The 409047-nt window shown below is 43.0% G+C and overlaps 20 protein-coding genes, 4 long non-coding RNA genes and 1 pseudogene across 51 annotated transcripts; 9 read left to right on the top strand and 16 right to left on the bottom strand.

The window, feature by feature from the left end:
* Window positions 1-375: 375 nt before the first annotated feature.
* LOC105278205 (17-beta-hydroxysteroid dehydrogenase 13) lies at window positions 376-7604 on the top strand. Of its 2 annotated transcripts, XM_011337105.3 has the most exons (8): window positions 385-797; window positions 4205-4367; window positions 4648-4802; window positions 4937-5114; window positions 5368-5497; window positions 5666-5786; window positions 6262-6387; window positions 6748-7604. In XM_011337105.3, the coding sequence occupies exons 2-8, from the start codon at window positions 4227-4229 to the stop codon at window positions 6815-6817; spliced, it is 921 nt and encodes a 306-aa protein (XP_011335407.1). In that variant the 5' UTR covers window positions 385-797; window positions 4205-4226; the 3' UTR covers window positions 6818-7604. The 2 variants fall into 2 exon arrangements, with proteins under 2 accessions (XP_019886893.1, XP_011335407.1); XM_020031334.2 differs by lacking the exons at window positions 6262-6387; window positions 6748-7604 and adding an exon at window positions 6036-6084 and having other exon boundaries at window positions 376-797.
* Window positions 7605-10172: 2568 nt separating this feature from the next.
* Window positions 10173-12018, top strand: LOC109610901. Its single transcript, XR_003407157.1, has 4 exons — window positions 10173-10840; window positions 11188-11334; window positions 11496-11581; window positions 11951-12018. It is a non-coding gene; the product is annotated as an uncharacterized LOC109610901 (long non-coding RNA).
* A 960-nt stretch (window positions 12019-12978) lies between these two features.
* Window positions 12979-24130, top strand: LOC105278223 (short-chain dehydrogenase/reductase family 16C member 6). 2 transcript variants are annotated; one of them, XM_011337152.3, is made up of 8 exons: window positions 12979-13641; window positions 19930-20079; window positions 20158-20312; window positions 22238-22415; window positions 22701-22830; window positions 22987-23113; window positions 23289-23411; window positions 23583-24130. In XM_011337152.3, exons 2-8 carry the CDS (start codon window positions 19936-19938, stop codon window positions 23650-23652), a joined length of 927 nt encoding a protein of 308 aa, XP_011335454.1. In that variant the 5' UTR covers window positions 12979-13641; window positions 19930-19935; the 3' UTR covers window positions 23653-24130. The 2 variants fall into 2 exon arrangements, with proteins under 2 accessions (XP_011335454.1, XP_011335455.1); XM_011337153.3 differs by lacking the exon at window positions 12979-13641 and adding an exon at window positions 19026-19115 and having other exon boundaries at window positions 23583-24128.
* An 829-nt stretch (window positions 24131-24959) lies between these two features.
* Window positions 24960-27735, bottom strand: LOC105278224 (ketohexokinase). Of its 2 annotated transcripts, none has more exons than XM_011337155.3 (5): window positions 27447-27735; window positions 27119-27376; window positions 25906-26230; window positions 25540-25814; window positions 24960-25471 (listed from the first exon to the last, which is right to left on the bottom strand). In XM_011337155.3, exons 2-5 carry the CDS (start codon window positions 27253-27255, stop codon window positions 25021-25023), a joined length of 1188 nt encoding a protein of 395 aa, XP_011335457.2. In that variant the 5' UTR covers window positions 27256-27376; window positions 27447-27735; the 3' UTR covers window positions 24960-25020. The 2 variants fall into 2 exon arrangements, with proteins under 2 accessions (XP_011335457.2, XP_011335458.2); XM_011337156.3 differs by having other exon boundaries at window positions 27119-27280.
* Window positions 27736-29339: 1604 nt separating this feature from the next.
* On the bottom strand, window positions 29340-36102 carry LOC105278225 (eukaryotic initiation factor 4A-I). Of its 2 annotated transcripts, XM_011337159.3 has the most exons (8): window positions 35951-36102; window positions 34647-34764; window positions 33545-33692; window positions 33334-33443; window positions 32978-33253; window positions 31910-32361; window positions 31252-31445; window positions 29340-30102 (listed from the first exon to the last, which is right to left on the bottom strand). In XM_011337159.3, the coding sequence occupies exons 1-7, from the start codon at window positions 35971-35973 to the stop codon at window positions 31301-31303; spliced, it is 1272 nt and encodes a 423-aa protein (XP_011335461.1). In that variant the 5' UTR covers window positions 35974-36102; the 3' UTR covers window positions 29340-30102; window positions 31252-31300. The 2 variants fall into 2 exon arrangements, with proteins under 2 accessions (XP_011335461.1, XP_011335460.1); XM_011337158.3 differs by having other exon boundaries at window positions 29699-31445.
* A 218-nt stretch (window positions 36103-36320) lies between these two features.
* Window positions 36321-40341, bottom strand: LOC105278226. Of its 7 annotated transcripts, none has more exons than XM_011337161.2 (7): window positions 40249-40341; window positions 39962-40129; window positions 39286-39803; window positions 38969-39003; window positions 38695-38873; window positions 38379-38560; window positions 36321-38249 (listed from the first exon to the last, which is right to left on the bottom strand). In XM_011337161.2, exons 4-7 carry the CDS (start codon window positions 38970-38972, stop codon window positions 37049-37051), a joined length of 1566 nt encoding a protein of 521 aa, XP_011335463.1. In that variant the 5' UTR covers window positions 38973-39003; window positions 39286-39803; window positions 39962-40129; window positions 40249-40341; the 3' UTR covers window positions 36321-37048. The 7 variants fall into 7 exon arrangements, with proteins under 7 accessions (XP_011335463.1, XP_011335469.1, XP_026829154.1 ...); XM_011337167.2 differs by lacking the exon at window positions 40249-40341 and having other exon boundaries at window positions 36321-37918; window positions 38045-38249; window positions 39962-40225; XM_026973353.1 differs by lacking the exon at window positions 40249-40341 and having other exon boundaries at window positions 39962-40225.
* Window positions 40342-40456: 115 nt separating this feature from the next.
* On the bottom strand, window positions 40457-43102 carry LOC105278227 (activating signal cointegrator 1 complex subunit 1). 3 transcript variants are annotated; one of them, XM_011337171.3, is made up of 7 exons: window positions 43009-43102; window positions 42325-42474; window positions 42083-42192; window positions 41618-41936; window positions 41330-41490; window positions 41017-41135; window positions 40457-40932 (listed from the first exon to the last, which is right to left on the bottom strand). In XM_011337171.3, exons 2-7 carry the CDS (start codon window positions 42444-42446, stop codon window positions 40819-40821), a joined length of 945 nt encoding a protein of 314 aa, XP_011335473.1. In that variant the 5' UTR covers window positions 42447-42474; window positions 43009-43102; the 3' UTR covers window positions 40457-40818. The 3 variants fall into 3 exon arrangements, with proteins under 3 accessions (XP_011335473.1, XP_011335472.1, XP_011335471.1); XM_011337170.3 differs by having other exon boundaries at window positions 42325-42570; window positions 43009-43030; XM_011337169.3 differs by lacking the exon at window positions 43009-43102 and having other exon boundaries at window positions 42325-43000.
* Window positions 43103-43665: 563 nt separating this feature from the next.
* LOC105278228 (probable histone-lysine N-methyltransferase CG1716) lies at window positions 43666-52275 on the bottom strand. Of its 2 annotated transcripts, none has more exons than XM_026973352.1 (14): window positions 49674-50916; window positions 48796-49446; window positions 48553-48672; window positions 48142-48270; window positions 47847-48048; window positions 47657-47754; window positions 47387-47552; window positions 46641-47301; window positions 46511-46568; window positions 46010-46368; window positions 45651-45914; window positions 45127-45575; window positions 44571-44909; window positions 43666-44482 (listed from the first exon to the last, which is right to left on the bottom strand). In XM_026973352.1, exons 1-14 carry the CDS (start codon window positions 50873-50875, stop codon window positions 44327-44329), a joined length of 4854 nt encoding a protein of 1617 aa, XP_026829153.1. In that variant the 5' UTR covers window positions 50876-50916; the 3' UTR covers window positions 43666-44326. The 2 variants fall into 2 exon arrangements, with proteins under 2 accessions (XP_026829153.1, XP_019886873.1); XM_020031314.2 differs by adding an exon at window positions 52136-52275 and having other exon boundaries at window positions 43669-44482; window positions 45127-45914; window positions 49674-51472.
* A 1349-nt stretch (window positions 52276-53624) lies between these two features.
* On the bottom strand, window positions 53625-60934 carry LOC105278229. The gene is made up of 10 exons (XM_011337176.3): window positions 60496-60934; window positions 59878-60180; window positions 59550-59795; window positions 59226-59434; window positions 58867-59116; window positions 58571-58783; window positions 56695-58399; window positions 55790-56430; window positions 55450-55574; window positions 53625-55340 (listed from the first exon to the last, which is right to left on the bottom strand). Exons 1-10 carry the CDS (start codon window positions 60619-60621, stop codon window positions 54392-54394), a joined length of 4767 nt encoding a protein of 1588 aa, XP_011335478.1. The 5' UTR covers window positions 60622-60934; the 3' UTR covers window positions 53625-54391.
* A 4116-nt stretch (window positions 60935-65050) lies between these two features.
* On the bottom strand, window positions 65051-161379 carry LOC105278232 (zinc finger protein 704). 2 transcript variants are annotated; one of them, XM_011337177.3, is made up of 9 exons: window positions 160559-161379; window positions 127400-127495; window positions 120735-120898; window positions 107275-107498; window positions 105430-105737; window positions 101620-101682; window positions 73641-73741; window positions 72941-73196; window positions 65051-72856 (listed from the first exon to the last, which is right to left on the bottom strand). In XM_011337177.3, exons 1-9 carry the CDS (start codon window positions 161003-161005, stop codon window positions 72641-72643), a joined length of 1875 nt encoding a protein of 624 aa, XP_011335479.1. In that variant the 5' UTR covers window positions 161006-161379; the 3' UTR covers window positions 65051-72640. The 2 variants fall into 2 exon arrangements, with proteins under 2 accessions (XP_011335479.1, XP_011335480.1); XM_011337178.3 differs by lacking the exon at window positions 127400-127495.
* A 1286-nt stretch (window positions 161380-162665) lies between these two features.
* On the top strand, window positions 162666-170469 carry LOC105278233 (leucine-rich repeat transmembrane neuronal protein 2). 2 transcript variants are annotated; one of them, XM_026972851.1, is made up of 4 exons: window positions 162666-163147; window positions 168585-168818; window positions 168922-169082; window positions 169175-170469. In XM_026972851.1, exons 1-4 carry the CDS (start codon window positions 163106-163108, stop codon window positions 169806-169808), a joined length of 1071 nt encoding a protein of 356 aa, XP_026828652.1. In that variant the 5' UTR covers window positions 162666-163105; the 3' UTR covers window positions 169809-170469. The 2 variants fall into 2 exon arrangements, with proteins under 2 accessions (XP_026828652.1, XP_011335481.1); XM_011337179.3 differs by lacking the exon at window positions 162666-163147 and adding an exon at window positions 166265-167772.
* A 290-nt stretch (window positions 170470-170759) lies between these two features.
* On the bottom strand, window positions 170760-172827 carry LOC105278234 (lipoyltransferase 1, mitochondrial). Its single transcript, XM_011337182.2, has 4 exons — window positions 172324-172827; window positions 171799-171906; window positions 171386-171599; window positions 170760-171240 (listed from the first exon to the last, which is right to left on the bottom strand). Exons 1-4 carry the CDS (start codon window positions 172825-172827, stop codon window positions 170885-170887), a joined length of 1182 nt encoding a protein of 393 aa, XP_011335484.1. The 3' UTR covers window positions 170760-170884.
* Window positions 172828-173305: 478 nt separating this feature from the next.
* LOC105278237 lies at window positions 173306-178096 on the bottom strand. 2 transcript variants are annotated; one of them, XR_893755.3, is made up of 3 exons: window positions 177963-178096; window positions 175736-176070; window positions 173306-173427 (listed from the first exon to the last, which is right to left on the bottom strand). It is a non-coding gene; the product is annotated as an uncharacterized LOC105278237 (long non-coding RNA). The 2 variants fall into 2 exon arrangements; XR_002193210.2 differs by lacking the exon at window positions 177963-178096 and having other exon boundaries at window positions 175736-176273.
* On the top strand, window positions 178090-182776 carry LOC105278236 (prolyl endopeptidase). 2 transcript variants are annotated; one of them, XM_011337184.3, is made up of 13 exons: window positions 178090-178245; window positions 178689-178802; window positions 179174-179397; window positions 179463-179650; window positions 179749-179974; window positions 180225-180384; window positions 180462-180662; window positions 180751-180933; window positions 181029-181142; window positions 181286-181434; window positions 181513-181725; window positions 182082-182409; window positions 182511-182776. In XM_011337184.3, the coding sequence occupies exons 1-13, from the start codon at window positions 178105-178107 to the stop codon at window positions 182574-182576; spliced, it is 2307 nt and encodes a 768-aa protein (XP_011335486.1). In that variant the 5' UTR covers window positions 178090-178104; the 3' UTR covers window positions 182577-182776. The 2 variants fall into 2 exon arrangements, with proteins under 2 accessions (XP_011335486.1, XP_011335487.1); XM_011337185.3 differs by lacking the exon at window positions 178090-178245 and having other exon boundaries at window positions 178289-178802.
* Window positions 182777-183193: 417 nt separating this feature from the next.
* LOC105278235 (phospholipase ABHD3) lies at window positions 183194-188993 on the bottom strand. Its single transcript, XM_011337183.3, has 7 exons — window positions 187678-188993; window positions 185428-185597; window positions 185091-185301; window positions 184896-185008; window positions 184475-184712; window positions 184052-184217; window positions 183194-183945 (listed from the first exon to the last, which is right to left on the bottom strand). Exons 1-7 carry the CDS (start codon window positions 187777-187779, stop codon window positions 183779-183781), a joined length of 1167 nt encoding a protein of 388 aa, XP_011335485.1. The 5' UTR covers window positions 187780-188993; the 3' UTR covers window positions 183194-183778.
* Window positions 188994-190713: 1720 nt separating this feature from the next.
* Window positions 190714-198642, bottom strand: LOC105278239 (leucine-rich repeat-containing protein 15). Its single transcript, XM_020031278.2, has 4 exons — window positions 198358-198642; window positions 193790-194178; window positions 192035-193697; window positions 190714-190999 (listed from the first exon to the last, which is right to left on the bottom strand). The coding sequence occupies exons 1-3, from the start codon at window positions 198625-198627 to the stop codon at window positions 192059-192061; spliced, it is 2298 nt and encodes a 765-aa protein (XP_019886837.2). The 5' UTR covers window positions 198628-198642; the 3' UTR covers window positions 190714-190999; window positions 192035-192058.
* A 1264-nt stretch (window positions 198643-199906) lies between these two features.
* On the bottom strand, window positions 199907-200430 carry LOC105278238. The gene is made up of 2 exons (XR_893756.1): window positions 200226-200430; window positions 199907-199969 (listed from the first exon to the last, which is right to left on the bottom strand). It is a non-coding gene; the product is annotated as an uncharacterized LOC105278238 (long non-coding RNA).
* A 6422-nt stretch (window positions 200431-206852) lies between these two features.
* LOC105278241 (leucine-rich repeat-containing protein egg-6) lies at window positions 206853-230790 on the top strand. Its single transcript, XM_011337193.3, has 2 exons — window positions 206853-207599; window positions 224023-230790. Exons 1-2 carry the CDS (start codon window positions 207428-207430, stop codon window positions 225993-225995), a joined length of 2145 nt encoding a protein of 714 aa, XP_011335495.1. The 5' UTR covers window positions 206853-207427; the 3' UTR covers window positions 225996-230790.
* Window positions 218928-219908, top strand: LOC113562705 (histone-lysine N-methyltransferase SETMAR-like). Its single transcript, XM_026972852.1, has one exon. The coding sequence runs from the start codon at window positions 218928-218930 to the stop codon at window positions 219906-219908; it is 981 nt and encodes a 326-aa protein (XP_026828653.1).
* Window positions 230791-232888: 2098 nt separating the features above from the next.
* Window positions 232889-236251, bottom strand: LOC105278242 (CD2 antigen cytoplasmic tail-binding protein 2 homolog). Of its 10 annotated transcripts, none has more exons than XM_011337199.2 (8): window positions 235711-235729; window positions 235412-235469; window positions 235165-235332; window positions 234910-235073; window positions 234539-234725; window positions 234281-234465; window positions 234097-234208; window positions 232889-233967 (listed from the first exon to the last, which is right to left on the bottom strand). In XM_011337199.2, the coding sequence occupies exons 3-8, from the start codon at window positions 235295-235297 to the stop codon at window positions 233735-233737; spliced, it is 1014 nt and encodes a 337-aa protein (XP_011335501.1). In that variant the 5' UTR covers window positions 235298-235332; window positions 235412-235469; window positions 235711-235729; the 3' UTR covers window positions 232889-233734. The 10 variants fall into 10 exon arrangements, with proteins under 10 accessions (XP_011335501.1, XP_011335500.1, XP_019886839.1 ...); XM_011337198.3 differs by lacking the exon at window positions 235711-235729 and adding an exon at window positions 235564-235659; XM_011337197.3 differs by lacking the exon at window positions 235711-235729 and adding an exon at window positions 235775-235885 and having other exon boundaries at window positions 233478-233967.
* LOC113562706 lies at window positions 235983-237678 on the top strand. The gene is made up of 2 exons (XR_003407058.1): window positions 235983-236106; window positions 236248-237678. It is a non-coding gene; the product is annotated as an uncharacterized LOC113562706 (long non-coding RNA).
* Window positions 237679-238156: 478 nt separating this feature from the next.
* LOC105278245 (alsin) lies at window positions 238157-244601 on the bottom strand. The gene is made up of 14 exons (XM_011337206.2): window positions 244261-244601; window positions 242778-244100; window positions 242134-242703; window positions 241587-241956; window positions 241284-241485; window positions 240947-241127; window positions 240655-240821; window positions 240408-240517; window positions 240109-240320; window positions 239470-240027; window positions 239215-239391; window positions 238972-239140; window positions 238710-238892; window positions 238157-238568 (listed from the first exon to the last, which is right to left on the bottom strand). Exons 1-14 carry the CDS (start codon window positions 244599-244601, stop codon window positions 238521-238523), a joined length of 4611 nt encoding a protein of 1536 aa, XP_011335508.1. The 3' UTR covers window positions 238157-238520.
* A 1-nt stretch (window position 244602) lies between these two features.
* LOC105278244 (E3 ubiquitin-protein ligase UBR4) lies at window positions 244603-268875 on the top strand. 2 transcript variants are annotated; one of them, XM_026972850.1, is made up of 45 exons: window positions 244603-244809; window positions 245208-245747; window positions 245902-245999; window positions 246223-246674; window positions 246855-247379; window positions 247546-247709; window positions 247877-248114; window positions 248205-248322; window positions 248681-248838; window positions 248948-249116; window positions 249236-249462; window positions 249585-249708; window positions 249834-250060; window positions 250492-250701; window positions 250885-251063; window positions 251213-251354; window positions 251425-251702; window positions 251795-255683; window positions 255775-255932; window positions 256035-256181; window positions 256276-256308; window positions 256664-256865; window positions 256949-257138; window positions 257215-257598; window positions 257693-258141; window positions 258247-258360; window positions 258492-258704; window positions 259943-260119; window positions 260200-260374; window positions 260497-260647; window positions 260734-260962; window positions 261049-261198; window positions 261283-261585; window positions 261693-261919; window positions 262077-263841; window positions 263920-264081; window positions 264192-264816; window positions 264937-265721; window positions 265815-266210; window positions 266300-266434; window positions 266530-266871; window positions 266970-267424; window positions 267527-267851; window positions 268164-268323; window positions 268460-268875. In XM_026972850.1, exons 2-45 carry the CDS (start codon window positions 245626-245628, stop codon window positions 268522-268524), a joined length of 15837 nt encoding a protein of 5278 aa, XP_026828651.1. In that variant the 5' UTR covers window positions 244603-244809; window positions 245208-245625; the 3' UTR covers window positions 268525-268875. The 2 variants fall into 2 exon arrangements, with proteins under 2 accessions (XP_026828651.1, XP_011335506.2); XM_011337204.2 differs by lacking the exon at window positions 258492-258704.
* Window positions 268876-274864: 5989 nt separating this feature from the next.
* LOC105278246 (probable G-protein coupled receptor Mth-like 1) lies at window positions 274865-407126 on the bottom strand. The gene is made up of 7 exons (XM_011337208.3): window positions 406278-407126; window positions 405010-405282; window positions 401392-401627; window positions 354973-355051; window positions 296899-297083; window positions 284979-285117; window positions 274865-276698 (listed from the first exon to the last, which is right to left on the bottom strand). The coding sequence occupies exons 1-7, from the start codon at window positions 406793-406795 to the stop codon at window positions 276365-276367; spliced, it is 1764 nt and encodes a 587-aa protein (XP_011335510.1). The 5' UTR covers window positions 406796-407126; the 3' UTR covers window positions 274865-276364.
* Window positions 282436-283455, bottom strand: LOC113562704 (annotated as a pseudogene).
* Window positions 407127-409047: the final 1921 nt, after the last annotated feature.

Below are 409047 nucleotides of genomic sequence, written 5' to 3'. Positions count from 1 at the left end.
GTGTGATCAGAGCATTCAGCGTCCGGGGAGACTTGATCAATAAACAAAGTTGTTCTCGCAAGATAGTGTCTTATCATTATAACGAGCAACGTCATCGGCAGTTTGCTTAAGACAAAATTCAAATACATAATTATATTTACTGCCCGCAGCTAAAGAATAAGTCTTCATGTTTTTAATGTAATCTATATATATATTTGCGGAAGGTGAAGCGAGGCGAGATGACAGGGAGAAAGAGAAAGGGTAAGGATGGAAAGACCATGGAGACCATCGCATACTATCACGAGAGTTCCGGCAGTTCAGTAACATTCGAGACATCGAAGAAGAATACTCTGAAATACTGTCACGATTGCAATTTCTCCGCTCTCGTACACGCCACACGCTACGCTCGCAGTAATTTTCCTTCGGACTCGAAGCTATACCTGTACGGCTGTACTGCATATACACTGGCGGAAGTGCGGACGCGGACCAACCGACCATCCCCTCGCCTAGAGATGACTCGACTTTAACAGTCGTCTCTACTTTTGCACACTGATAAGAGAGTTGCGGCGGAGTTATAGGCAGGCCTTTGTAGCTGCCGATGTAGTTGGGGATACGACTCGATTCCGCGTCGGTCAGCTGTTGCGACTGTGGTCGTGATGGGAAATTCGTATTGGTAGCGGTCAGAGGAAGCTTTATAGCCAGACGCAGCCCTAGTCGTGGTCCGTACGCGAACGGTGACGTTCTGCAGCTTATTAGTTCATTCGCGTTGGTGGACGATCTGACTCATCCGACGAGAGAGGTTTTGCCAATTGACCAACGTGAGTAATTGAGAGACGATCAATTAATTCAAGTTCCCGCTCTCTATTCGCGAAGAACATTGCTCAGATATCAGAAACTTCGGTAACTGATCGCTTTTACTAAATGTATATGATTGAGATTTCATCCATCCGCGTGATTAATGTCGTTAACACGTTTCTAGTGTTTTCCATTTTACATTGTAATCGAGTGTTACGTTGGTATCTAATTATAGGAGTGGAAGAAGTATTATACATTTATACAAGTATTATACCACGCAGAGAAACATCTAGCATTTTCACGGAATAATTTTGAGTTTCTCCGAGTAAACTTTAAAAAAACTGAGTTCTTTAGAAAACTTATTTGGTATAAATCGATAATGTTACGGTATATGAAAAAGTATGTATATGACATTTTGTTTTCTTTTTCAGTGTTTATAGTTTAATATCAAATTGTAATAGAATTTCATTTATATATTTAAATTATCAATTTATAAATTTAGTTAGATTATAAAATATTATGATCACCTAATAAAAAAGAATTTGTATTAATTAACAAAACTGCACAGTTTAAGCAGGTGTTATAAATCAAATTATTTATAATAATGTAATCTATAAACACTTAGTAAATTAGTAATTAGTAAATTAACAAATTAAAATTACTAGAAAAATTTTTTTGAAAAATGTTTTAGGTGAGAGATTCATTAAGAATAGATTCCTTATAATTCATCAAGATGAGAATTGATTATAAAATACATAAGAGGCGTATGTAGGAATAGGAAAAGAATTTTTAACTCAAAGAATGTAATTTATTTGTATTTATCTCATTATGTATCATATTATGTATTCATCACATTACATTATTGTTTTTTCATTATTTATTATCTTATTTTATTATTTCATCATATTTAATTAAGCAAACTGCTATTTAATTCATTAATCCTAATTTTAATACATTTAATACATTTGATTAATCTATTCCTCGATCATCAATACAAAAAGTTTATTTCATTTTTATCCAACAAAGAGATATATTGTAAGATTTATAAAATACTAACTGTAATCAATATTATAAATAAAAAGACTATTTGCGCATCTGCGGAAACATTTATATTATAGTACATTAATTTTTATTTAGTATTTATAGCACACTAAATCATTTTCCATATATTTAAGTAATATTTAAACTGTAAAGCAAAAAATACCCAAGATAAAATTATCTAAAGATATAATAAATCTATTTGATCTTTTACCTCTTTATCTATTATTGTTGCAAGTATCACACGTAGTTAAACAGAAAAAAATTAGATATCGAAGAGAGCAATTATCGTAACCAGCGCAACTAAGAATCTTGTTTTCTTATCATGACTTCGTATATCATGTATCTGACATACACGCAACATACGACATAATCGTAGCGTTGCTCGTAATGACACCATTGTAACTCATTCCTCTATCAAGATAGAAGGTCGAATATCCATGTCATATGAACTTACATATTTCCGATTGCTGTGCGATTCAAGAAAAGAGCACACAGTAAAATGTTCATCTCAATAATAATGTATTATTTATGCATAATTATATGTTTCCTGAAAATAAAAAAATGACTAATCAATAAATGTGAGGTCAAAGGATGCAACAATTTACATACAATTTTGTCGTCATCATAATCTCTACATAATAAAATGATACTCTGTGTAAAGTTAATTATTGAGAAATATACGATCAAAGTGTGTGACATTGTAAGATTATCTCTCTGATATGCAAATAATGGTACTATTTTAAGACAGTATAACTGTGGGAGTGTAAGGTAAAAGTCCCAATAATTGGCCACTTTAGAAATACAAAGACAATATATCTAAAATTTAACGAAATATTAAGATTTTTATTAAAAATAGCTTGCATATATAGAAAGATATTACTATTTTGTATCATATAGAAACAAAGAACTTTCACAATTTTTGCAGTATTGAATTAAAATTTAATTAAAATGTGAGTAGATTTGATGTCCCAATACATGGCCATCAAAAAGCAATATGTCCTAGCGTCCAATTATTTAAGTCCCAATAACTAGCCATAATATTTGTAGCATATTCAAAATAATTTTATTGTAAAAAACTTTATTCTGAGAAGGCGAAATAAGAAAAAAGTTAATAAAAAATGCAAATAATAAGTTTATACTTATAATTATACTTATAGTTTATACTTATAATGCAAAGAATAAGTTGACTACTTCAAAATTTATACTATACTTATACTACATATCATACCAAATGAAGTAAAAAAATGCATGAAACTGAAAAAGTTTATGTAAAGTAATAAGACAATGCTATAATGCAAAAAATAAACTGAAAAGCAATTAAAATTTTTGGGTTATATAAACTGCTTGACAGTTGCTTGCAGAAAATGAACTATAAAACTTGCATAAAACGTAAAGAAACCTATACAATCTTATATAATATTGATACAAGTAACATTTAAGATTAAATATACTTACAAGTTTCCACAGAAAACGTTAAAATGAAGCACGAAAATTCACGTGTCGGTGGTTAGGTATTAGGACATACCATATGGACATAGGATTTTTCGTACCAATATATAGCCACGTAAATATTTATTTGAAAAATAATTTAAATATCAAATTTTTCCTTTTCTACTTACTAATTATAATTTTAAGATTCTATAACTATTTTATTTACGCAGATTAATCTAATATTATGATAATTATCATCTTAACAAGTACTACACTTTTCTTAATAAAATTGTAAGGAATCTAACAACATTCGCGGTGCACTCGTTTGCAATAATTTAAACTATTTTTCTTATATTTTAAACAAAACGTTTTTACCCACAATTTTTTCTATACGATACTTAATAATCAAATAAGATAAATCAGTAAAAATATCTTCGTAATATTGTATATACAGTTTAATAAAAAATATAAATCCCATCAATGGCTAGGTAATGGGACGTGGTTAGTCATTGGGACTTTTACCTTAGTTTGTCGGAATACATATATGATCAGAATAAATAACGATCGACCATGATCAACGATAACATGATTTCTAAATGACTACGATACATATTACTTGTTATTTCAGCTTTTTGTAATGCGCCGTACAAGACAAACATTACGTAACAATGCAAGTGCGTAATGTCATATAAGAGTAGTACTATTACATTCAATTAGTATCGGCAACTCGCGGAAACAAAATGACAGATTTAAATCGTCTATTACAAGACAATTATTTCAAGTATTTACTTTGCTGCAAGAGAACAGAAAAAGATATGTTCGGCAATATTAGCGTGATTATGCAGAAGCATTATATTATTACTTTATTGCTATCCAAGACAGAATGGATTCTCTGTGTCTACTCAGTTCCTTACTTGTCTGCGATTAAAGCAATTAAACTTTTATTAATGTTTTATAGGTCGGGCTACCAAGAAGCAGCCATGGTGAAAGCATACAACGGCGCCTTGATCCTAGCGGACGTACTGCTACTTATTTTGAAGATCTTATATTATATCTTCGAGAGCGTGTATAAGTTCTTTGTTCCAACGAAGGAGAAGAGCGTAGCAGGCGAGATTGTTCTGGTACGTATCACACTATGTACATCATCGAATATTAATAACTTTACATATAGCGTATCGCACAACTACATCCTTACATAGCTTTATTAATTTCATTAATCTGCCAACTTGATTAATTCAAAAACTCAAAAAGATATCAAATACAGAAAACAAGTAATACTTACTTCGTGTACAAAAGATTAAATGAATCAAAAATTTATCTTCTTGTGTTAAGAAATCTTACGAAAATATAATCTGAAAAAAAAATTAAATAATAGAGTTATTAATAACATTTTTGTTACAGATAACAGGCACGGGTCATGGTATCGGAAAGGAATTGGCAATTCGTTATGCATCCCTTGGCGCGACAGTGGTATGCTGGGATTTGAATCAAGAAACTAATGAAGAAACAGTAAATGAGATCAAGAAAATGGGAACAGTCGCAGTGCATGCGTATCAGTATGTTCACTATATCGTTTGTTTTGCTTGCGATAAGAACAAAATCCGTACGTCATAATTGATAGAGACGTACGTTTAATATATCAGAGTACACAGTAATAAAATTTTGGCAATATCTTTATCTTGTTGTACAGATGCGACGTGTCAAAACGAGAACAGGTTTTAAGCGTAGCCGAAAGAGTCAAAAAGGAAGTAGGTGATATCACTATTTTAGTTAATAACGCTGGTATAATGCCTACTCATGCATTTCTCGATCACACAACCGATGAGATTAGACAGATCTTTGATGTCAACGTGTTAGCTCACTTCTGGGTAAGCTAAAAAAGTAGTATAAAAACTCAGTTAAAGTTGTCAGGACAAAAAAGAAGAGGTTCTCTTACTTATAATTATAATTTAAATTGTGATGCTGCAATCGTTAATGCGTAAATGACGAGCTGACTCAATATCATTACTTTGAAGCATATCAACACGCGCGTGCAAATTCATACAATAAACAACTATAATATACAAGATATTTCTTTAGATACAAAAAGCTACAATATCAATTGGATTCTATCGTTTTCAGTTGCTGCAGGCATTTCTACCAAGCATGATCGAAAAGAATCATGGCCATATCGTTGCACTATCGTCATTAGCAGGAATCGGTGGCTTACCAAATTTAGTTCCTTATTGCGCTTCGAAATTCGCAGTCAGAGGTGAGTCGACTTGTATTTAACAAATTTAATGTTGCAGTTTGTGAACGAACACGCGCAAGCAAGTACAAGCAAGAAAATATATATCGGTATTGTATTTGCAATCTACACAATGTATGTTAAAAAGGTTTAACGATTTTTCCAATATGTTGATATATACGTATATTGTAGGATTAATGGAGGCGATGAGTGAGGAATTACGAACATCTTCCAAAGGAAAATCGTTAATCAAATTCACTACTATTTATCCGTATATGGTAGACACTGGACTGTGCCAGAAACCAAAAATAAGGTAAATATATGATATTATAAAACCGAAAAACATTATGCAATGTATGAAACATAATTCGAAGTCATTTCGTTAGTAATAATTGTAAAATGTATGTGTATTACGTAAATTTTTAACGACATAGAGAAATTAATTTGTAAAATTAGATAAGTGATATAAATTCGTGATATTTATAAATCACAGAGATAAATTCACACAGATACATAAGAATAATCATGCAATTGTTAAATATAGTTATATTTTTACATGCAGACTAAATTTTTGGATGCGAGGTGAGCTATTATAATTTTCCTGTGACAGAATACATGTTACAAAGTAAAATCATAAATAGTTTATTTTTGTTTAGTTTGATATATCTTTTTATCTTTTATTCAGCTTCACTTGATTTCTGATGATTGTGTAGAATGTGAAACAATATAACAAAGTTTGCAAGAGGTTTAATGATTATTACCGATAGTTAACATCTCAATTTCAACAGGTTCCCGAATGCAATGCCGTTGGTTAAACCGGGACAAGCAGCTTCAGAAATAATTTCTGCACAGAGACAAGAGTACCGAGAAAGATCTGTGCCTTCGTTTTGGTTCGCAATATCTTCACCACTAAGGTAACTGCATCGCAATGAATATTTATAAAAGTGTTCGAATAGTTAATAAATAGTTTTAAAATGTATGAAAGACATATCAACAATACATCATAATCCGGTGTATTAATTTCAAGTAATATATAATAAATAATCAACTATTCGATACAAATATGAAATAATTATCATGTTAAATTACTTTTTGTCAATTATAAGATATTATTTTTTTATCTTTGAATATAAATTGGAGATATATGTGATATATAAATGAATTATTACATTTTCTATTAATACTCGTATTACGTTTAATGAATAGAATTTTGCAAAACAGACAAATGAAATTAGGAAACATAATAGTAAAATATACATATATTTTCATTTTAGATGTTTGCCGGATAATGCGATATACTCCTTAATTGACTTTTTCGACACTGGTGTTTGCGCAACCAGCTAACAAATAGCTAACAGAAAAAAAGAAGCCCTGTATTCATCTTTATAAAAAAGCCACTTTATTAATTCGAAAGAAATTTGTAAACAAAATCTTTTTATATAATTCTCCGATATATTTCCGGTACTTGCAAGTAGAAAGTGATTCGCAGTTGCCGACAGCCCTTACATTGCGACCTGTCAATACGTTTTAAATGTAAGATACTTACCTGTCTTTCCCTCCAATATTTCTATATTACACATAAAAGTGCAAATAATTATCTTGATTAATCATTGATCAACTTGATTGTTGTAAACGAATGTGTGATATATATGTGGACGCGCAAGTATAAGTGTTTTATACATAGAGATAAAAGTAAAATATAAGCGATATGTATAAATAAACGTTTTATATAGGATATGGAAACAAATTAAACGTTTCATTGTTGTTCTAATAATATCAGCACAATATATAAATAAATTAATCGTGAGCAATAATATTTTATATTACCAAACTGATTAAAAAATATTGATATAATAAATATTAAATATTATATATTTATAATAATGATACAATCGCACTACTACAAATGAAAACTGGATTCAGCAATATACTTTTCAAATGTATTTCTGTATATGTGTTCTGTATGTGTGTGCATGTAGACGCGCGCTATATTGTTATGCAATATATTATTAATAATACATATACATTTCGTTATTATGTGTTTTATTATTGTATGACGAAATACAAGATGTGTATAGTGGTTGTTAATATAACTGTTGTCTCATATAAATAAAATTAATTGCGAATATTATGTTAAAAATCTTATGCATCATATGCATATGTTTTATTAATATAAATTTGTTTTTTTCTGAAGATGATTCGAATTTCGATATAATATTATAAGATATATGAAAGAAACAGAAAAAGAAAGAAAGCGAAAAATATCCATTACAATTATATTATGTAATTATATCAAAAGTACCCTTGCAATAAATTTCTTTAAAATTTATACGGTAACATTAATGTCACCGATGATATTTTTCGCTTTCTTTCTTTTTCTGTTTCTTTCATATATCTTTCTATACAATGATGATATAATAATGTATAATCAAACAGCAAATGTATAAAGATTATTAATAATTACTTTTTATATAACAATAAATTGGTTCTATGTATTTACTCTAATTGTGGTTATTTGCGATAAACTTATTTTTTGTTTTTTGTGACAAACTTCTCATCGATTCAAACAGTTGTCATGTCTCGTGTTCCTAAACTAAAAAAATGCTTCCAAGATGAGTTTTGATTGATTAAAACTGATAGTGTCAAAGTTATATCAAACGAGATATACTCGTTTCGTTAACGATGTCGGAAACCTATTTTATATCGATATCGCTGAGTTACAGAATAACTTCGTCGTTACAATATCGCTATCGCTAGCGCAAGCGACGACAGTCGCTACATAACGATAGCGACATTGTCGTTAAAAAGTTAGAGAACAGGTATACAAATATTTGTTAAAAAAGAAGCTGTTGATTTCGAGTCATCTGTTATATACCCAGTGAACAGGAAATGTGCAAGATGCCGGCAAGATGCCTGCAAAAAAATAGGGAGATGACGATAAAAAATTGCGCAAAATGTCCCATGCCGTGATGCAGATCGTGACGGTGTTCTTTCCTCTAATTGGTCGGCTGTCATGTGACATGCGCCATGTTAATACCGCGTTATTCAAATGTCGTATTTATCTGAAGGTGAAATGAGAACGTTATGTCAATTGCCCATTATAGAAAAAGGTCAAGTTAAATTAATTGCAGAATCATTATTAATGTAAACGCAAGAGAACAAATAAAATACACGTAATAGGAGAGGTTAATATAAAGAAAGCAATATATATATATACAGTTATTTATCCGATTATATATACTTACAGTCACTGTAGGTATATATAATAAACTGTTATTGAATATTATTAAATATTAATTAAATATTATGAAATATTATACAACAAACTATTACAAATATCACAAATTGCACAGATAAAACTAAAACATTGGGTACTACAGTACTACAAACACGCTTACATGCTTTGTAGTACTGTAGTACCCAATGTTTTAGTTTGTTGTATAATATTTCATAATATTTAATAATATTCAATAACAGTTTATTATATATACTTACAGTGACTGTAAGTATATACAGGGTGGGGCAATAACTATTACCACCTTAAATATCTTCTAATTTATAAGGTCCAGAGGAAAATTTATGTAATCAAAATTATACGGTACGAAGGGGGCTAACATATGGCGATAATAATTTTTGTCCTGGTGGAGGCGCTTCGAAGATATCAAGGTCACCTTCATTTTTTTAATAGGTTCGGTATGTTTTTTTCCATAATTTTATAGAGGAGCTTAAAACAAGTACGGAACTCATGACACAAAATTATTGAACAAGATTAAATGTAAATGAAAACGATAAAAAATACATTTTTATATTAAATGAAATTTACGTTTAAAAGATGTACAAAATGACGCTTTATTAGTATGTTTTGTCGGAATGTTTTGATTTTGACATTCCTCATAAATGAGGATCAACTTGTTCTTCAAACGGATACATCGATGAAAATAAATAGTGACGTAAACTTATTTCAATGAAAACAAAGACCCTTTGAAGGCCATTTTAATAAGTTCACAGGATAAGATAAACATAAAAAGTAGTATCGATAGATAAGTCAATCGTGCAAGATGTATTCATTTGAAGAACAAGTCGACATGATGGAGAATGATCTCATTTATGGAGAATGTCAAAAAAATTCAGTGAGGGCGCAAAATTTATACGCTGACCGATATCCTAATCTCACTCAGCCTTCGCGTCGAACATTTAAAATCCTATTTATTTTCATCGATGTATCCGTTTGAAGAACAAGTTGATCCTCATTTATGAGGAATGTCAAAATCAAAACATTCCGACAAAACATACTAATAAAGCGTCATTTTGTACATCTTTTAAACGTAAATTTCATTTAATATAAAAATGTATTTTTTATCGTTTTCATTTACATTTAATCTTGTTCAATAATTTTGTGTCATGAGTTCCGTACTTGTTTTAAGCTCCTCTATAAAATTATGGAAAAAACCATACCGAACCTATTAAAAAAAATGAAGGTGACCTTGATATCTTCGAAGCGCCTCCACCAGGACAAAAATTATTATCGCCATATGTTAGCCCCCTTCGTACCGTATAATTTTGATTACATAAATTTTCCTCTGGACCTTATAAATTAGAAGATATTTAAGGTGGTAATAGTTATTGCCCCACCCTGTATAATCGGATAAATAACTGTATATATATATATATATATATATATATATATATTGCTTTCTTTATATTAACCTCTCCTATTACGTGTATTTTATTTGTTCTCTTGCGTTTACATTAATAATGATTCCGCAATTAATTTAACTTGACCTTTTTCTATAATGGGCAATTGACATAACGTTCTCATTTCACCTTCAGATAAATACGACATTTGAATAACGCGGTATTAACATGGCGCATGTCACATGACAGCCGACCAATTAGAGGAAAGAACACCGTCACGATCTGCATCACGGCATGGGACATTTTGCACAATTTTTTATCGTCATCTCCCTATCTTTTTGCAGGCATCTTGCACATTTCCTGTTCACTGGGTATATTCATCGTACACAATAAAAATCTGCTTAACCATTTGAGTGCGATCGCGCTGTTCAAATTTTATAAAAAGTACCACTGCATGTGAGCTACGAATGTGAGACGCGATCACGCCACTTGGTATTTTTCATTGTCAGCATAAATCGAAACAAGCGCGATCGCACTGCGTGGCATTTTTCGATAAAATTTTTTCAATGATCCGTGATATTCAAACGGTTAATTTCCAAAAAGGATTTTCCACTATAATGTATCATTAAACAGAAATAATTTTTCTCATATATTACTTCTTCGCTGATACAAACGCGAGAAAACATGGAGATCCACGGACAATCAGGAGAAATCATAGACAAACAGAATGTGGTAAGTAAAGCGAATTTTACAATAATATAAATCAGTACTATGCAACAAATAAACATTCTAAATATAAATATGTTCCCTAATTTAAATTTGTTTTTGAATAAGTTTATTTTAACAACTTTACATTACTTTGATTGGAAGATTATTCATACAAAATTATAAAACACGCTCTTTGTCACAGGAAAATTGTTTTCGTTACTAATAATATAAATATTAATATAATTAATAATGAGATATGTATAATTAGTCCACTTCTTAAAGTAGTAGGCAAATTCATCTCTAAGGGCCGATTGTTCCAACTTCTTGGTAAGTTTTACCCGACAGGTACTATATCTTTATCTCTTTTTTAGGACTTATCTGAAAAGAGACAAAGGTATGCTACCTGTCGGGTAAAACTTACCAAGAAGTTGGAAAAATCGGCCCTAAAGGAATTAACATTTTCTTCTATCACAATATTTACAATCAAATCAGGGACTTGTTAAACAAATAAGAATGAGGTAAGCTTGTGATAATGTAGTGTCATTAAATGTTTTGCGATAGCAACCATTATAATATATACCATTATAATGTGATTTAATTTAACAAATTGATTTATTGAATTGATGAATGTTTATAATAGTCATTAATGGTAAAACAATTAAATTTTATTTGTGAATAGCGTTTTTGTAAAATCGAGTATTCTTTCATCGAAGAAAGCAGCATCACTAATAATCGATGCGCAGAAACAAAATGCAAGATATAAAGGTATACCTTCGCATTGGTTATACTTGCTTAGATATGTAAAGTCGTCGTTGAATAAATTTAATCATTGTGCATGATATGTCAACAAATCATGCGCGATATCAATTACAAATGAAATCGGTTCTATATTTTTTCTAATCTAATATTTAATAAATTCTAATCAATTCATACACTCGAGAGGCAACCATTATTTTATTTCTATTTATCCATGTTCTCCATAGACATTTTTATAAAACGTGGATATATAAGAAGAATAGAGTAACGGCTATTTTTCTAATATATGAATATACATAATAGATGTAGAACTGATCTGTGTATATGTATGTGTGTATGTGTGATAAACATCGCTAACGGATAATGTTTTTCTTGCAGATTCGTACCCGCTAAAGTATTACAATGTATAATAGACTTTATCTGTCTCAACATCGAAACATAAAAAATATGTAATGAGAGCATAATAGATTATATGATACTGATCTGTTGGCAAATCAAGAATACAAAAAAGACCATTACAAATGAAGCGATGTAAATCAAGAAAAAGGGAAAGTGAATCTACAATTACCTGTAAGATTATCTATAAGAAATCTATTTTTCTATCTATATTTATCATATAGATATTTATTCATATGCTAGGGAAGTAACAATTATTTCATTTCTGCAAGTCCTATGACAATTATTTTATTGTAAATATCTACCCGACAATACGTCGTAACTTTAACAGTACAGCCTTCGAAGAATAAAAAGTACGCAAAATATCCAAAACAAATCCTATCTAAATTGTTACAGTTTGTTATCAAATTAAGAAGATTGGTGAATTTATTTATACCGTTTTTACAATTGTGTAACTTTATTTGGAAATATAATTATTCAAGCAAAATCGATTATGTATATGAATGGAAAATAATTGTACATTTGATATATTACATATTTATATATTAATCTTCGATTATATAGTAAATAAGAATATTTTTTAAATATTTAATTGAGTATGATGTTATTAATAAAGACGCGTAAAGAGTGAGTAAAAATTTGTTTATTCTGTTATTCTGTTATCTATCAAATATTTGTCTCCAACAAATGAAATATTAAAAATTGGAGTATCAGGATTATAGGTTTAAAAAAAATAGAAAGTGTTATATTCTTTTCATTGTGTAACATAACCTTTTAGGATATGTTACACAAGAATTTGATGTGTTTAGATAACTTTCTCTTTTCACTCAGCTTACGTTAATTGCTTGCAAAATTTTATGTAACGTGCAAATATTTTATAAGAAGTGAGAACTAATAAATACAATCGCACGTATGTACAATATGTGTGCAATACTGATTTATATATTGTCTCGGCGTTTTTTTTATTTATTTTTGTTTTATAATCATTTTATAGTTGTTTAAAATCATTTAAATACGTAATTATTTTACATGTATATAATAGCACATATGGAGGCTGAACGAGGAACTACGTTCATCTAATAAATAAAATAAGTAAAAATAAGTTCCATTATTTTGACAAACCTGATCCAGCGCTGATATTTATCGGATTTGGCAAAACAATATTAATGAAATCGTTGAATGATAAAAATAACATATGTAAAATATATGTATATAAGTTAAAAAAGGAATCGTCGCGTCGGTAGTTTGCTGAATATATTTACATTGGATAACATGTGCATAATTATATCATAGATACAGTTATGCTAATTTCTGGCGTATTTACACATCATACCTAAAAGTGTTTTTTATATATCCAAGATTGCGACTCGATAATCTGCGAACCTGCTTATGTATTATAGTACATATGTGAGTCATGCAATACCTCCACATCAGCAGTCTCTTCTTGGATATCAACCAGGAAACATCGCTGTTTCCTGCTACGAGATTCTATTTTCGAAAGTTAGCAAACTTTATTACACTAAAAGGAAGGACGCAGATATATAAAAGGAAAAGAACGTGGATATAATTGTTGACCTTCAAGTATTCGATCGATTACATCCGACACTATAATCAGGCACGTGAACTATATTCGTGATCGTCAATACTTGGTTACATTGTTGCGAAGACATACGGTGAGTTTCCTATCGTGTTTGAATAATAAAAAAAAGTTCTGTAAATCTATAAACAACAGTGGCTTAGTGAAAAAATCATTTGGAAGAAAGATCAAGTCGTACACGTAAACTATTTCTTTGTGAAATTAATAAACTTACACATGTTATGTGCGTAGATGAGAGCATACTATGGCTACGATCCAGTTGACGTTTTTGCTTTAGAACACTTTCTATCCTTTTTCTTCTTTCAAATAAAAAGATGAGAAGAAAGTGTTTTGCAGCATCAACTGAAATGCAACCTATATATATCTCATTCAAAATATATCTGAAACATGAAATATTATACAATATATATTTCTCTCAGATGCACATTACAAAATACTTTTGAAAATGTGATAAAAAATATAACATATGGAAAGTATACACGTTGCATTTCCACCTAAAATTTTTCTTATAAAGTTAACGTACGGTATTCTCTCTTAAAACGGTTAAAACGTAACTATACATATGCATGTGTGTTCAATAATAAATGCTATATTATACGTACAGATTGTTGTGCAATTATTAAAATGATATTAATTTTTGTATATAGACCCAAATAATTGCTTAAATGATTAAAGTTTTAATAAAATTTATATTTTGCACAGTTTTCAAGCATATATATGTTTTTACTAAAATTTTTTTTATCACTTACAAGGAGATAGCAAGAATTACAAAATACCAAATTGAATGAGTCATGTATCATTCGAAGGAGGAGGTTGAATATAGCAAAAGTGTAAAAGGGTTTGAGTGCATGGGCTTTCGTTTACGAGAAATTTGCAATTAAGTATAGGAATATTCATAGCTCTGTAAGTTCGATAATAGCCTTGAATCGTGTAAAGCGTGGTGACTGAGTAGCTAAGGCGTGCATTATGTTTTGTCATCTCCGAGGAGCGTTCGAGTCCTCGCAGTAGTTTTTCAAGTTTTTTTTATTTTTTAAAAATATTTTTTAATAGTTTTACAATTGTTTATAGTTTTTCATAATTTTTGTATAATGTTAAACCACTATATTTTACAATTTAAATAATTTTTATTATTCTTTGTAACAAAAATCATGCACATATATAAAATATAATCGTTTCTATATAATAAAAAATAACAAGAATTTACGTTTGTTTAATTGTTAGTAAATTATAATCAGGCATTGCCATACAATGTTGTGCACTAAACTTAAAGTATAAACATTGGAAATAACCAGTGAAATTCTATGTAAAATGGGAGTATTTCTCTTTATATATTATGTCGAATTTTGTGGCATGAGACACGAGTAAAATGAAGTTTTTGTTCCTTCGTAAGAATACATTCTAGAACAGGTATCAGTCTGTCTGTGTACATATCGCGCCACAACTTCAAAAAACTGTTAAGGTCCTTGCACAATAGGCGATAGCGATAGACGAAAGTCGGAAATTTTGTCGCTATTGCCTGTTCTGTTTTCCATTCTGCATTGACATGCATTTTCTAGTGTTGGAATTCTCTGTTTCTATTGCTGTACTATCGCTATCGCCTATTGTGCAATGGCCTTTAACGTTGTGATATATCTATATGGTACAGGTATACAAATAGTGGATTGTGGACCAGTATTTTTTCGAATAGTGAGCAGCAAGAAAGTTTCCGTTCTCTTTGACACATGTAAAGTGAAAAAGTGAAATGCGACCTACTTGTGTTTTAAATGTTTTTATGGTAATTTTCGTCCACAGTATTGTACGGCAATGACTGAATTTTATAATAATTAAACAAACGTGAATTCTTGTTTCATCAGAACTGACGTAAATAATAGCCGTGAAAGCTTAAAGTTAGCAAATTCTTGGTATTTTTTCTTAGATAGAAACAATTATAATTTATATGTGTGCATGATTTTTGCTACAAACAATAATAACATTACTTAAATTGTAAAATATGTTTAATATTATACAAAAATTATAAAAAACTATTAACAATTGTAAAACTATTAAAAAATATTAAAAAATTTAAAAAAAACTTGACACTTCTCGGACGGAAATAACAAAACGTAACGCGCGCGCCTTAGCTGCTCAGCCACCGCGCTTCACACCGAGTGAGAGCTAAGTTATCGAACTCTTATCATAGAGCTATAAGTGAATATTCCTATATTTGCAAATTTCTCGTAAACGAAAGCACTCAAACCGTTTTACACTATATCCAACTTCCTTCTTCAAATGATATGGCTCATGGCCATTCAATTTGGTATTTCACAATTCTTGCTACCTCCTTGTTAGACAGTCATGTCAGTTATATAATATACACTCACTCCCAAAAAAAGTAGTACACTAAAATTTAGGGAAAAATTTACCAACCTTCAAATGATCATAACTTGGTAAATAATGAAGATAAAAATATGTTCAAAAATGCAAAATGAAGCTTCAAGTATCCACTTTAAGAATATTTGAATAGCAATTATGGTCGGCCATTTTATTCAAAATGGCGGATGACAAAATGAGAGAATGCAAAAGTGATAACCGAAAATCCGAGTTTGTCACGGTGCATGGCGTGAATTAGATATCGCAGCCTAATGGGACCAAATGCAAATGAAAATATAGAGTGTTATCTTTAAAATGCTTTTTACCGAGCTCGATGCGATCATTTTTCGCTGAGTTGTGCAACTTTAAAAAAGAAAACACTCTGTTAAGTAAATTTGGAGTATCTCAACAAAAAATGATCGCATCGAGCTTTGTAAAAAAGCGTTTTAAAAATAAAACTCTATACTTTTATATGCATTTAGTCCCATTGGGCTGCAATACCTACTTTACACCATGTGCCATCGCAAACTCGAATCTTCATTTATCAATTTCGCATGCTCTCCCTTTCCGCCATTTTAAAAAACTCGTCGTGCACAATTTCGATTTAAATTGCGAAAAGTAGGGTTTCAAAGCTTTAAAACCGTTTTTGAAATTTTGTGCTAGGATAGTTAGGTACCGAGATATTCAATTTCGAATTTGCAATATCGTCGATTCAGCAAGGCCTAAGGAATTAGAAAACCCTGCGGTTCGTTTAGTTCTTTTATAATTCCAACTGCTGCGTTCATTATTCTTTATATTCCAAATCTTTCTTATGTGGTGTGTGCGTGTGTGGGTGTAGGTGTATGTAGGTGTGTGGGTGTAGGTGTATGTAGGGGGGGGGGGTGTCACAAGGATGAGGACCCCGTGGTTCGTCAGTTCCACAGTAATTTAAGACTCCAAACCCTCCTTGTGGTGTGTGTGTGCGCGCGCGCACACACACACCACAAGGAGGGTTTGGAGTCTTAAATTACTGTGGAACTGACGAACCACGGGGTCCTCATCCTTGTGATGCACACACAAATTTTAGTGTATCGCTTTTTTTGGGAGTAAGTGTATATAGATGATGCGTAAATTTTAACGAAAATTCTGCCATCCATTATATGGATGACCGAGTTTAATAATTTAATAATTTAAATAGTTTTAATAATTTAAATAGAAATAATTTTATTAGCTAGTTGTAAAAATGTATTGAATAAAAATAAAAGAAAATATTATTTGTATAATATAAATTAATATAAGAAACAAAACATTAACATTGCCATGGGCACAGACTGAAATTGACTAGGCAGTCTAAATGTTGATAGATCAATTTATAAAATTTGGACCTCTAATTTATCAACTAGTATATATAATCCAAATAGATGATTAAGTTTGGTCCGCCAGAATACATCAACTATAGTAATGTTTTTGTCAACCCAACTTTATTGTTAATCCAATTTTATTGTTAATCCGTACGACGTTTCGACCAGTGGTTTTGGTCCTTTTCAAGTGAAATACAAAGTTGTCTTTTCCTACAAATAACCATTAAATAATAACAAATGCCGCTTTAATATTACAGCCACTAAAATTCAGGTCAGCAAACATAGAGCATTTAATATACATAATTTTGATTGATCAGAGATCAATGTTCTTCATTACGAAAAACACCTGCGTAAAAGAGAAATTGCGGAGATGATATTTATCAATCGTGATGTAGAAGCAATCAATTTACAAAAAGATACCAAAAACCTACCTAGATGGATACCTAGATGGTAATCTATTTACAACACTGTTTTGAAAAACATCTAGCTTTGTTCCTTTGACTTCAGTTATTTGCTGATCTCCATCACTTGCTGACGTGTTCTCTACATGTACGCTATGTCATTTCGTTAGTGTCTTTTTCTGGCAGTAAGTGCGTTTATTATGAATTTTAGTGACTGTAATATTAAAGCGGCATTTGTTATTATTTAATGGTTATTTATAGGAAAAGACAACTTTGTTTCACTTGAAAAGGACCAAAACCACTGGTCGAAACGTCGTGTACGGATTAACAATAAAATTGTCAGTTGGGTTGACAAAAACATTACTATAATATACAGGGTGGCCCACATAACTCTTAACAGCTGAATATTTCGGAAACTATTTGTCAAATCAAAAAGTTGTTCATAAGAAAGTTTTATGTATTCGAGGGGCCTTTCTAACTTCATAATTTCAAACGGAACCCCCTATAAAATGTTAGATGGTTGGGTTCTACGGATAAAAACAAGTAAAATTTATTAAAAACATTTTTTTGTCAGATGTTTCTGTCAAAAGATATGACGGTGTAAAGTTTCGAAGCTACACGAAATCAAAATCACAACACACTGTTTGTTTATTTATTCAATTTATTAAATGTTCAAAATGTCCGCCATGGACTTGTAAACATGTATTTATTTGAAGCAACAAATTACTCCTAACATTTTTTAACATTTCGGAAGTCACTGAAGCGCAAGCGTCGCGTATCCTTTGCTTCATATTCTCTTTCGTCGTTGGCGGTTCAAACATAACTTTCTCCTTCACATATCCCCACAAAAAGAAGTCTAATGGTGTCAGATCGGGAGATCGAGGAGGCCATTGAACAGGTCCACCACGACCTACCCACTTGTCTCCAAATTTTTCGTGTAACAACTGTTTGGTGATGTTTGCAAAATGTGGCGGAGCGCCGTCTTGCTGAAACCACATTTTCCTTCTGATGTGTAGTGGCACATTTTCCAAAAGCGCAGGTAAATGGTTTTGTAATAAGTTACAATAACTATTACTCGTTACAGTTTCTTCAAACAAATATGGTCCAATCACAAGGTCTCCTATTATTCCGCACCAAACATTTAAAGACCACCGATGTTGGAATGGAATTGATCGCATCCAATGAGGATTTTCAACGGCCCAATAATGCACATTATGTCTATTCACATGCCCTGAATTCATAAAAGTAGCCTCGTCGGAAAAAAGTATTTTGTACAGAAAGTCATTATTTTCCATAGCATCATGTATCCATTCACAAAATGTTATGCGGCGTTCGTAGTCTGTCACCAAAAGTTCTTGTGATGGAATTAAGTGGTATGGATGATATCTATTCTCTTTCAAAATTCGTTGAATTGAAGAACGACTGATATCCGATGCTCTGGCAAGTTCACGTTGACTAAGGTGAGGATTTAATGTAATTGCACCAAGAACATCAGCACTGTTCCTCTCATTAGTAATACTTTTACGTTTATTGTGAGTTGTACGCAATTTACCATGTTCACGAAGCCGCTTTTCTAAATTAAAAAATGACACGTGCGATTTTTTAATCCCATAACGTTCAAAACACATTACTGCTACACGCCGATAATTCTTTTGGCATTCACCTAACACTAATAACATATTCACTTCCGTATCAAACATAGTGATAGCTATGATTTTCACGGTGCTAACTGTTTGAATAGTAACTTACAACTGACAAGATTTTCATGAATAGTTAAATTGACCTCAATGAATGTATGAATGTTTATGTTTATGTTTGAATCACCGACGAAAGACAAGGATACGCGACGCTCACGTTTCCTGTAGCTTCGAAACTTTACACCGTCATATCTTTTAACAGAAACATCTGACAAAAACATGTTTTTAACAAAATTTACTTGTTTTTACCCGTAGAACCCAACCATCTAACATTTTATAGGAGGTCCCGTTTGAAATTGTGAAGTTATTCCCTGCCACCCTTAAAGGAGGGCAGGAGGTAACTTCATATTTATGTAGTTAGGAAGGCCCCTCGAATACATAAAACTTTCTCATGAACAACTTTTTGATTTGACAAATAGTTTCCGAAATATTCAGCTGTTAAGAGTTATGTGGGCCACTCTGTATATAAGAAATAGAAATCCATTAGGAAAATTATTAATTACGTCAGTACTGATGGCTTCTGGATAGATACCGCGTTCCATGACAGTTTGGTGCTAAAGTTATTAATTTTTTTCAGTTCGCCATGGCTGAAACATATAACCACTTACATTTCCTAGTAAAGATATTACAATTTGCTTTGCAAATTCTCTATTATATATGTGAGAGCGTGTATTATAATATTTTTATCAATCGAAAAGAAAAAAGCGTGTCCGATGAAATTGTTCTGGTACGTACGAAATATATGGTACATTTAAGTTTTATTACCAATCGAATATGTTTTACTTAATATTGCACATTTTGATAGGTAACAGGTGCAGGACATGGCATAGGAAAGGAACTGGCGATTCAATATGCAAATTTGAATGCAACAGTCGTATGTTTAGATGTGAATGAAAAAACTAACGAGAACACAATGCATGAGATCAAGAAAACAGTAAAAAGTCCGATTTATGCATACACGTGAGTTGCTTTAACATATATTTGCTCTAATATTTTTTTCAAATATACAGATTGTCTCAAAACTGGAATTACTGATCATTTTATGATTCTATGGAACATTCCAAGATAAAAATTCTCTAGCTAATACGAAAATAAAAAATATCGGTATATACTTTTAATTAGAAAATGATTCAAAGTTTTTTTGATAATATTGAAATTATCGTAGAAATATGCGCATTAATAAGAATTTCTTTATAAAGAAATGATTCCTTCTTATGTGTATTCTTTTTCTATATTATATATTCCTTCTTATATGTAACACGTCATTTCAACATTGCATACTTAGATATGCATAATCTAAAATTAAAAATAATCAAATATATGCTGCACGACATTTCGACATATCTGAACGCATAATACTTTAGTCCTATAATTAATGAGCTTTAACTGTGTCCCATTTCAAAAATTATTATAGCCTTAACATTTTCATATTAGAATTTTTATCTTACAATGTTCCATAGAATCTGTCCTTGAAATTACTGCTGATGGTTTTGCGGCGTCCTGTATACATATATGACAATGAAACATTTAGCGAAATGGATAATAGCCGTTTTATATTACAAACATTATTGTTGATATACTTTTATGTAAACGAACATATAAATGTTACATCATACCTAACATTATTCCATATTTAACATGGTTGCCGTAATGTGATTGGAAAACCGGCCACTAAACCCACTCATAAACCACTAAACCTTTTTATTTTTGTTATTCATAACATAGATTTCCTTTGTCTTTAGAGAAATAAATTCTTAAAAAATTGCAATTGTACTTGCGTAATGCTGGTCCTTCACTATGGTAAGTGGACCATACATAGTGAATCCTTATATAATCGCGCGCGTTAAATACCTGCATCATTTTAGTGAGGTCATAGCATGCATAATATCATATAACTAATATTTTGATAATATTTTTAAAAATTAATTAAAAACATCTTACCTGTGTGAATACGTAAAACTGTGAATATTGCAAAACATCCATACAGGGTGTCCCAGGTTTTAACCGACAAACTGCGGGAGCATATTCTACTAGTGGAAATAAGAAAAAATTCTTATATCGAGTTTGCTTAGAAATGCTTTATTACAAAGTTATAAACCAATATTGAAAAGAAATATGAGATAAGTAACAACGGATTTTTTCACAAAAATAAAAATTATCTACGCAATGATTTAGTGACGCATTTCAAAATGTTGTCCTTGCACATCGATACAAGCTAGACATCGACGTAGTACAGAATTTGTTACAGTACGACGTTCCTGAAAATTTTGTTGCATATCAGTAACTGAATTAGTAATTCGTTACTTTAAATCTTCAAGCGAGATTACTTCTGTATTGTAAACTTTATTTTTTAAAGTTCCCCATAAATAAAAATCAAGAGGCGTTAAATCGGGCGATCTTGAAGGCCAGAAAACCGGTCCTCCTCGACCAATCCACCTATGAGCGTAATGTTCATCTAACCAGTTTCTAACTTGTCTAGCATAGTGCGATGGACAACCGTCTAACTGTATCCAGCTGTTTTGGCGAAGATTTAAGATTCTTTCCGAGCGTCGTCGGTGTCTTAGAGCTGAACGAACATCATCATATTCATTCAAAGGTCGAAATGAACCCAAATTACGTAATTGCAAATGGGCACATAACATAAACATCTTCGACCTTCCAAATTCTACACTATGTTCCGTTGTTACTTATCTCATATTTCTTTTCAATATTGGTTTATAACTTTGTAATAAAGCATTTCTAAGCAAACTCGATATAAGAATTTTTTCTTATTTCCACTAGTAGAATATACTCCCGCAGTTTGTCGGTTAAAACCCGGGACACCCTGTATATCTATATATCTAGAATTAATATTTACTTTGATTGAAATCTGATTATCCTTTCAGATGCGATGTGTCCAACAGAGAAAATGTCTTTGAAGTAGCTAAAAAAATTAAGGCAGAAGTCGGAGACGTTACTATTTTAATTAACAATGCTGGCATAATGCCTTGCCATAGATTTTTAGATCAAACAGTCGATCAAATCAAACGAACATTTGAAATCAATATAATGGCTCACATTTGGGTAAGTTAAAATCGTAATGTATATTGAATAAATTTTTTGTTTTGACAAATCTAATAAATCTGACAAAACAATAATATCTTAACTGAATCTTTTTTTCTCTTAAACGAATAGTAGTAACACGCATTAACTTTATATAAATTCTGACTTAATTACTATTCAGGAATTATTAACAATGTAAATAATGTAAAACGTAAAACATGTAAAACTGTGTATAAGTAATTGATATATAAAGTAGTATATGCTATGCGCTTATGTAAAATATTCAATCAATTCAAATACTTGCAGATGTTGCAAGCGTATCTACCTAGCATGATTGAAAAAAATCATGGTCATATCGTCGCGCTCTCGTCAATAGCAGGACTTTCTGGAGTTCCTTACATAGTTCCTTATTGCGCTACAAAATATGCTATCAGAGGTAAATTCAACCGTATAAATTAATATAATATAAATATGACTAATAATATCTAGATATCATAACATGTTCTTCACTTAAAAAGATTTCAAGATTTGAAGTATAGTTTAATTTGAGAGAAACGTTGTTTCTTTAAATACTCACGCAAATATTCCATAGGTTTAATGGAAGCGCTTAATGACGAATTACGTCTAAGTAGTGACAACAAATCTTTAATCAAATTCACTACCATTTTTCCTTATATGGTAGATACGGGACTTTGTAAAAATCCAAAAGTAAATGTGGAGTAAGTTTATAATAATATTATTATATCCGGGTTGGAGTGCTAGTGTGCGCGTCGAGTGGAGCACGCTCGGACGCGACAAATTAATGCAACGAACGAGCACAATAATAAACATAAATATAAGAGTTGATTTTAATGAGATAAACAGAAGACAATAAATATTTTATCTTTCTTCTAGAATACCATTCACGTCATTAGCATCACCGAAACGTGTAGCTGCAGAAATAATCAAAGGGCAGCGGCAAGACATTGTTGAGAAAGCTATACCATGGTATTGGTTATCTGTGGCTGAATTCGGAAGGTAAATAAATAACAATGCATTTTGTTAAATCTCTATAGGTTCATCCAAAATTATAAGTTTATATACAATTTCTAAAAAAAATTTATTCATATTTTGTGTAACACTCAGCGTATCATGCATCGTACATATTTTCGTAATTATTTCGATTTAATATTATTTATTTGATTTTAGAATTTTACCTGTAAATGGACTGACTTATTTAAAGGATTTTTTAAATTCTGGTCTCGAGCCAGATAGTTAATCAGTACACAACACTTGTACAATTACATTGCAGGAAATACTCAAAGGTTTGCAAAAACCATCAACCTCAGTTTTGCGTACTTGCATTTTTTCTCCTTAAATGCTTATAAAAAATTCAGTCAAAAATATTAAAGATGTTAGACATAACTGAGAAATACAATCCAAAGTTAAACTGAAATTTGTTAAAGTAATTACTCTTTGCTTAAAGAGTGATTACTTCATATAAAATAGTCATTGTCATTCGTTCAAAAATGAATAATTCACAATCATATTATATTAAATGCATTCAATTAAATTCTGCAGCAAAGCTCTTATATGTATTTTAATACTTATGTATATAATAAAAATAATACAATATATTATAATAATTAGATAACATAGAATATATAACTTGTTTAAAACAGTAATCTTTAATATTAAATCATGTAATAACCAACAATAACCGTTATTTATTATTAAAAATAATACATATAAATAGCTATTTTAAAATACGTACTTCTTTGAAATATTGCTACATGTAAAATTTATATAATTTGTTATATTTATCTGTATAAACTTGCTCTGCGTTTTATATACAAGGTGTCCCGGGTTTTAACCGACAAACTGCGGGAGCATATTCTACTAGTGGAAATAAGAAAAAATTCTTATATCGAGTTTGCTTAGAAATGCTTTATTACAAAGTTATAAACCAATATTGAAAAGAAATATGAGATAAATAACAACGGAACATAGTGTAGAATTTGGAAGGTCGAAGATGTTTATGTTATGTGTATTCACATGTATTCATGTTCACTATGTTGAAACGATTCAGTATGATTGTTACTTTCACAACAGTAGCTGTTAGATTTCAATCGTCGTGTCAACTAGCAATTACTATCAGAATGCCAAAAGTGTTTTCAAATGAGGAATACACTGATATTCATTTCGTGTACGGATTCTGTGACGGAAATGCACGAGCTGCCGTACGAGAGTATCAACGTAGATTTCCTAACAGGAGAGTACCAGATAGATTTAAAGCAACGAATTACTAATTCAGTTACTGAGATGCAACAAAATTTTCAGGAATGTCGTACTGTAACAAATTCTGTACTACGTCGATGTCTAGCTTGTATCGATGTGCAAGGACAACATTTTGAAATGCGTCACTAAATCATTGCGTAGATAATTTTTATTTTTGTGAAAAAATCCGTTGTTACTTATCTCATATTTCTTTTCAATATTGGTTTATAACTTTGTAATAAAGCATTTCTAAGCAAACTCGATATAAGAATTTTTTCTTATTTCCACTAGTAGAATATGCTCCCGCAGTTTGTCGATTAAAACCCGGGACACCCTGTAGAATAAACTAAACATATAAACCATGTTTTTGCTAATGTATTAAAAAGTCCTGTTGCAAAATATCACTAGAAATTTTATCGAGACAATCGTAACCACGCAATCCAACTTTTGCACCAGCAATGCAGCATGCAAATTTGATAGCTCTTTGCAAACTCGTTTTATCAATAAAATCTTGTCGATTGTATTTTGTAGATTTTATTCTGGCATTTTGCTCAATATCTCCTCTAACTGTAATGTCTTGGTCAAAAGATCTATCCTTTGCTTGATTATAGTCACTCGCACATGTTACCTCTTGTTTACATTTGTACGTAAATTCTGCTTTAATTTTGTTTAAGTAATATAAAACAGCTGCATTGAAGGTATCACCTGCCCCTAAAGTATCGATCACCTTCTGCGGTGGATAAGCTGGAGATCTTACTATTGCACCACATGCAGTACGTGCAATTGCACCTTCTTCACTCCAGGCACAAATAAGAGTTCCTCTGAAAAGAAACTATAATAATCAATTTATACTAATACATTTTATATATCAAGAAATTTTTTTTTTTACCTGGACTTGCCATCTTGGCCGATGGTCTGCATTACTTCGTTCATGCTATTGAGACCCTGGTTCTTGGCAAAATCTTTTGCTACAAACGCTACATCAACGTATGGCAGTAGATCTAACAACCTTTCTGACCTAGGACTTTCTAATTCGGCGCTAATGGTAATTGGCACACGATTTTTCGCACTCTCATCATGCATATCACTCTCTGCTCCTCTCAATGAATCATTATAATCTTCTATACGCTGTATCATAAGTAATACTTTGTCGACGTTTCTTCCCTAAGAACGGGCAATGATTTAATATAAAAAATTTACGATACGAAATCATTGTTTCACTCTACACTAATTTGCCAAGTTTGTACAGACGTACTTCAAAGTGAATCCAGCTATATTCCTCCAAGTTAAGTTGTTCGAAATCTTTAAACGTTAAATCTGGTAAATTTTGATTGTGATATACAATTGTACGAGTTCCAGTACTTAAACTCAACAGAATGGTTGCAATAGGGCAGCCAATGCCTTCTATCACTGGGCAGTGGGAACAGTCAATTTTATATTTGCGCAGGTCATTTTGTAGAAAACTAATGTGTTCTTCCGCGCTCAAACAAGCCAAGAGCTCACAAGGTTGACTTAATAATGATAATACAGTACAAGTATTAGATGCATTGCCTCCCCTTTGCCATCTGTAGTCAACAGATCTGGAATTATACGTGTATAATATGAAGTTAAAATTAGACATTAGGAAATTTTCTATTTTTTAATAAATTCTACCTTAAAGCAACAAAGTTTTATTAGAAATAAAGTTTGAAAATGTCTGATACATGGATGTCTGATCTCAAATAAAGCTATAGTTTTCTATTCTTGTTTTTTTTGTTATGATACGTAATTACGCATAATTGTACTTGTAATATGTAATTGTATATAATTTGTAATATATGAATAACATCTATGTGCTAAAAATTACGGAAATATATTTATGAGCACGTAATGCTAATTGTAAGGTCTGATAATAAGCAAAATTCAACGGAGTTACTTAACAGCTATGAATACAGCTATACTATCAATACTTCAAAAATCGATCCATTTTTATTGATTTTAATTGTTACATTCTATTCTTTCTTCTTCTCAGCCGAAATAAATAATTTCAAGTATTAAGTTTTCACGTATCTTAAATTTCATTCAAAATTCCAAATTCGATTCAAATTGCAGCCAAACTTTGAACACTTTTTTCCGCGTTTTACGAACTTTGTATAATATGCAGAATTAAGTATATAGAAAATATTATGTACTGTGACAGTAAATACAAGACATAATAACTATTAAAACCAATAAGTTACAGATTTTATTAAGATTGTCGCAAAAATGTTAATAAAATCAAGAAAAATATAAATCGTTTTAATATGCATTCTAAAATACATTCCTTCAGCAGACTTTAGGAATCCGGATTTACATATGCATAAAGAAGAGAGAAAAAAACAATTTAATGACGAGTTGTTTTTCTATACCAAGTTTTTTTGCTTGTGTAATAAATCTGTTTTTTATCTCGCGGAAGCGAATGGCAGATGGTGATGCGCGCATATACTTACCTTAGAGTGGAATCCTCTGATGGAAAATGTGTGCACGTGTAGACGATGTCGAGGCAAACGCGTCCGACACAGAGAATTTTTCGAACATCTGGCTCTACCGAGGAATCACCGGTGACCTGCTCGGAGCCGGACATCATGTCATTGATGTTCCTCTTCGTTTTTCTTTAATAAATATTCATGTGTTTTAAAACAGTGCCTTCCTCATTTTAATTCAGTAAGCACGCAATTCGAATACTTGAGGACGAGCTGAACCCTGAACTAAGCAAGAATTAATCTCCGTTGACAATGTAGCCAACAGTGTAATTATACGTATATAGGCAAACCGTACTTATTAGCGGAGTAATGTCATGTTGGCATCAAACAGAACGCAGATGTTCTCTCTCTCTACCCTGCGATATTTTGCTGGAAGATAAAGTAAAGAGGTTAGAATCTTGCAATCCATCATGGCGTCCTTCATGAAGAGCACGAGTTCCTCATGTACAATCATGGTGGAAGTAACAAGGTGTGCTACTGCGCAGACATTTCTACTGACCAATAAGAGAGCGTGACAAGAGTCCGCCATCTTGAATAATTTAAGTGAATTAAAAAAAAGATTCGGATAAGAAAAGGATTAAATAAAAGATCTTTTGTGCGTACTTATGGTAAATATATTTTTTTAAATAAAATACAGGGTGTCCCAGACCTACCGTATCACCGGTTAATGGTAGATTCCCGAGGTGATTCTGAGACGAATGTTCCTCTTACAAAATGTCGAGGGTGGCGTAGTTTCGGCGCTACGATGGGTTGTAGTTATCCTATCCTTGTGTAGAATTTTCCCGCGTTCAGTGACGGTGGGTCGAAGGGTCTCGCGCATCGCTCATACTTCAATTTGAACAGCCGCGAAAAATTAAGATCAAATTGAAGTGTGCGCGATGCGCGGGACCCCTTCGACCCACCGTCACTGAACGCGGGAAAATTCTACACAAGGATAGGATAACTACAACCCCTCGTAGCGCCGAAACTACGTCACCCTCGACATTTTGCAAGAGGAATATTCGTCTCAGAATCACCTCAGGAATCTACCATTAACCGGTGATACGGTAGGTCTGGGACACCCTGTATAGGTAGTATCTCACGTAAAAATGACCGATCTTTATATTGCGAGTCTTAAAATGTTGAGAACAAACCCGAGCTAGATAAAGAAATTTTAAATAATGTATTTTATTATATTCTATTATATTTAATTTGTTAAATTCCATTTACCACCTTTCAATATTGCATATGTACATACCGTTCTTCGCATTGACATTTTCTTTGCAGTCTTTTCTACTGCGCAATCATTTCTTCATTTTTTGGAAATGAAAAATACCTAACATGTTTATTATTTCGTGACGTGTTTTTACACTTGTTAAACGAACACGACGGCATTGTGCGATGTGTGAGACTCTGAAACAGTGCATAACCTGTGTCTTGACACTTTCGTTTACATTTATTATCGCGTTGCTATTGGTTGCTATTTGCAAAATGGCGACAACTTGGTGCTGCGCAGAACGTGACGAAATTCGTCCGAGATAATAGCACACCATGTGTACAATCAATGCGTTCAGAGACGGTTCAGTCATGCTCGTGAATTCCATTCACGTGACATTGCGATTCAAATGCTACCATCTCGCGTTGGTTTTCGAACAAATCACTTCTTTCTCTATTAATTGATATCCGTCCTTTTTAAAAACACTGTTAATTACAGAAATAAAAAAATAAATGTCAATCCACACAACTTTGTCTGCATTTTCGTGTACACGTGACGCAATTAATGATTAGCCACGAAAGTTCACGCTTGGATGCAAGAGAGTTCTTTTCCAAGCTTGTATAAATTCTTTTTCATTTTCTATTTTCTGTTTGTTGCTGCCTATGTAATAAAATTGAATATTGAACGATATATGATATAATAAGGCTAAAAGAATTTATAAATTTTGCAAAATATATATAGTAAAGTTTAATTTTACATGTAAATTGTATAAAAAGAATGATCCGTAGAGGGTATTTCTATATATTATACCTATATTCGTGTATTTTATATTATTTCGTGTACTTTAGAAATTGAACATCCTTGTTTTGTATAATTCGTTTTTACGAATAACTTAAATTGTATAACATAATTCTAAATACAACCACTTTATACGTACACATTTTCACTCGACGAGTGCAGTATTTTGCAGTATTGACAATAGAACATTATATGTAAGTAAAGATTTCATGTTTATTATATTCAGTGTATACGTTTTCATTTCAGTAATAAATATCATCTATACGATATACAAATATAATATAGACACACAAGGATCCATTCTTTCAAAGTTCATTTATAATATTTACAGAATTTTTAATAACTAATTTTCGTATAAGTTTTCGGAAATTCGAGAAGATTCTGTCTCAGTACAACTGCATCCCTAATGCACGAATAAAAGGATCAGTGTTGTTGTAATAAAAGATCTGCATCATCTGGAATATGCACTTACACGATTTGTCCCACTTGCTCAAATTTTCGAAAACTATTACCAACACTGTTGCAAATTTACGATCAATGACGACAATGGAACATGATATCGCAATATCATTTAATCATTTTTGTAAGACAGTCATTTCCATAAACACAATACAAAAGTTCTCACAATATTGATGTTTCAATTCATCTCAACAACTAATATGGGTAAGTGCGCGAAAACAATCACAATATGTGCGATAAAGAATACTTGCAAATAATTATATTGACGAATATAAAAAGAAAATTATTCAAAATCATCGCCTCATTACCAATAAGAATAATGTAAAAGTATAAAAAAGGAAAAAAGAGCAATATTTTATTAAAGCATTATATTATTAGAACCTACGAAAGGCAGGAGTTTAGAGAGGTAATCGATTTACAAAAACTTCGATATTGAATCAGGAAATCTTGTTTTTATTTCCAAAAATATGTCGCCCACATCTGGACCGTCCAAAACTGCCTGCAAATACAAATAAAAGAAAACTGTGAGAACTTTTTCGGCATATAAACTGCGAAACTTATTCCCAATGCGAAACTCCCCTTTCATAGTTCGAGAATGATCGTTCGTACATATCGTGCGTTCAAGACTTCCAGTATAAAATTGGATGAAATTTCACATAAGAGAGATAATAAAGATTGCAATAACAAAGACCACACTCCCTTAAAAGGTCAAACACTTTATTTAATATGAATGAGGTGTGTGCGCCTGGGATTTAGGATATACAAAAAATTCATATCGTCTATCCTTGAATATACATCTCCTGCGGCAACGCTTGTGATTAAAATATCCCCTCCAATACCCAACTAAACCTCTGCCTAGACAAACAAGTTGTAATCGCGGTAAGAGAAGCGTCAAATAAGGACTGTTAACCACAACAGATTGGATCACCCAGTTAGAAATGTCGTGGGAGAAAATAGATGGGATCAGAAGCCTCAAAAGAACCGACTTGAGAATTTTTATCACGACCATGGGACCTGCGATGGGATAAGAGCACAGACGCATTCTGTGAGTAATGTAAAACCTCTAACCTGTTGCAATAATAGGGCTAAAAGTGTGTTGTATCGAATTGCGCCGGGCCGCGGCTTCTCGCGTTTTAATCTTATTTGTCTCACCCTACGGCGTGAGATTTTTTTAAACTCTATGCCAATATTACTATGTTGTAAATATAAAAATTAAAATGAAAAATAAATCCTGTGGATAGCAATTGGTGGTATCAGCAGTACCAATGAAAGAGATGTATAGTATAATATTTATAGTAATATCTATAGCGGTAACGATAGGAATAATAGTAATAGTAGTAGTAGTAATAATAGCAGCAGCAGCGGCGGCGGCGGCGATGGCGGCGGCGGCGGCAGCAGCAGCGATATCGGTAGCGGCAACAGTAGTGGTAATTACACTAATAGTAATAATAATCGTACTACACTAACTCCTGTAGCGTAACAGATAACTATTTCCGTAATCTACTATTATAAATCGAAACGAATATGAAAACGTTGGAATATTTTGGTTTAGATCGCGTTTACATAAGCGATATAGTCCACCAACTCACTCAGTATATATACTCACACACCATGAGAGATCGATCAGCTGAGAGCTTCTTTCACTTACTTTTTATTATTTTTTTTTTATTATAATGGATTATAGCCAATAGTCGGACTTAGATCAAATCAGCGACATTCATTGGCATCTCGTCGATGTGAGTGTTATAGAATTGCTCGATATCTTTTAAGGTTCGTTTATCTTCCTCCGTCACGAAGTTAATGGCCACACCTTTACGACCAAAACGACCACCACGACCAATTCTGCAATAAAACGGGGAACATATTGAGTAATCATAAATTCTCGCATGTATATGGTACATGTATGCATGTATGCGCTACACCATAAAGTTCTGCTATCTTAAAATGAATATCAAATTTGCATAAAACGTAATGTCGTTTTGCGTGATACAAAAATTAGAGTAATTGCAAATTTTCGCTTCTATTTCTAAAATTGATATTTTATTGATATTTCGCATAGTAGTGTGCCAAATATATTTAGTTTTTAAAGATTTAAAGAAATAAACATACACAGTGGAACATATTTAATATTTGTAACCAATCGATTATTTAAAACTGATTAAAAATTTAGTACTTTACAAATATAGAATATCTTCTTTGTAATTAAAAATTTCCAAAGCTCCATTGAAATAAATCAGAAATACTGCATCAATTTCAAAATCGTGATAAGGACACTAAAACTACGACTATTAAACGCGCAGCCTCACCTGTGAATGTAATTTTCTCGGTTGGAAGGTAAATCATAGTTGATGACAAGTGAAACCTGCTGCACGTCAATACCACGCGCCAAAAGATCGGTGGTGATCAAAACTCTGGATGATCCAGTACGGAATTGCCTCATGATGAGATCACGCTCCTTCTGTTCCATGTCGCCATGCATGGCCGAAACAGTAAAGTCGCGTTTATGCATGCTCTCGGTCAACCAATCGACCTTACGCCGCGTATTACAGAAGATGACAGCCTGGGTGATGCTCAGCGTATCGTACAGATCGCAGAGAGTCTCCAATTTCCAATCTTCACGCTCAACGTAAACGAAAAATTGCTTGATACCCTCGAGGGTTAGCTCCTCCTTTTTAACCAGGATGCGGATGGGATTGCGCATGAAGCATTTGGACACGTCCAACACATCAGATGGCATTGTCGCAGATAATAATATCACCTGGAAGAAACGAGCACGTTGCGGTAAAACGACCAAGTACCGACGATCGTCCACGAGGAGTCAATACGTGTCGATACAATGTGATGGCCGATATATTATATGCTGATGGAAGAAATAAATAAATCAACTGCGTTTACTGAGAGATGTTATATAAATAACTAGAAATGTGTGCAATGTAACGGCATTCATGCTGTAACAGGTACTGCAAAATTGCTGTTGCTATCACATAAATATTAAAGTGTCTAATTGATCTTTCAGGATATTATGATTATTATTAGGAGTGCTATATGCCACAATAATCGTTTGCGTTTAGGCCACTATTTACTTTAGACAAAAAAGATAACACATTTGATGGTAAACAGCGTATATGGTCAAACCTATATAGTGTACATCTGTCAGAAAAAAATGACACTATTACGACGCACCTGTATTTTATAATATATTTGTTAACTCGATTATATTACAAGGTATACCGCAACTTTTTCGTCTTGTACGATTTGATTGTGGACTTGTCCAAAAAAGATACTTTCTAACAATTGAAATAAAATTATCTATTAGATGACGATTTCAATTCAGAGATCTACGACGCTCCGATATCTCATTCTCCTGTATTTACCTGCACTTCGTTGGGTAATAATTTGAATACATCGTGGATCTGATCCTTAAAACCTCGGGAAAGCATTTCGTCGGCCTCGTCCAGCACAAACAGTTTGATGCTGCCTGCCCGAAGTGCTCGTCGACTGATCATATCGTAAACCCTACCAGGGGTACCGACCACCACGTGGACCCCCTGATCCAGTTTTCGCATATCTTCACGTACATTGGTGCCACCAATGCATGCGTGACACTCCGCATGCATAAAATCTCCTAGAGCGATTACGACTTTCTGGATCTAAACGAAAACGAATCATGAGAAACTCGTACGAAACGTAAGTTTCTGTCGAAGCGATCGAGTCTGCTAAACTTGCTTACTTGTTGCGCTAATTCACGAGTCGGTGCGAGGATTAAAGCCTGGCACTCTTTAATACTAGTGTCGATTTGTTGAAGGATCGATATTGAAAAGGTAGCAGTCTTGCCGGTACCTACGGGATTGTTGGAAACATAATTTATTAACATGCAATAATAATGGGTGGTATAACGTGTTACACAGGTTATCTGTTACGTGTTACGTGGCAAGACTTACCAGACTGAGCCTGAGCAATAACGTCGAGCCCCCTTATACATGGTAGGATGGCACGTTGTTGGATTGCCGATGGTTTTTCAAAGCCATAAGCATATATACCACGTAGTAGTTCTTCTTTTAAATTCATTTCATCAAAGTTCTCCACAACCTGTTTGAATTCAAGTTTATCGATGCGATGCAATTTCCGACACATGTAATTTTGTAATTGTAATAAAACTTGTTGGGATAATCGTATAAAATTAAATTTTACATCATATCAGATAACACACAATGTGCCAAAAGATATTTGAAAAAATATTAAGAATATTTTTAAAAATATTTGAAATGTGAAATTTACGTGCGTTCACATAGATAACCTAATAGGCTATTTATCATGGACTTTAAATCTAGCTAATATCAGTAATTTCAGATAACAAATTAGCATTTGTACGGTAGCATGTGCTATTCCAAATATCTGGATTAACGCACACACACATTTATCTATACTGATAACGCTAATCACAATCATTAAAGTTTAAGTAATGGGAGAAGCATCATTTTTCCAAACGTTAAGGTGATCCTGGAGTGACCAGGGAATTTCTTCGCGATGGTGCTGCCATTTGCACAAAAAAATGCTTTTTATAAAAATTTCGCAATTTGTACGCACAAAATCGCAGTTTCGCAAGGTGGGCACCACCTACACAATTAAGGAATATGAGGATGCTTGTCGAAGTGATTTTAGAAGCGTAATAAAAGAGAATTCTGTACAATCCTTTACAGAATACAGGATTCTGACAGGATTGTACAGAATTCTCTTTTATTACGCTTCTAAAATCACTTCGACAAGCATTCTCATATTCCTTAATTGTGTCCCCACCTTGCGAAACTGCGATTTTGTGCGTACAAATTGTGAAATTTTTATATTAAGCATTTTAATTGTCATTTCTGAGCAAATGGCAACACTGTTTCACTAGTCACTCCAGGATCACCTTAAAGAGAGAAATAAATATTAGAATTGTTCTTACAGTTTACCAACCAAACTTGCAAAGTAAAAACTTGTTGCACGTTATTTATTATTCGCAAGTTATTATGCCGTAATAATAAAATAAGCCAGTTTACTCACAACTTCCCAGTTGGACTCGATGACGCCATCAGGGTCCATTCCAGGAGGCCCATCGTACGTGGGCTGCTCACTTTCACTAGGACCATTTTTTGAATCCCCTGGCCATTGATCATCATTCCTAAAATATAAAATAAGATATTAATAATCCCAAGCACTAATAAACAATAAAGTATGTATTGGGTTTATGAACAATATACAAAATAAATGGTAAAATACACGTAATGTACAGAAAAGCTTGGTTATATTTCACTCCCAATATTACTTTTAATAGAATGAATAATCACGACACTACAGTATAAAATAAAAAATAATAGAAAAAAGCATTTTAATTTTCTGCATTCTCGATAAGAATGATCCGAGTTCGTCGAGAAACTTAACAACGCAGATTAAGAAAAAAAAAAAAAGGAAAAAACCAAAGAAGCGCGCGTGTTCCGCGTTTTATATCAGTAAAGAAAACTGATAATAACGGTCACTGCGATCAAGCGATGACAAATGATTTTGCAACCACGTGACCTTGGGAATCAAACTTTTAAATCGATCTCGCGCGGCCCTCGAAAATACCACGGATTCCCACGAGCATAAAAATTCGATGGCCGTTTCCGCGATTGCGAGCGTCACAGGTGCGAACAAGCCGACGGGCGCAGATTGGTAGAATGGAACTCGCGGCACGAGTCTCGCGTCGAGCGCTTTGACAGTGTGTGACTCACGCGGAAGCGTGGCCGAAGAGATGCGAGACGTGTTGCTTCGCCGAGGCAAGAGCGGCGCACGCAAACGTGCACGATGGACTCGCGGGGCGCGAGCCACGAGGTCGCGGGTCAACGCGATTGATTTTTCAGCCCGGAAAACGCATTTATTACGTAATTCCGGAGCCGAACGGGGAAAAACCGTTTGCTCACCCATGCGGTTTGCACACGGGCGATGGAAGGAGCCTCGTCCACGCTCATACGGCACCGAGACGCCCAGCGTCGTGCCGCTGCGGCCGCTCGTCCCGCGAAATTCGCAGAACCCCGTCGCGGGAGCACTCGGCGAGGTTAAGCGGCGAGCCGAGCGCGCGGCCACGAGCTGCCGTCTTTGATGCCGCGGAGACAATGTGACAAAAACGAACGCACGCCATGTTGTCAGTCTCGTGTCGCCGTGCACTCCTCCGATTGCGGCACACTATTTCTCGCGGGCGTATCTTAACCCCGTACGTGCGAATTCCGCGGCGCGCGAGATCAACGACAGCATCGGCGTTACGGAAATCCCGGAGCATGCTAGAACGCGAACGTGGCACGCCGTTACGCCGAAAAAAACACAGAACTTACCTTCGTTCAGCTGTATGCGACATGTTACTCGTGAGAGCTAGGCGGAAAGGAAGAGTTCGTCTGGCGTCGCGATCAGTATTCTCCCGACTGCCACGACGTGGCGCTGCGAACGGCGGCAATTTAGAGACTTGGACGATTTCCGTTTGAGCAAGAGATCGTATCAGCTCTATTGGACACTAACGCTGTCACACGTTGCGACAAACTAGGATAGATTAATGATTTTTCCTGCCAATAGAATGATTTTACCGATATTTCATTTCGCAATGATCGGCGCGCATGACGGAAATGATATACTACCCATGATATCTTGCGACTTCATAACGGGGTCTGTGGCGGCAAATACAAATGATGAAATATAAACACTTAAACATTTTTTGTTACAAATATATTTCTTATTTAGTGATGACAAAATTGTTGAAGTTGTATCTAAAACACTTTTTTCTTAATTTCGTGTATTTTTGTAGTTACAATTTACAATTTACATTTTTTCAACGTTTAAAAACTGTTGCTTTAAATAGTATTTTTTAAAACCAGTAATAAATCTCAGTTTTTAAAAAGTATGAGTAGAATGTATAGAACAGTCATCATTCGTAGCGGGTTTCCAACTTTTAATACTGTGTACTTTTTCTATAACTATGTTTTAAATTAAGATTATGTTAAAATATAAACAGCTTGAAATTAAATGAATGTGATGTGATTACATCTGTTCTCCCTCTCCCTTTCTCTCTCTCCCATAAAGCTAAAAGGCCTTATCTTCAATCATTAAGTTGAAAACTGTAGTATTCTTCTGCATAAAAAATATGCCATTAGTCAATTTCATTTGAACTTCATATAAATCTATAGAAAATGATAGGGCCGATCTTGGAACGCGCCATGTACATTACGTATTTATATAAATATTCTACTTATATACAATCATTTGTGTATTTAACTGTAATTACTGCTAAGCATTGTTACGTTATGATAAAAAATATTATTTTTCAACTCCTATGGCTTTTAAATTAAAATAATATTTTTGTTTTCACTGGTTCGGGTTTGCTCACTTATCTCTGCATCTTGAGATCAGAGGAAGAACAGAGACTCGTCTATATATAATATTTACAGAAAGGCACAAGTGAGTATTACTACTAATGTCGCCATTGGAAAGATTATGTATATACCCATCCGCGGCTGGCAGACAGAAATCAGTACATTAACATCATCAGTTTCATCATGTTCTATACCATCTCTAGTTGGTATTTCGACAATTACCCTATCCGCCGAGAAGGGAGCCAAGGAAAATGTACATTCCGTTTGATTGATACACGACTTGGTCACGTTCTCGTACTGGAAGGACGGCTTATATATGTCAAAGAGCGCGTAAATATCATTGGACACAATGTCGTTGTCGCTGTAGAAGATGTAATAGTAATAACCATTCTCCACCACGTGATGGTTCGCCTGTGTGCGCTTACCGCTGAGCAAATAGGAAATATTCGTGCACTGATCGGAAGGCTCGAATTCATGAGCTAGAAGTATAGCTCCGTCGTAGCAACTGAATAAATCGCTCTCGAAACTGGAGACTGACGATTCCTCGTCAGAATTCGACGTGAAATTTTTATCGGCATTCCCACCGTGCTTGATTCCCTGATCCAGTAAGGACGGCGGCTTTACGAGTCCCCAATTTCTCTTGGCTCTTCTTCTCGCTGGGATCTGATCAGCAATCTTCTCCGAGAACTTTCCTCCCCATTCGAGCACGTCCCTTTCGTCGACCGGATATGAACCTAATTTTCGTTTTAATTTTTCTACACGCGTTTTCCTCTCATCAACCTGAACTTCATTTATTTCCTCCGCTTGATCATCATCATTTCTCGTTTGCTCGGTTTTCCTCTTTTTCGTTTTACGGTGCTTCATGTGTCTCAACCTTTTGCCGTCATTCATGACTTCTTGCTGGTCATGTGTGTGCTTCTGGATGTAAGACGCTGCAGTCTGATAAAACATTTCTAAGTCTTCTACATATTTCTCATCAGTCGGAGTATACGCTTTCTCGTTATCGTTTCTGTTCACAGGCACCGTGGAATGATTTTCCCAAGGATTTTCAGAGCTGATACTTACGGATGGTTTGTTAACAGGCCTGACTGTAGTTATCTCATTGGAATCTATTTCTTGTGCATCTGATTCATATATTATCTTAACCTGCCTGTTTGCACCTGGTACGAACATATCTGATGTCTGTTCCTTATTCTCATTGTGCTCCAACAGCCCACAGGTATGTAAATTCTTTTCTCCTTTTACCACTAATATAGATGCTCCCTGAAATCTAAGTAGATATTTTTATTTGCACGTTTTAATGTCGTCTGTACATTGTACAAATCAATGAAATTAGATAAGACACATATAAATGCATGTCTTTACTTTATCGTAAATATAATAATCTTTTTATCTTTACCTTGAACACACGGAGAGCGATACAGTCGCATTTTTTAATAAATAAAATCCCCAATACTCTAAGGTATCATCTGGTAAATTCATACTCTTCTTTAGCCTTATGTGCTTTCGATATGATGTTACTTCTGGGCGACGAGCCATTTGGAAAGCATTAAAAGTACCATTCATCCGTAGAGTATGTCCCTATCAGGAAAAACAAATTTTGTTAGCATTATATAATCTTATAAATATAATCGATATATTCTTATATAATAATATAGCTATTGAGAAATTATATATATGTAATTATAGAAACAAAGATATTAATGTATCCTTACCGAACAAAATATTGTTGAAATTCCATCGTTAATTTCCATAATATCAGATTCTGTTACAGCATATGCAACATCTGCATAAAAAATGTGCCGTAGATACAGTGGAATTATTATAAGAGCACTTGGCACTATACTTATCACTGTGCAGAAAACCAGTACTCTCTTGACGCCATGCATTCTGGCTATAATATTGAATGGATATTAGTAACATCAATATCATTTATATTAATTAAAGCATGAAAAAAACAAAAATTATTTATCTGCAAAAGATACCTACACATTATGCTTTATCAAAGCTAATGTTGCATCTTGCTATAAATTATATATTCAATTTATATAAATATGTATAAGCTTAACTGAATATTATATTCAGAATAAAAAAACGGGAAAATATCTATGTTCATAAATAATTAAAAGTAGTTTGAGAAATAGTTAAAGATATAATTGTTAAAGATATTATTTGCAGATATATGTTACATGTGTATGTGTGTGTGTGTAAAGTACATATATAGGCATCTAAAAATCGTACTTATTTTAATTTAGATAAAATTGCATATCGGACATGACACATATATAACACATAAAAAAAGTCACCTTGCCATATGCTTCAATTTGTCGAAATTTGTTAATAAATAAACTGTTTTAAAGAGGTTATGTTTTTTCATTTATTTAAATAAAACGAATCTTAATTCTTTTACAAAGAACAGAAAATTGTAATGTTCATAATCTTATTAGCACATATAAAGCACCGTGTAGTATATATATTGTTCAAGTCTCAAGCACTCATATAATTGTCTTCTCAAACAAACATATCTATTGTACTGTATTATGCGTTTTTCTTTTAGGGAAAGATAATTATGTGTCTTCACTGATTCAGTAAACTCGTAAAATATCAAGACAAAAACTTTATACTTCATTCAAATTCTCGTTCACGAAGTAACGAAAACAAGGTTAGAAGTTGAAAATACAGATGAAAACTGAATACTGTTGACCGTTTGATAAGGAAAATATGTGATTAGTATTCGACCAATATCGCGCCTGATTTGTACGTAATATTGATATAAGAGCGAAAGCCGCGCGTTATTACTGCGCATGCGTTAAAAGCACATTATCTGCAACACATGAATTCATATAAACAATGAAAATTTTTGCACTCGACATTCCTCAAAGAAAAGTTAATATAATCTGTTAATTTTCAACATTAAATATCATTGCAACTAAAGTTAAATCTATAACTAAACCAACAGTTTGCAAAAGCAAAATTTAATACCTGTTTTCCTTTTTTCTTTGAATGTTCTTCCTTAAATTTCCACTTTGTTTACGCCACACGTGGGAAAATTGTTTGTCTTTCCTTTTCACAAAGGATCAACTGCACTTGTGCAGAAGTCTTCATTTAATGTCACAATGCAGCTCTGCTTTTTTTTAATATTCGCTTCTACTATAAAAAATTGATATTTTTAATTTTTTTATGTAAAGATGAATGTTTCCCTTCAATTAATCACAAAAGTATTTCTAACGTTCAGGTCAGGCTACGTTCCAAAACGCAAAGTAACTTACAACATAGGCGAAACCTATTCCTTCCAAAATTCATAGTCAATCTCGAATCAACTTTATGACCTGGTTTCGAGGTGGATTGAAAAAATAACCCATGGTTACTTGGTTTAATGGCGTTTTATCGTTACAGTTCGATTTTTGAAACTTGATAATTGATATGGATAACAGAATATTCGCATATATCTTTATATATATATATTATACACTTAAGAAACGTGTGAAAAATATATATTTCTGTTGTATATCACATATTTCATATGATGATGTAAATATGTATACATGTAAAAATAACATATATTACAACTTTTAAAAATAACAATCTTCAAAAGTAATATAAGTATCGGAATATAATATTATCTTGATACATTTATATATTACTGCATCTACTATTATTTACTGTATTATAACATGTATAATCTGTATCATTATGGTATAACATATTAACATATTAAACAGGAATAAAATAATTATATAATATCGATATATAGTATATGATTGAAATATTGTTCTGACATAACTTACTGTCGTTTGCAATAACAAGCTCATTATTTGTTACAATCATAGTATATCCTTTCAAATTGTAATGCTACCTATAGATTTATAGTAATTATTTTTGCTGGCAGTGCCAAGTTCAGAAATATCAATTTGATTTAACGTGATTTCCCCAAATAAAGTCTCCTTATGATCCTAAAATGCAAAGTAAATGTTACTTTTGTTACTAATATTCTAACAAATTACATAAATCTGATTTATAATTATAAATTTTATTACTTTGAATATTTCGGTCGCATCAATTTTTTCTTTAAATCTTGACGAATGATCATCTTTGAATGACACATTCATCAAGGTAGCATGTAGCTTTACATTTTCTCTTTCTTTCTTCATCAAACCTAAAAAATTAGAATTATATTTTAAAAGTTAGAAATTACAAATTTCACTTCAATAATAAATTAAATATGAAACACCAATTTTACATTTGTTTTAGAGAAATGTATATTAATTAAGAAATTGGTATTGTCATATTAAAAAGTATATGATACGTGCAGCAAAATACTTAAATTTATATATAATTAACGTTACTTACCAAAATCGACAAAGTGATTGACAGTTTCATCAACAAGTTTTTGTAATTTGTCGTTTTGACTAATTTTTGCAAATAAAACTTTAACTTCAGTAGGATCGTCATTCATACATTCAACTCCGCGTAACTGTATCTTTAATGGTTCACTTTCTTCAAGAATAGGTCTGAAATAAATATAATTTTCAGAAATTCTCATAGAAAATTACCGATATGATAAATTATGATTTTATGTGCATTTCCTGTAATTTGTACTACTGCATTATTTATAGGTATAAGTCAATATGAACTTACTTTATGACCTTTTCTTTACAATCGTTAAGAACGTCAAAAGCTTGTTTCTTCTCATTATCATCAAATAATTTAAGCATTCCAATAGTAATATGCAATTTGGATGCTGTTTGAAAAAGTGATTCGTCTATATTACGTGTAGATTTCGCGTATTTTTCCAATACATCGGTTTTGAAAGAATTAAAATTATCGATTATCTCCTGTTTATTCAAAGGGATCGACAAGAAATGTGTATAACGTTTCTTCTTTCTTACATCCTCTATTAGCAAATCAATTCTATGTCTTGCTGATATTATAGCTTTACGATCTCGTCCCAAAATAGCTGTAAACATATAAAATAATATCAAACAATTTCGTAAAGTGTGTAAACTTGAGAAAGTTATAAAAGAATAATTACAAATTAAACTAATATTAGTCTCATCTTATGTTTAAGAAGAATGTATTATAATAAAAAAGAATGATTATTACCAATGTCTGCAACTTTTCCTTTTCTTGGTACTTCTATCGTCGTTCCTGTCTCACTTTCCAATCTTTTTCTTGTTGAACCCTTTGCACCAATTATATTTGCATAAAAAGCTCTAAAATATTACAATAAAGTAACATAGTATAATATGCATTATTACAAATTTTAGTTTATACATACACACACACACACACACACATAAAATGTTGCACTTATCTTTAAATGGTACATTTAAAAAAATTCTTACGTGGGCACATAAAAAGTGTGTTTAAACATTGTACCACAAGATACTATTTCTATGTCAGTATCAGATTCATCTTCGGAAGAAACTAGTTCTTCATCTTCCACGTATGGTGCGGATGTATCCATGTTTTTCCAAGCACTACTTTCATAAAATCTATAACATCGTCCATTGATCCAAACTAATTCTGGTTCTAACACATCCATTATTACATAAAATGTATAATATATAGACTTTTTTATATAAATACACCTAAAATTTTTTATGTTGTTGATCATACGTACATACATATATACTTATTACTTATATATCATGCATGTGTAAATATTGTAATAATTTAAACATTATATTATTATATTAATGTACTGGAGCCTATTAGGCAGATTATACTTGTTTTATTTTTGGTACAACAGATTCGAATAAATACACCTAATAAAGCTTTTTTTATTCCCGCAATATTCAAAATTCTTGTGGTAATGTGAATAATATTCGTCTTATATTAGTCTGTGATAATTGAGTTTTCTTTTTTTAAAGTTGAGACTATCTTTGTAGGTTAAGTAGCTACATTTAAAATACAAAATCATACGCAATCATATGTTATAATATAACACATCACATGATAAACAAGAAATTATTGCTTGTTATTTATTTATATAAATATATATGAATTATTACTTCACTAACGCTCACCTTATTATTATTTTCTTCGTTGACAATAGAAAGATATCACTTCATTCCATCATAGAGTGCGCTCATATTCATACTAAAGCGCGATGGCGTCAGAATTTCGAAAGAAGAACGTCAATTCCTACTTACACTTGCTCTTTCGAAAAGTGCAATACAACAAAAATGACGAGCAAAAATACGATAAAATGACGAAAACGTAAGTAAAGCATAAATATTTAATATCCTTAAATACAACAAATCGAGCACAACGAATATATTTGAATATATTTTTATAATTGTTATCATGTATCAGTAACATTTTAGTTAAGTATCGCTCCTTTCTTCCGATACATATAAGGATAAAATACACGTTATGAAATCGCTGATTCTAATGTATTTCATACCTTTATGGAAATATTCCACAATATCAAATGGATTATCATAAAATATCGTACACAAGTTAAGTGAAATAATATTTTATTGCCTTAATAATTGAGCATAGATCAATATATCTTATAATTTAACATTATTTAGTAATTAATATCTATAATGAACACATTTACCAGCATGTACAAAGCTATAAGTTTAATAAGAGAGTTGATTGTTATATAAGTATTTATGTATCATACAAAGGGGCAGAAAGAGCTCTTTCGAAAAATGACTGCTACTGGCAAACAACAATTAACGTACAATAGAGTTCTTTTTATTTAATACCTTACATTGCTTCTCCGTTTCGAAAATCGTGTATTGTGTATCTTGGCGCATCACAGAATCAATTTTTGTACAATGTAGACAAAATGTTGACAAAATGATGCTATGTCAATTTGAGGAACACATATAACAACGCAATCCAATGAAGCAGGTCATTATTTACAAAAATTATCTTGTAACATTACACGAGTAAATGGTAATTGTTCATTTTTAAATTGATATTAAAAGGTGGGTGTGACAAATGGTAGCTTATATAATGATGCAGAGTATGCATTTTACACGCAACGCATGCACGCACGCGCACACATACATACGCACAAAACACATACACACACACACACTGTATTGGCATATAAGTTACTTATAAAAATTCATGCATAGAACGGCATGTAAATGATGATTTGAATTTACATACACATAAAGTATGGGAAATTATAAAATTTGCTAATTTATTAACTGATAAATCATGAAAAAAGTTTATCACGCATATACAAACTTGTCTATTTTACAATAATAGAATTACAAATATATCTACATACATCATCTAACATCTAAAATATATCTCACAATAATAATCAAAGTAAAGAGCGCGCGCAATAAATAACAATTTTTATTTTATTAAAGTATACAGCTAATCCTCGTCTGTGCCTTTCTGATACACTGCCCCGAACTTGCTCATGTATTTACGCACGAAGTCTTTCGCTTTATGCTTAACATTCTCGTTACATTGTAATTCATCCACACTTTTGCAATGTTTTAATTCCTTCGCAAGTACAAAATGCGTCAGCTGTAACAGAGTGTGCAATCGTTAGACGTTATTGTCATATTGTCAACAGTCGGACGTAAAACTTGTTATAGTTAGAGACGACACGTACCTTCCTCGCCAAGTGCTTGAAATCCTCGGTATTAGTTATTCTGCCTTGCTTGCAGTCATTTTTCCTGTACGGATTGAGGAAGTGAACCATCACGTTAGCCATGTTTATTCGAAACGTATCTTTGATCTTCCTCTCAGACATGGGAGACACCTCAGCTGATGACGTTGGTTGCACCTTGCCCAATCCATGCCGCGAGTGTGACTTTGATTTATTACTTCGTCTGTGTTTTCGCAGCTTCTCCGCATGATCCTTTAGTTTTGCTCTTTCCTTTTGCCGTCGCAGTTTCTCCTTGATCTCTTTATACGCTTTGTGATCAACACGATCATCTTCCCTACGTGGCTGTAAATATTTATATATATATATATATATATATATATATATATAAATTACTTCAAATTGCACGAGTTGCAAGAGAACTTTAATTTCACGTTCGTATCAAGAAATTTAATATTGTCATGTAGAATAGGACGAGTTGAGTTATTTTTTGAAGATTAATCGTTCTCTAAAAATGTTTAGATTGATATCAATTTATATAATAATTATAAGCGATACTTACACTAATAATTCTTTCTTGAACTAATCCATCTCTTCTTTTCTTAGACTCAGAAAACGGCAGTAAATTTCCAGTCACGGTGTGACTAGTTAATTTCTTAGACACGGTTGGTCTAGGTATGCTCGAAGGACTTTCCATCGCGCCGCTACTTGCCTCTGCGTCGTCATTCTTTTGATCCTCGTGATCATCGTCGGCATCCTCCTCATCCTCGTTCGACGAGCTAGATTCTTCGCTAGATTCCGAAGTGGACGACGAGTCTGGCTGTATTCCAATATGATCGGGTGGTGGCGGCAGCCATTGCGATATCCTCTCCTTCACGTGGTAGTAGTAGATTCTACCTCTGCTGTCCGTTGCACTCTTCCATTTCGGTGGCAAATCTATCGGCGGAACTTCCGGTTGGGGCGGCCGACCCGTAACACTTTCCGCGAGCGTGAGATTAGAGAATTGTTGATCTACGGGTTTTTCAACGTTATAAAGGGGTGGCTGAATTGATACTGGCGGGGTGCCGCAGTGAGCAGACACTAAACTATTTGGAAGAGGTAGTTGCCCTTCAGTATACGGTTGCGGATGTGATATCAGGGAGTAGGAGGGTGTTGTCTGGCTGAACACAGGCGTTTGACTTAACGTATAAGCCACTGACGGCACACCGGGTGGTATGCCGGTCGTGATTCCGGATGATATATCAGTCGTCATCGCTGACGGTAGCACGTGAGAATTTTGGCCTATCATACCGGTAGACTGAGGACCGCCTACGTATACAGGGGTACATTGTTGCGTTACATCTCCCCCATCTGTAAGAATATTATATTAAATTGTTATAAAAAATAATTAAAATAAATAATTATAAAAAAAAGTTTACATTTCTACAGAACGTACTGATAACTACCTTGAGTGGAGTAATGCTGCCACTGGCCCAATGTCGGATTATAAAAAACGGGATAACCAGTTTGAGGATCAACCATGGCGCTGGTATGCGGATCTATACCCAGTGCCAAACATCTGTTTTCGTGTTCCTGCCATGATTCTTGCTGCTGTCGACGTTGCCTCTCCTCCTCTTCCTTCGCAACTTTCAACGCGAATAATTGCCTACGTTCGTACTTTGTCATTCGTGGTATAGGAACTAGACTACGTTCTTCGACCCGCTTCTCTTTCGTTCTACCGTGCTCGGTTTCAGGAGATTCTCGTCCTCGTCTCCTGTCACCGCGTTTGTCCACTTCGCTTCGACTGTATCTGTCAGATCTATGTCTACAAGTCGATCAAATTTAATTATAATATAAATATAAATTTAATTATAATACAAATTTTTATGTATAATTTATTTATTATATATCTTATACATACTGAGCATCATTAAGATTTATGTAATTCTAGTAATCAAATCATTTACCTATCGTACGATGTGCCTCTTTGTTCTTCTTTGTCCAATTCTTCTCTGTATCCTCGATCTACGAAAGAATGGCGTTAAACAGCTATCTAGACTGTAACTTCTAACTTTAAATCATATCATAGAAACCAACCTGCTTCTCTTTCATGCTCCTTCATTTGCTCGATCCTTTCTTTTTTTGGTATTCTAAAAACTTCTTTTAGATTAGACCATTCAGCAAGAAGACTAGAAGCCAGATCAGATATAAGGTTCTGTATCTGATCTGTATTTTCTGATTTCACCTCATTAACTGCCAAACTTTCGATATTATTATTACGTTTATCTGGAATGTCATTCAGACTTTCAGGGCTTTTCTTTTCGGTGTTATCAGAAGTACTGTTCAAGTCGTCGCAAATCGTCTTGGATTTAACCTGGTCATCCTCCGGGGAGTCAGCGTTTGGAGATAGATATAATCTTTTTGCCCATCTCTCAACCACACCGTAGATTTTGCTATCCATTAACATTGTTTTGTTTGGTATTGGCAGTGTATTTAGAGTTTTTAGCACTTCTAAACGAAACTGTTGAGCTTCCTCCGATTCGTTTGTAGCGATATCCATGTCGTAGCTCCATATCAAACGTAATCCGTGATAATCCAAGAATAATCTTCGGCACGGTTGTTCACCACTTTGTATGAAACGTAGCAAACGCGTTCTGTGTTCTAATTCCCTGCTACGGACCATTAATCTGCTTAACGTTAATGTGTGCGCACGGTTTTTCAAGCCAGTTGAGCATAATTTGTCTATTTCTTCCTCCAACTGAGAAAAAAAAAGTTTGTATAACAAGAAAGAAATTAACGACTTAACAGTCATTAACTCTTAATATTAATTCTATCATACTTACGTCCTCGTCTTCCATGTAATCAGCAGGCTTCTTTTCTTCTTTCTTCTTCTTCGTATCTTTTTCTTGTATCTCTTCCTTTTCAATCTTCTCCTTCTCTTCTTCCGGTGTTTCACCTATCCAGCCTCGACAGTTTGGTGCTTCGCAATAACACTTCTGAGCTTCTTTGCTAATATTTGAATAAGTAATTGTGTGAATTAAAAAAAAAGATAAACTTACATGTACTATCTTTACAAATATATAATTATTTAGTAATTTCCAATAAAAACATACCCATAACGTTGAAAATGATAATCAAATGTAATTTCTTCACCGGCCGGTATAAATTTCTTATTAAAAAAACCTATTCGTAATTCTCCGTTCACTGTCCACTAAAGAGAATTTGTTAATCGATATGTGTTCTTATGTATACCATAAGCTTTTCTTTATTACTTTGCGTTATGATGAAGTACAAACTTCTTACTTTTTGTGTTTCTGCATTTGGATCGCAGCTGTGATTGATAAACCGTGATACGTTTCCTTTCATAGTAGCATCTATTATTTGATCAGATTTTAGCGCCATAAAATAATAATGCCTGTTTTTATCCTTGCAATATTCCTTCGCTCGACGTCTAAAATCTTTCGGATCTACGACTTCACCTACATACTCCATTATGAACTCGCCCCTACAATTACAAAAGCAATAAAATTAAAAAGCGTTTTTACTTATTTTTCATCAAACATATTTTTAACGGTTATTAATCTGAAATTTCACTCACGCCGTTATGTCGACAACGGCGCGTAATCCAAAACCCTTCTTCTCTGTTCGGAACACTTCACATTTGGCATATTCACAATTTTGAAATCTTCTATTTGTACATCTATCACCTACTACGCATCTAGGTCCACTGCAATAAATATGAAAACAATGTTATCATCTCTAAGTGTAAATTACTTTATATAATTCGTTTTACGTCTCAACACAGAAAAATATTACTTTAACATTGCTTTAACATTTTATTTCTCATGCACAAGACACAACTTATAAAGTTTAATTTCCTTCAACACGTTGAATGCCGGACTAATTTTATATGACTTGCCCAAGGCAAACTGAGTTTTTTATTATGCATATTATGTTGAGTGCCAGTCACCGCCGGTGACCCCCACGGCATTTAAACATTAGTACTTACCATTCTATCATGAGAAGTCTATTAAGGCAATCTTCCCCACAACCAAGTTCTCCTCTCTCAATTTCTTCTTCAGTTAAGAAACAATCACATACCATTCGTTTAGTTTCCTTGTTCGTATATCTGATATAACAAAGTAAAACGTAGATTGAAATTGTGTAATATCTTTTATGAGCACTATATAGAACATTACATATGAAATTAACTGGAAGCAATATTACTTGTGCAACAAAGAGAATATCATACCTTTCAGTGAGATATAAATTTTCACGTAAATGTTCAAACTGGCTCAGTCTTTCCTCCATTTCTCTATCCTCTGTTTCAAGGACCATTGGCAAAGAAATCTTCACTCCTATAGTTTTAGGAATTTGTGCTACTGTTGAAACCATAGGAAGGCTATTAGACGTCACTGATGCATCTTTAATTGGCTCCGTTTCTATACAAGCCTTCGTACTTATGCTTGTAATGTTATGTTTCGATTCCGATGACACAGATTCTCCTGTATTAATAACTGTACAACGTGCTGGATCGGATGGAAATGTAACAGATGATCCAAGCATTGGCATTGGAGCAGCAATAGAAGCGAATCCTGCGTTCGATCCACCCATTTCAAGTTCACTTGATCTTCGCCAACGAGATTTTACCTTAACTGGCTTTGACGAATCAGAATCGTATCCCGTGACGTTACAAGTAGTACTTAGAGGTGCTAAAGTATCAAGTGACGTTGATATCTTGCTAGAATTATTTTCCTTATCACATTGTACCTCAGAATTATCTACTTTTACTTCCTGAGTGATCGAAGGATTTATATTATTAACTACTTTTTCCTTTTCTTGTTGCAAAGTTGCCTTTGAAACGTCCATATTAGGCTTGGTAACCAAGCCGCGTCCGCGAGATCTGAAAATAATCTCTGTATGAAAGTTTATTCAAAAACCTTGTGCTTGCAGAAAATTATATTTATTTATAAATCAGATTTATCTTTAAGATCAAAAAATGTTTAAAACATATTTTTGTTTACTGATACACAAACTGATTATAGAATTATGTAAGGATTATTATATATGAAATAAGTCAAGTTACTACTATGTATGTGTAATTGTTACATAGATTATTCGATTTCATACCTTTGTTTCATCAATCCGATAGACCGAATTCTACTACTTCGTCTTACGCCTGAACTATTTGAACCACTTTCAGAGCCTGTTGTATCGGTGCTTCCACTACGGCCTCTAAATTCAACCTTTTTGTCAATGTCACCGATATTGCTGGCCGCGTTTTTTACATCCATCTCTCGTCCTTTGTAACTGGTAAGTGATAATAATGTGTCGTTACTATTCTCACTGCTGCTGCATAACTTGATATCTTCAGCATCAACTTTGTTGTTATCGCCTTCGCTGTCCTGATATTCGTCAATAGTTGCCAAGTGCTCGTGTTTTTGTTGACTACTCTTTCTGTCCTGCATAATTCTCGATTTTACTGAAACGTCATCTGTACATTGTAGTTTATCGTTGCAAGAATTAGAATTCAAAATATCTTGTTGATTTTTTATAAGATTATTGGGTTCCACAGTTTTTGAAAAGATGTCTATGACGTGAGAACTAACGGAATTGTTTGGACGATGCAACTGCTCCATTTTATCTAATATCGACGAACTGCTCTCATCATCGATATTTACCGGCGACAATTTTTCCACGTTCAAAGGAGTTTGTAGCGGAGAGTCGATACTTTCCACACTAGAGAGATCGTGCACCAACTTTTGTACCTCCTTTGAACACTCGCTTATATGCATATTTGCTAGTTTATTATCTATTTTGCTAAATGAATCTTCTTTAAATGATGCTACATGCATACTTTCTGTTTCCAAGTCCTTGCCTTCCTGTTTGCAATTGGTCTCTTCGTTAGAAGAGCCGGAATCATCCTTAACAGAACACATACGAATCTTATCGGGTATTGACTCTGAAATTTCTGTTTTCAGTTTTTCATAAACAGGTTTACCGCTCTTTTGCTTTCTACCATTTCGATTCTCTAGTACTATTTTCTTTTTGCTGATATAAGGTGCATCCGCAGTGGAATCCGGAGTATTACTACTTCCACTGTTCCAATTTGCTAATTCATCCGTACGCGTAACTGATATGGAATTTTCTGATTCACTCATAGGTACACTATTGACACTTTTACGAATAACATACTCATTGTTCGAAGCGTTTTCCGAGTTAGGTGCCATTACCATGGATTCAGTACCATCCTCATTTTGTATCACAGTAAATTCCACAAAATCCTTGCCTGCTAGATTAGATTCGTTCACGAGCAGTACTTGCTCAACCATAACACCATCCTGTGCGTAACTATTGCTTGCAACCTCTTCCTCCACTTCCATTTCCTCACAAATAATCGTTTCCTCTATCACATCCTCCGACCACACTTCCATCTCGGTGGACATCGCCGCGGATGTATGTAAAGATTCGTTATTTGGATTCGGGTTACCAACGACGACCTGCTGCACATCCTCTGGACTAAGCTTCTTCGATTCATTAATTGCACTATCGATGTTGTCTTGACTGTCGCTTTCATCCGCATCCCGCTTGTACAGAGGAATATTCCTTGAGGAGTGTACAGCATTCTCATTATTGATAATTATGCTGTTGCTAGAAGTATTCTTATGCCTGCTATGCTTCTTCTGAGAATTTTGATTCTTCTTTGAAAGAACTTGGCTATGATCATCATTGGTGGACCTGGGATCTTCAATACTGTTTGAGCAAGATGTTTGCGAGATGTCGCCATTAATCCTCTTCTCTTCCAACTGCTTCTTAGCTATTTGTCGGCTAGATTTACGCACAGGTACATACTTGTGGGATGACTTTTCAGATCCTTTCACTTCGGTTTTACGTCTGCGTGCCATTTTGATTCCATGTATACTCTCAGTCTGAAATAATCAAGATCAGCACGTCATTTATTGTGGGCAATGCTATTTATTTGAGTAGAAAAAAATGTTTTCCATGTATATTTGACATAAAAAATATACACACATACTCGTCATGATATTAGGCAAGTATACAATTCAGTTAGAGAAATAAAACTAAGTATATGAGACATTATATAATCTCAGTACCCTCAAACTTAGAAATGTCTGGGTTTGATAAAAAAAGAAAGAATTAATAAAGATCAATAAGAATATGAATTATGATGTTTTTACACATATTCATTTAAAAAATTTCAAAGTCTTTAGAATTTACAGAATGCATTACATGTTCCATATAAATATGATATATACAAAATATGTACATACAAAACAAACAATTTCACAAGTTCACTTTCAAAACTTGAGATTGCTTGCAAAAAAGAAATTTCAAATGCCTATTAAAATGAACTAGAATTCTACTAAAATTAACAAGAAAATTAAAAGAATTTCTATCTCGTTCCCAAGAATTTCCTTATAAGAATTCCTGGGAATTTTCCGACTGTTCGAGCTAAACACAAACACAAACTGTCCCTTGTCATCTGTACAATGACAGAAAGCGTCGTGTTCGCGTGTGACCGTGCATCGGCACTGAATAAACAATAATAGGAGAAACCGCCGATTACTCACTGTACGCTCCTAATACCGCATGCGGCAATTCCAGAAAGAAATTCATCGTTCGGAATACTCAATATCCACTATGAAACGGACGTCGTTCCGTAGTTTTCCAATTTACCGACATAAATTGGAACACTCGAGGATAAGAAATCCGCTGAGAAACGGATCGCTCGGACGGCTACGTGTGCGAAGGAAGCTCTACGAGTCCGCGAACTATTATCGGTCTTGGCGTTGCGACGACGCACGATCGCGGTACACTGCACATCAATGCAGCTCTTCCTCGTCGATGTGGATCTCTCTCCGTCTCGGACTGCCCAAACTGGATCGCTCGGCGTTCGTCACGCTGTTGCTGTACGAGCCTCGGACGTTCTCGTGGCCGATGAAAGCGTCGTCTCCTACCTCGGTGGCCTCGATGATTCTCATTCGACAAACGACGAGCGTGCCGCGACGGGCTCGTTGTGTTAAGAAGCGCGAGGAATTGGTGAGCGAGGGTACGTATCGACGATGTGCACCATCCTAAGCGTGTGTACCATCGCCACTGAATATCGGCCGCCTCGTCCCCTGCGCAACTCACTGTAGCAAATGAAAACGGCGCTATCAACGACGTGCGGTGCGAGCACCGTGAACTTGCCCCTCGGGATAACCCGTAACCGCGGCGAGACGTAACCAAGCTGCAAATTTACCATGTATCATGCTTCGTGTACAGTTATAACAGCCGAGCAATTACGTACTTACATGGCTTATCACAACGACGGGAAACGAACGTTCGTTCACGACGACAAACGTGGATGGAAACAACGGTGAACTTTTTCTCGCCCGACGTTCGTGCAGCGACTCGTCGGACACGCTCGTTGGCTGCCGGATAGGGAATTTTCGAACGTCTCGAGGAACATTCGTCTCGTGCGACACATGAGACGGCAAACTTCAGAAGAGACGGGCTTGAGTAATCTGTTTTTGAAAAGCAGAGCCTGCAGTGAAGTGTTTTTTAATAGATTGTATTTCCAAGTATACGCTGATTGCGGACGATGTTATTCAACAATTGCACAACCCCGATTCTGCCATCGTTTAATTAATAAAACTGTAGGTACTTGCTGCAATAAAAATTATTTTTTTTGTTCACAATTTTTTGATCAATTATGCTGAAAGGAATATGGAAATAAAAGCATATAGCGTTAAGCAATAATTGTAATTAAAAATGTTTAAGAATATAATATTTTTTGCAGCGCAAAGCCACAAATATATTTTGATGCTCTGCTGATGGGAAGAATGCAAACTAGTGAGTACATTTTTCTTAAAATATGTATCAAAGTATATAGGTGTAAATCAAGTAAATATATATGTATATAATATTGTATTCTTTTCATCCAATTTATAGAAAAAGGCAAAATATAGATATTTATACACTTCTCTGAAAATATATGATATCAAGTCAGAATGCATATTCATATTTCATGGAATGTATCTCTTGCTCCTTAAAAATATATATCTCTCTTCTTATTTCGCTATTTTACAAATTATATTTGCTGAGTCATTCACATTTTAAATTATGATGTCAGTCTTAATTTCATTATATTCTTTGTCGCATAATATTTCAATAGTCTCTCATGCTTTTAATTGTTGGAGCTTATTTCATCAATCTGAAAAGATGTCAACCATAGTTCACAATATTGATCTTTATAACATAGAATTAGCAATTCTCTTAATTTTATGCATGGTTACTTTGCATGAAATAATATAAAGAAAAATTGCTTTGAAACTTCCTATAAAATCCTTTTATAACTTTTTATAAAGTTATAATGAAATATTGAAAAATGTTGTATCTCATGTCAGTGCAACACACAATTTACCTAAAGATATTTTAATTATTTAATGTTTTGTGAATTTTGTTTCTGAATGTATAGCCATGAATTTTTCAAATTTTATGTTAAACATCGGTAAATCATCCTTTTAATTATTCAGTCTGATCAGTTGAGAAAATACGCGGTTCAGTGAGCAGTATTAAAAATAATTATCCTCACAATACTCATAGGTGCAAATATTTTCTCTTCTTCTGAACTATCTGTAATAAAAGTAAGTGCATACTCCTCGTATATATAACAGTTATTGTCTGAGATAAAAATTGCATGTATATATTATATTAACATTCTTAAAAATAATGTGAGAATCCTCTTTTACAACTAAATTCCCGTAAAATCCCATAAAATATAATAATATATATATCTCTAATAAGTGAGTGAGAACATTATTGTATATATAAAAGACTTTATGTCAAGGACTCTGTTGCTTATTATCAGATTTTGTCTTTGTAAGTGACACATTAGGCACAGTTAAACTATCACTCGGATCTTGAATACTTTCGGACGTATTTGTCGTGCTGGACCTTTCGCTGGAATTCGAGTTCTGGAACTTAGGCGTAGAAGTTCTTCCTTTCAGAAGTACAGCTTGCTCGGTGCTTTTGCTGGCTTCTTTAATCGATATCGACGATACGTCGCTGATGTCAGGAAGGCCACTGGGATCATGATGTTTCTTAGTCGGAGAAATCATTCTTCTAGCAGTGTTTACTGGCGTGACGTCCGAATTCGATGATGAACTAAGAGCACTTGCCTCCCGAGTTTTCTTCAGCGTCGCGACTGCCCAACCCAAACCTAGCTTCTTCAAGGCAGTTTCCATTTCCTCAGGGGACGACGCACACTTCAGGGCATCTGATGACGGAGAACTCGTTATTTCGGAAATACCAGACAGCCCGGAAAAACTGTATAAACTAGTGGATGTTGTCTTATGTTTACTATCCTTATGATTATTAGCAGCATCGGTACTTGTAGAAGAGCCAAGTTTATCTTTCGCTTCAGCAACAAGGTCTTCCGTAATTGTGTTACACTGCAACTGTTTGTTGCATTTCTCGAATGTGTGTTCCTGCTCCGTTTCAGCTTTCGTTGACGTAATGCCGTCCATCACGTTTGTCAGTTTGCCAGGAGAAGTGCAAATTCTAGTTTTCTGTGATCTCTGCGCGGGACTCAACCTTTCACTAGGATGTTTTACATCAGATGTTGAATCGGATAACTTTTTAGAGGAATTTTTATACTGCTGAACGGATAAAGGTGCAACATGTACTGAAGGTTTAGATTTTGTTGGGCTCTTGACGTTTTTATTAACTGTATCTGTCGTATCAAACTCCACTATCGTTGATAGTTCGTGTCCTGATGATTCCAACTCTGGCCTGTATTGAGGTGATAAAAATAATTCATGAAATATATAGAATTTATATATTATATTTATATACAAAGATATAATTAGGAAATATATTAAACGGAATTATGTGATTTTACCTGTATGGTCCATTTAATAATGTAACAGGAGGTTTAGGCCTTGCGCTTATCGATGCAGCAGTTCCATGATCGCGCGATATTTTGGGAGTGCCAGCTATTGGAATAAACCCGTTTTCCTTTCTTGCCTGTGCAAGAGAGAATGTGATTATGATTTACAATAATGTAAATTATTCAAATAAATTATTAGCTGCACAGATTAGATACATTAGAGACAATTCATACAGAGATATTAGATACACAGGAATGTTTTTCTATGTTCTTATCCCACATTTTTAAATGTCCAATATAATTAAATGTAAATATATAAAGAGAATATAAATTAAATATATATATAATTTACCTCTTGAATGGAAGTAATTTCTCTCGCAACGCTGTTGTCCTTTTCATGTTCTGATGAGGAACTGCTTCTTAGACTAGCGTCTTTAAAAGCCGGCGCATTATGCGATACAGAGACTTCATTATCTCCATTTGAGGTTGCAAAAGCAGTGCTCGCTTTTCCCAAAATTTCCTTCGACAATTTCTCTATTACCTCCTCTTCGTGAAGAGGAAACGTACACGGGGGCCAAGAGTTACGATCTGACGTTTTTGTTACCGACATTGCACGAGGCTTTTGCTGTATTTTAAATCGGTTAAGCTGTATATTAACTCTTTCATCGCTTATAATCTTTGGCTTAGCTTTGCCATTTACTAATTCAGATTTCTGTACGTGCGCTGTATCTATTGTATCTACTGATTTACTTCGAGCAGGAGTAGAAGTGGTCACTTGGACCTCTGCATCGCGGGATGGTTCGTCCTCCGGAGCCGCCGCACCCCCAATAATTCTCTGCGATTCAGCCAGAGTTCTCGCAAGTTGGGCATGAACCGCTTCAATGCTTTCAATCAATCTACGCACAGCTTGCACGTCGTTACGCGCTGGTCTCGTCATGGATAACTGCATTAAGCTAGTTTCGTCGCTTGGACTAATCAGTGAGAGATCCATTCCTGCGATAAATATATACGATTATTATTTCAGAAATTACATAAAAATAATCTCTGCCTACAAATTCTACCAACAGATTCAATTCAATTCGGTGTATGATTTTACATATTACTTCATTTGAGATAATTAACGATTAATTATTTAGAGTAATTAACACGATTTCTGTTCGTAACACCGTAAAAATATTTTACGTTATTGTAACTTCAGCTGTTTTCAATTCGAATTGTACATGTTGAGTAAATAATTTTTATATTAGTAATTTTTACCTTTCTGTTCACTTCGAACTTTTTCGATGAGGTCAGTCAAGGACGCTATTCTCTCTGTGCACAGGTTCTGTAGGTCTTCATACTTTTGTAATATTTCTGGACAATTTTTCAGCGCATAATCATGAATATCGTCAAGTTTTGTATGTAACAACTCGCACGTGGGAATTTTGCACGTACAGGCTTTGGACGGCATCGATGGTCGTTGCAAAGGAGTGAGTGGGTATGCAGACTCTGGCTGGCAACTAATTGACCGATCCGTTTGATCGATTCGTGTCGAGGAAAGTACAGTACTGTCATTCGTTTGAGAGTCAATCAAATTGTATCTGAGCATTCTGGCGATCCTCTCACGGTGCGGAATATTCGACGGCATCGTCATTGTACGCGGCGAGGGAGTTTCCGGCGTAGAAACCGGACTGACTTCCTCTCGTAATCTTCTTAGCTCTTCGGGTCCCGAGGAATCCAACATCTCCAAGATCGGTGTAACGTTAGTCAACGCGTCGAAGACCGATCTCGGCCTCACTGGTGGTGGGCTCGCGAATGACGTCGATGTATCTGACGTGTCCTTTATGCGAATCCACCTTTTCATCTGCGTTCGGACCCGATACGGTTTGCTCGAGGATGGATCTTGATTGTTCGAAATCGTTTGCGAGCTCTCCGCGCTAGCGTCTATCGATACTTTCGTTTCCTGCGACGGATCTGTTTCGTCATCGCAGAATGCAGATTTGCTCACGTGTATATCGATTCTTCTGCTAGTCGTGTCCGGCATATCTGTGCACCTCGTTTTCTTCTGCGGACTAGTTAGGCGGGAGGTTGACTGAGACCTCGAAAACTTCTTTATCGGTGAGGTTGCCTTGGAACTAACAGATGTCGATCGAATCTTTTGATAAACTCGAGGCGACGGTCGCTTCGATACTTTTGTACTGCTTCTCCTCTTCTTGGGCGTCACGATCACTTCTCTCTTATCAATCTCGATGACCATTCCACTGATCTCGGAGCTAGTTGAATCATTACTACTGTCGTCCGTTTCTGGTGTAATAATAGTAATTCTTGGCTCAATCGGATGAGGTACTCGGGTTGTTTCGCTAGGGGGATGCGGTACTTTTACGCTCTCCTCAGGCAATTCTACTTGCACAGCTTTATTCTCCGCGTGACTAACTTTATCCAGTGCAGCTTGCACAGCGATCTCACTTTTTTTCGTGGGCGATTTTCCCGGTTTCTTGCCTTTACGATCTTTTTTCACGCATTCATCGCTAGACATATTTATAACTTTAATCTCCGATGTTGAAGGCATGGCAGCATCTGTAACCTGCGACGTTCTTGGCGTCACGCGGTCATCGAGGAGTGGTCTTATACTAACATTGAATATATCGTCCGGTAGACTTGAGCCAAATTCTTGTAACAATAATCTCTTTTGCCTCTCGACTTTCTTCAGCATGTCCAATATTTGTTCCTCGCGCGACATCTCACTGTCTTTATCCTGATAGATGTCCGTTTCATCCTCAACCGGCTGAGACTCGTGCCATTTGGAGTGAGGCACGTCATCCTTCTTCTGCGTTTGTAAAGTTACAACTCTCTCGGTAAGATGACAATATTGATCTGGTATGTCATCTGTAGTGAGAACTTTTTTAGTCGCACGGGTCAATTTCCTCTGATGTTCTAGTTGGCACTTATCCCTTTGGTGTAACCGCACGTGTGGATCCTCCTCCTGATCATAAACATGCATTTAATTTCTTTATACACACACACACATTTCTACATGAATGTTTTTTTGTTGTTATCAATAATCATGCACCGCTTTTTTGGTACATAAAAGTATCTCTTGGTGACTGAGAACATTTAATTTGATTCAAAATATATACTTGCGCAACATACTTACTATGTTGGATTGAATTTGACTAGCTTTCAACTTGCGTTCTTCCTGCGCCAGATGATCCAGATTCCGCACAAGCGCTTGGTAATCCCTGCGCACTTTTTCTCGCAAGATTGCATCCTCACCGCGACGCTGAGCATTTATTTTATGAGTTTTGCATGTATGCATCTTCACATTCTCTGCGTTTTTCATCGCCTGTGCTGCTTCTATTGCATTGGGCTGTTAAAGGTACAAAATACGTACAAATAAATCTAAGTTTTTGAAGGAATCTAATAAATCATGTAGTAGCATCATTAACATACCTCGTTCCGAATGTCGATTTTTTCAACTATACCAAGAGGCCTGTTGTAAACGTTTCTCTGACGGGAAGTATAATCGTACAATCGTACTTTGCTCTCGGTTAAAGGAACCGCCCTCGGAGTTCTGCTACACGTAATTTGTTCCGTATTATCAGAGAAATATGACGAATCATCGCTGACTGAACTAGAACTGCTGCTACTAATACTGCTCGTGCTATCTGATGTATCCTGTGTGTAATCTTCCGGATTGTACCTGAAATATTTATGAAATTTTATTGTAAGACAAAAAAAAGTCAAATTTTTGTAAGATAATAAAATCCGCGCAAGTACATATAATATATGCTTGCGATATTGCGATGTACCTTGCAACTTTGTGAGTTTTAGTTGGAGTAGTACTCATAGTTGGCACTGTTCTTCGCGGTATTTGATCGTCCATTACATCAACAGCGATACGTTCAATGCGATCAGCCTTTTCCACTTTCTTCTTCGAAGGCGTCTTATGGGATTGTCTAACAGATTGTTTTTGTAATCCTGAAGGGCCTGGTCTCGGTGATAATACTTTCTGAATTTCCTTGAATAAATATAAGTATCGCTTATTAATTATTCTTAAATATAAAAAAATAAAAAAATTAAACAGGCTGAAGTTTATGTTTGAGTCAATCTCAACATTTGAGTAAGCTATATACTTTTGAATTGGGCTTCTTCGTTTTTCTAGGTGATCTTTTTTCAGAAATTTTTTTGGACTTCTTTGTTGGAGTTAATGTTTTATGAGCACTTTCCTCGTATGTATCTTTTTGGGAAGAAGTTGTTTCCGTCCTGCTGGTTTTCTCAGGTGATGTTGGCTTTGGAAGTTTAGCTACCATCGCGGCTCTCGTATTTTCTACTTCTCGTACTTTACGTAATCTCTCTTGATGCATTGCTTCTGCACTGTCCTGAAAAAATTAATTTGGGAACAAATAAAATTATCCATATTTAAATAAACATTAAAAGCGACACAATTATTGCTCTCATTACCTGTTTAGCTTCTTTCATGCGTTCTACAGCCTCTTTTCCTCTTTTAAGAGCCATAGCTCTATCTTTCTTTCTCTCCTCCTTTATTATTGCATCTGCATCTGGCTGCAAAGCAGCTAAAGCATGAGCCTGACCAATATCTTCCAGGTCTTCTTGGTATTTCTGTTGCAATTCCATAATCTTCCTGTCATGCATCTGTTTGAGCTCTGATTTTCCATCTTTTTCCAATTTGCTAAGTTCTTCCCTCGCTATTCTTTTAGCACGTTCCAAAAGTCGGTGCGATATTTCTTTTGACTGCTGCCGTACCTGTAAAATAACGTATTATTTTGCAGCCCTTTTCCATTATCGAATGTATCTGCTACGATATAATTATAACTTAAACACTTTTGCATCAAGTGCAATAACAAAAAATTTAATTCAGCATTATACATCTAACATTTACATTGCCAAACTGATTGTAACCATTACTCAGCAAAGTGACGATCTATTTCAAATATGTGTATTCAACTTTTTTTCTGCATTGCAAGCTTTTATTTGAACTTTTCACAATATGCAACACACGCATACGCGCGCACGTGTCGAGCTAATTTAAATGCTATGAAAAATATATAATATGTTTACCTGCTCCAAACGTAACCTCCGTCGGCGATCGCGTTCATTCTTCTTAATTTGATCTAGATCCGATAATATCATTCTCCCGCGACGTATATTTACAGGATTCCCGCTTACAGTAACGTGAATTGACATGTTTCATTGAAATTGATGGTGTCAAACTTTTATACGAGGACTTTTATCAATGTATATATATATATAGTATAACTCAAATTTAAAATGACAGGAACGGCCATTCTGATAGTTGGCGCAATACTGGCAACCTACAAACAACAAATAATCCCTAGGCAGTTGCAACCGCGTGCGGGATTCATTATTTCTACGCTTGGCGGCGCTGTACCGCGATTATTTAAAAAAGTAATAGGATGATGTATAGTTTAAACTTCAAGACGGTACATTTTTGAATATTTTAAAACAATGCAAATCGTCATAATTATATCTTTATACTGTTATATATTCTATCATATACATATTTATTAGAATAATAATAAAGTAGGTATTTTAATAATTTGATGTGAATAATAAATATGTAGGGCAAAGTGCAAGCAAAACTCAAATAAGAAACTAATTTCAGTTGAATTTCTTTATAGAAAATTTTAAAAATTTACGTTTATGTCCAATTCGTATAAATTTTAATTAACTTAAGTTGAAATTTGATATAAACATTCTACAATAATTTAAAAAAGAAAAATAATTTTGCAAATATAAATTAATGTTTTATCAGACAGTTATAATGCGAAATGTGTAATATCAGCTGACAATATATGATATAATAAGGAATACAAGAATCAGCAATCTTGTTTCATTTTCATATTCCTTTTATTTCTAAACAATATAGTTATGTGTTAATTCTTAAACACATGTTTCGCTTAAATTCACACGATACTCTCGGATATTCAACTCGTCAATCATTAATCATCTCTTCTTTATGTTACGATATAATTCATGTGACGCTTCTTTTGCTACGGGAAGGTGAAATTGAAGTTGCCATTAATCCCTCCGGTAATTATCTTCAAGGCGATCGAAAGTAAATATCATGCGCGCGCTGTTCATGGGAAAACGTAGAAGTAAGACGATTACATTTAATTTATACTCATAACTCCAATTTCCAGATCTTAGCATGTGTTTTTGACGTGCCATCAGCTTTCTTTTTCAAAATAGTTCTCAAATTATACGGGAATGCAGAAGATCTTGTAAAAAGATTAGAAAAGAAAAAATGCGGTTATCTTTCTGTAGACACTTCTTACATTGTATCTCTTGTACGATTCTAATCGATGTACTCATTGACATAGGAATATATGGACGGAGCCTTTTACGAGGGGAAGTTGAGATTAGCGGTAAGGGGAGAGCATTGGCACTTCGTGTAACTTCGGCTGTTCGGGTATGTTCGGTTCCGCTAGTGATATATATACAGGGTGGCCCATTTTAATTTATACAGTCGATTTTTTAAAAAACTAAAAGAGATACGAAAAAATGTTTCAGACAGACATGTCACGATTTCGAGGGGGACATAAGATGATACCATTGGTTTGACCTTGAATAGTCGTTTGAAGGTCACGCGAAGATCACCTTCAATTTCTTAAATTGAAACCCCAACTTTTTATTGCAGATTCTTATTCTCCATCGAAAAGTAAGTAACTTTTGTCTGAAACATTTTTCCGAAAAATGTCATCTTGTGTCCTTAAAATGTCCTCAAAACTCATCTTGAAGATCATTATATATATATATGTACGATGAGTTATTGTGTTGTGTCGGAATGTAGCAATCGCATTAATGCAAAAAGGAAAAATTGGCAATAACATATGAAAGAAAATAATGGTCCGAAAATTTTTTTTCATCTGTAAGTAAAACATACAATTGTAGGTTATACACAATGCCGGTAAAACGTTTCAGATATTGTTATGTGTTTATTATTATTTAAATTTATTATTATTGTGTTAAGAAAGAATTTTGACTTGTTTATTATTATATTCATATGAACAATTGTTCGATAACAGTTTTTCATTTATAGTTTTTATTAATTTATATATTTAATAATAATATATACGATTTGACTATATATATATATATATATATATATAATTATTATTATTATTATTATTATTAAATATATGAATTAATAAAAACTATAAATGAAAAACTGTTATCGAACAATTATTCATATGAATATAATAATAAACACATAACAATATCTGAAACGTTTTACCGGCATTGTGTATAACCTACAATTGTATGTATTTTACTTACAGATGAAAAGAAATTTTCGGATCATTTTCTTTCATAAGTTGTTGCCAATTTTTCCCTTTTGCATTAATGCGATTGCTACATTCCGACACAACACAATAACTCATCGTACATGTAATTTCAGTATCATGACTTTACAAAACTTTATCAAGTATCATTCGGGCGATATCGAGAACAGCCGAACTTGCCCGATTTGCTAGCAGCCTCTCCTTACCGCAAATCTCATAACCCCCCTTGCCTAAGTTCGTAGCATAGGCTCCGTCCATATATTCCTATGTCAATGGATGTACTGTAGAAGACATGTAAGACAAATGATGGCAAAAATTATATTTTTGTATCATATAAACCCTTTCTCGAATAACCAATCATGATTCACGGATAGATATGACGCACGTGACCTAGGTACGTTCGAAATATGATGCAACTTCACGTGGTTAGGTATTTTCGATGCTGCGTGTATCAGTGTATGTATGTACGGGATGCGGGAACAGGAATGTTCGTTGCAAGAATTGTGAGAAAGTTGGTTCCGCATTTCCGCATTTGGTTGCGAATTCCGCCAGCAAATAAGGTAATACAGCCAATTCACAAATGCACTCAGATTAACCTTCGCATGGATTTTATTACGAAAAGTTACTTGGCGTTAATGATTCTTAGCGTAGACAGATGGATATTATCTCCGGAAAATACAAAGTATCTTTTATTGTTTAAACAAAACTATAATCGTCGTCTATCCCAGAATATTCATCCGCCTCTGAGACGCAGGCGAAGGGTTTCCTTCCTCCATTTGTTCATAAAAATCTTAAATACTCATCGCCGAAAATACCTCGGGACTCAGCGAACTGATCGTGCAAACGATTCGCTGATCATTGAAAGGCGAACAAATTTAACGTTCATCGGCGGCAAATATTCTATTGTCACGTACTACAAGTATACATAGCAAGGACGATCATAGGTGCTACCAGCGACGTACATAACTGTCCCGCACGAAATAATCGCATTCAAAGAAATTGACGAAAATTCATGCCGTGAAATAAAATTCTCTTCTTTCGAGGACGTCGAGAATCGTGTGAAACGTCTTTTCTTTTTTATGTTGCATCGTATCCAGTGCGCTATAACATCGAGTTTTCATCGCCACAGCTATTGCCACAGAAAGAGAAAAGAATTTGTAAAACTGTTTGAATCAGCGTTTAATTTTTATTTCAAGGATCAGGGATTTGATTTCATAGCATGAACTTGTGTGAGAATATCTCATGATTACGATCTAGGGTAATTATTTAGATTACCGGAGCAACCTCGAATGACCTTGACCTTGACATATGTTGTCACGGTCACCCTCCTGAGTGACCTTCAAAAGGTTTTAGCCGTCGCTCATTGTTTATTAAAAAGTTATTAACAAAAGAAGTTTCGAAAATATAGTAGTTATTTTGAATATTGAAAGACATAAACGACGAATATGAATGAAGGAAGGAAAGTGATTTAACCTAACCTAATCTAATCTAACCTGGTTAGGTTAGGTTAGGTTATATTTTCCGAAACTGGAGCCCGGACACATATACGCTCGTTTTTCAGCCCGCTTCGCGGGAGGGCGGGGGGAAGGGGCTTCGCCCCTCCCCCCGCCAGAATCCGTGCCGTGTACCAGGTGATCAAAATCTGTACGGTGAAATCTGTAACACCGGCTCCGGCGGGGGGAGGGGCAAAGCCCCTTCCCCCCGCCCTCCCGCGAAGCGGGCTAAAAACGAGCGTATGTGTCCGGGGCTCCAGTTTTGGAAAATATAACCTAACCCAAACCTATTTCTGATTTAAAGCTAAAATTCCATCAAATATACTCTTTCGTAAACGTATATGATATCGTAAAATTATGCTCTATTCATTAAACTTTTTTGTTAATAACTTTTTAACAAACAACGAGCGACGGGTAAAACCTAGTGCGGGTTATTCGGGAAGGTGACTTTTGTAATATATGTCAAACTCAAGTCCTTGCTTCGCGTGGACAGGTGAAAATTCGTGCAAAATCATTAAACTTCTTTTGTTAATAACTTTTTAATAAACAATGAGCGACGGCTAAAATCTTTTGAAGGTCACTCAGGAGGGTGACCTCTATAATATATGTCAAGGTCAAGGTCATCCGAGGTTGCTCCGTTAAACTAAATAATTACCCGATCTAGATATAATCCGCACGCACTATCGCGCGCGTACTCGATGCATGTACAGCAAAAAAAAAATGAAATTTGGGGTTTCTAAGAAGCTTGCGCAATCGCTTTACATCGTGAAGGAGAGAGAGAGAGAGAGAGAGAGAGAGAGAGAGAGAGAACGAGAGAAGGAGAATCGTAATACTATTTGCATTATTATATATACATGGATTTAGCTGTAAATTCTCTATTCAATAACAGCGGTGCAATTATGCGGTTTCCCGGCCTACAGCCAGCTCTATGGTGATAACTACGTTATCGGCTTAATTCTTACGCGCCAGAACGCTAAGTTTCGCGGTGAAGGCAATTTACAGCGTACGATCTTTTCGCGCGCGAGATGCGCGCACACACACACTCTTCTCGCTACTGTTCGCTACGTATTCGGTTAACATGTCAGGACGCTACTACGTTCTTAAAACGCGGCGGCAATTATTATTCGTCACGATGTGTGGGCTAACTGCAAAGGACAGTCCGCTTTAGAGTTTCGCTAAGAATCTCCCCGTACGAACTCGCGTCGTGTGTCACCACGCGACGCGAATTCGTCTCGACACTATACACGAACGCGATTTTATCCTTCGTTTTACCGTATATGCGTATATTCATTTATTTACGCGTATCGTTACGCACTATCGTCGGCATCGACCGCGAGTTTACTTCGTTGCCGCGCTGCGTTCCGCGCGCGTCTTACAAACACGTTCAACAAAGGAGGAGAAAAACTTTGACGAACGGATAAAATACAAAGATTCGGCAGTATAGTGTGTACCCGACAGGCGTAACAGTTTATAAAACTACGATCGCGATGCATTCGGTGCTCTCCAAGTGGCACCTTCAAATGCACGATTTGATTCGACAGCGAGACTCTGGCTGCGATTCAGTCGATGCTCGAAATGCTTTAAAACACTTTCCTTCCTTTCGTTTTTTTTTTTATTTGAAGGAAGAAAATGGATAGAAAGTGTTCTCAAGTGTTTGCGAAACGTCAATTGGACCGCAGCCTGCGTCTGCAAGATATGCACTTGTTAGCGAACGATCTTTGCGCATTGTAAATCGCGTCGAAACATCTACGAAGGTACGATCCCCGCAATTCTATTTCAGCATGTCGTGTTTCGTTAGACTTTGTGTACGCAGGATATATATATATATATATATATATATATATATATATATATCCGGCGGGGGAACGGTTCGCCGAATGCTCATTTGGATCGATCGCTAGTCCGGCTGTCTGAAACATCTCTCACGTGGAACGAGTGTTCGAACACTACGCTATGTACAGAGCTACTGTAAAAGTTACGCTGCGAGAATGAAGCTGCGATTATGTCTCATTATCGCATAAGTACCGAAGTACGACCGGTGACGAATACGTGAACTACCTTTTGGTGATATCCGTCTTGCGACAGGCTCCGCCTGTCGTGTATGCGCATTGAGCAAGAACACCTGTGAACACCTCACAGTGCATTCGTATTCGAAAGAACATCAAGTACTTATCATCAAACGCGACTTATATAAAATATCGTAGAATTTCTAGTTTACGCTGTCGAAGACTCGACGTCTGTCAAATAGCGCCGTAGTACGTCTACGAGAGAGAGAGAGAGAGAGAGAGAGAGATTTATGAAATCAGAAAACGAAAACTGAATTTCATCATTCTACGAGAATCCGTTGAGGAAACTTAAGTGGCGATGCACGACGTAGCGCGCAATTAAGTCTGTGAAATCTCAATTGTGTGTTTCTCGCACACCGCGCTCTCCTCGTTCTCGAGATGTGCTTGCAAATCGCATCGATCTTATCATTATTTTCGCAAGGTGGTAAGAAGTGCGCGCGCAACAGTAAAATGAATTCTGAAAGATACGGGTAACAGTAAAAAAACTCATGTACGAATTACACATGATTTTTACGGTATCTCCAATTGCCATAGAAAATTTACTTTGCACGTTCGGAAACGTGCGAAAGAGACGCGTATGCGGTAAGATGAATCAATAAGTTGGTGTGCGATTTTGTTAGATGCCTTTATTACGTCGTCTTAATGGATAAAATTTACACTCAAACGTAACTATCGTGTTGCATATCGTAATCTCTCAGTCATATAATCGTTAGAATAACCGAGCGTCAAATAATGCGACATAACCACAGCGTTATATAACTATATATGCATTATCTATATAAATAGAAGCTTCTTTTGCAGCGGTATATGGACATAAGAATGATAGAGTCGCTGGTTGCACGTCTTGCGAGATTGTATTCTTCATCTCATGGTCTGCTCGATGTTTCTATATCACTTCGAATGCGCGAGCCATCTCGAGAGGACGCCCATTTAACGCGGGGCGATACATTAACGATCCATACTAACGTAATATTAATAAAGATTTCGCGCTCTTTAACAATTACTTAACGTTCTGTGTGAGTGACGCTAATAATCGTGTTAAGTGTTAAAATGAAGATGACGATGTCGATGGATGCGATAATAATTAATATAATAACCAATAAAAATTAATGATAATATAATAATAATAATAATAATATATATAATCATATATAATATATAATATAATATAATAGCAATAATATAATATGTCTTTGTGTTGTACGGTCGGCCAAAGCGCCGGACGGTCCAAGCCAATGAGCTAGAACCACAAGAAGGCCACTTCTAGATACCGCCGCTTGTATCACGTACCGCGGATTCTATCGTTCTATATATATATGTACATGGTATGTGTGTGTATGTGTGTGTATGCTATATATCAGCCGCACGTACATATATGTATAGCAGCATCTTATTAACAATTTTCCCGATAAAATCCGGAGTGCGGGCCGGCGCTGCCGCCAACAGGGTGGCAGCGACGAACCGGCACGGCCGTACATACTGGTGAGAATTATACGCTTCGTTAAAAATCGATATGAGATCGTTTTGGTATGATAATCCCGGCCATAGTGGCTTCGACTCGCGACATAATCCTTGCTTCGGTATCTCGGCGAACGGTGCTGGACAGAGCTTCGGTGTCGAACTTCAAACCCGTGGAGCGATCGTCGTATTCCGGTACAGGGCACCCTTCCCTCCCCCGCTCTATCACCCCCGATAGCAGGTCAGGTTCCCGCCGATCGTTCGCGTAAGTGTCGAACCGATCGAAGGTTCGGCTAATCTGCGCGGAATCGATCATGATCGAACTGTCGTAGTGCACGGTGGCTGTCCTGGAGGGTCCGCGTTCGCGGTTGCCGACGATACGGTTCCCCGATCGTGTGTGTCGGAGCTCCGCTCCGCTCGGAGGGAACCGACCGACGGATCGGCAATCGTGTCGTCTCGCGAGCGAAACGGATCTTGGATCGGATGGAACTCCGGTTTCTCGTCCGCTGACGGGGAGTATCTGGCTTAGGCCGCGTGGGGGGCAACGAACACGGCCACGACGCGCGATCTCGAGGATCTTCCGAGGCTGCCGATTGTAAATGCGATATATTCTCTACATCGTATGGTGTTCCGAATCGCCGCAACGGCTCGTTGCGACGGATTCGACTAAGTAATATTGACGTTAACATCGCGAGAAGATTAAATATTACGCTTCGTGGCGTTCAGCGTTTACCGGTTGTCCGAGTCGAAGCAACGGAGAACGGATCAAAACGTCCGTTTTGACGATCGAGCAAGTTAAAACGGCACCCGTAAAAGGGTGCCTCGATCGATCAGTCGCTTCGAACGGGACAATGATGCGCGCTGCACATTCGTACGAAGTGAACCTGAGGTATCTTTAAGTCTGTAAAGTTTTCGTTATGAATGTTGCAACTTCGCCCGCTCCTCCCGCTCGCTTCGCTTCACGTCGTGAAATTTCCTTTTCCGTTCGCGGAGGTTTCTTTCCTTTCTCGCTCGTTTTTTTTTTCATTACGGAGTGAGGATATCAGAGAATATTTGGCATACGTAATGGCACAGTTAATAAACTTGTACTTGTTCACATGCGCGAAGTGCCATCCCACGTTTGGTAATTCGCCGCCAAAATTCTCTTCAACGCGACGCTCTCGTCGAGAGACGCCCTGACGCCATCAATCGACTCGTGTCATTGTGTGCACGCATAGTGGGTTCAACAATGAAGTATCGAAATTTCTATGGAGACCATCGGGAATTTATTGCAGTGACGACAGATACGATCCCGCTCAGCGGCTTTGCATCTTGCCACATGAACAAAATTCGAAATTCAAATTCATTCAATTAAAACACAGATCTGGATTATCATGTATACGTGTCTTAACGTCTGAAGGTCGGTTGAACTAGTAAAACTAATTTTTTCGTTCAGTTAATTTATGTAAAAACGTATGCGTTATAGCTCGCAGCTATAGATAATTCCAGATTGATAATTCCGACACGTTACACATGATGTATTTATGTAAAAAGTATTCAATTTTAGACGCAAAGATACATACAGAATACATATCATATCAAGTGTACAGCCGAAAATATCAATAAAAAAATAAACACAAACATGCTAAAGTTTAACGAAAGATAATATCGGTAATAATTGCATTTCGAAAGATATACAACGGAATATTTGTATATAACGACGTTATCGTTCATATATTTTAGAATGTATATCTTAAAGATAAAAATTTAAAAGTAAAGTTTGCACACATGATAAACTTTGGAAGTAATTTTCTCTTTAGCTTTACAGGTTTCAATGTTACCGCCGCACTTCCCTAATGTTATACATACTGCACGCGTGTACAAATTGCACAGAATAAAGTCACGACAGAAAGATCACGTTAATAGCTTTAAATATTAAATTTAATAGTATCTCTTTTTAGAGTAGTTTCCGTATAGATATTGTCCTTGGTTAACTGGTTGCCATAATGGGGCGTAACAATTTTGATCGGAGGAAAGAACCTACATGGACGGCAATTACTTTCTATGCTATCTGCACTTGTATGTTAACGTTTCATTTTGCGAATACGTTGTAACGTGATTCTCTATATCGTCGCGAACATTATACTATCCGTGTAAAAATTCAATGATCCACGCTCGTCGACGTACTTGTGCTCAGTGAGCACAGTGTGTTAATCGTCGGAGCGCGATTTTCTGATACTTTAAGATATACGATAAATTTCAAACACGATCCGTCGATCGAATTTACTGGAGAAGTAGACCTTGTCCGTGTGTGCGACGACAACATTACGTCAAGCAACGATCGCTGTTGATAATTTTAAAAACAATTGCGACATCGTTTAGAAAAATCGGATAAAGTTCGATAAAAAATATCGATAAAAAGTCGGGAAATACTGACAATAACGCGATGCCTATGATTCTGAACACAATTTAAAATGGTAAATCTTTAGGAGAATTATTGATTTTGAGTTACAATCTCGAATCGCACTTTGAGTAGCACATTCTGTCAATTGACATCTCGTCATACTAATACAAATCTAAACCCCCGTGACGTCATTATTAATAAACAACATTAATATACTAATTCTTAGTACATTAAGTTCAATAATAATTATATAAAACGAGGGACGTACTATACAAGATGATACACGTAATATACAGGATATATATTAAATATACAAGATAATTATACTAAAATATGAACATTGATTGTGAAATTGGAAGAAATCTTTACTAGTGAGTGTCGCATTTTAATTATCTTCTTCATCACGTACAACGTGTAGCACATTTTGCGACATCTCACTGATTTCCTCCCGTCAAAATACGAAACATTTTTGTCAGTTATTGCATTAAAATCTTAAAGTTCCTTCCTTCTCACTTTGCAGTCACATTGTAGCATCAAAAGTGAAAAATTATATAAATTTTTGCATTATATGTTAAAACATGTATGTGTACGCATACAATTCAATCTGCATATATGTATTACACATATGTAGATCATATTATATGTTTATTATTATTACTATAATTAAAAAATTTCCGGCATATCTGATAAATTCATCGCATTGAATACAATGTGATAACATGCAAAAAACTCAAGTGATTAAAAAACGAAAAATCAAATTCGATTTTATTTCCAGGTACAACATGACTGCAATGAAGGGCTCTAAGCAGCTTTAAGCGACCGAATCCTCTTAAAACATGTGGTTTACTTGCAAAAATTGTTTCGTCAAATCTGTCAACATATAAAATCCGCAAGTATTCATTCGTTATCACTATATTAGAAATATATCATCGAGATCAAATGTACCTCAAAATAATCGGTTCAAGTGGATAGATCGTCCCACGAACAGTCCAAAGCGAGAAAGGAGTATCAGAAATGATGTAGACTATGTGATGTCGTAGTAGTATCCTTGCACGCGTACGATGTGTGTATGTGGTGTATATTTTTGTGTACGTGTATGTGATCTAGAGACTCTCACTAGAGATCTTAATAAATCGATCGATCGAAATGCGTGGCCTAACACCCGTACACGCGTGCAGCTCCTTTGTTGGCGAACACGATCTTAGGTCGTCGGAAGGCTAACCAAGGCTAAGCCTGGTATACGGCGCGATGAGCGCCGTGCAACGTATAATGCCCCCCTAACGCGCGGGAGAGTCTTGAACAACAATTTTTCGAATTATTTATCTGGCAGTATAATTGGTGTATAAAATTTTGCTTTCTCGTTTTTTCTTTCTTATTTCGCTTCGCCGATTTCCTTTTCATCCACGTCTGCCGCGGATCTCCCATTTGACCCGCGGCAGGCGAAATCCGATAAATTTAGATACAATATCACAATTAGTAGCTCTTATTCCACGCAAGACCCTCCGATTCGTCTGCCTGCCTGTCTGCGTTCGTTCAGCGTTGAACGTCAGACCGTACGTCGATTTTGCCGGTCTTCCTCTCGTCCGTTAGACTCGATCGCTCAATTTCCCAGGGGTCGAACGAACGGCGATCTTTCCCTGGGAATCGATGTAACTTTTAGTTCTGTCATTACCGAGAGCACGTCGCGTTTGCGCTCCTGGCGGAAGAAGGAAGACCTATTAGCAATGACCTAAGAAACGGTTCGAGAATCGGCACTCTGAGGGCACGTGATGCTCACTCCGAGTACAAGTATCTCGTACGAGTACCGAACCGAAGAGGTTTTCCTTGTCAGGCGGGGAGCGAGGCGCGACATCTCGTGCTGGTTCCCCGAAAATCACGCGGAGAACGCAACACTCGCAACGCGACTCTAAACGGTCGCTTCGCTCCATGCGCCAAGTATTCGCTATCTATTAATCGAGAAGTCCCTTATTACGGCTAAGGAACCCGGTCGGAGTTTGCCAAGTGCAAGATATGAACGGACCATTCGGAAATCATCCGGATGAATCTTCTTCCATTCTTCCTCCAACGAGTATCGGAATGATGTTTGCGCGTTACGCGCACGAATCGCACGATCATCATTCGATCGACATTTCTCTTTGAAACTCGTGTCTGTTGTCATTGCCTGCGTTGATTACCGTCGTCTCTGTGTGGCAACGGGAAACGGAAGAACGAGGAAAAGATGGTGCTTTCAAGGATTCTCGCTTCTTGCGCTTGTCGCTCTTGTTACGAAGGTACCGGTCGTGCACGGTGGAGTGATCCACGAAATAACCATTCCGCTATGATGTCTAATTGGCGGTCTCGCGCTCCCTGAAACAAGGGAGCCTGCTCCGGCGCCGTCTTCTCGACGAATGTGATTGGCATTTGGCAGTTGGTGTTAAATGTTCAACGTAGCATTGGCAAACTCTGGGGTCGACTTGACAAGGGTTTCCGCCCACGGACGTATGAACGGGGCGGACGCTTGGCCTATTCGCTGCAGAATCGGGTGCAGGCCTTCTTCCACCTGCATTGAGTGCACCAGAGATCACGCGCGTCCATACCGTAGATCTTGCGGCATTTTTTTACATCGCTGCGAGTTCGCCGCGGGGAGGACGGCTTGCCCGTCGACGCGGTAAGCTGGTTCTGCTGGTGACATGCCTGCAACGGCCGCGGGGACAGTTTGATGTGCTTGTTAGGTGTACCCTGAGCAGAGAGAAGTCAATTTCATCGAGCTGTATTTTCGACAGTATGTTTTGGTTACCTGTTACGCGCGCAACTACTACCTACCGGCGATTGCGAGATCGTAAACGTATTGTTCGGCTCCTTGACACCGACCATTACGTTCTCCACGTAGCTACTAGTGGCAGGAGTCGCTTCAAGGCGAAGCTGCTTCTGGTACTCTGGATCTTCGTGCGGTGGCCGCGCCATGTCCCGATGAGACATGGTGGGTGGTGAGCTCATGTGATCCACAGCGACCTCCTGATAGTAGAACTCTTCCTCGTGAGGGGACATGTAATCCTCGCATTCTTTGGACGTCTTTGGACTGCAAGATAGACACAACCTTAGTTTATAGCTAGCTCGATCGAAAAATAAAACTGTTAGAAAAGTGTAAAACGAAGACTGCAATTTCCAATAGTCATACGAATATCATGTATAAACACAAACTTACAAAAAGGTTCGATTATTCTACGATTGCTCATCAAACGCCCGAAAATGATACGGTCACATAAGTTAGATTATTCCATTAATTCCACGCACGTAGCGAATCGTACATTAGACGGTCCATGTACGATAATTATTGCTGATATTACAAAGATACCGATCAGCAAGACGCATAGCGAAACATTTAATGTCAACAAGTTTTTCCGCTGGCTCGACGTTGTATACACGTGTACCACGTGAACATTGTAACGATACATGATAAAACACACTTCTTATATGCATGAGGTATATCACAATTATTTCCAAGGTATATTAGCTCTCTCACCCCAGATGTAACTGGCGCACATGTTCTTCAATGAGTGGAACAGTCGCTTTGATTTCGAAGCAGCCTGGCCAATTGCACTTGAACACCACCGCCGCATTTGCCTGCAGACAAAAAAATATCGAATCGTTAATAACCATCGATGGAAGCGGCACGTACAAATATTTGATGATATAAAGCGAGTCCGGTGAATTCATTTCAATGAAAATCACTTCGTGAAAAGTCGAAAGAGAAACGATTCAAACGATACTGTACGACCTGCACGTAAACGCGCAGTAATCATTAGGATTGCCTTCATCATCAAGCTAAATAAACAATGATCGATAGATCACTCGGTTAAAATTAATACCGCCGTTCTCTATTAAAATCATAAGCTATAACATTACTCGTTAACAAAACTCACATGTTCCCATTCACATTTACATTTCTATCATACATAATGCTATATCATTATCATGCACTAAAAAGATCTAGCTTTCTTTTCATTATTATACATATCATTTTATATAACATTGCAACGTAAGATAAGAATGTACCTTCTACTAAAAGCGCGCATAGCATTATTATTAAATTATAATATTTCTTCTTCACTTCCATACATTTGCATCTATCACTTCTTCATCTCATTTCTTTGTCGTTTTGGAAGTCTTTCTCATGTCATGAACGATTGTCATGTTATTAATCCTGAGCACCTGAGTGTCTCAAGACGGCCCTGCGTTGAAATCACGCTAAGCCAAGCCGCCGGAGAGGAAAATCGATGCGCGTGGCCTCGCCGCGCGCACGTTTCTTTGTTTACATCGGCCGGCGGCCGCGCCGCGCCGCGCCGGTCACGACGACACGGTCACGTGGTATTGATCCAGAAGAGCGAGGAACACAAGCCATCCATCGCGCGGACCACGCGGTTCCCTGGTGATTGTGTACTTGAACGCGAAGGACAACGGATGCACAGGATCTTGCATTGTTTTAGTGGCACAATTCTCCCGCCCCTCTGCCAAATGCGTCTTCAGCCATGTTATCGTCCTCCCCTCCTCTCTCTCTCGCAAACACCCCTTCCCCCTCGAATCTTTCTTAATTTATTAATAATGATAAAATATTAAAACTTATGTTGTCTCTGAGTTTATGAATTTGCGGCCATAATAACTCAACGAGAAACTGGATATAGCTAATCATCCGACTATTAACGGTATCACGGATCTCGGCAAGCACACGCAATACCGACATTTTCGATGTAACAGTCCAAACAAAGAGGACAATCATGGTCTCGTTAGTACGCCGTGGCAGCGAAGAATGCCTTCGAAGCATTCTAGATTAATAAGCCATTGACCCACGGCAGGCGTAATTCCTTTATGGATTTGCGCGCCAATGTTGCCGGGCTATCGAATTTAGCTGACGAGTGCAGGAACATTTACGGGGGCAATTTTAACGATTGCACTTAAAACACAATTTTCGGGAAACCGCGCCGTGTACTGCCGTTCATCGCGCTGTCATTTCCTTCCAATTTACGCGGGTTTCGATTGGCGCGTCATCACGTTCGGTGAATCTTCGATTCTCACGCGACATACCGGGTGGCCACGACGCGGAAGAACAGCGGGATACGATAAGTGAGGACCGATAAGTATCCGTCGCGTATCAAAACGCCTCTAAAGAGAGCACAAATACGCAGAAAGATTCTCGACGCTCCGATCGGTTTGAGGATCTTGGTGGCGCAGATCTTTGACTCTTTGGAACGGTATACTGGGTGACGCGGGGAAAGGCTGGCTGATCGAGAGTTGCAATACAACGATAAGACGCGGGATATTCCGCGCGCGTATCAATGCGCGGTCAAAATGACGGCGGTAAGAGCCGCTTTCGGGAACGGGCGTTTCGGTAGCTGCGAGGATCTCGACGGTACAGTGACATCAGCTCTGAAACGGTACACGGTGAGTAGCGGAGCGGTGTGCAGCGTGGCGCAGCCATTGCCGAGGTCACAGACCTTCTACACGCTGGTCGGCAGGCAGGCAATGCTCTCCCTTTGCCTTGCCGTACCACAGCATTGGTTTGCGCCGTGCTCCGGAGAACTTCGCAGCAGTTCTTCCCCCTACTATCCTTCTCCCTTCCTCTAGCCTGATGCGACCTTTAGGTGATTCCAATAGCACTGGTCCAGAGGGCACCACGCGTCTACGGTGAAAATTTTCACGCGCGCCGTGTCCGTGAGATTTGTTTCTTTACGTTTTTCTCATAAAAATGCATAATAATCTATTTCTTAAAATTATCAAATATGCAAGCAACATAACATGTAACATGAGCAAAGTATTAAAATATGCGCAGCAAGGTGTTTCATCTCCAAACTTTTAAACTTGCAAAAAATGTAGTTTGTACGAAGAGAGAACAACTTTATCTCGTATCTAACAAGGATCATTATCGTTGAATGCATTTATTGCGCTATATATAACACAGCGTTGTATACATATTGCATACGAAACGTGTGAAGGACAAGCAATCGTAAAATTTGAGCGAGAAGCGATGTCAGCCGTCGGGAACAATAACGCGACAAAGAGAATTGACATATTTTCCTTGCAATATAAAAGAAGGAACACAATGCAGATCCGGCGAAACCATCTTCCATGCGCAGCACGGCCTATCATCGCACCGTGCTCATCTGAGCGCGCGCGCGCGTGGGGATGAGTGAGCCGACACAGGGTTGCCGCGACGCGCGCGCGACGAACGGCGTGCGATGTTTCGTGGGCGCATCGCGTGCGATACGACGTTGCCGGCGGTAGGAGATAGCCGCCACGGCGGCCCGTTGGGGATGCATTACGCATGGCCTGGCTTGGCTTGGCTTGGTCGGGAGCGCGTGCGCAAGCTAGGCATCCTCCACCCCAACCACGCTCGCGTTCACGCGAAGTACCGCGTCTTTCCCCCTGCTTTTCCGCTACTTTTGTGCGCTGCGCAACAGCACGCGCGCGCGCGAACGTGTGTTCCACACGTGTGTCGATGCGTGCGCGCGCGCGCGCGTATCCGTGCGCGGGGCCGCGAGATCGGCATGACGAAAATTGCGCACGTGTGTCTCCCCCTTTCATCGTCACGTCTTTATCGTTTCCGATAAGCGATGCGTGAACGTTGTCGAATCATGGTCAAGCAGAAGCCCGGTGCTACCGACCTATAGAGCTTCGTGATTCGCCTTGCAGGAATGCACCGGTAGGTTCAATGCCCCGAGGTTTATTAGAGTGGACGGATTTCAAATCACTCGTGCACGTTCGAGCGAAAGAGAGTTTCACTCGCGAGATGCCAAATTCCCTCGCTATTCAATCGTACTGACGATTAATCGTTTATCCGCGGCATCTCACATCTCGACGCGTGAGAGCGCACAGATCGTCAAGGCCGATGCGCAGGTTCGTTCCTACCCACTTCGGTGTACTTCGTGAATCGCGAATTCGCCGGTGAATGCCACGCGTGCGACTGAGCCACGGGCACAAAAATCGATTCCCAACTGCGTGCTACGACAGCTCGCTTTTCACGCAGCTCTCGCTTTCTCCGCATTAGCAAACACTGCCTTGTGCCGTCGATTGTTGCGTGAACGTGCACGTAGCACGGGATTGTGTTTTCCTACGTCACTACTCTTTTACAACCACGAGGTTTTCGCGTGCAAACCGTTCCCCGACTTATCTCGGATCGTACAGGTCCCGCTGACTCTGACATTTCAATTTGATTGCTCAACGTAAATTTATACTGCTATCTGATCGCAAAGATCAATCTGCGTGCCTTCTCTAAGTCTACAAGTGACATTGCTACTCGATGTAAACGTGCCACGCTTTGCTTCAGTAGTAAACAAAATAGAAACGACATATATAAAATTCGTTGTGTAAGAGGCGAAAAATAACTAGGAGACTGCCTTAGATTTGAACTCGAACTCTTCGGGATCCCTGGTTCACACGCCTAGGTCTTAGGCTGTACGGCCAATACTCCTACTGTTGTGATCAACTTGTTTTCATTCCGATCCTCTATACGACCTGTCAGTCTCGACTGTCTTTCCAGATCTTACAGCTCGGCCAGCCTGACATTACATTCGTCCCCGAATGTCTCCAAATCGTCGGTTCACTTCACTTGAGTCCCTCCCAACCTCCATTTTTGGTTCACTCTTCTGAGTCCCTCCCAACCTCCATGTTGGTTTACTCCTCTGAGTCCTTCCCAATCTCCATGTTGGTTCACTCCTCTGAGTCCTTCCCAATCTCCATGTTGGTTCACTCCTCTGAGTCCTTCCCAATCTCCATGTTGGTTCACTCCTCTGAGTCCGTCCCGACCTCCATGTTCAAGCTTCACTACCGGCCAGCTGTTTCTCAACTCCCTCCTCTCCGAGGGGTAGCGGATGAATCTCAACTGTCTTCGAGGGGTAGCGGATTTTATCCCACTTCTGAATTGTAAGAGGCGAAAAATAACTAAGGGGACTGCCTTAGATTCGAACTCGAACTCTCCGGGATCCCTGGTTCACACGCCTAGGTCTTAGGCTGTACGGCCAATACTCCTACTGTTGTGATCAACTTGTTTTCATTCCGATCCTCTATACGATCTGTCAGTCTCGACTATCTTCCCAGATCTTACAGCTCGGCCAGCCTGACATTACATTCGTCCCCGAATGTCTCCAAATCGTCGGTTCACTCCACTTGAGTCCCTCTCAACCTTCATTTTTGGTTCACTCTTCTGAGTCCCTCCCAACCTCCATGTTGGTTCACTCCTCTGAGTCCTTCCCAATCTCCATGTTGGTTCACTCCTCTGAGTCCGTCCCGACCTCCATGTTCAGGCTTCACTACCGGCCAGCTGTTTCTCAACTCCCTCCTCTCCGAGGGGTAGCGGATGAATCTCAACTGTCTTCGAGGGGTAGCGGATTTTATCCCACTTCTGAATTGTAAGAGGCGAAAAATAACTAAGGGGACTGCCTTAGATTCGAACTCGAACTCTCCGGGATCCCTGGTTCACACGCCTAGGTCTTAGGCTGTACGGCCAATACTCCTACTGTTGTGATCAACTTGTTTTCATTCCGATCCTCTATACGATCTGTCAGTCTCGACTATCTTCCCAGATCTTACAGCTCGGCCAGCCTGACATTACATTCGTCCCCGAATGTCTCCAAATCGTCGGTTCACTCCACTTGAGTCCCTCTCAACCTCCATTTTTGGTTCACTCTTCTGAGTCCCTCCCAACCTCCATGTTGGTTCACTCCTCTGAGTCCTTCCCAATCTGCATGTTGGTTCACTCCTCTGAGTCCGTCCCGACCTCCATGTTCAGGCTTCACTACCGGCCAGCTGTTTCTCAACTCCCTCCTCTCCGAGGGGTAGCGGATGAATCTCAACTGTCTTCGAGGGGTAGCGGATTTTATCCCATTTCTGAATTGTAAGAGGCGAAAAATAACTAGGAGACTGCCTTAGATTTGAACTCGAACTCTTCGGGATTCCTGGTTCACACGCCTAGGTCTTAGGCTGTACGGCCAATACTCCTACTGTTGTGATCAACTTGTTTTCATTCCGATCCTCTATACGACCTGTCAGTCTCGACTATCTTTCCAGATCTTACAGCTGTCTAAAGTTTAAAATAGAAATGACACAAAACAAAGAATTTCGAAGATTTTCGTAAAAAAGAATCACATCTGTATCTACGCGAACTTTGAAAGCCGCTGTCACGTATCGGCTGTAAACAACGATATCCCTCGTGTACCGTTTCGTGTACATCCTGACGTCACCGACATCGCTGACTCTCCGAGTCAATCCCCATTTCGGGACCACGCGGCGGTGGGTTTCACGGACATAGGGATACATCGCGCGGCAAAATACAAGCGCAGAGAGGAAATACAAGCGCACAGTACGAGCGAGAAAGAAAGAGAGAGAGAGAGAGAGAGAGGGAGAGGAGTTGGAGTCACACCGGAGAGAGAAGTGGGGAGCCCGGGTAACGCCCGGGAAACCAAAACAAACCAGACTTCTGTGTGTTGGCGCGTACGATGCGCGTCGATCCGTGGCGTGTGGTGAGGGTCGGACGTTGACCCTTCGTCGAACACACCGATGTGCCTCACGCATATACGAGTACACGGGGTATACGGGGTGGCGGGAGAAAAATCCACGGGTTTGTTGTGCGGGCCTTCGCGTCGTAGCGGCGGTGGCGGCGGCAATGGCGACAGTGGCGGCGAATAGGGACGATGCGGTAATAGGGGGCAGAAAATTTCAGAATATGGCCGCGTAGACGAGGGGGATAGGGAGGAATCTGGCCGAGGAAAGGAGAGAGAGGGGAGGGAGACGGAGGTGAGAGGGAACTGACCGCAGCGAGAGCGAAGCCACGTGCGATGCAGCAGGTACGACAAAGGCCGGTTGTACGCCAACTACGCCGTAGAACCGCCGCGCCGAGTGCACCGGCGCGAACAGAAGCTTTCGGGAGACGCGCGTGATGCGGGATGGTTCATCACGACGCGTAACGACGCGTCCATCGCACCACCGGCGCACAAACGTGAGAGCCTCGCGCTCCGATTAGGCGGAATGCTTTGTTTCAGACCGCGACGGTTTTTCGGAGGGAACGTGACGACGGCGACGAAGAAATCGTCGGACGGATGGATTTCGGCGATCTATGACAATGGCAACGAACTTCTTTTTTTTCGCGGCCACAAAGTAGCGAGCTGGAAAAAGGCGTGCTCAGCTGGGACACGTCGCGGCACGCGATTCGGTGCAATTTGCAGGGAAGAACCGGGGTCGTCGACACAGATGAGAGAGACAGAGAATGGTTTCAAATACGCGGCGTGGGGAGAGGCGGTGGGTGCCCCGTGAGTCACGACGGGGACTCCACCAGGATGTTCAACGCATCTAATTTGCTGTTCTCTTTCTCTCTCTGTTCGTGTCCGAATGAGGAAATACAAAGCCACACGTAGAATTGTCTATCGTCTACAGTCAACCTCTCTGCTCTCTGCAGTTGGTTTTAACGGCGGATCGAAAAATATAGCGTTCATCTGTCGCTCGGACAGATGATCGCCATGATATTTTCGGGACGCACGCATATTATAAAATAAAAGCAATAATCTTAAGTACGTGATCACACAATTCTAAAATTATATTTAAATTCAAATCAACTGTTAGCTGATAAAACTTTCAAACGACTGGCTCCGAAACCTGTCCTGGCCGAAACGTGTCCAACGTGATGCATTCTCCCATTTTCCGACATATTCCGTTTCACGGGGCATCGAAGGAGGGAGATTTGTTTTTCATTGACCGGCCGCGCGGCTAAATCGCGTTGTCCGCGGTTTCCGCCTCTTATCGATATTTACAGTCCGCCAGTGCGTGCTCGAGTGCGCCTTTATCTCCTTCCCCAAAGTACAATGGCGCGTCCAATGGCTTTCGGCGCAGGCAGCGACACTGCCGTATCGCGATGTTGCAACCACCGGGCAGCGAATGCCAACGTTTGTCGTTGCATGTAGCCAAGAAGAGGCAGTCTCCATATTAAGCCCGAATTCGCGTGTGTATGCGCGCGCGCGCGAATGCTCCTGTGCCGAGAACGTGCTAGGGGGAACATCTCGCCTCTTTAATTAGCCACGTAACTTTCCCCGACGGTTCTTCTTATGGCGAAGCGGGAGGCATTTCCAGAGACACGTACGAAAGTTTTCGACGTTCTCGAATCCCGCGGCCGGCCATTGTACGTTGGACTTTATGAAGGTCAGCGCCGTCGCTGAGAAGGCTGCTAAGCGATGGTTGTCCGACGCTCGCGAGCAAGAGAATCCGACTACACGCGTGTGCGAGCGGAAGAAAGAGAGGGAGGTGAGCAGAAGGAGAGAACGAGAGCGAGGAAAGCGGAGCTAGAGAAGGATCGCGGGAACGAACCGTCGAGAGAAGCGGCGGCGCGGGAGGAACGGCCGCGCCTGCGCAGACGCGTTGTTTACGTCGCCGGCTTGCAGCGTGGACGCCGCGGCCCCGCTGGCGTCTCGTTGAAATGGTGGAGGATGCCCGTTCAGCGAGCCCACGGCTGATATATGTATAGTAAACGTGGCGAGCCGATGGGAGAAAATGAGAAGAGCAACACCGAACGAGGACGATGCACTTTGCGAATCAAGGCACCTTGAGTTTTTTCCAGACTGTCGATTGCTACGACTCCAAACGACGTTGCTAGCGTTTCGGCAGTCACGCGCGATATAACATCGTGATATTTTATCTGTTGTACGTTCTTGTGACTGTATGTGTGAAAATATGCCCGTAATCACTCGTGCCGTTGCTCCCATAATATGCGTTTGTAAATTTCATTAAATTTGAGGGTCCCAAATTTTTGAATCTATTGTGCGATGTATTCTGCTTGTGTAGTTTTCCGAAATGCACTACATCTGTTCTTGCTTTTCTATCAATATGTGGTATGCAAAAGTGTTACATTTATATTTTATTTATACTCTACATATCTATTTTTCTGCAATTTATACGATGCATTTGGGACAAACAATATAGTTATTCCGATATCACTTTACCAAGTTTTTAAATATTATTGCTTATTTTAACTGATCAAATCATATGTGTTGTTTGGTAGTTTCACTCGACGATACATTAAATATACACCCACAGAAAAGATTTCTGGACTTAATGCTAGTACTCTTTAATCTATCATAAAATAAGATCGCTATAGCGACAATCATATTTATTATTGAAAAGAAGCATATTTTAATCTTGAATAGAAAATTCGAAAATCTAGATTCAAATAATCTTGGCGCTATCTCATTCATTTTCTCAGAAGGATTTAGATACAAATTTGTAGCAAGTTCAAAATATTCTTGATTTCAGACTATTGTCAGATCTAAAAGACATCTTATTCTATTCTTCTAAGAGAATTTGTAGAATCTGCACAAAACGGCCAATATTTATGTGTTGCAATCGGGAAAGTGTTTCTGTGTTTCTGTTATTTACAATGAATAAGTGCAATACTCTACAAGAAATATTAAAAGATATGGAAATGTCTTATCCCGAATCTTATTTCTCAAGTAAGTATATTGTATATACTTACTTACATTTCCATATCTTTTAATATTTCTTGTAGAGTATTGCACTTATTCATTATAAATAACAGAAACACTTTCCCGATTTTCGATTGCAACACATAAATATTGGCCGTTTTATCGGAATAAAGGACGCAGAAGCGCCGAGTCGACGAGCGACTGTGAGAAAATGATGCGTCGACATGGACAAAGCCTACTATAAAGTGGCGCTAATATCAAATTATTCTACATACAAGAATATATAAGCATAAATGTGTATATGTTACTCTTGTCTCAAGACAGTAAGACAATCTTATTTAATTCGAGAGAGAAGAATAGAAATTACTGATTTAAATTAAGAATTGTTTTATTTATATATTTTTTATACTTGTAATACGATTAAATTAGTCAAGAATATTTTTCGTCTTGTTATCAGAAATCCTTTCTGAGGGTGTAAGAAAGAAACGCGACGGATTAATTAGCGATTAATATTATTTTGGCATGTATTATTCATGTTTATGGCTCGAGTGTGCTGCAAACTTTGCGAGAGTGTCAGGAAACCGCGAATCCAGGGAAAACGCGGTGAAAGGTAGAAAGTTGCGAGAGTGAGACGCGTTACATGCGACAATTGTGGAAACGGTAAGCGTGACTCGAGTCGTGCGTATAGAGCTGAATAAAATTCACGCGTTACGACGTTCTCAGAACGTATTATTAGTTAGTATCCCGTATGGTGCGTGGATAAATGGCAATTAAAACAGCTCTTGCGCGTGTTCGGCTGGTAAACGGCTGGGCGAGCGAGCGCAAGCTCCGAAATTGCATTATCCTTATCGCCTTTATTGGCGAGCGTGCGATTAATTTATGAAGAGACAAGGAGATAGGGAAGAAGACGCACACGAGGAAGGGAATTCCGTGACGGGCAGCGACTTTCACGGAACACTTAAAATCCGATCTCCGACAGTTGCACGCGTTTAATTTTCCTTTTTCAAGGCCATATATCGACGTTTATGCATACTGTAACCAATGCCAGCGTGGTCAAGCCTCGTTAAGCAATAAGACAGATTCCTCCTCTCCTCTACGTCCTTCTCGCCTCTCCCTATCTGCCGAAAACCGGTAGTACCGTTCGCGCCGAAAATACGATTTAAGAGTACGAGCGGAGTCGCCGCGATTAATTTTTAATTAACGCGATGGGATGACTCGCCATTACGTACGCATTATTGACGTTTTTTCGGAAAGTATCGAACGGTTTCTTTGATACGGTATGAGTAACATCAATATGGAGGTGTTGGAATAAACGAGATATTTATGCACCCAAGTAAAATGGTAAAAATAATAATCGAGTCTGTGTGTGAACGTGCTGGCACTAACATTGCGAAAATGCAGGTTCTGCGAAAACCGCCCAGAGATTACCAGCAATTTGCTTGCAATTTGATAATCATAACCAGCTGTGTCGTGTCGCACGCGTTGCGCTTTTTAATGCACACGCCCGCGCGTTCCCCCAACCAATGAGGGTCCGAACCCGTTACCGTTCACAGATTTTTGTACTCGCATTGTGCCGGCCGGCCGGCCGGCTGCTGTGCGGTTGGATAAGACCGCGTTTTTTCAAGGACGCTCGTGTGTGTGTGTGTATGCACGCGCCTCGGTGCAAAGAGAGAAATATTTACCGGAGCCTGTTTATCGGCCAGGAGACATGAAATGCGCCAGTGCGTGGCGCGCGTTGTTTCCAAACTCCGACGGACGTTCCGAACTCGACGCGTCGTTCGTATCGGGCAGAGACAGAGAGAGTTCAATAACCGACGCAAGGCCGCACGACTAATTTTATTGCGTAAAAAGCACCGGTGCTCGATGATCAGCGGATTTTAGATTTCGCTCTGTTATCGTTTGAAAGGTTGTCATAGATTTAATTGCACATGAGCGCGTTGATAACATTGAGATTTTAAAATTTGTATGTTTATATTTTATATTTCATGGTACCTATTAAAGTTTAAAAAGAAATGTTAAATTATATTTTATTCAGATTATTACTGCAAATGGTTGCATCTAAAGACCGATCTCGAAGCAAACGAAATTGTTATTTTGTAATTAAATCACTCGCCGATTAAAATTTTGTATAAAATATTAGACCTTAGCTCAGCGCGGTAGGAGGAAGTTTAGGCAGTTGAAAAAATAAGAGGCAGTTGGTTTTGTACGCGTCAATTCGCGCAATTATTTACTTAATCGCGAATGTTAACGTGTTTATGTCTACGCGAAGCGATATCCGCGCGCAGTCGTGAAAATGCGCACGTATTTACGTCATATGGGATACGGTTTAACATTTTCAAGAAGATACTGTGTTTGTTCCGTGCGAACTCGAGTTTCGTCTTGTGTGGTTAGACTTAATCGTAACTGTAAGATCTGGAAAGACAGTCGAGACTGACAGATCGTATAGAGGATCGGAATGAAAACAAGTTGATCACAACAGTAGGAGTATTGGCCGTACAGCCTAAGACCTAGGCGTGTGAACCAGGGATCCCGGAGAGTTCGAGTTCAAATCTAAGGCAGTCTCCTAGTTATTTTTCGCCTCTTACAATTCAGAAGTGGGATAAAATCCGCTACCCCTCGAAGACAGTTGAGATTCATCCGCTACCCCTCGGAGAGGAGGGAGTTGAGAAGCAGCTGGCCGGTAGTGAAGCCTGAACATGGAGGTCGGGACGGACTCAGAGGAGTGAACCAACATGGAGATTGGGAAGGATTCAGAGGAGTGAACCAACATGGAGATTGAGAAGGACTCAGAGGAGTGAACCAACATGGAGGTTGAGAGGGACTCAGAAGAGTGAACCAAAAATGGATGTTGGGAGGGACTCAGAAGAGTGAATCAAAAATGGATGTTGGGAGGGACTCAAGTGGAGTGAACCGACGATTTGGAGACATTCGGGGACGAATGTAATGTCAGGCTGGCCGAGCTGTAAGATCTGGGAAGATAGTCGAGACTGACAGATCGTATAGAGGATCGGAATGAAAACAAGTTGATCACAACAGTAGGAGTATTGGCCGTACAGCCTAAGACCTAGGCGTGTGAACCAGGGATCCCGGAGAGTTCGAGTTCAAATCTAAGGCAGTCTCCTAGTTATTTTTCGCCTCTTACAATTCAGAAGTGGGATAAAATCCGCTACCCCTCGAAGACAGTTGAGATTCATCCGCTACCCCTCGGAGAGGAGGGAGTTGAGAAGCAGCTGGCCGGTAGTGAAGCCTGAACATGGAGGTCGGGACGGACTCAGAGGGGTGAACCAACATGGAGATTGGGAAGGACTCAGAGGAGTGAACCAACATGGAGATTGGGAAGGACTCAGAGGAGTGAACCAACATGGAGGTTGGGAGGGACTCAGAAGAGTGAACCAAAAATGGATGTTGGGAGGGACTCAGAAGAGTGAATCAAAAATGGATGTTGGGAGGGACTCAAGTGGAGTGAACCGACGATTTGGAGACATTCGGGGACGAATGTAATGTCAGGCTGGCCGAGCTGTAAGATCTGGAAAGACAGTCGAGACTGACAGGTCGTATAGAGGATCGGAATGAAAACAAGTTGATCACAACAGTAGGAGTATTGGCCGTACAGCCTAAGACCTAGGCGCGTGAACCAGGGATCCCGAAGAGTTCGAGTTCAAATCTAAGGCAGTCCCCTTAGTTATTTTTCGCCTCTTAGAATTCAGAAGTGGGATAAAATCCGCTACCCTTCGAAGACAGTTGAGATTCATTCGCTACCCCTCGGAGAGGAGGGAGTTGAGAAACAGCTGGCCGGTAGTGAAGCCTGAACATGGAGGTCGGGACGGACTCAGAGGAGTGAACCAACATGGAGATTGGGAAGGACTCAGAGGAGTGAACCAACATGGAGGTTGGGAGGGACTCAGAAGAGTGAACCAAAAATGGATGTTGGGAGGGACTCAGAAGAGTGAACCAAAAATGGAGGTTGGGAGGGACTCAAGTGGAGTGAACCGACGATTTGGAGACATTCGGGGACGAATGTAATGTCAGGCTGGCCGAGCTGTAAGATCTGGAAAGACAGTCGAGACTGACAGGTCGTATAGAGGATCGGAATGAAAACAAGTTGATCACAACAGTAGGAGTATTGGCCGTACAGCCTAAGACCTAGACGTGTGAACCAGGGATCCCGAAGAGTTCGAGTTCGAATCTAAGGCAGTCCCCTAGTTATTTTTCGTCTCTTACATAACCTTATTACGATAGCACGATAATGTGACAGTAATGGCTCCATCACCGAATTCGCTTATAAAAAATATACTCATTTAAAACTCCTCGCTTACGTCCTACGACACACTAATCTCTCTATCCGGTATGGTAAACACGATGAGAACATTCCCACGGAACGTGTCGCAATTGTAATTACGGGCTCCGTTTTAAGCGTCAACGTTCATGCAATCTTTCTTGCAATCTCTTGCGTCTTATCTTCTTAGGTTTCCTCTTCTTCCAAAAAGTTTCAAAAACTCTCTAGTCTATTTACATATCCGTACTGAAACTCACATGTTTTCATCATTGCAACGTCAGGTGATTCCTATTATGAGCGCGCAGTCGACGATGATTACGAATTAATTCGAATCGATTGCAGTAGAAATGCACGCCGACCGATTTAGTTCAGACTTCTATTTGTACAATTCAAACAATCTTTGCAAAACAAGTTTTATGTAAATGCTTAATGAGTGTCGTCTCGTCAATCCTCACGCGATTTTGCGATGCTCGTCATAATCATTATTCATTCTCGCGCTATCACGTTCAAACTCGCGTATCGGCTAACGCGAACGTGCGATCGGGACAGTGAACCCGCATCAAACTCTCTCTCTCTCTCTTTCTTTCGCAGTTTTCGAATATATTCGAGCTAGAACTAGAGACTCACGTGTCTTGTTCGACGACCGTTAGATTCGTCAGGGTCGCAGATGGCGTGGTTACCACGATGGCAAAGTCAAGGTCATTACTTTCGCAAATCTTCGCACGGTAGAGAGAGACAGAAAGAGAAAAGGAAAGAGAGAGAGAGAGTGGGTAGACTCCCAGAGAGTCCCAGTTGGCCAATCGGTTGTGCCAGCCGGCCTGAACAAAACGACGGGGAAAGAGAGAGGTGGTACGAAGGATAACCTTACCCTAGGGCAGGACTATCTGCTTTGCAGACCGATTATTTGCGAATTATCGGATTTCTCTCTTTCTCCTTCTATTTCTCTGTATCTTTCTGCCTGGTATTTTTATTGCTATGCAGTTTGTAATCATAAATTTCTTATTATTGAAACACATCACTTGGCGAAGCTTGTTATCTATACGGATTTGTGCGCCCAAATCTTTCGAACAATTTTAAGAGGCGTCTGGCATCTTATCTTTCACGAATTGAGTCAAAACGTGAATATACTTGTTTTAATGCGTTTTAATCATATGTGCGCGCCGACTTTTCTTATTATTCTAATTCGATACAAATTCTTTTCCTCTCTTTTTATTTTTCTTTATTTATGTACTACTGTAATAACTGTGATCTGAATAAAAAATTTTAATCACATTCTCAAGAGAATTTATGATTAAATTTCTGTCTTCTGTTACTCGTGTCCTTTCTCCTACTTTTTTCTTTTCACTCTTTACTTTTCCAGAAAATTATATTATTTACATTATTTATTATAATCGTGTTATCCAAATCGTCAACTTCCTCTTTCCTTTTTCCCTGCCAGGGGCAGGGAGATTTATTATATTTTACGCTTGTCAGGCTGGATCGCACTGTGGTTTTCAGCGGAACTTTCGCAAAACTCTTCGTCTCTCGCTCTCACCTTCGATCGGTGAACGGCTGCTGTTGCTCTTGCGCGCGCGGCGAATCAGCTGGGCACGCACGAGCGGAGTGCGAAGGAGCGAGCGAGCGAGCGAGCGCGCCCGGTAAAGCGTGACAACGATTGATTCGCCGGCACTGTCAACGGCCTTGCCACGTCGTGGACACACCGGTTCTCCTCGGCTTATCCAAGTTGAGCAACAAAGTGGGTGCGGCCTGTATTAGGACCAGTTTACAGTTACGTACTTGGCGCGCGCGCGCGCAATACGTACATACAGGAATGGCGTATTCACGATTCTTTTATCGTCGTGCTCGATCACAACACGCGCTGGAAAGCATCGAGAAGTAGCGCGAATCTGCAAACCTGAGTCTCGTGGACATTTTGCTGTTCGCACTGACATCAACAATAGTATTGTACCTTTGAGTATATCATTTGTATTTTTTAGTCCCTTTTCATTCCAAAAGATTACTTTCCCAGCCCTCTTGCAGGTCCATAACGGAAAGTATCGATTCTTAATCGTATTACTGCAACTAATTTAAATAATTTCTAAAAAAGCGACGTTGCGCATCGCCGATTGTGCACTTTCATCGATCATTCGTCATGCCGGCGAATTTCACTGATGGCGAGCCGGGGAATCGCGTGGAGATAGATGACTTTCCGACCCGAGATCGATTCCAGAGAAAGTTACTTGCCTGCAGTCCGCGCCGATGTCGAAACGGCTTATGTAAAAGCCCAGCTGACGCGAGGCCAGTCCGGGGATTAGCCGCGTGTGATTCGTATCTCGGCACGGGGGGAAAAAAGAGGAGCCGAATGAACGCGTATGAACGCTTTCTACGATAATAAGGTGGTTTGCTCCGCGGAAAAGAGCGGTGATTGCGATAACGTCGCTATCCATTTATCGCATGCGTTGAGCGATCAACGGGCGTCTGCGTCGTCAAGGCGCATGAGCGTCGTGTCATCCGAGGCCGTCGAGGAGATCCTATGCGTCGTTTTATGACAGAGCATCGATTATGACGGCCGGTTCGTTCCAGCGGACGGCCCTTAAGCGCTTTAATTGCTCGAGAGACACTTTCGCGGCCTGGAGGTCAAGGTAGAACACGCGGGCACGGTCGATACGACACGCTCGCGCGGGCGCAGAACGCGTCCCAATGCACGTTCCGAGTATTAAAACGCTTTTTTTCAGGTCGGATCAGCGCAACAGCATCATCTGTTCGTTTCGTGCGAGCTGCGCGCCTTCGGAGTAATTTCTGATCGCCAGTCGCGCGAGGTGTCATTCGCCCACCTCGCGGCAATCGAAATATCATTCCCGAGAGCGACGAAGGTCCGGAATAACCGAGATACTATTATCGCTCTTGCGGTAAAATTCGCGTCACCTTGAATTTAAAATGGGTGTTGCGCTACGGTGGACCTAGCTGTCGTCGAGCGTCTATTATTGGAGCGCGATGCCGTGGCTAAGCCGGCGCAAGTCATCAAGCGCGGGTTACGAAACGCCGTCGACTGACTGCCCACGTCCATCTGTTCACGGGAGAGATGAGAATAAAAGGCGCGAAGGCTCATCCCTACGCACGAGTGGTAGCTGTTTGCACATCGCGTCACCAATGGAAGAAATGAGGGAAGAGATACATGAAGATACGCACAGCTGTGTATTTCGATTTGAAATGATGCAAGCAGGATGAACTGCACAAGCTTCTTTATTCATGCACTGAAAAAACAATCTGGTTGCATTAATTAGAAATCTGGTGGGTTCAACCAGTTTGTCTGTTGGAAAATGGACGAATCAGAATCCCTTTAGGAATTACCAGATGAGCATGATTAATTCCTTCCTGTTAAATTTACCAGATTTTCTTGATAATAATACTAAATGTATTTAGTTAAATTAACATGACTGTTTAGTGAAAAGAAACGTTTTTCTGTTTCATTACCGTGAGTTTTCTTGGATTGCTGTAAATGAAATATCATGTTGATATTTATACAGAATGTCCCGTAATAATCGCCTAACCTCTCGCATGCCAATAGAGCAGATCGAGATGAACAGAAAAGTCCCATATCATTTTGCGATATTCGCAATAATAATCGAAATATTGCATATTAAAGTCAAGCGAATCCAGAGCGCGCGGAGGCGAGTGCCGAGCCGCTCGAGGTATAGGATTATTATTGCGAATATCGCAAAATGGTACGGGACTTTTCTCTTCATCTCGATCTGCTCTATTGGCATACGAGAGGTTAGGCGATTATCACGGGACACCCTGTATAAACAAATATAAGAAGAGAACACGTTTTTTCATCCGCCATCACTTCACCAGCCATTCCACTAACTAATTTCATTTCACTACAGGAGGAAAACGTGCCGTCCGTGCCGATCCGTTTCCCGAACATGCATCAACACGCACGACACGAAACAATAGAATGCTGCTGGAGTGCCCTGCGATTAACCAGAATTCTGATTGCACCTTCGTTTGTTCTTATGTCTAGTGTAATATAACTAGAAGTTTTATAGATCCAACTGGAAAATACTAACCAAATTCTTATAGTACAGTCTATCAAACATTCTAGTTATAAAATATCCAGTCCTATCGTGATAACTAGAAATTCTTGGTTAGTTTAACCAAAATGCATTCTATCAGATACGTCTTGTTGATACAATCAAATCATTTTTCTCAGTGTGGTTACATGATTCTGATATGATGTCATCGAGTCAATTCCGACGCGGTTGCTCGCCAGAGCAACGGCAAATCCCGAAAGGGACGTGGATCATGTGGCCGCGCCGCATCACGGTCATGAATAACGAAGAGAGCTCTCCGCCATCCCGGGCGACGGCGGCGCGACACGTCGATTCGGCGTGCGTAAAAAAAAGGCAGTCAGGACCTAGGCCAACGGTACACGGCGAGCGCCATGGCACGATATCTCGTCCCCACCAGCGATGTGCTCGGTTACCAACTGAAATTCGCGAACGTGCGTCCTTGACTCTCCACCGTGCCAAAAGTCCTAACAGCGCGGAAGAAAGAGAGAGAATGAGCGAACGGACTGAACGTTGCAATAAAGAGCTCAACGCTCCAGACATGACGTCACGCCGTCAGTCAAGCTAAAATAATTGAGCGTCCAATGTCTGGACGCTACCGCTACCGTTAATGACAACCGTTTGACGTAAAGAAATGTTTTTCGCTAGCTTTATCTTAATTTATGTGATTACGTTACAGTCGCATAACAGTACCAGAGGTTCTCTTCGCCTTTGCATATAGTTTATCGGTAGCAGCTGTTCCGATGTTACCTAACAGAAAGACATGAGAAGAACGTCTCCCGTGCGGTGTAATAAAATTTGCTAAAATTCTTCATTAGCGTATAATACACGACTATTCTAATTTGATAAGGATTTTCTGCTTATGCATATTCAAAGCCGCGGTACTTCAACTGTGACGTCACACGCGGAAGGCAAAGATAACTGACGTGCGTCACTAGGTATATCGCACGGCGCAAAAGAGCCTGCGATGATCTCAGCCTACAGCTTGCGACGTCACGGCAGTCGGGAAACTTTATTATCGGTCAGATACCCGTCAGTCCCCGGTTCGCGAAACTCATTCGGCGCGACACGTTCGGCGAGAACTTTCGTTGACGACGACGAATTCGGGACGTTCGTCGGCGGAATGCCAATCTCGTCCTACCTGCCGCGTGCTTTCCGATAGCTAGTCCGTGGACTATTTATACGGGTCTCGCGTTCGATACGTAAGCGTGTAACCGGCACGACCGGTAACGGCATCCTGGACGAACGATCATTCGACTGTATTTTCGTAGTGCTACTACGACGAGTAGATGCGTAGTCGTTATAGGAATCTGAGCGCCACGTGCGCACGGAATTTCTACGTTTCGTATGCGCACCGCGTGACGCACGGGATCGTCCTCGAGTTATATCATCGAACACTTTCGATGTGTGTGATGCCGCAATCGTAACTCCTCTCACTTATTCATTTTCAATAGAAATTTCTCCGATCTTCACGTCTTTAACAATACATTGTGTAAGAGGCGAAAAATAACTAGGAGACTGCCTTAGATTTGAACTCGAACTCTCCGGGATCCCTGGTTCACACGCCTAGGTCTTAGGCTGTACGGCCAATACTCCTACTGTTGTGATCAACTTGTTTTCATTCCGATCCTCTATACGACCTGTCAGTCTCGACTATCTTTCCAGATCTTACAGCTCGGCCAGCCTGACATTACATTCGTCCCCGAATGTCTCCAAATCGTCGGTTCACTCCACTTGAGTCCCTCCCAACCTCCATTTTTGGTTCACTCTTCTGAGTCCCTCCCAACATCCATTTTTGGTTCACTCTTCTGAGTCCCTCCCAACCTCCATGTTGGTTCACTCCTCTGAGTCTGTCCCGACCTCCATGTTCAGGCTTCACTACCGGCCAGCTGCTTCCCAACTCTCTCCTCTCCGAGGGGTAGCGGATGAATCTCAACTGTCTTCGAGGGGTAGCGGATTTTATCCCACTTCTAAATTGTAAGAGGCGAAAAATAACTAGGAGACTGCCTTAGATTTGAACTCGACCTCTCCGGGATCCCTGGTTCACACGCCTAGGTCTTAGGATGTACGGCCAATACTCCTACTGTTGTGATCAACTTGTTTTCATTCCGATCCTCTATACGACCTGTCAGTCTCGACTGTCTTTCCAGATCTTACAGCTCGGCCAGCCTGACATTACATTCGTCCCCGAATGTCTCCAAATCGTCGGTTCACTCCACTTGAGTCCCTCCCACTCTCCATTTTTGGTTAACTCTTCTGAGTCCCTCCCAACATCCATTTTTGGTTCACTCTTCTGAGTCCCTCCCAACCTCCATGTTGGTTCACTCCTCTGAGTCTGTCCCGACCTCCATGTTCAGGCTTCACTACCGGCCAGCTGCTTCCCAACTCTCTCCTCTCCGAGGGGTAGCGGATGAATCTCAACTGTCTTCGAGGAGTAGCGGATTTTATCCCACTTCTGAATTGTAAGAGGCGAAAAATAACTAGGAGACTGCCTTAGATTTGAACTCGAACTCTCCGGGATCCCTGGTTCACACGCCTAGGTCTTAGGATGTACGGCCAATACTCCTACTGTTGTGATCAACTTGTTTTCATTCCGATCCTCTATACGACCTGTCAGTCTCGACTGTCTTTCCAGATCTTACAGCTCGGCCAGCCTGACATTACATTCGTCCCCGAATGTCTCCTCCAAATCGTCGGTTCACTCCACTTGAGTCCCTCCCAACATCCATTTTTGGTTCACTCTTCTGAGTCCCTCCCAACATCCATTTTTGATTCACTCTTCTGAGTCCCTCCCAACCTCCATGTTGGTTCACTCCTCTGAGTCCGTCCCGACCTCCATGTTCAGGCTTCACTACCGGCCAGCTGCTTCCCAACTCCCTCCTCTCCGAGGGGTAGCGGATGAATCTCAACTGTCTTCGAGGGGTAGCGGATTTTATCCCACTTCTGAATTGTAAGAGGCGAAAAATAACTAGGAGACTGCTTTAGATTTGAACTCGAACTCTCCGGGATCCCTGTTTCACACGCCTAGGTCTTAGGCTGTACGGCCAATACTCCTACTGTTGTGATCAACTTGTTTTCATTCCGATCCTCTATACGACCTGTCAGTCTCGACTGTCTTTCCAGATCTTACAGCTCGGCCAGCCTGACATTACATTCGTCCCCGAATGTCTCCAAATCGTCGGTTCACTCCACTTGAGTCCCTCCCAACATCCATTTTTGGTTCACTCTTCTGAGTCCCTCCCAACCTCCATGTTGGTTCACTCCTCTGAGTCTGTCCCGACCTCCATGTTCAGGCTTCACTACCGGCCAGCTGCTTCTCAACTCCCTCCTCTCCGAGGGGTAGCGGATTTTATCCCACTTCTGAATTGTAAGAGGCGAAAAATAACTAGGAGACTGCCTTAGATTCGAACTCGAACTCTCCGGGATCCCTGTTTCACACGCCTAGGTCTTAGGCTGTACGGCCAATACTCCTACTGTTGTGATCAACTTGTTTTCATTCCGATCCTCTATACGACCTGTCTGTCTTGACTATCTTTCCAGATCTTACAATTGATACCTTGTAGGTCTGTTTGGGTCTTCAAATTATTCTGAAGAGAAGAACAAGTGCACAGCGTATATCCTGCTTTTTGAAATCGTTTAGGCGAGTTAAAGGAACGGCCAACATGTAAGAAACGGTGATCGGTGATTCGTCCTGGTACTCGACTCGATGAATCGACTAACAGGACCTGCCGAATTGATTAAGCGAGAACTAGTCCGTATTAAAAAGTGGGTATTCTTTTTTAGTTGAGCAGTTCTTCATGCTGATAGGTTTTTTCCGAGGGGTTGGTCACTGAGGTAATCTTTGTACAAGGGCTAGGTAATTCTTAGGGTAGTCTCAGATAATCTGAGGGAATCTAAGGTAATCGTGATACCATGCGCGATATATATTCAGTATATCTATCCGCCGAGAGACAACCAAATATCGGAAACGCAACCTTTCATATGTTTTCGGGTCTATATGTCCGCCGAGCTGCCTACTCTGTGCTTGATTCTTTTGCTCTGTGCTAGTTTATTATTTTTTTCTGGTTTTATTATCGAAATCGATCAAAATGGAAAATTCTGAACAATCATCGAGGGAACTACCGGCTAAAATCAATACGGAAAATACGGCATTGATGAATTTTGACAGTAAATTGAAACTTTTGCCAAGTTATTTGATCGAACTGTTGTAGTATTAGGTAATCTTAAGGAATCTGAGGTAATTTAAAGGTAATCCGTATCAAGGGTAATTTTTGTACACTATAACCGCTAGTGACCAACCTCTCGGTTTTTTCTAACTTGGCTGGTCAGGCTGGTGGAGGTAGGGCGCCGTTCTCCAGTTATTCAACGATTACCACGTCAAACCTTACAAGGTCGTCGAAGTAGTCATTAAGGCTACTCTTAAAACTGTATACGCGAGCGATGTAGCCTCCTGAAGAACAATATGCGACACGCGATGGTGCTTTCCTCTTTCTCTGATCATGACCTTGAATGGAATATTCTAATGTCATTTCCGCACTTGGATTGCGCGAGAACCGCAAAACGTGCGAGATTCAACATCGCAGATCAAGCATTTTAAGCAAGGATTAAATGTCGATAAAAGCAAAGTTCGAAAAATGTTATTTTAACTTCATTTTACATAACACTAAATATTCAAATAAAAAATGCCGCACAAATGTATGCAAACTGACTTTTCTTGGCAAATGGAGTTTAACAAACGAAAGATGGGATAACTAAATGTCTCTGTCAGACTGGCGTAGCCAGAGAGAATGAGAGAATAAATGCAGACACTCATTTTGAATCTCAGTATCAGTAATCACGCACCTCGGTGATGGATCAGAGAATAATTTATCATGTTTCGAGAGAACAATCAATTACGCATTTTATTGACGCGAATTGATAGCGACGCGGGCAAAGAGAGAAATACGACGTCGCGTATTTCCTATGTACGTAACGTCAGTGGGCCGCTGGTCATGGCCGCTGGCTTATGTCATGCGATGCCTGCGCATCATGCGAGTGAAATCACTTTGTTTGACATTTTACTGTAAAAATGCTTTTGATATGCAATTGATAGTGAAAAGTCAGCGGCAGCAGCCAAATCCGGGTGAAGCGATAAATGCCCTCCTAATGATTCGCGTAGAATTTTATCGCACGGTTCTTTGAAAAGAGACATCAGCACGGGGATTACCAATTTTCAAATCGCATCATGAGAGTATGCAAAATCCACGACAACGACGTCCTTTTAATTTTGAAAAGAATATTCCATACACGATGACGTTACATCAGAAATCATATTGCCAAGCGATGACCCTGACTCTGCACGCGCGCGGCAGATAATATCTGCAATCTGTGCAACGTGAGCGGGAGGAAGGGAGCGTGTACGAGAAGGATTTTGTTTCCAGTGTACGGCTTATGAATTTCTCTAACCGACGCGTCGGTTACATATTTTTAGGCGTCGCGACGCCTTTTCACCTTGTAATCGCCGTTGTTACTGTTTCGGAATTGCCTATCAGTCTTATCGACGAGTCTTTATTCCTACGATTTCGAGCAACTCTTAAGGGGATCCTGGAGTGGCCAGTGAACTCCGTCGCGGCGTCTGAATTACCGGCGGAATCGATGATTTTCCTGTATTTTCTTTTTATTGAATTCACAGAATGAAAAATCCTTTTCCACGATGAAAGTACACACAATAATGTAATGTGAAAGGCAGGCCTTAACTTTCCAAACGGAAAAAAATCACAATTTTTTATTCAGCCACGATTTCACAGGCATACGTAGGCACGAAATGATCACGAATCTTTCTGCACTAATTACTTTTACACTAGGCTTCTAAACTCATTTCTAAAAACTTCCCCATATTCTTTCATTTTGTTCCGTCCTTGCGATTATCGAATTTTGGTCACACAAACTGCAAAACATTTATATTAAGAACATTAATGTACGAGGTGACGTCACAATAAGCCGATAATAAAACTGTAAATTTTTTTTGTCGTTTTTAACATACAGTCGAGTTTCGCTCGGTATATTTCTTTGTATACTCTAATCGTGGAGAAGGATTTTTCATTCTATACAATCATTAAAGAGTAATTAGTACAGTAAGATCGACCAATTCCGCCGGTAATACAGACGACTCCAGGATCCCCTTAAAAGCATATCTTAAGCAGGAATTTGTCAATATCAAAATTTATTGACGTTTAGCGGACGACCTCGAGGAATAAATTGATGTTGCAAGAAACCTTCGAAATAAAATGCGATGCTCTTCAGCTGTCAGCAAGTACGAACGATAATTATTTTGATTCAGCGTCTCCCGCTCTCACGGAATGTAAAATATCAAACTTATGTAACGGCTGGTTGGGGTTTCGCAACTTTAAATCTCATGTTGAATTGTATAAAAGTAAATTGTGCCGAATTAAAATTTAATTGTCACACGCACACGCACGCGCATACGCATGACGACAAAAAGCATGGAAACGCTTACATCCGGCGCGATTTCATTCAAAGGTCGAAAGAGAGTAGGGAAATAATGCGGAAGGGAACGGTTGCGTTGCTCAGTAAAGGCCGGATCTCCGTCGAGCTGCGGTTGTTGCCGGGCGCGCGGAAATATGTACGGCAAGCGTTACGGCTAACGTCAAGTTTACGCAACGCGTATTACGTAAGGTGGACGAACACGACCCGCACGGCACAAAACCCCGCGGGACGCACACGCGAGTGCCGGCACGATCACGATCGACGTTGAATTGACCGATGCATTCGATAGGCCACGCTGACGTTTCTCAATTTCAGATCGTCTGTGTCACGATATTCTTTCTTGCGAGCATGCAATTTGCATGATTAATCGAGAGATATCACGTGCTTTATGCGATACGAGGATTTTTATATGCAATTAAAATCCTTGTGTGTAATAAGTAGCGTGGAGAAAAAATGAAATTGCAGCATCGAAACGATGCGAGCAAACAGAAAAACGAAAAATTAAGTGCAATTATTTAAAGATCGACAGTAAGTCGAAACAAATAATCAGAGGAATCTATTTCTTCAAATGGTCAAAATATCTCGATATTTAACGAGTAATAATAGCCAGTGCTTGATGCAAAAATGAACAAAAGTGAAGTGTTCACTCCGTGAACAAAAGAAATAATCGGAAAGAGCTTCTTTTCCAAGAGAAATCCTTTCTTTAAAAGGAAAAAAGGAAGGCAAGAATCCCCCCTGGAAGAAAGAAAGGATTTGCTGAAGGCTCCAATTTCGACAGACACGCGTCAGTGGCACTTACTTTCAATGTGGATCGAAACGCGTAATATAACAACAACGAAAGTACAGCTTTTATTACGTACTGAAATAAAACGAAGAATTTGATAGGAAGAACAATTTTTAAGACCTTCAATTTCCTTCACGTAAGCTCATACATATTTAAATCGACAGCTTCGTGTGGCAATCGTCGCGAGTCTCTTCACATTCTATGATCATCGCTCATTTTGAACCGGAATTAACGCCGTTGCGGAATCGCCGCGCAAACTCGCTATGTCATAACTGCGAGCTGTCGCGCCGAATTACGATGCAACAATCGAGGAAACTTCCCAGCGATATCGCCTGGGTGATCTATGCCGATCGGCAGACGGTGTGACGACGGTCGCCGAGTCGGCGGTCAAGGTCCGCCATTGGGGCACCGCGACTTCTATACATCCGAACCGGCAAAAGCTTCGCTAGAAAAGCAGCGGCACGCGGAACTAGAAATAAATCTTCCGTGCGTTCTCCGCGCGCGCCGCACACGCCTCGCGCACGTACACACACGCGCGCACACGACGGTTGCACACCGATATTATTTCGCGCGCGTGCAGTCAGGGCCGCGGTGACCTTAACTACCTTCCTCCGCACCTCTGCCCCCCTCGTTGTTGCCTCCCTTGGCCCCCCGCCGCGCCCCGCCCCATCGCCCACCGCACCCCCCTTCCCCCCATCGCCGCCGCGAGTAATGCCGCATTCGAGGGCACCGGGGGGCGCGGCCAGGGGAACGGGCACGTGCCGCTCGGCGGTGACGTCACGTGGTGTGCACTGCGACGCGATGCACCAACGGCGCCGGTCCTCGCGCGTCGCTCCGCGATCCCCAGGTCCATGTGCAGGCGCGTACGTACGTTGTACGGGTCGGCTAGCGAAATCGTCCGCGGATCACTTTGCCGGAATTCCGCACGCGTCGATTGGAAATCCCACTTTTTTTAAGGGCTCGGCCTAGATCCGGTGAAAGTAATCTTTGATCGTCCACGTGTTCACTTATATCCCGGACCTCCGAGTGAGATTTTGTAACCGTTCGCCGTGACACGACGTGAAAAATGACGAATACACATGGGCTTAATGGGAGGCAGGTTGTTCAGCTCTTTTCGAGAGTCCGGTCTCTCCTCTAAAGAGAGGTCGATGAGGAAACATAAAATCATTAGAGTCACTGGAATGAATGGTTAAGTTCCCCGCTCAAATCTAGGTTACATTTTCGGGTTACGTGTAATCCATACAAAGCCCTCGACTGACGTTCGATCGCGTAACAACCAGAGCTTTCCGGATCTATGGGTCTCGGATAAACCGGCGCGTGTACGACCTTTAGACTTGGTATTCAATTCGTGTTAACGTAGGGTTTCGCTCTTTGGCAGATCTATTCGAAATTAAAAACAATTCTCCATGAGAGAGAATAACCGAAATGTTGATTTGCAAAAAAATCCCGAGCTGTTGGGAAGAATTAAATTTTTTTCGAATAGAGCTTGATCGCTTAAAATTTCATTTAAAACTTAAAGAGACATCAAAGTGATTTCAACTGGGGAAATTCGCGTTCCTCGATGTCTTTGACAGCCGTTTTCCGAACTCAGCACGCTCTATAGCTTTTCATGCGACAGCCGCGTGCTAGAACCGGGCTTGTCAAAGACAAAGGAAACCTCCCCTCGATCCCGAGGCGACATGCAACCGATACATACTCCGGACGATTACGGCACTGCGCACGTGACGCGCGTATGTATCGTATATACATGCACGCGCGCGCGCACTAAATACGCGAGCGCGGGGAAAGGAAGCGCATAGTACTCTGTCGCAGTCGTCACACAATGCAGCACACTCGACTGGAACTTCCTGGCCGCTCGCTCCCTCTTTTCCTAGCCTTCCCCCCGCGCTCTCCTCGCCTATCGAGATCACCGTTCATGGATGCCGCGATATGGGAACGGTGCATCTCTCACTCCCATCGCGATCGAGCGACCTTTCGCGATGACGAGCACAGCGATGGGAGAGAATCTAGGGAACGACGCTGGCGACCTTGGTCGCCGTGCTCGCGGAGGTAATCCACGGGTCGGGTCAATTGGGTCAGGTGCGCGCAGGTAAGGTGGCCATCTTCCTCTCGCTCGCGCGACTAGGACAGTAGGGTGGAAAACTGGGACGCAGCCCCAGATTCTCGAAAAGAGGGCGCAAACGCGGCATTCACGGTTTTTCCTCTCTCTTTTTTTCTCCCATTGAGCTTGTTCCGTGAAATCGTTTTATGCACCGTCGATGCAGAGCTTAATAAGATCACTCGGATGACGAACGGCACGTGTTACACCGGTTCTTTCCAATCGCGTCGCATTGCAAGCACGAAATCGTCCAAAATACGTGGGAATGAATTCGAGGACACTCGTCACGAAAGAGGACACGTCCTCGGAAATCTGGCCACTCTAGGTGCGTGCGTGCGTGTATGCGCACGTCGCGAGTGAAAGTCGAAACCGCGTGTGCACTAGGCACTCCGTGAAATTATATCGACGGACTCGATCGATGCGCGACACGATCATCCACGTCCGGCATCGCGGATGACGCGCTCGCGCCTGACGACATTATCGGCTCCGATCGAATCGAGATGAATGACTTTGAAAGCTCAACTCGCCGCTCACAATCGCCGGTGAAAGTAGGAACCTTCGGTAAACTGGGTTACGAATAATATTGATCCGAAAGGAGCGGTAGTGGTAGCAGTAGACCTAGTGCCGCGTTTACACGCAGCGTCCGTTCGCTCCGCCGACGCCGACGGCCGGTTTCGATAACGAGGGTTCCCCACGTAAATTGCATGCGCATGAAAATGTCGATTGCAGAGCTGCCGTCAGTTTCTTTTCAACTGGGATTCTCTCGTGCCTTTTTCATCGTTCTTTAAATATCAATAGTGTATAGCTACATTCTGAGATGATTTGAAGGAGAGAGACTTTGTTGTTGTGATGAGCGCGCGAGATTACTTATCATCTCTATTCAATGTTGCGAGCCGGATAATAAACAAAATAACAACCAAATATCTGAGATATAAATTGCATCGTATCGTATGTTTTCGTTGCTCTTTCGAAAATATCAGAAATTGCATTTTAAAGTAATATGCAGGAAAGATAAATCTAGATTAGAATCACTAAGAAATGATGGACATATAATTTGCATTTGCGTGCATTAACATAAAAACAATTATTTTATTACGTAGATAAAAATTAAACCACGTAATCTCTCGACGATCTCTCGTCTTAATTTAAAATTATATTTTCTTGCAAATATAGCGACTGAAAAATTGTAACACTGAGAAATGTGAATTAAAATTGCAAAATGCCCGATCATCTCCCGTTGATATTTACGTCTGCAGAAAATAACCCGGTGTACGCACTGCTAGGTAATTTCGCACCCGCGAGATTTCCAGCAAGTCGGGTCTCCAATTACACGAAAGGAAATCAGGCTTACCTGTTCGCTTTCGAAAGTCGCGTCTGGTTCCGTCTCGCTCGAGTCCTGGAGTTTCGCTCGAATCTGAAAAGCCATAAGCAGAGACGATGTGAATGTTATCCGTAAAATCTTGGCCCCCCCTCCCTCTCAAGTTAGGCCTTCCGGCGCGGTTCTCCTTAGTATAATAATTATGTATTTTATGATGGAATGGGAAAATTGCACACCGACGCACAGTGGTCAAGATTACCAGAAACCTGGTCGAAATTCTGTACATACTCAAATTATTCTAAATCATATATATAACTGCAATTTAGCGATTTTCCCATAATTCTGATGCAATGTAATTAATATAATATTAATTATATATACAGGGTGTCCCATTTTAAAAGTTGCACTGAAATATGTCTTCAGGGAAGCATTTTGAGAAAAAACTTCGACGCAGTTTGGCGCAGATAAACTTTTTCTTATTTCTTTTGATATATAATTAAATTTTAAATTCTGTTTGATTTATCGCGCCGACTCACGACGGGGACTTTGAATCGCAATATTTCATTAGTGTTACATCACAACAGCACTATCTTATTTTATTTCTATTAACTGTAATAAAAATTGAATAAATAACAGCGTGATCAGAAGCACAAAGGATATAATAAAACAAGGATGAAAAGATTTAATAACCCGGTACGTGATAACTTCGTGAATGAAATCACAATTGTGACACCGATTATGGCCAAAATCATATTAGAGACTTACGATAATGAACTTTATACATTTATAGCTCTCATAAATAAAATTTGTTTGGACTATAACGTTAGAGAAATTTAGTACGGACTTAGAACTAACAAACAATAATGTAATGACGATAAAAAAATTTTTTTTTAATGAATTTTGGCCACGTTTTCAGTCGTTTTGACCACTGTGCGACGCCCGGCAAGAACAAGTACGTCACTTTTGAAAAAAATTGATGAATATTTCAGTTTTCTCATACAAACTCGCACTCAGTTTCGATTTTCGGAATCTCTCTCTCTCTCTCTCTGGTCGCTAGTCACACATATATATCTTTCGAAGCAAACAGCATCCTTTGCATCCTTTCAAACTGTCCATCGCGCGACAATGCTGCTTGTTTCTCTCGCTTTTCTGGTGGCAAATATCGTTTATTTATTTCGATTTCTGGCAAAATATTATTCCTTTTGTGCCTCGAGAACGCAACGATTAAATTCGAATGAAATCCGCTTACATTAGCGGTTATTTCGGGAACGGCGCGACCGCGACGATTTCCCGTGCAAGCCGAGAGCAACGAGCGCGCGGGGCCACGCGCGTACCTAAGATTAGCGTGGGGCGATAATACCTCAAGGTTCGGCCTGTTAGCTGTCTTACGAAATACCAAAAAATCACCGCGCGCGTGTTTACATCCTTGGCTCGGCCTGCGCGCGTGCTTATGTCATCATCGAGCGCGCGCGGGGGCTTGGCGCGCGACGACGAAGAGGACTCCCGGCCGCCCCGCTGCAGGCTCCTCTTCGCCTTCGCATCCCTGACCGGTCAGGGCCGCGCCGCCGTCACTGCCAGCGTGCAACAACTCGCACGATGAGGTAGATATCTACGCGACGTCCGCGAATATATGTGCACTCATGTTCGCATGCTCGCGCCAATAGACGATGCAATTTTGCCTAATTCAGATGAACAGATATACAGGGTGTCCCGGGTTTTAACCGACAAACTGCGGGAGCATATTCTACTAGTGGAAATAAGAAAAAATTCTTATATCGAGTTTGCTTAGAAATGCTTTATTACAAAGTTATAAACCAATATTGAAAAGGAATATGAGATAAGTAACAACGGAACATAGTGTAGAATTTGAAAGGTCGAAGATGTTTATGTTATGTGTATTCACATGTATTCATGTTCACTATGTTGAAACGATTCAGTATGATTGTTACTTTCACAACAGTAGCTGTTAGATTTCAATCGTCGTGTCAACTAGCAATTACTATCAGAATGCCAAAAGTGTTTTCAAATGAGGAATACGCTGATATTCATTTCGTGTACGGATTCTGTGACGGAAATGCACGAGCTGCCGTACGAGAGTATCAACGTAGATTTCCCAACAGGAGAGTACCAGATAGATTTAAAGCAACGAATTACTAATTCAGTTACTGAGATGCAACAAAATTTTCAGGAATGTCGTACTGTAACAAATTCTGTACTACGTCGATGTCTAGCTTGTATCGATGTGCAAGGACAACATTTTGAAATGCGTCACTAAATCATTGCGTAGATAATTTTTATTTTTGTGAAAAAATCCGTTGTTACTTATCTGATATTTCTTTTGAATATTGGTTTATAACTTTGTAATAAAGCATTTCTAAGCAAACTCGATATAAGAGTTTTTTCTTATTTCCACTAGTAGAATATGCTCCCGCAGTTTGTCGGTTAAAACCCGGGACACTCTGTACTTTCCCTTTATATATATATATATATATATAAAAAGCATATTTCGTGCATTTGATTTATTTAATTGTAATTTATTTTATTATTTTATTTCTTTAAGATAGTTGCAATCGGAAAATTTATCTCGAATTAATTTCGACTCGAGAAGCTTTAATATGTGCTTATTTTAGCATATTTGACAATATTCCTTCGAAATGAGTCGTTGCCCGACACTACAATCCCGGAGATCCGTTACGCGAGACGCGTCAGTCTCCTCCCAATTGCAACCGCATTACATGGAAATCGTGTTACGAAACGATCGAAAGCGACTTCGTTTTCACTGGCTCGTCCACTCGAAAAGAGAAAACTAGTTCACCCGTCGAAGTTTGCCATCTCGAAACCAGTCCACGACGAATGACGTACGCATCTAAGGTCCACCCTGGCGCCCCACGCTGGCCTCTTACGCAACTGACATATCGTACTCGTCGACTTTAATTAAGCTACTACGCACCGCTATGCGGACACGGAAAGAATTAATCGCGGAGACAGAAGCGCATGCGGAGTCCTGAAGGCCATTCAATTTTTATTGCGGCGAACTTGTATTCCTATCGAAGGTCGCCAAGACGTGTAATCTAAATGTATTGTATCGTGTATAAATTTCAATAAAGCGTCAGATATTCACGTCGCTAATGTTACGATCTGAGTTTCCTGTTAATAAAAACGATTTTATTAATGCGCGTTGCAGCAAAGTTCGCCGCCTCTTCACATGCCGGAAATAAATCACGTACCGGATGAATAAATCAATGTGAGATCAAAATGATGAAACCGGGTCACTCGACTCGAATTGAATTGGCAGATTCTTGGAACGCGAGATAAGAGCTTCACGATGAAAGCCAAGGAGGGATCACGAGGAACGTCATGATACGTGCGTTGATCAAGTCGACTTTTATAAAAATCATTTGTCTTCGTCCGGAGGCTTGGCAAGTCGAATTGGGCGCGTGTTGACACGAGAGCGTACATTATTCACGGAGATTAAGGTCAATGAAGACCTTCAGAAATAGCGAGGGCGAGGGCAGCGCCACTGGAAGCGGTGCGAACACGCGACTCTGAAAACTACTCGCAAAGGTCACGGCGGCGTTGATGAAGAGACGTAGCGGTGGTGTTCTTCTTGCAGCGGTAACTGCTGATGCTAATGGCGCATAGCAAAGTAAACGTGGTTGCTCGAAATTACGTTTATGCAAGTTTATCAGACATGTTAATTGATCATCTTGTGGTCTTATGAAGGACTATGAGAAATGTCTGAGGATTTAGAAAATTTGAATAATTAACATGTGCAGTAAACTTGCATTGAGTTCCGCGAAGATGAGGAAAGAGATGAATAACTACCGGAAGCGGATTACTCACCTTCTTACGCGGGTGCTGTTCTTCAATGTAATCGGGAACTATTCCCTCGTCCAGCGCAGTCGAACCCGGGGTACTGCCCGAAGAAGATCCGGATGCATTGTAAGGATAGTGCGGCGGATTGTGCGAAGGATGCGATGTGGTCGGGCACGGTGAACTCCTCATCGATACACCTTCCTCGCTGAGGGGTGGGCTGGGGGTGCCGCTGCGCCAGGAAGCCCCGCTGCTGCTGCTGCTGCTATTCGACATGCCACCAACTCCCGGCGAGCCAGCAACCATGCCACCTCCGCTTCCGCGACTCCCCCAAGAACCTGCAGAGAGAATTCCTTAGAAATTCGTTTCGTTGCGTGCCAACTCGCTCGATTCGATAATATACATAAACACGTGAGAATTCAACGAAAAACAAGAAAAATGTTGTATGTAGTACGAAAACAATATTTAGTTTATATATTGGGTTGGCCAAAAAGTAATTGCGTTTTTTTCCAATAGATGGACATACATATCTTGAAATGTAACTAACTTCATTCTAAACCGCAAATTCATTATGTAGGTTAACAACTCACAGTTCAAGCTTGTTTTAGAAAAAGAAAGTACACGATTTCGTTAACAATTGTTTCTTTACCGTCGATTTCAAAATGGAAAATCAAAAAGAACATTTTCGTCATATTTTGTTTTATTACTTCCGAAAAGGGAAAAACGCTGTGCAAGCTCATAAAAAGTTATGTCATGTATATGGCGAAGATGCTTTAAAACTGCGGCAGTGTCAAAATTCGTTTACTAAATTTCGATCTGCAGATTTTAATGTGAAAGATGCACCACGCTCAGGAAGGCCAATCGAAATTGATGATGACAAAATAAAGGTACTGATCGATTCCAATCGGCGTTTAACGACACGAGAGATTGCTGAGAATCTTAACATATCGAAATCGAGTGTTGAAAACCATTTAAAACGACTTGGATACATTAGTAAGCTCGATATTTGGGTACCACATGAGCTCAAAGAAATTCATCTCACTAAGCGTATTGACATCTGCGATTCTCTTTTGAAACGTGAGGAAAATGATCGATTTTTGAAACGTATGATAACAGGCGACGAAAAATCGATCGTCTACAACAACGTCAAATGAAAAAGATTGTGGAGCAAGCGTGATGAACCTGCTGAAAGCACTTGAAAAGCAGATATTCACCAAAGAAAGATTATGCTGTCAGTCTGGTGGGACTTTAAAGGTATTGTGTATTTTGAGCTGCTTGCAAGGAATCAAACCATTAATTCAGACGTATACTGTCGTCAACTGGATAAATTAAATGATGCCATCAAACAGAAGCGTCCAGAATTGGTGAATCGCAAAGGTGTTGTGTTTCACCATGATAACGCTAGACCACGTACAAGTTTGGTCACTCGTGAAAAATTGTTGCAGCTTGGATGGGATGTGTTACCACATCCACCATATTCGCCAGACCTGGCACCATCAGATTACCATTTGTTTCGTTCTTTGCAAAACGCCTTGAATGGTAAAACCTTTACTGCTGATGAGGATATGAAATCGTTGTTGGAATTGTTTTTTGCTGAAAAAGATAAGAACTTTTTTGAGCGCGGAATCATGAAGTTGCCTGAAAAATGGCAAAAGATAATCAAACAAAATGGACACTATATTGTTTAATAAAGTTTTTGTTTCCCATGAAAAATTCGCCTTTTATTTATATAAAAAAAAACGCAATTACTTTTTGGCCAACCCAATAATTTGGATGGCTGCATTTGATGCCAAAGTATCAAGAGAAACGTACTTTTCGTCTATGTAAAACTTGGTATTACATATTTTAACACATGGAGATATCAGAATATAATACCATAGTTGCATTGGCAGTGAAGTGAAAGGGGGTTGTGATGATTGTGAGGTGAGCACGAGAGCGACATGAGGACCAGAGCGGCGGCGCATTCGTCCATACAGTCGCCACGTTCGCTGTTGAGACAGTTTTCAAATTTGCAGCCGTATCCGCTTTGTATCCTGTCGCCCCAACCGCTATACATCCTTTCGGAATCGTTATTCGAGCTTGGCCGTCGTTTTCTGGATCTGAAATATGCATCATCGCGTTATAGTTACGAGTCATCGTGCATATGTTGCGCGCGTTGACCATTCAAATTAAGCGTATCATTATTTTATAATTTTTACTTTTTCCACGGCAGCAGAGTTAAGGTCTTCGATCACACAGTCCCGATTAACTAAGCACAATGCATTCCCAGCGTTTCCGCGAAAGGTGTATTCTGGAAACAGGTAGGATCGCCGATTCCCGATAACCGCCTGTTCGATGGACGCGAAAGATTTTAGGAACTCGCGTTCCCCGAAGAGAGAGATGGTACTCCTACAAGTCAATCTGTTGATCTCGAGGATGGCCATGCCTCGAACGAAGCATAACGGTAGGTTACGAAAGAGTACATTGTGTAAAACGGGCCTGGAGTAATTTTCTCGAGCGCCCATGTCGAAGAGTAACAGCATAGAGAGAGAAGTTACGCGCGTTTCTGGAATTACGTTTTCCTGAAACCGCATGAAATGATACGCCACGTCTCTCTCTCGGAGCACCGGGCAAGAACCTCCTCGCGCTTGTCGCACCGGTAATACCCGGTGACAGGGAACCTATAGTCAATAGTCCCGCTTTTCCAGGAAAGACTATAGATTTCCGCGTTAATACTGCACGTGGTGTATGCACGTCCGCTACGCGTAGATACTCGTGCTTATCTCCTACGATCTTCTATCATTACAGAGTATTTCTTCAGACCGGAACCAAATGGAACGTATGTATAATATAATATTATAATCAACATAAGTCAACAGTGAATACATAGGACATGTGCAAGAGAGACAACTTGTACGATCTATTTTACCAATTCACTCAAGAATTACAGGTTGCCTCAATTTCGATTATACCGATCAGCATGATTATATGATAAAAGATTCATGCTTGGACTTGTACATATACTTATTCATTTTACCAAATATCTTCTCGCTTTTTCAAGCGAAGGTAATGCATGAAGACATCGGTGAAGATGCCTCGCGTTGCTCTCGCTTGCTGCCAGTGCAGCTCGCGAGATAGCATCTCGAACGCGGCTAGGAATAGTGGCTCCCGGAGAAGGTGGTGAAGTCTTCTCGGGCCTGCATCGCACAAAGGACAAAAAGGTGCGAGACACCAGCGAGAAAGAGAGAGAGTGAGACAGAAAGAGGGGGTGCGAAACGACGACGTAGTCAAGGCCGTCGCAGCTAAGCCGCAGCCGTTCCACCGTGGAGCGGTACGTCGAGAGTCGAAAGTGAAACATGGAACGCCGGCCGGCATGGAGAATGACGCGTGTACCAGCCGGTATTTCGAAAGCAACACCTTCCGAGCGCACACACTCCGCACGCTGTCCCGTTTCTCGCGTACCAACCGTTATATCTGTCGCGCCACTTGGAGCGCGAAGACGGGCGAAGGCTACTCCTTCAAGCTACTCCAATCCAGCCAGCTAGTGCACAGGGTGTCTCGGACTAAGGAACTGGCCTTCATAGACACCTTCGTCAAACTGGGATCTTCCAAAAATATCTCCCTCACTGGATGAAAAATTTTCAAAATTATAATAGAAAAATTCCAGAGAAGCAAAATCTTAATAATAACGAGGTACAATGATAACGCTTCAAGAACAGGGGATGGAAAGGATAAAAGACAAGGTTATTCATCGGAAACGTGAAATGCCAACGCGTGACATAATGTTGGACAACGTAATGTGAAAATACCGATACAATCGCCGATCAAGAAACGTTTACCTTCCTCCGATCCACTTGACCTGAAAACTAAGGTAGTTTACCGTAGTACGCGTTCTTATTTTCCCGACTTCCTCACGATGCGTTTTCATGGTTTTCTAGACTCGTGGCAAGCTTGATACATCCGTATCGCTGTTTCTCGCTAATTGCAAGATTACGATCGGCTTATGATTACCGCGGAAGCAGCGAATTCGCGAGAGTTTAATTAGAACGGTGCGGATCGTCGCTCGGCGCGAAGGGAAACGAGTCGAGACCGTTTACTTTTCAGGCGAGGCTGTACCGTTACCCGGTACGCGAATTACACCGGTACAGATTGAGGGATTGAGCTCACAGATAATCGGCACGGCGGTAATTAAAAAGCACCGGGGATACTCCTCGCACGACGGGATTCGCCGGTGCTTAATTCGCTTCGTGAGTGTATCTGTCGAAAACAAGAAATAACGCGCCAGGAAATGTCGTTTACGATCGTTTACCACTCCATTCGAGCGCTCCATCCGTTACCGCTGCTCGGACTCGTCCATCTCTTGAACCGTGTCCTCCCATTTCGTATACACTTTAGTTCGGGTACGAGTGGTCGGGCACGTATTTTAATCAAACGGATCCGTTTTACGGAATTAGCATATCCAAAACAGCTTGCAAGCAGGTTGGACAGATCCGAACGAAACCGTGAAATAAATTTCTTGAGTTTCCGATGTAGAGCAGGATACGTGGATGCGTAGCGCTGAACGTTTCCAGCAGGCTGACATTGAAATTAGTATGTAAAACAGCATGCACGCCCACCGGTCGGTTCTTTATGAATATACACCGTCACCGTATTATATAACGCCAATTATTCAACAAGATACGACATAATGTCAATCATTAAGCAATAACGATCTCTTGCAGTTAAAAAAACAACATGGTAAAAATGAAGGACGACAAAAGATTATCTGTCGAATTAACATATATATAGGTCGTAGTCAAGATTGCGATCCATCGAAATCTCGTATCCTTCGTCACGATCGCGTTCGCATTTCGCGTAATCTCACGACGACGAGGAGGAAAGTAAATCGCCTCGTTAGCCTGCTTTGAGGATTTACGAATCGGCTGAAAGTGGACGAGGCGGGGTGACGGGGAACACTTCCGATATACTCTCACCTTCACCAAGTATCGTGTGCAAAAATAACGGGTGACCGGCGCGGTGAAAAAAATTGGGTCGTGAGAATCGAGATTTCGGCCGAACCTTCCCTTTCCTTCCCTCCGGGTGCATTGTCGAGCATTAATACAATGCCACTTGACGGGTATACTCGCGTCCATAAGTTAAACTAGGCCCGCGAACAACCGTGCCTCGCGTTCCGACATGTACCGGGTGCACGATAATAGGCGTATTTGTGGGGTACACACGAGCACTCGAGGTATGCACTCGTCGATAGTGCAGCAGTACTAACAATTTCCGACGAGCGGTGCAATCCACAAAGTGGGCTTCGCGGCGATACAAATAGACAACGAAATTATTCATCAGCTAATTTTAGGTACATTTCATGTTAAAATATGAAATATAAATATGAATATGAAAAAGAAGAGCATACTCGATTTGCAAATGGCGATAATTAGTCGCAAGAAAAGATCACTTCAACAAAGAACATCTAACAAAACAATTATATACGCCATCAATAATTATTCTCATGAAAATTACGTTCTTTACTTTAATCGCTAGATTTTTATAATATCTGATTAATCGATACTTGAGATTAATCAATGTTTACAAAATTATAGAGTAACATAAATGATCGATCAGCCATACGTTCTGCTCAATTCATTTTTATAACTTTCCGTTACGTGGCAGGATTGTTAGAAAATCTAGGAGAGCACCGTAAACGCTTGTACAATATTCGGAGAAGAGTTGTGCGTGAGTGTGTATTACTCTTTGCTAAGTGATTCTGCCGTGTGACGTGCATCGCGCCGACGGATGCGCAAATATCGACACGCGATTCGCGCACAGATGGAGGCTGGAAACCAAGGTGACCATAAAGCCATTAGCGGGAATGACTTCATGGCGCGGCGTATCCGCTACGCGGCCGCACACAGCGCCGATACGTATCGCACCTTCTGACGAGTCAATCGAGCTCGTTGGTGGAAATCGTAAAGTGGTACACACGCCTGCGTAGCCGGCGGTTACGGTGCTATTATCGTCGTGACATAACGTTACGCAACGCGATCGGTTGGAGGACGAGCGACGATGAATTACACGAGGCGGCGGACAGGTCGGCCGGCCGGCGCGTGGCGAATCGTCGAGCGCGCGTTCGCCAACGGCGACTTTTTCGCGCACGCGATTGTTGCGAGGCAGGCGGCGCGGGTTCGATCTGCCACGACTCGCGATTCTGCATCACGAATACCCGTTGGTATGGGAAGCCTTAACGGCTCTCTCGCGAGCACGCGGATGCATCCGCATCCCGGATTACGCTCGGGGCGCTTGAAGAGATTCTCACCGGCGGAATTTCTCGTGTTTACAGCCGCGCGCGTTTCGACGAGCTCACGATTCGAGAAACGACTGCGCCGCTCGTAATCGCCTCTGAAATGTTCGTTAAGTCACGCATGGACGGGTAATAATAAGCTACCGGAAACCCAGTTTGCAAGTAATCTCTTTGGATCTGGCGCGAGAGTCCTGTAATTTCCCAATTATCAACATCTGATTATTAATTAACGATTTCTCGTACGGAGATCGGTGACGAGCGAGGCGGACCGCGGCATTCGTCTCGCAACGCGCGAGCGGTCGACCTGCCGCATGGAGATTCCGCTTGCGGATCCGGGACGTTAAATAGGTCGGGAAGCTTGTTGATCCGTACTCGCGGCGTGGCACCTCCGCCGCGCGGGGTAACTAGGTCGCTGAATGTTTCAGCGCACGCAAAACTGGGTTACCATCCAACGGTCTGATGGAGCTCGTGTGCACGTGTGCATGCGGTGGCACTCGTGCCGTTAAGTATCGTTCACATAAGGATTGATGCGACATCGTAATGTGATTCTATGGTTCTGCTGTCGTACGGCGTGTTCAGCTTGCGATAACTTTATTCGCCCGTCTACGGGGTAGTTCTATCGCACGACTGTAAGCGCGAGTATGTACAATATAATATATGCAACATGTAACCGTACGTCAATAAACCAACATGTGCACACCAATGTATAAAACAGCGGTATATATATTCCTGAACATTTTTACTCGGCTGCTTCGATTTTCTTTGCATTTTACCGAATAACCTCGAATCAAACGGATAGCAATGGTTGCTTTTTTAAATTATACCGTGTGTACAATTAGCTTTAGAATCACGATATGCTGAACAATGTGTGAATATTACTGTATATATCTCGTCGCGAGCGGAACCGTGCGAATATCGCACAAGCACGCGACTTGAGAAGTAATCGCGCCCTCCTTAGCTCGTCATAGCGTCACGCGCAGAAGGAAACACCTTTCCAAGGTGAAATACGGGACGCGGTGTCAGCCGTAGGGGGTTGCGCTTCCCTGGGATCAGCGGGCGAGATCGAGCGAGGGCGCGCAGCCCCCTCGAGAAACGCGCGGCGACACGGGCACGGGGGTGATCCAGTTTCCGGCGATATCCGGGTTACGTACGGTGGTACACAGCCAGGGGTCAGTCTCGTCGAATACAGGAACGCGGCGGCCGGCTGGCCTGTATCGAGCGGCCTGATTTCGCGGCAGGACAACCCGGCCAACCTGATTTCAACTTCACCGACCTCACTCGGCGACCCAATTCCCCGGTTACGTTACGGGAACGCTCGAAGGACTCGGCCCCGTTGCTCCGACGTCCTTGTGCTAGAAATCCATTTTCACCGTAGGGCACGTAGGGCTGCCGTTCCGCGATCCTCCCCGCGGAAGCGAATTTGGGACGCGAGTTCGTCGGTGATATCATATTCAAAGTGGGATGACGGCACGTTCCTCTATCATCTTTTCCTATAAAGCACGAGTTTTCCCATAAAATCTATCTACTTCATTTCTTCTGCTTGCTTTTCTCTTTTCTATCTTCCTCATTTTCTGTTCCCCAATTCGTATGCGTATCATTGACGTGAGGCTAGATAACTAATCCCCATTTTCATCTTGAAAATAATTTCTGATTAAGTTTTTAAAACCATTTATTGATAATGCGATAATAAATAGCTCAATGTTAGTTGGCCATCTAAAAATACCTAAAACGATATCGTAACCTTCGAGATGCAACGCGCCACTGAATATAATTATAAGCACCTGCACATAATACACATAAGTATGCACGATACTATATATACGAGAAATTATCCAATTGTACAAGTAATTAACGATCTCCTAAAAACAGTTAAACTCAGGTATTTTATTAGAATCCGTGCACCGCGATATCGCTTTAATGGATCTTCGATATCCGTTTATATTTTACTACTTTTAATTGAAAAACAAAATTAACTTGACCAAGTTTATCATTAAGAAAACACGTGCATGCAAAAAGCTGGCAAAAGAGATACTATTATTGTAAACATCTTAAAGAGTAGTCCATTGTTCCTAAGCAGGCGCACTTAGCGGCAAACAAGAGATCGCTTCATCCGCCAGCGGGGTCTCTCCCTAAGAAAAGTTTCCCCGGACAAGGTCTTCGTATATTCCACACCACTGTGTGCACACGGCTTATGCACACATGGTGCGACGTATGTGTTGGTGCACGTGTAGCAGTCTCGTTTCATCGTCCCAGATTTGCCGTCGGCTAGACAGCAACCTGCACCCCTTGACCGAGCCCCACGGGGGAAGAAAGGAGCGGAAAACGCGTGTCACGGTATACTGCCTCTTTCTCCGCTTCTTCATTATCTTTCTCCTCTTTCTTCCACGAGCCCTTTATTCTTTTCCGCTGCTTATTTTCGCGCCCCTTGATGCACCCTTCATTATTCTCCCTTATCTTGATCTTCTTCTTCAACAAGTAGCAACTCGATGTCGTGACCGTACAAATGCAAAGTGCCGCCGCGTGCACGATGTCACGGAGGGTAAACGGGAAACCAGAACGAGCTGGATGAAAATGAAGCGCGGCTCCTTCGTGTACCTGACCCATTTATCCGACACGACTCCGCGCCGGTAGGTACGCAGCTGTATCGATCGACCTAGATCCGCGGCCCCAGTCTGGCACGACCTACAGTTTGTTTGGCCACCTTAAACGCCACCCACCGCGCATCGCCGCTCCGACAACCCCCCGCGCGAACGTACGTCCAACGAGGAGGAGGTGCGAGGCCACTGACGACGACGTCGCACGATTCCATCTGTTCGTGAATTTTCCGGGCAAACGAAGGAACGTCGTGGCGTTCGGCAAACCGGAAACGGGCCGCGACGCGTCCACCTGTCTCCGGTCGATGGGTGACGTCAGCGGAATGGTGAAATATGAATGAGCAACGTGGAAACGCGTGTGTAACGCCGATAAGACCGGCGTTACACCTCGCTTGTCGTTCGCACGCCGAGTGTGATCTACAAGCCCGTACCGGTTCCGTAATCGCCACGCGCGCACATCGCGGTTCCAACTTTGGAATTTATGAGCCTTCTTTTCTTTCGATCGACCGCGCTAACGTCCGAGTGGCTTTCATGATACGGTCGTATATGTAACTCTCTCTTTGTTTCTCTTTCTGTCTACTTTGTAAGAGGCGAAAAATAACTAGGAGACTGCCTTAGATTTGAACTCAAACTCTCCGGGATCCCTGGTTCACACGCCTAGGTCTTAGGCTGTACGGCCAATACTCCTACTGTTGTGATCAACTTGTTTTCATTCCGATCCTCTATACGACCTGTCAGTCTCGACTGTCTTTCCAGATCTTACAGCTCGGCCAGCCTGACATTACATTCGTCCCCGAATGTCTCCAAATCGTCGGTTCACTCCACTTGAGTCCCTCCCAACCTCCATTTTTGGTTCACTCTTCTGAGTTCCTCCCAACATCCATTTTTGGTTCACTCTTCTGAGTCCCTCCCAACCTCCATGTTGGTTCACTCTTCTGAGTCCCTCCCAACCTCCATGTTGGTTCACTCCTCTGAGTCCTTCCCAATCTCCATGTTGGTTCACTCCTCTGAGTCCGTCCCGACCTCCATGTTCAGGTTTCACTACCGGCCAGCTGCTTCTCAACTCCCTCCTCTCCGAGGGGTAGCGGATGAATCTCAACTGTCTTCGAGGGGTAGCGGATTTTATCCCACTTCTAAATTGTAAGAGGCAAAAAATAACTAGGAGACTGCCTTAGATTTGAACTCGAACTCTCCGGGATCCCTGGTTCACACGCCTAGGTCTTAGGCTGTTCGGCCAATACTCCTACTGTTGTGATCAACTTGTTTTCATTCCGATCCTCTATACGACCTGTCAGTCTCGACTGTCTTTCCAGATCTTACAGCTCGGCCAGCCTGACATTACATTCGTCCCCGAATGTCTCCAAATCGTCGGTTCACTCCACTTGAGTCCCTCTCAACCTCCATTTTTGGTTCACTCTTCTGAGTCCCTCCCAACCTCCATGTTGGTTCACTCCTCTGAGTCCTTCCCAATCTCCATGTTGGTTCACTCCTCTGAGTCCTTCCCAATCTCCATGTTGGTTCACTCCTCTGAGTCCGTCCCGACCTCCATGTTCAGGCTTCACTACCGGCCAGCTGCTTCTCAACTCCCTCCTCTCCGAGGGGTAGCGGATTTTATCCCACTTCTGAATTGTAAGAGGCGAAAAATAACTAGAAGACTGCCTTAGAGTTGAACTCGAACTCTCCGGGATCCCTGGTTTACACGCCTAGGTCTTAGGCTGTACGGCCAATACTCCTACTGTTGTGATCAACTTGTTTTCATTCTGATCCTCTATACGACCTGTCAGTCTCGACTATCTTTCCAGATCTTACAACTTCATCTTGTAGTCAGGACCGTCATGTGACAGTATTCACAAGGCTGCTGTACGGCGAAAAAAGACGTCCGCGCGTTGTGTGTAGGTCAAGATCGCGCTGTTAAGATATTTTGTCGTACGACACCTTGGCGAGTGTCTAGGACTGAGCGCGCGCGTACATGTCCATGTAGCTACGGAATCACATCATCCTGCTTATAAAATGTTTCCAATGACCATTTCGATGGCCATTCCGTACGACGTTCCGTGGCTCGAGGAGAACGCCGTTGGTCTAGGTCAGTTCGATACAGGAGCGGGGATCTAACGCGTTCTGCACGGAACGATCAAATAGCGAATTTACCGTTTCCTATCCGCTAGGATATATCGCGCGGAATCTTCTCCGCTTCCTAGCGAGAATGTTTCTTCCGTCCGATTCTCAATGTCTTGGCGATTAATGTGGATTATATAGAGAGCATGTGACTTAGCTCGACTTGCAGGCGATAGAATGCGACACATGAAGCCACACATGACTCATGCGTTTCTTGCTTCTTCCTGGAAATGTTTTCTGTATCAGCCTGTTTTCTATAAACAGCTAGTCTGATGTACTTGATGAACCAATTATCGTGTTGTTTGTTGAACGTACATCGATTAATATCACGGGTATGCGATTGCATTTACACTGAGATTTAAAAACCGGCTGGTAAACGATTAGATAAATATTCATTTCACGGAATATTTACTACAGATACTTATTATGCGATCAATCGTTATGCATTAGATCATTCAGGTATTCTTCCGCTGTACTCTATCGATTGCGATATCCGAGAGACACAGAGAGAGATACCCTAGTTTAGTCGACTCTTTCTCTTCCGCATTCCTCAATCGCGCCAAGGATCACGCGATCTCACACGCATTCCGGACGAATACCGCGATAATGAGCCGGTCGAGATGACGACCACCCAATTCGATCTCCCGCGAGAACCAACTGGAACCGTGCGCCGTGTTGATTGAAGTCAATTAACGCGTTAACGCATCACGGGCGGCTAAAGTGGAGCGGGACGCGAGAGAGAACGAAAGTAGGGAATGGCCGAGTTTTGAGTTGAAAGCGGGAGTGGTGGGTTTTGTCCCAGCGCAGGCGGACGGGTGGCGGTTGGCTCGTGACGGGGCGGATATGGCACGCGGGGGTTGCTAGGTGTCGTCGGGAAGGGGGAGCGAGGAGGAACCGGCACTCGCATACACGCGGAGCGTGGTAGTGCACCTGACCTATATAGCGGCCGCGGTATTGATCGACCTAATTCCCAAAGCAAGTCGGCCGCCGCTTCCTCCTCCTCGCTGACTCCGCTCGCCGAGTCCGAAATTACGTAAGCTAACCCACTGACTCACTGCGCCCAAGTTGATCACGCGGCGCGATGAATTCGGTCCTCGGCGGTGCTGTATTTCGGATTATCCGCCTCCGAGCGACATATCTATTCGCGTCGTTCGCACACACGGCTGTCGCCGTCGTCCTGCGTCGCGTCGCCTCCGTTCTCTCATCTCGCGTTTCCCCCGCGAATCGTTGCCCCGTCGATCGCGATCCTCGCCCACGCGTCTTCTCCTCGCGAGCTCTCATGCGCTTCGCTTCTTATCAACGCACGGGAACAAGTAACGTGCGCGAGCGAGCGCATTCCGCGCGATGAGAGCGTGGACTCGCACCGCGGCACCCACACGTAGAAAGCGCCACGCTAGCTATTACGGGGCAGCTATTTTCTGCCGTTTATCGTCTGGAGCTGATTGTTCCCGCTACGGACTGGCGGTTAAAGACAAAAGTAGTCGCGAGCGCGAAGGCCGAAAAGGCGCGAAAATTGCGAGGCACGTTGATTATTGTTTAGCAGAGAGTGCACGGAATTACGTCACGTCAGGAGCAGAAAGAAAGAGAGTGCCACGTTGCTCAATTTGCCGGCATCAATTATCGCGAACCCGCACGCGCGTGATACTTGCGTTGCACCATGCAGCGTACATACTGTTGCGTGTGAAAGGCAGAAAGAATAAACGGAGCCTTCACGATGTAAGCGAGATACCTTGGCACAAGTTACTTAGAGACTTTACGCGATTCGGGGTTTTTTAACTCTGGGCTGTTTTTGTCACCATCCCGGATTTCAAGCAATTTTTGCGAGAACACTAACATCGTTACGAAGATCATGCAATGTACCCAAACGTCTGACATCAGAAACGTCTATCTCGTTTATCTACTTTGTAAAATATATTGAAGTTATCGCATAAGTGCATACCATGTTACAATATTAAAGAACATTCCTACATTTCGTCTTGAACGTAATTTCCACGTCGTTGTAGATTATTGAAAGACCGTCTCAACACGATGCCGCGTTCATACGATCGCCCGATCAATTCGGCGTTAAAGCCTTGGACGCGATACAAGGTCTCGCCGAACGATAGCCCGGGTGTGCGCCCGCTTTCGGATCGCCGATACCATCGGGCTTCGAAAGGCATTCGATTTCTCTGCGGTGACCTTTCCTTTCACGTGGGGCAGGTCGTGCCAGGGCCAGGTGTGCGCTCGCTCCGCCGAAAATACGGGCGTCCTTCTACCTGCGTGTAAACGCGTCTCGACGTAGAGATGTGTGTACGAATCTCCCGGAATGTCCTTTAGCGAGGGGATCCTCAGAGTTCGTACGACTTTGCCCGCTGCCGAACGAGTGAAAAGCCGAGGAAGAGGTCATTAACCCTCCAGTCGTCGCCCGGTCGGACTACGACCGCTCTATCCTTTTCAGAGAAACGTAAGCGACGAAGGAGGAGGCAGACGGCAAGAGAATTTCGTCTCGAGTGATGAGATCACAGGTCATGAGTCTGAGACGTCTCGCAAGTTTAGAAAATCCGCCGCCGCGCAAGAACTGGAGGAACGAGCAAAAAAGAAATTCACCATTTTACAATCAAGCATCTTACAAATCCCTCCCCTTCCCTCTCGGCAATCGATGTTGAGTGAAATTTGAAAAAAATTCGATTTAAATGTAAAAGCAATTTTCCAATAAATATAAAGCTCGTATTATTATTGTGTTAATAATAGAAAGCATCGTTAGTAATTCATTCGTCCATTAATATGAGAGCATCACGTATCGCAGAGATGAATTATGCGAATATAACGCGGTGATCTGCCGTGCTAAGATTTTCCAATAAACTTTTTTAATATGTAATATGCTTGTCGGAGAATGTATCAAATTTATTTTACAGCATAAAGAGTATATAATTAAAATCCGTGATTATGATACGAAAAGAAAAAATTGTAATTACGAACATATCGCAGAACGTTGTGTTGTGTCAGAAATGATTTCTAAAATATCCACCGAAACACGTCATATATGCTATATCCACCACGGTATTCCGATATAGCGATACATTCACTGACATTCAACAGTATCGAGGGTAGCGTAAAACGTTCCGGGGGGGTGCGTGCAGTATAAAGGTGAGAGACAGGTGCCCGGCGAGGGTGCATTCACGGTCTAACGACCCGAGAACGGACGCTCCTTCGTTCTCACTTCGTGCAGCGCGCGGATACACAGCTTTTTATCTTCACATCGAACACAGCTGATCTTTAGGGTATGTACATACATGTAGGGGGGTATATATTTTTTTATAGGCGGAGCATATATATGCAGACCCTATCTGTCAAACTGTACCTGTCAGCATTATGCAATGGGAGAAAAAAGCTCGATACAAAAAGCCATGTCCAGTGTGTCGTATCTGACAATGACCTTTGATATGTAGGATCATTAAAATGTCTCTGTGTGGCATATAAGGTATCTAGGTAGAGGAAGCAATTTCTTTGTAGTCCAGGAAAACTCAATTCGCTTGCAGCTTGATTCTTTCGCATGGAGAATACTGTTTTATAGGCTCGCTACCTTTTGGTATTGAGATGCTTCAGCATCGAGTTTCCTCAGAATTGGCAATATCTCATTTTTCAATTAACGTTTTCAATCAACGTTTTCTATTTTATAAATTAATGTTTTGATGATTTCAAGAAAGATCGTACTCACGTGCTTCGAATCTTCCCTATAAGCGAGAGGGTCTTGTAGGATTCTTTAAGGTCTTTAATGTCCAATGGATGTTTTCGTAGCTTAAATTCACGTGAACTAATTCACGTTTGGCAAATTGGAGAGGACTGATAGGACCGAGAGAACTGGGAGGAGTTTGGGCAGCAGTCCGATCTAGAAAAATTATGTTCTATAATTATACCTGTGCTGGATTGTACAAGGAAATGAAAGACACTTATTCGGACAATAAATGGATCGAACGTATAAATCATTCCTGAAAATTCCGTTTTGAGAGATCGGGATACCGGAAAATGTCTCTCAACAAGTCAACTTAACTCGAGTTATCAAATCACGATGCAGATACAGTGCACGAGCAAGGCGCAACGGGATCGCGGAACGAGAGTCGAAATATAACGTTTGAATAATTTTCGGATTCACCGAGGAGGTGCGCACAAAATTAGCATAATCGTCGGAGTGAAATCGCACTGCCTCGTAAATTGCGTCTCGCTTCTAAATGACGTTTAAAAAGGCGATTCCGTTGTGTGAGGGCACAAGTTTATTGTCAATCGGTGGCTGTGTGCGTGTTATGTCCGACCTTATCTGCTGCCCTGGCATAAAAGCATCTCAGATAAGAGACAGTAACAGGGAAAGGAGAGGAACTTACGCCATCACGTGTGGCACGTCGATAGAGTGGGAGGACGCCCGCTTACGATCGCCAGCCATATCGGCAAGTCTGGCGAAGTCCGTGTCCTGATCGGCCAGCCGGGCGCTCTTGCGTGATTCCAGCAACCTAATCTCGTCTATGCGTTTGGTTAGGCTCATAGTACCCTGTAACAGAAACCAGAAAAATCGAGATCAGATCGCGGTGACTTTTTCGATCTTCAGCGACTGGTAAATTCTCGGAGTATCCTCTCACTTGACGTTCCAATTCCAAGAGTAGCCTTGTAACTTCCGTCTTTCCCGTGAAAGTTAAATAATCATGAATACGCTAAATGTGCACATTCCTTTTCTCACATATATACACGCTCGTTCGTTAAACATAATTTTACATTTCAGATAATGACTCTAGTAATTTGGGATCCAAGTTCCTCTCGAAGTAGAGCTGCACAGCTCTCAATGGAACGATAAATCAGCAACACAAATGCACAAAGCTCATAACAGAAGATGGTAAGATTTCTGATTCCCTTGCAAACGTGAGAAATCTCACGAGCGTCGTGCGAGGCTCACGCACGGTCACGGAACTCGTGTTCGGTATCAAGTGCCGATGCGTACGAGATCCCTCGAGTCCCCCGCGAGAAACGTTTCATCCGGTGCGGCTGGTAACCGCAGCTTGCAAGAGGCCTGTGAAACGCCTCAGCCGAGTGCTGCTCGAAAGTTCGAAGGAGCTGTACTTCCGAAGGCATTCCGCGCGTAACCGCATAATCGCGCGGCATCGGAGAAAGTGCAAAATTTTGAATGTCGCCCCGTTCACCGGGACTTTCCCCCAGCGCGATCGGCAAAGTTACCGGCGAGCGATCGCTTCCTCGTAATTACGCGAACCACGAACGCGCGACTCCCGGCCGGCTCGTCGGGGCTTGAGCTTCGCGATTATTGCGGCGTGTGCGCGCGCGATTACGTGCGCGTGCCTGACGTCACCATTTATCTCGTCAACGTAACTTGCTTGCGTTCGAGATGCGATTGCAGAATTGTTGGTTATTTGGCGCGATGTGCGAATGGCAACAAAGTTGATGGTACCGATAACCACGGAACAGATATGTCATGTAATGTCGTCGGGTCACGTACCGATGTTTGCATGCAAATCGTCGCGTTCGAGACAAAAGAGAAACAGGATAGCAGCCTCTGCTGATATTACCGAGCATAATATCGTCGTTTTCGTACGAATTCCGGTTTCGAGTATGTGCGAGGTAGAAATCCGTTGCTCGTTGTGGCCCATTCGCGAAACTTCACGTGCGTTATGATGTACAGAAGCGATGAAAACTTGACTTTAATGAAGGCAAAAATTTCAGTCCCGCAAGATTCGATGTGTCCGCTCCAAAGCAAATTTTTCAAACTACTTGTGTTACTTCCCTTTGGTAGATTTTAAAAATTATATAGTCCAGATTCGTGAGATTGAGATATTTTAATAGTCTGTTTGCGACTCAAGGCTACCTCGTACGTAATGCAAATATCAATAGTTTACATTTATCAATATCACAATTGCTTTGGATAATACTATACTCAATGGAAACATTTTGTGTAATAAATTGCCACTTTATAAAAAGTGTTGGCGAATCATACAAGTGCCTGTTTTATCGCTGAAATAAGTATGATACAGTTAGAAGCGAAATCGAGTAATGCAATGTATTTCCAATGCCAAATAAATATAAAACTCGTTCAGTACGTTTATTGTAGATTTTACCATTTAATGATAATTTATTCATTTCTAAAACTGTAATATACAGCAGCGATATATTAAATCCGTAAATTATAAAATCTGTTTTAAATGCAGAGGCATATTGGGATTTTATCTTGTAAATTGCCGGCCTACTTCACGTTTGCTCTAAATCTCTCAACCGTAACAGCGTTAACAGCAGCTACAAACCAAGACCCAAGATGTAAATATCCGAGCGATATTACATATCGAGAGATCGCGCGCGCGCGTGTCACGGCTGGGCGACAGAAAGTCACGTTTCGTGCCGGCGACGAGGCCGATCTTCGTGTGGCTCGTATCTCTTATTCCCAAAAAAAAACTCGAGACGGTTCCGTATCGCGGTATTGAATTTCGACACGCCGCGCGCGCGTACGTAGGCTCGCCCGCGCGCGCGCACGCACGCGATCATGGTCGAAGCAGACGAGGAGGTAGCAGGCTGTTAACCCGCGGCAACGTTGTCATTATATTCGTATTATCGTCCTCCGTCCGTGTTCGTGGCGGACGCGATTGGTCAGCACACACGCACACACGCACGCAGGGTGCGCGCAATCCGCGGTTCCATCGCGATTACTCGCGGGCGAATGGCCTTCGGAATCGATACTGGGCAATTTTCGCGCGAGCGAAGCGTCCGCTCGAAAAAGCGTCGCTACCTGCACCGGCGGGTTCGTTAACGTCACCGTGAGAACTTTGGCAAGCATCAAAAGCATGACGCTAGCGTCAACCAGCATTCGCATGCACGCGTGATGTGTATTGGAATCGGTACACATTCACGTGCAGACGTCCAGCTTTGTCGACGCTTGTATTATTATATCGCTGTTCGATGTGTTGCGCGCGGGCAATTTGATTTGTTTACACACGATGGATTGATTAATAGCCCTCTGGTTAACCCATCGAGCAGGTTGTAGAGAGTATCGCTATTGCTATTGCCATCAATTACATCTTGATAGTATCATAAAGATAGTACCATGCTCCTCTTCTATGGATATCTTTGGCATAAAAGTATAATGACAATTAAGAGTGTTTTAATATACTCACGGTAATGATACCGATAATAATGTTGGAGTAACAGCAGCACTAATTAAATACTGTTAGTGTGTAATAATACTAAATATTAGTGATAATAACTATTATATTCCCATTCCAAGATTGATGTTTCTGAACATATAAGAGAATTTGAGGGAGGATCGAGCAAGTAGCGTTCAGCGCACAGTGGGCTAAACTCGAAAAAAGCTGGCCAAACGTAATAACTCGAAAACATGACGTTTTAGAAAAAAATGTTTCAAATAAAAGTTATAGGGTTTTAAATCAGGTATTAGATAATAATACTAATATGACCTTGTATAGCGTTGCCAAGGTCACGCAAAGGTCACCTTGAATTTTTTAAATGGGAACCTCCAGTTTTCATTAGATATTTTTGTAGCTTATCTCAAGAGCTTTTCAGAACACTATAACAAAGTATTTATCCGTTAAATACTTCGAAGTTATGAAGCTTGAAAGTTACAGTCGCTACCGCGCCGCGTCGTACGTTTCGCGGCATTTAAAAATTTCACGGTGATCTGTACATGATCTTGACAACACTATCAAGGTCATACTGGTATTGCTATGTAATGCTTCACTTAAAAACCTACAACTTTCATTTCAAACATTTTTTACCAAAACGTCAAATTTTCGAGTTATTACGATATGAAAATTAAAATGAAACATCCTGTATATAACGCAAAGGTGTGCGTTGGTGTGCACAATTCAAACGGAAATACTTAGTTTGAATCCTACACAAGATGATAAAACAAGAATCCCAAACAGCCTTTTACAGCTATTTAAAAAAAATGATATTGAACTTTACTTCTTTCTTATATTTTAAAAAACCAAAAACTTAGATTAACACAAATTGATGAACAAACATTTTTAATGGTTATAACTGTTTGGGAAAAGAGTTTCAATTCTATTTATAGAGTAAAAAGCAAAATTACTTGCATCCGCATACAAGAATGTAAGCTATAGCCTCTATACTCATTCATAATTCGTTTTTCGGAACATTAACGCGTTGCCTCCTATTAATTGTTGATTAATGGGAAGGAAATTTTTCCTACGAAATTCTATTCACATTTTTGAAAATACTGATATCCATGAATCAAAAAAGGTCGAAATGCACAGATTTCCAAGAGTTGAAAAAATTCGACTTTTGGCCAGCTTTTTTCGATTCTAGCCCACTGTGCAACGGTATAAATCTCGCACGAGGGTATCTGTGCCATCGCGCTTAGTCGGCGGTAAGTAACGTGGGCCAACGTTTTCTCGGGGAATCCCGACCCGGGATTCCAACGAAAACGCACGGCCGTTCTTCGATGGCTCCAGGCAACAATCTCCCGAGCCAGCTACGCTCAGCTCCGATCATCGGCGAAAGAGCGAAAGGCGCGCGATGTGCGTCGCAGGAATTCATCTGACGCACATGCAGCCGATCCGCCCGGTGACGTGCTTCCTCTCGAATTGCGCCGATTTCGCCGAGGTATCAGCGAGACGTCAAGCGCGACGCTTCTCAAGCATCTCCGAGAGCAACCGAGAAGTCTACGTAACGCAAAGTAGGCTACTTTTTCGTATGCAGAAACGAATTCGCGCTGTATGCGGAAGATAGGAGCATCAAAGTGACACGTACCTCACGCGCATCCATTCCTTGATCCGCGGTTTCTCACGTGGCTCACGTTCGCACATTCTCGAAAATCTCGGCGAGTGTTATCCAGCGTACTTAAGAGAGATTTCGTTGATTTGTGTAATCGATAATCTCGTGAAATATAATATCGCAAATCTACGTTGCGTAATTCGAATCCGTTCGAGGAGATATCTCGTAAATCGCGGATAATAAATCGTACCCCTGCGACGCGGAAGATCACGAGGCTGTTTCCTTATTGATTTCGTCGCAGCTATTAACACCTTCGCTACTTCATCAATCTTATTTTTATCTTGCCTATAAGGAACCGTTATTAATGCTTCCTTAATTCGCGGAATGACACATACAGTCTTCATATTAAAATGACCATTTCTTTGTTATCGATGAAATTATTGAGTTTAATGATCCCACGTGATTATCGCATTTAACATACGTATTTACGACACGTGATTTACGCGGCGAGTGTAATAGCATGTTTCGCTGTATACCCTCGCCGTAACCCATTACTTAATTACTTCTTCGAACCGACGAGCATGCAGCATGGGATTCCCTGACGGCTTTAATTCCTGCATCGAAATATCCATCATGGCGACTGTGGCACATACTAATTTGACGCAATCAAGATTGCCTCGCGATTAATTAACCGCCGCGAGTTGCCGTTCGCCGTTCACTTTCCCGTAACGTGGAAGCGCACGCGTAAAGCCCGAGTAGCCTTACGGAACGCTCGCTCGCGTACATGCGACTTGTCAAATTCGATTAACGGTGCGTTGCCAATAAACAAAATCGCCAATCAGGCGTTTCGATAAGGAGGATTCCACGTGTGCACACAGTGGCTTAAACACGTAAATTAATTCTCGGTATCGCGTTTCCTCGGCGTAAACGCATCGAATGCGCTAGCGCCTCCGGCTAACTCCGACGCGGGGATGGAAAACTCAATTAATTCCGGCGGAGATCTGCGGAGAGTTACGCTGCGTACGTGAACTCGAATGACGTAGCGAGATGCGAGTTACGCGCAAGTGCGATTCGTCGTGCAAATATGACGTTCACGAAATGTCACGCGCGTTCCGCCCACCTCTCCGCGTGACCCGACTGCGACCACTATCATCCATGTGCGCGAATCGCGGTCGACAAGAGTCTTAATTACGATTTAGTACGACAAAGTGACAAAGTGAGTTAGGCAGGGATAGTAGAGATGCAGGTTTTGCATTTAGCTGGGGAAGAACGGTGGGAGGAAGTATTCGTCGCGTTTAAAACGTACATTGACGCCGGTACGTTTCTCATATTCTATATATTGTCATCAGCTGTCGAAATGCGACATGTCAACGGCGTTATTCGATATTCGGCTTATCCACGCGACGTTTGAGCGCTACGTGAAATCGCAGGAGGACCTCCTCGACCAACTTTCGCGCATTTCACAACCTCGGAAGCTGAATTCGATACCGTTCGATCGCGAGCAGCACCGCAAACAGAATAAAAAGCGTTCCCTTTTGTAATCATATTCTTCACGCGAATATTCATTTCGCCGTTATTTTGCGATTTACTCACAGCGTACACCCTCCGGCAGCGTGTTAATCGCGAAACTGCTGTATACCGCACTTCTCTTATATCTCACCTTATCGTTAGCATAATAATAATGACAGGGCGTTATTTCGAGCCACCACTTCATTCTAATGAAACATTATACACTCATGTTCCGTCATTTCCGTGTCATCGAGCACGGAATCATCAATTAAAAGGAAAGCTCAGCAGAAAAGTTCCCAGAGACAAAATGCGAAACCCGCGCGATCGAGATGGTAACCCAACGTCATCGTACCGGATTCGCCATTGAGGGCGTGCGCACGCGACTGCTCCGTGTCGTTTTTCCGGTTGAACCCTCTACCCTCCACGGCCGGACTCAAAGGTCAGGGGAGACGGAGGGAAAGTACAAAGGTCGCCCCCGGCGACCATGGATTGATCCAGCGTACGGACGAGCGGTAAACGATGGTGACGACGATGACAGGTGAAGGTGGATGAGGAACGTCGAAGAGGAGGTGAAGGAAGTCCGGCTCGCGTAGCCGCCACGCTTGCTGACTGCTGCGCAAGCCACGTGCTTGTGTGCACTCGAGCACACTTTCACCGCGGCCACTTTCGAATTTCTTCCCTCCGTCCGTCCACCCGCTCGCGGCCGCTCGTTCTTTTTCCCGATATCGCGCTCGATGCGCATCGCAATGCCGTTTTTATATCCTTCCCGGGAAGGAACGCGAGTCGACGACCTTACCTTCGCTCCTCGTCTAAACTCGTGCATCCGTCGCCGTTTCCTCCTTACACTCCCGTCCATGTGTTGGCGTCGTTCGTACGGTCCGCGCGTACACGTCTGAAAAAACATCGTTGCGCAATATGCGTGCGTTAGATAACGGTGCAAGTTCCCGGTGACATCATCGGCACGACCGCGGAATTTTGACCGCAAAAAACATCTATTCCCCGGCATTGTGCTTTAGCTTATATCGGAAATTCAGACTCCCACGAGGACTGCAGCGGGTAATTAATCGGCGCGTCTTCGTCGTCACGAACAGACGTAAGAGCCACTCTTTTTTTATAACATCGAGCGAAAATTATTAGTTTTCATTTGATATTTTTATCTTCCAAAACTACATTTATCCCCGTGTACAGAGATTACAATAATTTCTCCGAACGCGTTCTGTATTTCTGTATTTCAAGTCGCGATAAGTATGCGCGCAACGCGTGCGCAAGAGAGTGCATCCGTGCATAGCGCAACGGTGAAGTCGAAAGTGCCAAGAGCCGGCTGCTTCGTGTCGGTGGAAGCGAGCGCAAGTCGGCGAAATTCAGTTCGCGACCGTCGTGCGCAACAATTAGGACGGCACCGGAGGCATTCCCCGCGACGGGATTGCTTTCGTTCGACGACACGACCGAGACGCAACGGTCGGAGATGCCGCGCGAGGTAGTGGGAGCTTGCGAAACGCCACGCCGGGTGAAAGTGCATTCGCTTCATTTCACAAGTGCTCCTAAAGCGCGCGGCACAACGGGGGTTTATGCTCGCCGGCGAGGAGTTTCGCTACACCGGGTGTTTTGCAATGACAATATCGCTTCGCGCGAGCAACGGGAATTTAGCCGAGCGATAAAACGCACCGGGATCAATTCAGCGGAGCTGCCAAGCAGAACGCTCTTAGGCCGAACGTGTGTTCAATTCTGTTTCAATTTGACGACTGATATCTCTTGTGGTCGCCGCGTCCTAAACGCGCAATTACATCTCTCAGAGATGCGGACATTCCAAGCAGAAAGAGCTTGCCGGATCTTTCTTGGAAAGCGCATACCTCTTTGTATCATTCTACTTTCTACGGCTCGAACGGAAATTTTACGGCTTAATTCTTTTTATTGTGACAGTAGCGAGAAATAGCATTCAACAGGTTGAGCTGGCTGGCTACGCTGACACGAGTACATTTATCGCGCGTTTAACTTCAATGGGATCCTCCTCGTGATTTTATTCGGTTAATATGAAAATGTGATTTAATATCAACGAAAGAGATGGTTAATATGTTTAGCGCTGAGGGCGCGATGAGATCAGGAATCGAACAGCAACCGCACAAGAAACGTATCGGACGAGACAATTTAACTGGATTCATTGACTGATTCTTCTTCGCATTAATGAAATCTTCATTAGATGAAATTAAATTACTGAAACTACGAACTATCGTAAGGTTTTATGATCACGAATAAATGGCGAGCAGTCGAGTTAATCCAACCCGTTTAACCGGATATTTGACGTATTACCTTTCGCCGTTATTAACCTACTAGGTCCTGTTGCATCGCCATACATCAACTACACTCATGAATTATTACGCTTTATCGTGGTTTGGCCGCTCGCGAATTCCAATGTCCATCCACGCAGAATGCGAACGTATTCGTACAGCAAACCTGCCGAATATGCGTTTTATTCGCTGATGAATTTCCCTATAGTTGCCTCACTTGTGATCGTTATTGCAAAATATTCTTCACGACGATCGCCCATTTCATTTGGAACGAACGCTGCGAGATTCGTTCCGATTTTTAATTAAAGGTCGTATCTCTCTCCCTCCGGCCCCCCGTCAAGTTCCGGCACGTGTATCGCTGGTATCCTTCGAGATTGCATTCCCACTCTTCTGGCGCACCGGTGTACCAATTTCGAGGCAACGTTCGATCGTGTTTGCCTAACAGAGGTTTCATTGCGGAACACCTGCGAAACCAGGCAACGTGCGAACGAAAGGCCGGTGCCGCGACCCCCTGCCTTCCCGTCTCTCTCTCTTTTATGGTGACGCGAGGTAAATCGCGAGGTTAATCCGAAGGAATGTGTACGCACGCGGAACTGAATCGTCGTCGTTAACGAAGCAGTCGAGGACGTTCCAGGTTTGGTCGTACGAACTGTGCATGTCCATCGCAAAACAGGGAAAGAAAAGACCGCATTCCATCAAAACAATGATAACTGTAAATTGGAGCTCGACGGACGAAACTCGTCTGTACAGAACCGCGGAGCGATCGAGCGAGCTTCAAACGTATAAACGCTTCCACGACAAAATCATTCCAATAGTGCATTCGTGAGCATTAGCCACGATAGAAAGCGAATGTCCAGTTGCCTTTACCCATTACTATTGCCATTGCTTCCGCGCAGCGTATCGTACGTTCACACATTAATTAACGGGACGTTAATTAACGTTCACGCGAGAGTACTAATTTTTCGAGCAAGCATCTTCGCACGCTACACCGACGCTACGCGTAACGCAAACGGAACCTCCAATGTTCGTTCGTATTAACAGGATGCTATTAGTAACGCTTAGTCGATGACAAAGAGACCGCGGATAATTATAACTGTTTCCGCGAGCGTAGATAGGTCAGGTAACTCGAAAGTACAATGACAGGAGCCGCCGGATGTTTCTTCACAATACCCGAAATGCGGCGTTCGATTTCACGGTACCGAACGCTATTACCGCTCAATGGCCTGTAAGAGGCGAAAAATAACTAGGAGACTGCCTTACATTTGAACTCGAACTATCCGGGATCCCTGGTTCACACGCCTAGCTCTTAGGCTGTACGGCCAATACTCCTACTGTTGTGATCAACTTGTTTTTTATTCTGATCCTCTATACGACCTGTCAGTCTCGACTGTCTTTCCAGATCTTACAGCTCGGCCAGCCTGACATTACATTCGTCCCCGAATGTCTCCAAATCGTCGGTTCACTCCACTTGAGTCCCTCCCAACATCCATTTTTGGTTCACTCTTCTGAGTCCCTCCCAACCTCCATGTTGGTTCACTCCTCTGAGTCCTTCCCAATCTCCATGTTGGTTCACTCCTCTGAGTCCGTCCCGACCTCCATGTTCAGGCTTCACTACCGGCCAGCTGCTTCTCAACTCCCTCCTCTCCGAGGGGTAGCGGATGAATCTCAACTGTCTTCGGGAGGTAGCGGATTTTATCCCACTTCTGAATTGTAAGAGGCGAAAAATAACTAGGAGACTGCCTTAGATTCGAGCTCGAACTCTCCGGGATCCCTGGTTCACACGCCTAGCTCTTAGACTGTACGGCCAATACTCCTACTGTTGTAATCAACTTGTTTTTTATTCTGATCCTCTATACGACCTGTCAGTCTCGACTGTCTTTCCAGATCTTACAGCTCGGCCAGCCTGACATTACATTCGTCCCCGAATGTCTCCAAATCGTCGGTTTACTCCACTTGAATCCCTCCCAACCTCCATTTTTGGTTCACTCTTCTGAGTCCCTCCCAACCTCCATGTTGGTTCACTCCTCTGAGTCCTTCCCAACCTCCATGTTGGTTCACTCCTCTGAGTCCTTCCCAACCTCCATGTTGGTTCACTCCTCTGAGTCCTTCCCAATCTCCATGTTGGTTCACTCCTCTGAGTCCGTCCCGACCTCCATGTTCAGGCTTCACTACCGGCCAGCTGCTTCTCAACTCCCTCCTCTCCGAGGGGTAGCGGATGAATCTCAACTGTCTTCGAGGGGTAGCGGATTTTATCCCACTTCTGAATTGTAAGAGGCGAAAAATAACTAGGAGACTGCCTTAGATTTGAACTCGAACTCTCCGGGATCCCTGGTTCACACGCCTAGGTCTTAGACTGTACGGCCAATACTCCTACTGTTGTGATCAACTTGTTTTCATTCCGATCCTCTATACGACCTGTCAGTCTCGACTGTCTTTCCAGATCTTACAGCTCGGCCAGCCTGACATTACATTCGTCCCCGAATGTCTCCAAATCGTCGGTTCACTCCACTTGAGTCCCTCCCAACATCCATTTTTGGTTCACTCTTCTGAGTCCCTCCCTACCTCCATGTTGGTTCACTCCTCTGAGTCCTTCCCAATCTCCATGTTGGTTCACTCCTCTGAGTCCGTCCCGACCTCCATGTTCAGGCTTCACTACCGGCCAGCTGCTTCTCAACTCCCTCCTCTCCGAGGGGTAGCGGATGAATCTCAACTGTCTTCGGGAGGTAGCGGATTTTATCCCACTTCTGAATTGTAAGAGGCGAAAAATAACTAGGAGACTGCCTTAGATTTGAACTCGAACTATCCGGGATCCCTGGTTCACACACCTAGCTCTTAGGCTGTACGGCCAATACTCCTACTGTTGTGATCAACTTGTTTTTTATTCTGATCCTCTATACGACCTGTCAGTCTCGACTGTCTTTCCAGATCTTACAGCTCGGCCAGCCTGACATTACATTCGTCCCCGAATGTCTCCAAATCGTCGGTTCACTCCACTTGAATCCCTCCCAACCTCCATTTTTGGTTCACTCTTCTGAGTTCCTCCCAACATCCATTTTTGGTTCACTCTTCTGAGTCCCTCCCAACCTCCATGTTGGTTCACTCCTCTGAGTCCTTCCCAATCTCCATGTTGGTTCACTCCTCTGAGTCCGTCCCGACCTCCATGTTCAGGCTTCACTACCGGCCAGCTGCTTCTCAACTCCCTCCTCTCCGAGGGGTAGCGGATGAATCTCAACTGTCTTCGAGGGGTAGCGGATTTTATCCCACTTCTGAATTGTAAGAGGCGAAAAATAACTAGGAGACTGCCTTAGATTCGAGCTCGAACTCTCCGGGATCCCTGGTTCACACGCCTAGCTCTTAGACTGTACGGCCAATACTCCTACTGTTGTGATCAACTTGTTTTCATTCCGATCCTCTATACGACCTGTCAGTCTCGACTGTCTTTCCAGATCTTACAGCTCGGCCAGCCTGACATTACATTCGTCCCCGAATGTCTCCAAATCGTCGGTTCACTCCACTTGAGTCCCTCCCAACATCCATTTTTGGTTCACTCTTCTGAGTCCCTCCCAACCTCCATGTTGGTTCACTCCTCTGAGTCCTTCCCAACCTCCATGTTGGTTCACTCCTCTGAGTCCTTCCCAACCTCCATGTTGGTTCACTCCTCTGAGTCCTTCCCAATCTCCATGTTGGTTCACTCCTCTGAGTCCGTCCCGACCTCCATGTTCAGGCTTCACTACCGGCCAGCTGCTTCTCAACTCCCTCCTCTCCGAGGGGTAGCGGATGAATCTCAACTGTCTTCGAGGGGTAGCGGATTTTATCCCACTTCTGAATTGTAAGAGGCGAAAAATAACTAGGAGACTGCCTTAGATTTGAACTCGAACTCTCCGGGATCCCTGGTTCACACGCCTAGGTCTTAGGCTGTACGACCAATACTCCTACTGTTGTGATCAACTTGTTTTCATTCCGATCCTCTATACGACCTGTCAGTCTCGACTATCTTTCCAGATCTTACAGGCCGTTCGCGGATACCATGTTGCGAGGACTTCGGGCATCCCGTAACGTATGACATCTAAGAAAGCCGGCGGGAAATTGACCACGTACACGAAGCCGTGACCCGAATCGAGGAATGCGCCGAGATTCGGTCGGCGTAACGGGACACCGATCAAATTTACCTCGTTGAATCGGCGAGCCCGATCGAGCCCAGTTGCACTTAGGTGGCTCGCGTGAGCCGCAACGAGAGGATAAGGGAGCGTTGTGACATTTCCTTTGTAATGTGCCTTTTTACGCGCGTGCCTTTATCTCCGCGCGGCACGCTTCTGACGTCACGGCTTTGTCTGAAAAGCGATCGCCACGCGACACGGGGAGGCGAGATCGCTCGGAGATCGACGGGTCAGATCTGCCTGTAACGTGTTACCTCATCGTGACGCTAGTTTACGTATTTGTGAAAGGATGTTATCTGCCCGGATCAGACTCCTTTTATTATGTTTCTGTCATAAATGAGGTTTGCAAGAAACCGGTTGACATTTTCTCCTTTAATAAGTGCTTTGACCGTTTAGTGGGAATTTCAATAGGTTGTTGATCATTTATGCAATATTCACTAGATTGAAAACGATTTTTCCCTCGTTAAGCGAAACGTCGTGTACGTATGTTTCTGAGCTGTGATTACGCCCAACTAAATTTACACCTGATTTATATCTTGCGTGAACGTATTCAAGCGTAACGTGCAAATTGATGCCGAAATGTTGGGTAAGCCTCACACGGCGTTCAGAGAATCATAACCTTTGTAACAGCATACGAAGAATAATAAGTCTAACGGCCATTTCTAATACTTCTCAAATTTCACGGTCCATAAATATCGAGAGTATGCATTTCCCTCCAGCTATTCGATCGTGAATCAGCTTCACCTTGCATAGTGCCCTAGCAATACTCGAGATGTATTTACGAAAAATAGTTAACGTACTTTATTACCTGCTTACGTGTATTCGCGCGCATCTCAGAAATACACTTTAGACGGCGTAAATAAATCATTTACGCCGCCTATATCGCACTTTGTTGAAACACGTTTCATCTGCCTGATGTATTTATTCCCGGTCATTATCGTCCAGAGATGTTGGTCAGAAAAACACAATGTATTTTTCGTAGGTCGCTGGAACTGCTATTCAGCTTGTCATATCGCACGGAGAATTTAAGGACAAAAATTGCGACGAAATACCGCGAAACGTCAGTGGCAATCGAGTTTGTTATCGCGGGAAGCGTTCTGGCTGCGTATCACATCCAGGTGTAGCAAAATCAGGTATACACTCGCGACGTGATGTTGGCGCATTTCTCATGACAGGCAGAAGTAATTTCGAAATCATTAGCTCATTATCTTTTCTACATATTGTGGATTAAACCGCCCGCAAGCATGGTTCCTACGTAAACGGAATCGTTCGTTGACGTCACGGGCGTACACACACGTCGCGTCGTTTATGCTCGGCGCTCGGTACCGGTGATAAAATTATGATGACGCGTCGGAAAGAGCTAATTGCGCGTGACGCCACGTCTCTGTCGGCTCACAAAAGATGAATTTAACAAACAGCGCCGATCCTCGCCTATCAGGAAAAGCCGCTTTTCTCCTTGAGTCTTCTAGTAGGTGGAAACTGTGCGCGACATCGGCCGTGATATCACGCTTACGGACACACGCTTTATTCGCAAGCCGCTGGATGCATTAACGGGCTTCGGCTTTTATTATAAATTTACTTCATCTCACGTTGGCGGACGCGCGGCCGAGTGACGTCAGAGCGCAAAAGGAAAGAGCTGTAGGTCGCCGAGGGAAAATCGTGACGGCGCGTTAGGAAAGGATCACGGCGTTCTCTGACGTCACAGCTTCGATCGCCCACGAGGACCGAGCAGCAGATCTCGCGAACAATGAGAACTTTTCTTCTGTGTAACCGAAGCTCTCGCAATGCGGCGTCATTCATGCCGTTGTATGCTTCATTTCTTGCATAACGCCTCCAAGGTTGTGCACAACGCAACTTGCTGCGCTTTATTTTTGCAATACCTTGAACTCCCGTCTATTGTTGTTGCATTAAAAAAGCTGATAACGACGACCGGTTTAAATGTTCCTTTGACGTATCCCCACCACGAGAACTTCACGCAAGTCTCACGTGAATCACGTGATTCGATGCAGTGCGTTACGTCATCGCGCGGTCTATTATCTATTCCTAATTAGAAAAGCGATATCCCGCAGAAAACTGTTATCGCTTTATCGACGAAACAAATTTTCATTCCGTTTTCAAGAATTTTTCAATGTTCGTTCATCATATTTGTCTTTTTCTAAGCGTATTTACTTTAAGCTAAATTTCTACTCGTACATGCACATATATTATATCTCCGTAAACCAAACTTTCGATCGTTCGAATGGTCGTCATTATAATGATAATGAACGTATATCCACTTAGGTAATTTAGTCATTTAGTAAAACAGGCGTTACGTCATCGAGAGAAGTCGATTACGCTGCAGTCGCATATAAATCGGGATTTTATGCGTTTTTACGATGTCCACCAGTTTTCGTTAATTGAATCCCGCATTAAAAATAAAAATGGAACCACTGGTAAGCACGAGGTGGGCGAACCTCGTGAAGCTTTTTTGAGGCTGCAAAGATGTCGAAGAGGTCTCGTTTATAAGGGTACCAGTTTGCAATCCGCCGGGCCAAATAGGGACCCGCAGCTCAAGGATGACCTTTGTCATTGTCGCGCCGAGTCATTGCGTGCCGATGAATCAGTTGCCCCTTCGATGCGCGTGTACCTTGTCATCAGTGACGATATCTTCTCGGCAGATAAGTCACGTTTTCCTTTGTTCTGCTCGACGATGCTTTGATTGATCAGAGTCCTCTTTAGCAGATCGCGAAAAAATTATTCCATAAACGAATCGCGATAACGGTTGCCGCAAAAGTGACTCCGATATACTCGGTTCGCGTTATTACGAGAACATAATTATTTTATAGATGCATCTCATTGTCAGCCTCGATATCACGGAAATATATGAGGTTACCGCGGGCAAGAAGAATTTCACTAATGATTTCTTAATTGCCGGAAATCGCTGCGGAGTTATCCGGGAGATAACGACTTTCTTACCCCCGTGGCACTGATTAGAATATAAACAGGAAGATAAGGTTAGCCGACCGTCGAAAAAAACTCATCTCGCATGCAGCTCTAAGATATTTACAACTATTTCTCTTTGGAATTCATATCCCGAAAAAGTTCGTGAAATTTCCGTCGTGCGAAAGAACGCATAAACATCACTCTTTATAATCACCCGGCAGATCTCAATCAAAGCCAAAAGTTAAGCAGACGTGACGTGACGGTCGGAGACGTCTTATCTGGGAAGCGACGCAGTAATCGAGACGAAATCTCGCGTGCAGATGCAAGGCGCATAGGCCAGGCGAGTCACGGATCGGCGTATTTCCCCCGAGATTTTCCACAGCAGGATGGACGCGAAAGCCACTAATTGCGGCCAGCGCGCACGGCGAATGACTTTCAGGAATCCCGGATTTCAGGACCCAGGGATGGAGCGTCGTATCTTACGCCGTGACACGGTTTGCATTAGACATCGTACCTCTCGTCGGCGAAGTCCTTCCATCACGTGCACGGGGAACATTCCGCGCGAATTTCCATCCGCGCCGAGATCGCCGGCAGCCATAAGCATCGCGCGCGCAGAAACTTATTCGCATAATGCAGTATAATACAACGTTCATTTATCACCTCATATCGCGCGAGAGGAGCGAAATCGAGAAACTGCCGTGATAATCGACCCCGCCAACGGGTCTCCGTAACGAGCCCGGGCTACGCGAAATAGCACGTCAGCGTCTCTCGCACGCGACGAGAACGAACGACGGAAGAAAGAAGGAATAATCGAATTCACCACGATCGAATCGCAAAGCGTCTAATTGCGTCTAATTGGCGCGCGTGCGCGTGAGCAGATTGCGAGACCCGCCGGCGGCGGCTTATCTAAAGGGGGCACGAACAACGCGAATCGGATCTGCTATCCTCGTCGCGCGCGACTCTCAAGGATTTCTTTGTTCCGTTGGATCGGCTCGATCCTCATCATTGTGCCGCGCCGCGCTGGCTTGCACTCGCTCACGGCGCAACTGCGTAATCGGGTTTCCACGTGCAGGCTGCACCTGAACGTGAGTAACGAGTAGACTACTAGGAAAGCGGCCACGCGAGAATCTAGAAACGACCGACCGGCGCGGCGGCGGCAGTACCGCCAATCGCGAGAAAGGACAAAGCCGCGGGCCGCGGCACGGCGAGCGCACAGCTTTGTTACGAGGTTGTTGCATCAAGGATCCCTCGCGAGAGACGGCGGGATCTCGCCGCTCTTTCTTGCGGTACACGCAAATGCAACACTCCGCCGACGACGGGGAGAAAGACAGCCCTGATGCCGCATCGTAACATCAAATCATTTTAATCGTGTCATCCCTAATGAACATCAGTCTAATCAATATCAAATTGTATTTTTTTCTTAAAAAAAAAGAGTCAATTGCGGGGAAATGTCTGACGCTGAGAATGTCATTCTCAGCATTGAGAAGGAAATGGAAACCAAAAGAGCAAACTTTGCGTTCAAAGGATGACTTACTGACGCATCCAAGCAAGTGAAAACGAAAACAGAATATTAGTGCAGACGCAGTATCATATTTTCCTAAACTAGCATTTACGCGATGATTCACTGTATTCCAGTGATCTTTGCCCTTTGCAGAATTTGAAATGCATGTTCCATCATTGATGCAAAATGATTAATCGATTTCGACGAATTCGGCAATGATATCCTACGCCCGGAAACACTTTGAGTTCGTAGCGATTAAAAATATAATCAAGAAGACATTGTTTCGACATGTTGTTTAAACGAATTACTTTTTTATCATTGCAATCGGTCATAGACCCCTTTTCGTTATCTTTCATCGATAATTTACGCTCGCGAATTTCCGCAATTACGGTACCGAAATAATTAGATATCCTTGTTGCTAAAAAATAAGGTATCTTCATCCTCTCGTTCAATTTATTTTCACATAGCGCAGGCAGCGATCACACAAGCTGATCTGCATGACTAATTACAATTTATCGGACATGACTTATTGCACGACCAAAACTAGACGGGTCTGCTGTGCGTAGGGGGAAACACCGTTTATCTTAAAGCAAACAAATACGCACACTATCCAATTTGGATATGCGGAACAACATTTACTCGATAAACGCTTCATTACTCAAGAGCGATAGTAAACGGGACTTTGACTCGATGTCTATTCAAACTATCTCGAGTTTGCGCCCGTTGATCGGCACTGTCAGTCATCAGAGACCTAACGACGTAAAATCCGGAAAGAGAGAGAGAACGCACCGTCGTGGAACGAATGCGCATTAAACGTTCGATAATATGCGTAAACACTTATCGGAATTTGTCACTTTGCCACGCGCGAATGGATATACGTATAACTCAAAGTGTGCGTGTTTTCTTCGTTTCTCGAGATATCAAAACGTTTTGTGAGAACACTGAATACAGTATCTTTTTTTACCAAAAAGAAAAATCCATTTTCTCGAAAAGTCATAGAAAAATATGCAACTGGTAGATATTCGATATACATACATACATATCAATTTCTTCGTTACGCCTAGTTTCAAGTTTGCTATCAAGATTAATGATTGCACTTTAGTAGTCAGTCAACAGATCAATCGATTTATATACATTACTTAACACCCTCAGAAAGGATTTCTGATAACAAGACGAAAAATATTCTTGACTAATTTAATCGTATTACAAGTATAACAAATATGAAAATAAAACAATTTTTAATTTAAATCAGTAATTTCTATTCTTCTCTCTCGAATTAAATAAGATCGTCTTACTGTCTTGAGACAAGAGTAACATATACACATTTATGCTTCTATATTCTTGTATGTAGAATAATTTGATATTAGCGCCACTTTATAGTAGGCTTTGTCGATGTCGACGCATCATTTTCTCACAGTCGCTCGTCGACTCGGCGCTTCTGCGTCCTTTATTCCGATAAAACGGCCAATATTTATGTGTTGCAATCGAAAATCGAGAAAGTGTTTCTGTTATTTATAATGAATAAGTGCAATACTCTACAAGAAATATTAAAAGATATGGAAATGTAAGTAAGTATATACAATATACTTACTTGAGAAATAAGATTCGGGATAAGACATTTCCATATCTTTTAATATTTCTTGTAGAGTATTGCACTTATTCATTGTAAATAACAGAAACACAGAAACACTTTCCCGATTGCAACACATAAATATTGGCCGTTTTGTGCAGATTCTACAAATTCTCTTAGAAGAATAGAATAAGATGTCTTTTAGATCTGACAATAGTCTGAAATCAAGAATATTTTGAACTTGCTACAAATTTGTATCTAAATCCTTCTGAGAAAATGAATGAGATAGCGCCAAGATTATTTGAATCTAGATTTTCGAATTTTCTATTCAAGATTAAAATATGCTTCTTTTCAATAATAAATATGATTGTCGCTATAGCGATCTTATTTTATGATAGATTAAAGAGTAATAGCATTAAGTCCAGAAATCTTTTCTGTGGGTGAACATTTGAATACCCGTCACATTCAGATCAACAAATATATTTATTTACTGCACACCATAATCGCGCTTAATGAATCGCACGTGTAAAGAAAACATCTCGCAAATGTGTGGAAACTTACTTCACCGACACGTCACACTGCGGCGATAGAGCGGTCAATTCGCGCGGATGCAATCGGACGCAAGCGGAACACCGCGTGCGTACTCGCGCTCCCGCGGCGGCGTTGGGAACGCCGATACGCACTCGACATAAGCATAATAAGAAACCGCGAACGGCAACAAGATACTCAGCGTTAACGTCATTCCTGTTTACTCGCGCTGCGTGTGCCGCGAGATTCATATCTGACAAACCGGTAAAGTACCCCGCTTGCTGCTCAACACACCGTCGCCAATACGCGTAAACAGATGTTCCTTCTTTTCTTCTCGCAACGTATTACCTCCCGCCGCGAGAATAGAAACTCTTATCTACGCCAATCGAGTGGCGTAACGCCGCCTGACACTGAAGTCTTCGAATCTTCAGCCGCTGCTCGCGGGCAATTACCTGATCGAGTTATTTTTAGACGCCTGTCGTTTATCGACGACTGAAATAGCGATCTCGATTTCCGGCTTCCTTCACGACGACGAGCGTCATGGAGGGATCCCTGCGTTTGATTTTCATTCGAACGTAGAGCTACGAAGCATGATTTCTTATCGCGCGCCTCGTCGCAGCTTGGAATCGTGTATCGTTGCATTCGATTCTGATAACATGCCAATGCCATGGTGCAATGTCTCGAAAGATCGATCATCCTGCGCGAGATAAGATCTAAACAAAGAATGTCCCAACGCGCAGAAAATAAAATGGAAATAATAAATCACGGCCTCTTTATTTTGAGCTAAAAGCGTTTAGTTGTCACGTTTCAGAATATTTGTTACAATTTAGTATATTTTATTATTTAATTTGTGCATATATCAATCTTTGTCAATTATTTTTATCAAATATTCATTAAGTTTATTTTGTGATTAAAGGGCGATATAAATCACAAAAATAAATTCCCGAATCTGATAATTTGATTTTCAGATTTATTTTGATACAGATACGAATAACTTTTTACGACAGGAGCACGCGGATACGTAGGAACATTAAATGAAAAAAGGGTTTTAACAGATACAAGAATGCAATTTCTCAGCATTTGCTTTTCACTCCGTCACTGTCACATCGGGGAAACGCACGACATCTTCGTATTCGTGACGACGTCTTATCTCAAGGAGATAAGACGTACGTTTTGATCGATGCTTCATAGACTATATAGATTGCTCGTGGCAAATCACCTGTTAATGTGTTCTCGGAACAACGAACAAAGAGATACATCGGGTGTCGGGATATTTCTTGGTCCCGAGCATTGATCGCGTGAAACGTTCTCTGAATTTTCTCTTCTTTCACTTTGTATAGAATACTTTCACTGTTTAGTGACGTACATGTTCAATAAAGTTATATAAAATAAAATACACGCAACTTACAAGAGGAGAAATAATTGAATGAAGATACAAGTAAAGCGAATAATAATAAGGATAAATAAAGATTACAATTTCGGACAAGGAGTTAATTAAAACCGCTCAATCGCAGAGTAATCAGCGTCTTATCGTCATTTCCGCGGCAAACATGGTAGCATCGTGTATCCTTATCAAATTGATTAATCCCGTCAACTGACACTGATGCAGCGATCGCGATAACGATCTCTGGACACTTTCCCCCTTGTCTTTATCAACTCCGCGGAGCGGCGTACGTCAAGGATTAATGCAACCACGCGGTTGAGCCACTTTCGAGTGTTTTGCCACTTCTGCCGGCTGTTTTCCAATTGTGCTCTGTTCACTACAGCGATTTCATAAACACGCCGGCAGGCCTCTGTATCTTCGCAACGTATCGTGATGCCATTGCGAGAGCGATCAGAGATCCGCGGAGAGCGGAGACTCGTATAGAAGTGAAAGTCCGGAATTCTGCGTGTATATTTACGTCGTTATTCCTCGCCAATGACAATTACAATTACGGAAAGGCCGGTAGTGGAAAGCGTCCTGACGACACCGGCCAGCTCGGTTCCTCTCCGGTAGACCTGGCGATCGGTGTCACTGTGTCGAGCTGCTACTGATGACGTCATATACTGCTGTTCGGTCCGCGAATCGACTTCCTTTTTCCCGTTCTCGCGAACCGCCACTGAATAAAGAACGGGCGATTGCCAGCTGGTCTACGGAATAACGTGCAAGCAAAAACTCGGCTAACCGAAAGCATTCATGACGTTCTTGTTCGGACCCGCCTCGCGACCGAAAAAGCGTAGATAATTTGCGCTGGACGAATGACCGGCGATAATGCAATAATCTTTTTTCGATTGGTTCGATTAATCAATAACAAAAAACGTGTTCGCGACTTCCGCGAGAATCCTGCTTCCCAGTGTGTCGGAGATTTTAATCGAAATAAATCGTGGACAGTGGAGACGAAAATTAATAAATAATAAAATGAACACATACATATAAATTACAGCTGCGAAGCAAATATGCAGCGCAAATAAAGATTGCTAAAAGTTCAAACGTAGATATCAATACGTGAGAAGTAATCCATTCGCGATAATTGATACGAATACGAATTATTATACTTTAATAAAGCGATAATAAGCGGACGACCATGCGATGGCGAGTATCTCCTGGGGAGAGACAGAAATTCCGCGTGTTATCTGCATATATCGCGGAACGAGATTCTTCTACGGGTGACGCTCGCTTTTACAGCCTCGTTCAAGGTGAGTCGGCAACGATAGTTGGTCAGTCGTACGCGCCGACCGATAATTCCTCATTCCGTGACCTTAGCGCACTCGTCATCGGCGTTCTCTTGTGCTACCGGTCTTTATTACGCGAGCGTACGTCACGTCACCGCAGACGTCCATCGCGGAAACCGTCACGGTCGCCGCTAGAGCGCATTCCTCGAGGGGAGCCCCGTCGCGGTGAGAGCACACGTTTACACGTGCGTGTTCTCCTTTTCGGAGCTGCTTAATTCGTGCAACGTAAAGTGGGCGTCGTTATGCAACGCGCAGCAGCCTTCTCTTGGCCGGCCGTTAATTAAGCCCGCTACGACGTCGACGTCGACGATTCTTCGCTCGTTGAGTGCTTGCAGCCCGTCGATCGTATCGCGACAGGCGATGATGCTTCGATGGCATTAGATACGCGATACACCGCGCGCTGAAACGGGAATTCCCGCTCCTCGCGACCCTCTCCTGCCGGTCACCGCGCGATGAGTGATTTCCGCATTCCGGTTCGCTACGAGCGAATAATTTTCTGGGGCGCGAATTCGTTTCCGTCAATCTCGATAATCGGCCGCGTTTTCCTCCCTCTCGTTCGCTGCCTCGTCCCTCCCTCTACTCGCGAGTTCTGCACTTCCGTCCAGGTTCGCCCGGCTACGTTGCTCGGACGAGTGAACGGCGCGGCGCGCGAAGAAAGAAGGAGGTGGGAAGGAGAACGCAAGCATCCGAAAAGCAGGTCACATCGCGGCGATAACGGTAGTCCGTGCCGCGATGGTGCAACGGATGGCGTCCACGTGCGGCGGAGAGAAAGAGAAATCCCTTCTCCATGCCCCTTTTACTCCCTCCCACCCTCCCCTGCCTCCTTCCTCCTCCCTGACTATTCGTAGTTACCCGCGGAGTAAGAGCGCGACGTTACAATGGAGGGAGTCCCTAACGCGTAGCGGGCTTTCCCACGCATCATTACGGACCATCACGCAGTTGGTAATCTTGTGGAAAGTCCGCGCGCGACTTCGCGTTGGAACAGCTGGAGTTCCGCGGACTCGTTGCCTCAATCTGATTTCGCGCGTTTCCGCGCGCGAGAGCGACCCTAGAAAGCCTGCATCGACTTCGGACAGCCCCGAGGAGAATCGCGCACGTCATCTCTTTAGCGAGATGAGAACAGCGGATCCGCACCACGGGCACAAAAATTTCAGTATTTCCGTTTACCGTTGCGGAACCCCATTTCGCGATGCCTCGAGGTGAACGTAGACCATCACCATCAAAACGAAACTCTACAAGCGAAACCACGTAACAATTTATCTCTCATGAAATTTTATTAAATTTAGAAACTGCCTTGCTTCAATGAGCAGATTCTCCATCGAAATTATGTAAGAAATTATACTTGTGGGCGGGGCGAGTCTGTTCGCGTTTCCTGCAAAAATAGAAAAACGCGGTTTCAGCGCGTAATCGCGCTAAAGAGATACAAAGGAAATCTCGCCGCGGGACAATTTCTCTCGGCTGCGACGATTATGAAATTGACGACGGGGCAGAGTTGCTATCAAAGGCTGCAATGAGGGGGGCGGTACTCCCCCGTTCTCTATCTCCTTCCGTAGGTAAAAAGTAATATTATACTAGATGGTAAAATTATCGGGGGCAATTTATTACCCCGCGCACATAATAACATAATAGTCGGCCAATTATCGGCGGTGCTTTTAATCACAGGGCGAACGCGTGTACGTTCGTTCGCAATGTTGACCAACGAAGAGAACGAGAGATGTTTATCGTCGACGTAATTATTACGTTTCTTCCTCGTCACTGCGCGTAGGCAAGTTCCTGGGAGAACGCAGCCCGACGTGGTTCTATATCCATCGAAGGACGCTGAGGGTGTCAACGTTCACCCGCGCGAAAGTGAAAATCTGGACTGTCGAGGCGCGTCACTCGTTACATATCGCTTCTTTTATTGGTCTCGCGGTGACGTAACGCTCGATCAGCGTTTCCGACGCTGTCTGTCATCGCTGTACAATATTACACGGGCGCATTTCACCCTCGAGTTTTACCATTGGATGCACAGGATGCATCTGCGAATATCGCGACGCCACTAACGGGCGCAATCAGGTGCACGCGCATGGGAATGTTACATGTCTGAAATTTCTTCTTCTATTTCTCGACAAATAATTGTAATAATTAAATAAACAACGCGTGACAGAGTAACAAAAACATCCTTTTAGAGTTTAGAGAATCGAAAGTAAAAGTAAGATAAGTACGCGTACCAACTTAATGAGGTCAAACAAACAATGAATCATAAATCAATATGACACAATTAAATAACGAGGGTGCCAAACTTGCATGATACAATTTACAATTACCATGTGAAGTAACGGAAACCTTCGGACACGTGCGATCCAGCCTCGTGGAATTATCTAAAAACCTAGAATTATTACGCGAGAAAAGTCTGCTTTTACCTAGCGTCACCCTAATCATCGAAAGAACCGATTACGTTACCTCCTGAAACGCGCGAAATCTTTCACGTAATCGTGGAAAAACGCGATTTTTTGTCGACACACGCAGCGATGGCAACTCCTGGCGCGGGCGGTATATACCTGCTGCTCGTTAGCCCCCGGCGGGAAACCAGTTCCTTAACGCGTGAGCGGTCTACCGGGGCCCCGGTTGTCCCGCGACTCTCGATACACTTCGTTATCGCGAGACGAGAGTGTCAACTCCCGCGCGAAAGTGAAAATCTGGGCTGCGCGCGAGATACGGCTACGTTTGCTCATTGTCGGCGCGTGCGGCGACGGCGGCGGCAAGAGGCCGGCCCCCGCAGCGGAATCTAGGCTGCGACCCGCTTCGCCGTATCATTTAGGTCATTGGGTTCGGCCGGGTCCAGCGAAACCGGGTAAACGCGACCCACACCCATTGCCATGAGTCGCGGCGCGCGCGCCTGCACACCACGGGGCCGCCGCCATGCGCGGATAGATCGCCACGCTAGGAGCTCCGACGTAACCGCTGTTGCACAGCGGCTCACTGTCGAGGCGAAGTGGCATGCGGCCGCCACGAAATGCGAGGCGGCCGCGAGCGGTACGCGCCTCGTCGAACGCTGCGCTCCGGAATCGCGCGGACAACGCTGTCGCAATATGTTATGCGTACTAATTTGCTAAGAATATTGGTATCTTTTGGTACATCGAGATTACATATCGACACCGTCGTCGTCAAGTAGGTTATCGTTTCAGGAGCACCGTGTACTTAAGAGCGTCTGTCTGATATTTGAACGGATGTTGCAATTCGATGTATCCGTTGATTCACATTTGTGCATTGAGATTCGTTGATCGTTACGATGTTATCTGGCGACGCGTGCTGCGGAAAGTGAACGCGATATGCGTCACGCGATCCACCATCCGCGTTTCTTCCCACGCCGGTCCCGCGGTATTTTCTGTCGAAGCTAGGCGCCGACACCGCTCTGGCAATGGTAACTGACATGACGCATAACGTAGCGGTTCCGCATCCCTTTTTTCGCGGATCTGTCGATCGCGCGGCGAACAATCGGCACGACGGTTTCGACACGCCGGGAACGGCGGTACTGCGCGTCGGTCAATATTTACCGTTAGCGATTCGGACGCGCGCGGACGGCTCGGCGTCCTCGTTATGTCGGACCATACGCCGAGCGTTTTTAGCGCGCCCTCGCGAGCGTCGCGCGTTGCCCTACGCGTGTATACGCGTGAGCGCCGAGGCGGAGGACGGACGTGGGGAGAGGGTGGGAGGGAGAGAGAGGGCGAAGCTATACTTCGCCGTTATATCACAGCCGGCGTTGCGTAAAATACCACGCGCTGCGGCTTGGCACACGTTCCTCCTCCGTTACGGAGTACGTACGTGGCCGCCTTTCGCCCCTCTCCTGGCCCCCTTTTAAATCCCTCTCGTGTGATGCCCCTCGCCTTGCCGCGACGATTCTCGCGTCTCGGGTTCTCTTTATGCACGTGCCTTTACTCGCGCATAAACTGCGTCGGAGCTCCTCGTCGTACGCAGCGAAAGTTTGTTTTCGTTCCTACCGTCCCTCCCGGCCTCCCCTTCCCTTTTCCTCTCTCTCTCTCTTTGCCATACTCTGCTGTCGTCCTCCTTACCGAAATTCTTTTTTAATCCCCGTCCGTACACGTCGACAACCGCGCGATCTGATTTGCCGGTGAACCGGGGCAGCAACGAAAGTGATACCGGACGCCCGAGTACGTTGACAAATTAGGATATCCACATTTTGGGTTACGGAGCGACGTGCGAAAGAATTGCATCAAAACTATTATTTAAAAAATTAGTCTCCTTTCTTTAAGAAACAAATTCTTTAAGAAGCATGTTTGTATCATCAAATGTTAAAAAATAATCTTGAGTTGCGCGTAATCATTTATTTACAATCGATCACGACGTGTAGGATGTCGAGATACTTAAGCATGCCATCCGTGTCCATCAGGACGCGCAAAACAACTTCATCACAGAAACAGAAGGAATTATGGAAAAATCAGGACACAGAAACATGTTAGAGGGATTGAGTGGAGCATGATGAATGAACACGTTCAACGCATCCTCCGTACAATCTCGCACCACCCATCCGGTTAGAGAAAAAGACGGAAGAGGCAGAGAGAGAGAAAGAGAAAGAGCCATCTTGTTTTATCGATGAGCGGACATCAAATCGCGGATAAAGAGCGCGCATACCACGATACGAGCTCAAGAAATGTTAATAACGCGACTCGACGAGGCAAAGAGTGCATTAAGATAAAGGCCTGCGCGTGCGTGCGTGTTACACGTAATACCCGTTGTAACAAGCTTGGATGACCGCGACTCCGCGCGTGATGCATGTACACGCGCATTTGCATTCGAAAGTTAACAAAGTGTAGCGCAAGAAGCGAAAACGATAATGACATCGATACTATTACGACGAGATAGTGCGAGCGCTACGTAATTACGGAGCTTCCTTCATTCCGCTTGCGTCATTTTTACGAGGTCTCACGCGGTACCGGCGACGGCGTTGTGCGTACCGAGGGGCAATTCTAGGCGCGCAAATGCTATATTTTTCTGCGATGCGATGCAACGAGCGCGGCCGAGGCGCGTTTCGCGACCGACGTCGATACGCGACACGCGTGCGTGACGTAACAGCGCGAAAATGCCAGTTTTCACCTCGTTCGTTCGTTACAGTGGCTACACCGACGCCCGACGACGATTTCCGCACATTTTCTATTTTCTGTCGGGTCGATATCTCGCATGATGCTGCGCCGCCGATAAACACCGACACGTAAATCGCTGCGTGTTCAGTTTCAACAACAGCAACGAGCTCGGTTATTTATGCTGCGGCACGCGGATGAACGTCGCGCGGGTGAACCACGCCTTCTTCCGCAAAGCGGATTCTCCGCGCGTTCAACCCGGCTCGATCAAATCGCCGGTGCAGCAGGAATACGCCCGATGAAACGTCGCGTGAAACGTATAGCCTCCCCTCCGCCGCGAATATTAATTTCTTTTATTTTTTCGGCCTACACCCACAGAAAAGATTTCTGGACTTAATGCTATTACTCTTTAATCTATCATAAAATAAGATCGCTATAGCGACAATCATATTTATTATTGAAAAGAAGCATATTTTAATCTTGAATAGAAAATTCGAAAATCTAGATTCAAATAATCTTGGCGCTATCTCATTCATTTTCTCAGAAGGATTTAGATACAAATTTGTAGCAAGTTCAAAATATTCTTGATTTCAGAATATTGTCAGATCTAAAAGACATCTTATTCTATTCTTCTAAGAGAATTTGTAGAATCTGCACAAAACGGCCAATATTTATGTGTTGCAATCGAAAGTCGAGAAAGTGTTTCTGTTATTTACAATGAATAAGTGCAATACTCTACAAGAAATATTAAAAGATATGGAAATGTCTTATCTCGAATCTTATTTCTCAAGTAAGTATATTGTATATACAAGTAAGTATAATAATAGAAACACAGAAATACACAGAAACACTTTCCCGATTTTTGATTGCAACACATAAATATTGGCCGTTTTATCGGAATAAAGGACGCAGAAGCGCCGAGTCGACGAGCGACTGTGAGAAAATGATGCGTCGACATCGACAAAGCCTACTATAAAGTGGCGCTAATATCAAATTATTCTACATACAAGAATATATAAGCATAAATGTGTATATGTTACTCTTGTCTCAAGACAGTAAGACGATCTTATTTAATTCGAGAGAGAAGAATAGAAATTACTGATTTAAATTAAAAATTGTTTTATTTTCATATTTGTTATACTTGTAATACGATTAAATTAGTCAAGAATATTTTTCGTCTTGTTATCAGAAATCCTTTCTGAGGGTGTACGGTTCCCTCGCGAGACCGCTTGATCAAGCGGAAGTCCACGCCGAGTACTTGCCTGTCCCACATCGCCGGGACGCGATTGGCCAAGCAGTAATACGGCGCATTTCCTATTACGTTCTTTAATTTCATCCTGACTTTAACAGATTTATAAATTATGAAGTAGCTTACCGAGAGACATCTAATTTAAATATCGAAATAGACGATACATCTCGGCAACGTTACGTTGACGTTTGGGCCGAGGAAAATGTCGACTCCATATCGCGCGAGAGAGCCAACAGCGAACGAAAGGTAGTTCACTGGGTCTGGGATATCCCGCACGTCGACGCGTGAAATCCGTCGTTTACTACGTTCTGTCAGCTGTTCTTGACACGTTGCTGGATCGAGGCCTCGGCCAATTGCAGGCGCTCTCGGCGTTTCGACATCGTGCCGGCCGTACCGAAAAGGTTAAATTCTTCGGGCGATTTATCAGCCGACTTCGCGAGCACCGTGAAAAACCGTGACGTGTGAAAGCGGTCTAACTGCGCGTACTTTTAGACAAGGACGTCGCGCCGACCGGCGTCATCGTCGTCATCATCGGCGGTACCTCTCCCCCCGGGTCGAAAAACATGGAGCACGCACACACACAAACATGTTTAATATACATGTATACATGCACATATATACAATTGGATACCTTCTCGACCCACTTCTCTGAGAAAGGCCCGACCTCGCTTTTCTCTCCTCGATGTAGCGAATACGCGCCACTTTTCCTCGCGTCCTCGTGCTCCGCGCGGCGTAACGCGCGAGCCATTCCTCGCCGATATTGCGCCAACATTGCAGCACGAACGTGGCGGGAACGCGACCCGAAGTTTTCGTGCAACGTTATTCTCTCGACACACGAGAAGGCACAGCGAGACGATTCTCCGCGTACGAAACGCGTTCGGAGAATTCCTTATCTACGAAAATGTTTATGTGTGGAAACGCTGAATCCAGGCGGATATCGGTCCGAAGAGCGACTTGCGCCACTTTTCTCGGAATGAAACCTCACTCGGAAAATCGGCGGATGTCACTCTTGAGCGATCAATCGTGCGATTTGCGGACAGCTGGTTGCTCTTCGCTCGCAATTCCGCGTATTCTAACTGCCGCGTCTCATTCCGCGCCGCAAAAACGATAGGAAAGAATCAACGATCAATTTCGCGGCGTACGGTACTCGCCTCACCGCACGCATTCCTGCCGATTCCGCTTCTTGCTAATCGCAATTGGCCACGAGTTAGAGCGCAAGGAAAAAAAGGGAAGGAAAACGGGCTGGGTCCGAGACGTGTTATCGCTGTGCAGCTACAAGATGATTTCCTTGCCGGCTAAATGGAAGGAAGAATAATAATGACCGGCAAGAGATCGGCGGGGAGTCTCGCGCGGAAGCCGCACGGTGCACGCCGTGCGCCCCCTCCTCTCTCCATCTTCCACGTCCTCTTCCCGTCCACATGTTACCTCCGCACGCACAAGGTTACATTATCGATCATAATTTACGACGCGTACTGCATCGTTACGTCACTGGGACTTCATTACGAGCGAGTATCGACGGGTGGAGTGGGATAGGAGGAGAGGGAGCAGCGCGCAAACGTGCCTCGCAAGGCATCAGCTGATTTTACAAAGGCGAACTTAAACCTGAAAATGCTGCGTTATCGCGAACGTACGCGTCAGCTGAACTCGATAACGAATTCCTCGAATAGGTGGCAAGGTAACTAAAAGGGATTACTGGACGACAGAATGCGTATTTATGTAACGTAATTTTGCAGTGCGCCAAATTCATCTTGTACGAACTCTTTAAAAACCTGTTGAAATTTTAAAGTTATGCTTTTTTAAAATAAAGTATAAATAAAAAAAACGTACCGAGCAAATGCAACTTTATAGATGTTTATGAAAATACTCTGAAAGGACAATCGTTTCGTTCTCAATCGAGCATAAGTGCCAGAACCAATAAAACCGGCTTACATGTGCAGCCATATAGCTTTGACTCCGCTTCCTGCAGCCGATATCTAAACCATATCACGGTCGTCGTAGCAGCGCAAGGTTTACGATCGTATTTTATACGATGGTGACGCGGTGTCTTATCACCTGTATTCTAAGCTCGATTCGGAAACAGGAAGAGAAAGAGAGAGAGAGAGAGATCTACACGTCTTTAAATATGCATAAATTTCATAGGAAATTGTCTCAGTGCGAAAAGTGCGTCCGGATTCAAAGAAATGAGATCACCGATGCGGTTGCTACGCGCGATCGACACCTCGTTCGACCAACCGAGAGCGGGCTGGAACGCGTTTGAATACGCGAGCGAGCGTGCACTTATTCCGCCACGCGAGCAGCGAGCGTGGGCGAGTCAGCAGCGATTATTTCGTCCGATGGAATTCCAGAACGGCGACGACGACGATGACGAGGATGACAACAACGCCGCTGCCGGGTGGAGACATGCCGACACGCGCGTTCCATTTCGCAATTGCGGCCGGCTAAGCACGGCGATGCGCAACTCGTCGAGGAGGGCTGCCGACCACGTTAAGGCGCGTTTCGACGGTGAGCGCGCGCGATCGCGCGTGCTGCATATGCATCGCGCCATCGCCGCCGCCGCAAAGCCGTTCCAATATCCAAGGTAATTGTGCCCGGGCATGCTAATGATTGCGACACGGACACTAACGACGTCGAAGACGGCGGTGGTGATGGTGGTGGTAATGGAATCGAATCGCGGCAAGAAATCGGGGGGAGAAGAGGGAGAGACCCTCGGGGGCCGGCAACAATGATCGAGGGAGAGAGCGACATTGCACCGGCAGAGTTACGATCAGACTTGCGGACGAATGGCTGGCTGGCTGGCTGGGCCGGCCGGTCGCCATGTTGTTTCCAAACAAGCTCGAATTCGAGCTCGCGTCGGTAAATTTGCCGAGAGAAAGGCGAACTATCACTCGCGGCCGCTCCGAGGGCGTTATGTCACCTTATCTCGCCCGGCTTTCGGCGAAAAGATCGTCTCTTCGCGGATAACGAGTTCCGCGCGCGACAACCGCGGTCGACGCAGCGCGGGATCGTTATTAAGGGCGAGTTACGGACGGATCGTTTGAACCGCGGCTCCGGGAATATCGATGACGCTCTCGGATTCGGGCTCGAGTGGATGAAGCTTCCGGCTAACGCCGCTCGCCTACGTCATAAGCCTACGTCGGCTGCACATCGGGTTTTCTTTTTAAGAACGACTGAGTGGCATTTAAGGCCTGACGCAATAGTTTGATCTCTCGAGACGTTCCTTTTCGAAATTGATTATCAACCCGAGAATGATGACTGCTCGCCCGTGCGATTAGCGGGGAATTCGCGAAGTAATTGCGAGAAAGCTCGCGATGCCGCAATGAAATGTTGTGCCGCACCGTGAAGACTGAAATAAATTGAAAGAGGAGAGAGATTTAGAGATCGAACTCGCAACAGGATCCCCAAACGCGCCGAAAGTCGGGTTCGTCGACTTTTCAGCTTACTCGCGGCTCGTAGCAACAGGCGTGCCTGATTATATTAATAAAAGAAAGTCGCGCGCGCGACTGCACGCATGGCCACCACGACTAACAATACACACGTAGTCGAGAAAGTGCATCAAGTCGTGCCAAGTGTCATAGAACTTTTGAATCAGAACTTAAAATATAACGTTATGTGTGAATCGTACTTGAACAAAATTATCATTATTATCATTATTATCATTATTATCTGTGCTGGAGTAATAATTAGAAATTGGAAACTGATATACCGTAATTAATGACACAATATGTAATAATATATATTGTTATATATATTAATTATTAATGTACAATGCAGGCAGCCTCGATGCACTTCTGGGACGGCTTGCTTCACGCTGTTTATCACGCGCTTAGACTCGCTATTACTCGCGAACAACGCGGGTACACAACGCCGGCGACGCCGGCCTAGTTAATAGCGCGCGGAGCAGATATCCGTGATCCATCTTGCGTAACCTATTTACTGACGACCAAGTGATGCGAGCACGTACGTATGACATAATCCAGTGCAGCGCGCCGAGAAATCTCGCGAATCTCTCGGTAAACGCCGGTTTTCAATGGTCAATGACGCAACGAGCGCGTCAGCGTTGCGACCATACGCCTGTCATCGAATCCTGTTATCAAATCGCGATTTCCCGTAACCTTTTAATGAGGTATCTGCAAACACACATGCTCACTCAACATATGTCTCTTCCATTTGCTTAATTTCCTCGATGCTAGATGGAAATCTAACTGCACGTCACCGAGTTGCATTGCGCGCGTGCACGCTTACGTGTTGCGTGAAGTGGTGCCGACACTCGAGACTCGATGATTTATCGAAGATATCGAATGACCGTGAGCAAACTTTCTTCGACCGACAATAAGCGTGTTTCTTCCCGCGATGTTTCATCCGGACGAGCGTTTGAGCCGGATGTGCTCATCCGTCAGGTATCTCGCGAAAACTTCCGAGCCTTGAGCGACAGATTTGTCGCGAGCGAATACTCCATGATAAATTTTCATATTCGTGATAACGTGATTGACAAGAGAGGAAGAGAGAGAGAGAGAGAGAGAAAGGTAGAAATTGGCCACCTGCCGTTGCGGCGAGAGCAACTGGAGCGATGAATTATAGCGTTGGATATCATCTTGCGACTGTCGGCAGCTGCTGGATGGACGAGCGGCCCCCCTCCAACCGGCCAGCCTCCTGTGCGAGAATCAAACAAGCCGGTGGCTTCCGCGGATAAGCGAGGCCACGGCAAAAAGCAACAAGATATTAAAACCGCGGGGACCGCACCGCGCGGCGGAAAGATAAGACGACGTATTTGCCGGAAGCGTTAGATCCACGCAGATAATACGGCCTGGTAGAGCGATTCGAGTAGAAATATCGCGACGTCACGCGTGCCACGAGACGCAAGCAGACGCGTGGAGCGAACGGTTCATCAAATATTGATGCATCAATTTTTGTAACAGTTGCTTATCAGTCATTAATTGGCCGCTACACTGTCCAATTATTACAGGGTGTCCCATGGGAAGTTGCTGAAAGTAAACGATTGGTTCTCCCCTCCATGACTTCAGAAAGGGTCTTATGGTTAACGGTCGTTCATCTGAATGTCCGCAGTTTTATTCTGGTTGTGGTAGATGCAAGTCCGTGCGCGTCAAAATGAGTAATCTGACGACGGAAGGAAAGATTTATCTTGTCGAGTGCTTCTTTTCCAGAGGAAAAGTTTATAGCAATGCTTACAGGGGGTTTCGTACTAAATACGGAACACATAAAGTTAAGAGCGAAAACACGCTGAAAAGGTTAGAATTTATTATTTCTTTAAACGTATGCGTTACGTCACTCCATTTTTTGGCAATAAATCTGCATTAAAATAATGTTTTGTGTTATTTTTATCAGAATTATCGATAATTTTATGCAGTATGGAACTATCCAAGACCGTAGACATGATCTGCCAGGTCCTTCTGTGTCTGTAGCTGCAGAAGAAAACATTGAAGATATTAAGAAGTATTTTGAAGAGAATCCAAATTCTTCCATTCGGAAAGCTGCCCAAGCTCTTGAAATATCCAAAACAACGTTACACAGGATTTTAAAACATTTCCTGAAAATGCATCCCTATAAAATAACATCGCATCAATTGTTAACCAACCGCGCTATGACGAAACGTGTGGAATTCTGCAAGACGATAAATGGAATGTTTGAAGATGGAGAACTTGATGCAAAATTGATAATTTACACGGACGAAGCACATTTCTGGCTAAATGGTTATGTTAATAAACAAAATTATAGATTTTGGGGGTCGGAAAATCCCAACGTTTCCCTGGCTAAACCTTTACATCCACAAAAAATAACAGCATGGGCTGCGATCTCGGTAAAAGGAATTTATCTGCAATTCTTCGAATCAACAGTCACTGGTGAAAGTTACAAGCAGCTTCTCGAAACACAATTCTTCCCTCATGCAAAAAAAAAGAGGCCTGGTCAGAGGATTTCATTTCATGCAGGATGGAGCGACACCACATCGAACCCAGGAGGTCTTCGAAACAATCCATAAAGTTTATGGCAATCGAGTCATCGATCTGGGATACCCCAAATTTGCCCAGGGGGGGCTAGAATGGCCACCGTACTCGCCGGATTTAAATCCATGTGACTTCTTTCTTTGGGGATACATTAAGGACCATTGTTATGCCGGAAATCCAGAAACAGTGTCAGATTTAGTAGTGGCTATTAAAAAGGTCGTCAGCAACATTAAAGACGACATGTTAGAAAAAGTTTTCACAAGTTTTCGTAAAAGAATTGATTTTTGTACAAATTCAGATGGTGCACACTTGAAAATATTTATCATTAGCTTACTTGATTATCAGCATATTTTTCATTAATAAAATAAACTGATATACAAACATTTTGCTAAATTTTATTTATACCCATTAAAAACTGCAGATTTTCCTCTTTCCAACGCAATTTTTGTTTTTTCAATAACTGCATATGTTTAAAAATGACAGCTGATTAGTTTCAGCAACTTCCCATGGGACACCCTGTAGTAATATCTGCGGCAACATCTATTGCAAGCATTTTGTGAAAAGGGGACACGATTGTGCACACATTCCTCATGTTCCGTTGAAACAATGGATTTTGCGAGTGAGAAACGCCGTTAATTACATCGTTAAATATCAATTTTAATCATTAACGAGATTCAGAAACGCAAACAGCACCACGTTTGTGTGCGTCTCAAAGTAGAATCCCGTTTCAACGTGTCGGTGTGCTCGTAAAGTTACGCGCGGGTGAAGTAACACTCCACCGCGAGTGCACCGTGTTCCTATCACTGCCCCGACCTTGCGAAAATTTGCTAACGTGAATTCATCCGGTCCAACTCCTAGATCGCGACTCGCTACTCTCTGCTCGTGTTTACATCGTCGCGCGTCCGCGCGCGCGCGCGTGTATATATAATTGGGGCCAGTTAGGTTCGGCCGACGGCCGGTGCCGGGATGTCTATCTTTGGATCCACACACCACGCACGAGGGAAGACGCGGGAGGATATCTTACTCAATCGGCTCGCGCCGGTCGTGCCGGTGACCAGCGACACCGTTAAACGCGGACATTATTTCGACCGCGGGTCGGGTATTTCCGCGGCGCGGCCGGTCGCTCGACCGCTCGTGCACTCCCGACTTTCCGCGAAATGCACTGCCGCTGCTTATAAAGATCCCGCGCGCCCCGGAGTTCCGCGCCGCGCGGAAATGCACTCCGGCCGGCGGCCAGCGGTGCTCAGCCGGCGGGATGTCGCGGACGCTCCGATGGAGATGATGACGTTCCCCGGCCCGAGTTGTTCGAATGACTCAACCTTGCAAGGCTGCGATTGATAAGTTAACCGCACGAGCAGCGGAATCCGCACCTGTCTCGGATAAAAACGTGACGATTGACCGACTGAACAGAAACGCTGTCGTTCCGTGAAGATCTCTTGGCACGGCCGAGAGACGCTGCGCTTGCCGTTCCTCGGATACTAAACCGACTATTTATAAGATCATGTATCTTGTAATGTAATTATATTACGATCCTATTAGATTAGTTGAATTGTCAGATAACTTTGCATTATCAGTTTGATAGATATCCTGTTGTATCGCTTTGTCAGATTAATGAGCGATCAATGATACAAACATGTTATTGAATTTCTCGCACTTGGTTCTGTTCCTGTTTACGTATACATTTCAATAGCGTAGCGGATCCGTATTTTTTTCGCAGTTGCACGGTTCGATGCGTATTGTGCATTGAAAACAGATGGTTGTCTGCTACTTCGATGATTCACGTCATTAACCTTTAGCTTAGCTGTTTTTACGTCATTGATCCATGAAACTGCACTTTATTCCTTGTAAAGATCCCGCCTTTATTTTATCAATGTTCAAATTGTCTTTTAAAAAATTTTTTTAATTTCATTGTATTCGCGATTACATCAAGAATCGACCTAACAAAAAGGTAATAATTTTCCAAATTACAGTTCAACGACACACCAAAAGTGCCGTCCAAAACTACACGCACTCCGGGTCGCGCGAGCGGCGAAAGGTTAATGGCGAATTAGCATTTCATCGTAAACCGTCGTATAAATGCACGAAAATAGTCGCGGCTCCGCATAAAACCGTCGCATCAAGACACCGCAGAAGCGTACGGAAGCTTCGAAAATTACCACCTACACCTATCCTCACTGCACTATGAACAAACAGCATCCGCTATTTACCGAGTCACAGTTGAGTGACCTTCACCATCGTTAAAAGTCCGTCGTGTACGCACATGCGTCCCGCCTATCTATATTATGCGCATCAACAAATGCCTACGGGTATCGTTAAGGAATCGTTACTGCGCCGTGGAATTTCTATCGGGCCGTTAATCGCGACACCCGTGCGATTAGGGCCCGCGCGTGACGTCATGCCCCCTCCCCGCTCTCGATTCTCGCAAAACTCGTAGTCACACACGTGCGCACGTTACAAAACCATGTTTCAGGGAAAACCGCGCGGTTTCGTAAGCGGCTCGTGTAACGCCGGTCTCGCGCTCGGGGCGAAAACCGTGCGAAAATTACTGGACACCCGATAATAACGGACGGCGGTACGGAATATCGCGCGTTTGTGACGATCGAACAAATCAGGAACGCGGCTGGCGAGCGAATCCCCGTCGAGCAACCGCTTGATAAACGCGGCGCGTGATTAAAGCGCCGCCGCGGCCGGTAATCAATGCAATAAGACTCGCGAAAAACTGGACGACGCGGCCGCGCGAATCCGGTTCGCTTTTCCACGGCGCGGCGCGGCGGCGGTTTATGTGAAACGGAGCCGCGCGCGCCTGGTCACGCCTGAGCTGCTTAACGGAGGTAGCGAGAGAAAGAGAGGGGGGGGGGAGAAAGAGGTATTGCGTTAGTGCGTTCCACGTGGGGTCACCCCACGGTAGCCGGTGCGCCGGGCGAGTACTACCGGTATCCGCTTTGCGCGCGTAAGCCGCGCGCGCCCGCTCTCGCGCTTACGTGCGTGCACCGCCGACGCTGCTGCCACCGGCCAGTGCCTCTCGTTACGAATCTCATCGCGCTCGCATCTAGCGGTATCGCGGGCTACGCGTGTGCACCTCCGGCACGCTTCACCGAGCGTAATAGTACGCGTCCTACCTGAGAGATAACTTCTTTCCTTCCCCCTTCAGTATGCGGTGAATTCCGAAGTACACAAGCTTCCGATGTTGGTAATGATTGGTAATATTACTCAAGTGGGATATCGCTTGGTTATTGCGTTAATTTACTTGAGAGAAAGATTTCATCAATCTCTTGAATTAATGTCTTCTCCTCTTCCTAAGAATTTCTATCTTCCATCGATTCTATCGAGGAAGCAATTAGCAAAATCTATCACGGAAAACAGGTTTACAATCAGTATTGTTATCAATTTGACGAATTATTATTAGCACATGTTTAATGTTAGATTATTTTCTACTCTCTATATAGATAATAATAACGCAAAACAATTAAACATTTTTAATAGATTTGTTTTGGAAAAAAATAATTGATTACGATGTACTTGTACTACATTTCCGCAAATGTCCAAAAAGTGCGTGTAGTGGGATGACACGCGTAATTTGAACCGAGAGAGCCGAGAGAAAATTGATGGATCGTGCATTGTTTGACGTCAACGACACGAGCGGCATTTCCTTCTGTTAACCCACTCGTTAACCCGTCCGCTTATCGACTTTCAATTTTACCGTCTCGGGTTCGTAGCGAGATGTTGTTTGGCCCGGCTTCGTAAATTCACTGCGTTTGGCATGGCGACGTCGTTATTGATAACTTAATAGCGTACAAAATAATACCGTTTGGTTTTAAAAATAATTCCGTCTATTTAAACCATTTTGTATTATTACTTAATTCCACATTTATTTTTCCTATATTTTTACTTAATTATTTTAATAAAAACTACTTTTAGTTAATATTAAATGCGCTCAAAAAGTAGCACTGTTAAAAAATCTTAAACAGATGTACGTAAAGATATACAAGACAAGATTTTAAAGATTATTAAGAAGTTTTTATTAAATTTAGCAAGGCAATCAAATTTTACTGTTTTGGAAAGTATTCTTAAATCACTCAAAAATGACCGTTTAAAATAGAAAACGGAGACTGGGAAATATCTTGGAGCGATAAAGACTGTCTGGCCTTAACAACAACAGGGATTCTGAAATATTATCGAATCTACGTTATCATTATCTCATTTCTCGGATGTTTCCTTATCGAAGTGAAAAGCGTAGCATTTCCGCCGAGGACGCCGAGAAGCGGAACAAGGTTACAAGAGGCGCGGTTGAATTGAACACGGTGTGCGTCGCGGAGTTCTCATCTAGCAACGCGCACGAATTGGGATGCAAGGCGCGCGAGGTGAAGCTTTCCTCCCTCCTAGCCCCGTCATCTAACCCGTCGTAGCAGGGGGAGAACGTCGCGGTCATGCGCACCGCGTAAATGGGCCAGCCACTCGATCGTCCACTTTAGGAACGAGGTCACGAAAATTAAATTTTCTGATTAACGATACACGCGCGCATCGGCGTCGGCGTTTTACGGCTCTTTCTTTTTAACGCAGCCGCGTATCTTCATTTCGTCGGCCGCTGGCCTGCCGGCGAAAGCTTTGCAAGCTTCTACGGATTATCTCCCGGTTGCTTTAAAAGCTCGCCGCGTCGCGCCTCGTCGTCGAATTAGGGGAGTCGTGGCGAAATGAACGTGACGAAATTAGATCACGCGCAGATCCTGTGACGCCAACGTCGATGTTATCGGACGAACGTGTTGCTCCGCTCTGTGACGGAGCTGGGCATTCGCGCAATCGTTGTGGAAACGGGGCGGTAGCGCGCGCGCACGCGCACTCGGCCCGCTGTTAACGCGCGTTAACCTGCGCCGATGCGGCGGCGAGACCCGGCGAGCGTGTACCAGGGATGACGCCATGTCTTTCGCATGCGCTACAATGTGCCCGCACGATATTAGCCCTTCGATTCGTTAATCTTCTTAAGGGGAAGCTGGAGTTGCTAGTGAACTATTTTTTCACTATAGCGATGGTAATTGCAGTTTCGAAAATTCTCTTTATTGCTTGTGCAGATAAAAAATCCTTTTCCACAAATGAAGTATAGATGGAAAGAAAGCCCGCTCTACAGGACTGTATATTCAAAATGGAAAAAAGTTAGAAAAGACAAATGCAAGTTTTTCACTTTTTTCCATTTTGAATATAAAGTCCTGTAGAGCGAACTTTCTTTCTATCTATACTTCATTTGTGGAAAAGGATTTTTTATTCTGCACAAGCAATAAAGAGAATTTTCGAAACTGCAATTACCATCGCTATAGTGAAAAAATAGTTCACTAGCAACTCCAGCTTCCCCTTAAAGATTATTACCACACCCGAGAATAGTCTAATCGCTTGAATATACAGTCCGTAACTGATTCCACCGCTCTTATCGCGAATTTTTCTTTTCGAACGCGTCTTTTGTTCCAAGACTATCAGTAGTAGTTGCGATTTTATCAGATAATTGAAACAACTTTCTCCTTTCCTGGAGAAAAGAGCGCTTCTAAAGAATACGGTTCATGTCCCATGAGGTTCAAAGTTCAACCTATTCAAAGTAGCTTTCGAGTTACGTATCCGTTCCTTTTCCGAGCGATTAATGAATTTTCACTCTCGGCAAGTATCATGAAATCTTGTAAAATGAATGATACGTGAAGCACACTGTTGATTCTAATCAAACGTAAAAGAATAAAATTAATTCGGTGGTCGTAATTTTAACAGAGTGTCCCTAATACTCAAAGAGAGAGAAGCGGCAATACAAAAATTAGCAGCACGTGTTTGGACAGCGTTCTTTTGTCAAACGGAATCCACGACGTATAGGCAGTCGCGCGCGTGAAGCAACATCAATGATAAATTCTAGCCACTTGTCTCACGTGCGCCCGCGCGGCAATCAGCAGTCTGCAAAACAACGTGCACACGACATACACACGCTCATTCGCTCACAATGTATAACTCGTCGACGGACTCACCTCTTGGCCGTTCGGGGCAATGACCACGTCCACCTCGTCGAGATGCTGGCGATGCTCCGTGACCTCCGCGTGGATCTCTCTACCGTTGTACGTTAGATAAACCTTCTGACCGGGGACCAACCGGGCGCTGGTGACGGAACCGAAGCCGGGGCCGATCAGGTCGCGATCCGTATACTCGGTGCTGGGGCTGGGCGGGCATCCGCCCGGCACGACGTCGAAGCGCACGGAGTAGAGGGTCTTCGGCGTGACGCTCTTGCCTGACGGCAGCGTCGACGTCGACGATGACGACGACGATGACGGCGACGACGACGACTCGGCGGCAGCGGACGCGGCCTGCGGCGTCTTCACGGCGTAAATCGCGCCGCAATAGTACTTGCCGTCTTCGCCGGACGCGCACACCCTCGTGCCGATTATGCTGCGTTTCGCCAGCCTCTTGCCCGTCGACATTATTCGCGGCTTCGACCGGTGACGCGCGAATCTCACGTTGCGTCCGGGTATGTGTGCCTCACACGCGTCTCGCGTCTCGTGCGTGCTAGGTCCACTTGCCACGCTCACCGCGCCAGGAGGATCACTCGCTCGTGCGCGTCCTCTCGCACCAAGTCCCGTTGCACGACGCACTTGGACGCGCGCGACGCTCCGGCGCGGCGCCCCGTCCCTCCTGTCCACTCGCGACGGCACTGAAGACGCAACGAGCCGTTCGACGTGTTCCGCGGTGGCCGGTCGTCGCCTCCCGAATGCGCGGCTCAGGGTATCCGAGGTATCAATGCCGGACGCGGAAAGACGCGAGGCAAAAGTCCATGGGTCAAAGCGCGTGGGAAGCACGCGTCACTTTCGGCACTCGATGAGCGTGCACCCCCATAAGAACCACCGCGGTCCGCGTGAGCGACTACGTCGCATTCAATGATCGCGCAGCTCTGTTTCAACGCTCCGGGGAAAGACTCGCTTTATTGGGCTTTCTTTCCTTTTTTCACTCTCTCTCTCGCCCTCTTGATTCACCTTTGCGTTTTCTAGGTCATCGTAGCCAGCAAGCAGCTTCTCGCGCTCGCGCGATCACTCCCGTGCAACCTACCACCGGCGGGTGGCGGTTGGAATTCCACGATGACGATCCCCGCGGATGCTTTCTTACGCGCTGGCGGGACGCGGCGGCCGCCGTGGCCTGAACACAGCACTCAGCGTATCAACAAAGCGGCGTGCACCGTCGCCCGCGTTCGTCACGCCGTCCGCATACTCGAGGCACTTCGTGATCGATTCGTGGCGATGCGTTGGCGTGCACGCGGCTGACAGCATAATACGGTAGTGATAACAGCGCGCGCCGATGACGGACGACGGTGGTCCGGGGCTGGACGGCGGCCTGGCCGGGTCGGACTCGTTGTTTCGCACTGTTCCGTACGCGAGAGAGAACCGCGGTACCCGACATGTGACGCACAGCTGAGCGACCGGGAGGGACTGAGGACAGACTGCCAAGCGGCTTTCACTGCGCCGGCCGGCCGCCCGCCCGTCCGGGAAAAACAGCTGATAGATAACAACAAAGCCACGTGACCCGGCCCCGAGCGCCGATTGGCCGCTCGCGCTGACCTACTTACTCCGATTGGCCCACCGCCCGGACAACGAGAGGAACGGGAAAAAATCGCAGGCTACGAGCCTAGGCAGAGAGCGCCTGCTCGCCGAGACGCTCTACTCCGCTCCTGCCCCTTTCCCCTACCTCCCCGCGGTCGTCCATCTCCCCTCCCTCGGAGACGGGCGTGCGTACTCGACGTCCCCGGCGTTTCTGCGAGGCCCGAGACGACGACGCCGACTCTACGTGCTTCTTGCAACGAGCAACGAAACACGATTGCCCTTTGTACGAGGTTGGACGAGTCTCAACGAATGGACGCTAGCGTGCGATAGTTTTCTCAGCGAATCCGTCGTGCTGGTGATCAGCTGTTGACGCCAAATACGACGGCCCGGCGCTTGTTTTGCCCGTCAGCTGAGCTGAGCCGACGCCGCGGCCGGTGACGAGAGTCGCCGGCTGCGCCGCGACAAAGCGCCTCGCTCCGCCGAACGCTTCCCGTCGACGCCCCACGATACCATACTGCGTCCAATTCTCGCGAGACACGTCGCAGCTCGGCGAAACGTTACCACGAGCGATCGGCAGTGCGCGCACCGGCTGCCGAGGCGATCTCGGCTACGCCCGGCGTCGCGTTCATGCGGCGAAAATCGCGATTTCTGCTTCAGCTGTCAGTGCTGGTCGGCCATTTTGCGTCAGCTGAGTCGGTCGGTGACGACACGCGGCGAGTGGAGGGCCCGCGGTCGACCGGCGTTGCGAGGCTCCACTCTGCTCTGCAACGACGCACGCATCGTATATGTTTTATCGTGATTATTTCTCGCTATCTACGAAAATCCATGCGGATGAATTACATTCCAGAGCCAGTATCGACGGATTCGTTCAACGACGCTCGCCGGCGCATGCTCTTTATGAACACATGCACCAGTTGCAGCAGCAGTTGCGAGTATCGTCGGCAGCAGCGTATCAGCTGAGGGCGCCAGTGACGAAACGCGAAAGACTGCATGGTTTATAACAGCTACACGGCATCGCTACGCAATGCTATGGTATCCCTGCGATACGTGATAAACATGTTTTCCTTAATTGAGGACCGTTCCCTGGCAACAAACAGCCCGTCGAACGCAGCGTAAAGCGTTCTCTCTTGAGAAGACACGAGATGTCGAGGTCGATTGCTCGTTAATCGAGATCTTTGTCGCCCGCTGGCCAAATCGATCGCTGTTCGGCGTTGCTCGCGAAGGTAACACGCTTCGCCGACGCGCGATCGTTATGGCGGCGCGGAGGACGCGCGATGAAAATGGCCGGAAGATGTGTTGCGGGACGCGCGGCGGTGGAGAAGCGAAGCAGCGGGCAAGGGGAGGAGATGGACCGGTAAAATAGTAGGCAACGGTCCACGCGTTCCCAGCAGCTTATCCTAGATTTATTTCCGTGGACGTTGCGCAATGTGCGCGCCTCGCCGGTTAGCTCGGTAACCGCTGACCCTCGTTGCGCGCACGGAAGAAGCGCCAAAGGGTAACGAGCGTCATTTGCCGAAGTCCCCCTGCCCCTGTAGCGCTCCCCCTTCGTTGACGCGTCGCAATCCCATTATCTTAATGCATCTGCCGATTCTTGGCTTCGTTTCGCCTCGCGCTACAGCCGCTACATGCGATGAATGCCAGATTTGACAGCAACGTGATACTTGTAGTTGATGACACGTACCTGCAACCGACGTCGTCAGATCATCTGAAAATTCTGCCAAGCGGAGGCGTTTCATGCCTCGATACGCCTTGGCTTTTTCTCGACTCTGTGTTGATCATTGCGGAAACATAATTTCCGCATTTTAATAGTGTAAGATCTGGAAAGACAGTCGAGACTGACAGGTCGTATAGAGGATCGGAATGAAAACAAGTTGATGACAACAGTAGAAGTATTGGCCGTACAGCCTAAGACCTAGGCGTGTGAACCAGGGATCCCGGATAGTTCGAGTTCAAATCTAAGGCAGTCTCCTAGTTATTTTTCGCCTCTTACAATTCAGAAGTGGGATAAAATCCGCTACCCCTCGAAGACAGTTGAGATTCATCCGCTACCCCTCGGAGAGGAGGGAGTTGAGAAGCAGCTGGCCGGTAGTGAAGCCTGAACATGGAGGTCGGGACGGACTCAGAGGAGTGAACCAACATGGAGATTGGGAAGGACTCAGAGGAGTGAACCAACATGGAGGTTGGGAGGGACTCAGAAGAGTGAACCAAAAATGGATGTTGGGAGGAACTCAGAAGAGTGAACCAAAAATGGAGGTTGGGAGGGACTCAAGTGGAGTGAACCGACGATTTGGAGACATTCGGGGACGAATGTAATGTCAGGCTGGCCGAGCTGTAAGATCTGGAAAGACAGTCGAGACTGACAGGTCGTATAGAGGATCGGAATGAAAACAAGTTGATCACAACAGTAGGAGTATTGGCCGTACAGCCTAAGACCTAGGCGTGTGAACCAGGGATCCCGGAGAGTTCGAGTTCAAATCTAAGGCAGTCTCCTAGTTATTTTTCGCCTCTTACAATTCAGAAGTGGGATAAAATCCGTTACCCCTCGAAGACAGTTGAGATTCATCCGCTACCCCTCGGAGAGGAGGGAGTTGAGAAGCAGCTGGCCGGTAGTGAAGCCTGAACATGGAGGTCGGGACGGACTCAGAGGAGTGAACCAACATGGAGATTGGGAAGGACTCAGAGGAGTGAACCAACATGGAGATTGGGAAGGACTCAGAGGAGTGAACCAACATGGATGTTGGGAGGGACTCAGAAGAGTGAACCAAAAATGGAGGTTGGGAGGGACTCAAGTGGAGTGAACCGACGATTTGGAGACATTCGGGGACGAATGTAATGTCAGGCTGACCGAGCTGTAAGATCTGGAAAGACAGTCGAGACTGACAGGTCGTATAGAGGATCGGAATGAAAACAAGTTGATCACAACAGTAGGAGTATTGGCCGTACAGCCTAAGACCTAGGCGTGTGAACCAGGGATCCCGGAGAGTTCGAGTTCAAATCTAAGGCAGTCTCCTAGTTATTTTTCGCCTCTTACAATTCAGAAGTGGGATAAAATCCGCTACCCCTCGAAGACAGTTGAGATTCATCCGCTACCCCTCGGAGAGGAGAGAGTTGAGAAGCAGCTGGCCGGTAGTGAAGCCTGAACATGGAGGTCGGGACGGACTCAGAGGAGTGAACCAACATGGAGATTGGGAAGGACTCAGAGGAGTGAACCAACATGGAGGTTGGGAGGAACTCAGAAGAGTGAACCAAAATGGATGTGGAGGACTCAGAAGAATGAACCAAAAATGGATGTTGGGAGGAACTCAAGTGGAGTGAACCGACGATTTGGAGACATTCGGGGACGAATGTAATGTCAGGCTGGTCGAGCTGTAAGATCTGGAAAGACAGTCGAGACTGACAGGTCGTATAGAGGATCGGAATGAAAACAAGTTGATCATAACAGTAGGAGTATTGGCCGAACAGCCTAAGACCTAGGCGTGTGAACCAGGGATCCCGGAGAGTTCGAGTTCAAATCTAAGGCAGTCTCCTAGTTTTTTTCGCCTCTTACAATTCAGAAGTGGGATAAAATCCGTTACCCCTCGAAGACAGTTGAGATTCATCCGCTACCCCTCGGAGAGGAGGGAGTTGAGAAGCAGCTGGCCGGTAGTGAAGCCTGAACATGGAGGTCGGGACGGACTCAGAGGAGTGAACCAACATGGAGATTGGGAAGGACTCAGAGGAGTGAACCAACATGGAGGTTGGGAGGAACTCAGAAGAGTGAACCAAAAATGGATGTTGGGAGGGACTCAGAAGAGTGAACCAAAAATGGATGTTGGGAGGGACTCAAGTGGAGTGAACCGACGATTTGGAGACATTCGGGGACGAATGTAATGTCAGGCTGGCCGAGCTGTAAGATCTGAAAAGACAGTCGAGACTGACAGGTCGTATAGAGGATCGGAATGAAAACAAGTTGATCACAACAGTAGGAGTATTGGCCGTACAGCCTAAGACCTAGGCGTGTGAACCAGGGATCCCGGAGAGTTCGAGTTCAAATCTAAGGCAGTCTCCTAGTTATTTTTCGCCTCTTACAATAGTTTATACACTATGTATATTTTCAATATCTTTTTACATAATTTTAGTCTCAATCTACGAAATAAATCTTCATTTCAGAATCTACTACTTGTAATTATTTTATTTAAATATTTATTTCATTAGATACTATGTATTTTCTGTTATCTAACAGTTACCGGAATATCGGTCAAATCGTTGCTGACTCATGTTTCATTTCATGTTTCAATGTTTTTCTTGTTCCACGTGCTTTGTCTCGTGTTAGCCATACATTAGCACTTACTCATCAATGTCTAGTCCAAATATCACGCTCAAAAACATGTAAACAAATCCGTTCTCGTCTGAAAAACTCGTCTAATAAAAAAGAACCTAAACGTATTCAGATTTTTTCTCTCTTGCTTTTCTGCATAATTTTCAATGTATTCGATTGATAATTATCTCTTTAAACAGTTATTTCATCAAACAATTTATAAATATTTATTATCTTGAATCTTAATTTTGAAAGATTAATGTTAACAAGCAAAATACTTTTTACATTTTAGATTATATTTTTTGAGAAAACTTCCTTATTTTTATGTTTTAAATTATTAATTGACTAAATGTTTATTTACCGTCGCAAGCTAATTCAAATGTTAACTTTACACATGTACATATTTAAAAAATTATTAAGTGATTTCCAGAGAATGAGCTTTTGCTTCTTCCGAATTTTTCTCCGTATTACCGACATATTTATACAGAGAAAGTTCGGGCGTATGCTTTGCAAAACTTGAAAACTTGAAGAAGTTTGCGTCGTTCCGCTAAAACCGGGTGTACATTTCTCAGTAGGCCGCATAAGTTTTTACGGTCCTTCCTTCTGTCTTGCAGTAAAGCACTTTTACCGGAGTACGCCCCGCTTTACGACTGTCCGTGTCATTGTTTGTAAGCGTTGATATCGCGCTTTGTTTTACAACATTTATCCAAGGAACATCGAAAATGTATGGCCTTGAGTCTATGCCGATAAATCTCGACACGTTTTAGAGTTTCGTCTTCATATCTTGTCCTCCGTCATTATCAAGAGTTTCAGTTCAGGTTTGACAAAATGATCCCACACAAAGGATTACTGCGATTTCTGGAAAACGCGAGGTAAATAGCGACTAGGATAACGCCAGTGTGTATGACGCGTCCCAATCGCGTTACTCGCCGCCTCGTCATGCACGTTGGTAAGATAAGATTACGCGGCAGTACACGACGGTTTCGTGGCTCGCGAAGACGACGCGACGATGCGTATCGGACGCGAAACCTCCAGATACCAATAATGATCCGTCAAACGGCAGCGAAGTCGTGAGTCTAATTCCCTGCTGGACATTTTGAGCGGTTTTTTTATCATGACACGCGAGCTAGTCAGAACACCATTCGTCGTCCTCGTCCTCGACGTGGTCGTAATTGGCGTTTCGGTGCATTCCGCCGGATGGTGCCCGTCATTGTGCGTGTGTGATACTTGGTACGGATTGCAACACGCCTCCTGTAGCGGCCGCCATCTTTACAGCATTCACACAGGTGCACCGAGCACGGTGCAGGCCTTGGATCTGTCGAATAACTCGATATCCCTTTTAAATAATTACGAGCTGATGGTGAGTACGGTGGTGAGCAATTGCGACGCATATCGGTGACGCCCGCGTATTTTTTTCCCTTGCGTAAACAATGCAATCACACGTAAGCCGGACATGACCATTCTCCCATCGTTCAAGCGAAGTACCTGAAATTTATAATTGTGTTTTAAGAATATTTCTCTCGTTGTAAGTTGTATTATCTGCATCAACATCATTTCGATCACTGAGGAATTCTACGAACCTCCTTCATTCGCGGAAATATATTTCGTGTAGAAAACAGTACAAGGAAAAAAACGTTTTGCTACCGTAGCTAAATCATGATTTGCCAAGCCTGTTTGCTGCGGTAGCTAATTTCTAAATTACAGCAAAATGAATAGCTGCTCTTGCAGCTAATGAATAAGGAACCTTACCTATAATAAAGTAGGTGTCACAGCTAAGATTTAGTTGATATATTACGACTGAAATTTACTTACCACACGCAGGTTTTAGCTACTTTCTTTTCCGTGTACGAGCTCGTACCCTAAAGTTTTACAATAATGCTCATGAAGCTTTGTTGTAAATTTTGAATAATAAAAGGAGAAAAATGTTTTTGTGAAATATATTCTTTCAAGATTTCCTTTATAGAAAAAAGAACTTAAAGAACTTTTACGACGAAGGATTCTATGCATTCTATACACATAATGTATCGTCCCGTTGCACTTTAATGGCTTCCTTTAGTGCCAGATTTATCTAGTATTATTTTTCATTGAGGTTTCTTTAAGCAACATCTTCGGACTAACACGTTTGTTATGAGGAATTATTTACACGTATAACATCTGTTTCGTGATTTTTAGGAAGCAGGATTGTCGCAGCTTAAATATCTCAATCTTTCTGCGAATACAATTAGCGAAATTGGGCTAAATGCTTTTACTGGATTATCTGAATTAATGGTCCTGGATTTATCCCACAATCATCTATATTACCTCCTGCCGGATATTTTTATATCAACAACGAATTTGCGCATTCTCAGACTGTCGAAGAATAATTTTGACTCTCACATACCAAAGTTGGAGTGTCCTTGGCTCACGGTAACAATGAATATAATTATACAATTAAGAGCATAACAAATAAATGCTTTTAAATTGCATAAAAAAATAATACCTTTATTTATAACAATGTCATTTCACTTAGGAGTTAAGTCTGGATTCGTGTGAAATTAGTCATGTGCCGACAGATACGTTCAATGGCCTTTCGTACCTTCAAAAGCTTGATCTCTCCAATAACTTGATGATTCAATTGGATACTATTGCATTGGATGCGTTACAATTCTTAAGAAAATTATCAATAGAGGGGTAAGATGATCGATCAGAAATATATATTACTGATAAACAATCTAATAATTAAAACAATATCCTTATAAAAAATAACTGTATTCTTCCTTTAGAAATCCATGGTCCTGCGACAAGCTGACGTACGACTTGCAGATGTATCTGGCCCATCGAAACGTACAGTACCAGGCGATATGTGCAAAGGGCCCAGAGCCGAAGAAGTTTGAGAAGATGATCGCGTACAGCCCACGGATCAAGTACGAGAAGTATCGGCCCGTAATAAAGTCGGGCGTCAGAGACTCCGTGATAACGACCAGGAAGAACGTCGTGTCCACGCCGACGCGTGAGAACGCGCCTGCTCGCGGTAACGCGACGGACGAAGGGAGTTTCGCGGGAACGTTAAACGCGCTATCGCCCTACTGGTTCTTCACGATCGGGTTCCTGCTCGGTAACGCGTGCGGCATCTTTACGTGCTACATTTGGCTCACGCAGAAGATCTCGTGCTGTCGCGGATGTCGCGCGCGCGACATCCGACGACGGGGCAGCGACACCCAAAGAATCTCCTTGTTGCAGAATCTCTGGCAACTTGAGGATTCCGCCCTCGACGAGAGCGGCACGACATCCTGCCCGGGCACCCCACCGCCACCGTATCGCGAAGTCATGCTGCGCCCGGGACTTTACCGTAATCCATCCGTTACGACGAATTTGAATAATAATTTCAGTGATGCAGCCGGCGCTGGATACTCTTAGCTACTAAAGATAATTTATTATTATCGATTAACGTGTTGCTTTGAGATTTGATGTGCGTGCGGCACGTCGACATGTTCATTGCGTTCCACGTTTATCGCATCGCTCGCGTGAGAGACAGGGAAAAGGGACGAGAAGGTGGAGCAATCTCTTGCGAAGCATGACTCTGTAAGATAAAGAAGATTTCAGGGTTTTTTTTAATTTAAATTAAGCTCAGGTTTTCTTCTAAATTAAAGTAATGTATTTATGATTAGGAGAATACGCGTTTATCACTGAAATAAACTTTGTTAAATCGTCAAAAATGAGAGCTGAATGGCTTTTTGCATTGTCTGTGCTTGACGATAGAGTGCACTAACAAAAGCGCACAAATGGCGCGAAAGACAAAAGGTACGCTCGAGTAGACGAATGCCTTTGCGCTTGTAGTTCTAAAAGGATAAAACGGTTCAAATTGTTTTAGAAAGTTATCTGATAACAATACAAAATACGCATGAAAACGGTTTGAAATTCGAGTACTCGTCATAATCGCTTTTGAATAAAATAATAATCTTGCGCGCGCATTGCAACGACTGTAACGTTCGTTCGACCGGTTTGTCTGTTGAAAGGTGGTGCCATCTTGAGTTTCGGCGCGATGTTTGAACACACAGAAATCAATTCAACTGAAAAATTTCATTTTTAACACAAAGAAAAAGAAGATACAAGAACTTCGAGATGAAAGTTTTATCGCACTCGATTTTAATAGTGTTAACTGATTTATAATTTATAATACAGTAGAAAATATTCCGCGATACCGATAATATTAATAAAAACGAGATCATAAACAACGTAAGAGCGCTGAGTATGAATTTTATTGCGTCTTTAACAAGTAAACAAGTAATCATTGATAATGATTTATTATTAAATAATAAATCTGTCTTTCCTCTTGTACGTCATAGGGGTTCAAAAGAAAATATTATGTACAGATAAAAATACGTTTCATATGTATACATACATTATATAATACAATATTTATGCAATAACAATGATCATTTTCGTTTGAACACAATTAAGTGAGAATTCGGGTGACTCTTCCAAGCGTTCAATCATTGCAACGTAGCCGTGTCGCGCACCGCTTCGTCCGCGTTTTGAGTCGTGTGCAACGTGACGGTCTTGCCGCCGATCGCGGCAATTATGTTCTCCGTCACGTCATGGCTGTACCTCGTGCCGCGCAGATTACTGATTACGCTTGCATCTTGCCCGAAATTGGTGGACGCTAATCCAATGGGCAGGCTCATTCGGATTTCCTGTACAACACCACCCTCAACTTCCAGACTCAAATTCAGACGGTGCGTCTTACCGTCCTGCGTGGGCACGTCGAGCGTACGAGCGACCGTAAATTTCGGCGTTTTGCCGAAATTCCAGTCCCAGGAACGGAATTCCTCGACGAATTCGTCGATTCCTGTAAATTCCATTGATAAAACACCGTCATTATTATCTGATTATTTTGTTGGTAGGTGTGATAACGAATATTTGAAATATTTCAAGGTCAATCGTATTTCCTACACAGATTAAAAAAGGAAAGAGAGGTCTTTTTCAATACGTACCGGGGAACCAATCCTCCGTTGGATTGACAAACTGAAATCCTTTCTGTTGTTCAACCAGATCGTACCTCCCGTCTTCCAGAACGAGCGCTTTCGTACGTAGATATTCCCAGCCAATGGCGGATATCATCTTATCCATTCGAACGTTCCGATTGATGTCGTACAGGTTCTTTATTGAAGAGCTTACCGAAGTCGTCGCATTCGTAATAATGTCGTTCTACAAATGCATTCATTTATTATGCATACATATTTCTTTGCCTTATGTTCATGCGGAAGTTTATTATCTTTGACAAATCATGGCATGATAGCGCAATGTGATATCGAGATATATTGTGATACCACAAAATCGACGAAACAAAGATATATTTTACAAGAAAAACATTTATTCACATTATGTGAAGAAAAACACAGCTTACCTCTTTTCTTTCAAGAGCTGAACTCAGATAGGCTTTATTCACGTCAACTAAAAGCGTGCAATGATGATAAGCGGTCGGTCGTCCCAACTTTGCAGCTGTACCCGATATCTGTATTGTAATACGGTTAAAGAAATAAACACGGAATTATTTTTACGGGCTTTCGCGCGAGGTCCGCTCGAGATCTCAGCGCGACGACGTTACATAACGATATCATCGATAGCGCAGTATCAGTAATGACTACATAATGTTTAGAATCCGCTCGCGGATTCTAATATCAATTCGCAATGGCCAAAATAGTTTCGTAACGAGCCAAGAAAATGATAAAATGATTTTCCCGCCTACATTAATCGCGCTAAAAAAATCCGCTGCCACGTAAATTACATAACAACATTTTGATGGTGTTAATCACACACTACCTATCTCATAATCATTAATAGAGCATCGACGAGAGTCTAATGCGAGCTGAAAAAAATGTCCCATTTACGCAATACTTGAATTCTGCGGATGTGTAAGGACAAAGGATACTTTGCACTCTCCATTGACTAGAATATCGTCGCGCTCGTTGATCACGCTCTTCAGGCCCCACTGGCGGAACAGGGCATTCGTGATAATGCTCAGATTGTACCTCCGGTTGTACCGCTCGCGCGGCGTGAAGAACGTCAAATTGAGATTGCCATTATCGTGGTAGACGGTACCGCCGCCGCTGTTGCGCCGTGCTAAGGCGATGTCCCGCTTCTCGGCCGCCGGCACGTTACATTCGCGCCAGGGATTCTGGTGGCGGCCAAACACCACGCATGGGTTGTTGCGCCAGAGTAGCAGTACGTGGTGCTTGGAGAAGTCGTAATTGCGATAGAGCCAATGCTCCAGTGCCAGATTGGTGAACACGTCGGTGGACTGTGATATAAATACTGACTTCTTAATCGAGTCGGAGTCACCGGACGAGGAGTAGGCCCTGGCGCAGGTACGCTGGACCCCGCTGAGCGACAGGCCGCGCCTGGCAGCGACCATCAGTCTGCCGGTGATGGACATTGCTTGGCGCACTTGGAAGCGAGAATTCCCTGGTCGAACGATGCGCTAGACCACCGCGGACTACCTGGTCGACGTCACTTGGTGAATGTATACGTGTGTGTGTCAGTCTTTGCCTCGACGAATCGCGACGTCGTTGATACTCCGAAGTCGCGTGCCAGAATCAGTCTCGGGTTTGAACAACGATCCGCTGATCGTCCCGGTGAGCGGAGAGCCGCGATCTCTCTGTCTCCTCTCTCTAAAAGAAACACTTCGGGAGGTTGGTCTGGGTCGCGGTGATGGAGATGAGGTAGTCGTGCAGGGCGATGGTCTGGTGCAGCCACTTCCACGTCTGATCCAGGGAATTGATGCGGTACCGAATACCCAGGCAATCTCGGCAGTCCTTTTGCATTCCTCCGTGTGCTGACAGTTTGAACCGGGAGTTAAATTCGCCCGCGCCGGAAGTAGATCCCGAGCTAGCCGCGCTCTTTCCCCTCTCTTCTTTTGCGTCTTTTGTAGGTTACGTCGTTGCTCGCGACGTCGTACGAGCCACCGTATGGTGTACGAGGTGCACCGATGCACGGCTACGTGTCCAAGAATCGATCCGGAGTGAAACTCGTTGCGCTGAAACGGAACGCGTTCGACAGAGATCGAGAATGGAAAATGAGGCGAGAGGCCCGCGGACTCGAATTTTATACGAGCGTTGCGCGACACATCAGCGCCCTCTTTCCTGCCGATGAGGGAACGTGGCGGGGATCTCGTTTCAGCGGCTGCGAAAAGGTTATCTGAGTTCGAGGCGCAAAGTACAGCTGACTGGCGCGTGATACCGGCGCGACGCCGTTCTCTCCGGTCCGCAACCTCCACCCCCCCCCCTCCCCCGCCCCTCGCGCGTTCGACCGAATTTCGCCCCAGGCGCGTAAATATCGTGATAACGGGGCCCCCCATCGTCGTCGTCGCCGTTTGTCGGCGGAGCGTCCCGGGATCTTCGATCGCGGTTATCGACATGCCAGACGACTTGTTTGCGATACGTCTGGCTGCATCGATGATTTACGCGGCGATGAGTGCCGCGATCACGCATAAACACGTGACGCGCGAAAAAGTAAATTAGAGCTCGCAGGAGCCATTCTTCCGAAATTTCGCACGTACTTTCTCTTAAGGTGCTAATTCACGAGACGCTGAAAAGCAGCGTCGAGCGTCGTCACGTGACATCGCATTGACGCTAGCGTCAGGGAAAAGAAGTCGAATGATTTCAGCTTCAAGCGTCAAGGTAGCAGAAAAAACGGCGTCAATCGATTAAAACGAAAGTGAAAGAAATATGGGAAAGATAAAAAATTTTCATTATTAATTGTCAAAAACGATATGTTAATTACGAAAATGATATACACAATAATTCAGTTCTAATGAGTGTTAAGAAATATACCAGTAAATACTGTAACCTAACATTCACGTGCTAATGTGACGCTGAATCTATTGGCGCGATTTGATCATGTGACCCGTTTTGACGCTAAAAATGAGCGTCGAGCGTCAGCATGAAAAAGCACCTTTATGTCATCGATAACGTACGCGTGACTAACTTCACGTTACTTTGTACATGCCGACCTTGCGATCCCTACGTTCGTTCGAAAGCATCGGTGCTTACATTTGCAAATAAATTTTTGCAAGTCTTTAGATTAGAAGAAAGTTGTTATAAATTTGTACCTTGTACTCTTCCCTTGCTCAGGTTATCCCTCTTTCTCGACTTAATCTGCGTTAAAATGACACCCAGATACGTCAAATTGATTAAAATATTCAACATTGAAGAATATTGTGAACAAATTATTTATTTCGTCGCACGGTTGGTCCGCGCTTCCGATATCATCTACATGTCCCAAAATATAACGTTCGCCATGCCAAGTTCCGACGAAATATGGGCAGAATGTGAGAGACTGAGTTAGCAAATAAAGAAATGTGTATCAACACGCCGCGGCGATTTGCATTTCCTGCACAACAGACACGCAGGCTCGGTCATATGCTCAGAATTCTGATTAGAAAATGCAAATTCGTCTTTTTCAACAGTAGCAGTAACTGATAACAACTATGTCGCAACGTGTACAAAGTGTGTTATCAGATATCGCCTTCGAGCCTCAAAGAGCCGACGAAGACACTTTTCTCGCCTCCCCGTCCCACCCCCTCCCCCCTTCCTCTCGCGTTTATTTATAAAATAATACGCTTACGTACCACCACGACTACGACGCTGCGTCGTACTCGCAATATGGTTGCGATAGAGCCTCGTGTAATGTAATGCCTCGGTCCACGCGTCAATTACTATCATATACTACAAGAGGGAGGGGCGACGGAGGAGCGGGGGAGGGGCGACGGAGGAGCGAGGGAGGGGCGACGGAGAGCGAGGGAGGGCGATCGAGGCCTGCCGATAAACACCCACATAACATTTTGCAAGTATTTTGCTAAGAATTTGCTCAGAAATGTTGCAAGCAAAATGGCAACAAGGTGAGTCCTCGTTTGTTTCAATATTGGTAGCAAAGAAACACGAAAACAGCAACTCTACAGCACCTTTGGGGCAACAGTTGCGGTGAAAAATATATAATTATGGCATTATGTCAACAAAAGTGTGGCAAAAGTTAATTTCTGTTATTATTATAGCAACATGACAGCAATAATTGCCAGCAAATAGATTACACTACTTTGCTTTAGCAAAAAATGTTATCTGGGCAGATAATGCACCCCCTCGGCTGCTTCAATCGTCGACGACGCCCGATGTTGAACTTGGGATCGCGCGATGAAAAATAAAGTACGAGCGGCCAGATCTCCCACGAACCAACGAAATACACTTCCCGACGCTTATCGCGCGCGTGGCTGACCGTTGCACCGCAGATTCTGATCTCCGATCTCCAAGCGCACCGCGTTCTTGTTTCCCCTTCGATCGTTCGATTACCTGTACGCGTTGCAGCTGGGATGAGAGCGGTTGTACGTACGTACGCCCCGTTGGCTAGCTTCGAGCAGAATGAATCGATGTAGTGTTGATCGTCGATCAAGTACGAAGTACGATCGCTCCAATGTCGATCAGCCGCGCTTGACACGCTCGCCGTGAGCTTTTCTTCGCTGCAAGTGGCACTCTCTCTCTAACGCAGGATCGAAACCGGAATAATTTCGATGAATCCGGATCGCGATCCTGTTGGCGCAGGGCCGTCCTGCCACGCCTACGGGCCCGGCGCTACGCTTGTCTCTCGCTCCCCCGTAGAACACGCCGATTATGATTAATCGTTATATCTGTTATTACAACCGCATTGATAAGGATATCGAAAATAATCGCAAGCGATCGTCGATACAACTGTACGACCATATTGTAAATACGACTGAAAGTCATTGTAGCGGAGGCTTGACAATTGTTTATCTGGAATTAATTTACTGACGATTCCTCGAGAAACGGACGTTTCGTTACGTGTGTGAAGTTAGCCCCGCACTTTTTGAATTTCATCTTTTTCTTGATTGTGCTGAATTGTGCTACATTTGTGCCATATTGTGCCGCAAACCGCAGTTCAATATCTCAAACCGTTTTCGAAAAAAAAATAAACGAAAAATTTGGTAGCCCCGCACTTTTCGAATTTTGAGTTTTCATTAATTGTGCTGAATTGTGCTACGTTTGTGCCATATTGTGCCGCAAACCGCAGTTCAATATCTCAAACCGTTTTCGAAAAAAAATAAACGAAAAATTTGGTAGCCCCGCACTTTTCGAATTTTGATTTTTCATTAATTGTGCTGAATTGTGCTACGTTTGTACCATATTGTGCGCAAACCACAGTTCAATATCTCAAACCGTTTTCGAAAAAAAATAAACGAAAAATTTGGTAGCCCCGCACTTTTCGAATTTTGAATTTTCATTAATTGTGCTGAATTGTGCTACGTTTGTGCCATATTGTGCCGCAAACCGCAGTTCAATATCTCAAACCGTTTTGGAAAAATAATAAAAAACGAAAAATTTGGTAGCCCCGCACTTTTCGAATTTTGCTGACTTTTTTTATCAATCTCTTTCCATTTTACTTACTACTTTCGATAGTCGTTCATTTTTCTTGACTAGCATAATTCAGCACAATTTACTAAATTCGATTATGTACCATGGTTTGGACGGTATGGAGTTTTGCATTTTTCTATTCCTAAACCCTAAGTTTCTATCAGCGACTGTTTTGCAAAATCCAGTAATCTGACGAAATTGTGTCATTAGAAAAAGTTGTGCTCGTCGATCGCAATCTGGTACAACCGAAAAAAATTCGAAAATGTCAAATTTTTATTCCGCCCTCACCATTTTTTGGATAACTTTGACTAATCTTCACGATAATCCACGCTTCTTATGCATGTGTTTCGTAGATTTTGAGTAGCACAATCCAGCACAACTCGCAGAATTCGATTATCGTTCGCCGTTCGTAAGTTATAAGAGTTTGAAATTTTCTATTCCTAAAAAACCGTTACACTTCAGTCCTAACTTTCTCTGTACTGCGATATTTAGCGGTCTGAGGAAATTTTGTCACTTGAAAAAGTTCTTGTGCTACTCTAGCACAATCCGGCACAAGTGGAAAAAATTCCAAAATGTCAAATTTTTTATTCACCCCCACCCCTTTTTCATTAATAATTATCGACTCTCAAATTAATTTCCGAGTTTTATGCATGTCTCTCGTAGAGAATGAGTAGTACAACTCAGCACAACTCGCAGAAATTATATATTTGCCTTGCAATGTGATTTTATGTTTTTTTAATCTATCTTTATGAATTTTTTTTATCGAAACGGAATGAAATATTCAAATTTTTCCAACGGCACAACACGGCACAAGTCAACGCCAATTTGGAAAAACAATTTGAGCTTAATCGCGAAAAAGTGCGGGGCTACCAAATTTTTCATTTAATTTTTTTTTCGAAAACGGTTTGAGATATTGAACTGTGGTTTGCGGCACAATACAGCACAAACGGAGCACAATGCAGCACAATTAATGAAAATTCAAAATTCGAAAAGTGCGGGGCTACCAAATTTTTCGTTTTTTATTTTTTTTTCGAAAACGGTTTGAGATATTAAACTGCGGTTTGCGGCACAATATGGCACAAACGTAGCACAATTCAGCACAATCAGGAAAAAGATGAAATTCAAAAAGTGCGGGGCTAACTTCACACACGTTTCGTTGATCGAAAGTCCGCGATTATAATCGTTAGAGATGTTTGCACGCGCGCTCAAGTTGTACCGCGCGCGTCGCCTCGCGGGAGGAAGCGCGTCTCGAAACGCGTCTCCCCGCGTTCGCCGAAGCGTGACGAGAGAGGATGATACGCGCGACGGTACGCCAATCGAGTAGGTTTCGGCGGCGCGGGGGAGCGATCGAGAATCTCGACCGCCGGGCAAGGGTCGTTAACAGCTGCAGGGATTTACAGCCAGCGCGCGGTGCGACGTTTACGGCTGCACTCGTGAGGATTTATGACTGAATCGGCGACGACGGGATCAGCCGTCGTACATTGTCGTAAACGCATCCTCTTTCCATGCGCGCGTATAATCTGTGCTCGGTGCAAGTATCGCCGCGAGGATCACGTGACAACAATCTTGTGATTGGCGTGTCATCCTTCCACGTTATTTTTTTTTCGCGAAAAGATAAATTTGTATAAGTGTGCGCCGAGACCGGCTGACGGTTTCAGTCGTGGCTCTGCGTGGTTATTCCGTGGACGTGTGTTTATTCCGAATTCGCCGCGTATCCGCTTTTCTCAAGCGGGAATTGGACGGAATCGACGCCGCGGAGCGTCAGTTGAGGTCACGTGATCCGGTGCTCGGTTTCCGATGACATTAGCGTATATGGAAAGAGGCTTCGCGTGAATATCATCATTCGGACGATACATATTTCGGTGCTCTCATCCAGGTGGCGAATTATTCTGAAAGCAGGAGAACGAGTCTGTCGAAAATTATGACGAGGATACAATATCCCGAGGCGCGCCGAGATGACAGCGTCGTCGATAATTATCACGGCGTCGAGGTTAGATTGTACTTGCAATGAAATGCCTCGACAGTTTCGCAAAGTTTCTCTATTCTTTTCTCATACTTTTGTGAAGAAAGTTTCAATCCTAATAGTATTTGAACGGATATTCGATTTCTCTAATCACGACAGCCTGTGTCTTTGTAGATTATAAAAAGTCAATGATGTCTCATTATCGCAAAGCTAGTGATTAGGAATTATTTACATATGTCTTGATAAATGCGTGTGGTAGGAATTAATATCACTTCGTTTGGCGTTGTATTGCTAATAGCTTTAGAATGTTTGAAAAATATATTTTCAGTAGATTATATTTATTTACTACTAATATTGTACTTTTTTGAACTAGTTTAAGGAATATTTTATGTGTGTAGATAACAGATCCTTATAGATGGTTGGAAGATCCAGATTCGGCAGAAACAAAAGCCTTTGTTGATGCTCAAAATGCCATTACTAAGCCGTATTTGGCTGCATGTAAGGCACGTGACAATATTCATGAACGACTGACGCAGTTATGGGACTTTCCAAAGTATTCATGCCCTGCCAAACATGGTGGGAAATATTACTTTTATAAAAATACTGGTTTGCAGAACCAAAGGTAAAATGCAATACTTGCATTTGTGTAAACTAATAAATATTAAGCTAACAGATCGTTGCTTGCAGCGTTTTATATGTACAAGATACCCTTGAGAGTGAGCCGAAGGTATTCTTCGATCCTAATACTCTATCTGAGGATGGAACTGTTGCAATTAGTAGTAGTAGTTTTAGTGAGGACGGCAACATTTTTGCTTATGGATTATCTAAAAGCGGTTCCGACTGGAGTACTATTCATTTCTTGAATACACAAACTGGTAAGGCTACATGATGGAATTCATGTTGTACTATTTTACATATATACATTATACATAGCATGTTTATGCTTACATAAACGATATTTATTTTTATGAAGGTGAAAAATATCCAGAAGTTTTGGAAAAGGTTAAATTCTCGCCAATTACGTGGACCCATGATAATCGTGGTATCTTCTATGGGCAATACCGAGATCAACAAGGAAAAACTGATGGTTCGGAGACATTAGGCAATCAAAATCAAAAATTGTGCTATCATATTGTCGGTACATCGCAAGCTGATGACGTCATTGCGGTGGAGTTTCCTGAGGAACCATTATACAGGATGTAAGTTTTGCTCTCTTAGGCCTCGCCAAAATATCGTGTTACGACAGGTATTTAGATAACTAAGTGACGAAAGATATGTAAGCAAATTTCAAGATTGAATTTATCTAAATATATTCAGTTATATCTTCGTTTAGATTTGATAGCATCTTCATAATACCTGCTTTTGTGTGTGTGTGTGTGTGTGCGTGTGTGTAAAATTCATGTATGTTTATATGCATTTTGATAAGCACAATTTTGTCTTGTACATCAGAGGAGCGGAAGTGTCTGATTGCGGTAACTGGCTCATTGTTACTCCTCTGAAGGACTGCAGAGATAATTTAGTATATTTTACGCCGTTGAAAGCTGGAATGACTATAAGCAACAATTTACCATTAACGCAAGTTGTTGACAAGCTTGAAGCTGACTATGAAGTTAGTAATGAATATTCCGTGTATCCTTGAATTTTCTATTCTATTTACTAATGAATCTCGCTTATTTCTCATTGCAGTACGTAACGAACATTGGTACCAAAGCTGTGTTCCGCACGAATAAAAATGCACCCAACTATAAGCTGATAGCTATTGATTTGTTAGATTATGGGGAGGACAAGTGGGTCGATCTTTTGCCGGAACATTCTGAGAATGTGCTGGACTGGGCCACCGCTGTGGATGGGGATAAGTTTGTTGCTTGTTACATACAAGATGTTAAGGTAAAGACACACACGGGACTTGAGCAACTACCGTGACTACCACGAACAGACGAACAGAACAGACGTTGATCGAGTCTGTTTTTCATAGAACATCTTGCAACTGCATTGCCTGAAAACTGGCGAGGTACTTAGAACATTCCCGCTTGATCTCGGTACTGTTGTCGGATTCTCGGGGGAGAAGAAATATTCCGAGATATTTTATCAGTTTACATCATTCCTAACTCCAGGCATCATATATACAATAGATTTGAAGAAAGAGCAGGAACCACGAGTTAGTATCTGTCTTTGCAAATGACACAAGTATAATATTTTACTTGTAGAAGGCTATAGGAAGACGATAACTCGATAATTGATGCGGTTTTGCAGGTACTGAGAGAGATTAAGGTGAAAGGTTTCGATGCAAGTTTATACAAGACTAGTCAAATATTTTATACGAGCAAGGATGGTACAAAAATTCCTATGTTTATAGTAACAAAGAATGTACGTATGTTGTTAAACGTATCTTCATAGTAAAATGTGCTTTGCTATCGTATTGCAAAATACGAGATAAAGTTTTTGAAGATTTCAAAACTTTCTTGTCATCGATGTTGAATCAGTCATCAGAAGAAAAATGTTTAATTTAGGATGCCGTATTGGATGGAAAAATGCCGGCCCTACTTTATGGGTATGGTGGCTTCAATGCAAGTATTCAGCCTACATTTAGTGTTACAAGACTCGTTTTTATACAACATTTAAACGGAGTGCTCGCAGTCGCTAATGTTCGCGGGGGAGGGTATGTAAGGAGCGACGACAAACTGTTCAAAAATATTTGTATTTACTTGTATAAGGAACGACACTCTGTGCATTGTAGGGAATACGGAGAGAAATGGCATAACGCAGGACGCTTCTTCAATAGACAAAATGTATATGACGATTTTCAATATGCAGCAAAGTACCTTGTGGAAAATGGATATACCACTTCGGCGAAATTAACTATTCAAGGTGGCAGTAATGGTGGTTTGGCTGTTGCCGTGTGTATAAATCAAAGACCTGATCTGTTCGGCGCAGCTATAGCTCAAGTGGGGTTAGTCAATGTTTCTATTATATTTTATTGGTTATAATAAAACTGGAAGAATATCTTTTCGCAATTCGCTTCTGAATTGGTGATTAATAAATATAATTTATGAATATGTCATTCAAACGTAATGTAATGAATGTACATGTATTAAGTAATTCTATTTGCATTTATGTGGCTTTTTGTTGTAATATTTAATGCGAATTACAAAACAGGTGTTATGAAAGTCATTAAAACGAGTACGTCACGTATACATTTATAATTTAATTATCATAACAAATTATGTAACACACGTACTATTAGGCGATAAAATGTGTAAGGATATGTGTTTGGATTGTCACAATATTTTTTCATAAAAATTACAGAGTCATGGATATGTTACGTTTTCACAAGTTTACTATCGGTTCTGCCTGGGTTTCCGATTACGGAAGTTCGGACGACCTTAAGCACTTCCAGAATTTATTGAAATATTCACCTTTACATAACGTGAGAATACCAGCAGACGACACACAGTATCCGGCAATGTTGCTTCTGACTGCTGATCACGATGATCGTGTCGTACCGTTGCACACTCTTAAATTAACAGCGACTCTGCAGCATACGCTTGGAAATGTACCAAAACAGGAAAATCCTTTACTTGCAAGAATAGATACTAAGGCGGGTCACGGCGGTGGAAAGCCAACCATGAAAGTGGTAAGTGTTTCCACAATTTGACTCACTTTTAAAATTCAAGTATAGAAATGATTGATTTGCGAAAAAATATGTGAAACATAATAGGGAATATTGTATTTTAGATTGAGGAGAGTACCGATATATTATCATTTATTGTGCAATCATTGGGCTTGGAATTTAAATCATAATTCATATTCACAAAGTGTAAGAGAGAGAGAGGCACTTTATACATATAAATCTTGCGAGAATCAAAGGATCATGTGATACGTCACTGAAAACTTGTGCGATTATTGTGTGTATTACAATGTCTTGTTGCAAATTCATTTTATATGCTTTGATTGCACATTTTTTTATAATATGACAAATAAAAATGATAAAATTTTTACCTTATAACAATGTTTTTCCGCACTTTATTTTCTAACGCTTCCATTCATATAAATATATTCCACATAGCGATAATCGTGGAATTTACTTCCGGATTTATTTATGTCCTAATTGTTATTTAATGGCAGAGTATATCTCCCGCAGCGCGATATAACGGTTCGACTATCGATGTGGAAATATCTATATAGTTTTCATTCGTTCGGCTAAAAAAGTAAAACATTGGACATTCTAGGTGTAATCCCGTGACCGTCAGTCAATGCTTTGATAATGCTTCAATTTATTGTAAAACATCCGCATGATTATCGACAAATTAAATATAGGAACATTTTACTCTTTGAAATGATAAACATAATTTATTTTTTACCGCTTAATATAATAAGGATGTGATTAAAGCATGCAACTGTAAAAGAGATGATAAAAGTTATCATTAAAAAAGTTGTAATTTTTATTATCTACAGATATAATGAGGATACTTATGCATTATCTGAAATCTATGCAAAACTTATAATATTAAAATTAGTTTTAGCTCGACAAAATTGCGAACTAGTTAACTCGTGTCACACGATGATAAAATATCTTGTTAGGACGAGAGTAGCACGAGATTAATTGCGAGTCGCGAGTTGATTTTAAAATGTCATGTCTGCTGCCTTTTCTTTGCCACCTCAGCAATAAAAATAAATAAAAAACAAAACTAAATTGTCGTTTTGAATATAAACAATTACGATAGAATCCAATTAAAGTAGAACTAAACAATTTGCTACTTTACAAATTATACAAAGTAGACATTTTAACATCGGTTTGCAGAAACAATTTCAAGTTTCACATCACAGTGTAATAAAAAAATAATAAATGTCATTATTCGGTAGAATAAATTTAATCATACTTCAGCTTCGGTAAAATTAATACCAATAAATGATATTGCGGCACTTGATCTCTTGATTAAATTCGATGATTGCACGATGGGAATGTTGGCGTTTATCAATTTCGATTTACTATGAATGTCTTGTTAGTCAAATCCGCTGAACATCGCCTCAAAGTATTGCGAGAAGAACTTTCCCATGTACTGCTCCTCCTTGACCGGCCAGACGCCTTCCAGGAAGCCGATATGACCGCCGCGCGACGTTACTACCACAGCCACATTCTTAGTTTTGCTTATTTCATTTAGAGGTATCGCTGAAAAAAACCATACGTAGTTACGTGATATCAAGCAAGAGTGAAATCGTTACGAAACTATTATAATAGCGCTGTGAATATTTCGTTACCGCACTGATACACTTACCTTTCAAAGGCTGAAACGGATCGTCCGCCGCGCTAAGACATAACGTCGGAACCTCGATTAGATGCAATTTGTCATTGAGCGTGGCATCGCGATAATACTCATCGACGTTCTTATACCCAAATTGCTTGGTTGTAAAATGCGAATCGACTTCTCTTATAGTTTGACTCTGTTATACAAATGCGTAGTGGGAATATTATTATATATTTCTTTACTTCGATGCATAATTTACCTATCTAGCATTAGCATTTCATTTGTTTTGCACTTCATTTCACGAGAAGCAAAGGCATAAGACTGTTAAAAAATTATAAGCGATAGGAAAAAAGATAAAATTGTAAATCATGTGCAATTCTGATGCAATCTTGATTTCAGAGTCCGATGTTACTCGAGTTTTCAATATAAGGATTTGATTTGATAAAAATATACCTTAAGAATTTTATCAATGTCAATGTCTACATGGAACGGACCAATGTCAGAATGATACCGCTCTATGGTGCGCCGTAGATTGGTAGCTAGATGCTTATTTAACATTAAATTAAAGTAATTTTCCTCGCTATTTTTCGTTGCGGCGAACACGTTCCACGGTACAGAGATAATGAGACACGCCTTTAATTTGGTTCTTGCTGTTAAACCCTGTTGTGCTAAATAGTTGCCTAGGACCAACCTATGTACAACAAAAAAGACATACAACGATTCGCAAGAGTACTCAAGCAACTTCAACGTAAAAAATTCTATCTCTCACCGAATATATTTTCTTTTTTTATAAAATATAGATATCGTTGTAAAACGCGATTTATTATAGAAATAAGAGAGTTAAGAAATATTATATATATATATAAACTTTTACCCTCCCATGGAGATTCCGGTTGCTCCGAGAGATACGTGAGGATGAAGTTTCCTCACGTGTTCTACAACTTCGGTTAAATCTTCGTAGTTTGAGGCACAATACGTGCGTGTGGTCTAAAAAGTAACAAGACAATCAATAAAAAGTCCAGACTTGCGTTCGACCGATGCAATACGTGAAGTTTCGTCATCGATCTACCTTGAGTTTTACCCCGCCTAGACCTCTGTTGTTGAAAATCACGCATCGTATCCCGATTTTCCTCGCGGCTGATACCAGGCACTTGACGTATTCCGCTTGACTGGCACCCGTAAGGCCAGGTAAGATGATAACGATCGGTGAAGTGGTGGAGCAATCTTTCTCAGCCCAGTCCAGAGCTACTTCACCGCCGTCTGGCAATGTTAGAATCTCCCTAAACAATACAACGCTGTTATACGCAAGATAGAATAATCGCGATTGCGCGATTGGATTGTAAAACTTATTGTCAGACTAACGCATTATAAGAATTGTGTTGATACACTATTCTCTGTAATTTTACCTGCGATATTCGACAGGCGGTAAAATGTGGGACCTCAAGATGCTGGCAATAATGGTCTGCGCTCGCGATTCGAAGCACCACAGTGTCGGCCAGAATTTATTTTGCACGAGCGGGATATTTGCCTCCAGGAACGAGCGGAATGGTCCATTGGCGCAAACCAACAGCGGAGTCTACATTTGTAAATTGGCTTTTTAGCATTGTCGTTTTCATGAAAGACATGATCGACTGCATGACTGACTGATAGCTTAGTTACTACATCGAGCTGCGCTATTTATTTCATTTTAATCGATATTGACTAATATCGTAATTCAAATGTGATTGTCACGTGATTCATTAAATAGCGGTCAACCTGCGATGAGCAGAGTGTGCTGATTATTAAATTGATGGACGCGTCATTATAAATAATAATTGTCATTATCAATAATAGACATATCGTAATAACATAATTAATTCTTATTTAATCACAAATATGTTAATTATTCAACTTAAATAGTTAAAAGATATCCAAACCAATTTATACACGTGGGCAATGAGTAATAAAACAACAAATTATGATAGGATATCTATTTAGTTTGCCGTGTCATTAAAAGCGGATTAGCAACAGACGGTTCTTCGTGGAAAGATAATTGTCTATGTTACGTCGCAGTCATGCATTTCAGCAAACAGTCGTATCGTGTCGACGATATTATTAGACCTAATACGTTATTATCGAACGTTGTTGCTCAATGCACTCCGTATTATTTTCGGCAAATTTTCAGAAAAAGGATTTCGTACATGCGAATGCAGTCACACAGTCACCTGCCGTAAGATCAATTTTTTCTGATAAATCTCCGATTTTTGAATCCCAGATTCACTTGAATTTAAGATTCACCTGCCAGTGTGCGCGCACATGCTGACACATTGCGTGCGCAGGGCAAGTGCCTCGGAGTTTTAAGGTCAGATTAATAAATGGCACGTCTCTCCTCGTGACTGACATCTATGGAGGGTCGTGCTCGGATGATTTGAGTATGTAACGCGGAAATCCTTTTTGCATCAAACTTGTGCTCGGTTTCATGGAAAACTAACTAACGACGGGCGATTTTTTCTATTCCGACAACATTGAAAGTGTTTAGATATATATTTTACCTCTCCTACAAATAGTTATTTCTAATCTTATCTCTCCGTTATATATATTACTCTTTTATGCTGATAATTTATGAAAAATGTAGCAACAATATGTATCTCATAAGCTGTTTTTTTTTACATCAAAATTCATGAAATTTTTACTTTTATTTATTTTTACTTTTTGAAGAGAGTTATTTCGTGTAAAATAATAAATTTTATCCAAATTTAAGTATAGGTTTTGTTTACGAATTATGCAGTCATAGACGTCGTACGGGCGACTAGCCGAGTTTTACGAGCAGGCGAATTATTTAATTAACTAATAAAGATTAGTTCTCCATTCAAAGCAAATAAATGTCGGCATGCATAAAAGATACCGACGCATTGCTAGCTGACACATTGCTCTAGGTCATTAGTCAATGAATGCGTCGCGCACGTTCACGAGATGCAACGATAAGTCGCCCTATTTCAGCGTTGCGTGAGAGATTTATCGATTCTCCGCTCATTATTACATTTCCGATGACTCGTCAATTTGGCGACTTCAATATAGTTACTAATCTTATCTTGTGCCGAATCGAATAACACCTAACTTCAGACATGTAATATCGAATGAGACTGCAAATATAGCTCGAGAGTAAACACGAGGGTGAAAAAGGCGAGTGAACCGCGCGTTCAAGCCAAATCTCAAGAGCAGTAGCAGATAACGATCAAAGTCTATATACTCGTGTACCGCGTCGGATCACGCATGCATGCTCATTTGAATATTGTTTGAGCGCGCGCGTGGCGAACCGACGCAGCATCCTTCTGCTATTCGCGCATGCCGCGTCTCTAATACGATTCCAATTACGTCTAATGAGGGGCTTAGTTTCCGGCTTAGTCGCGTATACAAATGAGCGGCCACGCAACCAATCGGTTAAACATTCATTACGACTCAGCACAAGCGCATCGTTACAAACGCACGACGCTGGAGTAACGTAAAAATAATAATCTTATAAAGTTGCCGAAATTTTCCCCAGGCACGCGCGTCGAGTCGATCGCGATCGATCGCGCGGCGGTTCGAGACAGAACTCTCTAGACAATTCCCCAAATTATCGCGACCGATTATTCGTGTGGCGGGTTCAAGGAACTCGGCGACTGGCACCTACTCACCTTGACAACTTCGCAAAGGTAATAGACGCAGAAGCCGATGCCCAGCAGCGCGCCGTAGTACACCTTGGGGATGTACGGGATGCTCTCGAGGAGGTACAGCATTATTGTTGCGTGCGCGACTAGCGCGAACGGGAGCGAGGCCTCGGTGCGGCCGGAGAGGAGGAGAGCTCAGTCCGTCGCGCCGGTAAACCTTGCTCGCCGATGGCTGGCGGTCAACGAGCGGCGGCCGCGAGTCGAAGCCGGCGGAATCCTCGCTGTCGCGCGCATGCTACGCGAATAATTAGACGGCCGACTGGCGGGCTAATCGGCCGAACGGTACCAATGGAGCAGAGTCCAGGAGATAATGCACGAGGTAGCCGCTGGGTCCAGTCATGTGCGCGCGAGAGAGTCGTTCTGGCGCGCATGCGCACGCAGCCGAAACTCGGAGCTGCGTGATGCAACGCGATCGTGCGCGCGTTTTGCGATTTTCATACACTTTAGCCGCAAATTGTCTGATCGTTAGATGTATCGATATGCGTTCAATTTATAATATTAGCCTGTTTGAGCAACTATTTTGATTTCTGTTCTGTTTGAAAATGTTTATTTTTAATATTTTGATATTAATTTTATATTTTATACAAGCGAGGTATAATTAATAAGTAACATGTGGTTTGAATGACGTGTGGTGACTGCACAGTTCACTAGATTTCCAAGCACGAAAATTGCATACCGATTGCGTGCGAAATTGATTTTAGTCTCCAAAAATTAATTAATTATCCAATTCAGGCACGCGTATTTAATAATACGTGTTCATCCATAAGCGAAAAATCCCATGCAATTTTGCACGAAATCACGAGCACATTGGTCGGTCACTGCATTTCTACTGTAGTACACGTGCAAACATATAGCGTGTGCGTAGCAGCATGCTGCGGATTGTTACGTAAGGACGACCAGGCCTGTCTTTAGCCACGGGCGCGCCGGACACTAGTTAAAATCTCGCAGAACATATCGTTGATGGAACTCGTAGTAAACTTCACGATGTTATCGTTGGAAAGAAAAGCACGCTGACAACGAGACAAATATGGCTAATGAATGGTTGAAACGCATCCAAGATTGATGTGGTGCTTCACGTAGTTGTTAAACACTTATGTTGCATTCACTGTACCTTCACACTATACGTCACTGAAGAAGATGACGACACACGCACGCACGCACGCATACCGTAACATCGTCGCGGTCACGCGGTATTGCACCACTTCCCTTAGAGTGATTTGGATCCTCTTCCCCGACTGCGACGCCCGTTTTCCGATCATGCAAGTCTATCGAAGCCAAGACGATTCTGAACGTGCGATCGATGCTGAATGACCGTGCTCCCTACTCCTTCCTATGCGCATTACGTCAACATTGTTGAACTCGTCCGTGATTTGCGTTACGTACAATTGCTTTTACGTTTGTCGGCAGTGCAGTATGCGATTGCACTTCGCGCATTAACAGCATCAACCAGTCAAGTTAATTTGGTAATCTCAATAGCAAGAATGCTCCTTGAAAAGTTATATAGGGTAAGAGATACAATCATTGACACGGATGTAGTTATTGACACGTTAATTTTTTTAATTGAAATATCTCGACACGTACATGGCTCTTGTGTGCAACGTACATATCCTCCTTCAATAAATTTACCGAGTTGTCTTAGATTTCTGTCATTGCGTTTCGAAGCGGCAGCAAAAACAATCACTGACCCACTCCTGGCGATGCTCCGAATAGATCAGTGCATGTTTTTGCTGCCCGCTTCGAAACGCAATGACAGAAATCTAAGATAACTCGGTAAATCTGTTGGCGAAAAGGTACTTTGTACGAGCACATGAACTTTGCGTACCAGCGTCGTGCAGGTGACGAGAAATTTAAGTTAAGAGTTAATGTGTCAATAACTGTATCCCTATCAATAACTGTACCTCTTACCCTATATACATACTCTTCTGTTGAGAGAGAGAGAGAGAGAATCAATTATAACGATTTACTATAAATTAGAACCTTTGACCTGAATTCTGTTTTCATGTCCAATTATTCTTTCACAAGAATAATTATCACAGTTCAAAATGAAGAATCGAAGAAACTACTTTAACGATGTGACTACATAGTTATGATATTAAGAACTCAATGTATCATAGTTACATCGATATAATTTAGATATCATTTGCGCTGGTTATCGTGACTGACCTGTAGTTACATATTACGAACGCATGATAAAAGTGGTGGAATTGACGTACATCAAGAAGAAAAATGGCTTTATTAAACATACAGTCTTTTATATTTCGCAATTACAATGAAACGAAGCACGCAATTGCCACGTGATAATCCGGGAACGAAAGATTCCAAAATCCTTCCGTCTTGGGATACACACGCAATAGTCTCGATTTTAAATCGGGAGATGCATTCTCTCACGCTTATTTTCTACTCTCTTTTTTTCACTTTGGCTAATTTTAGGTATCTTAAGTAAAATGAATTTGTTATCTCGTAAACCTTGAATTAATTTCAAATAAAAATACATTTTTTAAGAGATTACGTCAAAGCAATTTAAACGATGAACGAAAAAGTACATCTCAATCGTATCACATGTTTCACATTAATTCATAAGAATAAATTAATACTAACAATAAGATGTATATAAATATGAAGTTTCTTTGTATACGATAACGTCGTTTTTAAGTTCAAACTCTACTTTCCTTATCAACACAGCACGAATTTTGAAATATAATCTTAGATAAAACAATTAAATTATTAAATAACAGTAACACAACTTTATTTTGTTCTTTGAAAAAACGATCTCTCTAATCTTAATCAAAACATTGTCTAGAAAATTAATGCTACCTTACGTAATTGTTTAAATAACTTTATAGTAATAAATGGAGAGATATTTTAATGTATGTGACTAACAGCTACTAAATGCATAAATAATACATATTCATTACTTTTTATTTTAATGAAATTGCAATCTTTTTATATTTTCTTTAATGATGTCGAAATATAGAATTTTTTAAAATTGCATAATAAAATATGAAATAATTAATGTAATTTATTTGCTATTAGCCGGTTAGTGAATGTGGATCGTAAATTTTATATAGGTACAAAAATCTTATTTTTAACGAATTTAACTGTATTCTGAGTTTTTTTTGTAATTTTCTCCATTCAATGTAAATCATTGGCAACTGATCTTTCCAACACTTGCCTAACACTTGACTATTTTACTGCCATGGACAAAAATATTGTTTCATTGATAAATACGGATTATTATAACACTATATACAATAGGAGGCAATACACATACAATGTGCATATATACAGGGTGGGGCAGTTAAGGTGTTACAGACTTATATCTCGGAAACGAAGCATTTTAGAGAAAAATGTTTCAGACAAAAGTTGCAGGGTTGGAAGGGGGCCACTCAGTGGAGGTAACAGAGTGGTCATTCGTGGTCATTTTCAAGGTCATTTAAAGGTCAAGTCCAATTTTTTAAACAGAAACCCATACTTTTTATTGCAGATTCTGATTCTCCGTCGAAAAGTAAGTAACTTTTGTTGGAAACATTTTTTTTTTAAATGCCCTCATCCCGAAAACACAGGTTCAACCTTTGGTGGACCAATGATAATAACTCGCTTTATAACGGACACTGAAGTTTTTTTTTTAGTATTTTACTGTTTACCGTCAGTTTACCTCCACGTGGTGCACACTGGGTAACGCTAATGCTGACGGTAAACAGTAAAATACTAAAAAAAAAACTTCAGTGTCCGTTATAAAGCGAGTTATTATCATTGGTCCACCAAAGGTTGAATCTGTGTTTTCGGGATGAGGAGGGCATTTAAAAAAAAAATGTTTCCAACAAAAGTTACTTACTTTTCGACGGAGAATCAGAATCTGCAATAAAAAGTATGGGTTTCTGTTTAAAAAATTGGACTTGACCTTTAAATGACCTTGAAAATGACCACGAATGACCACTCTGTTACCTCCACTGAGTGGCCCCCTTCCAACCCTGCAACTTTTGTCTGAAACATTTTTCTCTAAAATGCTTCGTTTCCGAGATATAAGTCTGTAACACCTTAACTGCCCCACCCTGTATATATATACACACACAAATCGAGTATTTGACCTAATGTCTCAATACAGATATATCACGATATTATTCAGTACTCAAGTTATTTCAGATTCTCCTTAATCTTATAACTACAAAAATAATGCCACAAGAAATATAATATAAATTTGACAATATCGCTATTATGGCTTGTACGATATGACAATGTTGCAATAGTATCTTGCAGCACAGTGCTTTGCTCAGAGTTCGTATCTATATCTGCGTACCTTGCGGTAATAGAGGTTCAACATCGGGTGTTGATGTTTGGCCGCCGCGTATCATAAACGATTGCAATTGGATTCGCGAACGTACTTGGCCCAAGTGCGAGAAGGTGTAAACTGACTGGGATAATGCTTGCGTTTCGTAGCTGCCTGGTTCTCATCTATCATATTCCGATAAGTCTGCTCGTCGTAGGCGCAGGAGAGATTTTTCCTTCGCTTCACAGAGCCGGTTTCGAAATTGGCCGGTTGACTGCCAACGAGCACGTGGAGATCGCCCTTCTCTTGCACCGCCCAGTCCCAGGTCTCGGCGAGCGAGCAATTGCAGACAAACGGATTCCCCATAAGATTGATCGAGAGCAAATGCGGGTTTGATTTGAATACCCTCGGATGGATCGTGCGCAAGTTGTTGTTGCTGAGATCGACGTGTTCCAGCGCGCGCAGTTTCTTTAGAGAGCTCAGATTCTCCACACCCGAGATGATGTTTCCTGAGAGATTCAATTGAGTAAGATTATTTGTCGTGGCGAATATGTCCTCATTCAGATGCGAGATGCCGCAGTTGCTCAAATCGAGAATCTCCAAATTCGAGAGATGCGGCGGTAGCAGCGAGCCTTCGTTGGGCACGACCAGCGGATTGCCACTGACTCTAAGTTCCATTATGTCCGTCGATTGGCGATCACCAAATACCTTCGGATCAACGGGTATCTTGAGGTCGCAATTATTGAGCTCCAGGCTCTCCAGACGCGTCAGATTCGCAAACAGTCCCTCTTCCAATGTGTGAAGTTCGTTTCCTGAGAGTATCAACTGCTTCAAGGAAGTCATCTGTGCGAAGGTCTTATTTCCGACGTAACCGAGGCCGCAATAAGACATGTCCAAGTATTCCAGAGATCTCAATGGATTAAGAAGACTGACGAACGCATCAGACAGTGGATTATGGGAGATATCGAGCTCCTCAAGGTGCTCGAACACGTCGAAGGCATTTGGCAACCTACGAAGGCTGCAGTTGCTCAGAGAGAGCTTGTGAAGTTTCGGTAAATGCCGAAGAACGGCGGTCAGGTCGCTGGCGAACATCGGGTTACCGCTCAGATTGAGCACACGTAGTTTGCTCGCGTTCGTGAAAGCTTCCTCGGACAGCCGATCCTGCAAATTGCAATTCGACAAGTCCAGGGATTGAAGACTGTGCAGGTTGTGGCCGAGCGTATCCTCGACGTCCAAATGCCACAGTTCGTTGTCGGCAAGCACTAGTTGTCGGAGATACAGGTTCCTGCCGAAGGCGTCACCCGGTAAATTCGTGATACCGGTATTGCGGATGTCTAAATGCTCCAAGCGCACCAATGGTGCGAGAACGCTCTGCCAATTCAATGTTTTCAATTCATTTTCGGCTATTTCGAGCTGCCGCAGATTCTCGAGATGGGAGAATGCCTCGGGCGATATGTAGGTCAGGTTGCATCCGTTCAGCTTGAGATACTCCAAATTTGTTAGATGATCAAAGGGACCCGGCTCTATCCTCTGCAGAGGATTGTGCGACAGATCGAGCTTATTCAGATTTGTCGTGTTGTGGAAGAAGCGCGTGTTGAGGTGGCGAATACCACACGAATCCAAATCGAGGTACAGCAATGTGCGACAATTCAGAAAGTGTCCCTCGACCTCGTCCAAAGGATTGTGTTGAAGTTCCAAGGTAATCAGGCCCGGGCTGTCCCTGTTGAACGAACAGCGCATTGTTAAACTCTGTACACTTTCAACCGGAAATGGATTAAGAGATAGATGTAATTAATATCGAAATTGCTTTACCGGAATGCTTCGGGATCTACTCGTGTGATGGCATTGTACGAGAAATCAGCGTCCAAGAGATACGTTAATCCGGCGAAAGATTCGTATGTCAGTTCGGTGAGTTGGTTGTGTGCCATTTGAAAGCGCCTCAGTTTGATCGAGCTCGGAAACGGGCCGACATTTGCGATGTTGTTATCGTTCATGTCCAAGATGTAGACGTCGTGGCTGAGCTCGGTGTACGGGATGGTCGTCAGATTGCTGTCCGAACAATCCGTCACCCAGTTGACACGGAAATAATGACAGTGACAATCCACGGGACATTCTTGTTCCAACAGCTCCTCGTTTATGGCGAACACCGTAGTGACCAAGCATACCGCAAGCAGCCAGAACGCCGTTTTCACCATTGTAATCTACATTAACAGCAAAATGTAAAAGCATTAGTGTTTACGTGATATAGAATATTACGAATTATCATGAAAATGTTATAATAAATGTGAGTTTGGAGAAACCCACATTTCTTTCTCTCATAAAATATTAATTTCTAGGATTTCAAGATTAAAGTATATTTCTTCTTATTTGAGACATAATGTAAGCTAAAATGTTAATCTATTTTTTAAGCTACAGCTACATTTGGGTATTACATGCTACACGAAGTGGTAGAATATTCAAAATATTTCCCAGCGTTTCACAACGCGACGATTCATGATCAGTTCGAATTAGCGGGAATGACTCAGCCCGAGGGTCATACCGCTTAATCATGGATACGATCCTATTCATCGTCGTGACGGATCACGATGTTCGACTAGCTTTTTATGCTGGCGAAGTGCATTACACGGAGAAACGCAATGCCTTTGGCCGGCGAACAACTTCGTCGAAGCCGGAACACAGGGCTTTCCGCCAGAATGGCGCGCGGTGCACGCTCGGTTGCACCGCGAGAGCCACCCCCTTGTCACGAGTTCGCCTTCGGCCGCGAGCACCATTATCGTCGACGTGCATTCGCCTCTTCGAAACTGCCAACCACCCCGTACCGTATTTCTCGGCGTCGCCTCGCCTTGGCGCCGCGATTCTTTAGTTTTCGGATGTTTCCCTCGTTTCTCCCTCGTTTTCTTGGGTGTAGACGAACGCTGCGTGTCGGGGATAAAGTCATTTGCATTCAGACTTTGGGCGAGACATTCGGGTGCTTTTTGCGTGCGAGTGTCGCCTTCCTTTATGCGGCAGCGTTTTGACCGGGGATTTCAGAGATGGCCGGGCTCTCTGGGATCCCCCATGCGGAATTTACGCGATGACGGACGCGTTCGTTAAATCAATGAAACCGAACGCGGCGGAACATTTTCTCCATCCTTGTCGCGCGATTCTCTCTCTCTTTCTTTCTCTCTTTTGTGACTGTCGTGTATCTCCGATGATACTGCATTTTATTAGAATTTTCTTTAATAGTGGTTTTTATTGATCCAAGAGAAGCGGAATGATCTTATCACCGTTAAGAGAGAAAGAGAGAGAGGAGCTGCGTTTTATTAAATTTCTTACGCCAGTCTCTCTATTTCGCGAATTGTACCAGCTATTGCATAAGAACACTCCGTAATATCATTATACGAATTGGCGGATGTTCCGTAAAGGTAATACTTGCGCAAATGGATAATTTATGCACTTTGTCGGCAAATGTTGAATGGCATGACGTATATTCTTCGAAAGTGGAAAGCTACGGGTGACAATTGCGACGTTTACCACTCCCAGAAACTTCCGCGAATATAAATAGCGCGAGGCTGCTTAATTTCAAGACTACATGTTAATTTAGCAAACGCGACGAACAATACGCCCAATTCAACTGTCGTTTAGCACGTAGCCAATTCAGCAACTGTGATAACGCGCGAAATACGTGTTTTCGCACGTTTCCTGCGTAGAGGAAAAATTTGATATTACAAAATTAAATGCAAAAGATAAAACCTCGATAAGAATAATACCATGATTAATTATACTCCTTAAATTTTATAAACAACGTAAGAAATTATTTTTCCTTCGATAAAAACTTGCCTCAAAAAGTTACAACTGCACTAATACAATGACAGACGAAACATGTGTTTCAAACTCGAAAGTCTCTCACGGTTTTTACGATATCGACGTGATATAGATCAAGGTGCATTTCACCACGGAGCCGACACCCATACATTTCTCCAAACTGTAATGGACGCCGTGAAAAACGATTCTTCCACAACACAATACAGCTGCTACAAGGTTGCACGAAGTGTTCCTTCATATATTTCACTCTTCGTGCATCAAACGCGACGTCTCACGTGTACGTAGCCGACAGAATAGTTCTCTCTCTCTCTTTCTTTCTGCTGCAATATCTTTTGCTTCGCAGATATGAGATTTTACCTTGCCAGATTTATAGCTGCGTGGATATAAGATAATATTAGTTAAAGCGTAGAATACGTTTTCCGATACATCACGTATCGATAATTTCCATACTATCACATATGTACATATACACATACATATACACATGTGTCGCAACTCTGACTCATGATAAAAATAAATCTGCGAAGGCGGATCGATATAAACAACGCTGAAAATTTCAAGATCCTGACAACGTATGCTGTGCGACGCACGGCTCATTTATCGGCCGCACACTCCATCACGTTTTGCAGGACGGCTGTTTCATTAAAAAGCACCGAGGTTTCCGCTGACCGGGACCTCGCTGCGACGCACAATGTGCTGTAACAAAGACGAGCGCGAGTGGGTCGCATTAACCGAGCTTTAAATCTGTCCCCAACATCGCAGATACGACCGAGTCGATTTGTAAAGCGAACGCAAATTATTCACCGGGGACTTTGCAGTATTACACAAAACTTAAAAGTCTCGCGAATAAAGATAAAAATACCCTGGAGATAAACGTGGGGAGAATTGTTTTTCACGTTCACGCGTAGGATGTCTTCCAAAGAAATTTGTATTAAGTTTTTAAGTTCTCCGAAGAGTGTTTAATAATTTTTAATAATTCTTTTAAGTGTTGTTTTCCGATAATGTCTTCAGAAGTGTCTTCGAGATACGAAATTTTCCCTTGATTTCCTCGCATTTTCGGATCGCGTACGCGTCACGTTGTGTCGTTCGAGTTTTCTTGCTTCCCAACGGCGCGCCAAATGGACGCTCCAGTGGCTTCGCAACTGGATTTAACCGACCGCTCTGCGACTCGGTCTTCTAGTATTTTGCAGCAATAGCGTGAACGAATGCGGCGGGAAAAGAAGCTGGAAAGCTAGAAATAATTGCCTCTCTTATCCCCTATGCTAGCTACCTCGCGATTACATTTCATTGCAAAGCGTGAGCGCGAATGACTAACCAATTATCGGAGCTAATTAAGTGGATCTTCCACCGATTTGACAGGCGTTTGTAATTGTGGAACCATGCGAAACGTTTTCGAAGGCATGCATTTTCTACATACCGGACAGGCCAGATGGCCGATGGTACCGACGAGAACGATGCGCGACGAACCACACGTACGCGTCGGTGGATGGAGATGGATTGAGCGGTCGGATTGCCGAGAGCCGCGGTTAAATTAAGTCACATCCGAGTGGAGTCAGGGTTAAAATCTACCAAGGCACGTTCCCGTCCTGTCCGCGCGCAGCGTGTACGCGACGTTCGGCTTTTCAATGGGTTGTTTTTGCGGTTGGTCCGTTCGTTTTCAGTCTCTTTCTACGTTTTCTTCCCGATTGTGCATTTGTCAGTTTGATTTGTATTAATTTGACGTCGATACATGAAAGATGCGATTAAGACTGGTGGATTAATTGTTCTTGCTTGAAAAGGCTTTCGCAAAAATATTATATTTATGAATAAAGGTATTTTCGAAGGTATTACCTGTTTATGACGTTACACGTTTTTTGCCGCGTCACCCGTGTTGTTAAAGTTCGGCGACGCGTGAAAAGTTGTTTGATTAACGATTCTTCGAATTCCTGACGGCCAGGTTAAAAACTGAGACTAAAGAGAATTAAATTCAAAAACGCGCAGTACGAGCAAAACGAACAAGCGTATCCTCTCCATTTTTATATAATCCCATAAGCAATTTTATATTTCAATGCAGCAAACGTATGTCAAAATAATCCTAAAAACAAAGCCTAATTTCCCCGTATCACATGAACATATCGCATTTCGCGCAACCTCAGCGCGCAACGTCAAATCGAGCTCTCGCGAGAAATCTCGACATACGCGTTCGCCGGTTCGCAAAGCAGCGAGCGATCGACATTAATTTCAACACCCATGTCTCTCACTGAGGAGGTCGTTAAAAGATGAAAATACCGTTGAAAATCAACGCGTAAGTAGCCATGCACTAGTATCGTTTTGCCACAGGCGCTCCGTCGCGTTCGAACCGGCCCTGCCGGATTAAACGCAACTTCACGTAGTTTCTCGGTCCTCCTAACCTCGCAATTCGGCGCGCAATATATCGCGGAGGTGGACTTGTCTTACCATGGATGCGAATGCGTTTTTTCGGACGAAGGGGTGGCACACACACACACACACGCACACAGTCGATCGGACATTAGCACGACCCGCGTGCCGTTTGAACGCTGAATAAACGCGCCCTTAAACTAACGAGCACAACCTACCGCAACAGTACGGCGCGGAGACGTGACCGCATTATCGTGCATGCGCTTGCGCGACGATATTAACCCTTTTTTAAATGCGCCTTGCCGTGCTTCCATACATGACATGAAAAAGATCTCGATGTTCGATCTTTCACCGGTCGAGCCGTGTCGATAGTTAGATGACGAAGTAAGGTCACGTGACGTCGCTGTTAAACGACTATGTTCGTGCGGCTCCCACATGAGACTCTTGTGTAAGAGACGTTCTACGCTTTTGTTTGTAATCTCCTGCATGTTTACGAGACTAAGCGAACGGAGGTAAACGAATTAAGCTGATTAAAACAAAAAGTCTCGCATACATATATACCCATACAGCACGCAAAGATTGCATATGTATTGCAGGAATCTTCCACCGCAACGTAGCAACATTGCAAATTCACTGCGAAATGTTTCTGCAGCATTGCTATGGGATTGCAGGAATGTGAAAATGTCCGCTTTTCGGAACATTGCAACGAAACGTCATAATAATATTGCAATGTAATGAATTTGCAATAATTATAATTATTCATTATTATATACTTTAAATATTTTTATTTATTAACATAAATAGACAATTATATGTAATATAACAATAGTAATAAAAAATGAAATAAACATTTTCTCTATTTTTGTTATAAAAAAGTAACTGTTCTTTATAAAAAAACTTTAAAATCCTCTTCTTGAGATATTATTTTTCCTTTAATTAAATAATTGAATCTTCTTCGTTTTTGTTTGTATGTTGCCTGTAAAAATAAAATAGGAATTAAAATTCATATATTAGCATAAAATTACATAATAATATACATATACTGCAAGTATGTATAGAATTATATGTAAAATGACATACTTTGATCTCTCAATCCTAACCGGAGCTTGAGCAAGCCACTTGGAAATGCATTCAGCAATTTCTGCATCAGTGGCATGATTGTGTATTTCACGAACAGCTTCTATAACAGAAAAAGTTATTAAAAATATTACAACTATTAATATGCAGTTTTCTAATGAATTTCCATAATTTTGAGGTTATAGTGATATAAACCGTGAGATAGGCAAATAGAGATTCTCTATTATAATTAATAGATACAAGATTTTAACAGCACACAAGTGCTATAATGAGACATAATATTATAAAAAAGTACTTACCTTTTTCTTTTACGTAACTACTTTCTTTTAGAATGATGCTCGCGTCGTACAACCACCATGTTCTTTAGATAGTCGAAAGAGACAAACACCGCATACGCATATTACCGAGTTCAGATTCTGGTCATCATACATCATTGGTCGAATAGATTTGGACGAATCTCGTTAGGATAGGAAGACTCCAATGTTTTAATAAAATGAATTATTAATATGAATTAATTACAAATTTTGATTGTGCAATGTTTCCGAAATATTAATGTCATGTTGCTACAAGTGTGCTGGTATTTTGCGGATATATATCTCTGCAATGTCTTTGTACTGTTGCATTGCAATTTGCAACGTTGCAACGTTGCTGCAATGTTGGTGCAAGCTTCTGTGCTGTATGGGTATTATCTTCCAATTTAAACTGATCTTTAGATGTAACTCGTTTAATCTAGGTAATGGACGACCATCGATCCTGCTTCGTATGAAAAAGAATATTAGAATCGAAGTATAGAATCGGTCATGTAAGTACAACTGTATCACGCATTATTATAATTTGATAATTGAAACTTGAAATTGAACGCTCGTCATTCTACATAAAAATCGAATTCCGAGGTGGAAGAGCAATTATCGAATATAACCATCTCGCGTCGTCTTGACGCTTGATTCGTGCCCTGAATTTTCAACGTCCGCGCATAAGAGCTTGTAATAAAAATACAAGTTCGTCCCACCCTCATGGCACGATCCTCAGCATCATTTCAATCCCTGGTCGCGCGCGTGGTGACTTCGCAATTCGCGTTGAGGGCACGCTGTACTTGGGGTGAGCAATTGCGAAATTATTCGAAATGAATTTGTTGTCTCACGGCCGCTGCGACGTTTCGTCGTTTCCCCAAGAGGAGAGGCAACAAGATACACCATCATCATCGCATCGATCGTACTCACGTTCAGTTTCGCGTTCTCTCTTTACCGGCAGATCGGACTAACGCGAGACGGTCGCGAACATCGCGTGCACCGATTAACTGTTTCGGAAAAACGCGTCCACTACGAAACAGGTGATTGATTAATACCGGCCATACATGAGCACGGAGTTGAAAAGGTAGAAAGAGAGAGAGAGAGAGAGGGGGGGGACAGACAGACAGGCGTGCGCACGCGTGGCGGTTTTCGCGATCATACGCTGGCTTGCGGATGACGCCGAAGGCTAAGTTCAAAACTAAAACGTATCTCCTAATGCGAGGGAATTAAATCATTGAGCATACTCGAGTGTAAACGACGATGGAAAACCTGGCACGCCGTCGCACGCACATTGCGCATGTTTGGAGTCTCAATTTATCTCGGATCATGCCTGATTAACAACAATCACGTGTAATGCGACGATTTATTATCACCGAGGACTTTGTTTTATCCGTTCTATCTATAAGAAATCATGCGATCGCACGATTAAGTTTCGACGTTTTATGGTACAACCAATCAGGGGGAGAGGATTTCTTATTTAAAGATTTCTCAATTTATGAAGCTAATGAAAAATTAATCCTTTGTTTCTTGCTTCTCGGTTTGTGAAGCAACGCGTGAAACTGCGATATTTTTCCGGTATTAATAAATCTCTTAAATTAACTTGCTTACGTCAGAAAGATGTTTTTAAATTTTTAGAAACTAGACAAGAATATTTTACACACACACATAAATACACGCTAGTGGCTTAATATAAAAATATTGATCGATACCTGAGTCCGCCAAAGAATTATGCTTCGTCGCGATTCAAGGATCCTTTCTTCACGCATCACTTATAAACAACCATAATCGTTTCTCGTTATTACTCAATGAGTTTTGCGAGTTAGAGCGTCACTTGACGTTCACGTTTGTACCGAGAGCGTTCTTCTTTTACTGACGTGAGAGAGATAACTTGCCATGCTATAAATGACGCTCGCATATGTGTAAGATGCACACAGAAAAGACGGAAACAGGATAAACTAGAGAAGAACGTTTTAGAAATTGATTTCCTAGAAGCAACATTTGCGTTTACATGTGGCGAGGAGGCATTTACATTCCCATTAAAGGAAGTTCTCCTCGGTAATTGCATTCAAATCATCTCCGGCGGTGTCCGCGGGGGGACGTTCATTCATCAAGTCTAAAACTTGCGTAGTACATGCGAATGAGAAGAAGTATGCATATTAATGCACGCCAAGTTTTGCAGTTTTGCGTTCCGCTGCATCGGCGAATAAGTTGCCGTTTCGACGAGCGCTGACTGTCATGACGAACACTGCATTATGAGAACGGAGAAAGCTTTGCATACAGTCTATGCAATAAGCGACTACTGAGAAATACGAGAAGAGTTTCCTCTCTCACACGCGTAAACGACTCGATAACAATCTCTTGAAATAATTTGCATCGTGCGAGACGAGAAAATATAATGAATATAATAACTTCGAACGAAATAATACAGCAACATCCTTTGTATGCAACAGTTTGTTTTCCTTTTGAAAAAAAACTAAGGAGTATTCTGCAAGAATGCTCTGTAACGCTGCATCTCTATAAACTACGTAGAGCAAGAGAGAAAGAGCGACGAGCGAAAAGAAGAAAGAGCTACAGAGCAATCAAAAAACTTATAGAGCAAACACTTTCTTACAGAATATAGGGCTAAGTTTCCAAGCTAAAAGGTCTGTTCTTTATTGCTGAACTCCCTGCACTGTCCTTTTCCTCCTAATATGGAGTAAAAAAGATAAACTCTGAACTAGTGCAGTCCAGTGCAGGGAGTTCAGCAATAAAGAACAGGCCTATAGACTATTACAGAGATGCGCGTAGCGCTCGCTGAACGTTTTTCGACCACCAGTGCAATCCGCGCTTTGGGCCTTTGCGTGCGAATGCTCATTCGTGTAGCATCGTTGCGTTGCGTGTGCGTTCAGATTCGAAGAGGACAATGGAAAATCGATATTGCTCGTGGATATGGTACGTGTCACTCTCTTCCGTACACGTTGGCCCGGGTTCTGTTTGTTCATGCGGTCAGTGCGTGATTGAACGCGGGTGCAACGCGTTGCGGGTTTTCGAAGAGTTGCGCTCGCCAGAATCGGCGGCGATCGCCGGAGGATTAGACGCGCGCGCGCACCCGAATTGCGGCAATCCACGTAAACGGAATAAGGTTCATCTCATGATCTTGCCTAGGTCCAACGACCTGCCAGCCCCACTCGTATCAGCGGCAGCGCAACGAATGAGGAGAGCATCGATTAACTTTGCGATTGACGTTAGCCCGCCCGATAACGCGCCGTTGAATTATCGCAATTAATCCCGGGATTAATTCCACCTCCCCCTGCTTCGCAGCCCGCTGGCCGCCGCCACCGGGAGGCGGCGGATTTATTTCTCTTTCTCTCTCTTCTGTCTTTTTGCAGTTTCCTTTTTTTAAACGCCATGTAACGACGGCATTAAAAAAGTGAGGGGTGACGGCGAGTTCAAATTTAATGGCACGTAACATCGAGCATTTTGACGCGGGCGCGAGGGCGACCGCTCGAAAGTGCGCGCCTCGGAGATTAATGGCTTGAATTTTTCCATCAGTAAGTCGGCAGTCGGGCGGGCACGCCGGTGAAACGGAAATTATCCGCTCGTGTAAATAGGAAGTAAATAAGGATTTTTACTACGCCCTCTGTCTCTCTCATCTCCATTTTTGTCCACCGTTATCATTCAAATTGGAATAATTCACGATAGTGAAACTCCATATTTTAAGTATTATAACAATTATACATAATGTTTGTCCATAATTTATGCGACATTATCCGTATTTATGGAATCGTACGATAAAAAATTTAATAAATTCATTCTGTGCGGTGCAGCGGAAGGGACATTCAGGTGTTCCGACGAAACATATCGTCACGAGCGCACCATTCTACGACTCCGATGCTGTTTTATGCCATGCACGCAATATCGCACACACGCATTTTTCACGTGCGTATCGTTTTGCTCGCGTTTTATCATGTTTATTCGCGACGCGCCGTACGCGTCAAGGCTTAAGACTCTACCTCATAGGTAATCTCTATTTATGTTACATGCGGATATTTGCTGCATTATTCGTACGTACTCGTACATCAAGAACGAAACTTTAATGTCGATTTATGCGCCGCTACTTGTATTCCATAATTACGAGGAACTCATATTGCGCACTAAACTGATACTTTATGTGAAGATTTTCCATCAAACACGCGTAGTATATTCCAAAGCACCTGTCGTTAGATACTTGTTCGTCCATATAAATTAAAATGTTATAAAATAAATTATTAATAATAAATAAATGTTATAAAATAAATTATTAAAAATAAATAAATTAATTTTTAGCCAGTGGTGGTCGAAGAACATTTGTTTATTATTTGTATTCATTATTTCCTGGCGGTTATAAATACTTGGTTATTGATATCACACACCTGGACCTAATTATGGTGTCACATCAAGACGGATTCTTTAAGTATATTTGGAGACGATGTTAATTGGTTTGCACTTGATAAGGGCTTCAAATTAAGCCGAAACGTTGTGCGTTTTAAATATATTTTTAGCCAGTGGTGGTCGAAGAACATTTGTTTATTATTTGTATTTATAAGATAAAATTTATGATTTTATTGGATTACGATAGTTTATGCCTGAATGGCAAGAATTATCGACAATATACGAGAGCATTTTTAAATTTAACGCAAATTTAGGTAATTAAGATCTATTTCCATTTCATCTCATCCATTTCATCGGATTGATATTAATCACTTTTATACACGGCGACCAAATAGTTTACAAGATGTCTTTATCGACCGATGCAGATAGTGCGTGGGTACAAACGTGTGCAGTAGATGGCGATGAGATGCTGCTTGAATTAAAGACCCTGTAATAAAAGTCTTGACATAAAGCGGTCTGGACAAACTTTTGCGAGAGAGAAGGAAATACATTTTTATTTCTCTCTTTTGGTTTTTCGCGCTCATGCTTGCTCAGTCTACCACGCTCAATTTACAACGCTGCAAAATATATTGCAAGATATATAAAAAATTAAAAAATATAATGACTGGATGTGCTGCACCGTTTAATTTTGATTTGTATTGCATACATATAATGTTTATATTAATGGTAAGGTTTGTGTGATTCAAATATTCAAATATGAGCGGGAATTGCCCAGATCTAGAGGATCGATCAAAACTGGATATCATACGGCGAGACTCTTATTATAGGATCTCTAACTTGAAAATTCGTCAAGGACTTTGCATACAAAACATAAAAGTGTATGCATGTATGTGTATATGTGTCGAGATTTGTTTATTTGAACAAATCTCAATTTACTGCCACTATTCAAAACGAGGTATTACCCTTTTTTTTATATCAATGTACCGGGCATATTAAATTCAGATATCAATCCACAATCTGAGACAATCAAGCATCTCGGACATCGTTGCTGTATTTTTGATCTTCAATTGCGGGTAATTATGCTTCTAATTACGGGTACATTGTGTGTACAAGGCTCGTCTATTTTTCCGAGCCTCGTACTCTCGAGAAATTATGTGAGAATGACTTTGGCAATGGTCCAACGCGCCGTAGAATGCGCGAGGACAACATATACGGAGCAACGAACTTTGGCCAGTGCGACTTCGGATAAGATTCTTCTCTTTTGTTACGGCGGAAACTTTTAAGCCGTGAACTTGAGGCAGACTCCCCGATATTTTCTTTGGCGGTAACACAAGAGTTACGTCCGCGTTTCATTTACCACGCAAAGCAATCGTCGCGGAATTCATGAAGCATAAAGAACGCGCGGTGAATGCTTTTCAAAACCAGATGTCGACTACATCAACAATGCATTCGCTTTTAATGAGTCTCGCGACAAACGCAGCTGCTTTAATGCGTTGTTTAATTACAGATTGAAGTCGATTCGACTTTATCGATTGTAAGAAGAAGAACAAACGTCGCGAAATGTTCAGTGTTACTGAAACGTTAATATTAACGTCAGTAATCGAAAAGTATGAACAAGAAAATTTTTTCAATCAGACTTTATTTTATTCGGTAGAAACGAGTTTAACCAAGTAATCACCGTTGTCTATGATACAGAAATTATTAATTGTTGCCTATACTACATGTAACGCGTTGACCTGAAAACTTGATAATCAAACTGAATTTTTTAACGACGCGTAATGCTTTGATAAAAGCTTATTTAGCATCAGCGCTAACATGAAACAGTTTATCCGCATCCAATCCAATTTTCGCCCCCGATTTCCTCCGACCTTTCTGTTCCAGCGCGGAGTTTTATGAGACTCGGTGCGGATGTAGATATTTTTCGATATCACCGCGATGTGATTACCGTGATCGTTATCGCGCCCGTCGGATTAAAAGCCGCGCGCGCGGCGGCGGCCAATGGGACACCGCGAACACGGCTTAACGCACGGCATCGCGCGCGCGATAATGAAAAATTACAGTCGCGGCGTAGCGGAACGCGAAAATAAAACGTGAGTTTCTGAAACCGAATTTCGTGCGTTGTAATTCTTGATTATTATTCCGCGCGGCGATCGCGAACAGAACTCGGAGCAACCGCGGCACTCGCACGCTCATACGCACGCCTAATTAATTAAACAGCGCGATTACTGGACACGGATAGTGGCGGAGAGGGGAGGGGGAGGGGGAGGGAGAGGGCGGGTGAGAGACTATTTTTAATTAATTTACGGCGAGGTACGATTACGAGCTTTTTGCTAACGCCCCTTACGTGCGCCGCTTACGACGATGATGAGAGAAGGAGGGGAGGAGAGAGAGGGAGAGAGAGAGCTATCGTGGCATTTATACCCCTGAATATTATGCCAGGCCGGTATACGGCGGCGAGCATTTCCGGGCAAATACTCTTGTCATAAGAGAGAGGTAATTACAATTCCTATTACGCTAAAGCCGATACCACCGGTAACGCTCGTCCCTATTCAGCTCCTATCCCTCCCTCCCCCCATTTGCTGCCCTCCCCTCACGTTACCCACGCGCGGCCCGTGTAATCCGCGAAATGATCCTCGGGGACCCGCCCGGTCCGACGCAATTTCGCGCGAATATGAATAAGAATCACGACTCACGCGTGACTCGGAGCTCCTCTCTTTCTCTCCCTCCCGACTACCCTCTTTCTCCGTCTCGATGTGCTTCAAGTTAGGGCGCTGCCGGCAGGCGGAGCAGGGCAGGTTAGGGTTGGCGTCGCGGAGGAGCCATGGTGGTGGTTTGGGGTTAGAGCGGCGGCGGCGGCGACGGCGACGGTGGCGGCGGCGATATGGTGGTGGAAGCGACGGCGGTGATGTGGTGGTGGTAGCGGTCATGATGGTGGTGGTAGTGAGTGACCAACTGCGCAGACCCCGAAGTCTCTCAGCCGCGAGTACGTAGCCAAACTCCGGCTCAGTAAGGACTGTGGTCCCTCCCGTTCGCAGTGCAGTTCCGAAATCTCCGGGAGCGACCGCGTTCCTCCGTTTTTCTCCTCTCTCTTTCTCTCTCTCTCTCTCTCTATCTTTCTCTTCCTCTCTTCCTCTCCCTTTCTTTATAAGCTGCTCCCTCCTCCCCATCTGTCCCGTCTTTCTCTCTCTATCGCCTTTCGTATCTCTTTCTCGTCTGTCGTCCGTCTTCTCTCCGCCCCCTTAGCCTCGTGCGTTCCCTACACCCTTACGAAAAGCTTCGCAACTTCCTCAGCCGAGCGGTCGCTCATCAGCACGCAGCACTCCGCACGCGACCGTCACACGGGCCGGTAGCGATCATCTCGCGACTGTCGAGCTGGAAGCGCGACCGAGCGACGACCGTCCGACCGATTGATGGATACGTGCGGCGAGACGTGCCGCACGCGTCCCGGCGACCCGTGGCGATCTCTTCTTCATGGCGAGCCACGTGGATTGGCAACGGTGATTCTCATCAGCGAGGCACGTCTCGTCGGTGCGGCACGGGCGCGACGCGCGCTCCGCCTGATCGTCGGCGGATGGTGACCACTGTCACGCTGGACAGGCCCGTCCGCCCGCGCAGTGATCGTCGAGTGATCGGCGAGGGGGTGTGCGCGAGGGAAGGAGGTAAACCGCGGCGGTGGTTCGGGCGTCGATGTGCGGCACAGACCCGACGACGGAACTTCGCACCGGCACTTCGCGTCGCTCGCTGTAAGTATCCGGGGCCGCCCACCCCTCTTCTTGCCTTTCTCTCCCCTTGTCGCTCCTCCACCTTCTTCGCCACGATCAACCCTGAACTCCGCGATGCACGACACGATGAGTCACACGCGTGCCCCAGCGATAAGTCAGCTGGAAGCTTCGACACGCTCGTGTCGCACGACCAGCGACGTTCTCGTTTCACGTCGCACACAAGGGAGATTTCTCGGGTCAGCTGTTTGCCGATTATATTCGCCAGCAACCCCCCCGCCCCCCGCGCCCCGTGTTGCACGGCATCGTGTCCGGTAGACTGATTAAATATGCATTGTCTTTGGCGCACGTCGCCCTTAAAACAGGGCTTTATCGACTCGCGTGAAATCGTCGTTCCGTGTTTACACGCGCCGCTTTTATAGATCGACTCGTGCCCCGCGTGTCTGGTTATAAGTTTTTAAGAAACGAGATTAAGTCCTCGTTGAACGAGCATTCAGCGTGACGGGCTACCTCACCGTAAGCGAATGGCTTTTAAAAGTCATTATGCGCGCCCATTCTTGAACAGCCATTTAATTTTCCTCCTGAGGGAGTCGTTTTTATTAGGTTCCTTCATGACTCCTCTACTTCTTGTACTCCAGTTCGGAATAAGGGAATCGGATTAAAAATGTTAAGTCGCGAATATTGAGTTAGCTCGTAAAGTGTCGCCAGTCGCTTTTATTAATCTTGAGTACAGAATGCTTCATTTCCTTTAATAATTCGTATTACGTATATTTTTCTGTTATCTCCTTTTAATGTACGTATCAGATAGTAATATATATTTATCCCGTTTCTTTATTGCTGCTTTTAATAACGAATGTTACAACCTAATATTAGCTTCTTCACAATTTTAAAAACACCTTTACATATCGTTCGGTAATTCTAACGTTAAATAATGCTAATTTATACGTATTTGTACTTATCAGTTTATTTATGAAGAATATTGCGGAATATTGCACAGAAAATATTATAAATAAGACCTTACCGGTAAAAGAAGCGTGGAGAAAAAGGAACTTCTGCGAGGTGAGCTATAGTGAAGGCTCATCCGTAAAAGTCGATAACGAGCACGTAATTGAGAATCGTGATTCCGGAGTCGTTAAACAAATTAAACCCCTCTCGCCGCAGTGCGCGTCTCCGGAGCAGTAAATATATTACGCTTTCTTCGATCTTCCGTGGCTCCCCGGCTTCATAATTAATTCCCCGATACCGCGGATACTCCTAATCCCAATGAGTTCGAGCCGTCGTCATTGGACGAGCTCGTAATGAAATGCACCCTTCTCATTCCGTCGGGTGATGTTATTTTTCCAGTCGATAGGAACTGCCCCGAAATATTCTCCGAACTTAATAACGCCGGCTTATATAGCGGAACAGGTATTAAGTACGCGTTAGCACGTACGTCTCCCGACGGTATTAAATTTTGACATGGTTCCTCCGGGGGAGTTACTTTTTTCCTCCGAGGGGTCGTTTTAACGACTTGAAGTTTGCAAACAGCGAATTACGACGGTTAATATCGCAATTGCTTCTGCACGTGGAATACTTTCCGGTCCTGCTCGATTTGCTGGATTTCACTTCGCGGAAACGTCCCGGCGTTTAATAATGCGCACGCCGGCGAAAGTTTCGCGCTCGGAACTTATTCGGTTTCATAACGGATGATTTGTCGTGCTCGTAAAGGTATATGTCACCGGGGCGCGATTTACGATTTATGCGCATCGCATTCAGATTCGAGTCAAGACATTTCGGATTGTATAGATCGTATAAAATATGTTCAAATTTGATTAACGTGGATACCTTACTCGCGAAACGTCGTCAGGACATCGCCGATACGTGTGGATATTAAATCGAACAGAGAGTTTATTATTTTGTGCTAAGATGGGAAGAAATTTTATAGTCGAGTTAAACGCGTTACAAATTACGTGGACATGGGAAATGCTGGAACACAAGCGTCACAGATTTAGTTTTTAGATACTCTCTCACATTACAGTACATTATCAGCGGCATTCTCGCGTGTATCGGGTAAATTATCTATCAAAAATCAATTTAAAGGTCTCGAGTTACTCCGTGACATGGGGGATACGGGAACTTTTTATCGGTTATAACAGTCGCCGTAGCGTGATTAATCGACCTGTCCGTACTATTAAATGGGATGCGGATAATTAATCGTCGGTTTCGCCGCAACACCTGCTTGCCCTAGCGTGGGAACATCTGAACCGCGTTAGACGCGCAGCCTCACAAAAACGGCGAGCACGATCCGATCCGGATCGTTGTGCGAGCTTGCACGGCCAGTGCGAGTCATTAAGTAAACTGTAAATCTTGCTTACTCGCTACGCCCACCGGGCTTACGTCAAATCCAATCGTAAATTTTGATATGCAGGAAAAGATATTAAACCCTTACGCATGCTCTCACCCCGCTCTCAGCCTCAGTGACCGTCCACGGTCACCATCCACCCTTTTCGAGCTTTTCCAGCGTACAATAACCGCCGGGAGAGGTGAACGAGGAGAGGCGAGTGCCACTCTCCGATAATAAAGCGGCCCATAAAGCTTACGGGGCGTGAACGACGGCGGGAATTATACAGATATGGCATTTACATCGGCTCGCCGCGCCGCGCCGCGCCTGAGGAAGAGAGCGTTGCATCGACGTTGCACCGACGTGTTCTCCCGTCGTTGTCGGGCTCGTTTCCCCGTTCACCGACACGTTCGTCAATTCATTCGTGCGCGACGCCTACGCGAGGAGGAGGGTCCACCATCGTCAGTGATGAACGCAGCCCGCGGCCGTAAAAAGCTCGAGGTGAACGAGCGACACGAGGGAACTACGCGCGCACCGCAGAACGACATCGACATCGCCGTCAGGCGCGGCTACGGCACGCCGTCGGAAATTCTAATAAGCCACGAAGACCGCGCGATCGAATAGAGATCCACGACAGGCGGCACCCGGCCAGAGCCCTTTGCAGCGGCGGTCGCCCTCCCTGCCTCTCATCCCCTTCCTCGTCCTCCGTCTCCGGTTCTCCAGTCAACTTCTAGCTGTCGTGATAAATCAGAACACACCTGGCGCCCCTGCTGCACGCCAGGTTCGACGCGTTTGCCCGTGCATACTCGTCGGATTACTCTTCTCTCCGATCCGGCCGCGGGGAGAAGCGTGTTCCACGAGAGCGGTCGAATTAAGCGCGCACGGGCAGGGCGGTGGAAAAGACGATGGCTATAAATATGAGGAGAAGAAGAAGAAGAAGCGGACGAGGGTAACGCGCGGTCGGGAGACGAAGGTGGAGGAAGAGCACAATGCGTGCCGCACCAATCCTATTTTCGGAGATACCCATCTCTCGCCGTTTCAGCGGCGGAAAAGAGGGCGGGCGGTAGCTAACCGCTTTATCCCTACGTCGGTCGAATCGCTCCTTCGGCGCGGCTGCTGCTGCTGCTGCAGCTGTTTCGTTGCTTCTCTAAAGTCCGTCCTTCCCAGCGACCGCCGTGCTGATCCGCTATCAGAAAAAACATTAGAAATGTAAAACGCGCCCGCCACCCTGATACAGCCGGAAACGCGCGAAATCGCGAGGGTGGGCTCGCCTGATGCCGGGAGAGTGCGCTTTCCATTTCGTCCGTAAAGTGCCTACGGGCGACTTATCGAATTTACGTTACTTTACTCATGTACGTCACTCGCAAACGGAAGAAATGTTTCGATAACGCGAGGGTGCAATATTTTAACGCGCCGATCGATGCCGAGATACAGGGGTGGCGAAGCTTCTGTGTTGGAATCATTTACATACCCGCGCAATCTACATTATTGCGCGAAAGCAATAGATTTCACTTTACACCGGGTGTAAGACAAGCCGAAACAGGCAGTTGAAGTTATCAGCATCACGTACGGACTATATAAAACGCAATTTATGCAACGTACTTTGTACGTGCGTCATTTATCGTTCATTTTAAATAACGTATCTCACTCTACTTTCTGTACTAACAATTATTCTCGCGAGTAATTACTATTCCAGCGATGATAGAACGAGATTTGAGATGAAGATTAAGCCTGTCCTTTGGGTGGACTAACTCATTTAGTCGACAGGCACAAAGGACAGCGTCACTTCGGTGTCACCCAAAGAGAGAACGTTCGGGGTCCCTTGTGGGGTGTCGGAGAGATAGTGGTAGTAATAACAGCGGTGTGTGGTTTCTCATTCGCCGAGACGAAAATTGGATTTAATCCCTGATTCTTGATTTATCACTTCCATTTTTGTGTATTAACGCGAGCGAAATGGAGTACGCTACCTTTCCGCTCTCTCCCCAATTATCAATATTATCTTTACGAGAACGACAAGATGTGGCACTTGCGCAGAACATGACAGATTCTCTTTCCCCCGTGGGGTAGACACTTATCTGGTTACGAAGTAGTTCGTTCGCGGACGCGCGTGCACACTTAGCCGGTGAAACGAGGTGATTTATGGCGAAACTTGCCGTATAAAACGCATATACATACGCTAAACGCCACCGGGTGGTTCATACCGCTTGCGCCCCCCCCGCAACCACGCGTCCCCCTCGCGGTTTAAGTTTCATGTCGAGAGGGAGAGAGAGAGTCTCTTCAGTGAACTTGTACCTTGCACTTCAATTTTATGCGCGGCGCGAGGGGTGGATATCGTGTTTGCTCTTGTAGCCAGGCATTGTTTGCCAGCCGCTTTTGTCTACGGTCCTCCCTCCCCGTCTAGGCGGTAGGTCACGGTTCAGGAAACCACTTGAGGAGGATTTCTTTTGTGCTGACGGCCTCGTCGCAATAATTGAGAGAAACCACGACAAACGAATCGCGTCTCCGCACCCCGCATCAATACCGCTGCGAACAATATGATTACACAGCGGCAAACATCAGCAGTGGCGGAAGCGGCGAGAAGAAACGAACGGATCGCGCGCGTGGCCACTCGCTCGGTGATCAACGACATCTCCGTTGATTAAATCGCGCCCGCCCGCTCTCATGTTCCTTCCTACATCCGACATCCATTTTCTGCGGACGCACGAGAATGAAAAGATCATTAGAAGCCTCCTGGGTGTCGTGAGGGGAACCGTGAGAACCACGGCCTGCGGCGCGAGAAATAATCGCTGCGGATTATCGCAGCCGCATGCTGCTCGCTCATGGTGCGGCGTCATTCGAGCCATCGAATCTTCTTCCTTCTCACGTGTCGCCCATTGTGAGAAGAAAGAGGAAGTCTTTGAATGTGGGCAGGAAGAGGCCGCGCTTTCGGCGAAACGGGAAAAGCGGGCAGGAAGTGGGAAAGAAATGGGCTAATTGCCCGGATCTGATCGATCGTACTCTATGAGCTCGGATTATGTAATCGGACTGATGTCAACCTGGGAGCGTTCGCTCGAACAGGCATGCAATATTTACGACGTGCTGCCGCGCATACATGCCATATCATATCCGAAATCGTCACCATTTTGGCGAGTCTGTTCGCCCTAATACTGCTGTAATTGGATCTGGAACGTCTACCTTGTCAGATAATGTCATAATCCCGCGTGGAAAAGCTGAAAGCAGGAGAGAGAGTAGGTCGTTACTCTCTGGAAAACCGGAAACATGGCAGAGAAAGGACAGGAAGGGAAGTGGCTGGCCGTCGCATGCTGGAACGAACGACTAAACAGGCTTAATATTGTTAGCCCGACTGCGTCACTGTGCCTTTCGTTCGAAACTGGACGTCGTTATTATCGTTACTGTTAAATGTGGCCGCGCCAGGAACGTGAATAAATTAACGTGCATGCACGGCTAACGTAAGCATACACCTCGGGTATTTTGCTTTAAAATATCGGGGACGAAAACGCGAGGGAGAGCCATAGACTTTCGCTGTATGTTGCAACAACGCTGTATGTCATAATAATCCGATAAATATTGTAAAAATAAGTTAGCGCGTATTGTAACAACGACTCTTGCATAAAACTGTCCGCGACATGCAGAAATGGTGAATTTAACCATTTTTTTTTCTGTGATTGAAATAAATGGCAAGCTCGGGTGCGAGACAGCTGGAGGAAATAACCGATAGTTATCAGTACAGAACAGAGGAGAGAAGCACAGGACGAGCAGATGGGATATTTTAATATGTCTGACCGACATTTCTGTGCGATATCGATGCGGAATTGTGAGAGTACACATAGCCGGGGCGTTGACATGCGGTACATTGGGGTACATTGATATTGCAGATATTGTGAATTAAAGGTATTGCTGCGTATCAAACTTTCATCCGCGGATTCCGTGAGCCAATTTATTACTGATTTCTTTTTAATATTGTTATTCAATAAAATGTATAAGCAGAACGATTAGCTTTAGAGATACATAAATGGAACAAATTGATAATACCTCTTTAGCATTCAGCTTATTTTAAACAGATTTTAACAAAACATGTATTTACCGCACAGTTGTGAAGGGATTTTACAAAAAAAGAATAAAGGCTGTGCTCCAATTAAATTTCCTCTAAAGAAAATGACTTTAAATTTGTCAAGAGTTCATAATTAATGGAAAATTTATAACATTCTGTAAACTATGTATCCACGATAGACACGTAGAGAATTGTATTGGATTTACCTCTGGCGTTAATTTCATGCATGTTGGTCGTGACATATAAATGAGATTACAGCGCCGGCTGTAAATTTTAAACATCTACAAAAATGAACGAAATTTTAACGCAAAAGGCACCATAAATTTGCGAAGGAATTTCTTCATATACGAGTGACCCGTTTAATAATCCGAAATAAAATTAGGTGCGTAGCAAGAAATTAATTGGATCAAATTACTTAACTTTGCTCAGTTTTCTGTCGGAAATTTAATTTCCCAGCTTTCCAGGAAAAGTTGATACTAATGTCACGGAGTAATTCCCAACTTTCACGCGTTTTAGATCAGAGAAAGTTGCGAGATCAGACGGTACGTGCCCGAAAAAGAACACGCGTGGAACCGGGAAATGTGGCCCAGTTATGCAACTCGTCTGCGCTGCTAGCGCGCGGATATGAAATTCACAGAGAGACATCGCGTTGACCGGTGCCAAGCGACTTAAACGATTAATTCCCTCTGCCGGCCATAATTCGCTGAGAGCCACGCGTTCCGGACGAATCACTGGCGGATCAGAGCGCACGTTCGTGTGCGTGTCGTACACGTCCGTAAAATTTTACTCGTGATTTATCGGCAGACGATTTTTATGAAGCCCGCGGGAGGGATTTTATGAGAAGCGCGGTCGCTGAAAGCGAGGAACGCCAAAATAAGACGACGACGAACGCGACTAACATATTCCTTCACGGACGATCGGGAGGAGAACCCGGGATGTGCACGGCACGGAGTCTCAGGGTATTTCAATATCTTCGAACGGCGCGGAATCGAGTGGAACGAGACGCGCCGCGCTATATATCGCCGAGGAGCATTCCCGTGGCGCCGTTAAGCTGGTCCTCTTTAAATTTCGAGCAATCAAACTCCCGTCGAGACGGTCGGAAAGCGTTTAACGCGCGGAGCAATTTGGCCTCAAGTCGGTGTCCGTTTTTTCCTCGATAGTGACGAACGAACGAACGAACGAACGAACTGGGCGTTCCGCATGGCACGAAGCATCGGGAAAAAACAGCAAGAGAGGAACGGTTAGGTGTAACTGATGAGAACCGAGTAAAAGCGGCGCAAGACAAAGCGACGAACGTCGGGGCTAACGAAATCGATGGGCGTAGGTGTAACTTGGGTGCGACGTAGACGATACTCCTCGGTGAAACATCGCGACATCCGCGATCTCCTCGATGCCATTCCGTTTCTAAGATCGTACTTCGATCATGCGTCATCGCAAGGGCGGGGGTCTGAAATGTAAGGGGGTTCCGGAATGTAAGGTAACGACGCGAACGACTCAACTTTAGAGATCTGTTTTTTTTCGTGTCACGGGAACGTGGGTGGACGCGCGAGGAAAACCGAAAGGCGAGGAGAAAACGCGTGCGGCCGGGGGACGAGCGGGAGCGGAGGAGAAAAATAAAAAAAGAGGAGGAACGATGCGCGACCAAGGTTTACATATGACGGGACGGAAAACACGAGGGCGGATGGTCGGACAGATGGACGGACGGACGGACGGACGGATGGACGCGGAACGGTTACGTATATCTTTAATATCTTTAATCCACACCCCTGCGCTCGCGGGAACGCCGAGCGGAGATATGCGTGCGGGCGGCCCCCTAAGCCTTCGGTCGTGCTACACGAGAGGGTAGTTCTGTGTGTTTGAGCTACGCAGGCGCGGTTTATCGACTGCCGCATATATATAGGAACGGCGGCAGAAGCGTTTCGTTTCGTTTCGTTTCGCAGTAGCCCGAACAATTTCTCTCCAGAGCTACTCCTCTTTCTCTCTCTCTCTTGCTCTCCACTCTTCCGCTTCCCCGCGTTCGCCTCCACCACCTTCTGCCACCCTCCGAACGACCCCGTCTCTCTCTCCATCTCTCTTTCGCCGTCAACCCTTCTTCTCTTTTTCCCTCTTACACTTTATTTCTCTCCCTGTCTCTCTCTTTTTCCCTCTGCCCCTCTTTTCTCTTTGTTCGTTCGTCGTTCGTCTCGGCTCCGGATATTTGTCCGGATTGCAATTGCAGAGGGCTTTTTCCCACTCGCTTCCCTCGTGCCTTGGTTATACCCGACCGAGTGAGACCTCTACGCTCTCGTTCTCTCCCGCTATTTCTCTTCCTCTTCCTTCCTTTGAACCCTCTCTCGTTTCTACGTTGCCACGACCTCCGCGCGAGGCAATATTTTACTCGAGCGGATGCGCGGACTTGGGTCGCGCGACCCGAGAAGACCGGGAGGGTTAAAATCGTTTCGACGTGCTCGATGACCGATCGAGTGCCATCCCCCCACGGTGGAAATACGAACCGGACACTAGCGGCCGCCACATTAATCCTCTACCTACGCCTGGAAATAGCTCTTAGGTGTTTCCGCGTTCGACCGTTCTAGCCCCTTTGCCCTCGCAACCGAGCCCTCGCCGCTTCAGCACGCGCAAAGCGAATCCTTTCCTCTAATTTGCATAATTTCCCGCAGCTTAAGGAAAGGAAGGTTTCCGGGTGGTGCGGGCGATTTTCTTCGTAAAAGTTAAAGTAACATTTCACGAATGTCGAAAACGAGCACTCTTCGCCTGTTGATCGCAGGAAGTTTCGTGATGCTCATCCCTGATCGGCAGGTATCGCGCGCTATCGATACCGATCGCCAGAACTTCCTCTCCTGAGTAGGGTGTTCGGCTTGGCGTTGATTGTCAGCTGTCTTAAGCGGCTGTTACCGTATTACCGCGATACCGCGCGAGGGCCGATCTCTCTCGATTTATCTTTCCGATAGGGATCGGATCGGGTCGAACAGCTGTCCCGGATGAAAAAGACGGCCCGTTGGTAAGCCGAAAATTGATGCTCTCCTGACTCGGCGTTAAACGGCGTTAAACCCAAGAGCGTCTTCGTTTCTCAGATGCGCTCGAATATAACGAGCGGTCCTGAAGATCCCGGCCGATGACCGGCTGTTAAGTAATGTAAATGTCTAGGCATTTTTTTCGTTTCTCCCCATGGGAGAAGGGAAAGCGGAAACAGGAGAAACAGGGGGCGAATGAGGATCCCTTTCGAACAGGTGGCAGACCAGACGCGGACCAACAGGTAGGAAAGCGAGTCCGCACTGATACGGGTCAAGAAATGCATAAATTAAACTGGGGGCGTGTATACGGGTCCAGCCTCCACAGTTCGCCCCGGTAATTTATGCCCGGCAACTGCATTGCGCCCCGAGGAGAGGAGCTATTCATTAAGGCGAGAGGAAAGAGAGGGAGCGAGCTGGGCCAGAGCAAACTTTCGGCCTAACGAATTTTCCGATTTCGCGCATTAATATGCTAATCCAATTAGTCGTTTCGGCACAGCGGGGCCCGCGCCCGCACGTGTGGTACCGCCAAGTTTTTAACCCCGTAGAACTAATTGAATTAGCATTTCAATGCAGCGATTCGTGCAATTCGTTTAGAGCGCGGCTTGCTTTAATTCCGAGATACCGCGCGCTAGAATGACGCTAGGTGATATTAACGTTTGATCTGCCGGCCGCTGGTAGCCGCGGGCTGGTACAGTTTTAATTACCGCCCTCGAATATTTATAACAGCAGGTAATTCTTATCGCGGTGTGTCTTCCGGGTGTTGCGCGTCGACGTGTACAGTGTCGTCCCGTCCGGTGCAACGAAATTAATTATACGCCAGCTCTGCAACGTCGCTGTGTTTAATTTAGGAGGGATGTGTAGCGAGACGTTGAATTGCGCGTTTGTAAAAATTTCTCTACAGTTATTCTTGTAAGCATGCTTTACTTTATTTCATTTAAATGTCGATCCGCCCAGCAGAAATGGTAACATTTGGGTGCATAAATAAATATATTCAATCTGTATTTAATGAAATGAATCTTCTTCACGGATATGTTTGTTGGATAAATATCGTTTCTTTTGTTTGATATGTCATAATTTTAGTAGCAAGTAGAAATTAATTTAGCTTTTAATTTTACGGGATTGTTCTTTGAGGTAGATGGATAATTATGACGCAATAATTATGTTTGATGGAGGAAAGTCTTATCCAGCGTACACGATTTACTAATTGCATTATCATAGAGTTTACTCTCGCGGAATGGTATGTAAGCTCGATACGGTAAACCGTAAAATTATGGTTCGCGCGTGATTCGTGCTCTTTGTTGAGGAGAGAGAGAGAGAGAGAGAAGCAGAGGAGAGGAGAGACTGCAGCTTTTCGAGTGTTCGTGGTGGTTAGCCAAGTTTGGTATGACTTTGGCTCGTCTTCAGTTCAGTTTCGGAACTCGAAACGAGACGAGTTAGGGGAGCAGAAAGGGGGTTCTGTAAATTGAATGACTTGGCCTGTTATACGTTTATCCGAGACTTCTTTGCTTTATGCTGCGCGGAGTCGGGCGAACGGCGCAGATTCTATTATAGACAAGAAGTCACCGCGGCCTAGCTACTACGCCCGATGCTATTTCCACATGTATTATGCATGTCCGGGCAAATTTCGTCGTCTGTAACAGCGCGAGACGAGGGGAGAAGCCTTGTCGTCTTGTTTATTATTTACGCTCTCTTTAAGCCCGATAAGCGGCCAATCTAACTTGGCTATCTCGGGAATGCCGCCTCTACAACGTTCGGGGATTGAGCCGTGCTGCAGCATATATTGGGTCATTAAGTATGAAACTTTACAAATGTAAAAGCGCCATCTTTAACATTTGTTATCTCAAATTTGGTGCCAAACGTCAGTATCAGGTTAGGTTAGTGTGATAGATGTATGTTCGCTCTTCAAATGTCATATTTGTTTGTTCAAATATCTTCATTAGTTTTATTGGTGGATTCTTTTTTATAGAACTATGGAAAAGTCCAAAATTCGTGTGATTTATGAATATGAGTTCCGCCGTGGAACCACAGTGTCGGAGACAGCTCGTAATATCAACGCTGTATTTGGTGAAGGTTCAACTACTAAAGCAACGGTGGGCAATTGGTTCAAAAACTTCAGAGATGGAGATTTCAGCCTCGCTAATGAGCCACGTGGAAGACCAAAGACGAAGGTGGATAATGATCACTTGAGAGCCGTAGTAGAGTCCGATCCATCTCAAAGTACACGTGAATTGGCATCGATATTCAATGTTTCCATACCCACCATATTGGTTCATTTAGCTGCAATTGGTAAGATAAAGAAGTTGGACAAATGGGTCCCGCACGAATTGACCGATGCGCAGCAGGCGCAACGTCTAGAGGCTTCCCTTTCTTTGCTTTCCCGTCACAAAAATGAATCTTTTTTTAATCGAATTGTCACCTGCGATGAAAAGTGGATACTCTACGACAATCGTAAACGCTCACATCAGTGGTTGAACGCTGATGAACCACCGAGACATCACGCGAAACCCAACATTACACAGAAGAAGCTTATGGTGACTGTTTGGTGGTCCAGGTCAGGTGTTATCTACTACAACTTTATGAAACCTCGTACATCGATAACGGCTGAAGTATATTGCAAGCAACTGGACGAAATGATGCAACAACTTGCTATTAAACAACCGAAATTGGTCAATCGGTCAATGCCAATCCTGTTGCATGATAATGCTCGACCGCACACTGCACGATTGACCGTGGCAAAGCTACGGGAGTTGGAATTGGAAACTCTCCGTCATCCACCATATTCACCAGATCTATCACCTACCGACTATCACTTCTTCCGGAATTTGGACAACTTGTTGGTGGGAAAATTGTTCAATTCTCAACAGGCAGTCGAAACAGCCTTCCGCGACTTCATCGATTCCCGTACTCCTGGCTTCTATAGTAGAGGCATAGACCAACTACCACTAAAATAGCAGAAGTGTGTAGATAACATGGGCGCATACTTCGATTGAAAATAAATCATGTCCATGTGCCAAAAAATGCAAAAGTTTGTTCTATTTGTAAAGTTTCATACTTAATGACCCAATATTAATCTCTCAGCCGAGGCATCCACTTATCACTTGTAATTTATTGGAAATATCGGCCACTTTATGCCGTAATGCGGAGTTTTTCATTTTCTACGTATTGATTCTGTAACACAAGCTCGTTATAAATATGTAATCGCTATGTAAATTACGCGCTACATTATTTATAAATTCTTTGCGCGTGAGTGTCACATGGCGCATAAATCGCGCCGTAATAAGATATCAGTGATAATAATGCGATGATGATCCTGCGCGAGAGACTGTGTCCGGATAAACCATTATGGTGTATTCGATATGCGATAAAATAAAACTCTGCGATAATTTAAAACGCAGTCAAATTAATTTCCGCCATATTTTGAGGACACTGCATAGAGAATGAATTCATGGAATCTACACACACAGATTTCTCTCGCGCATAAATTCATTCCATATCATTATCTACAATTTCTGGCAGAAATCACAGGTCGCTTCATGCATAATAAAGCACAATAAAAATCTTGATTAATATCGCACGTGATTCAGACAGCAATTCATGTTTTTTTCCTCTGATATAGCAAAGAGAGTTGTTATAGTTTCGCCAGAATGTTCCGGCTTTACACAATTTTGCTACTTATAACAAGATTAATTTTATGACGGGTATTTGCTCCGGCTTTAGAAACAATTACCACCAGTCTCTGATATTGCGTCAAATATTCCATCGCTATAGCACACTGTGGAGGGATAGCTCTGGTTGGGCACTTAATCGTGCGTTGGAGCTTATACGAAGCTCTTCCTCTCTCACTTTCTTTAGCGATGTGCGAAACTAGATTACAGCTAGTCGCATAAAAGTAAATCCTTAACGAGTTGCTAGAGAGCGAAATAAAAACTCGCTGACCTAGATACCTAGCTGCGATACTTGAGCTAATTCCCAGGGCTTGACTCTTATCCTACGGTCGTAGACAAGCGTTGTTTATCAGGGTGATGTCAGTCCTACTGCGGGACAAGATATCCTCGAATTTCCCCGCGCAATCAACTTCCAGCCTTCCCCGCCCTTCCCCTTAACATTCTTCGTCCAGTGCCGATCTCGTTCCACCCTCCTCACAACTTTCTTCCTCTCGGCGATATTCAGCGGCCGAAAAACGCCCCCATTCCGGCGCGGCCGTTACGAGGTATAAAGAGAGAGAGAGAGAATGACATAAAAAAGGGCGTCCGATTTCCCGGAGAAAATGACGCGCGTCGCCATACGGGATATTACTTGCCGCGGATGTTAGCGTCCGCTGCATTTTTTGTGGACGCGGTGGCGCGGGCTCCTCCTGGGATGGGAGGGTGGCTTTGGACATATAGCTGTGTCAGATAGCGGGACGCTGTAAATCTGTGCATTATACATGACAGTGAGATCAGCGCCATTTGTTATCTTGGTGGTGCGCGGAAAAAGAGACATGAAAAATTACTGGCGCGCCAGCACTTACCGAAACGAGGATATTGGGGAATTCTTCTAGACGCGCAGGAACACTTGCCAGAAATCTCGCTATGGGATCGAAATTATCACTGGCGCAATGCGTAATATCCCGTTGGTTGCACGCTGCTCTCCCCGCGATCCTGGCACGGATTGTAACGATCGCAATCGCGTTGTCGGACCGCCAACAACTGTTGTAACGTTTTCAGCACGCATCTCGCCGCGAATCATGTTTTCCACGTACAAAGTGCTTTTGTGCCTGATTATAGGCACATATATCATTACGAGACTGATGCGACTATGTGAGGCTGCCGCGGTTAGATTGACGAGCTAATCTAGTATCGATTTTCAATCCACCGGCAAGTTATGCGTGTGTATTAGATTGGAATTTCGGAGTATATTTTGAACGTGATGTGTGGCCAACTTTTCGGAAATGAGAAGCAGCAAGAGAAAAGGGAGAGAGTCGCAGTAATATTATTCGTAAAAAAGGTTCTAAATGTCTAGAAATTATTTACTCACTCAAACATTATTTTGTTGAATTGTTTAAATCAGTTGCATCTGGAAAAATAAGAAAGAATATTTCCGCATTTATTACTTTTTCTATTTTCCAGTGTAAAACATCTTAATTGTTCGCGAGAATATACATTCGTCAATGCTTAGAACGAGAGTTGCAACATAACTTTTTTGTGATGGCTTTAACGAAATATTAATGGCTTGAGCATTGTTTATCTTGTCGCCTAGTAAATTTCCCAAGTCTTAATATCATCGCAATAGACCGAGTACATTGTGCTTCCACGTGAAATACGAACAGCGACTCGTCGAATTGCTTGTTTTGTGGATAAATTTACCAAGGAAGGATGCACCGTGTTCTGAAATAAACGCTTGGCAAACGTATCGTTTTCTTGTTACTCCAACTTTCGTTGAAGCCTTTGCAGGACGGTTCCGCTGTATTTCTTCATCTAAGGACAACATGAAGGAAATACGCATTGATGTGTAAACTGACATGACAAATATTATTTTTATTATGTACAAATGTAAAACAAGCTAATATAGAGTTGACACAAATTTAATCTCTCTAAGGTGACTTCCTGAACTCAGATAACAGTGGAACAAATATAATGCGATGTTTCCCAACTTTATCTTCGTCACTTTCTATGGAATCTGCGACAGACAACTTAACAACTATTAAAAGCAAAACGAGTATCATCGTATCTTAACAATATTCATAACTTATAATTTTCTTTCCTGCATTTATAATCACTGAAAGCCGTTGCCGAGTCACAATTATGTCTCCATTTAAATTCGGGCTCGTACAGTCATTTTCCTTTAATTAGTATCATCAGTCGTTCCCATTGAAGGATTCTTATTTTATACGTGAGTACGCACTGGGGGCAATTTACGCGCTAATCAACCTGATTGTCCTTGCAGCGGACGATTGTATCGCGCGTCAGAGAATGCTGGAAAGTCAGCCAGGTTGAAAACGGGTGAGCACCGGCGAAATCTGTCGCGATTTAATTAACCGCGCGCAGTAAATTTAGCCGGGCGTAGACGCAAATTTAATATCCACTTCTCTTTCGAGGCCAGTTTGTCATCTCCCTTTTTATGTCACGAGTGGGTGGCGTTATTTACCCGCCTGCGGAGGGTGCGCGTAAAACAGTTGACACACAAACTGCGTCGTGTCAGACGTATCCCGGGTTGTGCGGCAACGTGGCAGCGCGAAATCTGAACGCGAATGAACGTGCAGGTGTCCGTAAATAAACTTGCATCGAGCCTGTGCGGCAAACCGGCGAACGTAAAAGGTAGTTACGCTCTCGCGAGTTATCCGCTCACAAAGGTCTTTCAGCTAACGGCGGGTTTTATTCGAAACATTTACTGCGGCTTCATGGCGCAGAGATATCGTTCGTGTAATCGCGCGTATAAAGGACGAAGGATGCTCTCGCGCACGCACGAAGGAACACAATCGGGCGTAACAAATATCTTCTAATTACGATGTGACTAAAAAAAGAGAACCGCGCGCACACGTGCGGACCGTCGACACGTCGAGGTACTCCTTCCCTCCGTGTCCCCTTAAGGGTTCGTGCAATTAACATTTTGCATTGTCGTCACCTCGTTAATGGCACCGACTGATAATGCTACTGCATCATTCCATTGAGGAGGAACTCGGATGGCGCGTTTCCAAATGCATTGTAGAATTAACATGCAGTTAATATCATTAAACTGTCGGTCATTAAAGTGATAATTGGGACTGGCTGATGAAGTAATTTCCATCGTGTTTTGAAGCGTTACTCCATAAATATTGAATGTATAATAAATATATCGCGATACGTGAACATGTGCCCCGCGGCGAACGATACTGCGGGTATATCATTGCAATCGGATTTTCCCGGGTCCCTTGACGAATTTGAAGCAATTTTTGCTGCAGCAATTTGTACTACAAGGTACCTATTGGCATTTTTCCCTCCCCTTTCTTCTATTATCACCTCACGCTATCATTCTCTTTTCCTCAATTTTCTTCAGTGCATCAAGTGGGTCGATTTAACCGACACGTGCTCTTCGTTTTCGTTGCAGGGCATTTCCAGTCCGAAGAGAGGAGCTCATATGGAATGGCATCACGTGGACCGTCGTCGTCGACGCTGCCGATCGCGATAGCGATGGCCGCCGTGATGACAGCCGTGGCTAGTGGCTTGTGTCCGGCGCGATGCGAATGCGACGACGACAGCCTGCGCGCTTCATGCGCCCACGCCGGCCTCGAGGTCGTCCCGATACAGCTGAACCCGGAGATCCGCCACTTGGACCTGTCAAATAACCGCGTGGCCAGTGTGCACCTCACCTTCAGCTTCTATGGGAACCTGGAGAGTCTCGACCTCAGTTCGAATCTCATTCACACGCTTGGCCTGGAGAACTTTGGCATGCAACAGAATCTGGTCGCGCTGAACGTCAGCAACAACGCGATACGCACGCTGGCAAAGAACGCCCTGCGTGGGCTCGCGTCTCTTCGAGAGCTGGATCTGGCCGGCAACAACATCTCGCGGATGGACGAGCAGGCGTTCAAGTACACCAGCGAGCTGGAGGTGCTGAATCTCAGTGACAACTCGATCACGAGTCTGCCCGATGGCCTGCTGAGGAACCTGCACAAAATACGTACCCTGATTCTCAGCCAAAACTCGTTGCTGGAAATATCGACGACCAACCTGGCGCTGGCGCCCAGTCTGGAGCATATAAATCTGTCGGATAATCTGATATTGGAGCTTGGTCGGGATTCCCTGCCATCTCTGCCGTCACTGGCCACCCTGAATCTGTCGAACAACGTCATCAGGTACATCGCCGATGCCGCCTTTGATCGCTTGCCGGATCTGCTGTATCTGGATCTATCCGGGAACAATCTGACGTCCGTGCCCACGGCTGCTCTGGCCAGGTTGAGCGTTCTTACGGGCTTGATTCTGAGCACAAACCCTCTCGGCTCGTTGGAGGCCGTGGCCTTTCGCAACCTCTTCGAGCTGAGGAGTCTAGAACTGAATGACTGTACGATCACGAGCGTGAACGCGCGGGCGTTCGCCGATAACGTGAATCTGGAACACATCTCGATGGACGGCAATCGAGAATTGAAGGAACTGCCGGCACGGGTCCTGTACGGGGCGCGCTACCTCAGATGGGTCTCGTTGCGCCACTGCAACTTGGCGACCCTGCAGCCGACGCAGTTTCCGGTCGACGGCCTGACTCACCTGCAAGTCGGCGGCAATCCACTGGTGTGCAACTGCTCGGTACACTGGCTGTGGAACGTCATCCGTGCCGAGGAACGGCGGAACGAGACCAGGCTCGAGCTCGACACTCACGAGATCATCTGCAGCGACGAGGAGTTTGCTGGCAAGGCGCTGATCACCCTATCCGAGAGTGCCCTACGGTGCCGCCTGAGCCCGTTGTACTTGTCGCTATCGGCCGCTGGTTGTCTGGCAGCGGCTGCAACAGTGCTCGCCCTGATCGCACATCTCACTCGGGCGAAGCGGAAGAGGCGGACATTGGCGTACGCCGCGCCGAACCGTCCCGAGTTCCTCGTCTACGTCGGCCGGGGTGGCAATGAGTTGGACAAGAACGCCGAGTCGTACAGCCGGCGATTGTTGGCCAGAAACGAGGACATCTCGTACGATTCTCCGCGCGGCAAGATGATGACATCGTCATCGACGGCGACGGCGGAGCATAGTCCGCAGGACACGAACATCTACGAGACGCCACGATACGCCCGTTCTGCCGGTGGTCTTCGTGATGCCGCCGTCGAGCAGCCGTACAGGAAACAGCCGGAGGAAGGGGTATACGCAGTGGCGGACGTGACTGATCTGCGGGACGAGCCGCCGGAAGTGCTGTCGCTTTATCGCGCTCACGGCCCTTCCGCCCTTTCCAGATCGAACGGACCACGGCGGCTGGACTACGGTTACGATTACGAGTACGATTACGATTACGAGTCGGCGCCGCCGTCGTCGCCGCCGCCGCCGCCGCCGCCTCCACAGCCGACGCTCTCCGAGAAACCGCACGTTGTCTTCGTGTGAGCCAGGGGAGGAACGGGGTGAGGGTCATAACATGGTGGGTTCAACTGTAGCGATAATCAACGGAGTCGGGTCGGTCGGACGAAGCAGATCCGAGGGCTGGTCTATGGTCGTTAGCGGACCCGATGCGGTAACTTGGTATCGCGGGTTCTTAACTGTCCCGAGTGTCGCGGGGATTGTTGCCTCGACGCTCGGCGTCTTGCTGCGTTCTATGCTTGCGGAGACGGCGCGGAAACGCAAGGCGCGGACGTACGAGGACCAACGAACCGAAGCTGCACGCGTGGTAAAATGTTAAACGTTTCAGCAATAAATAACGTTCGTTCGACAGGCACGGGCGAGGGAAAGAAGTGGAGAAGAGACGGACGGCCGTTCACCGCGTTTCGAACTGTTTGTGTATTGTGAGACGCGAGAGTGGATGGACGTTACCGTTCCGCTTGACGCTTGAAAATGATCGATGCCCGCAGTTGTCGAGCGAGCGGATCATCCAAAATTCTCCCGAGCGAGGAAACGAATGCGCCGCGTTTTCCTCGCGAGAAACCGGCAGTTCACAGCACACCCGTGACACGACACGCTGAAATTATCCCCCCAGGACAAACAGAAGCAACCGTGGACGAGTGAAAATGAAATGTCTTCCGAGATAGTTGCGTCCTTGCTAGAGCGCGAGAGGGAGAGAGAGAAAGAGCGCGAGCGAAAGAGAGAGAAAGCGAGAAAGAGAGAGAGAGCCACGATGCATTCTCACTGAGGGAACACAATCTGACTGGGAATGTAAATTGTGCGGGAACATAAGAGTACGTTATACTGGCTGGACCGCGCAGAGAAACAGAGACAGAACGAGAAAGACAACGGGGAGAGAGAGCGAGGATTCCGTATTTATTTTCGAGGATTGCAAGTTGAAATCCGCCGGCTCAGTGCGAATGCAGTGGCCTGGTTTTGCGAGGCGAGCGTTCATTTCGTCGGATTCGTCTGAATTTCGTAGTGACAAATCAAATCAAAGCTGCGCCACGTTAGTCGATTACAGGTCCTCTCCTAGAGAGATTACTAGCTACCTAGAGATTAATGCTCTTCGCAAAGTCCGTTCCAGACTGAGGAGCTCTACCGACTCAAAGTTTACAACCAAACTACTCTGTTGGCTACTAGTCAGTCGCTCTATCGGATTAAATAAATAGCATTCTTATCATCCGGGTACCCGAGTACGAATGTACGAAGTACTCATTACACAGAGCAATAGTCATACCCGAGTCGATTCCGAGGAATATCCGGACGTCCTCGAATATCCTCGAAATATTCATAATCTAAAATCCGAGCAACAATAAGAGCGTTATCGATAAGGGAACGAAGAATGTTTGCTAAGAATTGCGTTAACACGTTCCTCCACACAAGACACGCTTAAGGGAGCAAATTACGTTACACAGGTCGGAAATCCGATTTTTTCCCCCCTTTGCGACTAGCAGGGGCGATCCCTCGTTCGTACGAAGTATTGTAAATTGAAGCAATAATAGTTACGATCTTTACTCTTGTAAGCACATTACACCGAATACGTTTAGAGATTACAAAAGCGACACACATTTATACAAAACATAAGCGAATACACACAAAAATATATAAATACAAATATATATATATATATATATATATTTATTTATTAATTTATGATGTTAAGTTTGGAGAGAGATGTTACGTTTTGGAATACGAAATATACTCGATGCAGTACGAATAAAGTGCGTACGTTTCCGTTGTGAGAATCATCGAAGAAAGGGCTCGTGTCCGCGATTCGTCGTAATGATACCGTCTCGTGCGGTAAAACCTCGTACAACCGCTGCATGCATCCCCGTCACGTCACGTACAAACGACGGAAATCGTTACGCGAATCCGCGATTACGATCCTGAGGACCTATTTGTATGTTTTTTGCGCACGCCTCTAAACGCACCGCGTCCGCACGAAACCTAACGGAATATGCAAAACTTCCTAATTGGATCCGCTTGTAAGGCAACTTCGTGAGTCGCAGTTTGCAACACCCGGAGATTAAGTCTCGTTACTGAATCGCATTTTCCTACTACGGGTCGCAGCTCGAACTTTCGCAACGAGAGAATTTAAAGAGAGAGACGGAGAGAACGAGAGAGGGAGATTAAGGGCACTTTTTTCAGAATTGCTGACGTTCACCTAGAGGAACGGAATAAAAGATCATAAATGTTGAATTGAAAGACAAAAAACATTTTAATTCGCTCACAGCCGTTTTCTTTAGTTTATCATATTTTAATGTATTATCTTTCACAGTCACATATATCCTTTCTAATCTGATTTTTTAAATAACAAATCAGAGGAAAAAAACAGGCGTACGTGTCGTAATCAGAAATTCGTTACACATGTTTTAATTCATCATGAAACATTAACAGTGTCGGAATTGGCTTTGATTCTGTCGCAACAACGTCGAGGAATACATGAACACATGCGGTATCATAAATTTTGAGAAAGGTTGCTACAACACAATCACAGCATTAAAGGATCTTCTCGTTTCGCATGCGCCTGACGCAAATAATCTGTTTTCATTAATGCAGCTAAAAAGTTCATTTTCCTGAGAATCGTAACTATACAATCTTATCACGTGAATTCTCGTTCTCGGCGTCATTCGATATGCGGGTGGTCCCATAAAAAATGTATGGAAACCTCCATCGACCTGGCGAAACGTTCACAGTTCCCCAGATAGTCGGCAATCCCCATCAATTCGCATCAACGTTCATTCGCGCCAAACGGCCGGGCGGCCGTTTAAAAAATGACAGTACTCGGTTGTAGCGGAAAAAACGGGAAAAAGAGAAAGACAAAAAAAGGGAAGAAAAGGGAAAATCAAAAACGAAGCTGTATTTACGAGGGCCTGTGAAGGCGTTTGGCCTTAATGCGATTAGGGGAAATATTCCGGACTGATGCTCTCCTAGGTAGCCTTGTAAGCGGCCTTCATTCGCTCGCTTGGCGCTCTGAAAAATTCATTTTCCCCGAGAGCGAGAAGCCCGGCGGGAACGCTGAATGAAAATCCTCTATTAACGTGCTTCCCGTGTGCGGTCCACTGACCTACAAGCCGCATCACGAGTTCTCTTGCTTTCGGCAGCTGCCGCCGAAACGGGTCGTACATCTTGGTTCGCTAAGTTTGTAAGTTCCGACGCGGAATGCGCAATCGATCGTCACAGTTTAACTGGAAAGTCGGGGAATACCTTCCCTTCTTTGATTATGCAAGGAGTTTTACGACGCACCCGCGCGGTAAGAAACGCGAAGAACACGAGAGAAAGGGGGAGCCAGTAAATTGTCGACTTTCGACTTCATACGAGTTTTCAAACGTGTACGATCGGGTTCAAGTATCGCCAACCACGTGCGTGTTGCAACCTGACTTACACAGATTTATACGAATTCCCCTCGATTTCGAACATTTTTTTGAAGAAAGACATCTGCAGGGATAACTGAAGTTATCCGACAAGTTAATTAAACGTGTACGTATTTCTCTTTGTTTATTTGTCATTAAGCTTGGGAAAGGAAGGGATTAACTCCGATCCAATTTACAACTTTGATTACCGACATTAAGCGTTCATCTCTACCCATTTCTCTGGCTTCATCTCACCCTTGTGTCTCTCTGCGCTATTCAAGTCGTGCGATTAAACTTAAATCGTAAGCAAATATCCAAGATTCGTCTACGTCGCTCAGGCTGCAACTAAGATCCTTCCTTCGGTATCCATTTGCATTTGTTACGTACGGAAATTCCGAGAGAGAGGGAGAGAAAGAGAGACTCTATCGTGATTTATAAACCACGGTCTCTAAGTAATCATCGGAGATAAAATCTCGACCCTCTCGAGAGGAGAGTCTAGACTCTCGACGCGTGCGGCAACGGGGAATATCGTCGGGAACGTGAGAAGTCTGAGGAACGAGTAATTATATAAACGTTGATTTTAGTCTAATAGCCACAGGGCTTCTTTCTCTCTCTCTGCTCAGTCGCTATTTTCATTATTTCTAGCAGTCCTCGTCCCATATATACGTACTCATGCTCGCGCTTTTGATCATGTCCGACGTCTTCGCGCGCAGGATTCATCCATCCATTCATTCGGCATACAAAGATAACGTATCCGAGAATCTGGATGGGAAGAAAAAAGACCGCCCCTTCTGCAACCGTCGCCTGAAATATTAGATCTGAAAATATTTCGTTGTGTGCCTACCCTCTCTCGCTCGGTTAGCCAAGGCTTCTCCTCGGTGGCACTTCGCCCGACTCGTTAGTCGTGGTAGTTAGTCATGCTATGTGCATCCCGTCCGGAGAACGACCAAGAGAGGAGAAGACAAGAGAGGCGGAGAGCGGCTTCAGTGAAGGAGTTGGCGTCCCCCACGAGGGGGATGAAGACCTCCTCGCACCAATGTCCTTCCTCGCTCCTCTTCTTCCTCTTCCTCCTCCGCAAAAGATTTTTCCTTTTGTAAACCTCATCCGGGGAGCTCGTCGATGCGTTTGAGGCGTGCCGTTGCCGCTCGGCGATTATTTTTGTATGTACATACAGCCCGTGTAATGTCGAGCGTATAGTCGGCGCCAAGATGGTTGGGATACCTCTTGTCCCGCGGGACACCCTCTGCGGATTTACTCCCGTACAAACGGAAGGTACAGCGGATAATAATTATTAGAATATTAATGTTCCGCTTCTCTCTGCGTATTTCGGCGAACATATTATCACGTTACTCTACTACTGGTATATACTTACTGTCGCGCTCATTTTTGTATTATTATCACCTTTGATTTATTGTACAGGAATAAATCTGCCGAAATTACCCACATGCTAAGTAAAAAGCGTCTGAACCATTCCGACGCCGATAAATCACATCCCCTCATGTGCGTAAACGTCCATATGTGAGTGCTCGTTTTTACTTGTTTCCCCTTGTATGTATGCGGCTGCGTGTGTGCGTGGGCAATCCTACGGCGCCGGTTTCATAATAATATACGACAATACGATTGTTCCCGAGATGTTCACGGCGACTCGCACGTACAATCGAACAGGTCGTTCAGGATTCTTGTATAAGGCAATGCCACGTAAAAGACCTATACGCTAAATGCTACGATGAAGATAAGCCGGGACGGAATAGCTTATGAGATCTTGCCTCTTCGTTGCGTGCGCTTATGAAACCGGCATGCAATTTTCGTCCGTTCGTGTGTGTGTATCGTGTATGTGCCGTTCTTACCCTATTTTCGCCCTCGTCCGTACGTCCCCTATGTTCTCCGGCTGTTGCGTCCTTTCAGCTTGGAAAAGACCAAAGTACTTGCCTCATCGACACGCGTGAATGTAATGCAATGTACCTTCACCACTTTGCTTCGTGTACCTTCGTGTCTCCATGGCAGATCTAGGCGTAAGACTGTGTTTCTTCAGCAGAACACGTTGATTAATGTTTTGACGTAGATGATACACTCTTGAGCAAAGCTAATTGGAGAAATTAGGGAAAACAAAATGAACATATTAATTTTAATTTTCAATGGTTTAAAAATTTTCACATTAAAATTAGTTTAAATTATTACCTGATTGCAAATAGGAATGTAGAGTATTTGAAAATTGCTACTATTTTATTCAATGCGTTGAAATTTATTGTTTTATCTGTTAGTTTATTGAATTTAATAATAAACAAGATTTATTTATCTTGGATGAAAAATACTTTCAAAAAAATTCATCATTAACCATCGTAAATTTCGAGAGAACGTAGATTCTCTACGTTTCATAATCATCTCGATCAAAAAGCATGTAATTGTTGACTTTCAAACTTTCAAACGCACGACGTATATTGGATTTGACAAGCAACGGGTGTACATTGCATGTGTTTCACTGCACTGTTAGTAATGTAGTTATACTTAGACTCTTTCAATCATCGATCGACTCGTGTAGCTACCGAAAGTCGATTCGTATTCTTCTTATTCTACAATCTAGCATAGAGAGATACTTTGAGCTTCGATGTTTAATACTCCGCTTGGAACTTTTCTAACTTTTCAAAATGAGCTACGACTTTATATGTACGAAAATGTACGTGCCTATACAGAATATCTTCAAATCTGCGCTTATGTGTCTCAGATTCTTTGATCGATTCGAAACCGATTTTTCCTTAGGAAAAAAATATTGAAACAATTGATTAGTAAAATCAAGATTTTTTAAAATATAGATAATTAAAAATACATTTACTTTGAAGTTTCAGATTTCTGGATGTGTTAAACAATTTTAAAATAAATTTTACTGAAAACTTGAGACAAAAATTGTGCTACTTTAAAATATTTAATATTAAATACTGAAAAAGTGTATATATAAAAATACAACTTTGTTTAAGTAAAAGTCGATTTGACATCAATCAGAGTTTTAATGAAGTGCAATAAACGCAAAGTTGAGGAACATTTTGTATACGCGACATATACAAATCTCTATACACATATATATATGCATGCACATGTGTATTTCTAGATGTTCATGTCCGAACATTTTTGCGTGTAAACAAAATACTTAAAGTAATATTTTAAGTAATCATAAAAATTTCATACATTGATAATAAAAATGTTTAAAACGTTTAATAAAATTATATTCAGTACAAATATACCAATTGTCTATTGACACACACATATATATATATACACGCGCATATAAGTTCGCAATTTTTCACGTGTTATTATACCGAGCAATAGTATTCTCTTAATCACCTTTTCCTTCATAGTTCTCTTGCACAATTCCTGTGATCTATGTGTCTGCCGAAATGTATGCAATTCCTTTGTTCTACTTAATCCTATAATCTGTATAAAATTGAGCAACTATTGCATTTATATGCAAACTTACATCATGGACAAGATAAACACAAAAGGGTGAGTGCGCTTTTAATAAAAATTATGATAATAAGTAAATAGAGACTGAAGGTTTCCAAATTTTTCTTTTCTTACTATTTTTGATATTTTAGTTTCTGTTGAAAGAAGTACTCCCTATCTGGAACGTACAAAATAAATATAAGAATCGAGGGGAAGAAGACAGTTTTGCTCTGCTAGATAAATAGAAGTTAGTCCGCATGTGGCTACATCGTACGGTACAAATAGAGGAGATTTACTTTAGGGATAAAATCCTATTTAAAAATACTACGCTCCGCGGACTATAAATTTCAACGTTCCTGCTCCCACGGAAATACGCGAGGAGTCTCTGACGTATATGCGTGAGTTAATTCTTTGTTGATTTAAAATATCACACTAGGCGGACTTTTTAATACCCACTAAAAAGTATGGCAACGGAAGATTCGTATGTCATTTTATATGCTACTTAAATGGTTATGAAATAATTAATCTATTCGATGCCCCTGCTACAAATCTTGCAAAAAGACATTTCGTTTGTGGACAATTTGTTGGAAAAATTTTTCAAATTTTTTCTCTTAACAAAATGACGTGAAAAAGATTATTTCACGTGAGAAAGATGCATATAGACACAAAACAAAATCTTATGAAAAATATCATGACAGAATTTCTCAAAAAACTTCCAATATTTTATTAACAAAAAACGGCTTTATATCTGAATTAACATTCAAATATTTTTATAGAAGGTTTATAGGGACAAATATATAATGTAAACCATTACCATGTTTCCATATACTTCCATAAATTCATTTAAATATCTTATGTCGTTTCCCATGCAGCTTTGCAATGTTATGCAATGCAATATTATTCCAACAATATACATGACTCAATTATTCTTTTACATTTTTGTATCAGAGAAAAATGTCACAGATAAAGTTCGAAATCTACTCTCGCAGCACTAAAGAATTCGTCCTGTTGTCCCGTTCTTCGAACCCAGGCGCCTCGTTTGAAGTATCCCTCTTTCGCCCACGCATGCATCTGCTCGCTACTATGAGGCCCGTGGATCTCCGCGTTCTCATCCTGCGACCATTTCAGGTCCCATGTTACATTCTCCTCTATAGATAAACTTTTCTCCTCACTAGCTGCTTCTGTCTTGCCTGCACGGTATGTACATTATATTATATTATTACATATACAATTAATATTAATGCAATGAGTCAGAATGCCTTTAGAGGAAGATAATGATAGCAGTATCACGTGTCCTCAAATATTGTATTGTTACGCACCACTAACAGTATCGTCGAGTTTTGCTTTTTCCTTTTCGTCGAAATCGTCAGCGTACATATCAAGCTCCGCCTCTTTCTTCGAAGGATGTGCATGTTTATTGCCCTTTTCAACCTACGATTTCTTGCGATTAGAAAGAAAGAGGAGATACCACGTACGTATTATTACAGACATGTTTATTATTACCTTGTTTTTAATCTGTTCATATGTTTCCTGATATATGTCCATATTGCCAGTGCGCGTCAATAACTCATTTGCCAATTCCGTCAGCTTTGTTATACTAACAGAATTTGGATCTTCCTCCTCTTGAGCTTTCGATTCCTTTTTCTTTTTCCACCTCTCAGCTGTGGTTAATTTCTTCTTCCCTTTACCTGTGCATTGTGGGACAATTTGTATTCACATTTTGCTGCTCCAATATGCTTTACTAATGTTGACCGTGTTTACCAAGTCTGCATAACGTTTTAGAGACAGATTCGCCAGGCCTAAGGTATTCTAAGATCTGTTTGTACAGTGGAATGGGATCGAACATGATATCTCCTTCAGCGTCACTGTCGCTGTCGCTATCACTATCTGCCAATCCGTGACTCGACTTCACGTTCTTTCGCGTTTTAGTACTGGAATCAGGTTTTACCTGTGACAAACATGTAGATATCACACTTGTTTAATAAAATGCGTTATATTAGCAAATAACACTATTGCAAAATAATTAAAATATCAATGCAATTTTTTGAAGTACAAAACTTTAAGAAATAAAGAGCGCTATGTTTTTTAAATGTAAATAAAGTTCCTAAAAACAGATATTATATTTTATTTACTTGAACCCAATCGATGTTGTCCAACCAATTGTCCCTGATTTGCTTCTCCTTTTTCCAAACGTAATGGCCATCTCGATCAAAATGACCTTCTTCTAATTCCTCTTTCATGTTAAATGCTGTGAATCCCACATTTGCTTCCGGTGCTGAGGGTCCATCTTCTGTGCCTTTTAAATACATGCAATTAATTATTCAGCATTTCTTTTCGACATAATACATATATGTATTATTTAAAACGTTACATAAAGATTCAAATACCTTCTAATTCATCTTCATTCATAACATTATAGGTATCTTCATTCACTTCATCATCCTCCTCATCAGAATCCAGCGAATTTTTAAGAGGTTGGTTCGGTGTATTTTCTATATCATCGAATTTACGTTTCAACATGATTCTCTCACTCTTATAAACTCTTTGCTGCAAGTCTACGGAAAAAGGTTATATTAGTAGGAATTTTTCATGCGTAAGACAGATATGTATTAATGACAATTCACAAATATTCACGATTTTTGAATATATTTAACTATGCTCTCCAAAAATAGTAGAGTTGCGGTACTTTCGGCTGTATTATAAGAAATGGTTTCAAGTATAAACTTCACAGTATGTACAACAGGTAACGTAAGATTAATAATTTACGTTCAGGTTATGTATCATACTTGTAATGCAATTTGAGACGAACTAATTAGGTCTGTTCTTTTCAGCTGCACTGCTGAACTAGTGCAATACGTTAAAGTGAGACAAGTATATTTTTTCTCACTCTAACTTATTGCACCAGTTCAGCAGTGCAGCTGAAAAGAACAGACCTACTGATTCGTCCGTCTTATAATTTCACGAAAAACTCGATAAATTTATAAATATTTCTTTTACGATCAAAATCAGTATCCGATATTCATTGCGACGTAAAATGTACAAAATTATATTGCCGTTGCACCACACGCGCGACACTACCGCCAAATTGCGCCGAAGCCGAACCGCATAAAATTGCATCTGTGTTGGGCATACTCGGTGACACATATTATACATCTACATCTACATATTCGTGCATCATGACTATTGGTTATCCGAGAACACAACGATATTTCGAAGGAGGGAAAAATCGAACTTGGAGTAAAAATATTTACGCAATTTTAGTAGAAAGTATGAAACATCATTCAATATGGGCAGGAGAATATGTAGCATTCCTTTTCGCAATCATATTTGTAAGTAAATTACTTTTATTGTACTGTTTTCATTTACTTTTGCATTTTCCTGCTATAGCTATAAATGAATAATTGTTAACACATTAATCTACCAATTATATATATGAAATATTATATAACATTACATATTTTACATTCTAGGGAAACGAGTAACAGAATAGTTTGTCTAATTATCTTGAAAACTCACAATACACATATATGACTACCATTTGAAGACTATGTTACAAAAAAGTAAATTGCATGTAACTACATACATTAATTGTCATAACATAACTCGCTAGAGCCTATAATTTATTTTGCAGGAATAAATACATAGTATAATAAAATTAATACATAATATAATAAAATTAGAAAAGATTTTTTACTCTTTCACAACTAATAAAGTAAGATAAAAGATTCAAGTAAATTGATTGTTTTATTAGACGTAAATAAATTATAAGCTCAGAGAGTAAATACAAATATTACACAATAAATGAGCTCTTTCCGGTTAACATAAGGAATGTTTCAGGTACATGCTAGAACTATTAGTAAATGTTTTATCACATACATATGAATAAAATTAACATAGGAAACACATATTTGGAAAACACGTAAACACATGTAGATAAATAATATTTATAAATAAGGCTATACCATTTACTTTTCCATTATATGATAGGAAACACAAGGTTGTTAAACAATTAAAACTAACTAAACCATATTTAAAATTATCGTAAATTTCTTTCATGTAACTTAAACTAACAATAATTAATTACTCAATGCATATTGTCTTACGTTATCTCTTACAATTCTATACATATTTATATATTTCAATAAATTACACATGTAGTTTGACATTGTTTAGCAAACATATCTAGCAAATATTTCTGTAGAATAGAAATATTCTCTATATGATATAACTATGACAAAAAATTTATCCAGTTATTTAATCAGAATCAGTTTCCTCTTTTCTGTCTTTGTCTATAATGTACTAATAGATACCAAAAAGATATCGTGAAAAAAGTGGAATTATACATGTATCAAATAAATTATATGAAAGAGATTCTCTGTTTAAAGTGATATAAATTTTGGGGGTGAGAAGAGAGAGAGTAATTCTTTCTCTTTTTTTTCTCTCTCTCTCTCTCTAATTATACATAAACACGATATTTAAAATGATATTTATCTCAAAAAGCTTCTTAAGCATTTTTGTACTCTAACATTCTAGTACAGAAAATATTCAATTTGCCTTTTTTTGTATTTGTATTAATCTTTTGCAGATTGGAATGCCAATGTAATTTTGTTAACACTACTTCTTTCTATTCACTGATTGATCATTGATTCCAGATCTATTTTACTATCATTTTACTAGATTGAAGATAGACTGTATATATGTTTTATCATTCTGTACATAATATATGCATACATTAAACAAATATGAAAATATAAAGTACAAAATAGTAATAATAATTGCTTTTATATAACTAATTTTTCATTCAGGTATATGAGAAGGTAACTTTTTATTGTTTATCACAATATTGAAGCGTGTACTTTGTATGATTTTTTAATGCGCGATATCCTTGAATAGCGGATAAATGGAAGTATTGGAATTCAATTTCTATGTCTCACGCGCGAACGTTTCTTATTGAACGAACGCAGAACATTGAACTGTGGCTAAGAACATATACCTTTCACAGGCAAACTTATGTACAGTTTATAGCGACAAATTTTTCTAATATGAACTGATATGTTACAGTATCTTTTAATTCATCTTGCGCTACATTCTTGTGTAGTTCAGATGCTACATCATTAAGCTATATTATAAATGCAATTTATCACTTTCGTCCATTACAGTACATAAAAGATATACCGTGTATGCATGATCAAAGCCTTCTAAAAGTTGAGCTCATTTGATTTTCATGAAAAATATCAGTTAACATGAAATAAAAAATACAAATTTATAAATAGGAAAATGGAATTGTAGAATTTCTGTAGTTGTATATTTGACATATATATGCTTATATATTTATGTCAAACGTATCTTTCAATGAGATGGACTCAGTGTTGATTTTTCTTTTTCACAATATATGGAACAAGATATATCGCCTTAAATTTAGTAATTACATTTTCTTCACAACAAGTTAGATACGAATTTCTGATGATTAATGCAGTATCGATACTTGCGATACTTAGCCACGTTCTTGCACCACTAATGCCGCTTGATACACATTTAATTTTCAAATATTAGAACACTTAAAATTAAATATTATTACTTGACTTTCCAAGATATCTTCTTTGTTACGTATCTATTTTTATCCTATCGCGTTTTTTTATGTGTCTTTTTATGTGTGACATGAGTTGATCGTATATATGTCTTTTTTTCTCTTAAATATATATTTATCATCTTATTGTACTGTGTACTCATGGGAGCATCTATTTTAATCACCCATGTTTGTCTTTTCTTGTAATATTTGATAATAACATGCCTGAAATCAGTTAATTAATGATTATTTAATTGCTACTATTGCCATTTGATTGTTTAATTGTTTCGTTAATTTTATTTATTAACACCTTAAGATTAAGACCTTTTTATTTTATGTATTTTATCTTTTATGATCTCTGCTCACCTTAAGAGTAGTGAACATAATACCAAGCTCTCCATTTTGCAAATATGGTTCCATAAAATCTTCGATAAAATGTATCTCGCTACCTAGTTGCAGCACACTAGCACGCACTACGACAAAACTAAACACTGGAAACAGTTCATCCATTGTCCACGCATATGTAGACCCTAGTTGTTTTTGTACTGCCTATTGATAGGTACATAAAAGTAAAATAATTTAGTTTGGCACGTATACTTATAAATATTTATACATGTCATATCCTTACTTGTGTCATTTGTTCAAATGTATTTCTGACCACTAACAACTTTTCTAAAGGCGAGAAGGTGGTTTTAAGTTGCTGTAAAGTCTCTATCGCATCGATGAAATAAGTCTCGTGCTGATACGGTAGTGAATTATCCGCGATGTTTATTACATTCGTAGTCTTCCAGAATTTCCTACGCAATTTTGTAAGAGATAATTTTGTGAACGTTGAAATGCGAATACAATCTTCACATTTACAATCACTTACTGATCAATTTCGAGGAAAGCCATTAGCGTTATGTCGGGTTGTTTATTCCACTTCATTAACCTTTCCCAGTATGCGTCATCCTCCTTTTTATTGTGTAAGGCATATAATACGAAGAGCGCTGAATATACACGTGGCAGTAATATTGGATGTAGTATTGCAGTAGCGCTTATAACTTGCCTAAAAATATGTATACTTGAATAATTTCTATAATAAAAGGTTTTTTGACAGTGAATTAATTTTACAGATTTTACATACTGTTTTTCCTTGTCATCAGCTTCGAGTACGTACTCTTTATTACAACGCGGTAAAGCCGGGAACAAAAGAAGCACGATCTCGTATATCCTTGTCGTAATACTGTGAAGCTCTGATACCGCATGGCTGAGTAGTAGCGGATGTACCCTTACGCCGCCGTATGTAGCTGTGTAAACTGCAGCTACCTCCGTCAAAAGAGCGCCCAGCGGATGATGTGGGCTTTCAAAAGCTTTCACTAAGTACTTATGAACTTCGTTGTACGTCTGACTGGTGAGTTTATCCCGTCCGAAACACGGAATCTTGTCCAACTGATCGATCGTCTCGCTGTTTCTTTCTTTCGGGTTCTTTAAAGTGTTTGACAGCTTCCTTCGTTGTAATGTTTTCTGATGGGACCTCGTTATTATGCTAGCCACATTCTGCCAGACCCTCTGCGTTTCTACGGATCGTTCATTGTGACTGGTACTCTTGGTGAGCGATTCGGATACACCGAGTTGTTGATAGCATTGTTTGAATATGGCTTTCCACTTTTGATCGGGGGATACGCACAGTTTTCCGAAAGATCTAACGAAAGTGATAAATGCAATTAATAATAAAGCAATATTTTTAATGTTGCGATAATATAACGTAAGAAGGGACACTCACGCTGGCTTTGAATTAGATTGAACAGTCCCACAGGCTTTATTCATGTGCAACGTAGCCATGACTTTGACACCTTCATTCCATGCACCATTCATGTTTCCTTCCAGTCTGTCACCACTTCGGAATGTTAACGTACCTTTCCCGCAAAATATCCCCGCGGACTTGAATTCGCCTTCATAATGTGTGCCGTCTTCAAATACCATTACTCCATAACCCTTTAATGTTGTTACAATATATTGTGTTAAAAATATATCAAATCTTTAAAAATATTCTTAATACTAAATATTTAGACATATAATCACCATTAGGACATCTTGCGTAAAAGCACCTTCATAATAAATACCATCAAGTGTAACAATTAAACCGTTGCCATGCTTCATACCATTACTCCATGATCCAAGATATTTTTCACCTATAATGTTACTGAATTATAAATATACAGTTTTATGCAAGTAAAGTCTATATATGCGATTATTAACATACTTTATTCCAGACATAGTCTTATCCACAATTTAACTTTTATATATTTACGAATTTATATATCTGTACCTGTCATGATATCGTCTATTATTCCGTAGCCTTGCTTGACACCAGCGGCCCATTCTCCAATGTAAACCGATGCGACAGAAGCCATGAAGTGGCCTTCTTTCTTGACACCATGGCCATGAGGTAAGCCATCCTTAAAATATCCTTCATAAACATCTCCATTAATGTATCTAAAATATATTGCACAATTATTGTTTCTGAATAATTTATGAAACCATGAATATGCATATAACATTCGTATTCATGAGGTAATTAACTTTGAAAACTATGCAAACATTCGAGAAATAAATTTTACTTCATCGTTCCGTATCCATTTTGCTGACCATCCTTCCACTGACCCTCGTATACACCCTGCGTCGAAATTTCCATTTTCCCGGTACCATGAATTACGCCCTTGTGAAATTGGCCTATGTATGCACGACCGTCCGACCATTCCAATTTTCCGGAACCATGCGGTTTACCATTCAGCCATCGTCCTATAAAAAATTCATATCTGATTTATTACAAAAACAGTTTTTTTTTGTATAATGCTTCTTTTACCATGCCTGTTTGTTAAGAATTTCACATTATTTCCATTTAGAACCGTTCGATGCTGTGTTATAAGAAGTACATTTTGACATCGCTTTACAAACCAGTGTACGTTGCGTCCTTAAAAACGTTGTGTTTCGTGAACGTGAACGAGCTTGATCGCGCTAACGGAGGCACATTTCCGATCACTCGCTGCAAACTGCACTTTATGGTATTTTGTAGAGCGTGTAACCATTCATTGCGCTCGGTAGGAGTGGGAGTATATAATACGAAATTGTCCTCTGGCGCAATAATCGATATAGCATTCTAAAAAATAAATCTATTCTTAATTACATTGGCTGTTATATGGCTTTCCATTATGAATAAAATACAATCGACTAAATAAAGATATATAGATACAACTGTACCTGTATGTTTTCAGAATCCGGTAGAGGTTCTACCCACAGTGTCTGGAGCGGGTGGACCGTGTGTGCAGCACCAGTAACGTGTATGAAAATATCCGTCAACAAAACAAACCAATGAGACGAAAACCTGCCGGAGTTGAGTATCGATAACGGGTAAGTCCTCGAGTCTCTAATGAGCCTTCTATTAGGAGATCTCAGCGATTCTCCTAATTTCCCGGAACTTTCCCAAAACAACTTTGTGGCCTCCGCCTCCTTCTGACGTTTCTCTTGCTCATCGTGCACTTGTTCCCATTTTATAAGAGCTTCCTGCAGTCGCTCAACACCCATTCTTGTACCGTTGCTTTTTATCAAATTGTGAATCATATTCTTATACCTATATAACGATATAAATTATATTATTATTATTGTATTATTATTATAATTAACGTGTCAAAATACGAATGGATGCAGAAATCTTGCAACATTAGAATGTTACATATGTTGTACTGCACATTGATCGAATAAGTACATATATATATATATATATATATATATATATATATATATTTACCTGTTTAGTTTACATAAAGGATGTTGTAACGCCATCGTTATAACAATTTCATTATTATTCTTTTTTAGATCGCTACTCTTTACATTACCTATGAATAAATTTGATATTATTTGTGGCACTTCAATGAGTTTTGCGATGTGCATAAAACCACCGAGAGATATAACATCGCAGATAGCATTTAAATAGTATTTATATGCTGTAGTAAATTCTTCTATATTGGCAACAATTGTAACTTCATAGGCTTCTCCAATATGGTTAAAGTAATCCCACAGACTTATGACATTTAAGACACTAAAATGCATCAGCTCCGCGTAACAACGACACAGTGTCTCGTACACATTGGCCTCTTGGGTGGCACCACTCTTCTTTTGAAACGGCTTAATGAGATTTTGATAAACGGTCAACATCTCTTCCAGAAAGATCTGGTCATTTATCAAATCCTCCGATACGTTTATTGCCGGCTCATTTATCACAGAACAACAACTGTATCGTCCAGAACTGAAGATCTCTCTTGGACTGTATGATTCATCCTTGGTTTGTATGTCAAGTTGAAACATATCCCCAATTTTACTGAAATCGTAACGTCCACTATAAGTGAATGAAAGTTAAAAATATAAGAGATTTTTTTGTTTGTAATCGTTTACCTCGATTGCCCCATGAAATATAAACCGTGATGCATCATTACTAAACTATGAAAATTGCCAGCCGCCATATCGATGGCTCTCTCATTGGAGGATAACTTTGTGGTGAATAGCTGCGGCGCGCTTTGGTCTATCGTAGAGTGCAAGGTAACCTGTTTGCAGTTGTTGCGACCCCACGCGAATACTCTGCCGTCCAGTGTTAAAGCGAGCACGTGAAAAGCACCACAAGATATCTTCCTGATTCCTGTATGGCTAAGTTTTGCTACCAGCACCGGCCTCGGTCGTTTAATGATGTCACCCGTCCCCAATTGCCCGTATTGCATGTCGCCCCACGTCCAGAGCTCCGTCGCCAGTATGTTGCTGCCGGCGCGAGATAGCGCATTGATTCTCTCGTTTAAGCCCTGCTGGGACAATTCGTGCTCGGAGGAGCCGGTACTCGACGACCAAGGAAACTCCTCGCAGCGTAAGCTTAGTGCCAGATTCGTCGCGGTAGGTTTCGTACAGGTATCTCCCGGTTCGTCCAGGTTTTCGTTGCTATCAGCTTTACTCTCGTTAATATCGGAACTTCCGCTCATATGTCTAGATAGAGTCACAACTTTGCCGCCGACGTTTTTGACTCCTTCGTACACCAAATTCGCCATGTTCGATACGTTTTGCTTGATCAATCTCGTCGATCGATCAACGCTCTCCAAGGGTATATCTTCTTTGGCACTTCCGTAAGACGAGACCCAGGATAGCTGCCGGGTCAGAAATTGTCGAGCAGTTTCCGTATTTATGAACATAACGTTCTTCTTCTCATCTTTATCGGAATCTGTTAAATTATTCAGGCATTCCTCGCCATTCTCGACGATGTCGGAGGATTGTTCCTTCTTGTCCATTTCCGGCAGAGAAATGTGTTCCTTACTGGCAGTGGACAGCGCGCTGATGGAGTTTGTCGAACGATCTTCGCTAAACTGCTGTGCGTGAAGACCAGTGAGACACGTGTCCGACGATGTCACACTTCCAGGACTCAGCATAACGTTGTTGAGACATTGCGGGCAAGAATTAAGAAAGATTTCCTCCTCCAGTTCGTTTTCGCTGTCTGTATCGTCTTTCATGAGCTTAGTGGTTTTCCTTACGGTAGCTACATTAAAATTGGAGCCACAAGCGATCTCCGACACTATCCTTCCCTCGAAAAATTTAACTTTCTTTGGTTCTGCACTACTTATATCTATCTGTGGCTGATTACCACTAGCCCACAGCTGCCCATTTTCCGTAACAAATAATGCTGCATGGTCACTAACCGCTATAGATTTGATCTTCACTATTTCATTTTCTTCCTTATATCTGTAGACACAAGAGACGATTTCTTGCTTAAATATAACTAGATATTTAACAGCAACAATTACAAACTTAAATATACAGAAGAGAAGAGAACAATAAAATTAATAATTAAAAAAACAGCTGAAATAAGAATGGATTTTAGTTGCACACTTTGACTACATACCCATGACTACAGTATCTTACTTCCTCCTTGAGGATTATTTTATCTATAATGTTCATGTCCTGAGGATTTACTTTCAAAACATGCCCATTTGTATTTACGATAAACAAGTAATCAGAATTGCATGTTATGTCGATGACGTCGAATTGAGCCCTCTTGAAAACGAGCGTGGGAGAAGCGTCCTCCTGGGACGGCACTTCCCCATGGTACAGGTTGTTGGTTGTGGTGGTTACAAAAATGTGATCCTTGATGGTGACCAATTTGCAAATGATGCCATTCGGTTTGTCATCGAACGTGAAGGACAATTTGTCGGCACCTCTCCATAAATGCATATGCTTGTCCATTTTGCCGTACGACGTTTGACAGATAGAGAAGCTCGCATAACCTACAACGACCCTTCTGTAGACTTTAATTTGGTAGTGTGACTAATGTCATCCCTTTGTCACGTTATCTGCGACGATTTTCGCTTTGTTAAGCACTTGTGTAAACGCGTCGTGAACGATTTACACGCTGGCATGATTGAACGGGCAATTTCTCGACGATTGACATCCGGTGAGTACGGTATCGGTTCACGATGACTGATGCTAGCTAGATACGAGCTTTTATCTGCGAGATGATGCAGGATGGGAGTAACCTTCATGTGGGGCTACATGTTTTTCTGCTGCGTTAAGCCTAATTTACAAAAACAGTCCTCGGGTGATAATGGACAAATGATTACACGAAATGTTATTCCCGCGATTTATAAGCACAAACGTAAATATTAAACATCCGATGAAAATTGTCAACGTAAACTGCAATGCAAAATGCAGACTGTTATCGACATGTGAAATCCGATATTCCGATATCATTTATTTGGAAAAAAAACCAACTATTTGAAAAATTATAAAGTATGATTGATCAGAAATTGATGAAGTATATAAATATCTTTTGAATATTAATATATGTTCCAGGGGCATTAAATTTGCGCTAGATTTGCGCTATATTGCGAATGACTGATGTAGCCAATCAAAAACGTTCTCGTACCCTCATTTGACTCGAGCGCGTTATTTGAAAATTCAACTTACGCGTTCCGTTATCCCGTCACTGCGTCGTAATGTGTTTACTAATACACTTCAATCTTCAATCAGACGTAGTACTGTTAACGGTCGATGGACACAGTTTAATTTTCGCGATTTACGCGGTCGTATCGGAACTAATTTCTCGGAAATAAGTTCGACTCCATCAACGCGACTTTCCAACGCGTGTGCGTTGATACGTCACGAGCGCATGAGTCACATCGGAAAGTACCAATGAAAATATACTATACATAACTGCAATCGATGCAAGGGACGAAAACGAGAACGACTCGATGAAGTGTTAGTGTTTAAAATGGCGGCGAAGAGCGGTGGTCACGATGAGTGGCCTTCGGTAATGAAACCGATATTAGCAACATCGCCGCGCTCGTTTAACAAAAATGACGTTATCGATCTCGTGAAGAGCATAGTTAAAAGGTAGGTTCAGCTTGTCACGTTCGACCTCCTCGAATCGTCGCCCTTCGGCGGTCGAGATACGTGACACACGGAAATGGATGCCTGCTACCGCGGTCTGAACTTTCCCGAATTTTATTCCGCTCGATTGTACAGCTCTCTCTTTGTCGTCTTACAGCGAGAACAAGTTCGTCTCCCACGAGGATCAATACGACACGTTTTACACGGCGGTCGCTGCCTTGTCGGCGGATTGCATTAGCGGTTGCGCAAATACATGTAAGTGTCGCTCATTTGTGCGCGGATAACTATACGAAATATTCTTTAAATAGTACGTGAGATCAGTTTTTTTTTCAACTACGTTCACGGACAGAGAGCACAAGCATGCTCTCTTTCTCTTTTTTTTTATTCTGTGTATATATATATATATATCTTTCTCTTTTGAAATCTTGATACGAGATGGAAACTTGGAGTACTTTGGAATATAAAACGTTTCTTTCAGTTACCAAGAGCCAAATATCTATTGTGTGTCAAGCATGCAAAGTCCTGCTTACTTATCTGGTGGACAAACTGCCACTGCATCAGGTGCAACCTGGAGATACTGCGCCAACAGTTTTGAGCACAAAACAGCTGCTACTTCCGATACGCGCACTATGCACAGGGCAGTCTTTACTCACGTCTACGGAGGAAATGGCCCTGGTTTCCACAATAAAAAATTCCAAGATACCGCCATTCGTGACGGTCCTGTCAAGTGGAAAAGAAAAAGAGTTTCCTCAACAATCTGTGAAAGAATCCATGCGGTCTCGTTGTGACTTGTCTACCAGTATTCTCGAGCAGTTGACAATCCCGCTGCAAGATTTTTCGTCATCCTCGATTCTCACTAGTGAAAGTTCTGCTGAGAGTGCTAGCAAGAATGCTAATGCTGTTGTAGGGGAAACGCATTCTGATACTAAGGTTTGTGCATTAAAATATAAATACTTTGTTATAATTGAGCAAAAATTATTTTTCTTTCCTTATATATTATTCAATAAATTCCATTTTTTGTCATATCTCGATAATATTGTTTATAAACTAAAGTACTTCTGAATGAAATAACTTAATAGAAATTGAGTATAGAAATGTATCATGTTGCAGATAATGTTTGTTGCGAATAACATAAGCACTCTGCAGAATATGGGTGCAGGCGATATTTTATTAGATATGTGTTTGAATCTTTCGCATCTGTCGCGCTACACGCGAAAGTATCAAGCATACTTATCCAAAAAAGGATTCAGCCTGCCAGCTAACGCGTCGGAGGCACATACGATAAGACACAGCTTACACTCTGTCGTTAGTGATATTAATATTGTACATAATGTGATATCCCTCCCGATACTTGAACCATTGACACCAGAGAAACTGGAGAAACTGTCACTACTGACTATGTCTTGTCTGTATTGTTCAATCGCGAACGCAACAGCATCAAGTATAGTCGGCATAACAAATGCCGTATCACCTAAGTGCAGTACAAATACTACGACGAGTAGTCAAGCCAGTCAAAGCGCAAAAACCACCGACGAGGAGTACGATACCTTGGCAATAACTGTTGTTGAAAAGAGTTTAGAAATATTTGGACAAGTGTCAAACGTCATCAGGAATAGCACACGTGCAGGAGGACATGTGAGTAATTCTTCACATTTTTCATTTTGATGTCACATATTTTAAATATTTACACAGTAATGTTTTAATTATTTTACGACTATAGTAATGTGATTTAAAAATTTGCTACATCGATCTTACTTTCTCTTATGTAATTTTAATATCTTTTGTATCTAATTTAAATCAGATTCTGCAAAATCATTTACTTATTGGCGTGTGGCTCTTGGTCGCCGGATTGCAAGCGCAATTGACTGTGAGCAGTTTCAGTGCCGCGGATAAGGGAAAAGAAGAAAAGGGAAAATCGCCAAGTAAAGCTCGCGATGGAAGTGGCCGTGTGAATCTTATGAAAGTGTAATTATTACATGTATTCTCCTCTTCCCATATACAATATTACATTTCATTTTGAATTTTGAGAACTGGACTGAGAACTTATTCTAAAATTTTATCCTCTATATTTCGCGATCCAGGTTTTAAATATATGTGCATCAAGACTATACAAAATATTTTTATGTGAACAGTCAACAGGGATTTGGAGTACTGTCAGTGGCGTTAGCATCACATGCATTGAACTTGATGAGCGCACTTCTGGAGGACGTATCTGTCGAAACAAATTCCGATTTAGTTGTGCCAGTTCCTGAACCGGCTCCTTTAGATATCTTGTCTACTTCTACAGCGCTGCAGAGAGCAGTAACTTTCCTACAAGCAGTGCCATTGAATCATCTGCTATTTTATCTTGCGACTATTAGTTACAGAAAGGTACTTGAACTCTTTTACATACCTTTGTATCAGTTTCAAAATATCGATAACGATTGTTTGTGTAACTCATGTATATTTTGTTCGTTTCAGGCTTGTACATTGAAAAGAGTACAAAAACATCCTTTAGAAGGAGATGCGTTGAGTCAGTCGGATTCTACTACATACTATGAAGATCTTTTGAGTTGTTCAGAGAATTCCACTGACGAAGGTAATATTGTATAGCCATTAAATATTTGCATTTGTATCTATATACTTTTAATATTATTATTTATAGCGAAAATATGTATTCACGTAATTAATTTAATTTTTATTTTTTTACTACTAGTACTTTTAGTTTTATGATATTGTCGGCGGCAGAAGTGCTAAAATGTGTAGATGCTACTTGATGCTTTACAATACGTTGCTTAATCGACGTGTAAACATTAATTTTGTAATTTATGCAAATTACGTACACAGTATGCATATTTGAACGCAACATTAAAGTGCTTACGCTAACATATTAACAACTTTGTTAATATATACTGGTATATGCTCACTATATGTAGAACAAACTGTTATGTCGATAGAGGAGGACAGCGAACCCATTTTAGGGCTGTGGTTTGAGGAAACTCTTGCCCCGTCGGATGAAACTTCTACAAATACTAATAAAGAAACAAATAACGAAGCAAGTGCAGAACGTACTACTACCACCACGATTGTTCCTGACAATCGGGAGCCACATGGAGTATGCATAATTATTTTATCAATTTAATCAGGATTATATACTGATGAGAACATAACATAAATTTGTATCAAGCACAAATTGATAATCGATTACTCTTTTTTTTTAACAGTACATCTCACTTGCAACAAAAATATTTCAATTCATGAACAAACACCTAATTGGTAGCAGAAGTACGTATGTTCGAGAATACGTGGTTAATGGCTTAGTTGAGCAACAAATGGTCATATTGGCGGCAATTATAAGAGATTTAGATCACGAAACGGCCAGAACAGAGACAGGTAAGTTCATGTAACTACTGTTTGTGACCTCATATTTTCATGTTATGTCTTATTTTTATATACAAATTACATTTTTCATTAAAACTGTAATATTATATAATGAAATTATGCACTTTTAGGCACTATTTCTGCATTTTACGGAGCTACATTGGGCGCTATGTATTCGGAATTTTCTCAAGCTTTAAGTCGTTATACTCACAACCTGCTTGCATGGAATACTCTAAGCGAATCTCTCCAGAACACGTTGCTTCAACACTTGGGGGTGAGTCCCTGGCCCACGGAAAGTAGTAGTTCAACCACGTGGCCTCTCCAAGTGTACCCACGGACTTTGAGTGTGCTGGCACAGGTACAATATAATCATCTAATAGTAGTGTGGTGTTAAAAGTAATTTCTAGGAATGATTTATCTTTAATCATAAGAATAACGTGTCCGGCATTTTATTACATTGTCAACAATTTTCGTAATTAGGTGTTGTTGCTGAAACCTCAACTAGAAAGAGAAGCTGCGTGCATAAGCATATGGCATCGATTAGTAACAACTATGGTTGAGAACGTATGCAATCCTCAAACTACGTACGAAGCTGAGAATGAAGGTAACGCGCGTCAAATTCGTCAAAAATTATTGACGCGTAATAAAAAAAACAAGATTATATTATTTAAAAATCTATAGACTCAAGATATAATCATTATACGCTAATTAAACACTTAACGTTCGCAGATTTAAACGTAGAACACGCTCAGCTGGTCCTTTTTCTATTTCATTCTTTAAATTTAATGCAGAAGAAATCGGTACTGCTTGTGACCGGAAGTGGTGCAGTGCGTTGCAGCGAAGCAGTGAAGACGCCGATGAAAGATTATCAGCTGTTACATTTGTCCCGATTATTGTTGTTACTTGAATATATGATGAAGCACTTGTACGATGCGCATCCAGTGTTGCTTGAGCAAGTAAGACACATTTGTTATGTATTTTCTTTGCGATACATGTATCTATGAAGGAATTTTAACATGCATTTGATAATTTTCGTGCTTGTCATTATTTAACATTGCAATGTAAATTATTGAACGCATAGACGAGTGAAAATACGATAATATTTTTACTTGTTTGAAGTTAATAATTTATCCATTGCAACGTTTTACGATATTTTAATGACAACTATGTATCAAATGCTACAGCAGAATTTTTATTCACTCTGTAAAAAGTGAATAGCAAGATAACAGGGCCACCTGCGTTAAAGTGTCACCTGTGTGGTAGTATACGTCTTGCACATTTCTTTCATGTTAATTTTATCCTTAATTCTTATAAAATAATTAAAATAATTCTTGTAAAATAATAATTAAAATAATTAATTCTTAAAATAATTTTGTTTTTTATACAGGTAAAATGGAATTTATTCTCGGCTACAAGTTTAGTATCTGATACGAAAGAGGGCAACAAGCAGACCGCACGGGCTTTTACTCCCTGGGTGGAAATAGAGGATAATTATCGTAAATATGGTTCACAGGACGAATTCTCAATGAAACCACGCTTTTACAATTTGTCGAGAACAGATTTCAATAATCAAGATGCTCCAAAATTGGATGGACTGGTATAGTAATTTTTAGGATAAAAGAAATCTAATAATCGATTATAAAAGTTCTTTCTTATTCTTGCAAAACTTGTCTATTGCGACATTCTTCGTGCGACAATTGAGTCTCCTTTTTTATTTTATTTATTTTTTATTTAATATTTCAAAGAACATAACGTAAAATGCGCGTATTATATTTTGCAGGCCTGCAACTTTATCTTAGGCACGTCGGATAAGATGAAATATCCTCTTTTGGTTGATGCATTGATCGATATTCTTAATGTACTTAATCAAACCGACATGTACAGGAAAGGTGACAACAAGGAAAGGATTACTTTTACTGGACTGTGTGCGATTCAATATTGTTTCTCCATATGTTGGGAGTAAGTGTGCAAGATTTTACAGATAATTTGGTGCAATTATTTTACAATAGATTTTTGCAATTGTGCCGTATATATCTTTATTTAATTTGTAGTTTTATATTTTATATTTAATCATATACAAGATGTAACAAATTACACGTTTGCGACAGGTTATTACTTATGTTGCCTCCATCGACTCCTTACATGAATAAACTTGCTCTTGGTGAGGAAATACCGGCTGGGCCCATGGTGCTTCATTCGTTGATATGGGGACCGAGGGCCGCATTCAAAACTTTTACTAGTTGGATGAAGGTAAAAGATCAAGAAGCTGTTAAATATGTTTTGCATCTTTGTTTTGCATTGATAATTGTCCTTGTAACAGGATTGTCTGGTGAAGCAAGGAATGTACACGCAGTACGCCGAAAACTTGTTGAAAACGGTGTCGTCTACCGTGAACGCTCTCAAATATGATATCACTCTTGCGAAAAATTGCATTATTTCGCTGAAGCCGGAATATAACGTTAACGACAAGATAATGCCAAAGTCGTCATTGCCAAAACTTTGTTCTTTATGCATACTGGCTGCAGTCGTAGGAAAGTTACAAGTTCTCATGGACGAAAGCATATCAAAAAATTCTACGGAAAACATTGATGCTTCCAAGTATGTATGCTGAGTCGTATCTCATGTACATGTAACATTGATATTACATTTTGTGTTACATTTTGCGTAATTATGTAAATCTTTTTTTACAGGAGCACACAGAACGCGGATTCTGTGCCTTCAAACAGGATTAAAATGATAACCGAGATTCTGCCGGATATTTTATCCTTGACAGAGCTTATTCTGCTATCGTGTCGAGCTAATATACTGTATCATACATTTGAGTCCACCGAGGAGGAAGGAAAGTACAGCAAACGGGATTATTTAATCCTGGACAACATTTTGTCCATGGCGGGTGCAAATTGGGGAGCCGATACGTCACTGGTGTCGTTCCTGCCGAGTTGCATAAAATCTGCGCTGGACAAATGGAAGAGCATCGCGTTCGCTCCTGTGCCTTGGAATACTTATGCGAATGACATAATACCAGCAGAGAGCTACATTTTTACTACTGTCAATTATCACGTCAGTTCCTTGTCGGAACACCCAACGTTCTCCATTAATCCCTCGCTGAAGAACTTGCTCTACTGCTTAGTCTCGTTTATGATGGAGTACATCGTTCCCGCAACAGCCTCGGACCAACAATCGGACTTGCACACCCAAGCCGTAGACATCCTCATTTCGTTATCACTGGATGCTCGTACCGATTATCTGCGGGAGATGGCTACCAATACTTTGGCCAAATTATTGAGACCGGACAACGACAGCGAGGCGCAACATCTGCGGGAACACATGTTCGTGTTGAATTTCACGTACAATTTGATAATTGAGTACACGGATAACACGTCTGGATCTATTAACATCGTCATCGACGAGGAGATCTTGAAACAATGCGTGAAATACTGGGAGCGTCTGCTGGAAAAACCTCTTGGTTGTAAAGCTTTAGATTTGTTCTTCACTTCCGACGCGAATCACACGCTCGTGTCCGTCTTGTTGTCCATAACGTCGTCCGAAGCTTCGCCGCAGTTTAGCACGTACATTTTGCACTTTTTTAATGTGTTATTCAGAACGGCCGAGAAAGCGAGCGACAGATCGCTAGATCGCTTATGCAAATCAGTGGCCAATTTTGCTAATGTTGAAAGTGAGAAACTGCAAACCTGGCTGAGACACGTGATATTAGGAGCAACGAACGCGCAGACTAGTGGTTCCACGACAAATATACCGACTCCCGCAGCTGGCGCTGCAAATGCGTTGGTAACTGTTTCTGGGGCTTCGGAAGAGAGTCAGAAGCCGGATGAGAGAAACAACGCATCCAACAATGAACAAGCTCAATGGACGATCTCCGATGGCTCCAACAATCAGTCGGCGACGAGCAGCGACGAGCAGCACTCGATCCACGAGAACAGCCGTTTCTTGCGAGCGCTCACGAATTACATAGTGAAAAACAATGTCGGTTCGAACGTTTCGATAACCATTCTGCAAGCTCTCATACCGTTGGCGTACCACATCCTCTCGCCTACCATCGAGGGGAACAGGTTCTCAGAATTGATGCACATCATGTCTACGCTGGCTGATGCCGGGTCGGAGAAAGGGCACACGTTACTCTTCAAAGCTGCAACGGAGTGGGTCGAGCTCTGCAAGGAGCAGATAATGAACAGGGATCCTCAAACCTTCGACAAACCATCCCCGTACATTGAGGCTGGTTGCTGCATGTTGAACTACATTGCCGATGTAGTGGGCGCGATTTGTCCGCAGCAGTCGCAGGATCGAGCCACCAGCCCGCCCTGGGAAGGCGCCATACCGAGTAACGACCTGAACGACAGCGATTGGGTGGACGAGATTCCGCACGAGGACGACGACAGCGCGGCCGAAGATTCGGATGAGGACAGCCTCTGTAATAAACTGTGCACCTTCACAATCACGCAGAAAGAATTCATGAACCAGCATTGGTATCATTGTCATACGTGCAATATGGTCGATGGTGTTGGTGTTTGCACAGTGTGCGCAAGAGTCTGCCATCGCGGACACGATGTCACGTATGCCAAGTACGGGAACTTCTTCTGCGATTGCGGTGCCAAGGATGACGGATCGTGCCAAGCGTTGACGAAACGCAGTCCGCAGAGTTCGGAGCATCAGGTGAGCAATAATATACCGTACAACACCGTCGGCGCTCAGGCGGAGAGTAACCTGCTCCTCACGAGCAGCCTGCGCAGACGAGCGTCCAGTCCCGTGCACATGTACGACAAACACGAACGAAGCGGACGCGACACTCAGAGGCAAGCGTATTTGGCCCAGCAATTGGAGCCTTCTAAAGATTGGATACACTCTCAATTATGGAAAAGTGGATTGGTTTCCTCGCTGGTGGATTTAACGCGCGCGTTGGTACCCGCGGTGGATGCGTCCTGTCAGCGTTATTCACCCGTTGGTTGTCACACGCGGGCTCAATTGGCGCTTAAGCGCTTGCACACGCTCGACAAAAAGTTTGAGCACACGGATCAACTTATGTTGCCAACCTTGGGCTCTCAGGAGGGCGCGTTTGAAAATGTCAGGATGAATTACTCGGGAGATCAGGGTCAAACGATTAGGCAGTTGCTGTCCGCACACATGATACGGCGCGTCGCGATGTGTTGTCTGTCGTCCCCTCACGGTAAACGGCAACACTTGGCTGTGTCTCACGAAAAGGGAAAGATAACAGTGTTGCAACTCAGCGCGCTTCTAAAGCAAGCCGATTCTTCCAAGAGAAAGCTAACTCTGACTAGACTCGCCTCAGCCCCGGTACCTTTCACTGTCCTCTCGGTTACTGGAAACCAGTGGAATGAAGACTTCCTGGCTGTGTGCGGTTTCAAGGACTGTCACGTGCTTACGTTCAACAGCTCTGGAACGGTGTCCGATCACCTGGTTCTGCATCCTCAGCTCGAAAGCGGAAACTTCATCATCAAGGCGCTGTGGCTTCCAGGCGCACAGACGCAATTGGCGCTGGTCACTGCGGACTTCGTTAAGATTTACGACTTGGCGAAGGATGCGCTAAGTCCGCAGTACTATTTCCTCGTGCCCACGGGCAAGATCAGGGACTGCACTTTCATGCACGCGGAGGACGGTACGTTCCACATGTTGCTCATGTCTTCCGCCGGATACATTTACAGTCAAGTGATGGACGAGGAGAGCCAAGCCAAACACGGTGCTTTCTACGTGACGAACACGTTGGACGTTTATCATCCGGAAATCAAGGATAACGGTCAAGTGGGCGGTGGAGGAGTCTCCATTTACTATTCTCATGCTCTGCAATTGTTATTCTTCAGCTACGCTTGCGGCAAGAGCTTCATAGCGCCGCTTAAGCATATGGACTCCGACATCACTGTAGTATTCCAGATTAATCTTGCTAGTAACAAAACGAACGGAAACAAATCCAACAACAATCAGCCACAGCCTCTGTGCCAATGGAGCGAAGTGGCGAATCATCCCGGACTGGTCTGCTCCATTTTGCAAACTAGCAACAACCCGGTGATACTGATGATCAAACCCGACACGATCATGATACAGGAAATCAAGATCGTTCCCGCAAAGGCGAAGATCATGGATATGGTCGCGATCCGGCATCCCAGCTCGAATGCCGAACATCGCACGACTCTGATATTGTTGTGCGAAGATGGTAGTCTGAGAATTTACATGGCCGGATTGGAGCAAACTGGATTCTGGATGTCGTCCACTGTGCAACCGATTAGCACCACATCCGGCATCAAACCAGCCCGAAAGAAGAAGACTAACAAGATGGGAAAACCGTCGGGATCCGTCACATTCCCCATCGATTTCTTCGAGCACTGTCAAGTGATGAACGACGTCGAATTCGGTGGCAACGATCTGCTGCAGATTTACAATGTTGCACAGATCAAGCACCGTTTAAATACCACGGGAATGTACGTAGTTTCTACGAAAGCCATGGGCTTTAACGTGGAAGTCACGAATAGCGACGCGATTTTAGTAATGACGGGTATTAGAGTGCTCCTTGCCAACCAGGACATTCAAAGAGCACCTCTGTATGTTGAGGTGAGTTCAGATACATGTTTGTTAATTGTATTGACATGAAGATTCGTTTTTACTTCTTCCAACTGATTTTTCGCTTACGGTGTTTTTTAAGGTATTTGGTAGAAGTATTCGAACAACGTTAACTAGAAGTCGTTGGTTTGACATACCTCTAACGAGAGAGGAAAGTCTTCAAGCTGATAAAAAGTTAACAATTACTTTCGGACCATCTCAAGATCCAGAGGGTATTATTATGGTTGATTCCATAAAAATGTTAGTATAGTTGCAAATTATTTCAATTATATCAATTATTTTTGAGAATAACATAATATCGATATAATTGAATATTAATCAAAATCTTTTATTTTCTTAAAGATACGGTAAAACCAAGGACGCATTTGGATGGCCCGAGGAGATAGAAGAAATCCAGTCTTGTCAACCAACGTCTGCGCCAGTGACGACAATCAATAATGAAGCCGATAACACGATCGTCTCTCCTGCACCATTGTCCTCAATCGACAAGTATGTAATAGAATATTCTTTTATGAAGTACATAGCCGTAAGTTAATTATAAAGAAAGTTATAAAAAAAAGTATTCTTTAATCCATGCAATCAGAACGACAAAGGATAGTTCGATTAACATAGAAAGGTAAGAACATATTATAATTTTATTATTATAAAGCCAGTAAAAGAATAGATTGGCAATTAGTGTTATCAATTAATTGTTCACAAGCAACTAGAGTTTTATTGGAAAAGAAGATTTAATTTTTATCACGTCTTCAATTAATAGCATGCATCACAAATTCTAATAATTTATTTACGAATGAGTTTAAAATCATATCTTGTGATATCTTTTTTCGTATCGATTGTATCATTAATGATGTCAATTATTTTGCTTACATGATAATAAATTCTACTTGCATTAATTAAAGTTATAATATGTATTTATTACAGGAACATATTTTTAACGTGTTTAGTAATAATAGCTTTGTAAATTTTTATAGGATGATATCCAGCATTCTCGAAGTCTTGGAGTCTTCATTTATGTTATCCTCACACGATGACAATAAATCTTCGCTGAAAGCCACAGCTATCGATGTCGCGTCGCGATTGCTAATATTACCGACGCCGCCGTCTGTGCAAATGCATACGACCGCTTTGTTAGCTGCCCTTCACAATACCAAGCAGGCTTATCATTTTCACAAGGTATTCAATAACGTTAATCAATTATTCATCAACAGCTCACAGACTTGTATATGTTATTACATTTGGTTTTGCATGCTGTTTAGGATCACGCATTGTTGTCACATGTGCTTGAATCCTTGAAGTCGATGAAGGAGGCCAACGATCCCGCGGATATCGACGCTGAGAATTTTTACAGACTCGTACTTATCGTTCGCGCTATTGCCGTTTCTCGTCCCCATAATCTTGCAAAATTTGCCGAGCAGTACGTGAACAAGTCAATTGATGAGAACAACGGTATGTATTTCACAGTCATGTATATCTTCAAATTGAAAATGGACAGCACGTGACGTTGAGAATCATTTACTTCTAGTGCCCGTTTTTGAGAAGGATCGTTTGGAAGCTCGTTTGCAAACAAAAACCGACGAGAATCAGCACTTAGTCATTCAACTGATGGAGATACTGTGGTCTTTGCACTTGGCATATCCCAAGAATATGGCACTCGCTCCGGTGGTCGTTCCAGGGCTCACTCACGCCGAGGGAACGGTACACGCAATCGTGGAGATCATTCACGCATTCACCATATGCGACGTTGAGAACAACACCCCGATAGCCGCTAAGTTATATCTGCAGTTATTGCTATCCTCGGACATGAGCATCAGCTTCAGCGCGAAGCACGCTATAATCCGAGTGCTCAGACCCAGATGCAAACGTAGAAGAGTATATATACCGAGTCCGCCGAATTGTAGTACTCCAGGTATGGGAATGAAGCTGGATACCGAATTATAAAATGAGATCAGCCACGTACCTGATCATTATTTTTTACTATCATTTTTATATTTTACATGTAGGCGTGGTTGCTGATACCGAGGAGAAGTCCGCATCAGCTCCCTCGCAAGCGTCTCGGGAAACGGTGGAGCGCGATGTGGAACAACAGTTCGACATCGAAGCTGTCGAAGCCGTGGACAGGGTGGCAGCTATGCTCGGAGCTGAAGGCAATCAGAATTCGGCCGCCGCAAGGGTAGTTAATCATCCTTTGGAAGCGTTGCTCGGCGCGGGCAACTTTCCGCAGTTGCTCGATGTGCCGCCGGATGCGGATGACGAGGCGATGGTGGAGCTCGCGATAGCCCTAAGCCTGCAAGACCACGAGGGCGGCGCAGATCTGCAAGCGTTGCGACAGGGATTCCAGCAGGGCCTCTCGAATCTGCATCTACAGAGCCTTCAGAATTTGAGCAGCGCCGCGATGCAGGGCTTGCAGCATTTGGCGGCGCAAGGATTGGTTCAAGCTCCAAACGCTCAGGTAAACGTGCCTCTATGATGGCATACATTATCTTTACGAGAACTTAACTTTTATTAGCCGTAAATTTCGATATATAATAACCAAAGAATCGATGTTCCTTTGCAGGGCCAAGAGGGTGGACATTATTCCGACACAACTGCTTCCGCGGGCGGCTCCGACGATGAAGGCTCAACCGCCGCTACCGATGGTAGTACCCTACGAACGTCTCCCGCCGAGCAAGTGAGTTATACCTTAGCATACATGTATCTCTGCCTTGCTACTATTATTCACCGAAAGTATTTCGACGTGGATCAACAGAGTCTTAGTACTTGCACATGTCGTAGTAACGCTTGCGACACATTTTATGTTAGGGTGGTAGTGGTGGTAGCAAGGGTAGCGAGAGCGGTGGAAGCGATAGCGGAGGCAGCGCCGTTGACAGCATGACAGGGGAGCATAATGTTTCTGGCAGGAGCTCCGCGTACGGAGACAATGCTCCCGACAATGCTATGCCTCCGATTGGAATTGGAGTCAGTCAAGCGCCACGCTCTGAAACTAATACTCTAGATGTTCCCACAACTTTCACTGTAAGTTCCGTGTACTCTGTAGTACGGGTTACATAGCAGACTTACATAGTTTTTTCAAAGCAAAAGCAGCGCCGGCGACACTCGCGATACTCGCGTTTCGATGTATCGGTACATTATCATGTACATTTATGACATAATTTCTTCCTTTCCTTATTTCATTCAACGTCATTCATTGTTTTGAACGTTCTGATAGTTTTATTATTTGTTGTCGGTGGAATCATGACTGAGACTAGTCTAATTCATTCTTTTACATAAAATGTAGAAATTTTAACTCTAATCTGATTGTTTAAATGTATCAAATTCTTTTCGCATAATGATTTGATGAATATAAAGATTTCCTACAATGTGTAAATTGTGTAATATTGATATAGATTTTAAAAACTACTTTGTATCATTATACATCTATCATAAATTAATCGTAGAATAATTAAACGATAATCTTGCAAAGAATATCAAATAACCAAGATATAGTTAAAAAAGTTATATAATTAAAAATGTTATATATGTGAAGAACATTGGATTTATATTTTTTATAAAAAAATAAAATAGACTTTATTTTTAAGTAAACTTTATTTTTGTTTGCCACATTTGAGCGAATCGATAATCTTAATTTATTTTATTAAATTATTAATTGTTAAAGACTCGAGCCTCCGTTCTCAAAAGTTGCCTTTAATCCACACTGCCACAAAAACATTATCACGAAAAATCAAATTCGGGATTGAACAGATATCTCATCGAACATTTTTACTGAACGTGCTATAAGACTTCGTTGAATCCCTTTAATCATTGGAGTCTGAATAGAGTATGAAATATAATTTATATATTCCAATATCAGCTTTTTATTTTCAGTACCTGATAAAAACGTTTTTATTAAAACTATTTAATGAAAAGCAGGAGTTAAACTTTGAAAATATTAAATATGAATTACACTCTATTAAGACTCTTTCTAAAGTTTAAATAATTTTCGTCTGAGATTCTAATAGTTAATACATCATTCATAATTTTTATCTCTCAAGAAGATTATTATTAAATAATTCTATTATGTGCGTTAATAATATCTTTTCTTTGTAATTTCATATACATCTAATACATTATTAACACATATCCAGTATTTTATCGATTCTCTTTTATAAACTAAAAAATTTCAGAAGTTTTAAAACACGAAAAAAGTCAAACCGATTAGTAAACGATACAATTGTATTTTATATTTATAAATTATTGTTTGTCGTCATGATTAGAACACTGAGCAAGAAGAAGGCACTGAGCAAGAACAGGGTGTTGAGCAGGAAAGTGATACGACTGCTGAAATCACTGTGAAACTACATGCTATACGGCTGTTATTGTTGGACAGATTTACGCAATTTGTGCCCAATTTAACGAACGTGCGAGGAGTACTCGCTATTCCGTTTATGCAGGTACATTTTCATAACATCGTAAATTGCATGCCAGGAAAGTCCAGTCGGCGAACAGTTTTAAAGCTTCTGCTTTTTGTCAGGTTGTGTTAATGTTAACCGCTGATCTCGACGGGCAAGATGAACGGGATAAGGCTTGCGTGGAACGCTTATTGCAAATGCTCGTGAAAGAACTAGAGATGGACAAACCTGATACGAACAATATATGCGAGCGTAGCAATAAGAGGGAAGTTCACTTGGTGATTATGCGCTTGTTAAGTAAGTAAAAATAATTTTTTCCTTTTAATTATAATAGAAATATATAAATATATAATAAAAAACAAATTAATAACGTTGATATATATAATACATTATTAATGTGTTTTTGATTATTTTCTTAGGCGTTCTCATGTCTCGCTCGAAATACGCCACGAAGGCTCCCGTGGACAATCCGAACTTTGTTTCCCAAACCACTGCTGCAATACTGAGCAAAGCTGGTATCATCGACTATTGTTTAACGTTACTACAGTCTTTACTTGACTATTGGAAAACGTAAGTTGCACAAGTAAATGTACAATACTATGATTTGTGATTAATACCATAACATAAAAGTTTCACGAATGTATTCTGTTCGTTAGTACCAGTACTGAGGAACCTGGCACCATGATTGGCGGCCAGTTGCTCAAGGAGCACCTCACCACATCGCCTCCGGATATGTCACCATTTTTCTTGCGTCAGTACGTCAAGGGCCACGCTGGCGATGTGTTCGAGCCGTATCCTCAATTACTGACGGAAATGGTGTTGCGGTTGCCGTATCAGGTGCACAAGTACGCGGAGAGCACCGTGGTACAGCCTGCGTTCGAACAGGTCAATCATCAACAGCCTTTTTATTTCATCTTCATTTTTGTTTGTGAGAATAAGTGATAAATCCATTTCTCTATTAATTTGTGCAGCCGTGGTACTTCTACCTTTGCGAGTACATGATGTCGTATCAGACACCATTCGTCAGACGACAAGTACGTAAATTGCTGCTGTTCATCTGCGGCAATAAGGAGAAGTACAGGCAACTGCGGGACCTTCATGCCTTGATATCTCACGTGCAGGTAATTGAATATATAATGATATATTTTTTAATGCAAAAACAATATTTGTGAATTTTACTGAGATGTTAAATATCTTCTTATCAGTCCGTGCAACAATGTTGTACCACTGGTGGTTACGATCCGCCGAATGCGCGCCCGCATTCCATCAATCTGCCGTACGATTCGTTGGTGGAACTGATCGAACATCTCAAGTGTTGTGTGGAAATCGCTACCAGTCGCACAGGAAATTGGCAACGATTCTGTCTGAAGCAGAATACGGTTCTCTCGTACCTTTTCGCCATATCGACTCTTCTCGATGAAGGTGTGAGCCCTACGGTGCTTCAGCTGTTGCAGTGCGCTATTTGCTCGAACAACAAGTCGAAAGAAACTAAAGACACCAAATCAAAGGTAAATGCAACAAAGTTTAGTAAATTGCGTTACTGTTCTGCTATTAAAAATTAGATATATTTTTTTTCCCCAATACGCGTGTTAATATCTATATGAATTTGCATCAGGAATCTAAATCCGCGACCGGTACGAAAGAGAGGCGTGAACGCGAAAAGTCCGAGGATTCCGATACAGAAGCCAAATTCGAAGAAACGCAATGCTTGACTCTAGTTGAGCAGATTCAGAAGCAAGTGCATCCTTCATTGCTGATGAAGTTCATACAAACTTTCCTCCTCGAGACGAATAACACAAACGTTCGTTGGCAGGCGCATTCTCTTATACTAGCGATTTACAAGTAAGTTGTCAATCTTTTCTATTGTTCAAATAATTTATTTCGTTCGATTAGTGAAAATGAAGTTTGCATGTGACAAAATTCAGATAATAATAATAAACTTAAATATAAAATAACATTACAATGTATAATATAATAAAATGTGCATTTAAAATTTCAGAAATTGCGGACCCAGTGATCAGGAAGTCCTACTGGATCTGTTGTGGCGTTTATGGCCCTTGCTTCCAGCCTATGGCAGGAAAGCAGCACAGTTCGTCGATCTGCTCGGTTATTTCTGCCTGAAAACGCCGCATGCTGGGAAGAAGATGCACACTTACATGGAGCAAGCAGTCGCCGTTTTGCACGCGCAGAATCAACTGCTAGCGCGACACCCTAACGCGAATCTTTATGTGAATCTGGCACAATTCGTTGAGTTGGACGGCTATTACTTGGAGAGCGAACCTTGCCTCGTCTGTAACAATCCGGAAGTGCCAATGGCCACTATCAAGTTGTCGTCGATCAAAGTGGATTCCAAGTTTACGACAACCACGCAAATCGTGAAGCTAGTCGGTAGCCACACCATCAGCCGTATCACTCTGCGCATCGGTGATTTAAAGAGAACCAAGATGGTCCGTACTATCAACGTCTACTACAATAACCGATCCGTGCAGGCGGTCGTGGAGTTGAAGAACAAGCCGGCGATGTGGCACAAGGCTAAGAAGATCACGCTTGCCCAGGGACAGACGGAGGTCAAGATGGAATTCCCTCTGCCAATAGTAGCCTGTAACCTGATGATAGAGTACGCCGATTTCTATGAGAACATCCAAGCCTCGTCCGAGACGTTGCAGTGCCCCCGGTGCTCCGCCAGCGTGCCGGCGAACCCTGGCATTTGCGCGAATTGCGGCGAGAACGTGTTCCAGTGTCACAAGTGTCGTGCGATCAATTACGACGAAAAGGATCCGTTCCTGTGTCACGCTTGCGGATTCTGCAAATATGCAAAATTCGATTATACCCTGAGTGGAAGGCCGTGCTGTGCAGTCGATCCCATCGAGAACGATGACGACCGCAAGAAGACGGTAGCGACCATCAATACCCTACTGGAGAAGGCAGACAGAGTCTACAAAACTCTGATATCTAACAAGCCAACATTGGAGATGCTTCTCGTTAAAATAAGCGAGCATCGTTTGGACCGTGGGCTGGAGGACGGTATACAAGTGTCCGGTAACATCCAAGTGAACAGGGCAATTCAGTTGCTCGCGCAGAGGTACTGCGGTGAGTGCAAAACTTCTTTCGAGGAGCTCAGCAAGATCATACAACGCGTTTTAGCGTGTCGCAGAGAGCTCGTAGCGTACGATAGGAATCAGCGAGGTCAGAGTAGTTCACAGCCGTCGTACGGTGCAAGTGCGAGTGACGTTACGAAGGACGAGACGATAGTTTCTCCGATCGGGCGCTGTTACGGTTGTGCGTCCGCCGCTACGGAGCACTGCCTGACATTGTTGCGTGCATTGGCAACCAACAGTGTAGCCAGGGACGTTTTGTGTAAGCAAGGATTGATTCAAGAACTCGTGGAAAATAATCTACGCAAAGGCACGGTACAGATGCAAGAGGAAGTACGCCAGCTGCTCTGCCTCGTCACGAGGGACAATGCGCAGTCAACCAAGGAAATTTGTTCCTTGTTGACTAATCGGATCACGTTAACGCTGCGCGGGCGAGTCGCCACTTCCGATCTCTCGGTCGCCGTGCGTCATGAAATGGCTTTGCTTGCGGCGCTCGTGCAGAAAGAGGATTCCTGTTGGGAGCAGAAACTGCGGTGCGTCATGCAGCTGTTCTTAATGGCCTGCAAAGAGTCGAAGAGCCCCGTTGTGATGGAGAGCATTATATTGCCGTGCCTGAAAATCTTGCAAAATCTCATTAAACCCGATCAGCCAGTTTCGAAGAAAAATAAAGTAAGAATCTGATTGGTGTTGCAACTCGCCTCGTTTGCGTAAATATAGTTATATTACATACCGTAATTGCGATTTCAGGACAAAACCATCGAATCTTTGGCGACGGTGCAACCACCGGAAGACATCAGTATCGACGTGAGCAAATGGATCAGTGGCGATCTGAAGCATTCGTACTCCGAGTGGCTTCGCCGTATGCCGGTTAAGAAAACAGAATCGTCTGCTGCGAAAACACTTAAAAAGGTATGCGCAAATAAATATCTAAGTACAAATGAAGCTATGTATCATGTGATTCATTTCGTAACAAGATAGTAACAAATATAATTGCTTCATGACTTGATTCTTTATTCCAGGAGGAAACTCGAGTGTTATATCTGATGGAAAAGTACGGGCACAGGTGGCATCAGCGTTGTATGAGGCATCAAGGAGTTCAGCCGCTGAGACTGTCCGACGGTGCCTGGTTAAAGGAAGTTCTCTTCAATCCTAGTTCCCGGCTGGCACGGCAGGTCGCTTGTAACATGATTGAGAGTCTGTGCCAAGGCACGGAGAGGAAGAAGGAGATCTTGGTCTTACTGACGTGTTACTTGGAAGAACTGCGTAGCGCGGGCGAGAGCAGCACCGAGTTCCTCACACTGTACCAAAGCTTAATCAGACAGTCGCCTTGGAAACAGTTCCTGGCAGTGCGCGGCGTAATGACTCTGCTGGCGGATCTGTTGACCAGAGAGATAGAGGAGCTACATCGACTGGAGGAAACTACTTTAACTAGCGATCTCGCACAGGGATACTCGTTGAAGATGCTCACGGAACTCCTGGCGATCTTCTTGGAACAGGAAAACATCAAGCAGCAGTACAAGGGTCGATTGGTCGGTGCGGTGCTGAACGGTTATCTGTCACTCAGAAGACTCGTTGTTCAACGTACCAGACTGATCGACGATACGCAAGAGAAGTTATTAGAATTGCTAGAAGAAATGACTACCGGTAAAATTTTAATTAATTTTAAAAAATTTTAAAGCTTTCTGTGTTTAGATAATTTTAATAATGATAATATTTACTCCTGTGTATATGCGTATGGATAATATACTTATTTTTTTGCATCAGGAACTGAGGAAGAGACAAAGGCATTCATGGCAATTTGCGTCGAGACGATACAAAAGCAGAATCCTCAAGATGTTCGTACTCCAGTATTCATATTCGAAAGATTGTGCTCAATTATCTATCCGGAGGAGAATGATATCGGAGAATTTTTCCTGACGCTCGAGAAGGATCCACAACAGGAAGATTTCTTACAGGGAAGGATGTTAGGAAATCCTTACAGCAATTTGGAACCCGGACTTGGTCCGCTCATGAGAGATGTTAAAAATAAAATTTGCCAAGATTGTGAATTGGTCGCGCTTTTGGAAGACGACAACGGAATGGAACTTCTCGTCAATAACAAAATTATCAGTCTGGATCTTCCTGTCAAGGAGGTTTATAAGAAGATCTGGGTGCTGGAGGGTGGCGAGTGCGACGCCATGCGCGTGATATACCGTATGCGCGGTCTTCTTGGAGACGCGACCGAGGAATTCGTCGAGACCTTAAACGCCAACAGCGAGCAAGAGGTGAACAACGAGGAGGTTTACAAAATGGCAAATGTGTTAGCAGACTGCGGCGGGCTTCAAGTCATGTTGGACAGATTGGCGGCGATCCACGACGTCAATCGGGCAAGGCCTCTTCTTCAAGTGCTACTAAAGTTGTTCAGATTGTGCGTGAAGGTCAAGAAGAATCAAGAAGTCCTAAGTAAACCCGAGCTCGGAGCGGTGACCGTATTTTTGGATGTTCTTCAGCGTTGTCTCGCTACAGAATCTGAGAATTCGCAGGCAAAAATTACCGAGCAATTACTCGACGTACGTATCATCGCCAAAAAGATGACGTGTAACTATCGTGTTCTTTTTCTTTCTGCATTATTCAATAATAACGTAAATGCACGTTGATTTCAGATCATGGAAACGATCTTGGCGAATGCAGCGTCGCAATCACTCAGCGCGTTCGAGGCATTCTCGCGCACTCTCGGCGGTCCGGAACACATAAAAGCACTTTTGTCGTGCACGCAATCGACGGCAGTCAGGCAGAGTGCTAACGTGCTCGCTCACCTGGCGAGGGTCCTGGCAGCGCTGACTTACGGCAACAACGAGAAAATGGCACTCCTGTGCGACTACTTCAAACCTGTATTGAACTTTTACAAGTTCGATTTCGAGCACACGCCTGAGGACGAGCAGAAGTTGGAACTGTTCTGTATACTCACTCAGGGCATCGAGAGAAACGCGATCGGGAATACGCTGAAAGATTATATCATTAGTATGGGTATAGTGAAAGATGCCTTCGAGTATATCACCGTGAGTAAAACATTGTCATGACGTAATTGTAAAATGGCTTTACATAAAATTAACTAATTTTTAAAAATTTGGTTTCCGCTTTGCCACAGGTGCACGCGCCGTGCGTCAAACCCACGCTCTTGCGGACGGATAGTGACGAATTGAAAGATTTCATATCTAAACCAGCTCTTAAATATATTCTACGATTCCTCACAGGGTTAGCCACTGATCACGAGCCGACTCAGGTGATGCAGACAACACGTTTTTATTTTTAATCCTTTTATTAATGAATTATTTATTGATTTAAACTGATACTGATTTTTTAAATTTTATATTGCAGTTGGCAGTTTCGCAGGTAACTATTAGCATAATCCACAGATTGGAACAGGTGTCTTCAAACGAGCACGTAGGCTCACTGGCAGAGAATTTGCTGGAGGCACTATGCACCAACAAGCGAGTGGCCGAACTCATCGAAGAGGCGCGACAACACACGCGCAGTGAGAAGAAACGGCTGGCTATGGCGATGCGAGAGAGACAGTTGGGCGCGCTTGGTATGCAGACGAACGACAAGGGCCAAGTGACTGCTAGCGGTACGATTCTTCAGCAGATGGAAGACCTGGGCGATGAAACTGGATTAATCTGCGTTATCTGCCGAGAAGGATACAAATTTAAGCCGAACATGGTACCGTCTTCAGTATTTTTTATTATTATTTACATAGAATTTTTCGGAATTAATCATGAAGATGTTTAAGCATTTTATTATCATCATTTCGGTTGCAGGTGTTGGGCGTTTACACGTTCACGAAACGCTGTAACGTGGAGGAGTTCGAGACGAAGCAACGAAAAACCGTCGGCTACACGACTGTCACGCACTTCAACGTGGTCCACGTGGATTGCCACATGTCCGCCGTGCGTTTGGCGCGCGCCCGAGACGAATGGGAGAGTGCGGCGCTGCAGAATGCCAACACGAAATGCAATGGACTATTGCCGCTGTGGGGCCCGCAAGTGCCCGAGTCCGCTTTTGCCAGCTGTCTAGCTAGGCACAATACTTATTTGCAAGAGTGTACTAGTCACCGCGATATATCCTATTCTTCGACTATTCACGACTTGAAGTTGCTCCTCCTACGATTCGCGCAAGAGAAGAGCTTCCACGAGGATACTGGCGGCGGCGGTCCCCAATCCAACATGCACATAGTACCGTATTTGATACACATGGCTCTGTACGTCGTTAACACGTAAGTGTACTTTAACGATGCATGTAGGAATTTTATCTTTGTGCTAACTAAATTGTAGCATGGGATCACGTTATTGATCACAATGTTAATATTCATTTGCAGAACGCGATCGGCGACTCGTGAGGATAAAGTTTTGACGACTTATCTAGAGACGCCGTCAAGCTCAGCGTGGCTCGATAGCTGTTACGAGGCGGAGGGCCCGTTGTACCAGTGCACGCTTTCGCTGCTCCTGTTCACGCCCGCTCGTTGGAAATCTCATAGACTTACACACCTTAATCGGCTGCTCGTTCTCGCACATCAACGCTACGTGTCTCCTTCGGCAACCACGAAGACTATTATGGAACCAACTGCCAAGGACTATACCGTGTACAAAAGCGTTCTAATCTTCTTCGGTCTAGTGGATAGCATTTATGCAAACTTCTTCAAGGTTCGAAAGCGATTTTATGTTATACCAGAGAGAAGCCTGAGAGCGGTCACGCTCGCGTTTTAACTGTAACGCCTCAAACGTGGACATTGAAGTGATTGAAGTGATTCTGTCTTTATTGCTCACTGAATATTGAATAAAGATGGAATGACGCCGCGAGCGTTGGGAGCGTCAAGTGGAACGCATATGTCCACGTTTGAGCGTTGCAGTTAAAACGCGAACGTGACCGCTCTCGGGCTTCTCTCTGGTTGTACCTAGCTGTGTGTCGTACAACAATTTCACGTTTGTTTCTTCAATAACATTTTACTTTTGCAGAAAGTAAACGTTTTATCCGACGACCAATGGCCTTCCGTTCTTGCTGAATACATCAGGCACAACGACGAGGCTATGCTAAAGGCCTCGGAACGCGTGCTTGCGTCTTATCGCGATGAATTATTGCCATGCACATCATTCGATGAGTTTTGCGACATTGTTGGTAAGTTCGTAATGTGCAAGATGTGCAAAATGATTTTTTCATGAAGTACCGATTCTTTTCATTCTCCGATTACTCATCCTCGATATGAAATAACAGAAAATAACAATAATAATTAACAATAATTATTTCATTCCAGGCTTATTAGAAGATATAAGAAATCCTTCTACATGTATCGATGATGTGCTGAGACATCTTGCTTGAAGATACTGGAAGTTTTCCTTGCGTAGCTTATTGCATTGTTGTTACCGGCGCGAATCGATTAACCATTCTGTTCTCTCGCCAAATTAATATCGTAATTTTCAAGACTTTTATATCTCGGAGGAATTTTCTTGTTAAAAGTTTATTAAATGTGATACATATACATATTCCCTAAACTTGGGACTTGATGGAAGGTTTCCGAGTAAAATTTGTGTTGCGTGATGAAAAAGGTGAGGATTAATATAAATTATTATATAAAACTTATTCTTCGTGCGGCTAAATCTTTACTTGTAGACAAATATGTATGTATATGGAAGAAATTTATGCTTTAATAAAATGTGACTATAAATATAAGAATGTCTAAATATTACGTTAATACATACTGATCTCAAACTGGGATGGCACCTGTCATTATCATAATATATCGATACAGCCATTTATTTAATGTAAACAAAACAAGGTAATTAAATTTTTCTCATGTTGCAATCTTGCTTTATAATTAATATCATTTTATGATTATCCAGATAGGAAACTACTTAAGGATAAAAAATTAACGAAATCACAATCTTGTACTAACAGTTTTTTTATTATTATTAGTGCAATAGCAAATACTGTTACAATACATCGTATAGGAATGGTGTACAATCGGTCGACAGTCGTTTGTAAATGTTTCTCTTGCTCGCTGTTGCAGTAACTTATGCTCTATACGATTAATGAAGTTATCGCTAACGCATATAAGATATTAACACTATTGTCTACGTATATAGCCTCCGTTTTCTCGAAAAAAGCTTCTTTCGTATTTTTCCGTGTATGAAAATCGTACGATTTTACTTTATTTTTTTACTCGTGACAAAGTTCTCTCAATGCACTTGAGTATTTCCATATATGAGTAAATTTATTCGCAGTCGTGGTGCACGAGCCCGACGTTACTTTCTGGCAGTGAAATCGATTTCATGAAATGTAGAAAAGATCATCAAAATTTACAGACAAAATTTTCTCTCACTGATTTCAAAATGAATTGCTGTAGATGTGCTTACGTTAAATTTTTCCGGGTTCATTTGTATAACCATTGCATACATCTGATTATTTATATACACGATCTATGGATGGACCTGTATCGCGGTATAATAAATAATCAGTCATCATCCGTTAAAAATAAAAAAATAAACATCCGTTAACATGATGATCTTTTCTAACAATTTCTTCTGAGAACAAAATTGATTTTAAATTCATCAAAGAATCTCTCTTTCCGTGATCGAAATGCAACTCCCATTTACTCTGGGATGTCGTATGTAAAAAAACTTATTACTCTCAAAAACTGTCTTGTTGTCTCGTGTACATCAATATGTGACGTAAAATAATTCGAATTTTTAATGGGACATTTTACAGTGCATATAAATTTGTACGCCTTATCGTACGTATTTTTTGCAGTCTTTAATACTCATTTTTGTGGTCGTATTTCTTTTTTGGCTCGTGTATATTGTTCATATTGAATTAGCGAACAACTATTCGTCGTTTAACAAGTTTCATCGTATAAAAGATCGTTTCGCCAAAGTCTAACGTGTAGCCTAAACACTATTCATACTGGCAAGCTACTGTGTGCGCATTAAATCTAATTGGTATATCGTTACGTCTTTACGTCAACAACGTCTACTTCGAATAAATTATTTTAAGGCTACTTCCTTAGCTCCTCGGTTACTCTATAAGAAACTATCGTCACACCCTTTGAACGGGTTTAATGTACAAGCGTGGTATTCGCCATGCGATGGACGAATTGAGTGAGACTTAAAAGCCATTAGACGAATATAAGTAATTAACGATCACATGTCGTGCGATTACACTGAAATACGAGCTCTGGCAATTAAGTCTACGGATGTACTTTACTTCTTTTAATTGCTGGAAAAAATAGAATTTCGCAACAAAATACAATTAGTATTTTGGAATAAAAAATATTACTAAAATATAGTATCTATTTTGTGTAATAGTAACAATAAATAAAAAATATATATTACACAAACAAGAATTGTTAGTTTAATTTAATTTGAGTTTAAACAAAGCTAAAATTTTGTCTACAAACTTGATTGTCAGATCACGTAATACCTGTTGCTTCGTTTGTGAGAGAAAAACTGATACAATTCAATCAAAACTGACCAGATCCCTTCCTGATTTTGATGAAACATTTAACTTTTCAATTATATATAAAGAATTAAAAAAAGTTTGATATTTCAATTAATCGTATACGGAAGAATGCAGGAAAACGAGAATCATGTTTGTAAATAAAGAAGCTGTGTCTATCTTTTCAAGAATTCGACAGAGATGATCGTTCATTGATCCGCATTAATCCATGCTCGGACGTTTCTCGCACTGAGAGAAAGAGGACGAATGCACAATATAACATTGTAATAATTTACGTGTGCTACACTAGAATCTTGACACACCTGTGCGTGGTGTTCAGTTTGGTGTAAAACGAACGTCACATGATAGATCAATAATAATGATAATTAATCGAAATAACGATAAGAAAATAAAACAAAAATAGCGTCGGTAATAACAATTATACAGTAATAATAATATTAATAATAATAATAATAAGAATGTTATCTACAAGAACGCAATGGCAGATGGTGAGTCATGAGTGCCATTGTGTACGGTGACAGTCTTACTACGAATACATTTTCTTCTATGTTGATAAATAGCGCTTCCTTAAATTATTGCGTTAACGGGACTTAATGAAAGAGCGGCGTTGCGGTATTTAACCGACAAATCGTTGTGTATGTGTGTGTATGTATATATATATGTGCCGGGACTGTCACCCTTCCGTTATGGATTATTCGGTCACGATTATGTTGTTTCTAACGGTATCGCTTAATGCACTAATTACACGCGGATTAACCCACGCACACATGCGCCCACTGTCACGCAATTAATTAATCTCTCTCGATGAACACGCACACATGCACGTACACGCACACGGATATATTCACAATCAAGCAGGCAGATGCACACATGCTAACACAACTAATAATGATGTCGCCGATCCAACTGCTCGATCGCCCTAAGCCGGTTTTCCCGAAACGGAATTTCAGTCAATCGATTCCTGATGCGTTGTTACTGTTGATTAATCGCAATTAATTGATTAAATTAATGACGTGATGAGAGAGCGCGAAAGGGAAGAGCTAGTCGAGTGGCGACGTCATCTCGCAGTCGATACAGACATTGAGAGAAAAGGAACTAACGAGGTCTTTCCGGAACTACCTGAGCCTGATAACCGAGCACCTCGGTCATGTTACTCTCAAAATGATTATTATTGCTGTCTGAATAAACGCGAACGTCATCCATATAGGAAGCTCCGCCGCAGTTTGGAATATTAAAAAAAAGAAAAAAGAAACATCGTGGGCTAGACATCAGGTGGTTCCGACGGGATAACAGGTGCGTGTTTCAGTCTCTTTCTGGATGCACTTGAACAGAAACAAGGGAAAAACAAAATAAAATAACGACGAATGAAACCCCCAACACGTCAAATGAACCGGACGCCAATCTCGTGTGAGGGCTCGAAAAACTCGGGCGAGGTTTCGCGTAGTAATCCTACGTTCTCGACTATGTAACTAATAATCCTACGTGTACATATCGATCTCCGACGACACGCACAATCACAATCCGGTGCGATTAAAAAGCGTCATTGTTCTTCGTTATGCGCCGCGCGCAAAATGAAACAAACGCTTTGTCCCGGTTACGGCGCGGAACGATCTCGGGTATTTTATTGTGCCGGGAAATACACTCCGGGTATGAACGAAGCACCGTCGAGCATTGTACTCTCGATTCTTTTGCGATCGCGATGGAAACCATGAGCGTGATTCGCGTGGCTCGCATTACCGCTTTCAAACGCGAGCGCTAATTCGAAGCAGGCGAGGAATGCGATGAAATCGTCGTTGGGAGCTGTTAATCCCTCGATCGCCGACATCTAGCTGGAATCGAGAATTCCGCGCAGTAACAGCAAATAAAACTCTAACTAATGATCAATCGAGGTTCCTCGTTGTTGATTCGCGACGTCGTTATTCCAGATCCATTTACGCGGGGATAATAAACCAACCATGGGGATGGTGTATCGCGATGGGGATGGTCTAACGCGTCTTCATCTTTATCTCTGTCGGGAGAAATTTTGAGCAAGCAGATTTACGTGGCGCAGCTAAAAGGCTCGAGATTAGCGTGAGGGAAGGTGAATCACGGCAGCCGCGAACAATCGACGGGATCACCAATTTCGTCTTTCCGGTCTCCCTTTGTATACGAATCGGCGTGTCGAACGCACACCGCATTTACCAAGGCATTTCAGAAGGCATTGAATTCCTAATGTGTATTGTCGTATTTGAGTTGACATCGATTACATGCCTTGACCTAGCTACTGCGTACGTACGATTAATATCGTAAGCCGATGCCCGACATGAAACCGGACGGTTTCGTTTCGCTTGAAAAATTGCCGGACGATCCGAATCGCTTAAAAAGTGATGGGTGATTATCGTTGCCTTTTTTGAGAGGACACGTCTCGCCGCGTGTTAAAATGGTTGAAAAATCGGAGATTGATGATCGGTGATTTGTTGCACTGTATCGAGCGACCATCCGGACAATTTCGTAATACTAAGAAGGAAGTTATCAAAGTGGCAGTTGTGGCTAGCATATCTTGATTAATTCGTGTACTTGATACAGTATCTCTACGGCAGTACGGGTTTGTAACACGACGCACAGTTCCTCTACAGTTCCCTTCCAGGAAGCCCCTTCTCGCCGTGTCAATTTTCTTCGTCGAGGATTAAAAATGAACGATGCTTATTAAAAAAGCATTTATTCAGTACATAAAAAAAGGAAATTAAATTTCAAATTAATAAATGATGAAACTTTATGCTTTACGTTCAGTTTTCAATAAGACTGAACGAAATCTTGTCTTGAGATACAATTATAAAGACAAATAATGTGAGTGGCGTGAAAAAGTTACTCACTATAAACATTTAAACTCTTCATATTTCTCGAAAAAAATCAACCTTAAATTCATCAATCAAGAAATCTGGCTTTAAGAGATCATCCCGCCGCTCTGGGATAATCAAAGCAATAACGAAATGGTTTCAGTCCGAGATAAAATCGGTGTGTTTGAGCTCTTTTATGTAAAAAAATTATTTGATGGAAAAACGTTGCACGAAAAGACGTATTTACTTTCAAACGGTTGCATAAACGGATTATTCGTGCACGGAGCAACGTACAAGCTAGCGAAATGCGTACGTGCGACGCGTTTTTACATGCTGTTCGCGCAGTACGCAATGCAATGGAGCTTTTTTACATGCTCGCTACCGAACAGAACCGTCCGACTGATCAGTGATAAATTGTGCTCGAAAGCCACGACGTTAATGCCAGCCACTGGCTGTAGACCGGCTAACGACGCCGATGAAAATTTATGCTAAAGGAAAAAAGAGGAGAAACGATTGCTCCGAGATTCGATAACATCCGATGAATAATAAAGTAAGGAGGACTCGGAAGGAAACTCATGATGAGCTTCGATCGCTTCTTCGCTAATACGAGGCAATAAACTTGAGCCGAGGTCGTTTAGTCTTTCGAATTTTCTGGTTCACATCACGAGAAAGAGAGCAAGATAAAAAAAGACAAAGAGAACAGTTATCAGTAGATCCAAACAAGCTGTGTGCTGATCTATCATCGTTGATTGAAAAATCGAACATTGTTTTTTTCACGTTGCTACATCACAATAATTTTGCGACGTGGTATCGCCCGTTTTAGTGAACTTTGTGTCGTAAAACCTTGCATTATCAAAATCTTCGATGAACAAGTAGAATACAGATTATTGATAATTATAAAAAATCATTTATAAAGATTAGATCACAAGATCATTAATTGACTTGGTCATAAAACGACGAAACCGCCTTAGAACGCGCGAAATTAACATGTATAATTTCCCATTTCCAAATGAGCACACAGCAATGACGCTCCATTGTCCGTCTGTCGTTAAGAGTGATTAATTTTGTGGAGAGATACTTGCGCTCACCGTGGATCAATATTATCGATATCAATGAATATCGTGCACCGAAGAAAAAAAATATTAATAAAGGCGAATTAATATTCGCCTCGATCATAAATCATGCGTTGGTTCTGCTCGTGTTACGTGTATATATAGGCCCGAGGAGTACGCGTCACTGCGTCTATTAGCCGCGTATCACTACTAAATTCTGATTTATGAATGCGATCCGTTCCGATCGATTCTCAAACTTTACACGCTTAACGTTTCCAGTCGCTGAGCACTTTTCGGATTGAAAAAAATCTTTCACCTTGAATATTCGTATTTTTCTTCTTTTTAAATAGTTTTCCCATTTTTTGTCTTTTTTGTTTTAATAAGAAATAATTAAAGAACATTTTCAGACTGTACTCAGCCACTCAGTAAAATACCTGACGTGCGTCCGTCATGAATATTTACGGATAGTTGCTCAAACGATACAAAAGCTCAACGAACGTTTGTAGAGAGTGTCTGGAAGATTGGAACATCGTCTAGACGATACTTTTTGGACATCGTGTGTAGTCTGAGTCAACATTTATCATTCCGAAATGTTCTGCGCTTCTTCTCACATCGTGCTCGTGATAAATACGTTGAACATACACAGACATCTTCCGTGCAACATTTTACTGGCTGGATACTTCTAGGGTGGAAAGTGGCTTAAACTGGAGCATTATAATCGAAAAATGACAAAGACATGATCCAAAGTATCCGAGCTCTCCTCGCTTTTGTCAGTTTTCAATGTTATGTGCACTCCGTTCGTTCATTCGGAAGTGCTCTATCGCGAGATCGACGATATCGTATCGAAAGAGTGGCCGCTTGCTAATTGCGTACAGTGAGTAATTGCTCGTGTCAGACAAGATGGATCGCGCGGGGTTCCGGCACGGCCGAAACAGGAATAGACAATTAGCGTTCGCCGTTCTTTCGCCGAGCAAAATTTCGCGATCTATCTTCGTCGTTGGCGAGTATATCCAGTTTTCGGATTCAATGACTAAGACAAAACGCATCGCCGTGAGCGCAATATGTTCAATCTCACGGGTGCGTAGATGATCAAACGATCAAACAACACCGGGAAGCTTTCACCGAGTGGTCTCTGAGTGGTAAACCCGCGAATCGCTCATTTCTCTACAATTCCATCCGAGAAAAGTCGCGAATTAATCGCGAGGGATGTTTAACAGCCGCTCACGTGTTTGCCGAATTTTCAGGGAACTTCTCACATTTTTTTCTATGCCTCACAGTCAAGTCTTTTGCTTTATCAGTAGCGTAAAAATATTTTTCAAATGGTCGCGACTCTTCACTTTACCGTCAACTCGCAGAGTTGCATCGTGTGATTTGTCGGGTCAATTGGGTGTGATTTTCAAACAAAAAAGAAAAAAAACAACGACTCGTTCTCTCGCGGAAGCGGAAGTGATGTTCGACGTTTACGACATTTCGGGAAACTCGTCGATTCCACAACGCTCGGCGAGCGGGCTCTCTCGAGGGCGGAAACGCGTTCGCGGGCCCGTTATGGCCCTTTCGCTCATCGCCGTGCAATCTCGCCGGTGAACTTCCGCCTCGTGCGCGAATCGCGAATCGACACTTTCCAGGTCAAACTAAAGCTCTCCAGCGAAGGGAGTTCCCGAACCGGCATCTGGATTGTTTGTTCGTCGCGCTTATTCGTTCTAGGATGCCATCAACTCGCGCGGTGGTGAGTCATGGTAGTGATCGCGTATGTCTGACAACCTTGACACCGACGACCACGTGGGACCAAGACTCCCCAGAGGAACTCTTCCGAAGAGTCGACCTGCCTTCACGCGATACCTAGCAGATGGTCTCCAATGGCGCGGTCTTGGTGCTCGGGTTCTGCGTGACGCTGTCACCCATGCTGGGCATCCCGTGACTGGTCGTACTGTGCCCGTTACCCTGGCGGCCCGCGTTGGTCTGCGGGTTCCTGCTGAAGAATCTCTTGAGTGCCGCTCGGACCTGCGGCTGGCAGCCGACCGCCATGAAGATCAGAACTCCCTGGCAGGCGTTTAACAGGTCGGTGAAGTACCAGATGTACTGGGGACCGCCGACTGCCCAAGATACCACGTCAGCCACCCAGGTGATGCCCATCACGATCACGAGCTTCATGCATATGCGGCCCAGCGTCGCCCTGAAAACAGAGGAAAACGGGGAATTCAGACACATTGCAGTCGATTGAGGAACGACGATTGTCGGCATAATTTTAGCCGAGCTATCGGCCAGCATGCTCGAGACTGTGAACGAAAGAGCCGCGACAGATCATGAGTGGAATTGATTGCAATAGCTCGGCTGGCATTTCGCTATTGTTATTACGATCGTCGTATGTTAGTGACGTTATAGACGCGATACTGTGCCGAGAAATTATTTATCGCGTCGCTGCCTCCGCCTGACGGGGTCAATAAAACAATTATGCGCTTTACCTGACATCTGCGACGGATGCAAATGATACGCGATTAATTGACACGGTTTATTCGACGCGCGAGATATCCTTCGTTTCGTTATAAATAATAGACGACGCAACGCTTTCACACACACACACCATTGACGTAAGTTATTGTCCTTTAGAGAGCTTCCAGCTGTTCGTCATGATATAACTCTCGATCTAAGAAAATTGAAGACGCGCGATGTGATTTCATTAAAGCTCAAAAGTCGAGAATGCTAAGTGCTGGTTTAACTGTCAGTCAAAAATATATTAAAATTAAGTGCAACAATAGAAATATACTCTTATATTTCAAGTACAAATCGATATTTATCCAGTTTTATACAAGAGTTCACGACGAAGCAGAATTAAAGCTTCAGTGACAGCGAAAATTACGACGTGTGATACCGTCCACGGGCCGGGCTGTTTTTAATTAGCAAAAATTTCGATAGAAATTTATTTCTGGCAATCGAGCAAAAAAGCAAGATATGACATGTTCGGCAAGTCACGTAGATTCTCTCGCGACAGGAATAGCGCGCTGGAAAATCACCGGAAAAATCGCACTCTCGTCGCTGTTGGGCATTATTAAGCGCGAGCGAGCGCATCCACGTGTGATCGATTCGACGCGCTCTGCATCGCATATAATATATGCGTTCTATCGCGGTGCCTCCAAGTCAAAGCATTATTAATGCGCTCCGTCAGAATATTCGCAGGCCGTAACAGCGCGGCGAATGTACGGGCATATCGCAGAATTATGGCGTCATAATGTCGCTCCACGCGAACCGGCGTCCAGGCCGGCGTTATCCTGGCCACACCGCGTCGGCCGTGGCGCCGAGAATTCTATTTTCGTTGGCGTTGGCTAATTATTATGAACGGACCGCATGCAGTCGCTCTCGGCCGCGCGAGTGCAAAACCACTCGGGGAACCCCGAAGAGGAAAACGCGCGAGTTCCACGACGGGCTGAAAATAACGCCGAGGGTGGAAGAAAATAACGCGGAGAGGGAGAGAGAGCACGCGATGAGAATGTCGAGAAAAATCAACTTTACACGGATCAAACAGTTCGTATAAAAAAAATAAGTGTAATTGGAATTTGCATCCACGTGCGGCTGCGGGGTGTTTGTCAAAGTGGTCGAGCGATTCGAGTTGCTTCCGCAAGAGCATAAAGGCAAATAGCTGAGGGTTCAAGGATGAAAAACCGCGTATTATGCGGTCGTAATTACGGTATACCACGCAGTTTTGCGGCTCTTAAACAGCACAAAACGATGATACCATAAATGGACTCGCGAAAAGCTTTAATCGTTTCTTGAAGATCTTCCTGCCGTTGTCGCGTGGCTCTCAAGAGTAGTTACGCATGGAACGACCCGAATGGCTAATCGAGAGATTTTTTTCTGGAATTTGCATGCAAAGTGATTACGTTCGTTGGAAATATCACGAGGCAGTTTCGCGAAACGGGTGGTACGCGGCTGCTGAGAGATTCTATTCCATAAGCGACGTATCATTGCGTCCGCAACGTCAAAGCCCTCGTTGGCGGCGGGAGCGTGCTGTATGGTATTACCTTCGTCATACATCCGCACGAAAATTTTACAAAATTGCGAGCGGGCTGTGAATAAACGAGGAGTATTTCGAAAAGCTAGTACCGAACGAGAGCCACGCGATGCAACCGGCCGTGACAGCTGTCACGCATCGGACAAAGCGCGGCCGGAAGTGGAATGCATCGATTGGGATACGCGTGGACGTGCGAAAGTATGGGATGTATCGAGGGTCAATATTATGAGCGTGGCGTGAACGACAATAACCAGAAAATTCCTACGGGAGAGGAGGAGGAGGATGAAAGTGCGAGCGAAGCCGAGACGGGACCGCCCGCGTGCGAACAGGAACTCCGTAAATATTGAATCTCTTCCTTCCTTTCTTTCTTTCTCTCTCTCTCTCTTTCTCTTTCTCTCTTTCGAAACCCACTGCATCTCGTCGAGAGCAGTGTGTAACGCGAGACAATAAGGAAAAGAGAAGAGACGAATGGTTGAGCGAAGAGAAACGCGGGCGTTCCAGAGAAGGCAACGACCTTGGCACAAAAGACCCGCAGGAAGATGTCCATTATCCGAGGATCGAGAAAACAGGAAAGGGAAACGGCGGATTCGCGGAGCAATCATCGAGCGGTGCTTTTTGGTTTTATAGCGCAATTTCTGCCGACCAGAGCAGATAAAACGTGAGTGATCTTGCTGTAACTTTACATACATCACGTTCATACATATAGAATAAAGTAAAAATAATATAGTATATATAGAATGAAATAAAAACAAAAACTTTTCTAATTGAGTCATAAATTTTTTCATCTCTCGCATCGTCAACGGCAAATTGAACGCTAATGGCCAATCACTTTTGCAAAACGTTAATCTGCCGCGATAAATGTGGTTTTTTCCAAATCGACACAATCGCAAGTGGTAAAAAGCACGTGATGAACTATGACGAATCGAGAGAACGATCGAAACATCGAGTTCCACGCTAAAATCCGTGAGGATTTTTCCGACGAGATAATTCTAATTTGTTTTTAATCTCGTGTTCCCACATTTAAAACGCCAAGCTGCTCATGAGCAGAAGTAGAAATTGCTATTATCTCGCTTAATCGACAGCGCAAATGATTGATACCGGACGAGTTGCACGCGGAATTGCGACGAGAAAATGCGGAAGATGAAAGCGACGATGCTGCGCGCGTGCAGACGCCGCGATGAAAAACGATCTGAAATAGATAGTCATGAGCGTTTATGCGCGTTTATTCGTGGTTGCAAATAAATGTCAATCTTCGCGGGTGGCAAGGATGGTGGAAGGCACAGCGAACCCGACGACGGAGCTAATTGACACGAGTAGACGGCGGAGAGAGATTTGCACGCCTGCGACGACGACGACGACTGGAAAGTATCAAATATAGTTGATGCAGCTTGGAAAGGGTCGACGACTTCGAATAAAATTATAAACATCGCGCTGATGCTTGTTTGGGCCCGTCTCAGGCGACTTTCCAAGTTTCTTGATGGCCGTGCAGTCAATCATTTATGAGCAACGCTATTCTTAGACTCGCAGCAAGCACTTGGCTCTACAACATGCATTGCATGTAATTCGCTGCGATATTAAAATGCAATGCCACAATGAAAGGGTTACAGAGATGTATCTTTTCCGTAACTAGGAGTTTCAAATATGTGACATAAAGAGACGTTAAACACACGGAGAGACGCAAACGCGTTACGGAGGAAGTCACTTGCAATCGCGAGCCACGTTGTTACATTTTGTTGACGGATGCACGCTTGTAAATTTCACTCGAGCAAGTTGGACGACTCTCTCTCTCTGCCTCTCTTGGCACTCTCGTCCGAGAAACGCACATCACACGGAGCCCTAAAAGAGTAGGTACGACACAACGCGAGAGGATCCCTTCTTCCGTAATTTAGACGTCGCGAAGTGGCAGTTCACGACCGCGACGCAAAAAGAAAAAGAAAAAGAAGAAAAAGAGAACTATAACGTATAAATATATTTATACAATTCTCTTCTCTATCTCTCTCTCTCTCTTTACACCCTGCGGAGGTGGTTTCTCGAGACCCCATGTCCCGCGACGCGGAATCTCCGTCGCACGTTTTCCACGAGGACGTCACCGTGAAATATTTTTTGCCGGTGGATCCGCTATCTCGGCACCGAGCACGAAACCGAGGAAACACAGATCTCCACTTTGCGCGACCGCGAGAGGAAAAAAGATGTGCGACCGGGGGGCGGGAAGGGGGAGGGACGGGAAAGTGCATCGGACTGCGAACTGGATTCGCATGTCGGACGGCACCCGTGACGGTTATTGCGAGTGTTTCACCGCGTTTATGCCCCTACGGCCACCGCCGTCGCCTTTTGTCAGAGCCAAGGATAATTCAAGAGCTTCAACAGAGAGCTCCTCTCTTCTTCTTTTCTCTCCTCTCCTCTCCTCTTTCCCGGCGAACGGACGTCAAATCGGACGTGACGTCTGTGCGTTATTTCGCGCCGTGCGAGATACGTTATTCCGCCAGTCGCGTGGGCAGGCGAAATGTTTTAAAGTGTCACAGCGTTTTTCGCGAGGGTGATCCTCTCCTGAGAAACGTATACGTGCGTAACCACATTCCCGTAAGGGGTGACGCGTCACCTCGGGACCCAAAGAGAGTCGCCGCTGCGACAATTTTTATTAATCGATCGTTATTGATGTTACCCGCGCCGGAATTCATCACGACAAACGGAGAAAAGTCTTCGAAAGATGCTAATGTTTGCTTCTTAGGCGTATCTATTTTAATTTCTGGTATTATTATGTCTTTTAAATTGGGATGTATTCGGTTGTAAATTATATTTGTTATTACAAATACACTAAACAAACAGGACGAATATATGTCATAACAATATGACGACAAATGAATTTAAGGAACAAATGTGACATTTGTATATTGTAGTGCATAAAGCGATATCATTCGTCTGGAAGGTAATAAAATAAAGCTTCCGAAGTTAGCGCTCTATAAAAAGGAGTCTCTGGTCCGCCCGTATAGATCGCCGGAGAGTATTAAATACCCGACATCAGCGATATTTATATCGTCTTTCCGATGACAAGTAGAAACCATTGTAATATACTGGCTCTCGATAAAAATAACGTCGCTAGAAATGTTCCTGCAAATGCCGGGGTCGACGCATGCTCGGAAGTTTTCGCGAGGCGATTCATCCACGTCGAGGTGTTCCGGAAGCCGTGTAAACGTACGTGATGAACGAAATGCGCGGCGGAAGACGTGGAACAAACCCGGGATGAAGCGAGATCTGCACGTGCTATTACGTTTCCTTTGCCAACAATGGCCGTATTGTATCCGCGTACATACATCACGGCGAGCAAATAGCGTCGTCGAAATCGCGAATTGGGATCGTCAATATCAATCTCGCACCGAGCGGAGTGGATGCAGGCGGATCGAAGAGGTATGCGAATGGGAAGTAACGATTGCCTGGTATCAGTCGGCTGGAAGGTAATAAAATAAACCTTCCTGCGCGTGCGAAGTCTGCGCTCTATAAAAAGAATCCTCGCGGCCCGTCCGTATAGATCGCCCGGGCTGTACGAACTGTCAAATACCTTTCGTCGTAGAACGAGGAAGTCGGAAATATTTTGATATCTCGACGCTGGGATATTCGCGCGAAAACCGCCGTGTCTTATCGTCTCACGTGTGAAACTTCTTTCGAGGATATTCGAATAATCCGAATTAAAAATTATATCTCGCGCGATTTGTGATTTGCAGCCGGTACGCGAAACATGAAATTTCTCTCAATCTCTAGTATGAGATGTTTCAGTAAATTGTCTCGAATTAAGATTCCGTGACAGAGTTTATTTGAAATTTGATAAAAATATTGGGTCATTAAGTATGAAACTTTACAAATAGAACATAAACTTTTGCATTTTTTGGCACATGGACATGATTTATTTTCAATCGAAGTATGCGCCCATGTTATCTACACACTTCTGCCATTTTAGTGGTAGTTGGTCTATGCCTCTACTATAGAAGCCAGGAGTACGGGAATCGATGAAGTCGCGGAAGGCTGTTTCGACTGCCTGTTGAGAATTGAAGAATTTTCCCACCAACAAGTTGTCCAAATTCCGGAAAAAGTGATAGTCGGTAGGTGATAGATCTGGTGAATATGGTGGATGACGGAGAGTTTCCAATTCCAACTCCCGTAGCTTTGCCACGGTCAGTCGTGCAGTGTGCGGTCGAGCATTATCATGCAACAGGATTGGCATTGACCGATTGACCAATTTCGGTTGTTTAATAGCAAGTTGTTGCATCATTTCGTCCAGTTGCTTGCAATATACTTCAGCCGTTATCGATGTACGAGGTTTCATAAAGTTGTAGTAGATAACACCTGACCTGGATCACCAAACAGTCACCATAAGCTTCTTCTGTGTAATGTTGGGTTTCGCGTGATGTCTCGGTGGTTCATCAGCGTTCAACCACTGATGTGAGCGTTTACGATTGTCGTAGAGTATCCACTTTTCATCGCAGGTGACAATTCGATTAAAAAAAGATTCATTTTTGTGACGGGAAAGCAAAGAAAGGGAAGCCTCTAGACGTTGCGCCTGCTGCGCATCGGTCAATTCGTGCGGGACCCATTTGTCCAACTTCTTTATCTTACCAATTGCAGCTAAATGAACCAATATGGTGGGTATGGAAACATTGAATATCGATGCCAATTCACGTGTACTTTGAGATGGATCGGACTCTACTACGGCTCTCAAGTGATCATTATCCACCTTCGTCTTTGGTCTTCCACGTGGCTCATTAGCGAGGCTGAAATCTCCATCTCTGAAGTTTTTGAACCAATTGCCCACCGTTGCTTTAGTAGTTGAACCTTCACCAAATACAGCGTTGATATTACGAGCTGTTTCCGACACTGTGGTTCCACGGCGGAACTCATATTCATAAATCACACGAATTTTGGACTTTTGCATAGTTCTATAAAAAAGAATCCACCAATAAAACTAATGAAGATATTTGAACAAACAAATATGACATTTGAAGAGCGAACATACATCTATCACACTAACCTAACCTGATACTGACGTTTGGCACCAAATTTGAGATAACAAATGTTAAAGATGGCGCTTTTACATTTGTAAAGTTTCATACTTAATGACCCAATAAGACCGCGGTGTATCATTGCTCATCTCAGAGTGCATCAAAGTTCCTCCTGGCTCTCGCGATTTTACGCATCCTTTCGTTACCGTGTTTGCATGACCAGTTTTCCTTGATATTCAATAAACTCAAGCGCCGTCCTTCGGTGTCCAAAATAAAGTCCCGAGATTCTCGAGAAAACCGTGAATCGAGCGTTTTGCTTGGGCTAGTAAAACTTAGTCGTTTTCAAGCCCGAAGTGTCGTTTCCCACGAAACGACCGAGCGTTCCTCCTTTTTCCCGGCAGCCGTGCAATGGCACGTTTATTATCGTTGCCTCGAAGCGCGTCGGAAATGGGCCTGTAAACGCGACTGTTGGTACAATTCTGGAATATTTCCAGAAATATTGCGGAAGTATCAATTCGCGCGTACGCGCCCGTCTCGCCGTCTTTTTGCGAAAAGCAAATAATCGGAGAGAAGCGTTTTTTCGATCGCGTTACGCCTCCTTCGAATGTTACGAAATGCTCTCAATTCATTTGCATTGTGACGAGCAACATTGCTGATGCAACGATTTCCTGATGAATTAAATCCCCAAAACAAAGTGAAAAGAAAACGGTTAAAGCAACAAAATATTTCTTATATCATTTCACACGTTTAAATCTAAATCGACCGAGTTGTCAGGCCATCTGTTTCCACATGTCAAAAATACTTTTCGCACGCTCGTATGCGCGTCCGACGACTATTGTGCTTCGATCTGCTGATCGAGATCGTACAATTGACCATTCAATTGAATCCATTAACTTTGTGAAGCGAGCGAGAGTCAGATGAGTACGAAGAGAAGCATATCCTAAATCTCGCTCGCGCGCGCACAGATTTATCTCGCAACAAGGCCGCGGTTCCCCGATTTTTCTACTTTCGCGTGCCGTTTCCTGAAAACAGCGGCACCTGCATGGAGCATCTGCGAAATTTTACGAGAGGCTCGGAAATATTCGCACGAGACAAAGGTTGTGCGGCCGATGACCCCGCGTGATACATGTGCAACATGAGTTTACGAATCTCTCGATTCGTCCGCGTCGCTGGAAAGCTACTCGCGAGGAATAAATATTTTTCCAGACAGACAGCAAGAGATCATATCCGGTGCTCGCAAGGTTGTCGAACGCCTCCAGATCGTCGACATTCCATTAAATTTAGGGAGAAATGTCATTATGATGTCTTCTTTGACAGCGTTTTGTAAATTGTTACGTACAAGTATTATGTCTAGTTGAAACAGTTCAATGAATTAATTTTTATAAAAACGATTAAGATTATACACCAAAGGGTTGGTCCCTTTTTCCAAATGCAAAAAGAGCATGCTCGTTCTTACCTCTCGGTAGTGCTTTTCACGAATTCGCCTTTCCAGAGACCGCATGTCAGCTCACGAGCAGTTATGGCGAAAAACAGAAGATTTATAGCCAAAAGCCCTCCGACTGGTCCAAAGAAGTACGCCAGGATTTCCATGTTGCCTGCAACAGAAACGGAAAAGCTTTCAAGATCACATATGATCTCTCTGTTACGTTACATTATGTGGCAATTTTGCTTGCATAATATATTACACAGTAAAATAATTATTGCTTTATGTGATAATTTGTATAAAATCGAAATAAAACAATGTCAATGTCGTTTTAGTATCGTAAACAGCGTGCGAATTTAAAGTCAGGATTAGAAAAAGAATTTCTATGCACTATTGCAACATTTATTACATTATTATATTATACTATACATTACACACATCTCTCAATATTAATGTTAATATTAACAGTGCAGATACTATTTACATGATCGAAATGTCAGATATTCGAAAATTCGCTTTCGCAAATGAGGAGTACAGGCGTTTATTCCTATTTTGCATTCGCTCCATCAATCCATCGACATGGCATGGTCCTGCACCTGGATTAATCATACGACAGATCGACCTTAGCCAGGTCGATACCCCAAATTTAAGCGGAGCAGATATCTGGATGCGCTTGTTGTGGATTTAAACGGATTCAATAATAAACGATGCGGCTGAATGATCGACAGGTTTATCTTTACGTTGCTTAATTCGGCATCGTATCTCGGCGCAAACGCGCTATTCATCGCGTCTGCAAACGCGGCTGCTCATACCAGAAAATACCGGAAGTACCGATTGAGCCTCGATGTTTTGCTATGTTCATGTAAATATTCCAATGTATCCGGTATTAAATGCCATAATGTATAATAATTAATATTATATAAATATTAAATGTATGTATATGTACATATTAATAAGTATTTAATTATTTCTTTAATTACAATTAAAAAGACGAAGTAATATTGAATTAGATCTTGCAGCAAACAATGGGTTTCCGTAAAGTACTCTAATATTTCCCATTATTTAAATTAATCATTGCACCGAGCATAAGAGAGACACAATTTTTGTGTACTTGCTAAATTGAAATTTTACAAGATAATTACGAGACAACTCGATAAGTCTATTAATGAGACACAGTGTGAGAAGAGGAGAACGCACGTTTCAGAATGCCATGAGCCTTCGTAATGAACGCGGACGGAAATAGACGGGGGATTTATGACGAACAAATAAATCGTTCGGTGTCGACTTGTCGACTTGCAGATGGTTTATTTTCTTGCTCATATTGGCGCGTAACACGTTACGATAAAAAGAAAATAGAAGCACGTTTTACGCCATCCGGAAGCGTCGGTTTTCAAATAACGTTCGAACGTGCGACGCACCCTGTCTCCCTCTCCCTCCCTCCCACATTTATTCTTAATTATTTATGACGCCACACGAGCGGTATCGCGATCTCGCGAGCGATAATAACTAGCGAAGCGGGACATACTTCGTTTTCGTTATCCAATAATATTCGATAGCCGATATTTTGCTGCAGGCCATTGCGCATTTATCTACTCCCTTTCCCTCCTCTTGTGCGGATAACGTTGTTTACGTAGTACCTCCCTCGCTAATACAACTCCAGCGATTAAATTTTTCGTTCTCTTCGTTACGGCATGTGCGCCGTTTGCAAGGGAGACGTAATTATTAGCCACTCTAAACCAGCCGGAGATTAATTTAAAAATGTTCCATAATCGATACTCGGACATAACTGTATCTTATAAATTCTTCAGTTTTTTGAGAAAAAATTACGAATTACGAAAGTTATATCATCTGGAACGGGCGGTGCTCGGCCACGCGGATCTGGACCACGCAAAAATTATTTTTACCACTGTCGCGCATTACAAGAGATTTTAAGAGGATTATTTTTATCCGTGTAACTGGTTTTTTGTTGAAGACCGCGCGCGCAACTAGCGCAATGCTTTGAAACGTGTTTCGGAAGCACGATAACAATGCTAACGACTGCAAACCTTTGTCCCTTATTACAGCTTTTGTCTCTCACGTAATTCTCTCTCTTATTCAATTGCAAATCCTGTTGTTTTCGAGAAAGAGAAAGAGAGAAAGAACTTTGCTTCTCGCAAGATTATTATCTCGAAATGTGCACGTTTTTTTCTTTTACAATCAGGACGCAAAATAATTCCAGAATCAAGAGGTGCGAGATCCTTCTCTCCTCCCCTTCGTCGAAACGGAGGAAGGGGAAAGATGAGCAATGCATCCGATCGCGCAATCGGGCACGATAAACTCGGCGCTACAATGGCGATATTGCAGGGCGATCACGCGACCGCGTGATTCCGTCGAAATTGCGCGTTCCCTCGGGAAAGGGCGGTATGTGTTTAGCAGAAATTATGGTAAATCACGCGGAGCGTGCACTTATCCAATCGAGGATCGGTTTCCTGGTTTCCGCGCCCCCGTGCAAGGCCGCGCGATTCCGGATTCCTGGGATGTGCACGCGCTGGTACGCGCCGCACGCTCGGATTTCAAGTTCAAGACAGAGATATCTGAAATCTCACCGTTCGTTTAACACGGATATCCACACGCACAATCGCGAATTCATATTTACCTTACGAACGGTAACATCGTCTGCGCCGTGCTGCATCGCGTGGATTACGGTTGGAATACCGATTCCAGGCAGAACTGATTCCAGTGTGCAAGAACGCATCGGAGCAACGCGACGTTAATGCGATATTCGAGTCTCGTGAGATGAGCGATTGGAAGAATGCGATTTGATGTTGACATCAAAGAGAAAGCTCTAACGTAAGATAATAATAGTACATTTGCATATAAATCTAAATATTCTCGACAAACTTAATATTTCAAATAAATTAGTTCCAAAATTTATCATTTGATTTAAATATCATATTACAATGAAATCATATTAGTTGATTAAAATATAATAGTTTGCATAACGATATATCAATTATACAGGGTGGGGCAATAACTATTACCACCTTAAATATCTTCGAATTTATAAGGTCCAAAGGAAAATTTATGTAATCAAAATTATACGGTACGAAGGGGGCTAACATATGGCGATAATAATTTTTGTCCTGGTGGAGGCGCTTCGAAGATATCAAGGTTACCTTCATTTTTTTAATGGGTTCGGTATGTTTTTTTTCCATAATTTTATAGAGGAGCTTAAAACAAGTACGGAACTCATGACACAAAATTATTGAACAAGATTAAATGTAAATGAAAACGATAAAAAATACATTTTTATATTAAATGAAATTTACGTTTAAAAGATGTACGAAATGACGCTTTATTAGTATGTTTTGTCGGAATGTTTTGATTTTGACATTCCTCATAAATGAGGATCAACTTGTTCTTCAAACGGATACATCGATGAAAATAAATAGTGACGTAAACTTATTTCAATGAAAACAAAGACCCTTTGAAGGCCATCTTAATAAGTTCACAGGATAAGATAAACATGAAAAGTAGTATCGATAGATAAGTCAATCGTGCAAGATGTATTTATTTGAAGAACAAGTCGACATGACACCACTGGATTTCTTTTTATGGGGAACCCTAAAAGACATAGTCTACAAAGAAGAACCAACTACACCTCAAATCATGCGACAACGGATCATTGAAGCCTGTGCGTCAATAGCTCCCGACGTTATTAGAAGAGCAAGCCAATCAGTGATCAGAAGAATCCAGTGTTGTATTGATAGTAATGGCCATCACTTCAAACACCTTTTATAAACATTAATAATAAAATAAGAGATAAAACGTCACGTAATAAAATAACATAGTTTCATTTAAAAAAATGTATTTTTTATCGTTTTCATTTACATTTAATCTTGTTCAATAATTTTGTGTCATGAGTTCCGTACTTGTTTTAAGCTCTTCTATGAAATTATGGAAAAAAAACATACCGAACCCATTAAAAAAAATGAAGGTGACCTTGATATCTTCGAAGCGCCTCCACCAGGACAAAAATGATTATCGCCATATGTTAGCCCCCTTCGTACCGTATAATTTTGATTACATAAATTTTCCTCTGGACCTTATAAATTCGAAGATATTTAAGGTGGTAATAGTTATTGCCCCACCCTGTATAACATAAATATTGTCAGTAATGTGTAATCATAATGTGAAAAATGAAATTCCATTTCCAATATTGCTTATTGAGAAACACGGCAAGATTTTCCACGGCAATAAAAGTAGACTACAACACGTATGGTTCACAGAGCGACTTTACGGTAACTTGATGATAGAAACCCTGGCCGACTCGCTCGCTACGGTCGAGTCGCTTTTATCGGAGCGATTCACCCCCTCGTAACCAACCCGAGTCCGACGACTGCGCCGACCCCATAACTACGGATGCAATCTGCCAGAAACAGGCTTCCACGAGGACTCCGTAGCCACTTATCGGCCATGGGGCACCCCACGCGCGCGCGCATCCGCAAACAAACCCATAAATAAAATCCTCGCGCGGTGGTGAACTTCGCGAGCAGTAATGCACCACCATCTACCCTCCGTACAGATATTAAACTGCCACTGACCCGGTTGAGATTTGCCGAGAGCCTTTCTCTCTTTCTCAAGCAAGCAAGATGAAAATAAAAATCGGAGCATTCTACGAAGGGGATGGTCGCGGCGGGGGAGAGAGGGCGACTCGAATTTTTTTGATGCTCGATAGATCCGCGACAGAAATAAAACGTCGGAGCAACAACCCGGAGAATTCGCCGTCGCAGAAGCTGTATCCGCGGCACATAAAGACGACGGGGTCATCAATATTTCCGCGGTAGCCACTTTTCAGACTCGAGTTATTTGTCACGGCACGTTCTCGAGCGAGATTAAATCGGTTGCGTAACGTTCGTGATTTAAGCGGCGCTCGGGAGCCTCTCGTTATTTCGCGCTCGATATTTAAGGGGACACTTTCGTGAAGTAATACCGCGTCTGCGATAAAGCCAACACACCCCCATATACCCCCAGTGAACGAACCCTCGCTCGCGCGTCGCACGTATTGCACAAACATTTCTTTCTGGCCGTGTGATCAACTAATAAACGCGATGCACGAACAACAAACACGCAATGGCTTACGGATACGGCGAAATAAAAGCGCAAACGCGAAAATTACACAGACATAGATTCGAAAAATTGCAGCGAACTGCAGACGAATTGACGACCAAATACGGGGATTTCGCGTGGTCCATTATTCAAGCTTCGTAACTTTTTATCAGCAATCGTCGCGAATGGTTTTTGCAAAAGCGAACGCACGTGTACATTTCATAAAAATATTCTTCAGAGGTATATTTCCCACCCTCCATGTTTGCAACGTAAATGATCGGAATTTATTCTATCATTTTATGGAAACATTATATTTACAGATGTTTTATAAATACAATCAAATATAATTATGATTAAATACAATAAAATATTATACTAATAAAACAAATGAGTTTTTAATACATGAAACATCAAGAGTATTAAATTATGTATTTTTAACATCCAAACAAAATCTTATCGAGAATATTAAATGATGTATTTTAGACACGTTTCAGTTTCTACGAATCCCAAAGCATAATTGTTGCGGGTGACTCTTGGTTAATTGCTACGCAACGCGTATTCTCGTGCTTCGCGTGCATCGGGCGGAAGGGTAGATCTGCTGCCAGTTGGAATAATCGAGATTTTTAGCCGTGGACGGAGGGAACCCGGAGCTTTCCACGGGAACTCAACGTCAAACTTTAGCGGCTCGTCACGAAACTTTCGGAACATCGTGTAGCGGGTCCTGCTCGGATAACCGAGCTAACTTGCATCCCAATGTCCGCCGGGAAGGCACGGGAATATTAAACGTATGCAGAGAAGCGAACTTGTATATTCCGGGTTTCTTCCCGACTCTCTTGGCTTCTTTCTCGTCCGGCTGCTCATCAAGCGCACCTCGAAATGCAATGTCCGTACATAGCGCGGTTGCGCCATGCCGAAATTCATCAACTTTTTCGGAGCCAGCCTCGCGACGAAATCCGATGTCTCGCCGTATATTCTGTCTGGCATCAACAAAGTTTTTCTATCAGGCATGCCGAATCTTGCGCGAACTGTAACTATGGGAGAAGAATAGGAATACCGGCATTTTTATTAGAAATTGATCTATGCTCACTGGAAGAGACATGTATGGTGCATTCAGCCCATGTTGAAGAAAGATTTCAATAAAGATTTCAATGATGATCATAAAAATTCATGATTTCTGAGAAAAAAATCTCATGTATATAATTATTAATATTAATCGTGATGTGCGATGAAAATGACAAAATTATAAAACTGGAGACGATAAAGATAAGAATAAAAATTGAGACCATGTGAAAGAAGCTTATGCAAATTAATAAAATATTTATTAAGATTTTGTAATGGTTGTCGTTGAAAAAATCACGTGAACGTCTGGATATTTCTCCAAAAGAATGAATAGACGAAAAGTGATATTTTATTATGAATCTATAATATTTATTTATGGGTGGACGATTCTTTTTCTTCCAGATTTCAGGAGCCAATGAAAGATTTAATGTCAGACTACAATACGTTGGTTGTCTCGGCGGGACGATCAACGCGTAAAACCAGTGAAGATATATTTTCAGCTTGTGCATCTCGCTCGAGACTGTCGCGCGGCATAAGAATACGCGACGATGCACCATAAAAGCGGAGATAAAGTCAGTAAGTACGAGCAGAAGAAAAAAAAGGGGGGAAGGATAAACCGCGACGGGACCGGCTTTCGGATCTTGCGGGAGTGAGATCGCCGTCTATATTTGCTGGGTTTGGCAGGTCGCCAACAATAGCTGTTTTACGCGAGTTATATCTCACTTCCACGGCAACCTATAACAAACATAAATGAATTATGTCCGCGCGTGCTGTTCGATACTTTACGGCTACACCGTTGGTCAAATCCGATTAGCTCGAAAACGTTGCACGAGATCAATCGCAAAGCGCAGCATTGCGTTGTCACTGATCTTTTTCGCACGGTTTTTTCCCCGAGTTTTCGAAGTTTTTCATTTTTGTGTCACGTCACTGCGGTCTCTATATTCCCGTAACACAAGCACGTTATTATGTTTTTCTCTTTTTCTCGTGTAATTGAGCTCATGATATTGTATATACAAGAATTTACAAATATACTTTAATAAATGTATTTTTTTAAATAAAATCTTGCTTCCTTGAATTTCAAACTCGTTGCACCCGCTTGAGAAGACTAATAAATGAAATTGCCTGATAAATAAAATAGGATTCGGGGCGATTCGGGGATAAGAGTTGTACGGGGATACTCTCGCGGCTCTTTAGCATTCGATAATTCCCTCTGCATTTCATTACCATTCCGTTTATCCTAATCGTACAATCGCGCTATCGTACCATCGTCGTTTCTCCCTCGATTCTCCCCATTTAGTAATCCCGCTAAAAAGCACAATGTGCTTTCTATCGATTCGCGATGAATATAAGTGCGACGTAATTTTTGCGGATGAGAATTCTGAACAATTTCCTTGCTCCTAATTTGTTACTATTATTAATATGCAATTTAAAATGGAATATTGTTACTGACAAAAATATATATATATAAATACTGTGAAAAGTACTGTTTCTCATATTATTGGAAAAGCGCCACTTGGGAGTAATCACTCGCAGACACAATTTCAAGTCTATTGATATTAATATTTTATCTCAAATATACATGTACGTGTAGAGAAAGCGAAGAGAGTTCCACGTGGTGAACTTGGCTTGGCTGTTCTCGGCGGGTCATCAGGATAACCCTGAATTCTCACGGGCGGCACGCAGTTATATATCAAACTGATAGTGGTAGCAAGAATAGTAATATACCGTCAGAGATTCCACTGTTCATTTTAATTTCGTGTATGATTTCATTGCCATAAATCAATGATGCGAACGACACGCGACCCCCACATAATATTTTACGCCACTCGCGCGCCTAGCCTTAATCCGCTTAAATTACCACCATAACTCATAGTTAAGATCAGCGGGTCAGGATCAAGGGTCCGGGTCGGGCGTTAAAACGGGAAGGAAAGTATGGTTTTGCTATCTCTTTGCATAGAGCTGCTCCAAAGTGCAGTAGCAGCTCCTTTAATTTCTCGGAGAAGCCGCTCGCCTTCAAATTAAACGAGTAATCTGAGTTGAGCGTTGACGTGAAACAATGCTGGGATATTTTGCATATCTCTCCTGATAATGTTATCGACTAACTGCGCAAAAGACGCCGTTCGCATATCGACGCGGGGCTGAAACGCTACCTTGAAAAGCGGGGCGTACATAAACGCGATGAAACACAGGGAACGACGCATTCGGGGCCCCATTTAAGCGCACATACACGCATACCTATTACCGCGAGTCGGGGTTCCAAGGGAAGCAGGAGGGTGTTTCGGCCGTTTCGCACGACGGGGTTGGACTGGCTGGCGCCGGGTTTATCTCTCTACCCCATCTCGTCTCGGCCTACGCCGTTATGGAGTACGGCGTTTGTTGCTTGCTTGTCGCGAACAGGGGGCGACCACCCCCTTCGTCTCCTGCAGCAGCAGCAGCATTGTGTGTCGTAGTTCTCTTCCCCTGAGGGACCATTATCCCGATTTAACGGGACGACTTCATCCGCCAGGTGTAGCTCTTGTGAGCATCCAGGTACTCTTCTTATAGAAAAGCTTCAGGATTACACGGCGAACAAGGATGGACCAACAGTTTCTGGAACGTGACATTGTGGTGCTCCATAGAGAAAATGTCAGGAGCTGTCGCGTAAAGTGGAATCGAACATCGAGGGGTGAGAAAATGGCCGAAAGGAAAAACCGCGTGTGAACACTATCAAAATAATTGTAGATATTTCAGTGTTTTTGCTATCCGCGAGGGTACCACTTCATCTCATGGTTATTGCTTTGCGCTGTTCGCTCCGCGCGGGCCGGCGAGCGCGCGTGCAATCAGGAGGCGTCGATAATTATTATTCCCGTCAGCTCTTTGATGTCCTTTTTTTCTGTCTCTTTTTTGACGAAGGGAAAAATTGGCCCATGCGGCGCACGCTTGCGCGATTGCGGCGGATGAGGAGGAAGAGTGCGCACAGCAAGGGCGAACGATTTGTTTTGTTGTAATTGCAATCTCTGGTCGCGACAGGGTACGGTGGATCCATGGTGGTGATGGTGGCAGTGGCGGTGGATCCGGCATGTAAAAGGTAAGTATTAATCAGCGGCGCACGCGAGCGCACGGTCACCGGATGGATCGACGTAGCGAGCAAGCGGAATTAATACACCGTCGAGCGTGTGTTTGCAGCGCGCATCTACGCCGGGTTTCGCGATGGCGAGCGGCATCCCAGGGATTACGGGATGTGGATTACCCGGGCTGGTTAAATAACCCGCGACCGTACGGCCGACCCGACACGCGAATAAAGATCCACCGTCGTTACGATGTCGTGCCTTATTATCCCTCGTTCAGCGAGAGACTCGCAAGCGGGCTGCAGACGCGCGCGCGCTGGTTATTATTGGGGATTCAAGGTATTAAGGGTGGCTTGGTGCGGGGTATCGATCTTCCGTATATTCACAGCCATCCTGCGTCATACTTAAATACAATATTTCGGGGCTGACGCGTAATCCTCTTACGAAAGTATCTGCGCGCGCGCGGGCTACCGTGTACAAGCCGATGCAGCTAGTGCTGTTTTGTTCCTTAGTGTATAATCGATTATTTGTACGCACGGATAATTATGTTCCCGCGAGTGGAAATCATACGAGGTTTGCATGTGACGTCTCAGTGAGCGCGTAATCCTCTTGCGCGAGTTGTGAGTGGCTGCCACTGAATCGTACTAATGATGTATTAATACATGTCTTCGATTTCTGCAGGACAAAAGCTTTAGATCCGCGCTTTATATTCTCTGTATGTGTATTGTATATAATAAAAATTTCATTAATGTTTTCCTAATGTTAAATAATTTTGTTATAATCCGTGAGTAAAGAACACAAGCGCACTATATACATAATTGTATTCTCAGAGTTCGATTCGTAGATATTCTCCGAATTATTAATTCAAGAAATATTAATTTGCCGATGTTGAAATAAATTATAGTTTCATGTATTTATAAAATGGATTTTCGATACATTCTGTATAAATTCTGAACAATGGAAACAAACCTCTCATGCAAATTTCACTTTAACACGTTTTGGTACTCTGTTTCAGCCAGGTTTTCAAGCAACCGGTTAACGCAATCAATCGAGTTAATGTCATCTGTCAGATTCAATTATTATTCGTGCGACTTCTTCGCGGAGCAATCAAAGCAACGATTTTAACGAAAAAAAAAAACAACGTACTGCAGGAACGATCCATCATTCGTGAATACACGCGCGTAATAACGGCTACATCCATATCATTTTATTTTCCGACGTTGTCTGCGTCAGTGCCGGTCGACGGTGCTTCATTAGTAATTAATTCGACACGACCGATCGATTAACAAAACCAATTTAATCGGCACTCCGAGAGCGCGGATGACCAGTTCTATTAATTGGCGGAATAATCGGATCACAAGGGATTGCCGGATAACGGTCTGCTCGCAACGTATTACTTTCGATGATAAGCTCCATTATTATCTATCAGATCAATATCTTATTACAGTAGGGGGTAACTGTCTTTAATTTGAATCACGATTACGCACACGTGCACACACGCACATCGGAAAGTTTAAATTAATTTCTCGGAGCCGCAGGAGAAAAGACAACGTCGAATACGAGAACAAAATCTTCTCGAGTTTTGATTCATTTCTTGCAGGTTCTCGATACAGTGTATCGAACGAGTAATCTGGCGGCGCAGATGTTTCGCTTACACATAAATAAAATGAAAACATTGATACCGCGATCAGAAAAAAGACAGCCGTTCTTAATAGATCGCTCGATAAGCGGTCTCTCGTGTCTTCCTGCGTGATCGCTATCGACTTTAATTACAGCAAGAAAACGAATTGATTCGCGGGGATGGGGCGCATTCCGCCGTTGACATTAATCGTCTGCGCGTGTGATCGATTATTCGGCTCGCGACTGGCTGAATCATTTATCAATAACGGAAATGGCAAAAGGCTTCCCGTGGCGCGGATCCAGTCTGAAGGGATGCCAATGTGTGGTGTTCTGCAGTTATTAATTAAGCGGACGCGGTTGTAAATAATTCCCGTCGATCCGGTCAGTAATTTTGAATCGCAAGAATTGTGCATTTTGGTATTGCATAGCACGTTATCATAGACGATACCGGAGCTGTGTTCGTGGATTATAGCCGCGCCGTTGCCACGACTTTAATTAAAGCAATGATACAGCTCGCACTATACCGTCCGACGAGCAATTCACCCCAATTGCATCATTGCGCTAGCCATAACAGACGCATTGCTCTATCTAATTGAGGCGTGCACCAGTTTTGTACGGTCACATTGATGCATATATATACGTACATCGTTTGTCTCGTATCGCGTTACTAAATCGAGAGACACAAATCAGCATATCGTTTAGCATCGCGAGCTGTCCGATATTCATTACAGAATGGAATTGATATTCCTCGCTGGTAATCAGTTTACGCGCGTCACATCGTTGATCCAACCGACATCGGGATTCTGTTAGGTATCTTTTTCAAGGAAGAATCGATTCTAAGTCGTTTACAGGACATGACTGCAGAGTTTAACAATTTAATTCTGGCGTCAATCTGCACGACACTTCTGAAATCGAAATGCCGATTTGCTTTTCATTTTGCTCTCGTACTCCGTCCTACTTTCCTCTGGTCAGCTTCTCAAAATATCGCGTCGTTGCCGTCGCGTTCCCTGATATTTCGAGAGATGCAAATCTGACAGGATCGCGATAGTTAAAGGGCAGCGATGCGCAGGGCGAGTTTATGCTTTCCGTGGGATAGTTCACGCAGAAATGACAAGGGGTTCATCGAGACGACAACTTACCGTAGAACCAGCACTGTTTCTCGCCGAAGCGAGGCCTCAAGAACGAATACTCCGGATCAGGTGGAAAATGGTCCACGAGGGCCGCCAATCCGGCGATCAGAAGAGGTCCACCCCATGCGTAGCAAGCGTATATCCTGAGCCTGAGGGTCTCTTGACCTTTTTCTAGGCTCACCGGTCGTAGATCTCTGAAAGCAGAAGGATACGAGGGTACGGTTAACATCAGGAGCAGCGATCGCAAGGAAAGGAAACGTCAGATTGCGGAAAATGTGGTGAAATAAAATATCAAAGCGGTGCATCGACCAATTCGCGATAGATACAGATACGTTAATAGTTAAATTGTTAGGTTATCATTTTCAACAGTTGCAACAGTTTTATTAAAAATAATTTACGGTAAAAAAAGATATATTGGGTCGTTCGGAAAGTTCGTGCCGATTTTAAAGGAAAATTCAAAGGCAACATTTTTTAATGTCGATAAATATTTATTGACTTATGTATGCACCGTTTTGTTTCACAACTTTTGTCCATCTTTCACGCAACTGGAAGATTCCATTCTCCCAGAACTTCTTAGGTTTCTCGGCGAAAAACTCCTCAAGGTGGTTTTTTATGTCGATCAAAGAGTTGAAGTTCTTGCCGCTAAGAGAATTGTGCACAGACCTAAATAAGTGAAAGTCCGAAGGTGCAATGTCTGGTGAATACGGTGGGTGAGGTAGCACATCCCAGCCAAACTCCAACAATTTTTGTCGGGTAGTCAAAGAAACATGAGGTCTGGCATTGTCCTGATGGAACACGACGCCCTTCCTATTAGCTAATTCTGGACGTTTTTCCTGAATCGCTGTCTTTAATTCGTCCAGTTGCGAGCAGTACTTATCTGCATTTATCGTTTAGTTGTGTGGTAGGAGCTCATAATATAGGATTCCTTTCCAATCCCACCAGACACAGAGCATAACTTTTTTTGGATGAAGGCCGGCTTTCGGAGTGGTTAATGCTGGTTCATTTCGCTTACCCCAGAATCTTTTTCGTTCTACATTGTTGTAAATGATCCATTTTTCGTCACCCGTCACTAATTGCTTCAAAAATGGTACGTTTTTGTTGCGCTTGTACAGCGAGTTGCAGATGGAAATGCGATCCATTAAATTTTTTCGGCCAAATTATGCGGAACCCATACATCATAGCGACTTACGTAACCAAGCTTCACTACATGATCGTGGACAGTGGTTTTCGATATTTTCAGTATCTCTGCTAATTCACGTGTCGTGTAGCGCGGGTTATTCTCGATCAGTGTCTTGATTTGGTCATCATCAGTAGTAGAGGGTCTGCCCGAGCGTTCTTGGTCTTTAAGGTTAAAATCACCAGCTCTAAACTTAGCGAACCATTTACGTACGGTTCTTTCAGCTAAAGCGCCTTCTCCGTAAACAGAACATATCGAATTTGTTGCTTGTGAGGCATTTTTGCCTTTCCGATAATAGAAACGCATCAAGTGTCTAAAATGTTCTTTGTTTTCTTCCATCTTCAAAAGAGTACAAAATTGACACGAATCAATTTATCTGAAACAACTTTTTTCCTAAAGATGCGTTGAAATGTCACCTTTAAGCATATGTATATAAATCGTATGTTTTCAATAACATTGATATATTCAGACATGTTCCAACGCCATCTATTAAAACTCGGCACGAACTTTCCGGACGACCCAATACATATATATACAGTATAAGAAAATAAATAAATATATAACGTTGTATAATATATCGTATATCCTCTCTGGAAATATATTTTACAAAATGAAGAGATATATATACGTCCTGCAATATATATTTTTAGCTCTTTCCATAGATGCAGCGCGATGCTCCTGAACTATATTTTATAATGCAACCCTTTGTTAGAGTAATTCTTTTAATGTGGGTAATTTTATGTGATTCGCGATTCACGTAGAGAATAAAAACGCAGTTACATTAGCGGAAAGCTTTGTAACCAAGTGACATGAGTTCGCGCAGACAGACATTTTCATTTAAATATTCTCTTTATACGTCCGCTCCGAATCACCCCGTTACATAAATTTTTTCTGAAGTTAATTCGAACGCATGTGCGTATCGCACAACCCGGGAGCATATCCGGCTGAAAAGTAAAAGCGTCAGCATTTTTCGGGACCCGGGCCCGTTTCGGATTATTTTATAACGAGCAAATAATATGTGCACGATAATCAACGTTACGTACTATCACATTTCATATTTAGTTACATTTATTAAATGTGCATTTGTTAGCGTACAACATTATAAATAATAGAGTTTGCAATTATGCGAAAAGATATCACACGATAGTCTCACATAACGTTATGAATATTAATGCAAATCCGAATATACAATTACAGTGTTATTATGCGATGCGCACGTGCACACACACGTTCCTCTCTCTATAAAGCACATTTCCCATGAAAAATTCATACGCGCGTCTCTCTCGGATCCGCTATCTCCTTCATCTATGAATTCTCTTCTTAATCGCAAGTCGATTTTTTTCTCAGCGCGTCGTTCCGCGTCGAGAGTACGCGATGACAGTTGTTCACGGGCACTTTACTTGACAAATCGTACGAAGCGTTTCCCGCGATCTGACTACCTCTCGGTCCGTCTCGGCACGATGAAGATGTCCGACGCGCGGGAAATCTATGCGGGTGCATTCCACGAGGGGAGGAACGGCGGGCGGACGTAGGTGGGGGTGGATATCTCAAGATACTAATTTTGTAGTGCCAACGCCTCATTTCCGGCGCCGCTAATTAGGCGTCGCCACGACCGGTATGCACCGTCCTCCTCCACAATTCTCTCTATTTGTCTTTCTCTCTTGCACTCTAGCTCTTTTTGGTCCCTTCGGCCAGAAGAGCAGAGCAAACCCCGAAGAGAAGAAAGAGACGAACGCGCGCGCGGGAGACCGCGACGTCTCTTGCTTCGACGGCATGCCGGCGCCACGATAATTCTCCACCCTGACCGCTTCCTCGTGGAAATGGAGCCGGAGGCATTCCAGGGTTCGGTGAGATACGACGTTAAATCGCGGTCGGGAAAATTAGCGGACTGTTAGGTCCACTGCGGGAATGCAGCAGCCGTCTCGTACGCGCGGACACGTTTGTGCGCGAATAAGTCGGCAGTTAATCGAGGACTGGCTCTCAGAACGGGTAATTATGTAAAAGACGACGAGGATGACGACGACGATGACAGCGGCGGACAGATCATCCGCGCGCAGCTTACTTTTCCGGTTTCGATACGCGCGCGAGGGATACGGGTTGCTTATCTCGGCGACATAATGAGTCCTACTCCAAAGAGAAGGCTCATTTGCGCGAAAAACCAACAGTGTTCTCAGAGAAACGCGCATTGTGTAATTGTATCTCGTGTGCCCGGCCGGTGAAAGAGTTCCGGTATGCACGCGCGGTCGTAAAGCTGAGATAACGAAGTCGGTTATTAAATAGACGTCAGGTAGCTATTGTTAATCTTTTGATCCTCCATAACAGCCATTACGGGCTTTACAATGCACTGTAGGTCTTATTATGATCATTTTTTCCTTCGGGATATTACTTCTTTCCGTCGTGACGCGGGGGCACACGAGACGCGATGGCATTCATGCCATGCAGGTTGTTATACTGCAAACGTCCCGTCACAATGCGTCTAAGATGTATCTCGAAATTGTCAACGTACACAGAATTTCAAAGGCGATGTCAAAGGCAAAGGTAGCAGGAAGCGAACGACGACGTCGTGGAAAATTAACGTTACGACCACGTGCATAAATTCGAAAGGATAACATCACGAATGCAAATAACGTCTCATCGATCAGACGGTAGCAGTTTTCACAGTCCAGGAACTATCAAGCACAGGCGAGGCTCGACAAAATCTCAGACCGCAACGTTAAAAGCCCATATTGCACAGGCAACATTAACGGACGGTATTAGCGAATTCCTCCTCTCTCCTCTGTACATTGTAGGCTGACGCGTACAGAGCGCTTTGATCTTCTTCATCTCGCAGGAGACACATTCTCGAAACGGGTCCGGAGAAGCGCGAAGGATCGAAACGTTTACGGAAACAAGGCGCACGGAGATTCGCCGACAAATAGATTACTTCGTTAGAATCTCCGGAGCTCGTATTTTACCGGGTTGCTATCTTTCTGGAAGCACCGGGGACTTTAAACGGCGCAAACGTAACGCCGGCGCGCTGTCTCGCGGCCGTAGAAACTAAGAGCGTTATATTTATCTCCCCGATATGGTAATTATACGGACGGCAATTAGCGGCGGTGTCAGCCGTTAGAGGTACGTACCGAACCCCGGGACTCTCCGTGTCCCATGGAAAAGGTATAACGAGAGAGCGCTCGTTACGTGGAAACATAAGATGGACACGGAGATATTATTTATTACGTCGACGTTTCTGCGCCAGAAAACGCTCTCGCAACGAAGTGCTAAGCGCGCGCTTTATTAGCATGCGAAGGTGTCCGTTAAGTAGGCTGATGAACGATATTCTTGCCTCTTAAGAGCAGTCTCTCACTCCGCGAAGTTATTTAATTAATATACCGATATCCTGCTCTCCTTGATCTTCGATTTATGTGATCGCGGCTTTTACTGGCGAGCAATTTCTGTAACGTATACCTGCAACTTGTTTATAACAAGCTCTGTTACAAGGTATTTGTTTGTCTCGGGAAGTTACCGGAGAATTGCAAGAAAATTATTATTTTGTGCTAAATATTATATTATATTACAAAATAGGGTAATTATTTAGATTAACGGAGCAACCTCGAATGACCTTGACCTTGACATATGTTGTCACGGTTACCCTCCTGAGTGACTTTCAAAAGGTTTTAGCCGTCGCTCATTGTTTATTAAAAAGTTATTAACAAAAGAAATTTCGAAAATATAGTAGTTATTTTGAATATTGAAAGACATAAACGACGAATATGAACGAAGGAAGGAAAGTGATTTAACCTAACCTAATCTAATCTAACCTGGTTAGGTTAGGTTAGGTTATATTTTCCGAAACTGGAGCCCCGGACACATATACGCTCGTTTTTCAGCCCGCTTCGCGGGAGGGCGGGGGGAAGGGGCTTCGCCCCTCCTCCCCGCCAGAATCCGTGCCGTGTACCAGGTGATCAAAATCTGTACGGTGAAATCTGTAACACCGGCTCCGGCGGGGGGGGGGAGGGGCAACGCGTTGCCCCGCCCCCCCCGCCCTCCCGCGAAGCGGGCTGAAAACGAGCGTATGTGTCCGGGGCTCCAGTTTCGGAAAATATAACCTAACCCAAACCTATTTCTGATTTAAAGGTAAAATTCCATCAAATAGACTCTTTCGTAAACGTATATGATATCGTAAAATTATGCTGTATTCATTAAACTTTTTTGTTAATAACTTTTTAACAAACAACGAGCGACGGATGAAACCTAGTGCGGGTTATTCGGGAAGGTAACTTTTGTAATATATGTCAAACTCAAGTCCTTGCTTCGCGTGGACAGTTGAAAATTCGTGCAAAATCATTAAACTTCTTTTGTTAATAACTTTTTAATAAACAATGAGCGACGGCTAAAATCTTTTGAAGGTCACTCAGGAGGGTGACCGTGACAACATATGTCAAGGTCAAAGTCATCCGAGGTTGCTCCGTTAAACTAAATAATTACCCAAAATAGTGTAACGTACAGCAACTTATTCCTTTCAACGAAAACAGCATTTCTCAAGCGACTTGCGTTTCTCTCGCGTCTGATTTCCGCGTTCATGCGCAAGTCTTGTTACGAGTCAAGTAGAACGCGCCGGAAGTGCCTCCGGAGCGCATCAAAGATGATTATCGACAACACTCGAGAGCGTCTGGCCGGGCGCCGCTAAATTCCTTCGAAAAACGATAGTGGCGGAACGAACTTTGTCATTCAAGACGTATGGAAAGTAACTTACACTTTATTGAAAAGTTTCGAGAGCTCTTAAGCGCGCGGAAACTTCCCGCCGAGACGCGAAAATGCGGATCCTTCACCCTTCATCCACCGTCGATTCAAGCGTCCATCTATCCCTTGTCCAACCCCTTCACCCCTTCGGCATCCCCGACCTGTTTGCGCGTCCTTCTAATCTGGAGATCGATCGATCTTCCTTCTATGTATTTACCTATCTATTTATCAACGCCCCCGCGATGCGCCGCCGGCACATCTTATTCTCAGCATCGAGATATCGAGGAATGATATCATCGAATGGACCATAAATTACGACGAGTCGAAGGGGGATTGCCCAATGCGCGTAGATAATTTATGCAAATCTATGCGAACTCTTTGCACCAACGCAGGTATCTATATCCGATCTCCTCGCTGCATCTGGGTCAGATTGAAACACGTTAGCTCGCGTCGTGAGAATCCTCTGCTCGGGAACGGGAACGTTAATGGGAATGCGTGATCGTTTGTGCGATCCTGGTCCCATTCGCTGGATCCCTCGAGCGTCACATGATCAATTTACGATTCATTTAGCCCGCCGAGAGATTAAGAGTGCTCTCGATTATCGCGACTCGCCTGAATCGTCCTGAATCTATGATCCACGAAACCCGCGAGATACCGCGAAACATTAACGTTGAGTCTGAGTCAAGACGAGCGAACGACGATCCAAGAAGTCGGCCTTAATTAGCGGTAATCAACGTGGCTGCCATGAACGTGACAATTATGAAGCCTCTCGCCTCTCGAAGCTTCGTCGTCGCTTCGATTGGTCCGAGCGATCCCTCGCGAGAACGCGTCCTCGTCGCAACGCGAACGCTTGTTGCTTGATGCGTATGGGTTGTCGCTGGTTTCCGGATAATCAATATCGCACTTCCTGAATTAGACGTCGATTACGGCGGTGGGAAGGAAGATAATGATAGGGGGTTTACTATTGTCGCCGCAGAATACCTCAGCCATCTCTCTCTCCCTCTCCCTCTCTCTCTCTCTCTCTGTCTCGTCCGTTGCTCTGTCTGCGCTTCCCAGCTTCCGCCACTCATCCGCGCGATCGCTCTCGAATGCCGCTCTCCCGCGTTGCTGCGGCCGAGTATCGCGGGATAGTAATTTAAGAAGCAGGAAGAAGGAGGGTACCGGGAATTCTTCCGCATCGAAGGAAAGGGCTGCGAGCTCTAGCGTGGAATTCCTTATATTCTTAAATATATAACGTCCGGCCTGGGAGAATTCCAAGCGGAACGTGCTTCATGAACGCGGAGAGTAGGGCGCGGAATAAATTGCATAACTTTCAGTGGCGAGATGGTAATAATCATTGCTCACTGGTATTAAGCACGTATACGCGCACAAACGTTTTTCGACAATGACAAATAGGGTCAGAATTTATCGTGTAGGTGTAAAAAATCGTCCTTTATTGAATTCAATAATATACTTTTTGATATACGAAACGATAGATATCGTGAAACATAAGTAACAATATACACAAGCAATGCCCACGCGCGGATACATTGCAAGAAAAATCCTCATAGACTCGCTCGCGATCTCCGGAGGCAGCGTGATCGAATCCAAGTTGCAGCACTGGGCCTGTATCACGCAGCATCACGAAATGATGGTGATTATCGGAAGGGTTCACGTGTCATTACTACTTATCGCGTGCGGCACGAACAGAAAACTTTCTTGCTCGGCAAGAAGTGGCCTTAGGCACCTTTCCCTTCCCTCCCTTCGTCCCTCTCTCGCTCTCTCTCTTTCTCTCCGTCTTGAATCAATCGACGACAATCGAGGATACAAGAAGAGGGCGTGCTGAGGCCTATTTCGCGATCGTGGCAGCTTCGACTTCCGTGAAACATGGAGAATCGCAATCGCCTACGATCCGCGAGATAGACGGGGAGATAACGAGCGAAAAGACATCGGAAACGGTTGTTCGCGGAGCTCACGTGCATAATCGTCAGTATAAAGACAATGAAACATGAACAAGCGTTAAATAACAGTTTCTTATTGCCCTACGTTTAACAAAAGATCTACGAGAGCCTTTCCAAGCATACTTGAAAATCCAAGCATGCTTGGTGATCTCATAGGGCAACGAGCTGCGCAAACAGCACAGGTTTGATAGCGAGAAAAACGGCCGCGACGATGCTGCTGACAATGTAGCCCTTTGTCCAGTCTGGCAGTGACTCCGGGACCAGTCCTGCGTGGAAAATCTCATTCGCCACATTTACGGTTGCTCAACTGCTCCACTGGTAGTTCAGAACGCCGCTGATCGTCGCCCCTTTCACTTATAAGGATCAGCGTCGATCCTACCGCGATACGATCTAATGATCACGGAGGGGATTACTTGAAACGTACGTACCCGAGCGGTATGCGTCCTTGGCATAACTGGTTCGAGGAATGCCATTGCATAATCAGAGACGCAGAAGACGAGGCAGGAAGTCTGGTCTCTCGCCGGTTTCTTCTTCGTCTTTGGACGTATCGCGGGCGAACGGTAGGAAAGATGATCCGCGCGACCTTGATGGACATGGTCCGCAGATAATGTGCGCGGGACATTTTAAAAATAGGAGTTCCGTGGAATCCACGCGCGACGTGTCACCTCCCGCGCGATCAAACGCGGCGCGACGAACGGACGAAAATATGCATATATTTTTATCGTCTGCGTAAAAGTGGATTTCAGAATTCCGGAGATGTCAATAATAGATCGTTCCACTGTGTGTTTTCATCTCGAATCGCGATTTTTATAAAGATTATGTAGAAAAATACTATCACAGGGTTCCACCAAATGCTCGTGATAATATTTAACGATCAACATAATTTTTAAAATTATTTCCGCGGGAATATTTATTAATTTAAATATTAATTCATACCCGCAGGGGAAGAGAAATACAAGTGAAAAATATTCAAAATGTGTACAGCTGAAGGGTGACAAATTTAATTTGAAAGGCCGATGATGCAATTTTAAAAGCTTAATAAATAAAACTGAAATTCTGTGCAGAGTGCATCGGTAGAAAAACCGTTTTATGTGAAAAAATGATAGGTGACTTTTGGAGTGCGTGCAACACCATACTATGCATCAGAGCTTTCCGGAGTTACCGAAGAACACATGCTACTTTCTCGTCTTTGCAAGCATAGGTAGCCATCGAAGAAAGAGACTGCTTGATATGCCGCGGTGTATTATGAAAGAGATAGGAGGCAATTCCGCATAGGATATGCGGATTTTATACGCGAGCAAATCGAGGGACGGAGCCGCAGGGGGTGCCACGATGTCTACGAGGTACAACTTCTTGAGAAGTCGTTCCGCTGATAGTCACGGGAAGTTGTCAGGTGTTTGTTGACGTGGGGTAACCGAAGAAAACGACGGGGGAGACGGTGTGAGAGCAAGGGAGAGTCGTGAGGAAGCCGTACAAGCGCAGGAGGGTGGTAAAGTCGCTAATGGAGGAAAAACAGGAGGGACCAGAAGGAAAACAAACACCGGGAGTTGCCGGAACGACAACTGCTCTCCTCCTTTGGTCGAGCGGTTATCCTGCTATTAGAACGTCGACGCCCAAGGAAGCAGAATCGAACCATCTTCACCACGTGCCATCGCACTAAAGAGGAAGAAAAGTAGCGCGTGCAATCGTTATTCCCAGCCATGGATACGCGACTGATCTTCACATTGCGCTCCGATCTCCAATCTCTCGTGAAAAATTAATTGCAGCGAACTTCGATATCGTTATCTCCATCGACTATCAACTATCGTTGATTTATTGACGATCCACCCAAGAAATATGATACTGAGAATATACTCCGCGGCGCAATCGATTCTTCCTTGTCTATTTAGCAGGTGGATAGAGAGAAGCCTCTGCCAAACTCCAGGCCCCGGGGGAAAGGAAATGAAAGACATAGCTCATCGAGATCTCGATTCGAGTACAGCTGGTTTTCGAAGGGCGAAACGAAGGGGCGGGCAGAATCCGAAACGTCATCCCGCGTTATCCGGCACGAGGGTGAGAATTTATGCGGTGTCATTCTCTCGTCTCGGGGCGCGCACCGGAACATCGATCTTCGAGAACAACGGCTTCCCTCTCTCTTATCGCAGATATAAAATCGTCCGGGCAACCGGCATAGAGAGATATCTATACATGTAATGTGAGAGAGAAAAAGCGGAATCACGAATTTATGACCGCGCTTTTACGATCTGAGATTCACGGCCGTCGAGTGCATCACTCGCTTTGATTTTGCGCGTTTCCCATGATTCACGATGTTTCGCGGAACTTGAGATTTATTGTCGTTGATTACCAAAATACAAAGCTTGCGGAATAATTACTCTCTCTCTCTTTCTCTCTGTCGATCTCTTTTATTTATATAAATATATTTATATAAATTAAAATTGCAAGTAGAAACAAGTAATAATAAATATGATTTTGGGGAGAGAGATCAGTTAATAGAATTTCTATTTATTCTTCCGAGAAAGCTAACAAAGTACTGGCTAATTAGGCATGTTACATACATAAAAAGTATGAAAAGCAAATATGAAACAGACCCCCAAGTCCTATCGCAACAGCCCTCGTTATTCCTGCATGTCTGGTAACGACGTCCAACACAGTCTCTGTTTAACCCTGAACTTGGCCATGTGTTCCGCGAGATACATCTGTTTCCTCTTGCCTACCGGTACATTATAACATCCCGTTTTATCAAAATATGATTTTAAATTTCAAAAATTTTCATATTAAAATTTCCGTTACACATTATATTGTTTTTATTCTCTCATAATTCTCTTTTTATTTTATAGAGACACCATATACATAAAATGTACCTCATCACATAATAAAGAAGTATAGCAAGCATGAAACATTACTTTCAGAATAGATTTGGTGAAGGAAATGTGCACGGATCGGTTTTACATAGCTGCCTTCTGTGGTTCCCGGTACCAGCTCGATGTCGGCAAATCGCGGTAATCCCGACTATCCTTTTTCCGGGTCTCTCTTCAATCCTGTCCTGCGTGCCGCCTGATAGAAGCCAGGCGGAAGACCGGAAGGAAGCATGAGAAAAGGCGGTTCGGATGAAGCAAACAAGGTCGAGAAAACGGAAGGAAGGAAGGAAGGAAGGAAGAAAGGAAGAAAACGAATGGAGGGATGCACTTTAGGACACGGCTGATTGTTCGCTGGTTCCGCGAGTGGTTATCTGCAAATGAAGGGCCGCAAATGCGGAACAGTGGAGAGCGCGGTAACGGCCGAGAGGAGTTGCGGGTGCATCGGAGTTTATGGCGGATGAAAGGGAACGACAGGAGGTGGCGGGGGGCCAAGAAAGAGAGAGAGAAAGACAGGAAGAGAAATAGAGAGAGATCAGTCGAGGAGGGTGGCACGACAGAAGCGGCAACGGCAGTTCCCGCCCGTGTATAATTCGATCACAGCCGCGGAATTATTGTCCCAGAACGGCCTCCTTTCCGCGGAATTGCCTGCTCGGCGTCTACTCCTTCTCCCATAGAGAGTGACACGGGTTTCTCGGATAAGAATCCAGAGGAACGGGCAGGTGGCGATTCCTCTCCGTTTTTCCTTTTTCGCGACGAGTTTACGCTATCCGAGGTTTCCCGCCCGCACCGCGAGAATGTAATGTCCAGAGTTTCTAAGGGTGTGATAGTTTCGCTTCGGTCGGAACTGGAGGGATAATTATTTCAGTGTTGTTTAGGTTGCGTTATGGATATCGACCGTTGTGGTGTGTATTTCATCGGTGAAAGTCATTAAAACGCGTTTCAAGCGGTACGACTCTATCGATCTCGGTTATTTGGAGTCCCCTTTATTGTTGGTTTGCCATTATGGCTCTGAGATTAACAGTAATTAGAAGAAATAAATAACTAAAAGAAGAACATAACGTAGCATCCTTTTATCGCTTTATATTATTATCTTAATTTTTATTTTTCGCGCAGTTCCAAAATATTTTCTTGCGCGAGATGAGAAGAAAACAAGAGCAAATAAAGTGATCAATGACTGTTTTGACCAGGGAAAGTTTTCGGAGCTGCGATTGGAGAATTGCGCAGATACCGATGAACAATGGTCCAATAAAGCTGACGGTATTCCTAGAACTCTCTCTCGTGTAAATTCTAATAAATTTCTACAACGCTGTTGAGAATCATGAAAACAGCTCAAATTTGAACGTAAATATATCTTTTCATTAAATTAATACATCATATCGATTACTAAATTACATAAAATGCGATTTTCTTGTAAATATACCATACAGGGAAAACTTCAATCCCTAATAATTTTCACGTTAACGCGACGGTCGCGTTATAATATTCTAATGCAATTTCGGATGGCAATAATATTTCAAGAGCACGTGCGCGGCGCTAAAATGCTCGTGTCACGCGACAAATGCGCGTGTCTACGCCCGTGATCGATTAGCATGACCGAGCGTTATAGATTTATCACCGTCGCGGCATCCCGGACAGTGACGATCTCGTGAGCGACGATCGTCGAGGAAAATCAGCTACCGGCCAATCGGGGGCTGGCGCGTACACGGGTTTTGTGAGTTAGCACGGCGGTCTAATGGCCATTTACATCGACACTATCCCTCGGTGTAAATGGCGGGTCGTAGGGTGGAATCCCGGGTTGAATGGCACCGTCGGGCGCGCATGGTGCCCCATCAAAGGGGGCCTGCCCCTCCTTCGACACCCAGTCGATCGAACTGCACGTCGCTTCTGCGGATCTGCGGTCAACGTCTATGCAGGACCGTTTGCTTTGAATTAGACTGATAACCGACAGCGACGATTTCGTGAACGTTTACGGAGTGTCTTACAGATACCATGTGTAGCTCATCGAACTCTCAGATCGATCTCTGGAGCAGATTCTTCTCCAGCGAACTTAAAATTATCAGACATTTATCAATCAAGTTACTTACTACAGAATTTTTTAATTTTTTCAGTTTGTAATTCAAGGTATTCCAGTTTGCGAATGCGTCTTCGTTTACGAGCACGAATTGGATTTCCCCCGTGTCAAACATAAATCACGTGTTTTCCGGGATGTTTCTCGAGAATTACACGCGCGCGGGAGAGTATAAAGATCAATTAATTTATCTCTACAATTACATTCTCGCTGCGAAACGCGCACCATGGCGAGCAACGACGGGCTGATTTCCCGTTCTCGGACCGGGCTTCGTGCAGTTCACGGATATTTAACGTAAGGGTTGCCGCTTCGTATATCGGAGTCGCATATTAACGAGCACTTGGCCGTTTCGACTTCCGCTCCGTTGAACTACCGCACTACGTCGCCGGTGGTGGTGCACGTGGGCGGCTGGAAGATCAGGAAGAGTTACGAGCGGGCGCGAGCGAAAAGGGGGTCGAATGGGGTGTCGGAGCGGGGTTTATACGATCCGTGGTCGCCAGCGTCGCTGCCGCCAGGCGAGCCGGGCTTTACGAGCGATAAAACTAAGAATCAAGTCGGTGGCTTCCCGCCACTGCTTTTCTCGCTTTTTGTTGAACGCCTTGTCGTGCCGTAGCTGCAAATCATCCGGCCGCGAAACGATGACGGAGAGAAGCGGAAGTCGGAACGGCGAGGTGCCGGGACGAGCGTTTGTGCGCTCCAAAACTCGCGCGTCGCGCAATCGTGACGAAGACTCGCCCAAACGAGTTCATGTCTTCGTGCGAAAGATTTGTGAACGTGTCGTCTACATATGAATAATAAATAATTCCGGTAGATGTATGCTATAAAAATATCATTTAGTTAAATAAAACTGCCATCCGTACGACTGCGACCTCGTTTAAACAAATATTCGAGAACATGTGTGCTGAGCAAATTAATTAACGCGATAAATATTTGGCTAATTTAAATGTTCGATTATTAACGCAATTGCAGGGACTAAATTTAGTATCGCGTCGAAAGAGATTTCATATCAATTAACTTGATATGTTTATTCGGGTAAGCGACTGTTTGTTTTATTCCAATAGTTTCTCCAAATTGTTTTTCGTGTATGCTATATCTGATATTTTGACGCAAACAATGACGAGAAAAATCTCTCGGTAGTACTCAGTAATAACTCGTTCTCTTTGACGTTGCAAGAATGATCATCCAAGTAAAATGAGAGAGAGCGTAGTAATCTAGTGCAACGTGCTGCAACGCGGTCCGCTTAGCATGCACGTTTCAAAGCGCATTCAAATCGCCCCGTAAGAAATATATGGAAGAAACGCATTAACCCGAGTGACTTTCAATAAGCGCTTCTATGTGATGGCACTGAGTATCGATTTTCTTTTCTTATCGGATTGCATCTCGCTCGAGATGCATCCCTGCGATGTACCATATGCTCGCGAGGAAAAAGTGTGGAAGTCAGCGAGTAAGAATTTAAAATGCAAATATGAAACAAATTCGCATGACCTGCTTTCCTTCTCTCTCTCTCACTCTCTTTTGCAGATTGCAAATCAATATTCCTACAAAAAGATTCGACTCACGTAATGAAAATGAAAAATCTTTACATATCACGTTAAAAAAAAGCAAAATTTACATCAGTGAGAATATATTTGGACGGAATTTGAGCAAGTTTGTACTCTCATTTGTAAACTCAAATAAACACTAATTTACATTTCATGTTATTACGCGAGCAGCGCGCAAAATTCTCGAAAAATTTTTAATAAAAATTCTTTCGCGCAGACAATTCAAAGTGCTGCAATAAAACGCAATAAAATGCGCTTTAACAGTGAATAATATTATAACATGGAGCGTGCATCGCACGGACTCCACAGTAAATCCAACGACCTCGTTTGTCCGCCCGTGAAACACTTTGAGGTCCAGATGCACCGTCTATCGCCGTCCATCTCGATGGTCTCGCAGACGCGGAATGAAACGCAAGAAAGGTGAGCCACGACCCAGATCCGTTTCGCGGTTCGCCCTTACGAGCAGTGCATCCGTCACGTAGGAAAGAGATTACGAGGGCGCGTTCCTCCCCCGCCGGAGCATTTAACGGGCGCGCAACTTCGCCAGTGCAGTTTGCTCGCCATTAGCGAAAACGTCGAGCCGGATGAGAAACCGGCGCCACGCCATGCCGCGGTTCTTCGGTTCGCTTCAGTCTGGTCTGGTCTGGTTTGGTCTGGTGTGGTCTGATCGGCAGCCTTCCTTCGGAGCGGAATAATTGCGCGGACCATTAGGCCTGAATCCGGCTTAGAAAGTGACTTCGAGTGCCGAGTTTGCTTCCAGGGGTGCTTCCAGGGTATTGCAAGAGGGATGGTGTGATCGCAGCCCGTTGCTCTTCGGGGCTCCGAGGCATCGCGACCGTAGGAATTATTTATCGGAGGAATTATTTCCGCATAAAGCGGGGATTCACTCCCCAAGCTCCCTGTTACGCATTCATGGCGTCCTGGTTATAATCCGACGTTCCCTGATTCGTCGAAGTTCCCTGGTACAGAATACTTTCCCGGGCGAGACTCTCGAGAATCTTAACATCTTGAATGGCCTGACTACTGACTATCCGAATAGAATATTTCTCTCGTAGTCGCTCTACCGCGCGTGTGTCTAAGCGTTTGACGAACTTTATTGATCCTCGTTTGCGACGCCGGCAACGACGGTGATCCATTCCAAGTGTTTACGACCCAGTAAATTTTATCAGAGATCAAACAATCGGGAAGAACTAGAGTTTTCGGTGCTGCGACATTTCTCATCTCTCGAGAGAAGTAAAGTCGACTCGATACTTCTCAAAGTTTCCTGCGAAATTGTAACGCAAGAGAACAGATGTCGTTTAAACATCAGTCATATTTTATTGTTGATTCCGACTGGACAAAACAAGAAGAACGAATGCTCCGAAAATTCGCTGAACACATCCACGAGCATATTTAGCTCGCGACTTCAAGTTCGGCGGCGCCATGAGTTTTTCAATGGAATGAACTCTTTTCTTTATAGTTTCTCTAAAATTTCAAAACTCGAATTCGTATTATTTAAAATAAAACGATGCGAAAACAAATATTTTCCAGAGTTTCACCGACGCGACACGATGTATCCGCGAGAAATTTGGAAACAGCGATCATGATAAACAGATTTTATTATTTTATTCCGGGAATGAAACGCTTGCCGAGAAATGAGGGACGTAAATCTCGACTTTTTCCCCGTTCTCAGGACGAGGTGAGAAGAAGCACCAGGAAGAGCCGATGAATGAGTGGACAAGAGCTCGCCGGTCGATCCCGTTACGCGTTTCGTCACTCAATTAGTTCCAGCGCGAGCGCTGCGACTTTCTTGCCGATGTTCACGACGCATTTAACCAGTCCATCAAACGATCAACCCGTGTAACGTAATGTCCTTCCGAGAATTCCTACTGTCCGTTATCTGGCCAGGGCGGAAACCGGCTGGGACTGTCTCTTCTGTCTCGTCCGGTCCCTTCTCGTCGGACGTCGTGCGTCTCGACGTCGCCGGCCACGACGCTGCCACCTCTCGAAAATAACTCGGTGCCAAAAACCACGAAACGCATCAGTGAGCATCGCCGATCGACCGATCGACCAATCGACCACGCGACGAAAAAGTCCGCGATGCGGTCGCGCGCTCGTCTCGTCGGGGACTTTCGGCGTCGTGGCGCTCCCGCGATTCTGCTTTGTCTCGTTCCGGTTTACTATTTCGAGAGAAGTCGTTCCTATCCTCCTTATTTCTCTAGACGAGGCAAAATGGTGCAAAAAAAGGCGCGAGACGCTCTTTAAGTCCCGCGGATGGCGTAGCCATTTACGCATTCATGATGTTCTCGTTATAATTCGACGTCGGATTCGGCAAAGTTTCCACAACGGGATGCCTCCCTGCAGCGAAAACTTTTCGGGAAAGTTTGTAAATGCTTCTAAATGCTTTCTGGAGGGTATATGATTGTACACTCTCGGACATACGCAGCTTGGCACGCTTGACAGCTTGACTGATTAATGTTCAGTGTTATTTAATTTGCTGATCTTATTGAGCATATTACGATCGTACAAACAATTTCCATCTTGAATTTTCACTTTCAATGATGATTCAAAGGATATGAATTTCGTGCGAAATAATAACAGAAATGATGTATTAGATTGTAACGTTCGATTCACTTGTTTGATAAAGTTGTACAGGTAACTGAAAACGTCGGCGGTACGTTACGACAGCGATTTATCAAAGACTACTCTTTTGTAAGAAGACAAAACAGATCGATTCTTCAGCATGGATAAATTTGTCTCTCTCACTCTCTCACTCTCTCTTTCTCTCTTGTGCCGATGAAAGCCAGGATTATTAAATTTATTGAGGGTGAACGTCCTAGCAGGCAATATATCGTTGTCGGAGCAGCGCGACGAGGCTCGAGCAACGTACTGGAAAGCAGAAGGAGGAGAAGACATGAGAAATCGAGCACGTGGGCAACGCGTGAGCGGAAATCGAAAGGCAATAACGAATTAGTCGCGCAAGTAATGCAATTAACCGGTAATCGAACGGACATGTCATTTAATTATGGAAAGTGACGTCGTCGCTCGATGCGACCCGCGCCTACAAAATAGCCGAATATGCCACAAATGTTTGGCCGTCACGCTCATTTAATGAATTCATTTTCCTTTAAATCTGAATGACGGAGATTAAACGTCAATTACAATATCGCTGATTCGGCAAAAGGCTGAAAAGGCCTTTTATGAGAGCACTTGATATATCTATTTTAATCGTGAATTAATCTGTAAAATTATAAATAATTTTACATCCCAGACACATTAATTGCATACAGATTGTTACAACTGGATGCACTTGACTCACTCAAGCAAGAAAAATTTATCTTTTTCATACACAGATTATTATATTAAACGGTAACCATCCTCATTAATTTTATTTTATTCTCTACATATATTTCATATAATAAATTTCACTTCCGTAACGCGGACCCGGGCCATCAATCTTCTTTTTCTCTCGCAACTGATGACGTTCGTTTTCTTTTCACAGCGGGAAAGATTACCGTGGCAGATGTTTTAAGAGGATTCGCCACAGGACGATAGCCGCTTTCGACGCGAGTGTCAGCTAAATCGCCCGACTTGATAAGGATCACCGAAGGATCGCTCGAACGAAATTAAGTTCGTGCTTCTTACCAGGAAGGAAGATCGACCGGCAGGCAGGAAGAAGTGGAACATGTGGGCGACATGTGAGTGGCCAGCTAGAGCAAAGAAGACGTGGGTGAACCTCTCACCTACGGGCGATACCAACAAGGGTGGCAATGGGAACGGTGTCCTCGAGGTTTTCCGCTCGGGAGGAACCGCCCTCGTCGTGTCTCGCGCGCGCGCGATTAACTTCCCCGATAAATTCTTTGCCGATCGTTAGAATTCGTCTCGCGAAGTCGGAATTCGTCGCGCGGCCGATTGGTCCTTTCGAACCTTTGCGATTTCCCCCTCGCCTCTCTCATTTCCGTCTCTCGTCCGCTAATTTACTTCGACAAGACCGGTACTGGTCCAATCCGGGTAAAGTTACATCGGGAGTAAAGTTTTCCGCGGAAGTTTCGACCAGCGACTGAAAACGCGATTGTTTTCTGGCTCCGAGGAAAAGCTCGCGGAAGGCTTAACACGTTCCTGAGCGGACTGCGACTATCAGTCTTTTGTTAGTGAACGTTCTAGTTTCCGGTTTTAGTTCTCCGTGACTCGCATATTTTATATTGAGTGATAAGATGACGGTAACACGAAATAATATGTGGAAATGCTATATAGTATTATATAATAGATAAAAATGTTGCAATTGTATTTCTTTCTTGAAATAATTGATTAAAGCTATAAAAGATAATTGAACAGAATATGATGTATCCTATTTCACATATAATCCTTCATAACACTCCTCATACTGTCATCCTATACTGGCTGAAGTCCTACCTGTCCGGCGCAAGTGCCGTCGATCGCAGACGTTACCCAGGTGATTTATGAGCTATCTCCCGTTGAGAAATCCAAGTAATTTAATTACACTCGTCACATGCTTTTCGCGCTTGAGATATAATACAATTTGATTCATCACTCTTGTCTGATGACGAAAGTAACGTCTTAGCGAAATTATTTCTTTAATTCTTGCGTTTCCTGCCATTCTTCATGGACATGAAATTTTTTGCAGCGCAAACAGAACAATCTATTCAATCAGATATGACATATCGCTATGTTATCACTATATCCAACAAGAGATTGGTTCGTTTCAGGGGATCAAATTGAATTAATAATAAAGTGAAATCGAACTTTGCCGGATCTTGGTCGCAGAACGACTCCAGTCCGGTTCTTGCGCGTCCGGCCCGGTAATCCTTTAGCGATTAACGGGCTGCGAAACTCCCCGCAGTTGCGCTGCCCGTACGGGAGTATATTTTGCGGGCATCTGGAACGTCGTTGCGGATGGACGTAGACACCTTTTTCTCGGGACGCGACGGAGTCCGGCCATCTGACGCCAGGGAGGTCGCAGGCCGCGAGACGTGGGTTACTGATTTGAATATCGGAGGGGTGGGTCCGAGGGCGGTTTAATTAAAACTCCTGTTTCGCTCCCGAAGTGTCGGCGCGCGTCATGTCTAAATGAAAATCGAAATATTGTCGCCCGTTGTCTCGGCCACGAGTGCGTCGCGCCGGAAAAGCATCCCAGTTTTGCCACGCCACTACGTTGAGATCGGCCGTACGATTCCCGCCCCTTCGTCCCATCCCATCGATCCCCATTGGGCTTATCGAGTTATTCATCGAAATTGGAATATTTTGCTGGGACGGATATCGGGAGGAGGACACGAGGCTGACCCCGTCTGCGGAGGCGGATGTTACATCACATCGGACGCGTTTTCATAATTCCGTCCATCAGTTTTCGTAACTTCGTCGCGGCGTCGGGCTACTACTCCGTAAGGTAGACGCGAACTTCCGGACATTTTATAGCATCGCTCGAACTTCAGGGGAAATAATTTCACCGCTGACAAAAAACATTCACGTTTCCTGAATCACGGATGAGCGACAATCAATTTCCCAAGAAATTTTTAACGTCATTGCGAGTTTTATTGGGTTGGCCAAAAAGTAATTGCGTTTTTTTTTATATAAATAAAAGGCGAATTTTTCATGGGAAACAAAAACTTTATTAAACAATATATTGTCCATTTTGTTTGATTATCTTTTGCCATTTTTCAGGCAACTTCATGATTCCGCGCTCAAAAAAGTTCTTATCTTTTTCAGCAAAAAACAATTCCAACAACGATTTGATATCCTCATCAGCAGTAAAGGTTTTACCATTCAAGGCGTTTTGCAAAGAACGAAACAAATGGTAATCTGATGGTGCCAGGTCTGGCGAATATGGTGGATGTGGTAACACATCCCATCCAAGCTGCAACAATTTTTCACGAGTGACCAAACTTGTACGTGGTCTAGCGTTATCGTGGTGAAACACAACACCTTTGCGATTCACCAATTCTCGACGTTTCTGTTTGATGGCATCATTTAATTTATCCAGTTGACGACAGTATACGTCTGAATGAATGGTTTGATTCCTTGCAAGCAGCTCAAAATACACAGTCCCACCAGACTGACAGCATAATCTTTCTTTGGTGAATATCTGCTTTTCAAGTGCTTTCAGCAGGTTCATCACGCTTGCTCCACGATTTTTTTCGTTTGAAGTTGTTGTAGACGATCCATTTTTCGTCGCCTGTTATCATACGTTTCAAAAATCGATCATTTTCCTCACGTTTCAAAAGAGAATCGCAGATGTCAATACGCTTGGTGAGATGAATTTCTTTGAGCTCATGTGGTACCCAAATATCGAGCTTACTAATGTATCCAAGTCGTTTTAAATGGTTTTCAACACTCGATTTCGATATGTTAAGATTCTCAGCAATCTCTCGTGTCGTTAAACGCCGATTGGAATCGATCAGTGCCTTTATTTTGTCATCATCAATTTCGATTGGCCTTCCTGAGCGTGGTGCATCTTTCACATTAAAATCTCCAGATCGAAATTTAGTAAACGAATTTTGACACTACCGCAGTTTTAAAGCATCTTCGCCATATACATGACATAACTTTTTATGAGCTTGCACAGCGTTTTTCCCTTTTCGGAAGTAATAAAACAAAATATGACGAAAATGTTCTTTTTGATTTTCCATTTTGAAATCGACGGCAAACAAACAATTGTTAACGAAATCGTGTACTTTCTTTTTCTAAAACAAGCTTGAACTGTGAGTTGTTAACCTACATAATGAATTTGCGGTTTAGAATGAAGTTAGTTACATTTCAAGACATGTATGTCCATCTATTGGAAAAAAACGCAATTACTTTTTGGCCAACCCAATAGATTAAACGTCGCGCGATGTGAAAAGTTTTGCTTGAGTCGTGTGAATAAACGGCCTCTACCTTATGGAACGCTAATACCTGTCGCGAAGGAATACTCGTTCTGCAATCATCGGCGCGGCAACGTAAAAATATTTGCGAGGGCACGGAAATCGATTAGGGGCTACGCGTACGCGGATATTCATCAATGTTGCGGGGGATAATGATGATCGTGAGCACCGCGTGCCGTCATTACTCTCACAGGCGAGGGAGGAGTTCATCACGCGCGCGAGCACGATGGTATGATGCACCACGCGCAAAGAAACACGACCCACGCGAAGGCCATAATCAACCGACGTCGTCCTACGGGGTTCTCGGGCTCGCCAATTGTGCCTACAGCCTGTACGCGTAATATTTCCCTCTCTCTTTCTCTATTCCTCCGCCTCTCTTTCTCTTTACTCCTCTTCTACGCAACGTGTCGACGACCCGCGCGTACACGAAGTCCCGCCGCATGCAAGAAACGCAGCCGGCGCGGCTTCTTACGGCGGAGATTTTCTAACGACGACGACGAAGACGACGAAAGCGGACGCTAGCCGAAGGCCGTATTGAATCAATTAATCGCGCGAGTTGCACGTTTATTTCTTGGCTCTCGCTCGCGCCACTACGTTGCGACACTACGCACGGTAACTTTATCAACGCGACGCGTACGCGGCGCTTTTTATTTATTACGGTGGGAGGGCTTAAATGCATACGTTATGCATGCGCGCGATCGTCCGTAATCTATGACACGCTCGTTTCCAGGCGTAATTGCGTGCATTAATAAACCGGGCGACTTGCTTATTGCAGTCGCATCGGCGTGTGCATCGCCGCACGCCGTAAATTACATTGCCCCTTAAAGGTCGATCCTGGACATGATAAAAAATCACATTCCCCATCAACTACCAGCTTCGTCTAGGTACGAGCACGGCCCCATCACCATAAGGTCCCCCGTGCATCTTCCGCACTCTCGATGCTCAGGTAGACCGAGCTATCCGCAATGGCTATCGCATTCCTATCTTCCGTTGCCGTGGCTGACGTCATGCCCGATCCTTTTTCGGTTCGGCGAGATATTCGAGCCGAAGTTCCGCTTGAGAACTTCCCGCCACACTCAAAATCATTTTGCCGGTTTGCTCGCAAACGGTGATCGCGTGCCATCGTGGCAGCTCGTAAAAACTTATTGCCGCGTCTCTTTAAAATTCTCATCGTAGAAAATATCGTAGCTGTACAACGAGATGCCACCTTCCAGATAAACAACCGGCGAAATTTGATAGGAATTTTCTGCAAAGTTTTAACAAGTTATATACGTATGTAAAACGCCGCAAGTACTTAAAGATACTTTAGACTTCCGTGCGCGATTCCCTCGATATTCCCCATCAGTTTCCCCATCAATTTCCTAGAAATCTTCTGCCTTTCAGTAGCTTATTATTAATTCCTTAAACGTCCTTAATGCAAGCTGATGTTTCTTCTCCCAGCAAAATTGAATTGCTTGTATGCCTATCTCTCCCGACCTAGGTAATGAAACGTTCGAATAACTGGACATTGAAGTTAATAGACGTTCGGATAATTGAAGCCCACCGCGTCTTTTCTTCGAGGTAAACGGTTTACCTCGCACTTTGTTCATCGTCGCGATTGTTCATATACAGAAACCGCGTTACCTTTCGGTTATGATTCGATACGCTATTGTTTCCGCTGTAAAAGCTACGACACCGCGCGTGATTCCGTGATACTCTGCGGGCTTCCTGCGAGACGAAATCGATACGCCTTTCAGCGGTCGTAATTATCGTTTCGCAGAAGACAGCGGGACAGGAATTACGGTGGCGTGTCGTCCGGGATACACATTCGTTTGCACGATACACGGCCAGACCGGACGTTGCAGCTCGGGGTTTCGCAAAGCTATCGTGTTACGGTCCACAGCGTCGCGAGGTTGCCATTAGAAAAGCCATAACTGACCCCAGGAGGCTCCCCGTATTCTCAAGCCACACGGTACCAATCGGTCGTCGAAGGGAGAACTTTTTTGCCCGACTCACATTCGCATCGGGGCCTTGCACAATCGCGCGATCTACTTATCCCATCGATTTACGTCAGTCGACCGGTTTGCAGGAAATGGTGCGCGCTCGCTTGTTCAAGCGGAATATACGCGTGTCGCGCTCGCGAGGAGAACGCAATTACCGGCGACAGCGAAGCGAGGCCTAGGTCGAAGATTCAAATATTCCAATCTCGCATAATAGCATTGTAAAATGTTACGTCATTCAGCATACCTTTTTTAATAACTGTCTGCTGCTCAGTTAAATATGCTCGTAAAGAAATCACAAATTAAGATTGAAAGGATCACGCTTTGTCATTTATTTGCATGTTGCAATCTTAATGAACGCGGCAAGTTAATTAAAAAATTGAGTTGAATATATTTATTCTATCAAGTTGCATATCGTATTGACGCAAAGTGTACTAATTGCACATAAACATGTCTTATGTATTTCGGGTTAGAAAATAATTTTACGGTAACGCAGCAAGAGAGAACAATTATGCGGGCGATGAATTAAACTGTTTATTCCAGCAAAACAAAAACTCGGTAACGCGCTGAATGCGTGTCTATCATCACTTCGAAAAATGACAGACGCGGATGCGCGCAACTATGTTTTATTGTTTTGCATATATTTCACGATATTACGTTTCGTATTTACATTTCATCGTAATTCGGCGTAGGCGGATACATCAAATTCGGAACAACGTCTGCCGCCGATCATGACAGCTGAATCATCGAAGGACGATGAAGAATGAAATACACGGGTCTGCAATTTCGTGCTCGCGCACGGAAAACGTGCATTTCCATACGTCTCGTGTGCAAATTGCATAATTTCGCATGAATCGGCCGAGCGATGCGAATTATACGCGCGCGTGGGTGTGCAGGAGCGTGTGTATGCGGTGCCATGCTTCGTTTGCATAACTTTCCCGTATTCCCCCTCTGGCCAGTCGTAAGATCATGCGGTTCACTATAAATAAAGCATAAACAAACGTATCTCGTCACTTCCCGTGCATCCTCGAGACGTATGCGTCGAAAATTTCGCACGCGGTGCTGGAAAACCGAGCGAAATATATGAATCCATCGAGACTGCATAAGGTTCTTCATTACTCAAAATTATATTTCGCTAACAGTCTTTTTTTTAAAAAAAAGCATCGAGCAATTGCGGAAATATTAGCACTCGCAAACACTTGCATCTCCTCGCGAATCGAGTATTTCTACGAGCGATATTGCCACGTGCTGGCCTCGTTCTCTCGTAAATTACGTACGGACTCCCTTTTGTGTCGCTACGACGCTATCAAGAGTTTTGAAGGGCGCGATTTTCACAGCGAGATCTCCAACTTCCGATGTCAAGGCAATTGGTCCTTCGCCTCGATTCTGCCCCGGCTGTCGGCGCAAGATATTGGCTCGTTTTCTCGAGCCTGGCCTCGACAGGAAGTTACGACTAGCGCCAACAAAACCATGTTATCTATCAGTTCCGGTTTCCCCTGTTAATCCGCGAGCGGAAAATCGCTTGTCCAGAACTTTCCCCTTCGAGCACGGGGGCCATCTTTCGATCCGATCGCTGATCTCGTCTGTCGTATAGAAAACTTTTGTGTGCTTTTCAGTTGCAACTCACTTGCCGACGGAAGCACCTTTGATCTTTGAGCACAGACTGGCACATATGAAATACAGTAGTCGCGACCACGATTGCCAATAGATTCGAGAAACGAGTTATACAATTTGAATGTTAATTCCGTTTTGACTTGATGAATTATTTAAATATAGCCGATCGTCGTGCCGGGCGTAGAATATACATTAACAACGATACGTATTTACATTTCATTCCGGAAATAAATTTTCCGACGTATTTGCCGAGCAGCGGGCATCCGCGCACGTGCACACGAGCGCACGGATGTGAGCGCACGGCGAAGCGGGTGAAATGCATTTTCGCCAATGACCGAAATCATAAATCCATTAGCGAATGCGCGGCCGATTGGCCTGCCGATTGCGCGACACGCCATCCCGATTTTGGCAAATTGCTGCTGACGGCGTGCCGGCGTCCTCGCAGGAAATTGCGACACAGCCCCGATCGATTAGTCCTATCGAGATTTATTAATCCAAGCACGAGACGCCCGGCGCCGGCGTCGCGAGCTACCTCGGAGCGGATCCGGTAATGGAATCCCTTTGTTCTCATTTAAGCCTTATCGCTGTCTCCGAGATATTTTTCCGCGCCAGTCGCTCTTTTGTGCGCGACGCAAAAAAACAGCCGTGAAAAAGGCGGAAATATCGGATTCCCAGGGAAAGAGAGAGAGGCGCGTTGACACAAGGCGCAATTGGCGAAGTTTTTACGGACGAACGTAAAAATAAATGACAAGATGCAATAGATATGTACAGCTCGGATCCTAGCGACTCTCGAGGACCGAGTAAACAGACGCTCCTTGATAACCGAATGCATGTCTCGCGTATAAAGGACCGATATCATACGTCATCGTATTTATTCTCCTCTTGAGAAAAATTAATTTACGAGGTATTTTTTGCGATCCGCAAAACAAATATAAAAAGTTCTTTACGAGTAACTGTAACATTCTCTCGGGTAACTGTAGAACATTTAGAAAAGTGATCTCTATTCTATTTTTCACCTTTGATGCTCTGCAACTCTTCTTTTGTAAAACGGCAGAGGCAGATATTCGTTTTCGCGTTGTACGCGAAAACGAGGATAAAGACATAAAAATTACGCTCATGTATATAAATCACGATCGAACGAAACGGTTAAAGATCGATATCATCCTTATATAGCCACTCTCTCTTCCTTCTTCGCAGGCTCTCGTAGGCACTCGCAGGCCCATTTACGGACGAACCAAGAATACGTGCGGAATGCGATTCTCGGGGCACGCAGTGCCTCCCGAAATAAATTTGCACTTTGAGAGAATATCCCCGTGGTCGTGTCCTCCTCGCCGTCGTTGCACTCGTAACCGTCCCGTCAGGAATTCTTTACATTGTCGCCGCTTTATGCCCGTGTGCGCGACACAGGAATCTTTAAGGAGGACTATTCTAGTCCGCCATAGTCGTAAAATCGGTCCAGCTCGCAAATACCGTGGATGAAATACGCCCGTGGCCAGTCGCGCCGTTGTACATATTTTCGCGGGGGCGAAATCCGCCGTTGTATCTGACTTTTAACACACCGGCCCGGCTGTTACACCGTCGACTTCGTCAGCGGCGGAGAATATTATTTACTGCTATCGGCCATGTAAATCAACGACGCGCAATATTTTTGTCTCAATGGTCCGCTTTATCACCGGCCGGTCCCAATGCTAGCTTGGTCGTTCTTCTCTCGCTAGCCGGGAGGGGGAGGTATGCGCTTCGCAATTTGATAGCGGCTGAAATTTTAATCGATAAATACTAATTAAAATGTTTGCGTATGATTCATTACTCTCATCGGAGTTAATAAATCGGAATACGCGCCGTTTTCGCCAGATTTAATCGCGTGTGACGGGTTTATCGATGATACAGCCGGAGTTGCGTGCATTAAAACCAAAAATATTAATTATCAATTTCCATGTAGCACGTATTCTCTCTTTCTTCTCACCCTCTCTCTCTCTTTTGTGTATTTTAAAGGAGAAAAAAGAGATCGACTAATGTTCTTCGTCAGTTTCTTTCTGAGGAACTCGCCGAGAAATGCCCAGTAAATTACGGACAGTGCGGGTCCTTTGTCGCGTCGTTGATGTGCCCTCTCAAATTGGCCGTTCGTAGAAACGTCGGGACGAGCCATGCGCCATTGCGCTCGTGCGCGCGAAGAAACCAGAAGGGCTGGTGCGAGAGAGAGAAAGAGGAAGAGAAAGAGAATGGTCGCTGACGAGTCGCCGGGCGAATTAGCGTAGGTGCACCGTAAATGCGTCCAAACGACGGCATCCTGATTACACGGGACATCACGGGCGCAATTAAGCAATTGGCCGCGGTTTCCATTTCTCTGCGACACCCGGAAACGCGCGCGCTACGCACGAATTCGCCTCCAGCTGGACTTATTTTGATGCGCGCCGGGAAACACGCGCGTTTAATCCCTTAATTTATCTTTTACGCGTGACGGGACGTAGAAGTAACGTTTAACTGGCGAAATTATCATTTTTGAATGCAGCGTGAGATTTTTGCAAACAACGGTTCCAGTGGACAAAGAAGCTTTATACGCTGCCAATTTTAAATGGCGCGACATGATTGATAGAGAGAGCTTTCTTCACGTATTTATATATAATTAATTCAGGAAATTATCTAATTATGATTATATACAATTTGTATGATTATATACAAGTTTTATATACAATTTACGGAAGAACGCTTTCTTATATAAAATTGTTTGACTGCCTTGCTCAATTCCGTCTTACGATCGATTTAGATTTTCGTGCATCAATGCGACGATCGAGAAGCGTAACGTGAAAGTTGGTTCCAAAATTTCACGGTGAACAGGCGTGTTTCCCGTTAACGGATCCCGCGTAACTGTTTACTATAGATTGCCTCGGTCTCCGAGGCCGCTTCCGGTTGGCAGCTGGCGTCAAATTGTGGAAGTGGTCGTCCCCAGACGAATATTCACGAGAAAGATGTGCGACGCGGTTGCCCGACCCTGCCCTTGCCGCTAATTAAGCCGAGTAATTGCCAGACGAGTGACAGGGCTTTTAAACACCACGACAAAGTCAGTTTTTGACCTTTACCTGCGAACGGTGGTCGAGAGGCGTTACTTTTTTACAGACATTTCAGCTGAAAAACGGTATGCGCCCTTTAATTTATATTTTGTACACAAATGAATAATTTGACGATATAAACTCAAAAACCGTGAAATTAACTCTGAAATTATAATAATATACAGTTTAATTTATCACGTGGTCTATGTGTCTAAAATATAAACTTGCAAAATAAAATTTCAAAGGGAAGCACTATTCTAAATAACACTCATTATTAAAACAAACATAACAGACTTGATTTGTTTTACACTTCACAATCTGGAAGCGTATCATCAAAAACGCCATATAGATAATTAATTAACAGCACACGCAGTATGGCGTCGAGCGAATATCGCGTCTACCATCGAAAACAGGCTTCCCCATCGGCGCATCTTGATCGCCGAGCATTAATCAAGCGCACGACACAATGTTAAGCGCGAAAAAAATCGCGCCCGAGCACCCGCCGGCTGTCTGCGAGAGCGCCGCTCTCGTTCCGCCTCCACCCACCCAGTCCCCTCATTAATTATAAACTATTTCGGAGATCGCAATTAACTGCCGTCGCGCGTGGATCGATGGAGGAAATATGGTGAATTAATTAAACGCCGGGTCGCGGTAAGCCACCCCCTGCCAGCGTAGTGCCCCGCGGATGTGCATACGCGATACGCTATCGATGAGGGGGAGGAGGGGGAGGGGGACCAATTCGAGGGTCTCTTTTGTTCATTCATGAGTCGAGTTCAAGTCGCGAGTTCAAGTTCCTCCGGGCGACCGAGCAGTTTCCCACCTTCGACTCAGTTGTCGGGTAATTATCCTACCCCCTTTGCACCCTTGCCATTTGTGGCTCTCGGGACTGTTTTACTACTTGGGCCCTCAATCTCCCCGTGAAAACGCGTGATGCGTTGTAAATTTTTCCCGCTCGATAAAGCGTCAGCGTCCGATGAATGGTCGTCGAATAATTGGATAAAGAGGCACAGTTGCGAAGGACGTCGTTCGTCGACGATCGTTAATTCGTAGGTGCGCACCGATCGTGAAGAAAGACGTCGTAAATCATCCGCCTAATTCCGCCACCGCCGACCCATTACGTTACTCTTCATCCCTTCGGGCGGCTCGACGAGTTTCCAGAAATTAATTATCTCGAAAATTCCATCGTGCCAGAGAGACGCGATAAAAGTGCGAAATGCCACTTTACGCGCGAGCAAAAAGCCGCTTTATTTGATTAAATTGATTCGATTAAATTTTTGAATGTTGAGAGAAAAAGAGAGAGTGACTCAAGGCGGTACGTTTTACTCGCGCTAAACTGTTCTCCAGAGAAACACGTCCACAACTTGTCGACATAAAAAGAAAAATCTCGCGGTTATTTATGCTCCACTTTTAACAGATGGAAAAACAGAGTTATTAAGTAGGTACATGCCTTTTGCACCACGTGTTTTTAAATACGCCTGCTTCTGCAATACCGACATTAACACTTCCGACCCTGTAATTAACCGGATGCGAGAACTGCGATTAACTGTTGCATGATCGAGACTGTCGTAAGGATCAGTCTCGCAGGAACCCGGTGAGGAACGTCAAGGCGAACCTTCTCGATAACGGATAAATCGTTACGAAGAAAGACGAGAGCACGAGAAGCCCACCCAAGTTCGCGCCAATGCTGTCGCGTTCACTAGAAGACTGAGCTCGCGTACGTCACGCACGGTAGACCGTCGGAATTCGATTAATGCCGCTGCAGCATCGATCGATTTCCGCTCGAGCGATTTCCACGTGGCTGTATGACGCTTAATTAACGTGCACAGTAACCCGGGGGCAGCGGCTTAAAAGGAAGGAAGGAAGGAGTCGCGACGCGACGTATGTTTATTAGCAGTCGGCTACGGCCGGGCCAATATGTCGCGGCGATCAAACCAGTCGGCGTGTGTTTGTTTATCCCACATCAAAAGGACCGTCGGTTAATCACTGCCTTCAGCCGGTGGATCGGTAACCGCGGCTATAAGCATATATCCAGAGTTTCGTAAACGAGAGGTAACGATCGTAGTAGCGTGGAGGGCCCGTTCCCGCAGGGGAAACTTCGCCGTTAAGGGAATAGCAAGAGGAAGCATTTTTAAGGGATTTCGGGAATTTCGACAAGAACTCGGACGCGAGTAATTCCGGTCTAGGTTGTCCAGCGATACAGCGGCGACCCTTTCGTTTCCCCGAGAGACAGCGTGTAACCGTCTTACGGCGAATCCAATTAGACGATTCTGGTGAAACCCAAAATCCGAAAGTTCTACGTGAGGATTAGGCCGCAAGCTTGGGCAGCAACGAAGTAGCCAGATAATACGGGCGGAACCCTAATTGCCGGGCTTCTGAAATCCAAAATGATCGTGATTTATGATCCTCGAGGGATCCTTGTGTAGGAAAAATCTGTCTTGGTGACAATCAGTGAGATTAAAACTACTACGTGATTCTGAAGGAAGCACGAATGCCCAACACAACTCGTACATGCTGCAACCGAATCTTGCCGATGAGTTGCAGCAAATCTCGAGCACCTGGACGAACCACACGGTTAAGCGGGACTGCTCGAGATTTTTACTTTCTTCGCAGTCCGACGTGGGGTTTACATCGAGTCGATTGATTTCGAATGCTCGAGGTGAGGAGCATTTACATTTCAAAACTTCCGGCGAACGATTTGGCCGACGAGATTGCATCTCGCGCGCCTTTTCCTAGTTCCGACGACGTTTCACTCCGACAATATCGGCGATCCGTCGCGAGAGAGGAATACGGTATCCTTCTCCATCTCGAGGGGGTTACGGGGATACGTGATAGCAACTGCGTTGCTATGCGCTGTGTCGTTACGATCGATCTCTTTCGGAGTTAACAGCTTTTCCGCTGCGATAGAATCTGCGATCCGTCACAGGGAAAGGTCTGGTCTACTCGTGGAGCTGGGTCGGTTCGGAGCGGAGCGGTCGGAAAATCCGGTGAAATCTCGCTTGCCGTGTAAATATTGACGTAATCCTCGCGAAATGGCACGATCCACGCGCGGCTGCACGATAGAGATTAGAATCTCTCGAATTAAATGTGTTCCTGTAGAGAGCGAAAGAGAGAGAACGAGCAATTCTACTGGAATGTACCTCGGGTTTCCTAAACCTTCCTTTGTTCATGAATCTCCGAATTAGTGCGACACTCTTCCGCACAAATACACACACGTATCTGTATATAAATCGAATTTGTTAACCGCGTTTGTTCTCTAAATAATGAAAAATTAACCATTTTCTTTAGAATGCACAATTACTTTTTTTTTCTTCAGATTAACACTTGTCGACGAAGAAAAGCGACGAGTTTTGCGATAGTCGCGACACCGATATCCTGGCGCAACGTTACGAGCTGCTACTCTCGGACTGCACACACTTGCGCGATCGCAAATCTCCGAATTAAATGCTTTTTCGTGGATCGCTTCGACGTTGCTCACGAGACGCGACGTGGCAGCGCGATATAAAACGGAATATCGGAGCGGGCGCCGGAGTACGGCCGGAGATATGAAAACCGTTGCCGATGTCTCACGCTTCGCGTAAATATTGATGTAATCCTGGCGCAATAACGTGCCGTCTCTCCCTGCTGTACCGCGGATCGATCGATCGGGGGCCGCAACGGCGCAAATATTGAATGCAAACACCGAGCTCACTTTTCGGGCACGGTAGCATTGATCTAATAACGGAAGACGCGTAATTAATCCGCGGCGACCACGCTTCGTTGCACGCGGCAGAACGGCTCGCGGCGATCATCTTCCGGTCTGCGTTTCCGGCCGGACGCCTTGCAAACAATGGAGCCTCGAGTGGTCCATCCGCTTCCATGCGTACATCAAATACACTGTGTTTTCTTGCGACTCGTTGACGTGCTTCCTACTTGGAGCACATCGTAATTCAACGCCAACGTGGAATAGCGCTGGCGACATGTCCGGAAATATCGGGGGCGCACCGCTGGTTGCCAATCTGTTTGCTCTATGGGAGTCCACCGCTTTGATACATTGCCAAAGTAGGAGACACGTGCAAAGTGATCCTCTTTTTATACGCGTTTTTCTGATGCTCGACCGTACGCGACGTAGTTGCGAATTGCACGTGGATGCGAGAAATAAAATACTAACAACGCGCTGCTGGACTCTTTTCTTGGATGATTATAACGGTTGGTTGCTAAGGCATGCTATGGCATGCAAGTATTATGAAATAGCTGATGATATATTACACAGTTTTTTGTTTCTTCTCTTGGAAATAGAAGCTATCAGTATTTTAATTATTTCTATTATGATAGTATATATAAGAAATATAAATCTTAAAGAAAAAAAAAGAGAGTTACTTTTATTAATACCTACATATTTCTAGCTAAAGATTTCAAACGGATGAATATTCAAGAGGCATCTCGTATTTCTATTACATTCCCAAACGCTACTCAATATTATATATTGAGATATCAAAATTATATTTCGCAATAAATATTTTATTATCTATCGCGTTATTATCTATTGCAAAGAGAAGGAGAGGGAGAAAGAGAGAGAGATATCGAGAAATCCAACGAAAATAATTTCGATCTTAGTATATCATTATAACGTCCCGACTTCTTATGATCGAAAAAATAATTTTGCCTATGTGTCTGATCACCTGCTCACGTATACTCCTTTTTTTACTTTCGTAAGTGGCAACCTCATGCAGGGAACACCTGCCCAAGATTCCGCGGTGAACCGAATCGTTGCGTGAGGACGCGCCATAAACGGAGCCGCTGTTGTTGCTCGTTTACTTCTTTAACCGGCGGTTATATCGCCACTACGGATATATGCCTTCCCGTGGAACTACCGGGATGTATCAGAAGAGAATCAGTTGCAGTTTTTCTAAATCTATCGTAGCATATCTAGCGTAGTGTCGATAATCGCTTCCATGATCTCTTATATATCTAACAATAAATAAAAATGCTAAAATTAAAAAAGTAAGTTTTTTAAATTACTAATTAATTAATGATGATGATGAGCCAATAAACTATTCCGTGACAAATACCGTATACCTTCGGTCACAATCTTCTCATCTCCTCTTTCTATTTTTTCCACCTCAGTGTTCATAAAATCCGGCCGATGTAATATTCTTGCGCAAAAAGGACGAAATTTTGTCAAGCTGAAATTTTATCTAGTACGGTACTAGCGCGCTAGGGCGGGTGTGAATTAACCTAAGTCGATATCGAGCATCGGGTGTATTGAGACGCGGCGGAGCCGAAGTTTTCGCATTTACGCGCCGCGTCAGCGAGCCGTGCAATCTGCGAGGGGGACACGGCGGCACGTAATTAATCGGTCGACTAAGCGGAATGCGCGGCGGCGGGCGAGATGGCGATGAAGAATGCGTATTGGAAGGCACGCGAGGTATCCGCCCGAGCAGCCCCGGGAAATGCCACGCGCGCATCGTCCCCTAAGTGGTTGTGCATGGAAGACGATTTTTTCCCTGCCGCCCTCCCGAAATCAGATTACGGAAGCGCGGGGGGAGGGCGAGGCGTCCCGCGAAGAAGAAGATGACGACGATGCCGACGTCGTCGCGAGGAGAGGAACTCGCGCAAAAATACCGGCTTCTCAAGCCGCTTGATGGAATATGCATCGTGTGCAAATTAGCTTTTTTATGATACGATACAAGTATACGTTGCTGCTTTTTCTTTGGCGAAGGGGTGGGTGGAAAGAGGAGAGCACGCAGGGGATTTCGCGTGGGCGCGCATAAAAACGATTCCATTTCGCGAACGACCTTGCTGACGATTGTCGGACGGGTCGGAAGGGCAGAACCGACAGATAGAGAGAGAGAGAAAGAGAGAGAAATGGAGAAATGAACGTTCGAGCTCGCGAGAATCGCGTTACAAGCCGGCAAAGAACAGAACGCCGGTTTATCCGGAGAAGGAGGGGTCGCCGGCTGATATCGTTCGTCTTGTCGTAACGACGTGACGCCTTTTAAGCGAATTTAGTTCTTGCGACGTGCCGCTCATTATATCGCCGTGGAAGCGAATGCTCGAGAGGCGCTTTTTACTTTCGCGTCCTCTCGCGCAACATGTCTCGGGTAAAGAGCTTTTACGCCTGGAATTGGATTAGCAGAGGCAAGAAAGAGCAGTAACGCGCCTTTATTGTTCTCAGCTTAATAGCAGTAAAAATAAATCGCGGAGCGTGCCTCTAAAAATGCCGGCTGAGAGCGGGTTGCAACGTCTCAAACGAAGGAATGCGAAAGATTGAAAAACTCGTTCCGATCGAGCGGCCTCGTCGGCAAAGGCGGTGCGAGTTAACCCCGATTAACCCTGACGTGAGTTACCCTAATTAAATCCTTATTCTTTCTTAATTTACTTCTCTTCGAATCAAGTGGATATGATCCTGTCATTTATTTACGTTAATAACACTAAAATGTGGAAATGTAATAATTTAATAATATTATTACAGACACTTGCGCAAAAAATAGATAACGATAACTGCAGGAAAGAAATTCGGGAAAAATTTATGCAAGATCCAAAGATCCAAGAATGCAAAACACGTTAGATTAGCGTAAAGAGCCTTTTCCCGCACTCGCAACTTCGAAACTCTCCCATTGAGCTGTCCCATTGAAATTATACGGATCTTAATCCCCGTTGAGAATTAAACACGAGAGCTTGTCGTTCACTCACCGGAAGCTCCGTTTGTCCCAGTGACTCTTCCATTTACAATGTTAAACGCGCCCGAATTGCAGCACGTCTCGTAACATGTACAACAGAATCGCATAATTTATTCAGAACGACGAGACGAAGAGGACGCCAGGCGAGGGGGGAGGGATCACGGCGTGCGAGTCAGCGCGCAATTAAATATCGCAGTCGGCGCGCTATCGTGGCGTGATTCGCGTTTCCTTCTTCCGTTTTCTTCTGTTTCTTCGGCGCGCAATCTGGACAGACACGGCGCCTGGCGGGGCTTGGCCCCTTACCGCGCCGTCCCGACTTAACTCGTTTATCCGGACCCTCCTTTTTCGACGCACCGCCAGGCACAAACGGCCGCTGTCTCTGGCTCGACCTTCAATTTCCGGTTAACAAGTCTCTAGCTGTTGTGCGATATACCCGTGCCGCGCCGCGCCGGTTCGACGTCCGTAACAACTACAAAACGACGGATAATTGGTGACGGCCCGGCAACGAGCAGAAGAGCGATTTTCGAGGAGCGGAAGATGAATTTGTTTCGAACGTAATTACGCACATCGTCATTCGTCCGATCGCCTCTCCGCTGGTTCTTTCCGGTCCAGCCGCGACGCCGCGGCCCCCCGAATTAATTTTCCACTCGCGGACGCGCGAATTCCGCCCGACGGCGAATTGGAAACGGTCTTCGCTGATTGCCAATTATCTCGGATCCAAAAAACCGAACCGAAGTGCTGTACCCCGTGCCATTGCCCTAAATCGCTGGACGGGCAATTTTTTCCTCGGCGATTGACGAAGACTGTTACGTTCGACGGGGAATTGACGAAACTGTTACGTGCGACGGGGGTGAGGACGCGCGCTTCCAGCGTACCTCATTTCGCGAGAAGTTAAGGGAGAGGCACCAAATCATCGTCCGAGTGGCAGCACGTGAATCGACGGAGACGCGATCCATCCGAGGAAACAGAATCCGGGGGAGGGGGCGCGCTTTCAGGAGAATTGGAGCGACTGTTCGCGCGGCGATACACGGCACTACATGAGAAAAATGAGGAACGAAGTCAACGCGACGCACTGCGAGTCGTCCAATCCATTAGGGGTGGTTCCACGGGACGCGGTGCGCCTTGCAAATATTTGCTACATAAATCTGCCCCGGCAAAATGGTCGCACGACTCCCCCCGTAGCGAATAACATTCCTGGCTCATCGTAGCTCTCTCTCGGCCTACGACGAAGATTATCGTCGACCCCGGTGGCACCCCGCGCCAGCAGGCAGCTCTAAAAGGAGCACCGCGCCCCGGCGACATCGATGGGGAACGAAACGAAACGAGGGTATCGAATATCGAAGTATTCCGCGTAAAACATCAAAAGCAAAAGTCGAATGTACAAGAATCATCATGACGCTGCTTTCGAATCATCCGCAAGATTGTTTAAATTAAATTTTTTAAATGTCTCTATGATTTAGGTAAAGTTTTGACTTGAGTATACATTTTGACTCTTCGTTTATCTTTTCATGCGATTTTAAGATTAATACATGTACGTATTACGTGTTTCTAAATATGTTGATTAGATTACGTTTTACTATATATATTTTGTCTGCGCCATTGTCTTCACAACGTTGTAATTGAATTTTAATAATGAAATTTATAATTACATAATCTGAATTTTATGATTTAAATTTCCAGTTACAAAAAGTAACATCAGAAAAAGGCAATCTAACAAAGTTTATAAAGTAACGAGAGCAAATATGTATAAAGTACAACACGCACACGAATACAATTATCGTAGAACGGAAAATTATTCTCCGATACCATCGAGATTCGTTTCGCAGTCGGAGCTGCCGTTTGCGCGATCGAGCGTGAACCACGGCAACGAGACTCGATGTAATAATTATTGCACGCACGGAACGTGCGGGAATACAACGCGCATGTATAAAGAACGAGGTGTGTATGTACACTCGCATTGAAGTGAACCACTGCGGCGGCCAAAATGCGAAGGGGAGTCCCCGTTACGTCAAACCAATCAAAGATGAAACATCTCCATGGCGTGTAGACGGTTTAATAATCCCGCATGTTTGTTCATCAAACCCGCGCGTGACGAACCTCCGCGTGCGAAGGGCCGAACAACGCCTTTGAGCGTTCATTTATATCCGCAGGGAGGGACTTCGCGAGAGGACGGCCCCCAATTTCGAATGAACTGGGAGACTGTCTCGTCTCTGGCCAAATCACCTCAAAGCGAGTCAGTTAAGTCTTAAGGTACGGTGAACTTATTGAAGGATCTCCAAAGTTTCGACCGAGGCTCGATCAAATTCGAGCGACTCGCGCCGGTTAAATTCCCCGAGGCATTCGGCATCTGGAGGATCCTGCATCTTTCTCGTATCGTTAATATCGTTAGTTTGTTTAGCAAACTTGCACGACTAGTGAAGCAAGACAGACTCTTTGTAGATTTTCTCTTTTGTTGTATCTATTGGTATCTATTGCATTATTAAAGTAGCGTTTTCCGATCGAGAAGTACGAATCGTAAAATGTAAAATGAGCTTTAGCGAGCATCGTGATGCACCCAGGTAGACCAACACAAGGTAATCGGTGTCTCCTCCGAATATACGCGCGAATGTATTTTGATACTGACGTAAGGGGATCCAGTCGCGTCCCGTTGAGATGTCGCAGACATCTCGCAGACATTCGTGACTGGGAGATTTTCCGTATGAGGAAAGACTCAAATCGAGGCGTCGGATGTCAGCCGCGGGTTGATTCGATTCGAGCCACGGTTGGGAAATAAGGAGGGGTAGCTGGGCTCGAGTTCACAAGGGACGATGCCATACGTCGAACTCGACATGGCGGAAAAAATAAGAAGAGGCATGAGAGATATCGCAGATCTAATTTGACGCCATTGAAAACTACGCCGACGTATCACATTTTGGTGATATTATTACATTCTCGTAGCGAATTACAATGGATATTTAATTCGCGTCAATTGTTAAACTCAACTTTCTGTCTTTTTCTATTTCTGTCAAACTTTAAACAAAATAATGTTTTTTTTTCGTAGTCGTTGTATATGGTTCTAGTATAATTTATCAAGATTAAATGTCTTTTCAATATTAAATGTCTCTGCAATTAATCACATTTCATTATATTTTCGCTAAAAAAGAGTTATATTCAACTTGAAAGTGCCACGGAAATTGAATAACTTATGCTGTTTAATTAAATACGACGAGAAAGTTTACTTAAAAGATTTTACTGTCAAAGGGAGCGCGTGTTTAGTCCCTGTATCCCATGAATCATAAACACGGAATCAAGCAGCACACGGGCGAGTTCTCATGACTGAGAATTTTCTTCAAGCGTGCAGGTAAATTGATTCGATTTAGCGCGACGGCGTGGCGGAAAAAGTCGGCTCGACGACGAGCGAAAGAAAAAGAGAGAGAGATAGAGGAAGAGAGAAAGAGAAAAAATCGCGAAGAGACACTCTTTGTAGCGGAGTCGACACGACGGAAGGAACCAACGAAGGAAGGAAGGAAGGAAGGAAGGAAGAGAAGCGGGAGGGTGGATGTGGCAAACGCGATGGCGGGCAGAGGACAGGGGGATATATTGTGAGAGTCGAGCCCCGGCGAGAGAAGTGTCAGAAGTTGCGAGAATATCTCGTCTCGTGCCGACGAGGGGGTGAAACCGGGGTGGAGAGGGAGGGTGAGCGCGGCCGAAGGAGAAACGTCGCCGACGCGCCGTGAAAATCGCGGGGCCGCGCGCGCCCGCCCGCCAGCGGAAACGCAAAGGGGAGACGAAACAAACCGTGAAAACGAGACGAAACCTTGCCGGGAAATGCAATAAACCGGCCTGACGGACGTCGACGTGATTCCCGAAGCGCGCGACGCGCTGGCGAGGCGAGATCTGACGGCGCATTAAGCGGCGAAAATTTGATTTTGAGTGGTCGGCCCGCTTTGCTAGCGAGGATCACCACTGTAGCTCTCATTCTCTCTCTCCTCTCTCTCTCTCTTTTCCCTTCTGTCTCTCACCGCGCGAAAGGTGGACGCATGTGCTTTTGCGAGAGTATTGCGCGGGATCGCTGACAGATTGCTGAGAGGATGAGGTATTCGCGGTCGGCTTACTTAGGGTCTTTTACGGGCGTTTCAGCAGTGACCGCGGAAACGCCGAATCTGAAATGCCTGCAACGTTGCAACGTGATGCGCCGATAAATTGAAATTGTCCTAAAAGTGTATTGGTACTGACGTAAGTGTATTATTATTATTAATATCGTCTGGACGAACGTGCAGAATCTACACTTCAAATTTCTGAACAACGAATATGAGCGTTCTTATTATATTTTAAGAGAAACGTATGCATATTAGATGGAATCTAATATTCTCGTAAAAGAGATACACATTATGCAATCGAAGACTAAACGCAAGCTTCGCGACACCGAACGTAAACAAAATTTTTAATTATAATATATTGTACAGACTGCGGACTATTTGCCGATTAAAATTAATAATTCATCTTAATCAAATGTTGCTTCTTATACGCGGTAATAGTCAAAGAGGACCGCGCAATGGTCATCGTGCCGTGAACCGACACCACTTCAGGTTGAATTATTCAATTATTTCGGAAGGAATGCGCGGCAGTACACGTCGTTTAGTAGTAAACACGATAATGCCGTTCTCTGCGGAACAATAGCTCTTGCGTTTCCTTCGTAATGGCACTCGTGAGATGAGATTTCCCGAGAACCATTCCCGGTGTCGTCTTTGAGCACCGCTGATTGGTATCGTTGCACTGTGCACCCTTTAATTTAATAGAGAACGACAATGGGTCAATGATTATACCAATAGACGATGACGACGACGACGGCGACGTCGTTCAACGACGTCTGGAACGACCAATTAACGCTCAATCTCGTCCATCGATCGATTCCTGCATAAGATTCTTGAAAGATATCTTTCAATGAATTTCTTCAGAAATCGATATCGCTAATTGTAATGCGTTCGATACTTCGAACGTATCAATATACAATAAATAACGAATATAAAGAATTTTCTTATAGACACATTTATGTTCGGTGATGATCAAATATCATAAATTGTTTATCGGTCGTTCGATGCACCTTCGTTAAAATATTTCGTAGTTGAATTTATTAATAATAATTACTTGATCATTATAGAAAATTGGTGAATTTTAAAGGCCAAGACGAGAATCGATCAATTAACGCGTTCACATGAACCGTGCTCTCAGCGCGATGAGAAGAAAAAGTAGAGGAAAACGGCAGACGCGGGCAAAAAAGTTTTAAAGGAAAAAAAGTTTGACGGTGCGTTTAATCGTATCTGCTTTAATTAAAAGTGTGTTTTCCTTGCGTTAATGAGGAATGTAATATTCCCGACATTCTCTCACCGCGGCGATGCGAGGGACGCACTTTTCCACCCCCCCCCCTCTCCCCCCGAGTTCGTACGCAATGAAGGAGATTGTCCGCGGATGAATCGTCGGAACGACCGGGGCATTATTCCCAAGCAAGGAACGCGGAATTTTCGAAATAAAGAGGCCGACGGCGCGGCGCGGCGGTCCAAGCCGGCGACGAAACTTGCATACGAAGTGCATCTACGTGTACGGAATGTACGTTCTCGTAAATGTACCTCGCGAAAATTCCGTTGCTTTGAACCCTTCGAACGAGACCTTCAACAATTTTCCGCGGCGCAACGAGAGGAGCCGTGCATACCTTCGTTATTACACCGAGAATATTCAACGGCGGAATTCTACTCATGAGCGGAGAAGAATCAGGAAAAAGTTTCGCCGTCTACTCGCGAGTGACCACTCGCGTTAATGTTCGTATGGTGAGCGGCAGAAGAAATGTAGAAATGTCCAGATTTTCAAAAATTAAAGCAGTATATATAACTAGAACCTTTTCCATTTAAATTTAAATTTTTTAATCTTGATTTAATTCAATATCAATTAATTTTTAATATTAACTCATATATTTAAGCGCTCACATCTTTATTCTGGCCGTAAAACTCGCAAACAAATTTCAAGCGACTGTACTGGGAAGGACGAGAAGCGCGGATTATAAAAGACAAGATTTCTCGTTAAATATTTACGGTAAGTCGAGTAGTTGGTGCGGACTTTACGGGATACAGGGGTTGCAGTCTAAATTGGGCGAGGCGGGTTGTGGAGGTAAAAAGTTCCGTAAGTGATAACGGCTGGCACGTAGCCAATTATCGGGGTTAATTAATGCGGTGGACTCACTTGCCGATCTTCCGATCGTTTCTGGCCGTCTGGAAAGCACTCTCTACGCCCTTTCTCATTTCCTCGCGGAAATGGGAGAGCGACTAACGTGAGATCGCGATGACCCCGCTTCACTGGATGGACAATTAGGCGGCGCGTTGTTCGAGGCGTGTAATTTCTCGCGTAGTCAACCAGCCTGCACGGCAGCCAAGTGCCGGCACGCTGGAATTTCTAGCTTCGATGATCACACGAACGATTTCCGCTCGCGCAACATCCCTGCATCTTCCAAATCTCTCTTTGAACAAGAAGGAAAGAGAGAGAGACACACGTATGCGTTTACATGCACGAATCTATTGAATTCTTACGACAAACCAGTCGGCTTCACATCGATTCGATGATTTTCAAGCAAATTTTGACTGCACAAGTGAATATGCGAGGCGTGTAATTTTGAAGAAAAGAATTTCGAAGAAAATCAGTTTTGAAGGAAGAAGAGACTCGAACAAGAGATTTGGTAAAAATTTGTGCATGTCGAACAATGAAAGTGCATTTCGAGAACAATATTATTTCACGCGGCTAACGCGAACGCAAGACATCGCCGATGCAATACGAGATCTTTCTATTGTCCCGGTAAGCCGATTCCTTTCGGGACACCAGACGGTGCGTACCGTTTTATTCTCGTAAAAAAGTCGAGCACCCGTTAGCACATCCGCGTCGAGTTAGCACACGGCACATCTCCGTGAGGACTCTCTCAACGCCAACGAAACTGACAACGAGCATTTATTCCAGTGTACAATGGAAACCGCTATGATCGGTAAACGCGTGTAGGTATCTGAAGCCGCTTTCGGCCGCCGATAGAATCTATCGGCGACCGGTCGGCGGCGTCCTCTCTTTCTGAAGAGAAAGAAAGAGAGCAGGGCATGAGAAAGAGAGAATTGCGTATCGCGTTACCGTTACGCCTGGTGGAAGGAGCAATTATTTCATGGCGACAGCGATAACCGGCGAGAGCCTTAATGCTCGCTCGTATCGTCGTAGAATTAAAGACGCCTATTAAACGCACGCGAGGGACCAGCGGGACAACGAAAAGGAATCCGAATGCGTCGAGCGAGTATCATTACCCATGTTGCGGCATTGTTAATATAATGCCCGAGCGTATCGCCCATCTCGAATGTCGGAGTTATTTTGCTTGCTGGCATTCTTGACGCCAGACTCGCTCGCTCGTTCCCACTTTTTTCTTTTCTTTTTTTCTGTCTTTCTTTCTGTTAGCGCAACGATGCGCGCAAACTGCTGGAAAAACAGGAATAAACGCGGATAAACGCCGGCGTAGTCTCTCTGCGAGCGCTTTCGGCGATACATTCTGATAAGCGTAGCGAGAGTCCATTTGGGTGGCAGGAAGCCAACGGCAATAAGAAACTGACAAAACTACGAGCTGCATTTAGCTCGGCGCCCTTATAAAAGTATTGCGACGTCATTTCAAGCGCGAAAAGATGCCCGAGATGATCGGAGGCGCCGGCCGAGAACAACTGGTCGATCCGTAGTGGAAAGCGAGCAAATCAGACTGCGAAATGTGCTGTGGAATCGCTGCGGATTTGCACGATATTTCCACGTTCTGCGGAGAAGCGGAAAAGAAACGCGAGACGGAGGTGGTGTGCGCTTTTCACTTTACGCTTTGCGTATGTTCGCACGCGCGACCTCTTTTCGCGCATTTACTATTCGCGATGGAGAGAAATCCACGTCGGAAAATTTCATGCGACGTTGCGCGCCCTTCGTGCAGCTGAAACCGCCATAAGTAACATGACGTTTTCGTTGCGAACATTAACTCTGGCAGTTTAAAATACATTTAATGGACGCAGTTAAGAGTGTAACGTATCGCCGAGTTCGCGATATTTGAATGCGCACGAAGCACATTCGAACGTACGATTATTTCATCACGTTCACACGCGGACGCGCGCATTCAGTGAATTTTATTTATTTCTGGAATCAAATTACATTCTCTTGGATTCTCTTAGTTTCGGACAATTTCTATTAAAAATATCCTGTTTTGTAATGAGTTTGAACATTTATGTACACTTGATTATTTTCACTAGACTGTTTATGAAGACTGTTTATTGAATATAAATCTGGGGATGTCTTTAAAGATCAAGAAGTTTACTGTTTCCCGCAGAAATAGGCATGATCTACGGTAGCACGTGATACAGATATCTGCAAATATTTTCCGCGTATTCCCCTGTGTATGTGCTTGACGTGGACGCACTTCGGAACTTCTTGTCGCACATTTTTGTGCCTCACGTTACAGATTCTCGAGTTTGAACGGCGGTTCTCCCCTTGCGCATTCGAATACAGAACAGCAGGGAAGAACTCTACGAATAGTCGCTAAATTTATGTAACGTGCTTTGTGCGCCCCCCGCTGCACTTTGCCTTCGCAACATGCTGGTATAAAAGCGCACGTGTGGCAAAATCAGAACTTTAGTCGATTAAAGGACGAAAATATCCTACATCGTTGTATTCTTTACACAATTTAGAGCTGACTTTCTTTCTTAACAAGAAAAGTCATAAAATTTTAATGCCTTGGATTAATTTCACAATAACTTGAACGCAAATTGTGGCTCGTTCGAGACTTTTTGCAAAGATACATAAGTGCGGAAATACGTAAAGGACGAGCTTTGTGAAAAGCAAATCCTTTTAAGAGGCAAAATTGATTCCGGCACGCTTTGAGGGAATCCCATAATCCGCCGGCGAATAAAACGGTGAGGTACCAATGGGACCGTGCGTAAATCACGGAAATTTTACGGTGTCTATCTGTGCCGGAATTCGAGCCGCATGCTCTTATCGCGCGCGTATTCGTCCGGGAAACGAACAACCTGAGGAGCATACTCGAGGAGCTCCTCGCCTCGCACGGCTGCACCAGCTCTCTCCTTCTCTCTTCCTCTTTCTTTTGCCTCTCGCGTATTCCAAAGAGGCGAAAAAGGAGCCGCGCAGCGCGGCTTGCAAATTCGAGAATTTCACGCTGCAACGCGCAATGTGCCCGGCGTGCCTCGCTCGTACGCCTCTCGCCGCTGTTGTTCCTCGTCGACGTGTTCCATACCGGATTCTCCGGCGCGGATGGGCAGCCGGCTTTTTTCACGGCGAGAAGATCGAGAAGCGCGCGTAGATCGGCCGATCGCGCGCGAGTCGAGGCCGAGATCCCGCCGCGAAGGCGCGAAGGCAGGGTCCGGCCGGCCGCAGGTGATGCAGGTGCAACCTGCGGCCACAGAGGTCGTCGACTCCTCCGACACTGCGGCGTCGCGCGTCCGTCTCGATCCTGCCTTTCGCTTCCTCCTCCGGTCGCCGGCGTCGTTCAGCGCGAGCGTGCTGTATCGCGCGTGGCCGGACCGGCTCGAGGAAACAACGGCCTCGTTTCTGCCACGAGGTAGGATCAAGTTCCAGTTGTCAAAAAATTCTGTTTATTTTAACTTCTTAAATGTTACTTATAAACTTGTACGTGAAAACTGGTATGAAAATTTACACGACAGCGTGATATTTGAGAGAAAGTATTTTTCTATATTTTGTGCGTAGTAAGGTATTGTTATTATTAGTGTTTTTCATTACATGGAGTTTTACTGATTGACTTTGCTTTACAAATATAAAATGAAAAGTGAAAATTATTTAGCTTTACGTAATTTCTTATAAAGAGCATTATATAAAAATTGACGTGCAGAATATAGGGAGTTACTTCGGCTCTGATACATTTCCCGAACGGCGCGGAACACGTGAAGAGGGAGACCTGCAAGAATTATCTTATTACGTTCGGGATTGAAAAATTGCTTAATCGATGGGGTTCGAGGTAGGCCGCTGATTGCATCTGCCATTGCGCCGTACCGGTTTAAATTCAGCCAACCCTGACTGACTAAGCGTGCAATCACTGCGAACCACGGTCACGGAAGATGAGCGTATCATGCAATACGATCCCCGACAATGTCACGCTTCCGAGGGTTCACTGTCAGAGAGAACCACCGGGCGAGTTGTTCGTTACGTCGTTTCGTGCATCGGTGCAATGCGTTCTCGCTTTATTTCGTTCCACGATCTTCTTCATAAATACACAGATTTGAAACTCGCCCTCTCTGCAAGCCGCCGCGAAAACGTCTCCAAACTGTCGTGTTACATTTACTCCTAAATTTCAATCATTCCTCGAGAAGTTGATAAAGCTATTCCGATCTTGTTTTCTATTTTAACAATTTCGGGAAATCGTCTATCTTTATTATCTTGTTTCGCATGCTTCTCGAATAAAATAAAAAATTAGTTAAATCATAGTTTCATGTTTAATATATATATAATAGTCTCGCAGAAATGAATCCTTACGAAATATACCAAAATGAAGATGGAAAACGTGCAATTTTCTGCTGCGGAGAACTGGAGCCAAGAATGTACAGAGATATCTTTAGTCAAAACAGTGTCTTTCAATGCTTGCGGATTACCTCGGATACGGCAAACGTCAGTCGTAAAAGTGTCTGCGGTTTATTATTGAATTACGTCGTAAGTAACCGCGCGTTACATCCGCGTGGCTCTAATATACCGTAAAACTTCCCTTGAATAATATTATCGTAGGAATACCGCGAAGCAGCAAAATGGAGAACGACGATGCAGCGAAAGATTGTTGTATAACTTGGCACCAGCCTAGGCGCAATGCATGTTCGCGCATATGCGTGCCGTCTCTCTCTTTCTCTTTCTCTTTCTCTCTCTTTCTCTGTCGGTACACATCGTAGTCGTATAACGAGGCAAATGCGCCAGAGATAATGACGAGAAATTTAGCTCTGTTGATCTGCCGTGCTACGTACAAAGCGGAGGAACGCGGAGGAAATAATTGCCGGCGTATTAATTAACAACAAATTAACGTATGCTAACGAAGCGAACGGAGATCCGAAGGGCCGAGACCGCGGCGGGATTTTAACGTGATTACAGAAGTACGCGCGGCACAGGTATACGATGGAACGTGAGATTATGCGCGATGGTGCAACAAGCTGTGCTATTCCGAAAAATGGCCAAACGAGCGATAATCCGAGACCGGGGCCCTTGAATGTGAGACGGAGAAAGCCGCTTGACTTGCGTGTGGAAAACCATGCGTGAGAGAACACAATTTCATTGATGCGTCTCTTCTACGATACTAGTCTCATCAAACAGTGGACATTTATCAAAAGGTGGGCAATTAATTCACTAAGCGAGTAAAACGGGTACATAATTCTACCATGATTATCGATAAAGTTCATAAAATTCGTTAAGAAAGTACGAGAAAAGACATTACGTCGCGGCATGAAGGCAAGATAAAAGAAAAGACACAGACAAGAATGGGAAGAGTACAATCTCGAGAGAAAGACTGACAAGAAAAGGTTTTTAGGTGTTACACTCGGATTTCAAAAATTTTTTGCATGCAGGTAAGGGGTCCCCAAATAGAAGAAAAATTATAAAAGTAGCGGCCCAAATGCATATTTGTGCGCTATGTGCGCAATTTTCGATGTTAGGTTAATTACTCAAAAATGCTATTTCCAATCGAATTCTTTACATTTTTTATTTCGCCTAATGCACAACGCTTTAAAAAGAAATCAAAACCAAAATTAAAACTGAAAGAATTAAAAACCTCCCTTGACCAGATCTTTTATGTCCTCGTTATGGATTCTGATCAAATCTATTTAAAGTCGCATACAATAAATCACGCAGAAAGAGCAAACTACGATTTGCGCAATGTACAATTATTCCAAATTGTGTGCATTGGCAGTTGCAGTAAAAAATTAAAAAAGTTACGATGCAAATACCATTTTTGAGCAATGGGCCTTTTATACGCACTGTGCTCGCGCGGCACGAGATTACATTAGACGCTCGTATTTTCTAAACACACACACACAAAATTATTCAAAGCAATATAAATGTGCATTAGGTGAAATAAAAAATGTAAAGAATTCGATTAGAAATAGCATTTTTGAGTAATTAACCTAACATCGAAAATTGCGCACGTAGCGCGCAAATATGCATTTGGGCCGCTACTTTTATTTTTTTCTTCTATTTGGGGACCTCCCTACCTGCATGCAAAGAATTTTTGAAATCCGAGTGTAACACCTAAAAACCTTCCCTTGTGAGAGGAGAGTACTGACAGAAGGTACATACACGAGCCGCGGCACGAATCTTTGGCAGCGCTCACCGAGATACTCCCTCGGTTCCGATCTCGAGAGAACCAGCCTCTGAATTCTAACGACCGTTCATGATTTACTCGGTCTGCTCACGGAGGAGCACGAGGAGCGTTCTTGATGTAGTGCTGTCTGAGGGTACGTTCGCGCCAAGGCAACTTTTGTCCTCGCGAACGTCCACAGGAAGACGCTGCTCGCATCTCGGTCATTGACGAGTGCCGATCATCTGTAAAATGTATTCCTGACGGAATGCCCGATGCGGAATTAACATGCGACCGCAGCGATCATGACCTGGAAGGAGAAAACGGCGGTGCGTATCACGTATCGGCGGCAAACGAGAAAATAAAGCGCTTCCGCGTGAACCATCATGCGCGGTATCGCGCGCGTGTCGGCCGACTACTCTCGCGAGTAGCAGAAGAAGGCGAGGTAGCACGCAGCGCAATTTGATATGATTACCACGGTACATTATTATTTTCTGTCATTACGACACGCGCGCACAGTCGAAGGAACGCGCGGGCCAGCGGCATAGCCACCGCGGCTGCGTGACCGTATCGCGCAATTGTGCTATGCAAATTGCGTATTACGTAGTCGCGACACGGCCCGGCCGAAAGGAGCTCCTCGCTCCTGTCCCAGATGTCCCGGATCCCCGGAGTTTGAAGGAAATCGAGCATCGTGCATCGTCTCTTGACGGACCGCCCCGACGTTTCGTGATTCGTTTCGTGATCCGTCTCGCCGCACCGCGCGTTCGCGATTACCACGGCACAGGGAATTTCATCATGCGCCGGGGTAAAGGGGAGCAGGGGCTGGGAGAGGGGGGACGTCGATCATGGTAATAGGACTCTCCCGCTTCATTTCGCGAAAAGTATCTCTCTCTCATGCGGCACGTACCATACAAGCGGGACAAAAATACTCGACGAAGGGCGTATCGTGTCGGCGAGGAGAATCCCGGCGGCGCGTGAGTTCTAAAGGCTTCGCGTGGTTCACTCGAGCTGTTCTGGCCGCGCCAGGTCGGTACTCATCGCATATATATGTAACATGAAGAGCGAGAGCGAGAGAGCAAGAGAGAGAAAGGGAAAGCTCTACGGTAGCTAACGAGGCAAGTTGGAAGCCGCGCGTTGGTCTAGTATCTCAATACTTAGCAACACGTGGAGATTCAATATGAAATGTTGGCAATAAGCGTTTTAATTATCCGTGGGCCATTTATGTCCAGGAACTTATCTCGAACATTACTTTCTATCAACGTCTTCCAGCTTTTATCAACGTTGCGATAATTTAAGGAAACCACAAATGTATTTTAGTTACGTAAAAAATGAGATAGTACAGCGGTGCTCGACGTTATTTGATTTTAATTCATCGAAAATACAATTTAATTAAAGATATTTAAAAATCCACGCAGGAACAAACCACGCAAAAAAGAAAAGCAGACTCCAAATTCCATAGCAAACGTTACACGAATTGCATAAAGAGCGAAAATTCAACTGTCATACGAGCACTCTGGAAGAAATCGGATCCGAATCCGACGATCGCAGGACGTGAAAGTTCGGCCAGAAATCCGGATTCCTAAAAATTTGTAAAAAAGCGGGGCACGATCGGCGCAGCTCCTGTTTTGTATTCTGAATTCTAAAGCCCGTGCGTGATTCACTCGCTGGCAGACGGTCCCATGGGGACACCGCAACGTTCACGACACCATGGCCAGTGCTCGCATAATAGGCTGCGGGATGGAAGCTGCACCGACGACTGCAACGACGATTCGTCTATCTTTACACGGGCGGGTCGTTGACTAGCAAACTGGCCGAGGTCCCCCAGCTTTTTAGAGCCGGCAGTCACGTTACGTTAACGCAATTTGCATGCATTATCTAACGAGCGGCGCCGCCGTGAAAGAAAAGGACGGACATCGAAGTCGTTAACACGCCGGCAGATCTAGAAACAGAATACTTCATTTCTTGCGCATAACGCGCGCAGCACGCGCGCGCGACAAAAGTCCAGCGACTTTTAACAAACTTTTAACGGGCAATTTCGGAGCACTTAGAGAGAGACGAGTATTCGCTTCTCGAGCTATACTCGCTGTGACCACTCACGCGCCGAATCGTGCGTTTGTCGCTAACTGGAGGATCACTTGACACACGAAGAATGCCCCGAGACACTCGCGTCTCCCCGTGCACCTCCTTTTGAGCGTTCGCTCAATTTAATTGGTACTGCGAGGCTCGTTGTGTTGCGGGCGTCTCGATCTCGTTTACGGCCGGCGGAATAATTCCACCGGAATCGAATACCCGTACGCGCGATTTCGCTTTACCGCCGATCTCGTCGGTAGTTCGATGGCTCTCGAGACGGCAGCGGCGGCGGCGCGGCGGCCCGGTCACCCTCGTCCGTGACCCTAAATTAGCTTAACCGCTCGACTTCGTACTTCGAGGCTCGGCCTGGCAGGAACTTCTTCGCCTGGGTCCTCCAGGCTGCGGCCGTCGACGTCGCAACAAGATATCTCACTGACCATCGCGTTTGCGGTCGTGGCCGTCGGTTTGCCGTAGACCTCCTCCTTCCTTCAACCTGCGTTTGCAACTGCAACGGGCACGGACCTCGCGCGAGCATTTCACCGCACTCGCACAAAGTTCGGTGTATTCTGGACGATCGAGTCCGTTCTCGGGTCTGTTGATTTTCGAGCACCCGACTTGGAAGAGTTCAAACACCGAGCTTAACAATCGGCGACGCCTCGGAAAGCGGTGATCGCAGACGGGAAAAACATCTCCGTGTGCTTTTGGATATTTAAGAATTAGGCATTCAGATTGATGAGTGAAGCTAAGATAAAAGCACAAATTTTCTTTTTTTTATTTTGAGAATACCTTTGAGAAAGGTTTTCGCGTGTTGCAATGTTCCCGCTGAAGAAACATAGTTTCGATTCCGGCAAACGGTACTGACTTGTTTGCCGAATGCGATTGTTATCCAATATACTAATCCATATGTTCGTGTACTGTTGCACGTATTGTGTTATTACCTTTTGTTGACGCATTTGTATATGCATTCTGCGGTAAGAGTGTGTTAGGTTCCCATTGTTTCCCGATTCCATATAATTTATAATGTTTAGCCATTCGATTCGCGTAGGTTTCTCATTCTCTCAAAAAAAACTCGCGGATTTGACGATCGTTGATATAAAATAATGAAACATTGTGCCGCGTTAAACAATACGATAGTCTCACTCGAAAAAATTTCTTGTATAATTAAATTTGCGGAATATAAATTTTTCAATTCCGTGATACAGACACGTATATCACCTATCCTAAAAAAAAGAAAAAGAGAGAAACTATCGGTCAAAACATATACGCGGAGCAGAATCTCCCGCAATTTTTCTCTGCAACTGGCTCTCGCGGGAAATTATTCGTGCAATGAGAAGATGAATGATTCGCGACAAGATCCGGTTACGTGGGGTATAAGCTCGCGCGAACGTGATCGACCGAAGACGCAGAGGTACAGGAGAAGAAGAAGGAGGAAAGGAGGAGGAAGCCTCCTCCCGGTGGACCAGTTGGATACACCGTAGTTACAAGAAGGCCATTGTGCCTTGCGAAATTCGACGAGCGTTCACTCACCGAGGCCCAGTTTCGGATATTTGGGTCACGTTCCTCTTGGCATGGAGTTCGACGTTCGTACGAGCCGTCAATGAATGCGGATCGATTTATTTATAGCTAACCGGCCGCGAAGCCGGCGTGTTCTTCTAGAAAACGACGCGAACAGATCGAGAAGAATAAAGGGCGGCAGTGAATCGCGACGTGAGGATTCCGAGAAAATCTGAAACGGGGATCTCAACTATGTATCTCGTCGAGGATCGTTGAAGACGCGGGATTCGGAGGCAAATTAGCAGAGGATTCAACGAAAAACTCTGGCGACTCCGGAGAACGGCGGAAGGAGGATAATGAATTGCCCTCAGGAGGACGGAAGGGAGCTTAATTGACTACCAGTACGACGCGCAGTCGCCACGTGATAAGACTAAGCTCTGGTGTACCTAATCGCAGTCCGGCCACGGGTTTTTCCTCACTGGATTAAGCACCCCCTTAACTCTATGCGGTTTGTGGTTAATAGGCTGATGAACGAGAAGACTCGGCGGACACGTTCCATCATCCGTAAAATAAAACGCAGTTTCTTACGAGAAAAAAAAACAGACTGTACACTGCAAAACATGTCCACTTTAACTATAACGGAAAAAAAGTCATTTTTTTCCGCTTTAACTTGTAAATGTGAAATTAAAGCGGAATCATATATATATATATATATATATATATATATATACATATATATATATATATACTGCTGTCATATTGCGAGTTGCCATAGTTACGTTATTTTCGTCCGCTTTAAATATGCATGACCGAAATCGTAACCGATGATCACATCCTTTATAATATCCGTTATAATGCTAGATTATTACCAGTCCTATTTATATAAAGGATTTTAATATAAAATTACCAGTCCTATTTATATAAAGGATTTTAATATAAAATCCTTTATATAAATAGGACTGGTAATAATCTAGCATTATAACGGATATTATAAAGGATGTGATCATCGGTTACGATTTCGGTCATACATATTTAAAGCGGACGAAAATAACGTAACTATGACAACTCGCAATGATTCCGCTTTAATTTCACACTTACAAGTTAAAGCGGAAAAAAAAGACTTTTTTCCATTATAGTTTCGCGGAATTTAAAGTGGACACGTTTTGCAGTGTACGGGATCAGAAGCGGATCGGGTCGTTTCTCGTCCGCAAGGTGCAAATTATGTACGCACCATAATTTTCCGGAGATTGCCATAGAAACTTTATCAGAAAACGTTCGCTGGTGGGCGATACTGCTGTTGTTGTTTGCCACGAGGCTTTTAACCATTCGTGTCACGCACATGCTTAGTCGCGCGAGCGGCTCCGAAGAAATCGAGCCGACTATCGAGAGCGAGATAAACGAAGTTAATGAGCTAGTCCTCGGGAGAACAGAAGAGACCTTAACGAACTGTACGTGTATGTACGTGTACACACACGCACGGTAAAACACTTGACCGCTTCTCGCAGGACGATACGCGGTGGCTTCGTTTTGCCGGTAGTCGACTGGATCGACCATTGTTTTGCGGGCGGCCATTGAGATTAGTTTCTTCGCTGCTGACAATGACTGATTGTGCTGGCCGAGTTAAAGGCGAATTCGCGCATCATTTCCCCGATCCTCGACCGTCATTAAAGTTCCGAGACGACAGTTTTACCCGAATAATTGGTACATTGGTCACTGGCTGATGTCATCAGAAACGATTTTTCGTCGATTTTCGTTCTCTTTACTTACAAATCCCTCCTTGGTTTTTACGATCCACGAGATTCATTTCCGGCTGTGCTCCATCAATTACGTACGCGTTCGTTCCGCGAAACACGGTATTAAAGATAATTCGCGATAAAGAAAACAAGAAGCAAGAATCACGTCTGTCAAGAATGAGAAATAAAATTTCGAACGATTGTCTTTAATAATCATTTAATAATCGATTGTCTATAATAATCATAACTTATTCTTATAATTATCGTACAAAACCAGAATTTGTCCGAAATACCGCCTATCTAGTTTTTGTTCTCACATCTGGCGGTTAAACCCCGCGTGTTCTGAGCATAAAGCGTACATTACGTTTACTGCTTGCAATAGTGCTCACAACAGTCCTACTGTATGTACCTACTTGCGCGTTACGTGAGCGCGGCGGTACTATATTTTTACCGGGGAACAAACGAGACGGAGGTCTGCCGCGCCTTCGTGGGTACCCTCGTGAAAAATCCGTGCATCTGACTGGGGTAGGCCAGGCAGACGCTGCCAGCTACGAGAATGCAAATTCGTTTAGAGAAGAAACGCTAAGCGCACGCCGAGGTCACGCGTGCAGCGGCGCAGCGTGTGCAGTTGCAGTTACCGTGGGAAGCTGCGTCGGATGTTAAATAATTGAAGAATTTCTCAGAAAAGAGGCGCGAGAGGCGCACCAAGAGAGACAAAGAGAGAAATAAAGAAAGAACAAGGAGGAGAGTAAGAGAGAGGCAGGAGGAAGGCGGAAAGCGCGCGAACGCGCGTTTTCCCGCGCGCGGCCTTCGCGAGCAATTAAACGTAACGGTGATCACGTCGGATTCTCATCGGGTTCCCTTCGGTGGTGCAATGTCGCAAGTACTGCTAATTGACTCGACAGTAGCGGGAAACGTTCTCTCGGTCGCTTCTGTCGCGGAAGCGCGCAAGAAAATTACACGGATCGTGGATTAGGTATCGCACGGGTGTATCGGGGCGATTCGATGTAGCGCGATATACCGTTAGCTCGTGCAACCGCAACAATAGGGCGTGTGTTTATTAGGGACGGATTTATACGAGGAATGCCCGGTTATCACGGCTGAATTATTCAGATATTTGATGTTAGCTTTTGTGGCGCAGCCGCGCGCACTATTACGCGCATACTGTTTCACGCTGTTGCGAAATCTCGGTCAATTAAATGGGATGGACAGAGAAAGAGAGAGAGGAAATACATTCGTTTATGCACTCGCTAACAGTTCAGCGATTTTATAATATTATAAAAATGATTAAATGGCTTTATTGTATGAATACTGCGAATTTTATTAGCTGCTGATTAACGACAGCTAATTAATTGACATTTACGTACATATTTCCATAAAATGTTTAGAATTCCTTGCAATCGTATTCCCTTTACTATAAAATTTCTACAATTTCCAATACAAGCCCGTCGACGCAAATAAAACAGCGCGAATATATTCCGCGATACAATTTCATGAATGAGAAGCACGTCAGAACTTTTGGAGGCTGAAAAGCCAAATGTCCGCGCCGGCTTGTCGAGCAATAATATCTCGCATGGCGTAATACAATCTCGTGCCGAGCGAGGCGAAAAACGTACATCGCAGGACGTACGCCGGTCGACGAGTTGCATGGAAGAAAGAAAGAAAGAAAGAACGAAAGAAACAAGAAAAACAGAGATCATCGGTAATGCAACGGCGGTCGTAAGTGCAACGACCGTGCGGCGCAACGCGCACACGACCGCGAATGACATCGCGGATAATTTTCCAGCTGGAAAATCACGGCGCACACAGAGGTAGCCACCATGAACGCGCAATGTGCCGCTGACACTTCAACAAGTGGATACAACACGCGGACGCACACGTGTCGCCGACAGTTTCGGCGTGTGCACGTGTATGTATGTGTGCATCCATATGCAGCACACATACGTGCGTGTTCATGTATGTGTATGTATGAGAGACGCGAAAAATGGGGATAAAAGTGCCACTGGCACTGAGAGGCTGCGAGAACCACGATGATCGTGAAAAGTCAGGGTCGCCGATGCAAATGTTCGTCGCTCTCGTTTAAATATTTTTACTCGCCGCCCACGTTCGCGAAAAGTCTGGGGCTACATGATCGTTACGTTACATGATCTGGCATCCGGTTCATCACGGCGGCATCGTCGTCGCGCCTGGGGACAGAACGGCTTCGCGTTTCGCGAGAAACGCATGAGAAGCATCGGCGGTTCTCTCAATGATCGATCGTACGTTATGTTTCCTGTCGGGCGACGTGTCCGATCACGGCACGTATTATAAAAACCGCTGACGCAAAACTGGCATTTCGCACGCGGCGGCTTAATGGCGTGAAACGCACGGCGCGGCGCGAGCGGAATAAGAGCTTTTCCAGCGGGAGCGTTGCGAATCGACGTTATCGCCGGCGGTCAATCGTGCCACGAATCCTTTCAAGCTCTCGCTCTCTCGGGATAGCAGTCGTGAGTCTGCGTAACTGAAATTGTTATCGATACACCGCGAGCCGGGTGTCATAAATCGACACGTCCAGCTGCGAGCGTGAATAATTGTGCGTGGCGAGATGCGGATGGTCGATAGGAAGAAGTCGATCAAGAGGAGAACAGAAAGAGAGAGAGAGATGGGAACGGCGTGCAAGGAACACAGCGAGCAACGAGACGCCGGAGAGGCGAAGGAAAACGGAAGAGTGCACGATCGCGATGGTGCACCGAGGAACGAGGCGAGCACTCGGGAGAAAGACGAAGAAGAGACCCGTTATGGTGACCGTGTTGCATCGCATTAACCAGTCGACCGAGTGATCCTGATCCAATCTCTCACCTTGACGGCCCGCTTCGCTCGACGAGTGAAGCTTCCGCGTCGTGACGGCAATCTATTCGCTCATGATTACAGCTCTTATGAGTCTCTTAGTTATGAGTTATGGCACGTAAGTGCATTTTCATTGCATCCAGATGAGGGCAGATGCAACTCTTAACCTTGATCTTGGACAATTTATGTGAAGAGCTCTGAAGTTTCGTGTAACGTTAATAAGTACTTCAAAATAAGTATATACGGGTTGACGTTCTATTTACATACATCGCAAAGTTTCTTGATAAATTTGAGATATCCTTGTGATTCTGCACTCAATATTTCAATCGCATGTTCTATCTTGCTTTCTCTAATTTTTATATACAGGGTGTCCCGGGTTTTAACCGACAAACTGCGGGAGCATATTCTACTAGTGGAAATAAGAAAAAATTCTTATATCGAGTTTGCTTAGAAATGCTTTATTACAAAGTTATAAACCAATATTGAAAAGAAATATGAGATAAGTAACAACGGATTTTTTCACAAAAATAAAAATTATGTACACAATGATTTAGTGACGCATTTCAAAATGTTGTCCTTGCACATCGATACAAGCTAGACATCGACATAGTACAGATTTGTTACAGTACGACATTCCTGAAAATTTTGTTGCATCTCAGTAACTGAATTAGTAATTCGTTGCTTTAAATCTTCAAGCGAGATTACTTCTGTATTGTAAACTTTATTTTTTAAAGTTCCCCATAAATAAAAATCAAGAGGCGTTAAATCGGGCGATCTTGGAGGCCAGAAAACCGGTCCTCCTCGACCAATCCACCTATGAGCGTAATGTTCATCTAACCAGTTTCTAACTTGTCTAGCATAGTGCGATGGACAACCGTCTAACTGTATCCAGCTGTTTTGGCGAAACTGCAGTGACACATTTTCCATCAAAATTGGTAAATCGTTTGATAGGAATCTTCGAAAAGATTCTCCGTTCAATCGGTCAGGTAAAAAGAACGGACCAATAAGCCGGTCATGAAGCATACCCATCCAAACATTACATCGAAATTCGTGTTGAAAGTTTCTTTGTCTGGTAGTACGTGGATTAGTATGAGCCCATACATGGCTATTATGAGAATTGAATATGCCTCGTCTTGTAAAGGTCGCTTCATCTGTCTATAATATCATTGATGAGAAAAGATTGTCCCTTTCTACTGCATTCACATACCAGTTACAAAATTCGACTCGTTTCTGATAATCGATTGGAAGTAATTCTTGTACAGGTGTGTAATGATATGCGAATCTGTCATCAGCACGCAATGTTCTCCAAATAGTGTTTCGTGATATCTGCAGTTGAGCTGAAGCACGTCGAACACTTTGTGTAGGAGTATTATCAAAAAGATTTAAGATTCTTTCCGAGCGTCGTCGGTGTCTTAAAGCTGAACGAACATCATTCATAGGTCGAAATGAACCCAAATTACGTAATTGCAAATGGGTATTACTAAACACAGAACTATCTGGTACTCTCCTGTTAGGAAATCTACGTTGATACTCTCGTACGGCAGCTCGTGCATTTTCGTCACAGAATCCGTACACGAAATGAATATCAGTGTATTCCTCATTTGAAAACACTTTTGGCATTCTGATAGTAATTGCTAGTTCACACGACGATTGAAATCTAACAGCTACTGTTGTGAAAGTAACAATCATACTGAATCGTTTCAACATAGTGAACATGAATACATGTGAATACACATAACATAAACATCTTCGACCTTCCAAATTCTACACTATGTTCCGTTGTTACTTATCTCATATTTCTTTTCAATATTGGTTTATAACTTTGTAATAAAGCATTTCTAAGCAAACTCGATATAAGAATTTTTTCTTATTTCCACTAGTAGAATATGCTCCCGCAGTTTGTCGGTTAAAACCAGGGACACCCTGTATAACTCAGGATACGTTATGATACAGATATTTTTATAGCGGTACAAGATAATGATGTATAAAAACATCGTAATTATAATTTACTGAATAAAATGAAGGCTTATTACATGGTTAACAGTTCGCGAAGAGCTCTTCACTTTTAATGTCGAATATCGCTAGATGTAAAAAAAGATTTCATGACCTGTACCGTGCGCCAACTCAAACAATTATGAGCGAACGATGAGATCAACGAGCGAAGGTACAATTTGCGATTTGTACGCTCTCGCGCACGATTTGCAAGCACTTTTTAATTACGTATGGGTGAATGGACTTTAATTAGCCGCAACGAGCCGCGGGCAAGAAACGAACACGCGGCTTGTCTGAAATTTAGCTCAATTATTATAATAATTTGCTTGCGTACAGACGATTTATCCGCATTGTATAATTATTTTGGACCGTAATGAGGCGACACATTAATTAGGGTTTATTCCGCCATTACCCCGCGTGCGCGAATCGATATTCGACGAGATAATTAGACGTTTTATTATTCTAGGAATTGAATGCGACGCTCTTTCTAGCTAAACCAGTCCAAATCGATAGACACAGATATGAAGTCGCGTTATCCGTTTACGAGGTGCGCGATAAACGTTTATCTCGTTCCTCCAAGATTTCCGGCGGCTCGATGACCCTGCTTCGATGATCTCGCGCGATAATTCGGAATTCCTTTAATCGGAGAAGAGAGAATAGGATACTGCGATACGCGTTTAAGTTACCGTTACGCTTTATCACGAACTCGCCAGTGAACGCAATTCACCTTTGGCAACGATCGACCATCTATTATGCAACTGAATCGGCGATTGGAATGTTTGTACCGAGTCTCCGGATGGGTTTTGTTTCTTTAAGAGTTTCATCAATAACGTGGCGCAGCATGACAGGCATTCCGCAAATTCCCGGAGAACCGAGCACCGGCGTAATTGTACGACTCTCTGAAGCATCCAATGTGTGTGATGATGCGTTCGAAATTTCCGGGATCCTTTTCGTAAAGGATTTTGCCTGACGATTCTTTTAAAAAATGTTGGAAACTTCATGAAAGTCCTTTGTCATCCAATAAGGACACCTTAACAGATAGCTTATGTACCGTCTCGTAAAATTGTCGGAACTATTTATCATTTATCATCATTAGTTCATTTTAAAGCACATTTGTTACGGATCGAATAAAGGACTGACGACCCTAAGAAATCCGAAAAATTAAGTAGCGTCTTGTGACTCACCTGAATGTCCACCAGATGTTGAAGCACATCGTATTCAGCCAAAAGAAGGCAGCCAGGAAGAAAAAGTGCGCCATGATCGCTGAAACACAACGGAACAAACTTCGTTATAAACAACTTTGCAAACTTTTATGTTTTAATACTCTAGAAGCTTTAGTAGTTGTAAGCATGTAACTCTAAAGGGAAACAATGATCTGTATACATTCTCTAGAAGCTTTATTTCGTTAGCTGCAAATCTTGCTAAATTTTATAAACATGATAATAATAAACCGGTATATGTATCTTTCAAGTGCGCAAAGATTTAATAATACTAATTTCTTTGTGAAAAGTGGAAACTTTTCGCTGCGAAATGTCTTGTATTAGCGTACGTAGCGATGACAAAGTTTGACAATATTTTAATCTCATCTAGAAAGTCTATCCCTCTTTAATCATTTATCTCAGCTCTTATCAGATTCCCGACACTTTGTAACGGGTAAACGAGCCCGTCGAACAAAAGACCGTGCCGACGACGCATCGTTTCTATACTCCGATGCGTTCTTAAAAGATTCATAAACCGTGGTAGTAAACGGGGAAGAGTGAACTCGGAGGGTGCGACACGCAAGCGAAGAACCAAGGCAAAACTTCGGGGGGGCCGGCTTTTGTGAGGATCCGTTTGAAAAGTCGCCAAGAGGGTGCGACTGGTGATGTCTATAAATTTTTGAGTGTCGCTTGCATTCAGCCCGAGAAACCGCGCGCGCGGCTCTAATGAAGACGAAAGTTACATGGCGTAATAATTTTTCGTCGCGCACACTAAAACAATATTCTGTTCCATGGAAATATATTTCAACAAAGTAAAACGAAACTTTGATATTATTCTAAGAGAGATGAAGAAATAAACAATTTTCTTCTACAAATATCGGAATCTGTTCATTTCTCTCTTTTCTGGTTTCTGATGGCTTCTTTTAATAATTTAAATCAGACGTATAATGATAAAATGCGCACCACGTGTTATGTTATACCGCATAAAAGTCCAGAAATATGGTAAATTACAAAAACATGGTGGCGGCAGAGAAATTCGACGTAGCGAGAGGAATGAAATATCGTTCCAATATTTGCGTGGCTCGTATTGGTAAATTTTTAATATCGTCGCGCGTTTACCCTTAGAATTCGGAACAATGAGCAACACAGGGCCGGCGATGAGAGCGCGGAGATTAATTCCTAAAAACGCAATCGATAGCCATACATAATGGTGGCAGTAACAAATGCACGCGGCCGCCTCGTGCATTCCTGCCGCCAGCGTTCTTTTGCAAATGGGCACTTCGTTTTTAATAAGCGCGGATGAATGCGCAACCGAATGTATGTCATTGACACATCGGGTGCGCAAACCGGAATTGATATCGCAAGTAGAACAAGTCCGACTGTGATGGTTACATTATCTACCGCACGGCAATCAAAGCATTTAATCTATCAATGTTTAATTGCACGTGCAGCGCATTTCACGAAACGTAAAGCATTCATGGTATTGCTATCGTTTATAACAAAACACGCGTGCCGGTATTGCGGGCGCGCGAGTATTTTTATTCCATCGTCACTGCGCGACATGACAAAATCCTGAAAACAATTGCAAAAAATAAGCTCGCGTCATGAATCACGCAGATACCTGCGCTTTTTTTGTAGATAGTTTTGTAGGTATTCGACGTGCATAGATTCAATTCGACGATATGTACAACCGTAATGAGTTCTACACGCTCACGATTGAAGGAAAGTAGAGGCAACGCTTAATTCGTTGCGCGATCAATTATTGTTTATCGGTACTTTTTATTTCGCAATATCGCCACGTAATCGCGCGCACTCAAGAATCGAAGTCGAAGAGCATGACGCGTGAAAAAGGAACTGTTGTAACTAAGCGAGTTCCTTGCATTCACTCGGCTTGCGAGTCGTGAATTACGCTCGCGCGTCGGGATAAACGCGCGCAATTAGAGCTCCTCGCGCGTAAAAAAAGAAGAATATGAATAATAGCGTGGAGTGACTCATCGCGTATCTATCGCTTAATCAACTCTCTATTCAGCTGTAATTATCCTAACGGAAATGGCGACCGACCGAGAGATAAATCGTAATGTAAACATATCCGACCGCGTGCCGCCGCCACGCGCGGGGAGGACTCGATTAACTTTTACTTTGCGCATCGACGCGGCGCCATGTGTGCAATGGAAAAATTCATATCGCTAATGGAGAGAGCAGCCTTCGGGCGATATGCGTTGCGAGAGAATTACGATTTTAAAGATTGATTCTGTGTCCCGGCGATTAGCGACAGACGAGACGGCGCCGAATTGCGACTCGAGTGCTTGAGACTCGAATAAAAGACTCGCTTGTTCGATAATAAACAAAGCGTTTGCATTTATATGCAAACGTCAAACTGAGTCTCAATAATTATGCTAATATTAAGCAGACCATGGGTTGATTTATATACATATCTGATATGAGTGGAACATTTACATTGTAATGTTCTCCAGACACACCAGAAAATGGCCATATCAAGAAGGTAGATTATTGAACAAAAGGCGCCTCTTCGTATGTGCGCGCGAGGAACGATAAACTTGTATTTGGCGAAATCCCGGAGAAATTACCTTTGGTAACGTCGGCGGAACGTCAGTTAGAGAGCCAGTAACTAAAATGCAGCGTCCATTCGGTGAAACACGGATTAACGATTCGCAATTACGGGGGATCTGCCGTCCCGACGGTGCCGAAATCAGCCGTGGAAGAGTGAGATTAACGCGTACGTTACGCGGTGAAATCGTCAAATAATTCTTCGCCGGCGGGCTTTTAACCGTGCGGGACGACAACGGCCCGCGGCATTTATCGCGCAGCCCGGAAATAATTAAATTTCCAAAACTAATTACGGCTCGTTGCAATTATAACTCGGGCGACATTCATCCGTGAATCGCCACACTATCATCCACCCTCGTCAAGCCGCACTCGGCTCGGGAGACAGGGGGAGAGGGAAAGAGACAGAGTCGAGAGAAAGAAAGAGAGAGAGAGAAAGGGAGAGCAAGCAGGATAGGGTGAACCATTCCGGTATTTCACCCCACGAGGACCACTACCACCACCCTTCATCGGCAAAATCCAGCCGGCAACGTGTTTCGGACGGCGGGGGCGGTCCGTGTTTGTGCGATGTGTTTTCCATTTTCCACGCCCGGTAGGGCCCACCGTGTGCAGAAAAGGTCCTTTTGTTGGAATTAGTACCGGGGGGACTCGAGAGGCAGGCACGGGGATAGAGAAAGATGCATGGAAGGGGTAGGTGCACCGCCACAGAGCAGAGGATGTTTTGAAGTACGACGCGCGCTGCTTGTTTTCTCATTCATCATGATTTATGCGAGTCGCGAACAGCAATGGGAGACACGAGGAGGAGATAGCTAGGTAAAAAGACGATCCCCGCGCTAGCAGTTGCACTCCGAGAAACGGAGAACGATGGAGAACGAGGAGGTATCTTCCGGGAGAATGTTCTCCATGTTGCAAATCACAAACATATCACTTTTTGTGGAAAAAATGTAACATGTCGAGAAGCCATGGGGATGCGTTCGAACAAAGCATTTTTATTTTCGCTGAACGATAACAATGTTACAATAGATTTCAATAGATTTCAATAGATATTTCAATACAGGCAATTATCTCGATTACATAGACGATTGTTTTGTTTTATTCGTCCAGTATAGATATTTCAATAGACGACTGTCCGCGCATTACGCAAGACGCTTCGAGATATAAAAGATGCCAGATTCCCTGTCTGTGATCGCAGAAACTTCACTTCTTTGAAACTCGCGCACTTCAGGCGAGAAACGAACTGTTATATTCGTAGGAGCAAGTGCTCCTTATAAATGAAGTTTATTTTCTGGTTAGTGAGTTCTACAGTGAAAGACCTTTCGTCAAAATTGGTTGTTAGATTGCGCGAAGCACGGCGAGACAGCGAGGAGTGACGAGAAGAAGGGGGGAAGGTGAAGCGTGCGAAGCAGCTGGGGTTAATTTAAGTCACGTTGTACCAAGTCGAAGGAGGTAGTACCGCGGCGTTACGTGTACAACCCTATGGCACCACCAGGGGTGAGTGTCAAGGGTTGAAACGTCAGCCAGTTAAGGGCGCCTCGATTTGCATGGGGTCGAAATTAGATTGCGCGGGTTGACCCGTCGTTTATCTTTTTCTTTCCCAGAGAGCACATCTAATTGCCCTGAGGGATGACACCCCCTCGTTGGGCGGGTGCATGTGCTAACATTATTGCTGCGCGTTCTTTGTCGACTTTGTAACGCGATACGAAAGAGTAAACGTATACTTATTTTAATTTGCACACCCATCTATAATTAAGTATCGCCGTAACACCGTTCCATAAATTCGTTCCATAATGATGAGACGAATATCAAATCTGTTTGAACTTTTTAGTATAATACAAATTTAAAGAAATGACAGATACTCTATACCAGATTATATGTTACCTGTAATTTTATTATTATATATTTATTACGAAACTTTTGATGTAGACGAAGTAAAAAAATATCCATGAACAAGCTGAATAATAAAGCACCCTGTATCAGTGACAACATATCTCAAGTATGATATATGTATTTATTTAAATCTACGTCACATGCATCTTCGTGAGGCGAGACCGTTGCGAGTTGTAGACGCAGCTGTTGGATTCATAAAGCGAGGTGGACCATCGTATGAGTCGTTTGAGGGATTCTCACGCAATGAGAGAACCTGGACGAGGAGAGGGAAAGACTCCTCTCTCTAAATCAACGCCACGCAAAGAGAGAAAGTGACGCTAATGCACCGGCATTACGCGGCCTTAGCGGCGCTCATTTAAGTTAAACACCACGAAACGTCGCATCGTCGCTCCTCCCATAATTGGATCGCACTAGTTTTATTACACACCGCCTTAATTTAACACAGGGTTAGAATTAGACCCGACGCGTGTCGCGGAGCCGACCCTTTCGCCGGCCGCGCGTTAGGACCGCGCGCGAACGACATTACACGCTTAATGAATTACGAAAGTTGGCGACAGCCCCGAGGGATGTGCGATCGGTCAACGGGGAAACTAAATGCGCGAGGAACTCGCGACGAGATGGATAAATCCGCTCGGGAAGTACACCTTGATTAACGCTAACGCGAAAGAAACGACGACGGAAGTACGCTTTCGCGATCGATTTCAGCAAAAGATTCGAACATCGCAGCACCGGTAAATTAATTATTCGATTTTATTTCAATTCGGATTACATCATTGCACATATGTACGAAGCGACGTTATTTCTGTGGAATTAATGACGATGCGATGTTGATCGATCACGATCGCCTATCTACGAGGCGGATATCTCTTTTTGGAGTGCAAGGGAGAGCTCGTCTCGTGATTTACGCGGCGCCATCGGGTAGTTTTGTTGGGGCGCTGCGTAACGCTGATAATTCCGTAGGAGTAACGCCGGTGGCGAACGACCGTGTCGTTCGCGCCAAAAACCATTCGAAAATGAAGAAGAATTATTCGTCGGGTCAGAAAGCGGTGGAGGCGGCGATGACGATGGACGGGTGGCTGATAAATAGTTATGGAAAACGGAAAAACGCGGACGAACGCGAAAGAAAGGAGCGATGAATTTAAAACATGTAGTGGCGCTTTATGATTCGTGATGTTTGATGTTGCTAAACAATATGTTGCAACATTAATCACATCGGGCGCGCTCTGAAAATTAAAAAGGATCCGCTCATTAAATCCTGAAAACGCGGGGGAACAATTTGAAAGTATTATTTCGTTTCTACGGTAAACCCGAGCACAGTAACACGCGGCATTACTGCACTTTGCGAATAAGCAGAATTATTAAAGCCTGCAGCCAGGGATTACTTGAGAGAACCATTTAGTGATGCTACGGATTTCTACCTTAAACTCCTTTACACTGTATCGCGCGGTACTTTCATGGCTTTGCTGTTTCAATCTTTTACTAATTTACGATATACGAGATACACGTAACATCTCGAAAACGGAAGCATGCACATGAAAATTACGAGGCTCAAAATTAGCTGTAATAAAAAAGGACTGGTATATAATGATGGAAAACGAGGATTCAAAAGCGGAAACGGGAAAACGGGAATGAATAAACCAGGCGGATAAATGTAGCACGTAGTATAACGAAATAAAGGACAGTCCCGAACAAGAACAAAATGCAAACGAACTGCATTTGAAATTTATATATTTTTTTTTAAAGTCGCGTATCAGTGCGCATCTCTCTCGGTATATGTGCACGGAAAAAGCGATTAAATAAATTTAAAATATTTGAATCCTTATAAAAATGTAGCCTACACTTTTTTAAACTGCACCGCACAACTTGTTATATTTTTGACATCTGCATGATAGATTTTTTCAAATTCATTGTTATTACAAATTGGAGGGAAATTTCGCGCCGAATCGCCTGTTCAGAAAGCGGTGACGACACATGAGAGGCTGATAAATAATAATCATCGAGTACAGGGGTTGGAAACGAGATGTGAGCAAACGAGCGAAAAGGGGACAGGATGAAGCGGGTGAAGTTGGAATATACAGTACGTATGATCTATGACGCGCGTTATCGGACGGCGCGGGCGATTCGTTACAACATTAATAATTATCATCGATCCCGGCTGCAACCGCGATCCTCTCTCACTCCCGCCATGCGATACGACGGCTGCGTAAAACGCCACCGGCGGAATGACTACCGTTTCGAAATATCGCGTGATCGTGAATCGCTGCTAAATACGGCGCCCAAACGTAAACCGATTTAATCAAGCACGCAATAAAACTGACGTATCACGCGACTTGAATTCGCGAATGTATGACCTGGCATAAATCCGTTCGGCGCGGCGAGTGCAAACGTGACTACTATTCGCTGACCGCGAAAATACGGTACGCGCGCGCTGGAAAAATCGCGCGCATAATTGCAATTAGAATTTTATGGACCGCTGCGTGATGCATTCGCGACGGTACGTAAGTACGCGGAAAAATCGCGTTCCGTGGAAATTTTGTGTTTGTTGGAGCGATTTGCCGAAATGATAATGATACGTCCGACTGACAAACGGTGTCTCTCGAATTAATGCACATTGATATTTCAATCGTCATAAAATTGTCGATGTTTCTCCATAAATAAATTATGGATATTACGTTCGCGACGAGAATCGAGAATCGTAAATCACAGAAGGGACTTCCATCCGAATGAGATCACGAAAACAGCGATTAATATCTGACGTGTGTTATTCTGCACGATAAAACACACACATCTAACGAACGGATCGCCTCGACGAGAGGAGGAATTCGTCGGCGAACTGCTGGATTACGTAGCGCGCGCGTGCGTGGCGCAACGTTGCCTACGGCCAAGATTTAATCGGGCTGTACCATTTTCTTGATTTTTTTTCTTGCGCCAAGAATCAGGAGCGGGTAACAAAGTAGTTATTTCTGCGAGCGGTGAAACGCGACGCGAGTTGTTGCGCCTGTTTGCCGCCGAAAGGAATGCGCTTTGGCATACGTGCAGAATAGTCGGCGCGCACTGTATGCAACCAGAGTGCAGAGAGAAAACAAATAGCAGTGCTCTCTGCCTTTGCCCGATCCGCCCTAATTTACAAGGAGAACGGTATTTCGTTCTCGCTCGCAATCAATGCCCGCGCTCATGGCGGCCGCAAAGATAAAGGCCGAACAATAAAGGCGGCAATGGGCCGTACGCCTCCGCAACAAGCGTGTCCGTCAGAGCCGCGCGCTGCATTGTTAGTCAATCGTCGCTTGCAGGAGATGGAGATATGCAAATGCCGGACAACGTCGGCACCTGTTCGATCTCTTTGAACCTTCGCCCGCTAGCAGTTCACGCAATTGCGTAGCTTCGGCATAAAAAATCACGCGGCAATTGTCCGCGGGATTCGAAATTAATTTCAGATTTCCGCACGGCAGCGACGCGACTCGATTTCGATGCAATATCGTATTACCTGTCGTATTCAGACAGAGGAGGGGAGATCAAGAGAATCTTAAATATAATTACATGCAGTAACCTATATAACCTGTCTGTTATATTAATTTGATTTGATGAATTGAATCGAGAACTAGCTATCGTGTGGTCCATATCCGGAGGTCGCGCTCGGCTTCCCGGCGAGCGATTCGCACGAAATAGACCGAGCGTGTACCCGTGCACTAATGAAATCGCGTGGTGAATCAGCTCTCTCTTTCGTAGTGCGTTTAAATATATCCCGAGTGTCCCTTCGTGCGTCGTTTCTGTGGAACACGCGCGCGCGCTCGTGAAGACCGCCCAGTACGAATTCGCGACACAATGCCATCCAACGACTCGACCCAGCGGATCGGCCCTGGCCACGTCGCCGGCAGTAAAATAGATATTTTTATTTCCGCCCAGAGATCCCGAGGAGAGCGGGCTCTATCCGCCGCGCGATGCCACGGGGGAACGACTTTTATGGTGGGTGACATAATCAAAGCAGCGGGGAGCCAAGTCGCGCGGGCGCGCCACTTCGAATTACCGCGTGAGAGAGGGAGAGTTTTCCCATTGATGAATAATTTACTCCCTCGTTCGGAATCACCGTAAACGCTCTTTATCGAAAGCTAATTGGTTTCCTAAATTGCATATTTAAGGGGACGGAACTTAACGAGAAAGTGATTTAACTTGTTTATTACCTTGTATGTGCTTATAAAATCATATTTTTTGTTGAATTTGTGATAAAAGCATTTAACTCCTTATTTGTGTATCCGCGAAAGATCGTTACGCTTTAGACGAGCCGCAGTATAGATTAGCGGATTAGGCTCGCCGCTAAAAATGGGGAGTTTATTGCGGCCACTTTACCTCGGGGAGTGGCGTTTATCTCCAGGATACCCTTTATCCGCGATTCTTTCGCAGATTACCCTCTCTAGACAACCTTTCACAAGCACAGCTGCAACCCCGCTCGGGATCGTTCCCGCCGTTCCCGACTCGAGACTCTTCATCCCCGTCGTCGCTCGTCGTTGCGCCGTAACGCGCGCGCGAGCACAATCGGCGAATCGAACCGGCAGAATTCTGTTATATTTAGACGTAACGAGCGGAGGCCAATCAGAGCGTGGAAAGCGAACGCGACGGAGAAGAGGAGGAGACAGAAACGGACGCAAGTACAAATCGACTGAGCGATGGAGAGACTCGTGGTTGCCACTCGAGGCACCTCCACTTGTACGTCGTCTCGTCAAAGCATTACGCGTTAACGCGCGCGCGCGCACCTTGGCTACACAAGGACCGACAATGTGTCTCGAGTATTGCTGAAATTGCTGGTGGATGACGTCGGCGGAGTTGGCGGGTGGCTGAAGTAGCCGGACGCGGGGTGCGCGTCGACCGATTCCACCCTCAACACACCCCTGCCAGTTCCACCCCCGCTAAACGGCCGCGTGACGAATTACCTGGGAAATAAGCAGTCGCCCGCCCCTACCGGCGAGCCGACATTCCGTAATTAATTTTCAGGACAACGAGAGAATTTCGATAGTCGTCTTTTTTCTCGCCGCGCTACGAGATTGCGCGAGAAGCCGCCGTCGTTGCGAGCCGGCGTCGTGACGACCGGCGTCGGGCCGACCTGCGGGGAATTAACGGACGTTCCCGTCGACGCGACCCGTTGTTGCGGAAGAGGGACAGGGTGAACAAACGACGGCGACTCCCGAGACGTCAATTAGCGAGCGTCCTAAAAAATTCATATCGGAAACTTGCCGCGCTCGGGGACGAAACTTGCAGGGCATCACTGCGGGTTTCCACGGGTTGTAATGGGGAAATTAAGTGGTGGTTGGGAATATACGTGGTTTCCGCGGACGCGGCTGTCGTTTTTCTTCTGTGTGCACATTGATTACGATGGATGTCTCGTAAAATGCTCGACCATGTGTCATATAAAAAATATCGCAAACTACACGTTAAAAGCACGTATTCACAATATAGAATAACATAGCATTTTTATACAAGAGAAAAGAAGTTTTTTATTTCTCGAGAATATTATGTAATCGCACAAACCTGTTTGCTAATTGAATACTTTTCTTGTTAATAAATTAGGAAACACCTGTTTCCTAATTTAAACATTCTGAAGTATCATAAATTTCCGCTAAGACGTTTCAATTTCTGACATATTCTTGACAACGAATATATCTTGTGTATCTACATGACGCGAATGGCGCCTAAGACAAGCGTAGAAACGCGCGACGAGTGATCGATGCCTTCATCGGAGCGGTCGGCGGATGAGAGAAAGCGCCGTTTTTACATATACCCATCCGACTAAAAATAACTATGGAGGTTTCGCTAGTCGAACAACTTACAAGAGGAACATTGTCAGCTTTCCTCTCTTTGCCGCAAATCAACCCGCGTAAGAGCAGTGATAACCCCGCGCGGAGAAGGAAAAGAAGGCAAGGGGCGAAAACAAGAAGCGTAACGATGAGGAATACATATCGAGGTGCGATTATACAACGTAACGCGTAACGCGGAACCGCGGCTCACAGGATCGTCGTTCTGGCGGGGCGCCAAAAGGCGCCGGACCGGCCTTCCAAGTTCGAATTTTCGTGGCACCGAGAAAGAGAGAGAAAAAGAGAAAGAGGGAACGCGCGAGATATAATAACGCGCCGGTCGTCTGGCGTACGAATTCCAGCGGCTTTCCAGAGACAAGTGCGAGTGGCAGCATCAGCCACACATACCCGGCAGTGCGTGCATGTACGCGCGCGGACGCAGCAGACGCGGGGTCGGCGGTCGATCGGCTCCAAGTCGAGGGTCCTCAAGGGTTAAGCCGCTTTCCAATGTTGCTCGCTCGTACACGCATACATTCGGGGCGCTATTAACCGGCGAGTACCGCTCCCGTCTCTCCGCTTCGTGAAAAATTCTGCCCGGAATTCCGCGCGTCGTCACGGGAAAGCGGAGCGGAGCGGAACGGCGCGGCACGGTACGCTGGCCGGATTTCGAAGATTACCGTGTAGCAAACCCGAAGCAAACCTGGCCGCTACATAATAGCCGGTTGTTCCAAGAGGCGTGCAACGTCTGTAAATCATGCACGTCGCGTAATAATAAAACTACTCGGGCTCGGTGTATCTCGATCGTTCGCGAGCGGGCGCTTGGTTTCGCGAACGTGGACTCGTGGCGTTTATCAGTTTTATGCGAACCCAGCCCGCCGACACGCAGCTGTCTCGCATTAATATCGAGACGGGAGATCTACCTTAATCAATAACGTACTTGTAAGGCGTGTTCGCGCCTTCGTCAAATTGGTAGCTGTTGTCCGACGAATTTGTGGATACGTAAGATTTTACCCCGTGCACGAGTTAAAAAGAATAATGGAGCAATTAATCTGTCAACGTGATTACGGACGACTGTTGGCAGTTTATTTTTGTAGCTGTTTTATTGAAGCGACTAACGCATGAGACAAAGTCAGCGAAGTACGGATCAAGTATCCAACGATAGCTTTAGTTGGGAAATCTCTTAATTTAGTGACCAGGCCAGGCTACCTACATCACAATCAACGTTCCAGAGTTGTTCCGGAAGAATGCCTCGAGCGAGGGATTAAGATCCCTCCGCGGATAAATTAGATACCCACACAGGCAGAAGGGCACTTTACCGAATGACGGAACATTGTCTGACCCTCGCTTTACAACGATCCACGATAGTAAAATTTAAAGCTGTTTGGAAAACTCGGAAGAAAACTAGAACGGATATTTGGATTCTCTCGACGAGCTCCAGCGAACCAACTTGGACCGTTATAAATACGTGCTCAAACGCACGTACTTAAACTAATTTCGAGTCTATTTTCCATCATTCTTATGCGGTGATTAATGTCTGATGGTATATAAAGTTGTCCACGCACACGTCCAAATCTTCACGTGTTACTCAAATTTACTCCTCAGCATAAAGACGTTGTCGGAACGCAGTACACGAAGAGGAAAGCGACTCCTCCGAGTTCTCCGACTCCGGCAAGTGCGTGCATGCGGAAATGCAATTCCGCTCGTGTGCAAACTACGAGAGAGAGAGAGAGAGAGAGAGAGAGAGAGAGAGAGAGAGAGAGAGACTTAGAGAGAGAAGGAGGAGGAGAAAGGAGAGAGACTGGAAACTCGGCCAGTGGAAAAGTAATAATCGCGCGCGCGGTCAAAGTACGCATCCGCGCGGACGGACGGCAGGAGTCGTTCCGGAACAACGCTTCGGCCCGAGAGTGCGTTATTTCGGATAGAATGCGAGACGCGTTCGGTCAGCGGACATGCCCCGAATACAAACCGAAATCCCGGCCCCGGTTCCATCCGGCTGGATAGCTGGTCGACGGGTACGGTCGACGGATGAGGGTGACGGCCACGATGAGCAGGGGGTTCGGGGGGCAGGGAAGGGGGCTCTCCCGATGGAGCTCCTTGTTGGCGTTACCCCCAATGTGTATACGCGCCCGCAGAAACGTTCCGATAGGCTCTCTATCTTTCTCTCTCTTTCTCGCTCTCTTGCTCTTGCTCGCTCGCTCGCTCCGTCCCGCGGGGAGAACGCGCGATTACGCAATTTCCGCTTTGGTTTGATTCAATTTCGGAGATCGTTCGATTTCCTACCAGATGCTCCGCGGGCGCACACGCATCAGTCCGCCGTATGCGCGCGCGACGCACGTTATTTCGGTATCGAGAAAAATGTCGATTACCAAGTCAAAGTAGCGAGGCAAGCAAGGGGTGGAATATTTTCGATGTGATATTTTGCGCGTCGCGAAGATATTAATGTCGCGTCGATCTTATGTTGGTAGTCGCCGAACGCGCGTTCGCCGAATTTTATCTCCCCACTGATCTGCAACACCTCTGAAGAACGTATTATATAACTTTCTGTTACACGACAAGTAAACTATTAGGAGTGTAATTTAGTTTTGAGGGTTGTGCAACAGATGGCTGTAGTGTCAGTTTGTTCCAATAGCTGTTTCCGATAACTGTTGTTTCTTACAGTGTTGACATTATCCATGACATTTAGTAGCATTATAGCAATAGATGCAATAACAGTCGTGTTTGTATCATCGTAAAAATGCAACTTCCGAAACAGCATTTTCGACATGCGTTGCTTTTGTTTTTTAATCAAAACAAAACTGCGGCTGACGGTTATAGAATTCTTGTGGAAACTTATGGTGATTCTGCCCCATCAATTAAGACGTGTGAATACTGGTTTAGACGCTTTAAAAGTGGTCATATTGATGTGAAGGACAAAGAACGCTCGGGACAACCAAGAAAGCTTGAAAATGCAGATTTGCAAGCATTATTGCACGAAAATCCAACACAATCCACTTCAGAACTTGCCAGAGCATTAAATGTTGATCGTACAACAGTTACCAAACATTTACATGAAATGGGAAAAATTCAGAAAGAAGGGAAATGGGTTCGACATGAATTATCGGAAAGTGCCATTGCGAACCGGTTGAACATTTGCATTTCGTTGATCGTCAGGCAAAAAAAGAAGAGTCTTTTGTCTCGGATTGTTACTGGGGATGAAAAGTGCATCTATTTTGATAATCCGAAACGCAGAAAATCATGGGTGGATCCAGGCGAACCATCAACATCCACTCCGAGACGCAATATTCACGGTTGAAAAGTAATGCTCTGTATTTGGTGGGATAGTGTACTATGAGCTGTTAAATCCGCATGAGACTGTCACGGCTGATGGTTATCGACACCAATTGTACAAGTTGAAGCAAGCATTGGACCAAAAACGACCACCAATTGCGAGTAAACGACGGAAAGTGATTCTTCTTCGTGACAACGCTCGACCTGACGTTGCGTTATCAGTGAAACAAACACTATTAGAGCTTGAATGGCAAGCCTTACCGCACCCCGCGTATTCTCCGGACATTGCTCCATGCGATTATTATTTGTTCCGGTCGATGCAACACGCTTTAGAGGATACACACTTTCATAATTTCGAAGAAGTGCGAAAATTCGTCGACGGATGGATCAACTGAAAAGAAGAGTGATTTTATCGTGGTGGAATCCATCTCTTGCCAGAAAGATGGGAAAAAGTGATAGAAAACGAAGGAAAATATTTTGATTAAGGTATTCATTCATTATTATATTTAAATACATGCGTTTTTGAGCAAAAAAAACTCTCAAAACTAAATCACACCCCTAATACAAAAAAGCTTATAAAATGTCTATAACGTTTTGAAATTTATTAATTTTTTTTTAACATTTATATGTCTTGACCATTCAATCAATTATTAAGAATTGAAGAATCGAAAGTTGTTAGCTGACATGCCGCGTTTGAACTCTCCAGCGAGCCTCTAATATCGCAGTTCCCTGGAGCTCTGCCATTCCATCGAGATTCCACAATACTTTCTAAACAAAGTATTTGCGCGTTTCCCAACGACGTTCTATCAATGCTAATTTTATTCAATAGTGAAAAGGCTTCGTTAGGGATGCACGTGAAACTCATAGATCAATAGGAATTGCGCTTTCCATTGACTACGGCTCCATCGGAACGTGCTAAAAGACTTATCCACATAAAAAGAGTGCCATCGCGCATTCATCGTAATTCGCAGACTCTCTAAATGTCACAAAGAACATACTTCATCAAATACAATAATATCGCTAACAAGAATCGCAACAGCAAAACATGCAGCGGAACATCTCATGACTCCTCTAAAGCCTCCATCATGCTCAATTCGCGTCTGATAAACGCAGGAGATCCAATCTGCTCCGCATATTTCCGCGATATCGAATCGTGCAAACGCTCAGCATGAACATGCGGCGGTACATGACGACGACAAGCGTGCCCCGCGTTTGCTCCGCGAAACGCGCAGTTAATTCGTTCAAGCCTGGAAGTCATTAGCCAAAGCCCGAGTAATCGAAATCATCGACGGCTCGGCCTATCGATTATATGTCGCTGCGGGCTGTCGTGTTTCCCGCCACTGCAGATGCTACATGCTGCTGCTGCTGATGCTGTACATTTGCGAAACGCACCGATGCGCGCCTTGGTGCACCCGCTTTCGGGATTTCGACGACCGGGAGCACGGTTTTTGGAGGCACGATCCGGAGAGCGGCTTGTTCATTCCACGTTCTGACGGACACGCGAGCGAGTACGAGCGAGTCCGAAACCGCGGCTAATTGGGCACAATAATTAACAGGGTCGCCTCCCCCGGCGGATTGCGCGCCACCGATGCGTCCTTCGTGTCCCGCAATGCCGGCTTGATTTATTCTATTTCGGCATTATCGGCGTGATCCGCGACGTCACCCACGTCGCGCTAATTGCGACGGGGTTTGAGCGGCAGCGGGGGGTGGGAGAGACAGGTGAAAACGATAAAAGGTTTACGAGTAATCGCCGGTGTTTTACGGTTCACGATTATCCCTTCGCTTCGTAAACTGCGCTGCTGATGGTTATTCTGCTAATTAATAACGGTCTTGGAGATTTGTATTAAATGGACATGCGTTTATTTTAATGTGTATTGATGTTGATGTTAAAAAAAGAAATAGAATATTTAATTATTGATGCTCTTGTAGTAGACGGCCAATATTTATGTGAAATATTTAATATAATCCCTTTTTCTCCATTCCTTTCTCTCTCCTGTCTCTGTGACAAGTATCTTGATTGAAAAATTTAGTAGGAGAAGATATGACTGTTAGTTATTCCCTTTTCATGTCGGCGATGTTTTCCGGTGGTCCATGCATTTTCAAGTTAAAATATTGATACGTCAGCTAGCCGCGCCACAATAAACACATTTCTACAAGAGAAATAAATTGTTCTGCCAAACGTTGCAACTGGCCACGTATTATAAATCTGAATTTGCGACCGCGATAATGTGCACACACGCCACATTTTTTCATATAACGTTCCACCGATGTGCACGTGCGCAAATCGATAAAGATAAAATAAGTAATAACACGCTGTAACTAACGACACGATATTCCGGAGAACATATCCATGTAGGCGCACGCGACGAACTATGAACTTTCCTGCGAAACCGCAGAAATGCACGAGAAATAACGCGAATTTACTTTTGCCCCGCGTATGCGAGTCGTAAATAACATTCACAAGCTTGCTCAGGCCAGCTATTTTTTTACGACACAACGCGGAACGTGTTCAAGGCTCCGAAAATATCGATACAGGCGCTCGCGGAAAACGGCCGATCGGCCGGTTTAAAGTAGTACACGAAAAAGAGTCCACATACAGCTTTCCCCGATCCCGACTCTTTTTTTCCTTGTGTAAAGCGTAAAAAGCAGGCGGACGCAACACGGAAACGCAGATATTTACCTTTGCGCGCGCGCGTGCGCGATCGATTTCGCATCTCGTTTTTCGTATCGCGGCTTCGTATAACGATATGCGGCCGTTTTCGATTTTGCATTTCCCGCAGGCGGACGCAACTCGGTCGTGCACACACCAGACATCAGCGCGAGTATATACGCGTTTACATATATATATATATATATATATGTATGTATGTATATACACATACACATACACATATATTACGTGCCAGGATCACTTTGTACTTTTTGTCGGCGGCGCGTGTGAGCGTGCACGCACCAACCGGGGTTTCTTTCGTATTGTGTTTTGTCCTGGCAGCGGCCGAAAAGCCGCTTCCGCACAATGCGTGCGGACGCGTACAGGCGGATCGGAGCGGAGCCGTGCGGCGTGTGTATTTACACGGGTACGAGCGCGCTCGCGCATATATGTACATACGTGAAAAGCGTTTTGGGAAGCACCGATGGGATCCGCCGTGCCCCATTATGCGACTAAATTATCGGTTATGTCCGGCTGTAATCGAATTATAGAGGCGTGCAATAATAATGTTACGCGCATTATTATGGGTGTACCGCGCGCGCGCGCACACTCCTCTTCGGATTAACTTTCCGAGTAGTGCGTGCTAGATGGGTGGATTATTAGTACTGCTCCCCCTGTCGTTTACCTATTTGCAGTAAAGCAGTGGCTGTTGGGAAATACGTGGAAAGCATCACGATTTTCCATTTGTTTAAATTCTTGTCAGTACGGACATAAATGAACAGAGAACGCCGAGCTAAATTAAAAACAGCGGAATCGTCAAACGTTCAGAGTACTTACTCAAAGTCGCGTTGTGATAATATCCACAGGTATTTCCGTAAGAAATTCATTAAATTAACTTTGCTCTTGAAATAACATTTAATGAAATTCACCTTTACGATAGTACTGCCAGCATCGACTCTGAAAAACTTCTCTCGAGTTTGAAGACTGTAAATAAATAATAGAGCACCAGCTGAGCTCTCGGTTAACTTGAAGCGAATCCCCCATTTAAACATTTAATTCGAGATTTAATTACAAAGATGTTTAACACGGAAAGTTTAACCGTGACGCGACGAGTAACAGTCCGCCGCGAAACTTTTAACAGAAAATAATTTACACAGGACTTGATCCTATGCTACATAGGATCACGAAAGAACGCGATTGTTTCGGGATAGAAACATCCTGCATGCATCTTCGTCCTTTTCGTGCAACAATTTAACGCTCGTTGTGCAAAATCAGCGGAACGCTGATTTAGCGAAATTGCTGAAAGCATCTCGAAAGAACCGAAGCCGCATTCTCAAAAGCTCCAAAGATACATCCCGCTGCAACCCGACGTTTCTCTCCGATTCCGAAAAGCAAATACTGTGTCCACACCTTTCGAGGAGAGCGATTCGCGTTTCTCGGAACACTCCGGGCGGCAATGTCGGTGCACTTTTCGCGAAGTTAACAAACCTTTTCAGGATGTACTCCGCCCAGGGAAAAGGCAGAAAGAAAGAGAGATGCAACGGGACGAGAAAATTTCCTTGAGGAGAACGAGGAGCGTGCTCGCGCGCACGCTGACGGGAGAAAATAAGCGGTCGTAATACCGTGGAAAGACGCCGACGAGAGACTCTCCAGCACTCCTCTCGGCGTCTAAGAACGCGAATCGCGAAGCACTCCGGGGCTTTACTGCGAAAACCAATCCGCCCGTTCGCTTTAACGGCTGGAGTTTTAAAACTCTTTTACGAGTTCCGCGGAAGGAGACGAATCCTGCGAGAACTCCCGTTTGCTCGCTGTCGCTGATTTTCGTTGCGATATGGTCTCGGCCGTGTGCTCGTGATCAAAGTTAATCAGAACACCCGCCGACTATCGATCTCTCGGCGTGCAGCTATTATGATTTCAGTGGCGCACGGTGATCTCGTGCGCAAGATAGAGTCGAGAAAATAAGAAAGAAAAATCCATTTCCAGAAAACTTTATACACCATGACGTTACACGATCGTGATACACGAAAATATAATAAAACACGTCACATGTCTGCATTTTTAATTCTTTCTATCATTACTTGCGCACTAGTCGCCGAAGTACTGGTTTTCTCGTGAGGTTTTCTTGACAGCAAAGGGCCGGCAACTCTGCAAACGGCCGTCACGCTCAGATCAAACGTTATCGATCCCGTAACGTCGGGCTGGTATCGTTCGACGCGAGCGTACGAGTCGCGTTTCGCCGCGCCGACAATTTCGATCGACGACTCTCAAACCGCCGGCGTCGATCCTTATCAGCGTGATCGGCAGTGCAGGAGGCAGTAGATTGAATTTCAAGCGACTCTCGCTATGCAAGCGCGCGAGCGCGAACGCGGGTGGCTTTACTCTCGAGAGACTGTTCCGGTGCACGGCAGTATAGGCGGCCAATTATTCGAGCAAACATGCGGGTACGCATACCTGGTGCCGCGCGAACCCCAGGTGAGTAATCAAGGTGAGAGACCGACGCGTGTACACGACAGAGAACCGCATTGGAATCGGGGCGAAGTGAGAGGGAGGAGGTGGTAGTATCGGTCGCGCCGCGGGAGATACTCGATCATCTGTGTTATTTTGAGTATCGCAGAGAAATGTTTCCGATAAAAATCCCGACCGGGTTTCCAGTGGACACTCGAATGAGAAAGAGAAAGCGAGAGACAGAGAGAAAGAGTGTGTGTGCACACGATGCGAACTTGACCCTCCGCGCATCGTGATATCAGATAATCGAATCAAAGGGAAAATTCCATGTATTGCGCGAGATGCTCCCTCCGATACTTACGGGGTGCGTCGAATACGGGAATTTCTGAGGTAATTTGAGGTCGACTGGTGGAAGTTTCATTGGAGCATTATCGATCGCATCCTTCACAGGTCATAACGCTCAATTTTTCAACAGTTAAATGGGGCAGTCGAACGATGCTGTTAAGATGAAATACATTTCGATCGGGTCGAATTGGATCCTGCTATTTATTTAGGTTACTGACTCAGAGAGTTTAGAATTTTTAAGAAACATTTGTAAATTCGTAACAATCTACGCGTAAGAGATGCGCTCACATCGAGAATTATTACATTTAGGTGTGACAGTAAGTTTATTCCCCCAACGTCGACGTGATCCGGCTCGTCGGAAGTATTTGTAATAATACAAATATTGTAAATATTTTATTATATATATATTTATTTGGTAAATGTTCGTGTTTATATGTGGTTATATTTTTTCTATATACTATTAATATGTCATTGAAATTCTTGAAATTATTGAAAGTTATCATTGATTTTTGAAACTGTTGTATGAATTGTTAAATTATTGTATTATATTATTGAATTGTTGCACTATAAACCTTGTACTGCTCATATTTCGACAAACGGGAGGTTCTCTCAATTCTGGTCACCGAATTGTGGACGAAGGAGACGCAGTGAGAAGGCGACCGATGTGGACGGGAGCGAAGAGAGAACAGCGAGGTGTGTTTCCACCCATAGAACAGACGAGGATGGACGATGACCAGGGGCGTATGCCCAATTATATCGACTGTCAGCATCAAATATCGATTGACATCGATCCATCGATGGCAAGGAACGCATGCGCAAATGACCGGCGGCACCGTACCCGGTCTATGCTCGAAGGAGCAGGATCACCGTGTGGCACTCTTGTGATGGCTGTGCTTGTCTAAAGTTAACAGGATCCAGGAGTCAACTCCCGAGAAGCCGGATCGCCGTTTGATAAAATACTATCATCCGTAAACGGTTACAGTTGAGACTGCAAAATAATATACCTACTAAAGGCTGACAGAGTAAGAGACCTCCCGTCGTGAATTGTGAGTACTCTAAACTTGTACAATTCTGCCTAAAGCAAATTTATATTATATAGTATTGGAAGTTTCATCTAACGTTTTTATTTATTTCTCAATCATATCTTGTCGATCGTCTATATTATGTAGAGTATAGTAGAGTATTGTTCCGATAGTCAATATTATATAAAAAGGGTCCTCCCAATTATCCACCCCCTGAGACCTTATTAATTTTACTGGTTTTATAAAAATCAGTTGGCGCCCAGTACATATATCGTCTTAGTATATTTTAATAAATTAGCGACCTGACAGCCGCGGACCCGGCCGCGTCAGGTGAAGCCGAGTAACAAAAAACTACCGGTCGCATAGGTATGCATACTAGATTCACTAGTGCATTTCCTGTTTTAGAGACGCAAGAGACGTTTTCGGCATTTTCCCAAACATAACGGATTATTAAACGCTTTTACTTTGTCGCACTCGCTGTGCGCGTGTGTATATGCACCCCTACATATATGCACGCATACATATACGCGGTCACCCTCAAACAGAGGAATAAACGGGACACCTGTGCACACGGAAGCCGCACGAGAGAGCGGCGAAAGAATTTCATTTCTGATTTGCACACAGCGCAACGAAGGGGTTACGAATGCGGGGGCGAGCATCCAATTGGAAGATATGCAAAGGGGTACCGAAGTGGAGAGGTGGGCGAGAAGCGAAAGTAAATAACACCCGCTCAGTGGCTTGGTCCGCGGTGAAAATCGCATTTCATCTCGATACACACGGTCGAAGGGCCTGCCGGTTTATTGAGAGAGGCAAAGATTCAATAAAAAATTCAAGTCAGGTTCGCGCAAGACCTCGCGAACGACCAGCACGGGCCTTGGGGGACTCGAGGAAGGAACTGAAGAGAAAGGGATGCAGTAGTCAGTCGATTTGAGGTGGAGATAAGGGAGGACATCCTCCTCCGCGTGCGGAATATCGAGTAATCCTCTTGGCTACCGGCGCGAAATCCACGACGATAAACGCATTCCCGTGGGACTCCGAAAACGCGGCGGAAGGACTGCCCGCGTATGATTACGGTGATTGTGACGCTGACAAGGCGTACATCGTTATATGCGGATCAAATGAGTTATTTCTTGGAGAAATGCGCCTTCTTGTATGGGGAAAATGTAGTTTCCTCGCGTTCGCTGAGGAATCATACGTGCAAAGAGTCTTGCATTCATACGATTTAACTATGTCACTTAATGTTGCAATATTCGAATACAAATGATCAAGTATTGACAAATAAAATCTTGTGCACTGCTATTAACAAACTAAATATACCTATTACACAATTAAAAAATATCAGGATTACATACACACACAATATAACAACTCGAATATCATTTAAGACTTCTAAATTTTCTCAAAAAGAATGAAAATTTCTTATTCGCTCATAAATTAGGTGAAGCATCTGAGTTCACTTTCTTCCGAATCTTAAATATCGAAATAGAGTCGGAAATGATCTTCAGAGACACGGTCCGTTGTGCCTTAACAACGTCAACCGTAAAAATCATTAATCATGTCGCCCCAGAGCGAGCTCGAAGGCGCGCCGTGTTGAGATTGCAGTAAATTTGCATCGCAGATTGTATACCGATTAGACCGACCTGGACCGAGCCGGGAGTAATTGCGGCTCTAACGGAAGGGGGCGGTGAGAAATTAACCGTGGCAGCTGGACGAGTGCCGGACGTGCTCGACAGCTGCCAAATCAGTGCTGCCGATATCCTGCCGAATTCCGTGTACTCGCAGTTCACCAGCTCCCGGAGCTGAGAGTCTGGATGCCATCTGTCAAGCATGTGCGCGACGATCGTTGTACCTTTTCAAAAATAATATTTGAAAGATACTTTTTGGACAAATTGCACGTCGTGTCCGATTCTCAGAGTAACACGTTTGAAAATTGCACGCCTCGAGAAAACGGAATCTCTCCCGATTACCGAGGAGCGGTTTGCCCGTGAACGTGACGCAACGATGAGCTCGTTCGAGGCGAGACATTGTAAGCCGAAAACGTTCAGGATCGGTAAGGACATTGTCGAGCCGCGCACGCGGAAAATCCTGTCGCCTGTCGAAGAAAGAGGAGCCAATTCACTGCGGATAACATCGTCCTGACAAGAAACGCGAAGCTTTTTTTCTTTCCGGACGACGGATTATGCGCTGGTTCATCGGAACGTGCGCGGGCGAAGGAGGTTTACGAGGAGCGTCGTCAGAGGCTTGTTAGGATCCAGGGGGAGGGAAAATAATGCCGACGAGGTCTCCCTAAATGGCTGGCTATCTTGTATCCTGGAAATGCTTCGCAGTAATCGCTCCAACCTATATTGCTTGATACTTTAATGCGTCGTCAGCTCCCGTAAATCCGGGGAAGATAATGCATCAGCATGATGGCTTTTCTTTTTTCTACATATATTTCACATCAAGAATAATAGAAGCTTCCATCGTAGAAAGGAGAGGGTACTCCGCGATGAAGACATTAAGTGTTAATTTAAAGCTCTGAAGGATTCAAAGAGGTGGAAGATATACTGGATATCGTTCGCATATTTTCTAAGTGCACAGGTCTTCTAGAGGCGTGCGCGCATTAATCGAGGAACTCTCAGCGACCGGGCTGATATTAATTTTCTAAAGTGGTCAGGCGACGCCGGAGACTAATGGACTCTTATTAGAAAGGAGCAACGCGCGAGTCATGACCCGCAGTTTTTCACACAGGGACGATCATGTTTCTCGCGTAACGAGAGCCGACGCTTTGAAATTAAAAAAATCGCCATGCCTGAATCAGTGTCATTAAGAAGATAGAGGGGCCTCCCTTGCGTGATGCATTTTATATGTAATGAAGAGACAAAAAACCGAAAGCAGTTGTAGTAAATTAGATGAAATATGATCCATATAAGTCTCAAGATCTTTTAACTTGACTGGGCAATTTCAATTGTGAGCAAGAAATTGCAAGCTTGGAAATTACAAAAAGAAGAGATACGCTAACAGATCTAGCTCTGAAAAAATTCATCATTTAATCGACGCCTGTCTTTTTCTGCTGTCGATCATATATGCTTTCCCAAAGAAAAACCGGTGCATTTAGGAGATCCGGAGTTGGTGAACGGTTGATTGAACTGATTGACCGGCGACGTAACGATTAGCCGTCAAGGAGAACAAAAGTGTTTTTGCAAATTGTAGTAGGTATCGATACCACTGAAGCGCTCTTCCTGCTGACACTCGATACCAGCCGCAGCAGTGTTAATCCGACTAACCGCGGCGTTAGCGAGTTACAACCACGGACATCAGATCGTTGTCGAAGCGAATATCGCGCTCCATTGAAGTTTCATGTTTTTTTTTCATTCGAGGCAAGAGATGAGAGAGAAAGAGAGAACGATAGACGGTTCGCATATGTATATACGTGTGCAATGCTAGAAGAGAAAATCCGGATCGAGTGCAGTGATTTTCCTGGTACCATCCATACACATTGCAAAATTCAATTGGTCCGAGAGATTATGAATTAATTCGACAATTCGATTGAGAAATATGTGCATTTATTTGTGTGTTGCACAAGGCAAAATACACTGACACTCTTCCTCTTCAACATTCAAACGGCAAGTTACACGAAATGAATAAAAAAACAGTCCAGCATACGTATAATCTCTTTCTCTTTAAATCTCATAGACGTTTCTGCATCGATCGTCATCCACGTGCGACCTGATTCAACGGACATCCAAAATTTATTCGTTTCGGATTTGGAGGAGGAGTGACGCGCGAAACTAGTCCGTGAATATTTTTTACTGCTGGACGTTTCTGGGCTGTGCAACGGAAACTGGTCTTCATTAGCCATACGGTGAATCTCGCGCGTATCGATTCACGGATAATCGGGTCAATCCGGCTGACCACGAGCCGTGCGCACGAGATCGTCAGACGAGATTGTCAAAGCGGGTATCGAGTTCGAGTTTTTCTTTAATCCGTGCGCAAGGGCGATCGCTCGTGTAACGAAGGCGCCGCGTGTAAAGCGCGTCGAACGACCGATCGTCATGAGCACGCGACGCGGCTGTAAAACCGCTCGGCTCGGCTTACTCATCGTGAGCCATCGCGCAAGAATGACACGTCGCCAATGCGAAGCGCAGGTTGCATCGTAACTCCAAGCCGCTAAGCGTAAGCGTTATTGAGCGAAGCGTTCATTCGAGAGAAAAGGAGAGAGTGTACACGTCAGGTAAAAATTGAGATCCGGAAATTTTTTAACATAAACCTGCGAGATTACTCATCCTTAATCCGCAACGCGTTGAGATGAAGCATGCTCCAAGAAGACGATATTTAAAGTAGAAAGAAATAATTTCTTCTCTTTTTTTTAAGTATTAGGGGTGTGATTTAGTTTTGAGGGTTTTTTTTGCTCAAAAACGCATGTATTTAAATATAATAATGAATGAATACCTTAATCAAAATATTTTCCTTCGTTTTCTATCACTTTTTCCCATCTTTCTGGCAAGAGATGGATTCCACCACGATAAAATCACTCTTCTTTTCAGTTGATCCATCCGTCGACGAATTTTCGCACTTCTTCGAAATTATGAAAGTGTGTATCCTCTAAAGCGTGTTGCATCGACCGGAACAAATAATAATCGCATGGAGCAATGTCCGGAGAATACGCGGGGTGCGGTAAGGCTTGCCATTCAAGCTCTAATAGTGTTTGTTTCACTGATAACGCAACGTCAGGTCGAGCGTTGTCACGAAGAAGAATCACTTTCCGTCGTTTACTCGCAATTGGTGGTCGTTTTTGGTCCAATGCTTGCTTCAACTTGTACAATTGGTGTCGATAACGATCAGCCGTGACAGTCTCATGCGGATTTAACAGCTCATAGTACACTATCCCACCAAATACAGAGCATTACTTTTCAACCGTGAATATTGCGTCTCGGAGTGGATGTTGATGGTTCGCCTGGATCCACCCATGATTTTCTGCGTTTCGGATTATCAAAATAGATGCACTTTTCATCCCCAGTAACAATCCGAGACAAAAGACTCTTCTTTTTTTGCCTGACGATCAACGAAATGCAAATGTTCAACCGGTTCGCAATGGCACTTTCCGATAATTCATGTCGAACCCATTTCCCTTCTTTCTGAATTTTTCCCATTTCATGTAAATGTTTGGTAACTGTTGTACGATCAACATTTAATGCTCTGGCAAGTTCTGAAGTGGATCGTGTTGGATTTTCGTGCAATAATGCTTGCAAATCTGCATTTTCAAGCTTTCTTGGTTGTCCCGAGCGTTCTTTGTCCTTCACATCAGTATGACCACTTTTAAAGCGTCTAAACCAGTATTCACACGTCTTAATTGATGGGGCAGAATCACCACAAGTTTCCACAAGAATTTTATAACCGTCAGCCGCAGTTTTCTTTTGATTAAAAAACAAAAGCAACGCATGTGGAAAATGCTAAAGAGCTTTCGGAAGTTGCATTTTTACGATGATATAAACACGACTGTTATTGCATCTATTGCTATAATGCTACTAAATGTCATGGATAATGTCAAGACTGTAAGAAACAACAGTTATCGGAAACAGCTATTGGAACAAACTGACACTACAGCCATCTGGTGCAAAACCCTCAAAACTAAATCACACTCCAAATAGAAAGAAATAATTTCTTCTCTTTTTTTAAGTATCGCGAGAAAAATCGCTGTCCTCTGTTCTCAAGTCTGATTGATACCAATCATTCGCGACAGAGTACCAAAACATAATACAGCGACGACACTCGATACCGCAAGGGCAAAAGAGGGCAAAAGGCTAAATTTAATGCGAAGCGTTAAACGGTGACAGAGCACCGTGCAGTCAACTCGTCTGTCGCGCATCACTCTCGAAAGCAATAAAAAGCCGGAGCGCGGTATCATTTCGCCGGAAGTGCCAGGCTAAGCAAACAGAAACGGGCTCTCAAAGGGACCGACGACAAAACGTCCGTCCGCGTGCGGTTCCGCCGCGCGGATCGCATACGGCATTCTTACGCGGCGCTCACAACGCTCGCATTTTCCCGGTTTCCTCCTCTTGATTCCGCTCGTTCGTCCGCTCGCTCGCTCGCTCGGTTCATGCTCTACTTATCGAGAACCGGAGTTCTCTACCGCCTTCTCCGAGTTGCCTGAGCCTTTGTTACGTGTTCCAGTTTACGCGGCTGGTTCGCGTAACCCGAGATCGCCCCGATCTCGAGGCGATGCTGCGGAGAACAACGCTCGCGGAAATTTCACCGAGCGCAAACCCGGCGCACCGCAACGAACGGAACTTGCATCGTCTTCCTCTGCTGCGACCGCAACAATATATTTCCTCGTGTTTTCCGCGACGTTGTATAATAATTCCACGAGCAACGCATAGTCATTGTAACGCGATGACACCAAAAACGTACGAGCTTTTTACCGAAAGGGATAATTTCTTCGAGATTAAAAAGTGGTAGAAAAAATACGATATATTTTATAATTATAAAGCAACACACAGAATCATGCGGACAACGTTAATTAAAACGAGTTCTGGTATAAATAATAAATCGCGTTCTTGCTATACAATTCGCGACTTGATCGTAAAAGTGATTAATTCAAGTTAAATCAAGGAGAAATCAGGACGAATTACAGTTCTTGGCGTTATATTTTAACAGCGTTATATGTTAATTAAGTTGATGCTTGAAAAACTTTGTGACCGGGAGAAAGCGTGTGAGACGTGCCGAGACGTTACGTACAATTTCGTCCGTCTGTCATCTGGCATACTTCGAGCACGAAAGCGGCGCACGTCTTTTACCGAGCTCGAAACTCTCAAAGCGCGGTCGCGCGTTCCCGGCATTATCAGAGAACGAAAATAGCTCGGCAATTCGCTCGTGCCACACTGTAACAAAGTATACGGCTTAGCGTCATTTTGAGGAACACGGCCACGGAAAACGGCCGCACTAGCTTATCGAACGCTTGCAATCCGCGGCACATGACCGCTTTTTAAATTCCGTTCTCTCTCTTGTTTTCCTCTGCTACCATCATCACCCGGAAAATTCTGTATTCCACGTTAAGCGCTTTCGGCGCGATTGACTAACCGCGGCTCGTTGGCAAGTCCGGTAACGATACCGTTAAAAGGTTCGATCCCCCCACTCGATTCGATAACTCAGATTAAATATACATCGCTGCACGCGAAGTCGACTTGCCGCTTGTTAATTAGAATTATTACGCATTCAGAGCACGAAATTTCGATCACGTCCGATGCAGGTACACACGTGGACGATGGATAAACGGCTAATTTTCTGGATGCACAAAGTTGCACGCGGATCACGCGATTGCACGAATTTTACTCTCTCTTCGTGCAGATAATAATAATTATATAAAACATATTTCATGAATAAAATCCAGCAAGCTTATTTATTTATCTTACGTAATTAACATCTACAAGAAAAGATACTCATTTTCACAGATCTCTGCGCTTTCTAATATCAAGATAATCGAGATTACAAGCACCTTCGCGATTTGCTGAATCGTATTCCTTGCCAATCAGGACCAAACAACTTTCTAATTATAATAATCAAATGAGGCGGCTTTCGCAAGCGATTTTGATTTTTATTTCGTACACGATGCATGTGTATACAATCCCTACGAATCTAGCAAGAATCGAGAGGCAGGGGAGGCCCGGCCACGATATCGCGGGCCTATTTAAAGGCGCCGTTCGCCGAGTGCCAGTCCTATTGTTTTTCCAATCGATCGATCAAGCAAGCAGCCGCGTGCACTTTCAAGCCACCATGTCGACCGCGCGTTGTAACAGCCTGCAGGCAGTTATGCGAACGTTTACGCGTGCGATCCGATCCAGTGCGGAGCCGGTAAGCGCGATATTTACGACGTCATGTAATGTGCGAACTATGACAATGCCGAGGAGCGATTGAATGTGCGTATATCTGTCAAAGCGCGAGTTCAACGTGACCACCAGCCCAAGGCTGTAAAGCTGGGAGTTCGATTATTTAATAAAGCAGAAATCACGATACATATCGTTTGATCGAAAAATCATGACCTCTAGTCTCGCCTTTCAAGAAAGAGAAAATATTCAATTTTCAAAATATAATACATAAAATTCCTTTTGAACGAATGTTCATGAATAGTCAACCAAAATTTATGAAACAAAATGAAAACGTCAAGATTAACGTCGAGTTTCTTTTGTGGATTGTTTAATGTTATCGTTTGTGTCTTATTGGTTCATTGCATGCGGAAAGTCATTCTGAAAGTCTCGGTTATGGGACAGCACATAGGAGACGTTTGTAGGCTCGCAGCGTTTCTCGTGCATTTCGGCCGTCCACGTAGACTTTCCTTTTCGTACAAAGAAAGGCGAGCATTTACTGCTGTAGCCACGCCTTCCTATACGGGTGCTTAATCGACGTGGAAAAGCCCACGCCTACGCTCGTCGCCGCACTTACCGTTTGTAAAACCACCTAGGGAGTACGCGCGTACAGTGTGTTTGCTTCCATTCGCAGCACTTACGACTTGATCGACATACAAACGAGGAACGTGGCTCTCAACCGCGACGACCGGTTCCATTGAGTGAGAAATAGACCGAAACATGCGTCGCGCGTTGCGAATTGCGATAGCGCCGCTGCGAAGTTAATTGATTTTTATCCCACGTATAAACATAGGTTCCTTGAAATCTAATTTCACTATCCTGCGAAAATAGAGAGATCGTCATTATTCAGCAATATTACTTCGCTACGATCAAACATATTCACGAGATATCACATTCGCGTGATTATTTATAATATTTTTGATAGACATGAACGAACATCGCTGCTACAACAGAAATATTATCACGAACAAAAAATATATATCTTTTAGATTTAAAAATATATTATCTTTTATATTTATTTCTTCATTTTTGGATTTTCTCCGCTATTCGGAGTCGATTTCAAGGAATCATAAAAAGAAAATAACGGCGAATAGTTGAGATACGCTGCGCAGACGTGGTGAGGAAAACGCGGTGCAAATTTCGCCCGGCAGTCAATGTATTAAATGAGAAACACTCCGAGAACGACGATGAAGAAACCATAGACGTGGTGGCCACCATGAAACGCGATACGCCACTGTCAATGGTGCGACCATATGGCGTTTTATGCCGTAGCTGCGGGGCACCGGCACGTAGCAACACCTGGCGTATCCCTTTTTTCGTCTCCGGAGACGGGGGGGGGGGGCGCGTACCGCGAGCACCACACGGGGGTGGCAGCGGCGACGATATTCCGGGCACGTAGCTGCACCCCGCGAAATGCACGAAATCGCGCGAAAGGGAAATAACGAGGTGGCGAATGGGAAATTGTAATGCCGGCTAAGTCCCTTCGCGCCTCCAGGTCGCCACTTATACTTTATGGATTTCAATTTCCTCGCCGCTGACACGCGATTCCGCGTCTTTGACGCGCGAGTTTTGAGGTCGTGGCAACCAACCCCCAACCCCTGCCGCTCGACCATTAATATTTCCGGCTGCTCCCTCCGAGCTGCGCTTCGCGCATTGAATTCGCGAAACAATGGCAATATTTCATCGCTTCGTTATCGGCGCCTTGATATTTAGGAAACGAGTGCCGGATCAAGTCGCGCGACCAGTCAGCTAATCAAGCAACGTGCATCGCCGCACGAAAAATTCGGAAATTTATATAATGCACGCATTTTTATAACTAGTGCGTGTTCCCGCAATAATGCATTTTGACGTTGCCAATCTCAACTTTTTCCTACGCTGTTACTTAGCGCAGTTTTCCTAGTTTCAACGAAAATGGCATTCCTTCTGGATCCTTTTTATCAAGATTAGAATATCGTCGATCTCTTCGCTAAAGAAACCATAAAACTCGACACGACCGATTTCGGAAAGTGCCAGCAGCCGATTTATTTTCCGCGCAAGCACCGGCTTCGCTGCGCCTCGTAAACGTCTCGCAAAAGCATCCCCATAAACGCGTCGGCGTCTTTCCACGTGCGATGAAAGAAGAAAATCTGCTGTAATTCCATTACTTTCAACGTTACGCAGGACACACCCATCGAATCAGCCTGGAGCGCAATGATTCTCAACGGAAGCTTTCTTTACGAGGAGGATCCGAGAGGATGAGAAGGAGGAGGACAAGTGTGGCGTGGGCGAGTGCTCTCGCGGCGACTTACTCGAGGACACTCGTACTCGGCCGAAAACACGTAAATAAAGCCACAGTGAAGTGCATCGGGAGCGAGATGAGTTGGTGGTTGGAGAAGCCGCGAAGAGCAGCGCGCGAGCAAGAACGAAGGAGGAGAAAGAAGAGGCGGGCGAACGAGCGAAGAGAAGAGGCCGGAAGAGAAGAGCAAGAGAAAAGGGAAAGTCCGAAGAGTTATCCGACCGCGGACCGGAAAAAGGAAAAGCGTCGTCGTTGCGCGCGCGCGGCTTGAATCCGGCGCCAAGGAAAAAAGGGCTCCGCCGCGCTTTTCAACGATAAAACCGCCCGCTGCGGATCGCGTCCGCTCGCACGCGCGCGAGAGCAGCCTAGTTTTTTTTCTCTTTACAGGCGTCAGTCGCGCGAGAAGAAAGACAGAGTCGTTCGGGAGGGAGGAAGCGGATTTCTTTTATGGAGCGGGTAAACTTTCCTCGTAATAAAATCGCCGCGCGAAATTCCAAAGTAAATTTGAGCTGGGCGCGTGTTGGAAAAAGGAAAAAGAAGCGCGCGCGCTGGCCGCGCGCGCGGCGAGGACAAATATTAAATATCGATCTCGCGCGCTCGCCTCTACGTCGCCGGCAAAGCGCGCCGATGTATTCCGCGCTGTACGTTTCCATACTTTTTTGCCGTGCGAGTTACGAGGGAACTCCCAAACCACTAAAATTCCGCCGAGATGACACGAAAGTTGGATTTCAAGCGGTTCCCTTTTTTCTGTTTTTTATTTAAATAGCTCTGGAAACTCGTTAGCGTTACTGTTTTATGAATTTCTACGGATCCGCCCAATCGTGGGGTTTACCAATTGGATTACACGCTTAGATTAATTAATTAATACTTCGAAACGAATAAACGTTAATGTGCATTGATGTTAATTATGGAGATTAGTGAATCGGTAATAATAAATATTAATTAATTACGTGATGCTTTTGTTATTCACCGCTACTGTCAGCGCGCGATCCAATCAGTACAAATAATCATCAAAAATTCAATCATATTACAAATTGAACGTCGAGTACTTCAATGGAATGCTGCGCCTCCAATGGCAGTTCTTACTCCGTCAGTTAACTTCAATTTCAGTTTAATTGATTCTTTATCTCTCTCTGTCTCGCCTAGTACAACTTCCTTCGAGCAGAAAAATAGAAGGAACCGATTAAACCAAGATCAAAGTTGTTGCAGCCAGTCCTAAGCCCTTCCCGAAGTGGCAAATTCGCGCGAATGTCTCCGTTCGATCGTGTTCCCGCAGTATTTTACTTTTCTTCGTATAAGTAAACGCAATCCGTCACGCGGAATCCTTAAACTTCCGCGGAAGATTACATCGCACACCGGATTACCGAAGTCCAGTTCAAACGACTTATCGCGCAATAAGTCGCGGTCTGCCGAGCACATCGCGAGGAAGTAAGAGAGAGAAAGAGAGATTATAGATAAGTACACGCCGAAGTACGAAATTACCGAGCTTACTCCAACGCTCCTAGATTTTCCGGCGCCGGTGGTTACCCGCGGCCGCTGAATATGCATTAAACGGAGTACTGCTGCTGGATCAGGGGGACGATACTATTTCTCATAGCGTAATACCGCGAGCGAACATCGCGCCGGCCAGCGAGTCACTAACTTCGCTTACGGCGCGGTGAATAAATTTCACCAAGGGTCCACCATGCGGTTTCTCGGCCCTTTTTTTTCGAATTTCCTGGGGTGCGTCTCCGCTCTAAAGAACAGAGTAACCAGAGCGACAGAAAAATAGAGAGAGAAGGAAAGATAACATGGCGTGCATTGGTACTCGAGAGCGACACGCTACTGAACCCTCACCGGAATTACAATTTTATCCTGCGACCCGGGTGTGCCACTGCATTCTGCTGCACGACGGATAATTGAAGAGTTCGCCCCTCAAAGAGAAGGGTGTCTTTCTCCCTTCAAAACCTGCGAAGGACTAGTTCACTTCAGAGTGTCGCCAGCAAGTGAGATTCAGAAAAATATGCTTCACGAAGCCGCGATGTTGCAAGTTGCTACTTGACTTTTGTTACATCTTGTTTCGTCAGAATTAAGAAATTAATTTTAATAATTGATTTAATTATACACCTCGGAAGTTACAGCAGCAAGAATAATGAATAACGTTCAATTTGCGTTCTCGTAGCGGAAGCCATCTCAATTTCTCAGTAGGCATCGTACATCTCGTTGCATCCGAAACGCAGCTGCAACGTCGGCGTCTCGCTCTTTCCCCGGCGACGAACGTCCCGTCTTTTACTAGCGATAAATATTTATGACGGCCCGGAGGGGAAATACGCTCGCGGATCGAGCTTCCCGACGTGGAGTCGCCGCCTTGGCGCAGCGAATCGTCGTCGTCGTCGAGTAGGGAGGATTTATCGAGCAGCGGTGGGCACTTAATCGCGACGTGAAACACAAAACAGCGCGACTCGCCTTAATTTCACGGGATGAGACGAGCTTACGTACGCGGAAGGGCGCGTTGCGCAGAAGGGATGCGATGCGGGAGAAGAAGAGAGCCCCCGCCCTTCGCAGCGGGACCGCGCGCAACATCACGATGATAAATCGAGCGCGAAAACTGCGCGCGGGGTGGCCACCCCAGCGAGACACAATCTTTTCCTATTAGCCGCGCCGCGAGCCTTAAAACAGCTGCCGAAAAAAGCGAGCGGCGGGAAAAAAACGCGCGCGGGCGCAGGCTGAATTATTGTACGACGCTGCCATGTGAGTTTTAATCGGACATATTGCCGCGAAAAAAATGCTCCGCGCGGAGTCGCCGAGCTCTATTTCCAGCGGCGGAGCTGCAGCTGTGTGCGTCGCGTTATTAATATTAGTAAATCCCCCGTATTTCAGCACGTGGATGGCGGATGGATTTCATTAAGTTTGCAAATCATTCGGAATGAAACTAAACGTCGTGTTATTTCATCCGCGCATGTTTAATAGTCGAGCACGCGCGCGCGCGCGACGAGATAACTCGCGCGCGGAACTGACGTGACTAGTTGTACGTATGTATATATATTACATATGGAATTTTCATATACAGTCATCTAATTTTCTTTGCTTTCGTTATATCTATTTCATTCGCACGCGACACGTTCGTACTATTAATACAATTTTAAAATAGATGGAAGCATCAATGTTAAATTCGCATAAATGTCCATGCTGTTCAATTTCACGTTGTCGCAAAATATAAAATGCCATTATCTCCAGTTCTAATTTTTCTCTATTCTTTCTTCAACATTAATTAACGGGGAATCTTCCGTTGACATGAACGCAAGCCAGAAATGCCGAAATCGCATTCAAAATTCGCCATTTTAAATAATCGTAGACAAACGCAAAATAATTGTACGCAAGTCTATTTGGATCACGGAAGATATCTCGTACCTTCGAAACATTGAAAACACCTGGAGAAATTAGACGTATCGAGCAACCGGATCTTATTGCTCAGCGGATATCCATTTTTTGTAAGATCTCAACTTACACTACGTGATTAAAGTAAATTAGACGCGATAATCGACTGCCAGGAGAGTGCTACCAAGCACGGCGATAGTAACGAGCTATCGGTCCTCCGAGTGGTGGTCGTCCGCCAATTTATTATCGTCGTAATCGTGAGCGCGCCCGACGCTGTCGCGCCAACGACAATTTACAACTGTGTACCACGATTATCATTGCGACTGTGTAGGACTACACGCGCCGCAAATTGTATTCTCCCAACCGCCATCACACGCCAGCCCATCCTCACAGCTCGCGATTAAGGCGATCGCAAATTTCGTCGAGGCTTCTCTGATCTGACAGCCCGCCGGATTCCGCCTTATCGTTCTCAATAGCGATAAGATGTGATCCTCCTCTTTGATAGCATCGATGCTCACGGCGGATACACGGCGGATTAACGCGTTAATTGGCGTGTTAATAGGGGACTTCTTGGACTACTTGGCGAAAGAGATATTGCAAAGTTTAGGAGCTATTATCGCGCGCGAACACTCGCAAAAGAGAACGTATTAAGGTGATTCAAGTGAAATGGGATACCGAGAGTCGCCGAAAGTCATCGATCGGGGATTAGATCCCGGGGGGAAGTGGATGAAAATGTTAAAAAAGGGTATATCGTGAGGTTGAACCCCGAAGACGCGACGAGATTCCGGAAGATTGATAGGACGTTTGGAATCACATGGAGGAATCGGCTTTACGCCCTCTTCACCTTTTTACGTTTCATCGCGATTTCACGTCCATCAAAAAGGGATTCTAGCATCCAGTTAGTGCAAGAAAAGTGCCGAGGCAAGAGCGCCGGGTAACTTGAGTAGACGTTGCGAAAAAGTCGGGTAAAAGAGAAGATAAGAAGGTGTCATTTCGTGGCAAGAGCACGTCTACTATAAATCGTAGTCTTTTTCGCATGACGTACTTTAATTAATTTCTAAAACTTGAAAATCCTTCCAAATCTTGCTTATTACAACGTAATTTTGTGCTCTAATTTTATTAAAGGCATTTATCTTATTTGTCAGATTTTGGATTACATGGCAGCATCCAGCGCTTTCAAAATTTTCTATTCAATCAGATCTTCACTTTTAGAAGAAGTAAGTAAGTAAGAGAGTTACTCTGGATTACGTGAAGAGATTTTGTCGTTCCCTCTCGCAGCTTAAAATCTTGTTTCGAGAAACTCGTCCATCTGTAAGAGAAAAAACCTCGAACTTCTTGCTACCGCTGCGTCTCGACGTTCAACGCATAGCGGAGCAGGCAAGGATAAATACGAGAATGGACAATAGCGAATAAAAAGCTCGACGTAAATACACGCAAACAACCAGAAGTAGCAGAAAGAGAGACAAGCAGGAGAAGAGAGGAACGCGGCCGAAAAATGGATGCTGCCGATTGTCTGTTCCGCGTCGTCCGAGCGGCGTCGCGATGCTTCTTTTTCGGTCTCATTGTTTTAGCGCGAGTTCTGGAAACTCTGTCGCGAAACTACCCAGGATTCGTCCCGGAGAAATAAACGCACTGCAAACGGCCAAACAGTTTTTGGAATCGCTTCGGAAAATTGAGAAATTTTATGGGAGAACGTTGCTCCAGTAAGTCGTGAGTTCAATTAACGGTACTGAAAAATATTGTGATCTCTGACACAAAGTAGCTCATAATAATATCCCTTTCTGACAAACTTTTAACTAATTTTAGTTAATGTTAGCTAACTAAAAAATAGCAAGTTCTACTGCGGCCTAAGCTTTACGTGTATCCAGTCTACCATATAATCTATCGATCTCTCCGGCGTCGATTAACACAGTTCATACAAGCTAGCTAATTTCAGCTTTTACTCGGTACCACAATCAATGCTATAATCTAGAAGGAGAGCGAGAGAGGAAAAAGACGGCATGAATACCTTGTTCAACTAACTGCAGACCTGGAAATCGAGCACTGATCATATTGTTAGCTATTACTTGTAACAGTAAACGGGAACTCGGGTCACGGAGTTTCACTTCTGTTGATCGTAAACGTGCGCCGTTTTATTCTCGCTGTGTTTATCGGCAGAAATAAGTATCATTTATGCATTCGAAAGTGAACATAATCGAATGCGTACGCACTGTACTGTAACGCTGTAACGCGCACGCAGACAGCTCAGACATGGACGTGAACCTGGACGTGTTCTGACGTGCTTCGCCATGCTCGGGTGAGATCGAGCACGTGGTCAATGACACAAGAAAATTTCCACAAACCGATTGATCCAGCAACAAGAGACTTGCTGATTCTCCAATTGTGCGGGCCGGTAATCACGTAGACACGTGGTTCCTTTCGGTTTCTCTTCCGCTTCTTTTTCCCCGAGTCGGTCCGCGCCGTCGAGGCGCGCCTATATATTTGCGCGCTGGCGCAAAAAGACGAGCGAGCGCTTGGTTTTTCCGCTTGGATCCCCGGCGCTTCATCATCCCTCCGAACTTATTGGAGGAGGGCTGCGAAAGGGAGAGTAGTAGTCGGCAAGACGCCGTCTGTTTTCGACTCTAGCGTCGCGACGTAAGGACGAAATTGACGTCGGCGAACCCGCGAACCCGCGACGACGTTTGTCCCCCAGTGATCCCTGGCATAGTCCGCGTTTTGTAATATCGGAGTAATATCCGGGAATACGTTACGCGTTACGTACTCCGTAGAGTTCGTGAATGGGCTTAACTGCATAATATTGAATTTTCGCATATTGGATTCGCGATGGGAACGGGACGAAATGCTGCAAAATCGAGCCAGTCAACGTCCGTCGACGAACGAACAACGAACTTACGCGATTTCGTAACTCGATATTACCGAATAAAAGCCTGCTTTTCTTCCGTGTGAGTGTCAAAGGAACAGATTTTAGCGACACTTTTGTCACGGCGCTTTGCCGCCCAATCGAGAAAAGGAGAGCAGGCGTATTTTCGATATATTATCCATCAAGTTTTTTCCGCCGCGTATACCAAGTACCTTGAATACCGTAAATATGATTTTCAAAGTGGCTGGTAAGAGGCTAGATAAAATATTGGATGAAGCGGTAAATTAAATAAGTCGAAGCGAGCTTCCGCGCGACGGATCGATCTTTCATATCCCGGCGCGATATGGAAAAGGTTACTCGATGTAGTCGACATGATGACGAGGAACGATGTGAGAAAACGCTTCGTTAGGTGATATCGCCATACGGTGAAAAATATCGGCGGAAGAGACGCACGGAAGAGAGATAGAAATCTAGTGCAGACCGCGCTGAACGGGGTGTGTAACCGCGTTTTTCCCCGAGTCACATCTTCCGAACCCATTTTGCGGGTGAAAGACGGTATCCGACGACAAAGTAAATGGCAGAGAGCAGAGAAAAAGAGAGAGAGATATACGAGATGGCGATCACGTGTTTGTTCGTCGGTGTGATTCCGGTCGCCGGCCGAACTTCTCGGCGACGACGACGACGACGACGAGAGCTTTCTTTTCATTCCGTAACGAGATTAGGAAGCGATGGAACGAAGAGAAATAATTCTTCCCTTCGGCGGAGGCGCGACGCTGTGTATACTTTGCCTTTCCGCCAGGGCGGCAATGTTCCAGCGGCCGGAAAACCCGGAAAAACTGATTGCCCGAGCTCTTGCGGCGGTAATCGTCGCTCCGCAGCCGCTGCCTCTCGTTATTTATTTCCATTTCGGTGTAACGTGCCGTGAAAAACCGGTCCTATGTAGTTACGTCGCCCGGCGTAATGTCTTGCTCGACGATCTCGTTGCTTAGACGAGGCGTTCCGGAAAATTCCCTCGTCGAGCGTTCGCAGTTTAATGCTCGGATTCCGGATCCGGTGCTACGGGCCGCGTCACGTTCAAATAAATTGCTCGAGGAGAAGCAAACAAACGTTAATGTACAAAGAAACGTTCGCCAATGGCGGAAAGCTGCTCTTCGATCTGTTGATGGGCAGGCCAAAACCTTTCCGCTTCTTTGTCGAGAGGACCGTCGCGCCACGCATTTCGATTTCACGTATCCCACGTGGAAAAGTAAATCGTCCTGCGTGCGAGTTATCGCTCGAAAGAGGCCGCTTTATTTATCGCGCCTGGCGCGGTTCCCTTGTCCGCTCGCTTTTATACGCGCGAGACAAAGCTCGAATTTTCGCCGGAGCTGGCGATGCAAACGAAAGCCGGATTGAAAGCGCGCGAAGAGCATCCGGAGATTATATTATTTTTTTACATTTCTTCGATATTCGCCTTTTTTCTTCTCTCGAAATCCTTTATACATTACGCGTCCACACAGCTTCTTTGCACAAAGTCAGTATCTTTTTACTGAGATTTATAAACACAAACGATCTATCGCGTATCAATCGCTGTTGCAACTTAAATTATCAGGATGCACGTGACTCGATCATTAAATTTGTCAAAAGAATTTATTTATCTCACGCAAATGTCAAAATTTAAAATAAAAAATATCCCACTTGCTGCACGAATTCATTCTTTCTAATTCTCGAGAACCGGTAAATAAATAAGAGATCAACGAGAATGCCTGTCAGACAAAGATCACGACGTGATATCTCTCGGATAGCAAGATTGTCCCGAGGAAAAGCAGTCGCAGTGTATTTTCCGGTCCGGAACTCCGCGGGCTCCTCGATCCGAGAAGGAGACGGCCGATGTAATGTCTGGCGCAGATCCTGGAGCCAATACGGATGCTTCCGGGACTACTGCAAACGTGATCCGTTGCAACGGCGATTGGGAAATAATTGAGCAATTTAGGGTTACGTGACTGGGACGTATTTTGTCGTCCTCGAAAGAAATGAGGCGCGATGACGAGAGGAAGCGGGCGGGCGAACGAAGGGAGGAGACCCTGATAGAGTCCCATGGCGCCATGGGGATCCTCCACCTCCCCTTCCTTCTCGGGGCTGAAGCCCCGATGAAGTCTCGACGCGATGTCCCGTCGACAATCTGATTACAAGCTTTGTCGTTCTGCAAATGTGATCGATGTGCGGCCGCCCGTTCATCTCGAGATACAGCGATGTGCGGATTTACTGCTACCAATTACGTCACGGTGGCGGATCAGAACGCAATCGTAATCGCGACTTAATGAGAACGCAAATGTGCATAGATACCTACTATTGAACTCGTGATAATATAAAGCTACGAATAATAAAGAAATGAATAAGATGAAATTGACGCATTTTTTAAAATTTCTTATAGCGTCCCGTTCCTTTCCCATTTTGCAAACGCAGACTTTAACTCAGCGTTTAAGCGATTAAAAGTTTCCATCTCCTGTGCGGCGATCCTCTCTCTCTCTTTCTCTTTGGCCTCACGCTTGTGGATTTTCATATTCGGCGAAATTGAAATTAATGTATGCATAAAAGTTAATCGTTTTGCCCCGTGCCTCTTCACTTTGAATCATTTGCGTATTTTATCGATGCGCTCCCCGTTTCTGTCTCTTTCTCCTTTTTCCTCCCGATTTAATCGGACCATCGTTTCATGTCTAAAACTCGCGTGGAACGCGATAAAAAGCGCGTGTGTTCTCGTACGCGTTCCAGATTGCGTCTCTCACGTAATTACTTTGCATCCACGTACGTACAACGTTCGCGGAGTCGTTCTCTTTTTGCAAAGGGGTTATTTCCTGCCACTATCGTGCCGCTCTTTAATCACCGTGCGCGCGTCCTCTGCAAATAAAAACGGCGTGCCGCGATTTGTTGCGCGGACCCAGACAAAACGGTCGCAGCGTCGCGTCGTGCGAGTTCGCGAACGACGCTGCAAAAACGGGGGAGCTTTACGAGGCACTCCGAAAAGGGCATTCATAAAGATGCACGCAAGAACGGCGCATCAAATTACAACGGTAACTGTAATAGCCCTTACGAAGATAAGATAGTATTAACTTAAATCCGTGCAATTTAACCATTAAACGTGTTGTAAAGGCCGAGGAAATTTTACAATTAATGCTTTTATTATATATAACGACCACGTGTGTACTAATGCCACAAATTTAAAAGCAATGTACACAACATCTAACAATGTCCCTTTTAATACCGTATACATGAGAGTAATCGTATACAATTATATATAAAATAATGAAAAGATGAACATAAAAATGCTAATGACATAGAAGTAACGACATTAAACATGTACTATTTCAGCGATTGTACAACTGTACAAGGCTACCCGATATAAAACATCCGGAAAACGTTTCAAATTGCAAGAAATATCGAAAGAACATTCGACTTTAATTTCGACCGTAATTTTGGCGTGTCTCCCAAGAGACTCGGGTATCTCACTTTGATATGGTGTACGAAAAACCTTTTACAAAATTCAAACTCCTAAAATGAGACGGGCAAGTACTCGCGGTCCAAATGGCTTCGTATTTCGCGAGATACGCGTAAGGACGAGTAATGAAAAAATCTCCGCTGAAACACACACAACACACACACACACACACACACACGGTCCACCGGCTGGTGGAGAGAGGTGAATGCACTGGGTGTGCTATCGATACAGACCACCGTGCAAAAAGAGATTCTGGCTCCGCCGTTGCCATTAGCCGCATATGGATATCGGGAACCAAAGCACGACTTGCCATATTGAAGCGGCGCGTGAGTGCATGCACGCTCGTGCTTGCGTATGCGTTCGCATAAATACGCACATAAGCGCGACGAGCGAGTGAGCGCGCGAGTGCTCTCGCACGAAGAGACGAAGAGCCGCACTCATTGACTTTTTACGCGGCCGATTCGCTTCCTATTTATAACCGAGCACGTTTGACGAGAAAGTGCATGTTGAGTCCTTATGTCACTTCACGTCGTCGTCGTCCGCAGGACTCCTCGATACGATAAACCGTGTTTACACGGTAAATAAAGTGCCTGACCGCCTGTGGATTCGTTTAACAAAGGTACCCAAAGCGATGAAAGAACATTATTTTCTGCGGTTAATGTGTCGGGTTGTAACATATATTCGGCTGTAACATATATACTCGTTTGTTTAACATTTTTAATAATGAATAATATGTTACAACCCAATAGACGTGACTGATTGCACAGAAGAAGGAGATACCTCGATAGTCTCGTTTTGATATTCAAGGATATGCGGACGATTCAATTTCGCCGATAAAATATGAACTACCTTATTTATCGTTTGTATGAAAAATAAAGAGTTGCTTTATCGCCATTTACGCGATAAGTGAAGCGGAAACAGTCATCGTAAATTCCATCAGCGAATCTGACGGCCGACATTAGTTCGGTCTACCTCCAGCGTGTTCACGAATTAAACAGGAGAGATATATCTCCGTCTCAGATAAAGTAGGGCAAAGATTACGCGACTCCGGGCATTCGCTCCTCTCCCGGTGCTCAAAGTTTTCCGAGAGAGCAGAAGATCTAGTTCCACGAGTACGCCTCCATGAATAAACATTAGCCTTACTCACACCGATTGATAAGAGTAATCCTCTTTCCGAATCTACCACTAAATCAGCAATGAAATTTCCACTTTCTCTTTTTCTCTCTCCTACGACAGCATCATTATACACAGTCCTAATCGCAAAATTAATTTTCCAATTAAAATTTGTTCCATCTGACAACGTGCATTTGCACTGAATCGTTCGAGAAAAGACGAAACAATGATTCGCTTATATTTACGCGGCGCTCGTACACGTTCGTTCCGTGCACGTCTGTGTGCATTTTTCGTGCAAGGCGTGATGGTTAAATAGTTATAAAGGGTTCATTGTTGATGGGTGGCCTGGTGCAGAACGTTACAATATACTGTACAGAGCCCGCGGCGGAGGCGGCGGCTTATCGAAAGCTGCAACTATCGTCAGGACTTGTGGCCTCCTTTGCCGTCTGTTTCGGACGTCTAAGATCCCTTCTGATTGAAAGTTAAACACTTGCGGCTACAGACACATAAATAAATTCACTTAATCCGCGTGCAGTGTGAGTATGGAGGCGATGGTAAATTAATAAGGAACTTTATTATTCATAGAGCTGTTTGAGTTTAGTCAACGTTAACTGATTATTTATTAAGAACGAGAAATCCATGTTTATTCAAAATGTATTGCGAAGAGAATCTTAATTAGGATCGAAATATGGTACTTTGAAATTTCCCACTTTAATAATTTTAGCTTTTAAGGCATTTATTTCTTTATCCATTTGATTTTTTAATCACATCCAGTAAATAGACGCTTTTACAAAAATAAAAATCACAAGTTTGAAGTCCACACACACACATGTTACACACATGTATCAGATATATAGAAATATCTTCTCCTTATGTTTTGGCAAAAGCAAACATTCGTTCAGCTTGTTAAGTTAGACCAGGTCAAGGAACACCAGAAGGTATCTGGATGTTGTACATCCGAGATTTTGAAATCCTATGGGTAAATTCTTCCCACATATGTGCACTAAGATCCTGTAGGATCCCGCAAGAAAGTTCTATCTGTCGACTCGGGCAGCTGGCAGACAAAAATATCTGCTCTTCGATGAGAGATCGAAACAAGATTCTCGAAACGAGGGAACGAGCGACGGCGACGATCCGCCGTTCCGTTGACGAATAACAGTTCGTGAGTTCTTGTGACGCTGAAAGCGCGTGCTAGTTTTTGTCATCATTAATTTCCAAGATATCAGAGCGACGATTTCTCTCCTCCGTATCAACCGCAGGGAGATTATGAAGACAGTTTCCTCCGAAAAAATGCAGCAAGTAGATTCTTCGAGTCGCACGAGTCAGTGCGATCAAAAAAGATCGAGACGATCTCGAAGTAGAATCTCTTAATTCAGAAATATTCATCCAGAAATATCCAAAGTCGACTAACGCAGGACTAATGTCTGCTAGGTATTTGTTTTGATGTTTTGCACACGTATATGTATAATTAATAAAATATACATAAATATGAGAATGTTAAAGAATCAAAAGATGCGAAATGGAAAATATAGAGATGCGACTCGTAAATGTCTACGCTTTGCGGAACGAAAATAAGATATAGAAGAAATATTATTTTCATAATGCATGTTATTTAATTGTTGAAATATCCTCTCTCAAGATTTGATGAAACGTGAAACAGCACGGTGATGCCGCTACGCGACGACATTACTTCGCGTAAACGGTCTTGCGTGAATAGCGGATTTCCCAAAGACGGGAATTTCCTGCCAATCAAATGAAAATCCTCTTTCACGTGCCGTCCCTCAGATCGGCGTGCAACAGCGCCGGTATACAGCGTCTCGAAAAGGCAACGAGGCTTTGATTTACTCTCTCGTCCTCCATTCAAGACGACATCACGGCTGCGCCGTTTTCTCCTTAAATGGGCGCCCAACGTCTGAGCGGCATTAGAGTTCTCGGTCAAAGCCAAAGTCAGGGTTTCCATCCTTGATGTTTTTCGAGGAGACGTTTGCACCGCGAGAGAAGTCGCGGGGAAAAGAAGGGGAGAACTCCAAGAGGAAACTCCGAGACTCTCTCCCGTGCTTCGTGAAGCGTCCATGTAACAAGAGTAAAATCCATGACGCGCGATCCTCTTGGGCGTTGGACCAGATACGCAATACACGACTGATCGCACATGGATTCGATTAGAAAGGAATCGCGACGCGACATGCTCACGCGATTACGTCCGTTGTCGAAGGCCGCGTCGCGTCCGATCCGCAATGCGAACCATGTAAAATCATAAACGTCCGGTGCGACGATCAGAAACAAGCACCGCGTGCGGTATTCAATGCCGTATGAATGCTGTATTGCGGAATATTATTTAGCATTATTGCAGGATGTAGGTAATCTGGATCAGTGCGCTATGATATCGATGAAAAGTATCGCGATCATAATGCTGTAAACACATTACGTGAAGGATTTAATAGGGAATCAAAGACCCCGCATTACGTGTCGCCTCTCGTTCCAAAATGATGTATCATTGCCGCGCGTATTATCAAGCGTGATTTACATAAGAGCGCGCGCGAAATGTTTGCATCCCTCGAATGAAATTTGGTATCCTGAATTATTTAAATAGTACAACGGATCAGATTATTTCGATACTGAACGAATGAAAAAAAAATAGAGAAGGAATGCACGACTGAACGCGCGAAACATTTTGCATTTATCGCATATTCGCATCGCGACCAGTGCGAGCGAACACGCGTTCATCGCGCCGCGGAATCTGGCATGCTTCAAAATTGCATCGTGGTGCATTCCGCGTTTCCGTCCGATATTTTTCTGTCGGTCGAAGGCCGCCGAAGCGATCTACTCGCAGACGCATCGGCTGAACGCTGTTTCTCGCGTGCTTTCCGCGAAACAATAAGCGCGTGAAGGAACGTGGTCTTGCAATAAAAAAAGATCCGGTTACCGTTACCGTCGTCGTCGTCGTCGTCGTTGCGGACATAGCGCGCTGGAATTCCTATCTTTAACGCGATGCGACTTCGCATCGTAATACTGTTACATCGCGTAGCCGTAATGCGATACGCAACGCGTGTGTGTGGATCAGAACGCAAAGAATCGAAGAGAGAGAGAAAGAGAGAAAGGAGAAGAGATTACGGTTGTAAGAACGCAACGACAAAAACGCTATCATGCCGATAGCGATCGATTTTAACATGGAAACAGTTGTTTCATCGAGTTGGCAAGAAATCCGATCAGACGAATCATCGATCAAGAGAATGTTTATCAAGGTAACGTGAATCGCAGAAAGTCAGTCTTACGTTTGATGAAACAATTTTTATACGTTATACACAACCTATAATTAACGATTATAATGTATAACTGACGATATAGTTAATTTTTATACGCTATAGTAATTCTTGGATGAGTGACGTCACGATGTGTCATACTGTCGATTATTGGATCGCGCATGAAACGTCGAAATCCGAAAATTAAGGAAAAGCGAAAATTACTGACATTAAGAATTAACGAGAATATGATTAAATATATTAGCGAGAGCTCTCGATCGTGTGGTCTTCGTCGCGTGTGGTAATGGTCCCTTCGAACCGAGAAAAGGATGAAAATCTAGTATAGAATATTGAAAAATGAAGAGAGATCGCGGGTCCGCAAGTCGATCGTTACGTTCCACTTTCTCCTTTCTTCGGTTTTCGTAGATCGAAGGTCCATGACCTCATAACTGGTTCTAGTCACCGCTATTACCTCAGCGGAAGCTGTAAAACTTTCTGTTTGATGTAAACTATAGCGGGTTACGTACACCGAGAATAAAATCGTACAATCGCTGGACAATCTAACTGCGCTTTTGTTAAATATTTTTATATCAAGCGTGAAATTCTTATGGATTCACTTCAAAAGTCCTCTCAAATATCTTAATTTAAGGATAACCATAGAATAATTAGTAATGAATAATTTAAATAATAATAATTTAAAGATAAATTCTCAATTAAAGATGACACTTGCGTGTGATTACGAAAGTGGAATACGGATGACAATGGTGCTCGGCGCTACGGCTGCGCGGTCGGTCGTGTCAATTTGTAAGAACAAACGGTTAAACACAGATCACGATAGGAAAAACATCCGGGTGTCCGGTGGAATCCGCGTAATCGGTTCTTCATGCAAATGAGAGCCGCTGCGCGCCATTACAACGCGGAGGAGTCGAGCACACGCTGACTATACGCACTAATCGATTCTCGCGATCAGAACGAGCCGAGAGAAGCGGAGCTTTGCGAGGGATTACTACGATTATCCGAATAATTACCCCCGGAGTTACGAGGGACGGGACCGGGGTCGGTAAATAAAGCCGGCCCAGATCGTTCGCCGAATTCGTATTCCATCTGTGCATTTAGTTACACCATCTGACATCATGCGCATAATCGACAATGCGTTCTCTTGCAAGTCGGAAGCCTGATGATTCCGAGCTATCATCTACTTTATTTCAATATTGGTTTTCAATCATAGGAAATGCGTGTCTAACAACAAGTGGATGATAAACGCGGTGCGTTTATCTCTTATAATTACATCGACAAAATATCGATTGTTGTAAAAACGTGTATCTACGATTGGACTGTTGTTTATAATTACATTATAAATAATCAGAAAAATGTGTTACTTTATTTTTACGTATTATTTGTTTTGCATTTTATATAGGTATCGATCAATGAATCACAATGAATTCATCGGAAGAGCAACTTGTATAAGGTAATAGAATAAAGTTATTGTAAAAAGTAGATGACCTTTCATATTCGAGGCTTCAATCTCGCGAGATCACCGAAATCATTTTTCTTTTCATTACTTTTTAATATGTCTGCCGTCCATTGCAGGAATCCGATTGGTTTTCAATCGCAATTTAATTCGAGTCTCATCGCTTCCGATTCATACCGATGAGCGTTAATAAAAGGAGCGTACCGGCTGATCGTCACGCTCCGATAAACAGCGAATTGTCCAGTTTTTTTCGTTTACGCGGCTATTAAATATGGTTTATTGTGGAGAATTCCAACGACGGGCGTTCCGGTCGCCCGCGTTATCTTTTGGGTGATCGCGAACCGTTTCACGATAACCGGATGGAATTGAAACGCGATATGCAAAGATAGAATTCTCCCGCGAGCCAGCAATTGCACAGTTTCAATTTCAGACTTTCGCGCTTAGCGTACACGGAAAAACAATGCATCTACGTACAACAACACGAACTTCGAAAAACGTCGAGAATATTTTGAGAATATACGCAAAATAAGTCGCATAAAATATGCATACCTATAAGTATAGCACACGTTTCATAAACAAATAATCCGTGCGTGTATTTTTTGCAGGACTTACTCTATCTTGAAAGGATGCACAGAAAGCTTTGATTTTATTCAATAAGAACCCAAGGAATGTAAACAGTGCGTCTGCACTCGTTGCTTTCTGAGGATATCCGGACTTACACAGATCTTTCATCAGATCCTTCTCGAGGAACGCAAGAAAGAAAGCCAGAATTGCGAAAAAATTAACAAGGCAATAATAAGCGTACTCACCGACCGCCTTGCAGCTTATCCCGTGCAGGGAGTCCCCGGCGAGCTGAATGATGGCCATGAGAATATCGCCTAGCATCAGGCAGGCGACATGATGAGTCTGGCAACGCCAGTGTAGCACATGATGAGAGGCCGGTAGCAGCCAACCGGTAGCAAGGGTGGCAGCCAGGAAGACGGCGCTAATGATAAAGCCCGCGGGGTACAAGGTGAACCTGATGTCCTTCGCTTGCACTATAGGTCTGTAAATTTCGAGCCAGTTAGGATATCAGAATACCGATCAGGCGAATCTTATGAGATCGACGTTCGCTTCTTTGTCTAAATTTGTCCGACTAACAATGTCAAAAAGAATAAAACTTTATTGGTATTTTGTATTTTCGAAAATTTTATTTCATATTAAAGCAGGGCCGGCCATGATCGTGCGTAGTATCATCATGATGAGCATCGCTCGATGGATCAATACGTGCATGAAATAATGATCGTTTAATTTGAGTTACTATGATACCGTGTTTTATTATACGTATTCATGTGCTGGCGGAAGACCCAAATTAAACACGTAATTCAGGTGTATGCGACAATTAGCAACGAATTACGAACAACATATAATTTATTTAATCCAATTAACACACTATAACGATAGTAATACTGGAAAGTAATAATAATATTGTATGTTGATATATATTTTGCAATAAATCTTTCTTCTTAAACTGATGCATTCTCTAACTTGTATCACGTTTTCTTTCCATTGCAGAAAGACAAATTAGGGTATATGCATATTTAACACATACAAGTTCTGATAGTATCAACAATCATGTACAAGCAAGAAGACAAAGAAGAGAAAGGTGAATTATGGCGCTATTAGTTATTCCTCGCACGGGCGGATTAATTAAATTCGGGCAGTTTTATCGGCGTCACATCGACAATTGACCGATTGGCTCGCTGCCAGCGGTCTGGGCAGTCGGCCAGATATTCGATCGATCCTTTATAACGGAAATAATACCGCGTTATCGACGATCGTTACGTCCGTTTTTAATTAAGACTCTGAAAGATACATGAAAAACAATTTTTCATCGCATCTTACGATATCTCCGATGTGCCGCGTCGACTTTATGTCGGTCAGATTTCTATTTTTGGAATCTTTTACCAACGTGGACGTATTGCAGCTATCATATTACCGTTACATTATATAAGAGTTGTCCAGAGAGAAAGTATTCTAAATTTTTAAACAACTGAGTCACTTATGTTTGTAGAGATCTCCGTGAAACAGACACATGCGATAAACATTTGGTCAATAAAACTTGGATTGTCATGTAAAACAGAGTTGAATAAATCGTGTACCGCGAACTGAAGCTCTTTTGCGAGAGACTGTAAAAATTCATGTCTCAATCCGCTCGATTATACTTGCCAAATGTAAATGATACGTAAATTTCGTTTCGCGAAAAGTGGCAATAACTCAGCAACTCCATCCGCGACGCATTGCCGATGCGAAAATCCATAGCATCCGGCCGTGTATTGTTCCGTTGATTGGCGTTCGCTTCGAAGTTGTTCGCGGGTGAATTTTTCAAGCGGGAATTGCGCGAATGTCAACGATCAGCCGGTCAGCCGTGTGTACACGCGCGCAACTTCCTATACAAAATTGGTCCCGCGCACACGGCGCGCAAATGTCCGCGTTAATCGCATTTCCGATGTTACTTTGTACACCTAGCCGGCGATTAAACTTTTACAAACTACCATAAATCCCGCGTGCAATTTCGCAAACGACGCGACGGCGCGAACGTCGCCGTGCGCCAGCACAACCTTCGAAATCTACGAAACATACACTGGCGGCTGGTTGTATATAACGTGGCACGGTGTAACATCCTGCCTCTGCACCTCGGGATTCACGCTGTACACGCGAGATTACACGCGACATTACAGTGACGCTGCTTCTGTGCCGAACGGAAATTCTCGGGTCTTCCTATCAGCTCCTACAGTGTCCTGCGGTGTCCGCCCGTCAATCCATCGCACCTCACAGCCTTGGCAAGACAAGCGCGTGTCTCAGCAAATGAGATCTAACTCCATCTTACGTTGCGACGCCTCGTCTACGGATACCGGCTCGACTGACGTTCAGCACGTTGGATTACGTCGTGCAGCATCAAGATGTTTTCCCGTATCTCTGCTTCTCGACGACGATGTCTCGACGTTTTATTGGTAGACTTTTACGCGACGGTGCGTGTTAACTCCACGGCTTTGCTCTTAATGTCTCGCGCAACGTCTCAATCTGTCCGGGAAAGTATAAAATCGATCGTGTGATCGAGGCGAGACGAATGTCCTTGATTTTCCTGTAACGAGAGCGCGAGGTATCTTCGCTATCTATCGCAATTAATCTCGCCGGAAACGATTTTCTCTGAACGTGTCGGAATTCCAAGCTCCTCGGGAGCAGCAAGGTCTCTCGGCGACTTGGTGAAAAATCTGGAAAGTGGGACGCCACAATTTCGTGCAGGCGTGCCGTTTTCTTCATGTGACACTTGTCAGCACGCGCGAGAGCACGCATGTAATTGCTCGTCGTCGTCGGTGCGCGGGAAGGCCGCGTTATTGAAGAACGGCTTACAGGAATCCGAGTGACGTGGGATCGGACACGCGTGACCTAGAAATACTCCGAGGAGAGGAGTGAAAGTGAGGAGAGCCGGACTTTTTCCCTCGTCGGAAGTGACGTGGGGAGGGGGGGGGGGAGAGGACGGAACGGTGTCGTTTACCTTTCGTTTATCGTCGAACGCGTAATTAAGCCGCGCGATAAATTCAGATCGACGCAGACGATACTTGGTGGAGCAAAAAGTCCGATCGTGCCCGGAGCTTTAAAGTGGGTCGGCCGACTTGACCGTCGCGGAACCGGCCGCGAAACCAGACTTTGTTCTTCATTTGAAAAAAAATGAACGACGATCGCGCGAGCAGGAGATCAACGCGAGATTGACTTTGCGTAATTGACGATGATCGATTTACAATTATTGGCGATTTACACGCACATCGATCCAACCGCGAGCTACTAAGTGGATGCGCACACGCGCGTGTTGTACGTTTTTGGAATGTATTAGCATGATGGAAGTATGGAGAATATTAACATCCATCAGCTTAGTAAAATATTAATTTTGCCAAGTAAAATTTCCAAGACACTGTTTTATGAAAATTGTATCGATTTACACATCTTGCAGATCGATCGCAAGATAACATATTATAACTTATGAGTAGTTTAGATTTATCGCTGAATCAAGTGACGATTAGTCATCACCAGAAGCAATGAACGTGTGGACGCGCTGCTTGGGGTCGTAGCATAATTGCACGCAACAAAACATAGTCATCGAAGCGTTATCGTGGAAGCAGCATATCTTCGAAATGATCGGGGACAGAGGGTAGAAGACACACAATAAGAATTCTTCGATCATGGGAAGCTTCTTTGTGCTTCTGTTCGTCTGAATATCTTTTCTTATCGAGTTTCGTCTCGAACACAGCAAATTCGCAGCGATTACCGTGCATTCCGCGATGTTATCTTAATAAGCGGAAGTTACAGTTCTTTATCTGCGTTTACAGATCGCACGGTTGCACAGTATCGCCACGATGACGCTTCGTAACTTTGCGACTTTTCCTCACCTTTGCGGTGCGTGCTCCGGGCAGGCGAACACCTTGGCCACCTGATTGAGTTCCTTGATCCTCTCCACGCAGAACTGGCCGCTGGGCAAAACAACTCCGTTTATCTCCAGGCCGCCGTCGGGCTGCAGCACGGCATCCTTCGCATCTCCCAGTATCGTAAAGTTGTCTGATTTCGGGCAGGTCGGGAAACCCGCCACGATCTCGACGATGGACGACGCGTTTGGCAGCAGTGGCGGTGCGTCCGCGCTCTCCTTCAGGTGCACGCAAGTGTTCCTGCAAAATTTTCATTTTCGTGCGTTTTTTTTAGATTAGACCGTTAGATTGAAATGAGAATGTGAAAGTAACTAATAAAAATATCGTGCCTCTTTTTAATTTCTATAGGAATGGGGGCAGGAATCTGTATAGGATCAACGACGAAATGATTCGTCAATCGAAATGTCACGTTTCATATTTAATAAAGGCTCCAAAGCCGGTTTAAAAGGTCGCTCTTTAATCCGTCTCAATGACGTTGAGAAACTAACATTCGTTTTATCTACACTGAGAAAAAAATGTAATTGATCCAACGAAATGTCTTGTCACGGGGTGCCAACAAAATATATACTTATTTCGACAAGTTATATATTGAAACAAATATGTAGTTCTTGGATTACACACATGAGAATTATAATCCAACAATTATATATTTGATTCAATATATAACTTGTTGAAATAAGTATATATTTTGTTGGCACTCCGTGACAAGACATTTCGTTGGATCAATTACATTTTTTTCTCAGTGTATATCAGCATTTTCGATTTTGTCGTTCTACTTTGCGCGATATGTTCGATAACTGGATTATTAGCATTTATGTATTTACAACTGTAACAACAAATATTTATTCGAATATCCTGTTAATAATTACATATTTCGATATGCTTTGCTAACCAAGAAATTCGATTTATCCTGAAATAATCGAGACTCCAGGTAGCCGAATACCAGATTCCACCTGAAAGATGACGCAAAGCGAAGTAATGCGAAAAGCAAAGCTCGCGTGGTTCCACTTTTTAAGTCGTAGTCGTGATTCGTGCGACGATTCGTAAAGAAGCGTGATTCACCGAACTGAAGTTGCCTCTAAGCGCGACCTTGGTGCAACTGTCCTTAGGGACATCCGTGATCTGTCAGATGGCACGCGTATGTCACGTAGAGGACCGCCGAGGCGCCGACCACGTTATAGCTTAGACTATTACATGAAAAACAGAGAGAGAGACGGAGCAAAACGGAGGCTTACCCGTGTTCGTGGAAAGTGGCGTTTTCACCGCAGCACCGTCGCACTCGTGGTCTCATGGTCGCAGCGGCGTGATTGCCCGCCGATTTCCTCTGCACGCACACGAGCAACGCGTTCGAGTCGGCACAGTAGTGGCTCACGGGAAAACTGTCATTCCTGCCGATCTCGAGGATCGCGTTCCCGTTGTCGAGCAGAACGAGGGGGTTGGCCTTCCGGTAGGGCAAATGTATCAGCTCCGATCGGTCGTCGCATTCCGGCCGACGACCGTCGAGGATGTGCCAGTCGGCGGGCAGTTTTGTGTGGAAGCTCCTCTGCGTCGGCGAGTAGACGAGCAGTTTCCACTCGCTCGATGTGGGCTCGCAGCGCGGTAAACCGCTCGCGTCGCCGTCCATCCGTCGTAGCTCCTCGCCGTATCGGCAGCACTTCAGGATCGTCAGCCGCGACTTCATCAGGTCGTTGGGCTCCGCGATAGCGATCGCCGCGACGAGCGCGATCCACCAACCGAGCAGCAACGCCCCCATGATCGCGCGGGATCGGTAAGTGCGATTGGCAACTTCACTCTTGTCTTCTCGAGGGACGACAAACCTAAAACTGATGACAGTCTCACGCCAACTCTCGTCAATCGAACGCGTTCAGAAAAAAAAACCGATGAAGACGGGCAAATGTGACCGATTTCGTACGCGCGCACGTAGATGTGTATGTGATCACGATGTCATCTCGCGACGCGACGGAAGTCGCGATCAAGACAGGGAATTCAAGAATCGGGGGTGTCTCCTGCCTGTCGAAAGTCGAAGAAAGCCGGTGCGTAACGGACGCTCGTCGGACGTGACTCTCCCGCTCGGAGACTTCGCAGTTACTGAAGTCGTCCGACCACGCGGCCCGACTCGACCCACCGGCGGCAGCGTGACTCGAGCGTGCGCGCGCAGCCGCGCGCCACGCTCTCGCCCTTATTCGACCTTATTCAACCACCGCGCGCGCTTTCTTCTTTCTTCCGCGGCGACCTTCGTCGGCGGGCGCCGCATGGGTGCAACGAGGGGGTGAATTCGCAACCACGTGCCTTCGCTCCCCCACCACTGCAGCAGGAAGTGCAACGGTAACGTGCGTGATGTTGTCCCGTTTGCCGACGAGTCATATGTACCGCAGATCAAATGCGATGTGCAACGACGTTGAGTTTATTTTAGAATCTGTCGTGCTCGAAAATTTTCGGTATGTAATATAAATTTATTTATCGCCGATATTTGTCGATTCGAGATGGGATGAAATTGATCGGCAGTACAAATATGTGACTTATTTTGATGGTATTTGCTGCTAAAGAAGATTCTCGTGTACTAGAGAGAGATTTTGGGCACGTATTTATTTATTATCATTATTTATTAATATTATAATTATTTATTATCATCGTTGTACGTCTAAACGCATAATAATGCGAAATAATACGAAATATTTATCTGAAATAAATTCCACTTTAATGTACATGATATATGATTTTAATAAATTTTAGTATATTGCACTTGGCAATCAATTCTCAACATTACATGATCGAAATAAATCACACGAGCAAAAGTCGACTAAAACATGAATACGTTATTTATGTGAATTGAACCAACGCACGCTTCTAAATCTCTGCGATGCATGCGAAATTATTTGTTCAATCTGACGTTCGCTTCCGCCGTGGGCAACAAGTTCATCGAATACGACGTACTAATGGACGCGCGAATATCGCTCCTGACATATCCAAGGAACCAGAAAAAAAGAAGAAAAAGATCTTTACGATCTACATGTGGAAGTACCTCGCGCGAGGCGTCCCAGCGAAAATATCGGCGGAAAATATACAGTGCACAGCAAGCGAATCGATGCGACCTGAAATATGCACTACGGTATGACTAAGCGCGGAGATTCTGCGAGATGTTTCTGAGAAGCATCTTGGGTGGAATCCATGGGAAAATATACAAGCATGTCCTTGCTCGCGTGCGCCAGTATCGAAGGAGCGAACGTCATTCCGCATAGCAAACGATCCAGTATCGAGAGGCGCGTCCAGGCCGTACATTCGCGATGGAACTTCCTGGATCAGCTCATCCGGTACGATCTGCCGCTTCGGCGAAACGAGCAGATAACTTCTCAATCGTGCCGAGGTCGGCGGCGATAATGATCAGAAGAATCAAGGTAACAGTAACTAAGATCAGCTCCGTAAAACACGCACGCTACGAGCACGCTTGATGTAACGTCTTCTCACGTGGGAAATATACTGTCTGCTGTGCACCGCTCGTTGGACGTAATTTGTGCCTGCGTTGGACGAGTGAGGTCATAGATTGTTCAAGAGATGGGATGCGTCAGAATCAAATGTAATTACTGTGAAATTCCATGTAATTTGTTGCTCCAATAAAATGTCTTTATATACATTATATATTATTTGATATTGTTTATTTATTTATTTATTTAGTATTGTCACTGTTGGTTTCTGAAAATATCTTGGACTAGATATTTATTTGTCACGAAAAAACAAGTAAATTTTTATTCGAGTAAAAACTTGTACATTATCTTCATCCGCGAGAATAAAACGTTTTGCGAACAATATCCTTCCGCCGTTCATACGAATACCATAATTTTTTGTCCAAGTTTCCTCGCGAGACCACCAGCAAAGTGGTCGTCCAAGTCGACTGGAAATGCTTTAAAAAGTTCTGCGCGAACAGCATCGGCGGGACCTCGGCAATTAAACTTTTTCGCTATCTCGCGACAGGGCAAATTGGAAATTTGTGTCCCCGCTACGGTCGTC

Source organism: Ooceraea biroi, chromosome 10, assembly GCF_003672135.1.
Source record: "Ooceraea biroi isolate clonal line C1 chromosome 10, Obir_v5.4, whole genome shotgun sequence".
NCBI lineage: Eukaryota > Metazoa > Arthropoda > Insecta > Hymenoptera > Formicidae > Ooceraea > Ooceraea biroi.
The sequence above is the reverse complement of the archived record's forward strand: the minus strand, read 5'-3'. Positions and strand labels throughout refer to the sequence as shown.

What these genes read in the sequence shown, in the direction of transcription:
- LOC105278205 (XM_011337105.3), top strand. Translation starts at nt 4,227, where the DNA reads ATGGTGAAAGCATACAACGGCGCCTTGATCCTAGCGGACGTACTGCTA. An exon ending in ACGTGTTAGCTCACTTCTGG is followed by an intron (nt 5,115 to 5,367) that starts GTAAGCTAAAAA and finishes TATCGTTTTCAG; the next exon opens with TTGCTGCAGGCATTTCTACC. An exon ending in GCAATATCTTCACCACTAAG is followed by an intron (nt 6,388 to 6,747) that starts GTAACTGCATCG and finishes TTTTCATTTTAG; the next exon opens with ATGTTTGCCGGATAATGCGA.
- LOC105278223 (XM_011337152.3), top strand. Translation starts at nt 19,936, where the DNA reads ATGGCTGAAACATATAACCACTTACATTTCCTAGTAAAGATATTACAA. An exon ending in TGTCCGATGAAATTGTTCTG is followed by an intron (nt 20,080 to 20,157) that starts GTACGTACGAAA and finishes ACATTTTGATAG; the next exon opens with GTAACAGGTGCAGGACATGG. An exon ending in AGTCCGATTTATGCATACAC is followed by an intron (nt 20,313 to 22,237) that starts GTGAGTTGCTTT and finishes TTATCCTTTCAG; the next exon opens with ATGCGATGTGTCCAACAGAG.
- LOC105278224 (XM_011337155.3), bottom strand. Translation starts at nt 27,255, where the DNA reads ATGATGTCCGGCTCCGAGCAGGTCACCGGTGATTCCTCGGTAGAGCCA. An exon ending in TCAGAGGATTCCACTCTAAG is followed by an intron (nt 26,231 to 27,118) that starts GTAAGTATATGC and finishes GTATAATTCCAG; the next exon opens with ATCTGTTGACTACAGATGGC. An exon ending in ATAGCTGGATTCACTTTGAA is followed by an intron (nt 25,815 to 25,905) that starts GTACGTCTGTAC and finishes GCCCGTTCTTAG; the next exon opens with GGAAGAAACGTCGACAAAGT.
- LOC105278225 (XM_011337159.3), bottom strand. Translation starts at nt 35,973, where the DNA reads ATGTCGCATACAGCTGAACGAAG. An exon ending in CTCGTGAATTAGCGCAACAA is followed by an intron (nt 33,254 to 33,333) that starts GTAAGCAAGTTT and finishes GTTTTCGTTTAG; the next exon opens with ATCCAGAAAGTCGTAATCGC. An exon ending in CGAGAAAATTACATTCACAG is followed by an intron (nt 31,446 to 31,909) that starts GTGAGGCTGCGC and finishes GTTTTATTGCAG; the next exon opens with AATTGGTCGTGGTGGTCGTT.
- LOC105278226 (XM_011337161.2), bottom strand. An exon ending in TTTCAACAATATTTTGTTCG is followed by an intron (nt 38,561 to 38,694) that starts GTAAGGATACAT and finishes TTTTCCTGATAG; the next exon opens with GGACATACTCTACGGATGAA. An exon ending in TCGCTCTCCGTGTGTTCAAG is followed by an intron (nt 38,250 to 38,378) that starts GTAAAGATAAAA and finishes ATATCTACTTAG; the next exon opens with ATTTCAGGGAGCATCTATAT.
- LOC105278227 (XM_011337169.3), bottom strand. Translation starts at nt 42,608, where the DNA reads ATGTATGTACGTATGATCAACAACATAAAAAATTTTAGGTGTATTTAT. An exon ending in CAATCACTTTGTCGATTTTG is followed by an intron (nt 41,136 to 41,329) that starts GTAAGTAACGTT and finishes CTAATTTTTTAG; the next exon opens with GTTTGATGAAGAAAGAAAGA. An exon ending in ATGCGACCGAAATATTCAAA is followed by an intron (nt 40,933 to 41,016) that starts GTAATAAAATTT and finishes TTTGCATTTTAG; the next exon opens with GATCATAAGGAGACTTTATT.
- LOC105278228 (XM_020031314.2), bottom strand. Translation starts at nt 51,448, where the DNA reads ATGGCACGCAGACGTAAAACCGAAGTGAAAGGATCTGAAAAGTCATCC. An exon ending in GGAGCATGAAAGAGAAGCAG is followed by an intron (nt 46,569 to 46,640) that starts GTTGGTTTCTAT and finishes ATTCTTTCGTAG; the next exon opens with ATCGAGGATACAGAGAAGAA. An exon ending in TCAAGCACTTGGCGAGGAAG is followed by an intron (nt 44,483 to 44,570) that starts GTACGTGTCGTC and finishes ACTCTGTTACAG; the next exon opens with CTGACGCATTTTGTACTTGC.
- LOC105278229 (XM_011337176.3), bottom strand. Translation starts at nt 60,621, where the DNA reads ATGTCAATTCACGTTACTGTAAGCGGGAATCCTGTAAATATACGTCGC. An exon ending in GTCAAATTCAATCCAACATA is followed by an intron (nt 58,400 to 58,570) that starts GTAAGTATGTTG and finishes GTTTATGATCAG; the next exon opens with GAGGAGGATCCACACGTGCG. An exon ending in AGTTCGAAGTGAACAGAAAG is followed by an intron (nt 56,431 to 56,694) that starts GTAAAAATTACT and finishes TATTTATCGCAG; the next exon opens with GAATGGATCTCTCACTGATT.
- LOC105278232 (XM_011337177.3), bottom strand. Translation starts at nt 161,005, where the DNA reads ATGTCGACGGGCAAGAGGCTGGCGAAACGCAGCATAATCGGCACGAGG. An exon ending in TTGCCCCGAACGGCCAAGAG is followed by an intron (nt 127,496 to 160,558) that starts GTGAGTCCGTCG and finishes ATGTTTTTTCAG; the next exon opens with ACGTGTACGCGCGGACCGTA. An exon ending in TTACGATCTCGCAATCGCCG is followed by an intron (nt 72,857 to 72,940) that starts GTAGGTAGTAGT and finishes CTCTCTGCTCAG; the next exon opens with GGTACACCTAACAAGCACAT.
- LOC105278233 (XM_011337179.3), top strand. Translation starts at nt 167,527, where the DNA reads ATGACACGCGAGCTAGTCAGAACACCATTCGTCGTCCTCGTCCTCGAC. An exon ending in TAAATAATTACGAGCTGATG is followed by an intron (nt 167,773 to 168,584) that starts GTGAGTACGGTG and finishes CGTGATTTTTAG; the next exon opens with GAAGCAGGATTGTCGCAGCT. An exon ending in AGAAAATTATCAATAGAGGG is followed by an intron (nt 169,083 to 169,174) that starts GTAAGATGATCG and finishes TTCTTCCTTTAG; the next exon opens with AAATCCATGGTCCTGCGACA.
- LOC105278234 (XM_011337182.2), bottom strand. Translation starts at nt 172,827, where the DNA reads ATGTCCATCACCGGCAGACTGATGGTCGCTGCCAGGCGCGGCCTGTCG. An exon ending in TAGTCAATGGAGAGTGCAAA is followed by an intron (nt 171,907 to 172,323) that starts GTATCCTTTGTC and finishes ATTACAATACAG; the next exon opens with ATATCGGGTACAGCTGCAAA. An exon ending in CAGCTCTTGAAAGAAAAGAG is followed by an intron (nt 171,600 to 171,798) that starts GTAAGCTGTGTT and finishes ATGCATTTGTAG; the next exon opens with AACGACATTATTACGAATGC.
- LOC105278236 (XM_011337184.3), top strand. Translation starts at nt 178,105, where the DNA reads ATGATACGCGCGACGGTACGCCAATCGAGTAGGTTTCGGCGGCGCGGG. An exon ending in ATAATTATCACGGCGTCGAG is followed by an intron (nt 178,803 to 179,173) that starts GTTAGATTGTAC and finishes TTATGTGTGTAG; the next exon opens with ATAACAGATCCTTATAGATG. An exon ending in GCAGCTATAGCTCAAGTGGG is followed by an intron (nt 181,726 to 182,081) that starts GTTAGTCAATGT and finishes TAAAAATTACAG; the next exon opens with AGTCATGGATATGTTACGTT.
- LOC105278235 (XM_011337183.3), bottom strand. Translation starts at nt 187,779, where the DNA reads ATGCTGTACCTCCTCGAGAGCATCCCGTACATCCCCAAGGTGTACTAC. An exon ending in TAGGCGGGGTAAAACTCAAG is followed by an intron (nt 185,009 to 185,090) that starts GTAGATCGATGA and finishes GTTACTTTTTAG; the next exon opens with ACCACACGCACGTATTGTGC. An exon ending in ACATTGATAAAATTCTTAAG is followed by an intron (nt 184,218 to 184,474) that starts GTATATTTTTAT and finishes TTTGTATAACAG; the next exon opens with AGTCAAACTATAAGAGAAGT.
- LOC105278239 (XM_020031278.2), bottom strand. Translation starts at nt 198,627, where the DNA reads ATGCAGGAGATTACAAACAAAAGCGTAGAACGTCTCTTACACAAGAGT. An exon ending in CTCCGCGCCGTACTGTTGCG is followed by an intron (nt 194,179 to 198,357) that starts GTAGGTTGTGCT and finishes CTGTTAATGTAG; the next exon opens with ATTACAATGGTGAAAACGGC. An exon ending in GTAGATCCCGAAGCATTCCG is followed by an intron (nt 193,698 to 193,789) that starts GTAAAGCAATTT and finishes TTCGTTCAACAG; the next exon opens with GGACAGCCCGGGCCTGATTA.
- LOC105278241 (XM_011337193.3), top strand. Translation starts at nt 207,428, where the DNA reads ATGGTGACCACTGTCACGCTGGACAGGCCCGTCCGCCCGCGCAGTGAT. An exon ending in GGCACTTCGCGTCGCTCGCT is followed by an intron (nt 207,600 to 224,022) that starts GTAAGTATCCGG and finishes TTTTCGTTGCAG; the next exon opens with GGCATTTCCAGTCCGAAGAG.
- LOC113562705 (XM_026972852.1), top strand. Translation starts at nt 218,928, where the DNA reads ATGGAAAAGTCCAAAATTCGTGTGATTTATGAATATGAGTTCCGCCGT.
- LOC105278242 (XM_011337194.3), bottom strand. Translation starts at nt 236,086, where the DNA reads ATGCTACATATTCTCCTGCCCATATTGAATGATGTTTCATACTTTCTA. An exon ending in TAAAACGTTATGCAGACTTG is followed by an intron (nt 234,466 to 234,538) that starts GTAAACACGGTC and finishes CACAATGCACAG; the next exon opens with GTAAAGGGAAGAAGAAATTA. An exon ending in ATGAACAGATTAAAAACAAG is followed by an intron (nt 234,209 to 234,280) that starts GTAATAATAAAC and finishes AAGAAATCGTAG; the next exon opens with GTTGAAAAGGGCAATAAACA.
- LOC105278245 (XM_011337206.2), bottom strand. Translation starts at nt 244,601, where the DNA reads ATGGACAAGCATATGCATTTATGGAGAGGTGCCGACAAATTGTCCTTC. An exon ending in CGGATTCTGAAAACATACAG is followed by an intron (nt 241,486 to 241,586) that starts GTACAGTTGTAT and finishes TTTATTTTTTAG; the next exon opens with AATGCTATATCGATTATTGC. An exon ending in TAAGGACGCAACGTACACTG is followed by an intron (nt 241,128 to 241,283) that starts GTTTGTAAAGCG and finishes AATTTTTTATAG; the next exon opens with GACGATGGCTGAATGGTAAA.
- LOC105278244 (XM_026972850.1), top strand. Translation starts at nt 245,626, where the DNA reads ATGGCGGCGAAGAGCGGTGGTCACGATGAGTGGCCTTCGGTAATGAAA. An exon ending in ATGGTTGATTCCATAAAAAT is followed by an intron (nt 255,933 to 256,034) that starts GTTAGTATAGTT and finishes ATTTTCTTAAAG; the next exon opens with ATACGGTAAAACCAAGGACG. An exon ending in ATGCCTTCGAGTATATCACC is followed by an intron (nt 266,211 to 266,299) that starts GTGAGTAAAACA and finishes GCTTTGCCACAG; the next exon opens with GTGCACGCGCCGTGCGTCAA.
- LOC105278246 (XM_011337208.3), bottom strand. Translation starts at nt 406,795, where the DNA reads ATGGGGGCGTTGCTGCTCGGTTGGTGGATCGCGCTCGTCGCGGCGATC. An exon ending in GCCACTTTCCACGAACACGG is followed by an intron (nt 405,283 to 406,277) that starts GTAAGCCTCCGT and finishes AAAATTTTGCAG; the next exon opens with GAACACTTGCGTGCACCTGA. An exon ending in GAAACAGTGCTGGTTCTACG is followed by an intron (nt 285,118 to 296,898) that starts GTAAGTTGTCGT and finishes TTTCTGTTGCAG; the next exon opens with GCAACATGGAAATCCTGGCG.